At 45.3% G+C, this 576,716-nt stretch overlaps 1 protein-coding gene across 1 annotated transcript; it reads right to left on the reverse strand.

Annotated features, from left to right (window-relative positions):
• Positions 1 to 38,889: 38,889 nt before the first annotated feature.
• On the reverse strand, positions 38,890 to 271,199 carry FAIM2 (Fas apoptotic inhibitory molecule 2). The gene is made up of 12 exons (XM_085600053.1): positions 271,043 to 271,199; positions 232,547 to 232,739; positions 152,476 to 152,576; positions 151,065 to 151,129; positions 148,879 to 148,932; positions 148,391 to 148,441; positions 135,234 to 135,273; positions 131,746 to 131,783; positions 130,862 to 130,949; positions 124,271 to 124,366; positions 123,149 to 123,202; positions 38,890 to 42,404 (listed from the first exon to the last, which is right to left on the reverse strand). Exons 1-12 carry the CDS (start codon positions 271,055 to 271,057, stop codon positions 42,255 to 42,257), a joined length of 945 nt encoding a protein of 314 aa, XP_085456179.1. The 5' UTR covers positions 271,058 to 271,199; the 3' UTR covers positions 38,890 to 42,254.
• Positions 271,200 to 576,716: the final 305,517 nt, after the last annotated feature.

Consider the following 576,716-nt stretch of genomic DNA (forward strand, 5'->3'; position numbering starts at 1 on the left):
CTGGGGGTACGCTCCGTACGTCCACGGGTGGGGGTACGGGTCGTACTTACACTGTTGGGCTGGGGGGTACGCTCCTTGCATTCGTGGGTGGGGGTTCGAGTCGTACTTACACTGTTGGCATGGGGGGTACGCTCCATGCATACGCGGGTGGGGGTACGGGTCGTACTTACACTGTTGGGCTGGGGGTACGCTCCGTACGTCCGCGGGTGGGGGTACGGGTCGTACTTGCACTGTTGGGCTGGGGGGTACGCTCCTTGCATACGGGGTGGGGGTAGGGTCCGTACATATCCGTCCCCACGCTATGTGATGTTTGTGCGGCCCGTACCCAGGCCTTTGCCACGTGGGTGCGATCCGTCCCGCCATTGTTGGGGTGACGTGTGTGGGCGTGGTCCGACTCGTACCCACGCTCTTCAGGCGTGGGTACGGGACGTACCTGTCTGGTTGTGTTGCCGGTTCGCGTGGTGACGGACTTCCGTTGTGGCGGTCGCTGGATTATCAGGACACGCCCCCACCCCCTCGTGGTGACCAGGGCATGGGAGTCAGGTATGTCCAGGCCATGTGTAGTGTGTCACTCATGTGGTTGTTTTGTGGCCTGCCCTGGTCGTGCCACCCCCACCCCACCCCACTTTCCCCCCTCCCTTAGTTATTCTGACCTTCTGCGGCGTCTGCGTCGTAACCTGTAGAGGAGGTGTACTGCTATGAGGGCAGGGATGACTCGTAGGTTCGGGTCCATGTCTGTCCGTCGCGTACTGGTCCTCCTTGCTCGCGTCGTCCTGTCGCGTACGGGTCCTCCTTGATCGCGTCGTCCTGTCGCGTACGGGTCCTCCTTGGTGGCGTCGTCCTGTGTGTCCGTCACGTACTGGTCCTCCTTGTTCGCGTCGCCGTCTGTCCGTCGCGTACTGGTGGTCCTTGTTCGCGTCGTCCTGATTTCCCGGCAGTTTTTGGCTGCCGCAAAATATTCACCGTGCGAATCGTGATTCCTGGGTCGTGAATGGCTGGCTGCGTGCGTCCCGACGTCAGGTCGGCGCTTTCCCGGATCGCATTGGTAGGTGTTTTTTGTTCGGTCGGTCTTTTTTACGATTCGTACGGTAATGGTGTACCCGTGCGAATCGTAATTCCATGTTTGTATATTTTGACGACCGGGTACGCGTCGGACGGAGAATATGCTCCGTCCGACGGTTCGTACCCGGTTTTTGCCGGATCGTGATCGGCACCATTGTGTCTGGTTGGTATGCAGAGGGTTGGTCCTCCCCCCCCTCCCATCGACAGCATATTAGCACACAGTGTAAGGAGGACAGGGGCGGGAGGGGAGCAGTCGTTCCCCTTTCCTCTTTTTATCATTCAACAGAGAGCCAGCACTGGGTCCCCCATCTAGAGGCTGTACACACCACACACACCTAAAATGAAACTGTATGGAATACTTGCACCTTTTCTGTCACGTTATTTCTCTGTATTTCATATGTTGAAAAGCTTAATATAGTTTCTTTTTTTTTTTTTTTACTTTGAAACTCGCAGGCATACCGGGTAAGAAAAGGTAGTAGGAATCAAAATTGTCAGACCACCAGTGAGTACTCTGAGTGTATAGTTTTTATACTTGTTGTATTTTGGTCGAATGTATGACGTTACAATGCATACATTTACATTGCATGCCTTTACAACACAGTTTTTACATCGCAACATCCTTTACAATGCATTCTAACACATCGCATGCCATTACATCGCATTTTCAGAAACTACCTTTACAACGCATTCCATTACATCGCATTATACCTTTACAACACATACCATTACAATGCATACCATTACATCACATTTAAGGTAAGTGTTGGATAGTATAGGGGTAATAATTACTCTTCTAACTCCAGTGAGTGCAACAGTAGGGTAAGTGTTGGATAGTGTAGGGGTAAAAATTACTATTCTAAATCCAGTGAGTGCAACAGTAGGGTAAGTGTTGGATAGTGTAAGGGTACTATGCGTTGTAATGACATGCATTGTAGTGACGTGCGATGTAATGGCTGCATTGTAACGAAATGCGATGTAAAGGATGTTGCGATGCAATGACTGCTATGTAAAGGTAGTGCGATGTAATGACTGCTTTGTAAAGGTTGTTTCCCTGGGTGTTGGCTGAGTCTAGCTCCAAGTTCTGAAGTTCTGAAGCTACCCACATCTGCAAAAAGGGTTGTTTTTCATGCCAAAAATGTGATGTCTCTACTTCACCTTTTGGGGGCTTTCCTGTTGTGGGTTCTAGGACCAGCCTTATAAATGAGCTACTGTTTTTATTGAGAGAAGGGTGAAAATGCTGGGAGGGGTGGGCAGGAATTTTGTGGTCCCTGCAGATTTCAGAACTTTCCTATATAGAAACATGCATGATTTTAGACAAATTTTGAGATTTGCAAGGCACTGTGGGTAACAAACGTTTGTGAGATCCATGAAGTCAGACCACCCTGGGTTCACCTGGATATCTAGTTTTCAGAAATGTCTGGGTTTGGTAGGTTTTTCTGGGTGGAGGCAAAGCTCAGGTCCAAACTTTGCATTAACCGCACCTGCCAAGAGGTCATTTTAATGCCAAAATTTGATGTCTCCACATTGCGCCTTTCCATGTTTGACTTCAAATGTAAGCCATTGTGCAAGACGAAACATTTTGCAAAATGCCCTCCAAAGTACATGGTACTATGAGTAACCCCCAGTTTCAGAGATGTACAAATAGCCAGTATTCCTAAACTCAGTATCCTGATCACATTTAGAAAACCATCAAACACTAGTTACCCCTGTGCACAGAAGGGTTTCAAAGTCACAAAAGTATATATATTTTGAAAATTGTCCATGGGGCTAAAATTTACAAATAAAAACATTGGGGCATATTCACAAGGAGCTATCGCCAAATTATCTGTACTTTATCGCAGCCAAAGTCGTGATAAATTTACCTCCCCATTCACAAGCTGGTGTTAACAGCCCACAGCGCCAGTTTACCCGCGATAGCAGCCGCAAAAAACATCGCCACAGAGGACCCCTGCAACTATCACTAATGAGATGTAGAGTGTACGTTCCCGTGCCAAAAGCCGCGACAACACCACACCACAACATTCTCAACGACCAGCCAGATGGGTGACAAAAACACAAAGTAGGCGATGAAGTGCGTTAGCAGCAGGAATTCTACACCTGCTCTGACCTGGTGTAAAGTCAGACGGCAGCCAGCACCACAAAAGGGAGCACAGCCCAGGGCCACATCGGAAGTGCAACAGATGCCATGGAGCCATTCATCATGCGGCCCGGACATCCAAGAGGGCCACAACACCCACCGACACCACCCCCCTCCCTGCACCCCCGAACTAAGACATGCCACATCAGCTACACCCAAACATGCACAAAATAATCTGCTTGATGTCGCACAATCACAACAGGTGAAATGCATGTTTCGTCACAGAAATGAGCATCACACATGCACTTCCAAAGCAACAAATACAAATGTATTTAAATGAACACAGAAATTAAATGAAGACACACGGTGGCTCCCCTCGGGACACTCGGTAGGTCACAGCCTGCAAGACAAAAAACTTGATGAGAAGGTGTGTCCTGCGCACATCAAAGGACAGAGAGAGAGAGAGAGAGAGGAAGAGAGAAAGAAGAAGAGAGAGAGAGAGAGGAAGAGAGAGAAAGAGAAGAGAGAGAGAGAGAAGAAGAGAGAGAGAGAGAAGTGAGCTCGCCTCTGCGCACCCAGGCCACACTGCTCAGCTGCTGCCACCGGTGTGTCTCCAACCACGTGCCGGTGTGTATAGCAGTACACCAGGTCCCACATCTGAGTCAGAGCCGTCATTTGTAACAGAGTCCAGATACATGACTGGCACAGTACACACACTTGCACAAGATAATATCGCCTACCTGCCCATGCACACCCAGGCAGAGGCATCACAAAGGCTCCCGCCGCCCACGGAACATGCCTACCCATGCACACCAAGGCCTCACTGCTCACCTCCCACCACCGCCGTGAAGACAGAATGTCCCACCACGTGCCACTGCAAGCCACAAGGCCGGGCCTGCGGACATTGGTCCCTCCACAACATGCAACCATGCTCCGCAGGCCACCAGGTCTCACTTTTGGTGTTGGGTCTTTATTACTCCATGGCATGGGACATACCAGTGCACCTGGTAACATCGCAGGCTGCACACCCGCTCAGTTTTGATTTGTTCAGCATTACGTACATCAATTGTGTGTCTTTTGCACACCCGATCAGCCCAAAGGGTGCCACTAACTCTGTGAACCCGGAAGCCCCGCAACATGGCGGTAGGCCCGCGCAGCCTCTGGCTCTGGCCTACTGCGGTCCAGCAGGGCACACGAAACCTGAGTTGACTGGACCACCGGGACGGGGCATCATCGCAGGATGCCCACCCACTCAGCAGCTTAAGGTGCCACTGACTCAGTGCACCCAAAGTCACCAGCCCGTGGCAGGGTGCCAGTGCCATCCGCAATGCGCCAGGTGTAACTAACCCTGTGCAACCCAAGTCAGCGCCACGTGGTGGTCGGCCCGTGCAGTACGCAGGCCTGGGTTGCCACTAACCCTGTGCAACCCCAGTCAGCGCCACGTGGTGGTCGGCCCATGCCATACGCAGGCCTGGGTTGCCACTACCCTGTGTGCAACAACTAATGGGCCCTTTATGTTTGTGGACCGTGGAGCGTCCGTCATCCAGTCACCACCGGCAGAGGGGAATGTGATGCCGTCGGCCCCTTATGTTGGCAGAGTCACATGGCCTGTGACGCCTGTGCCAGATGGGTGTGGTGTGCGTGCAAACCTGCCTTCAGGGATTGGCTGTGACATGCTGACAACTAGACCAGTGACCTGCACACCACCAGCGAGTTCGCCTGCGACAGGGAGCAATGAGGGCCCCCCCTCGGTGAGTAAGTGGCGTGGTCTGGCCTGCCGTACGCCAGACATGCGCAGGGCTTTCAACAATGACTCGTGGGCTCTGGGCATGGTCCAGTCCAAGTCCGGACAAGGAAGTGAGTGATGCGTGTGTCCGGGTTGTAGTGTCCACGGGTTTCCGGTACACAAAATGCAATGTAGCACCCTCTGACTGGCATACCACAGGTTGAGCATCATTGACGCAAGGGAAATCACTGTCCCTACATTCATCCACACATGCATACATGACAGATGAAAGACATGACACAGCAGTGCGTCACTGGATGTTTATTGCACATCCAGTGCAGTCATGCAGCTGGAGCGGTACAGGGCAATGCCCAGCACACTACACAATATGGGCTCGTGGAGGGCCAGCCTGAGTCCATCCGGGGATGACAAGTCCTGGGGAAGGGAAGGGTACAGTCCGCAGTCTGGTCGCCGTGTCATTGGTCTTCAAACAGGATGTGGCAGTCCATGTCTCTATCCAAGGTGAGTGCATCGGAGTGTATCGGGGGTCAGTGGAAGGTCATGAGACCATGTGCGGGACCAAGCAGGAACAGGCCAGGTGGCGGAAATGAATGCTAGTGCCTCCTGATCACAAAGCCATCCATGACCTCATCCCCGGATGTGTGCGCTGCCCTCCCCTGTGGGTGTTGCAGTCCCGGCTGCGGCACTGTGTGCCACATCAGGGGCCTGGGTGAATATGTCTGCCTCACTGTGAGGCACTGACACACCAAGGGGTGGGGTTGTGGATGGTGTGGGGGCAGCTGCATTCATCAGCGCCACGCCTTGTAGCAGCAATGCCATGATGGAGGTCTGCAGGGCATGACCCACCTACATTTCGATGATGTGCAGCGGTGGCTGCCATCCTTTCCGCCTCCATATGCACCATGTCCTCCATGAGCCTCTGCATGTGTGCCAGCTCACGGCTGGTATCGCTGGAGCCACTCTGAGCGGACAACTGTTCTACTCTCCACATCATGACTCCAGCGATGTCAGTCAGGGCTCGTTGATGGGGCAGACATAGACACCCAAGGATGGCATCCAGTTTGGCAGCCATGAGTTCAAACCCCACCCACACCTGCTCAGCCATCTCCCTCTGGCCCTCCAGCACACGGCATTGGAAGGCCATTTGTTGTTCCTGGGGAACTTGGGAGGGTGCCGGGGCTGTGGGTGTCTCCTGCTGGGTGGTTTGGGTGGTGGGTGGGGTCTCCTCGATGTAGCTGGGCTGCCCTGCTCCTGGAAGTGAGTCGCGGATGAGGTCAATGATGTCTAGGAGGGCTTGTGCATCGATGCTGGGGTTGTCCTCCTCATCATCAGTGAAGAGTGGCTGGGACTGCTCTGCAGAAGGTGTTGGCGAAGCCCCTGCGATGTGAAGGGGAGATGGTGTATTACAATGTGTCCACATGTATGTAGCCGCATGGTACAGGTTGACAGACAGCATGGCATTGTACATTGTGACAGTCTGTGGGTCTGTGTGAGGAGCCAGGGTCATTGTGGGTGTGCACTGTGCCCTGCTTGATTGTGCATGTGTGCCATCGTGGCCATCTGCACCCGTCACCCCAGTACCTGGTGATCACTCACCCTGTTAGGGCTGTGTTGTGTCCTGTTGAGCAGTGTCCGGTCTCCTGACTCCGGCCACAGTATCCACACTGATGACTGTCGACACCAGCGCCTCCATGTCATCCAGCTCCAGCTGTGGTGCTGGGCCCCCACCTCTGGTCTGAGTTGCTGCCTTCTGGTTGGTGGAGAGTTTCTCCTTTGTCTTCCGCTTGATGTCATTCCATCGCCTCTTGACCTCGTCCATTCCCCTCTTGTGCTCTCCGACGGCATTCACCTTGTCGACGATGTCCTATCATATTCCAGTTTTGGTGCCCAGTGACACGGAGGTGACGAAGATTTGTTGATGGTTATCCATCACCTTCGTGACTTTGATCCTGTTTGCCTGCGGACTGAACTTTGTCTTCCTTGTCTTCATGTACTTGCCCTTTCCTGCCCCCGAGGTCCCGGCCTGGTCGTCCGGGGTGCTTGTGGGGTTGCGCTCGTCCTCTGCGCCTGCTCCGGCTGCCTCCATGGTGCTTGGGTGTAGGTCAGCTTGTGTTTTTTTTTTCTGCTTTTATGGTGATTTTTCCCACCTGCCAGGTGTGTGTTGCAGGCCTAGCGCTGCTTATCACTGATTACCTCATCGCGCTTTGGCCCATCGCAGGTTTTTTGGTGTTGTGGTTTGTGTTTTTATCTCCATCGAGGTGGTTGTATCGTGGACATTGCCTGCGGTTTCAGCAGACTATTGCATGCTACCGCCTTGTTGTGAATCCCACGTTGACACAGGGTTATTTTCCCGCGATGGGCTGCGATATTGAAAGTTGCGTTATACTTCACTTGCGGTAGTTATCACACATTCTTGTGAATATACCCCATTGCCTTTAATAACAATTTTTTCCTAATTATTTTCATTCCTTTTTTTATCTTAAGCATTAGTTTGTTTGACAAAACCATGAATGATTTGCATAAAAAACTTTTGCTGAATTTCGAATTTTATTAACTTTTCAAAAATGCATAGATTTCTGAGTGCACAACTGTTTTCACCACAAACTGTAAATAGGTTATGTTGACTGCAATGTCTGCAGAAATAACGCAAAATGAGGAGGGTGTCACGCACACTTCACCATCCACCCAGCCCACACGAACACCCAATGCAACAACAATGTAAGTGCCCTCTTGCACCAGATTTTACGTGTATAATAAACTAGCCACAGGTACAGTGCCAGATTGACCTTATCAGGGACCAGTAATACTTGCTGGTCGCTGCTAGGAGGAGGTATGGGACAGGGGTGGGGGAATATTGTTCCTTTTGATTATTGTTCTTATTATTGTATTATTGTATACATGTTTGAGTGCTCGTTCAAAATGCACTGCTCTTAGAACCCGTTCGATCGACTCAACGGTAGTGAGGGCAAGGGAAAAAGAGATGTCATGTCATTATTTTATTGCAACGACACAATTGTTGAAATGTAGATGTATGTGCAAGACAACTGTTACAGATATCCTTGGTGCAGTGCTTAATAAAAAATAAGTAAAAAACAAACAAACTATAAATAGGTAGAAATATGAAAATTACGACTTACAAAAATGTAAACTCTGTGGTAAAAAAAAATTGTTTTTTATGCCTCTATTTACATACCTCTACCTTCAAAAATGACTGTTATGGAATCACAAAATTCCAATTGAAGCACATGTTAGATGTGAAGGACATCTAACCTGAGCTTCTATTGGAATTCCAAAGAGCATATTATCAAGCCCATTATCGCCTTTCTTGATAATATGCCCCTTAGTAATTCTGTGTTACTCATGTAACGCGTATATATTAATAAATTCAGACACTCTGCCCACAGATTTAATCAGCATTGTATTGGTTTTTAAATAGGGCTGGAAGAGGGAACAGTCCCTTTATGTTTAAAAAACACTGCAGATTAAACTTTAACTTTAATCTGCAGTGATTTAAAAATAGATGGACTGTTCCGTCTTCCATCCCTGTTTTAACCACTGCAGTGCAGTGCAAAACCGTTGGTGCCCTCACATAACTAAGGGGCATATTATCAAGCCAGGCGATAACATAATCGCCGCTTTAGCGGCAGAAAACTGCCGCTAAAACGGCGATAATGGGCTTGATAATATGCTCTATAGAATTCCAATTGAAACCCATGTTAGATGTCCTTCACATCACATCACATCAGTCTGACCCTGTGCCTCATGGGAACAGTCCAGCCCGAACTGCCAAGCCATGCCTTCCATGGACCAGAAACAGTCTTCCTAGGACCGGTTTCTAGCATTTCAGCCGTCTTCAGCCAGGCATGCTTGAATCCAGTGGCAAAGTGAGCAAGGAACTCACGTCTGAGCATACCCTGCCAACTTATGGCGAACAAAGCGGTACAAAAGAGGGTGGTGATGGACGGAGCATCAGAACCAATCAAACACTCACACCCAGTCAACAGTTCAGAGTTTGATCCATCACCGTTCTTTAGCCCACTCTGCCACCTCAGAAACCGGTCCTAGGAAGCTTGTTTCCGGTCCAGGGAAGACATGGCTTGGCAGTTCGGGCTGGACTGTTCCCATGAGGCACAGGGTCAGACTGATTTGCATATGGCCATGTCTGAACTGGGGTGGCAGAGTGGGCTAAAGAACGGTGATGGATTAAACCCAGATCAGTTGACTGGGGGTGAGTGCTTGCAATGTTCAACACTCCGTCCATCATTTCCTTTGGTTTTGCTTTGTTCGCCATAAGTTGGCAGGGTATGCTCAGACGTGAGTCCCTTTCTCACTTTGCCACTGGATTCAAGCAAGCCTGGCTGAAGACGGCTGAAATGCCAGAAACCGGTCCTAGGAAGCTTGTTTCCGGTCCAGGGAAGACATGGCTTGGCAGTTCGGGCTGGACTGTTCACATGAGGCACAGGGTCAGACTGATTTGTATATGGCCATGTCTGAACTGGGGTGGCAGAGTGGGCTAAAGAACGGTGATGGATTAAACCCAGATCAGTTGACTGGGGGTGTGTGCTTGCAATGTTCAACACTCCGGCCATCATTTCCTTTGCTTTTGCTTTGTTCGCCATAAGTTGGCAGGGTATGCTCAGACGTGAGTCCCTTGCTCACTTTGCCACTGGATTCAAGCAAGCCTGGCTGAAGACGGCTGAAATGCCAGAAACCGGTCCTAAGAAGCTTGTTTCCGGTCCAGGGAAGACATGGCTTGGCAGTTCGGGCTGGACTGTTCCCATGAGGCACAGGGTCAGACTGATTTGCATATGGCCATGTCTGAACTGGGGTGGCAGAATGGGCTAAAGAACGGTGATGGATTAAACCCAGATCAGTTGACTGGGGGTGAGTGCTTGCAATGTTCAACACTCCGTCCATCATTTCCTTTGGTTTTGCTTTTTCGCCATAAGTTGGCAGGGTATGCTCAGACGTGAGTCCCTTGCTCACTTTGTCACTGGATTCAAGCAAGCTTGGCTGAAGACGGCTGGAATTCCAGAAACCGGTCCTAGTAAGCTTGTTTCTGGTCCAGGGAAGACATGGCTTGGCAGTTCGGGCTGGACTGTTCCCATGAGGCACAGGGTCAGACTGATTTGCATATGGCCATGTCTGAACTGGGGTGGCAGAGTGGGCTAAAGATCAGTGATGGATTAAACCCAGATCAGTTGACTGGGGGTGAGTGCTTGCAATGTTCAACACTCTGTCCATTATTTCCTTTGGCTTTGCTTTGTTTGCCATAAGTTGGCAGGGTATGCTCAGACATGAGTCCCTTGCTCACTTTGCCACTGGATTCAAGCAAGCCTGGCTGAAGACGGCTGAAATGCCAGAAACCGGTCCTAGGAAGCTTGTTCCCGGTCCAGGGAAGACATGGCTTGGCAGTTCGGGCTGGACTGTTCCCATGAGGCACAGGGTCAGATTGATTTGCATATGACCATGTCTGAACTGGGGTGGCAGAGTGGGCTAAAGAACGGTGATGGATTAAACCCAGATCAGTTGACTGGGGGTGAGTGCTTGCAATGTTCAACACTCTGTCCATTATTTCCTTTGGCTTTGCTTTGTTCGCAATAAGTTGGCAGGGTATGCTCAGACGTGAGTCCCTTGCTCACTTTGCCACTGGATTCAAGCAAGCCTGGCTGAAGACGGCTGAAATGCCAGAAACCGATCCTAGGAAGCTTGTTTCCAGTCCAGGGAACACATGGCTTGGCAGTTTGGGCTGGACTGTTCCCATGAGGCACAGGGTCGGACTGATTTGCATATGGCCATGTCTGAACTGGGGTGGCAGAGTGGGCTAAAGAACGGTGATGGATTAAACCCAGATCAGTTGATTGGGGGTGAGTGCTTGCAATGTTCAACACTCCGTCCATCATTTCCTTTGGTTTTGCATTGTAAATGCGGCGCATCTGTGGTGGCGCAAGGGTAAACTTGCGTGACGCATCTTTCCTGGTGCATCCCTGCTGATTTGCAGGGATGCGCCAGGAAACATAAATCTGCCCCTTAGTTTAAAGCTCACTCCAGATACTAGACGCTACACACTTGACAAGCATCACTCAAAATGATGGAAATTACAGAAATGTCCTGACCCAATTTGTATTTTTCAACCCAGGTCCGTGATCTGGTGATGTTGCTGAAGCCGCTTTAATTCATTATCCGTCTCCAAAAAAGTGACCTTTAACCCAGGAAGTGCCTTCTTTTGGAGGAGGCAGATCTCCGCTGGTGTCTGTACCTCTAAGGGTGTTATACTGTGTGTATCTCTTCTTGTAAATAACTTCAGGCCTCAATCTCGCCTGCTAGCGCGGCAGTTCTTCTCTGAGTCTGACTCTTACTGAAAACAGTGGCTGCCTTCAAGACAGGGTTCTCACTCTCTTTCCTCTCCTTTCTTTTATTTGCACCCCTGTGAAATGGATCCAAAAAAGAAAATCACTTTTGCTGGAAATCAATGTCGTATTTTTCTGACATTTAATTCCAAAGTGCAGCATCGGGAATAAAAGTTTAAAAATATGAAAAATGAATAACTAAATAATGTAAGACAGAGTGGTAGCAAACTGGCCAGATTTATTTTATTCACACCCAAACACATTAGCGCCACTTTTACAGAGTTTGCCAGTGAAGCGCTAGTTTTGTTGTCTTGGCTTTGTTTTCCCTGGGCTTGGAACTAGTGCACCAATCCTGGAGGTACTGCAATGTGAGGATTGAAAAACAAAATTTTTACTGCTGCTCTGCATCTAGGGATGTTGTCTTTTTTTACCATACTGCTTACGTTTTGTAAGGATATAGTAATGGCCATTGAAATGGGTCCATTCAGGGCCCTGTAGTCATGTCCTTAACTTTTCAGACAAAAGCACTCACTGATTTCTGAACAGTGAGTGTAAAAGCGTTAAGGTAACCATGTTGTTCCTGCTTACATTTCACATGGTTTGTAAAATTTTGCATCCCCTATGATTGTTTGCTTTTTCCAGGATGCTGCCACATATTGCTCTTGCCCAGTGTGTAATTTAAATTGAGCCGCATCCAGGTGTTTTATAGCTGGCAATAATTGGGTTGTAGTTGAAGGCAGTCTGAGTTTTTCTCAGTGGGACAGTATGGTGTTCAGTGGGGGAGAGGATGTGGCACTATGGCCAGAGCTGCTAAATTTGGAACTGGGGAACCAGGTTCAGCCTTAATAACCAGTCCACCAGACCACTCTCCTGAGAGAGCACTATCTCATGCTAGAACTTAGAAGGCTTCGCAAGACATTAGAAGCCCCGGTGTCGTAGCACCAGCAGGTGGACCCTAGCACGACAAGTGTAGATTAACTTTCAAGGCTTGTCCACCACTATTCATACTGAAGTTCACCTAAGTAAGTCGTGAAGGGGGTGACACCATGAGTTACCCGCACCGGGTGACACCAACCCTAGTGACACCAGTATAGGAGCCTCACAATCTGCAGGGGCAGCCACCCCCCTTAGGCTAGGTCCCCAGAGGGTGAGCAGGAAGTCAGGGGCCTACACAGGACCAGGAGAGCCGGCGGTGACCTCAATCTTGGATCGGCCACACTCTCAGAATCCTGACAAGCACAAAGTATCCGGAGCTCTGGTAAGCAGACCTTCGTCTCGGGGAATGAGCCGGTGAATTCAAGGAAGACTGCATCTCAAGCACTGCAGTGGGGTACTGCCAACACAGTTTAGGATATTGTCACGATGAACAGGGCAGCCCAGGAGCTCCAAGAAACAGCGCACGCTGCCAAAGTTGTTGTTCTGCCCCCGTGCTGTTTTAAAGATGTTGTTCTATTTTCCAAAAACTGAATGGTAGTAGGAAAGAAGGACACATCAACCCTGGTCACAGCCTCGTCCGAGAATACACAATAATCGATGAATCTAACAAGGACAGTGCCAAGGACAAGTGAGTATTCAAAAAGGTCCTCGAGCCCCGCAAATGAGGCCCAGAGAGCCATCCAACAATGCTTCTTCTCTGTTGCATCAGGAACCGAAAGGCAACCAGGAAGAGGAACACATTGATGAAGTCACGAGTAAATGTGCTTTGACTAACACGGCCTTTTACCTTCACAGGTAAAAGGTCAAAGGGATAGCTTATTATTCATGTTTTCATGTTTAACACATACGACTTACGAATGTTTTAGGTTTAAAGGGGACAATCTGAACCGAGCTTGAATCCCAGCAGTCTCTCAAAGATAATGTATCCAATGGCTGAAGTAGACCCACCCAGTGTTCAGTGCTGTGTTCATCGATTCATCGATTGGTCAAAATCTCCTATATGCATGTGTTTTTCTACTATGGATTATTTGAAAATCATGAGGCAGGTGAGACAGCAAAAGCTGTCTTTTGGCGAGACCTTTAGTCAGACCTAAAAACGAGTATGTTATGGACCACGAGGAAAAAAGGTGCTGGTAAGGAAAAAAGATGAAAAAATAAAAAAATAAAACTAAGGGGCATATCAATAAGGGCTTTATCTCTGCTTTTTTGGCTTTAAAAGCCAAAAAAGCAGAGATAAAACTAGCACCCTACCAACAACAGGGTGCTAACATGCAAATTTGCATGTTAGCACCCTTTTACTCTACGCTTCCCCTTGCATCTCTAATGAGATGCAAAGGGGGCGTTCCAGAGTAAAATAATAGGAGAAATGTCGCTAAGCGACATTTCTCCTATTATCAAGAATATCGCTAACCCTGTTAGAGACAAAAAAAGCAGCGCTAACCGCGGTTAAGGCTGCTTTTTTACGTCTGGTATTTTTCTGACTTAGCCATGACATCCTATGTAAGGTGGATATCATGGCTAAGTTTGTCTGTCCCTATCAACAAGCTAACGTGAGATTATCGCTGGGTTTCCAGCGATAATCTCACGTTAGCCACTTAGCGTGAGGATTTTTATCGCTATTGAGATAAGCGTTGCTAATAGCACGCTATCTCAGCGATAAAAATCCACGCTAGCCGGCGATAATTATCCTAGCGCTAAGTGCGCTTAGCGATAATTATCGCCGGTTGTTGTTGATATGCCCCTAAGGGAGAAAGGGCCTGGGATGCAAGGACAACACACAAAAGAAAACACCATATTAAAAATAAAACATACAGACTGGCAATAGAAAACAATTGAAGTAAATATTAAAACAAAGTAAAAACAATTAGAAGTAAACATTGGGAAGTAATACAAATTTAAAATGAAATAAAATTACATTTATTGAGCAGTTTCAATCACTTTCAATAAGATGTAGCTGTTGTTTTGATCCATGAACCGATACAGGGCACGTATGTTTTGATGCTGGGCACTGTCGAACATCTGTAACTCCAGCTTTGGATATTTAATGTCCTGTGTTAATGGATACATACAGGTGGAAAACAGCAGTGGAGACAAAGTGAAGGCTGGAAAATGTGACAAGCCATGCTGATTTAGCTGATCCAATTCATATTTGTTAGCTTAAACTGTAAATAATTGATTTGATCAATTCAAAGATGGTCCCAGAGATCCCCATTTTAGCCAAGACTTCAAGGTGATGAATAACATCGTTCGCCGAGAGAGAAAGGGGAATCCTCCATGATGTTTGCAATGGCATTTTGTGTCTTTCTCTGGATTCTGAAGTTAAAAGGACAGCCACTGATTGGGCTGTCACGTGGCAAATGCTGCTGTAACTGTCTGCTTATGTTTGTTTCCCAACTTTTTTGGGGAGGAAAGGTGGTTTGCCACACGTTAATAGTTGGACTACAACTTAGGCTCCGAAAATGGTCCTGATTTTTTTCACCCTCTGAGCTACTGGACCTTTCCTGGCCATTACAATTTGGACACCAAGGGCCCTTTAGCATTAAGGAATTACTGGGGAAATCAGTAAATCTGGATCTAATTTACTGAGTAATTCCTCATTTTCTCTTCATTTTCACACAGATGTTTGGGCTGCTTTCAGCAACCGTAATTTAAATGTGAAAATAGTCATATCAGCAGAAACACAACAAATCTCATACTTCCGGTGCTTCCAGCAACTGCTGTTACCAGTTCCATCTAAATCAAGAGACCACACTTAATGAGGGCTTCAGTGTTGGAAACAGATTACTTACTCCATGAGTGTTATCTGTGCATTTGTCCTGGGAGAAGAAGATGACATTCACTATGTTTATTATACTTCTAGTCTTAATGCATTATGCTGTGCATGGCTCCTTTGGAAAATGTGAGGCTTATATCTTGCTCGCCTTGTCATTTCAACCTTTTCCATGAGGGTGTTTTCTTGTTGGGCAGCATAACCACCAATCTGCGGGGTTCGGGGCAGGGGCATTGTCTCTAGACACCCCACTGCAGCTCGACTGTCCTAGTATGACTTGTCCATCAGTTTGGTGAGCCTTTCTTGAGGTCTTGTCTGGAAACACCTTTAGAAGCAATCCAAAAATCACAAATAAAATACATGCATATGTACATATACAGAGGGTCTTTGAGTCAGCCCTCGTTATCCATTGGTCTGTTCAGCTATTATTCACATTGTCTTGTGCCCACCACAGCATAGAGGTTGGGGCAGTGGGTCAGCCCACTTCAGCCTTTGACTCTATTCAGCCATGAGTGACAGCATTTTGCCTCATCACACATCACCAGAAATGCATGTGCTGTGCCAGTGCTGGTGGGAAACGACTTTACTTGTAGTCCCTCTTCCTTTTTTAGGTCTCACCTACCAGGCAGCTTTTAGCTATCTGTAGACAAAAGCTGCAAGTAGGCCATGCCAAAAGCGTACAATGTGCTTACAGCTAGCTCATTGGTTATCATTGGTTGACTTTATATGCACTTTCCTTTGAGCGATTTTTATTTAAAGACTTGCCTTCTTCTTTTTGTATATGACCCTCCCTTGGAGCAGAGCCTTTTCCTCGCCCGATTGGCGGACTTGTATCCTTCCACTGCTCACATTTAAATAACTCTTTTTTTCTTTGTTCTTTGTCACTCAGCACTCCATGAGAGTCCCTGTGTTAACTTGCCCTCTCTCTCTTGTGATGCTCCTGGCCCTCTCCCCCTAAATACCGCTTCATTCACCCTGTTTTTGCTTCCCAGTTTGTCTGGTAAAGCACAGCAACAGGCTTATTTTTGCGAGGGTATGAATAAAGAGAAGACTTTAAGGGTTGTTTAATGTCCTGCGTTGCACATACTGCACAAAACCTCAGAACTTGAGACAGAAAGGCTTTTATGGAGAGGGGCCTGGCTGTTACAGTCACTCAGCTGGTGTTTTAGTCAGAAGGTGTACTTAGTATGACTGAAAAGGAGATGCCTCTTCTGCTGCAGGTCCAAGAATCTGCTTCCTGGCCTACTGCGGAGAACCAAATTACTGGGCCATGTTTCAGCTCTGAGTTGTAGCAAAGTAAATTAGGCCTTAGGAAGTATTTTCCTTTGCACTTTTTATTCTTCTTAAATTCTTTTCAGATTTTCCTGGGTGAAACGTATTTGTAAAAAAACTATGTATTTATAAAGATTGAAAATATTGAATACAATGTACAGTTCTGGGATACCTTACCATACGAGTTTGCTTTTCCTACAGTAATTTAAATATTTGTCTTTTGCTCGTTTTAAACAATGCTTCACACAAAAACAACATTGGCAAAGGCAGTAGCTTGGCACTCAATATAAAGTCAAGACCTGTTGGCTTTGACAATGCTTTTTAAAAACATTTGACTTCTTTATCCTTTTGTTAACACTGTAGAGAAGAAAAGTTGTAAGAGCTGAAAGTTTTGCTGCATACTGCATCCAGCAGCTGCGAAGTGATTGCCAATATTAGCCAACTAAAGCAAAAAAAGCATCATCAACAGAGATTAAAAAGTTACTTAGCTTTGGTAACGCTCTTTCCAGTGGATACTATCTCTACCTGCAGATACCTCACCTTGTGAGTATCCAAGGTGTCAATCTGGATTCCAAAACTCTTCTGTTGAAGTCACATCTGGAAGATATGTGGTATAACCATCGTAGCACAATGGGAGCGGTCAATCAATTGGCATAACAGGTATTTCCTGTTCCTAACTCAATGCCCCAAGATTCTTAGACCACTTGTGGGTCAAAAGAAGATTTGGATGAGGTGTCTTACCCACGTGATGTGGCATGCTGCATCATTGGCAACCTCATCCCATCCTGGTAAGATGTTAATACCAGGGGGGACTCAACCACAGTCATTGGGGGTGTAGTTCTTAAGATATATTGGGGCAGATTTACATGCCACTTGCATCACTTTTGCACCATCATTGCGTCACTTTTGTGACGCAGCGGCAGCGTAAAAGTTGCGGTCCATTTACAACATGATGCATCTAGGGAGATGCGTCATGTTGTAAAGCCCTGCGCCACATTAAACCTGCGTCAGGTTTAATGTATGCAGGGTGGGCGTTCTGTCGCAGGAAGCCCCGTAAAAGTGATGCAGTGAAATCTACAAGATTTCACGGAGTCACTTTTACGTCCATGCTGCGTCAAAACCCTGCGCCTGCTTGAAGCAGGCGTAAGGAGTGATGCAGCATGGGGCGCCCCTGAGCATTGCTGGAGTTGCACCGTGCTTGCGACACAACTCCAGCAATGCGTGACTTTTCCATCAACAGATGCGTTAGAATTTCTGACGCATCTGTCAATCTTGCGCCATGGTGCGCCGTATTGTAAAGACGGCGCATCCACGGTGACTCAAGGATTTGGCATGTTGGCCCAGGGAAAGGGACGCATCTCTACAGATGCGTCACTTTCTTGTAAATCTGCCCCATTATTTTTCTGCCCCATTATTTTTCTGGGAAATACAGGAATCCAGTTCAGACTAAAATATACATTAAGGTATACCACAGGTATAGCCTTTATTTTGTGGTTCCTCAGGTAAGATTAAAAATATGAATAAAAAGAATATTGGATGTCTAGGGGTACCATGGCCCCACCATCACTGGGGAGTGCCAACATGCTTCTGCCCACTCAAAGTACCTCCCAGTCTTTGAGCTCTTTGGGGTGCATTTTCTGACGTGATGCACACGCACTGACACAGGCATCGACATCATGGTCTGATCCTGAGCACCAAAGGCAGATGTTATGAGGTTCTGTAATGAACATCTACCCATCACAGTCTGTACAAGGTTTGACAAGTATCACGTAGGTGGCAACTTTTAGATGAAAACTGCATGTAAATTGAATTTGTTGAAGAAAACATCATTAACAACATCAACACATCTGAGAAAATATGAAGAGCTTTGGAATTTGCTGATGGCACAAAAAAAGGAACTCACGTCATCACACCAATGGGGGTGCTTTCTGGTTTCAGTGATGTCAAAAGGCATGGAGTGCGGCTTCAAGATGGAGCCGGCATGCCCTGCCAGTGTAGGAGAGCTGTTGAAGAGTTTCTGGATCTAGACTTGTGTCAGGGATATTAACAAGCTGAGAAGTCTGCAGGTAGAAGTATGCATCAAACATCCTGCTCAAACACAGGACAAACATCCACATTGCACAGAAATAAAAATGCAAATAACTATAATGAAACTCAGTTGCGGCGACTTTTCATACAGGATTGCGGCAGTCACTCGTGTCCTCTTAAGCTTCACTTTGCCTGACTGTAACTTTGCTCCAAACCATTCTCACAGTGGCTCGCCACCTACCACTTTTGCTGAGTTGGCCCCCTCGGCCACCTGCACGGCGTGGGCTTATGTTACACCACTGCATTTTCATTTCTTTTCTCCTTTATTGGCTTTAAATGCAGATGCACATAAGAAGCAGCTTGGTGCAGGAGTACTGCTCTGACCATGGTCAACCGGTCAGAATAGGACTTAGAGCCTGGTTTAGTGCTTGTCGATCGAGTACTCCAACACAAACATGACGGATATCCTGTACGCCATATTAAAAGCACCATAGAATATAATGTACTTGTAACCCGGCGTGCGGGATATCTGTTACATTTGTGACTGAGTAACCTGTCCGCCAAACTCTAAATCAGGCCCTTAATCTGCTATATTGCTTCTATTCAAAATGAAAAGTCGATAACTTTATATTGACTGCACGGTCCACGGATTCTGTATGTAGCAGATAATACTCTCGGGCTCAAATAGTAAACCAGAAGCCAAAATATGCATATATTTGAACTAATTGTATGGACACCCATATTGAAAAGTGTGTGGAAAAGTCTCTTACAATTGATTATTGCAATCATCTAATGTTGGAATAAAAACAGAAGCAACAAAATAAGTAAAATATTGTAGACAAAAAATAAAAGAAGAGTGATCATTGCCTCCCCTGGGCACAGATCCAGTCGAGCAGGCCATCTGGAATGTTCCACCCATTAATCTGCTCCATTTGTTGGTACAAATAACGTAATTCAAGTACTCTGTGCGTGCATTGGAGGTAAACCTGGTACTACTTCTTGACATGTATGGGGCAATTAGTGCGCAAAAGAGACTTGCATACTTCTTATACCTATAGCATGTACAAATACTTGCACACATAGCTGGGCACTTCTCTCATGTTCTATGACATCTCCAAAGTTGCAATCACAAGGCAGAGTTCCCTCGATTGGGCTGGGAGTGATTTATGGATCATCAAATATTTTTGTACTTACTCAAAAATGTGCATGTGTCTTCAGCTGATTTTACCCTCACTGAATAATGAGTCAAACCCGATAAGTCTTTGGCAAACCTTTATTAGCAATGTACAGAAAATACAGTTTGTTTAATGAAAATACAATTTGAGTCAGATGGTGAGGCTAGAATGCTACAGGGTAGGAGCGCCAAACTGCAGAGAGGAAGGGGGGAATCTTTCACAGCAGAAGAACCTCTCCTCAGAAGTGTTGAGTGATGCTGTTCATGTCTGGGCAGGGGAGGAGGTGGGAGTGAGGCAAAATGAATGTCAGTCACTCAGTCTCCTAGAGGAATGATACTAAGTGCATCTGTGTGAGGAGTGGCGCCTAGAGTGTCTCTGAGAGGAAGACCATCGGGTGTATCTTTGAGGGGAATGACCCCCATTATTCCGGAGTGAGGTATTTACCATGTTTGGTAAATAGCTCCTATTCCGACTTATTAACTTTCAAATGAGGCATAATATGCAGAATCAGTATTTAACAAACCGAACTCCACATTTTTTGCCTTTTTTGCAGGCCTTTTCTCACAGTAAATTTCTGCAGGTTTGAGTTGTAGGAATTTATTCGCGGACAACTGCAAGGGTGTGATAACTAGCGCACAACTCGTAATTCCTATGTCTATGCAAACCGGTTTGCACAGGGAATGACATTTTGCCTTGGATTTGTAATCTGGGGCTTAGTATAGTGTTGAGAGGAATGCCACCAAAGTGTAAATTTGAGAGGAATGATGCCCATCTGTGAAGTATGAGATCAAGTAGACGTGATGAAAAATGTCACTCATACCCTGTCCATCTCTGACGACACCCCAAAGCAGGAGTTTGCCTTTGAAAACAGAAACGCAATGTTGCTGGAATTTTCTACCTGAAAGTAGGGAACAACTGAGTTTTTTTTCATGTCGGGGACAGCCACGGTGCACATAGAAGTGCCGGGCATGAAAAAAGCTAATATGAATGACGTGGGGTTGGCCATCAACAGGAAGACAGCTCCAGGGACATCATCTCATGCCGCAGATTGGAATGGTGGGAGGTTATTTCCAACAGCTCCTTGTATTTGTGGGAGAAATTACATCAAGTGCATGTTTAAAAAACATGAGTACAAGTGTACCACTGAGTGGAATGACGTACGGTTAATATCTGAGAGTTATAGCATCCAGTGTGAAAGACATGCAGTGTTAGAGTGAAAGGAGCTGCATTCTGATGAGAGGTCATGTCTCAGGTCATCACTAAGAGAAGTGATCTGCACTTAATTTCCAAGAAGACTGACACCCAGAATTTCTCTTTTAGGAATGACATTTGACTTACTGCCGGTGTGAAGGACACCCAAGATATCTCGGCTGTAAATGGCATTTGGATGTCCTCTGAGGGGAGTGTCACCCAAGAATATCTCTGAAGGGAATGACATTGTGTCTCCCACTGACAGGAATGATGGCTAAAATCCCTCTCAGGGCAATGATACACACGCCTTTGTGAGCGAATGAAACCCATTCTAACTCTCAAATATTGCTACCCAATGAGTTTATCTGGAGTAGGTCAGGTGTCTATCGAGATAACTCCATTGAAAATAATGAATTCAGTTGCATTTCCTTAATAAACAAAACAACATCACTAACTTTCTGGGGTCTGGAAGGTAAGACACTGAAATGCATGCATGAGCCTTCTCACTGAGTAAATATCTTGGACATCTACAGCGAGGCCACGTCTGAGGGGATTTCATCAGAGCAGAGTTGGTGGTTTTAAACTCTTTGACAGTCACTCTTAGCACATCATTGTGAAAGTCACATCTGGTTCTACCTTAGGTAACAATACATGAAGCCCAATGTTGAGGCAGTTACTTTGAGACCATCTTTACGTCATCCCACATAAGCCATAAGTGTGGCACTCTGGTCTCTGTGACAGTCACTTCGAGGCCAACAATGAGACTGTCATATAATGTTCCGTCCCTTAGACAGTGACATTGAGGCCATGTCTGAGGCAATCACGCTGGGATTCTTCTGCGAGAGTGCTAGCTAAGACCCCTATTTGGGAGCCCCACCTAAAGCGTCTCAGAGACAGTCACAAATAAGCCATTTCTGAAGGCTTTAAACTAAAGCTACACCCAAATCTTCAAGGGACTGTCCTGCTTAATTTAATCTCTGAGACAGACACAAAGAAATTCATCCACGGTGCCAACCTTAGATATAATTTCATAGCAATACAACTTTTGGATTGTTTGTGCAGTAAAATTCCGTACATGCTTTTATTCCTAACTGCGCTGACAAGCCACACCCCTGGCCACTCAGTGACGCAGATCACTCACATTCTCAAAGAGATTACTGATAGAGCAATCGTATCACCAGGAAAAATCGCCTTTGGCATAATACTCAAAATGCCTTTTATACCAGATTCAAATTACAGACGGAGAACTGCTGGACACTTTCCATGCAAGCAGAATTACCAGTGTGAAATGATAGGCCCGCAGCCAGCCACCCCTTCTCAACTTAGGTTACACTGCAGAGAGCAAGTGACATGCTACACCATCAACGAAGCATCAAATAAGGTTGCACAAGAGCTCTCAAGGACTTATCGTTTAAGAGGTTGAAAGTAAGGTTAGCAAGAAGAGACCACAGCCCCCTACACATTTCCCAATCCCACAGTCCCCTGCAACCTTCTCAAACATAGCTTCCTGTTGGATCTGTCAATTTCACATTTGAAGCAGTGGTTAAAGGAAGCTTTTGAATATCAACACTCTCTTGGCAACAATGTAATACATATTTTAAAACACAGTGAAGTAAAGAGCAATAAAACTGTAAACATTGGTGCCAATTTGATACAAAGTGCTAACGACTGAGGGGCTAATGTATCAGTTGAACCAAACTAATAACCAAGGCCCATATTATGAGTCAGACGATCCTAATTACATTATGGACTTCCGCTTTGCCTGATCATGAGAGGACTAGTGTTCTGGGTGTTGGTACACTGGACCAGGGCCAGACTGAGAAATGAAACCGGCCCTGGCAAACTGCATGGCCTGCCCCCCTCCGAAGGAAGGGAGGGGGGGGTGCAGCCGAGCCATTTACGAGGGCCGATTTCAGCCAATTTTGGTACAGAGGGCCAATATTGCTGACCCCCGGTAACAAACACGGGCCCACTGGGGCCCAAAACTGGTCCCCACCCTGGCGGCCCACCGGGGAAACGCCCGGTGCCTGCAACGGCCAGTCCGGCCCTGCACTGGACCCAATTTTACCAGGCGATAATTCTGCCCTGTAAAATTGCATTTAGCCACAGTAGCAGCCAAGCCCCGTCCCTCGATTCAATGATAACCCCACCAGACCTTATTTGCCCTATCCCTTATGTGCTTCCCACACACTCCTCCCACCACCCTTACTCCACACTTATGCCCCTTCCAAAATGCACCACCTGCTCTGTGCAGGTAGTAAATGCATGCACTGAAACCCAAGAACATGTGAACTCCCTGTAATTTTACAATTTACTAATCCAGTATCACCTGGTTATTCACCATTCTGTGGGGTTCAACTCATAATTGTACGGTACTGGTGTGGTGTTATCGTAACAATATTTCACAGGTGGATTTATCATCCTGCCAGTACCGTGCAACTCGTAATCAGGCCCTCAAAATATAAACCAGGATGCGTTGTTTTTAAAATTTGGATGTTTACCAAACTAGACCTATGCAGCCCCAAATCTCTATTTGTCAGGACGTCTGTGCAAGGACATTTAACATCTGTTATTCATAAAGTCAGAAAAAAGTACAAACTTGTAATTGAGCATTTTGTTTGGTAACCTATAGGTTTTTTAAACCTATCTCTCAGGCATGTTTTTAATGTTGTAGCAGAAGGAACTCAAACTATGGGCATTATTTTTAGTTTGAAGGGAATGGAAAATCCTCCAATTTCTTGTAACTTTAAATACAGAATACAATTCACTAGTGATATTAAAGCTGCTTGGTTCCACTCTGTAATTAGAGTTTCCTCCAGAAATGGGAGATTTTTAAGATCCCTCCAAATTCTAAATGAGCCTTAACCCCTTCAGCGCTGCGCGGATTCCCCCGCGGTGCTGAAGGGTTCTAGCGCGGGCGTGGTCATGACGGAACAGTTCCGTCATGAGCACAGCTCAACCGATGCTCATGACGGAACCGTTCCGTCATGAGCATCGAAGGGGTTAAACCTTTCTAAGCAACATTTTGAGTGATGTGTTTATTTATGTAAAACTACACAGTGGCATATACACCATTGCTGGAGTCTTAATGAATATTGTTCTAAAATCTGCTGTCCTCTTTGCTTCATTGTCAGCAGTTTTCAACACCATCTCCCATTCCATTCTAATCTGACAACTCAACAAAAGAGATATCCAGGAACATACTCCCTCAAATGGATCTGCTCCTTCCTCACTAGAAGAACCCAATCAGTCAACATGCCCCCTACTCCTCTGAAGCAAGAGTACTAATCTGCGGAGTCACGCAGGGCTCCTCGCTCAGCTCAACACTCTTCAACATATACATGGCTCTTGTGGCCAGCGTCACACGAGCTCACAAAAGAAACATCCTCACATACACCAAAGACGCGCAACAAAACTGTCCACTCAGGCACAGCACCCAAAACCATGGAACAAGTTCACCACATGCATGATCAAAGATGTCTCCTGGATAAAATCCAACTGGCGCAAACTGAACTCGGACAAGAATGAAGGGGTGGTCTTCGGTAAAAAGACGCCTCACCATGGGACTCCACCTGGTGGCCCACAGACCTTGGAACCACGCCTTGTTCACAAGCAATAAACCTCTGAATCATCATAGACAACAAACTAGACATTGCCATCCAAGTCAACCGAGTGATCACATCCTTCAACACCCTAAGGATGCTGAAGAACGTACCTGATAACACCAGGAAAATGATCAACCAAGCCCTGATCACCAGCAGACTTGTCAATGGGAGCACCCTGTAGACAGGGATACCCAACCAGCTCACAAGAGGACTGCACACCATCAACAGTGCAGCAGTCTGACTAGTACTCAACCTCCCATGCCAAGCCCACATCACACCACATCTTATGAAACTCCACTGACTCCCGATACACAAGCATGCTCATTTCAAACACCTCACCCACACCCACAAAGCACTCCACACCGCAGGCCCTGCCTAACTGAATAGCCATGTTTATTTCCACCAACCTTATAGACACCTGCGCTCTGCCGGTCTCTCACTAGCACACAACCCATGCCTACACAAAAGCAGAGCAGGGCCCACAACTTCTCATACCTGTCTCCTAAATCCTGGAACAGCTTCCAACAACACATCAGAGCCTTCTCCTCTCTTTTTGACTTCCACAAGAAGCTGAAGACCTGGTTTTTCTAGTAAGCCCTCCAGGGCTAACCTCACACATGGGCTACAGAGGGCCTTAATACCCTCATGGGTGATAATGCACTATAGACAACACTGATAACACAACACATGACATAACATAATTATATGTCCCATTGCAACTATATTTATCCAATGTAACTATTCACATCCTACTGAACTGTACACCTCTGGAAAACTATACATCTGTACACTGTCATTGACATTACAAACTATTTACTTCTAATAGAAATGCACACCTTAAGTTGAACTACACACCTCTGATGGAACAATCTATGAACAATGGAAATATATACTTCTAAGAAAAACTTTGCACCCCCATTTGAACTACACACTGTACCTCCAAAAGAACTATGCACTTGTGGTGGAAATATACACCTCTGGTTGAACTGTACATCTAAAATGGAACCAGACATCTCTAAATTGAACTAAACATATAAACCACACTATAAATACTTTCTATTGAAAAATATATTTCCAATGGAACAATACGTACTCAATCCAAATGTATTTCTTTTGATACCACACTTCTTAATTACAACTGTAATTATCCTATGAAGTCACACATTTCCAATTAAAATATACAGCTGTAAAGGCACTAAATTGCTCTAAAGTACTACATTAAATTGCTCTAAACTATGAGTAAATCCATTGGTATATCTCCATGAAATTATATATGTTAATCAAAAATATAATGCTTCGATAGACCTAAACAGCTAATTTTCTATTATATACCTCGAATAAAAAACTACAGCCCCAGTGTAACTGCACCGCTCAAATGAAATTACACTCATTAGAAGCAACTCTGCATCATTATTCATAATGTAAACCACCCCCTCAGAACAATATACTGTTAAAGGAACAATACACCATCAATAAAGCTGCAAAAATAAGCAGTGGAATGGGACATCTTACATGAAACAACCGATCCCGAATCACGTCTATATACCCTCCCAATGGAACTACATACAATGAACAAAACTAGAAAGAATTCTGTACTATATTCTTACCTTCAACATAAATGCACAAATGCCAATTGGACTATACATTCTAGAAGAAGCTGTACACCTCAACAGAACTATACACCTCCAATGCAACAAAATCCAATTGAAATATACAATGTAGCTATACACATCAGTGGAACAATATAACTCCATTCAAACTATGCAATTCCAAACAAATTATACACATCCATTAGAGTTATAAACTTTAATTAAAAAAAACAATAACAGTAAACTCAACACCTTAAAAGGAATTATATATAAGTTCAAATTCAACTAACACCAATCCAACTATACATTTTTCATAGAAATATACACCCCCTGATATATATACATTTAATGAAACAATAATGCTGTATTGAAAGAAGTTAATCAATTTTGTTTATTTGTGAATCTAATTTTTAAAGTGCAACTGGTGCCAGATGTCCTGGCACTGAGGTAGCAACCGAAATGACAACTACAACTGGACAGCTAGCCCTTCAAACTAGCAAAGAACAGCAAGGCATTGTGTTTCTCTAGGTAGAAAAGAACAGCAAGGCATTGTGTTTCTCTAGGAACTGAAAGTAGAATTCAGTAGCTCTGAGGTTGCAGGGAAGATTGTTTCAGGCCTTTGTGGCCAAGATGGGAAGGGATGAGTCCCCTTATGGTAGCATGGAATAGCAAAGAAGTGTAAGTTGTGAAGTATAGTGTAGCACTTTGTGATGCAAGATCTCAGCTCACAACCCTGGATAACATACTAAACACAAAGGGGGCCATTATGATGTCGGGCGGATCACCACCAGCGGTGGTGATCCGCCCGACATCTCTCCCCGCCCGCCAATTACCCACCGCCCTGTTACAATGGCAGGGGCACAGCGGCAGATGGAAAGACCGTCCGCCGCTTTTCCTCAAGCAGGCAATCGTTATGATTTCCTGCCATGCGGTCATGGGCCATAATAGGGTGGCGGTGCCTAGCAGGCACCGCCCACCATATTATGATGTGTGCGGATTTCGGCCTTTCCGCCATGGAAAGGCATGCAGTCTTTGGCTTTGGGGGCCCGTTCTGGGCCCCGGGGTGTTGGGGGGGTGGGGGGTGCACTTGGGGGGTACCCATGGTACCTCCCTTCATTGGCATGCACAAGGTGGCAGGCACCACACGGTGCCTGTCACGTTGTGCATTCAATGCACAATATGCAACTTTTACATTGCGGCGGGTGCTGCTTAGAGCACCGCTCGCCCGCCGCAATATAAAAGATGTGGGATGCGACCGCCAGGGTGGCGGTCCCATCCTTATTGGCCCCGCAGGACTGCCGCACCTCTGGCGGTCCGTCCCATTTTCTGTTACGGTGGCGGGCGGACAAAGTCCGCCTGCCATCGTAATGGGACCCAAAACGTTTACTAACGGCCCATAATGCTCAATGTTAGTGCCCCTGTATTTGAGGTGGCAATAGCACACTTAGTAAACACTACTACAGGGTCCAGAATTTACATGGGCTTTTATCATCTGTAGGTGTGGGCATAACTCGCGTAATTTTGTGTAGCCTAATTACATGAAATGACCTCAAAGTTATGCATACTTACACTAAATGCATACCCACTTAACAAATTACCATAACAGACTGTTCAGGTAAAAATTCTACTTGAAAATGTAATTGTGAGGTGATATCCAATTGCTCATGTTCCAAACACTGCCACTCATGTTTTGATTTTTAGTTTTGCGCTGAAAAATTACCTGAACCATCCACTCAGGTAAAATGTCTACCTGAAATGTTCGCTGATTGCCCATGTTAATTAAAGGAACTGCTGCTCGCATTCAAAACACTGCAGTTAACATTCTGATTTTTAGTTTTGTGCTAAACAATTACCCAAACGGTCCGTTCAGGTAAAACATTTACCTGGAATGCCACTTGAGTTAAAAAAGTACCTGATAGTACACAATGTGGCGTAATAGTGCAATCTCAGTAATATTGTGTAAATTTGTTATGCGAAATTACTAAAATTAGGCCAATTACTCTGGCGTAGTTCAAATTTTGCCAAGGCCTAATTATCTCTCCATTCTGAAATATGCCATCTGGAATAAGGGTAATGTTGTAATACTTCCTGTTTTCCTACATTACATGTTGCAAAACCCATAATCTGTAGTATTTTCCCTCCACAATCCTTGCTTGTGTGAGAGTGTGGCATTGTCAGACCATTTGTAATCCAGTTGCAGGCATAACGTATTTTTCACCACCCAATCAGGATTACCACAAAACACAGAATGCACAAAAACTTAACTTCTGAGTAATTTACTCTACAAGTAAGGTAGTTTTATGTGTAATTTGCTTATTATTGCTAATTCACATATATTCCTTCGAGTTTCATGAATAAATTATGCATGGTGCAAGATGCTATTGCAATTGGGTGTGATTCTCAGAAACTGCAGCTTTTCAGCCACTGACAGTATAGACGGAGGGGTCTTGCACATGACCAAGGAAACTAATGAAGCTTCCGTTATTATTTCCTTCATAAAATAGTTCTCTTTTTAAAGTGCATGTTAAAGTATTATTTTAGTCACTTTGCCAAACGCAGTGCAATAAAAATTATTTTTTTCTGTGCAGTTACAACAGTGTTTTTTAAATTTTTTATGGGGAACAAGGATAGTTTAGTTTTTAGACAAAAAATAAATACATTATTGTTTCTTCAGTTTTAATAGGTAAAATGCCTGACATATACCTCTTTCAGTTATACTTTTCTGTGAGCATAAAGAGTGGCCCATCTCCAGCCGCTGTCATATTGACCCTGAGTCAAAGTTACCTAAAGCTGCCATAAAACAGCATATTGTTCATATATGCAGCACATTAGATAAATAATCTAAATAAACTACAAATCCTCACTGCAGCACTACACCTTCAACGAGCATATACTTCTGAAAGTAACACCAAAGGGGATGATGGACGGAGCATTTGAGCAAATCAAACACTCACCCCCAGTCAACTGATCTGGGTTTAATCCATCATCATTCTTTAGCTCACTCCACCACCCCAGTTCAGACATGGCCATATGCAAATCAGTCTGACCCTGTGCCTCATGGGAACAGTCCAGCCCGAACTGCCAAGCCATGTCTTCCCTGGACCGGAAACAAGCATCCTGGGACCGGTTTCGGGTTCATAACCCTCATCAGCCAGGCTATCTTGAATCCAGTGGCAAAGTGAGCAAGGGACCTATGTCTGGGCATACCCTGCCAACTTAGGACGAACAAAGTGATACCAAAGGGTTGATGGATGGAGCGTTTGAGCAAATCAAACACTCACCCCCAGTCAACTGATCTGGGTTTAATCCATCATCATTCTTTAGCTCACTCCACCACCCCAATTCAGACATGGCTTGGCAGTTCGGGCTGGACTGTTCCCATGAGGGACAGGGTCAGACTGATTTGCATATGGCCATGTCTGAACTGGGGTGGCAGAGTGGGCTAAAGAACGGTGATGGATCAAATCCAAATCTGTTGACTGGGTGTGAGTGTTTGATTGGTTCTGATGCTCTGTCCATCACCACCCCCTTTTGTACCGCTTTGTTCGCCATAAGTTGGAAGGGTATGCTCAGACGTGAGTCCCTTGCTCACTTTGCCACTGGATTCAATCAAGCCTGGCTGAAGACAGCTGAAATGCCAGAAACTGGTCCTAGGAAGCTTGTTTCCAGTCCAGGGAAGGCATGGCTTGGCAGTTTGGGCTGGACTGTTCCCATGAGGCACAGGGTCAGACTGATTTGCATATGGCCATGTCTGAACTGGGGTGGTGGAGTGAGCTAAAGAATGATGATGGATTAAACCCAGATCAGTTGACTGGGGCGAGTGTTTGATTTGCTCAAACGCTCCGTCCATCATCCCCTTTGGTATCGCTCTGAAAGTAACAACAACACTAATAATAACAATAATAATAATAACAATACTAATAACAATAATAATAATGATGATGATAATAATAATGAGAATGCATTCACTTACTGAGATCATTCTTTTGGGCTACATACCGTTTTTAGATATCTACCTCCCCAATGCAAATAAACGTGTAATTTGACCAGCGGTGGCTGGTACAGGTAAACGCTGTGGGGCGGGGTGTGAAGGGAGGGATGTCAACAGACGACGGAATAGGTATATTTAAATAAATAAATAAAGCCCATTGCATCATCTGTCAACATCCCCCTGCCCCACCCCACTGCCCCACTGTGTTTACCTGTGCCAGCCATCGCTGAATCTGTCCTTAATACCCCCAATAAAACTGAATACACAGAATAAAATTATTGAACCAAAAAGAACTAACTACTCAGCTAAAATCTTGTAAAACTATTCACCACCACTGGAAGTATACACCTTGAAAACAGTAAAGCCTCTGAAATAAAACATACCAAACAGAACTACAGATCTTCAAATAAACTATACACTTGCAAGTGAATAATATACCTCTGCTATAAATATACCCTTCAATTGAATCCTACATTTCAAATTGAAGTGATGTAACTTGCAGCTCCAAATGAGTTATAAAAGACCCACTGGATTATACTGTAATTGTACACTGTAAACTATACATCCTCATTGGAACTATACACTTTCAGTCCCATTATGCACATTCAGTCAAAGTTAACACCCGTAATAGAAGTATGCACATTTCATTGAACTACACCTCTGAAATAGAACTGTGAACATCCAACGTCACACAATAATTCTTACACTTTTGTAATATGGATATATTTATTTAAGACCACCTGAGGCCCTGTTCTCACTGAGTCCTGATGCATGCATCTTTTATCTTATATGTATCACCAGCTGTTAGTGCATTTGAATTTTTGAGCTGATCTTCTAGGTTCTAAGTCAACTTTTTAAAACTGTTTTAGTAATGTGTGCTTTGTAATGATGTGTCTGATACCCACGTGGTACCAAGATTTTGCGTGACTTTCTTAATGAACCCAACTCCATAAGGAAACTTTGCAGACTTGAGATGAACTAAGAAGCTTCTGTGATAACTATAGTTCACAAACTGGAACTATACATCTGTTGTTCCACATAATACAAGTGATCAGATACATATATCACAGCTATGCATTTGAGCGGGGATTAAACACCTTTCAATTGAGGTATACATCTGGCAAACACTATAGCTGTGCAGCTCTGGATAAAAACACTATCCCATATAAAACATTACATGCCTCAGTGGTAAATATATACTATGGAAAGGAACTAGAAATTTCAATTTGGACCTCAAAACACCACAAACCACTAATCAATGGACCAATGTAACCCAATAATCTTGCCATTAAAACTATACATCTACAATTATATCTTTACATGTCTGAGTGACACTCTTAATGATGCTAAACCTGGCTGCATTGTGTCGAAAGGAACTATACTCCTTTCACTGGAACTCTTTGCTATTCAGTGGTGCACTATCAAAATAAACATAAGCCGCTGACATTAATAAACACCACTTGATATAACTTAAAACTTCCAAAGGGAACTGTTTTCAGTCCAAATAAATTATTGAAGGTTCAATCTAAAGGGGCGTAGAAAATCCCCAATGGAATGATATAGAACGATGATAGAAGTCGTATTTAAAATATATATAAATTCAATTGAATAATACAATATGCATTTCACTATACAATATACACTTATTGAGTGAGCTACACAGTTCTTAATGAAATGATTATCAGACAAAATTACTTAGGCCTTATTTATAATTATTCAGAGAGGATTCGGAGCTCTGCTCTAACTCAGTGGTGCTCCCGCTCGCCAAACCTGAGGTTCCTCCACTCTACTTAAACTTGAGGTTCCTTCACTCAATTTAGAGTCAAGAAAGAGCTGTGTTCACATCACCACAGCTCTGTTGGCTCAGGCGGTGTAAATCTCTGCCCTGGCTGCTCATCTGTGAAGCAGCTATGTCACAGTGACGGTTGTCCCGTCCTATTGAGGGCGGAGTGACAGTCACTCTTTTTCCTGATGGTGTCTTCCATGCAAAACATGGCGGGCACGGGCTGGGAAAATATAACATGGCCCGCATGCACAGAGAGAAATCTACCTGCACTTCGTGGCCATTTTTTTTGTTTAGAGAAAGAAAGCTTTCAGAGTTTTATTTCTTTAAGCAAAAAAGCTTGCTGAGCAGGTGCTTCAAGCACGTTGCACACTTGGCCAACCTTAGTAATATCAAGGGAGCCTCAAGGTCTAAATGACCCCTTCATTTCACCTCTCTGGATTAAGCAGAGCTATGTATCTCCCTTTGTAAATACTCTCAGAACCACACTGGCTCTATAGCTCAGTCTTGTATTTCTGAATTGATACATCCTTTTGAAAATATACATCTCCAAACTGATCCATGCACTTTTGACAAGAGCTATACAAGTCGCACAATAGGTTGATGCTGTTGAATATAACTTTTCACCTTCCACTCGGTTCATGCGTGTCCATATTAAGCTATGGGAACAGCTCATCACCTGATATCGATCATTACACATTACTCAGCAGATCTTTACCCTCATGCAATACACATCACCCAATGGAGCAATCTCCTGGATATAGGTGCAACCTAGGAAAGCTGGAACGCCTAATTGAAATGAACACCACCCACTGAAACTTTTTCTCGCTCTCCGGAACAAATGTAATGTATAAAATTGTACACCGTACATAATAATGTAAACCTCAAAATAAATGTGCAACAGTAATAAGAACTATAACTTCACCTGCACAGTCACAGTAAGATTCACCGTAAACATTGTAACGCCCTACAAAGCAAATGTACTCTATCCAACAGATTAACCCTACTGGAACTCGACGTAAACCAAAGCAAAACTAATACCAAAGAAATTGCAGACCAAAACACTAAATACATATTTATGAAAATGAACAATACCAAATGGAGGTTAACCTCGTACACACTATCTAATGGCACCATGAAACTGACAAAGGTAAAGTACATATCCTGGTAGAACTATACTCACATAATAATGAATACCAGTCTATGAAACTTTACATCACAGGCACAATCTACAATACATATGGGAACTACAGTAACAATAAAATTCTAACCACCCAATGTTTCTTTATTTCCCAAATGATGTACAACACATTTGTAATATAAGCATTCTAATGCTTATATTCTGTACGTAAATGTATTCCAATTAAATATTATCCCCTTTATGGATCTATACTCTTAGAAAAACAGTGCACAACGGAAATACACCCTGCATGAAATTGTACTCTGTCCAATGAAACTCTAAAACAACATTCAAAAGCACAATAATCTCAAACTGAACTCTAATCCCTGTGAAAGCATATGACACCCAAGGAAAAACAGCCCAATAAAAATGAAATACACATGATCCAATAAAAATGTTCTACATGGAAACTTGCAAGGAATTAAACACCCTATAAAATGTACTCCATCCAACGGAATTAATCACACAGGAAAATGTACACTTCACAATATAACTAAAGATCGTGATGAAGTACATCACAGAATGGAATTATACACATATCCTACCAAAACTAACAGTACCACTTACCCGGTGCTAAATTTGAGCCTGTGGTTTCCAGTGCTCCGCACCAGCACTCAATTGTCAACACCACGCACTCGTGACAGTCTGCCACAAGGTAGCACTGTCTGGCTAATTTAGAGATTACCTCAACAACAATAAATTATTAATTAAATATACATTAAAAAAAACTATTACCTGCCACCCAAGCCATTCTTATATCTTTGGGGACCAGAAATAGTCTGAATTGTCACACTTGTAGGAGTATGATGGTTTGTAGTTGTGTTGTTACTATCATATGCAGCATAGCAGGGGTAATGCGTGGTGCAAGCTGCAGCGGCCTCCTGACGAGAGCCCTGGCACTTATGTATTTAACAATTTAAGCACTTCTCGTATGTCCTTGAAATGCAAACCAGTCAGTGGAACAATAGCCTCCATTAAAACACGCATCCCCAAATAACGTTATCACAATTGAAATTGTGCCCTAGTGAAAATGCATGCCGTTCAATATCACTATTCCCTTTGATAGCCCCAAAAAATGTAAATTCCCAAATGGCATTATCTGTGTGTGCATTACTTCATCATTACAATGTTTTATTCCGAATAAAACAATATCATATCAAACCATGCATAGCCCACCTAAACTACACATGCAAGTAAGGAAACAGCATTCAGGGGAACTATGACCAATAACAAAAGGTAATGTGCATATGGAACAAATAGAACCATACCACATAAAAAGTCAAATGCTCACTGGAGTTGTATCTACATGAAAATCAACACCCCAGTAAAATGCACACCATGCAATGAAATTAAAGACAAATTAAAAATTCCAACACACTAGAAAACGGCTCCATATACAAAAATGTACACTATGCAATTCAAAAATATACTCCCAAAAGATGAATATTATATAATATATCGATTGCTATTATTTTATATTCTCACTACATTCTCTACCTATTCAAAAATAACCTCCGTGATAATGGACACAGCACAAAAAAGAACCACAGCCTGATGAAAATTTACAGTACATTGTGGATCAATTCCAGCAAAAAAATGTACACACACAATAGAATCATATCTATATTAAAATGCATGCACACAATAGAATCATACCTATATTAAAATGCATGTGACTCAATGCAGCAATACCCACCGCAAAAACACCAAGTGACGCTTTATTCCATCAAATGTACAATGCCCCCTCTAATTATATCATATAAATATGAAAAAAATATCAATCAGTCCACACCCACTTAATAATGATCACCGCGCAACGAAATTATATTCAAACAAAATTTACAGCACACAATGAAATATTCCCCACGCAAAAATGTAAAATGACAAAGACGCCTCTAAACCACACAATACTAATATACCTCCCAAAAGGTATAAATGTACTTAAAATTGAACACTGCCTAGTGAAATACTATTCTGATAATGATGTGCGTGATAACTAGCAACGCACATTCAGAACTACCACTCAATGAACACAGTGAAACTATAACCCCACCAAAATGTCTTCATGCGCACACACACACATTCACATATACACACACGAGCACACACATACACACGTCTGTACAAACGCACACACAAAATTGTATCATTCCAAATGGTACTTTGCTGCATAAAAATGTGCAATGCCCAAAGGAATCACATTCCTATGAAACTGTGCAATGCCAAATGGAATTGTATTCCTTTGAAAATGACATTGGCCAATAGTATTGCATTCCCATGGCATGTAGAACGCTAAATGGAATTATATTCCCATACAACTCATTTATAAGCCTATACAAATTAGCAGGGCCTAATGGAATTATTATACTCCGTTGACAATGTACATTTGGCAAGTGAATCATATTCCTATGAAAATGCTAAATTCAAAATGAAATTATATTTCTATGAAACGTGCAAAGTCAAAAGGAGTTAAATTCGTATGAACATGCAAAATCCCTAACGGCCTTATACCATGAAAACCGACAGCAGCCAAACAATGTATACCAACTTCAAAAGTGAATAGTATGCATTGAAACTAAATCCAATGGAAATTTCCAGCACACAATGAAATATACCGCAAACAAAAAGTATAAAACATCTAATAGAGCTATAAACCTCAAAATACAACTATATACCATCAAGATATACACTTTCTTGTAAATGAACACCATCCAATGCATGGATGGCCACGATCTCTGAACGCGAACACAGGGCACTTGAAAATTGTGCCCCACAAGGTGTAGCTAGATCCCCACAAAAATGTGAACTCCCCAAGGAATCCTCCTTCACCCCAAAGATAAAAGTGAACGGAATCCAATACAGCACACAAGAAAACAGAACACCCCCAGAAAACATGTACACTTGTCAAGGAAAGAATGACCAACCAGTAGGACAATAAAGATCTGAATGAAAATATACACGCCATGGATCAAAAGTGGACATCAGAAGGAAGCTAGACACTAGGCAATCAAACTATCCCATGACTGTAGCTATCTCATGATGGAACTGCACACCACTCCATGCACCTACACTCCTCAAAATTGAACTACAGGCCTGCCAATGGAACAGCATCAGTTTCACAGCTGAAATGAGGGTTGAGAATGCTGTGGATAGTCATGAGAATACTCCACGTCTGCATATGTACACAGCTTTGCTGTCCTGGGTCTGTGTGGAGGACATGTATGAAGAAAGATCTCAGTGCGGACATGATTTTGAAAACAGGCGGGAGGTCAGATAGGTTGAAGCATGAGAGGGAAAGGAATTCTGTTGTTGGAAAGGTCACTTCAGCACTTTGAAAGGAATCCCAGCATCCATCCACACAAAGGCCCTCATTGCAATCAGGGCTTTAAGTGGGCCGGGTCTCACCGGTGCTGAGCACCAGCAGCTTTTTAAAGGGGGCCTCGAAATGGGTCTCTATCGGTCTCTGTTTTGTGCCATGGCATAGGCGGTCCGTATTTTCCGGACTCCAGTGACAGCAGGCACATCGATGTGCGCATGCTCACACTGCTCACTTCTCACTAGTGGAGAAGTTACGGCATGACGTCATGCTATGTGAGTGTTGTAGAGGAAGGGAAATCTTTTAAAGAGAGACATTTTCTCGCTGGATTTCCCTTCTCTTTTTGAAACCCAGGAGCAGCAACATTGTTGTGGTGTCACCAGGGCTTTAAGTGGAAGCTTTTTCAATATTATATACAAGCCATAGCTGCTGCTTATTCATCTTATGCAACTAACAACCATTGCCAAAGCCAATAGTCCTGAAGTGTTATAGGTATGATGTTACTTGTTGGATCATATATCTTGATACAACGACAGAAACCGCAAAATACAAGTCAGACGGCACACTATGCTAAGCACAGATTTTTAGCTCACGTGTTATTAGGCCACGCCCTTAATTACATTGGCCACGCCTCTTTGAGAGACCCCTCAGTTTTTTCATCCCACTTAAAGCCCTGATTACAATTCAGGTGTAAGGGAGTTACTGTCTGCGATTTCACCCTGTCTGAGCAGGACTAGCCCGATGTACCAGACGGTAAGTTCGCCTGAGGCTTTGACTGCATTACAGTCAAGCCTTATCGCAGTCCTGGCAACGTTATCTTTGGCAAAGAAAGGGGCAGGCAATGTTCCAAAGCTATTCCTCCATTTCCCTCCACTGCTCTCCCAGGCCCACGCACTCCACCTCTCCCTCTCCCACTCCTCCCATTTACCACCACCCAGAGCACCTGCATAAACCCCTAGGATCAGAGAATAGCACGTGGAATTCTGCACGGTAATTCCGTGTCACGCAGTTATTCCCTTAATTTTAGCCAGTGGTTTCCGGTGCCTGGCACTGGCCCTGAATTCGCAACACTGGCACCGAGATGAGCGCAACAACAGTTATCAGTTATTTATGAAATCAGTATACATTAAAAATAATTAATACCTGCCACCCCAGCCATTCGAATAGCTTTGGGGGCCTGGAATAGTCTGAATTGTCACACTTGTCACATTGTGATGGTTGGTAATTGTGTTTGTATTGTAATTGGCACTGCTGGTAGGGAGCAATGGGTGGTCCAAGCTAAGGTGGCCTCCTGACGAGGGCCCTGACTCTTAGGTTTTTTACAAATTAAGCACCGGTCTAATTCATAGTGATTTCAGCTTATTCATCTCATGGACATATAACCACGTGGGCCATTTGTGACTCTGTTGAAGGTAGTCATGCTTTACATTTCTCCTGTGTGGCTACTTATAAAGCACAAACATACTCTCTGAATGGTCACTTGATGCTGTTGACAGATGCTATCTATGACATTAGCTCGACTAATTAGGTGTTTTTGTTTTTTCAAAACTCCATGTGGTTTACTTGGGATTTAAGCAGGAGTGGAAAGAAATGTCATAATTTGGCACCTCAATGTAAGTTTAAAAAGCAAGAATACATTTCAAATGTACTGATCTAGAAACCTGATCCAAAATTTAGTGAATAAAGCAGGGTGCTTCAACCAATTCTCTTCAGCATCAAAAGATCCTTTAGGGCTTTGTAGAATCATTGTCAGATTTCTTTACAGCCAAAGAAGACATGGTCAGCTCAGTTCTGGAGATACTGTTGACTTGCTGCATAAAGTGGCCTGATTTGTGCAGCAACCTTTTGCGTCCAGCATTTTATTTAGTGAACTGGCCTATGTACCAATAGGTTGGCTTCCAAAATAAGGAATTGCAGAGGGTCGCAGAATGATCTGCCAAATCACTATTCATTAAACAGGATGCAATTCACAGCCGCATGTGATTGGCTGTCTGAGAGCGGTAGTGGCCTGCAAGGGACAGCAGACCCCCATTCAAATGATTGCATTTTAAAATAGGAAACTTTTTTTTTTAAAGTCGCCACTTGCCTTAGGGAAACAGGCTGCCTTTAAAACACAAAGAGCCCTATTTACGAGAAACTAATGCAAGTCATTTTGCAGCGCTGCATTTGTTTTGAGGCACAGGGATGCGACATATTTACAACAATATGCCGCATCTCTGTGCTTTTTCTTGCGCTGGCCCACAAACTGCTGTCATGCGCCAGCACAAGCACCCTTGCACCATGGTGCAATGATGCCTGCATCATGGGGAGATTTTTTTGTGCAGGACAGGGCATCTTCCTGCACAAAACAATCAATTAAGGTGATTTCCTCTTACAATGCATGCTGTAGAATACAGCATGCATTGAAAAAGGAAACAAATGAGGAGAAATGAAAACATTTCTTCTCGTTGCACTTCGCTATGCCCCCCCTGGGGATGGCGTAGCATTCTGACGCATTTCCAGGTTTACGATTGCTCATAAATTTGGAAATGCATCAGTGGCAATTGGTGTTGCGTGAGAACACCCACAGCAACACTCATGTCACGCCCCTAAGATGCAAATTGTGGTGTGAAAAGGAGCAATATTTATATGCACACGTAAAGCCATGCAGGGTGGCTTTACGCATGCTTGTAAATATCATGCAGCAGGTTGCGCTGCCGGTGCATCGCGCAATGTGATGCACCGGCAGCGCAAGGGGCTTGTAAATAAGCCCCAAAATGTTTCCATTTTGAAAAACTTCAGTAAGAGTTGCTGTTGGTCCCCTGGACCACTGTCAAAGCTCCCCAAATTTGCCACCCTGAGTCCCAAAGAGAAAAATGTCAAAAGGAGACCCCTTTCCTGTTTGCAAATCATTTTCCAACCTAACTTCAGAACTGGTTCCTGGTTAATGATTTGCAACCAGAATTACGGTCGCAAACCATTAATACGTATGTTACCAATTCGCAATTTGGAAGGAACACCTGAAACACGCCATTTCCAAACTGCGAATCGGCAACCATTTCTAAGCTCATTTTACTATTCGGCAACAGGCTTGGAACATAACAAAAAGTTTTTTTGTGGCTGCAAACCATGTTATCAAGAGATTTGCAGAGTTCGCAACAGAGAAATCACTTAGGATTTCTAGTCCTAAAAATCATTTTAGCTGAGAGACGTCAATATTTAATATTGTCCAAATTTAAGTGAGACTGCATGAAAGCGTTCACTCCTGAGAAACTCTGGGAAGTTCCAAATAGTGGACACTGTCCGCAAAATTCTCAGCATTGTACTTGCAATAAAAGTACATAGCATAAGCTATAAATCAAGTGTCAAACAGTTGTCTTTTAAAGATTTTAAGGGAGCCATGTTGGGCAATCTGTTTTTAAACAAGAATCTTGTTTAGGGCACTGTAATTGACAGTATTAAAATGTTGAGCTTAACCTTAGCAAGCCATACATCAAATAGGGACACCTGATCTATGCAACTTTTATGATCCATACACCCCCTCCTCATATGTATCTAGTACACATCAGATTCACCTAATCAGAAATAGATATGTATAAAATGTAAATGTCAATGTATCCATATTCATGTATGTTTAAGTAAATATATAGTTGCACATGTATACATAGATACACTACATTAATAAATAGTGTAAAAATATTGTTACACTCCATTATATAAATATATGCATTTTAACAAGTGAATAACAAGTGTAAATACTCCAACCTGTGCATACATATTTATTTGTATGTAAGTAGAACTGTAGGTTTGTATACTTTTTTGGGGGGGCTGTGGAAGCTTTGAAGGCCTTGTCATTCATGCTTCATTCAGCCGGAGGAAGAGAATCTCTCAAACAGACAAACCTAGGGACATATTTACAAGGAGCCAGTGCCACCGCAACATAATTTTTTTAATGCAGCGGTGGTACAATCATTGCACCACACTGCTCCATATTTACAAGCTGATGCATTGGGCCCAATGAGTCTGTTTGTAGAGGCCTGTTACACATTATACCTGGACCAGGTATAATGTATGTAAGGTAGGTACGCCCACATTTAAAGCAATGTTGAACTGACGTGGTGAAATGTACAGCTTTTCACTGCATCGCTCTACGAATGACCTACGCTTTCTTAAACCAGGCTTAAAGATTGAAGTATGGAAGTTGCCTCTGTGTTCTGACGTATTGCTCGAGTTGCATCAGTCTTACGGACAACTCCAGCAATGCGTCACATTAGCACCAAAAGATGCGTCAGAATTTCTGATGGATCAGTGAATCCTTGCGCCATGGAACACTATATTGTAAATACAGGACATCCATGGCGTCATTAGGGCATTTGAGGCAGGCGCATGGAATCTGACATATCAATCCTGATTCATCAGTTCTTGTTAGTATGCCCCCTAGAGTTTATTTTGAACAGTGTGTGTGTGTGTGTGTGTGTGTGTGTGGTTGGCTGTGTGCATGTGTACACACACTCGTGCAAGTGGCGCATGTAATATTTACAGATGTAAAGATGTACAAATCTACCCTGCTAAGAACTGGACAACCAAAAAAAGGGTATGCATTTTACTATCTGAGCTATGCACTAAACATCATGTTATGCATATCAATAAAACTTTATATCCCATTTCAAACTATATATCCGCCCAGGCAATATAGCTGCCTTAAAAAGTCTATGAGCACTTAGCAGAACTGAGGAACCAATACTGAACTCTACACATTAATTTACTCTATACATCTGTAGACATATGAACACAATCAGAGCAGAAATACACGTCTATTAAAAGTACTCCACGAGACTAATACACACAGACTGGACACTACACTAATTAAACCAAATGACCAACAGGTACCTACAGTAAACACTTGAAATATATATTTTAAAAAACCCACTCAAATAGATCCCCTTATTGCAACTTCTTAAGTTCTAGATATCACCCATTAAATACCGAATTTGTAGACTATTTCTTTGGAGTTGTATCCATGCAACCTAATGAAGTGAAACCCACCTACATTAAATTCAGTCACTCCAGTCCAATTCACAAAGCTTTCCTCTGGAGGAAATTAGACTGTATCTAGAGTAACTCACTATAGCAGCTACAATTCAGCACATTAACAAAGTTGATCTGAGGAGCAGATATGGAGAAGACTTGTGCGCCAATGAGCTGTTCATCTGCGAGTAAAATTCGCAAGGATTCGCTCAGAACGTCCAGTCTGAAGATGCCCCATGAATCTCCAGCTTCGCTTTATTGCACATTTTAATGAATATTATGCAAGGTGGGAGTTGTAAGTTAGAGATGCCCACATTTTTCAATTGTCTGCAGGGGGGCATCTTTATGGCCCAGGCTCGCAGTATTTATGGATCCATACATCTGCATGCAGTTGTGATGACAATTATTCACTGTGAGCATGCAGGTGGAGATAAGCAACATGCTATAGTTCTCCTACAAGAAGGCCAGCACATGTTGTATATGAAGAGCTGTGTCCACATGGAGTCACCTACCAGAACCTGAAGTGTGCATACCTGCTCATTCTACAGATTTGGAGGTAGGGCCTTGAGTGAAGACATATGGCACATTCCTCCAATTTTGATAGCAAGTGCCTATGTGAGGCACTGAAGGATCCACCTTCTGTTTTTCGGGGCGTGGATAAGATACATGCGTATTTATCGGGACCCTTGTATTCTCTGCCCTAGTTTTCCACTTATTTTCCCAGCAGCAATCCAATCTAGTCACACAAGTGAAATCCCCCTCCATCAGCTCAGTGGTGTGGGAATGTGGAGACTGCCAGCTATTAGCGAATAATCCTAGGTTAGAAATATGAGCATTGACCACGTATGTCTATCCTAGCATGCTGTGCGGGTGTGGAGGAAGTGGCTGTTGCAGGGTGCGAATAAAGTTGCATTTGTATAATTACAGGGAACCTCTGGATGTAAAAAGCCATAATCACAGACTAGGAGCACCAGTGGAGATATGGTGTAAAATATATTGCTGATTAAATCCATACCATGGACAACGATCGTGGTCCTTTTACACAATCAGAAACTGGTGAAACTGGCTTAGGGAACAGAGCTTGTTATGAGCAAAACATTATTTTTGTGATATTCCTCATTTTTGTGGATTTTTGTTGCTTCAGAATCAAAAGATGGAGAATTGAGATTTCGAGGTCACTCGCGATTAGAGCCAAAGATTTGAAGGAAGAAGGAGAAAATGTAGACGATGTCCAAGTAAATATTGAGGGCTCCGAATATGTACTCCTCTGGACTGATGGAATACCGCCGGTTCCCCATCAGAAGCTGGGTGTCAAATGCCAAGAACTGTAAAGAAGGAAACACAAAAAAACAAGGAGGTGTGAGAGTCGAAATAACACAGAGTAAAAGTTATTTTCCAAGGATTATGTGACTACATTTTCAGTGTGTATTTTTACATGAATTCAAAAGGGTATTTTCCAGATTCTGAAAATCTGTGCTTATATCTGTATATTCTGTTGTCCCAAAAATTAGCAGTCTGTATCTTCTGTGTTTAATGTGCATGTATACATAGATATTGGTTTACTTTCAGACAATCCTCACAATGTTTTTGTGCATAAGGAGTAGGTTTGATATTAATGAGTAACAAGATTGTCCATTTCTTCTACACCTTATTGAAAATTTTAAATTGGTTTTAGATAAATTGGAATGTAAGATGGAATACTTCTATGCTTGGACTTCTGCCCAAATTAATCTCTACTTAAAACACTCTAGTCCAAGATTAAATCACTTTTGTGGCATTAACCATTGAATGAATTAAAAGGTATGTAAATCAATGCGTATATTTGAGATGATACACAACCACAGAAATATTTATCCTTCACTTTAGATCATGGTGTTGGGCAGGCAATATTGTCACTTAGTTTAGGGGTACTACCACTCAATGCCTAGAAAAGTCATTTGTGTAATTCTGCCTATGTGAACTGTGTCATGGAGGGGTTAAAAATTTAAGACATGCACTTTATGTCTGCCCTTCAGTCTCAGTAGTGCGCCATCATTATCTATTCGCCTTATATTTTAAATTTACCATAACAAGAACTCCTGTCTGCGCCTCATCCCTGGTGGTCTAGTGGAAGAGCCTGCTCTTCTGCTAGGCTGCTCTGTGTGTGACATCCTTCTCTGTTTGCCTTTCTCTGTCTTGACTTTTCAGTGCTTGCCTTTTTTTCTGTCTGCCTTTTTTCTGTTTGCCTTTTTTGTTTGCCTTTTTTGTCTGCCTTTTCTGTTTTCTGTATGCTACCCACCGCTCGAGCCTCCCCTGCCCCCCCAGCATGTCACTCCTGCTCCCACCTCCTGCCCCCCAGCTGCTCACTCTCCCCCCGACCCCTACTTACCGGCAGCCGCTGAGCACCAAGGAGAGCAATAACTCTGACCTCCTAATCAGAATCACTGCTCTCCCCCCCCGCACAGCTCCACCGTTAATGCTCTGCCCTTAACACCAACTTGAGCTTCAGGTAGGTGTTCGAGGCCCTCCTCCACCCGCAAGCTCTTGCCTGCGCCTCATCCCTGGTGGTCCAGTGGAATAGCATGCTCTTCTGCTAGTCCGCTCTGTGTGTTTCATCTTTTTCTGTTTTCCCTTTTTTGAGTTTGTTTTTTTCTGTCTGCCTTTTTCTTTTGGCCTTTTTTGTTTGCCTTCTTTGTCTGCCTTTTCTGTTTCCTATTTCCTCCCCGCTGCTGCCCCTTCAGCCCCTCCCCCAGCATGTCGCGCCCGCCTTCCAGCTGCTCACCCTCCCCTGACCCCTACTTAATAGCTGTGTGCCATGGCGAGCAAGACCTCTGACCTCCTGGTCCAAGTCACTGCTCTCCCACAGGCAGCTCCACCGTTAAGGCTCTGCCCTTAGCACCAGCTTGAGCTTCTGGTAGGTGTTCGTGGCCCTCCTCCACCCGCAGGCTCCTGCCTGCGCCTCATCCCTGGCAGTCTGGTGGAAGAGCCTGCTTTTCTGCTAGTCCGCTCTGTGTGTGTCATCCTTTTCTGTTTGCCTTTCTCTGTTTTGGCTTTTCTGTTTGTCTTTTTTTCTGTCTGCATTTTTCTGTTTGCCTTTTTTGTTTGCCTTCTTTGTCTACCTTTTCTGTTTTCTGTTTGCTACCCGCTGCTTTTGCCCCCACTGCCCCCTGCAGGTCGCTCCTGCTCCCACCTCCCAGCCTCATGGCTGCTCACCCTCCCTAAACCCTACTTAATGGCAGCTGGGCAGCAGCCATACCGCTGGTGTGTCGAAGGCACGCCATAGGCCAGCCCGTCTGCACCCGTCCGCGACCCAACCACTACCAGTGCCAGGTCCCCTGGTCCCCTGACCCCCTCTGCTATGACCCCAGCACTCTCCACACACTCAACAACAACTGCCAACTCTCTACGCCGAGCAACTCCCAGGACCCAATCTCCTGCCAACACTGCTGCACCACCTTCACCCATCTCTGGACCCAGGCAGCCGCCTCCAACTCACCAGACACCTCCGCACACAAGCCACTGAACTGCATTCTCCTCAATTTACGCTCCCTGTACAGGTACGCCATAGAAATCGGGGACCTCTTCAACACTCTCTTGCCCAAGCTCGCCTTACTCACAGAGACCTGGACCAACCCCAGCTCCAGTCCCGGCATCGCAACTGCCATTCCCGACGAACACAAGATCCTGAGAAAAGACTGCACCAACTTCCCAGGAAGAGGCCTTGCCATCATCCACAAATGCTCCCTCCGACTAACAACCAACAACTCGAACAATGCCTCGCCCCTCATGGAACACATCCACTTCCAGATCCAGCCCAACCCCAGAACGACACCCCACGGAACACTCTCCACCAGACCCCGCAGCCCATTCACCAACATCATCGAAAACCACATCACACCCCATGGTATTGCCTCTATGGACTACATACTACTCAGAGACCTTAATTTCCATCTAGACAAGCGATCCCAACACCACCGTTCTCCTGGAGAACCTCACCAACACAGGACTGAAGCAACTTGTCTCCACCCCCACTCACACAGCAGGACACACACTTGACCCCATCTTCACCGGAGGAAACATTTGCTTCAGCCATCCCAAGAACTGCTCTGGACAGACCACCACAGCATCCATTTCTCCTTCTCGAAACCCACCGCACAATAGCGCGGCTCCGCCCCCACACAGAAGCTGGAAGAAAGTCTCTGAAGAACACCTCACCTCCACCCTCACCTGCACTCCTCCCCAACTACAACAGACACCAACACAGTGGCATGCAACCTCCACCAATGGATTGCCAACTGCACCAACACTCTTGACCCCTCCATACCACCACGAAACAACACAACAAGAAAGCCAACTGGTTCACCACGGACCTCTGAGAAACCAAACGCTCCTGCTGACCACTGGAAAAGATGTGGAGAAACAGCAAAACCTTGAAGCACACTCCACCTACAAAGCAGCCATCACGGCACACTACCAACTCATCAAATCAGCAAACAGCAAAACAACCAATGTCCCTACCTCCCAAGTACTCTGCAACAAACTCAGCTCCATCTTCCACCTCAAGATCGAGACTTTGTATGAGAACTTCGACGACCAAGACCATGGCTCCCCCTCAATTCCCACCCCCAGCGACTCCATCCTTCAGACCCTCCTCACCTAGACCCCTCTCACCACAGAAGACACCGTAAAGACAATGAAGAGCATCCACTCCGGAGCACATACTGACCCCTTCCCACCGCACATCTTCCACAGGGTCGCCACTGCATCGCACCCAAACTACGCCGAACTATCAACTGCCCCCTCGAGACCGCCACATTCCCCGATGACTGGAAACGCACCAAAACCAACCCCATCCTAAAGAAGCCCTCCGCAGACCCGGCGGATCTCAAGAACTTCAGGCCCATGTCACTGCTCCCTTTTGCCGCCAAAGTCATCGACAAGGCCGTCAACACCCAGCTAGCACACTTCATAGAAACTAGCAGCATCCTAGAAACCTCTCAATCCGGATTCTGTAGCAACCACTGCACCGAGACCGCCCTCATAGCCGCCACCGATGAGATCCACTCCCTTCTCGACCAAGGCCACATGCAGCCCTCATCCTCCTGGACCTTTCAGCAGCCTTCAACACTGTTTCCCACTGCACACTAGCCACCAGGCTCCACGACGCCGGTGTCCAAGGAACAGCCTTAGACTGGATATGATCTTTCCTCTCACGCAAAACACAGAGAATAAGACTTCTGCCCTTTCTCTCAGAACTGACAGAAATCAGATGTGGAGTTCCCCCAAGGACCCTCGCTCAGCCTCACACTCTTAAATGTCTACATGGCCCCCCTTGCAACCATTGTCAAAAACCACAAACTCAACATTGTCTCCTATGCCGATGATACCCAGCTCATCCACTCCCTCACCAAGGAACCTGACAACACCAGGCACAATTTCCAAGAAGGGATGAAAGACGTTGCTACCTGGATGAGCAACAGCTGCCTGAAGCTCAACTTGAAGAAAACAGAAGTCCTCATCCTCGGCTCAACCCCCCTCTTCATGGGACAACACCTGATAGCCCCCACCATTGGAAACCCACCCACCACAGTGGACCATGCACGCAACCTCACCATCATACTCAACTCTTCACTCACCATGAACCGCCAGATCAATGCTGTGTCCTCCACATGCTTCACCACCCTCCGCACACTTCGCAAGACCTTCAAGTGGATGCCCTCCGATTCCAGGAAGACTGCCACCCACACACTCATAACCAGCAGACTGGACTACGGAAACTCTCTCTATGCCGGATTCAACAAAAAACTCCTTTGCAAACTCCAGATCATCCAGAATGCCACAGCCAGACTTATCCTCGACATCCCAGGACATGACTTCTTCACCCAATACCTCCACGACCTCCACTGACTGCCGTAGAAAGAAGAACAACCTTCAAACTGCTCACACATGCCTACAAAGCCCTCCAAAATACCAGACCTCAATACCTCAACGAACGAATCTCCTTCCATGCCCCTAAGAGAAACCTCCACTCAGCCAACCTCGCCCTAGCCACCATCCCTCGTTTCCACAGGGCCATAGCAGGTGGCAGATCCTTCTCCTATCTGGCAGCCAAGACCGGGAACAAACTCCCCCTTCACATCCGACAAAGCCCTACACTGCACCAGTTCAGAAAGGACCTTAAGGCCTGGCTCTTCGAATGACCAACAGAGCTGCTTACACCCCCTCCCCCAGCTCCTTGAGACCCTTACGGGCGAGTAGTGTGCTCTACAAACCTTGATTGATGGATGAATTGACTAATTTAATATTGTCTCCATTGGATGAAAATGTATGCTATCAATTTTTTTTAAATGTTGTAAGTCTTTTTTTAAACGGTTTTAATTATTTTAAGTATGTGCAGTAATTGAGTAGCCACGATTGCGGTAATACTGTTTTACATTGATGATCTCACTAGGGGTCTAAATCAATAAAATATTTTGTCACTTTTTTCCTTCGGCCCTGTCTTCTTTGTATGAGAAACATATGGAAGTGAATAAGTGTCCAAAAGGAAACTTCTTTTAAGAATTGTTCTTCCGCTGTGGGCAGGCTTGGCTCCTCCACTATGGTGGAGAAGCTCGCCCCACTGCTTTCAAGCAGTGCAGAAGCAAAAACATAAAATGATAATAACTTTCAGTTATTTTCACTTTATTTTTGGCTACTTTGCGGGTGGGCGGGGTTGCTCTGTGGGCATGGCAGTGGACGAGTGGTTTGCCCACTCCTAAAAGTGTGCAGTGACTGTTTGGTTGGCCCTCTTGGGCCTCACAAACTAGTCTTGCGTGCTTTCCCACTTCTCCATGCAGGCTGCATTACAGCCTGCATGGAGAACAGGGCCACCGCTACAGCCCCTGACTGAGCGTCGTGTCACGGCGCTCAGACCAATCACAAAGCTACAATTGCAGCATTGTGATTGGCTTAGGGGAGGGAGCCTGGCTGTCTGCTTCCTGTTCCTGATACCAGAAGCAGGAGAGCAGAAGCAACGATGCGGTACCGGGCGGCAGCAAGGTAAGTGATTTTATTTTTATTTAAGATTTTTCGCTCCCTTCCGCAATCACGACCCCCGTGCATCCCCTGTGATCTCCCCCCCGCCCACCCCCATATGCCTGAGTCATGCTGGCCGCTGCTGGCTGTGAGGTTAACCCAGGTCAGGTAGCCTTGAAGAGAGAGTAGATACCTGAAATCATATCAGATGTTGAACCAGTAAAAGAATGCCTTAGAGACTTGCATTCTTGTGCAATGTTGCAGTGATGATGTATACAAGCTTAGTTAGGAATGTTTAAATGTGCCCTGTTAATATTGAGGTATGTCCTTTTGTACAATGATTAATAATTAAGACTTATTCTAATATTCTGATGACTTGTTTATTGAAAACTGTCACTATTATTTTGTTTATAGGTTCATATTGTTGCTTTTAATGAAGGGAAAATAGTCTTCCGAAAACTTGCAGAGAAGCGGAAAAAAATAGAACTAATTCAACCCAGATAGGATACGGATATAACAAATATCGACTGAGTTTGTTTTTTAAAAACTTTTTTTACCATTTTCAGGTAAAATCACAACGACATGATACATGTTCTCAATGCAGCAATATAGTAGGCACAGTTCAATGTATAATTCTTGACTTAAAAATCACAATTCACCAGTGGCAGCTAGCATTTGGATTACCTTGGTTCTAAGCACCACTCTACCTTGTGATGAACCCCGTACATTTAAAAAACCGTATGACAGATACGATTAGTTAGTCTGGGGATGGGGGGGTCAACCCACTCTGGTGGGATCTATCCCAGCAGGCGTCTGTGAAGGTGTGACCGATTCGGCCTCTAGCAAATAATTCTTCAAGGGGCTCCATATATCCTTGGGCCTGGATGTCACAGGTAGGATAGTCATAAACAAGTCACAAATAGGGCTATTTAGCGAGGCCTTTGTGGTGGCCATGACCATATTACCCAAGTGAAAAGCTATTTCCCGTTTGGCGAGCAGTAACGAGATAGAAGTGAAATGACTCAACTGTTTTGGGAAGTTACGGACATACCCCAGTAGGGCTACCTCTGGTGTTGGATGGAGGTAAAGACAAGTCATAAGTGAAAGGATTGTGTAAACTGCTCTCCAATACCCTCCTATTTGCACACAATTCCAGGTCATGTGGGCAAAGTCGCATGACGCACCCCACATTTTGGGCACGTATGCGGCCGAGAGGGGTCTATTGAGTAAAGCTTTGCAGGGGACATGTATGCCCTCCATAGGTACTTGAAGTGGATCAGCCTGTGCCAACTATTCAGGGAAACTTCCTTAGTATGGGTACAGCAATAGGACCAATGAGAGTCCTCTATAGGGTGTCCGAGGTCTCATTCCCAGATCTCCCGGAATTTGGCATCTCTGGTGGGAATTAATGTCAGACAGGCTATGTACAACTTTGAAATTAGATGGTCTCCCCCTGTGTTGGTTATCAACATTGTCCTTGGTGAATAAGATTCCGGCTCTAGAGGGAACTTAGCGATTCGTGCCCTTAGTGCACTATAAAGCCTACTGAGAATGAAGTGGTCCATAAAGGATGCTTCACTGAACCTCCCGTCCTCCGAGCAATGAAAAACGTGTCCACCTGGAAATAAATCCCCACTTATATCCAAGGAGTATGAAGTAAGTGTGCGCTCTACCAGCTTTTCCTCCGTGGTGGGCTACCATGGATTGTTGACTATCGGCAGCACAGAGGTGTATAATGTGTGACCACGGGTCACTTGCACTAGTTTCTAAATATCAGCTGAGTTAATGTTGTGCAGAGACTAAAGTTTATTCCAGTTTATAGATTGTGACTTGCATTCTTTAGATAAGATTCGCAGGTTCTGGTGATAAAGATTTGTTGACGTATAGTGGAATTGAGCTGGTTAGACAAGTCACCAATGTGGTTTTCATTCATACATTAACATACATTAACCTTAATTATATTTCTGTGGCAGCATAGGTACATTGGAAGACTGCGACCACTGGTCTGCCACTGTCTCTGAGGACGAATACCCTTTGACACATTCTCACTGGAATAAAGGCTGGAGGCCTACTGATTCAAGGACCGTTTGCTTTAGGTGTTCAAATCACTCCTCATCAATGTGAAAACACATCCATAAATCTATTTGTGAATTACACTTGTGTGGCAACTCCCACGTGCCATTAAGGATGTAATAAACAAACCATGGATCCTCGCAAGCCGCTTTGTCCGGCTCATGTGTAGTATGCAAGGCGGCAGGAGGGACATCCTGCTTCCCAGTCTGAAGGTGGGTGTGGGGACCAGAGCTGAGTCATGTCTCCACCTGCAGCAAAATAGGAACCCTGCTCATCAGGCATACTGCTCTTGGATCCCCCAAGCCGGCAAGCATGATCCTAGTAGGATGCGGGGAGCCGAAGTCAGCATGCATGCATTCAGCAGGCAAGACAGCCTTGGGGAGCCAAGGGGCCTCATATCCACACCCCCAGTCAGCCTGTAGACCTTCCAGGACCCTTTGCGCGTCTGAGGCAAGAGCATTGTGGGGCGGGAACCAAGAGGTGGCATACCTACCCCTATTCGACTTGAAGGACTGCTAGGATCGGATGCCTGCATGACACCCCGCAGGTCTGCTGGGAACCCATGCCTGGTAGATATGACACGCCATCGACTTGCCACTGCCAGAACCCAAGCACAGCAGGCAGGACATGCTTGGGAGTGGGGAGCTCAGACGTGGCTTGTCCCCGCCTTCAGTGCTTGATGTCAGGAGGACTTGTTAGTGTTGAAGATGCAGCAGTGGTGGCAGAAGTAATGAACCATGTCCCAGACCTCCCTACTAGTACGCGCCATTGTGAAAAAAATAAAGCCAGCACTGGAGCTTCAATGAGTATCCCGCTGCTCAGCCCTTCTACAGCCTGGTCACTCCATCACTCCATCTCTGATGCAAACTAGCAGCATCCTTTTGCACTGTTTTCTACTTTTAATCAAACTACCGATTTTTAGTTCAATCGACCGAAACCAGATACCGCAAACCATATTTAATAAGCATCAGCATTGCTGAATGTGCTACCCCGTATCTAGTGAGGGGGGTGTTCATTCGACCTCAATTGTGTGTGTGATGTTCTGGGACCCTACAATCTCACGATCGAATCACTAGGAAGGAGGAGGAACTTTCACAAGTGAGAACGATGTTCAGTGGTTAGAGCTTTCTCATTTTCTGACAGCCTTGCAGCCTTTACTGTAATTGAGAGGTGATGCCCCATAGGCAGACTGAGTACCTCTTTGTATTGTATCCTAGCTTCAAGAGAACAAATCACAAAAAGACGCACTGGATAAAAACAAGAAGGCAGATTTTTCAAGCCCCTTGCGCCATTTTTGTGCCGCCGTTGCGTCACTTTTTGTGACGCAGAGGCAGCGTAATAATGCAGCCCATTTACATTGTGATGCATCTAGGGAGATGCGTCATGTTGTAAAGCCCTGCGTCTCATTATACCTGCGGCAGGTATAATGTATGCAGGGTGGGCGTTCCCACGCAGGAAAGCCTCGTAAAAGTGAAGCAGCGAAGTCTACAAGATTTCACTGCACCCCTTCTAGGACGCCACTGCGTCAAAACCTTACGCCTGCTTGAAGGAGGCAAAAGGAGCGACTCACCGCAATGAGGATAGGCCTCAACATGCATTGCTGGTGTTCCGTCGTGCTTGCAACACGACTCCAGCAATGCGTGACTTTTGCACCAACAGATGCGTCAGAATTTCAGACGCATCTGTCAATCCTTGCGCCATGGTGCGCCGTATTGTAAATACGGTGCATCCATGGTGGCGCAAGGGTTTCTCAGGGTGGCTCAGGGAAAGTGACGCATCTCTACAGATGCGTCACTTACTTGTAAATCTGCCACAAGGAATATAAGGCATCACTGACTACAAAACCTAAAAAAGGCTGCCTCATTAAATAATCCTACAGTCTAATCAAATATGGCGAGGGAGTGGAAGGAGGAGGAGTGGAAAGGGTACATGCCAAGGGACAGAAAAAAAGAAATATATTTTATGAGAGATTAGGCTCTCTCAGTATACTCTTGTTCCTACCATGGTCCTGGTTAGGACATGGGGTTAATTCTAGTTCTTGTGCAAAACAAGTTTTGCAAACAGATCGTAATTCAGAGGAATTAAACCATTTACAGGGCGCTGTAAATACCTCACCCTTTACCCTTCCTTGAAATCAGAGCCCTTATCTGTAAGCATTTAAACAAACAAACGCACACACGCCCCCTGCTGATTTCCAAGATAGGATGAGGACATTTGGAAAAAATGTAATTGATTGCCAACGCAGAGAGTTTAAATGCCCGTGGAAAGGAATGTCACAAACATTTACATTACGAGCAGAAAACCCCTTGTTAGAAGCAAGCTGTTGTGGTAGTCAATCATATTTTGTTGTCAGAAAGTTCTAAGCTTCATGAAGAAGCTGTCATAATTGATTGTTTTCAATTTGAAAGACAGCAGTTCTCTTTGCTGAAATCCCACACTAATTGGAGTGATTTGTCACAATAGCCTGATGGCATCATCCAAGCTACTGCTTCTTATATTACTCTATAAACCGCTAAGTTATTTTAGAAAGCAAAGTGAGGGGCCTACAAACATATGCAGCATAGATTGATTGCATGTACATGTGTGGCGTTGAGAGGAGTAGCGTACAGAGGAGTGGCATACTGTGGAATAGCATAGAGTCGACTGGCATAGAGTGGAGTGCCGTACAGTGGAGCAGCATAGAGTGGAGTACCATATAGTGCAGTAGCGTAGACTGGAGTGGCATACAGTAGATTGGAGTGGAGTGTATTATCCTAGAGTGTATTGGCATACGGTGGAGTTGCATTCAGTGGAATAGTGTAGTGTTGAGTGGTGTACAGTGGAATAGCGTAGAGTGAAGTGGTGTAGAGTAGAGGGGTGTAAAGTGGAGTTGTGTAGAGTGGAGTAGCATACAGTGGAGTGGCATATAGTGGAATAGCATAAAGTACTGTGGCATGGAGTGGCATAGAGTGCAATACCTTAGAGGAGAATAGCATAAAAATGGAGTGGCGTAGAGTGGAATAGCGTACAGTTGAGTGGTCTACATTGGAGTGGCATGGACTGGCGTGGCGTACATTAGAGTGGCTTAGACTGAAGTTGTGTACAATAGAATAGCATATAATGGAGTGGAATGGTCTGAAGTGGAGTGACAGACAGTGGAAAGATGTAGAGTGTTGTAGCATAGAGTGGAGTGGGGTATATTGGAGTGGCGGGCAGTGGAGTAGCATACAGTGGAGCGCTATAGAGTGTAGTGAAGTATTGTGGAGTGACAGAGAATGGAGTGGCACACAGTGGTGGAATAGCATACAGTGGAATGGCATAGACTGGAGTGGCATAGAGTGGAATAGCATACATTGCAGTGTTGTACAGTGGAAATACATTCAGTGGAATATCATAGATTAGATGGCAAAGAGTGGGGGCGTACAGTCTAGTGACTTACATTGGAGTGTTGTTGAATGGAGTGGCATAGAGTGTAATATGATAGAGTGGAGAGATGTTGAGTAAAGGGTCGTACAGTGGAGTGGAATACAGGGGTGTGTCGTAGAATGGAATGGCATCGAGCGGAATAGCGCAGAGTGTAGTAGTGCCGAGTGGCATGTCTTAGAGTGGAGTGCCATACAGTGAGGGGGTGTAGAGTGGAATAACATTGAGTGTAGTGGCGTACAGTGTAGTGACGCAGTCTGGAGTACCATATAGTTGAATTTAATATAGTTGAGAGTTGTACAGTGTAACAGCGTAGCGTGCAGTAGCATACATTGGTGTGGTATACATTGGAGTGGCATAGAGTGGAGTGGTGTAGAGTGGAGTGACGTACAGTGGAATATCCCACAATGGAGTGGTGTACAATGGAGTGGCATACAGCAGAGTGGTGTACAGAGTAGTGGCATGCACTGTAGTATAGTAGAATGGAATAGGGTACTAGGTGATGGCCTGCAGTGGGGTGTTTAAGAGTGTAATGGGGTAGAGTGGAATGACTTGACTCAAGATAGAGTAGAGTGGCGTACAGTGGATTAGCATAGAGTGGATGGGTGTATAGTGTAGTGACATAGAGTGAAGCGGTGTAGAGTGTAATGGCGTAGAGTTGGGTGGCATAGAGTAGAGTGACGCAGAGTGGAGAGCCATAATTGAAGTAGACATAGTGTGAAAGTGGGTGAATGGATATAGATGTACTGTGCCAGAAATATAGATTATGAGTTGTAAATGTTAATTTTTGGGGAGTTGAGGAAATTCGATTTTCGACTTCGATCGAATTAACCCGCCATTTTGTAAACCGCCGCCATTTTGTGTTGCCCTCACTCAGGCAGCACGGTGAACGAAGTCTTTTCTGCTTTTCCTGCAATATTGTGTCAAAATAGCCTTCTGCCTCTATTTACAAAACTGGTGATAGGGACTGGCCGAGTACACTAATCCCTGTTTGGTTTTTCTAATCCCTGTCTTAACTATCTGATGGTTCACACTATTCTCTTCTGACTTTATCTTATCTTCTGGCCTTCGCTGTCTTCTGCTCGTATTCTCTCGTTTCACAACTGTCCTCCAGAACACACAAACGTATCTCGCCACCTGCAAGTCAGTTACAGACACGTTAATATCTTAACCTGTGGGGAGGGGTGGCAAACACAGTTGAAGGAGAGGCTTCTTCGAGTTACTCGATACCTTGTTTTCCAACCTTTTCTATTGGCTCTGTCCTATCTCAAACTTCCCTTATTGGCTCTCGATGTGTGTGATAGTAGTGTTTTCTGGTTAATGTATATGTCTCCTATACCAATATAAGATTGTACGCCACGGAGTGAAGTGGCAGTCTCCTGAGAACATACCGTGTGTACTTCTAGGACAACTGTATTAGCTGCAGCTAATAAAATCTGATCTTTTATGCCGACAGAGTGCCCCCGTGTCTCTGTTAGCTGAAGCAGGAGAACCCAGGAGATTAAGGCGTACCCTGCGCCGCCAGGCCCAAAAGGTTCTGGTTCTTCAACTGGCGCCCAACGCTGGGCGGTTTCAGAGGTAGTGGTTCTGCCTGAAGGTCGTGAGGAACCCCGCAAGAAAATTCTGGAGGAATCGCGAGCCACATCAAGCGACCCCTGTATGTCGAAAGTGGTCCAAAGGTCTTTGCAGCGTGGTTACTCTTTCCTGACGGCTACTGACGACTGCTGCCCTGACTGCCGCCCTGCCTTGGCCCTCTTTTTGGTGATGTATGGTAAGGCGAGACGATAGACGGGCCTCTGTTGGTGTAAGAAGACATCTTAGTTAAGTATTGGTGAGTCGCTCCCACATTGGTTCTTTGGTTCTTTGGTCCTTTGGTTCTTTGGTTCTTAGGTTCTTTGGGTCTTTGATTCGGGTATTGCAATAACTGAAGCCGAGGGGTAAGTACATTTGTGCTGTGTTGAATAAATTAAACCCCCTTGATGTTTGTGAACAGTCCAGTGAAATAACGATGCCTGGTCTGACTCAGTTTAGGAAACTTTGTTGCTTTGGTTGTAATAGGGATTCCCAGCTGGAGGACTCTTGTCTGATTCCTTCGGTTGGAACTCCCACTTATGAGCTCTATTCTAAACATGGTGTTGGCCCCATTGCCTTTAACGAGGCATGGAGCCGATACACGAAGAATGATGGTGTTTTAAAATGGCCAGAAAATGGTAGTTTTGAGCCTGATATATTAGATAATTTGGAAGCTATTTTATTTAAAAGAAAAGCCCGGCCGGCAATGTTTGACTCTTTCCGGCTTTGGCGTAAGGAAGCCAAACAGAGAAAAATTAAGCAAGAAAAACGAGATAGGAAAACAAAGGGTATGACAATTATACAGGCTGCTCAACAATTTAAAGATGATGAAATCGAAAATGCGATGGAAATTTCAGAGAGACAGCATCATATGGCGATAGATAAATGCTATCCGATGTTGCCAGCTTCCCCTTCCGATAAAAGAAAGGATTCAGAGGAAGATCCCTTGATGTCTCACTTATTGAGATTGCCTCCACCCTATGTACAAGGTGCTAATGCACCACCGTTATTTCAGCCTGCTTAGCCGCCAGCTGCGCCTCCGCTTGCTCCGGCTCTTCCGCATTTGCCCCCTCATGTATTGCCGCCTCTGCCGGCTTTGCCTTCGACTCCTTTACCTTCATCTTCTTTGCCTTCTGCTCCCCCGGTAATTACCGATTCCTTTTCAATTAACTCGCCTAATACGTTGTCCCCTATTCTTATGTCCAATTCTCCGTCTATGCGTAAACGACTCACAGATATGGTTTCTGGTCTTTTATCTCCTCTCTTTGAAGCTTTAAAAGTGTCTCCAGCTTTTTCCTCGAAGACAGTCTCGTAGTCAGTTCCCAGCTTCCGAAGAACGAGAAAGGTTAAACTCTCTCGCTCGTAAATGGATTGAGAAGGGTCCCCAGTATAGTGTGCTCGACATTATGCCTACCTTCTCACAGTGGAATGCGCCTACGCAGAGATATGTTTTCAATGTCATGTGTGATACTCTCGTTAAAGGATGGGAGGATATGGATTTGGGTTCGGTCCCTCAGGGTCTGTTAGATATTCAGGCTGATTTTGATAAGGGTCTCATTGTGGATTCCAAGGTTGAGGACGCCGTAAAGCGACTTGTTACCTTTAGAACCTTATTTACCTCCCAGACTTTTCTCGACTCCGATCCCTCAGTTAGGTTGACACTGAAAAATTACCCAATGAGAGAGGTTCCCCCAGTATGGAGAGAAGAGGTTGCGGGAGTAGGTAATATTCCAGCTATTCCTGCTCACTTCCAGCGTATATGGGTACATGTTCCCTGGAAAATATCTGAAGTTTTGGCTCTTAAACAGTCTTTACCGGATCCTCGTAAGAACCCTGCAGGTTATTATAAAGAATTGTCACAGACCGTTGATGCCTGTATTATGAATTTAGCAGACATTGACATGTTAATGGGGAATGTAGTCCCACAAGCATTATGGGCTAAAATTCGTAAAGAGAATCATGCCCAAGAATTAGGTGGAAATTGGGATGCTATCACTGCCGCAGATAGAGACCAAGTGGGTGGTGCGAAGCCTGATGCTTTGATTTCAGAGCTCCCTGGTAGGATTATTACATTAATGAAAACGATGATGCCTGCCTTGACAGTTAACTGGGATAAACTAGCCGCGTGCAAACAGAAGAAGGATGAGAGTGTCTCCGATTTTTTCACTCGTTTCAAAGAGACATTCATTGATCACAGTGGTCAAGATATGACTACAGAAGGTGGACAGCGATTATTTGTGGATAAGTTTGTGTTCAACCTGCTTCCCGAGCTGTCACACAAGTTGAAAGACTCCGAGAGTTCATGGGCTGTTTCTTCTTCAGCCCAGATATTGGCTACTGCTCAATATTATGAAAATAGAGATAAAGAAGAAAAAGATAAGCAAGAGAAAAAGACTAAAGAATTGAAAACTAAGGTTCTCTTGCAACAGGCTTATCCACCACGTTATGCTCAGCCCCAGTTTCAACAGCCTCCGCAGTTTCAGAGGGTGTATCAAAAACCTGAGCCATATATTCCGCGACCTATGTTAGGTCCTAATCAATGTGCCTATTGTAGGGAGGAAGGTCATTTTAAGAATAGTTTTCTCGTTTTATTGCAGCGTAATGGCACACCATCTGCTCCACAAGTTCGTGCTGGCCTACAGTCAGCAAACAGAGGTAGAGGTCGAGGTATGTTGACTCAAGAACAGCGTTTCCTTCCTCCCTCTAATTCCGTGAACTACTTTGATCAGCAAAACGTTTGGTCTACACAGTACTACAATGAGGATTATTATGTTGAAGACGGGAATGAAAGTCTTCATGCTAACTAGGACAGCCATGGACAAAGTAAGGGAGTTGTGTCGATTCCAGTAGATCAGAATGGACCTTATGTTAATGTCACTACAATGGGTGTTTCAGAGCCATTTATTTTAGATACTGGTGCGATGAGAAGTTCTATCATTCATTCAAAACTCCCTGGGGCACCTTTGTCTGGCTTAACAAATGTATCTGTGTGTTTTTCTGGCGCCCCAGTTCGTAACCCGGTCTCTGGCCCTTTGCCTATTTCAATTGGCCCTTATGATTTGGAAGCTCCGCTTCTCTTAACGAATGGTTGCGGTGAGAATCTATTGGGTTTAGATCTACTAAAAAGAATGCATGCCACAATATCCTGTTCTCCTTCTGGTGTATTTCTTACTCTAGGACAAAGACTGACTTCTCCAATGTATTTGTCTAAAGATCAGTTCCCACCTGAATTGCTCTCTCTTCCTGCAACGCTTTGGGCTACGGGTCCGAATGATGTTGGTTGTCTTGAGATCCCACCGTATGTTGTTACTCTCAAGCCCAATGCTGAATTGCCACGCGTTCCTCAATATAGAATTTTCACTGAAGGTGAAAGAGCGCTTTTGGAAATCATTCATGATTTAATTCAGAAGGGAGTGATTGAGGAAACGAGAGGAAACATATGTAATAGCCCTATTCTTCCTGTTCTTAAACGCACTGATCCTTCTCAGCCTCCTGTTTATCGTTTTGTGATTGATCTTCGGGAGGTTAACAAAATTGTTGTACCACAGTTTCCAGTTGTCCCAGATATCACTGCACTGTTGACAATGATACCTTCCACAGCGGTTTGGTTTTCTGTTATCGATCTTAAAAATGCTTTCTTTAGTATTCCCATTGCCGAAGAAAGTAGAGATATTTTTGGCTTCTCTCTTGGAGGCCGAAGCTTCTGGTTTAAGCGCGCACCTCAGGGCTATTGTGAAAGTCCTTCTATTTATAGTCAAGCTTTGAAATTTCATCTTGATGCTTTTTCTTTGCCGTCTGGTGCTGCTCTTATTCAGTACATGGACGACTTGTTGATAGCTGCTGATTCAGAGGACATATGCAAGAATGTGATGGTTGCATTGTTGCGACACTTGTCCGATCTTAATCATAAGGTTTCACCTTCTAAGATACAATATGTTCGTCGAGAGGTTACCTACTTGGGTCATATCTTATCAAAGGAGGGAAGACGATTAACCCCAGAACGTATCCAAGCAATTGCGCAAATGTCTGTGCCATCCACACAAAGAGAGGTACGTGCCTTCCTGGCCATTACTTCCTATTGTAGGCAGTGGATCCCTAACTTCTCTCTGTTGGCCAAACCTTTGTTGGCACTCACTTTGAAAGATACGCCTCAGCCCCTTCCGTGGACTGACGAATGTCAGAGGAGTTTTGCTGACTTACGTGATGCTCTGTGTTCTGCTCCTGGACTAGGTACTCCTGATTACAGTAAACCTTTTACGCTCTATGTTCATGAAAAAGAAGGTTGTGCATTGTCAGTCTTAACGCAGCGATTTGGAGACAAACAGCGGCCATGTGCCTATTTCTCAGCTACATTAGATCCAGTAGCTAAAGCATTGCCTAGCTGTCTTAAAGCGACAGCAGCAGCAGCTATTTCCATTCGTCAGTCGGCTGGAGTGGTGCTAGATAATACTCTCATTGTTATGGTGCTACATGCAGTGGATACTTTGCTAAACAGAACAAAAACGCAGTATCTTACGAGTGCTCGTTTGACTGGATATGAGCTGACGCTTTTAGCTAGTCACGTACACATCAAACGATTTAACACTTTAAATCCAGCTACTTTGTTGCCTCTTCCAGAAGAGAAAGGTGTTCAGGAACAACATGATTGTTTCCTCCGTACTGAGGAAGAGACAAAGGGTAGAATTGACCTGACAGATACGCCATTAGTGAATCCGGATGGAACGCTATGGGTAGATGGTTCTTGGTTTAAGCTTCCTAATGGAGAGACAACTTCAGCTTATTCGGTTACTACTTTGCATACAGTCGTAGAACCAGCACGCATCAGACATAACTCAGCTCAAGCAGCTGAACTGATAGCCTTAATTAGAGCGTGTGTGTTATCCAAAGGAAAAAGAGTGAACGTGTATACTGATTGCCAATACGCTTTTGGTGCAGCGTTCAATTTCGGACGTCTGTGGAAAGAAAGGGGATTCCTTACTTCCCATGGCACTAAAATACAACATGGTCAGTTGGTAACTGACCTTCTTGAGTCACTTGCTTTACCTACCCAGATAGCAATCGTGAGGTGTAGTGCGCACAAGAAGATTACCGACGATATTGGTCGTGGAAATGCATTTGCGGATGAGGTAGCTAAAAAGACAGCCAGAGATGCTACAAGTCGCATGTATGTTGCGGGCCCTACAAATTGGGTCAGAGAAAGAGGATTGTTTGAAGACACAGCAGAAAGTGTGAAATCAATTCAAGAAGAGGTTACAGAGAAAGAATTGAGTAGGTGGAAAGAAAGTACAGGAATGTTAGATGAGATGGGTTGTTGGGTGGAATTGTCAGAGCACCAACGTTGGCTGTTACCAGACGCCTATGTACTACCTGTAGTTACTATGGCGCATGGTCCAACCCACCTAAGTGCGAAAGGAATATGCAAGCTTTTAGCTTCAGTATGGCAGAATGAAGGAATACCGAAATGTGCAGAAAATTTAGTGAAACATTGCATCATTTGCTTAATGTACAATCCGGGAAAGGGAACCCCAACTCCAGCAGGTCATTTTGCTCCTCCGACCTATCCATTTGAGGTGTTGCAAATCGATTACATTCAGATGGAACGATGCAACAATCTCAAATATGTTCTAGTGGTGGTATGTGCCTTTTCCAGATGGATAGAGGCATATCCCCTGAAAGACAATACTGCTCTATCCACAGCCAAAATACTTTTAAAGGAATTTTTTCCTAGATTTGGATTGCCGCGCATTGTCTGGAGTGACAATGGGAGTGAATTTGTGGGCCAAGTCATGCAAAAAGTTTGTGCAGGTCTTGGCATCAAGCAAAAATTCAATGCGGCAAACCATCCACAGTCTGCGGGCCTAGTAGAGTGCTATAATGGCACTCTAAAGCTTAAACTGGCTAAAATATAAGCCAGTACAGGCCTTAGTTGGCCCGATGCCCTACCTTTGGCTCTCTTATCCACCAGAACGGCTGTGCATTCTCATTTGGGACTTAGCCCTTATGAGATTGTATTCGGACGCCCAGCTAACGTATGGGGAGTACCTCGCCCTAAAAAGTATTCTGATATACCATACCCGATGTTGATTGATTACTTGCATGACCTCACAACTAAATTGCGTATTCTTCATCAACAGGTTCAGAGCGCTTTGCCCGAAGCTTCCACAGATTCAGGTCATTCCATCCAACCAGGCGACTAGGTCTGTGTGAAGAATTTCCAAAGGACGAAGAATTTGGAGCCTCGCTGGATAAAACCTCGTCAGGTGTTCCTAACAACCCGTACAGCAGTGAAAGTTGAAAGAAAGAAGAATTGGATTCACGGTGTGCACTGCAAGAAGGTGCCTTTGCCTTTGCCCTTCGATCAGTGGGTCCGCAACGGTATAAGAGACTCTGAAAGCGAGAAGGTTCCTCGTTTTGTACCATTTAGTGATGCACACGTGAATGGAACATTGTCAGAGAAAGAAAGCGACGACATTCTCCAGGAAGCTGTACCACCGCACCTTCGTCTGAATACCACAGATCCACGAACATTGTTTCAGGATCAGACTGTACCTGATAAGGCTCGTTATAATTTGAGACCTAGACCAAAGAAGAAAACTTGAGATTTTCTCTTCCATGTAGTTTCTATCCCGGTTGCAGGGTCACGGTAGGAGTCTTGGTTGTGACCTGAGTAGTGGCAATAGGTCTGCAGGACGTGCAGTGTCATATGACGGCAGATAATCATAACCAAGTGATTGAGGAAGATTGCCGTGAGCATCCACTAAGAAGATGGATACTACATTAGGAGACAGAGAGAGAAAAGAAAAAATGAAGAAGTACTGTAAAATAGTATATAGTCGTTGTGGTATAACCTTATGTATTTTCATCTTATTGTGCATTTTAATGGCGTGTATAGGTTGGATTGTTCATGCTATGCAGCAGAAAGATGTCCCTTCTTCTGTCACTGTGCCTTCTTATTCCGCTATCTCTCCACATCTTTTTCATACACTTTCTCAACATGAACTGATTCGAAGAACCGAATATTACAATAACTCTTTTATCCAGTTATTACATTAACATCAATTAGTGATTAATACAACCAACTGTTGGGTGTGTAGACTAATGCCCCATGCCACAGAAAAAGGGATGCCATATTTAGTCCTTCCGTTCTCTTATGAAGGTTCTGTTGGGCTTATTTTGTAATTTTCTCTAATGCCTATCAAAGCCGATTTAAACGACCTGTCAGTTCTTATATTGGTGGATCAGATTTCAGTCATAGTTCATTGATAAAAGGAATGGTAGCTATGGCTAAAATCATGAAAAATAGTAAAATTTCTATCGATGAGAGAAAAGCATACACTAATTGGAACGTCACCCATTACATCACTAGTCTTAGTGATAAGGTCAAACAGGGCAAATCTCCACCAATTTGGACTATACCTCATCAAGGCAATTTCTGTTTCCAAATAAATGGTCAGACTGCTGACACCGAACAGAGAAAATGCTTTTGCTCCCATACGTACATCCATTCATCTCAGAATTCGCCGCCGTTAGTACCATCTCAGGGCATGTATTTTATCTGTCATGATAGAGCCTATACATGGTTACCGACTGGTTTTTCTGGAACCTGCTATATAGCTTTTCTTCTTCCCCCTACATATACTGCTTCTTCAAATTTTCATAAAAACAGATATGGCAGAGGGATTATTGATTCCAAAGACACAGCAGGATAAGAGGGAGGAGACTTCCTAAAAGGATTTCTCCCTTTTTGGGGTCCTATGGCAAACAGTAGGAATATGAGGCAACTGGTTCGTGTGGTAGAGACTACCATAGACATCACTGTAGGAGCTCTAATTAATATTACAGCGGAACTACAGGCGGATCGTCTTATGACATTACAGAATCGAGTTGCTGTAGATATTATTCTTGCAGATCGTGGTGGAGTATGTAAATTGATCAAATCAAGTTGCTGTATTTATATACCTGATGACGCTCCGACAGTATACCAGGCCATCTCTAAATTACACATAATCTCCCAGTCGATTCATCAGGACGAAGGAGATTGGTCGTTATTGGGGTGGTTTTGGGGACTACTGTCCAAATGGGGTTGGAAGGTATTAACATTCCTTGGAATGGTTTTGGCTATCATTTTCTCTTGTTGTCTCTGTATGCACTGTGGTCCCGCCATTTGTGACCTGTGTGCTACTATGTGCATCCCAAACCCTAAGTCACAGAGAACAGAGAATATCAAAATGATGTTGCAACAACAGCTTGATGACCTCATGACCATTGACATCGACTCAGATTAACATGAGTCCGTATGTTATTGCCTGAGTTCTGGCAAAAGGAGGGTCTGAGGAAATTTGATTTTCGACTTCGATCGAATTAACCCACCATTTTGTAAACCACCGCCATTTTGTGTTGCCCTCACTCAGGCAGCACGGCGAACAAAGTCTTTTCTGCTTTTCCTGCAATATTGAGTCAAAATAGCCTTCTGCCTCTATTTACAAAACTGGTGTTAGGGACTGGCCGAGTACACTAATCCCTGTCTGGTTTTTCTAATCCCTGTCTTAACTATCTGTTGGTTCACACTATTCTCTTCTGACTTTATCTTATCTTCTGGCCTTCGCTGTCTTCTGCTCGTATTCTCTTGTTTCACAACTGTCCTCCAGAGCACACAAACGTATCTCGCCACCTGCAAGTCAGTTACAGACACGTTAATACCTTAAACTGTGGGGAGGGGTGGCAAACACAGTTGAAGGAGAGGCTTCTTCGAGTTACTCGATACCTTGTTTTCCAACCTTTTCTATTGGCTCTGTCCTATCTCAAACTTCCCTTATTGGCTCTCGATGTGTGTGATAGTAGTGTTTTCTGGTTAATGTATATGTCTCCTATACCAATATAAGATTGTACGCCACAGAGTGAAGTGGCAGTCTCCTGAGAACATACCGTGTGTACTTCTAGGACAACTGTACTAGCTGCAGCTAATAAAATCTGATCTTTTACGCCGACAGAGTGTCCCCGTGTCTCTGTTAGCTGAAGCAGGAGAACCCAGGAGATTAAGGCGTACCCTGCGCCGCCAGGCCCAAAAGGTTCTGGTTCTTCAGAGTAGATTTAAATAGTGAACGTGGTGTTTAAGTTATAAGTGGTAATATTCTGCAGTGGTATGCTGTGGTAACTTCGCGGCATACTGTGGTAAATGCCGATAAGAAGACAGTATTTGATTGGCCTTTTAATAAAGTGGTCATCGGTGGGGGAAAAAATGTCAAACCTAATACTTATCTGTGTCTAATGGCGTTATGTAGAACACAGCCAAATTGTACCTAAAAACAAGATGGATGCCTTTAAAGTTTGTAAAGGCAGCCATTAGCCAATCACATAATGCCTTGTCATCCCTATGCACCACAGTACTTCCAGGAAAATGTATGAAAGTAACGCAACAACAGATATCACTAAGTTAAAATGCCTTATCACTTAAAAACACAGATACCCTACTTACCTGTAAAACCCAAAAGGATCATCTGCACACCATAATGTGTAATCCTACCAAATTTCATGGAAATTCGGCTGGTCGTTTGGCCACTATGCATAATGACAAAGTCTACTGAAAAATGCATTGGTGCCCAAATGCGTTTTGGGACCCCCCATTTGTACTTGCTCCCTGTTGTTTAATGACAGTGAAACTTTTCATTCTCTGCCGCCTTAGAAATTGCACTAGGTCTTTGAAAGTTTCATGGAGATTTGTCAAACGGGTGAAAAATGATTAATGAATAAGAATCTGAGCAACTCCTATCTCTGGCAACCATAGCTTTAACTACAGAATGGCTATTGTCGCTTTGCAATATCCATGAATAAAATAGCCTTTCATCAACAATCATTATCTATTGTGTTGCACCACTGACACTAACATTTTGCTTCTTCCTACCGCAGCATGCAGCATTAAATAATTTGTTTTAATATAAATGACTGGGATTATAGACATGCATGTATAGTGTCAGTCAAGGGCCAGTTTGCTAAGAATAAGTTTGAAGGTACTTACATTTATCACTGACTTCTAGTACTTTATCCTTGAAATCTGGCAGTCTCATGTTTTCCAAAAAAGAACAATAAAAATATACAAGAATATTTTCTCAAGGGGGGTGTGGCTAGGCACCCGAAAGTTATGGCGTTGCACGGGTTGGCTCTCCAGTGTGCTTGGCGGACTCCACGACACCAAGGCAGTTTCTCTTGCCGCAGGAGACAAATGCGGAGTTATGAAGGTCACGGGAGTGTTCTGACGGCGTCGGCGACTCGATGAGCGCTGTTTGGAAGGACTTTCGACGACAGTGAATTTCATCGCGGCTCCGTTTTGCCACGGTCGCCATTTTGTTTTTTCGCCCGATTGCGCGTCACCTCTTCAATTGTGGTAAGGACGTTTTTTGATGTCCATGACTGCTCGCATGCCTCTCAGGGGAGCCCAGGAATGATACTTTGATGCTCACTCACGCTGGAGATGAGCTTTGGTGAAAATGTGTTTCCCATTTGATTTTTCCTGAGGCATTCACTAAATCGTCTCTTCATCATATTGCCACAACGTTATAACTAACATATCTACTTACCTGTGCCCTCAATACACCCAGAATTGGGGAACTCTTGTCTTTTATGACAAAGCATCATCAGCAATGGTGCATAATTTCTGCCGCATCCAGTTTTGCATATTTTCTGCTATATGTAGTGCAATCATTACGTGTCTATTATTACGCCCCCATAATGTGTAACTCTAATTCTCTACGCATTCTCACTTAGAAAGAGGCATTATTGCGTCTCAACCTTTAAACTGTTTCAATTAACAAAAATACTTCTTGCTTGCACCTAGAAGCCTCGTTTGTTTGACGCTGAGCTGTCTTTCTTTTCCTTGGAGGTCCATCAGTTTGCATAATTTTTGGTCTCAAAGTGCTTTACCTTATGTACTTTTGTTCAGGAGGGAGTGTTATGGACGTGATTTATGGGCAGAACAAAAGCGTTACACTCCTCATCTATTAAACCCAAGCACATATTTATTAAGAATTCAAAGATATTCTCTGCGTTCTCCAAACTAGAGAATTTTTCGGCGTCTTCTACTCAGAGCCTGGAGATTACAATGGATTCCTCTTCTGTACCCCTGGGGAAATCTAACACCAAACGGCTAAAAAAGGATCCTCCCTTACCACCTAAACCAACTTCGCCAGTTTCTATGGAGCTATTGCTGGAGGAAATCAGAGCTCTCCGGCCCTTTATGGAAGAGACCAACATCAAATTGCAACTTTTAACGGACAACTGGTCCCAACTTGAAACAAGGGTCTCCTCAGTGGAACAAAGTGTTTCTTCATTAAAATAAACCTGTGTCAGCGTCTCTCAACTACACTCACAGGTCTCATCGCTCCAGCGCCAAGTGGAAGACCTTGAGAATCGCAATAGGTGGAACAATCTTTGTATTTACGGCCTGGGGGAGGGCCTTGAAGGATCTGACTCCCTCACTTTTTTCAAATCATTTCTCCCCAAATTATTACACATGCCAGAAGGTATGGTGCTTAACATCCAACGTGCACATAGATTGGGCCGAGTTTCATCTCAAGCTTCAGCTCCACAACGACCAAGAGGATTCATCTTATACTTTCTAGAGTATACAGACTTACTGAAAGTGCTATCTGCGGTCAAGGCTTCTCCAAGGATCACATGGTCAGGCTCATCTCTGTTCTTTGAACAGGACTATGCCAAGGCCACCGCCAACCGACGTAAGGCTTTTTTAAACATGAGAGCTGATCTATGTTCGATAGGGGCTCGCTATGGCCTTTTCCATCCCTGCCGCTTCAAAGTTACCTACAATAACAGAACAACAACGTACGAAGATCCTTTACGCCTACAAAGCTTAGGAAAACAAACGTCTATGGATTCTTCGGGCCCTCCTTCTTCATTTAATACGTGAGACTGTATTTTCTCTCCAATGGAGCTTCTCTAGGATTTGTTCTCTCTTCATAATGTTTGATGTTCCATGAATTGCTTTACCCAGTTTTTCAAATATTTGTTATTTTTTTTTGTTGGTATTACGAAGTTTTATACTTTCCGTATGCATGTTTATTGTCGTCATTGGTTATTCCCGTTTACGCCCTCTTCAGCAATTTCTCCTAACTTTGTTGTTTCTTGTCTCCACAGATTTTGTACCCTTGTTCCGTGGCGTCTTCCTGGTTCACCGTTTAGCTGACCCTGGTGTGGTTCCACCCTCCTCCTCGTGTTTTTCCTGATCGTGTTCCCCTGACCTTTCCTTATGTAGGTATGTTTTCTTTTTGTATTTTCTTTCTATTTTTGCTCCTAAATGTTGTCCTACTCCCTCCCCTAAACACTCTTCCTATTTTTCTCTGGGTGTCATTCTCTTCCTACTCTCTTATGGTCTCTTTCACTTTGTTATCTTATCTAATTTCCACACTTTTCTTTATTGTGACATTGATTAAATTCCTACTTCTTTTATCTTCTTACCTCACATTTTTCACCATTGTTTTATTGAATTGGGTTTTTATTTCATATTTCTAGATCAATTTACTTCTAATAACTTATGTCATTAAAGTGTATTACTTGGAACATTAAGGGTTTGAATTCCCCCATTAAGAGACAAAGAGTCCTGTCTCACTTAGCCAAATTAGATGTTGATATCGCATTCCTGCAAGAAACTCACCTTTCAGATAATGAATCATTAAAACTAAAAAGAGGGTGGGTAGGTGAAGTTTTCTTTTCCCCAGGAGATGGCAAACGTAATGGAGTAATGATATTGTGCCGTAAATCTCTCTCGTATTCATTTCTAGCTCAAGAATCGGATACTAATGGTAGATGGTTAAACGTTAAGCTGTCTATAAAGGGTGTTCCAGTCTCTTTTTTAAATGTTTACGCCCCTACTTGTGGCGAACCCTCCTTTTGGCCCATGTTGGCCAAGCAAATTACTCATTCTATAGATGATAATTTCATCCTAGCGGTTGATCGTAATCAGACTTTTGATCCATTCATCGATAGGAACTCTAAAGCCACCTTTGTTCCTAACAAATCCCATAAGTCCTTTGTTCAAGCTATCACGCAGCACAAACTCCTTGACGCTTGGCGTCTCTGTAATCCGACCACTAGAGAATTTACTTTTTACTCACCATCTCATCATTCTCAATCAAGGATTGATTATATATTTGTCTCTCACAATATTGCGCAAACTCTCACTAATGCAGAGATTGGTCCCATTTTACAGTCAGATCATGCCCCTGTCTCAATGAACATTGACATCTTACCGAAAGTTACAGGTCCTAGAAGATGGCGTTTTAACAATGCTCTTCTTTTAGATCCTAAGCTTACTGCTTCTTTACTACTTTCTTTGATGAGTACTTTGAGATGAATCAAACCCAATGCATGCCGTTTTCCACTTTATGGGACGCTTTCAAAGCCTCTGATAGAGATTTCATCATTGGATTTGTTGCAAAAAAACAAAAAAATGTCCGTAAATTGACTAAGGATCTCCTTCAAGATAATAAGAGACTGGAGCACTCTTACTACACCTCGCATTCGAAAGACTGTTTAACTGCCCTCGTTAATGCCAAGATGCAATTTAACAAGAAATCCACAGAAGATGCCTCTTTATATTTTTTAAAATCCAGCGCAAAATTTTATGGGGGTAAAAACAAAGCTGGGAAAATTGTAGCCAACTACTTAAAGGTTAGACAGAATAAACTAAATATTGAATCTATTTATGATACAAACTCAGATTTAAAATATAAGGATGCTGATATTTTGAATGAATTTTCTCTTTTTTACAAAACATTATACGCCTCTGAAACACAACCTACTGATCATTCCCTACTGCACTTTTTCTCTAATATTCAAAAGCCTCCACATTCTCCTCCAGACCTTTCTTCCCTGGAATTAGACTTAACACAGCAAGAATTACTCAACGCCCTCCAACACCTTAAAAAGGACAAGGCACCAGGACCTGATGGTTTTACAGTCGAATTTTATCTTCATTTTTCTAAACTTGTATTACCCAAATTGTACTCCCTCATAGATTCTTTCAATACATTAGGCAGTTCCTCGGGTTCCTTCTCAGAAGCACATATATGCCTTATACCCAAAGAAGGTAAGGACTCTAAACATTGTAAAATTTATCGGCCTATATCCTTGGTTAATATTGACTACAAAATATTTTCCAATAGCTATACGATTATACTCCTATTTACCTGAGTTATTGGGCAAAGAGCAATCTGGATTTGTTAAAGGGCGATTCATAACTGATAATACAAGACTCCTATTTAATGTTTTATCTAAGTCTTCACATTTAAAACATCAGCTTGTAGCGATTGCATTGGACGCTGAAAAGGCGTTCAACAGAGTTGAATGGAACTATTTGTTTTATGCCCTCAAATGGTTCGGTTTTGGCCCTAAATTCACATCTTTAATTTCCCTCCTTTACTCTAGCCCTCGAGCGGCTGTCTGCGCCAATGGTCTAGTATCTCAATTTTTTGATTTAGGAAGAGGTGTACGTCAAGGTTGCCCTCTCTTCCCCTTTTTATTTAATTTGGCTTTGGAACCTTTTCTCTCTAAACTACGTCAGAACCCCAACATACACGGTTTTCAAACCTCGAATGCCCACATCAAACTTGCAGCATACGCTGATGATATTTTGCTTTTCATGTCTAAACCAAGTGATTCAATCCCTGCCTTCTTGGCAGAAGTACATGAGTACTCCAATTTTTCTGGCTAGAAATTGAATAACGACACATGCAAAATCCTTCCCTTAACAAAATAGATTTTTAAATCAGATTTTAGTGCCTCTGGTTTCACATGGAGTCCTAATCACATTAAGTATCTAGGTTTACATGTTACTTCTTCAATTTCAGATACAGTATCACTTTGCATGAATAAATGTATACAAAAGCCCCAGACCTAACCACCAAATGGCATCCCCTTTACTTATCATGGTGGGGCCGTCTTGACACTATAAAGATGATGTTGTCACCAATAATCATATATACTATTTCTAATATCCTGGTCCCTATTCCCACAAAACATTTTAAGAGGGTCAACTCCATTCTTTCTTCCTTCTTATGGAATAACAAAAAATCTCGAATGTCTCTACTCAAATTAATACACCCGAAGACAGAAGGTGGAGTCAACTTCCCCGATTTTCCGGCATATCAGAAAGCATTCCTTTTACATCAGGCCTCCCTTTGGTTGCTTGATCCTAAGGTTGATTGTCCTTTATGGACCACACTTGAACGTCTTTTTTTGTCCCCCCCTTTCTTTTGATGAATACCTTTCTTTTTCACGTAAACCACAAGCTTTATCCACCCCCATAATCATACTAACATCTAAACTCCTGCTATCTTATTTTCCCTTTCCTAATAGCACTATAAATTCCTTTCTTAACTCTACAATTTGGCACAACAAAAACCTCCTTATTAGAAATAAACCATTCTTTTGGAGGTTGTGGTGTCAGAGGGGATTCATTTGGATACATCAGTTATTCTCACAGTCGGATTTTCTGCCTTTCTCTTTACTCAGTCAATCATTCAGATTACCTACCTCATTCATTCACAAATACCTCTTGCTTAGGAAGGCGGTGTTGGATACATATACCCAGTTGTCTGATACACCTCCTTCTTCCACTATTCCTCCATCCACTTCACAACTTCTCACCTTGCTAAAAACTAAACCCAAAGCTTCTACCATTTATAGTGTTCTACATAGTATTGGTACTATTAGGCAGAAATCTAAAATAGAAGAGATGTGGGAACGGGACTTTGAATCATCTTGACCAGTGTCCTTATGGAATAAAATATGGATTAATAGTCGCAAGTCGTCCAGAGCAGCTAATATAATGCAGACCTTGTTTTTTGTTTATAACAGACTTTTTTTGACACCGAGCCACTTAAGCAAAACATTGGGGACTGTACCAGATGCTTGTTGGACAACTTTCTCTCCAAATGCAGCTTTATTTCATATGTTATTTGCTTGTCCTACTGTACATAACTTCTGGAAACAAGTATGGTCCCAAATCAATTCAATTTTTGGAACTAAACTTTCTTTCTCATAAACTCATGTTTTTTTGGGGAAGTCTCTCATCCTGTTGGGAAAATGTTACTCTTAATCTTAAAATTATTGATTTGTTATTAGCAGTCGCGTTTCAGCAAATTACGGTTAATTGGAAAGACTTTTCTAAAATCTCTTATAGAGCATGGTGGTACAATGTTTGTCATAATCACAGGCTGCACACCTCTTTTGTACACCCTATACATATGGCACCGAAACGACTGGATTTATGGCTACCTGTTACACTGTATCTTGACATAAGGGCCTTGCGAACTTTCGGGCCTTTTCAGCCAACTCAACAAGAAGTCCTAAAACCCCCTTGAACCCTCTAAACGTTCTTAAAATATTTGGTATTCATTATTTTTCCATGATTATATGCTACATTTACTCTTTTTTATTTGTTCTTCCTTTTGTGCCTGATTCATACAATTTTATCGCAGTAGTTTTCTTAAGGGATTTCTCTTACATGCTATGCACTTAATATTGTGAACTGTGTATTGACACCTGTTTCTATTAATAACATTTTTCTGAACTTAAAAAAGAATATTTTCTCAACCATCTCTACCCACTAAGTAGCTCAATTGCTAATCAAATAATACCCACTCCCACCACAGCACACAGAATATATCATTGGGTAACCCCACTTCTATCATCTAGTAGATTTATCTTACAGAGTTTGATTACACACCCCTGCACTACCCCCTCAATATATACAACCAATGTTAACTATTTGAACTGACTTTTATTAACCAGGGAATGCTAGCTTCAACACATAGTAGGGTGTCATCACTTACTGCGATCAAAATCAAGATAGTTATTGACATCTGTCATTTTAACTCTTTATTACAGGGCAGCTTAGGCAAATTATTTTATCCAATGGAAAACAAGCACAAATCATGAAAATAGTAAACCTGTGTATGCAAAAGGATATATTAAAGCCGCCCCCCTCAGCTTGGTGAAGGTCATTTGAAGCAGTTGCATCTGACTTGAAAAGGACCCTAAATTCTAGACATATTATCAGCAGAGCAATGGGGTGCAGTCTCCACCATAAATTAATGAAGCATATTAATAAACCATACCATTCCCCAACCAGGGATCTTAGCGCTGTAGTGGAGGATAACAACTTATTGAAAAAGCCACATTTTCAGTCATTTCTAAAAATGGTTAGATTTTGAGTGAAAATGATAGAAGTGAGTTCCAAAGTTTCTCAGTAGGAAAAAGCTATGACGCCCCTCCGAGTACATGATATATAAGGAAAGTCCAACATAAAAGCACACCTGGACCTCAGATTTTGACGGATTCATAATGCCTCATTTCCACTCCATTACCTTGAGAACTTGCTTACAGAAAGCTCTATGAGCAATAAAAAAAGTTTTACAAATGGCACATTTTCTAACCAGTAGCCAGTAAATTGCTCTGTGAGCCTCAGTTATTGAAAAAATTCGAAGAAGACACTAAAGTACTCTAAGTGCCAGATTCTGGATTAGTTGTAGACACTTTAACAATACATTTGAGAGTCCCAATAACAGACCACTAAAATAATCCAGAAGTGACAATAATGTTGTCTGAATCACTATTTGTCTAATCTCTTTTGGCAGTAAGGGTAGATCTTTGTGGAACATGAGCAAAAATGAGAAACAAGACACCATAATGACATTAACTTGTTTCACCAGTGATAGCTCTATGTCTAACAATACCCTTACATTTCTAGAGGACTCAGATGGAATAGTGGTTACTCCCACTCTGAAGGCCACATATTAGGGGCACGATTGATGGCAACTGGTCCAAAGTTCAGCTGCTCAGTTTTGTCCCCAATTAATTTCCAAGTATTCCTGCTCATAAACCTGAAGATGAGAGGCTAGTACAGAGACATCTGATATTAGATGACAATTTGAGTGTCGATAGCATATGACATTACAAAAAATCCATATGTTCAAATCACTTTGGCTGAGTGTGACAAACGTATGTTAACTAACATTGGATTGAGTAAGAACCCGGTGGGACACAACAAGGTTTTGATAAAAGTAACGTCATTGTTAGGTGATATGTTCAGCAACAACGTAATGATGTAAACTCTAAAAAAACACAGAAATTCACCAGCCATAGTTACAATTATCTCAAGTACCAATAATTTGAGCCCTAAGGTAACTATAACTCGAGCCCTTGCCATGCACAGTTTTCTCATAAATAATAATTTATTATGAACGTTTCAGCGATAAAATCAATGATATCCTAGATGTCATGCGTGATGCAATATGTGGGATAATTAGAAATGCAATTAATTAGAACCACTATGGTTTTTAGAGTTTAAAATGTTATGATCCTAGGATTTATTTTTACATAAAATAATATTTTATTATCATACGTAAAACCAATCTCCAGCTGTTCATGAACTTTGGCCAGGCACTGAGGCCAACCTTCCACGTGCAGCCAACCCCATGCTGCGCAAAGCCTTTCGACGAACCCCCCAAAGGCAGCCAAACCCACGCTGTGCAGGAACTTCGGCCAGGTCCTGTGGCCGACCCTCTCCATGCAGCCAAACCCACGCTGTCCACAGCGCGGGATTGGCTGCCTGTGGGGGATTGGCCAGACCAGGAACAATGACCAACACCCCCAAAGGTAAGCAACCCCATACTGTGCAGGGCTTTCAGCCATGTGGGACTGGGGCTTGGCCGCAGGGCATCAAACCCAGGGGCCCACCAACCCCACGCCACAGACAGCCTTTCGTGATGCAGCATAGGGTTGGCCTGTGGGCCACCAGGACCCCATCCCCTGGGCTAAAACATGTATAAGTGGAGGGGGGCATTAAGACCTCATCTCAAGCCTTATCAGGCCCCGGAGACCCCATCTCGTGAGGCCAAATGCATTTAAACATGGGAGGGAGCCATGCAGACCCATCCCGAGCTCTTTTTGGCCCTGGGAACAACACCTCCTGGGGCTGAGTATTTAATAAAGAGAGGGGGTGTGCGCGACCCCCTCCATGAGCCATATTAGACCCAGCAGGCCCCGATACCTGGTGGCTGTGCCTTATTTAAGTGGGGGCTACATGATCCCCTCCCTAAGCCTATTTTTGACCTTGGGTCCCCATCCCCCAGGGTCTCTTTTTATAATGGGTGGGTGCACTGGTGCCTACCTGGGCCACTCAAAAACCAACATTTTGAGAGCAACGGGGGAGCCAGAGTGCACCTGTGACCCTAGCTTCCTGCATGGTGTGAGAGACAGCATTGCTCCCGCCTGGAGTAGCAACTGCTTTTTGCATGCTCCCTCCAGGAGGCAGCAAAATGTGATTTGAACAAACAGAACACAAATCTGCTCCTAGTCGATGGGAACATTTTCAAATGTTCTGCCCATTGGCAGCAGAGTTAGGGTTTGTTTCCGTTCGGCAGGAGGAAACACATTTCTCTGTCCGTACTGGTGCAGGCAAGGAAACTACTGTGTCCTGTGGGTGGGCTCCTCAGGACTCTGTAAGTCAGCCGACTCCGGAGGATGGGGTTCCGTGAGCCATTAAAGGGGGAAGAGGGCCACATGGCTCCCTTTTGCTTTATGTTGCAGCCCTGAGATATGGGGTCCCCAGGGCCTTTTTAAGGCTTGGGGAGAGGAGCCGCGTGGCCCCCTCCCCTTTTGTTACATTTTGCCCTCCCCACCTTTCATGTATTTATGTGGTCCCAGGGGATAGGGTTCCACGCCTCGGGGAGGGAGGCTGTGTCCCACCTCCCCTTTAATACAATAGAGGATTACAGGGAATGGGGTTCCCAGGGCCTTATTATGCTCAGGAAGGCCAAACACCCCCTCCCCTTCAATAACATATGCATTGCGCCCTTGAGGGCTGGCTGCCCCAGGGGAGATTTTAAAAAAACAAGCGCAGGAGTCCGAGCTTATTTTTTTTTTTTTTATATTGCCAGGGATTCATGGATGATCTGCGAATTTGCATCAAAATTAAACAAAACAATTTTGGACCCCCTCTGGGACCCCACCACCAGCCTAGTATACCTATCTTGCTCCGTTATGTCTTTGTTTTGTGCATTTTTTTCTAGGACTGGGTACCGAGTTTCGAGTCCTAAGATGGCTGCCAACTCTTCCTGGTTGAGGTGGCGGCAGTCAATCAGATCTCAGGATGAGATCTGTCTGTTCTGTGGATCTTTCGCGATGTGATTATTATACTATTTTTAGGCATTAATTACTCAAAGCCTACTGAACAGATTTACACCAAATCACACAAACCACTCTTTACCGACCAAGATCTAGCTTTCTGACAAATTTGATGTACATCTGTTCAACAGTTTGCGCTGTAAATGTGTGTCTACAATGAGATTGAAGCTGATATTATTGCTGGGATTAGGACTCTGTCATAAACCCTGGAAGTAGGGATGATAAGGTTGTTTCAGCACTTGTAAAATAACTATCCTGAAGTTCAGAGAGTGAATGAGCACTAAAGATGTCTTTACATTTTGCATTTATCTTGTCATATTTGCTGTGTGTTTGAAGACAGAGGTCAAAAGTCAGGCTATGTCTTTGACAAACTGCTGCATATTCTTGTAACAGGAAGATTGTTTTTTTTCTTTCTCTGAATGCAAATTCAGAGGATTTGGTAAAGTGAACTATCCGACAATCTTGCTGGGGTACATGAAATGTGAAAGGGAAGGCTATAGGATATTACTTTTTTACTAACACACAACGTTCAAATATCTGTAAATTAACTGTACAGATGTTTTAAAAAATATCGGCAGTTAGCAAAGCACAAAGGAAGCTCATTGTTTTGTAATTCTGAAGTATGATGGAAACAAAGACTTTAAAAGGATCGCAAACCAAGACACTTACTTGGTGATGTGCAAATGATAAATAGTTTCAGAAACCCAATGTCCCCAAATGATCGTTTGTGCTATAGAGTTTTATCAGTGAAAGTGCATGTAATTGTGAATTCAATAGAAATGTTCTGTTTGTATATGACAGTGTGCTACCACACCATGCATTAGAAATATATTTTCTACAGTGTACTCCATAATGTGCCACTGGGTACATACTACACCTTTATCACTCTACTGCCGAATGGGCGCTACTCATTGGCTTTACTTCTTTATTTTTTTGTGAAACGCTTGGATTTTTCGCAGTGCCCATGACTTCAATGATGTAACCTTGATGGCAGCACTCCCATTCTGCAAATTGTTCCAGCACCCCTGACTCTGTACATTTTGACATTATTATCAAGTTTCACAGCAGTGCTTAATTTGAGCCTGTGGTTTCCGGTGCTCGGCACCGGCACTTAATTGTCAACAGCACAGGTATGGCAGTCTGTCACATGGTATCAATGCTACTCCAATTTAGAGATGAGCAGAACAGAGGTTGTTTATGAATACTATATGTACTAAAAAATACTAATACCTACCTACCCACCCATTCCTTTAGTTATGGGGCCCTTGAATTATCTGAATTGTTGCGCTTGAAAGCAAGTGAGTTGTTTTAGTGCCGTAATTGGCAGCGATGAGAGGGACAATGGGTGGTGCAAGTTGCAATGGCCTCCTGGCGAGGGCCCTGACACTTATTATTTTGCAAACTAAGCACTGTGCCTCAGTGTGTGTGCTCTGGCCCCAATATGGCATTAGTAAAATTGGTTTCACTCAAATGGTCTTTCCTGTAATGGCCATAGTAGATGGTGGAGAAAATGCACCAAATGCCTTACCTCATTCGCCCTCCCTCTTCCATTGTCCATGTTGCCCTGACCCTTCCCTCTGTTTTTACATGTAGGATTCCCAAAGCGTCATCACAAAAAAAAGGCTATGACGCAGACACCACTTTTATTTCCACACACCCTTCACCCTCCATGGTGCCTCCCCCTTCATCTGTGTTGCTTCTTGCTCCACCGTTGTCATAGCACTTTCTTTTTAACTTTCAGCCTGCTGCACAGCAGCTGCACTGATGTATACCATGGCTAAAAAAAACACATTAACAGAAGCAAATCCCTCATGTAGGGGAGACCTATTGACTTGCCAATGCTTGTTGACATATAGGGGTACCCAAAACAACATTTTAAAAAAATGGTGTCAACTCCCAGGGAGCGTCATGCTTTATTGGCCGGTTACACCATGAAAGGATCTCAATATTTCTCGAGCTTCTCTTCGAAGCCTATAGATTCCTAGCAAAATTATGTATAAACTGTAGTTTAAAATGCATGTTTGACATGATATTTTTTTAATATTTTCGAACTCCCCCCAATTCTGTTAAATGAGATCTGACTCATTCCCTACCGTTCAGGACAAGTATTACCGCCACTTTCAAGAAATATGGGCTGTATCTAAATTTGACATTTGTCTGTGTTATGTTACATTAATCATACAGTTATTATGGAATTTCAGCAATCCAAATTATTGTGATGTTATTCAGGATAAAGGTCACGTAACAGAATTTCCCAGGAAGATTCAGAGTCATATGATGTCACTTCTTGTGATGTCAGTAAGATCAAAGCCCATGTGTGATGTCACTTCCACTACGTCTGGCATTTGCATGAATTAACATCCATGGTGAGTTGGGGGCTGGGACAGTGTGGTTAAGGGGGGAATTGGAGTGCATAGAGTGACTGAGGGAAGAGGATTATAGGCATCACATGACATGGATGGAGTCAGGTGGGATCCAGGCTGTGCTTCAAGCCCAATGGGATTTTAATGGATAGAATCGGATACTTTCTTCTCGCACTCAACAAATATAGGGGCATATTATCAAGGACGGCGTTAAAAATTATCGCCGGTTTAGCGGCAGAAAACTGCACCTACAAATTATAATTGGTCGGTGCGTATTCTACCCGGTACACTGCTCCTCGCAACTCATCATCAATGCCTTTATCTGAACCTAAGATGTGCCTGTTTCTGAGCATGCTGCCACCATTAGTTTCTAAGGATTGCTAAAAAAGCATATAATAGTCCACGATAGTGACAAAATATTATTATTGACGTTTTGTGATTTCAGGGCCGAAGGGCAGGCATGTCATTTCCACTACCACTAGGAGTTTGGTGAAATGACTTACAGTCTCAAAGCCTGGCCTTTTCTGTATAGAGGCTCCCTGCGAGTGTTGCAGCCACTGAGGCCAGTCTCTCCATGCAGGTGTGATAGGCCATCCCGGATCCTACCAGAGGTCAGCTATTGGGCAGAGAGTAGAGAGCACACCTACCAGACTATACAAAGAGCAGGTGACTGAGTAAGAGTCAAGGTGGCAGTCACTGACAGAAAATGTGGTTGCAGCCGTCAATATAGCAGAAGCGTAACAAAACTTGTGGGGGGGGGGGGTAGGAAGGTACACTGAGGATCCCCCACTCTGAGATTAATCAGGAGCTCTCAGGGCAGAGTACTGTTCTGAGGGGGGCCGCTGCAGCTTGGGGCTCCCCCGCACCACGAGGGCTGTGGAGGCCTGTGTTACACCGCTGTATACGTATCTACGAAAGGACCTAAGGCACTATCATCAAAGGACAAGTGTGTCAGAAAAGCTAGTGAATAGTCACTAATCGCAGAACAATGATGGGCACACTAGTATGCTAAGAGGAGCGAGGAGTAAGGTTGTTGGATAGGAGAAGGCAAGATAAAGTTGAGATGTTGAGCATTTGTGGCTTAATTTGTGAGCCAGAAGCAGTGAAGGGTAAAGATATGGGATAACAGCAGTCATTTGTTCACTTAAAGATAGATGCAGCTGATGGTAACAATAAGAAGCAGCCAGGGGCCCACACAAAGGTGCGGGATAGGAACCGCCATATATACAGTTGTGAGATAACAGCAGTCAGGTGGAAAGGTGTATTGCATGAGGAGTTACAGGTAAAGGTGTGGCATGGGAGCAATACATAAAAGGGAATGAAGTAGTTAAGTGAACACATTTGTCCGAGAGGCTTGACTAATTTGGGCTTCTTCCCTCACATCTGAATCAAGATAATAGTGTCTTCTAAAGGAGTGGACCGATCTCCAAGTTGCAACTTTGCAAATGTTAGCAATTGTGGTGTTTCTAAATCTTGCTACGGTAGCTTTTTTACCTCTTGTGAAATGGAACCTAGGTGTTTCAGGCAGGGTTTTGTTAGCCTTCTGGTAACAGATGATTATACAGGAGACAATCCATCTAAACAAAGATTGCTACAAAGTGGCAAATCCTAATCATAAAGGACCATATTTTACAAATCTTTGCTTAGAATTCCTTAATGATTTTGTCCTATCTAGATAAAACTTCAACATTCTCCAAACATCGAGAGTATGGGGAGATCTTCCTGTAGGAAAAGAGAGATTCTGAAAAAATGACATAAAAATCTGAGAATACTTTAGATGAGAAATGTAGGATGGGTCCTCAGCACTTCCCCTTTACTCTTAAATATAGTGTAAGGTCCATAGGAACATCGGGCCTGTATCTCTTTAACTCTATGAGCAGAAGTTATAGCGACCAATAAGAAAGCCTTCTAGGAAAGGTGTTGGAGAGTGGCCTTACAAATGGTTTCGAAGGGAGGACCCATAAGGCAAGAAAGAACAATATTTAATAGCGGGGCAGGCCTCCTGAGAGGCGGATATATATATTTTATGCCCTCCAGAATATACTTGACCTTTGGCTCTCTGAAAAAGGACATTTGGGAAGGAAATTTTTGAGGGCTATGTTTGCTGTGAGATGCACTCTAATAGAGGTAATGCACAATTGTGCTTTAAGCAAATGTAAAAGGTATGGAAGAACCGTCTCTTCTTGCAAGTGAGACCAATGAAATTGTGCTGAGAGCCCCAGATGCAGAATCTCTTCCATTTGAACGAATGGGAAGTTCTAGCATATGGTCTTTTGCCTTCTTTCAAAACATTCATGCACTCCAGAGGGAGGTATATGTGAGCATCTAGTATGTGTTCAGGAGCCAAGCTGCCAAGGACAATGTTTGAAGGTTGAAGTGTTGAATCTGGCCTCTGTACTTCTGATGAAAGTTCAGTCTGTACAGCAGCCTCCTAAATGGACACTCTGAGAGGTGAAGGATATCCGCGAACCACCACTGTCGGGGCCACTCTGGAACAATGAGAATCATTCTGGCCTTCAAATGTGACAGCTTGATGATCACTGCTGGTAGTAGGGGAAATGGAGAAAGGCATAAAGAAATTTGCCTGACATGTTGATCCATAGGGTATTCCACAGAATGCCTGGTAGGTAAGACCTGAAGGCAAAGCCTGGACATTTTTTGTTTTCTACATCTGCGAAAAGATCTGGTTCAGGAAATCCCTAGTCACAAAAGTTGTTGTGAAAAATGGAGTTGTTTAAAACCTGTTAGTGATTTTCTTAAATGATTCTGCTTGAGAGTGTCAGCTTGAGCTTTCTGGATTTCCAATAGCTAAACCGCTCTAATCCTGAGATTTCTTGATATTAGCCATTTCCAGATTGTTTGTGCCTGCAGAGACAGAGGTCTGGATCTTGTTGTTCCTCTATGCTTGTTCAGATATTGCATGGTCATTGTATTGTCTGTTTGAAGAGGTTTGTTTTGAATGAAGAAAGTCTTTCAGGGCTAGATGTACTGCTCTCAGCTTTAGTGGATTGATGTGGTAGGACTGTTCCTTCGGATACCACCTGCCTTGAATCTGAAGGTGAGCCATATTAGCACCCCAACCCGAAAGTAAAGCATCTGCTACTATGGTTTGTGTTGAAATGTATTGAAGGAAGGTCATGCCTTTCAGAAGGTTCTCTGAGTGGCACCACCAGCTGAGACATTGTTTTGCATGAGCTTTTAGGATTTCTCTGCCCACTCATCTCACTGAGAGTTGATCCCATTTGTCTTCTAGACACTTGTGGAGAGGTGGCATGTAAAGACATGCATTGGGGACCAGAAAATGCAGGATGCCATTGAAGAGAGGAGATTTGCCTCGCTGTTGGCTGGATTACTGTTTTCAGATTGCAACATTTCTGAAGGATAGATAATCGTCTTGCCTCTGAAGGAAATCCTTTTGTGTGCACCGTGTCTAGGACTGCACCCAGGTAGTGTAGGGTTTGAACTGATGTCGAGATAGGTTTCTCATGATTTATATGGAGTTGCAGCTGATTAAGAGTTACGATAGTCAAATAACAATGTGGCTTGCTTGTTGGTACGAAGATATTTTGATATGCCAGTCGTCTAGATATGGATAGACAACAATCTTCATCGGATGTATGACGTTACAACGCACACTTTTACAACGCATGCACTTACAACGCATTTTTTACAACGCATAATCCATTACAACGCATGACATTACAACGCAGGACAGTACAGCGCATTTTTAAAAAATACCTTTACAACGCATTACCATTACAACGCATACTACCTTTACAACGCATACCTTTACAACGCATAATATTAAATTACATTTAAGGTAAGTATTAGATAGTATAGGGGTAAAAATGACTATTCTAACTCCAGGGGGTGCAACAGTAGGGTAAGTGTTGGATAGTGTAGGGGTAAAAATTACTATTCTAACTCCAGGGGGTGCAACAGTAGGGTAAGTGTTGGATAGTGTAGGGGTAAAAATTACTATTCTAACTCCAGGGGGTGCAACAGTAGGATAAGTGTTGGATAGTGTAGGGGTAAAAATTACTATTCTAACTCCAGGGGGTGCAACAGTAGGGTAAGTGTTGGATAGTGTAGGGGTAAAAATTACTATTCTAACTCCAGGGGGTGCAACAGTAGGGTAAGTGTTGGATAGTGTAGGGGTAAAAATTACTATTCTAACTCCAGGGGGTGCATCAGTAGGGTAAGTGTTGGATAGTATAGGGGTAAAAATTACTATTCTAACTCCAGGGGGTGCATCAGTAGGGTAAGTGTTGGATAGTATAGGGGTAAAAATTACTATTCTAACTCCAGGGGGTGCATCAGTAGGGTAAGTGTGGGATAGTATAGGGGTAAAAATTACTATTCTAACTCCAGGGGGTGCATCAGTAGGGTAAGTGTTGGATAGTGTAGGGGTAAAAATTACTATTCTAACTCCAGGGGGTGCATCAGTAGGGTAAGTGTTGGATAGTATAGGGGTAAAAATTACTATTCTAACTCCAGGGGGTGCAACAGTAGGGTAAGTGTTGGATAGTGTAGGGGTAAAAATTACTATTCTAACTCCAGGGGGTGCAACAGTAGGGTAAGTGTTGGATAGTGTAGGGGTAAAAATTACTATTCTAACTCCAGGGGGTGCAACAGTAGGGTAAGTGTTGGATAGTGTAGGGGTAAAAATTACTATTCTAACTCCAGGGGGTGCAACAGTAGGGTAAGTGTTGGATAGTATAGTGTAATATTATGCGTTGTAATGGTATGCGTTGTAATGGTAGTATGCGTTGTAATGGAATGCGTTGTAAAGGTAGTTTTTAAAAATGCGTTGTAGTGTCATGCGTTGTAATGTCATGCGTTGTAATGGATTATGCGTTGTAAAAAATGCGTTGTAATGGTAGTGCGTTGTAAAAGTTGCATTGTAAAGGTTGTTCCCCATCTTCATCATACTGTGTAAGCTGCCACAACAGCCATATGTTTGTAGACAGTCTGCATTGCAGACTTGAGCCCGAAAGCATGAACCTTGTTTTAGAAATGTCTACTCCAACGGTGAACCTCAGGAATTTTCAACGTTTCTTGGCTATCAGGATGTAAATATAGATCTATTGGACATAACCAGTCCCCTTGACAGATGTGAGGATAGATTTGATGAAGAACCAATATTCAGAATCTTTCTTTGGGAATCCACTTGTTCAGTTAGTGGCACTAAAAGGGTCTGTACTTGTTTTTCGGTCCTTTCTTTTTCCCTGGAAAACAACTGGAATAAATCCCTGTTCCTTTCAGGTGAGTAGGAACCTTTTCCACTGCATGCTTCTGCAAGAGTATGGAAACTTCTTATTGCTCTTTTCCAATAATCAAAAAACGGACAGTTTCTTTGGTGGAATTGATGGTGGAGGGCACTTGAATCTGAGACTGCACCCATGTTCTACCATAATCAGAACCCATTTGTCTGTGGTTATCTTTCTCCACTCTCCCAGGTAAGATATTATGCTTCCCCCCACCAGAGTGGGTGACGAAAGAGGGGGGAAAAGGCACGCATTGCTTGCCTCCAGTAGCTGGCTTAATCGTTTGGGAAGATGGTTGTTGACCTCCTCTGCCTTTTGATTAATCTCTGTGCTGTTGAGGTCTCTGGGGCTGTTGGTGTTGTTGTTGCCCCTGAAGCCAATGAGGGGTTTGAAACCTCTGATGGGGGTTCTGACATTCATAGGGTCTATAGGAATGTTTCCTATTTTTCCTTCCTTTTCTCTAATCCAACAGCTCTGAGAGCGTCCAGCTCCATCTACATGCAAAACATATCATCTGCATGTGAACCAAACAAATTATTCCCTGATAAGAGATTTAATATACGATCCTGTGCTTCTGGTTTCAACCCTGTGAGTCTGAGCCACGATGAGGGATATAGAGCTAGAACCACGTATCTTGAAAAAGCCAGGCTCTATAAGTGTTGTACAAAGGCCCTCATACACTCTAACTCATGGGCAGCAGTATATCTTGGTGCTCCGCTTGAGAAGGTTAGGTGATTGGTTTTATCATTGGGTCTTTTTCCACCTGAGTTTCCCGTTCTACAGCCAGTGAACTTTCCTCTACCTAGAGGGAGACCATCTGGTTCTTTGATGGTCGTGATTTCGATAGTGTTAGCGGAAAAAAGTGATAAATTAAAAACACCTCCTATCCTATGCTCTTGTTTTATTTGTCAGGATGGGGTATGATTAAAAACAGTGTGTGGTGCTCTGGTGGATGTGTGAATGGTCCACCACACCAATATAATGATGATTTCAGTGGTCGACATGTTTCAGTCCACGTGAGTCTCTAAAGATCGGTGGACTTTCATCAGGACCTTAGTCATAGCGATAACGTGATAGATCACTTTGACACATTGGGTAAGTTAATGTCACTTACCCATCTTCGTCATTATTTCATGTAATCGATGGGTTTATAGGTTATGGCTCTACCTATAACTTGGGAAAGAAAAAGGAAAAGGGGGAAAAGGAAAAACATGCATATTGTTGCTTTATATAGATTTCAGATAGTGTTGCCCAATTAGGTGCCTTGAAGTGTAATGCTACTTGCATATGTGTCACAATTTGTGGGCTGTACTCATGTAATTTCTCATTAAATATGACAGTGAAGCACCTTTTGTCCCTAAAACCGTCCTCTTAACAGTAATTTAATAACATCACTTAATATAGGTGGCACATGAAACCACATAGGAACAATTACACCTTCACGCCTCCTAGAGAATTTTCAAGTCTGTCTTAATTTCGAAATTGGCATTAGAATAGTATTTTTTCAGTTTCCATACCGCATCATCACTATAAAGGTGCACTTCCTCCCGGACCGCAGGTGATAATTTCCGGGTCGCGGTAAGAAGCTACAACAAGGATATGCAAGTAGCATTCTAGAGGTAACTGAGAAAAAAATGACACCAACAACCCAAGGTAATATGAGCAAAGAAATTATCACCGTCATGCCTGTTTCTATTTCTTATTTTAGAGCTCCTGCAGCACCTGATGGAGTTTAATTAAACTCCTATAAAGGTACCATTAAGTTTATTATTGTTTGCATGTTTTCCTTTTGGATTACAAAGCCCCAATTATAAAAGGATACGAACCTTAAGGCTAAAGTAATACTTTTTGTACAGCATGCTTTTCTTTCCTTCTCGCCCCATAAAAATATTTAGAAGGGTGAGGACTTTTCAAAAACCATTTCAACACGGTGATAATCTTTATAGACACGTTTATTGGGCATGCTCTTGAACACACGTTTGATTACATCCTCAACGCATGCTCTTGTGGTATAGAGTAGGATTAAAATTATTGATATGCTTTACACTAACTTAATGATGACTTAACAGCCATAAACTATTTATCTTACCAACCGAGCACAAATCACTGAATTATTACATCCTTTTGTAAGCCTTTGATGACAACAAATATAACGGCATGGCTTCTTGATATCGATCCCTGATTATTAACGCTTCACTGTCATATGTAACAAGAAATTAGTTTTACACGAGTACAGCACACAAATTGTGTCACATATGCAAGTAGCATTACACATCCAAGCACCTAATTGGGCAACACTATATAAAATATATATAAAGCAACAATAAGCATGTTTTTCCTTTTCCCCTTTTTCTTTCCCAAGTTATAGGTAGAGCCATAACCTATAAACCCGTTGATTACATGAAATAATGACAAAGATGGGTAAGGGGCATTAACTTACCCAATGTGTCAAAGTGATCTATCACGTTATCACTATGACTAAGGTCCTGATGAAAGTCCAACGATCTTTAGAGACACTCATGCACTGAAACATGCCGACCACTGAAATCATCATTATATAGGTGCGGTGGACCATTCACACATCCACCAGAGCACCACACACTGTTTTTAATCTTACCCCATCCTGACGAATAAAACAAGAGTACAGGATAGGAGGTATTTTTAATTTATCCCTTTTTTCCGCCAAAACTATTGACATCACGACCGTCAAAGAACCAGAAGGTCTCCCTCCAGGTGTAGGAAGGTTGACTGCTTGGAGAACGGGAAACTCAGGCGGAAAAGGACCCAATGATAAAACCAATCACCTAACCTTCTCAAGCGGAGAACCAACATATACCGCTGCCCAAGGGTTAGAGTGTATGAGGGCCTTTGTAAAACACTTATAGACCCTGGTTTTTTCAAGATATGTGGTTCATTTTCTTTTGATTTTAAACTATTAAGCATGGAAGCAGACTGAATCACTGCTTCTTCCTCCCTTCTCTTGATTTTTGGGATATAGAGCTAGGCCATGACAACATCTATGAGCTGCTAATGTGACGGTATCAGCTGCATCACTGAGGATTTGATTGGACACCATATTGCCCTGATTGATGATTTACTGGAAGTCTTAGCATCTGTCTCTTCAGGGTCCTTTATAAATTGTTGGATAGAATCCCAAAGAGGTCTGTCATATCACCCCAGAAGAGCAGTTGCACTAGCTGCTTTCATAGCAACAGTGGAAGTACCACATAATTTTCTTCTCACACAGTCCAAATTTGTACACACCTTGTCAAGGGGAGGAGGGGAAGGGAGTGGAGGAGAACATTTTATTAGTAGCTGAGGAGTTGTTGGTGAATTTGGAATTATGATTGGAGAGGACAGTCTGGCTAGAAAACAGGCTTTTGAATACTCTGAGTCAGATTCTGAAGGAAATCTGTCGGCTTTAATGCGTGAAAGCCACTCTGCCATCTTAGAGAAGTTGACTGATGTCTCGATGTTGAACCATGTTTCGACTTCAAAGTTTTCAAAGTCGTATGGTGTCTCAACATCGCGGCACATCTCAACATTGATGGTGCTCCCCTCTTTGAAGCTGTTTGTGCTATTGATGCCAAACCAACTCTTGATGGTGAACAAGTGGGCGCTGTACCTCTTCTCAATGTTGATGTCCTAGAACGGGAACACTCTTTTTCGACAGATCTCCTCTTTTGGATCTCCCCCTGTGGGAGTCCTCAGAGGGTGAGGTTGAGTAAATCATCTTTGGTGAGATTATTTTTTAGATTTTTCATGAAAAAAATCTTTAAAAAGCAGAGCTCTGCTCCAGGGCCCTGTCAGCAGGGGCAAGAAAAAAGACCTTCGCAAACTGCCACCTGCAGGGCATGATGGGATTCTGGGTTCTTAAAGGTGCAGTGCCCTTTTCTCATTATATTTTTTGCTTCAGTCTACACAGCTACATTACCATGTATTTCCCAATCTCTTTCTTTAAAAAGAAATAAAAAGAGTTTGTGAAGGATGTTTTTAAAAGGTCATGTTTTAATTATTTCTATTGACTTTTAAGGGCTTATTCCTTTTTTCTTCCAAATTTGAAAGGAATTCAATCTAATTGGCAGTTTAGCCTATTTTAAGGCTGCAAAATGTTACATTTGTGTCACATGTGCCTTCTGCCCTTTACGAAGTATGGTGAACAAAATGAGACTTTCAAAGAACCGCACGTGGGCAGGACTATTCAGTGCTTATGATTATCAATAGTCATCACTTAGAGAAAACATACAGTAATCATCATGGCTCAGTTGAGCCCCCTGGCCCTTGTACCCAGGACCACTGCACCTGTTGCACGATTGAGAGTCACACCCATGGGAAGACCAACAAGACAGCTGCTGAAACCAATGGTTGTTAGAGAACCACCAACTTTAGCCTCTGCCATAGTATTCCTGTGATGGAGAATATTTCACCGGGGGACCACAGACTATTCTTTTGATTTAGCACTTACTCCATCTCAGGTTCTTGTAATGCTGTACTGTTCCTATTGGAGGAGGGCAAAGACAGATTTGCATATGGCTGGGTCTAATCTGAATTGGCATAGTGGTCAAATGAACGATGGATTGGAACGCGACCCCATTAGTGTGCCACTGTTTAGACTTATTGCAAGCATTCCTTCCATCACCTTTTATGTGTTTGATGTAACACCCTAAGTGGCCATGTGTAGGCCCAGACGTGAGTCCTGTGCTCACTATGCCAATTGAACAAAGCTGCACCCATCTGACCATCCCCAATGAGGGTGAAACCGGTCTTTGGTTGCTGTATTCCATTTGAGAGAGGACTTGGTTTGGGTTAAACTATTTCTATTGGAGCAGGACAAAGTAGGTCTGGCCCTCGCACTGGTGAAGCACAGTGCAAGGATCTTTATTGGCGCCTCCCAATGACCTCCTTCTCTAAGGGTTCCCTCTCTACCATCCTTCAATTGTGCCCTTCACTCTCCATACCCCCACTCTCACACAAATTTAGTTTTTTATTGTGCTACTCCTACCAATGTAGGGGTTCAGAGCACTATGCATCAAACACACATTATTACTGAAGAAATGAAACATGCAAGTGTGTCAATCAAGTTACAGGAAATCTTGCATATGACAATGAGCACCTCAAGATGTAGGAGTCACAAGTCATAAGGGTGCTTGGTCTGGAGAAGCACAAACTCTGGAATTATACCATAACACAGCAGTTGGGGTTGGCCTTACCAACAAAAGGATTGCTGCGACAAAAGCATTAACTCACTGAGCTATCTAAATAAACATACCATTTTAAGGTCTTCATTTTACATGTGCAGCAGGCAAATCAACCCTCTGCCCCACTTTCAGATGAGTCAAAACTGCGACTAGACAAAAGTCAGATCTCTCCAGCTGGTACATTAATCACCAGAGTTACATTGACATGTTTATTATTGTCTCAAGATTGTATGGCACACAAGGAACTTTGCGGTAGGTGTTTTTAGCCTGATCAAATATTTCAAAATACAGTGCCCGCCGAGGCACCAGTCGCACTGCCCTAAAGTGGACAGTGGGACCATGACTGATTTGCCTATGGCTGGGCCTAATCTGAGGAGGCATGGTAGGCCAAAAGGTAGGCTAGACTGCTTCCCTGCGCGATAACACTTGGTTAGATTGACTGCAAGTGTTCCTCCCATCACCTTTTGTGTGTTTGATCACAATACTTGCAATACCATGTCATTATTCTTACCTAAAAATGTTCAGCACTATAATGAAGACTGGAATATTCTTTAGAATGTTCATGCAAGTTTTCCCTGAAATGCTGCCTGTTCATATTTTACACCCGGGGAGGGTTATTTTTCACTGTGGTAATACAACAGCTTTGGTCTCTGATTAGAACTATTGCCTTAACATACTTCATTATACAACCGTAAGCAAGACATTTAGGATTCTAAATCTGAAGCCTCTTGCCCTGGTCCATATCAGGGAGTGAGTTAGAAGTTAACTCAATGCTTGATACTGTTTCCGCTGTATTTTGAAAGCAGGTTTCTGGAGGTGGTAATGTGTGACATAAATGTTTGTGCATATTTGTTTATACTGTATTTTGCTGCAGTGGGTGCTTTTCCAGCCACAATCCGCCCATGCCTTTAAGGTTTCTGTGAGAAATAACCAATTAACACGGTTTAAAGTAGTAAAATAGCACTACAGCTGGTCTTCAACTTCAAGACACCAGTCAGTGACAAATACTGGCAGAGACCAGGGGCTGTAACACAAAAAGCAAGCACAGGGAGCGATAGGGAGCGATAGGTTAAGACACAGTCTCTGCCACAGTTTTGTCTGACTGATGTCTTCAGTAGTTGTAATGCTGGAGCAGCCCTGCAGTATGAACCCCTCAACTGTTGAGCATTGCCAACTAAACTCATTAACAGAGGTGGATACGATTTAAAATGTGTGCAGATAATGTTGCAAAAAAATCTTATTTAACCAGCTCCAGGCCATTACAGGATTCCAAGCATGAACAAATGCCTATTTTTTCAAAAGAAGTATAAGGTAACCTACCTTAGGGTTCCCATGACAGGAACAGGGGTGCAAGCGTTTTCTTTTAAGGAGTTCCAGTGCCGGCTCGCATAGGGCGTGCTGCGAGGCAGTGGGGCGGGGGAGGGGCAGGGTGGGGGGGTTAGTAAACTTGGACATACGACGGAACGGAGGAAAGAACTTTCCTCCGTTCCGTCGTATGTCCAAGTTTACTACCCCCCCACACCCTTCCCCCTCCCCCACCCTGCCCCACCGCCCGCAGCACGCCCAATGCGAGCCACCACTGAGGAGTTCTGTATTTAATCTTTTATTTCAATGAAAGACGCTAGTAGTTTGAAGGAGCATTGATGTTATGCTATCTCATGACTATTTGTAAAGCGTACTATTACCTGCAAGAGTATCATGGCGCGGAGCAGGTGTGTGTGCCGAACCCTTCCTGAATTAACTGAAAAGTCAGGTCTTCAGCTTCTTGCAGAATTCAAGAAGGGAGTAGGAGACTCTGATGTGGGGTGGGAGGTAGTTCCATGCTATAGGAACGATGTAAGAGAATGTCCATCCTCTGGTTCCGTATATGCATGGGATGTGGGTATGTAGAAATCCTGCAGATCAGAGGAAGCTGGGTGGTTGGTTGAAGGAGATGCAACTGATCAAGTAGATGGGGCTTGAATTATGTAGTTCCTTAAATGTGTATGTGTTGTATTGTATTGTAATTGCATTTATTTAGCGCTTACTATCCCTGATGAGGCATTGAAGCACTTTTTCGGCGAGTAGCACGCTTTCTCCAGAACCCGTAAAGGATTAGTGGTGAATTAGTATAGTGTAAATATGTATGTAATTTCAGTGGTGGATATGTTAGTTAGTTATTTGGATTGAGAAGGATAGAAGAGGGAAAAAGGTTTGCATTTATATATCGCTTCCTACCCTTGATGGGGTGTTGAAGCACTTCTTCGGCGAGTAGCACGATACTCCATAACCCATAAAGGATTAATGGTGACTTAGTATAGTGAAATATGAAAGTAATTTGAGTGGTGAATATGTTTGTCGGTTATTTGGATTGAGAAGGATAGTGGAGAGATAGAGAAGGGAAAAAAGTTTGCATTTATATAGCGCTTGCTACCCCTGATGGGGTGTTGAAGATCTTTTTCGGTGAGTAGCACGCTACATCAGAACCCATAAAGGATTAGTGGTGAATTAGTATAGCGAAAATAGGAAAGTAATTTGAGTGGTGGATATGTTAGTCAGAATATTTGCATTGAGAAGGATAGTGGAGGGATAGAGAAGAGAAAAAAGATTTACATTTATGTGGCATTTGTATGTGAGGAGTTTGAAAAAGAGTACGTGTGTGTATAGAGAGTCAGTTTAGTTCCCTGAGGTGTGCTGTGATGTGAGTTCTGTGTGGAGGTTGAGGATGAGTCTGCCTGCCGAGTTCTGGATGGTGTGCAGTCTTCTAGTATGTTGCTTGGGAATCCCCATTAGAGGATGTTCTCATAGTCCAGCTTGCTGGTGACTAGGGCATGAGTTTCACTTTTTCTAATGTTGTGTGGGAGCTATTTGAAGATCTTGCTCAGCATCTTCAGGCTGTGAAAGCAGGAGTCAATGATGGAGTTGACTTGTGTGGTCATGTCCAATTTGTTTTCAATGATTACTCTGAGGTTCCTGACACGCGTTTCGGGTGTAGGTCCGAGCTCAGGGCCGAAGATCACTACTTCTGTCTTGTTAGTGCTGAGCTTGAGACAGTTGACTTTCATCCAGTTAGTGACTTCGGTCATGCAGGCACTGAACTTGTCTCTTGTGTTGGGGGTCTTTCCTGAGAGGGAGAACATGAGTTGCATGTCATCTACGTAGGAGAGGATGTTAATGTCATGTGCATGGATGACACTGGACAGAGGGATCGTGTATGCATTGAAGAGCACTGAGCGATGTGCCTTGAGGCACTCTGCAGATGACTTTGCGGGTTTCTAGGGAGTAAGGTGCCAGGCTAACAGCTTGCATCTCTACCATTAAGAAGGAACTGATTAGGTAGGAGTCACTAATACAACTGCGAGTTAAGGCACAGTCACGGATACATATATAGGAAAGACATTATGTGAGGCACGATCGGGTAGAGGGATGCATTTGTAGGGAAGGCAACAAGCATGTAATGCTGTCAAAATAAAGAAGCAGTTAGTGTAAGTCATCAGTACAGTCATGGGGTGACACAACTGTTATCTTAGGTTAGCAGTCACAGAAACCCAGCAGTTTGTGTAAGATAGAAATCAGTGATTCAACTATGGGTGAGTGCACCTATTAGTGTAAGGCCAGGGTCACTGTTACACTCATTAGAAGGTAACAAATGATGAATCTAGCATTCCTGGGGAAGTCACTAGTTAGAGATAAAGGTAGAAAAGGGGACAGTCTGCAGTTCTGTCATGGTCACATATATTCCCCTTCTAGGACACCAATGGCCGTGTTATGAAAGTGCTCCGGGGGGGCAACAGGCGTTTGCACCAGCTATGCGCACCCCCAGGGCACTTTGGTAGTACAGAAGGGGGCGCAGACACCAGTGCGGCCCCTTCTGTAATACCAATTGCACTGGCGCACATAAAGCCCCAGCGCTATCTTCAGAGGGGGATCCTTCATTTGCATGGGGGCATGCCCTATGAAATGAGGGAATCTCTTTGCCACTGCACTCACGCCGAATAACCGATGCGGGCGCAGAGGCAAAGAAGCTCTCAGGCAGGGCCGACTGGGAACCAAAACTGGCCCTGGCAAAGTGCTCGGCCGCCCTTCCCCCCGGGGGTTGGGGGTGCCACCGAGCTCTTTGCCAGGGCCGGATTTCGGCCGATTTTGTTACAGGGCCGATTTTGTAGCTATGCTGCAAAAACGGACCCGTAACAAAAACGGCCCCCAAGGGCCCAAAACCCGCCCCCACCAATGCGGTGCACCGGGGAATTGCTCGGTGCCCGCTACGGCCAGTCCAGCCCTGCTCTCAGGAGGCACACTGACAGTGCGCCATCTAAAATGTGGTGCACTGTCAGTGCACCCCCTGGCGCCAGCCCTGTGCAGGGGGTAAAGGAGGTCTTATGGACCCCCCCCAGACATCCCCATGCAGGCGGGTGCAGTCACTCACTGCACCCGCCTGCACTGTGCTCCTAGGAGGTCTGGATGTGCAATCATGGCAAAAGTCCAGCAGAAATGAGTGTAAATAGTAAATTCCGAATGGCACTTTTGCTCGCACTCATAAATCACATCCTGCCTCCTCTTGCGTCATGCTTCCAATCAGGGACATTTGATCAGCTGCTAGAAGATTGCCGTTCCTGCTGGCACTGAAACACTGAGCAGAGGCCCTCGTTGATTGGTCGTGACAGCATCAGGCACCGTTCCCCGGTGTGAGCTATAAAGCTCTCAGCACTGGTCGACAAGATCTGTAGCAGGCTCTGAACAGGCTGCCTGCGTCAGAGGCAGGTGCCGCAGGCAGGGCACGCTCGAGTGGGAATGCAAAGTATGTTCCATCAGAATAGTTCAGCCAGGTCACGGCCCTCCGCAGACGAGAGTTGATTTTACAAGGCACTGCACACAGGCACTGAAGATGTACGTGCATGGGGCCTTGGCATGGTTGGCAGAGACCATGGACAGCACAGTTAAATGTGGCCAACCCTGCGGGTTGCCCCTCAGACTCAAGGCACCAGGATATGAACGCGATAATCACGTTTAGCACCAATAGGCAAGCACACACTCATGGTCACGTGCTCACATCAATTCTGATGATGCTACAACACCCACTGCACTAGGAACCCCAACCTGACATCGAAGAATACACAGATGGTATATTACTCGGAGGGGTAATAAGGGTCCCAACAGAATCTGGCCGATTCTGTAAAAGGTTTTCAGCCACCATTGGGACTGCAGCTTATTTCTAATAGAACGGGGAGAGAAGCAGGACAAGAAAAACCGCCACTGGCAATACAAATAGGTCTAGATTTAATGCAGTAATGCATGCGAAGAAACCAGGCATGCACAAATGTTGCTTGCATGTGTTAGCTCACTGCAGGACATGCATTCTTGAAGCACATGAAAGAAGCCAATCTTGACCGATTAATTGCATTTCAATAATGTCAATCCTGTCAACCCAAGAGCTTGTCACCAACCAATAGTACCCAACACGTGGCATGCCAAGCCTATGGTTACCAACAGCACAGTTTCAAGACATGCTGGAGTCTGCCACGAGTGTACATCCCACAGTCCATGCTCTGCCTCATTAAAGTAAATGTGCTAGTGTACACGTGGAGGGCGGCACTCACCCTCATTCAGGTCGTGTATAATATCATCAGACGCGCCACACCCATTGGACTGAAAGGGCTTAAGCCCACCCCCCCCCCCCACCCCCCCCTCTCCTCGTCGTATGTGGCAGCCCGGGATGATACAGCTTCCCAGGCACCCACACAGCCGCACCCGAGCACTTCACAGGTCTTTAAAAGACCATTAGCATGTTAATGGGGCCTCGCTGTTGTTTCCCCCCTTCTAAGAGCCCCTGCAGCTCCACTCTGTCTATTGCTTAAAGATTCAGCCACCCCCGAAATGTTTTCTTAGCCCCCCCCCCCCCCCCTCCCCTCCGAAATTTGGCTCTAGTTGCGCCTCTGATATCATTAAGGAGTATGACGGTCTTTTGTGGTTCGGGGAAGGCTGCCGTCCCTTAAGCCTAGAAGTCCCATTTATACAGGGATTTAAGTGGGCCGGGTCTCACCGGTACTGAGCACAGGCTGTTTATTAAAGGAGGCCTCGCTACGGGTCTCTATCGGGCTCTGTTTTGTGCTCTGGTACAGGCAGTCCGTTTTTTCCCGGACTGCAGTGACAGCAGGCACATCGATGTGCGCTGCTCTCACTGCTCACTTCTCACGAGTGGAGAAGTTACGGTATGACGTCATGCTAGATGAGCGTTCTATGGGAAGGGACATCCTTTAAAGAGAGTCATTGTCTCTCTGGATTTCCCTTCTCTTTTTGAAACTCAGGAGCAGCAACATTGTCGAGGTGTCACCAGGGCTTTAAGTGGAAGCTTTTTCAATATTATATACAAGCCATACTTGCTGCTTATTCATCTTATGCAACTAACAACCATTGCCAAAGCCAATGGTTCTGACTTGTAGGTATGAGGTTACTTGTATCATATATCTGGATGCAATGATAGAAACAGCAAAATACCAGTCCGGCGGCACCCTACGCTAAGCACAGATTTTTAGCTTATGTGTTTTTAAGCCACACCCTTTATTGCATTGGCCACGCCCCTTTGAAAGACTCCCCAGTTTTTTCATCTCACTTAAACCCCTCCCATATGTGCAGTCGGTTTTAAACAAACACCACTGAACAATGTTCCAACTGAAAACAGCGGCGGACCCTCTTGCCGCACCTCACACCAGTTCCTGCGATAATTGTAGTGGTTATCGTGCAAACTACCCCAAAACGCCAGCCGCTGTGTGGCGCTACTGTGCTCCAGATCAAATGTCAAATAGAGAATGAGAAACGGGGGTGCACGAAAAAGATAAGTCCGAAAGGGATTCTTTAAATTAAGTGTCCACTTTAATTTTCATTTAAATTTTGTATTTAAAAGGTTGATCAGCCAACGCGTTTCATTCCCTCAACGGGAACTTCATCAGGGCTTGAATCAATATGTAAACTTCCGTAAGAGGACAAGTCTTAAAATATCCACGAAGTCAAGTACTTCAAGTTTCGGCAGTAACCTCAGCGGAGTGCTCAGTACGACGGCGTCTTCCTCGAGGAAGTTCCCTTTCGGACTTATCTTTTTCGTGCACCCCCGTTTCTCATTCTCTATTAAACACCACTGAACACTCAATTTTGGAATACGGAGAATTGTAAACACCGCAGACTCCCTTCAATGTCTCTTTTTGCTGAAAGTAGAACAGAGCGATAAAAAATATAACTGTGCTCTGGAGCACGGTAGATCATACGGCGTGATTTGAACACATAAATTACATACATTTGCATATCCAGTTTTGACAGTCAAATGATTTGCCCTTCCTTTTATATGGGCTAACGAAATATGCTAATGCCAGGCTATGATGGTGATAGTCATTATCGTGAGATTATCGCTGGAAACCCAGTGATAATCTCACGTAGTGTGGCGTTAGCTTGCTGATAGGGACTCACAAACTTAGCCATGAAATCCACCTTTCATAGGATATCATTGCTTTAAGTCAGTCCTGAAGCAGGCGTAAGGAAAGTAGCGATAACAGGGGTTATCGCTACTTTTCCTGCCGCTATGCTTCATAGTGTGGGGCTTGATGATAGGAGAAATGTCGCTTAGCGACATTTCTCCTGTTATGTTAGGTCAGGAACGCCCACTTTGCATCTCATTTGAGATGCAAAACTGGGCGTTAGGAATCCCCTCGCTAAAGCAAGGTTTCACGCGTTAGTGTGGCCTTGCTAATTAGGCGATAAAATTATCGCCGCTTTTCGTCCGAAAACGGCCGCAAAAGCGGCGATAATATTTTATCGCCAGCTTGTAAAATATGCCCCCAGGTTTGCTTTTCGGCGTTAGGAATCCCCTCGCTAAAGCAAGGTTTCACGCGTTAGCGTGGCCTTGCTAATTAGGCGATAAAATTATCGCCGCTTTTCGTCCGAAAACGGCCGCAAAAGCGGCGATAATATTTTATCGCCAACTTGTAAAATATGCCCCCAGGTTTGCTTTTCGGCATGGTGCATCATAGCCAGGGCCTGGTTTCAACACGTAAATTTGCTGGCCTTGCTTTAATTTGTTTCGCTGATTTTGCCCAACATCTTAGGTTGCTTCTAGAGGTATTTTCACGCAACACATGTAAAGCAAACACCGCAGCCCTCTCCACCTGAGGAAATTCAAAAATGATGACCAGGGCACACCCCCTTGAAGCTCGCTCTTTATTGAAAATGGAAAGGAACAATGGGAAAAAAAAAACTTGACTATGCTTTTAGGCCTAGCAGATCAAGCAACTTATGCTGTTTCAACAAATGCACTTGCATATTAAGTCGCAAACTGAACAGCGGATGTTTGAAGCTACAGCAACAATTTAAAAATAAAACTGTACACTGTCTGAAAGTGACCATGTTGTTATCTTATCAACTTTGTGAGATGCAACATTGAAAATATAAACACTCTTGAAATGTTGTGCGGGAGTTCAAAGTGTGAAGGACATTCCTGAATGAGACAGACCCAAATTCCCTTTTTGTGTATTTTTTTAAATGTTCATTTTATGTTATAATTCTATTTCGCGCATAGCTACTAAAGTTGTATGTAGTCACCCCTAAAATGTTAAAGAATTACATTTATTACTAAGAACGTTGTGGCAAGAAAAATCTATATCATGAAAATACGAAGGGACAGATTTATAATAACTGGCGCATCCCTGCATATCAGCAGGGATGCGCCAGTTATTATGCGCCACAGCTGCGCCACCATGGATGCGCCGCATTTATAATGCGGCGCACCATGGGGCAAAAACGGCACAGATGCGTGACGCATCTGTGCAGTAAAAGTGGCGCATTGCTGGAGTTGCGTCGCAAGCGCGACGCAGCTCCAGCAATGCTCTGGGGGGCCCTATCTGTACAATGCTGCGTCAATCCTTACGCCTGCTTCAAGCAGGCGCAGGGTTTTGACGCAGCATGGGCCCAAAAGTGACTGAGTTAAATCTTGTAGATTTCACTCAGCCACTTTTAGGAGGCGTTCCTGCGCCGGAACGCCCCCACCTGCCCTGAAACGCCTACATGTGGCGCAGGGCTTTACAACGTGACGCATCTCCCAGATGCGTCACGTTGTAAATACCCCGCACCATGGCGCAGGATTTGCGCCGCTGCTGCATCACAAAAGTGACGCAACGGCGGCGCAAAAGTGGCGCAAGTGCAACATAAATCTGCCCCGAAATGTTGACAAAAAGAGAAAGTTAATTGCTACGAAATGAATTAGAAAGATGTGAGACCTCAACAACCAGAAAGCTCAATAAATGGCATAACAGGGTTATCACAAGGTAGGTGCATCTGGGTGCGTTTGCCCTGGCCCCGGGCATCAGTGAGCCCCACAAACATTCATTTCTAAGCAGGAGAAAACTAGGGGGCATATTATCAAAGAATAGCGATAAACATCGCTAAGCGCATTTAGCACGTTTCTGTTTATCGCTGTCTATCGCCGGATTACATCGCTGTGTTAGCGGCGTATTATCAACGCTTTGCTAACAGGCGATGTAATTCCAGTGATAGAGGATGAAAATGAGAAATAGCGTGTGAAATCCAGCGAAGAATTCACAGCGCTATGGGACTGCTTCCTGATAGGGGAGTGTGGACCTAAACATACAATCCACCTCCCATTATTAGTATAGCTAAGTCAAATAAAAAGCAGATGTTAAATTCCAGCGATAAACGTGGTTAGCGCGTTTTGTTTTAGCGCTTCGCGGGTCTGCTGCAGGGTTGTAAATAGCGCAAAGCCATGTCAGCGTGAATTGACATGGAGTTATGGACGGGAACGCCTACTTTGCATGTCATTAGCGATATTGATCGCTGACAACCTTAGTAGCAAGGAAACACGCGCTAATGCTTGTTAGCGTGTCCTTGTTGATAGAGCGATAAAAAAAATCGCTGCTTTTTCGGCGCTATGTGCCAAAAAAGCAGCGATTACACCCTTGATAATATGCCCCAAAGTGTTTTTCCTACCTGTGCTATTCCTACAGCCGATGAGAAATATTGTGATCTCAGAAGACTGCTGATGCAGCTAAGTCATCCTTCCGACTTAAGGGGCTGAAGCTTTCTAGATTGGACACTATGGTGACCAACCGTCCGTAAATTTCACTGACCGCCCGTAATTTGGGCCTCTTGTCCGTTGTCCATGAGACATTCTTTCACGGACGCCTTTTGTCCGTAATTTCAGACATAGGAGCGACCTGGCCCCTGTAGTGAGAGTTCTGTAACTCTCACTGCAGGGGCCAGCTTGTGCTCCTGCTGTGAATTCAATGTCCTGCAGAAGCCCCTCCCCAACCCAACACAGACTGCTATTAGCCCATTATCATTCTGTATGTTGGCCTAATTATCACATACAGAATGATAATGGGCCTCTCTGTGCAGTGACCGGATAACCTCAAAGGGCACCACGACAGCCAAAGCGTACATGAGCACCCTCTCTCCTCATACTCTCCCCCCCCCCAGTGTCAGACTCTCAAGACTATAATATGCTTCACAACACCAGCAACAACTGTGGTGATACCTGGAAGAGACAGAAATGCAAGGGACGCGCAAAATCAAAAGCTTAGTATCCGTTTTCCATTTACACTCTGACCACACAACATCAGCACAAATGAGCACTAACAAGATGTCTGAAGTAGCCTCCCTAATGGTGCAACTTGGGCAGCTCAGCAGATCTGACAAGTTCACGGGCGCCGTGGCACTTGATAACATCAGCAATGCCAAAAATCACCACCCGGCAGCATATACTAAAGCAAGTGCAAAGTTACACTGTAAAATGTTACAGTGCAACGGTGCAGTTTAGCAACATCAATGCAACGACTTACTAATTGCAGCAGTGCCCGGCCTAAAACAAAACAACAGTGACTACAAAAATTGCAGCTTTGTAACATCCCATCCAATAAGTGATTTAACTGGAGGTTACCTGTCATGTATAAGCTTACAAATGCTTATCTGCTTATAAAACAGGTCCAACTAAGCGTATTTTACAGGGCACTAGTAATGTGTGTGAATTCCTTCTTGAAGTGCCCGTTTAGTGTGAACCATCAATCGCATTTGTGAACCATAAAACACCCCCTTCCACCTCCCACACTCTCCTGCCAACATGTGTTTGTATCTCAGTCAGTGGAGTTAGCAGAGTGTAGAGGGTGAGGTGGGACTCAAGCTGCTCCATCAGTCATAAGCCAGGTCAGTGAATAACTAGGTCTAATCATAAACCAGGTAAGTGACTAACCAGGCATCACAGGTATCAGCAAGACTTGACAAATCACAGAAGTTTAAGCACTAGACAGCGAGAAACCTATCAGGTTACTCAGATCTTATTTCTGGTGCAAGGTTTACAGAGGGAATCCATCCTTCTGGGTGCACATTTAACAGGCTCTGAGAGTAACCCCTCAGGTTGGGAAGGTCTTATCAGCTCTGGCTTCAGAGCTGTTCATCCGGTTGCCGGTCCTGTCAGAAGGTCTTGCGATACCTGTATTACAAACACCATGCTGGGTCACATTTTGATTTGAATACAAAATATTTGCTGTAAAATTGGTTGGATGTCTAACATCCCCTTAACTGGATACAAGCAATAAAAGACAATAGTACTGGAAGCTTGAATGGAGGAGTTTACAAGGAATTGGCAAGCATGTCAGAAGCTTTGGTAGGGCTGGGACCAAAACCCACCACAGCTTGTATGGTACATTTGGGACAGCCTTTAAGTTTGTGATCCAAGAAGCAGCTTGTAATTTGGATGATAGGTACTCTACGGAAAGTGAAAACACAGAATTGTGTATCACTTTGAGCTGTTGCGGTATCTGCAGTAAGAAGGACCTGGTGAGGCCTTGTTTTATTATTTATTTGTTTTTTTATTATTTCAAAACAGGCTGTAACAGCAGAGTGGGACCCAGAAATGAGTGGGTCCATGGTTAAATAATTCCAATCGCCCTCTCCTTGTGAAGAGATCAGGAGGTTGGGGATTCTTCCCCAAGGGCGTTTGGGAAATTAGTGGTAAATGCTTTCAAGCAACCTGGGCCAGTATCACTTGACAGGATTGAAAGACTATATAGGAAGGTTTACATTTTTCTGTAAGGTTCTTTCTTTAAAATATATGGACAATTTTGCTTTATGGATTTGAAAGCATGTGATTTAACAGATCTGTGTAAGCTGGTTGTAGCAGCAAGCATTACGCCTCTCTAGGCGCCCTTTCCTAACACTTTCTGCAATTTTTGATAGAGCTTGGAGCTCAAGAAGTTCAATTACATCACAGGCCCATGTTTCCTGTAAGCAGATTATATTTAAAACCATAAGAAACTCCGTTGTATCAGTACACGAGGTTGCACAAGTGCATTATATGCTACATGACAAACATGCAAGTGAGTTTACTAGAAGAAAACTAGGTGGTGAGTTATTATTTGTCTATGGAGTGTTAGGAAAAGGACTTAGGGCTGATTACAAACTTGGAGGATGGGATACTCCGTCCGCTATATAACAAGTTCCAAAGGATATGATGGAATCGTAATTTGGCGGCGGGATAACCATCATGTTTGTGACCAAGTAACCCTGTCCACCACAATCGTAATCAGGCCCTTAGACTTGAAATTCAAGATGGTGACAAGTCTAATCTCAAGCCTATCCCTTAGTATTTGCTTGTTGCCATCGGAGGTTCAGGTGAGTAATCACACATGATGGAGTACTCAAGGCCTACAACTCTCCCCTCCCCATCCTATATAAAAGTCAGTCTGCCTCAATTCCATAAACTTCTTTTATTTCCAATTCTTTCTTGCAGGCACTTGATTCTTCAACAGTATTCACAATTGCTATCGCTTCTTTCAATTATAATTGTTTTCGCCCATAGTCTCTTCTGCAGAATGTCAAGTATATTTTTCTAGCAGTTTATGAATGAAACACACAATGGCATTGTGATGAGTGGTTTTAGTCAAATGTTTACTCCAGATTTGATAAACAAGCGGAATTACATGGGGTCATCATACACACTAGTGATGCTAGTGTGAAGTCACGCATGTGCACTAAGCAGGGAACACGTTGCTTCCAGATTTGCCAAGCAGGAAGAACTTCATTCAGTATGGAACTGATGCGAGTCACACTTGTGCACTTGAGTGAGACATGTGCACATCGACGGCCGTGATGAAAGGTTTCAGGCGTGCACTGAGCGAGGCACAGGGACAAACAGTCACACTGGTTGCTTAGCAATGTTACCGTTTTATATGGTGAGTTCTGTGCAGTGTGTTAATTGCACGTGATGGCCTGATCAAAAATAAACATAAACAGGTGCTCAGTCAATTATTAAAAATCCATACAGGTGTTTCTTTCAGAATCCATATGCCAAAAATGAGAAGTGCCTTACTGAGTTCAGACGCAACAATAGGTTGATTCCTTTCCTCATTCGCAAGGCATGGAGTGGTTTCCTCTGTCTCTTCACCTTGGTGGTTGTCCAGATGTTGCTGGTGGCGCTCATTGCCAAATTGAAGTAGTGGCACACACTGGTTTCAGTTTCAACAAATGTTTTATTATTTTATCCTTAGACTAGGAAGGTAAAGGTCACTGGCGTAACAAAAGTTGAGGGGGCCCCCCTTCAGGGTACATAAAGGGGCCCCCACTCCGTATTTACAATGGAGCTCTCAGGACTGTGTACGGTGCGGTGGGGGGCCCCTGCATCTCGGGCCCCCCGCACCGCGGGGGCTGCGGGGGCCTGTGTTACGCCCCTGGTAAAGGTCCTTCCTGCCAGCCAGCAGCAGCCAACTTACTGGTTGGAACCTCCCTGTGTGATCTGACTGGAACAGGTGACTAGTGATCCTGCAAGTGAAAGGATTTACTTCCGGTCACTTCTCAGACTCCTTTCATTCTGTAAATTCATTTCTACAAGCACCCAAGTGGACCCCTTTTCACAAAGGTAGTTATCCACAGTTCCTTTATGCCAGCGTTTACCCATCTGCATTCTCATCTTTAGCTAGTTGGCAATCCTAGATGGACATTTTGAGACACCACGTACCTCTCTCTAATGAATATTCGCAGATTTTCCCCTTGCTCCATTCCAGAAAAAAGAAGAGACAGGTAAGGCCTGACTTAAACAGTAAGAAAGCAGCTGATCAGCACAAAGTAGAAGGTAGCTATCAAATTTCAAACAAGTATTGAAAAAAAGACAAAAGGTCCAGGTTCAATGCATTTATTGATTGCAGCATTAGCATATTAGAGCGAGATCCACAAAATACAGCCAACAGCATCAGAAAGAGATGGTAATAGCTGTAAAGTAGTCTCTCATGAATTTCAGGGCAAGCACGCAAGTGGAGGTGGAAGGATACACCTAACTAGCCAGTAGCATTAGGTGAGAGGTGATAACTCCACTGGGCTGAAGCAAAACGTAATTGTCAAAGACACAAGACGCGTCCGCTATGGATCTTTTCCATCACTCAGTACTGTACCACCCCCATAATCCATGATTTGTAAAGCACAACAGATCGCCTGTGAGGGTCTCAAGGCGCTGCATTATAGGCATGGGGAGATTAAAGGATTTCCCAAAATCACAGGATATTGCCATCGCCGCCTAGACTCGAACCTGGGTCTCACCGGCTCCGAAGTCGGCAGCTCAGGCCATTACACCACAACCAGTCATCACCAGCTGAACAGAAATGGAATGCTTGAAGCGATCTGACACATAAAGCTGGTCACTCGGAGGACTGCACTCTAGTCAAGCATTACAGGTCCCAATTAGCTACATTCTATGCGTGCTGCTTTACATCTCACAATGGCACTCAAATATGAGATGCTAGTAACAAAGTCCATCCGAGCAGATCTTCTCTCACCAAACATGCCTGCTCAGGACCATGAACTGTGAACAAAATATCAAAATGGACAACCCAGTGCAGTAACCATATAAATAAATTATGATCATATGAAATACCATAAAAATTCCTGCACAGATGCTCAAAGCTGCATGCATACAGAGAAAACCGTGAAGTCCACGATTATCACAACTTAATATGAACTTATTTTTACTTGTACTTATGTTGGTTAGCTATTTATGTACTTATATACTATTGAGCGACCTCCTCTGATGTGTCTGTAAAACTTACCTTTTGTCGTGAATTTTTGTCCTGAATTTTGACCTTCTGTCGTGAATTTTTGTCCTGAATTTGGACCCTTTGTCCTGAATTTTTACACTTACTGTCCTGAATTTTTACCCATGCCAGTTGGTCACCCTATTGCACACGGAAAAAAAAGGTACCGTTTCCAAATTTTCCTATTTAGTAACATGAAAAGTGGCATGAAGGAGCCACTCTGGGCTGCCAAGCGCTGCCTTACACACCGAAATACGAGCTTGTGGTAAACAGCAGAGAATTAAGGGGCATATTAACAAGGACGGCTTTAAAAATTATCGCCGCTTTAGCGGCAGTTTTCTGCCGCTAAACCAGCGATAATTTTAACTCCGTCCTTGATAATATGTCCCCAAGTTTTTGCAGTTTTTGCCTTTCGTGTATCGTGTCTTTGGTTTCATTCATACACTCATGCCAAGGCAAGCAAAGCATATCCCTTAAGCCTGCACCTTTTCAACAGGTGGCTTTAAATTAGGCGATGACAACGCCTGTTGTTTACAGCGCCCAGAAACAACTAGAGCGGAAAGAAGTGCTGCATAAAAAACTCATTGTTATTGTGCACGCGGTTAAAACGCCAGCAGACTTCACAGTCCTCTGAGAATCAGTTTTAAATGGTGCCTCAAGCCAGTATTTTGATGAAATTCAACTAAACTGCACTGGGTCAAAAGCAAGTGAGGTCAGGTCTGTGTGTACCTGCACATCTGTCCCCATGAACAGTTACATAACTACAGTGCAAGGAAATCGTCCCCTTATTCTAGGTGAAAAAAGGTAGCTTAATTGGGGCACAGTGAATCGCTTTGACTCAGGGCCCCTGTCCTGCTGCAAATAATGCAGCAGAGGTAGCTAGACTCCTGCCCACTAATCACAAATAATCCTTTAATATTGAAATTAAAGAATCTCTACTGCCTCCAGTCTAGACTGAAAGAGTTAAAGCACGCGTTCTTGAATTCACGTTCTCTGCCAGAGAATAAGGGATGGCACAGGCCACAAACAGTTGGTGATCTTGGCACCTCAAACGTTTCTGACGGGACAACAGGCCTATAGTGGAATGAAATAAGTAGGGGCTCTCTAAAAGGGGTGTGGCCTATGGAACTAAATTACTGCGGTTCCCATAGTCTGTCACCTGACCAGTATTTTCTTCCTGTGCTTTCTGTTTTTGCATCCAGATACAAGACACAACAACTGACATACACCTAAAACCGGCCAGGGCTAGTGGCTTTGTCGTGGTTGTTAGCTGTTTAAGCTAAATGACTACCAACAAGGATTTTGTTGCAAATACATAATTTTGATGATGTTTCAACTCTGAAATGTGTTGAGACTGTGCATTAAACATCACTGAGGCCTGTGGCGGGGTAGTGATTTTCAGATCGTCTCAACAACTTCTTGTTAAATTTAACCCCGGGCGGAGCAGGTGTAGTGCCTCTACACGGAGTTTCACGGAGTTGGAATAAAACTCAGTGGAACTCCGTTCCGCTCCCTCCCCCTCCCAAAGTAATTATAAAGTAAGTAAAAAGGCACTTACCTGCCGTGGCTGCCTCCTCCTCACCATGGCTGCTCTCCTTCCTCGTCCTTGCCGTCCTGCTTCTCCGATAACACCTACGTTGTACGTCTTTCGCGTGCGCATGTGCAATCACAAGATGCACAACGTAGGGGTTATCAAAGAAGAAGCACGGCGAGGAGACGGGAGAGCGGCCATGTCGAGGAGGAGGCAGTCACAGCAGGTAAGTGCCTTTTTCTTACTTTATAAATACTTTGGGAGGGTGGAGGGGCCGGCTAACTACGCTCTGCCACAGAGTCGTAGTGTTGCCTAAACACGTTCGCAATGGAACGTGGAGTTTACAAAACTACGTAAACTCCTCTGGCGGAGCGAAGTTACCCACCCGGGCTTAGTTAAATTCAATAAGTACATTTTTTAAAATCACCTCTATCTACAGATCTTGCACACCATCTCTTTCCTCTTCAGCACCCTCTTTTCACTCTCTCCTGCATGTACTTATTCGCATCTCCTTCCTTTTACTACCCCACAAACACATGATGCACCCACGTACTCATAAGAACTGCATTTTCTTTTGCTTTTGTCTTGTCTATTATGACAACTGTGTACCTCCTTCCGAAAACCTTTTCACAGAAACAGAATTACAACTGGAATATGTGACCATTGGTCAGTACACTCTGCACGGAGGCCAGGAATTGGATGACCATGCATTCTGAACACCATTTTGACCCACTGATAGGCATTGTGGGAAACTCTCACTTCCTTCTTCAACTCTAGATCTCTGAGCTGTGGCCCACTATAAACAACTGGAGGTAACTCGGTTCAAAGTATGCACTGTACAAGAGTAATATGCTACACAACTATAATTAAGGCTTCCGTTTAACTGGATGTTTACATATAAATACAGATGGAAAACTTTTAGTTTGTTGTCTGTATTTATATATAGAAACGGGAAAATACTGACAAAACAAATGCTCCTGTCGCCTCTGTGCTCTTCCATAAAATCCTTGTCGGAGGCGCAGGGGGGCTGCAAAAGAAATCTGGTACTGCTGTCCTGAAACTGCGGCTCTGGAGAGGGGTGAACAAGTGCAGCTGGGAGCGCCGTGTCTGCAGAGACCCTCTAGCACCACTCGTTGTGGTGCTCATGCAAGGTATATTGTTGGAGCAGAACAAGCAGCCGATGTCCGTTAAGAGGTGTGAAAACCATAGTAATTTATTGTATGGCCATAATTTGATTTGTTTATACTCCCTTTTTTATGTATTGTTTATAAACTGACATGTACTTCTCAATAAACATATACCAAAAAAAAAAAAGAAGAGGTGTGAAAACACCCCAGGGCATCGGCTGCACCCCCAGCAACCTTTTGTTGTATGAGAGGGAAAGGAGGTTCATGAGGGCAGGGCACCGGGGCAGATGTGCCTCCATCAGCTATCAGCATAAAGCCAGGGTGCATCTCTCAGTGAGTATGCGCAGCTGTGGGGCAGTGTGGCAGAGGGAGAGGTGTGCAGGTCAATTAGAATGATTTAATTTTACTTAGCAAGTGTTGAGTAAATGATTTCAAGAATTGATTACTGGCAATCAATGTAACACAGACTGATGGCATTAACTGTAATATTTGAGCCATCTTTTTAAAGAGTGGACTTTACTTTAGGTGAGTTTGTCAGGAATATCAAGCAGCATCCGGAAGCAAGGACACAGAGTGCTCTGTCATCTGATCTGCCGCGGTGGGGATGGTGGTGGTGGTGGGGGGGGGTTGTTAAGGCTTTGTTTAGGAACCAGAGAGGCCAGATATGGAAATTATGGAAAACTGCAAGCTGAAGTCTGTCATATTTAGTAGCCATTGGTACAGTTCCGGGTTAGGGGTGGAACATGCCTGGAAAGCAAGGCAGAACTACAATATGAACATCTTGCATTCTCCCAGTAGGTGCCTGGTAAAGTGGCTTGTTGTTTTGGCTTTCTACTGCCGAGTTCATTTGTCACTTGGCCTTCAGTTCCCTACACTTTGTTGTTTTCATCTTTTCTGGTTCCCCATTCCCTTTTCTTCCTTTTTACCATATAGGACTTTTGTATGATCCTTGGTGTTGCCTGCTATTGAGTTCTTGGCAGCATCTTAAATACTGCCACATACCAGCTCATTGCTGTCTAGTGTATGACCCTCCAGTTGGCATGGGGTATCTAACTACTTAGCTTCTGAAGTTATATGTTCCTTCTCCTCAGAGTTCTGGTAATACTTGGGCACATTACCGACTTCATGTACTGAGTGGAGGGCGGACCGCAAGGCTGATGTGTCTTAAATGCTTTACATTTGTTATGGAAGGAACGTTTCCTAAAGCCGATGCACATTATTCTTGCTCTGTCAATATTAGCAAGCAGGAGTTCTGTGAAGGGCCAGAGCTGTGGTATTTGCCATCCCAAACCAGCCTCTCCTGTATCTTATCCCTTACCTCAGTTTCTGACAGAAATATTAATATTAATTGTCTTGACTGGGAAGGGAAGGCACCTGAGATTGAGAACTATATTCCAGGGGTCGGACATATCCTTCACAAAACTGACAGCTTGCCAGGCTGCTTACTCTTTCCCACTATGGATTCAGTCAACAAAGTATGCATGTCAATTTAAATAAATGTGGAAAAATACTAGCTGAACTGTCTTTTTTTGCTTGCGACAAAAATAAATGTAGCTAAATACAGATGGAAAGGTTAAAAAAATAAATATCATAAAACTTGGAGCTCTCCTTATAATACAGAAACACAACATCCTGGAAATAATTAACACTCTTCAGGAATGCAAGATCAAGTAAGACATGTGAAATATAAACAGGTATAGATTTTTTATTTTTTACATAAATTATTCAGAAAATGATCATTGTTATTTGCCAGTGAAGTGAAGGACATGAATATAGGGCCTCTTAGAGACCCATTTTAAAATTGTTTTTTAATAACTACCAGGTCTGAGATCTGGAGGAACTCGCCCACTTAAAGTCCTGTGGGACAGTGACATAGCAAGGGTGGCAAAAAATGAATCTGAAATGGCACAGGAGAGGAGGTGCTGGGTCCTATTATACATATAAAAAAAGTCTGGAGGTCAGTGGCTCTCTTAAGTATCAGCAAATCAAAATAGCATCAAAAGAAATTTTTAAGAGAATGTTGAGATCCTACATGGGAGTAAGACAGTCACTCTCGAGACAGGCATCTGTCAGACATTGTCCCATTCACATGCTCTCATAGGGAGATATTCACAAACTGCATTTTGCAGTAAGTAAAGTTGTAGAAGTCGAGACCTTCGCACCTATTTATCCTACCTTTCCTGTACAAAGGTAATCGCCATGTGTCTGGAGATATCCACACACGTTTAAAAAAATGTAACAGAATTACTAACTCACAATTTTATAATTTTTAAATGCAATAATAAATGTAGTTATAAAAATGAAATTAAACTTTTAAACATTTTAATTAAAAAATAAAAATCATTACATTAATTCAACACATTTTAACAACATTTAAAAAATATTAAATAAAAACACTAATGTGAGTGATGATATAATTTTTCAAATTATTGTTTTAATATTAATATTTATAAATTACGTTTAAAAAAAAGTAATACTACTTTAAACACATCTAAATTGATGGGTTAATGGGCGGTAATATTTTATTTTATGAATTCTAGGTTTAACAGTGCATATTTTAAATTAATTTACATTTATATTGCATATTACATTTAAAAATGTTTTTTATCAGAATAAAAAAACGTTGTAACTTTCCCATCAGGAGAGCTCGAACATTGTGGCAGAGATCTCCACCTACTTGTGGAAATTTACAAGTAGTAGCTTTGCTCTTGAAAATCCTGTTTTCGGAGGCTCATGGGCCTTATTTGAATGGGTGGAGACAAGTCTACACCTAGGTGTAAATCTCCACTTGGAAAAGATAACGCGAGTTACTACAGACGTGTAGGTCCCAAAGACACCAGACCTCTCCGATTGAGTCCATGCATAAAGAGAGAGCAGCACTGACTACCCGAAGAACGCTGTGTAACCGAAAAAGCTGGGTACAGGGACGGCGACCCATTAACTCGGATAAATCCCATAATCATCCCTCAGTCTGAGCCAGGCACCATCATTCTCCCAGTTAGACAGTTTGCAGTTTTCCAAGGCCTTTAATTGGTTGTTTAGCAGGTAATTAGTTCATGCTCTCAGTTGTTAACATGCGTACCTGCCTTGAGGCACCACACCTTGGTTTTCGCTGGCACAAGTTAAGGTTCTCGTGCACAAGCCAGTGGTGTTCTACAGGGAATAAAAATGCAAGAAAAGCCAGATTGTCCCTAAGTCTAGCCGACTGGTGGCCGGATTCCTCTCAGGGCTTCAGAAGAGCTAGGTGTGGTATCCCCTTCTATGTTGATAATTTGGAAAATGAAGTAAGTGTATGTGAAATAACCTCAGAAATTGTTAATGAAAAAGAATGGAGAGATGAACTAGAAAAAGATTTAGAGCTGGTGGAGGTCAAAAATGTAATACAGTGCGGTAAGGCATGTGGTAGTTCTTTGGCTAAAATTTGGAGTATGATTACTCATGAATTGTCTGTAGATAATGGTATTTTTCTAAGAGGTGATAAGTGAATTTCTCCAGCCTCGCTAAGAAAGAGATTAATTGAGGAAGCGCATCAAGGTCATCTTGGTATTGTCAAAACCAAGGAAAGGTTGAGAGCAAGCTTTTGGTGGCCTGGTATGGATTTAGAAATTGAACATGCAGTCAGAGAATGTTTGTTATGTAAAATTAGTGACAAGGTTCTTTCTCCTAGAACTTTACCTATGGTTTGTCGTAAATTGCCAGATGGTCCATGGGAGGATGGTGCTATGGATATAATTGGTCCACTTTCAGGTGAGAAGACGACACCTTATCTACTGGTTTTAATTGATTTGTACTCAAGGTGGGTTGAAATTTTAAGTGTGTCAGAAGTAACTTCAAATTGTGTGATTGCATTTTTGAAAGAAATTTTCAGAAGAGAAGGCTTTCCAAAAACTTTGTTAACTGACAATGGTCCACAATTTTGTTCAAAACAAATGGAGTCATTTTTGGAATCATGTGGGATTTTTCATAAAAAATGCTCAATTTACCATCCAGAAACAAATGGGGCAGTTGAGAGGTTCAACAGAGTGATAAAAGAAAATATTCAGTTATCTAGAGTCAATTCGTTAAATTGGAAAGAGGAGCTACAGAAATGTATTTTAGCTCATCGTTTCTCTCCTCACACTTCAACTGGGAAATCTCCTTTTGAACTGTTTAAAGGAAGAGTTCCTAATACTAAATTGAGTCCAAGTTGGATGAGTTGGGGCAAAGGTTTAAAGGATAATGGCATAGGGAGTTGGAGAGAGAGAGAAGGACGATTACAGGTAAAGAATGAAATTAGTTTTGATAAAAGAAAATGTGTCAAAAGGATTGTTGCAAAAATTGGAGTTCTTGTTAAAGTTAAGGCACCTGTTGGAACATTGTCTTGGTCTAAATTTACAAAGCCATACCGTGTAATAAAGTGTTTCAAAAATGCTGTAAAATTGCAGGATGGAAGGATTTGGAATCTTAATCGCATTGCAATTCTAAGGTATAATCAAGACAATGTTTTGGAGAAGACGATTCAACCTGAAGTCTCTCATTCTGAGTTATCTGCTAAGCCTAGGAGCAGTGGTCGGAAAACTACTTTGCCTGTTTATTTAAAAGATTATTTGAAGTAGTAATTTTGTTACATTATAAGCTTGTATGCTTTCATTTATGTATCTGTTGAGGAGAGCTAATGTGTAATATGAGTTTGTTGTTATTTTCGTTAGAATACTGTATTTTGCATTTTATTTATTGTTAGAAGGGAGATGTGTGGTATCCCCTTCTTTATTGTGCCTTTGATCAGTGTTCCATGGAACATGGAACACAAGCAGGACGGGGATTCTGTGAAGGGCAGTTACGGGAGTTGGGGCCGATGGCTGAGGTGTTATCCAATAAACCTCTACTTTGTTATCAACTCACGTGTAATTGTTTCATTAAACATTACACTAGGCATTGTGTAACCTTCAACCGAGCTGATGCAGAGGGTCCTGGTGCTCTATGTGAAGTGATGTTGCTGGCCATATAACTCGGGGTACCTAGCGCCTCCTGCTATTGATGCGTTTTTCACCCAACGTATGTAATCGATCTGATATTTTAGATATTGGCATCTCTCCGCATTTTACATTTTTAACACAATAATGAGCACCTAAAGAGCTACATACTTCGCCTTCTTTGATGTGCTTCCAGGTTTGTGGAAGGGGAGGCAGGCGGCTTGTCACATCTTTAAGATGCAGAACCTTAAGACTGCAGCATGCCACTGGTCATGTGCAGTAGCAGAAATGTTTCTGCTGCCATACAGAGGCACTTTATAGCTTTGCATGTTTTTAAGAAACTTTGGCAGCTTTTTACTTTGCAAAGCATTGAAGTTTAAACATATAATGCAATAAGCCCAGAATCATCATAATTCAGTTTTCAGGATATCCAAGCTGGTCATTTGTGCATCATAGCAGCTACAAAACTCTGCTGATTTCACACCTCTTCCCAGGCCTGCAAGTAGCCAATGTCAATGGTGTTAATCATGAAATAAACGACAAGGGAGAGCCCCGGGTGAAAAATAGGGGCAGATTTACAAGCCCTTTGCGCCACTTTTGCGCCACTTTTCCCATGTTAAAAGTGATGCAAAGGTGGCGCAAGGGCTTGTAAATCTGCCCCATAGGGTTTTCAGTTCTAAATGGCGTTGGGTGGGCCAGGGTATTCCTCGGGTGAGCCTGTCCCACCCTCTAGAACCGGGCCTGCTGGTATCCCTTAACCTATCCAGTGCAGAAGGCGGGGCACGGCTCTTCAGCCCTCTCTGTTCATCCCTGTGCCATGAAAGGGAGTGCACCCCCCCCCCCCCCTCCCGCGCGCCTTATGCCTACCAAGCTTTTGCACCTCTGCTGTTCCGTGCATAAACTGAATATTCCCTACATAAAGTGTCATAATTGAACCACATGGGGGCGCTACAAGCTCATATTCTCGTTATCCTGTGCCCTTCTGCCCTGTTAAACCGGTTCACACCCTGAGGTGATCGCTTTATCAACTCCCCTCTGTCCCAACCAGCTGCAGTTGTCTCTGCTGCGTGGCGGCCATCACAGGCAGCCTCAACCACTTTTAAACGGACTCCAGATTATCTCCTCTCCCAAAGCAGCGCTTTGTAGAAATATGCTTCAGATCTTCGCTGTCTCGTGAGAGAGACCCCTGCATTGCAAACGTTCACGCCCCCGTCAGAGGGTCTCCACTGCTTCTGGAACGCCGTTCTAATTTGCCTCGCATCTCCACTGGAGTGTGATTTAAGAAGCTTTCAAATGAAGGAATTAAAAAACGCGGCCCAATCGCCTCCCATTTTAGTGAATACATGTTCTGCATCCCCGTACACTGTTCATTCAACTATGTCATGTTGGCATAGCGTACAGTCGGTGTCTCATAAATTCAATAGGTTCTAGAGCTGTGGCTGTGCAGCGTGGGTGAGTGAGCAAAGAGTACTCGTCTCGTACAAAGTATTACACTTAACCTAACGTTAAAACCTTTCTCACATAAGTTGTACGCTGTATAGTGCAGCACAGAGGCATAGGGGCATATTAACAAGCCAGGCGATAAAATTATCGCCGCTTTAGCGGCAGAAAACTGACGCTAAAACGGCGATAATGGGCTTGATAATATGCTCTATGGAATTCGAATTGAAGCCCCTTTTAAATGTGAAGGACATCGAACAAGGGCTTCAATTGGAATTCCATAGAGCATATTATCAAGCCCATTATCGCCGTTTTAGCGGCAGTTTTATGCCGCTAAAGCGGCGATAATTTTATCGCCTGGCTTGTTAATATGCCCCGAAGTCAGGGGAAATTACTGTTTTCATTACTCTTAAAGCAACTTTGAAGTAAAAAAAAGGTTTTGCACTGGAAAGAAACTATGGGGCATATCAACAACAACCGGCGATAATTATCGCTCAGCGCTCTTAGCGTGAGGATAATTATCGCCGGCTAGCGTGAATTTTTATCGCTGAGATAGCGTGCTATTAGCAACGCTTATCTCAATAGCGATAAAAATCTACACGCTAACAGGCTAACGTGAGATTATCGCTGGAAACCCAGCGATAATCACACGTTACCTTGTTGATAGGGACAGGCAAACTTAGCCATGATATCCTCCTTCCATAGGATATCATTGTTAAGTCTGAAAATTAGCAGATGTAAAAAAGCAGCGTTAACCGCGGTTAGCGCTGCTTTTTTTGTCTCTAACAGGATTAGCGACATTCTTGATAATAGGAGAAATGTCGCTTAGCGACATTTCTCCTATTATTTTACTCTGGAACGCCCCCTTTGCATCTCATTAGAGATGCAAGGGGAAGCGTAGAGTAAAAGGGTGCTAACATGCAAATTTGCGTGTTAGCACCCTGTTGTTGATAGGGCGCTAGTTTTATCTCTGCTTTTTTGGCTTTTAAAGCCAAAAAAGCAGAGATAAAGCCCTTGTTGATATGCCCCCTTGGGGCATATTAACAAGCCAGGCGATAAAATTATCGCCGCTTTAGCGGCATAAAACTGCCGCTAAAACGGCGATAATGGGCTTGATAATATGCTCTATGGAATTCCAATTGAAGCCCATGTTAGATGTCCTTCACATTTAAAAGGGGCTTCAATTCGAATTCCATAGAGCATATTATCAAGCCCATTATCGCCGTATTAGCGTCAGTTTTCTGCCGCTAAAGCGGCGATAATTTTATCGCCTGGCTTGTTAATATGCCCCTATTTTACCAAGATTTTCCTCTTGTTTATGTCACCTTGCATGACTTTGCCCGGGTGCAAAGTCTTGTTAAACTTAGCTCTTGTGTTTGAGAAGGGAAACACCCTTTATTACGAAGCCAGAATCACGCTGTACCTTTACGTCAGCAATAGAATGAAAGCGATGTTTCCACGCATTCGTTTAGCCCTCAAGTCTTTACAATGTCTTGCTTTTGGTGGTGTGGTGTTGGATTTTAAGTTCAACACCTTCCTACTGTTGCGCAGACTGGAGTTGGAATAGTAAATGATACTATTCCAAGCTCCAATACCCTCTTCCCCCTCAAGCAAGACGTTGTAAGGACTTGCGTGCTAAAGGAACGCATAGTAACAAAGCTTTTGTTCTGAAGCCAGCATAGTAAAGCCATGCGTGCTAAACGCATGTTGGATTGCGTACTACAACCGTCTGAAAGCACTGCCACATAACATTTTCCAGTTGCTAATGCATCTCTTATATGGCAATCTGCCCTTCACCCAGAGATTATACAAAATATAGCAGGGTTCTTTGGTAAGATTTTGTGCAGGCTGCCCCATGGTTCAAAGTAATGGGTCAATTTACTTACAATTATAAAGGCTCGTGGGCACAGCAACACACAAACCTTAGTAAATAAGGGGCATATTATCAAGCCAGGCGATAAAATTACATCACATCTAACATGGGCTTCAATTGGAATTCCATAGAGCATATCATTAAGCCCATTATCGCCGTTTTAGCGGCAGTTTCTGCCGCTAAAGCGGCGATAATTTTATCACCTGGCTTGATAATATGCCCCTAAGCCCCTGAGTCCAGAAACCGAAACCGGCCCTGGCAAACTGCTCGGCTGGCCCCCTGGGGGGTGGGGGGGTGTCAGGCCAGGCTGTTTGCTAGGGCCGGTTTCGGCTAGAGCGGCGATAAAGGGCTTGATAATATGCCCTGGAGAATTCCAATAGAAGTCCATGTTCTGGTGTGAACCTGCGCTTCTATTGGAATTCTCTAGGGCATATTATCAAGCCCATTATCGCCGCTTTTGCGGCAGTTTTCTACCGCTAAACCGGCGATAATTTTAACGCCATCCTTGATAATATGCCCCTCTGTACTTTAACTTTCTGAGTCTTATTAAAGGAAGCGCGTACTAGCAGAGTGGTAAATGTGCATGCAAAATTAATGTTACAGTGTGGTAACACCACACCAGTACTATGCAATTATGAGTTCTACCCCACCGAATGGGGAATAACCACGTGTGACTCGATTTACAGGTCATAAAACCACACAAAATTCCAAACTCAATGGGGTAGGGGAGGAATGGGGAAAGTAAGGTCTGGCAAGAAGGATCATCGGATGCTTCCACTCCACAAAAAAATGGGGGACAAGGTTTGATTGCTAAAGCCAAAGCCTCATGTGATTTTACCAGGCCAGATTACTACATAGTAATAACAGGTCCGGTGTTCCAACACCCAGGAAAACCGGGGCTGGGACATTGGCCTACATATGATCAGGCAAAGCGGAATTCCAAACCGTAGCTCTGCTCTGCCTGTCTCATAATCAGGGCCTCTGAAGCCAAAACATCTACTGCAAAACCCACCATTTGTACAGCATGCTTTTCCATTATACCTACGTAGATTCATATTGCTATCTTCACTTAAAGCAGAAAATGTTATTGCCCAAAAATCTTTTTCCTCCAGAACAATTTCCAACTCCATCTGTATATGGTTTTCCATACCTCAACAGAGCATACCATCAAGAACTAAAAATGTGTTTAAAATCATCTGTTTTGCCGAAAGGGATATTTATTTGCCCTAAGAAATGTCTGCACGTTTTTGATTACCTCATTGTTTTTTTTATATCACTATTTTAGTTCATCTACCTTCTGTGCATCAGATACATGGGGCAGATTTAAAAGCCCCTTGCGTCACTTTTGTGTCATTTTTAACATGACGCAAACGTGGCGCAAGGGACTTGTAAATTTGCCCCATGGTATTCAACTGGCTGAACCTTTCAATAGTATTGGATAAAAGTAAATTAAGCCTAATTTCTAGCGCGGTGTTGAGCACTATGGGGCAGATTTACAAGCCCCTTGCGCCACTTTTGCGTCACTTTTTCCATGTTAAAAATGACGCAAAAGTGGCGCACGGGGCTTGTAAATCTGCCCCTATGTATTTTTGCAACAACACCAAAACCGATCATTTTTTTATTTTCTTTAAAGTAAATTAAGCTATTGCCAGCCTACACCGTAAAGTTTTGGCCGATGGCTTGAATTTCGTAACAGTCAAGCTTTACAAAGGCCGCAGCACCGAGCAGGCAGGAGCTTGGACTTGATCAGCAGTGAGTTGAGGAATGGAAGTAACTATTCAGCAGCAGGGCAACGTCCTTCTGCGAGAAACCCAAGCACTACCTTAAAATCCCTCCCGCTCCCCAACTCATAGCGCCTTGTTGGGGCAACAGCTGACTCGCTGTCGGTCCACAGGCGTGGGAAGACAGCACAGAAGATCCTTAGGTGCTTCAGAAAAGCTCACAAGATTGCAATCTCTACTTTATAAAAACAGAATTTATAGTTCACCTGAAGGAAATGTTCCAGATTTAATCTTCTACTAGAGCAATAAAGACGCTGGAGATGGTTCCAAGCTATGATGAAATTTGTAGAGCTTTTTTCAGTTGATTTCCCTAAAATATAAGTGCCCAGGCACGAGACCTATGTGAGGTTTCAAATATAAAGAGGGAACATTGTATTACTTAATCTCCAGCAGGGACACTCCTCACTCTTGTGAGGTATCAGGATGTGGTGATTCTCCTAAAACCTGAGAAGTTTGGTCCAGTTGTCAGATATCGGACTTCTTTTCTGGATTGCGATTTTCAATTCTCCAACAGCAACGGTGTTTCCGTCTGAAATCATATTTCACTATCTTTTAAAGACCATCCATCAATGATCCAATAAGCACATTTTGCATTCCAGCCTAGCATATTGGACCATGGCGCTGTGGGGCTGAAAAGCATTTAAATACTCCTGAAAAATCTAATGATGTATTGATAAAATTAAAAGTACCATGCAATAGGTGATAGAATGCATCTAAGTATAAAGGGTTATATAATTAGGGGCCGATTATGATGTCGGTGAGAAAGCCTCTGACTGCTAGTTGGAGGCTTTCCGACTGCGGTGGAGGGCTTTCCGACCGACTCGGATGGTTTGCGGTCCAACCGACCGATTACGATGCCAGCGGTTGGAACGTAAACTGGCCAGTCTCCCGACTCTTTAGCGACCGGCTCTCAGGGTCTTCCAGCTGGTCAGAACCTGGCGTTTCCACTGTCAGGATTACGATGACGGTTTCCCACAGACAGGCTGTCAGAAAGTGACTTCGGGGGCCTCTTGCAGGGCACCCTTGCCTCCTCAGTCTCAGGTGGTCAAGGGGGTACCTAGGCTACCCCATCCTGTAAAACCCTGCAGTGTGTGGCAGGCTCCATGGGGTGCCTGACATAGGGTGCAGGGTTTTACACCCCCCCCCCCCTTCCCATTTCTTCATAGGAGCCTGTATTACTGCCGGTTTACGGCCATGACACAAGCTCACATAGAGAACAGTCGGATTCCGACCGACCAGTGTTCGGTCGCATCGTAACTAGGCGGTCAGAACCACCAACCTCAGGTCGGTCCGACCCGAGTCCGAGACAATATTGGTCGGAGGCAACTCCGACCAACATCGTAATAAGCCCCTTAATGTCCTATAATGCCAACACATACCATGTCACTTTCACTTAATTGACTACAATGGCCCTCATGTTCCCAGCTTTGAAAAGGATCAGAGCTCCTAATTTTGCATGTTAGCACTGTAGTGCTACGTTGCCCTTGCTTATGAAAAACCCACAAACGTATTTATCATACATACATATAAAGTATTGATAAATGTGGAGCGCCCAAAGTTATATGAAGTGTCCCCACTGCTACCTCTATTCTCTTTATTAAAAGATAATATCAAAGCTTTAGGGTAAAAGTGGATATCTACAATAACAAGACTAATTCTGAGGAATATCTTCAGTATTCAGGAGACAAGACAGAAAGCTATGTTCGTCTTTGGTGGAGTATGAGAGATGAACCTCACCTCATAAAGTATCTATCTATCTATCTATCTATCTATCTATCTATCTATCTATCTATCTATCTATCTATCTATCTATCTATCTATCTATCTATCTATCTATCTATCTATCTATCTATCTATCTATCTATCTATCTATCTTCAATGAAAAAAGTTTAAGAGGTAGTTATACATGAGGAAGGTAGTAAGATTACAAATTATGTTTAAAAAAACCATAGAAATTCAATGAAAAATCAGCACTGTTTAAAATTTTAAAAAGGGGAATTCACCAGTTATATGTAATTCTAGCCTAACTATAGCTTGCACTGGCATAGATTTCAGATGTCAACGGTGATGTAATACTTGAGGTCATAAGCAGTGCATCAAAGCAGTGCAAGATATATTTAGGTCAGTTACATACCACCGGTGAATTTCCCTGCTTTTTTGGTTTTAAACTGTAGTGCTTTTTCAGAAAATGTCAAAGTTTTTTTCTTTTTAATGAAAGTTAAAATCTTTCTATCTTCCTCTGTTTACTCTACTTTAACTTTTGTTTTGTTCTGTGAATTTCTATGGCTTTGTTTTAATGTGAAGCAATTTGTTATTATAATATGTTTAAGGTCAATCCCTTGGCAATCGCCATGCATGACCATTGGCCATGCATAGCAGGCAGCAGAGGGGGGATTATCAGTTGGGGCTGACAGTTTCTTTTCTTTTTTTATAATTTTCTTGTCCCACTGGACCACAGGGGTGATGACAGAAAAAATAAATCTTATGGGCCCTTCGAGTGTCCCTCTAGGACCGCCCCCCCCCCCCCACAAAGGCTAGAGGGTCAGAGTATACCTAACCTGCTCCCTTCTATATGTTTTTTCAAAAATTTTCAGTAGCCCTGTAATGGTGGCTAACATTTTTCTTCATGTTTGAGCCAGCAATAAGATTGCTCAGTTATGCGGAACTCAAGCAGGCTTGATCACAGACTTCTATACATTTTTAAGTTTAATTTCTCTAAAAGGGCTGATCAGAAGTGCAAAATGTTTTGGGACTCCCTTTGTTCCAGCCCCCGCTTGACGGATCACACTGAATTTTGTTCAGGAAAGAGGTGAGGTGAATAAACTTTTGTATTTGAAAGTTTTGTGAAAAGTCTTTACGTAGTGCCCAATTTATTCATGAAAAAACCCCACTCTTCCTATAGAAACTCTGACTCACCATAGCAATTCAGCAGTTATAGTTATACTCATAGTTATACTTATCTGAAGAAACTATAACTAGTGCCGTTAAGTAATTTCAGGCCACAAATTAATGGGGCATATTAACAAGCCAGGCGATAAAATTATCGCAGCTTTAGCGGCAGAAAACTGCCGCTAAAGTGGCGATAATGGGCTTGATAATATGCTCTATGGAATTCCAATTGAAGCCCATGTTAGACGTCCTTCACATTTAACATGGGCTTCAATTGGAATTCCATAGAGCATATTATCAAGCCCATTATCGCCGCTTTAGCGGCGGTTTTCTGCCGCTAAAGCGGCGATAATTTTATCGCCTGGCTTGTTAATATGCCCCATAGTTTCTTAACATAAGTATAACTAGAAGTATAACTCTAACTGCTGAATATCTATCGTTTTGTGTGGGCAAAACATTATCCTAACTATGCCCTCCCTGTAACCTTGTTTTTTTCAGTGAATGTACATATATCCAGACTGCAAACTGCGGTGAAATGCTTGCAAGCTCCTGATCGGCAACAGTGCCAGGTCACTGCAAGGTTCACCCGTCCTCTTTAACTGCATCACCATCCGCTATTTATTCCGAAAAGTGGTGCTGGCATGCTTCCATTGGTGTCTATTAGTCCTCCAAAGCTAAACCCATTTTGGCTATTTAGGTAACCTTTGTCACACATGCACACACACACACACACACACACACACACGCACACACGCACACACACACATAATATATATATACATTCACTGAAAGAATGCAATTAAAAACTAAGTTATGTTTGAGGGTCAGACGCATAAAAGCACTGAAATTTGCCGGTTATGTTTAAGAACGCACACAATACATGACATAATACGACTTAACTCATGGTTGACTGACATGAACGAAAGAACAGGAGAACAACATGGCGTACGTCCATCAGTTGTATGGTATTCTGTGTGCTTCTTAAATATAATTGGCACATTTCTATGGTTTTACACATTTGAGCCTCAAAAATAACTCAGTTTTAATAGTGTTTTTTTCCAATGAATGAATGTTTTTTTGCAAATCACTTAATTTTCAACCCCAATTGCGCACAGCATTTGGCTGTGGACAGCAGAGCTTCCAGCCAGGCTTGCGCCCAACCCACAATGGCTCCTCAATCCATGATGCGCATGGCCTTTGGCTACACGCTGTGGGGGTTGGCTGCAGGGCCACGCCCTGTGCTAACCCTGCGGTGGCCGCCCATCCCCCAGAGTACACAGCCTGCCATGCACCCATTCTGTGCTGTGCGCTGCCTATGGGAAAGCCTTGTGGCCAACCACCTCGGCTGTGCGCAGTGAGGTTAATTGCAGGGCTTGCCTGGCCTTGCACAGGGCTTGATTTGCTAACTGCTAAATTCCATGCAAATTAATTGAATAGCTCCAAAGTTACATAGTTACCTTCCCATTATCTTTGCCTCCCTCAACAGATCTATAAAAGTCAACCAGGTCCCTCGGAACCTGGGTATTTTCGACATAGTCTACAAAAAGTTCAATTGGGTAAAAGACAATTCCTTTTACACAACGACAATTAAAGCTAGTCAATGCCGGCTTCGGGTTGCATTCATTGCTATATTCCAAACTGATTAATTCTAAGGATATTTGGTTTCTGCATCTCTAAAGACTGTATGATTTGTCTTTGTCCCTGGCTGAAATTAAAAGTGGTTGGTTCCCCATAGAGGTGTACGCCGATTGGTGATATTGGCTAGACACTGGTTTATTACGGTGACAAATGCATCTATGATGATCTGATATATTTCTTACTCTGGACTCCATCCAGGATTGGAGGAGCTCCCTATTTCTGATTTATCACAACTTGGCTGGCTCCGTATGGTTCATTTTGTCCTGAGGAAGACCCTACGTGATGCCCTTTCAGTAATACAGACACCAGGGTCGAAACATCGACGTACCATCTACTCATGTCCTCAGTCACCATAACCTTCAAAAAATGACATGGGAAGTTACTTTTGAACTTTATAATTGGACAAAGAGATTTCATTTTTGTATTATTTATGCATTTATGTAATGTTCGTCAGTCTATCATTGTCACATTAAACATCAATATATGTTACATCAGTCACGGATAAACTGTTTGTTTTTGATCATGTGGTGTATGACAGCCATACTTACAAAATTAAATATACATATGACTTGAAGCATCGTTGTGATGTGTCCAGCTCTATATTCAGACTACAAAAAAAGTAATCTCCCTCAACAGGTCTGCTCAAAACTTGACATAGCGAACAGAAAGCTAAACACGCTAAATGCCTGTCAACGAATGTGGGACTTCATCAAACAGTGCCAAATGAATTAGCAGATACACACACCTTTTACCCGTATTGAAATCTCCTACCACTTAATGGGTCTGCATGAAATTGAGAAAACCAAGGGTAGGCTAAATATGGTACATCTCTGCCAAATGTGCAGATCCATCAGAAAGAGTCAAGGTTCCAATGCTCTTTAACTTCTCCCCATCATTGGATGTACAACAAAAAACTTGAAATAGCTGGGTGTAACTTGGTAACTGCCAGCCACATTTGTTGCAGATTCGTTAAACAGTGCTACAGTTTGTATTTAACACCCCCCACCATGGATCTGCATAAACTTAAACACTAAAACAGGGTTAAATGTAAAAGCTATCAGGAAATCAGAAAATTATGTTTAGTTCACCTTTAATTTTGGCCCCCACATAATTTGCCACATAGGGGCATATGTATCAAACGATTTTTTAATCGCAAACGCTGCGATTCGCAAAATTACTGCTTTTGCGATTAAAAATTCGCTAATCGGGATGTATGAGCCAATATCCCATCGCAAAATTAAGGAATTGCTAATTTAGCGATTTCTTAATTTTGCGTAAGCATTTAAGAAATCGCAAATTGCGATTTCTTAAATGATATGTAAAAAGCACCCAAGTTGTGCGAATTATCCTTAAGAAATCGCAAATTACCACCAACTTCTAGTTGGTGGTAATTTGCGATTTCCTTTCAAAATGCACTTTTTTGAATTTTACAAAGTGCCACGTGGCGCTCATACATGCCCTTAGGGCATGTATGTGCGCCATATGCACCCACATGCTCATTTCAGGGGTACATCAGGGTGTCATCATGACACCCTTGCACCTTTGAAATTATTCTCAAATTGCGATTAACAAATTGCGAATCGCTATTTGAGAGTTACTTCCCATTCATTCCTATGGGTCTCCTGGCCCATAGAAATGAATGGGCAGGTATTCCTTAATTGCGATTTCGCAATTTTCTAATCGCGATTAAGGAATTTTAAGAAATCGCAAAAAATTTGCAATTTTTTAAATACATCCCGTTTTGCAATTCTCAAATAGCGATTCTTTAAAAAATCGCTATTTGAGAATCGCAAATGGTGATGTTGATACATATGCCCCATAGTTCGTAACCTGATATCCAAAATTTGCAGATGTCATGAGTTCATGTTTGTTGTTGTTTATATGGAGGAACATAACACTGCCAAAAAACGTATGTAATAATTGGCATTTTTGCTATATAATTTAAATAGCCATGTGGCATTATTAGGTCTTCCATGCCACATAATCTTAGTAGCCATGACAATGTTAAACTTCTGAAGGGTGGTTTAGGATCTTTCATTATGATGATGAAATTCGTATATTACAGGAAACCCTGAAATATTTCCCATATTTTATTGTTCCCTGTGATGTTTTATATGGGTTTTATATTGGGGCATTCTCTAAATTTTGAAGGATTGTGCTAATATTAGGTATCCATCCACAGTCGGAATCCTGTAACACATCTGGCTTGAGACAACCTGTAGGCACTATGCCTCTTGTGTCGAACCAGAGGCTACAACAGGAGCAGACAACTGACACCTGAATGCAACGATTTGTTTCTTGCTTTTAACAATTAACCTCAAGCCTAGGCGGCCTACACTGGTTACTGCTGTACCTCAGGGTCAGATGAAACTTGACCATAATTGGAAATAAAAATGTGCACAAGATGTGGCGTCTGCATATCCAGCCTCCTACAGATGCGTGTAGCTATATCCTTATTTCTAAGAGGGTTTGCACCTGATTAAGTGTAAGGTTTGGCTCTTGCACTCTTGATCAGAGAACACTTCTGGTGCACTCCAAGCATTGAAACGCCCTTGACTTGCCGCAGGGCGTATTATTGTAACATAAAGTGCTTCTCTCATCAACTGGCATGTGTGTCTTTAAATAAGCAATGATGCCAATGGAGATTGCGATGGCAAGAGCAGGCTCAGATCCACTCACTCGAGTAGTTTTTTGTGTTGGAGAGATGACTGGTCTTACCATGGTGAAGACGATCGCTCCAAGCACAGCATAGATAGCGTGGAGCCAGGGAACCTAAACGGAGAGAAGAAACAATGTCCATAACTGAAGTCTTTTTTTGGAAAACTCTAATTCCCACCGCCACGACACCAGTTAACTTTAACAGTTGACGGGCACCCCCAAAGTCACATTAACTCAATCCCTTATTATTTATAAGCTTGACATATGGACTCAGTGCTGCACCATAAATAGCCAAAAGCTTTAATGAAACAAGCAGAATTAGAGGGATGACAGTAAACATCGCTAGTAAAGTGCACACATTTAATAAATTTAGGAGCACCGCAGCCAAGACCAGAGAGGCAAGCGACTAGCAGTAGTACTATGATGACGTTCATAAAGGGATGCTGCTGGGAGGAATCGGGTCGTGATGGGTGCTAAGTTTTAGACCTTGGCCCAGACTTACCCTTCCTTTGCGCCGGACCTGGTGCGGCACAAGTGGTACAAAGCCGCGCTTCAAGCACAAAAGGTGTTTCATGCTTTTGATAGCCCTAAATACGCTTTGCACTTCTTTGTGTCAAGGGGACATCACAGGGGCGAATCAGAGCAAAGACCCATAGACATTGAAGTAAAACCCGCTCTAATGAGATACGGTGATCGGTCTTTGCATCAACAAGTAACATGGACTGGAAGCCGGTGCAAAGAAGGGGGAATGCCTTGAATTTACCCAGAATCTGACACATTGCATTTGTGCTGTAATGGACAGGACACATCCAATGTGTCAGACACTTCTGTTGGTTCTGAACCAGAGTTTGCACTGGAAGGGTATGCCCCCAGAACAAGTCTTATGTAAGACAAAGCCCACTTTCCTCTGTGGAGCACAGAAGAAGACAGCCTGTTTGGAGGGGATCACACCAGCAGCAGGCCACTCTTTGTAGGCATGACTACCAATTGTGTTTTTGCCTTCATGCAACACAGTGCAGCAAATCTGAGAGCTGCATTGCATTGCGTGAAATCTTAATAGACCTGGACCAGTGTGCTTTATACTGAGTTCCACTTGTGCAGGAGGGTGTTAGGGTAGGAATTATACGTAAGGCTTAGCGATATTGTAGGGTATGCGAGACAGCAGTGCGAATGGATGCTTACGTATTGGAAAGGGATTATGACCGCAAGCAGGATCCCGCTGAAGAACAGCACCATGACCAGCACAAAGAGGACACCTTGGCAGGACGTGAAATCAAACTGCAGAGAAAAGGAACAGGAATATTACACAAATGTGCACTACTTCCAATACCCATTAGCAGCAACTCTATGCATTCACACAGTTGTACTCACTGGCCTCCGTTTCCTGTATCTCCCAATTAGCATTTATGATAATAAAAAATCCTCAATTCCTTGGCTTCTCATACCGTTCAATCAAGAAGAAGCAGTGTTGCCAGTCATGCTTCATTTAGATAAATCAGGTACCCAGTAATCCTCTAAAAAAGGGACCACTTGCAGCATAAATGGCCCGCTTTGGCGTGAGATACTCAGGATATGGTGAGTGGATGCCACAGGGTGGGCAGGCACGGTGCCTCTCCCACTGGAGCAGCATGGCACCCGTTTGCCTATGTTTAACCAATGTCCTTAGGGATTATAAACTCAGCCATATCATATTTTCATTTAGGCCAACCATTGCACCTGCATGTTCTCATTGCGAATCCTTTTTCTTCAAGTAAGTAGCCTTTGACACAATCGACTTGCTACTGTCTGGACGGGTCTAAATGTCTCAGAACCCTCTGACAGCTGCTCATGATTCTTGGTTCTCCTGAAACTGAGGCAGAATTATGTACACATTCGCTTGCTTGCTAGATAGATTGGCTCCTGCCTTTGTGAATAGGTCAATCAATTTGGCAAAACAGAGACTAAGGAAATGTACAGTGCAGAGATCAGTCCATTCTTTCCATGGCTGATATTGTCTAGCTAGATAGTCTGGCGTGGATACTCTCAAGTCGAACACTCATTCCAAAAGTTTTTTTTACTAATGGGATTCTCTTATATTTTGTACCTTCATCGTCTTTACCAGTTTTCAAGGAGGTACTTTCATGCAATTAAATTCTAGACGTTTTTAAAGATCCTATGATAGAAATGTAAAAGTAAAATAATCATGGTGCCCCATGTCGGGTATCTTAATCATATTTGTAAGCAACTTGCACACCCTTCTCTACTGTGCTAGAAAAGAGATAAGATCCCTGCACAATGCTAGAAATAAAAGTGAGGTGACTGCTGTAGATGAGGGGCTTAAGGGAGTTTTCTGGCCTTCAATTACAAAGGGGGAGTGTCCCAATTTCAAAGTTATAGTCTCGGCCTGCATATTTAATAATATTACTTGCTTTGCTTTTTATTTATTTTATTTATTGCTGAACAAAATTATGCGCGGCTGCCCGAGCCGCGACAACAGGCGGGGCACCATTTCCAAATGTAAAAGACTGGGAAAGGCAGGAATTCCTTTCTGAATGGTACGATGTTCTTTGGCAAAAGGAAGCACGCAAAGCCAGAAGTCTTTCCCTATCAAAAGGATGCTAAAATGCTGTGAAGAACACACAGGGCCATGGAGCCTACTAAGGATGTACACTGAAACTCACCTGTTGAACTGCATTTACCAGCATGCAAACGTGGCAGTCACTGAGAGCCACACCCATTGTGGGAGGTTGCTTTTAATAATAAAAATGAGTAAACCAACAGACGAGCTCTGTGTGCAGCCCATGATTAAGAGCCGTTGTCCTCAAAACGCGTCGGCATGGTTTTACGTTAAGGACAGAGGTAATGTGTGCCGCCGCGAGGAAATCATTGGGGGAGCATCGTTGAGTGCATGGGCGCTTTGTTGAACAAAATTATTTATTTCTTTATATAAGGATATGTGAAACATGTCCATTTAATTTTTCTCCTTTTAATGGGTGGAATAGGAAGTTATTGAACTGCTGTTCTGGTATATGTGTTGTTGGCCCGTCTCTAAATTTATAAATAGTTTTGGGCTAAAGTTCTCATATTTCTGTTCTAACAGATAGGACATGTAAAGCATATGTCGCATTTGCATAAGCACTGTGCTTTTTGCTTTGCTTGGAGACTTATTTCTCTCATTACTTAAAGTATTCAGTGACAAATTAGTGTTCATAAATAACAATGTTGATCCTTAGCTAAATAAAGTCAGGCTCTCCCACAATGTCATAGCAGATGGCAACCAGTGTCAAGAATCAGCTGACGGCTTATCTATAAGACAAGCCAAATGTTTTATTTGAAAGCGAATACGTGCAGTGGCTGACAGCTATTGAATGTTGCTGTGCCAAATACCAAGGCAGCCTAGTCTTGGTTCTACCTCATGTCTCTTTAATCCACCATCAGGCACTCTCTGCCCCTTTATCTCACTCTTGCAGGTTCCTGCTTTCTTCCTTTGGCATGTTTGTTTCTGTCTTTTTCTCACTCCTTTGTTCCCCCTTGTGCAATTTTCTCTCGATCAAAGACTGATGAGGAAAAATAAGTGCCAGTCCCCAAAAATGAGCGCCAGTGGGCCCCACCTGCAAAACCCAAACACACTGTTTAATTTGTGTAAGTTGCCCCTACAGCCGGCATATTGAGGAGTCCTAATGCAGGTTGCAGCGTATTAGTAAAGTAGAACATGTGTTTAACATGTTCTAGCAGTAAAAACCCACAATTGTTGTTTTCTCTGCGAAAGGGATAGTTAGTCCCATTGGCGATTACAGGGTTACATGCTGACTACTCAGCCATGCTAACTTCTGAATGGGACTACTAAAGTTGATACTCCAAGTTATCAAACAACTTACTACATTAAGCTTGACTTGATTACCAAGACGACATTAATATAACTTGTTGCTACATGCAACTTTCAGAAAGTTTCTACTCTTATGCTTAAGACTTCCATGGCCATTCACTGAGGCTGGCCACAAGACAGCTTCTGCTCCCCTGTAGAGGCATGTGAATGACTCCCAGGAAAATTAAGAATAGTGGCTTGCCATTGGAGGAGGTCTTACCTCCTCCTGGAAGGAAGCCGCATGGGGTGTTATCCCAAAAGGTGAGCTTCAAAGGGGAGGGCAAGTAGCAAGCACACGTGGGAGAGGCTGCCCTATTATGTAGGTAGACAGGCTGGCAGTGGGGACAAAGGAGAAAAGGAGAAAAACACTTCTGAAATTGGCTTTCCCATGGACGTAGCCCAATAGTAGCCATACCGCTAGGGTGGGCTACGAAGCTCTTGAGACGTGAGGGGTTCTGCCATCTTAAGAGTGGGCAGATTAGAGCACTCTGGTATAGCTAGATGCCACACTTCAAAGGAAGTAGTCATCAGGAAGGAGGTGACCTGGTGACCTGGTAGCCCCCTGGCTAGTGACAGCAACCTCCCCTGAGGGCATTTCATGGGCGCAAAACGAGCACCCCAGGCACCCAGAACTCAGATCATGTTGGACTGGAGTGGAGGACCGTGGAAGGACTGCCCTTCTGCACCGAGGAACAAGCAAAGAGAGGCAACACTAAAGTTGGACTGCACCTGTTGCATCTTAGGGCTAGCCAAGGAAAGGACTGTGGCTGCTGTGTGCTACTAGTGGTGAAGCCGACTCTTAAGCCCAGCCAAAAGCAAGACACTCCAAAGGTTAGTTGGCTGATCTCCTCCTAGCAGCACAGGGCCACAAAAGTTGAGGTAGCGTGTTTGGTAAGGTGGCAGCCGAGGTTCCTCCCCTCATAGAGCCCAAAGGACCAAGACCCAATGCTCAAACGTTGCATCAGAGTCTGCTGGACCTGGGATAGTCATTGGAGTGCAGCTTGGTCATCCAGACCGCAAGTTACTGCCAAAAGAAGGAAACAGCTGAAACTGTTGTACAAGTGACTGGTAGCTCAGTGTCAACTGGACTTCTGTCGAGCTCGAGAGGACTTTGAAGGACGTTGACTGCTGTAGTCAGAATTGCCTTACCAAGCTGAAGATCGAGTAGTAGCCCTAGGAAGGCCCTCGTCAACCACATAGCATCTTCAGCATCCTTGAGCATCTTCTGCATCCTGTATCCCTTGCATCAGGGCCACTGAAATAGAAGTAAATTGCAATGTCCACTGACATTGGAATTGGACTGACGATTGCTTTCCTTGTTGGAACAACTGTTTCTTCTGGCATTTTAGGACCCCTTGACTGGTTCCTTGGTCGAGTTGGTCACCCAAAGTAACTCTAAGTAACTGCATTAGGACTTGTCCATGTTTTTCTTGAAAAAGTTTCCTAGTGTCAAATTTGTTGAGTTTGTCTGAAATGCCATGACGTGGCTATGGCTACGTGAAAAGTTGTGATTTATTATACTTTTGAAAATCTATATCCCTGGAAGCCTCAGATGGATCTTTTTTGTTCTGGTGTCTAAAAATTCATACAAATCTAAACAATTTTTACAAATTGGTGTTGGATTCCATGAGTGTCTTGTTTCTTTCTTCTTCAATTGCTTTGCCGCAGTTTAAATGCTTCACACTTGTTCCTCTGTGCAAGCCTGACTTCTCAGAGTCACAGCTACCCACCGTTGAGCAAAGGTTTGACAAACAAACCCTGACTACTCCTAAAGGGGTTGGTAGTGTATTACACTATGAGGTCTCACAACCACACCATATAATACACCCAATTTCCTCACAGAAAGAGATTCATCTATTGGATTTTCTGTATATGAACAATGTGAAGGAGGAAATCCAAACAGAGGACTTTCTCTCCCAGGTTAAGCACTTCCGGGAATTGAAAGATTTGTGTACACCAATAAACTCTTCAGCAGGCCTTATGTGACTGTGATGCTCTAGTAAGGCTTCATCTATAGTGTTCCATGGGCCTTGTACATTGAGAATTCATCAATCTTCCATATTCACAACCACTCATTCTCACATCCACTCTGCATCCACTGTATAGCATTGGGGCTGAAGGGTTGGGCGATGTTCAATGCGACATGTGAAATAAAGACTGGAAGACAAGCATGGAAAGAAAGTAGTGGAGGGTTTTGGTGACCAGCAGATGATGGCTCCTGAGGAGGTCGGAGATGAAGAAATGCTTAACATTGATTTGAAATAAGAAGAAGGGTTCAGGGAAGAAAATGTAATCATTACGTACAGAGGATTCCACCTCCTTTATCAACATATTCTGAATATAGAGAATGTACACCTTTATTAAAGATGGCAGCTAAATACAGAGGGTTACTGCAACAACTCAGTTCTTTTTAATTGTTAGTAGGGGTTATTGACAGCAAATCATCCATGGTGGATATTTTGGAATGGACTGAAGAAGAACAAACATTACTTCTCTGGTAAACTGCGTGGGATCTACAAGTGCTTGGAGAAAGATGAGCAGCAGTGCTGTGGAGTTGAAGTTAGATTGATTCCTACAAACAGGTGAGCAAACACAGTAACTATTTTTGGACTAATTAAAATGTAGGTAAAATACACAAACAGTTGTTAGGCTTGTTATGAGAGGTATAGTTAGGCCTAGCAATATTTTTATGACACAACAGAAAGAGTGGGACAGCTGCAAGAAAACTAAGATGTAACACACTCAGCCAAATCAGGATATTAATAGTAAGCATGTTTTGTACATTGGGCTTTAAGCTCATGCTCATAATGGAGAGAGTGACATTACAATCCAAAAACACATGGGGGCCAATTAGGAGTTTGACAGTGCGGCAGCGGGACAGCCCCCCCGCCGCACCGCCAAACCCGGGTGAGAACTGCCTGCCAAATAATGATTTTTGGTCATTGGCGGGCGATTTCTTTGGAGTTCCCATGGCAGTGCTTATAAAATAGGCACCGCAATGGGAGAATGAAAAAAAAGTTCCAACACGGCATGGGCTAAAAAGTCCATGCCATGCTGGAACTTCTGTGCATGAACACAAGGGACAAATGTTATAACCCTGTGTGTGCATCCACAGGGTGTCGGGCACAAGGGGGCCCTGCAGAGCCCCCTTTGTTTCCTCTCCGCCAGGGTTTTCATGCATGAGAAACTGCCATGAAAACCCTGGCAGAGAGGAAACTCATAATATGCTTGGCGGGACCACGGCAGTCCAGCCAAGCATATGGATGCCCCTGGACCACCTGCCACTGCCAGGTGACGGCAGTTCCCTGGTGGAATTGGCAGTCCCAAGGCTGCACAACCACTAGAGTCGTAATGTGGAAATCTTAAGACTGCCACCGCCGCCCCACCAAGAGTCTGGGGGTCCGAGGACCACCAGACACGTAATTAGGCCCATTGTGCTTTTGAATACAATGTGATGACTAGATAAGGAGATCGCATAACACACTGTCTTTTGGCAATGCCGTTTGGCTTTTAAATAGGCCAACAGACTAGTTGGGAGGGTTCTCAAAAAAGTTGAGGCTGCATCCCAGCTGCATTACAACTTGCACCTGACCTCTCTGCTGCACGCTCCACATTTCAGACTCAGCCTTATTTCACATGTGAGAACCCCCTCTGTTTGCCCATATCATCTGCATGCAGCCAATTCTGATGTACAGACTCAGTCTTTGATGTCGGTGTGGACTTGGTGCACCAGCTGCTTAGATTGTTGTGCTTGGCTGTTTACGTCTTTGAAAGGGTCCTATGCAGGTGTGAGTGACAGCGCGTGTGCCCCTGCACACGCATACACAGCCCTCACACACATACAGACACATCCACTTCTCGCTACTTTTATGTTTTAGCAGCACTGTTTCTCCCTCATTCTGTTAAGTTCTGATCCCTGCCAGCCTCACCTTGGTCTGGAAGCTGAAGATGGTGATGGAGAGACATACAAGGGCTGTGATTCCCAGACAAAGCAGCACTGACTTGGTGTCAAAATAACTGGAAAGAAAACAGAAATGTGGGTAAAAGTTGAACCGAATACACATTCTTTTTAACAATAGCTACACTGAGGCAGGGTCAGACTGACCTATAGGGCAATCAGTTCGTGCCTGATGAGTTAGTCTGACAGAGATGAGTGTGTGGGACTTTTTTTTGTCAGTTTGTGGCCCTGTTTTGTGACCAGGTAGGCCTGTTTTAAGTGTTGATTTCCCCTGATATTAAAACAAACATTGTCTGCAGCAAAAACAAATGTATGTAGTCTCCCATACCTTGAAAAAATAGCCACACAATGCGTCTTTATAAGTTAAAAACTGGTCTGATTAGCAGATTGAGACCTCTGGTTCGCTAATGGGGGCCACTTTTATTTTGGTGCCCAGGACAAATTTTGACCCAGTGTGTCTCTGCACTGAGGAAATGCAATGCAAGTAGGCGCCCTGTGACTAACAGGGCTTTCAACACTTTCTCTCCACTCTCACGGGTGGTGTTTCCTTGTCAGCGAGATTATAACTGCGTGAGGCATGAGCCCCAAAGCACATGTTTCCTGTATCACGCCTAATGCGCCTCATGCTGGGAGAAGCCGATGGTATAACTACTGCTCCTACTGACATCACTTGGGTAGCACACTCGAATACTACATTGTACAGCAAACTGCGACGCCACTTTCTGAGAGTGGACTCAATGTCAAGAAAAGGAATGCAACCTAGTTACCAATCTTCCAACCCACCTCTAAAAAGCTCTTTCAAAATGAGTATGTCAGAACACTTACAAAACTAGCCACCATAACTTTATTTGTTACCTGGACAGCATTCCGGTAAGGTAGGCCAATGAGAGGGTCTGCAAAGATAAAACATAAAGGTGTTATTCTCTCATGTCATGAACGCAAACCTTTTTGGCCACCCCCAAAGGATGCAGTATGGATGGAGGAAGATAAGACTTTTGTGATGTACACTTTGCTCACACAAATTAAATTCTGGGCTGATGCAGAACAGCTATGGAGAAGACTATGGAGACCATTTGAGGTTCGGCAAGAGGCCTGCTAGCCACCATCCATCTCCAGAAGGCTCTATTGCGAGATCTCTACCACCCAGGGCTGCTCATGGTCTGAAGGCAGGAAGTTTTGTCCACAGGCACATTGAGTTTGTTTTGTAAAACAAACATCAGTCATTTTGGTGGGCAGGGAATGTATTCTTTTTGGTCAGGTGGTCTCTGTTTGATTTCCCTCCTGGAACTACCATGCCTCACAGAGATGTCCCTGGCAGAGAAATATCATTACGGTACCCAACCCTAATTAGTGTGTCTACTGTCACTGTGACCTGGTGGCCCTGTGTGTACTGACTTACCGGTCAAGGGTTTCTTCTAGCGGAGCCTGTTGAGGCACCCCAGGAGGAAAGCCTGCAGTTCCCCCACTCATCTTCTTGCTTCCCTGCAGAACCCTTAACTTTTGTCATATTATATTTTAATGCATTGCATACTCCTGGTAGCGTGCACCTTAATAACCTTGTAAAATTCGGTGCTCAGTCTCAAACTGTACCAGCAAACAGGCTCAAACTTCTTTGAAATGTTTATGAAATTAGTAGCAATCTCCAAATCATTTTAGAGACAGTGTATCATTTTCTTATGTTTTTATATTTGTAAAGGTATGTATTGGTCGCTGTCATTATATTTTTAGTATTTTGCAAATCAAAATAAAATATAAATATAAGACAGGAAGCATAAGACTCTGAAAAGTCAACCATTTACAATAATAAACGACACAGTGCGTAACTGTATTTCTTTGAAATCCGCACAACTGTAGACAAAATCGAAGGAACACATCTATGAGGGAGAAAAGCACAACAGAAATGCTACACTACAAATGGCATATGTAACAACAAGAGGAGGGACAATAGGGCTTTTTTTCAGGTCCAGCATACGTGCCCAGGGCAATGTGTATAAAGATGGGTATGCAGTTCCTAAGGGTGAGGAGACATATAAGGTCAGCGAGTACTAGGTTCGATATGTAGGGTCAATAAGTGAATCCTATTATTCAAAGTGAGAGGGGGAGACCCCTCTTCGGAACTGGAGCCCTCACACACCCAGCAAGCTAGGCGTCATGCTTTATCATCTGGGCTTGCTCCTCGTCGGGCCGGCGCTGCAATGCCTGACGGGCTCCCATAAATACAGTCTCTCCAGTGTTGTGTTAAAAACACAATTTTATTCATACAGTTTTTAAAGAGGTAGTCAATTTGTTCTAATCTCTGTGGTTTCAACCCCCTTGCAGTTTGTGGAGGAAAAAGGTGTGAAACCATGGTTGATCAGAAAGCTATACATTTGTGTAAAGTAGACATTATTTTGAATTCAGTAAGGGGTCATTTGAGTAGATCCCTCTGGGTGTTCCTAAAACAACTTATCATTTTCATCTGTAAATGTTTGTCACGATGACCGATTTACAAAAGCAATATACTATTACTTGCGTCAGACCCTTCTGTTGACAAGGATACATGGGACCTGATTACGGTTTGGCAGTGTGGGAGCGGGACGGCCATGTAGGCGCCCTGCTCCTGCACCGCCAAACCCGTGTGCGCACTGCCCGCTAGATTATGACTTTTTTAGTCAGTGGGGGATGGTTCTTTGGCATTTCCACAGCAGTGCCTATAAACACTGGAATGCAATCTAATACTAGGTCTGGGCTGGAAATGTAAGTCCAGCATATTTACATGATTATGTTGTTTGACTGAATGCACATACTTATGTTACCCCTTCTTTTGTATTTATGCTTATTATTTTTCTTTTCATTATACCATTTCGATATAACCATTTAAGTTACATTTTCATAATTAATAGTTGGTTTAAATTCATTGGTATTGTTATATTTAAAGAGGGAGATGTGTTGAATTTACCTATGTGTTCTTTTTTACTTTTGTATTGGCACTTATTATATTGCTGTAGCTAGAGGTAGAATGTCCTTGTGGTATGGAATTCATTGTGTCAAGGGTGGTTCTTGTCAGTTAAGGCCTGAGGACTTGTTGGCCTTTCGCTCCCTGTATACTGAATAAAGAAGATTCTTATTTACCTTCTGAGGTTTGTGTATGGTGTATACACAACAGATATCCAGTAGGTAACAAAGAATGGTAAGTCTCAGATATTTCACTAACCCTGGGATGACACAAACATTTTTGGAACATGCTAAAAAGACAAGATCCAAAACAAACCACAATTGACTGTGGCAGAGATGCTTCTGATGAAGATGATGTTTTATCTGCTTGAGACGCGGAGGCTGAAGTGTGAGAGTAGAGGGGCGATTTATTCTTAGTACTGTATTCATAACCAACCATTTGTTAACATTCTCTTCCTTCCTCACCTGCATTTCCCCCAAATTCGCCCTTAGTTCCTGTCTCTTGTTTCGAACGGATTTTTGTTATAAATTCATGTCAGTGAATATATATTTGTTGCCATGGCAGAGATGGTGGACTTCAAGCTCTCATTTCTTCAGTATGTATGTCTACGTTTTGTCATTTTTTCCGCCTCTGATTAAAATCAATTTTGTCCTAAGATCACCCTCCTTATAATTGACATCTTAAAAAACCTGAGTTTCAGCCCACAACTGTACCATGAGGCTTTTCACAGTACAAATATATTTAGATTGAACCTAGGTCTGTGCTGGAAATTTGAGTCCAGCATATTTACATGATTATGTTACTGGTGATAAGATATTGGTACAGTGTCATGGATTTCCCCATGTAGTCCTTATTCCAGAAGTGCCTACAGGGCATCATTTGAAATCCCCTGGTTATACTGCTACTCAGAACTAAACCTGGTATATGCTTTAGGCAGCGTCGTGATTGGCTGGGAGACCCTGGGAGCCTGGGTGCTTCCGTTCCGAGAGAAGAGGATGAAGGAGAGGTAGTGGCGTTCACATGTAAGTAATTTTCATTTTTTTCTACCCCCACTTGCCCCCACCCCCTGCCACCGTGCCCTATCAGCTGCCACTGCTCACAATTCTGACGTTTATGGGTGTAGAGTTTCCATTCCACCACAACTGTAAAACTTGGACTCGGACACCAACAAGGGAGTTGGCCAGAGCTATTCATTTTTTTTATAACTCATGCTTACCTCAAAGCTTTCAAGTATTTTGACTTAGAGAACCCCGAATCACAGAACATTTAAAATAAAAAATCAATTTTAGCCCACTATAAGTTTGAGGGTGGATTATTTGGGAGATGAGAGAGGCTGACTAGCAGCAGGAGGGTTGCAGTGCCATGCATCACACAATTCATGCACCATATTTTACAATCCTTTACTTACAAAAATACTCAGAAGGATCAGATTCCATGGAAAGTATCGTCTGCAAAACATGGTACATTGAAATATTAGCCACATTGTAAATAAAAGACATATTAAAGCAGTATATAATATAATGGTGTCAATGCAACAATAGTTCTAATTGTGACAGTAATAGGAAAAATTGTTTGCTTCCAAGACTAGATCTGCAGATTAGTTATATACAATAGATCCAAAAGCTTGTCGAACTAAACCTATGCTTTAGGATGGTGACATGAATACCTACAAAGTGCAGTACTTTAACCCCTTCGACGCTCATGACGGAGCGGTTCCGTCATGAGCGTCGGTTGCGCTGTGCGCATGACGGAACCGCTCCGTCATGGCCCCGCCCACGCTCAGAACCTTCAGCACCGCGCGGAAATCCGCGCAGCGCTGAAGGGGTTAATAGAATACTAACATTATGCAGACCAAGTAGAAAACTGTGCTCATGACATCAGAGAAGTTATGAAAACCCCAACTCCAGTGCCAACTGTAGCCTCCTTGTGGGACCATTGTTCCAAGCAACGGATTTTGGGTGGATGACATGCTGGTCTCGACAAACCTTCAGAGCACGCTACTCCAAGCTCTCCAGCTGCCAGGAAGTAGCTCTCCTCTCTGCATCCCAACCTACTAAATTAGAAGCTTTTGCTTGATTCAAATAATATATGTATACCCAAATTGAGAGTGTATATTTGAAACGAATATATGGTTCTTTTCAGAACTCAAAAGCTATTTAGAGAAAAATGTCGGCATTTCCAAAATGTATTTAAATCTGATATTTGCATGATAAATCATGTGGCACTGGGGAGACTTTTTATAAATGTTACTACCTCGATACCCGAGGCATTGCAGCTAGGGCTGTTATGTATTACCCATGCAGGAACATTCCATATTGGCAAAGCCTCTCTTACTGCTGGCAGTCATGATGGATGCACTGAGGTGATCACTGGTAGCATTCTTGCATATGCTGACCCTTAACTGGAAGTGGTCACAATAACAACGCTAATAAGATTAGTAGCTGTCGTTTACTATAGCCTTATAGCCCGCCGTAGCTGTAGCGGGCTATACTGGCTATTAAAGGCCCGCTGCAGCATTAAAGGCCCGAGCCGAAAGCGAGGGACTTTAACAAAGCAGCAGGACTTTAATTGCCGGTATGGCCCTTCTACGAAGGGCTATAAGGCTATTAGAACATTCTGCCACTAGAGGGCAGAATGTTCTAACAAATAAAGCCTTCAGGGAGCGTGAGGGGATTGGCTCCCTGAAGCCTTTGTTCACAGCCAGAGCTGTGAACAAAGACACATTGGAATGTTGGAACTCCATCCTTATACCAGCCATTATAAGCCCGGAGCACTCCATTGTTTTCAATGGAGCTACCAACATTCCAATGTTCTAATTGAACTTAAGTAGGTTTTATTACAGAAAAGGTTTGAGACCCCTGCTTTAGAGTTTGTATTTCATGTTACGTAAATTGCCAGAATCCTACGATTCCAATTGAAATTACTCCATAACCTCAAGAATAACTTATGATAATGTACTACTACGTGGCCTCCCTAAATCGAGGATTTGTATTACTCAAAGTGGCTGTTCATGCAGCAGACTGTGCGATTTCAAATATGACAAGGTTCAAGTGCATCACACCTGTCCACTCATCTCTCCTATCTCTTCCCTGGGACCAAAATTTGGTTAAAATACAGTCTGCTATGAGTCTAATGAAACATCATAACACTCTTGAATATCTCTCTGAGAAACCCCCGTGCTTCTTGTAGTGACGGAACCTCACAGAGCAAAACCCTGCTCAAGGCAGATGTTCCCAAATTTAAAAAAGTCTCTAAACCTCCAATAAAGCACATTATTGGCTGTTAATTACCCTTCCCTTAGTTCTAGTGCCGAACCGCCGGCAAGAGAACATTACATGGAAGGGGTAATTCACAACCGTTATTGCCCTGGAGATGTTGGCAATAAGGCTATTTGCATCCCACCCGCACTGACCAACACCCATAATAGGGAGTGCTGTGGAAGCTTCAGCACAGCCTCTCAACTGAATTTGTGTGGCTGAAAAAGCATGGCTCCATTCTCCTGCTGCACCCCCGCAGCCAATCTTTTAGCAGCAGCCGGTCACAGAGTACTGTTTGGGTTGCTACTCTTGTTTTTGGTGAAGGGCAGCCCAATCAGCCAAAGTAAAATAGAAAATAATTTGTTTACATTTTTCTACTTTGGCTACTTGGGCTTTGCTTTGCCAAAAGCAAGAGGGAGCGGCCAATCATCCATGTGTGAAACAGCATCTGCTAGAGCAGTGATACTCAAAGTGTGGCCCGGGCGCCGCATGCGGCCATCCTGACCGTAACATGAGGCCCTGGGCAGCAGCAGCACTGGGCTGCCGTTTACTCGACTTAACACTAACATGAAAAAAAAAGTTACATTTAGAGAAAACACTTATTTAAAGGTTAATTGCAGCTAGGGAAAGGAAGTAACGAGGCCCTTAACTTTAGGAACACCTTCATTTTTAAAGACAGCCACTAGATATACATGCTTTGCTTCCCCTACACCCACTTTACACCCCCCGCTGGCATCAGTGCGGCCCTCGGTCACACCTTAGACCAAACTCTGCGTCCCTCGGAAAAATGTTTGTGAGTACCCATGTGCCAGAGAATATGCTGAGGGAGCACTGCAGGAGGGTGGGGTCATTTTATGCACCGGAACATTCAGGTGAGCGGCTACTGATGCTCCCACAGTGCTCGCTGTATGCCCGCATGAGAGAAGATGGCAGCTGGCCAGCCTCACAATGTTCCCTTTGTGAGCCTTTAGCATTAAATATAAACAGAAAAGGGGGCATTCGATTTGGTTAGCAAGCTCCCAATGTTCTACTCTAGGTGCTAATCTCTGGTAGTATCCCACATGCACCTTGGTCTTGCAGTTTTAAGACACCCTTTGACTCTTACAGATGTGTACATCTATGTTGTGATCTCATGTACACTTCGGTCTTACAATGTATGTTGGATGTTATGTTATGTTATGTTATTTATATTTTTATAGCGCACAGCTGCCCCAGCAAAGGGGCGTCCTGGCGCTATGACAGACACTACAACATAACACACAATAAAAGAAAAAGAAATTAAACAGACACGGGAAACAGGAAAGTTTTGATCGCCTGCCTGAAGGCGAGTAGGTCTTCAAGAGCTCGGATGTGTACCGGGAGCGAGTTCCATAAACCTGCCACGAGCACCCTAAAGGAGCGGCCACCCATTCTGCTCAATTTAAAGCGTGGACAGACAGCCAGGTGAAGCCCCTCCGATCTCAAGGATCTCAAAGGAGTGTAGGGCGTGAGTAGGTTGGCAAGTGCCGGCGGCGAAGAAGATTTCAAAATTTTAAAGGTCAGGCACAGCGCTTTGAACTGGATTCGCTGTCTGACCGGGAGCCAATGTAAGGCCGAGATAGTACCAGACACTGAGCAATGTCTAGGGAGGCCCACAATGGACCGTGCCGCGGCATTTTGTACCATTTAGAGCCTAGAGGCCTCTGCTTGATTCACCCCTAACAGCAGTGAACTGCCGTAGTCCAGCCGAGATAGAATAGAGGCCTGGACCACAAGCTGTCTGGTAGGGGGATCAAAATACTTTAAAACCGGCCTTATTCCCCGCAGAATGCCATAGCACGTGGCAGCCACCTTCTTAGTGTGGTCCCTGAAGGTGAGCGCAGAGTCCAACCAGATGCCTAAATTTCTCACTCCAGAAGCTGGAATGGGAGTGACACCCAACTCTGGTGGCCACCACTGGTTACCCCATAGCTCAGCGTGCTTCCCTAATACCAACACCTCTGTTTTGGTGGCATTTAACTGAAGGCAGTTGGTGCGAAGCCAGCTTGCTACTGCCATCAGACCCGCTCGGAATCTGGGGGCCTCCACCTCAGGGTCTCCACTGAGTGTCACCGCTAGCTGTGTGTCGTCCGCATATGAGGCCATCGTAAGACCCCACTGTTTGACGACACCAGCCAACGGTTTCACATAGAGGTTGAACATTGTAGGGCTCAACGAGGATCCCTGTGGTACCCCCAGCTCCAGGGGATAAGTGGCGGATTGGCCAGGTGGTATAGCCACTGTAAAGGATCTATCCGATAAAAAAGACCGAAACCACTGGAGGGCGAGATCAGTCACTCCCGCCTCCTGTAAGCGTTGGATCAGTATATGGTGGGACACAGTATCGAAGGCAGCGCTTAGATCTAATAGTAAAAGCGCTGCCGTACGGCCTGAGTCCAGTACCTGGCGAAGATGTTCCGTGATGTAGAGTAATGCCGTCTCGGTACTGTGTCCCGACCGGAAGCCGTTCTGACTGGGATCCAATATCTGGTTGCGAGCCAGATGCTCAGACAGAACAGAGTTGACGTGGGCTTCTGTTACTTTGGCAATCCAAGGCAACAGGGATATGGGTCGATAATTTTCTGGCAACCGGGGGTCAGAGTTGGCTTTTTTTAATATAGGAGTGACCACTGCCTGTTTCCATGCCGTGGGTACCGTTCCGTTGGACAATGACATATTGATAAGATTCAATAAGGGGTCACGGCACAGTGGGGAAAGTGTGTTGATAAAAGCTGGCTTTAACGGGTCCGAGGGAGAACCTGACTTGACCCTGAGGCTAAGCCTGTCAAAGGTCTCAATAGTCAGTTCAGGTATCATAGCAAGGGTCTCATATCCCATCGTATCGGGGGCAGTAACCTCTCGGTTCTGGTGGAGTGTGTCAAAACCTTGGTAGATTTTTTCCACTTTCTCCACAAAAAAGGAGGCCAGCTTGTCACAGTGGGAATCTGTGCAAATCACCTCTGAGGTGGATCTGTTTTTCATAAGATCCTTTAGTACCTTGAAGATCAGTTTAGAAGGGTTAGGGCTGGTAGCAAATTCTTGAGCGTAAAATGCGGCTCGTGTTCTGCAAATAGCTCTATGGTAGAGCTTCAGCTCAGTAAAGTACCGAGTTTTCAGAGCAGGGTCATAGGATCTTCTCCATTCCCTCTCTGTTTTTCGGCAAGCTTTTTTCAGTTCTGCGAGTGACTCATTATACCAAGGACTAGGTGTTTTTGTCCGGCCCTTCGACCACCGTAGAGGTATAAGAGAGTCCAAGGCATCGGTGATCCAATCGCAGAACTGTTGGTAACCTTGTTCCACATTAATAAAGGTGCTCAGAGGTTTCTGTTCCAGTATGCTATAAAACTCTTCAAGCCTAAGCTTGTGCCAAAGCCTTTTTCGGATAGGTCTGTCCACAGCTATAAAAGGCTTATCGTGGACCGGACAAAAGGCTTCTACCAGCAGATGATCAGTCCACCCCATCAGCCTCGGATCTGACAGCCTCACCCCATCAAGTGTGGAAAAGAAGGGGTCCAAAATATGGCCCCCTGAGTGGGTTGGAAGGGTGACGAGCTAAGTGAGTTGAAGAGCTTCAAGGTTCGCCAACAGAGTGCTCACAGTAGTGGATGACCCATTATCAAAATGGATGTTAAGGTCCCCCACGATGTTGAAATTGGCACAACCAAGTGCTATAGGACTGACCATATCGGCCAGTGCGGACCTGAAGACAGAATCATTGCCGGGAGGACGGTAAATGAGCATACCACTGAAAGTGAATTGATGGGAAAAAGCGACTTTAAAAATAGCACTTTCACATGCAGGTAGTCCCGACGGTTTCCATTCAGCTGGAAAACAGGATTTGACTGCCATAGCAATACCACCTCCTCTTGTGGTCCTATTGGTAGTGAAGACGGTATAATTCTGAGGGAATGCAAGATTCAGTATGGCAGAATCCGAATCCAGAAGCCAGGTTTCTGTCATTAGAAAGACATCGGGGTCCTCTTTCTCCAGCAGGTCATAAATGGTCAGGTGATGTTTTACCAGCGATCTAATATTTAGACACCAAATACGAAGATCTCGAGATGCAACACACGTTCGCGTGACAGGAATAGCATCTTCCAAGGAACGGATTTTAGTAGGGCTCTTCAGTGACCAGCCTTTGCAGGCACAGCTGTAAGGGCCAACTAAAGGGTCCACAGGCTTACAGACACATCCTCCGGACCTTTGCCCTATGTACAGCAGCTCGGACCGTGTGTAAGACAACATACCTGCCAGAAGCGGCGAAGCGACACCGCGACGAAAACCAGAGCCTGCCCCGCCTCGCGCTGCCTCGACGCGGACGAGCGCAGACGGGCAGGACTCTGGCACGACTCCGGCTAAGCGACGGCGTCCTCACCTGCGCGTCCCGCTGCGCGGGGGAGGGGAGCTTTAAGTAGGCTCACCAATCCCAGCGCGAGCGCGAGGACGCTCCAAGATGGCGCCCGAAGCTACATTAACATCCCTACCCAAAATGGCGCCCACAGTGAACCACCCCCGAGATCCAGGCCCGCCAAAACGGCAGTGAGGGAGCCAATTATATGCGGAATGAGGGAGGGGGCAAGACCCTGCTAAAAACAGGGGAGAAGTGCAGCAAAGTAAAATAAAACAAAATCACAAAATCAGGAGTATTAAAAACGAAGCGCCAGCAGCAGCGCCAGCAACAGCGAGTGTGCAATAGCATAAGCGTCTGTCAAGGCCGCCTCGAAACTGAGTCCGCCTTAAGTAGCATATATGTTAAACTACTGTGTAAAGTACACAGATGTCATATGGTAGGTTTTTGACACACTGTACCAAAAGCTGAATAAATAAAGCATTCCCTGCTATATCGTCTATAGAGATACATCCTTACATACAAGCAACATTTTTTAGTCTCGAAAAGTATATCTTCTATATATTCACATGGCTTGTAGACAACACTACGAACAATTAATACGTCTGTGGTACAGGACTCTGGGAAATACATTATCATCTAAAATTGTTTCAGAGGAACAAATTCCATACTGCAGCATCTATCTGCCCTATAATCGGTTTACCAATACTAATGCTTTAAAAAGTTTGATCTAATATCCTGGCTGTGACTTGTAAATCTCAGTATGTAAAATGAATCTTATTAAAAGGTGTTTCAGTGACAAATATATGTCTTGTAGTTTGTGTCCTGCTGGGTAAGGTTATAAGCTGATCCTGTATCTCTAAGTACGCTATGCAAAGTATTTCCTTCTTTGACAAATTATAGCATTCTGGGACTTGTAGTCTTGATTTCTATCAATGAAACACTGTTCCAGACAAAAACAGATCATAAGAATGTGTAAAAGGAAACCACAGGGCTGAAACATTGAGTCATTGATTATGTGGTTTAGCTGGCAATCTTAAGAGGGGAATCCTGCAAGAAAGACATACTAGCAGCAAAGCCAGGTAGACACCCAGCTCACTCAGAGACTTGCAAGCACCTACGAAGACCACCTAAGGCAGCCATATCTTGATGCCGCCTTAAACAAGTCAATTTTAAAGCAAATTTTAGCAGTGAGACTCATGGTGCTGCCGATAAAAGACATCATCACGCGCTGGAAAGCTTTAGAGGCAGTCAGTACTTGCAGACTCTGTTACCAGTATGAGGAATCCATGGCTTATCTGGTTTGCACATGCCGTTTGGCACAGGCACGTCACACTTTACTGAAACCATTGTTTTTAAAATACGGAACGCATACTTGCACAGATGCCATGAATCTTCTTTTTAACTTGGAAATCCCAATGGAACTGGCCAGATTTGCAAAATTTGCACATAAGGTGAAAGAACTTTTAGGCAATGCCTCGCGATCGGCAACTTGATGTTGCTGATCGTGAACGAGGAAAACGTCTCGCCGGGATGTTATTTTGCTTGCTCGCGGTCCCCAACTTGACGTTGAGGACCGTGAGCAAGCAAAAAATTACTGCTGCACTACGCTACGCTAGTTTGCACTGTGCTACGTGCAATTCACGTAGTGCAAAGTAGTGCAAACTTCGCAATCTACGTGAGCGTAGCGTAGTGCTTTACCCAGGCTTAGATTTTAGGTGACAATTTTGAAAATACAACTTTCAGAAAGTTGGCATTTTCTTGTCCTTGCCTTCTGATGCCTGCTGCCAATGTCCTAGGTCACATGGCGGTGAATAGCTTCACTGTTAGGCTTTGTGTATATTCCCTAGGCAGCAAGACAAAAGGGGACTAGATGTTGGCAGGATGAGCCATCCTGCTAGGATGAGCCATCCTGCTAGGATGGCGCTGGTGGAGCTGTTCCCTGCCCCTCTTACACCTCAAAGGGCTGCCTCCAGCACACACACACAAAAGAACCTTACACTAGCCTTTTGTCACGTTAAACTTCTTGAAGCCTTGGCAGGGGAATTAAGGAGGTTTTCAGAGCCAGATATGGGTGTAGCCTAAAAGATTTCCTTTCAAAGGCTTGCAACAGGTATAAATATTGGACCCTCAGAACAACTCTTCAAAACACTCCTGGGCCTGCACACATTAAAGAGGAAGGACTGCCTTAGTACCCAGAGGACTGTGCTGCTGCTTGAGGACTACCTTGTTCCCAGAGGACTGCCCTGCTACTTGAGGCTTGACTTGTTCCCCAAAGGACGACCCTGCTGTTTGAAGCCAGCCTTGTTTTTAAGAGTCCTGACCTGATGCTTGAGGTCTGCCTTGTCCCCCCAGATGACTGCCCTGTTAGATTAAGGCCTACCATGCTCTCTGACAAATAAGACTTGGCCTGCTCCCTTTAACCCATGATGTCTGAGTGACTCCAAGGGACAATTGGCTGACCTACTGTTCTGAGCTACATGGACACAACAAACTGCAAAGGCCTCCTTGCAACTGACCAGCTGACCTACTGCAACTGAACCTGCCTGGACCTGCAACTGGACATGCCTGACCTGCCTGGGCCCTGCTGACCTCTGCTGGAGTGAGTTCCTGATCTCCAAGAGGTGCCTTCCTAGGGCCTGAACCCTTGGCTGGCATCAGTTGAGCTCTTCCTGTGACAAAAGGAGAAATCCTAAAGTTTGGGGATTTTCAAAACCATGAATGGGCATATTGGTACGGAGACTCTGTCACCTACAATTACCACCAATGCACAGCTCCGGTGAACCTGACTCTTCACATTACAGTGACCACAAGTAATGACTGACAGAGTGAGATCTGCACTTCGTGCTACAGCAAAAATGCCCAGCAGAGACCTCCAATGCAAAGCTCTAGCAACAAACATCTGCAGCGGCTTACTGCATCTTCACGCTAGAGCAACGACCGTCCGCATTGCTCTCCCTGCTCCTTACGACCTCCTCTGCAAACTCTTTGTGCCGGACTTTGAGCATGCAATTAGTTTCGCTGGACTAACCAGGTCCCTGCATCCGGCCCACACTCCATCAGGGTTGAAGTGAGCTTGTGACTTACTCCTGTTCTAGCAAGACCAGATAACCACCAGAGGTGCACTGTGCTTTTAGGTCCTATATCTCTGGTTCTACATATCGGATTTTTGTAGTTTTGGTGACATTCTATTTATTAAAGCATATTCTATTTTACTAAATTGGCTTGGGACTTTTCTCATGGTGTGTTCTCACTTTATTACTGTTTGCGTACTGAATACATACTTTTCACAGTGCCTCTAAGTTAAGAATGACTACTTTGTGCCAACATACCAGATAGTTAGGCACAGGTTAATTTGGTGACTTTTTGTGGGTCACTCTGACAAGGATTGAGGTTGTTGCTTCCACCACTCTTGACCAATGAACCAATTTCCTACAATGTTCAAGATCTCTGAATAATATTTCAACAGTGAACAATAAATCACTCCAACTGTATATACAAAGGGGCAGATTTACAAGCCCCTTCCGCCACTTTTGCGTCACTTTTCCATGTTAAAAGTGACGCAAATGTGATGCAAGGGTCTTGTAAATCTGCCCCAAAATGTCTATGTAAGGGCATCAATTTCTATCTGTTCTTTGTAGTTTAGGAAATTTAACAATTACTATTTAATAAACACCACTAAAAGTGGACTTAATGAAACTTCAATAACCTTTTTTATTTTTTATATTCTAAAAGAGTAAAAATAAAAGGCAAATGTTGCTTGAGGCTTACCAACTCATTGAAAGGAAAAAACTGGACTGTCGCTGAAAGGCAGCTAAGGGCCACCACAATCCCAGCATGCATTACAATGGCAGTTAATGCCTCACTTCTTTTTTAATGTCACAAATACAGACAGCTTAAGCTGTCTGTTGGAATGAGTATTGTTTTCAATAGGTAGCGTATACTAAGAGTGGGTTTTGGGTCAGCCCCTTGCTAATCTTGGAATGCCTTTGTTGTCTGTCGGAGGTGCCGGCTTCTGAATCAAAGACTTTCCTCCCCTATTCATGTGTTTGTACCTCCCAAACAATATTTCAGTCTCAATGTGTTCTGATTGGATGAGTTGTAGCCTTCCACTGCTGACTTGGTGAAACTCTTTTTTTATTTTACATTTGGCACCATATAAGAGTGCATGTGTTTCCTTGCTCTCTTCCCTGCCATACCTTGCACCTTTTCTTTCCACTCCCATCCCACTCCCTGTTGATACTCATTCTGCTCTCCATCCAGCTGCCTATCCCGCTTCCTGTTTTCAATATGTTTCCTTATTTTCCTCTTTTTTTACAAGGTAGAGTGGCAGCTGCTAATTACCACTTGGATGCTTACTTCCTTTTTTGCGCTCGCTCATATTTTCTTTTACATTTGTTCGACATTTAATTTACTGGTCTAACACGGCAATCCACCATGTTGACTGGTAAATTATCAATGGCCACCATGTATCACTACACAAGTGCAAACACATGTTATGATGTGGGTGTGCACATGCATCACGATGATTATGCAGGCACCATTGGTCATATTGAAGTGGATTTTCTTTAATAGCAAACCCGTTGCAAAACTGCCAGCCATGCACGTACATTCAGCCTATAACAAAGCATTAGCAAAGCCAATAGCTCAGCCTTTCGGAGCTGAGACCTATTGCCTTTGTCAATGCTTGTTTACCCCTTATTATCAATATCAAAGAAAACTAGCTCAGCCTTTTCAGATTTATACCAGGTTAAAAATGATGTTGTGGCACAATTTTACACTTTAACCAATGTCTTAATGTCTGCCTTCATTCTACAGACATTTTTTCCAGGAGGTTCGTGTTTTCCCTTTCCTCATGGAATCTTATCCTTCTGTTTTCTCACACTTCCAAATGCTATTAACTCTTCCCTGAGGGGATGAGTTCTACTCTGAGAGGAGGAAGGGGTGACAACAACTGAGCAACATGCTGTTCTATGCCATTGCTAAGCTTTGTTTCTGCATTTGTGCTTCCTCCAAACCATCTTCCAGTCGGTCAACATAAGATTCATGTACTTGCTTTGTGAAAAGGGGAATGGCCAGGGCGGCCATCCCCGATAAGACGTGGTAGTATCGATCCATAAAGCAGGGTCTATTGAATGTTCAGGGCACTAAACTTCCAGCAGCAACCACATTGCTGCTCATGAAATAAATCCATTTCTACTCTCTGGCTGTAGAAAAAGAAGGATAAGAAAAGTGTGTTGGTTCCACCTGGCACAAGAGGTCTGCAGCACAGAGACTCTGGAGTACGGTACGAGTACAAGAATTAAGGATATGCAGCCGCGGTCCGCGTTTTCCAAATGCCAGGGTTGAAAGAGTTTACAAAGCGATTGGTTTCTCCAAGGATGCCTGTGCAGTGCTGATCGAGAAAACATAAAAGTGGCATGTGGAATACTTGAATTCATTTCACTACTGATAATGACTCTGGGCGGAATCCCATTCGTAGATTATTTGCCAACTCCACCACTAGAGAGGAACCAGCGACATGCAAGTCAATAACGCCATCGACTCAAGCCATGCCAGAGCATGTTCCTTCGATGCAGGAAAACCAACAGTCAAGGGCGTCCTGTAGGCCTCATGAGTGAGTTAGAGCTTGGGAGTTTAACAAATGACGGGACTCAAATCTGGGTATAACTGTTGCATTTAAGTCGCCTGACTGAGACTGAACTGTTCTTGTTGGAGCAGGATCAAGTCTTGTTCGCGTGTGGTTCATTGATAACTATAATGCCATAGATGAGCTAAAACTGATGGTAAAGAATTATCCATAATCCAGATTAATTCACACATTTACGCCCATCACTTTTTTTGGCTTGATAATAAATCCTGCGAGTGTGCACAATCAGGGCCCCACAGCTTCGCCCTACACGGCTGTCTTGCTAACCACAACTTCAATGTGCTGGAAGGTCTGAGGCTGGCCAGACCCTGCTGTCAGCGTGGGCCATTCCTGGACATTATCTCCATCTCTCTCTCTAGGAGAGGGGCTGCTTAGTCTTTTCACAATGTCCATCTCCCTTCCCTCTGAAAGTAATCCACCTTCACTAATTCCCCTCCTAATCTGGGATTTCACAGTGTATCCGGGTACCAGGCATGCAGGTGCCATATCTGCAGCTTTGCAAGTGCCCCTACTGCTGTTCACACACTACTACCTTTTTGAACCACGACACTTCCAGTCGATTAATTAGCACACACATCCCTTAGTTGTCCATAAATTAAAAATAACTTTAAAATCATATCTAAAGCAGGACCTTCTCTCGTGACTGCCTTTGGAGCTACAACTTCTCCAAAACTTTTTGACGCAATCTCTTTCCATAATGACACGTGGAAGGTAGGATGGATTTCTTCTTATCCCATAATGCTTACATCTGTAAATTCTCGACTTTTTCCCCAGCGCTTCATGGCTGGCACATTTCTGCATTGAGACCTGATTGCACCGCCTCTGGGGGCATATTATCAAGAACGGCGTTAAAATTATCGCCGCTTTAGCAGCAGGAAACTACCGCTAAAGCGGTGATAATGGGCTTGATAATATGCCCTTGAGAATTCCAATAGTAGCCCAGGTTCACACTAGAACATGGGCTTCTTTTAGAATTCTCAAGGGCATATTATCAAGCCCATTATCGCCGCTTCTGCCGCTAAAGCGGCGATAATTTTAACGCCGTTCTTGATAATATGCCCCTTAGTGTTTGATTAAACCTGTCTTGTGCTCCAGACACAGGCGTGGATTCATTAATTTGGGGCTTTTAATGGTCAGCTTGCACTAAAATTGAGTGGAAACATAGGTAAATAGTTAATTTCTCTGCGACTCACAGTCTCTGTCAATATGTTGTCATGCCAATAATCTGAATGGGTGATTTTGCAACAATGACACTTGATATTTTAGGTGGGTAACCTATCAGATGGCCTTACCTTGGTCCCGAGCAGCAGGCCAAGATCAAGTAAGTCACAAAGAAAACAGCACTATTAGAAACAGAAAGAAACATATCATGTCAGGTACTTTTTAGGATCAGTGATGTGTGTGAGAGAATGAAAGAATTGGAGAAGAGAGATGGGGCTGGGAGAGAAAGAAAGAAAGAAAGAAAGAAAGAAAGAAAGAAAGAAAGAAAGAAAGAAAGAAAGAAAGAAAGAAAGAAAGAAAGAAAGAAAGAAAGAAAGAAAATAGAGATATGGGGAGAGCATTGAAATGAAAAACAAATAAAATTGAAAAAGGGAGAAATGAGAGGGAGAAAGAGCGATGAGAGAGAAAAGAGATAGGAATGTAACAACGAGGAAAAGCAAGAAGGAGACAGAGAAAAGTTTGCAAGGATCACAGAAACAGAAAAATAGACTTAGGGAGTAATGGAGCATTGACAGACAGAACGAGCTCAAGAGAAAGTGGAGATGGTAGAGAGACTTACTAGGAGGCCCAGTACCAGGCAGGATTGGACTGCACATAGTCTTTAACTGGATCACTGTGGGGGGGGGAAAAGACCTTTGAGAATTAAGAAGGCTGTGAATTTACACTGTATCTGTAAGTTTACTAAACAAATAGCTGTTAATACAGGTGTCTACATTATCGGCTAGAAGAAAAGCCCTCTGCCTTTCTCCAAGATCCCACACTCTAGCAGCCCAGATATAATAAATAATATTCACATAAAACGCTCTTAGATATAATTAGATGAAGGGCATTGATATTTCATTCATAGAATTACCGGGTTCACTGAGATTTGACCAGCACCTGTTAACAACCAGGTCGAGAGAGTGGGTGTAAGGTGCAGCTACTACATGGGCGGCTTCAGAGAACTTTGGGGCATATGTACAAGCCCTTTCACCATGGGAACGTCACTTTTTGTGATGTTCCCGTGGCGATAGGGGCCTTGTCTTATTTACAAGGCAGCGTTAAGTGAATAAGGCCCCCTTTCACGCTATGCTTAGCGTGAAAGGGAAGGGCCATGGGTGTTGCAGAGGGCATTCCACCACAACATCCACTGATTTTGATGTTCCCCCATTTACAAGGGCAGCGTAATCAGGAGACAGCGCCAAAATTAAGACCAGGGAAAAGCTGGTTTTAACTTGGCATAACGAGGTGAAATGCTTTATTTCTCCTCGTTTTTGCTTTTTCCATGTGTGCTGCCTTGTGCAGCACACATGGAAATAGCAAAACACCTTGGATTTTTTATGTGTAGGAAAGTGTCCCTTCCTGCAAATAAACAATCTTTTTTTTTGTAATGACATTTTGTAACTTCTATGTGTGCTGCATTAAGCAGCACATAGAAGTGACAACATGGCATTTCAAGATTGTTTATGTGCAGGAAGGGACGGACACCTTCCTTCACATAAATAATCTTCCCCTGCACCAGTGCTTAATTTGAGCCGGTGTTTTCCGGTGCTCAGCACCGGCACTTAATTGTCAACACCATAATTATAACAGTCCTCCACATGGTGGCGCTGCTTATTTAATTTAGAGATGAGCAGAACAATGGTAGTGTAAGTCTACAATATACATTAAGATTGCTAGTACCTGCCTCCCCAGCCATTCCTTTAGCATTGGGAACCTCGACTAATCTGAACTGTCTCATTTACATGCGAGAGAGATGGCTAGTAGTTGTTTTGGCAGCAATGACAAGGGCGATGGGCGGTGCAAGCTGCAGTGGCCTCCTGGTCAGAGCCCTGGCACTTAATATTTTACAAATTAAGCACTGCCCTGCAAACAGACAACCTTGCACTATGGTGCAAGGGTGGCTGCGTTGGCGCTACACTGCTAAGTGTAGCGCCAGCGCAGGGGGAAACGCAAGGCTGGACCATATCCTTGTAAATATAGTGCAGCCTTGCGTTTCAGAAGTGGCGGAGTGAGGCGTTAAGCCATGATGGCTAATGCCTCACTCCACCACTTTCTCGTACATATGCCTCAAGGTATTAACCTGTAAAACACATACGGCGTGTTACCTTGAACACACATGGCAGTTCTCAACCAGTCACCTGCGCCAAAAAGATATACAAAGCAGGCCAAAAGCATATGATGGTCATACAGGTTCACTAAAGGTAACAGTGATATACAACTGAATTTGGATCAACCCACCTTCCCAGCGGTCCCCAGATTGAGACTATGTAATGATGATAATCTCACTTGAATTTCCGATATTCAGTAAGGCTAGCTTGACATAATCAGACCAGACACAGATGATGGTGACATCACCAGAAATGAGACACCAACATTTCCTCCTGAGACTTTGAAATAACCTAGACTGATGAACCAACATCCTATCCCATGAATGTGAGAAGGGCAGGTTTAGGGCCATGATAACTAAGCCTGGGATTGTGAGAAGCCAGGACTAACAAAGACCAAAGGCTTCACTGTCTCAGCTATAGATGGGTCCCTCTCACCAGTAGGTCTGGGCCCACCAGGGCTGGTTTTAGCGTTAATACATAAGGGTGGATCTCAGACTCCTTCTCATACGTGTTCTCAGCTTCATCGTCTGAACGGTGAACAACTTCCAGGACTGTCCATCCAGGCTTCAACAAAGAAGATACTTCAAACAGTAACAACAAGTAAGTGAAACTCAGAGCAAAACTCAGCGAAACAGAGCAAATGTGAATAACGTACCAAAAAGTGAAAAGAGCAACTATGGCCACTGTCACGAAGAGCTGGATCATAAGGATGGTGTACACCTGGAACCAGAAAAAAAGGGTCTGTGAGTGTGCGCCTAGGAGGGGGAGCCAGCACTATATTGTGAACATAAATTGATTCCAGAGAATGATGAACAGTCGCCCTTGTGAATCATAACACAAAGAAGAACTTGCTGTAATCAACAGGTTTGAGTCTGCCAGATTCACTACTTAAACAAAAGGTAATTTCTTAATTCTTTGTCACTAGAACCTTTCTAATTTTGTACTTTTTTCCCTGCACACTGTGACAGTTTTAGAATATATCTGTAATTAAGAAGGAAATGAGAAGTCACATGTAATGTCCACTGCAAAAGCCAGAGTGGATCACCAGTACTAATTACTAGTCGAGTCAAGATGAAATATGTCCAAGTGCAATTCACCGTTGCACGTGCACATCCGCACTTCAGTAATTGATGGAGTCACCGTTACGATCAATGGGATTAGATGGCATTTAGAACCATGACTTCAGCGGCGCTGTCATTTCCTGACAACACCCCTTTGTTTCTTTTGACTGACAGTGTTGTTGCTGTTTTTCTTGTATTTTGCGGGCACTGCCCGGCTCTTGCAGACAGTCTGTGACTCAGTTTAATCATTTTTCAACGAGTTTCTTTCTGCAGCACTCGCCAGTCTATGGAATCCACTAGATAACAATATTCCAATGTATTTCCTACGGGAAAGCAAAAATCCAATAGACGTCAATGGGAAATTTGTAAACTGCTTTCCTACAGCACACCAGTCTAAATGCACTAGACACAGGCAGTTCCATTTTGGTCTCTGACATATCCTTGCATGTTAAAACTTTCTTAGCATGTCCTTCTACGTTTCTATAAGATCTCCTACTGGAATACTGCAAGGGTGACTTTTAGAAATATCAGCACAGACTTTTCCTAGTGTTCACCTAGGGGTTCTGGACCCCTCCTGTGCAAAACCCATTGACGTTAGTTTCACCAAGAAAAAGCTGATTTTCACTGAGGCAGACTGTGATTAATGTGTCTATGAACTCTTGAGTACCTCAGCAATCAGCACTGTTTGAGCTGTGTACGGTAGGGGATGAACGTAGACATCTTTTGGGGCGGTAAGGTGTTCTTGAAATGCCATATACATTTTGGCAAGAGGTCCCAGCCACTCCAAAGAAATATTTTTTCTCCAAGAACTCTGCAGGGCTCTACAATAGATGTGCCTGGGTGTGAATGAGTAAGGGGCTGCAAGGTGCCTCATGCACTAGTATTCAACTTCTAAGCACTTGGGCTCTGGAAAGTTCCATGGCAAAAGATGTGCGGTTGCAAGATACAGAATCTATGTTGACAGACGAATAGACAGAGTGAGAACGAATCTTTTATTTCGCTTACCTTCCTTATAAATATCCGACGCACATTCTGGTCATCCCAGCTGAACGCTGTGAGCATCTCTCTATCGTCTTGATAATGAATGTTATAGTTGGGACGTGTGTCTGGAATAAGAAATGCAGAATTTTTTTCACAACCCAAATTAGACAGATTTTAAGTATGCCCCTGCGAAATGTTTATTAACTTGGGACAATACTCATGAAATTCACGTATTTTGCATCATGAACATATCTTACAATTGTTTGACATTCCACAATCGTGATATTTCAGGTACGTTTTGCTTACAGGAGACAATTTTGAGGAGAAAATGTCTCGCAGGAACTATAAAATTGCAGCTAGAATGTATTTTCTGATTGAACTATTAGTCAATTTTAACACGAGATACCAGACGGTACAATGCGTGGAAAATTCACAAAAATCGTGCAAAACAAAAAACCATCTCGAAGACCTTTTCTTTCATAGCACAAAGGCAAAATATGCGCAAAACACTACAGGAGTAAAGAAGGCAGAGCAAATACAAACAAAATCATGTCAAATAGCGAGGAAAGGAGAGAAAGAATGGAAACAATCAGAGAGCAGAGAGACAGGTTTCCTGCTACTTCAAGTGAACTAGGCCATTGCCAAGAGTGTCAAGCAAAGTCGGTCATTGCCAAGTAGGGTAACGAACAGGCATGGGTGCAAATTCAGGACCGCAAGTGTAAAAATTCAGGACAAATGGTCAAAATTCAGGACAAAAATTCAGCACAGAAGGTCAAAATTCGGGACAAAACTTTGGGACAAAAGGTACATTTTACAGACACATCAGTGCCATTGTGAGATTTAAAGCAGCACTCATAGGATGTAGCTAATTGGGACCTGCAGTGGTGGACTAGACTAGAGTGCAGTCCTCTGAGTGGCCAGATTTATGTGTCAGATCGCTTCAAGCATTCCATTTCTGTTCAGCTGGTGATGACTTGCATAAGGGCTCGTACAGTACTGAGTAATGGATAAGACCCATAGCGGACAGGTCTTGTGTGAGGATAAGTACATTAAGCAGGAAAAGGAAGTTATTAACCAGCCTGCATAAGCTATAATTGGCTGCACACTGCTGAGTGTTATGGTATTATTGTGGGTCAGAGTGGTTAGATAGGAGTTGACATTTCTATATAATGACCTGCCTAGTGGCGTGCCATATATCAGGCCTCCTTATTTTACCTGTATATTGGAAATAGTATACTGATTGGGCCGTTTCATTTCTGTGAGCTGTAAACTGCAGATTCTCTTTGATACACAGAAGTGTGCTACAGACTTGAAACTGTATACATTGTTGAGGCTTTATTGTAGGTCAGAAAGAGGCACTGTCTTTTACATACAGAACATGTTCTATTGAATGGAAGCAAAATGCCAACATGCAGATTTACTGATAAAACTATATAGCGCACAAATACGAATGTGGGTAAATGTGGTTTCGGCAAATATGTATCATTTGAACATCACGAAGTAAAGTGTCTTGATTATTCTGATCCTATTAAAACTCTGTTTCCAGCACACTTCTGAATTACAAACAAGTTGTCCGTTTGTGGTTTCCTAACTGCTGATATGTTTTGAAACATTTTAACAGTTCCTTTGCAATATGTAAAAGTTGTGTGTTACAACCAAACTGACAGCTTCAAAACTCAGGTTTCAGAAAATAACACAGTAGTGAGTGTTGACTTTAAAGATAAGAATTTATTACTACCCAAACAAACCTTTTTTAACAACATCAGGATAATGAAAAACTGGGAAGAAAACATAACTTTGAAACCTCTACCATAGAGCTTGCATTCAGCTCTTTGATGGCAGCTCATAGCTCACTGTGCTAGATTATGTATGTAACTTATGAACTGCACAGTAACAAAAGAATCTCAGAGACAAAAGCAGTAACCCACTGAGATCTGCACATAAAACACTGCTCTTTGGTATGCATGGTACTCATTCTTTGCAGCAGGCATATTAACCCTTGGTGCTACATTAGATGATTAAAAACTGCCACTAAACAAAACTCTCATCTCTCTCCAGCAGGTACATTAATCATCAGAGTTATCATGACACTTTGATGTTGCCTGAAAACTGTTGGCTATACAAGGAACTATGCAGGTCCAGCCCCCAGAAACAAAACTGCCCCCCCACCCTTCCACCCTCCCAGGAAAACACCTGATGCTGGGTATGGCCTTGATACCACCCTCCAATGGTGCCCCCATCTTCACATAGACCCTCTCTCAAGTGTATTTAATTTCTTTTATAGTGCTAATCATCCGAAGTATGTACAGCAGGGTGTCGGAGTGTGTTACATCACAGACATATTATATAGAGATAATGACTCATAAATGTGAAAGTCAATGTATAGGAAGTGTTACCTAAGACAATGAGGGCTACAAGGTGTAAGAGTCATATGTCATCTATACTGGTAGGCAGGGGTGTAGCGTGGGCAGGGCCACAGGGGTGGTTGCCCTGGGTGCAATATGCTTAGGGGTGCAAAATGTTAAAAGAAAAAAATATTGTGGTGGAAGGGACTTGAGTCACGTCTGCAAGTGCAGTGTATGTTGTCTTGCCCGCCTTTCTCCACAGAAGGATTGCACGAAGCTGTACCCTCATGCACCTCTCACGGCCTCGGGGAAGATGGAGGGTTGCTGCTTTCCTGGTGGCACGGGAACAGCGCCGCACAACAGTTGAACGTATCTTGTTGTACCACAGCACCGTACAAGGAATTTGTTTCTCCTTTTTTGCAGGCAGAAGGAGCATTTCAAGCCCGAGTTCCACGTTTGCTGCCTGACGTCATGTGTCAGTTTGGGATGGCAGGTTGAGTCACCCAGGGGTGTGGCATCTATTCATTCTTTCATCCATCATTCAGTCTTGCACCATTCATTCTGTCCCTCTATCTGTGTGCCCATCCATATCCAAACCTATTCAACCATTTGCAAACCTATCCATCATCTATCCTCTCATCCATCTTTTCACTCATCTATCCCTCCATCCACCCTTTCACTCATCCATCCATCCTTTCACCCCATCCATCCTTCGACTGATCCATCCACATTTCCATCATCCATCTATTTACTCATCCATCAACCCTTTACCCTTTCACCCATCCAGCCAATCCTTTCACTTACTCATCCATCCATCCATCCATCCATCCATTCTCCCAGTCACTCATCTGTCCATTCGTCCATCCATTCACCATTTCACTCATCCTTTCTTCCAGCTCTTCACCCTCCCTTTCACTCATCTATGCATCCTTTCACACATCCATCCATACATCCTTCTTTTCACTTATCCATACACCCATGTGCCCATCCATCCTGTCAATCATCCATTCATACTTTCACTTATCCATCCAGCCTCCCTTTCTCTCTCCATCCCCCTTTCACTTAGCCATCCCTTCGCCCATCCATTCACCCACCCATTCATGCACTCATCCACTCACGAATCCATCTATTGACCCTATCACTCACCCATCCTTTCACTCATCCATCCTTTTTCTTCTACATCCATCCACCCTTTCACTCATCCATCCACCCTTTTGCACATTTACTTTCCCTTTCCCTTTCACTCACTCAACCATCCTTACATTCACCCTTTCACTCATACGTCCATCCATTCACCCTTTTACTTATTAATTCATCAATCCATCTCCCCTTTCACTTATCCATCCACCCTTTCACTCATCCATCTACCCTTTTACTCATCCATCCACCCTGTTACCCATCCATCCACCATTCCAACCATACATCCACCATTCCTCCCATACATCTATTTATTCACCCTTTCTCTCATCCACCCTTCCACTCACTCATCCACCCATCCATTCTCTCATTATCCATCTATTCACCCTTTCACTCATCCATTCATTCTTTCACTAATCCATCCAGCCATCCACCCATCCCTTCACTTACTCACTCACCCACCTTTTCACTTTAATTATGAGTTGAGCCTTTGTCTGCAGAGTTGCAGACAGAAGAAGCCCATCAAGAACTTCACCCTCGCTGTAGTTCCTAAAGCATGTGGTGAGGTGGGAGAGGGTTCACTATGCCCCTGCACATAGGGAATCTGAAAACTTTGAAGTCATGAGTCCTGCATGATGCACAGTGCCAGGACGTGAGGTGACTGATATGGTTTTGTTTCCAGGACTTTAAGTGGGTTGAAAAAACTTGGGGGTCTCACTAAAGAGCGCGTCCGATTTAATTAAGGGCGTGGCTGAAAACACATTCACAAAAAATCTCTGTTTAGCACAGTGTGCTGCCCGACTGGTATTCTGCTACTTCTGTTATTGCATCCAGATACTTAATACATTACACCTACAACAAGCCAGGATTATTGGCTTTGTCAATGGTTGTTAGTTACATAAAATAAAAAAAGCAGCAACTATGGCTTCGTTGTATATAATAGTGAAAATGCTTCAGTTCTAAAATGATGAGACTGTGAAAAAACTATAACCCCTTATTTTTAACTGCTTTTCATAAACCAGATTCTGGACATTTCTTCCATCTGGTGAGGTGCGGCATTTTTCTTCATGTACTGTTAAAACATAATTCCCTGCCCTAGGCAGGAGGAGGCCCATCGCATGCTTTAACAGCACAGACTGGCTCATTGTCATTCTGTCTGTGACAATCAGCCGGCATACAGAATGACAGTGGGTCGGGTGGGGCGGCTCTTGTGCTCAGAAGATGAGTGCAAGGCGGCCCAATCAGTGAGCTGAGCCTTCCTGCAAGGGAACAGCGCTGCTACCTGCAATGCCAAAATTACAGACAAAAGGCATCCGTACAAAAGATCATCATGGACAACGGATGTGAGATCTAAATCACGGAAGGTCTGTGAAATTTATGGACGGTTGGTCACCCTATTGGCAAGTGTGGCAGGCAATAGGGGGTTTCGTCCATATCTGTTTGCCCGACAGGGTCTTGCTGGACCTGACTCAGAGCTGAAGGCAGCCTCTTTCTGACAAAAAATATGAGTTTTGAAGAGGAGCATATGCTGTCATCTGTGCCGGGGGCCAGCCATGGAGGTAAATTATGTTGACTGAAATGAATATACAAATGTGCTATCTCTGATATAAAACTGGAGCCTGGGCGCCTCCAGTGTCCCTTTTTTCGTCAGCACAGCTGCAGTCAGCTGCAAGAGTGCATGAATGCATGGGCACTTCAATTCTGATGTCACCTGTCTGATTGGACATATTATCTCTGCCACAGTCAGAACAAAACAGAATCATCAGTGGGAGCTGCTAGAAATGGGGGGTTTCAAATTGGCAGAGGTATGCACCTTTGTCTAAATAGGGACCCTTGCTTCCAATCAGGGCAAGGGAATTCCACACTTTAGATAACTCCTGCTCACTCCCTTGGTACCTTAGCATGAGCAGACAGGCTTATCCCAAAGGCAATATGTAAAGTATTTGTACTCAAAACACACAGTAACACAGTGAAAACAACAAAAATAGACAACACAACAGTCTAGAAAAATAAAGTATCTTTATCTAAACCACACAATACCAAAACGACAAAAATCCAACATACATGTATCAAATTATCTCTTTAGAACAGTTATTTCAAAAATAGAACTTGTAGAAAAAAAATAGCTCCAACCGGGGCCATTACGACGTCGGGACAGGTATAAATCCAAAGTACGGAGCTGACCGCGAAGGGCGTGGCCTTCGGGCACGGAGTCACACGGACCCCCAAACAACAGTACCTTGGAAAACAAAGCCCGGGGACTATGCACAACATCGTGGAGGTGAGGCGTCAGTGCCGTGGTCAAGGCCGGTTCCCTGGTTGCCACGGGGAAGGTGAGGAGTCGAGTCCATGAGGAGGTGAGATGTCGAAACCAGGACAGGGTTTGTAAGGCAGCGTCGGCGGTGAGGAGTCGGTTCCAGTGAGGTGATGTCAAGTCAAAGAGTTTATGAAGTCACCCTCATCGTTTATCAGCACTGCAATAGCGGGATGCATGCGCTGGCGGTGATGGTGTCAGTGCGAGTGCTAGCATTGGGAAGGGCAATAACTGCAGGCATCGTCAGGTGTCGAGGGGCGTTGGAGCTGCGGTGCAGGAGGGACGGTGAATCATGCAGTTCGCAAGCAGTGCCCCCGAGTTCAGTGCAGGTCGCGGCATCACTGGCAGCGTCACTGATGGTGTAGGAGTTTTTTCTTGTTTTGCAGCAACAACCACACAAATCTCAGGGCCCAGGAACTGGAATTGGTGCCCTTTAGAATGCAGGAGTCCATGGAGGAGTCCAGGTGCTGGTCAGTGGGCTGCAGGTGAAGTCTCTGTGGCCCTGAGAGTTCAGAACCAAAACAAGAGGCAAGCACACACAAGCCCTTGGAGATTCTTCTTCAAGCAGATTCACAGAAAAGTTCCAGTCTTTGTCCTTTCCTTGGCAGAAGCAGCCACTGCAGGCCAACCCAGCAAAGCACACACAGCAAAGGGGCAGTACTCATCTATACAGCTCTCCAGCTGTTCTCCTTGGCAGAGGTTTCTCCTGAGTCCAGAAGTGATCTAGTTCTCTGGGGTTCAAGGTCCAATACTTATACCCATTTTCTCTTTGTTCTCTTTGTGGCAAGGATCTCTGATTCCAGTCTAACCTAAACCAGTTCTGTCCTCTCTGGGGCAGCATCACTAAAGGAGGAGGAGACAGCATTGTGAAGAGGAGACACTGTCTATTCAGGTCCTAGTGAACTCCTCCCACCACTCTAAATGCAGCCTAGGTCTATTCAGCTCAGATATGAGTCACCCAGGAAAGGCAAGACACACATCAACCCCCCTTGTGACAGTCTAGAGTGAATGCAAAGAATGATTACAGGCCAACGGGTTTATATTGGTGCTGTATGCGATGGCGCCTCCTTTTCCTCGCAAGGTTTACAAATTTCAAAATTTAGTGTGGTGCTACAGGCAAAGGGAAAACCCTAAACCCTTCAAAAAGACACAAATGTCCCTCGATGTATACTGTATTGGCCTGTGCATACACAAAGCAGACATATACAACTAGTACTGCCATGTTCAGCATCCACATACATCTGATACAATGCTCATTATAATTCAACTCAATAAAAGTAATGATCGCAGAACACTCCAGATGATTCGTGTTCTTGTGTTTATTGTAGATCACTATGCCCAGCCGACACGTGTTTCGTCATGGTCAAAACCCAGGACTTCTTCAGGGCTTAATGGCGTTTTGAGCTATATCACAGTAAATCACTATGCCGGTAATAATTCCGTCCCGGCTCGGGGATAAAATGTAAATTACAAATGCAGTCGGTAAATGGATTTGCCACAATTTCCAATGTGCTCCAACACAATGAAGTTTTGAGTAGGCCCACCCCAGGACACTGTTGTTTGCTATGAGAGAGCGGGAGACTCCTGCTCTCCCATAGCAAACTTTGTTTGGATTTTGAAAGAGAGAGCAGGGAAACCTGCTCTGTCTTTTAAAATCCAAACGATATTGCTTTTCCACATGGGGAGCTGCATGTCAGCAGCTCCCCATGTGGAAAAGCAATGCCGGCTCCCGAAGGACGCGGGGAGCCGGCTGGGATCGTGGGGGCGTTGAGGCTCCCCCCACGGTCCCCAACGTGTTTTAATAAACCCCGGGGGATGGGGTCCCCTGGGATAATAAAAATTAGTGATAGGGGCTATTTTTTTTTTTTATGGTACAATTAGGAGTCGCGCATCCTAACTCGTTGGGTGCACGATTTCTCTTGCGTACCCATCGCTTACCGTACGCGGATCCTACACTACAATCGTAAAATGGTGACTATGTTCCGCGCAGGGATCGAGAAAGGTGCGTATAGGGGGTGCGAATCCCCCAAAAATAGTTAAAAAAAAATAACAAAGTATTCAAAATATAGTTTAAAAAATATAAAAAATATATAAAAAATAGTTTAAATAATTAACAATTTTTTTTTAAATCATAAAAAAAAATATTTAAAAGAATTAATTGAAATTATTTTTTTTTTAAATGGTGAAAAACAATTTAAAAAAACATAATTAAAGGAATTGACACACTGAAATATATAGATTTAGAAATCCTATGAAAATCATTAAACATCATAGCTTTAGAGATAAGTTATAGATAGGAATTAGCATTTAAAAAACCTTTGGATTCACTTAAAAACCATAGGTTTCATGCACGTTATAGTTAGGAATTAGCATTTAAAAAACCTTAGAAATTCACTGACCATGTCATGAGTGATGTAATATGTGACGTCATCAGCAGTGCATTGCGGGGGCGCGTGCTATATTTAGCTGAACTAACTATAACGGGTGAATTTCTAGGGTTTTGTATGAGGGAAATGTCCAGCTAACTATAACTCCCCTGAAGCCGATGGTTTTATCAGTGAATATATATATATATATATATATATATATATATATATATATATATATATATATATATATATATATATACACATACATATATATATTACCTACTGGCGGTCGCCAGTAGGTAGTTATAGTTAGGACCACGTTTCCATAGGAAAACCTCAACATTCTATTTTGAATAACTTTGGCGCCGGTCAACGAATCCTCGCGAATTTCTCAAAATAGGTGGGGCGCTACGCTCCGCTCCTACCCTGAAAGTCTCGGGGGGATCCGTCAAGCGGGGGCTGAGAAAAAAGGGGGGTCCCAAAACGCGTTTTTCCCATGCATTTTTCCATAGGACCTTTAGAACGAGCTACAGCCCGAACGGCTGAACAGAATTACTCAAAATTTGGCAGAGAGGTAGTCCCTAGGTCAAGGAAGTGCCTTTTGTAGGTTTGGTGTAAATCTGTTCAGTAGATTCTGAGAAAATAGCCTTTAAATCAATATATATATCTGAGCCCGCTTACGGTACGCTTACCGTACGCTTACGGTAAGCGTACGGTGGCGTGCGCGAGCGCGATTCTGATTGGCTCTTAGATCTTAGTAAACATTCGAATCGGCCGAAACCAGGAAGCGGCGGCCGCCATTTTCTGTGTTTCACTCTGAAAAAAAAAGAGTGAAAACAAGAAAAGGGGGCAATGAGGAGAGTTACAGACCCCCTTACATTTGTGAGGGGGTCAAAGAAGGACTGTAAAGTACAAAACAAACATTTATTGATTTTTAAAAAAAATCACGGGGTACGCGTACGGTAAGCTTACGGTAAGCGTACGGAAGAAACATGGCGTGCGCGAAGGAGATTCTGATTGGCCCATAGATCTTAGTAAACATTCGAATCGGCCGAAACCAGGAAGCGGCGGCCGCCATTTTGTGTGTTTCACTCAGAAAAAAAACAGAGAAAACAAGGAAAGGGGGCAATGAGGAGAGTTACAGACCCCCTAACATTTGTAAGGGGGTCAAAGAAGGACAGAAAAGTACAAAAAAAACATTTATTGATTTTAAAAAAAATCACGGGGTACGCGTACGGTAAGCTTACGGTAAGCGTACGGTAAAAAAAATAAAAATAAATAAATGAAAAGCAGATTTAAGAGTTTAGAAATTAGGGAGCTCTAAAAAGAGCTGTTGTGTTTATGAAGTCATTTTTTTAGTGGTACCTACAAGTAAGTACCGATGCAGAGTCTAAGGTTCAAGAGGAAGACTCTGTTCCCTTCATCATTGAAGTGCACACCATCTCCTCTATAAATGTCTTGCATGTCATAACGCAAGTTGTTGTGGTAAATGGCACCCATACCATAGTCACGGAGGAAAGCAGAAACAGATTTGTTGACGTGCTTTCTTGCTTTGTCAATCTGCGGACAGAAATGATTGGACCAGTTCCATTTTTGCCTTTGGCATATGTTGGAAAACACAAAGGCAGTTTTAGGGAAAAGTGTAAACAGTTGTGCAAAGGTGTCCTTCCTAAGCATTTCCAGACCTACCCCAGTCAAAGTGCCTAGGTCATTGCCACCACAGTGCACTATTATGAGGTCAGGGTGTTGGATTTGAATGAAGGATTTCACCAATGGCATCAATTGGTGCCACTTTAACCCTCTCTGACCAATCCATTTAATGTCTACATTTGGCAAAGCAAGGTCTCTCACCATACCTGTTTTCTCTGCAAACTTTTCACTCCAGAAGACATAGCTGTGCCCTACAATCCACACTGTGAACATCTTCAAAGGAGAACTGGATGCACTCAGGAGGTGTCTTTCAGTAGAATGGCAATATGAAAAGAAGAAAGACAGTTTGGAAATGGAGGCATACATATTTTTTTCAAAACAAAAAGAACTGATTGGCTGTTTCATACCATTCTAGAATAAAAACTAGGCTGTATGTGTAAATTAATAGAAGCATGTTTTGTATTGGTACAAAAAAATGTGTAACCAAAGAACATTACTATGGATTTGCTGTAAGGTTTGAAAAGTCAAGCACTCTTGCTCTGTGGAATTGAAACATTTTGTGTCGAACTTCTGACCTAACTCTACACAGCAGTGTTCCATGAGCTGTTGCTATGGTAGCAGGCAGAAGTAAAGTTGGGGGAAGGGTACTAGGCAGAAGTCAAGTTGGGGGAAGGGTACTTTTGGAAAAGGGTTGGTTTTCAACCAATAGAAATGTGTGATTACATTTGAAAAAAAGGGGGAAGCACTGAGATTTGAAACTTACATGTATATGTGTGGAAAAATAGAGGGAAAGTTTGCCATTATCTGGTTCTGCTGAGAGGAGAGAGGTGAACACAACAGAGATCCTGGCTCTGATAATCTGCTGTTTGAGTGTCACATTTCTTTCACAACTAACTAATTTTAAAGGTGAGTTTACAGTTTGAGAGGGGATGTATGTGGTAACTTAAGAAATGAATAATAGAAATGGGAATTGTTTTTGTTGTAGTTACACATGGTGGTTTCATAATGTGTCAGTCTGTAAAAGTGATTTACACTTGCCCCGAAAAAAAAAAGAGCAGTAAATGTGCTTTCAAATTGGCAAAGAAATTTCGTTTTGGGACTAATGTGAAAACATGACTCTGTGTGCATAGAAGAATTATAGGCAGAGATTTATTGCGTCTTGCTCTGGTGATTTCACAGTTGCATTAGATGGAAAGGGGGAGCGAATTTTTGGGGGAAGAAGCAGAGTCTTAGCACACACCCATGTGCTTGCCATGTATAGTCATGCACAGTATTTAGAAGCGAGTGGGGTTTTCAGGTTTAAGTCTGTAATGCAAATACATTCAGCATCACTAAGGCTGGTTGCCCTTGCTGGAGTGTAGGCAGTCACAGAGAATACACATGGTGGTGGTCTGAAAAAACAGCTTGGACGTGTGCATTTAAATAAATCAAAAAAAGTGGTTTCATAATGTGTCAGTCTGTAAAAGTGATTTCCAATTGTAAAAAGTGATTTTCACTTGGCCCGAAAAAAAAAGAGCAGTAAGTGTGCTTTCAAAATGGCAAAGAAATTTCGTTTTGGGACTAATGTGAAAACATGACTCTGTGTGCATAGAGGAATTATAGGCAGAGATTTATTGCGTCTTGCTCTGGTGATTTCACAGTTGCATTAGATGGAAAGGGGGGCGAATTTTTGGGGGAAGAAGCAGAGTCTTAGCACACACCCATGTGCTTGCTATGTATAGTCATGCACAGTATTTAGAAGCGAGTGGGGTTTTCAGGTTTAAGTCTGTAATGCAAATACATTCAGCATCACTAAGGCTGGTTGCCCTTGCTGGAGTGTAGGCAGTCACAGAGAATACACATGGTGGTGGTCTGAAAAAACAGCTTGGACATGTGCAATTAAATAAATTAAAAAAAAAGGTTTCATAATGTGTCAGTCTGTAAAAGTGATTTCCAATTGTAAAAAGTGATTTTCACTTGGCCCGAAAAAAAAAGAGCAGTAAGTGTGCTTTCAAAATGGCAAAGAAATTTCGATTTGGGACTAATGTGAAAACATGACTCTGTGTGCATAGAGGAATTATAGGCAGAGATTTATTGCGTCTTGCTCTGGTGATTTCACAGTTGCATTAGATGGAAAGGGGGGCGAATTTTTGGGGGAAGAAGCAGAGTCTTAGCACACACCCATGTGCTTGCCATGTATAGTCATGCACAGTATTTAGAAGCGAGTGGGGTTTTCAGGTTTAAGTCTGTAATGCAAATACCTTCAGCATCACTAAGGCTGGTTGCCCTTGCTGGAGTGTAGGCAGTCACAGAGAATACACATGGTGGTGGTCTGAAAAAACAGCTTGGACATGTGCAATTAAATAAATTTAAAAAAAAGGTTTCATAATGTGTCAGTCTGTAAAAGTGATTTTCACTTGCCCCGAAAAAAAAAGAGCAGTAAGTGTGCTTTAAAAATGGCAAAGAAATTTCGTTTTGGGACTAATGTGAAAACATGACTCTGTGTGCATAGAGGAATTATAGGCAGAGATTTATTGCGTCTTGCTCTGGTGATTTCACAGTTGCATTAGATGGAAAGGGGGGGCGAATTTTTGGGGGAAGAAGCAGAGTCTTAGCACACACCCATGTGCTTGCCATGTATAGTCATGCACAGTATTTACAAGCGAGTGGGGTTTTCAGGTTTAAGTCTGTAATGCAAATACATTCAGCATCACTAAGGCTGGTTGCCCTTGCTGGAGTGTAGGCAGTCACAGAGAATACACATGGTGGTGGTCTGAAAAAACAGCTTGGACATGTGCATTTAAATAAATCAAAAAAAGTGGTTTCATAATGTGTCAGTCTGTAAAAGTGATTTCCAATTGTAAAAAGTGATTTTCACTTGGCCCGAAAAAAAAAGAGCAGTAAGTGTGCTTTCAAAATGGCAAAGAAATTTCGTTTTGGGACTAATGTGAAAACATGACTCTGTGTGCATAGAGGAATTATAGGCAGAGATTTATTGCGTCTTGCTCTGGTGATTTCACAGTTGCATTAGATGGAAAGGGGGGCGAATTTTTGGGGGAAGAAGCAGAGTCTTAGCACACACCCATGTGCTTGCCATGTATAGTCATGCACAGTATTTAGAAGCGAGTGGGGTTTTCAGGTTTAAGTCTGTAATGCAAATACATTCAGCATCACTAAGGCTGGTTGCCCTTGCTGGAGTGTAGGCAGTCACAGAGAATACACATGGTGGTGGTCTGAAAAAACAGCTTGGACATGTGCAATTAAATAAATTAAAAAAAAAGGTTTCATAATGTGTCAGTCTGTAAAAGTGATTTTCACTTGCCCCGAAAAAAAAAGAGCAGTAAGTGTGCTTTAAAAATGGCAAAGAAATTTCGTTTTGGGACTAATGTGAAAACATGACTCTGTGTGCATAGAGGAATTATAGGCAGAGATTTATTGCGTCTTGCTCTGGTGATTTCACAGTTGCATTAGATGGAAAGGGGGAGCGAATTTTTGGGGGAAGAAGCAGAGTCTTAGCACACACCCATGTGCTTGCCATGTATAGTCATGCACAGTATTTAGAAGCGAGTGGGGTTTTCAGGTTTAAGTCTGTAATGCAAATACATTCAGCATCACTAAGGCCGGTTGCCCTTGCTGGAGTGTAGGCAGTCACAGAGAATACACATGGTGGTGGTCTGAAAAAACAGCTTGGACATGTGCATTTAAATAAATCAAAAAAAGTGGTTTTATAATGTGTCAGTCTGTAAAAGTGATTTCCAATTGTAAAAAGTGATTTTCACTTGGCCCGAAAAAAAAAGAGCAGTAAGTGTGCTTTCAAAATGGCAAAGAAATTTCGTTTTGGGACTAATGTGAAAAAATGACTCTGTGTGCATAGAGGAATTATAGGCAGAGATTTATTGCGTCTTGCTCTGGTGATTTCACAGTTGCATTAGATGGAAAGGGGGAGCGAATTTTTGGGGGAAGAAGCAGAGTCTTAGCACACACCCATGTGCTTGCCATGTATAGTCATGCACAGTATTTACAAGCGAGTGGGGTTTTCAGGTTTAAGTCTGTAATGCAAATACATTCAGCATCACTAAGGCTGGTTGCCCTTGCTGGAGTGTAGGCAGTCACCGCGAATACACATGGTGGTGGTCTGAAAAAAACAGCTTGGACAAGTGCAATTAAATAAATTAAAAAAAAAGGTTTCATAATGTGTCAGTCTGTAAAAGTGATTTTCACTTGCCCCGAAAAAAAAAAGAGCAGTAAGTGTGCTTTAAAAATGGCAAAGAAATTTCGTTTTGGGACTAATGTGAAAACATGACTCTGTGTGCATAGAGGAATTATAGGCAGAGATTTATTGCGTCTTGCTCTGGTGATTTCACAGTTGCATTAGATGGAAAGGGGGAGTGAATTTTTGGGGGAAGAAGCAGAGTCTTAGCACACACCCATGTGCTTGCCGTGTATAGTCATGCACAGTATTTAGAAGCGAGTGGGGTTTTCAGGTTTCAGTCTGTAATGCAAATACATTGAGCTTCACTAAGGCTGGTTGCCCTTGCTGGAGTGTAGCACTCTGGACATGGGCTTTTTAAAAAATCTGAAAAGTGGTTTCATAATGTGACAGTTTGTAAAAGAGATTTTCACTTGCCCCAAAAAAAGAGCAGTTTGTGTGCATTCAAATTGGCAAAGAAATTTTGTTTTGTGACTATTGTGAAAAGAAATGTAGTAATATATTTAAATACAATAAAGGATTTTTTTTTAGTTTTTTTCAGGTATTGCTGAAGAACAGTGAACAAAATTTAAGATGCCTACAAAATCTCGAGTTCAAAAAACGCTAAAAAAAAAACTATATTTGAAGACAACTGGAGGACCAAAGTTAGTAGAAGATGCTCATGTTGGGAAAAAGAAAAAATCTTCTGGTAAGCAGAAAAAACAATTTCTTAAAAAAATATTCAAAACAAAGAAAAATGTACAAAATGTCTGTCCTGGGAAGAATGTAACAAAACGAAGAGAACAGCAAAAAATTGAGAATTTAGTTAATGCAAATATACCTTCTGCAACTGAAAAGTTTTACATAAACAGAAAAACAGCGTTTAAAGAGATACGTAGAAAAATGTTTCAGAGAAGAGTTATGTCCAATTTGATAAAGGATGTGAAGAAATATAAGCAAAAGGCAAAATATTACAAGAGAAAAAAAGAAATTGAAGCCATTGCAGCAAAAGCATTAGAATTAAAAAGGAAACTATTCATATTAATTTTGAATAGGATGCGTACATTAGATAAAATGGTTAATGTACTGAAATCACAAAGCAAAAGCAAAAGAGTAGTGAACAGAACAAACTTTTGTAAAGTGTTTTTAGGAAAGTGGATGCATAGTTCAAGTAGTGAACCTTTTTTTAATGAAGAGAGCTATTTTCAAAGTAATAGTTTGCTGCATGCAGTTGACACCAGAGGTCGTTCATACGAAGTAAAAAATGGTTGCATAATGGAGAAGGAGATAATGGTTCCAAGAGATGAGGTACAAGTGATGGCAGATGAGGCAATGGGGAGACGTCCTAAAGCCCCAGTGTACACTTGGAATTGTAGTAGTATTTGCACTGTGCGTTAGGAATCTATTGACAGATTTCGAGAGTTTCTAAGAGAATATAGTAAAAAAAGTGTAAAACAGAAGATTAAGGTGCTTCAAAGTCTGGATCCATGCAGAGTGAGAGAGAATACTGGTTTGCAGGGTCATTCTCTGGCTTGTCTATCTAGAAAAGTGTGCAATAGTGTTTTCCATCATTTTAGGATGCTGGCTGTTCATCATACTGAAATGAGAAAGTTTGTGAGACGGTTGTATTTTGCCAAAAGTCCAGCAATAAAGTTAAATGAATTGAATAGGGCTCTGTTCCGAGGAACGGTATCAGATGTAGAGAAGGTTGTTGATGAAATTCAGTTTTGTTACTTTGGTCCTGAACAAAACAGTGCAGAGAAGGACACAGTAAATGAGGAAGAAGTGGAAGAGAATGTAGAACCTTCTGTAAGTAAGACATTTAATGATCACATAACAAAATTTGCAATAGTCTCTAATGAAAGACCAAATGTTACTTGTATTTGTTGCCGCAGAACTCATTATAGAAAACAAACTAGGAATGTTGATCTCTACAGAAAGAGTGAAAATGAAGATAATTATAAGTGGATGGATTTTGCCACATATATATTTCTTGAAAATTGTTTTGAATTGGGTGAAGATCAGCGTATTTGTAAATACTGTTACAACAAGTTAGAGGAAAATAGAATGCCGACCAGAGCTGTACATAAAAATTTAGAATTGGATGCTATTCCTGCTGAACTTTCTGAATTAAATACATATGAGTCTATACTCATTCAATGTGTTCATCCGTTCCAGACCATAGTACGTATGGAGCCCAAAACTGGTAAATTACCTCCTTCAGATTTACTGAGAGGTTTAAAAGGTAGAGTGGTGTATTTGCCCTTGGATTTGAAAAAAAATATGGAAACTATTGATGCGGATACTTTGGAAACTGAACCATTAATTATTCTGGTTAATGGTGTACCTACAAAGAATAAGAAGATTTGGCAGGAGCTGGTAGATGTGCGGAAAGTACAAAGAGCAAATTTGTATTTGAAAAAAAATAACAAATGGTATGAATCAATTTATATAGAAGAAGAAGAAGAAGACGAAGATTTTCAAGAAGACACAGAAACACCAACTGGACAAATTGAAAAAGTGGACAAGACAAAGGAAGAAGAAATTTATGAACATTTTAGCATACATCCTCTTCATTCGAAAGAAGTTATGGGAGACAATATTGATCTCTTTCAGATGAAGAAAGCAAAAGGAACTCCCGTGAGTGTATGGGAGGAGAGCTTGGAAGCTCGATGTTTTCCCCAGCTGTTTCCTACGGGAAAAGGAGGACGATACGATGAACGTCCAGAACAGATTCCAGCTTCAGAGTATCGGACTACAAGACTATATGCTGAAGATCCCAGATTTCGACAAAGTATTCCTTATTTGTTCCATCTTTTATTTGAAAGCGACTTGTCTGCACTGTCTTATGCAGTAAATCACATTTTAAAAAGTGGAGTACATTTACAAAATGTGTCTGCTAAGGATTTTATGGAGAAAGTGCAGCACCGAGATGATCATTTGGAAACACAACTGATCAATCTGATGGCTTGTCAGCGTGGGACAAATGAATATTGGTACCGACGCCATGGTGAACTAAAATGCATGTTACGCAATTTAGGAACACCAACATGGTTCCTTACCCTAAGCTGTGCCGAGTACGCTTGGGATGATTTACTGGATTTTCTACGAGAGGCCAATTCAAACATTAAAAACATCGAATACAAGACAGCAGGAGAACTGTGCTCATTGGATCCGGTTAATGTTTGCAGATATTTCAATCATAGATTTGAGGCTATGATGTCCTTCATCTGCAATAAAAAAAATCCACCCCTTGGAGAAGTAGTGGATTTCTTTTGGAGAAAAGAGTACCAGGCAAGAGGTGCTCCTCATATTCATATGCTGTTGTGGATCAAGGATGCCCCAAAGTTTGGAACAGATACTGATGAAGCAGTGTTATCTTACATTGAAGAATATGCAACATGTGGTATACCAAAAAGCACAGAAGAGAACAAGTTAAAGGAGCAAGTTTTACGTTTCCAAAGTCATCGGTGTGGAAAATACTGTCGACGGAAATACAAGAGCAAAGAAAAATACTACACTAAATGTCGATTTGGATTTCCTAGACCTGTTCTTTCAAATGGAAGAGTAAACAGTTTTATGTCAGCTGTGAGACATACTATCACAAGAAAATCACCTAAGAATACCTACAACCTTAAAAGAAAAGAAGAATCAAAAAATATAAATGACTACAACCCAGTCATTTTATCCATGTGGAACGCTAACATGGATATACAGTATGTAGCTGACAATTCCATTGCTGTTGCACGATATGTAACGTCTTACATTACGAAATCAGAAAAAACAGAATTGAAGGAAATGTGGGAAGAGATTTCTCACGAGAAGACTGTCAGTAAGAAGCTGTACAGTTTCAGTTTGAAGATGTTATCGCATCGAGAAATTGGATCCTACGAATGTTCAGATAGGTTATCTTCTGCAAGTCTCTACTCGAAGTCAAGAAGAATAATTTGGGCAAGTTTAGGCATTGCAGCAATGAGAAATCGGGTACTGAAATCTGTTGGAGAAATTGAATATTTGGCCGAGAATGACCCAGAAAGTACAGATATATTGAAAACAAACATGTTGGACACATATTATCCCAAGAGAAGTCATCATCTGGAGAACATGTGTCTCTATGAAGTGTTGCAGAACTACATTTATTCACGGAAAGCTGCAGAAGACATTAATAATGGAAAATATAAAGTTGTTGGTGAAGAAGGATGTTTGGTGAAGCAAACCAAAGGAAGTTTGATAAATCACCGGAAGCTGAGTTGCGACACTACCGACAAGAAAGAATTTTACTACTTGGCTCTTTTACAGTTGTTTAAACCATGGCGTACAGAGGATGAACTACTGGGAGAATTTCAAAGCTATGAGGATTCATTTAATGCTTGCAAAGACAGCATACAATGCAATACATTCACAACTTATCTGCAAATGTTAAATGAAGAAATTGAACAGGAAACTATAATTGCAGCAGAAATAGCTAGAGACAGTTCTCAGGACAGCCAAAGTTCAGGAACACACAGTCAAGATCCCCTAGGACAACCAATCGTTGAAAATGAAGCATCAATAGCCATGAATGAAGTGGAAACAGCTATGAATCAAGCTCAAGAAGAATTTATAGACTTAGAAAATTTGGAAAGACAACTGAATCAAGAGCAGCAACAAATTTATGAAGAGATCAAAAACAAAATTGATCACGGATTTCTACATGTAAAAAAAGAGTGCTCATGCACATCATTTCATCCAATCAGGATGTATGTAAGCGGACAAGCTGGCACTGGAAAAAGTTTCCTAATTAAAGTCATCAGAAGCTACCTAAAGCAAAAAACGGATTCTACTTTGTCTTGTGTGGTTACTGCTCCAACTGGGTTAGCAGCATATAACATAAAAGGAATCACCTTACATCGTTTGCTAATGTTACCAGTGGAGCATGAGAACAAAATACAATTCAACAAGCTAACTGGAGAAGCATCCTTGGAAGTTTCACGAGTATTGAAGAAGATGCAAGTTCTCATTATTGATGAGGTGAGCATGGTATCAAACTTAATGCTTGCCTTTGTGCATTTAAGAATGCAGCAAATTTTGAAGACAGACTATGACGTGTTATTTGGTGGAAAACACGTCATAGTTTTTGGAGATCTTTTGCAACTTACTCCAGTTAAAGGACAACCAGTGTTTAATACTGTGACACATGAAGACACGAAGAAGTCATTGGGAAGCATCGGTAATACAAATATTTGGTCCTTCTTTGAGTACAAGGAACTTACAACTAATATGAGGCAAGCAAACGATGAAGAATATGGAAGTATTCTGAAAGATATCAGGATTGGACTACTCACAGAAGCTGGCAAAAAAGCATTACAGACTCGGCTGCTACATAATTTATTTCCAAAGGAAGAAATAGTTGCAGAGAAGATATACAAGAACATTGCAGAAAACAAAAGTGTCATCTGCTTAATGCCTACTCTACGTGAATGCTCAATATTCAATGAGGAGCTTTTGAAATTGGAAAAGGAAGAGATCAGGAAATTGGAAGCAGTGGACAAAATTGAGGATGGAAGAATTACTGTCACAGTAACAGGCAAACTGAAAAATAAATTGGACTCACTAGAGAAGAACATCTCCAAAACAGCTGGATTAGAAAAAAATCTATATGTTTGGTTTGCATGAACTGTAGAGTGTTTTTAAGGAGAAATTTGGATGTTGAGAAAGGTTTAGTTAATGGAGCGATGGGAAGAGTTGTGGGTTTTATTAATTATCAGAAAAAAGAAGGAATTGAATGTTTAAAAATAAAATTTGATCAGATAGATGAAGTTAAAGATATTTGTCGTTGTACAGTTCGTTTTATGCTTGTGAAAGACTTATATGTACGTAGGAAGCAGTTTCCGTTTTCTCTAGCATATGCTGTAACTATTCACAAGTCTCAAGGATTGACTGTAGATTGTGCATTTGTGAACATTGGTTCAACTGTGTTCAAAGAAGGTATGGCATATGTTGCTTTGTCACGAGTCAAAACATTATCAGGTTTATTCATGATAGACTTTGAAGAATCAAAAGTTAGTGCTGATACAAATTGTGTAAAGGAGTATAATAGATTAAGAAGAAGCTATGCTCCTCATTTAGGTCAGTATCCTGTGTTGGAGAAACGTGTAGTTTCTCGTAAAAGAAAAAATGAGAATATCTGTAGTGAAGATGTAGAGAAGAGGAAAAAAAAGAGGAGTGATGTAATTGCAAGCAAAAAGAAAAAGGAAAATGAAGAACAGGTTGTAGGATGTCATTTTGAAAATAGCTCTGGTGTCAACTGCTACGCAAATGTAGTGCTGAATGTTGCATTTTATCTGGAAAGTTTGCAAGAGCAGATAATAGTAAATCAGGGAAAAAGATTCTGTTCAGAGCTGAGTCTCCTTTTTCAAAAGCTGAGTAAAGATAAAACTCAAATAGAAAGTGCTACTGACATTAGAAAACTTTTAGATGTATGTTCAGGACGAACACAGTTTTCTCAAAATGAACAGCAAGATGCACATGAATTTTTGATGTATTTTCTTCAGGTAGTGGAAGAAGAAGGAGTTCCCATTGACATTTTTTTTGGTCTCTCTTATAAATGGGAACATAGTTGTGATAATTGTTATAATATATGTGGCTCTATTGTTGATAATGAAAGGTTTATTTATTTGACATTGCCAGAGAGTAAAACAGTCACTTTTGCAAAATTAGTTAAAGATGCTAATCATAGCATGAAATGTGGTGAGTGTAATTCTGACATGTTTTCAACATTAATTTTAAAGGAATACGGACAGTATGTAATTTTAATGATGCAACGATGTAGAGCTGATGGTTCAAAATTGGATACTTTAATAAAGAAGTTTACAGGACAGCAATTATCAATTTCAGGAAAAACTTTTGTAACTGTTGCAATAATTTTCCATGATGGACCTACTGTTACTTCTGGACATTACACAGTTTATCTAAAATGTGAAAAAGGCTGGACACTGTGTAATGATTCCCAATTGATTTTCAAACAACGTTTGCCTTTTGATTTAGCAAATTCCTATCTAATCTTCCTGAAACCTAAATTTTAGAGAGACTTGGCAAGATCTGGACAAAATAATTTTACCATTTTACTGGATTACCATTGCAATTTTGTAAAAAAAAGATTTTTAAAATTATCATTTGGCCTAATGGAAAGATAACCAATTGTAATGTGGACTTTTTTAATTTTTAATGCAATTTTGAAAAACCAATAATTTAGAGATTATCGGTAACTTCTGCACATTTTAAATTTTGGAATGTTATTGGACTGCCATTGGAAATTTTTTCAAAAATGATTTAAAAAATTACTATTTGGCCATGTGGAAAAGTAACCAATTCTATTGTGGACTAAATAAATTATTCAAAAAATTTTCGTGAACCAAAATGTTACAGAGAATCGGTGAGATCTGGACAAATTAAACTTTAGAATTTTATTGGATTTCCGTTGGAAATTTATTCCAAAAAAAAAATTAAAATTACTATTTGGCCTAAAGGAAATGAAATCAGATGTATTTTGGAGTTATTTGAGATATAATATTGTGATTATAGTTCTGAAACAAACATATCAGACGGTATTTTAAAGAAATAAGTATTGGTATTAGATGATATTTTTTTACAATATTATGCATTTCTATGATGTTAAGTTTAAGTAAAAAAAGAATCAGGGCTTTTTTAATACAATCTTTGTGATTGGTATTTTTTTTTGCCCGCTGTAAAATGATGAATGCAATTGCTTTCACAATTTATAGTGAAATGCAATATATTCTGAAAACAGCAAAAATAAGGCAAAAAGATTTTTTGGTAAAAAATGTAAATATGTGTACTGTATTATAAAATGTTTAAAAAATATTAATACTTTTTTCTTTTTTTCCAGATAGATATAGAAAATTTTCGAAAACTACAAACATTTTTAAAACTATTTTTAAAAAAAAGAAATGAATAAATATTTTTTCAGTGAGTATGGTAAGTCAATAATAATAATTGTAGTCTCTCAAGGACAATGTAATGTGATAAATGATTTTTAGTGTTTTTTTAAAAAAATAAAAAAAAAGTACGCGCACCGTACGCGTACGGTAAAAAAAAATAAAAAAAAGTTTTTAAAAACATATGTAAAAAAAAGATGAAAGATAAGGTTGGCTCTTAAAAGAACCGTTGTGTTCATGCAGGGACAGAGGAAAGGAAGCATGGGAAAATTATTCAAAGCGACAAATGTGCTGATCTATTTTGTTGTTCACTAGGGAAACACTGGTCTCCCTATGGCAAATTAGATCTTTACAAAATGTGCAATGAATATCAACCTTCCGAAATCGAGGGTTCATTTCCAGAGGGCCAGCAAAAGGAGATTCTCCCCCCACAGATGAAGGGCTCACCTGACCTGCAGAAGAAGGAGTAAGCCCTGCAGATGATGGTCCAGGCTGAGCTGCTGTGGATGTACTGGCTCGTCTTTCTGAAGAGTTACCTCCAAAAAGATGACCATGTGTCCTTCTGTGTACATCCTGGAGGTGTCTCTTCATGGTGTGATTCCCAAAGGAATACTTCCTGTCAGGATTACCTCTAGAAAGTACACGCTTACCCAGCCTGCAAGTAACTAAGGGTGCATTCACCTTTTGCTGGCCTTCTGGAAAAGTAAAATAATCCCAAACATAAGAAGGCTTTTGTTTCCTCGATCTCTGCCTCAAGACAGTGCTGCTAGTGCTAGCCTCACTCTCAGAAGAGCTCTGCTGTTCTGCCATCGTATCCCAAAGACAAACCAGCTCCTTCTCCCAAGGGATCACAAGCAGAAATGAGGGGAATGGGTGTGGTGTAGGAGAGTTCTAGAACTGAAAGTAGTTTCAACCAATCAAAAGTTGTGTTTCAAGATCACATGACCTACCGTACGCTTACGGTACGCTTACGGTACGCTTACGGCAAAAAGTACGCGTGCGCGTAAAAAAGACACGCGCTTGCGCGCATGCGCATAACAGTCACTCCCCGGCACTTCCGCGTAACGTGCGCGTGTGGCGTAAGCGCGCACGCGTCCCACGCGCAGTACGCGCGGCTACGCAAAGTGCGTAACTATACGCAAGCAGCGTAGATAGATTACGGACGTTGCGTAAACCGTACGCTTACCGTGAGCTTACGGTACGCGTACTAAAAAAAAATAAAAAAAATAAAAAAGAACTGGAAATAAATTTTACATGTTTATTTTAAAAAATATATTAAAAAAAAATATTTAAGGATTTTAAAAATTTAAGCATAGTCTTTATAAAAGGTAAGAAAATTAAATTAAAAATATGTTTGAAAAAATTGAAGAATAAAAAAAAAATTAGCATTTAAAAAACCTTGCAAATTCACTGAAAAAACCATGGGTTTCACACACGTTATAGTTAGGAATTAGCATTTAAAAAACCTTTGAAATTCAGTGAAAAAACCATAGGTTTCACACACGTTATAGTTAGGAATTAGCATTTAAAAAACCTTAGAAATTCAGTGAAAAAACCATAGGTTTCACACATGTTATAGTTAGCTGGACATTTTACTCGTAAAAAACCAATGAAATTGCCCCGTTATAGTTAGTTCAGCTAACTATAACTCGCGCGCCCGCAATGCACTGCTGATGACGTCACATATTACATCACTCATGACATGGTCAGTGACATCACTCATGACATCACTGATGACATCTCAAATGACATCACTGATAACATCACTGATGACATCATCCTTGTGATAGAGTGGCAGACCTCCTCTTCCCCTAATATAACCTTTGACACACACATTCAAAAATAGAAACTACAATGTTCAAAACAATGGACATACCAATACCAGTTAAAACAACCTATTCAGTAATTCTAAGATCCACATACACATCCACTCATTCACCAACAGTCCAATTCAGTCACTCATACATGTACTCACTCATCATATGTACTCATACACCTATACATCCTGTTACACAATGCCACTCATCCATAGAGTTACTCACACACATAGTCACTCATGCTAACAAAGAATCAAACATACATTTACTTGCATATACAGTTATACACACACCACCACACTTACTTCTACGGAAACTTACACATACTTAGTCTTTTAAACAATCACTTATAGAAACACATACTTATTCATACAAGAACTCTTTCAATCTCTCACTCTCACATATACTCACATATACACACCAATAGTCACATATACTAGTTTAAAACATATGTAGTTACTCATAAAGACACTATTGAGACAGTCATTCACTCAATAACACATCCATGCACACACTCATCCACCCATACAGTCCTGCACACATGCTGTGTTCAACACATACAAACAGTGAGTCACTCATTCATACACCTATGCACTACGTAATACCCCCCACCGAACCATGCAGACACTCAGACTGATACTCAAAAAACCAACTAATAACCTATATAGACACCCATGTAGCTACTCACCAACCCATGCAGCCACTTATACACAAAGTGAGAGACTGATACAGATATATACATATTTAAACATTACTCACTAAAACATGTATTCACTATGATACACTTAATCAGTCAGTTAAACAATCAATTTTTCAAAAACAAATCATCCATTTAGACACTTATATACCCATTTATTCTTCCATCGACCTTGAGATATACATATATAAAACATATTTAATTTTCAGAAAAACCCACATTCACTGGATGATGTCATCAGTGATGTCATCAGTGATGTCATTTGAGATGTCATCAGTGATGTCATGAGTGATGTCACTGACCATGTCATGAGTGATGTAATATGTGACATCATCAGCAGTGCATTGCGGGCGCGCGAGTTATAGTTAGCTGAACTAACTATAACGGGGCAATTTCATTGGTTTTTTACGAGTAAAATGTCCAGCTAACTATAACATGTGTGAAACCTATGGTTTTTTCACTGAATATATATATGTATATATATATATATACATATCTCCTCCACAAAGGTTCCTTTTTGCCGGTTGTTTTCAGCGCTCTTCGTGGGTGCGTTGCCCCGCGGTTGAACCATACCGCTATTAATTTGCACGACAATCCTCCTGGAATGGAGGAAAAACGGGCCGCACTCCCAAAGTATCAGTTGCAAACGTTTTTATTTCTTTACATCGGGGCCGTAGCAGAGCTAGATCTACGCGTTTCGATGCCGCCTGGCACCTTGCTCACAATCAACTCGCTCTCGGACAAAAGTCTCGTTAAAAGGCAAACCACTTGCTATGACGTCATTTCCTGTTTGTTTACAGGCTCAATGCCTACTGGTCATTGTAGTTTGTCAGCGATATTCTCTGAAACGAAGGGTTTCTTTATTTGCTTTTTTAAGCTTTTCTGCATTAAATGTCTTTTGAAACCATGATGGATTTGTAAGGTTACTCATATTCTTCATCTTCAGGCTTCCCCTGATCTTCTACTTCTCTCGCATCGGTATTGGCAGAATATCTTACATTGCACGGGAAATAGTTTCCATTTTTCCTAAACTGTGCCGTTGTTCTTCATTTTGTCCATAAAGTTCTTCTGCTTCTTTTTCATTATTTCTTTTTTCTTTTTTCTTTTTGATTTATTTTCTGATTCTCCCACAATCAAGTATATTAAGTTTTTGCTTCATTTGCAAAGTTACTCAGTTTCTCATATTCAGGCTTCCCCTGATCTAATCCTTCTCTCGCATCGGTGTTGACAGAGTAACTTGCATTGCGCAGGAAATGGTTTCCTTTTTTCCTTTTTAGACTGTATTGTTGTTTTTCATTTTGTCAATAAAGTTCTTCTGCTTCTTTGTCATTATTTCTTTTTTCCTTTTTGCTTTTGATTATTTTCTCATTCTGAAATGAACAAATTCAAAGATGAGCTGGAGATCCAAATAGAAAAACATGAAGACACAGTAAGGGAAAGAAAACATTCCAAGTTTATACGAGACACAAACGATTATGCTGAAGGCCGCATATTCACTTTCGCAAGGAAATTTGATGGACTGAAAGAACAAATCTCATGGAACAGCACCAGTAGCTTATCAAGTAATGTTTCCTCGCTAGCATCTGGGGACTCTAATGATGGGGAATCCGCATCAATGCGAGATACTGTGAAAATGTCTTTTTTAGGAGACATGCGCCTCGTGCTCCAACAGAGACAATGGGAACAAAATCGTCCCATGCAGCAGCAGCAACAAAGGGGAAGAGGAAGAGGCCGACAGTGGCCGGAAAGAAACCACAGAGACGAGGAAAAAGGCGCAAGCGGTGGTTCGGAGAAAATAGGCACGGAAACGAGGAGCATGCGACAGAGACAGAAACGATAAATGATGAGCTACAGGTGGTAAATCTATCTAAGAGACCAATAAATGAAGCAGAGACGAAACTACTGAAGAAAGGGATTAATTTTTGCCCCAAAAGCCACATAGACCTGGCACAAGTTTAGGAAAAATGGAAACTATTTCCCGTGCAATGTAAGATATTCTGCCAATACCGATGCGAGAGAAGTAGAAGATCAGGGGAAGCCTGAATATGAAGAATATGAGTAACCTTACAAATCCATCATGGTTTCAAAAGACATTTAATGCAGAAAAGCTTAAAAAAGCAAATAAAGAAACCCTTCGTTTCAGAGAATATCGCTGACAAACTACAATGACCAGTAGGCATTGAGCCTGTAAACAAACAGGAAATGACGTCATAGCAAGTGGTTTGCCTTTTAACGAGACTTTTGTCCGAGAGCGAGTTGATCGTGAGCAAGGTGCCAGGCGGCATCGAAACGCGTAGATCTAGCTCTGCTACGGCCCCGATGTAAAGAAATAAAAACGTTTGCAACTGATACTTTGGGAGTGCGGCCCGTTTTTCCTCCATTCCAGGAGGATTGTCGTGCAAAATATATATACATATATATATATATATATATATATATATATATATATATATATATATATATATATGTATCAAAGCTCCAACTTCCTCCAGTCGCAAAGGAAATAGGCACTCACGGGAGACGCTTAGAAGATGTTTTTATTCCGGTATAACAAACAGACGCGTTTCGGGACGAACAGGATTACCTCCATGGAAGAGTGCTAACATTTGCACGCAAATTCGATATCCCCAGAAAACAACTGTCTTTGCAAACGAGGCAAACGGAAACAGGGCAGGTGTCAGAAGTCACTGAAAATGAGTCAAAAGACGAACGCATTGCAAGCCAGGCCACGGTCGGAAACACAACTACTCCTTTTTTCGACGAGTTCAAAATCATCAGGCAGTCATGGCTAAGGGGTGGCAAGAACAAACCACCAGAAAGAGCAACCGAAGAACGCGGAGATCAGGGTGGGGCAAGAAGAGGAAGAACGTGGACACCGCGGAGGAAGAGATACAACAAGAAATAACTAGTATGAGTAATCTCACTGTCGTCAACCTCACCCAGAGAACCCTGTCTGAGGATGAAATAAAAGTCCTATCATTGGGACTTACATTCTGTCCCACAAACCACCTGGAATTTACACAAACTAGAATCGACTTGTTTTGTTTTGTGCGAAAACTAAAATTACATAAATACTTTAAATTACGACCCACCATGAAAGATGTCAAAGGCATTGCTTCAAGAATTACGGCAACTGACGCACTGACCTGCAATGATATAAACGCAGTGGAACTCTTGCAAAATTTAAATACCACAGATCTGGAAAATACTGGATTGTCCATGACAGAAAGGGCAATGAAAGTTGGTATCGAACAAGGGATGCAAGAGAGTCCATTCAAACCCAAATCGTTGTTTGTCCCGCAAATGCCCTATGACTCTATTGACGTATTCTCTGAGGCTATGGTCAAAGATTTACTTGACTTTAGAGGCAAAAAGTACCGTGCCACTGGGAGAGACAATTTAACCAAAGAGGAGAAGCTGGCATTAACCAATTTGATGGAAGACAAAATGATCATTATAAAACCTTCAGACAAAGGTGGTAATGTAGTTTTGCAAACAAGATCACAATATCGTGAAGAAGCATTAAGACAACTTACAGACACAAAATACTACGTACCGACGACACGAGGAACATATTTGGAAAGCGTGGAAAAATATGACACTATGATTAAAATGTGGAATACCAGAGGAATGCTGGGCAAAGATGAACATTTATTTTTGAGGTGTCCTAATCCGGTGACAGCAACGTTTTACCACATCCCGAAGATACACAAGGATGCAGCCCGCCCTCCTGGAAGACCTATAGTCTCGTCACAGGGCAGTCTGACAGAACATATGTCCATGTTCATTGATCATTTTCTCTTTCCATTTGTGGTAGAATTTAAATCATATATAAGAGACACCAAAGACTTTCTGAGCAAAATTTCCTTAATTAACTGGAATTCAACGTACTTAATGATGGTGCTAGATATCACCAGCCTATACACTTGTATTAATCATCATGATGGTTTAAAAGCATTGCAGTACTTTCTAAATAGAAGACAGCTGAGGTTTGCTGCACATAATGAAATGATTTTACAGTTCACGGAATTTTGTTTGATGAACAATATATTTTTGTTTGAGAACAGCTATTTCAAACAAGTATCAGGGACAGCGATGGGCACCTGCTTCGCCCCCAGCTATGCGAATCTCTTCGTAGGCTGGTGGGAGGAGCAGGTGCCAAAAACATATGATTGTGGAAATTTAACAGGGAGAGTAGTTGAATGGTATCGTTATATAGACGATTTATTTATAGTGTGGCAGGGCAGTATTGAATCTGCCAATGGCTTCATCAGGAATCTGAATGACAATCATCTTAATTTGCAATTCTCAGGGGTAGTCAGTCCAGTGGCAGTGGACTATCTAGACCTAAAAGTATTTGTAATGGAAGAACAGTTACACACCACACTGCATCGTAAAGACACCGCAGGTAACTCTACCCTGTTTGCCACAAGTAATCATCCGCCACAACTGATTCAAAGCATCCCATATGGGGAACTATTGCGTCTTAAACGCAATAGCACATGTCCATGTGATTTCAAAGTGACAGCACAAGAATGCACACAGAGGTTCACCTTAAGGGGCTACAATCCCACTTTACTGTATAATACACTGAATAAGGTGAAAGGCATTCCCAGAAAGAACCTGTTGGTCAGCAAAAAGAAGTCAGCTAATGAAGAAGTAGTGATCAAGGGAAATTTAGGATGATCACTACCTACTCAGCAGAAGCGAATCAATTAAAACGCATACTGAGAAAAAACTGGCACATTTTGAAAACTGATCCGGTATTAAATGATGATATTCCAGGATATCCACAAGTGACATTCAGAAAGGCCAGATCTCTGAGAGATCGATTAGTACACAGTCATCTTGAGGAAGCATCTCCGGGGGTTAGAACCCTTAAGGACATGAAAGGCTTCTTTCCCTGTGGAAAGTGCAAAGCGTGCTCTAATAGCAGACGAGTTCTCTCGTTCGATTTACCAGGCACACAGACAACTAGAATCATCAAGAAATTCATTACCTGCAGCATCTCCTATGTAGTGTACTGCCTAATATGTCCCTGTAATCTATGGTACATAGGCAGTACCATACACCCACTAAAGATCAGGGTATTGGAGCATCAAAGGGCAATTGCTAATAAAGACACGGCATATCCTGTAGCAAGGCACTACGCCGAGAAACATTCCAGCAATCGAAATCTACTAAGATTTTATGGTTTGGATCTTGTACCAGATAATGTGAGAGGAGGAGACAGATTGAGAAAGCTACGCAGACTGGAATCACGGTACATAGTAGATTGCCAAACCAAATTTCCGAAAGGCTTAAACAGTGGGGAGGAACTGGCATCACATCTGGGTACATGAGTAAAAGCAAAAAAGCAATAATGTAGAGTTTCAACTGTAGGATCTGTACTTTTTGTCAAATTGACAGTAGAGTTGTATCCAACCAACTAACTTGACAACTGTCATGTAATTGTTATCGGATTATGACAAGGTTTTTAACAATTGTATCTTACAAGTTGTGTAAGTATTTAGGATGGTACACAATAGCCGATACACGGCGGAATGAGTAGTTAGATAATGTGATAGCAACTGGGTACACTTATAATTATTTAATGATGAGGTGGCACTGCTAGCCAATACATGGCCAAATCATGTTACATATTCAGCCACGCATCAGATAGAGGTTTCAATGTTTATTTTCCAATTGAAATTGGGACCCAGGGCATCCAAGCTGCAAGATACCATCATACAGTATAAACATAATCGAAGCAATGATTTACAACTGTAGCCTTGTCTGTCTATTTATGACGGGTTTTCTAAGATTAATTCGATAATCCGCTTGTGGCGATGTTACTTGATGCCGTGGCCAATACATGGCGTAATTTCGTTAAATAGCCATAGTGCGTGTGAACATGTAGATAACTTGTCTTCAAATTTATTTAACGACTTAGGTTGTGATTTGATATGTATTTACCATTCGAACAAGTTATTATTGCAAATTTAGCAATGGCGGACGTTTATTTGCTAAAATGCAAGTCCGCTTTCTATGATTGATGTTTCATGATGACAGTTTTTGCATGCACTTAAAATGGCGACCTCCCGGTGTGCGAGCAAACACCGAGGAAGGCAATTTGCCGAAACGCGTCTGTTTGTTATACCGGAATAAAAACATCTTCTAAGCGTCTCCCGTGAGTGCCTATTTCCTTTGCGACTGGAGGAAGTTGGACCTTTGATTTTCTGTGGAGTGCATCGCCACATTGAGGGCACCCACCCGCGAGTGAATTCCCGATTCGAAAGGGTGCAAGTAGAGCTGACATGTATATATATATATACATATATATGTATATATTACCTACTGGCGGTCGCCAGTAGGTAGTTATAGTTAGGACCGTGTTTCCATACGAAATCTTAAAATTCTATTTTGAATAACTTTGGCGCCAGTTGACGAATCCTCGCAAAATTTTCAAAACAAATGGGGCGCTCCGCTCCACTCCTACCCTGAAAGTCTCGGGGTGATTCGTAAAGCGGGGGCTGAGAAAAAGGGGGGGTCCCAAAACACGTTTTCCCCATGGATTTTTCCATAGGGACTTTTGTCGCAGCTACAGCCCGAACGGCTGAACAGAATTATGTGAAATTTGGCAGAGAGGTAGCCATAAGGTCCATGAAGTGCCTTTTGCAGGTTTGGTGTAAATCTGTTCAGTATTTCCAGAGAAAATAGCATTTAAATCAATATATATATCTATATGCGCGCAGCGTGCCGCACTGAGCAAGTCCTGTGCGCGCACCCTGCCGTGCGCGAGCGCACTTCTGATTGGTTGTTAGATGTCAGTAAACATTCGAATCGGTGGAAATCAGGAAGCGGCGGCCGCCATTTTGTCTCTCGCATAAAGAGGGGGTGAGAAACAAAGGGGGAGAACGTGAAAAGGGGCAGAGTGGGGAGATATTGACCCACTAGGCATTGTAAGGGGGTCACAGTAGGACCTTGTAGGGCAAAAAAAAAGATTTATATTTTGAAAAAAAATATCGCCGAGTGCGCGCACCCAGCGTGCACCCGAAAAAAAACTTTTAAAAAAAAAAGAATAAAAAATCGCATTTAAGTGTTTAGATATAAGGTGGCTCTAAAAAGAGCCCTTGTGTTTATTGTGTGTTTTTTGGTACCTACAAGTAAGTACCGATGCAGAGTCTAAAGTTCAAGAGGAAGACTCTGTTGCCTTCATCAGTGAAGTGTACACCATCTCCTCTATAAATGTCTTGCATGTTGTAACGCAAGTTGTTGTGGTATATAGAACCCGTACCATAGTCTCTGAGGAAAGCAGAAATAGATTTGTTGACGTGCTTCCTTGCTTTGTCAATCTGTGGACAAAATTGGTTGGACCAGTTCCACTTTTGCCTTTGGCATATATTAGAATATACAAAGGCAGTTTGTGGAAAAAGCGACATCAATTGCACAAAGGTGTCCTTAATAAGCCTTTCCAGACCTACCCCAGTTAAAGTGCCTAGGTCATTACCACCACAGTGCACAATAAAAAGGTTAGGCTGTGGGAGATGTAGAAAGGTTTTCACCAAAGGCATTAATTGGTGCCACTTTAACCCTCTCTGACCAATCCATTTAATGTCTACATTTGGCAAAGCAAGGTCTCTCACCATACCTCTTTTTTCTGCAAACTTTTCACTCCAGAAGACATAGCTGTGACCTACAATCCACACTGTGAACATCTTCCAAGGAGATCTGGATGCACTCAGGAGGTGTCTTTCAGTAGAAAGGCAATATGAAATGAAAGACAGTTGAAATATGGAGGCACGCATACTTTTTTTATAAAAAGAACTCATTGGCAGATTCAAACCATTTTACAGTTAAAATTAGGCGGTATGTTTAAATTTTTAAAAGCATGTTTTGTATTGGTTCAGAAAAATGTGTTACCACAGAACATTACTGTGGATTTGCTGTTAGGTTTGAAAAGTCAAGCACTCTTGCTCTTTGGATTAGAATCATTGTGTGCTGAACTTCTGACCTCTCTCCTCACAGCAGTGTTCCATGAGCTGTTGCTATGGAAGCAGGCAGAAGTCAAGTTGGGGGAAGGGTACATTTGGAAAGGGGTTGAAGTTTTCAACCAATAGAAATGTGTGATTTCATTTGAAAAAAAGTGGGAAGCACTGAGATTTGAAATTAACATGTATATGTGTGAAAAAAGAGAGGGAAACATTGCCATTTACTGGTCTGGAGAGAGGAGAGAGGAGAGAGGTGTAGAGCTCTGATATTCTGACTCTGATAGTCTGCTGTTTGAGTGCCACATTTCTTAAACAACTAACTAATTTTAAAGGTGAGTTATGAGTTTGAGAGGGAAAGTATGTGGTGATTTTTGAGATAAATATTAGAATTGTGAATCTTCTTCAAAACTTATGTTTTACATTTTGACGTTTGGGAGATATTTAACTGGTTAAAACTTGTAAGATATTATGGAGTATGTTTTCACCATAAGTTAATGTGTACTGGTAACAATGAGGAATACTGTTTTGTGCCTACCATCAAACCATGAGTCTGTGTGCAGAGAAGAATTGTTGACAGAGATTTAATTTGTGTTGCTGTTGAAAAGTAAGACTTGCAGTTGAAAGAAAAGGACAGCTTCTTTTTAATTGTGATGGTTAGGATTTAGCAGAAATCAAAAGAGAGGAAAATGGCAACACATTTGAAATTAGCATTAGTTCTGTAAGAATTGCAGTCCCAGGAAAGGGGCAGCCTGTGTTTTGTGCCTACCAACACAGCATGAGTCTGTGTGCATATAGGAATTGTTGTCTGAGATGTAATTTGTGTTGCAGTTTGTTGTAATAATCACTCCCAAAGCGATGTAGTCGGGAGAAGTTGTTTATTCGTCGGAATCCTTCAGCCTCTCCTAGTGAGATGCCAGCATACTGTCAACGTTCTAAACGGAGCGCCCACTCCAACATTCTACAACAGGGCACTCCCAACTGGCGAGGGAAAGGAGGGGGGGAAAAGAGGGGAAGGGACCTAAGTCAGATTACAACACATCTCCCTGCGGGGCAAAGAAATACACAAAATAACATTTCATATGAACATACCTCAAGGATGGGGGGCAGGAGGATGGGACCTTACTTTGCAAAAATAACATCCTGGAGCGCCTGTAATAACATATAGTGCAAAGGAAATACACAAAATGACATTTCAATAAGAACATGCATCAAGGATCGGGGGCAAGAGGATGGAACATTGTTTTGAAAAAATAACATCCTGGAGCACCTGTACTAACATATACTCCCAACAAAGGTTATAAGAAGAGATATAAGATTGCACTCCCCTCACAGCCCCCCCCATAATGGCACCCAAATGACCCAAAAGATGGAGGAAGGCTTAAGGTCCCATTTTGTAGTCCAATTGCCAACTCGGAGGTTTCCGTACCCTCGCCACTTTGAGTTCCCTCCCATCAGGCGTTTCAGGACTGCGAACTTCCTCATAGGTAGGTTTGGAACCCAGTGCTAGGACACCTCGCTATGTTGTCCATACTCCACGTGCCTCCATCTTCCAGCACCACTGAATTGTTGTTAACCCGAGTTATCCTCAGTGGCTTAGAAAACGAGGAGAATTTGGACTTTGACAGGGATGGTTTCTTGACCACCACCCACTGGCCTTCACTCCATTTTTTTTTTTGTGAAACTCCCCAACGCTTGTCGTACCTGTGCTTGTACTCTTGTTGGTGTTTGTGAGTTTTCTCCAGCACAGCGTCTCTGTCCACCCACACGGGAATTCCTCCATTTAGCCAGTTGGGAGTGAGTTTGGAACCCGGGTTTCTCCCTTTTGAGAGATACGAACGGTGACACTCCTGATACAGCATTGGGTGATGTATGATACGACCACAGCATTTTCCTGATGGCTTCCTCCACCGGAATCTGGGAGCTCAAAGCAAGCTGGATGGTGTCCTTTAGCATCCTGTTCGCCCTTTCAACCAATCCGTTGGCTTTGGGACAGTAGAGTGGGGTCTTGATGTGTGAAATGGCCAAAGTGGATAAAAACTGTTTCATTTCCTCTGACGTGAATTGAACTCCGTTGTCCGTTATTATGACACCACCTGGTATGCCCTCCTTTGAAAAGGCGTCTTTTAAGAAGTTCAACAATGAAGCAGTGGTGATAGAAGATACCATTCTCGTTACAATCCAATGAGAGTGGTAATCTATAAGAACAAACATGAATCTATGGGATTGGTTAAGTAGATTCAGAGGCCCAATTATGTCCAAACCCACCTTTTCCCATGGCACGGTAGGGACCTCCACGGGGATCAACGGTGCTTTGCAGACAATCTTGGTTTTGTCACAACAACTACAGGCTGTGCAATTCTTCACTTGGTCCTCCACTAGCGAATCCATCCCAGGGAACCAGTAGTGCTGCCTGATTTTGCTTTTCGTCATGCTCCTCCCTGGGTGACCTTCATGGGCAATCTGTATTAACCTTTCATACATGTTTTTTGGAGGAATGATCTTACTCCCTCTGCATATTTGGTTCTTAACCAGGGACAGTTCGTCTTGCACCGGCCAAAAATGGCGCATGGACTCTGGCACCTCATGCTTGTTAGCAGGCCACCCCTTGCTTATCAAATTCTTCAGTGTAGCGAAATCACTGTCCTCACTCACGGATTTCTCCCACTCCTCTGGATTGATGGCTGGAATTTCAACCAAAAGGATGGTCTCCTCTGGTGGGTTATCCATCATGTTCCCATTGGTCGCTGGTAGTCTGGAGAGACAGTCCGCTACTCTATTTTCACTTCCTGGAACGTATACCATGGTGTAGTTGAACCCTTGTAGACTCAACACCCATTTGGAAATACGTGGAGTGGTAATTTCCAACCGTTTAGTGGAGAATAACGGTATCAAGGGTTTGTGGTCCGTCCTCAATACGAACGGGATGCCCCATAGGAAATACTTGAAATGGTTTATGGCCCAGTAGCATGCCAATGCTTCTTTTTCTATGGTCGAGTAGTTCAGCTCGGCATCTCTCAGAGTTCTAGAGGCAAAAGCGATCACCGTTTCCTGGCCGATAGTCCTCTGCGTCAGGGAAGCTCCCAAACCCTTCGCGCTGGCGTCTGTGGTGAGAGTAGTTCTGGCATTGGGATTGAAAGCACTCAGAATCGGTGCATCCACGATGGCTTCCTTAATGAGTTGGAAAGCTGATTGGTGGTCTTGGTTCCAAATAAATTCGGACCCTTTCTTCAATAACTCTCTGAGGGGATGCACCTGATCCGCAAAGTTTTTGATGAACTTTGACATGTATTCCGCCAACCCCAGGAATGATTTGAGTTCCTCCTTGTTTGTGGGTGCAGGAGCTAGTTTGATGGAGTCCACCAGGCTGGATTTAGGTTTGATTCCCTCGCTCGAGATGGTGTGGCCAAGATAGACTACTGATTCCACCCCGATTTTACATTTGTCCTTCTGAGTGGTGAAACCTGCCTTACTAAGTCTGGTCAGCACTGCTTCTAGCGTTCTATTGTGTTCCTCAGCTGACGAACCGTGAATCGGGATGTCGTCCTGGAAACATAGAACGTTTTCCAAGCCTTGCAGAATGTGTTGCATGACGCGTTGAAATACAGCAGCCGCAGACGCCAGGCCAAAGGGTAATCTGGAAAACTGGTAAGCTCCATGTGGGGTTATGAAGGAAGTGAGGGGCTTAGAGTCTGGGTGAAGAGCGACCTGGTGGTACGCCGAGGATAGGTCTAGGACTGTGAAGACTTTGGCCCCGTGGATGGCTGACAGCATTTCATTGATGTTGGGGAGGGGATGTCGGTCGACCCAAATGTTAGAGTTCAAGTCCCTGAGGTCAACACACAGACGAATCCCTTTGTTACCCCCTTTGGCTGCTACCACAATGGGCGCCAACCATTCAGAACTCTCGATCCTCTCAATGATCTTGCATTCTTCCAATCTGTCCAGCTCCTTCTTAAGCGGTTCCCTCGTCAGCAGTGGGATAGACCTAGGTTTGTGGATGATAGGTCTGGCATTGGTTTTAAGTCTGATTTTGTGGAGAAAACCTTTTAGGAGTCCGAGTTTATCAGTAAACACCTCCGGGAATCGATTGCATATTTCCATTCCGACGTTGACCCTGTCGATCAGGTACACAGGTTCCGGTGCGTTGGGGTCTAGTTTGATTCCTAAGTCCTTTTGGTGCTTCCACCCCAGCAGGTTGGAACCGTTCCTCGTGATGTAGACCTTTCCCACGGTTGATCTATCTTTAAAGTTAATATTCATGAGTCTCATTCCAACCAGTGGTATGGGATCTTGATTATAACCCCCTGGTTTAATGTCTGGAGGTAAAAGACTAGAAACATTTGTTCCCGAATTGGCCAGGAATGTGGCTTCATTAACGAGGGTAAATGGAGAACAAGAGTCTGCGTAAACCTCATACATAACGTTGTCCAGAAATATCTCGCACTTGGGGTAGGTAGTGCTGTTACCTTCTGAAAAACTGGACACCTGGAAAACTATATCCTCACTTGGTTGCTGTTGGTCCGGCTCACTGCTTATCATGTGGGTGACAGTGTTTTTTGCACTGTGGCATAATTTTGAGAAATGGCCTCTTTTCTTGCATTTGCTGCACACAACTCCCTTTGCAGGACAGCTTACGCTGTTGGCCAGATGATTGGGATTACCACACCTGTAGCATTTTAACTTATTTCCTGATGCAGTGTGTACTTCAGGGCTGGACGGTGAAGGTTTGTGTTTGTGGTCTCTACTGGAGATCTTGTGTATGTTGTTTTCCGCTACTTGTTTTACCTCCACAGCCTCTTTCATCTCATTCATACAGTAAGCTGTATGTTCTATGCTCTTAGCGATGTCAATGGCACGTTTTAGATCAGGGGCTTCTGCGAGAAGTCTTTCTTGGATCTTCTTGTTACAAGTACACCTTACAAGCTGATCTCTAATTAGTGACTCAGTTAACATCCCAAACTCACATGTTGAGGCTAAACATCTCAGAACAGCAATATAATTTATAACTTTCTCATTTTTTCCTTGAATGCGCATAAAACATTTGTGGCGTTCTAATACAATATTAATTTTGTCACCAAATTGAGCTTCTAGTTTCAACAGTGTTAGCTGATACACATCACGTTGGGCCTCCCCTTCGCCCCCATCACCCTCATGTGCATCTTCAACCATTGAATCCAGCAGGTCCTCAAAAATATCTCTCCCTTGCTTCCCCAGGTTATGCAGTAGAACATGTTGTTTCCGCCCCGCAGAAAACCTGTCACCCCCAATTGCTATTAGGTATGATTCAAACAGATTTACCCATTTCTTCCATGGGATCACCGGATCCCCGCTCTCATCCAGAAACGGAGGGGATTGAGACATTGAAAAGGCCGACATGGCGAAGATAGGAAGAAAAACGCAGATCCAGGGAAGAGGATGACAGAAAGAGGAGAAAAGGTAGAAGAAGTGAGGAAAGTAAAAGAGCGAGTGGAAAGGCTGACACTGAAAAGAAAACCCAGAAGAGAGTGTGATAATAAGAACAACCACAGTCCGCACCCCTACGAAATGAATAGACTGAGGGCAAAGTACAGAATAAACACTGAGATGCGTGAGCTGAGCCTGTCAGCGAAAATTTCACAGCAGGCAGGATGAGCTTTGAAGAAAATCAAGGCGCGCTGTGCTATATCCCCAGCAGGGGGAGCAGCGTGGAAGGAACGGGGAGCAGTGTCTGACTGGCGAGCAGCCTCACAGGAGTTCAGTCAGAAAAAACACTAGAAACAGCAGGAAACAGGAAATGCCTGAAGGGAAGACGACGTCGCTTCAGCTCTGACTGGAAAACGAAGCTCTTGCCACCTTATCTCACCATGCGAAGAGCAGCTCAAACGTCCTCTCAGATACACACTTCTTGCGTCAAACCACCGTTTTTGCAGACCTCAACGTGAGTAACTTTGCCTGGTTCGTGATGACTGGGGCAGTGGCAGAACGAATGACACCTCAGCCAGGGACTCGCAAGCATGGGACCGAAAGCGGATTGAAGGTGCTTTCTCAAACCCCAACACTGACAGCAGTCAAGACGACTTCACCGGAGCCAAAAGCAAGCGTTCACGTGAATCACACAGTCAGTTTTTCTTTATAATAAAGCGGCACGACAACAAGTCTCTCACCGCATGACAGCCTACCGCTCCCTGCAGGCAGCAAAGTCCGGGAACAGCTCTACGCTTCAGGGCATCCGGTGACAGTCCGCTGCGCGGTGAAACAGATGAAAGCTGACCCCCGTGAAAACAGCACAGGACGGGTGACGGCTGAATTGAAGGTCGACTACCAGGAGAGGCGGAAAGGCGCTGGGGGAAGGATCCGGACCGTCTCCAGTACGGTAAGGTACTCGTCGCCAAAATTAATGTTGTTATAATCACTCCCAAAGCGGTGTAGTCGGGAGAAGTTGTTTATTCGTCGGAATCCTTCAGCCTCTCCTAGTGAGATGCCAGCATACTGTCAACGTTCTAAACGGAGCACCCGCTCCAACATTCTACAACAGGGCACTCCCAACTGGCGAGGGAAAGGAGGGGGGGAAAAGAGGGGAAGGGACCTAAGTCAGATTACAACACAGTTGTTCTGTAAAACATGCACTTGCAGGAAAGGGACAGCTTGTTTTCTTCAAATGTGGTGGTTAGCACTCAGCAGAAAACACTAAAACGCAAATGAGAGGTAAAAGCTAAAACATTTGAAACCAACAGGGTAGATTTCCCTTTCAAAATAGCAAAGGCACAGGTAGTTGCCATATGTTCTGGTAACAATGAGGAATACTGTTTTGTGCCTACCATCAAACCATGAGTCTGTGTGCAGAGAAGAATTGTTGACAGAGATTTAATTTGTGTTGCTGTTGAAAAGTAAGACTTGGAGTTGAAAGAAAAGGACAGCTTCTTTATAATTGTGATGGTTAGGATTTAGCCGAAATCACTTTGAAAGAAAAGAGAGGAAAATGGCAACACATTTGAAATTAGCATTAGTTCTGTAAGAATTGCAGTACCAGGAAAGGGGCAGCCTGTGTTTTGTGCCTACCAACACAGCATGAGTCTGTGTGCATATAGGAATTGTTGTCTGAGATGTAATTTGTGTTGCAGTTGTTCTGTAAAACATGCACTTGCAGGAAAGGGACAGCTTGTTTTCTTTAAATGTGGTGGTTAGCACTCAGCAGAAAACACTAAAACGCAAATGAGAGGCAAAAGCTAAAACATTTGAAACCAATAGGGTAGATTTCCCTTTCAAAATAGCAAAGGCACAGGTAGTTGCCATATGTTCAAAAGTGAAAATAACCCTTAGCACACATGCACTGTTACATACATCCCAGCAGTCTTCATGCAGTTTTGGAAGTCTCTTTGCTCATCTGTCTTGCACCAGACAATACACAGTCAACACAAACACACTCTTGGCACACACGCAGCAGCTTCTCCAACACTCCCATGCGTAGTACTCAGCTCTGTGTGCTGTTTCAGATAGCACTGTGTAACGCAAACACATTCAACGTCACCAAGGCTCATTTCCTTTGCTCTAGTGTAGTCACTCACCCAGGTTGCACATGCTCATGGTATGAAAAAGCAGTAAGGACATGTGCTCTTTTCTGCCTCTGTAATCTACAAGGAAAATGTGTCAGGCTGTAACAGTAATTATCACTTGCTCTACCACAGTAGTAAATGTGCTTTGAAATTGCCAATCAAATTCTGTTTTCTGCTTAGAATCACACCATAAGGCTGTGTGCGCACAGGAATTGTAGCCAGAGATGTAGTTTGTTTTGCAGTTGTTCTGTAAAACATGCACTTGCAGGAAAGGGACAGCTTGTTTTCTTTAAATGTGGTGGTTAGCACTCAGCAGAAAACACTAAAACGCAAATGAGAGGCAAAAGCTAAAACATTTGAAACCAACAGGGTAGATTTCCCTTTCAAAATAGCAAAGGCACAGGTAGTTGCCATATGTTCTGGTAACAATGAGGAATACTGTTTTGTGCCTACCATCAAACCATGAGTCTGTGTGCAGAGAAGAATTGTTGACAGAGATTTAATTTGTGTTGCTGTTGAAAAGTAAGACTTGCAGTTGAAAGAAAAGGACAGCTTCTTTTTAATTGTGATGGTTAGGATTTAGCAGAAATCACTTTGAAAGAAAAGAGAGGAAAATGGCAACACATTTGAAATTAGCATTAGTTCTGTAAGAATTGCAGTCCCAGGAAAGGGGCAGCCTGTGTTTTGTGCCTACCAACACAGCATGAGTCTGTGTGCATATAGGAATTGTTGTCTGAGATGTAATTTGTGTTGCAGTTGTTTTGTAAAACATGCACTTGCAGGAAAGGGACAGCTTGTTTTCTTTAAATGTGGTGGTTAGCACTCAGCAGAAAACACTAAAACGCAAATGAGAGGTAAAAGCTAAAACATTTGAAACCAACAGGGTAGCTTTCCCTCTCAAAATAGCAAAGGCACAGGTAGTTGCCATATGTTCAAAAGTGAAAATAACCCTTAGCACACATGCACTGTTACATACATCCCAGCAGTCTTCATGCAGTTTTGGAAGTCTCTTTGCTCATCTGTCTTCACCAGACAATACACAGTCAACACAAACACACTCTTAGCACACACGCAGCAGCTTCTCCAACACTCCCATGCGTAGTACTCAGCTCTGTGTGCTGTTTCAGATAGCACTGTGTAACGCAAACACATTCAACGTCACCAAGGCTCATTTCCTTTGCTCTAGTGTAGTCACTCACCCAGGTTGCACATGCTCATGGTATGAAAAAGCAGTAAGGACATGTGCTCTTTTCTGCCTCTGTAATCTACAAGGAAAATGTGTCAGGCTGTAACAGTAATTATCACTTGCTCTACCACAGTAGTAAATGTGCTTTGAAATTGCCAATCAAATTCTGTTTTCTGCTTAGAATCACACCATAAGGCTGTGTGCGCACAGGAATTGTGGCCAGAGATGTAGTTTGTGTTGCAGTTGTTCTGTAAAACATGCACTTGCAGGAAAGGGACAGCTTGTTTTCTTCAAATGTGGTGGTTAGCACTCAGCAGAAAACACTAAAACGCAAATGAGAGGCAAAAGCTAAAACATTTGAAACCAACAGGGTAGATTTCCCTCTCAAAATAGCAAAGGCACAGGTAGTTGCCATATGTTCAAAAGTGAAAATAACCCTTAGCACACATGCACTGTTACATACATCCCAGCAGTCTTCATGCAGTTTTGGAAGTCTCTTTGCTCATCTGTCTTGCACCAGACAATACACAGTCTCCACAAACACACTCTTGGCACACACGCAGCAGCTTCTCCAACACTCCCATGCGTAGTGCTCAGCTCTGTGTGCTGTTTCACATAGCACTGTGTAACGCAAACACATTCAACGTCACCAAGGCTCATTTCCTTTGCTCTAGTGTAGTCACTCACCCAGGTTGCACATGCTCATGGTATGAAAAAGCAGTAAGGACATGTGCTCTTTTCTGCCTCTGTAATCTACAAGGAAAATGTGTCGGGCTGTAACAGTAATTATCACTTGCTCTACCACAGTAGTAAATGTGCTTTGAAATTGCCAATCAAATTCTGTTTTCTGCTTAGAATCACACCATAAGGCTGTGTGCGCACAGGAATTGTGGCCAGAGATGTAGTTTGTGTTGCAGTTGTTCTGTAAAACATGCACTTGCAGGAAAGGGACAGCTTGTTTTCTTCAAATGTGGTGGTTAGCACTCATCAGAAAACACTAAAACGTAAATGAGAGGCAAAAGCTAAAACATTTGAAACCAACAGGTTGATTTCCCTCTCAAAATAGCAAAGGCACAGGTAGTTGCCATATGTTCAAAAGTGAAAATAACCCTTAGCACACATGCACTGTTACATACATCCCAGCAGTCTTCATGCAGTTTTGGAAGTCTCTTTGCTCATCTGTCTTGCACCAGACAATACACAGTCTCCACAAACACACTCTTGGCACACACGCAGCAGCTTCTCCAACACTCCCATGCGTAGTACTCAGCTCTGTGTGCTGTTTCAGATAGCACTGTGTAACGCAAACACATTCAACGTCACCAAGGCTCATTTTCTTTGCTCTAGTGTAGTCACTCACCCAGGTTGCACATGCTCATGGTATGAAAAAGCAGTAAGGACATGTGCTCTTTTCTGCCTCTGTAATCTACAAGGAAAATGTGTCAGGCTGAAACAGTAATTATCACTTGATCTACCACAGTAGTAAATGTGCTTTGAAATTGCCAATCAAATTCTGTTTTCTGCTTAGAATCACACCATAAGGCTGTGTGCGCACAGGAATTGTGGCCAGAGATGTAGTTTGTGTTGCAGTTGTTCTGTAAAACATGCACTTGCAGGAAAGGGACAGCTTGTTTTCTTCAAATGTGGTGGTTAGCACTCAGCAGAAAACACTAAAACGCAAATGAGAGGCAAAAGCTAAAACATTTGAAACCAACAGGGTAGATTTCCCTCTCAAAATAGCAAAGGCACAGGTAGTTGCCATATGTTCAAAAGTGAAAATAACCCTTAGCACACATGCACTGTTACATACATCCCAGCAGTCTTCATGCAGTTTTGGAATTCTCTTTGCTCATCTGTCTTGCACCAGACAATACACAGTCTCCACAAACACACTCTTGGCACACACGCAGCAGCTTCTCCAACACTCCCATGCATAGTACTCAGCTCTGTGTGCTGTTTCAGATAGCACTGTGTAACGCAAACACATTCAACGTCACCAAGGCTCATTTCCTTTGCTCTAGTGTAGTCACTCACCCAGGTTGCACATGCTCATGGTATGAAAAAGCAGTAAGGACATGTGCTCTTTTCTGCCTCTGTAATCTACAAGGAAAATGTGTCAGGCTGTAACAGTAATTATCACTTGCTCTACCACAGTAGTAAATGTGCTTTGAAATTGCCAATCAAATTCTGTTTTCTGCTTAGAATCACACCATGAGGCTGTGTGCGCACAGGAATTGTGGCCAGAGATGTAATTTATGTTGCAGTTGTTCTGTAAATCATGCACTTGCAGGAAAGGGACAGCTTGTTTTCTTCAAATGTGGTGGTTAGCACTCAGCAGAAATCACTAAATCGCAAATGAGAGGCAAAAGCTAAAACATTTTAAATTATTGAAAAGCTAAAAAAAAATGTAAATGAATTATAATTACAAAAAGGTATTTTTTTTACAGTTTCTTGCAGGTATTGCTGAGCAACAGTGAAAAAATAAAAAAATGCCTTTAAGGACAAGAAAGAGGAAAGAAAAGCAACAACAACTATATCTGGACAAAACTGGAAAAAAAAATAGGAGGAAAAGCTGGTGATGGCAAAAAGAAAAAGTCTACTGGTAAGCAGAGTAGAGATTTCTTAAACAAGATCTTCAAAAAACAAAAAAGTGGAAAAAATAAATGTAAAACAAACAGTGTTTTAGGTACAAAGCAACAACAGAGTCAACAGAAAAAACAAAAGCTAATGTACAATCAGAAGTAAGTAAAAGTGATTTAACACGAAAATTAGATTTTAAAAACATTCGTCGAAAAATGTTTCAGAGAAGAGTGATGTTAAATTTGCTAAAGGATGTGAAAAAATATAAGAAAAAAACAACATTTATTAAGAAAAAAATTTTTATAGAAAATATTGTAAGTAAGGCTTTGGAAATAAAGAGAAAACTTTTTATTTTAATTTTGAATAGGATGCGTAGATTAGATAAATTAGTCAATGCAATGAAGTCACAAAGCAAAAGGAAAAGAGAAGTGAAAAAAAGTAACTTTTGTAAAGTGTTCTTGGGAGAATGGAAGCACAGATCAAGTACTGTCTGACTTGAAAACTTACCTTGGTGAGGAGAGAGGCCCGTGAGAGAGGCTCGTGAGGCTTCTGAGGGTCCTGTCCTGCTGCGCCCGGTGTGGCTGTGCTCTGTGGTCTCTGTCGCCATTTCATCATCGCTGGACTACATTACCCAGAGTGCTGAGCGGGGCACTTCCGCCCGTCACTGCGCCCGGAGGCGCTGAAATATCGCGAGGCTCCCTCGGTGGAGCGGGGGCTGACTTAAAAACTTACCTTGGTGAGGAGAGAGGCCCGTGAGAGAGGCTTGTGAGGCTTCTGAGGGTCCTGTCCTGCTGCGCCCGGTGTGGCTGTGCTCTGTGGTCTCTGTCGCCATTTCATCATCGCTGGACTACATTACCCAGAGTGCTGAGCAGGGCACTTCCGCCCGTCACTGCGCCCGGAGGCGCTGAAATATCGCGAGGCTCCCTCGGCGGAGCGGGGGCTGACTTGAAAACTTACCTTGGTGAGGAGAGAGGCCCGTGAGAGAGGCTCGTGAGGCTTCTGAGGGTCCTGTCCTGCTGCGCCCGGTGTGGCTGTGCTCTGTGGTCTCTGTCGCCATTTCATCATCGCTGGACTACATTACCCAGAGTGCTGAGCGGGGCACTTCCGCCCGTCACTGCGCCCGGAGGCGCTGAAATATCGCGAGGCTCCCTCGGTGGAGCGGGGGCTGACTTGAAAACTTACCTTGGTGAGGAGAGAGGCCCGTGAGAGAGGCTTGTGAGGCTTCTGAGGGTCCTGTCCTGCTGCGCCCGGTGTGGCTGTGCTCTGTGGTCTCTGTCGCCATTTCATCATCGCTGGACTACATTACCCAGAGTGCTGAGCGGGGGACTTCCGCCCGTCACTGCGCCCGGAGGCGCTGAAATATCGCGAGGCTCCCCCCGCGTCGCGGGACGCGCGCGGGCGGCGCTGGGCTGAGCCCGGGCAGAGGGCGGGCCGTTGTGTGGCCGTTAGGAGGCCGGAAGAGGTCAGGTCGGGCCACCCCCCTAAATCAAGGTTTTAACATTGATCGTAATAAGGTTGTTGACGTGAGTTGTATCAGGGTTCTATCCAGTCGAACCATTGTTTCACCTGGGTTGTTTACCCGTTATATTACTGTAACACTTGGGGATTTAAGCGAGATAGGTATTTTTTTTAACTTTGTCTTGTGTTCTCTACTTGTGTGTAGAGTTACGGTTTTAGACAGTATTGGTTTCTTTACTATTTATACTAGAGGCTAACAAATTCGTATTGCGAGTCAGAATGGCCAATAATAACTCCACCTTGGACAATTATTTGGTTAAAATGGTGAGTAAGATAAACAACGACCGAAGAAAATCCCTGGGGAAGGAATCTACTCCTGATCTCACCTCTTCTATAGATATTGATATTGATAGTGGTCTTACTATGTTGGATTTACCCAGTGTTGATGCTACTCAGACTGAAAATATAGATACCACTTCCTTAGACCGTGAAGTATTTACTCAAGCACCATTGGAGTTGTTTAGCGAACCTGTATTACCTCACTCTCCCCCTAAGAGAGCTGTTAGGAAATGTAGGAAAACCCTAACTAAGTGGGGAAACGTCCACTCTAAATTGAAGTTGGACCAAGGACACAGAAGTATTGTGACCGCTACTGATAACATAGCTAACAAGGGTGATGTGAACGGTGACCTTTTGGGTCACATTGCCAAGTTATTTGAGGCAAAATTAGACCTCATGACAAAACATCTTATGGAAAAAATTGATTCCTTATCTATGGAGGTATCTAGCCTCTTTGAGGCAAAATTAGATCTTGTGACCAAACCTCCCATGGAAAAAATTGATTCCTTATCTATGGAGGGATCTAGCCTATTTGAGGCAAAATTAGATCTTGTGACCAAACCTCTCATGGAAAAAATTGACTTCTTAACTATGGAGGTATCTAGGCTGGGTGGTCTTTTAGAGAACAAGTGGAAAGTACAGACCGCGACAACCCCTGAGTTAGCAATACATCCCAATCATCTGGCGCAGTCGGCCACAATCGGAAGAATAAGCCCATCCAAATCTTTACCTAGGGAGATATGTCATCCAGCTGGTAGTACCGCCCAGTTAAATGTAGCTCCACCTAATAGTGAGAGGTTTACCACTTCTGGGTATAGACCAAATCATATTAATCTCCCGCCCGATTGTGAACCTTATGTTGTAGTCCTTTCAAATGTTCCACCCCTAGAACCGATAACATTAAATTATCGGGAGGAATCTCACGATTCTCTCAAACGGAAATCAATTGCTTGGTTACATAAAAATTGTGGTTTTCCCCCACTCCTCTCCGACGATATACTGTCTACCAGAAGGGTATCTTGGATCGGTAACGCAAGAAAAAGGTGCAAGGGGGATTGTGTAATTATTAATTTCAGACACCCCCAGCACGTACCGACCGTCCTTTTAAGAGCAGCATCTCGGGATGTAGGGGAGTTTGATGTGGGTGTGCATTCCTTGGGTTATTTCTATAGGCATTTGACCAGGGTACCACAATTTCCTAATAATCACAGACCCTTGCCCAACAGTAGAGGCATAAACTTTAACATCCCAACCGAAAATAGATTCTCGGCATTGAGCACGTTAGATCAAAATGACTGACTTTCACGACTAAATGAATCAAGCACAGATACACGAATAGACAATAAGATATGGGGTCCAGTTGTGAGTGTTGAACAATTGGGCTCAAAATCTATAATACTAACTTGCCCCGGTGATACTGTGTTAGACAAGCTGGAAAATAGGATTTTATCTTCCTATCCTATAACGAGTGAGGCAGTTAGCTCGGGGGTCACAGACAAGTATCATATAATATCTATGGAGGGAAAGGACGATAATGAAGTTGTTAATCAAGCTAATAAGGTAAATCCTTTAGTTATATCCGAGGTCAATACAGGGAATGACACCATATTAGTCGACCCAGCTTCATCTTATGTAAAAGAGGATCCAAGTATTAGAATGATATCTTGGAATATAGCTGGGTTAGCCAAGAATTTAAAGGATGTGATATGGTCCTCATATATTGAGAATTATGATATCATATTCTTACAGGAGACCTGGATGGTGGAAACCCCCCATAGGTTGGGCTATAAAACATATTGTTCTAATGCAACACCATCTATTAGAGGTAGAGCATCAGGGGGACTGGTTATTTGGGTTAAAGTGTCTCTAGAAATAGATGTTACCCAGATATCCATTACCCCTTCAGACCTACTTGGCATTAAAATTCTTACTAGAGGGAAAGAAACCATTTACTTAATAAATATATACAATAGACCATATCCATCTCAAAAGGAATCTAAAACAATAGAATTCTTGGATTCCTTTTTAGATACACTGGGAGATAATGTAAAGGTATTAGTTGGTTAGGATTTTAATTGTAAATATGAGCCTGTTTTGGGCATGGAAAAAATATTTGATGAACAAGATGCCGTCAATGATATTTTACCCTTAGAGTCAGTGGGCTCAGTTAATAATACCGTAGCCGTTCTACAGATTTTGCAACTGACTGTGGCGCACGACCTAAGGGCTTGTAACGGCCGCTTCTGTTCAGATAGACCAGCAGCTCCGACTTATTTCAAGGGAACTTATAGATCACACATAGACTTTGTAATGGTAACCCGGAACGTATGGGATCTAATAGTAGATTTCAAGGTAGACTACAGGACAGAGAGTGATCACTTCCCTCTTCAACTATGGTTAGATCCTCACCCATTTATTACTAGGCCCGACGAAGAAATGTTATCAAAAACATCAACTGGGGAGTTACAAATATCTAACAATAGACGTGCTCTAAGATGGCCATACATCTTGGGATCGGAAAAAACATTGTTAAACATCTATAATGTTTTTACTGAAATCGTGGGAACACCCCAGCCACCTTTAGTGGGTACTCAGGGTGTTCTTGATTTACATTATAAGCTGTTAGATGCTTTAACTCCATTATTGAGTAAAATTTATAAAACAGACAGTAATAGGGAAGGGAATCTTCCCGAGATAGTGAATCCATGGTATAATAAAGATTGCCGAACAGCTAAACTAAGGTTGATTCAGGCAGTTAAATCTGGAAATCATCTAGATATAAAAAACGGAAGATTAACTTATAATAAAACCATGGACCAAGCAAAAAAATCCTGGGATGAAACTATATGGGAGGATCTCTTAAATGCAACTAAGCAGCGTGACCAAAGTACGTTCTGGAATTTAATCGCCAAGGGGAATAAGAAGGGTAGTTCAACTAAGGATATCTTCTTAGATGAAAATACATGGTGTGATCATTTCACCAAGCTTTACGCCAATAAAAAGGAGAGTTTGTCCCTCCAGGACCATGAGATAGACTTAGAAATGAGTAATGCTCCCTTACATTTTAGTTTAGAAGAATCCATTCAGGCCCTGCAAGCTGTGAAAATGGGCAAAGCTCCTGGTCCCGATAAAATTCCCAGCGACTTATTAAAACATGATGTAGAAGTATGGGGACCATACATAAATTTCCTGTGTAATTCGATTGCTGCAGGTACACCAATCCCCGATTCGTGGAAAGGGGCAGAAATCATAACAATTTTTAAAAAAGGAGACCGGTATGAACCTAGTAATTACCGCCCAATTAGTTTAATTGATATTTTACAAAAGATCTTTGCCAGACATATTTTAAATAGGCTTTTAGATTGGACTGAAGAGACTGAAATATTGACTAAATATCAAGCTGGTTTTAGATCCAAAATTAGCACTATCGATCAAGTATTTAGGTTTATGTGCATCTGTTGGAAGTACATAAACTTAAGAAAGGGTAGTCTATATGTGGCGTTTGTGGATCTCAGGGCCGCCTTTGATCTTGTCCCGCGCAAACTGCTGTGGTCTACACTTAAGAACATGGCGGTCCATGGGGAACTACTTAAAGAACTCATTAGGCTTCACACGGGGAATTATGCTAAAATTAGATGGGGAAAGGATGGCGAAATTTCAAGGGCTATTCCCGTAGACCGTGGTGTGCGCCAAGGATGCGTGTTAGCCCCAACACTTTTTTCCCTATATGTTAATGACATACCAAGTTATTTGAGTAACTGTGTGCATGATTCCCCAAAGCTAGGTGGTGAAGCGGTTACGGCATTATTATTTGCCGATGATACTATCCTTATTTCTCTAACTCCGAGAGGCTTACAAAACTTGGTTGACACGTTCCAAAAATATTGTGTGGGGAAGGGGTTAGAAATAAATCCTAGCAAAACTAAGTACATGTCCATAAACCCCAAAAAATCCCTCAGGAGTAATCTGTTCCTAGAAAATAAAAAATTGGAACAGGTTGGGAGTTTTACCTATCTGGGGATATTGTTGGACAGTAACTTGTCTTGGAAAGGACAGATGGACAAAAGTTCCCTATCCCTCAAACAAAACTCAATGCCTATTCTAAAAGTCCATGGAGCTAGCTACTCCAAAGCTATATCCCCGGCTCTTGAAGTATACAAAGCTAAGGCACAATTGGCTGCCCTCTATGGTGCTGAGGTTTGGGGCTACTATTGTAACAATACTTTTGGAAAAGTGGAAAATCACTTTGTGCGTAGTCTACTAAAAATACCAACTAGAACTCCTTTGGTTCCTGTATTTTTAGATATTAATCTTAAAAAAATAGATTACCAAGTAATATTAAGACCACTGTTGTATTGGGTCAGGTTATGGGTAACCCCGGAATTGAGTGTCTATAAAAGTGGACTAGTTGAATTATCTCAGATTGATGGTTATCTGAATACTCCATGGGTAAAGTATGTTTCAAAGTGGTATGAGAGATTAGGGCTTGCACATTTATGGGATGCTCCACAGAACATGACATTGTCTTCTAGGAAGCTTGTAAAGGATACTTTTTGGTCGTATGTCAACGGTGAACTATTGCATAGCTCATCGTCTGGCAAATTGACCGTGGAATTTTTGAATTTCAAAGATACACCTAGATTAGAGCAATTTATGGATGAGATCTGTCCCCCATTAGCAAAAACATTATACTTACAGTTTAGGTATGGGGTTCTACAGATTAATGCATATACATCCCGTTGGGGGGGGGGAAGGCCCTGACTTGTGCACCCTTTGCTCTCTAAGGGTTAAAGAAGACGTTGCCCACTTACTCTTCTTCTGCCCGACATACAAAAAACCAAGGGCTTGTTGGATCAAACCCGTTTGTAACTATGTGGGGGTTAGATACTACAAAGAGGCAGAGCGTATATTTAAGTCAAACACCTCACAGTTAGTGGTGTTTGGCACAAGTAGATTTTTATACAGTGTGTATTTTATTAGGAAACGATTTGGCTATAAACTGTAAATACTTTTGATTTATGCTCTGCCTTTCCCCCTTTCCCCCTTTTTGATTTTAGTACATGTTTTATTGTCTCTCCAGCCCATGTAATTAATTTTCCTCTGGCTTTTAATTAACTTATAATTGCTATTTATATTTTTACATGGCAGTATTGTGTATTTATGGGTTATTTATAAAACAAATTTTATCGCCAATTAAATGTAATAATCTCCCATTATTATGATGAATTGTATATATGTATGTTGTACTTATCTCTTGCTGACTTTTATGGCTTATTGCCGAAATAAAGTTTAAATGAAAAGTACTGAACCATTTTTTAATGAAGAGAGTTATCTTCAAAGTAATAGCTTGTTGCATGCAGTTGACACCAATGGTAGAGCATATGAAGTTAGAGATGGTTGTGTGATGGAAAAGGAGAAAATGGTTCCAAGAAATGAGGAAGAAGTTATGGCTGCTGAGGCTATGGGGAGACGTCCAAAAGCCCCAGTGTACATTTGGAATTGTAGTAGTATTTGTACTGTGCGTCAGGAATCTATTGATAAATTACGTGAGCTTCTAAGAGAATTTAGTAAAAAGAGTGTAAAACAGAAGATTAAGGTGCTTCAAAGACTAGATCCATGCAGAGTGAGAGAGAATACTGGTTTGCAAGGACATTCTCTGGCTTGTCTATCTAGGAAAGTGTGTCAAAGTGTTTTTCACCATTTTAGGATGCTGGCTGTTCATCATACTGAAATGAGAAAGTTTGTGAGAACATTGTATTTTGCTAAAAGTCCAGCAGTAAAGTTAAATGAGTTAAATAATGCTCTGTTCCGTGGATCTGTATCAGATGTAGTGAAGGTTACTGATGAGATTCAGTTTTGTTACTTCGGTCCAGAACAAGAAAGTGCAGAAAAGGACACAGTTAATGAGGAAAATGTGGAAGAGAATGTAGAACTCACTGTTACTAAAAATGTTGAGGATGAAATGACAAAATTTACAATCATCTCCAATGAAAGACCAAATATTACTTGTATTTTTTGCCGGAGAAGCCATTACAAAATTCAAACAAGGAATGTTGATCTGTATAAAAAAAGTGAAAATGAAGATAATTATAAGTGGAAGGATTTTGCAACATATATATTTCTGGAAAATTGTTATGAATTGGGTGAAGATCAGCGTATTTGTAAATACTGTTATAATAAGTTAGAAGAAAATAGAATGCCGACCAGAGCTGTACATAATAATTTAGAATTGGATGCTATTCCTGCCGAACTTTCTGATTTAAATACATATGAGTCTATACTCATTCAATGTGTTCATCCGTTCCAGACCATAGTACGTATGGAGCCCAAAACTGGTAAATTACCTCCTTCAGATTTACTGAGAGGTTTAAAAGGAAGAGTGGTGTATTTGCCATTGGATTTGAAAAAAATATGGAAACTATTGATGCAGATACTTTGGAAACTGAACCATTAGTTATTCTGGTTAATGGTGTACCTACAAAGAATAAGAAGATTTGGCAGGAGCTGGTAGATGTACGGAAAGTACAAAGAGCAAATTTATATTTGAAAAGGAATAATAAATGGTATGAATCAATTTATATAGATGAAGAAGAAGAAGATTTACAAGAAGACACAGAAACACCATCTGGGCAAATTGAAAAAGTGGACAAGTCAAAAGAAGTAGAAATTTATGAACATTTTAGCATACGTCCTCTTCACTCAAAAGAAGTTATGGTAAACGCTATTGATCTGTTTCAGATGAAGAAAGCAGAAGGAACTCCCGTGAGTGTAGGGAGGAGAGCTTGGAAGCTCGATGTTTTCCCCAGCTGTTTCCTACAGGAAAAGGAGGACGATACGATGATCGTCCAGAACAGATTCCAGCTTCTGAGTATCGGACTACAAGACTATATGCAGAAGATCCGAGATTTCGTCAAAGTATTCCTTATTTGTTCCATCTTTTATTTGAAAGCGACTTGTCTGCACTATCTTATGCAGTAAATCACATTTTAAAAAGTGGAGTACATCTACATAATGTGTCTGCTAAGGATTTTATGGACAAAGTGCAACAGCGAGATGATCATTTGGAATCTCAATTGATCAATCTCATGGCTTGTCAGCGTGGGACGAATGAATATTGGTACCGACGCCATGGAGAATTGAAATGTATGTTACGGAATTTAGGAACTCCTACATGGTTCGTAACCCTAAGCTGTGCCGAGTACGCTTGGGATGATTTATTGGATTTTCTACGAGAGGCAAATTCAAACATTAAAAACATTGAATACAAGACAGCAGGAGAACTGTGCTCATTGGATCCGGTTAATGTTTGCAGATATTTCAATCATAGATTTGAGGCTATGATGTCCTTCATCTGCAATAAAAAAAAACACCTCTTGGAGAAGTTGTGGATTTCTTTTGGAGAAAAGAGTACCAGGCAAGAGGTGCTCCTCATATTCATATGCTGTTGTGGATCAAGGATGCTCCAAAATTTGGAACAGATGCTGATGAAGCAGTGTTATCTTTCATCGAAGAATATGCAACATGTGCTATACCTAAAAGCACAGAAGAGAAAAAGTTAAAAGAGCAAGTTTTACGTTTCCAAAGTAATCGGTGTGGAAAATACTGTCGACGGAAGTACAAGACAAAAGATAAATTTTACACAAAGTGTCGATTTGGATTTCCTAGACCTGTTCTTTCAAAAGGAAGAGTCAACAGTTTTATGTCAGCTGTGCGACGTACTATAACAAGAAAATCTCCCAAAAATACATACAACCTAAGAAGAAAAGAAGAGTCAAAATTTATAAATGACTACAACCCAGTCATTTTAACCATGTGGAATGCTAACATGGATATTCAGTATGTGGCAGACAATTCTATTGCTGTTGCTCGGTATGTCACATCTTACATCACTAAATCTGAGAAAACAGAATTGAAGGAAATGTGGGAAGAGATTTCTCATGAGAAGACTGTCAGTAAGAAGCTGTACAGTTTCAGTTTAAAGATGTTATTGCATCATGAAATTGGATCCTACGAATGTTCAGATAGGCTATCATCTGCAAGTCTGTACTAGAAATCAAGAAGAATAATTTGGGTCAGTTAAGCCTTGCAGGAATGCGAAATCGGCTACTGAAATCTGTTGGAGAAATTGAATATTTGGCCGAGAATGACCCAGAAAGTACAGATATTTTGAAAACAAACATGTTGGACACATATTACCCAAAAAGAAGCCATCATCTTGAGAACATGTGTCTCTATGAAGTGCTGCAGAACTACATTTTTTCACGGAAAGCCACAGAAGACATCAACAATGGAAAATATAAAGTCATTGGTGAGGAAGGATGTTTGGTGAAGCAAACAAAAGGAAGTTTGATAAATCACAGGAAGCTGAGTTGCGACACTACTGACAAAAAGGAATTTTACTACTTGGCACTTTTAAAGCTGTTTAAACCATGGCGTTCAGAGGACGAACTACTGGGAGAATTTCAAAGCTATGAAGATTCTTTTAATGCTACCAAAGACAGCATAGAATGCAGTACTTTCACAACTTATGTCCAAATGTTAAATGAAGAAAATGAACAGGAAGCAAAAATTGCAGCTGAAGTAGCTAGAGACAGTTCTCAAGATAGCCAAAGTTCTGGAACACTCAGTCAAGATCCCCTAGGACAACCAATCGTAGAAAATGAAGCTGCCGTAGCCATGACTGAAGTAGAAACGGCTATGAATCAAGCACAGGAAGATTCAATAGATTTACTAAATCTGGAACAACAACTGAATGAAGAACAAAAACAAATTTATGAAGAAGTCACCAAAAAAATTGATCATGGATTACTACATGAAAAAAAACAGTGCTCATGCACATCATTTGAACCAATCAGGATGTATGTGAGTGGACAAGCTGGAACTGGTAAAAGTTTCTTAATAAAAGTCATCAGAAGCTACCTACAACAAAAAACAGCTTCAAATTTGTCTTGTGTGGTAACTGCTCCAACTGGGTTAGCAGCCTATAACATAAAAGGAATTACCTTACATTGCTTGCTAATGTTACCAGTGGAGCATGAGAACAAAATAGAATACCACAAGCTAACTAGAGAAGCATGCTTCGAAGTTTCAAGAGTGTTGCAGAAGATGCAAGTTCTCATTATTGATGAGGTGAGCATGGTATCAAACTTAATGCTTGCCTTTGTGCATTTAAGAATGCAACAAATTCTTAAGAGAGACTATGACGTGTTATTTGGAGGAAAACACGTCATAGTTTTTGGGGATCTTTTACAGCTCACTCCAGTTAAAGGACAACCCGTGTTTAATACTGTCACACATGAAGACACGAAGAAGTCATTAGGAAGCATTGGTAATGCGAATATTTGGTCGTTCTTTGAGTACAAAGAACTCACTACCAATATGAGGCAAGCAAACGATGAAGATTATGCAAGTATTCTGAAAGATATCAGAATTGGACTACTCACAGAAGTTGGCAAAAAAGCATTACAGAGTAGGATGCTACATAATTTATTTCCAAATGAAGAAATAGTTGCAGAGAAAATATACAAGAACATTGCTGAAAAAAATACTGTAATCTGCTTAATGCCAACACTACGTGAGTGCTCAATATTCAATGAGGAACTTTTGAAATTGGAAAAGGAAGAGATTAAGAAAATGGAAGCAGAGGACAAAATTCAGCATGAAAGAATTACTATTACATTAACAGGCAAACTGAAAAATAAATTGGATTCACTAGAGAAGAACATTTCCAAAACAGCTGGATTAGAAAAAAATCTATATGTTTGCATGAATTGTCGAGTGATTTTAAGGAGAAATTTGGATGTAGAAAAAGGTTTAGTGAATGGAGCTATGGGAAGAGTTGTGGGTTTTATTAATTACCAGAAAAAAGATGGAATTGAATGTTCAAAAATAAAATTTGATCAGATAGAAGAAGTTAAAGACATTTGCCGTTGTTCAGTTCGTTTCATGCTTGTGGAAGACTTATATGTGCGTAGAAAGCAGTTTCCATTTTCTCTAGCATATGCTGTAACTATTCACAAGTCTCAAGGATTGACTGTAGATAGTGCTTTTGTAAACATTGGTTCTACTGTGTTCAAAGAAGGTATGGCATATGTTGCTCTGTCACGAGTAAAAACATTATCTGGTTTATTTATGATAGACTTTGATGACTCAAAAGTTAGTGCTGATACAAACTGTGTAAAGGAGTATAATAGATTAGGAAGAACCTATGCTCCTCATTTAGGTCAGTATCCTGTGATTGAAAAACATGTTCTTTCTCGGAAAAGGAGAATTGAAAATATCTGTAATGTGGATGAACAGAACAAAAAAAAAAAGGACAGTGATGTGATAGCAAGGAAAAAGAAAAAGGACAGTGTTGAAGAGGTTGTTGGTTGCCATTTTGAAAATAGCTCTGGTGTCAACTGCTATGCAAATGTAGTGCTGAATGTTGTATTTTATCTTGAAAAGTTGCAAGAACAGATAATAGTAAATCATGGAAAAAGATTGTGTTCTCTGCTGAGTCTCCTTTATGAGAAGCTAAGTAATGATAAAAATAAAATAGAAAGTGCTTCTGATGTAAGAAATCTTTTAGATGTATGTTCTGGATCTACACAGTTTAAAGAAAATGTCCAGCAAGATGCACAGGAATTCTTAATATATATACTGAGCGTACTTGAAGATGAAGGAGTAGAAGTAGAAAACTTATTTGGTGTCTCTTACAAATGGGAACATTGCTGTGAAAACTGTATGAACACATGCAGTAGTAATGTTGATTCAGAAAGGTTCATATTTTTACCATTACCACAAAGTAAATCAGTGACTTTTAGTAAATTAGTTAAAGATGCCAATCACAACATGGAATGTTCTGAATGTAAATCTGACATGTTTTCCACGTTATTTTTACAGAAATATGGTCAGTATGTAATTTTAATGATGCAACGTTGTAGAGCTGATGGTTCAAAATTGGATACTTTAATAAAGAAGTTTATAGGACAACAATTATCAATTTCTGGAAAAACTTTTGTTACAGTTGCAATAATTTTTCATGAAGGACCTACTGTAACTTCTGGACATTACACAGTTTATCTTAAATGTGAAAAAGGCTGGGCACTGTGTAATGATTCCCAATTGATTTTCAAGCAACGTTTGCCTTATGATTTACCCAATTCTTACTTAATTTTTCTGAAACCTAAATTTTGAAAACTAAAAACTGCATCTGAAGAAAGCATTTTTTGTAATTTTAAAGGATTATAATTGAAGATATCACTTAAAAAGGATTTTGAAATTACTATTTGGCCTAAAGGAAAAGTAATAAAAACAATTGTGGACTCATTTGACAGAAATTATTTTGGCATGTGTGCTTTTGCAACAAGGGTTAAAGACGGTTTATCTAGAAAAATTTTATTCATCTAGAAAAGTATTTGTAATATATATGTAATATTTCTAACAAGGTATATTTTAGTGAGGATAGTTTTGGGGCTTTTTTTAAACAATCTTTCAGATTGTTTTTTTTTTGCCCGCTGTTAAATGATGAATACAATTGTTTTCACTATTTTAAGTGAAAATTAAAAAATTCTGAAAACAGCAAAAAAAGGGCAATAAATTGTTTTGTTAAATATATAAAAACATGTAATGCTTTTTTAAATGTATTATTGAATATTAATACTTTTTTTCTTTTTTTGCAGAACTAGAAAGAAAAATAAAAAAAAGAAAATCTGTTCCCTTGCAAATTACTAAAAATATTTTTTTTCAAAATAAGTTATTTTTTAAAAAAAATAAGTGAAAAATATTTGTATTTCTCAATTCTCCCTTTTCATGCTTCCATTTCTTCACCTCTCTTTGTATATTAAATTAAAAAAAAAAAAAAAAATTTTTAAAAAACATCCTAGGGTGCCTGCAGGGTGCGCGCACCCAGAAAAAAAATAAAAAAAATAAATCCCCCAAAAATGTTTGGGGGTTTAGTTTTTAAGTGGCTCTTAAAAGAGCCCTTGAGTTAATGTAGGGAAACAGGAAGAGAAAAACGAAAAAAAAGAAAAAACATCTATGGCCTACTGCACTCATGCGCATCAAATTTTCTCTGAATGAGATCAAGACTGGTCTCACCCACAGAAATAAGTCGACCGCAAACAGTGCAGCGTGTGGACAACATCGCCAAACAAGGTGGTCCAACAAGAGGTGTGGAAGAAGGCGAAGGCACCATTGCAGAAGAAGTGCTCGCCTGAGCTGCCGAAGATGTGCTCAGCTGAGCTGCTGCAGATGTCGTCGGCTGAGCAGGTGGATGGTTTGCTCCAGAAGCTCGACGAAAAGTCACTGGATGCATTGCCTCAACATGCCTCATCATAGTATGAATACTAAAAGAATACTTCTTGTTAGCATTCCCACGTGATAAGACTTTTTGACACAATGTACAAGTAACTTTCGGTGCATTCACCTTTTTTTGTCCCTCTGGGAAAGTAAAAAACTGCCATATAAAGCTGTCTTTCTGCTTCCTGTTCCTCTGCCTCTCAAGAGTGTCCTGGTCACTGTCTGAAGATGGTTGCTGTTCAGCCATTGTCTCTCAACAACAGAATAGCTCCTTCTCCAATGGAATCAGAACTAATAATGAGAGGAGTAGGTGTGGTTTGGAAAGAATCTGGAACTGAAAGTAATGAAAACCAATTAGAAGTGTTGTTTTATTAAGCACATAACCCGAGGTGCACGCACTGTATAGGCGAACGTAAACGCGCGTAATTTAAGCGTATGCGGAAGTGAACCGCGTGGAGCGCGTACGACGCACGCAGGCATGCGTACGTACGCACGCATGCGTACTGGGTGCGCGCTCCCAGCGCGCACTAAAACGTATGTATGCGTACGTAAATAACGTACGACGGTATTCATAAAAAACTTACGAAAACGTACTAGGTGCGCGCTCTGAGCTCGCACCCCAAGAATTTATATATAAAAAAAAAAAAGTGGAGAAAAATTAATAGAAAAAATGAAATATACTGTTCAACTTTATCCTAATTGAAAGTTAAAAAAAAAAAAAGGATACAGATAATATATAAATGAATACATAGGATTTAAAAAAAAATATATATATATATATATAATTTAATAATTCAAAAATTAGCATTTAAAAAACCATACAAATTCACTGAAAAAACCATAGGTTTCACACACGTTATAGTTAGGAATTAGCATTTAAAAAACCTTGCAAATTCACTGAAGAAACCATAGGTTTCACACACGTTATAGTTAGCTGGACATTTCTCTCGTAAAAAACCATTGAAATTCCCCCGTTAAGTTAGTACAGCTAACTATAACTTGTGCGACCGCAATCCACTGCTGATGACGTCACATATTACATCACTCATGACATGGTCAGTGACATCACTCATGACATCACTGATGACATCTCAAATGACATCACTGATGATGTCACTGTTGAAGACATCAATGTGATAAATTACCACATCTTCTCACACCCTTATAAAACCTTTGATATACCAACTGAAAATTACACAGTTCCATTGTTAAATCCATAAATAATGCAATACTAATAACTGCATACCCAAAAAATAACTTTTAGGTCTTCATTCACCTCCACACACTCACCTGTACAGTCACTCATAGTTACATTCAGACCATAAAAAAGTGATCATATGAATGTATACATACAACTATATAGACACTCACACACTAACAATCATCCATAGAGGTACTCTCACACCTAGTCATTCATACAAATAATCACACTGCCATTTACTCACCTATGCAGTTATACACACACAAGTTCACTCACTCACAAAAATAGTATCATATTCTTATGCTCTATTAGAATCATTGACACAAGCACATATTCATCCATACAGTAACTGTCACAATCACACACTCTCACATCTAGCCACTTATATACTCTTACACACATATATAATGCCTTTTACATATTTAGTTAGTCACAAATGTACCACTGAGATATACATTCAAACCATAACACACCCATACATACACTCACTCAACCATACAGTCCTTCAGAGATGCACTTTAAATAACATCCAGTCATAGAATCACACACTCACTCATCTATGCACACTCACACACACTTTACCCACACAAACACGCAGGAACTCATACAGATACTGAGACAAGCAATCAATAATCCATATAGACACTTATAAAGCTATTCACAAAACCATGCCACCACTTATACACCAACACACAGACACGTACAAAACATTTATACTGTTTATGCACTAGTCTGAAGTAAGATGCAGTTAAAGGACTCACTTGTCGAGTCAGTTACGCAACACAGAAAATCATCCCTTTACACACTTGTACACCCACTCATTCTTTAACAGGCCTTTCCCTATATTTATAAAAAAATTTGCAAATTAAATATTCACTGGATGACATCATCAGTGACGTCATCAGTGATGTCATTTGAGATGTCATCAGTGATGTCATGAGTGATGTCACTGACCATGTCATGAGTGATGTAATATGTGACGTCATCAGCAGTGGATTGCGGTCGCACAAGTTATAGTTAGCTGTACTAACTATAACGGGGGAATTTCAATGGTTTTTTACGAGAGAAATGTCCAGCTAACTATAACGTGTGTGAAACCTATGGTTTTTTCAGTGAATATATATATATGTATATATAAAACTTACTGGCTGTCTCCAGAAGGTAGTTACAGTTAGGAACTAGTTTCCATAGGATATGTGCTTTTTGTTTTGCCAATAGCTTTTGTGCCATTTGAAAAACCCTTGCAAAATGTATAAAACAAGTTTGGCACTCAGTTCAGCTGCTGTGTTGAAAGTTTCAGGGTGATCTGTCAAGCCGGGTCCAAAAAAAGGGGGCTCCCAATGCAATATCCCATAGGGATTTTGAATAAGACTTCAGTCAGAACTGTTAGACGGAATTACACCCCATTTTTGCTGCCAACACTTCAACCAGTAATCAGTGATGTCACTGACCATGTCATGAGTGATGTAATATGTGATGGCCTAAGCAGTGCATTGCAGGAGCGTAAGTTATAGTTAGCTCAAGTAACTACTGCTGAATTTTTATGTTGCGTGTAAAATCTGTGCCTAACTATAACGTCCCTGTAGCTTTTGTTTTTATAGTTAATAAATAAATATATATATATATAAAAAAACAAAGGCTAAAAGGACTGTATACTCATACCATTTTAAATTACCAAAACCACTGAAGTTCACCAGTTGAAGGTATTTCAAGTAGTTTTAGCTTGTGCCCTAAGATAACTATAAGTTGTGCCCCCACCCCATGCACAGTTTTATCATCAATAATTTAATTGCAAATGTTACCGTAGTATTATCAATGATGTCATAGAAGATGTCATGAGTGATGTAATATCTGGGATAATTAGCAGTGCGAAGATGCAAGTTATATTATTTAGTTAAATTATTCTTTATTGGGATGGGGGGTGCACGTCTCCCCTCTCCGAGGCTCTAAGGCCCCTGAGACCACATTGCCTGGGGCCTTTTTATTGTTAAGGAGAGGGGCACTTATGGCCACACTCCTTGAGCGTTTAGGACCTCAGAGACTTCATCCCCTGGGACCCTTTTTTTTAAAAAGGAGCAGGGGTATGGAACCCCCCTCCCTCAGCCTTTAAGGCCCTGGAGACCCCATCCTCTCACGGGCATTTTGTTTAAATAATGGGAGGGGCAAGTGCCCCCCCTAGCTTTTAGGGGCCCAGGGGACCCCGTCTCATGGGGATTTTCATATTTATTAAGGGGAGGGGGCGTGAAGCCCCCCCTTCCCAAGTCCAAAGTGGCCCCAGAGACCCCCTCCCTGGGTCTTTTCTTTTTTTTAAGGGGAAAGGGATGCACGGGCAGCTGTCCCTGAGCCAGTAGGAGTCCCAGGAACCCTTTCCTCTAGGACCTTAAGTGTGTGCCCAGTGCCCACCCAGGGCACCCACAGCACATTATGCTGGGGCCCATGAGATGAGCCCCAGGGCCACCGCTGCCCTGCCAGCTTCCCTCATGTTCCTATCCTGGATGCTGCGAGAACCGGCAATGTGATTTTCCCTGCCCGCAAGAGTGTGAACAGGGAAACATATGCTGCCACCCAGCGGGAGCATTCTTAGATCTAAAGCTGCCGGCTAGGAGTGGACATGTGTTTCCCTACCTGCACTCTCGCGGCCCGGAAAATACTGTGTCCTGGAGGTGGGCTCCCTGGGACACAGTGAGATGGCCTGCACTGGGGGATAGGATCACCGAGGCCTTTTAAGGTTCAGGGAGGGGGGGTCACATGTCACCTCCCCTATAAATTTAGATCTGCACCGGGAGTAGGGTCCACAGTACCTGCTGAGACTTGGGGAGGGGGGCTGTGTTTCCCTTTCCTCTTTCTAATAATGTTAGCCATGAGCACTCCGGGGCCTCCCAGAGGCTTGGGGAGAGGGGCCACGTGCCCCCACCCCTACATATGTTATTGTGCTGCCCTTCTAGGCCCTGGCCCTCCCCAGGGGGATTACTTTTAGCAGCATGGGCTCCCACACTTTTTTTTGGTTGTCACAGACTCATGGATCCTCCGTGAATTTACAGCAAAATCTCTTTAAAAATGTTTACAGCCTCAGAAGCGTTGCTTTGGGAGCACCCCACCAGGCCTGGGAGTTAGGGTATCCGTAACCTGTCCCCTTATTTTTTTCCAAATCTTTTTTCTAAGACTCAAGACTGAGTGCCGAATCATAGGATGGCTGCAGCCGCATCTTGTTGATGTGGTGGCAGACAATCAAAACTCAGCTAGAGATCGGTCGGGTCTGCCGATCCTATATGAAATGCATGATTTTTTATTAAAAATCAGAATTAATTGATCAAAAACTACTGAACGGATTTACACCAAATCACAAAAAGCATGCTTTATAGACCAAGATCTAGCTTTCTTCTAAATGTGATGTAAATCCATTCAGCAGTTTTGGCAGTGTCGCTGTTTAATTTTGCTATGGAAAAATTCAAAGGGAAAATGCATTTTGAGACTCCACCTTTTTCTCAGCACCCACTTGACTAAACACACCTACATTTTCCAGGAAAGTGGATGAGACTTTTCCTTGAAATGTTTTGTGAAGAGTTGTGAAACTGCACCAAAGCTATAAGGAAAACAGAAACTGCTTAATGATCCTAACATTAACTACCCAGTGGCAACCACCACTGGGTAATATAAATACACATATATTTTAGCTAGCAGCAGTCGCCACTAGGTAGTAATAGTTGAACCTACTTACCATAGGAAAAGTGTTTTTTGTTTAGCTAATAACTTTGGTGCTGTTTGCCAAATCTTCACACAATTTTCAAAACTAGTTTGCCCCCCATTTCAGCTGCTGATTGGAAAGTTCTGGGGTGATTCATCAAGCCGGGGCCAAGAAAAAGAAGGGGTCTCACAATACATTTCCCCACGCAATTTCCCATAGGGATTTTAGACATGACTACAGCCCGAAGAGCTGGGCAGAATTACACTAAATTTGGAAGCTAGACCTTGGTCAAGAAAGATCCCTTTTTGTAATTTGGTGTAAATCTGTTCAGTAGTTTTGGAATTGTTAAAGAAAAAAGATCCGTCAGCCAGGAAGCGGTGGCAGCCTTCAGGCGAACTGCCCAAAACAAAACATTTTAAAAAAAGACAAGGGAGCAGGGTGGGAATACCTTAACCTCTAGGCCTGGTGGTGGGGTCCCACAGGGACCCTGCCGGTGGCCCAAAACATTTTTTTTATTTCCCACCAATTCACAGCTGAGGGCCAATTAAAAATACAGGCTTGTTTTTACTAGCCAGGACCCGGTGGGATTCATTTGTATTTATTGAGGAAGAGACCTCATCCCCTGAGGCCCAGCCATGGTGTAGAAGTGGGGGCACCCAGCACCCCTCCCAGGCCAATTTCAGCACCAGGGACCACATACCAGAGCCATTAATGGCCCTGGTGACCCCATCTTCAAGGACCAGCATGTCCTGGGATCCCCACCCCTGGGGCATAGGGGTTTTCCAGCCCGCACTGGCACAGGCAGGGAAAACTGTGTATGCTCTCGGGCAGCAAGAGCAATATCAAAGCTCCCCTCAAGCAAGAGCAAACATAAAGTCCACTTCTAGCTGGCCGGAGGTTTAAAAATGGTTGTGGACTTCAGATATGTTTTGCTGCCCGCAGGGATGATGGCAGAAAAATAGATCTGAATATACTCCAGCCCGCAGGAGCAGCATTTTTATCTGTTCACTGTGAGTGGGAGCCATGCCAGCTCCAGCTGGAGGAGGAGAGGTAGCTGGGGCCAGGGGATAGGGTCTCTGGGGTTGATATTGACCAGGGGAGGGGGGGCTGCTTGCCTCCCTCCCTATTTAAAAATATAGAAGGCTCCAGGGGAAGGGATCTCCAGCGCCAAATTGGCCTGAGAAGGGAGGATGCGAGTACCCCCCTCCCCTTTACAATATGGCCAGGACTTGGAAGATGGGGTTCTCAGGGCCATAAATCACCCGGGGGAGGTGGGCTGTGTGCCCCCTCTCCAATTACATTTAAAATATCGCTGGGCCTCGGGTGATGGGATCCCTGGGGCCAAAATGGGCCTGGCGAGCAGGTCTGTGTGCTCCCTCCCCCATAAATCCAGCAGTGGACCCCGGGGGATGGAGTCCAAGGGGACAAAATACAGCCAGGAGAGAAGCTATGTACCCCCTCCCCTAAAAAAATGTGGCCAGCCCTGGGGAATGGAGTCCTCTGGTCTCAAATCAGCCAGGGTTGGCAACGGCAATGGTTGGATTAACGTATGGTAATTAAATATTACTTTATGTAAAAAAAAAACCTAGAAATTCACTGAAAAAAAACGAAGGTTAAATGGACATTGTAGTTGGAAGTACCATTGAAAAAATGTAAAAATTCACTGAAAAAAACAAAGGTTACAGGGACGTTACAGTTAGGACATGGGATTTAAAAATCCTTAGACATTGACTAGAAAAAATAAAGTATTTTATACAGACAAAACTATAGAATTCGACAATTATAGTTATAATTATATCAAGAAAGTAAAACTCGTGCCCTAAGGTAACTATAAATCGTGTCCTTGCCATGCACTCCTAATTACCCCCATATTACATCGCTCATGACATCTTCAATTACATAATTGATAATATCTCTGCAATACAATTATGCATAAGAAAACTGTGCACGGTGGGGGCACAATTTATAGTTACTTTAGGGCACAAGTTATAGTTTCTTGAGATAAGTATAACTATAACTGCTGAATTTCTATTGTTTTGTGTGTGTAAAATCCGTACCTAACTATAACATCCTTGTAATCTTTGGTCATATAAATGTATTGTTTTTTATTCAAATTGCATGTTTGAAGTTGAGGCCCACATCTGTATTTTGGTGCTGGCTGTGCACTGCAATAGCAGGATTAAGAGCTAGTAATCTGTCACTACCCTCAAGAAATTTTGATACAGGTTGAAATGGAAAACTTCCACAACATTTAGTAGTTTTGTTTCCCATTCAATCTGTGAATACAGAGTCTTTATGTCTGTTAGCACCGAGCTTGGAAAGGTGACTAATGCCTTAATATCAGGACTTTGTCCCTGTGAGAGCACATATGGAGACACACGGGCTGTGCTTTGAGGCAGTCCAACCCCATTAATACGTGGGAAAACTCATGTAGAAAGTCAATAATTGAGCACATGCTCAGCCTTCAGGCAATGTCTTTAGACGTAGATCCTCCACCATGCAATAGTTTATGTGATTTTGCCATTTTCTCTGTCAAATATAATTTTGTTTTGATGGTGCAATCTTAATGATGAACCACTGGGCCTTAATCACAATAAACTAATTAATCACTGTGTTAAAGCAGTGATGCGCCAGTTAACTTGCGCATCCAGCAGAAATCCTTGCGCCACCTTAGATGCGCCAAAAATGTAAATACAGTACACCATGGCGCAGGGTTTTTTGGCGCATTGCTGGAGTTGGTGAGAAAGCCAAAGCAACTCAAGCAATGCATCACAATACAGAGGCGATGCATCTTTTTACACTGATGCATCGCCTATTGAATGGGAACAATGTGTGAAAGCGTGAAAAGGTGTCAAATTCACCTTTCACTCAAACATACTGTCCTGTATGTGACGCATAGAAGTGGGCATAGCGCCCATTTGTATGTATGACATCAGTAAGTAATGCAGCAAATTGTGACATTACATGCACATATCTACCTTCTGTGGCCCACTTACCTCATGACAGTCACTACAGCTGGTGTGGACCCTTGGGCACAGCCAATGCATCATCCCTATGCCTGGGTTTAGCAGACATAGGGATTGTTACTCATTGGCAGCAGAGTGGCTCTCATCAGGGAAAAAAACGGTAATTACCACTACGCCAGTTTTACAGTAGGCGCTTCTGATGGAACACCTATCTTGCATAAATTAAAATCTACCTTTGCGCAGCCGATTACGACACAGGAAAAAACCGACACTACTTGAAAAAAAGTGATGCATTTTTATCCATGTAAATATGAAGAAAATGAAGCGCTGCCTTTGCATCAAAAAAAGTGACACAACTGCGGGGCAAAGCAGTGCAAGGGGCTGGTAAATAAGCCCCTCTGTTTATTATGTATCAGTCAGAGTAAATGGTTCTAGGACACCACATACATAGATTCTTGTATTCGACTTAGTCAGATTGTGTTGTGGTTTTAGCTGCAACTGCTGCCTCTTGTCCATGTTATCTTTATAGCTCTCCTGTGTTCATTACGGGAATGACAATTAGAATGTGGACAATGGCTTTACACTTGGGCTAATCAAGCAATATCAGAAATAGTTATTTTTCATCTTCATAGCTGTCTGAGTCTGGGATTTCCATAGTATGTGAACCCATTGTACACATTCTGCTGTGATTGCATAGGCTCTCTTTGGTACAGCAGAGGGTGGCTGTCCAAGGCACTTGCGTCTTGTGCTGTGATGACAGACGAGTTCCAAGTGGTTGACAATGACACCTGCACTGCATATCCTATTTTGGGCAGGAAAAGCATCACGCAAAGGATAAAAAGAAAATTAGAGGGTTCACTGGGCCCGTTTTCCAGCACTAGGCACTTCTTTGAGGGTTGAAATTGAATGGCTTCCCACTGCTTTAATCTTTTATGTTAGATATTTTGAAACTATCGGTTATTGCAGCAGATGGCTAGTAATCTTGGATTATATGCACCCTTACCTCCTAGTCTTGGTCATCATCCATATAAATGCAAGCATGCTCATGGAGGCAAAACACAGTAGATTGAGACACTCTCCTTCGCAATGTTGAATTTGTCACAGTATGAAACTCTCACATCTTGGCTTATTCTGGGGTTAAAGAGTGCCTTTGACACAGCCACGCTTTTAGTATAATCATTATCGTCCTCATTGTACAGAGCAGCTAGGAATAATTTACAAATTTTTTCTTTGAATAGTAGAGCATCAGTGATCTCTTCACTACTGTGTCACTTTTCCTCATAGCACTGAAGTAGTTATTCAGTCCATCAATTCCAGAGATGGGCAGCTGTTGTGGGGTATAGTGAAATGGGTTTTGTTCATTTAATCCACCTGGATGTTTTGCTTTCGATCACCCGGTTTTGGACTTTTTACTGTGGGTGAAACTCACTATTTGTCTCTCACCCACTGTAATCACAGTGTAAATGGACCTTTTAAAATAAGGCCACTGCAACACAGCTAGAGCACTGGACTGGTTACACATGAACATGTGTGCACACATGTGTGTACCGTTTTGTGGGCTGCACGTGTGAGACTACAGTCATGCACAGCCCGGTAAATGTGCACAGGTAGCCTGGTGCAAGACGGGAATCTACAAGGTTAGATGTTGACCTTGGGTAAGCCTTGTTATATTAGTGGGCACTCATAGGTCAGTAAGGTTTACTGGTTTATCATCAGTGTCACTGTATTATACACATGGTGGAGATCAGCCATAAAGTAAGTCCAGTTTCTCTTCTCTTAGGCCTAAAAACTCCAGTAAGATATCAAACTGGCGTGAAACATGTACTACAAGTTTGAATATACAAATCCCAAGAACCTACATGTAAACCTTAGGGTTTGTCCAGAACTTTCATATTTCTCTGGCTCAGCTTAAGATGAGATTCCAGACCTTTTGTCGCCCTTCTGGGCCAAATGAATAACCCTGCACCCCAGCAGAGGGAACAAAGACCTCCCCACACAAAAGGAATAGTTAACAGTGTTTCACTCAGCTGCTGAAGTGGAAGGGGTGGGGAAGAAAATCTGCATGTGTTAATTAGCTGTCACACTGTAACAGGGTTCGGACAGCCCAGACCTATTGAATAAAGGAGGAAGCCCAGAACTCTGGAGCCAAGACAGAAGGGGGATTCCTTTTGAAGTTTTGGTAGAAAAGTCCTTCGCAGTGATGTCAGCATGGGGTATTGCTGAGGCCCACAGAGCAGATGTGCATAAAGACCACTTTGGTACCATCTTGGATTGTCCCAGCATGCTGTGCAGGAGGGTTGGGACAGGAGTGGAGGGGAGATGTGGCACTCTAGGATTGGCCAGGATGCCTGGCATCAAGAACTTCTTACCTCCACTTAAGAGCTCTTGCAAAGAGGTAGGGAGGGAGTTAGACACTGGAATTGGACTGGGATGACACCATGGACAGTTAGATGGACGAACCCCCTGATGCCCTAATGGATTACGGACTCTACCTACAGCTGACCTCGGGAACTGTGTGTAGCTCCAGGACCAGTGAGGTTGGTTCTCTAATACTCCCTAAGGACAAGCTAGGGAAAGATCTGGACTTATGTGGCTCCACAGTAGAAGATGAGCACCAGAGACCAAGAAAAAGAGAAAAACTGGCAAAGGGGGCCAGTGGAACTAGCTCCCTGCAACGTGTGTCACCTTATAGGTCAGGAGGCCTGTTGAAAACGCTACAGGTGGCTAGGGCTTGCCACAAGGAGCAAAGTGGACCCAGAATCAAATAAATCAGCCCAAGGGGACTTGAGAATTCGAAGGGAAAAGGACATTTGCTTCCCTGCCCGAGTGACAAGAGTGCAGGGTGGGCCAGGACCTGTGGGTCGGTGCAACTGTCAATACAAATTAATTTTCTAGGAGGGAGCATGCATGGGGCCCCCTCCACAGAGCTCCCCAGATCCCAGGAACCCCATCCCCCAGTCCGATGTATGACAAGAAGGGGTCCTGGACACTATTCCCGCGCCCCAAAAAAACAAAAGAGGCAGTGGGAGCTCAGTGGCATTCCCCCACAACAGAAGGGGACCATGACCTCTCCCCAGGTCCTGGATGTGGGAATACTAAGGGGAAATGCTGTCATGCCCTGCACAATGGCAGACTGGCCATTGTGGGGTGTCCGGGTAGGACCGGGCACCCCAACAAGGTGCTATGAAAGGAGAAGGAAGACACGGGGCAGGACGCCCCATGAGCTGCTAAGTAAATATTCCCTTTCCTAGGAGAGAGCATCCGATAATGCCCTGTGGGGCTTTGATTGCCAAAGTCTCTTCTTTGTAGTGGCCCCAGGAGGGCAGTGGCACCATCACTGTTTTACAGGAGAGTTGGGGGGGGGGCTGCCGGAGTCACAACAGTCCCCCTCTCCCACTCAAGGAATTTCAAAAGTGATCTGAGGTTGGCTGGGTCAAGGAATCTATGAACGCCCCTACCTGCATGCTTTTCCTCAACATTGCAAGCACTCTTAAGGCTGGAACATTTTTTTCTACAGTCTGAGAGTGCCCGGACCACTAGTAGTTGGTCCTATGAGCGCCTGTTTTGCAGCCTAAAGTGTTTTAAGGAAAATACAGTTTTGTGTTATGCTGTTTGACAATACTTTATTTATAACTTTATTGCTGACAGTGATGATTTTTCATACATGTAATGATTTATTAATAAAATTAGTTGCAGATAAATCATGGTTGTTGATGTCAGTTTTCTAGAGAAGGTTTTCTTACATGTGATTCTTGGTCTTTTAATGTGGTAAGCCAATTGGCCTGCTTTATTTAAAGTGACACCCACCTTCATTATACTGTGCTATCTGGCATAGGAGGTGGGTACTGTGATTTTTGGGGTTTAAGACCCACTAGCGGTCAAATTTAGTTTCAGAATGTTATCAAAGGTATTTCCACCAGCCATGTATATATTTGTAAATTGGTCTGTAGTATTTAGCAGTTGTGTGTAATAAATGTACTTTTCCATTTCTTTAAAAAAATACATATTTTAATATTTATTAGGTAATGCACAAGAGAGCATAGAAAATATAAAGAGCCTTAAGACCCGAAAAATGAATTACAATATAACATAATTACAGTTGCATTGGCAAACAAAAATGAATACAGGACACATTGAGTTCTTCAAACCCATTGTGCTAAGTTAATCAGACAGTTAAATACCCTTGATGCCTCCCAGATATCCTAGTCAACAAAAATGAAGAAACTTCCCTATCCATTCAACCAGTTCGACATAGGGGCCCAGATATTTGTCCCCTCTTTTTGGGCAGCCCTACCTTTACAACCATACAAGCTAGTCTCCAAGTGGTACAATTGAAAGCACATGAGTCAACCATTGAAGATAGGATGGGGGGTCAGATTGTAACCATGCAAATGCAATGCAAATGTGTTCCACTGCCATAGCAACAAATACAAAGTATTGATGTTGTCCGATACTTTCATGGTCATGAATCGCCAATACAACTAATCGGGTGTCCAACTTACTCTCTGATCCAGAGCTACGTAAAGAAAATTGGCAATATCTTTTTTCAATGCATCATGTTTGACACCGCTGCAAAACCTATGATCCAAATCTGCATATAAATTTTAACAATGCAGACAGGTAACACCCATGGAGTGCCCCCATTTAGGAACTCTGGCAGGGGTATAATATAAATTAAAAAGCATCTTGTAATGATGCACCATTATTCCAGCAGATATCAGAATCAACTGCCTCATCTCCAAAGATTCTAAAACCATTAATTCATTAATACCTGCGCCCCCAATTCTCTACCTGTCTCCCTAAATTATCTGGTAAAGGTTACTAATGCTACAGTCTGCAGCGCTTCCAAACAGATCATCACTAGAAACTTCTCCCCACATGTTGTATCCAAGGAGCATTTCATCAAGAAATCTCTATATTGAAGAAATTTGAAAAAATCTCTTTTAACGAGAGAAAATTCACCTTGAAGTTCCCCAAAAGATTTCAGTTGATCGCCTATATAGAAATCACTGATTTTCTGAGCTCCCTCTCGAGCTCATTTACTACAGTATGTATTGCAAAAAATATCTGGAAGGATCTAAGCATTCCATAATAGTGTATAATAGCTATAGCATCCAGGTCTATTTTATGCTTCAACGGGTGCCAAAACTTGAACGCAGCCTTAATTTTTTTTTACTGCAACTTTTTAAAGTAGCTTGGCTTCATTATTTTGAAAAAGGAAGCCTCAGCCGCATTGCCCCAAACCAAATTATAAATTGGTGGAAGAGTCTCTGCCATCACTTTCCCAGGCTGTTCCACTAAATTTAAAGTACACATGAATTGTAAGGTGGCAGCCCAATAGTAATACTCAAAACTAGGCACAGCTAGCCCACCCCTTTCCCTTGGCACACTAAGAATGTATAAGCCCTTTGAGCTTTTGCAAATGACCATATAATGCTGCTAGCTATATCCTGGTGAGCGATATCATTTTAATAATGTTACAACGCCTTAAAATTGAAAGGTGTAAGTTGTCCATACGCCATAACTCTCGTTTAGTATTAATTAGTACAGGAGCCAAGTTGCTCTCATCAATGTGACCCCATACTCATAATCTTAACCCTTAGATAGGTCACTTGGTTCACCCTTTGCTCATAATTAAAGGATTGTGTTTTAATATCCAAAATCTGACACTTGCGCTTGTTCAAAAGATATCCTGATACGTTACTAAATTGCATGTTTCTTTTTCCACCACTTTCAGAGCAGACTCAGGCTGTGGTGTTACTATAGCAATATCGCCAGTATTGGCTAATATCTTTGCACTAAAGCCAATCATTTCAATGGGCACAATTACATTGATTTTTATTAGCCTTCCTACTAGTAGATCAATATATAGTGCAAAAAAACGGGGGCGAGCATGGGCTCCCTTGCCTTGTACCCATTGAGACTGAACAAGCTTCAGATTCTAGCCTTGCAATGGGATTCCTATAAAGAGCCCATATAACATTAACAATACCTGAGACAACATTATTCCACCTGAGCACCGCCCAGTGGTAATCCCATGTCACCTGATAAAAAGCTTTTTCAGGGTCAAGTAAAAGCAAGGACATGGGTTCCCTACTCACTTCCTTCACATCGAACAACGTGATAACCCATCTTGCATGGTCAGTAATCCCCATTCCCGGAATAAACCTGTGCTGCTAGAAAGACACCAATTTACTTGTCACATGGCACAGGTGGGAGGCAAGAACCTGAGCAAGGCTCTCGTGCCTACGTGCCTGAAACCTCCCCGCAACCTTATCCAAATATTGCTGGGTAGCCTTAATAACAAACATTTTAGCTAGTATCTCCAGTGATAGTAACTCATCTGTAGCCAGACACCTACTTCTCCCTATCCATTTTCAATTTCAGAGACTTATTTCTTTCCTTATTAAAAATAAAGCTTTTGTCTCCCCTCTGATACCTGCCTTTAAAGAATCCCAAATCACATTACTGGGAGCACTACCCATTATAATGTCCAAAGCAAGCTAATAATCACTTCTTCATAAGCTGGACATAACCCTGGTCCGACAGTAACCCCCTATCAAATGTCCAAGTCATAGGCTGTACTATCTTACTTAGCACTCTAATTTCTACTACTAATGGGTTCTGATCCAACATAATCCTTGGGTACCTTTCAATTTCTAGCTCTTCACCCACTCATGTGGTAAGGTGGATAATGTCATCATAGGGTCATTTTCACTTGAGGGTTTGGTTCCTCAAGTGATTAACCAACCCCCAACAGGAGGGAGACTGTCTGGGTGGTGGCAGTCCTGAAAAGTGATTAAAAATATTTCCTTTCCAGTAAAGACCATCTACAATTTCCTTGAGACTCTGGATTGTTGACACAAGTGATTCATTCCTCATTGATTATAGGATTGATATTTTGGAAGCTGAATGAATCTCTGCTTCTCTCTCCCTTTTATTTGCATGAACCTGTTCAACACTAGCCCCTCTTGTGCGGTCCCCTCCTTGCCTCCCCCACAACCCCCACCCACTACCAAAGTCCTTACCCCGATCCCATCCCTGAAACCTGAAAAAGCCCCCACCCCCAAACCCACTCCCCACCAACCAAACAAAACAGCCAGACAGCTAGGTCTGTAAAATGGATTGCTTGTCCCCCCAGCACAGCAATAACCAATCACTGGATTAGCAATTAAGAACACATTCAGAAAAAGCAATAATATCCCAAAGTCAAAACAAAGTATTAAACTAGCTTAGACCACTGATGAAAATGAGGCCTTTGGAAAGAGACCATAGTTTACTGCATTTTCCACCTTAAAGCAGCTCTTCCAGATATTCCTTAGTCTTAATCTCAGACGTAAACACTCTCACAGCATTTTTAGATACAATGTTTAGTCAAGCAAGGTGCAATAAGGTTGCCTTATCAGCCTTCCCCTGAAAGGAGCTAATGAGTAGCCTTAACCGCCAACGCCGCTCCACCGTAATACGGCAAAAGTCTGGGCGTGTGAAAAAGGAGATCCCAGTGACATTTCTCTTTGCATCTAGATGGGTGTTTTACAAACATTGCCTGTCTGAACAGAAAGTTGCCAAAATACACAAGTATGGCCCTGGGTTGCACTTGACCATTGGTTGCGTCATCCCTTGACTTCTTTGCAGTAATCGGGAATCGGTGGGCCATTTCGATCTCCCTTTCACAGTTCCAATGAGCCAGCGCAGTAAAAGCACCCTTAAGCAATTTAATAAGAAAAGTCCTCATATATTTGCCTTAAAGACTTTCGTCCACCCCTAAAATATGCAAATTATTCTGCCTTTGGCGATTTTCAAAGTCTTCCCGTTTCCACTGAATATCCATAATCTGCATTTCTTGCAAGGAGGTTTGTTTCAAAACAGTATTTACATCTATCTCTAGCACTGTGGCATGCGTTTCTACTGCAGAAATGAGATCACTAATCGCTGTACAGGCTTTCGCAATTCTCCTCATAGGGGCCTGGAGTTTCTTATTGGACTCTAACCGTCCTACTCTCTGCTTGAGTTTCCTCGTGATGTTGAATCATAGTGCGATAGATCAGGTCAAGAGATAAAGACTCACATGAGCCGCCTGGAGGGATAGGTGAGTCATGTACCATGCCTACACTATTAACATAGGCTTGCTGGGTCGAGGAGTAATCCCACTTCAGCCCATGCCCAGCTGATTTAATAATTCTCCTCCTTCCAGATTTTTTCTTCAGAAACTTCCCCGGCCTTCCTTGCACGGATTTCTCAGCACATACTATGTCACTCAGCCCTCCCAAGTAAGTGCTAGAGCTGCATTCCAAGTCTTCTTCTTCCAAGAAGCTGGAATCATTTGTTTCCCGGAAGTAATCTCACAGTGAAAATAGCCTCCTTCTGGATTCTGTCTGACCGTAGTCAGTCGATTTATTCCCATGATACTAGGTAATTCAGTGGTTTGGTTCTATTCAGGCTGCACATCCCCTTTATCGGTGCAGACTGCGTCTTCAGTACTCAGAGTTAAAGAGGGAATACACCATTGTCCATTAGCTGATTGATTTAGAATATGATTCGTTTCTATGCAATCTCCATAAGCAGGTACCAGTATAGGCACTTCCAAAGCAGGCGAAGCACCATTGTGAGCACTGACCTGAGGGCTGACACTGCTATGCTTAGCTTAGCTCGTTGACCCAGTGTTGCCAAATCCAGGCCCACTCACCCAGTGAGGGTAGCCCCTGCTACCAACTCTCCATCCACAATCTGCTCCTTCTCTTTATTCTCACTCAACGGTACAGACAGTCCAGCCACCAGAGCCGACATCCTCTCTCCACTTTCTGCTGTCGGTTTCACTATGTTGGAAATTTTAAAAAATGGCAGGTATTGAGAGCCTGCTACCACTCTGCACTGAGGCTGCTTCACTAATCGCTGTACAGGTGGTTCCAACCTGAAGGGAGCCCTTCTCGAGGCGCGAAACCCTGGAGCTTCCAGCCTGATTCGCGGAGCTGAGCTTCCACAGTGGTTGTATGGCTTTGCTCACTTCTCCAACTCAAGTATTCCCCTGTGCTGTCCCGGGGACCTTAGGTGCCATTTCTGGTTGGCGTTTCCCAAACCGATCCCCATGCAACTGTTGGTCATGCCACTACAGCCCTCGGTCGCCACTGTTGTCTGCCACTGCAAGCTGTCAGATGAGAGCTCCACTGCAACTCGCGGTAAATCCATGGTGGATCCGCCGGTGAACTCCCAGCAGGTAATGAATCAAGTTAACACAAATACAGCCCATTTCTCATAGTTGAAAGTGCTGTCTCCTCAGCCCATGAGTCATGCTGAGAAAGTGGGGACTTGCACATAGCCGCTCACACTGCTGCCATCTTGTCTACTACTTTTCCTTTTCTAATGAAAAATTATACACTAGTCTATCCTCAGGGATGTACATTCAGGTGGGGTGTTTGGGGTTTTACAGCCCTCCCCCCCACAATAAATGTATTATTTAGTAAATCGTTGGGTAAAGGAACTTTCAGTCAGATATGGTGAGGTGCCTGTTGGATGTTGGATTTCACCTGGGATTTCTAAATACTCTCCCAGACAAAAACACACACACTCTCTCATCTGTGTTTTGAAAGTCTTAAAACATGTTTTTTTTTACAAAATATTGTGTTTTGAGTACCCCTCACAATCCGTACTCCTTTTCATATCAATTGGCCCTTAACCACCCCTCAGGCACTCCTTCTCATACAGCGATTAACATGATAGGCCAGCATATTTGTCGGAAAATCTGAAGCTCGCCCCCAAGTCTTACTGACCAAACTATGCCCCGGACTATCATTTATTGAGTGTTAATGTGCATGCCAGTGAATAGTGATCACTAGCCCACACCCCCTCCCCTGAGTAGGCCTTGGACTGCTCTGCTTAACTACTGGAGATAGTCAAGCGCTACACTGGGGTGCTTGGTTCCCAGTGAAGGAGTATTGTGGATCAATTACTTGTGCAGGCCTCACATCCTGCACACCGGATATCCCGATTTCCTTACATGAGGGAAGCAAGTCAGCTGAGTTGAGAATGTGGTTTGGCTGTCACACATTACAGCATCTCTTCTGAGGCTGGCTACATCTCAGGTTCATCAGCACAAATGTCCTAGTCTCCACTGCATTAGTTTGTACTCTAACCATCCTTACCTTTCTTTCTTCCTGCTCCTCTACTTTTCATTATATTATATTATTAAACATCCAAGGAGAGGGGAGAGGATGTAGCCTTACGGCTCGAGCGGTCGACTTCGAAGGTGGGGAACCAGGTTTGAGTCTCAGCAACAACGCTTAACATCCTGTGTGGTTGTGGGCAAATCACTTAATCTCCCCATGCCTAACAAAAATGAATGTGTCCTTCTGTAGCAAAACTGGTGCTCATGGAAAGTGCTCTGATACCTGATGTCTTGGGTCTAGTTTGCGCTATATAAAACCCTACAAAAAATGAATTTAAAAAAAGGGGTGTAGAACATACAAGAAGATAGTCAACGGAGATGAGGTAATTAAGGAAAGCAAAAAGGCTGTTAAACACCAGGTGTAGCCCGCCTCATGGCCTCTTGTAGCCCTGACCTGTTTACACTTTTTAAATTCAGAAGACAAATCTATGCTCTCTATCAAAGGAGGCACTCACAGGATACCCCTCGATCTGTCCAGCTTACTTCCTGCCCCGCTCCTGGATGCTGGCAGCAGTGGGTCTAGCATTGAGTCCAGGTTCCACAGCGCGTTGGTACACCACAAGTACAAAGAAACCACACAACTTTGGCAAGCCTCAGGCCAGCATCTGTTCTGAAGTAACTGCAGTAACGGAGGGTGGCAATCTCACCAGAAGCGGGGCCTTCTTTGTCTTGTTAAATAAATCATATGGCCGCATGCATCACATATCACAATATTAAAGTGAATCCATTGGAGGTTCCCATTTTATGCAAAGTCCACTTCAAAGAAAGTTGCAAGATTCAACCAGCGATACACTGTTTTACACACTCAAATGTCGACACCTGGACAAATGATATCATTAGGAGCCAGTGGGTGGTCCTTCAAGCAGAGCAGAGCTTTAGATGTGATCAAAAAGGGGGGGGGGGGTCTCTTAAAGGAGCTTGCGTGGCCTGTGTAATTAAGGGCGTGGCTTAAATATGTAAACTAAATTTCTGTGACAGTGTGACACCCGATGGCATTTTGGTTTCTCTCTGAGCTTTCTGTGTTGCTTCCCGATATATAAATGACATACACCTAAGACCAGCCTCATCTCTTCCCTCTTTGGCATCCTCTTTTGGTTGACTCCTGAAAGTAGTGTCACGCATCTTTTCACTTCACCGCCCCAAAAACACACAACCCACCCGTGCTTAATTTGTAAATTATGAAGTGCCAGGGCTCTGGCCAGGAGGCCACTGCAGCTTGCACCCCCCATTGCCCCAGTCATTGCTGCCAAAAAACTACTAACCATCTCTCCCTCATGTAAATGCGACAATTCAGATTATTCCAGGTTCCCAAAGCTAAAGGAATGGCTGGGGAGGCAGGTCTAAGCAATTTTTTTTTTTTACAATTTTTATTTAATTTTGTTAATTACAGTTGCAGTTATGCTTACATTAGTGACGATGCCATTAAAATCAGAAGATACATTCGTACATTAACAAGAAAACTGGTCACCTTTAGATATCGTCCATTGCTCAGTCTCCATTCCGCCTCATTTCCAGTTCTCTCGTTGGGGAGATACAGAGATTGCCACGGTATACATTCCATTTGCCCCATTTCCTGTCCCACTTCTTAGGGCATCCCCTAGGCCTGAGCAATTTTTTAATGTACATTGTTTTCCTGAACAACTGTTATACTGCTCATCTCTAAATTACATGAGCAGCGCCACCTTGTGGCAGACTGCCCTAAGTATAATGTTGACAATAAGGTGCCGGTGCCGAGCACCGGAAACCAATTAAGTGCCGGTGCTCAGCACCGGAAAGGACTGGCTCAAATTAAGCACTGCAACCCACCCACTCACCTGTAAGCACTACATTTTCTTTTACTTTTGCCTTGTTCATATTCTTGACAAGTACGTACTCCTACACACATTTCACAATTTCGACTGGAATGCATCACCATTACTCTATGAGCACTGCAGAGAGGCCAAGGATTGGATGGCCATGTATTCTATTTCCCCCTTTTTGACCAACTGCATTCACTATAAGAAACTCGCACTGCCTTGAGCCTGAACTCCAGTCCTCCAAATTCTGGGGCAGTAAAAAAACCCGAAGGAGAGTCAGTTTAAAATATGCACCAAACAAGAGTAAAATGCTACACAGAAAAAATACAACAATAAAACATCCTGAAAATAGCTAACACTCTTAGGGAATGCAAGATTAAACACGTGAAATACAGTGACGACCTGCATGCAATATTCAAAATGAAAAAAAACCCACTTGAAGTTCTTGGAGATTTCAAATTTAAGCAGAAGAGCATGCCACGTAAATCATATCTATCCAACAGATAAATCGATTTTGCCTACGTAGGTGCCGGTCTGCTAACATTTTTTTTTTCAAAACTTTTGATTAATTTTCACTTAAGGAAAAAACAGTGTAGCAAATATATCAACAATGAGGCTGGGTCTGGGTGTCAGCATATTGCATACGGTCTATTGCATGTGATGTATCTTAAGAGAAAAAATATTGTGTCCACTATATTGACTACCATTCCATCATCAAAGCAACTAGATGTGAGAAGCTAAGGTCAACAAAACAAAAGTTTGCCATGTTCAACTCCTCAAGGATTGTTGGAAAAAGTGAAGAGGAGAGAAGTGATGTGAGCAGTACTTATAAAGAACTGCATTTTAATAGATGCAGCTACGAGTGGGCATTGAATTCTTTGGGTTTGACTACTGTGTTCAGTCCTTTTCACAGGTCCAGAAAAGATTGGTCCACTTTCGGATTTTAAGAATGCTAGCCATAATTCTTTATTAAAATTCAAACAATTGGACTGTATCTAAATCTGAAGCCCCTCCTGAGTTTGAGGCGTGGATGAAGGGGTTCTTCTTGCCCACCCTCTGGGAGTCTCTAACTCTGGCAAATTGTAGTTGAGTTCCAAACCTCCTACCACCTCCTGGAGTAAGTCTTGGCTATTTGATTAGCTGAATTTGGGGGGCCAAATGTATAAAGGGAGTATTTTAGTTATTCGAGTAGATTGCAACAGCCCTTGAGGTCTGGGGGCCCCATGAATATTGTATATTAACCATTGACTGCCCTGGGCCTCACACTGATAACTTGAAGTCGTGGTGTGGACAGGAAAAGCACTCTTTGCATTTTGCCCTAAGGATGTTAAACTGCCAAGGAAGAGTTTTCAGTTCTACAGTAACAATGGGAATGGAGTCATATGGGCATTCATTGAAAAGTGAGCAATATTGCACAGCTTCTCCTAGTATCGGCAAAACATCAGGCCCTCATCTTTTGATGCAGAATGTTATCAAGTAGTCATTAAAAATACCATAATTTCGTCAAAGTTTTTCAGCATGCATTAACAAATTCTCTGAGACTTGTCCAGTTAAAAATTGGCCGTGGGTGAGTAAGGTGGCAGAACTGCTAGAACAATTTAAAGTGCTAAGTGAATAATAAAAAGTGTTAACTTTAATATGTGGATCAGTCAAATATAGACCTGTGGTCGTGTTACGGAAAGTGCCCTGGGGGCACAACGGGCATGTGCGCCTGTTTTGCGCACCCTCAGGGCACTTTGGTATTACAGAAAGGGCCAAAGATGCTTGTGCAGCCCTTTCTGTAATATCGACAGCGCTGACACACCTATAAAGCCAGCGCTATCACCAGAAGGTGTTCCCTCATTTGCTTGGGGATGTGGCCCCATTCAAATTAGGTAATCCCTTTGCCTGTGTGTCTGCATCATATTATAGACGCGAGCGCAGAGGCAAAGAACTTGTCAGGAGGCTCACCCTCTGGAGGGAGGAAAATGGGGTTTCTATCGACCCCCAAGACATTCCATTGCAGGCAGGTGCAGTCACTCCCTGCATCCCCTGCAAGGAGATCTCTAATCCTCCTTAAAAGTGCAGGTGGGTTTCCGACCTACACAGAGAAACACAGAGCAACTGCTTTAAAACCGCTCTGTAATTCACTTGAATGTGCATGACTTCGTGACTGCTCTGGGGCAGCGCATTCAATGCAATAGGGCGCACTTTCCCTGTTTGCGTCTGGTGCGCCTGTTTTAAGGTGCGCCGTGGTGCAAACAGGGAAAGTGCTCCCTATCCACATTATGACCCATGGTGCACAGTTTGGGGAGGGGTGAGGAGCATGGAGAATGTGTTACACCCAAGGACCCCTTGGGCCTTTGGGTTGCCTTAGGCACCAATGGGCAGGGAGATAGGAAAGTTTGAAGCAGACAACACAAAATTCAGAGCTCAAAGTGCCAGAGAGGACTTAACAAATTCATGGGGTCAGTATATGTTTTCTGTTCTAATCTGACTCAAAGTTACAAAATTCAACAACTTACTAGAGTCCACATAGGCCCAGCTGGGATGGAGAGGTGCTGATGGCAGCGGAGGTGGGAAGGTCCCATCTTTAGTCAGTGTCCCAGACGTAGCCTCTTCATAGGTAGGAGGGGCAGATGGAACAGGAGTGCCTGCCTGTTCCACTCCATTTCCAGATTGTCCTTCAGGATGCTGCTGCTTGTTACTGACGGAAACCTGAAAAACACAAGGGGAATTGAGTTGTGGGCATTTTTTATACATTGCGATTACTGATACTACAAGTGCAGACCTTTGGAAATGATCAAAAAGAAGGTGAGCCTACTTATTTCAGAAGATTTCAGGGGAATCTTTTTTCCAATGGCTTGCCAATGAATCTCAGATATTAAGTAATGTATAAAATGTTTCCAGTGTGCTGTGGTTGATGTGTAAAAGCCCCACTCTGATGGAGTCTCTTTATGTTCAGTTGGGACCCATCAATCAATCAGGAGTTTGTATAGCCGACTACTCACCCGTGAGGGTCTCAAAGTGCTGAAACGCTACATGCTGCAAAATAAGCTCGCTTTTTGAGCACCTTTTGCGCAGATCGGCACCTTCCTTTGCTGATTGCAGCATCAAATTTGGGTATCAATCTTAGTGAGAAGTTTCACTTTAGGTCTCATTATTTTAGCAAACCAAAAGTAGGGGTGGGCATCTAATAACTATTCCCGGGCAAAGGTTTCAGTACGCCCACGTAATCTCAAATAATTTCAGGCTTTTCCCTTATTACGCAAAATTTGTTGGTAATTTTAAGTCTATTCATGTACAAATCCTATTGCGGAGCACAGGAATGTGAAAGAACAGAATGTGAGTGGCTGTTGTTTGTGGTTTTTCCCTTATTTTATTAGCACAAAATGCAGTATTACAACCAAAATGGACAGGAGAATGCATTTCATTAAATTCTCATTTTGCATAATGTTGTGTAATTGTACTTAACTTTTCAGAAATTTTACATTATTACACAAAATGAGTTTACCCAAATTTCACACACCATAGCTAGTAACCATCAATGCAATTAGATGGCCACTGCTGAGGACTCTACTTCTGCCGCTGGTCAATAACTACCTAGTAGTGCCCCGTGTGCAAAATACTAAGTTTGTATATCTGATTCTAAATGTTAGTTAAAAATTGTAATTCACAGTATTTTTATATTGGTTTTCAGGTTAGAATTTTAGTGAGAAGGCTAAAAGAAAGAAAACTGTGATGGACTGTTTTTGGTGATAAGGAAGGTGCCATTTTAAGTTCTTACCTGAGCAGGCATGCACTGTTGCTTGTGAAACACTTTTTTAGTTTTCACCCTGCCCATTGCTTACCAATGGTTGGCTTCATCGTCACTTTTGTTGCTTCTCTTTGGTCAGCGCATGTGGGCTTCTCTTCCTGTTTGTGCATTTCTTCCTCCCTTTGGGCATGGCCCAAGTACTGCTTCCTTGCCCAGTGAGTGTCCTTTTGCTGCTTGCACTTTGAGGACCAGGCTACTTTTTAGGTCGAGCCTAGCGGCAGCGTGCATGCGCTGCACGCTCTGCGAGACTGCTGTAATAGAGTATGGGAGAGAAGCCGCGCCCACTCTCCTCCCATATTTTTCATTGGCTTGTGTCATTGTCTTTCGTAAATGCTGCCTTCAGATTCGTTAATATGCTTGTTAGTCCCTTCTTAGTACGGCCTTGTCTTCATTTGTACCCTCCCATGGCAACTGGCCCTTTTACTTTGGTTGTTAAATGGGCCTGTTATTTAATCTGTAAGCACTATTTACTTTATTGAGTTTCTCTTACTGCAGGCTGGACATGCACTGCTTCAGCTGAAACTGCTTGTGTTTTTTTAAGCAGCACGGCCGCCCGGTAACATGGGTGTCTGCTTTCAATCACTTTAACCCAGCATTATCTTGTGTCTGTTTCAAACCCCCCCTTAGTAAAATGGATTTAGAAATGATTAGCGAAAGTCATGTGAATTCCAGCTAGTACATAATCCTGTGCTAATGGGTTGAAGCTGACAACAGCACATCTGTGTTACATGTCATTTGTACTAAAGCCACCTGATGAGTTGTTTTCAAAAGCCTATTTTATTAACAACACCACCACCACCAATATCACCACCATCGTCAATACCACCACCAATCCCACCACCACCAATACAACCACCAACACCACCACCATCAATACCACCAATACCACTACCACCACCACCACCACCAATACCACCACCAATAACACCACCACCATCATACCATCACCTTCAACACCACCACCAATACCACCACCACCATACCACCACCAATACCACCTCCTCCATCAATACCCCCACCACCAATACCAATAGCACCACCACCAATGCCACCAATACCATCACCACCACCAAAACCAATACCACCATCAATACTTACACTGCCAATACCACCACCAATACCACCACCACTGCCAATACCATCACCACCACCACCAATACCACCACCACCACCACAAACACCACCACCATCAATACCACCACCTCCACCACCACCAATACCACCACAACCAATACTGATGTAGCTCAGATTTTATCTGGAGTCAGGCATTGCTTTATTTTTGTGCTTCAGACAGACTGCATTTAAAATGACACGCAGATTTTGGCGCAAGCAAAATGAAAACATGAAATTAGTCAAATGTTTTTTTTAAGTGGCAGATTTTGGTGCATGCAAGCGAAAACATGAAAGAGGACTGCAAATGAAATCATGTAAAACAATGCTAATTTAATTAATCACGGTTGTTTTAATGTATAGTTTAGATTTAACCTCATTATAGAATATATATTTAATTTAGAAAATGTGTCTTGAATTAGCATATTTGTGATGAATTAATACGCATTTTTGCAATGTAAAAATAAAAGCTTGTGATTAGTTTCCTTCCGAAGGTTCACTGTGGCAGCCTTGAGATAAAGAAATTGAATGTGTTTTCTGTTTCCTCCCAACTTTCAATGAAAGGGCTTTGTTGATAAATCATGCTCTCCTGTTTCCGTCTCTTCGACCTTCCCTATGTTGCATATTTTTCATTTATTTTTTGTAGCCTGTTTAAACAGTGGAGTGACGAGAAACTGCAGAGCACACATTCTGTTTCCTCATAATGAATACTTTTTGTTACAGAAAATGTAATTGTTTTAAAATCTAAAAGGATGTGAAATCATGTAATGAGAAACACGTCTGATTAATGACTTATCCAGTCAGCCCATGGGGAGACGATGTGTCTTGAAGTTCTGAATGGACCAGCTACGAGAACCAAGCACGTCGACTTTTGCTTGAAATATGGCTTACAAGTGGGAGGTGTGGCTTTTTGCTCATTTTTTCCTGAACGCCAGGCAGGACAGTAGTCAGATAACTGGAAGCCTTAGAGAGAGAAGGAGGGGCTGTGTCAGTGGGGGCTATTTTGCAGCTCCTGAGACAGAGAGACAGATGAACAGCACAGCGAGGCAGAGAGAGAGCTGAGAGGATCAGAACAGGTTTAGATTGTAGGTGCTAAACTTTACATTTCATGCTTTGACTAACTGCTTTGGAAAAGATGTATTTGTCCTATGCATTTATTTCTCTTTATGGGAGATTTTTGTGATTATTAATTATTGATTAGCTTTGCAAGACTCACTCTTTTCTTAGAAACTCTGTAATAGTTTTGACTGACATTTTGCGCCATATTTTCTTTCCCACATGTGATGCTTATATACAGACTGTAATATGTTCTGTATTAATGCTATTTTCCCTAATTTCCAAATTTTGTAACCTGACTGATATTTGACTAATGAATAAAGGGTCAGAAAAACTTCACTTTTAACTAAGAAAATAAAACCCTTTAAAAATACTCACAACTCTCTTTATTGGCTTAAATATTAAATGCATTTTTTTATTTTATCATGTTTATGTAAAGTCTCCTGAAGGTAATATACAGTGGCAAGTGTCCAGTACCTTTACAGCGGTAAGTTAGAGGTAAATGAGGTTTTGCATTGAGAAATTACAATGAAATTACCGCTGCATCAGTGTCTGGTAGTAAGAGGATGGTCATTATTGAATAGTTTGGTGATTAAGGATTATTAATATCACCAGCAACTATTCAACTAATGGATCATTGACCTTTGGAGGGAAGTAAAATAATTACCCAAGTTAGATAAATGTCCAGATTCTCTAAAGAAAGTCCTGATTCCTCATTCCAATGCTCAGAACCTGAAGACTGGCAAGGCAGTACGGAAGGTGATGTAATAAGGCGATTGCTAGAGTGGTGTGAGTATCAAAAGGGTTGTGAAATGGTGTTAATGTGCTAGGATGTATTTTGGACTGGTGTTGACTGTTGATGAAAAGTTTGCTCATTTTTGACTTGATGGTTTTATTGGTAATTTCATAGTACAGAATTTTTGATTATTGATTATATGTAATTAACATGAAAAGTTAGTGTCTTGTTTTATGTTGTCTGGAAGCACAGGTACAGTTATACCTGGAAATTCCTGGGAAAGGAATAGTGGGTGGTAAATGGAAGCCACGCTGCTCTGAGGTTACTCGTCTGTTACAATAGCACTGAGAAGTAATGCAGGGCTGGCAGTGTTAAAGTAGGGACTGTGGTCTGTGTAAAAGTGAGAGTGATTGATAGCAAAGAGTTCGCTGGTGAAAATTTGGTGTTATATCACCTAGAAACGGTAACACCAAAGGAGTAGCAGGTTCTTCTGACCTTGAGTGAAGGGTAAGCGGAAGGGATTTACTCGCAGTGTTTGAAAAGTAAACAGAAGTTCTTACTTTGTGAAGAGTAAGCGGAATGTGTTACTCGCAGTGAAACAAAATCTATCCTTTGTTTAGTGGAACAGACAGAGTAGCGAATGATTTTATGTTGTTAATAACAGAAATTTGATTAAGAAAAAAACAGAAAAATATTGCAGTTGAGAGGGTCAGTAGTAGTTGTTAAACTGACTGAAATTGCAACTGACAGCATTGAAGAAAAGAAATTGCATTGAACTATTGTAGAAATGAAAATATTTGAAGGTTTGAGAAACTGTTGGGAGGTCAAGTGAAAAGTGTGTTTTTAATTGGTGATGCTCCTGATGGAACGCCTATGCATTTTATGTCTACTAATTTGGGACAAAATTAATGTGTGTGAGTTCACCAATAGTGCAAGATTACTGAAAAAGAAGGTCCTTTGAGGTTTTCTTTTTTTATTATTATTATTTTTATTACTAGCTGGTGCAATCAACAATCAATACAATACATAAATACTACATAAAAAAACACATTGTGCACAAAATTGATTATCACAATAAAATACAAAGACAAAAAATAAACAGTCAGTATGTAAACATTAGTAACAACCTAGGGCCATTTTATACACGGGAATCCCTCCAACCCTTGAGGGGGGCCCAGATGTTCTGCCCCATCTCCCTCATTCTCCTGTCTCTCCGGGAATAGAGGGAAGATTCAATGTTATGGATCCCAAGAGTCTGGAAAGCCACATCTGAAAGGAAGGAAACGTGGTATCCTTCCAGCCTGCAGACAGCAATATACGGAGAACCGCCACACAAATAAAGACAAAAGCTTCCTCCTCCTTATTCAGACTCAGGCTACAATCAGTTCCTATGATCATTAGGGTAGGGGATAGATAGATCTTAACACCTAGCAGCCCCTCCCAAAATGTTTCGATCTGAGCACCAATCTCACGTAACTTATTACAGAGGTAGATCATATGAATCAGATTTGCAGGCCCCTCGTGGCATCTTGAGCATTTATCGTCATCCCTCTTACCCCAATCAAATAGCTTAGCTGATGTAAAATACAGATTAAACAACATTTTGAAATGTTGTGCTCTCAAAGTCGCAGAATGGAACAGTTTCCCAGCCAGTTGTAACGCTTTATCTAAGTCCACATCCAAATCTCCTAATTTCAGCATCCATGAGGCCTCAACCTTCTCCAAATCATCTTGTATTGTTAAAATTAGTGCTTTATAAATCGGACTGATTTTAGTACCCCGTCCCAGCACATACTCAAGTACACCAATTTTACCACCTGGGGTAAACCGTGGCCTAATACTTGATAGCGTTTGATGGATTTGTAAGAACTTAAAACCATGTTTGGCTGGGTTTTCAAATTTCCGATAAACATCATCAAAACTCAACACTTTATTCCCTTCAAACAGATCCCCTAATCTTCTAATTCCTTGACACTCCCACGATCTCCACAATATATCATTGCTAAAATGTGGAAAGATACTGGAGTTCCAGAGGGGAGTATAATAGTTAAGTTTTGAGATTACCAATGATTTCTGAATAGCTTTCCAGACCCTCCAAACGCCATCCAATACTTTAAACTGTTTTTTATTATAATAGCGCCTGTCAGTCTTGCCCAATAAGAACCCCACGGCTTCCCTACCTAAAAGCAGTTCAAAAATGGATGGGGGATTTAAATTCCCAAACGGGCAATCAGACAGATTTGTAGCACAATCTAATAATATTGCCATCTGACTAAGAGACAGGCCACAAGATAGAATCTAATATTGGGGATAGCCAGGCCACCCTTATCCTGCTGCAAAGACATATATTTCAGAGTGCGTCTGGTTTTCCCATGCTGCCAGATAAAATTCATAAAAACTGCCTCAATAGATTTTATCACACCCTCCCCCACCATAAGCGGGATTGAGCGGAAAAGACACAATAATTTGGGGAGCATGGTCATCTTAAGCACATTGGCTCTCCCTATTATAGACAGATGTATAGAGTCTATTCTTTTTAATTCAGCTGCCATTGAGTTAACCAGGGGGAGATCATTCTCTTTAATAATTGTATCCATTACGGGACTAATCTTAACCCCAAGGTAGACTGCTGAATCCGTGTATCTTCCATCCTGCTTCATAAAATTATTCGAGCAGATTATCTGGGTCTTGCTTTCATTTAAAAGATACCCTGAACACCGACCAAACTCCATAGATATCCCTGTAAGGGCAGTCATAGCCCTCTCTGGATCTATAGTTGTTATAGCCAGATCATCGGCATAAGCCAACAGCTTGGTTTCAAGCCCATTACAAACCACTGGCTTAATGCCCTCACACCCTAGTATCCTTCGTACCAAAGGATCAATATACAGGGCAAATAAGATTGGCGAGAATGTGCACCCTTGCCGAGTGCCCCGAGAAATATATATGTCATCTGAGCTGCCTCCCATTAGTTGAATTCTAGCTATGGGATCAACATACATAGCTTTTATAGCACTCATTATATTAGGGCCAAAGCCCCTCCGTTCCAATATCCCCCACAAATATTTCCACGTGACGCGGTCAAAGGCCTTTTCTGCATCCAGAAGGATCATAGCGATTCGTCCATCGGTGACAGCCTGCACATCAAACAACATGATGGCCTGCCTGATATGATCCGTTGTTCCTCGGCCCGGGATAAACCCATGCTGCCACGGGGAGACCAGACCGCCAATGTCCCTTCCAAACCTTTTGGCCAAAACCTTAGCATAAATTTTTGTGTCCGCATTTATGAGGGATATTGGACGATACGACCCCGGATCTCCCTTAGGCTTGCCCTTTTTGTGGAAGACAATGATATTAGTTTCTTTCCAGAAGTCTGGAATTTTCCCAGAGCAGATTATGCCATTGAATAAATCCAATAGCAAGGGAGCTATAACAGTTTGTAAACATTTGTATACTTAGAGTGGAACACTATCTGGCCCTGTAGCCTTCCCTGCTGATAATTCCTGCATAGCTTCTATCACTTCACTTAGTGCCAGATCGTTATCTAATGCTACTCTATCCTGCTCGGGCAAATTGTGACCAAAGTCTTCAAACGCCAAGCTAGCAAGCTCTCTCCTATCCTCTTCCTTATAGAGTTTTTGATAAAAAGTTTTAAAAACCCTACAAATGTCCTCTGGGTCCCCATACTGTTGGTTACCTTCATAAATTTCCGTAATTATATTTCTACCAGAGCCCTGCCTGATCCTTAACGCAAGCAGTTTACCCGCCTGCTCACCCGTCTCGTACATCCTACCCCTATGTGTCTGGTAGTCATCGGTGTTTTTCTGAGCTATCCACTTATGTACTTCCGCCTTGATAGCCAATATCTTCTGCTGGCTGTTCTCAGCCTCGTTTCCACCTGTAATATCCCTCAGATGTTGCTCTTCTGCCTCTGCCAGCTGACCCATCAGTTTCTCTTGCTCTTCTCGTGCCTCTTTCCTCAGCCTGGCAGAGAAGCTGATCGTCTCCCCTCTCAATGCCGCCTTAAAAGAATCCCACACACAATTTCGAAATGCACTGGTATAGTGCATTTCGAAATTGTGTGTGGGATTCTTTTAAGGCCCCCTGTATTAATTGAACAGATCTTAAGCTTCCCCATTAATCGCTATTAAGATAATACCTACCCAATGTCTCAGCAGAAACCAACATTTTCCAAACAATATAAAAAACCAAACAAAAACATTGCAGCACCAGGTAATTTCCTTTCCCCCCCTTCCCCTTTTATCCCTCCCTTCCATGTGATGCACAACCCACCCCCCCTTTCCCTCCAACTCCCCCCCCTGTGAGAACCCACCCCACTCCTCCCTCCCCTACCTTAAATCGCCCCTCCACCCCAAAGGGACGCTCAGACCTTGGTCTGTGCATTTGATGTGCGCCATACTAATGGACAGTGACTCCTTTTCTAACATAGCATTGGCTAAGTTATGATAGATCCTTATATCTACAAAATAAAGAAAAAAAGAAAAAAAAGCACTTCAGTTCTTCAGTACCAACTCTTCCACCATCCCTAACTCCACATTTCTTTATATACACCTATAAGCCGAGTCCAACCCTTCCCCCCCCATCGTAATACACAACATAGGCAGCTTTATTTGTCCAGGGAGTCCAGGTACTCTTTTGCTTTTATCTGATGAAAAGTATTGCATAATACCCTCATTAATCACTTTCAGTTGTGCTGGGTTAGCAAGATAGACCTGGATTCTTTTATCCTGGAATGGTTTTATGAGTTGCCTCAACCTCCAGCGCCTCTCTACTGTTACATGGCAAAAATCGGGTCGAACAAAAAATGAGACCCCTCCACTGGATCTTTTGGCATCAGGCCTTGCTTTATCGAAAATAGCTTGCCGCAGGAGATAGTTCCCCCAAAAAACTAATATAGCTCGTGGTCTATCACCCTCTTTTGATGGTGTTCGAAGTTTAAGCGGAATGCGATGCACTCTTTGGATTTCCGCCGCCCAATTCCACTCCGATAGTTCGGGAAAAGCCACCTTAAACAATTCAATTATATAACCTCTAGTGTCCGAACCTTCTAAATTCTCCTGAACCCCCAGCACTCTAAGATTGTTTCTCCTTTGTCTGTTTTCAAACTCTTCAAGTTTCCATTGTAAGTCCTTAATTTGAGCACCTTGGGCCTTCACCTGGGTTATAGCACTTGTCGCATCGGCTTCTGTAGCCACAATTCTTTCTTCGAGATTCGCCACTCTATCTCCCATGTTTGAGAAAGCCTTAGACAGTTTTCTGACTACCCCCTGAATTTTCCTCATCCCCGCCTGCGCTTTCCGGCTATCTTGTCGCATTTCCTCTCTGTGTGCCAGGATAGCTTGGTGTATTATATCCAGTGTGGGGCGGGTGCCTTCCACTACCACAGGTGCTTCATTTGCAAAAGAGCCTGAGAGCGGCGTGGCTGGCGAGTAATCCCATGTCAGATCTTTCCTCTCTCTATTCTGCGACCCCTTTTGTCCCGAAGATTTTTTGGCTGTTACTGGGCGGTCCTCCTCGCTATCCTCAGGGTCCGATTCTAAACTACTAGCCCCCTGTGATGTACTCATAATATCATCCGACCATTCTGCTCCCTCTGAAACAGAAAAGAAGCAATCGCTGGGCTCTTTCTCCACTTAGCCCTTATTTTTGTCTGATAACAGCTCCTCTGCCTGAGCCCGGACAAGTCCGACCAATTGCTTATCAATAAGCCCATTCCCCATGTTTTCAATCAGCTTACCACCAGAGCTACCATTCTCCCCAGTACCAGATTCCTCTGTTACTGCTGTCGTATCTGATTGCTCTGGGGGGGGTGGTAACACAGGCTCAATTAGAACCTCATCTGCAACAGTATTACCAGCGATGTGACTCAGATTACCATCCTCTGAGCTTACTCCATCTAGGACATCGTGAGCAATTGCCGGACTTACCTCCTTTTCACGGGAGAACCTCCTGAAGCTGCAGGGTCTAGTGCGCTCTCACCGCAGCCTTAGATGCTGCCGCGCTCGTCACCACTTTCGGGGCCATCACCAAACCTCCTCTCACCAGCCGATGGAGCAGCCGCTGCAGGTAAGCTTCAATGTACCGCCGGATTATTTGAGGCGCCACTCCGGTTTGAAATGTCCACACAAATTTGCGGGAATACAGCATCAAAGACACGGGGGGCCAGAGAGACTTAATGGAGCGGATTCTTTAACTTTAAACTGGTCTCATACTTAATAGCCAGCACTGCCATTTAGTACCGCAGTCGACCTCCTAAGCGGCCGCCATCTTGCCCACAGGTCCTTTGAGGTTTTCAAAAGATGGTACTTTTGAATTGCAAGTTATTGACAAATTAAGGGAAGTGTTATGTGAAATAAACACACCATCTAGAGCTGCACAATGTGAGGCTCTAAGCATGTGGGAAAAGACAGCAAGAGACAAAGTAAGTGAGGATAAAAAGGTAAAGCACCAGATGCAGGATAAGGGAATTAATGATGATAAAAAGCTTCAAATAAATAATGATTCAGGGGATGAAATAACAGATGCATTGTTAACTGAGTGTCTGCCAATTTATATGGCTCCCATTAAAAATACTGAAAATAGTGTACCAGTAAGTACTACAGTGGCTACTGCTTCTGTTGAACAGAGAGAAACACAGATTGAGAGAACTGTGCAGACATTTCAGATTGACCCCCTACTTGTTGATTCAGCACGGACAGTGATACCTCCAGGTGTTAATGCTTTAAATATGACTGATTCAGTCCAAATATCACAAACAGCAGATGCACAGGCCGTGCCTAGAAAAATTATGACTGTCCCAATTAATATGGTCCCTACTCAAAAGGTTCAAAAAGATTTAGAAGGAGTAATTATGTCAGGGTTTATTTTAGAATCTCAGAATTCACATATTATTGAACAGAAATTATCCCATACAGTACAAGAACTGGAAGGTGGGGGGGAATGGTATTTACAACATCTGCAGCCCAGGATAACATGAACATATTTGATGGAATTTTTCAAGCCTGCTTTGAGGAAGCAGCAGTGATAAAAAAGATAAAAAGAATGGGGGAACAAATTAAGCTAGACCCTGAAAAAGAGAAACAACTTAGTGTTTTAAATTCAACATTTGAACATGAACAAATTAACAGTCCCTGCTGTTTAAATCATGAAAATGTGAACCAGTGTAAGGAGAAAGAATTAATTTCCCTGAGTAAGGAAACAGCTAAATGTGCAGTAACTGAAATTGATGTTTCAGGAAGCTTTCCATTTCAGAAAAGTTTTAGGGTACATAGGAATGATGAGGCAAATGAGACAATGTGTTCTTCAGGAATGCAATTGCACATTGCAGAAATGAAATATATTTTTTAATGCAATGGATTTGAGAAATTAGGAAACAAGTGGGCAAGAAAACCTGAGAAGAAAAAGAAACCACCAGACCTAGCAAGGAAACTGGATAAGAAAAAGAAACCACCAGATCTAGTTGAGGAAAATAATAAGCAGAATGAGGGAGAAGCCTTTGCTTACTCATTGAGAGAAAAGGTGGGAGAAGTGCATGTTCATTTGCCACAGGACAAAGGTGAACTTGCAGCCTTTCTGAACACATTCCCACAATTGAGAGACAAACCTATGCTGTGGTACCCACAAGTTGATGGATTTGTTGAAAATTTAAAGGAGTTGTGGATTAATATGGACATTTTCTTTGACATTGCCGTGCAGACTGAATTGTGGTTTGAATCTAAAGTTGTTGTGCAAAGGTCAGGCGAGGAGACAATGAAAAGGGTTTCCATGAATGCACCATAATTTTCTGTTGTTTTGGAGAAAAACATAGCAGTGATTACTTTCCTGAAGGGCAGAGTGCCCGCAAAGGATGTTGATTGGGTACAGATTAAAAGTACATAGGATGGAAGTTAATGTGTTTTGCTTTGTGAAAATTCAGGTAAGGATGTTGCACTGCCGGAAAAAGTATTCGTTTGACATCTTTATAACAGATTTGAGCATCGGACGAAGAAATTTAAATTTAAACATGATGCAGCAGTAGCAAATGTGCAAATACAGAGAGAAATGCAGGTGCAAGATGTGTCAGCCAAGCAAATGCAAATGTCAGTTCCGAAACAGGTACCAAATGGCAGGAGTTTTTCAAGCCCAAATGGTCCCACAAAATATGGAAAATGCTAAAATTAATTTCAGTAAGTTGTCCAGAGCAAATGTGAATTATTTCCAGAAACAAAATCAGAACACAGTTCAACAGGTTGCTGTATTTGAAAATGAGAGTTTTAACCCTAACAATTCTGAATTTCCCAAGTCCATTGTGAAAGCAGTGGAAGGCCGAGACTTAGTTGTAGGAATTTTAAACAAAGAAATTACAAACCCAGTTTTAGAAGAATTTGCACAAAAAATAGGTCCATTTGAGGAAAGTCACCAATTTGTTGCTTGTGACTCAGGTCTGGCAGGAAAACAATTGTTTTGCAAATTAAACAGCACAGATTACTGCACACCAGATAATGTTCATTTTCAGATTCCTGATGAGGATGTACATTTTAAAATGGCCCAACAAGAGACAGCTGTAGAATTGTTCTCAGAAAAGACAGTTGAAAAATTACCTTCTGATTTGAAAGAAATAATAAACACAGAAGTAATGGAGTTCACAGAGAAAGATGTCAGATTAATAAAATGTGCAGAGCATGTCTTATTCAAATTAGAATCAGATGACATGTATTCAAGAACAGCATCAGTTGCAGAAATGTTACTCATAATTGGAGATAAACTGAGTAAAGTATTTTTGATGGAATTGATTGGGAGTTTATGTAACTTTCTGATCACAGGTTCACAGAAACTAAATGAAAAGAACAGATTAGTGCAGGAGATTAATAGCATAACTTTTCCATGTTGTCCTGTGGTACCGAATCCAGCCAATATATTTTTTCACATTCCATGTGCTGAAGAATGGCTTACTGGTATTGATTTTTGTCATGTTCATGTCACAGTGCCATTGCATGAGAATAGTCAGGAGTACAGTCAAAAATAAAATGAATGTCTGGGACACATAATTGGAAAGGGAGCTAGAAAGGTGTCACCAGAGAGAGTGGAAATAATTCACCAGATGAATCCACCTCAAATTGAGAAAGAAGTCAGGATGTTTTGGGGAATGGTCGGTTGCTATAGTGAGTGGTTACCAAACCTTTCACTAGTGGCTAAGCCTTTTCTGAGGCTGACACACAAGGATGTGTCTGATCCGCTTCCATTGGACAACAATTGCACAAAAGCATTTCTAGAGTTGAAAGAGAAAAGGTGTTGCACCCCAGCACTAGGAATGAAAGTTTATTTAAAAGAAAATACACCAATTTGCAGTGAGAGGGAGGGCTGCGCTCTCTCAGTACCTGTTCAAAAACATGAATGTGTTCAAAGGTCTGTGACGTATTTCCCAATTACCCATGACCCCAACGTCACAGAAATGCCCAGCTGCCTTAATTTAGCAGCTGTGGTAGATGTCAGTCATAAAAAGAGTGAGTTTATAATGGAATGTCTATTTATTGAAATGGTTGCTTCCTTTGTGGATTTGTTTTGGGAAAATACTGTGACCAAGAAATGTCTAAATTCAAATGTATTTAGCTTACTGCCAGCAAATGAAATTGTTTGTGATCAAACTGAACCTAAATGTTTAAATGTCATGAATTTCTGCCTGAAACCAAAGTTAGACTTTAATGATGAACGTCTGATTGAGCCCAACAATGTCCATTTTGTAGATGGTCCATGTTTGAAAGGTAACAATGACACATTGGATTGTAGCTATCTGCCTGAAGTTTCAAGCATAATAAAGCAACACAAAGACAGAACAGAATTACACTTTGCAAAAGACTGTGTTTCAGCATCACCAAAGTGGCTTAAAAATGGACATGCAAATGCACTTGTGAAAAACACAGATGAAGAGTCTAGCCATTGCTGTGAAGGTCTGACTGTTGTGGAGCGTGCAGTTTCTCACCAGATTGCAGCTACTACACAAGATCTACATAATGAATGGTACCAAAACTTTGATCCGAGAGATGCTGTGAAATGGAAAGGCCTTTTCCAAAGGATCCTGGCAAAGACTGTTGTGAAATGTGGTGGCCTTCCAAATTGGGTGCATGCCTCTCACACACGTATGGTCCTGTGTCCTCCTGATAAAACAGCTCCTCTTCAAGAAGATATGCCAGCAGTGGTCAAAAGTCAACAGAAGAGGGCCAGTCAAGCTGTAAGGGAACACACAGAGTCTGAAGCAGCACTAGAGAAAACTGAAGTGGCACTGGAAAAGCAAAAAGTGGAAACTGACTCAGATGAAAGCCGTGTCCAAACTGTGAAAGAGTCAGATGCATCCGCTGTGGGCCTACGAGTGGAGGTAGGAAAAAGCTGGCTGAAAGGGTATTCAAAACATCTGCAGTGGTCCCTTGAAAAATCATTTGCACCCATAGCTGAAACATCTGAATCTGATCAAAGTGAAAATAAAAGTGAAAGGCTTGGATTGGAAAAGTGCAAGGAATTGATGGTGCTCTGTCTGAGTTTCTCAGCACCTGAGTGGTCAAATTGCATGGAAAAAGTACAGAATGCCACACTCTTTGAGCCACCCTGAAGGCAAGTCTATGACAAAGAGAAAAATGAAAGGCTGAAACAATAACTGAGTATTGTCAAGAGCTTAAGAGAAAACGAATCTTTGAATGATGAAAGAAAAAAAGAAAAGAAGAAAAGAAAATAGAAAAGAGAACTGTCCTGTTGAATTTTCCTTGTATTATTTTAGTTACTTATTTTAGAAAACACTAACAGTTCCAAGAAGCTACTTACAGAACTCTGCACTCAGCTTTGAGCTTGGCTATATATGAGCTGATTACAGACAAGACCTGTGTTTGCCTTAGAAATAGAAGTAAAATTGTTATATGCTCAGCTATTGCAATAAAAATGTAACCTGTGAAATTAAATAAGTGTGATGATTTACAAATCATTTGAGGAATCATGATTTGATTTCATCAAAAGGGAGGATTGATGTAGCTCAGATTTTATCTGGAGTCAGGTATTGCTTTATTTTTGTGCTTCAGACAGACTGCATTTAAAATGACACACAGATTTTGGCGCAAGCAAAATGAAAACATGAAATGGGTCAAATGTTTTTTTTAAGTGGCAGATTTTGGTGCATGCAAGTGAAAACATGAAAGAGGCCTGCAAATGAAATCATGTAAAACAATGCTCATTTAATTAATCATGGTTGTTTTAATGTGTAGTTTAGATTTAACCTCATTATAGAATATATATTTAATTTAGAAAATGTGTCTTGAATTAGCATATTTGTGCTGAATTAACAAGCATTTTTGCAATGTAAAAATAAAAGCTTGTGATTAGTTTCCTTCCGAAGGTTCACTGTGGCAGCCTTGAGATAAGGAAATTGAATGTGTGTTCTGTTTTCTCCCAACTTTCAATGAAAGGGCTTTGTTGATAAATCATGCTCTCCTGTTTCCGTCTCTTCGACCTTCACTATGTTGCATATTTTTTATTCATTTTTTGTAGCCTGTTTAAACAGTGGAGTGACGAGAAACTGCAGAGCACACATTTTTCTATTAAAATGTATTTTCTGTTTCCTCATAAATAATAATTTTTGTTACAGAAAATGTAATTGTTTTAAAATGTAAAAGGATGTGAAGTCATGTAATGAGAAGCACGTCTGATTAATGACTTATCCAGTCAGCCCATGGGGAGACGATGTGTCTTGAAGTTCTGATTGGACCAGCTACGAGGACCAAGCATGTCGACTTTTGATTGAAATATGGCTTACAAGTGGGAGGGGTGGCTTTTTGCTAATTTGTTCCTGAACGCCAGGCAGGATAGTAGTCAGATAACTGGAAGCCTTAGAGAGAGAAGGAGGGGCTGCGTCTGTGGGGGCTATTTTGCAGCTCCTGAGACAGAGAGACAGATGAACAGCATAGGGAGGCAGAGAGAGAGCTGAGAGGGTCAGAACAGGTTTAGATTTTAGGTGCTAAACTTTAAATTTCATGCTTAGACTAACTGCTTTTGAAAAGATGTATTTGTCCTATGCATTTATGTCTCTTTATGAGAGATTTTTGCCATTATTAATTATTGATTAGCCTTGCAAGACTCACTCTTTTCTTAGAAACTCTTTAAGAGTTTTGACTCACATTTTCTTTTCTACATGTGGTGCTTATATGCAGACTGTAATATGTTCTGTATTAATGCTATTTTTCCTAATTTCCAAATTATGTAACCTGATTGATATTTGACTAATGAATAAAGGGTCAGAAAACTTCACTTTTAACTATGAAAATAAAACCCTTTAAAAATACTCACAACTCTCTTTATTGGCTTAAATATTAAATGCAGTTTTGATGTAAAGTCTCCTGAAGGTAATATACAGTGGCAAGGGTCCAGTACCTTTACAGCGGTAAATTGGAGGTAAATCAGGTTTTGCATTGAGAAATTACTGTGAAATGACTGCTGCATCAATACCACCACCAACACAACCACCAATATCACCACCACCACCAATGCCACCACCACCACCAATACCACCTATACCAACACCACTGCCAATACTAAAACCACCTATACCACCACCAATACCACAACCACCACAAATACCAATATCCCCGTCAATGCCAATACCACCACCAATACACCACCATCAATACCACAACCGCCACTAATACCACACCACCAATACCACCATCAATACCACCACCACCAATACCACCACCACCAATACCACCACCACCACCAACAATACCACCACCACCAATACCACTGCCACCACCACTACCAATACCACCACAACACACCACCACTAATACCATCACCACCAATACCACCAATACCAACACCACTATCAATACCACCACCAACAACACCACCACCAATACCACCACCACCACCAATACCACCACCAACAATCCAATACCACTACCACCAATACCAATACCACTGACAGTACCAATGCCACCACCACCAATACCACCACCACCACCACCACCAATACCAATACCACCACCACCAATACCACCACCAATACCACAAATACTACCACCAATACCACCACTACCACTAATACCACCACCACCAATACCACCACCACCACCAATACCACCACCACCAATACATCACCAATATCACCACTAATACCACCACAACCAATACCACCACCACCATCACCAATATCACCACAACCAATACTACCACTACAATACCACTGCCACCAATACTACCACCACCAATACCACCACCATCAATACCACCACCAATACCACCAGCAACACCAATACCAACACTGCCAATACCACCACCAATACCACCACCACCACCAATACCACCACCAACACCACCACCATCAATACCACCACCACCAATACCACCACCACCAATACCACCACCACCATCAATACCACCACCTCTACCACCACCACCAATACCACCACAACCAATAACACCACCAACACAACCACATATACCACCACCTATACCAACATCACCACCAATACCACCACCACCAATACCACAAATACCACCGCCACCAATACCACCACTACCAATACCACAAGTACCACCACCACCAATACCACCACCAATACCATGATTAATACCACCAATACCACCACCAATGTCACTGCCACCAATAGTACCACCACCAATACCACCACCACCAATACCACCACCACCACCAATACCACCACCACCACTACCACCACCAATACCACCACCAATACCACCACCAATACCACCACAACCAATACCACCACCACCACCACCAATATCACAACCACCAATACTACCTCTACAATACCATCACCACCAATACCACCACCACCAATACCACCACCACTACCAATACTACCACCACCAATACCACCATCAATACCACCACCAATACCATCACCAATACCACTACCAACACCAATACCACCACCACCAATACCAACACTGCCAATATCACCACAAATACCACCACCAATACCACCACCAACACCACTAACATCAATACCACCATCAATACCACCACCACCACCACCAATACCACCACCACCACCATCAATACCACCACCTCTACCACCACCAATACCACCACCAGCAATACCGCCACAACCAATAACACCACCAACACAACCACCAATACCACCACCAGCAATACCGCCACAACCAATAACACCACCAACACAACCACCAATTCCACCACCACCATTACCACCACCAATACCACCACCGCCACTAATACCACACCACCAATACCACCACCAATACCAATGTCACCAATACCACCACCACCAATACCACCACCACCACCAAAAATACCACCACCACCAATAGCACTGCCACCACCACCGCCAATACCGCCACCAACAATCCAATACCACTACCACCAATACCAATACCACTGACAGTATCAATAACACCACCACCAATACCACCACCACCAATACCAATACCACCACCACCAAAACCACCACCACCAATACCACAAATACCACCACCAATACCACCACCACCACTAATATCACCACCACCAATACCACCACCTCCAATACCACCACCAATACCACCACCACCAATATCTCAAATACCACTGCCACCAATACCACCACCACCACCAATACCACTACCATCAATACCACCACCAATACCACCAGCAACACCAATACCAACACTGCCAATACCACCACCAATACCACCACCACCACCAATACCACCACCAACACCACCACCATCAATACCACCACCACCAATACCACCACCACCAATACCACCACCAATACCACCACCACCATCAATACCACCACCTCTACCACCACCACCAATACCACCACAAACAATAACACCACCAACACAACCACATATACCACCACCTATACCAACATCACTACCAATTCCACCACCACCATTACCACCACCAATACCACCACCAATACCACCTATACCAACAGCACCACCAATTCCACCACCACCAATACCTCCACCATTACCAATACCACCACCACCAATACCACAAATACCACCACCACCACCACCAATACCACCACTACCAATACCACAAGTACCACCACCACCAATACCATGATTAATACCACCACCACCAATACCACCACCAATGTCACTGCCACCAATAGTACCACCACCAATACCACCACCACCAATACCACCACCACCACCAATACCACCACCACCACTACCACCACCAATACCACCACCAATACCACCACCAATACCAACACAACCAATACCACCACCACCACAACCAATACCACCACCACCAATATCACAACCACCAATACTACCTCTACAATACCATCACCACCAATACCACCACCACCAATACCACCACCACTACCAATACTACCACCACCAATACCACCATCAATACCACCACCAATACCACCACCAATACCACTACCAACACCAATACCACCACCACCAATACCAACACTGCCAATATCACCACAAATACCACCACCAACACCACTAACATCAATACCACCACCAATACCACCACCACCAATACCACCACCACCAATACCACCACCACCTCTACCACCACCAATACCACCACCAGCAATACCGAAACAACCAATAACACCACCAACACAACCACCAATACCACCACCAGCAATACCGCCACAACCAATAACACCACCAACACAACCACCAATTCCACCACCACCATTACCACCACCAATACCACCACCGCCACTAATACCACACCACCAATACCACCACCAATACCAATGTCACCAATACCACACCACCAATACCACCACCACCACCACCAATAATACCACCATCACCAATACCACTGCCACCACCACCACCAATACTGCCACCAACAATCCAATACCACTACCACCAATACCAATACCACTGACAGTATCAATAACACCACCACCAAAACCACCACCACCAATACCACAAATACCACCACCAATACCACCACCACCACTAATATCACCACCACCAATACCACCACCTCCAATACCACCACCAATACCACCACCACCAATATCTGAAATACCACCACCACCAATACCATCACCACCAATACCACCGCCACCAATACCATCACCAATACCACCACTAATACCACCACAACCAATACCACCACCACCACCACCAATATCACCACCACCAATACTATCACTACAATACCACCACCACCATTACTATTACCACCAATACCACCACCACCACCAATACCACCATCAATACTACCATCAATACCACCACCAATACTACCACCAACATCAATACCACCACCACCAATACCAACACTGCCAGTACCACCACCAATACCACCATTACCACCAATACCACCACCACCAATACCACCACCACCATCAATACCACCACCTCTACCACCACCGATACCACCACCAGCAATACCACCACAACCAATAACGCCACCAATACCACCACCTATACCAACATCACCACCAATTCCCCCACCACCCTTACCACCACCAATACCACCTATACCAACAGCACCACCAATTCCACCACCACCAATACCAATACCACCACCACTAATACCAATACCACCACCACCAATACCACAAATACCACCACCACCACCAATACCACCGCTACCAATACCACAAGTACCACCACCACCAATACCACCACCACCACCAATACCACCACCAATATCACTGCCACCAATACTACCACCACCAATACCACCACCACCAATACCACCACCACTACCACCAACAATGCCACCACCACTGATACCACCACCACCAATATCACCACCACCAATACCACCACCACCAATACCAGTACCACCACCAATACCACCAATACCACGTGCGCGTTGTAGGGTGAAGGGAAATCCTTTAAAGAGAGTCATTTTTTCTCTGGATTTCCCTTCTTTTTTTGAAACTCAGGAGCAGCAACATTGTCATGGTGTCACCAGGGCTTTAACTGGAAGCTTTTTCAATATTATATACAAGTCATAGTTGGTGCTTATTTATCTTATGCAACTAACAACCACTGACAAAGCCAATAGTACTGACTTGTAGGCAAGCTGTTACTTGTTGTATCATATATCAGGATGCAATGACAGAAACAGCAAAATACAAGTCGGGCGGCACACTATGCTAAGCACAGATTTGTGGCTTTTGTGTATTTAAGCCACGCCCTTAATTACATTGGCCACGCCCCTTTGAGAAACCACCCATATTTTTCATCCCAGTTGAAGCTCTGAATAAGGTATATCCATCATGTGTGTGACAGAGTACCAGGAAGCCAACCCTAAATCGTGCTCAAAGTTTTCAAAGTTGATAACACTTTTGAGATCATCTTGAATATTCAAAAAGACTAACAGGCAAATTATCAGAATCTGCCCCTTTGCGACTGGTAATTTTGCATGTGGGTTGCATCATCCCAAATGCAAAAATCGCAATTTAAGTAATCTCTAAATTGCGATTACTTAAATTGCAATTGCATTTAAGGAATCGCAAATTGAGATTCCTTAAATGCAATGCATTAAAGTAAAAAAAATTGCGATTTCCCTAATAGGGGGCGCAAATTACCATGAAGTTCAACTTCATGGTAATTTGCAAAACCTTTGGAAAATGCACTTTTGTGCACTTTTCAAAGTTTCATGTTGCGCACACACATGCCCTTAGGGCATGTGTGTGCGTAACATATGTGCACAGATCAATTTCAGGGGTGCAACAGGGTGCCCTTTTGACACCCTTGCACCCTGAAATTGCATGCGCAATTTGCGAGGACCTTTTGGTACTTGCAAAATTGCGCAAGCAATTTCCCATTTATTCCTATGGGCCTGAAGGCCCATAGGAATGAATGGGAAGCCATTCCTTATTGCGAGTCGCATATAAGGAATGTGTAGGAATCGCTATTTTTACAGTGATTCCTACATGCATAGGCTTTTTGCGAGTCCTTAATTGCGATTCCTTAATTATCGTAATTAAGGACACGCAAAATCCTACCTTGATGCATGTGCCTGTTGATGTGCAAGGGTGAGGAATTTACGCCCTGTGACCCGGGGCTCATGAAGTCATTTAGTCATGGCCTCGATGTACAGTGGCCGCTATCGCAGGTTTCAAGGAACAACCTGGTAGACCTTTGTGATTTTCAAAAGATAAGACCCACACGCCCATGCAGCTTCAAAACCTAAGGGCGCAGTGTTGCCTTTTATTCTGCATCAGGCTGAGTCTGAAATAATGCACTTACCTGTAACTGCAGTTGTCAACCGTCGGTATTTTTCATTCATTCGCGTGCTTGAATTATTGTATTCTAACACAGCCTCAGACAAAAATTAACATGCCCATATACAAAACAATATTATTTGTTCAGTCGACGGGCAGATCCAAGTTTAGGGTGGCAGAGAGGGCTGAGTCAGCAGCCAGGAGGATTACAGGGCATAAGTAACAATGAGGCAGTTGTCACCACCATACAATGGGAGAACCCGCGCATCTAGCGGCGGCGGCGGGGTGGGAGGATGAGGAACAGAAGAGCAAGTGTTATATTCTCAGGATGGCAGTGAACATTGGTAATTTAATGATTCCATGTGCCCTGTTGAACCCCATGAGACTTTTTACTGATTAACCATCTCTTTTGATCTTGCATGAGGTCCCAAACCGCCATATAGCTTAGCTGGACATCCATGTGTCTAGAATTATATCCAGGGCTTTAAGTGGGCAAGGTCTTACGGGGTCTGAGCACCGTCAGTTTTTGAAAGGGGGTCTCGGAACCGGTCTCTGCCGGGCTCAGTTTTGTGCCCTGGCACAGGCACTCCGTTTTTTCCGGACTGCAGTGGACAGCTGGCACACCCATGTGCACGTGCTCACACTGCTCACGTCTCAGTAGTGGAGAAGTTACAGCATGACGTCATGCCAGCTGAGCGTTGTAGGGGAAGGGAAATCCTTTAAAGAGAGTCATTTTCTCTCTGGATTTCCCTTCTCTTTTTGAAACACAGCAGCAGCAACATTGTTGTGGTGTCACCAGGGCTTTAAGTGGAAGCTTTTTCAATATTATATACAAGCCATAGTTGCTGCTTATTTATCTAATGCAACTAACAACCATTGACAAAGCCAATAGTTCTGACTTGTTCTAGGTATGATCTTACTTGTTGTATCATATATCTAGATGCAATGACAGAAACACCAAAATACAAGAGGAGCGGCACACTATGTTAAGCACAGATCTTTTAGCTTGAGTGTTTTTAAGCCACGCCCTTCATTACATTGGCCATGCCCCTTTAAGAGACCCTCCAGTTTTTTCAGCCCACTTAAAGCCCTGATTATATCCCAAACAGTACAAATGTAGTGTCCCTAAAGATCGCTAGCTCTGGCTGGTGCGCCTCATTTGCTATTTCAGTGCAAAAGGTAACATGAGGTCTGCTTTTCCTCAATGACTGGCCTTCAGAGTTGGGTGGGTGCCCTAGGAAGAGTATTGATAAGCTAAAGTTGTGGAGCGTTTTCAAATTATTTTTAAATTAATTTTCATTAAACAAAACCAAAGGCTCGCCTTGACACTGGAGAATGACTCGCAATGGTTTAGCCTTAACCTAAAACATGGTCTGGCCAGGCTGCACACTCATTATCTTTGCAACAGGCACCACGATTGAAATGTGCACAAGTACAAAAGTTGGCAGAAGTATGGTTCGTCGGGTCCTTGTGCTGGCAAAGGTGCTTGAGTGTGAGATGTACGATTATAATGGGATGTTTCCCCAAATCTTTTTCCTTAAGTTAATTTAAATCATTGTAAGTAGAGGCACATTTTCATCCAGCTCTTCGTCTGCGTGTTGGTGAGTCTTGTTTACAAGAACCGGCGTGAAACCTAGTTTGACTATTTTGTTTAAAGACCTCCCACCTGCCAAACCATACTTTGTCCACTTAAAGAACCATACTTTGTCCACTTAGAGAACCATGCTTTGCCCATTTAGAGAACCATGCTTTGTCCACTTAGAGAACCACGCTTTGTGCACTTAGAGAACCATGCTTTGTCCACTTAGAGAACCATGCTTTGTCCACTTAGCGAACCATACTTTGTCCACTTATAGAGCCATGCTTTGTCCACTTAGAGAACCAAGTTTTGTGCACTTAGAGAACCATGCTTTGTGCGCTTAGAGAACCATACTTTGTCCACTGAGAGAACCATGATTTATCCACTTAGAGAACAATGCTTTGTCCACTTAGAGAACCATGCTTTTGTACACTTAGAGAAGCATGATTTATCCACTTAGAGAACCATGCTTTGTCCACTTAGAGAACCATGCTTTGTGCACTTAGAGAACCATGCTCAGTTGCTGCTCCTCCTCAGTCACATGTGACCCTTTCATAAAATCTTCAAAGTCCTCTAGCCATTCTTGCCAGCGAAGGCCCATGCCTCCCCCCGATATGAGGACTAGGGGTTCCGGCGGGCGTAGAAAAGGGACTCCAAGCATGCCAAGTCTGTGTCCACCCATTTGCGCTGTGGACGTAGGTGACTCCGGCCTGGTGCTGGCACTAGCAGAGGCATGATTCTTTCTTGATGTGGGCATCCAGACATCGTATATGAATGTGCAAAAGACGGTTGAGCAACTACTTTGTAGTGAACAGTCTAACACAGGAGCCTTCACAGCGCCTGACATTCGGCTCAAGTCAATGTAGGTGATGCTAATCCGCACTTAGGTATGGTGTAGGCACACCAGCAGGAAGCCTAGGAAAGGTGTAGTCCACTACGCACATAATTGTAGCCCTGCAACGTAAGTTAAAGCATGTGACAGCTCCTCAGATAAGCATTTGCCAATGCTTGATGAATTTTTCAGCAATTGCCTGACCTCAAAATGGCTGCCGGGCACTCCTCGCAGGGGATTGGTAGAGGCGCCTGACTTAAAGATGGCCGCGGGTGAAATCTCGCTCCTCGCGAGAATACCAGGCCTGACTCAGTCGGTGGCAGCAGCAGCGTGGACACAGACAGGCACCGGTACCTCAATGCTGACGAATCCAGCCACCGGGCGCAGCACACGACCCTGCACTCCTCTTCAGATGGCAGCAGCAACACGGGCACTCACAGCCCAGACCACGCGACCAGGGTGGGCTCCCGGGTCGCGACCAGCAGGGTGCACCTTCGGCGACACGCAGACGACTGGGGTGGGCTCCCGGGTTACGATAATAAAGAAAGCACCGCAGAAGTTAAATGCGACTGGGATGGACTTCCCCAGGGCACGGCAGCACTCCACAGCTCTGAAGCTGAGGAGCCGATGACGAACTCAGCAGGGTCACAACGCGACCGGGTGGGCTCCTGGTCCGCGACACAGCCCAGTTACAAGGCAGCGGAGCGCACACCAGGACACAGGTAAGGCAGGCAAGGTCCACAACCACTCCACGTCGCCAGTTGTAGTGTTGTTGCGCAGGAAACACGACACCGATACTTATTTATCTTTGGTGGGGACTTTATTCTCCTTCCTTCAGATCTCCTGCTCCTGCTCTTACTGACTCCCCCCACCTTTACTCCTCCTCTTCCGTCCTAGTTCTCCTCCCACCTCGTGTGCTGGTCCTAGCACCCAGCACGTTTCACATTAAACCATGCTTTGCGCACTTAGAGAACCATGCTTTGTCCACTTAGAGAACCATGCTTTGTGCACTTAGAGAACCATGCTTTGTCCACTTAGAGAACCATGTTTTGTCCACTTAGAGAACCATGATTTATCCACTTAGAGAACCATGCTTTGTCCACTTAGAGAACCATGCTTTGTGCACTTAGAGAACCATGCTTTGTCCACTTAGAGAACCATGCTTTGTGCACTTAGAGAACCATGTTTTGTGCGCTTAGAGAACCATGCTTTGTCCACTTAGAGAACCATGCTTTGTCCACTTAGAGAACCATGTTTTGTCCACTTAGAGAACCATACTATGTCCACTTAGAGAACCATGATTTATCCACTTAGAGAACCATGCTTTGTCCACTTAGAGAACCATGCTTTGTGCACTTATAGAACCATGCTTTGTCCACTTAGAGAACCATGCTTTGTCCACTTAGAGAACCATACTTTGTCCACTTAGAGAACCATGCTTTGTCCACTTAGAGAACCATGCTTTGTTCGCTTAGCGAACCATACTTTGTCCACTTAAAGAACCATGCTTTGTCCACCTAGAGAACCATGTTTTGTGCACTTAGAGAACCATGCTTTGTGTACTTAGAGAACCATACTTTGTCCACTTACAGAACCATGCTTTGAACACTTAGAGAACCATGCTTTGTGCACTTAGAGAACCATGATTTGCCCACCTAGAGAACCATGTTTTTTCCACTTAGATAACCATGATTTATCCACTTAGAGGACCATGCTTTGTCCACTTAGAGAACCATGCTTTGTGCACCTAGAAAACCATGCTTTGTGCACTTAGAGAACCATACTTTGTCCACTTAGAAAACCATGCTTTGTGCACTTAGAGAACCATGATTTGTCCACTTAGAGAACCATGCTTTTTGCATTTAAAGAACCATGATTTGTCCAGTTAGAGAACCATGCTTTGTGCAGTTATCATCATCATCATCAATGAATCTTTATTCGGCTGTAAATCAACCATAAAAAATTACATAATAAAAACATTTCATATAATTAAGACAATCAAGTTTATGTCAAAAATATCGTATTGAGCAATGTAAAATCATTTGTCAACCATGTTCCAAAGCCAAACCACGGTGGAAATGCATTTATAAATCATTAAACAAATAAACTCAGCTTTCAAAAGGAGCAAATATTGTAATGCAGCCCTGCACTTTCTTATATTTAAAAATCTTAACAGTGGTTTTAAAAAAGCGCGTCTAGAAGTAGTATAGAGTCCACAAAAAAAACATAAAATGTAAAGTGCTCTGTACTGATTCTGAGTCACAGGGACACAAATCCAGTTTTGCATCACAGTGTGCGTCACACGGATAAGAAACCAATAAATACTGAATCTTATGAGGTAAAACATCTTACGATGATTAAAATAGAAAGAAAAATAAGGTTCAGAGCCTAAAGAACAGACCAACAGTGAGTGTTCAACAACTCTTTTCTTACTATGTTCTAAACGATCTCTGACTTCGTAACTATGCTTCATAAACATTCTTTTCAATTTAACTCTTGAAATTTTGGCTATGTTGCTGGGAGTATCAATACAGTCTGAGAGCCCCAGCTTCCCCAGTAACTCATGTATATACATAATCCAGGGAATTTTCTTGACACAGTCCAATTTTAAACAGTGATTATAGCGCGATTTAGAACAGTCTCTTCTTTCACCCAAATGCTATGCCATAACAGAAGTGGTGATAACTGAAGACGAAAAGATATGGGGTTCCACCTAATTCATCATGACAAATAGTAACAGCTGTACTTTTAGGCACTGTCAACAACCGTTTCAAAAACATATTTTCAGCTTTCTGTAAACCCGCAGTGTTACAAGACCCCCAAACACCAGCACCATACAAGGTGATGGGGCACGTGCGAGCCTTGTATATATCTGTGATGGCTTTTATAGGTCGGGAGCCTCATTTTTTTGTGAATCTAAACAGGGCCTCAACATTACAATTAAAACCTTCAATTCTTGCCTCCACTAGGTGGGACCATGATTTGTTTTGATTAAAAAGAATGCCCAAGTAGGAAAAGGTGGGTACACAAAGTAATTTTTCATTATTAATAAAATATGTTTTTGTGTTTGTGGGAGATTTGCCCACCACCATAACATGGGATTTAGCAACATTTGTTTTCAGGCAATGGTCACTCATAAAACCATTAAAACTAGTTAAAAGCCTCTGGAAGCCCACCCCAGTTCTGGACATTAAAATGCAATCATCAGCATATAAAAGGGCTGGAAGTGGTCTTCAGCCTATCTTGGGTACATCCATGTTTCCATTTACCAAATAGGTCTCCAAGTCGTTAATATAGAGGCAGAATAAAAAAGGGGTGAGGACACAACCCTGACGGACCCCACGAACCATCTTTATTGGGGCAGTGAGCTCGACATTAACACCATACCGCACTCTACCTGTTACACCCTGCTGCATTGCTGCCAAGAAATGAACAATCGATGGTTCAATGCCCATAAAGAGCATCTTCTCCCAGAGTTTCCCCCTCTGCACCCAATCAAAGGCGGACGTCAGGTCCATGAACCCCAAATAAAGGGTTCCAGACCTGGCTAAGGTGTATTTGCCGATGACCAGGTGCAGGTTCAGACACTGTTCAACAGAGCCAAGGCCTCTCCTGAACCCATATTGGATATCCAAGAATGTCCCCGTCTCAACAGCCCAAGTCTCTAGCCTCTCTAATATTATACGTCCCATGATTTTAAATGTACAATCAATCAATGATATGACACTTAGAGAACCATGCTTTGTGTACTTAGAGAACCATGCTTTGTGCACTTAGAGAACCATGCTTTGTCCACTTAAAGAACCATGATTTGTCCACTTAGAGAACCTTGATTTTTCCACTTACAGAACCATGCTTTGAAAACTTAGAGAATCATGCTTTTTGCACTTAGAGAACCATGATTTGTCCACTTAGAGAACCATGCTTTGTGCACTTAGCGAACCATACTTTGTCCACTTAAAGAACCATGCTTTGTCCACTTAGAGAACCATGTTTTGCCCACTTACAGAACCATGCTTTGAAAACTTAGAGAACCATGTTTTGTGCACTTAGAGAACCATGATTTGTCCACTTAGAGAACCATGCTTGGTGCACTTAGAGAACCATGATTTGTGCACTTGGAACCATGCTTTTGTCCACTTAGAGAACCATGATTTATCCACATAGAGGACCATGCTTTGTGCACTTATCATCATCATCATCAATGAATCTTTATTCGGCTGTAAATCAACCATTACAGATTACATAATAAAAACATTTCCACTTAGAGAACCATGCTTTGTGCACTTAGACAACCATGCTTTGTGCACGTAGAGAACCATACTTTGTCCACTTAGAGAACCATGCTTTGTGCACTTCGAGAACCATGATTTGTCCACTTATAGAACCATGCTTTGTGCACTTAGAGAACCATACTTTGTCCACTTAGAGAACCATGCTTTGTGCACTTAGAGAACCATACTTTGTCCACTTAGAGAACCATGCTTTGTGCACTTAGAGAACCATGATTTATCCACATAGAGGACCATGCTTTGTGCACTTATCATCATCATCATCAATGAATCTTTATTCGGCTGTAAATCAACCATTACAGATTACATAATAAAAACATTTCCACTTAGAGAACCATGCTTTGTGCACTTAGACAACCATGCTTTGTGCACTTAGAGAACCATACTTTGTCCACTTAGAGAACCATGCTTTGTGCACTTCGAGAACCATGATTTGTCCACTTATAGAACCATGCTTTGTGCACTTAGAGAACCATACTTTGTCCACTTAGAGAACCATGCTTTGTGCACTTAGAGAACCATACTTTGTCCACTTAGAGAACCATGCTTTGTGCACTTAGAGAACCATGATTTGTCAGACACATTTTGGTTGAGCCAAAGTTTCTAGGAGCATTTCCAAATAGCAACACCAACCCTAGACTATTAAGTGATGTCACACTGGACAGCCAGTTCACCTACTAGTGAGCGTGAAATTTGAACCAATGTCATTTACCCAATAAAATGCATCTGTGCAGCTCCAAACATGTATGTTCTTTCACTTATCACTCTGTGAGGAAGCAATACACTGCATGTTTAGTGACCAGAAGCCTGATCCAGCCAGTTTCCGACTTCTGCCTAGAAGTATTTGGACACCCTTTCTGATACAAGAGAGCTGACTCCTATCTTGTATTTTATGTAGTACTTTTAAAGAGTACTGTGACCAAAAATGGTATCCTGGTGCTAGCTATTACCGGCGCGGGGGTGACCCAGTTCTGGGACACCCCCGCGCCGCACGGCCACCAGCTGCTGCGTGTGCCTCCCCGCCTTCTGCCTCGCTGCCCCGGCTCCGCCGCGTGACCACGCCCCCTGACATCGAGCGGCGTGGTCTGTGCCAGCTTCCTGTCTGTTGTTGCCATAGTGATCTGCTAATTTGTATTGTATTGCATTGTGCTGTTTGCTGTTGTTTTTCTTTCCCCACTTGTGCCTGATATCGCCTTCGTTTTTTCTTCACGCACCTGTCTCCCCGTTGTTGCCATAGTGATCTGCTAATTTGTATTGTGCTGTTTGCTGTTGATTTGTTTTCTTTCCCCACTTGTGCCTGACTTCACCTTCGTTTTTTTCACGTCCCCGTCTCATCCCTCCCCGCTTCCCGCCATCACCGCTAGCCCCGCCCCTTTTCTTTGTGTACCCTCCCCGCTCCCGCCTCCCAGCTGCTCCGCCCCCCCGCGCACTTGGCCATATATGGCAACCGTGCGACGCAGGTGAGTGTGACCCAGTTCTGGGACACCCCCGCGCCGCACGGCCACCAGCTGCTGCGTGTGCCTCCCCGCCTTCTGCCTCGCTGCCCCGGCTCCGCCGCGTGACCACGCCCCCTGACATCGAGCGGCGTGGTCTGTGCCAGCTTCCTGTCTGTTGTTGCCATAGTGATCTGCTAATTTGTATTGTATTGCATTGTGCTGTTTGCTGTTGTTTTTCTTTCCCCACTTGTGCCTGATATCGCCTTCGTTTTTTCTTCACGCACCCGTCTCCCCGTTGTTGCCATAGTGATCTGCTAATTTGTATTGTGCTGTTTGCTGTTGATTTGTTTTCTTTCCCCACTTGTGCCTGACTTCACCTTCGTTTTTTTCACGTCCCCGTCTCATCCCTCCCCGCTCCCCGCTTCCCGCCATCACCGCTAGCCCCGCCCCTTTTCTTTGTGTACCCTCCCCGCTCCCGCCTCCCAGCTGCTCCGCCCCCCCCGCGCACTTCGCCATATATGGCGACCGTTCGAACGCGCACCGGTCACGCGCAGCGGGCGCGCCGATTGTGCGCCGAAGGCGCGCCAAAGGTAAGCCCGTCTACGCCCGTCCGCGCCTGGACCGCGCCCAGTGCCAGGACCCCTGGCCCTCGAAGACCCCGACCGACCCGCCTGACGTACACCGCCGCCAACCTCAGCGCACTCAACGCCGGTCGACTCCCAGAATGCTACCAAGCCACACCACGACGCACCCACGGACCCTTCAGCTGCCACGCCTGCAAGTTCACCTGCATCCGGACCTGCCCCGCACCAGCACCCGCCAAGTCGAACACCAGCAGCACCCACCTCAAGTGCATCCTGCTCAACACCCGCTCCGTCCACAGACACGCCATCGAACTCTGGAACCTCCTCGACACCACAGCCCCTGACGTTGCCTTCCTCACGGAGACCTGGATGAACGCCTCTTCAGCACCCGACATCGCCATCGCCATCCCAGAGGGCTACAAGATCACCCGGAGGGACCGCACCGCCAACCAGATGGGAGGAGGCATCGCCATCATCCACAGAAACACCATCCGTATCACGACCAGCACCGACAACACCCTTACCACCGCCGAACACCTGCATTTCCAGATCCACACCGACCCGAAGACCACCCTCAGAGGCACCCTGATCTACCGACCTCCGGGACCACGCACCCAATTCAGCGAGGACATCGCCGACTTCGTCAGCCCGCATGCCCTCGCCTCCGCTGACTACATCCTCCTGGGGGACCTCAACTTCCACCTGGAGAACAACAACGACCGCAACACCAGCACCCTGCTCGACAACCTCGCCAATCTTGGACTCAAGCAGCTGGTGTCCACCCCCACCCACCTCGCCGGACACACACTCGACGCAGTCTTCTCATCCAGCACAGACATCGCCTTCAGCCACGCCACAGAGCTTCAATGGACGGACCACAGCTGTGTCCACTTCACCTTCAAAAGAACAATGACCCACCACCACCAGCAACAGGTTGCCCGCAGAAGCTGGAACAAGATCACAGCCGACCAGCTCACCACCTCCTTGAGCCAGCACCCTCCTGCCAGCTCAGCGAACCCCAGCCAGGCCGCAGACAACCTCACGAAGTGGATCAGCAACTGCGCGGACGAGCTCGCCCCACTGAGGACCCCGCCCAGCAGACCCGGCAGCAAGAAAGCCCCATGGTTCACCGACGAACTCAAGAGCTCCAAGAAGAACTGCCGAGCCCTCGAGAAAGTCTGGAGAAGGGAACCAACACCGGACAACAGGACCACCTTCAAGCTTGCCACCCGGAAGCACCACCAGCTGATCCGCGCCGCCAAGAAAACTGCATTCAAGGACCGGCTGGACAACAACGCACACAACTGCAAGGAACTCTTCAACATCGTGAAAGAGCTTTCCAACCCCAGCGCAGGAAACAACGACATCACCCCATCGCAAGACCTCTGCAACTCCCTCGCCTCATACTTCCACAACAAGATCGCGGACATACACAACAGCTTCAACAACCAACCAATGCACACCACGACCGAACCACCACCCCCCACCACCACCCTCCGCGCCTGGACTCCGATCAGCACCGAAGACACCGTCCGCACGATGAACTCCATCCACTCAGGATCTCCGACCGACCCCTGCCCCCACCACGTCTTCAACAAAGCCGACGCTGTCATCGCACCCCACCTGCGAGACATCATCAACACATCCTTCGACACCGCCACCTTCCCTGAGAGCTGGAAGCACGCCGAACTCAGCGCTCTACTCAAGAAACCCACAGCGGACCCCACCGAACTCAAGAATTACCGCCCCATTTCGCTCCTCCCGTTTCCAGCCAAAGTCATCGAGAAGACCGTCAACAAGCAGCTGGCCGCCTTCCTTGAGATGAATGGATCCCTCGACCCCTCACAGTCTGGCTTCCGAGCCAACCACAGCACCGAGACCGCCCTCATCGCCGCCACCGATGACATCCGAGCCCTGATGGACAATGGAGAAACAGCGGCCCTCATCCTCCTAGACCTCTCCGCGGCATTCGACACTGTCTGCCACCGCACCCTAGTACAGCGCCTCAGCAACGTCGGAATCCAGGAGAAGGCTCTGGAATGGATCATCTCCTTCCTCGACGGAAGAACACAGAGAGTCCGCCTACCACCGTACAAGTCAGAGGCCACCGAAGTCATCTGCGGCGTCCCTCAAGGATCCTCGCTGAGCCCCACCCTCTTCAACATCTACATGAGCCCCCTCGCGGCCATCGCACGCCAACACAACCTCAACATAATCTCCTACGCCGACGACACCCAGCTGATCCTCTCCCTGACCAACGACCCCGCCGCCGCCAGAGCCAATCTGCACGAAGGGATGAAAGAGGTAGCCGAGTGGATGACGACCAGCCGCCTGAAACTGAACTCAGACAAGACGGAGGTCCTCATCCTAGGCTCTTCACCCTCCGCCTGGGACGACTCCTGGTGGCCCCCCGCCCTGGGCACCGCACCCAAACCGACAGACCACGCACGCAACCTGGGCTTCATCCTGGACTCCTCTCTCTCCATTACCAGGCAAGTCAACACCATCTCCTCGGCGTGCTTCAACATCCTACGCATGCTACGGAAGATCTTCTGGTGGATCCCCACCGAGACCAGGAAGACCGTCACCCAGGCCCTCGTCACCAGTCGACTGGACTACGGCAACGCCCTCTACGCCGGCACCACCGCCAAGCTCCAGAAGAGACTCCAGCGGATCCAGAACGCCTCAGCCAGACTCATCCTCGACATCCCGCGAACCAGCCACATCTCCGGACATCTCAGAGACCTGCATTGGCTCCCCGTCAACAAAAGAATCACCTTCCGCCTCCTCACCCACGCACACAAAGCCCTACACGACCAAGGCCCGAGCTACCTCAACAACCGAATCAACTTCTACGCTCCCAAACGCCACCTCCGCTCAGCCAACCACGCCCTCGCCGCCGTCCCCCGCATCCGAAGAGCGACAACAGGAGGAAGGTCCTTCTCCTACCTGGCCGCCAAGACCTGGAACTCCCTCCCGACCGACCTGCGCCTGACCCAAGACCACCTCTCCATCAGGAAGAAGCTGAAGACCTGGCTGTTCGAGCAGTAACGGCACCCCCCTCCCCCCAGCGCCTTGAGACCCTATGGGTAGGTAGTGCACTCTATAAATGTCCTTGATTGATTGATTGACTATGTAAGAAAACCAGCTGATGGAGGTCTGAAGCTAAGAAAGAGCCAGGTTTTCAGTTTTCAGTCTTGCTGCTTTGCCTGGTGTTTGGAAGCTCTTCTCCAAATAGATTGGCCGGTGGGTGAGTTCAAAAGAAGCAGCCTCTGGAGAAGAGTTCATCTCCATTCAATTCCTACCATTGCTTTGAATTTGTATAGCATTCTTCAGCCAGCCAAATCCCCATTGTGACTAGAGGCTCATAACTCGGCCACACATGGAAGGAGCTAGGTACAGTGAAGCACAGTGTGCTTTATCGCTTGCAATATGTGACATTCAGCTCTGAGGACTTGCCTAAGACCCTCATTTTCACGTTGGAGGGAACTGCAAATCCTCCAATTTCTGGAGGAAACACAAAATATGGAGTAAAATCCACTGACCGAATTTACCCACAATAATATCCATATGGTGGAGGAAAATCAGCTGATGGATTGTAGTCAATATTTAACTCAACTCAAACTATCTTTATTTCGGCTGAGGGCCATAATAGACCATGTTTAAAATACATAAAACTTTATTAAAAGGATCTTGGATAGAAGAATAAAACAAGCCAAGAGCAAATATACATATCATGATAACACCTTAAAATACATGTATATACAAAACAGGCTTCGGATAAGCATCATTCTCTGTCTTAACCTCCAAGTGCACATTAAATGTCTTGAGACACCGAAAACAATACACTGTCTAGCATCACTTCTAAGTATTCTGAACACATTCGTATATTCTCTCAGCCCCCAAGTTGTGACAAAGTGGGAGTATCCACTTCCTCTTGTAGGCTGTCCATGGTAGGCTTGGCAGAATAAGACAAGATGTTCAGCTGTTTCTGACTCTCCTTGACAAAATGGACAGGTTTTAGCAGGAGCAGAGTTTCCACTTTTCCATGTGGCAGTAAAAGAATGTGTCAATAGCATCCCTAGGCAAAATTTTATAAACAAAGACCTAGCCAGGGGGAGGTTCGATCTCATCCAAAAATGGCTCAAAATGATACTCACTTTTAAACTCAACAAAATAGGAAGTGAGGGAGCCTTCCTTGATGGAACTTAAAGTGTGCAATTCAGCATTCTGCCAAAAGGCATTTTTCAGGACTTGCTTTGAGTTTGATGCAACTTCCATTGGTGTTGACCAAAGATTTCCCAGCCCAATCCTTCTCGGGCGATCCCTGACTGACTGAAGCCTGGGCATCTTATTAGCCCCCAGGATTCCCAAAACCTCCTCTAGGGCCTTATGGATAATGGTGAGTCCCGGCACTGTCCATGTTCTCTGCCAGTTCTCTGTTGTCCAAAAAAGACAAAGAGTAGGCTTAGAGTTTGGCACACAGCCCGCCAGCCTACCAGAGCATTGGAGACTATGGCTTCCGCTCCTTGGGTGCTGGGGGCGTAGCTTCCATTAGTGCAGCAGGTGCAGTGGCACCGGGGCACCGTGCCTGAGTGTCCACCTAACCCTCATTATTGCTGTAATCCATAATTCGAACAGCAACAAAGTGGCTCATTTCCTTTATTTCACTAGGGCCTATGTCACACTGGCTTCACTACTGTGGGGGTGGAAGACAGGTAGGCAGGAACCTCCATGCCTCCAGCAGTGCCGAAGGCACTTAAGTTTTGTTGAGTGGGCGCCATTTTTAAAGACCTCCAGTTCAACTGAATTATTTGTTTTGCCGCCCCCTCAGTGCCCGTTTACATCGAGTTCCCTCTCAGAAGGTCAGACTTCATGAAGCCCAGCTCACCTTCACCCTATAGTCAACATCTGCTGATCCTGCACTGTTTCTGCATACTGCCAACCTACAGCACAGAGAAAAGGTTGCCAAAGGACTTATCTAACATTTCGATCATGAATCGATCAACCGCTATTTCGACCTGGATCATGAGAAGGTTGATAGGCTTGACCAGCTATCCAGGGGGTTGCTTTACTAGTTGAGCCAGTAAATGTTTTTCTTTGCATTCTGGGACTTGTAGTCTTGCATCGTTATAAAATCAGGACAATAAGACCCACAAAGCAAGGGAAAAAAACATGGACTGGAACAGATAGTCGCACATGGACCTGAGGGAACATGGCATTAATTGGTGTGTTTGATATAAGAGCTTTATGCCCCATGTTCGGTAGTATTGCAGTGTCCCTCACCCCGGCTTTAAAATCGATTTACAGATTAAACATGTAAGCTTGACTTTTTTTATTATAAATGATGAGGCAACTAACACAGAACTACGACTTTACAGCGCCAAATGCTATAATAAATAAAACTAGGAATATATGTTCTCTTTTCCTGGGGTGCATTATTTAAGCTTTCATTCAGGTCCTCTTGGCACTTGGCATAAACTGAAGAACTTGGATTTACACACTCGTGTTTTTTTCACTCAATCACCACAAAAACCTCTGCCAAGCCTGGTCTAAAGGCACCTTCACACGTGAGGCGTTTTCCAACCCAGATGTGCCTAAAGTAGTTTTGCTCCCTATAAGGACACAAGGGTAGAGACTGCAGGCAACTGCTACAACGAGGCGCAGCCTTCCATCTCACAAGCATCATGTACATGTCTCTCGGGGAAACACCCACGTGGACACCATTAGGCATGTTTTCCCACCGTGCCTTTACTACATAAACGTTAATCTCCATAAAAGGCTGTCACTTAAGAAAACTATTTTCGTCTCGCGACTTTTTATTTTTTTTTAACCTTTATTTATCATTTTACCAAGAACAAGTAACCAAATTTGCATTGTGAACAAAGGGTCGCATGTAGATAAGTCTCTCAACTTTTTAGTGTGTTCTGGGTAATAACTTTTCTTTAAAAACATATATACCCAGTGCTTGACAGTACCGGCCCATTTAAAGCACTGTATATACCTTAGCATGGAATTCAAGTAAGCAGCGCTTTGGTGAACTTGAATGGAAGAAGGCCAGCTCCAGATTCCAGTGGGGCAAGTGTCACCAAAGCAGCGGGACAGCGGACGAGTGCCACCCATCCCGGAGGACCAAGGGGCAAATGTCACTATCTTCAGATGCCAGAGAGTCAGCTCCCCCACGAGGAAGGGAGTGGAGTAGGTGCCCATTTCTCTGAAATGTGTCTTTATTACTTCAGCTTTGCCAAAGGACAGGTGCAAACACTACAGAGTGGCAGAGGGTCAAACTTTTAAACTCAGGGTAGTAGAAAGCAAAACTCCCCAGCTCCAAGAGCAGAGGACCAGGCGATGCGGCTGCAGCATGGTAGAAGCCTCCATTTCGTGGTGGTAGAGAATAGATGGGGAGTCTGAGCTGCTCATCACAGTGAAAAGAGGCTGACATCTCCCTAGGGCTGGCACAAGTCACCGACGGAGGGTCGCCAGTCGCCACGTCAAGGTAGCAGTAGTACAGCTGTTGTGGTCACTGGGTGCCCATGGGGCACGTCAGTATAAAATCAGAGGAGAGGGGCAAGTGTTGTCACCCCAAGGTGCCAGAGGGAAGAAGGGCTCGCACTTGGTGACCGAGGGTCTGGTGTTGTTACCTTAAATTGGAAAAGGGACAGATTTCCTCGTGGTAGGGAGCCAGAGGGCAGACAGAGTATGAAAACCCCGAGACACGGCTCAGGTTATATATAATACGACGCAAGTGGCGGCGATGAAGAATGGACTCAGAGGGACGTCAGAGAGGAGGCAGTGAGCGGGGCAGAGTGCAGTGGTTGCAAGTTGAGAGAGAATAGTGTCCGTTTCACTGGGGGCGATCGGACATGGAGAATGGGAATAGGTGGAAAAGGGGCGGGGGTAGATAAGAGGGCAAATTAAAAGCCGCCTCGGATACAGCACTCTTGCCCTGACTGTTGCTTCCTGAAACGTCCGAAATGGCCCCTGCCTGTGGTTCGACTCTAAAACGGTGTCGCTCTTTTAGTCTAGGCAAGCAGGGGCTACAGGGCCTTTATGCACGCTTTGTTCTTCTTATGTTAATGTGAAAGCGCCACGGTTAGTCTGGACGTAAATATCTCGAGTTGTCTTTTTTCTTGACGAGGGGAGCGGCAGGGTGGGGTACAATATGGCCTGCCTGACCTTTCTAGACGGAGTGGAGGTGGGCTCTTGGTGCGGTTTGGGCAGGCTGGAGATTACGCCATCGGTTCTAGAGGGGGCCGGGATAACAGCAAGACAGAACCCCGTCATCTCATGTTGAGGGGGGCGCTAATATTTAGATTAGGGCTTCTATTGGGCTCAGCCAGCCCTTCTATGCATGAGGTTCATCCACTTCTTACAGGGGGCAGCATCCTTACCTTGCCCTGCGTCATCCTGGTTCTCGGCTACTCTCCCCGCCGGAGATGCTCTCCTGTGCTGTGTCGGAGGTCCGCTGATGCCGTCGAAGGTGAGCCCTGTGCCGAGTGCGGGTCGGGGTGCTCCGCGCTGCTCCGCCGGTGCTGCTGCGGTATGTGCCCAGAGGATGCTTTCACATTCTAGCAACATCCACCGTGCTCCAGAGCACGCAGCAGGACTGTACCATCTGTAAGGCTGCCCGGGGTGGGGGCGCGCGGGGGTGGGGGCACTGCGGCTCTGAGCGGGCACGAGACAGGCAGGATTAGAGCAAACGGCAGCAAGAAAGAGGCCAAAGTCAAGAGCGAAGCTAAATTCGGAGAGGAGGGGAGGGGGAAAGGCAGGGGCCTGAGTGAGCCGTCGGAGAAGGACAGAGAATGGAGGGATGGAGTGCAAGGGACCTGGGGAGAGGGTGGGAGAGTTGGGGGGAGGGGGGGGGGCACAGTGAGCCAAAGAGAACCAAGATGAGGGATGGAGGCCAAGAGCCAGAGAGGTAAAGGCAGGGGGCCTACTGTGAGCCTGGGGTGATTGATGGTGAGTAAAGGGAAGAGGGATGGAGGGCAAGAGGCAGGGAGATGGGAGAGAGGAAAGGGCCTGGGACAGCTAACAGAGACAGAGCTAATGAGGGCAGAGGTATCAAAGAAGCAGGAGTGAGACGGAACCCATACAGAAAAGAGAGGAGGAAAGGGGCAGGAGATAGAAGAGGGCAGGCAGAGCACGGCAGATGTGTAAAGGTGCCAGGGCAGGAAGGTAGAAGAGACGGCACAGGACAAATGTCATTAGAGCAATAATGGGCAAGTGGGAAGATGCAGCAGAGCGGATGAGGGTGAGAGGGCGTGGGGGGCAGAGAAGAGAGGTGTGAATTAAAATAAATATATAAATACAGCGAAATATAGCTCCACTTTATGGTCATCAATCCATATTGCATAAATCAAAACTAGCATAAATCAAAAATAGCATAAATCAAAATAGGGGTTATGCAGGCATAAACTACATATGAGCAATATATTCACTAATTATTCAATCCATCATATAAACATATATTTATCGGCATAACTAACTCGTTGACAAAGAGAAAGAAGTGACAAACGCACAAACAAATCGCACTACAGATGTCCTACTATTGACAAACAAAGGTATATCCAGACTGAAAGTACATTGAAAATGCTACTGTCGCAGTAAACACAAAAACTAACTGCGAGGCGGATAAGAATAGGATCTAAAATGAAGCAGTCCCTAAAAGTTATAATTTCGGTCCTCTTCAATGTGCTTTGCAGGATCTCGTTGCTTGGCAACACTATACAAGCAGGAAGGACGCTGCTTTAGTGCGTTCAGCCCTGCTGATTACTGTGGAGGGCAGAAAGGCTACTGACAAGAACGTCACAGTGAGCAGCCTGCAGCCGAGGAAGAGGCGGTGCTCCAGCCTTCTCTCTCAGAGGTACAAGCTCTTACTAAGGAGGCTGTGGGCTCTGCATCGGTGGAGCCTCATCAGCAAAACTGAATCCGGACTCTATGGACGAGCCCAGAGGCAGATGTATTCAGGGTTCACAATTGAGAGACCTTCTTAAACACTTTAGGGAGGTGTTGGGCTTTGAGGAGAGACCCAACAGGTAGAGGGGTCTTATTCCCAGTAGAGCTTGCTGGACTGTGATGTCCTGCCGCTGCATGAAGTGGTATAGTCAATACAGTACAAGGAATGGAAGGATCCAGACAAGTAGGCGATTCCTCGCTTTCCTAATAAGTGTATGTGCTTCAGGATTTTGATAAACTGATTCCTAAAATGCCAAAGGTAAACACTAAGTTGGCCACAATGACATCTATATCAAGTCTGGTGCCTGAGGACTCTACTTTGTCTGATATGGTGGATAAAAAGGTTGAGGTGTCCCTTAAGAGGTCCTACACTGTGGCTAGTTTTTCCAGAATACACGTACTAACGCGCCCTACGCATCACAGGCTTTACTTAAAGACTTTCAGACCCTGTATAACGACCTTCAGAATAATGAAGATCATGCTCCGATTCCAACCAATGTGGAGTTGTTAGCCCAATTTCTTTCGGACATTACTTTTGATAGCTTATGGACAGCCTCATTTTCAGCGGGAGCGTCAGTGGCTGGCCGCAAGCTGTTGTGGATGAAGCCATGGAAGTTGGATGCTAATCAGCGGTCTCTTATTATGAAACTTCCATTCACCGGTAAGAAGCTGTTCAGACCTGAGCTAGATCACCTGGCGCAGAAAGCAGCTGAAGAGAAAAACATATTGAAATCTTTTCAGCTTTCAGTTGGTTGCAAATCTTTCATGTTTCTAGGTGAAAGTATTATGAGGTATGGCAGCGGGGTGCCTTACCATGTAATTCTAGCAGAATACACAAAGATGGACCCTGGGTACGCTCTCAGTACACCTTCTCTCAGTCTTCGTACTGTGGCAAAGAGCAAACTAGCTACTTAGATGAACATGTGTTAAGCATTTCACATCACCAACATGGACAATAAGTAATTGACATGACTCAAGAGAAATCCAACTCCAGTTTATAAAAATAGCTCTGCTTTTTATATATAGTTTTAGACACCAAAACAAAATCAATACATATAGTATAACCATAGTTATCAATTTTAAAGTAATAAATAAATCAGGTCTGTGCAATGTGAAAACATTAACGTTGTGGTGAATGGGAAAAACACATATATGTAATTGGTTCCTTAGAGAGTGAGTTTAACGGAACCCACTTGGAGTTGAGGTCTCATGAGTCCCTAGACCAGTTCACAACAGCTAGCACAATTTTTCCTGGCTCAGGAGAGCGGGGTGTAGAGGTGTACTTTAGCTGTCAAACGGAGCTGCCAATCAGACTTGCGGTTTTGAAATTGTTACCTTAGTAAAAAGGGACTTGTTGAGTAAGTTGAGCAAAACCCTTTGGAACCTAAGCAAGGAGCTGGCCCCGTACCAGGAATCTCTAGGCAGATCCTATCTTCCTAGCTCAGGTGGCTCGGGTGCAGAGGTGCTCTTGGCTATCTGGGGTGCTAAACGGGATCCGCGGCCAGAGAAACTGGCAGGCGTGCAAGACAGAGTGAAAACGAACGCAAGATCTTTACGATGGAGCCACAGGGGTGGTTGGACATTCGCGCAGGTGAATCTCCTCCCTTGAAGCGTCAAGGTACGCAGCTTGTAGTCGGACTGACCACCAACAAGCCTTGGTGCCTGAAAGCACTCTAGCTGAGGAAATCTTTACCCAAAAGCCCAGGGGAATGTTGTAGAAAGCTGAGCCTTGCTGAGGGTCAGTAATACTTTTTTCAGAAGCCACCTGCCCAAGGACTTTGAGCAGCCACGTTGGACGGCTTTGGGAACAGGGCTTTAAAGTCATGGATTTAGCAGTTTGTGCCTGCCAACTGCAAGGGGCTAGCTTTTCTATCCCAAGGGAGTTCTAGTGAAGTCTGGAGATTGCAGAAGGATTTACCTTCCTTTTGAAACCATCCTCTTGCCTTCGTCAAGTTGACATCCAGTGGTTGTAGTGTGCCTGCCACAGGTGCAGAGCTTAGCTCCTCTCTTTGTGGAGTCTTGCCTTGTCGTAGAAACAGGTCTCTTCTTATCGTGTCAAATTTAAGGTTCTGATGTCTGGGGGTGCCCCTTAAATCCTGGATTTAGGGGGTTTAGTGAGTGTGAGTTAAGAAGCCAATGGGCATCTAGTCCTGTGGCTAGTCCGATCCAGTAGTGACGTCATCCTGTGGGTGTATGTCACTAAATCTAGTCAGAACCTGATTTCTAGACTAAATTAAGATGGCCACAACCATTATTGACTGTACACCTCAGCATTAACATCCTAAAGGTGTTGTCAGCCTTGTAGCCATGGATGCCGCCTGCATAGCTAATTTCCTGCATGCCCATGAAAAACAGTGCCTGGGTCTTTGTCCTTGAGTAGCTGCGGCCTATGCTTGTAGGAGCGGTGGGGCGGTGGGGCCGGGTGGATGAGGATTTTGATAGACGATGAGCGGAAATTATTTATTACATTTTCTCACAAGGTCGTCTGTCGCATCCACCCCCAACCAGGCCCCACTGCCCCAGGGATCTTACCTGCACAGGCCGTGGCTGTCCTCGAGTGGGGGACAAGCTCCTTTGTCCAGTGCGCCGGTAAAGCCATTGAGGCTCACTGCCGCACTGGTATAATCACTAGCCATCCTGTGTGGGCTGAGGTGTCACCTCCTGCTCACACAGGTCTTTGTCTCTGGCCTGTGGGAGTGACTCCTCAGCATGAGGTCAGACTTCTGTCTTGTTTGCACATCTACAAAAAAGCCAGCCAAGGCACGAGAATACTGGGTTAACTTGGTGGACACTGTCCAAAGTGCCACATAGGTGCACACTGGTTAAACCTCAACACTATAATCGTGTCGGGAGTTAAAAAGCACAGTGTTTGACACCAAACATGAAAGAAATCAGCCGAGCCATCATGGAGAAGGACACATGGATAATGCACAAATGCCACCCTATTTTTTCCAATGGTCCCTCGGTCACTTGTGGTAGAATTACATTTATAATGCTACCACAGGGCAATATATGCTTGCACATATATTCCCACACATATAATATAATGCACCCTGCCTCCTGGACTATAGGAGGCCTGCTTCAAGGGCGACTGACATATATTAGAAGGAGTGAGGTGACCCTGTCACACATGGTATGTGCAGGGTCGAACTCAAGCAGGCATGTTGCTCCTGCAGGGCTGACATTGCAGAAATGCAGACTCTGGGTTTGCTCGGGTCACTCAGGGTGGAACAATAAGTGCTGCATCTCTAGTACTTCTTTTACATCCCTGCTCTGTGTACCACTGGTACCATATACTAGGGCCTTACAGGGGTGCCAAAGTACTTACCAATTGGGTGTACCAAGTCACATTTACAGTTTAAATGAAAGAGCACTGGTGCTGGGCCTGGTAAGCAAGACCCAGTACACTTTCAGATCAATTGCCACAGCATCAAGCAGCAAAAAGTAGGGTGATGGCTATCAAAAAAGGGCTCTTTACAACATGACCCTCCCCCTCAGATGAAAGATGACGAGAACTACCCTCTCTCTTAGGAGTTCTTATCGTGTAAGTGGAATAACCTGCAAAGGCCATCTGCATTGATATGGTCAGTCCCTGATCCATGTTCCGCTACAAAGTTTGTCCCTCTAAGGAACTGGACCACCTCAACACATTGGGGTTCTCTCATCTCATCTCCATCAACCACCTGAGAAGCCTCTGGTCAGTTTGAACTAGGAAGTGAGTCTCAAACATGTAGGGCCTCAGCTTCTTCAGGGACAAAACCACAGTAAAGGCTTCCCTCTCAATGCCACTAAAGTGCTGCCCTCTGGGGAGAAGTTGCCTGTTAATTTAGGCTACTGGCTGATCTCGGTCTTCATCACTGGTCTGTGCTAACACTGCCCCAATTCCATGTTCTGAAGCGTTGGTTTTAACAATGAACTTTATTCCATAGTCTGGTGCTTTTAAGACAGGTACTGAACACATGGCTGCTTTCAGGGTGTCAAAGGCTTTTTGACAGCCTGCGGCCCAAATTACCTTCCTGGGTTGTTTCTTTGAGATTAACTCAGTGGTTCTGGTTGTGTAAATCTTTACCCAGAGGACCAGGGATATGTTGTAGAAAGTGGAGCCTCACTGAATTTCTGGACTACAGTTCCCAGAAGCCACCTGCCCAAGCACTTTCAGCGGCCACGCCGGAATGCTCGAAGAACATAACTTCAAGGTCATGGATTTAGCGGTTTGTGTCTGTCGCCTGCAGGGGACAAGTTTATGTAATCCAAGGGAGTTCTAGTGAAGTCTAAAGTTTGCAGAGGGGTTTGCCTTCCCTTTGGAACTGGCCTCTTGCCTTGGTTGAGTAAAAATCTAGCAGGTGAATGTAGCTGGCACAGGTGCAGAGTTTAGCGCCTCTCTTCGTGGATTCATGCCTTGCCATGGATATGGGTCTCCTCTTGTTATCACGTCGAATCTAAGGTTCTGGTGTCTTGGGTGCACCTTAAATCCTGGATTTAGATGGTGTTAGTGGGTGTGAGGTCTAATAGCCAATGGGTATCTAGTCCAGCTGCTAATCCGCTCCAGTAGTGATAACATCCTGTGGGTGTAAGGCACTACAATTAGTCAAAACCTGATTTCTAGCCTAAATTCAAGATGACCACAACCATCCTCGACTGTACACCTGAGCTACAACACCCTAGAGGTGTGGTCAGCCTGGTGGAGGTGGATGCCTTCTGCATAGCTGAATTCCCACCGGCCTGTGAAAAGCAGTGCCTGAGGCAGGAGGAGGTTTTGTCCTCGAGTGGAGGACAAGTTCCCTTGTCCAGTGGCACCATGGAAGCCATTGAGGCTCATCACAGCACCAGTCTAATCACTATCCATCCTGTTTGTGTGGAGGTGTCACCTCCTGCTCGTGCAGGTCTTTGTCTCTTGCCTCTGGGAGAGGCACACACTCCCCAGCATGAGGTCAGACGTCTGTCTTGGCGGCAGACCTTCTAAAAATGCCGCCAAGGCATGAGAAGACTAGGTTAACTTGCTGGACACTGCCTAAAGTGCCACTAAGGTACATGCTCGGTAAACCTTGTCACCATCATTACGTCAGGGGTTAAAAAGCACAGTGTTTGATGCAAAGCATGAAAGAAATACGCAGGATTATCATGGAGATGGACATAAAGGTATTGCCCATATGACACCAGCACACTTTCAGATCAGTTACCACAGCAACAAGCAGCAGAAGGTGGGGGGATGATCATCCAAAAGGGCACTTTACAAAATTTAATCACAAAGAAACCAGCTCAACTTCTACCTGACAAAGGTCCTATTTGGGGCCGGGACCGTGGTCGGGGGTTGGGGGCGCGCTTGCCAGTAAAAAACAACCAAACTTTCCAATTGATCAAGAACAGCCCAATAAATGACTATGAAAGGGTTGGGGCACGCTTGAGTCTCCATCAGTGGAAAACATCTATGACAGACGATTGGGTCCTACAGGTCATTGAACATTGTTATTGGATTCCTTTTCAAGGTCCTTCTCCCCGGGGGTGATTCCTTTCTACCCCATTACTAAATGATGAACTAAAACTACACGCCATGCTTCAAGGGGTTCAGGCTCTTTTAGACAAAAGGAGATAATCCCAGTACCCTCAATTCAGGTGCAGAAAAGATTTTATTACCTGCTATTTTTGGTTCCCAAGCAAGAGGGTCGTCTAGTCCAGTTCTCGAACTCAAGGCTTTGAAGAAAGACCTAATGTAGAACATTTCAAGATGATTTCAGTCTAGTAGATTCTGTTTTCCTGGCTCAAAATGACAATATAGTCATGTTGGATCTACAAGACGCTTACTACCAAGTCCCTATCCGTTTCAAAAGTCAGATATATCTCACATTTGATGTTGGAAGTTTGCATTTTCCGTTCCAGGTTTTGCCCTATGGACTGACAACGTTCCCAAGAGTCTTCATGAAGGTATTCGCCCCAGTAGTGGCCCTTTTTCACTTACATCATATTTCTATATTTCCTTACCTTGACAATTGGCTCTTATCAGCTCTTTCTCTCTTAAAGGCTCAGGAAGATGTTCAGCTTGTCATTAAGACACTTCAAGATTTGGAGTTTCTCATCAACTTTCTGAAGTCTCAGCTGCATCCAACTCAGTCTAAACTGTTCATCGGTGTCCAGTTCAACACGATGCTGGGATTAGATATTCTACCAACCCAAAGAGTAACTGCTATTCAGGAAACTGTGGCTCATATTCTGTGTCATCCTACCCTGTCAGCGAGAGCATGGCTGAGGGTCTGATGGCTGCTTCTACGGCAATCATTCACTCGGCAAGTTTCATCTCAATCCCATATTAAACCTTATCATTCGTCATTGGAGGCTGAACTTTCAAACCTACGACCATCAAATCCCAGTCACTCCTCAGATCAAGAAGAAATTTATGTGGTGGCAATCGAAGAGCAACGGGCATTCCATTCAACCCTCCCTCTCCTGTGTATCTCACGACAGATGCCAGTATGTGGGGCTGTGGGGCAGTGTTCAGGGATCAATAATGGAAGGGTGTTTGGTCAGCTTGGGAGGCAAGTCAGTGCTCAAATTTGAGGGAGTTGTCGGCTGTGTGGCAGGCACTGCAAGCATTTGCTCTTCAGTTGGAAGGGGAAAATGTAGTGATTGGCATTGACAACTGGGTATCTCGGTGTTATCTCAACCATCAATGTGGGACCAAGCGTAGGAATCTGAATCTCATAGTTTTGTATGTGCAGAGGCCCAAGTTCTTGCCCTCACAGCAGTGTGTGTACAGGGGTCTCTGAATGTGCAAACCAATAGTTTCTGTCAGAAAATGCTGTCATCTGTGATATATGCAAACACAACAGTTGATGGACAGAATGCAGAACAATGTCATACATTCACCCAAGTACAGAGATCTGGGCCTAAATCCATCGTTTTTTTACTCACCATGCCGTTCCAGTTAGAACCCAGCCATATGCAAATCAGTCTTGACCCTGTGCCTCATGAGAACAGTCCAGCCTGAACTGCCAAGCCAGGTCCTCCCTGGACTGGAAACAAGCATCCTAGGACCAGTTTCGGGGTTTCACCCTCTTCAGCCAGGACAGCTTGATTCCAGTGGCATGGTGAGCACGGGACCCACGTCTGGGCATACCCTTCCCACTCGGGGTGACAAATGCAAACACAACAGTTGATGGACAGAATGCAGAACAATGTCATACATTCACCCCAGTACAGAGATCTGGGCCTAAATCCATTGTTTTTTTGCTCACCATGTCGTTCCAGTTTGAACCTAGCCATATGCAAATCAGTCTTGACCCTGTGCCTCATGGTAACAGTCCAGCCCGAACTGCCAAGTCAGGTCCTCCCTGGACTGGAAACAAGCATCCTAGGACCGGTTTCTGGGTTTCACCCCTCTTCAGCCAGGATAGCTAGATTCCACTGGCATGGTGAGCACGGGACCCACGTCTGGGCATACCCTTCCCACTCGGGGTGACAAATGCAAACACAACAGTTGATGGACAGAATGCAGAACAATATCATACATTCACCCCAGTACAGAGATCTGGGCCTAAATCCATCGTTTTTTTGCTCACCATGCCGTTCCAGTTTGAACCCAGCCATATGCAAATCAGTCTTGACCCTGTGCCTAATGGGAACAGTCCAGCCCGAACTGCCAAGCCAGGTCCTCCCTGGACTGAAAACAAGCATCCTAGGACCGGTTTCGGGGTTTCACCCCTCTTCAGCCAGGATAGTTTGATTCCAGTGGCATGGTGAGCACGGGACCCACGTCTGGGCATACCCTTCCAACTCGGGGTGACAAATGCAAACACAACAGTTGATGGACAAAATGCAGAACAATGTCATACATTCACCCCAGTACAGAGATCTGGGCCTAAATCCATCGTTTGTTTGCTCACCATGCGGTTCCAGTTTAAACCCAGCCATATGCAAATCAGTCATAACCCTGTACCTCATGGGAACAGTCCAGCCCAAACTGCCAAGCCAGGTCCTCCCTGGACTGGAAACAAGCATCCTAGGACTGGTTTCAGGGTTTCACCTCTCTTCAGCCAGGATAGCTTGATTCCAGTGGCATGGTGAGCACGGGACCCACGTCTGGGCATACCCTTTCCACTCGGGGTGACAAATGCAAACACAACAGTTGATGGACAGAATGCAGAACAATGTCATACATTCACCCCAGTACAGTGATCTGGGCCTAAATCCATCGTTTATTTGCTCACCAAGTCGTTCAAGTTTGAACCCAGCCATATGCAAATCAGTCTTGACCCTGTGCCTCATGGGAACAGTCCAGCCGGAACTGCCAAGCCAGGTCCTCCCTGGACTGGAAACAAGCATCCTAGGACCGGTTTCGGGGTTTCACCCCTCTTCAACCAGGATAGCTTGATTCCAGTGGCATGGTGAGCACGGGATCCACGTCTGTTCCCATGAGGCACAGGGTCAGATTGATTTGCATATGGCCATGTCTGAACTGGGGTGGCAGAGTGGGCTAAAGAACGGTGATGGATTAAACCCAGATCAGTTGACTGGGGGTGAGTGCTTGCAATGTTCAACACTCCGTCCATCATTCCCTTTGGTTTTGCTCTGTTCGCCATAAGTTGGCAGGGTATGCTCAGACGTGAGTCCCTTGCTCACTTTGCCACTGGATTCAAGCAAGCCTGGCTGAAGACGTCTGAAATGCCAGAAACCGGTTCTATAAAGCTTGTTTCCTGTCCAGGGAAGACATGGCTTGGCAGTTCGGGCTGGACTGTTCCCATGAGGCACAGGGTCCGACTGATTTGCATATGGCCATGTCTGAACTGGGGTGACAGAGTGGGCTAAAGAACGGTGATGGATTAAACCCAGATCAGTTGACTGGGGGGGAGTGCTTGCAATGCTCAACACTCCGTCCATCATTCCCTTTGGTTTTGCTTTGTTTGCCATAAGTTGGCAGGGTATGCTCAGACGTGAGTCCCTTGCTCACTTTGCCACTGGATTCAAGCAAGCCTGGCTGAAGACGGCTGAAATGCCAGAAACCGGTCCTAGGAAGCTTGTTTCCGGTCCAGGGAAGACATGGCTTGACAGTTTGGGCTGGACTGTTCCCATGAGGCACAGGGTCAGACTGATTTGCATATGGCCATGTCTGAACAGGGGTGGCAGAGTGGGCTAAAGAACGGTGATGGATTAAACCCAGATCAGTTGACTGGGGGTGAGTGCTTGCAATGTTCAACACTCCGTCCATCATTCCCTTTGGTTTTGCTTTGTTCGCCGTAAGTTGGCAGGGTATGCTCAGACGTGAGTCCCTTGCTCACTTTGCCACTGGATTCAAGCAAGCCTGGCTGAAGACGGCTGAAATGCCAGAAAACGGTCCTAGGAAGCTTGTTTCCGGTCCAGGGAAGACATGGCTTGGCAGTTTGGGCTGGACTGTTCCCATGAGGCACAAGGCCAGACTGATTTGCATATAGCCATGTCTGAACTGGGGTGGCAGAGTGAGCTAAAGAACGGTGATGGATTAAACCCAGATCAGTTGACTGGGGGTGAGTGCTTGCAATGTTCAACACTCCGTCCATCATTCCCTTTGGTTTTGCTTTGTTCGCCATCAGTTGGCAGGGTATGCTCAGACGTGAGTCCCTTGCTCACTTTGCCACTGGATTCAAGCAAGCCTGCCTTAAGACGGCTGAAATGCCAGAAACCGGTCCTAGGAAGCTTGTTTACGGTCCAGGGAAGACATGGCTTGGCAGTTCGGGCTGGACTGTTCCCATGAGGCACAGGGTCAGACTGATTTGCATATGGCCATGTCTGAACTGAGGTGGCAGAGTGGGCTAAAGAACAGTGATGGATTAAACCCAGATCAGTTGACTGGAGGTGAGTGCTTGCAATGTTCAACACTCCGTCCATCATTCCCTTTGGTTTTGCTTTGTTCGCCATAAGTTGGCAGGGTATGTTCAGACGTGAGTCCCTTGCTCAGTTTGCCACTGGATTCAAGCAAGCCTGGCTGAAGACGGCTGAAATGCCAGAAACCGGTCCTAGGAAGCTTGTTTCCGATCCAGGGAAGACAAGGCTTGGCAGTTCGGGCTCGACTGTTCCCATGAGGCACAGGGTCAGACTGATTTGCATATGGCCATGTCTGAACTGGGGTGGCAGAGTGGGCTGGGGTGGCAGAGTGGGCTAAAGAACGGTGATAGATTAAACCCAGATCAGTTGACTGGGGGTGAGTGCTTGCAATGTTCAACACTCCGTCCATCATTCCCTTTGGTTTTGCTTTGTTCGCCATAAGTTGGCAGGGTATGCTCAGACGTGAGTACCTTGCTCACTTTGCCACTGGATTCAAGCAAGCCTGGCTGAAGACGGCTGAAATGCAGGAACTGGTCCTAGGAAGCTTGTTTCCGGTCCAGAGAAGACATGGCTTGGCAGTTCGGGCTGGACTGTTCCCATGTGGCACAGAGTCAGGCTGATTTGCATATGGCCATGTCTGAACTGGGGTGGCAGAGTGGGTTAAAGAACGGTGATGGATTAACCCCAGATCAGTTGACTGGGGGTGAGTGCTTGCAATGTTCAACACTCCGTCCATCATTCCCTTTGTTTTTTTTTTCTTCGCGATAAGTTGGCAGGATATGCTCAGACGTGATTCCCTTGCTCACTTTGCCACTGGATTCAAGCAAGCCTGGCTGAAGACGGCTGAAATGCAGAAACCGGTCCTAGGAAACTTGTTTCCGGTCCAGGGAAGACATGGCTTGGCAGTTCGGGCTGGACTGTTCCCATGAGGCACAGGGTCAGACTGATTTGCCTATGGCCATGTCTGAACTGGGGTGGCAGAGTGGGCTAAAGAACGGTGATGGATTAAACCCAGATCAGTTGACTGGGGGTGAGGGCTTGCAATGTTCAACACTCCGTCCATCATTCCCTTTTGTTTTGCTTTGTTCGCCATAAGTTGGCAGGGTATGCTCAGACGTGAGTCCCTTGCTCACTTTGCCACTGGATTCAAGCAAGCCTGGTTGAAGACGGCTGAAATGCCAGAAACCGGTCCTAGGAAGCTTGTTTCCGGTCCAGGGAAGACATGGCTTGGCAGTTCGGGCTGGGCTGTTCCCATGAGGCACAGGGTCAAACTGATTTGCATATGGCCATGTCTGAACTGGGGTGGCAGAGTGGGCTAAAGAACGGTGATGGATTAAACCCAGATCAGTTGACTGGGGGTGAGGGCTTGCAATGTTCAACACTCCGTCCATCATTCCCTTGGGTTTTGCTTTGTTCGCCATAAGTTGGCAGGGTATGCTCAGACGTGAGTCCCTTGCTCACTTTGCCACTGGATTCAAGCAAGCCTGGCTTAAGACCGTTGAAATGCCAGAAACCGGTCCTAGAAAGCTTGTTTCCGGTCCAGGGAAGACATGGCTTGGCAGTTTGGGTTGGACTGTTCCCATGAGGCACAGGGTCAGACTGATTTGCATATGGCCATGTCTGAACTGGGGTGGCAGAGTGGGCTAAAGAACGGTGATGGATTATACCCAGATCAGTTGACTGGGGGTGAGTGTTTGCAATGTTCAACACTCCGTCCATCATTCCCTTTGGTTTTGCTTTGTTCGCCATAAGTGGGCAGGGTATGCTCAGACGTGAGTCCCTTGCTCACTTTGCCACTGGGTTCAAGCAAGCCTGGCTGAAGACGGCTGGAATGCCAGAAACCGGTCCTAGGAAGCTTGTTTCCTGTCCAGGGAAGACATGGCTTGGCAGTTCAGGCTGGACTGTTGCCATGAGGCACAGGGTCAGACTGATTTGCATATGGCCATGTCTGAACTGGGGTGGCAGAGTGGGCTAAAGAACGGTGATGGATTAAACCCAGATCAGTTGACTGGGGGTGAGGGCTTGCAACGTTCAACACTCCGTCCATCATTCCCTTTGGTTTTGCTTTGTTTGCCATAAGTTGGCAGGGTATGCTCAGATGTGAGTCCCTTGCTCACTTTGCCACTGGATTCAAGGAAGCCTGGCTGAAGACGGCTAAAATGCCAGAAACTGGTCCTAGGAAGCTTGTTTCCGGTCCACGGAAGACATGGCTTGACAGTTTGGGCTGGACTGTTCCCATGAGGCACAGGGTCAGACTGATTTGCATATGACCATGTCTGAACTGGGGTGGCAGAGTGGGCTAAAGAACGGTGATGGATTAAACCCAGATCAGTTCACTGGGGGTGAGTGCTTGCAATGTTCAACACTCCGTCCATCATTCCCTTTGGTTTTGCTTTGTTCGCCGTAATTTGGCAGGGTATGCTCAGACGTGAGTCCCTTGCTCACTTTGCCACTGGATTCAAGCAAGCCTGGCTGAAAACGGCTGAAATGCCAGAAAACGGTCCTAGGAAGCTTGTTTCCGGTCCAGGGAAGACATGGCTTGGCAGTTTGGGCTGGACTGTCCCCATGAGGCACAAGGCCAGACTGATTTGCATATAGCCATGTCTGAACTGGGGTGGCAGAGTGAGCTAAAGAACGGTGATGGATTAAACTCAGATTAGTTGACTGGGGGTGAGTGCTTGCAATGTTCAACACTCCGTCCATCATTCCTTTTGGTTTTGCTTTGTTCACCATAAGTTGGCAGGGTATGCTCAGACGTGAGTCCCTTGCTCACTTTGCCACTGGATTCAAGCAAGTCTGCCTTAAGACGGCTGAAATGCCAGAAACCGGTCCTAGGAAGCTTGTTTACAGTCCAGGGAAGACATGGCTTGGCAGTTCGGGCTGGACTGTTCCCATGAGGCACAGGGTCAGACTGATTTGCATATGGCCATGTCTGAACTGAGGTGGCAGAGTGGGCTAAAGAACAGTGATGGATTAAACCCAGATCAGTTGACTGGAGGTGAGTGCTTGCAATGTTCAACACTCCGTCCATCATTCCCTTTGGTTTTGCTTTGTTCGCCATAAGTTGGCAGGGTATGTTCAGACGTGAGTCCCTTGCTCAGTTTGCCACTGGATTCAAGCAAGCCTGGCTGAAGACGGCTGAAATGCCAGAAACCGGTCCTAGGAAGCTTGTTTCCGATCCAGGGAAGACATGGCTTGGCAGTTCGGGCTGGACTGTTCCCATGAGGCACAGGGTCAGACTGATTTGCATATGGCCATGTCTGAACTGGGGTGGCAGAGTGGGCTGGGGTGGCAGAGTGGGCTAAAGAACGGTGATGGATTAAACACAGATCAGTTGACTGGGGGTGAGTGCTTGCAATGTTCAACACTCCGTCCATCATTCCCTTTGGTTTTGCTTTGTTCGCCATAAGTTGGCAGGGTATGCTCAGACGTGAGTACTTTGCTCACTTTGCCACTGTATTCAAGCAAGCCTGGCTGAAAACGGCTGAAATGCAGAAACTGGTCCTAGGAAGCTTGTTTCCGGTCCAGAGAAGACATGGCTTGGCAGCTCGGGCTGGACTGTTCCCATGTGGCACAGAGTCAGGCTGATTTGCATATGGCCATGTCTGAACTGGGGTGGCAGAGTGGGTTAAAGAACGGTGATGGATTAAACCCAGATCAGTTGACTGGGGGTGAGTGCTTGCAATGTTCAACACTCCGTCCATCATTCCCTTTGGTTTTTTTTTTCTTCGCGATAAGTTGGCAGGGTATGCTCAGACGTGAGTCCCTTGCTCACTTTGCCACTGGATTCAAGCAAGCCTGGCTGAAGACGGCTGAAATGCAGAAACCGGTCCTAGGAAACTTGTTTCCGGTCCAGGGAAGACATGGCTTGACTGTTCCCATGAGGCACAGGGTCAGACTGATTTGCCTATGGCCATGTCTGAACTGGGGTGGCAGAGTGGGCTAAAGAACGGTGATGGATTATACCCAGATCAGTTGACTGGGGGTGAGGGCTTGCAATGTTCAACACTCCGTCTATCATTCCCTTTGGTTTTGCTTTGTTCGCCATAAGTTGGCAGGCTATGCTCAGACGTGAGTCCCTTGCTCACTTCGCCACTGGATTCAAGCAAGCCTGGCTTAAGACCGTTGAAATGCCAGAAACCGGTCCTAGAAAGCTTGTTTCCGGTCCAGGGAAGACATGGCTTGGCAGTTTGGGTTGGACTGTTCCCATGAGGCACAGGGTCAGACTGATTTGCATATGGCCATGTCTGAACTGGGGTGGCAGAGTGGGCTAAAGAACGGTGATGGATTATACCCAGATCAGTTGACTGGGGGTGAGTGTTTGCAATGTTCAACACTCCGTCCATCATTCCCTTTGGTTTTGCTTTGTTCGCCATAAGTGGGCAGGGTATGCTCAGACGTGAGTCCCTTGCTCACTTTGCCACTGGGTTCAAGCAAGCCTGGCTGAAGACGGCTGAAATGCCAGAAACCGGTCCTAGGAAGCTTGTTTCCTGTCCAGGGAAGACATGGCTTGGCAGTTCGGGCTGGACTGTTGCCATGAGGCACAGGGTCAGACTGATTTGCATATGGCCATGTCTGAACTGGGGTGGCAGAGTGGGTGTTAGAAATGAGGGGGCTCTGGTTGACGCAGGTGTGAACCCACAACAAGCAGGGACCCTTTACTTCTTGTCAGGGCGAAGGATGACTCCCCAGAAAAACCCCTGCTCACCCTCTAGGTGCGTGGCGCGAGCAGTCTAGGCTAAGTCTCAGGCGTACACGGTTAAGCAAATGCAATTACACATACAGTAAACCCCTTGCATGCACCACAAACGGACACCAATCAGGAGGTATATAAAAATAAGCTTTTATGTAGATTCAGCAGACTCAAATACAAGGCCCAGTAACGTTGAACTGATGGGGCCACAATTCGCAGGAATACGGTAAAGTTCTCTTGGTTTTACGGAAAGTTCTTTAGGCGGGCACAAGGTAACTGTAGGCCTCAGCGCACTTCGTGCTGAGGCAGCGCCCAGGGAGCACACAGCAGAGGAGAGGGAAATAAGAACGTTGCGGACCCTGGATCCGATGCGAGCTCGCGGTCGAGGTCGTAAGTACAGTACCTTGTTTCTTGACGCAAAGGCGGGTGCGGGATTTCAGCGGCTCTTCGACAGAAGAGCGAGGCGGCGTCCGGGGCTCCCACACTTCACGAGGGTGTCTGATCTTCAGGCTCACGACAAGAGCGGGGTGTTGCAGGTGGCGTGTGAACAAAGCGGGGCAGCCGGGCACGCAGATACGTCCGGGCCGTCCGAGGCTTGGAGATGCTCACAAACGCCGATTCCGGCGGGAGGGTGAAGGTGCACAGCGAGCCTCCAACGAGCGAGGTGACGGGGCAGCCCAGCACAGCGTAGGGGGAGCGGCTCCGATCGAGCGAGGCTCTTCCCAAGGCGGGGGCGGCTAAGCAGTCCTGGTCACGGCTCAGGGAGGGACTGGGCACGAGGGTCACAGCTCCGGCGAGGGAAAGGACACCACAGTCCAGCAGCAGGCGAGTGAAGATCAGGTAGAGCCCAATGGTCCTGGGGCTCAGTTCAGGGGGCAAGCTCAGTTCCAAGCCCTTGGAGATCGTTTTGGAAAAGCACAAGTCTTGAAAGTAAAAGTAAAGTAAAAGTCTTCAGCAACAGTTTCTCTTCTCTCCTTTGGCAGCAAGGTCACCACTGCAGGCCAATCCCCCAGGTTAGGGACAGTCTTCCTCCTACAGCTTTCCCGGTGCCTCCTCCTCAGGCAGAGATTCTTCTTGGTCCAAAGCGGATCTAGTTTCTTAGGAGCAGGGCTCCTCCATTTATACCACAAATCTTTTGTTCTCCCAGGCCAGGGGGGCCCTTGCCTAGTTCAGTCCGGTTTCTGAGCACTTTGTTTACGTGATGCAGGCTTCTCCTTTCAGAGTGCAGGGCAGAGTCATCAGACGCTCCACAGGGGGTGGAGCCGGCATCGAGGTAGCGGAGCACTGTCCTATTCAGAGCCTAGGAGCACTCCTCCCACCCATCTACCTGTCGATCGTCCTATTCATACCAGGCTACCTAGCCCTGCCCATCTGGGTTCCCCCCGCCCTGTCACTCACACCAGCCAGACATCAGATACACAACACGCAGAGGCGGCTGAAAGGTTTAGGCAAGCAAAGGCCAACTTTCTAAAAGCGGCATTTGCAAACCCGGAATATTAAAATAAACCTTGCGAAAAGATGTACCTTATTATTCCGAGTTCAGGCATACTAAACTCGATCTCCTACCATGTTCCCTGGGTCGGTTAGGATCATAGGGTGTAATAATCCAGGCCGCCCATACTGGCCTATGGGAACAGGGTAGCCTTGCAGTAGTGAACAGCATTGGCGGTAATTCACTACTAGGACATGCCACGCATCCAGGCTTGTCCTACCTTAGGCGTACAATGCACCCTGCCCGTGGGCCTACCAGAGGGGTGACTAACATGCAGCTAAGGGAAGGTTTCAGGGACCGGCAAGTGTGGGCACTTGTCGGTCGGCGTGTCAGTACCAGACTGCACGCAGGTTCTGCGATGGCAGACCTTAGACGTATTTTACCGGCCGCATCTGGGGGTGGCACAACCCGTGCTGCAAGCCCACCAGCGGTGTTTGCCTTTACATGCCCTGGCGCTCCTGGCGCACTTTACTGGGGTCTGATAGTAAATCAAACAATCCAATCATGGAATCCAACCAACATATACAATTTACATAGGGAGCACTCGCACCGTGACACTGGTTGGCAGTGGCACAGCGCGCTGAGCGGCCAACACCATAAAAACACATGAGGCACAGCGACAAAAAGAGGAAGGGAGACTCACGCCAAGGTGCCAGGTCTAACACGTGTCCCCTCCAGCTGAAAAGTGGGGAGAACTACCCTACCCCAGGGAGTTCCTCATCACTAAGGCGGAAAAATCTGGACAGACCGTCAGCATTGGCGTGATCTGTACCAGGGCGATGTTCCACCGTGAAATCCATACCCTGTAGGGAAATGGACCACCTCAACAGCTTTGGATTCCCACCCCTCATATGCATCAACCATCTGAGGGGCCTGTGGTCCGTCTGAACCCGGAAGTGAGACCCAAACAAGTAGGGTCTTAGCTTCTTCAGCGCCCAGACCACAGCAAATGCCTCACGCTCAATAGCACTCCACCTTTGTTCCTGTGGAAGTAACCTCCTGCTAAGAAAGGCTACGGGTTGATCTAGGCCCTCCTCATTAATCTGTGAAAGAACAGCCCCCACACCATGCTCTGAAGCGTCTGTCTGAACGATAAACTCTTTGGAGAAGTTGGGAGCCAAGAGCACGGGCGCCGTGCACATAGCAGTTTTCAAGGCCTCAAAAGCTTTCTGACAGGTGTCAGTCCAGATCACTTTCCTGGGCTGCTTCTTCGAAGTCAGCGCTGTCAAGGGGGCAACCATGTTGCCATACCCCTTGACAAACCTCCTGTAGTACCCGGTGAGACCTAGGAAGGCTCTCACCTCCGTCTGGGTTTTGGGCGCCTCCCAATTCAGGATGGTTTCTATCTTGGGCTGAAGGGGTGCCACCTGGCCACTCCCAACTTGGTGTCCCAAGTACACCACGGACCCCTGCCCGATCTGGCACTTACTCGCCTTGATCGTGAGGCCTGCCTTGCGCAGCGCCATCAACACTTCCCAGAGGTGACGCAAGTGTTCCTCCCAAGTGGAGCTGAACACGGCGATGTCATCCAGGTAGGCGGCACTGAACGAATCCAGCCCAGCCAACACCTGGTTGACCAATCTCTGGAAGGTGGCAGGGGCATTCTTCATCCCAAATGGCATGACCCGGAACTGGTAGTGCCCATCTGGGGTGGAAAATGCTGATCTCTCTTTGGCCCCCTCGGTCAAGGCGATCTGCCAATACCCAGACGTTAAATCAAACGTGCTGAGGTAGTTGGCAGCCCCTAGCCGATCGATGAGCTCATCAGCTCTGGGGATGGGGTGTGCGTCGGTCCTAGTGACCGAATTGAGTCCTCTGTAGTCCACACAGAACCGGAGTTCGGGTGTGGCTCCCGGCGCTGCAGCCTTTGGGACCAAGACCACGGGGCTGGCCCAAGGACTGCTAGAAGACTCAATTACCCCGAGGGCAAACATCTTGGAGACCTCCTCCTTGATGCAGGTCCTCACCCTGTCAGTCACCCTGTAGGCCTTGTGCCGCACAGGTGGACTATCCCCAGTGTCCAAATCATGGACGCACCAATCAGTGACACCAGGGACCAGGGAAAACAGGTCAGAAAACTGTCCCAGCAACTGGCGACAATCATCCTGTTGCTCAGGGGTCAGGGTGGAAGAGAGGATGACACCATCCACTGACCCATCTTGCTCCTTGGCTGACAGGAGGTCAGGAAGAGGTTCTGTCTCCTCTTCCATTCCAGCATCTGTTGCCAAGAGCATGCCCACTTGGGACCTCTCCAAGTGGGGCTTGAGGCGGTTGACATGTAGGACCCTTAAGGGGTTCCTAGGAGACTTCAGGTCCACCACGTAGGTAACAGGACTCTTGCGCTCCACCACCTCAAAGGGACCGGTCCACTTATCCTGGAGCGCACACGGCTCCACGGGGGCCAAGACCCATACTTTCTGTCCAGGCTGAAGCTCTACCAGAGTGGCATTCTGGTCGTACCACCGCTTCATCTCCTCCTGGCTGGCTTCCAGATTTGCCTCAGCAAGTTGCCTGAATCGCCTAGTCTGATTCCTGAAGGCCAGCATGTAACTAAATACATTCTGGGGAGGCTTCCTGGGAGATTGCTCCCAGCCTTCTTTGACCAGACTTAGAGGTCCTCTGACTGGGTGACCATACAGAAGCTCAAAGGGACTGAACCCCAGAGACTTCTGTGGCACCTCACGGTAAGCGAAGAGAAGGCATGGTAAGAGGACGTCCCACTTACGCCTCATGGCTCCTTCTAGGCCCATTATCATGCCTTTGAGGGTTCGGTTGAATCTCTCAACCAACCCGTTTCCTTGGGGGTGGTAAGGGGTGGTGAACTTGTAGGTTACACCACACTCTTGCCAAAGAGATTTCATGTATTTGGACATGAAATTGGTACCTCGGTCAGACACCACTTCTAGAGGGAATCCCACTCGGGAGAAAATTCCCATCAGTGCCCGTCCCACCACGGGGGCCGTCACTGTCCTTAGAGGAATGGCTTCCGGGTACCGGGTGGCATGGTCCACCAGGACCAGGATGAACCTATTGCCCATCGCTGTCCTGGGGTCCAGTGGCCCTACAATGTCAATCCCCACTCGCTGGAATGGGGTACCGACCACAGGGAATGGCTGGAGTGGAGCCTTCTGCTTCCTTCCACTCTTTCCACTTGCCTGGCAAGTCTGGCATGTCCTGCAGTGAGTATCTGAACTCCTGCGCATTTGAGGCCAATAAAAGTGGGTGACAAGCCTTTCAAAGGTCTTGTCCTGCCCCAAATGCCCTGCCAATGGCACATCGTGAGCCAGCCCCAGTAGGAAGGCTCTGAAGTCCTGGGGTACCACCAGCGCACGGGCTGACCCAGGCTCAGCAACCTTAGGCTCTGTATATAGGAGGTCGTTCTCCCAGTAAACGAAATGCGATCCTGACTGATCACCTGCGGCCTGGTCTGCAGCCTGCTGCCGCATACCCACGAGAGAAGGGCACTCCTTCTGTGCCTTGCAAAAGTCCTCCCTGGTGGGACCCCCTTCCTGCTGCCAATGGGTCAGCTCCGGCAGGTCTCCCAGTTCAGCTATCTGCTCCCCTGTAGGCTCCAGGGCATCCCCCTCAAGGTCTGCTTCCTCCTGGACCGTGGGAACTTCAGGGGCCGGCTTCCCACGCCCCTTGCTCCTTCTCTCTGAGGCCGGTTCCTGGGCCTCCCTCTCAGGCTCCAGGACCTCTTGAGTACCTCTACTGGCTGCCATGGACCGTGTGGTGACACACGCCCAATCCGGCATACCCAACATCTCCAGGTGAGCACTCCGCTCCACCTTAGCCCAAGGTGAGCTCTCCAAATCGTTCCCTAACAAACAGTCTACAGGCATGGCGGGCCTCACAGCTACCTGAAGAGTACCAGAGACCCCCCCCCACTCAAAGGGAACCTGAGCCACCTTGCAGTGTCTCTCTGTGTTGTCAGCGGCAACAACGGGATAGAATGCATTGGGGACCACCTGCTCCTGAGACACCAGGTGACACCTGACAGCTGTCACACTGGCTCCTGTATCTCTAAGAGCTTCCACTCTATGGCCATTTATGGTCACCCACTGCCTGTACTACTTAGTGTTCTCAGGCAGCTGGGTTGGAGGGACCACTTCACGGTCTCCCAGCGAGACCAGGGACATCTCTGCGGGACCCCACCCACCTTGGACATCCCTCTCCTCCCCCAAGGCTACACTAGTCACCTGCCGGGGTGGAGCACCAGTGGGTGCTGGTTTACCAAACAATGGACACTTTACATCAGAGGCAAAATGCCCCAAATTGTTACACCTGTAACATCTTACGGGCCCCTTTTGAACAGGAGGACCTGTCGGGGCCCCGGTCGGTTTCTGGGGTGGGGGAGGCTGAGAACCCTTCCCTTGGTTCCCTTGGGGACTATTTTGGGGCCCTTTTTGGAACTGCTTCTGTTTACCCCTGTCCCCCCCACTCTTCTGCTGGGGACCCTGCCCACCTTTGGCGGAATCTCCCACGGTACCCTTGTGGACCCTGGTACTGACCCAGCGGTCCGCCTCCTCAGCAAGCTTCCTCGGGTTAGTCAGCTTACTATCTATCAGGTGCTGGCGTAGCTCAGGAAAACAATTACTGGACAAGTGCTCCCATGCCATTAGATCAAGAAGCCCTTGATAATCATTCACCTTACTACCCTTTACCCAACCATCCAGCGCTCTGCAAAAGAAAGTCATATACTCCACATACGTACTATTGGGAATCTTAGTGCAACCCCTGAACCTCTGTCTATATAACTCAGGGGTCAACCCATACCTAGCCATCAATGCTTCCTTCATATGGGCATAAGAATTACGAACATCAACAGGTAAATCTAACAGTGTGTCCCGCCCTTCACTCAGGAACCTTCCCCACAACCCCGCTCCCCAATCTTTCTCAGGGACCCGGTGGGAAGACATGGCTACCTCGTAGGCTCTGAACCACTGCCCGATGTCGTCATTCCTGAAGAACTCCTTCACTACATCCTTGGGAATATAAACTCTTGGTTCCGCCGGTACTGGCGGTGTGCTGCCACCAGAGGGATTAAGCTCCAAACTTTTTGCTTTCAGCTCCAGCTCCCTCAGCTTCATGTCATGCTCTAATTGTAGTTTCTTTTCTTCCATGGCTAATCTTTGTTTTTCCATATCCATCTGCCCATGAAGTTTTGCCATTTCCACCTCGTGTGCCCGGGTTGCGGCCCTGTCTGCCAACTCTTCTGGCGACAGGCACCTGCCAAACTCATGGACACTTTCTGGTGGAACCACTTCCACCTGATTCTCTGGTGCCTTTGACTCATACCAGGCCCTCAGCGCCTTCACAAATTGGGTCTTGTTTTTCAATCCAGTCTGGGCAATCCTGAACTTGGAGCAAAGACCTTTCAAGTCTTCATTGGTACGATTCAGAAGTGCGTCTTCTTCCCAATCTACGTCTTCAAATCCAGAGATTATGGAAGCCGCCCTTCCGGCGGAAAGTGAACCAGGCATGGCTCTAACAACGGAGACTCTTGGCAAAACAAAAACAAATGCTAGCCTTGTGGCTGTGTTATTGGTCTGCTCTCACTACGTGGTGATCAGTGATTCACTATACGCAAACCACAAATGCAAATCCGTAAATCCTCACCGCTGCCACCAATGTTAGAAATGAGGGGGCTCTGGTTGACGCAGGTGTGAACCCACAACAAGCAGGGACCCTTTACTTCTTGTCAGGGCGAAGGATGACTCCCCAGAATAACCCCTGCTCACCCTCTAGGTGCGTGGCGCGAGCAGTCTAGGCTAAGTCTCAGGCGTACACGGTTAAGCAAATGCAATTACACATACAGTAAACCCCTTGCATGCACCACAAACGGACACCAATCAGGAGGTATATAAAAATAAGCTTTTATGTAGATTCAGCAGACTCAAATACAAGGCCCAGTAACGTTGAACTGATGGGGCCACAATTCGCAGGAATACGGTAAAGTTCTCTTGGTTTTACGGAAAGTTCTTTAGGCGGGCACAAGGTAACTGTAGGCCTCAGCGCACTTCGTGCTGAGGCAGCGCCCAGGGAGCACACAGCAGAGGACAGGGAAATAAGAACGTTGCGGACCCTGGATCCGATGCGAGCTCGCGGTCGAGGTCGTAAGTACAGTACCTTGTTTCTTGACGCAAAGGCGGGTGCGGGATTTCAGCGGCTCTTCGACAGAAGAGCGAGGCGGCGTCCGGGGCTCCCACACTTCACGAGGGTGTCTGATCTTCAGGCTCACGACAAGAGCGGGGTGTTGCAGGTGGCGTGTGAACAAAGCGGGGCAGCCGGGCACGCAGATACGTCCGGGCCGTCCGAGGCTTGGAGATGCTCACAAACGCCGATTCCGGCGGGAGGGTGAAGGTGCACAGCGAGCCTCCAACGAGCGAGGTGACGGGGCAGCCCAGCACAGCGTAGGGGGAGCGGCTCCGATCGAGCGAGGCTCTTCCCAAGGCGGGGGCGGCTAAGCAGTCCTGGTCACGGCTCAGGGAGGGACTGGGCACGAGGGTCACAGCTCCGGCGAGGGAAAGGACACCACAGTCCAGCAGCAGGCGAGTGAAGATCAGGTAGAGCCCAATGGTCCTGGGGCTCAGTTCAGGGGGCAAGCTCAGTTCCAAGCCCTTGGAGATCGTTTTGGAAAAGCACAAGTCTTGAAAGTAAAAGTAAAGTAAAAGTCTTCAGCAACAGTTTCTCTTCTCTCCTTTGGCAGCAAGGTCACCACTGCAGGCCAATCCCCCAGGTTAGGGACAGTCTTCCTCCTACAGCTTTCCCGGTGCCTCCTCCTCAGGCAGAGATTCTTCTTGGTCAAAAGCGGATCTAGTTTCTTAGGAGCAGGGCTCCTCCATTTATACCACAAATCTTTTGTTCTCCCAGGCCAGGGGGGCCCTTGCCTAGTTCAGTCCGGTTTCTGAGCACTTTGTTTACGTGATGCAGGCTTCTCCTTTCAGAGTGCAGGGCAGAGTCATCAGACGCTCCACAGGGGGTGGAGCCGGCATCGAGGTAGCGGAGCACTGTCCTATTCAGAGCCTAGGAGCACTCCTCCCACCCATCTACCTGTCGATCGTCCTATTCATACCAGGCTACCTAGCCCTGCCCATCTGGGTTCCCCCCGCCCTGTCACTCACACCAGCCAGACATCAGATACACAACACGCAGAGGCGGCTGAAAGGTTTAGGCAAGCAAAGGCCAACTTTCTAAAAGCGGCATTTGCAAACCCGGAATATTAAAATAAACCTTGCGAAAAGATGTACCTTATTATTCCGAGTTCAGGCATACTAAACTCGATCTCCTACCATGTTCCCTGGGTCGGTTAGGATCATAGGGTGTAATAATCCAGGCCGCCCATACTGGCCTATGGGAACAGGGTAGCCTTGCAGTAGTGAACAGCATTGGCGGTAATTCACTACTAGGACATGCCACGCATCCAGGCTTGTCCTACCTTAGGCGTACAATGCACCCTGCCCGTGGGCCTACCAGAGGGGTGACTAACATGCAGCTAAGGGAAGGTTTCAGGGACCGGCAAGTGTGGGCACTTGTCGGTCGGCGTGTCAGTACCAGACTGCACGCAGGTTCTGCGATGGCAGACCTTAGACGTATTTTACCGGCCGCATCTGGGGGTGGCACAACCCGTGCTGCAAGCCCACCAGCGGTGTTTGCCTTTACATGCCCTGGCGCTCCTGGCGCACTTTACTGGGGTCTGATAGTAAATCAAAGAATCCAATCATGGAATCCAACCAACATATACAATTTACATAGGGAGCACTCACACCGTGACACTGGTTGGCAGTGGCACAGCGCGCTGAGCGGCCAACACCATAAAAACACATGAGGCACAGCGACAAAAAGAGGAAGGGAGACTCACACCAAGGTGCCAGGTCTAACAGTGGGCTAAAGAACGGTGATGGATTAAACCAAGATCAGTTGACTGGGGGTGAGGGCTTGCAACGTTCAACACTCCGTCCATCATTCCCTTTGGTTTTGCTTTGTTTGCCATAAGTTGGCAGGGTATGCTCAGACGTGAGTCCCTTGCTCACTTTGCCACTGGATTCAAGCAAGCCTGGCTGAAGACGGCTAAAATGCCAGAAACCGGTCCTAGGAAGCTTGTTTCCGGTCCACGGAAGACATGGCTTGACAGTTTGGGCTGGACTGTTCCCATGAGGCACAGGGTCAGACTGATTTGCATATGGCCATGTCTGAACTGGGGTGGCAGAGTGGGCTAAAGAACGGTGATGGATTAAACCCAGATCAGTTCACTGGGGGTGAGTGCTTGCAATGTTCAATACTCCGTCCATCATTCCCTTTGGTTTTGCTTTGTTCGCCGTAATTTGGCAGGGTATGCTCAGACGTGAGTCCCTTGCTCACTTTGCCACTGGATTCAAGCAAGCCTGGCTGAAAACGGCTGAAATGCCAGAAAACGGTCCTAGGAAGCTTGTTTCCGGTCCATGGAAGACATGGCTTGGTAGTTTGGGCTGGACTGTTCCCATGAGGCACAAGGCCAGACTGATTTGCATATAGCCATGTCTGAACTGGGGTGGCAGAGTGAGCTAAAGAACGGTGATGGATTAAACCCAGATCAGTTGACTGGGGGTGAGTGCTTGCAATGTTCAACACTCCGTCCATCATTCCCTTTGGTTTTGCTTTGTTCACCATAAGTTGGCAGGGTATGCTCAGACGTGAGTCCCTTGCTCACTTTGCCACTGGATTCAAGCAAGTCTGCCTTAGGATGGCTGAAATACCAGAAACCGGTCCTAGGAAGCTTGTTTACAGTCCAGGGAAGACATGGCTTGGCAGTTCGGGCTGGACTGTTCCCATGAGGCACAGGGTCAGACTGATTTGCATATGGCCATGTCTGAACTGAAGTGGCAGAGTGGGCTAAACAACAGTGATGGATTAAACCCAGATCAGTTGACTGGAGGTGAGTGCTTGCAATGTTCAACACTCCGTCCATCATTCCCTTTGGTTTTGCTTTGTTCGCCATAAGTTGGCAGGGTATGTTCAGACGTGAGTCCCTTGCTCAGTTTGCCACTGGATTCAAGCAAGCCTGGCTGAAGACGGCTGAAATGCCAGAAACCGGTCCTAGGAAGCTTGTTTCTGATCCAGGGAAGACATGGCTTGGCAGTTCGGGCTGGACTGTTCCCATGAGGCACAGGGTCAGACTGATTTGCATATGGCCATGTCTGAACTGGGGTGGCAGAGTGGGCTGGGGTGGCAGAGTGGGCTAAAGAACGGTGATGGATTAAACACAGATCAGTTGACTGGGGGTGAGTGCTTGCAATGTTCAACACTCCGTCCATCATTCCCTTTGGTTTTGCTTTGTTCGCCATAAGTTGGCAGGGTATGCTCAGACGTGAGTACTTTCCTCACTTTGCCAGTGGATTCAAGCAAGCCTGGCTGAAAATGGCTGAAATGCAGAAACTGGTCCTAGGAAGCTTGTTTCCGGTCCAGAGAAGACATGGCTTGGCAGCTCGGGCTGGACTGTTCCCATGTGGCACAGAGTCAGGCTGATTTGCATATGGCCATGTCTGAACTGGGGTGGCAGAGTGGGTTAAAGAACGGTGATGGATTAAACCCAGATCAGTTGACTGGGGGTGAGTGCTTGCAATGTTCAACACTCCGTCCATCATTCCCTTTGGTTTTTTTTTTCTTCGCGATAAGTTGGCAGGGTATGCTCAGACGTGAGTCCCTTGCTCACTTTGCCACTGGATTCAAGCAAGCCTGGCTGAAGACGGCTGAAATGCAGAAACCGGTCCTAGGAAACTTGTTTCCGGTCCAAGGAAGACATGGCTTGGCAGTTCGGGCTGGACTGTTCCCATGAGGCACAGGGTCAGACTGATTTGCCTATGGCCATGTCTGAACTGGGGTGGCAGAGTGGGCTAAAGAACGGAGATGGATTATACCCAGATCAGTTGACTGGGGGTGAGGGCTTGCAATGTTCAACACTCCGTCCATCATTTCCTTTGGTTTTGCTTTGTTCGCCATAAGTTGGCAGGGTATGCTCAGACGTGAGTCCCTTGCTCACTTCGCCACTGGATTCAAGCAAGCCTGGCTTAAGATCGTTGAAATGCCAGAAACCGGTCCTAGAAAGCTTGTTTCCGGTCCAGGGAAGACATGGCTTGGCAGTTTGGGTTGGACTGTTCCCATGAGGCACAGGGTCAGACTGATTTGCATATGGCCATGTCTGAACTGGGGTGGCAGAGTGGGCTAAAGAACGGTGATGGATTATACCCAGATCAGTTGACTGGGGGTGAGTGTTTGCAATGTTCAACACTCCGTCCATCATTCCCTTTGGTTTTGCTTTGTTCGCCATAAGTGGGCAGGGTATGCTCAGACGTGAGTCCCTTTCTCACTTTGCCACTGGGTTCAAGCAAGCCTGGCTGAAGACGGCTGAAATGCCAGAAACCGGTACTAGGAAGCTTGTTTCCTGTCCAGGGAAGACATGGCTTGGCAGTTCGGGCTGGACTGTTGCCATGAGGCACAGGGTCAGACTGATTTGCATATGGCCATGTCTGAACTGGGGTGGCAGAGTGGGCTAAAGAACGGTGATGGATTAAACCCAGATCAGTTGACTGGGGGTGAGGGCTTGCAACGTTCAACACTCCGTCCATCATTCCCTTTGGTTTTGCTTTGTTTGCCATAAGTTGGCAGGGTATGCTCAGACGTGAGTCCCTTGCTCACTTTGCCACTGGATTCAAGCAAGCCTGGCTGAAGACGGCTAAAATGCCAGAAACCGGTCCTAGGAAGCTTGTTTACGGTCCACGGAAGACATGGCTTGACAGTTTGGGCTGGACTGTTCCCATGAGGCACAGGGTCAGACTGATTTGCATATGGCCATGTCTGAACTGGGGTGGCAGAGTGGGCTAAAGAACGGTGATGGATTAAACCCAGATCAGTTCACTGGGGGTGAGTGCTTGCAATGTTCAACACTCCGTCCATCATTCCCTTTGGTTTTGCTTTGTTCGCCGTAATTTGGCAGGGTATGCTCAGACGTGAGTCCCTTGCTCACTTTGCCACTGGATTCAAGCAAGCCTGGCTGAAAACGGCTGAAATGCCAGAAAACGGTCCTAGGAAGCTTGTTTCCGGTCCATGGAAGACATGGCTTGGCAGTTTGGGCTGGACTGTTCCCATGAGGCACAAGGCCAGACTGATTTGCATATAGCCATGTCTGAACTGGGGTGGCAGAGTGAGCTAAAGAACGGTGATGGATTAAACCCAGATCAGTTGACTGGGGGTGAGTGCTTGCAATGTTCAACACTCCGTCCATCATTCCCTTTGGTTTTGCTTTGTTCACCATAAGTTGGCAGGGTATGCTCAGACGTGAGTCCCTTGCTCACTTTGCCACTGGATTCAAGCAAGTCTGCCTTAAGACGGCTGAAATACCAGAAACCGGTCCTAGGAAGCTTGTTTACAGTCCAGGGAAGACATGGCTTGGCAGTTCGGGCTGGACTGTTCCCATGAGGCACAGGGTCAGACTGATTTGCATATGGCCATGTCTGAACTGAGGTGGCAGAGTGGGCTAAAGAACAGTGATGGATTAAACCCAGATCAGTTGACTGGAGGTGAGTGCTTGCAATGTTCAACACTCCGTCCATCATTCCCTTTGGTTTTGCTTTGTTCGCCATAAGTTGGCAGGGTATGTTCAGACGTGAGTCCCTTGCTCAGTTTGCCACTGGATTCAAGCAAGCCTGGCTGAAGACGGCTGAAATGCCAGAAACCGGTCCTAGGAAGCTTGTTTCTGATCCAGGGAAGACATGGCTTGGCAGTTCGGGCTGGACGGTTCCCATGAGGCACAGGGTCAGACTGATTTGCATATCGCCATGTCTGAACTGGGGTGGCAGAGTGGGCTGGGGTGGCAGAGTGGGCTAAAGAACGGTGATGGATTAAACACAGATCAGCTGACTGGGGGTGAGTGCTTGCAATGTTCAACACTCCGTCCATCATTCCCTTTGGTTTTGCTTTGTTCGCCATAAGTTGGCAGGGTATGCTCAGACGTGAGTACTTTGCTCACTTTGCCACTGGATTCAAGCAAGCCTGGCTGAAAACGGCTGAAATGCAGAAACTGGTCCTAGGAAGCTTGTTTCCGGTCCAGAGAAGACATGGCTTGGCAGCTCGGGCTGGACTGTTCCCATGTGGCACAGAGTCAGGCTGATTTGCATATGGCCATGTCTGAACTGGGGTGGCAGAGTGGGTTAAAGAACGGTGATGGATTAAACCCAGATCAGTTGACTGGGGGTGAGTGCTTGCAATGTTCAACACTCCGTCCATCATTCCCTTTGTTTTTTTTTTCTTCGCGATAAGTTGGCAGGGTATGCTCAGACGTGAGTCCCTAGCTCACTTTGCCAATGGATTCAAGCAAGCCTGGCTGAAGACGGCTGAAATGCAGAAACCGGTCCTAGGAAACTTGTTTCCGGTCCAGAGAAGACATGGCTTGGCAGTTCGGGCTGGACTGTTCCCATGAGGCACAGGGTCAGACTGATTTGCCTATGGCCATGTCTGAACTGGGGTGGCAGAGTGGGCTAAAGAACGGTGATGGATTAAACCCAGATCAGTTGACTGGGGGTGAGGGCTTGCAATGTTCAACACTCCGTCCATCATTCCCTTTTGTTTTGCTTTGTTCGCCATAAGTTGGCAGGGTATGCTCAGACGTGAGTCCCTTGCTCACTTTGCCACTGGATTCAAGCAAGCCTGGTTGAAGACGGCTGAAATGCCAGAAACCGGTCCTAGGAAGCTTGTTTCCGGTCCAGGGAAGACATGGCTTGGCAGTTCGGGCTGGACTGTTCCCATGAGGCACAGGGTCAAACTGATTTGCATATGGCCATGTCTGAACTGGGGTGGCAGAGTGGGCTAAAGAACAGTGATGGATTAAACCCAGATCAGTTGACTGGGGGTGAGTGCTTGCAATGTTCCACACTCCGTCCATCATTCCCTTTGGTTTTGCTTTGTTTGCCATAAGTTGGCAGGGTATGCTCAGACGTGAGTCCCTTGCTCACTTTGCCACTGGATTCAAGCAAGCCTGGCTGAAGACGGCTGAAATGCAGATACCGGGCTTCGGAAGTTTACTTCCGGTCCAGGGAAGACATGGCTTGGCAGTTCGGGCTGGACTGTTCCCATGAGGCACATAGTCAGGCTGATTTGCATATGGCCATGTCTGAACTGGGGTGGCAGAGTGGGCTAAAGAACAGTGATGGATTAAACCCAGATCAGTTGACTGTGAGTGAGTGCTTGCAATGTTCAACACTCCGTCCATCATTCCCTTTGGTTTTATTTTGTTCGCCATAAGTTGGCAGGGTATGCTCAGACGTGAGTCCCTTGCTCACTTTGCCACTGGATTCAAGCAAGCCTGGCTGAAGATGGCTGAAATGCCAGAAACCGGTCCTAGGAAACTTGTTTCCGGTCCAGGGAAGACATGGCTTGGCAGTTCAGGCTGGACTGTTCCCATGAGGCACAGGGTCAGACTGATTTGCATATGGCCATGTCTGAACTGGGGTGGCAGAGTGGGCTAAAGAACGGTGATGGATTAAACCCAGATCAGTTGACTGGGGATGAGGGCTTGCAACGTTCAACACTCCGTCCATCATTCCCTTTGGTTTTGCTTTGTTTGCCATAAGTTGGCAGGGTATGCTCAGGCGTGAGTCCCTTGCTCACTTCGCCACTGGATTCAAGCAAGCCTGGCTTAAGACGGCTGAAATGCCAGAAACCAGTCCTAGGAAGCTTGTTTCCGGTCCAGGGAAGACATGGCTTGGCAGTTTGGGCTGGACTGTTCCCATGAGGCACAGGGTCAGACTGATTTGCATATGGCCATGTCTGAACTGGGGTGGCAGAGTGGGCTAAAAAACGGTGATGGATTAAACCCAGATCAGTTGACTGGGGGTGAGTGCTTGCAATGTTCAACACTCCATCCATCATTCCCTTTGGTTTTGCTTTGTTCGCCATAAGTGGGCAGGGTATGCTCAGACGTGAGTCCCTTGCTCAGTTTGCCACTGGATTCAAGCAAGCCTGGCTGAAGACGGCTGAAATGCCAGAAACCGGTCCTAGGAAGCTTGTTTCCAGTCCAGGGAAGACATGGCTTGGCAGTTCGGGCCGGACTGTTGCCATGAGGCACAGGGTCAGACTGATTTGCATATGGCCATGTCTGAACTGGGTTGGCAGAGTGGGCTAAAAAACGGTGATGGATTAAACCCAGATCAGTTGACTGGGGGTGAGGGCTTGCAACGTTCAACACTCCGTCCATCATTCCCTTTGGTTTTGCTTTGTTTGCCATAAGTTGGCAGGGTATGCTCAGACGTGAGTCCCTTGCTCACTTTGCCACTGGATTCAAGCAAGCCTGGCTGAAAACGGCTGAAATGCCAGAAAACGGTCCTAGGAAGCTTGTTTCCGGTCCATGGAAGACATGGCTTGGTAGTTTGGGCTGGACTGTTCCCATGAGGCACAAGGCCAGACTGATTTGCATATAGCCATGTCTGAACTGGGGTGGCAGAGTGAGCTAAAGAACGGTGATGGATTAAACCCAGATCAGTTGACTGGGGGTGAGTGCTTGCAATGTTCAACACTCCGTCCATCATTCCCTTTGGTTTTGCTTTGTTCACCATAAGTTGGCAGGGTATGCTCAGACGTGAGTCCCTTGCTCACTTTGCCACTGGATTCAAGCAAGTCTGCCTTAGGATGGCTGAAATACCAGAAACCGGTCCTAGGAAGCTTGTTTACAGTCCAGGGAAGACATGGCTTGGCAGTTCGGGCTGGACTGTTCCCATGAGGCACAGGGTCAGACTGATTTGCATATGGCCATGTCTGAACTGAAGTGGCAGAGTGGGCTAAAGAACAGTGATGGATTAAACCCAGATCAGTTGACTGGAGGTGAGTGCTTGCAATGTTCAACACTCCGTCCATCATTCCCTTTGGTTTTGCTTTGTTCGCCATAAGTTGGCAGGGTATGTTCAGACGTGAGTCCCTTGCTCAGTTTGCCACTGGATTCAAGCAAGCCTGGCTGAAGACGGCTGAAATGCCAGAAACCGGTCCTAGGAAGCTTGTTTCTGATCCAGGGAAGACATGGCTTGGCAGTTCGGGCTGGACTGTTCCCATGAGGCACAGGGTCAGACTGATTTGCATATGGCCATGTCTGAACTGGGGTGGCAGAGTGGGCTGGGGTGGCAGAGTGGGCTAAAGAACGGTGATGGATTAAACACAGATCAGTTGACTGGGGGTGAGTGCTTGCAATGTTCAACACTCCGTCCATCATTCCCTTTGGTTTTGCTTTGTTCGCCATAAGTTGGCAGGGTATGCTCAGACGTGAGTACTTTCCTCACTTTGCCAGTGGATTCAAGCAAGCCTGGCTGAAAACGGCTGAAATGCAGAAACTGGTCCTAGGAAGCTTGTTTCCGGTCCAGAGAAGACATGGCTTGGCAGCTCGGGCTGGACTGTTCCCATGTGGCACAGAGTCAGGCTGATTTGCATATGGCCATGTCTGAACTGGGGTGGCAGAGTGGGTTAAAGAACGGTGATGGATTAAACCCAGATCAGTTGACTGGGGGTGAGTGCTTGCAATGTTCAACACTCCGTCCATCATTCCCTTTGGTTTTTTTTTTCTTCGCGATAAGTTGGCAGGGTATGCTCAGACGTGAGTCCCTTGCTCACTTTGCCACTGGATTCAAGCAAGCCTGGCTGAAGACGGCTGAAATGCAGAAACCGGTCCTAGGAAACTTGTTTCCGGTCCAAGGAAGACATGGCTTGGCAGTTCGGGCTGGACTGTTCCCATGAGGCACAGGGTCAGACTGATTTGCCTATGGCCATGTCTGAACTGGGGTGGCAGAGTGGGCTAAAGAACGGAGATGGATTATACCCAGATCAGTTGACTGGGGGTGAGGGCTTGCAATGTTCAACACTCCGTCCATCATTTCCTTTGGTTTTGCTTTGTTCGCCATAAGTTGGCAGGGTATGCTCAGACGTGAGTCCCTTGCTCACTTCGCCACTGGATTCAAGCAAGCCTGGCTTAAGATCGTTGAAATGCCAGAAACCGGTCCTAGAAAGCTTGTTTCCGGTCCAGGGAAGACATGGCTTGGCAGTTTGGGTTGGACTGTTCCCATGAGGCACAGGGTCAGACTGATTTGCATATGGCCATGTCTGAACTGGGGTGGCAGAGTGGGCTAAAGAACGGTGATGGATTATACCCAGATCAGTTGACTGGGGGTGAGTGTTTGCAATGTTCAACACTCCGTCCATCATTCCCTTTGGTTTTGCTTTGTTCGCCATAAGTGGGCAGGGTATGCTCAGACGTGAGTCCCTTGCTCACTTTGCCACTGGGTTCAAGCAAGCCTGGCTGAAGACGGCTGAAATGCCAGAAACCGGTACTAGGAAGCTTGTTTCCTGTCCAGGGAAGACATGGCTTGGCAGTTCGGGCTGGACTGTTGCCATGAGGCACAGGGTCAGACTGATTTGCATATGGCCATGTCTGAACTGGGGTGGCAGAGTGGGCTAAAGAACGGTGATGGATTAAACCCAGATCAGTTGACTGGGGGTGAGGGCTTGCAACGTTCAACACTCCGTCCATCATTCCCTTTGGTTTTGCTTTGTTTGCCATAAGTTGGCAGGGTATGCTCAGACGTGAGTCCCTTGCTCACTTTGCCACTGGATTCAAGCAAGCCTGGCTGAAGACGGCTAAAATGCCAGAAACCGGTCCTAGGAAGCTTGTTTACGGTCCACGGAAGACATGGCTTGACAGTTTGGGCTGGACTGTTCCCATGAGGCACAGGGTCAGACTGATTTGCATATGGCCATGTCTGAACTGGGGTGGCAGAGTGGGCTAAAGAACGGTGATGGATTAAACCCAGATCAGTTCACTGGGGGTGAGTGCTTGCAATGTTCAACACTCCGTCCATCATTCCCTTTGGTTTTGCTTTGTTCGCCGTAATTTGGCAGGGTATGCTCAGACGTGAGTCCCTTGCTCACTTTGCCACTGGATTCAAGCAAGCCTGGCTGAAAACGGCTGAAATGCCAGAAAACGGTCCTAGGAAGCTTGTTTCCGGTCCATGGAAGACATGGCTTGGCAGTTTGGGCTGGACTGTTCCCATGAGGCACAAGGCCAGACTGATTTGCATATAGCCATGTCTGAACTGGGGTGGCAGAGTGAGCTAAAGAACGGTGATGGATTAAACCCAGATCAGTTGACTGGGGGTGAGTGCTTGCAATGTTCAACACTCCGTCCATCATTCCCTTTGGTTTTGCTTTGTTCACCATAAGTTGGCAGGGTATGCTCAGACGTGAGTCCCTTGCTCACTTTGCCACTGGATTCAAGCAAGTCTGCCTTAAGACGGCTGAAATACCAGAAACCGGTCCTAGGAAGCTTGTTTACAGTCCAGGGAAGACATGGCTTGGCAGTTCGGGCTGGACTGTTCCCATGAGGCACAGGGTCAGACTGATTTGCATATGGCCATGTCTGAACTGAGGTGGCAGAGTGGGCTAAAGAACAGTGATGGATTAAACCCAGATCAGTTGACTGGAGGTGAGTGCTTGCAATGTTCAACACTCCGTCCATCATTCCCTTTGGTTTTGCTTTGTTCGCCATAAGTTGGCAGGGTATGTTCAGACGTGAGTCCCTTGCTCAGTTTGCCACTGGATTCAAGCAAGCCTGGCTGAAGACGGCTGAAATGCCAGAAACCGGTCCTAGGAAGCTTGTTTCTGATCCAGGGAAGACATGGCTTGGCAGTTCGGGCTGGACGGTTCCCATGAGGCACAGGGTCAGACTGATTTGCATATCGCCATGTCTGAACTGGGGTGGCAGAGTGGGCTGGGGTGGCAGAGTGGGCTAAAGAACGGTGATGGATTAAACACAGATCAGCTGACTGGGGGTGAGTGCTTGCAATGTTCAACACTCCGTCCATCATTCCCTTTGGTTTTGCTTTGTTCGCCATAAGTTGGCAGGGTATGCTCAGACGTGAGTACTTTGCTCACTTTGCCACTGGATTCAAGCAAGCCTGGCTGAAAACGGCTGAAATGCAGAAACTGGTCCTAGGAAGCTTGTTTCCGGTCCAGAGAAGACATGGCTTGGCAGCTCGGGCTGGACTGTTCCCATGTGGCACAGAGTCAGGCTGATTTGCATATGGCCATGTCTGAACTGGGGTGGCAGAGTGGGTTAAAGAACGGTGATGGATTAAACCCAGATCAGTTGACTGGGGGTGAGTGCTTGCAATGTTCAACACTCCGTCCATCATTCCCTTTGTTTTTTTTTTCTTCGCGATAAGTTGGCAGGGTATGCTCAGACGTGAGTCCCTAGCTCACTTTGCCAATGGATTCAAGCAAGCCTGGCTGAAGACGGCTGAAATGCAGAAACCGGTCCTAGGAAACTTGTTTCCGGTCCAGAGAAGACATGGCTTGGCAGTTCGGGCTGGACTGTTCCCATGAGGCACAGGGTCAGACTGATTTGCCTATGGCCATGTCTGAACTGGGGTGGCAGAGTGGGCTAAAGAACGGTGATGGATTAAACCCAGATCAGTTGACTGGGGGTGAGGGCTTGCAATGTTCAACACTCCGTCCATCATTCCCTTTTGTTTTGCTTTGTTCGCCATAAGTTGGCAGGGTATGCTCAGACGTGAGTCCCTTGCTCACTTTGCCACTGGATTCAAGCAAGCCTGGTTGAAGACGGCTGAAATGCCAGAAACCGGTCCTAGGAAGCTTGTTTCCGGTCCAGGGAAGACATGGCTTGGCAGTTCGGGCTGGACTGTTCCCATGAGGCACAGGGTCAAACTGATTTGCATATGGCCATGTCTGAACTGGGGTGGCAGAGTGGGCTAAAGAACAGTGATGGATTAAACCCAGATCAGTTGACTGGGGGTGAGTGCTTGCAATGTTCCACACTCCGTCCATCATTCCCTTTGGTTTTGCTTTGTTTGCCATAAGTTGGCAGGGTATGCTCAGACGTGAGTCCCTTGCTCACTTTGCCACTGGATTCAAGCAAGCCTGGCTGAAGACGGCTGAAATGCAGATACCGGGCTTCGGAAGTTTACTTCCGGTCCAGGGAAGACATGGCTTGGCAGTTCGGGCTGGACTGTTCCCATGAGGCACATAGTCAGGCTGATTTGCATATGGCCATGTCTGAACTGGGGTGGCAGAGTGGGCTAAAGAACAGTGATGGATTAAACCCAGATCAGTTGACTGTGAGTGAGTGCTTGCAATGTTCAACACTCCGTCCATCATTCCCTTTGGTTTTATTTTGTTCGCCATAAGTTGGCAGGGTATGCTCAGACGTGAGTCCCTTGCTCACTTTGCCACTGGATTCAAGCAAGCCTGGCTGAAGATGGCTGAAATGCCAGAAACCGGTCCTAGGAAACTTGTTTCCGGTCCAGGGAAGACATGGCTTGGCAGTTCAGGCTGGACTGTTCCCATGAGGCACAGGGTCAGACTGATTTGCATATGGCCATGTCTGAACTGGGGTGGCAGAGTGGGCTAAAGAACGGTGATGGATTAAACCCAGATCAGTTGACTGGGGATGAGGGCTTGCAACGTTCAACACTCCGTCCATCATTCCCTTTGGTTTTGCTTTGTTTGCCATAAGTTGGCAGGGTATGCTCAGGCGTGAGTCCCTTGCTCACTTCGCCACTGGATTCAAGCAAGCCTGGCTTAAGACGGCTGAAATGCCAGAAACCAGTCCTAGGAAGCTTGTTTCCGGTCCAGGGAAGACATGGCTTGGCAGTTTGGGCTGGACTGTTCCCATGAGGCACAGGGTCAGACTGATTTGCATATGGCCATGTCTGAACTGGGGTGGCAGAGTGGGCTAAAAAACGGTGATGGATTAAACCCAGATCAGTTGACTGGGGGTGAGTGCTTGCAATGTTCAACACTCCATCCATCATTCCCTTTGGTTTTGCTTTGTTCGCCATAAGTGGGCAGGGTATGCTCAGACGTGAGTCCCTTGCTCAGTTTGCCACTGGATTCAAGCAAGCCTGGCTGAAGACGGCTGAAATGCCAGAAACCGGTCCTAGGAAGCTTGTTTCCAGTCCAGGGAAGACATGGCTTGGCAGTTCGGGCCGGACTGTTGCCATGAGGCACAGGGTCAGACTGATTTGCATATGGCCATGTCTGAACTGGGTTGGCAGAGTGGGCTAAAAAACGGTGATGGATTAAACCCAGATCAGTTGACTGGGGGTGAGGGCTTGCAACGTTCAACACTCCGTCCATCATTCCCTTTGGTTTTGCTTTGTTTGCCATAAGTTGGCAGGGTATGCTCAGACGTGAGTCCCTTGCTCACTTTGCCACTGGATTCAAGCAAGCCTGGCTGAAGACGGCTGAAATGCCAGAAACCGGTCCTAGGAAGCTTGTTTCTGGTCCAGGGAAGACATGGCTTGGCAGTTTGGGCTGGACTGTTCCCATGAGGCACAAGGTCAGACTGATTTGCCTATAGCCATGTCTGAACTGGGGTGGCAGAGTGAGCTAAAGAACGTTGATGGATTAAACCCAGATCAGTTGACTGGGGGTGAGTGCTTGCAATGTTCAACACTCCGTCCATCATTCCCTTTGGTTTTGCTTTGTTCGCCATAAGTTGGCAGGGTATGCTCAGACGTGAGTCCCTTGCTCACTTTGCCACTGGATTCAAGCAAGCCTTGCTTAAGACGGCTGAAATGCCAGAAACTGGTCCTAGGAAGCTTGTTTCCGGTCCAGGGAAGATATTGCTTGGCAGTTCGGGCTGGACTGTTCCCATGAGGCACAGGGTCAGACTGATTTGAATATGGCCATGTCTGAACTGAGTGGGCTAAAGAACAGTGATGGATTAAACCCAGATCAGTTGACTGGAGGTGAGTGCTTGCAATGTTCAGCACTCCGTCCATCATTCCCTTTGGTTTTGCTTTGTTCGCCATAAGTTGGCAGGGTATGTTCAGACGTGAGTCCCTTGCTCACTTTACCACTGGATTCAAGCAAGCCTGGCTGAAGACGGCTGAAATGCCAGAAACCGGTCCTAGGAAGCTTGTTTCCGATCCAGGGAAGATATGGCTTGGCAGTTCGGGCTGGACTGTTCCCATGAGGCACAGGGTCAGACTGATTTGCATATGGCCATGTCTGAACTGGGGTGGCAGAGTGGGCTGGAGTGGCAGAGTGGGCTAAAGAACGGTGATGGATTAAACCCAGATCAGTTGACTGGGGGTGAGTGCTTGCAATGTTCAACACTCCGTCCATCATTCCCTTTGGTTTTGCTTTGTTCGCCATAAGTTGGCAGGGTATGCTCAGACGTGAGTCCCTTGCTCACTTTGCCACTGGATTCAAGCAAGCCTGGCTGAAGACGGCTGAAATGCAGAAACCGGTCCTAGGAAGCTTGTTTCCGGTCCAGAGAAGACATGGCTTGGCAGTTCGGGCTGGACTGTTCCCATGAGGCACAGAGTCAGGCTGATTTGCATATGGCCATGTCTGAACTGGGTTGGCAGAGTGGGTTAAAGAACGGTGATGGATTAAACCCAGATCTGTTGATTGGGGGTGAGTGCTTGCAATGTTCAACACTCCGTCCATCATTCCCTTTGGTTTTTTTTTGTTCGCCATAAGTTGGCAGGGTATGCTCAGACGTGAGTCCCTTGCTCACTTTGCCACTGGATTCAAGCAAGCCTGGCTGAAGACGGCTGAAATGCAGAAACCGGTCCTAGGAAGCTTGTTTCCGGTCCAGAGAAGACATGGCTTGGCAGTTCGGGCTGGACTGTTCCCATGAGGCACAGAGTCAGGCTGATTTGCATATGGCCATGTCTGAACTGGGTTGGCAGAGTGGGTTAAAGAACGGTGATGGATTAAACCCAGATCTGTTGATTGGGGGTGAGTGCTTGCAATGTTCAACACTCCGTCCACCATTCCCTTTGGTTTTGCGTCATCTGTGATATATCACATCTTAGTCAGGGAGTTCAATCTAGTGTGTGCAATCTTCGGAATTCCTTGGCTGAATCTATTTGCTTCAACACACAATGCGATGCTTTCGTTTTTTTTGCTCAAAGATGGTGTCTCCTCAGGTTTGGGCGGTCAATGCTCTCTCAGTCCCATTACCCAAGACAGTTTCATAGGCATTTCCTCCAATTCCCCTCCTCCCGAAAGTGCTGCATTGCACCCTTTCGGCCTCAGAGACCATGGCTCCCACTTCTCATGACACTTTCCAGAGGGGTCTATGTTCATATGTCAATTCGTCGATCTTCACTCCAGTGCCCGACTCTTCCAGAGGTGCATCTCTGTCATCTCCAGTTGATGGCCTGTAATGTGAAAAGGTAGGGCTTGAAAACCTCAAGTGTTCTTGCGAATTGGCTTTGGATATTCAAGCCTCTCGAAAACCATCCACCTTAAAGTCCGATAAAAAACACTAAGCTTCTTTCTAAAAATAGTGTCTTTCAAAGGAATTGGATTCATTATCCCTAGATGAATTTGCAATTTGGGATTTTCTACAGGACAGGTTCTTGAAGGGGCTCGCACCATTTACTCTTTGTTCTCAATGGGCTGCCATAACTGCTTTTTATGTTCAGTGAGATTTTTCTAAATTCCTCCCTTGGTGCCCAGGCTTCTTAGGAGTTTCAGGTTTAAGAGGCCCGCTCTTGCTAATCTTGTGCCTTCTTGGAATATATTGGTGGTACTGCAGGATCTTCAGTTGGTCCCTTTTGAGTCTTTGGCTACCTCTCGGCTGTCACGGCTGTTTGCTAAGATAGCTTTTTGGCTTGCAATTATTTCTGCCAAGCGTTTGGGGGAATACGGGGCACTACTGTCATCTTTTAGTTTCTTGTGCTTTTTTCCCTTATAAAGTGATTCTCAGATTTGACCTTTCTTTCATCTGAAGGCTCCTTCTCCTTCCACTTAAATCAGGAAGTTGTGTTTCCAGTTTTTCCTTCAGAGATAGAAGGGGTTACCTTTACACTTGATGTGAGTCACACATTTTCTATATATTTGACTAGGGCACAGGATTTCAGGAAATCCAAAAATCTGTTTGTTTTCTATGGAACAGCTAATCCGGGTCTCAAATTTCCTCTCAGACCATAGGCAAATGGGTTCGCCATGCGATCACTTCAGCATATAAATCAGCTGGGGAAAATCCTCCTTATCACACCCACGGGTGTTCTTCTAGGGTGACGGCAGCCTCACAGGTTGAGGTTAGTACTGTTTCCATTCATGAAACCTGTCGCACTGCTACATGATCGTCCCAGCAGATATTTGTTTTGTATTATCTTCTAGACTTATCTGATTCTGCTGGCTCTTTTGGAGCTACTGTATTAAAAGCAGCAATGATGTAATTGTTGTCTCATTAAAAATATTGGTTTCCACAACTGTGACAGCGTTGTTCTTGCTTGGTATATCCTCACAAATAAGGCCTGGGACGAGGAGGTTGTAAATGAGGGGGTAATGACCATATCACTTACTGGTAATCTTCATTATCCAGATTCGGTGTCCTCCTCGCCCCAGTCCACGTCCCTCCAACCCCACCCATTCTTGCACTTTGGCAGTTTTTTCTCAGACTTGATACATTATAGGAAGAAGGGTGGGGGAGTAGCTTTTTATTCTTTCCTATAGAAATAGAAAACAGCTTAAAGCTGTAGGGATCAGAGATCCCTGCTGAGGAAAACCTCTGTCGGAGGCGAAGCCCCCTCACAAGTAAGGACTGGTAAGAGGAGAACTCTGAATTGGGGTAATGAAGAATATTGATAATAGGTTCATTTTAACCTAAAAATTCTATACATGCAAAAACACACAAATATATTTGTATATATACATTTATCTATATATATGTAAATATTGTTATATATATGTGTATGTAATTGAAATTCTAAATGTCTTATTTTAAATATAAATGAACATTACTTTTAATTTATTTACACTTTTTTTTACTTTATATGATTTAATGTGAAACTACCGAATCCCTGAATCCTAAAAACACCTTACTCACCCTAAACAAACCCCTTCTCTAAACCTGAGGCCACCCCAGGCTACCCCTTAACACTACCTATCCCTGACGTATTTTAAGGAAGACATTTTAACATAATAGTATTAGTCACTAAATATTAATTTTTGTCCTATTGTTAATTATACATTCCATTATACTTTAAAAGTTAAGTGGCTTAAATTGATTATATGTTAATAAATGAATTTAAATGTTTGTGAACATAATTGAACTTTAGCTATTTTTCAATGAATTAATTTAAAGAAATATGTTTTAAATAACGTTTAAAGTTACATTACCTTAAATATAAAAATGTGTATATGTAATTTTGAGGTAAGTTAACTTTAAACTTATATATGTATCCACCATAATCACCTCCCATAATCCTGGAAGAAGACCCATACACTCACCTTGTTCCTTGGTATGGCAGTGGCACCATAGATACCATGGGGCAGATTTACAAGCCCCTTGCGAGACATTTACGCCGCCGTTGCGTCACTTCCATGCGCCATGCTGTGACAGATTTACAACGTGACGCATCTAGGGAGATGCATCACGTTGTAAAGCCCTGCGCTACATTAAACCTGCATCAGGTTTAATGTATGCAGGGTGGGCCTCTGAAGATTTCCCTGAGTCACTTTTCCGATGCGGCTGCTTGAAGCAGGCGTAAGGCATGATGCAGCATGTTCGGTATGGGCAGCCCCTGAGCATTGCTGGAGTTGCGTCGTGCTTGCGACACGACTCCAGCAATGCGCCGCCCTTATGCCATCAGATGCATCACCCATCTGTTTATCCTTGCGGCATGATGCGCTGCATTGTAAATGCGGCGCATCTGTGGTGGTGCAAGGGTAAACTTGCGTGACGCATCTTTCCTGACGCATCCCTGCTGATTTGCCGGGATGCGCCAGGAAACATAAATCTGCCCCCATATACTTAGGGCCTGGTTATGCATGGGTTGAAATTATAGGTTGGCTGTATTTAGCACATTCGATATTTATTGGATGCGTTAAATACCTCAACTGTTGTTAAATTTTGGCAGGTCAAACCTGCTGAAATTTAGCAGGGGGAAATTATACAGTATTTACTGTGCCATGCAGATTTTTGTGTGTTAAAAACCAAAATGCGCATGTTATTCCCCAGAAACTCGTAATAGGTGCTGTTTATCAAACAAGAGATACAACTTCCCTATGGTATTGTTATTTAGAAGGTGCAAAAAAAAACACCTAATCTCGTAATTAAGACCATAGCATAGGGAAAAGACATAAAATTGAACAGGGACAATTTGCACATCAGAGCTGGCAGAACATATATAAACTCCAAAACCATAACTATATCGTAATTCTACAACCGGATAAAAGTGGAAACACAATTGTTCTTTCCAAGGATAACTCTTTCAGGGAAGGTTACAAATAACTCTAGGATAAATCTGGCTGTAAGGAATCAAACAAAGCCAAGATAGAATCAAACACACAAAGCATACTGGGAGATGTTAAATTAATGGAATGATCAAGCTCCTATGGAGTGGGGAAAGTACAGATATTTGAGGCGCAGTCTCCCTAATATTCTTCTCCTTCATCTTTTCCAAACATACATAAGAATTTGGAGGGAGCACCAGGCAGGACAATAGTATGTTCAATAAAGACTCTATTAAAAAAAATCATCATAATACATAGGCCATGGGTACAAGCACTATCCTCATACTTAAAGAACAGTTGAGATTTGCTTAAGATCATAGAGGGAATTAATTACGTGGGAGGAAGATCATCTCTTCATATCATTATGAGTCAACCGTTTGAACACGTGTATTCAATATGATTTAGGTATTCAAGTTTCTTGTTACTTTTTGAGAGCAAGATCTTTATCATTCCTGTTGCATACAGAAATGCTTTTAAATATGGTTTGGTATTGTCTCAATAACAAACTTTTTCACTTGAGAAAGAGTACTACAGGCAGACCCAGGCCACTGGAATGGTGACCTGCTTTGATCCATCTATGCTAACCTTTTCATGGGCTGGTGGGAGGAGCAAGCCTCCTATATTATGGATATGTACAATGAACATGTAGTGCTCTGGGCCTGCTATATAGATGATGTATTTATCATTCAGAAAGGTTCTAAGGATCTTGCAATTGAATTGTTAATTAACTAAATCATATTTGATAGAATGTAAGACTTAGTAGTCTGATAAAGAAAGATTCAGTTGATTTTCTAGATTTGGTAATTGAGGTATGTGGGAGAAAAATTCAATGCCAAATTTTATCACAAGAAAACCTCAAAGAACAGCATTCTATTTGTGTCTAGTAGTCACCCCGTAAATCTTAACAGCAGTATCCTTTATGGGGAAGTTCTACATGCAAAATGAAACTGCAGCAATGAAGGATCCTTTATTTTTTATTTTTATTTTATAGAACTTATAATGCGCAACAGCTACCCGCAGTGGGTTTCTCGGCGCCTTTCAGACTGAAAAAGAAAGAATGATTGAAAGGTTTCAACAAAGAGAATATAACAAAAAATACAAGAATCGGCAATAGGAGGAGTCAATTTTATTCAGCAAGAGAGCATTTATGACAACATTGAACAGTCTGGTCAAGATGATCAAGCTATTAGATTCATAACACACACAGCAACAAAGCTAGTCAAATCAGGCATTTTTTGCACAAACATTGACATACCTTGCACATTGATGAATTATCACAAAACACTTGGACAGTTATCCGAGGGTAATCTTTAGAAAAAGTAAATCCTTGAATGATATGATGAGTAGGAACTTAATTTTGGCAGACGCAGGACAGGATACCTTAGAACACGCAAATGTTTTTTATTTTTTATTTACTAAACGCAAGCCATTTAAATTCAGTACTGATGCAAAGAAATTCCCAGTTCTGAACAGTACTTGGCAATTCACTATTTTTAAACATCTTTCATATAACTCAGACTGTTGTATTTACAGTCTCAAATGTATTTGTATCTTGAAGTAACTTGGCCGTTCTTTTCACAGAAATACAAAAAACAATGGTCCTAGACCTAAATTCAGAGATAGGCTATAAGTCCTTACTTAGTATTATCATTCAAATATTCTGGGCTATAAAGCATCAATTTGGGTAGCCCTCAATACTCAATATAACATTTGTCATAAAAACAAGACGTGCAACCAAACAGCATCAAAAATTCTTATAGCATTTATTATTTTTATAATTTTCTTTTGACAAATCTTCAATCAAGGTTGCTCCAAGGGGAACGTGCAAAGAGTAAAGTGTTTGAATATGAAAAAGTGAAAGGAAAGAGAAAGTATTCAAGAGATTGTGACATAAAATACTTAAAAGACTTGAACAATGGACCGGTTGTCAATCACCGTCCAAATGAAATAACCCGGTCACGTTAGTCAATTTGTACAACAGATGAATTAGACAATTACAAAGTGAATTGGAAACTAATTCCAATAAGGCACGTGAATAAATGAACATATCCCAGGCTTTATGATATAGGGCGTCGACGTTTCGATCCGTCTTAGTGGCCTCAAGAGGAAATTTGGACCTTGGCCGTGCGGATCTTCATCAGGACTGAAGGGCAACCTAGATAGGTACTGGGCCTTGTCGAGTGCCCGCTAATCCTTGTTATTAAGGTAAAACGGTGGACATCGTGTGGCTGGACTCCATTTGTGAGGCGCCACTAGGTAGAATTTAATTCAAAACTTAATGCGTGGTGTCACTCCACTAGAATTCTCGATTTTTGTAAACACAGCCGGATTGAAGGCCAAACTGGTGCCGCTATTGTCCGGCGATCGTCCGTACCGCGAGGCGCTCGTGTTTAAGCCTTAAACACGAGCGCCTCGCGGTACGGAGTGACACCACGCATTAAGTTTTGAATTAAATTCTACCTAGTGGCGCCTCACAAATGGAGTCCAGCCACACGATGTCCACCGTTTTACCTTAATAACAAGGATTAGCGGGCACTCGACAAGGCCCAGTACCTATCTAGGTTGCCCTTCAGTCCTGATGAAGATCCGCACGGCCAAGGTCCAAAATTCCTCTTGAGGCCACTAAGACGGATCGAAACGTCGACGCCCTATATCATAAAGCCTGGGATACGTTCATTTATTCACGTGCCTTATTGGAATTAGTTTCCAATTCACTTTGTAATTGTCTAATTCATCTGTTGTACAAATTGACTAACGTGACCGGGTTATTTCATTTGGATGGTGATTGACAACCGGTCCATTGTTCAAGTCTTTTAAGTATTTTATGTCACAATCTCTTGAATACTTTCTCTTTCCTTTCACTTTTTCATATTCAAACACTTTACTCTTTGCACGTTCCCCTTGGAGCAACCTTGATTGAAGATTTGTCAAAAGAAAATTATAAAAATAATAAATGCTATAAGAATTTTTGATGCTGTTTGGTTGCATGTCTTGTTTTTATGACAAATGTTATATTGAGTATTGAGGGCTACCCAAATTGATGCTTTATAGCCCAGAATATTTGAATGATAATACTAAGTAAGGACTTATAGCCTATCTCTGAATTTAGGTCTAGGACCATTGTTTTTTGTATAACATTGCACCCAGGTCCTTGACTTTTTGGGTTACCCCATTTTTGTAATGGTTCTTTTCACAGAGCCAGGAAACAAGTCCTCAAACATATAGAAGACATTAACGATGAGGACAAACAATCGCCTGAGACCAGTGAACAAGGCGAGGCATTGCCGAAACGTGTTGGGATAGTGTTGCTTAGATCGTTCATAAACATCAAGGGGCAGATTTATGAGGCCCTTGCGCCTCATTTACGCTGCCGTTGCGTCACTTTTGTGAGGCAGCGGCGGCGTAAATCCTGCGCCATGCTGCAGGGTATTTACAACGTGACGCATCTGGGAGATGCGTCCTGTTGTAAAGCCCTGCGCCAGCAGTAGGCGTACCTGTGCAGGGGGGGGCGTTCTGTCGCAGGAACGCCTCCTAAAAGTGGCTGAGGGAAATCTACAAGATTTCACTCAGTCACTTTTGAGCCCATGCTGCGTCAAAACCCTGCGCCTGCTTGAAGCAGGCGTAAGGATTGACGCAGCATTGTGAAGATAGGTCCCCCCAAAGCATTGCTGGAGCTGCGGCGCGCTTGCGACGCAACTCCAGCAATGCGCCACTTTTACGGCACAGATGCGTCACGGATCTGTGCCGTTTTTGCCCCATGGTGCGCCGCATTGTAAATGCAGCGCATCCATGGTGGCGGAGCTGTGGCGCACAATAACTGGCACATCCCTGCTGATATGCGGGGATACGCCAGTTATTATAAATCTGCCCCCTAGTGTTCAAGCAAGCCAGAGTGTATGCGTTTTCTATTGGGGGGTGTTTTTGGGGGATAATTTACTATTCCTACTCCAGTTTGTGCAACAGAAGGGAAGGTGTTGGATTGTAAATCCAACATCTTCTGCCCCCTACAGCAAGTTGTTGTAACGACTTGCGATGTAATCGTATGCGATGTAACAACGCGGTCATTGTAACAACTGCATTGTAACGGCATGCGATGTAACGCATTAGAAGTAAACGATGTCTCCCGCGAGAGAGATGCCTCAAGGAGTGACATATGAGGAGCCCTAGTTATATAGGTGGGAGGACCAGGTGCTCGCTAAGAAATTTGCCACTGAAATATATGAGAATGTAATCCTGTGGTCGTGCTATGTAAATGATCTTTTTGTTATATGGCATGGAGATAAAACTTCGGCCATGAACTTTGTGGAGGGATTAAATGACAATGAGCTTAATCTCCATTTTTACCTCATTCATAAGTGAGAAAGTGGTTGAGTTCCTCGATCTGTCTATTTATGTGGTTGAGGAGGCTATGCAAACCAAGACATTTAGGAAAAGTACAGCTGGAAACATGGTGCTGCATGCCTGCAGTTTTCATCCAACAAAGCTAAAAAATAGCATACTGTAGGAGAGTAGGATCTGCACTTATGTTGCCCCCACTTTTTTCTGATGTTTACACTGGTTTCTGGCTATAGTCTGGCTGGGTCCCTGCTAATCAGGGCCTCAGCCTCTCTGTTCTCTCTAAACAACTTGGAGTGCATATTAGATGCACTAGTGATTGGATACTGTGGTACCTTATGAGCCCCTAGTATATGGTACCTTAGGTACCAAGGGCATAGGTACTTCACAGGCCTACCAGGGGCTGAAGCATGTATTATGCCACCCCTGGGAAGCAGACTAAATATGACACCACAGGCCTGCTACTGCAGCCTGGGTGAGGTAGTGTTAGCACTGCTCACTGAGGTATAGGTTCCCTGTATCTCACCTTACGCACACATATAAACCTATCAGTCACCCCTAAGGCAGGCCCTATCAATCCTGAGGGCAGGGTGCTTGGTTTCCATGTGAGGGTTTGCCTCTGCCTGAGCAGGGCCCCTCTGCAGCTCTCAGAGTCCATTCTCTGTAGCTGTTTGTGGATGCGGTTAAACCATATACTCTTAAGTGCATTATAACCTAGCACTAAATGCTAACTTTGGAGTGGCTGTATCAAAACAGGTCGTGTTTGGTGTCAAACGCTTTGGAATCATACCCCCACACCAGTAACTGGTGTGGGAGCATGATCCCACCCTTCTAGAGGGATAGACATCTACCCACTGTGGAAACTTGGTAGAATCCTGAAGAGCCCTGGCATCACAAAATGGATGCCACCAGCACAGACACTGGGCTGCCCTCCTGCTGCTGACCGAAACTCGCAGTGGAGGAGGCCCAACAATAGGTATCCTGTCACAGGGAGGTGTAACCACCTTCCAGACAGGATTTAGTGTATTGGGGCTGGGTGGGTGCACTCCTAGAGTGCTTTGAAGTCCTGCACTGGGGGAGCAGTAGGCTCCTCTGTGCATATGCCAGCTCAAACCGGTTCAGGGGCTACCAGCCCCTGCTCTGGTGTGAAACTGGACAAAAGGAAGTGGGTGTAGCCACCCACTCCCCTGACCCTTCCATAGGAGTGGTCATAGAGCTAGTCCCTCCCTTCCTTGTAGTATAAGTTAGGGAACCCTTTCCATTGCAAACTAGATATCCCTGGACGACGCTCTGAAGAAGAATCCTGGACCTTTGACGTTCCACTACCTCTGGAAGACTGAAGAATCTCCCTTGGAGTCAAGAAGTGACTCCCCTGCTTGGAAGGCACCAAAACTTTGAATGAATGGCTGCAAACTTTCCCACTCCCGCCATAGTCTGAAGTCCCTGCAGCCCTGGAAGTAGATTTTCTGAATTCTCCAAGGCCATCGTGAGTCCCCAGTGAAGCTGAGGCAAGTGGAACCCACGAGTGACGAGGAACAGCAATACCTGGGTACTGTGCACTATTGTTGAGTGCAACCCCTTCACGACATTCTATGAACTTGTGCTTTGGACCACATATGGTCCAAGCCTCCAGCAGGATCTCTTCTGAAGATCAGAGGCCTACCTCGTCCCGAGTGACCGTTGTCTCCTGGTGAGTGAATCCTCCCAAGGCGTCTTTGCGATCCCTTGCCGGTTGGCTTGTGGGTCCCCAGAAGACTTTTCTACAGAACCAAAGGGCTCCCCTGGTTGCTCCAGGCCTGCCCTGACTTACCTTTGCTGGGTGAGTCTCTCAGACCTTGCTGGTCAGCACCGCTGACTTTTTACACTTTCCACAAGACTTGCTGTTGCCAAGGCTTGTTGGCTCCAATCTGGTCGCTGACACATCAGTAAGCTGCAGACTTCATGGGACACACCGAATCCTGCTCCTGGTCATTGTTGACGCCTCCTGGACCTCGTGGCTGAAGAGTCAAGACACCTGTGATCACCTGAAATCACCGACAACAGTGGGCATCCAGCTACCTTGCCCCGGGTCACTGCCAAGTGACTTTGAACACTGTCCCTTCTGCTTTCAGGTCTTCTTTCTTCTGAATTCAGCCTTGGATTCCACCGGGCACTTCTCCTGTCTTCACAAGCAGCAAGTCTTCTTTGGCTCCCATTGAAAACGATGCCGCGACCCGGCACCAAAAGACACCTATGCATCCAGCTTCCCTGGGTGAGGTAACTCCAGCACTACGGTGCTCCTGTGGGTGTTGGCTCCAGAACTACTTACCCTGTAAGTGACTTGCTTGTAGAATCTCCCGAAGTACCCTAAAACTTTAAATTTCCAACCGCGACTTGCTCCATTGAAGTCTATTGGGATCCGCGGCTGTGTTCTCACACTGCATGCATCTCCTGTGAGTCCTTTACTTACCTGCCTTGGGTGGATTAGTGAGACCCCAGCGCTTCTACAGGCCCTAGGCCTTGTCCACTCGCAAGTCGATCTTCCTAAGTCTCTTTTTTAGTATATGGTCTGGTACGCCCCAAGGGCCCCAGCCATATTTGTGCTTAACTTGTTGTGAATTGTTGTTTTGCATATGTCCTTGACTTCTAATCTCATAAAGAGATTAGTAGAGTGTGTTGGAAATAAATACATATATATTTTAAATATATACCTGTGTGGTGTCCTTTCATTTGGTAATTCAAGAGATTATAAGGTAAAACAAGCTGCTTTACATTCCTCTAAAGACTTAACCTGAAGGCTGCTCTCCACAGCTACCACTAGGATAGCTTTCTTAAAAAGGTTGTCTTAAACCTATCTACCGTAAGAGTCGAATTGTACTGGTGCAAGGTGGCCACTTTAACTAGTGACCAGCATATACCAGGCCAACTTCTCACAAATACCCTATGCAGAGAATCTCCGGAGTCAGGGCAACCCATAAGATTCCTCATGGGTTACAGTAATCAACATCAAGAGATCAGGGCCATCTTTCAAAAGCATTGGCACCTGATTTGTAGTGACCAGATATTAGGTCCTAGAATTAAAAAAAGACCTCTACTAACTTTTCGAAAGGCTCGATCCATGAGGAATGATTCAGTCAACAACACCCCAGGTTTTAAACAACAGCAGGGTTGGCTTAGTGGAAGTAAAGGTTTTCGGCGCTGTCACAAATGAAAGGCATGCACGTTTTGGGTGAACACTACTGAGGTACCACTGCCATTTACAAATACTAAGTGGCAGATTTTAAAACCATTAACCTAAAGGAGTGATTACACCGTATATGCCCTGAGATGCAGCTGTCCCAAACTCTATATAGGGAGTACCATCTTAAAAGTACACCAGCGTATCTTATAACACATTCGTGCCATCAAGCACAAGGACCAATCATACCCTGTTGCTAGGCATTTTGAACAGGTCCACAACATCGACATTAGCAATTTAGAATATTTTGTGCTAGATCAGGTGTTGGCAAGACCTAGAGGTGGCAACAGAGAGAGGTCTCTGAGGCAATTAGAATCAAGATACATCTTGAGATTCAACACGAAAATACCACAGGGCCTCAATAGCGAAGAAAACCTGTATGTCCATTTGTAAGGTCATGAGGTTTCTTTTTCGTAGAAGTTATCTTTAGAATGAATTAATTTGTCTCCCACCGGTCTGCCAGCAGCCCGCAGGGATCAATAGAATGAACAGACTGTATGAATTTGGCATAGATATAACTCTATTTCCCATTAAAATCCAGACCATGTCTAATATATTGTTTGTATATGCTTTTCACAGGGTTATATATTGGTTTCAGGTTTCTATTAGTGTGATTATTGGAATGTATTTGGTTTTTTTGCCGTGAATCAAATGTGGACATGACATATGTAAGAAATATTGAAATGAAGAACAGGTGCACAATACTGGGGAAGGTAACTAGACCTCTAAGGAACACATGTTTTGGTATTAGTAGGTCACATTGGGCCCTTACCCTGGATTAGCTATATGTGACATTGGAAATACAATGTATACAATACAAAAAGCCAGTTGGGAATCTTTCAGGTGGCCAGCCTAGTAAACAGTCACCGCTTGTGTGTAATAAATCATTTTAACAATATATATGTCAAAGTTTTCCACATTACAATGAATTGAATAAGATATATTATAAGGCAGCGATCTGCACATGTAACTTTAAAAGGTATTGCACTATGTCACTTTATATGTATCAGCACTGTCTCTTTAAGGCCTGTGTTAGGCCCGGGAGCATGTATTTAAGGATAAAAAGATAACAATCATAACTGGTTTGAGAATGGCAGCTACGGCTGTTGAAATGTGTCACTGTTGTTTTTTCTGCCAATAAACCGCATTTGACAGCAAACTTGAGCGTGCTGGAGTCTGTCCACATTGGAAGGCAGGTGTGTGGATATATATATATATCACAGTTCCACATCCTGGCACTGGAAAAGGACAATGGCATTCCAGGTTCACTTCCTTGCAATTTTATGGGCTGTTGCGCCTTCTTCAAAATAAACAAACTCATCTACCAGTCGACATTTTTTATTAGCTGGTGACATTACATTCAATAATGAACAGAGACAATAGCGATGACTGTGTAGAAACCTTGATAGCCCCAAAAAGAATACACAATTTGTGTATCAAAATATCAATTTATGGTCTGTGTATGCTGAAAATTAATTATAATGGCTCTTCGGATGACCCCAACAGAGCTGCTCACACCCCCCCTCCATCAGCGCCTTGAGACCCTCACGGGTGAGTAGTATACTCTACAAAACCCTGATTGATTGATGTTCCCTAAGCCATATAAAAGGGTAGTTTACAAATGATCTTTGGACTACAATAGAGACAAAAAAGGACTCCTTCTTGCTTAAGCACCAAGATACAAATTTCTCTGCTCAGATCCTAATTTCGCTCTACACAACATCTCAATTTACCTCACTATAATTTAGTTATGTCATATTCCACTTCCCCTCTGTCTTTCTACCTCTGTTTCCTCTACCACACCTCCCATAGATTAACCTGGGAGCTATCTTGTAACATCCTACAAGTGTAACTTTCCATTGGGACAAGATTAAGAAATGGAGTTTAGTCTCTCTGAACTCAGAATTTGATAACACCCCTTTTAGTAAAGGTGTTTTTTAAATTGTGTGTTTGAAAATGCCACTTTTAGAAAATGGGCATTTAATTGCTTTATTATTCTGTGTGCCTCTGCCTGTTTGTGTATCTGTCATCTGGTTTGGGGGTGACAGGAGCTGGTGATGTGCATTCGCTCGAGACTGTGACAAGGGGATTGAGGTGTGTACTACCTTTGCTGGGTGACTCCTGGCCAGGCTGAATAGGCATTTCTGCATTTAAAGTGGTGGGAGGAGTTTTCACCAGCACCTGAATAAGCTGTGTCTCCTTTGCACAATGCTGCCTCCACTCCCTGTGGTCAAGCTGGACCAGCGAGGACATCATTGGTGTGTACTGAGCTCAGGGACTCTGAAACAAAGACTATAATGAGAAATTAGGGTATAAGTATTGGACCTAAAACCAGAACTTTAGATTACTTCTGGAAACAAGAGGACCCTGCCAAGAAGAAGAACTGAAGAGCTGTGTGAGGAGTACTGCTTTTTCTGTGTGAGGGGTGGGTTGGCCTGCAGTTGCTGCATCTATCTGTGGGCAGAGGAAAAGGATTGACTCCTTCACGTGGTGAGCCCTTCTACCCCGGCCTGTATCAGCATGGGAGCGGTGCTGTAGGAAGAAGCCACCTTGGCGTCTCCTAAGATGGCTCCGGCATTAGGAGGTTGCCTAGCAACCTTTCGCAGAGGACTGCAATCCCACCCGATTCCATGGGGAACGTGGATTCTGGCCCGGAGTCTCTGCAACTGTTGGGCCTCGTGAGAGAGGCCTGCCGATATAACCCTGCTGGCACGTCACTGAGCAAGACACGGGCACACTCACCTGCATTCTAATTCAGCACCACGACATTAACGAGCAGCACCATAGGCTCTGCGTGGTGTGGGGGATTATGGTTCTGCTTCTGCTCGAGCCGGCCGCACAAAACTAGGAGAGGTCTCCATCGTATTCTCCTAGGTTTTTGTACACAGGGGCTAGCAGCTGCACAGTGTGGACGCGGGCAGCTTTCTTTGAAGTGGTCCCCAGCCGGGGGTTACCCACCGACTGGGGTCATATGTGTCTCCTCCCCTCCTTCTGGTGGCATACCTGGGGGGGATCGAGCCCCTTGAATTTGTCACTGCTTCCCTCGGATATTCTGCACTCCGTGGCCCAAGGAGGGTCTCCCCGCTATACTCTACTTTGTGTGCCCCACCTCTTGGGTTGGCAGACATACCTGGGGGCACAAATTCAGGATTTGACACATCAAAGTGAATTTTCTACGGAGGACCCGACTGTGAGTTGATTTCAGGGACACCTCTGTGATTACCATATTCCCTGTAGTAGGGGAGCAGATGCTTCTGTGCCACGCGTTGTGGATGGGAAGCACCATATCAAGTGTAGTAGGTGTGCAGGGGCACTGCACCCTATGTGTTTATAGTAATGTTTAGTGATGTATATGGATATACTGTATTTATGCCCTGATGTTATGATTTATGTCATTTTGCCTTGCAAGGAGAGAATAGCAAATATTATTTCAGGGCCTGAATAATGTGTACGGTGATGGTATGTGACGTTTTCGGTGACGTGTGCAACATATAAGTATTTACTTTATGGCACTAACTGTAAAATTATGACAATCTCCTAGTTGGCAAAGTGACTTGTGATTTATGTGCTTGTGGTCTATGTGTTTATATATAATATAAGAGATATTTTCATATAACCTGGTGTGGAGTCTCTTTTGTGCTGTATCTGGTGTGTGTTGCGCAAACATTTATTCACATCGCCTCTGGGACGAGTCTGACTCCTCTGCCAAGCTACCAAAGGGGTGAGCAGGGGTTATCTTGGGAATGCAACTCCGTTACACTGACTAGAGTGGTGGGTTTTGTCTGACTTAGGTGCATACCCATGCCAACCAAAAACCCCATTTAGAACACAGCTCAATCTCCCCATCTCACAAATAGCATGGATTGTTACCTTTAACTAGACATCAAACCACGAAACTCTGATGAAGGGAACTATGATTTTTTCAAGGTTTTTATAAATCACTGCAATTCACTCCACTTTTTTTGTAAATCACTGCTTTTTGGAGCAGAGTCCACGGCAAGTCCAGTGGCAACAGGTCAGCTGGGCACTGTGAAGGTGCAGTGCTTCATTAGCTTTTGTGTCCCGGAAGCTTAAAAGGAGGCTAGTCAAGTAGCTTTTCAAGTCAATTCAGTGGGCCTCGGCACAATAGGGAGCAGGTCTAGTCCTTAGGGTCTCTCTCCACACAGTCAATAGCAGTCTTTCTTGGTGCAGCCTTTCTTTCTGAGGTCCACAGATTCAGTTGGTGCAGTCCTTCTTCTGTTCTTTCAGAATCCAGAATCAGAATCCAGCTGTTTTCTGAGGCTCATAGCCAGGGGGCCATTTTATGGCAATCTGGAGTTTGTGGTTGGGGAGGACTGCCTAACCAATGGGGTAAAAATTCCAGCAGACAACCCTACCCCCTCCTACATCACTCTGCAACTCTGGGCAATAGCTTACTTAATCTCCACAACTGCCCCCACAACGCTAAGGATGCCTGGCCTCCACCTTGGGGGTGCCCAGGAGTGGATGCCTCACAGGGAAAGCCAGGATGGGTTCCACAGCGGTATTCGTACAAGCGCCTTGAGACCCTTGCGGGTGAGTAGTGCGCTATACAAGTATCAATTTGGGATTGGCATAAAACAATCCCACAATGCATTTCTGTGACCAAATCCAAGATGTCAGAACCCTTCTTCCCTTGGTCAGCACTATGGGCACACCCCTGAGGTGTGTCTAGTATAGAGCAACTCCTCTTGGAAAACGGGTTCTACAACAGGTTTTTCCCCACTTTAAGAGATGCCAGCCAATCTACCTACACAAAGGAGCGGGCAAGCTTGCATTTGACTGTTAGAGTTGGCTGCCCCTTTGATGCTGGGTCCTTTGTGGGCACAGCCATTTAGCCTTCCCGTCTGGAGGAGGATGCACCTTCCCCACCAACAGGCCTTTTATTTTGATTTCCTGAGATCCACTCACACATCTGGCAGGAGGACAGCAGGCTGTTTCGGGTGGCAACTGCTGCAGAGAATCAGAAACAGCCACTGGAACTTTGGGGCAAGAAGGCGGTGACTTTTGAAAGTAATCATTGCATTAAAAGTTACTTTAAATCTGACTTCAGCAATAAGTTGGGTTTAATGTCACAATTAATTTGATACCTTGAATTACTATATTTGGTGGTCCCAAATAAAAGTTAGCACTTGGCGGTAAGTCTAATGAAACCCCATGTTAGGCAATGGGACTACCAGCCTTGCTACAGTGAAAAAGACAATGGTTGAGTTTTCACTGTTGGAACATGTAAATATAAAATAAACATGCCCTTCTTTTTAATGTTTAGCACAATGCCTTGTGAGCTACTAAGGCTCTACCTATGGGTGACTTATAAATATTAAAAAGGAAGGTTTTGACTTGACAAAAGTTTAATTTACCTTGTCAGATTCGCAGTTTAAAAGCTGCCTGACTAGGCTGCAGTGGAAGACTTAGAGCTGTGTTTTCATGCAGTGGTGGTGGTGCAGATCAGAACGCAAAATCTCCTCCTGCTTCCACGGACAGAATGATTCCGCAGTCACACTCACATACACACATCACACGCTGGTGGGGCCCATAACACCAACATTCATTCAATTAATCAAACTATCCGTGCCTTACAGAGGAGAGAGAGATAGATATCCAGATCCTGAACTGCAGCTATTCACTTCGGATAGAGGAAAACACATCTATTGACTTACTCTAACAGTTCCTCCATCCGAGAGGTCGACTAGTTTAGTTTTAGTTGATTTGGAATTTGATGAAACACACTTTAACTCTCATTTTAAATCAATAAACATCACAAGAAATAATCACCCGACACAATTCTTAAAATAATCAAATTCTTTATCTAATTAATTTGCAAGTTAAATCCTAACAATGCCATATTATCGTTTGTCATATTTACCTATTCTGGCTAATTGTCGTTTTCTAAGTCAGCATCAGTCCTTTGAATGATCATCAGTATTCTAACGTCCCGTCCTCTGCTGTCAGCATGGGATGTCGCATAGAGTAGCATCGATCCGAGCGCGTCTCAAGCTCTCAGGGTGATGACCTAATTTCCCTCTCTAGACCACTAATATTTATTCCAAAATTTACATATCATAGTATCTTTTTATTATTTGCAGATCGTTGATTGGTTGAATTCTGCCTCATTCCAATACTTTAAGTAACATTCTAAAATATTCTCATACGGTAAATGAATATATTAGGCGCATGGGAAAGGATGTTCCCAGGTCAGGAAAGTATCAGTCTATTGTGAAAAGGTGGCTTTTCGTTCCCAACTGGCAACATTTTCTTCATGTTCAGGGACACTGGCATCTCGCCCAGAGTAGTCTTCATGGACATGGCATATCAGGTCACACAAAGGACACGAATAAAGTCAGTGCATGCGCCTTCCTCCATTGTTCAAATGATGATTTAATTTACTTTAGTTAGGCTTCAACTGACGGCCATGTTTTGGGTAGGCCAGAATAGTCAACTTTAAGCAAAGAAAACACAAATCATAATTAATACATGGAAATTAATAAAACAGTGTTAATCCCTTACTAATACCCATATATGCGTGCATTTATCTAGCCATATGCAACATTTAAAGCCGTTAATGCTGGTTTATTTAAGCGCAAATCACATTAACACTGCTTAAGCTAAACATTTAAATTTAATATGCGTACAAACTTAGTTCACTTATTATTTTAACCATGCTAATGCATTCCCACGTGTATTCTCTTGGTTAATAAGGTTGATTAGTACCATTTCACGCTCAATTAATTATTAGAATTAATTGTTAATCATTTTAATATAAACTTACATAAATGGATTGGGTATACTAAAATTTTTTATTTTTCCCGCTCCATCAATCCCCCCTTTGGTGATTTTATCACCATAAAACCCACAAATTTCCAATTTATTCCCCTTTTTATAGAAATTTGAAATGTCTTCTTGCTCAATTAAAAGTCTGTTTCCTTTTCATCTTCTCTTTTTGTTTTGTCATACATACTCTCCTTCCATTCTTCCATTTCTATTTCATAGAGATCTTTTTCTGGTTTCTTTTCTTTCTTTTTGTAAATTTCACGTTTTGCTTTCTTTTTATTTCTTCTATATCTACAACACATACATCCTAGTCTAAGTATCAATAATATGAAAATCACACAGGTTAATGGAAATAATATTTTCCCAATTAAGCTTGAAACGAGGACTGCTCATACCTGTTGGGGGTATTGTTGGACGCTTTGCTGCCCGGTCCTGTGGTCACTGTCTCCCGGCTCTTCTGGGCTGCGTGTCTCCCCCGCCGCCGCCACAGCACCTCGTGGCTCGGAGCGGGGTGAGACTACAGCCCCCAGACTCCCTTGGGCCCCCGACGTCACCCACGCGCCCGGAGGTGCTTAAAAGTCGTCCGCTTCCTCTGGGGAGCGGGAAAGCTTGAAACGAGGACTGCTCATACCTGTTGGGGGTATTGTTGGACGCTTTGCTGCCCGGTCCTGTGGTCACTGTCTCCCGGCTCTTCTGGGCTGCGTGTCTCCCCCGCCGCCGCCACAGCACCTCGCGGCTCGGAGCGGGGTGAGACTACAGCCCCCAGACTCTCTTGGGCCCCCGACGTCACCCACTCGCCCGGAGGCGCTTAAAAGTCGTCCGCTTCCTCCGCATCGCGGGACGCGCGCGGGCGGCAAAGGGCGGGCCATCTGAGGCCGTCAGAGGACGAAAGAGGTCAGGTTGGGACATTCCCTTAACATCGTGACATAACTGCCATTCATATTTGCACTGTGGTGAGTTCCATAAAGTTCTCTTTGCGGCATCGTCTGACATTCATACTAAATATGACGAAGGGGCAGTCTAAATCAAGTACAAGGGCTGTGGGCATGGGGACATTGGACAATTACCTAAAACAGGCTGAAACTGCTGTAGTTAATGAAATTGCCCTGGTTGAACGCCGATTGTCTCTTGACCCCACTGGACATTTAAGTATCCCGCTACCCCCGGGTGATACTTCCTCATCAAATGCCCCTCCGGCTGTATTGTATCCCCGTGTGATTCCCAACGGGTCAATTGTGGAAGATTGCCAATTGATTACTATTACACCTTCACACACAGAAAGTATAGCCCCCTCACCTGTGGCTATACATACTAGACAGTCCAGGGCCAAAAGTGATATGATGCCTAAAGGGGGGAAAATCGTCTCGGGGAAAAGAAAGGCTAATAAAAAACCAGTGGGAAATCGGAAACAGGCGAAGCAACCAAGGATTAACACTACTGTCTTAGGGTCGGAGCGAATCAACATCAGCTCTTCTCACTTACAGTGGATCCGGGTGAGAGCAGGTGTGATTGTTCCAATTCAGGCTTGGACAAGAGTAGGGAGACACACATGTCAAGCCTTGTCACAACCATGGAAGCTCATCTTATGTCACTTATCCAGCCCCTAATAGATTCCTTGAAGCGTATTGAGGACCGCATCAGTATTATTGAATCTCACCTTAGCAGTAAGGTGCCTAAGATAGGCCCAAATACCCTGGTAGGGGACACACTCAGCACAGTTACGGCCTCTGTTGATAGTCTGTTGAATTCTATGATTATTCCATTACAGCAACCAGTTCCTCCTGTTACGACTAATAGCCTGGGACCTAATATTCCCCCATTAGTAAAAGACAATTTAGGTAAAACACATGGAAAGGAAGGGCAAACACAGATTAAGGGGGGGGGGGGTCACATTCTTTAGCACCCCAACGTGGAGGGGATTTGTCATTACATTTACCGGTAGAGGCATGCCCTTACACTATAATTTTAGCTAATGTTCCTAAACTGGAGTGCGATAAAAAGGAACATTGGACCTCCCTGAAAAATAAGGCTCTCCATTACCTGTCAAACAAAACGGTCCTGGGTCATCATCTTCACAAGCATTTTATGATGATTAGAAGGGTCCCATGGGTGGGAAAGACCGTTAAACATTTGAAGGGAGACTGTATTGTTGTAAGCTTCAGATCTCCAGTGCTGGTGAATGATATACTAAGACAGGCTGGGTCATTGAGAATCCATAAAGAGCTCGTGAATGTTCTCCCCTTGGGTTTTTTCTATCCCCCATTTTACATCAGACCAACGTTTACTGACCATACTAATAGACTCGGTCCTATTAATAATTTTGCTGTCCCAGTCTCAAATAGATTTTACGTTTTTTCCAATTTGGATGAAAATGAGTGACTAGGGACTCGCGAACAAACTATTACCCCTGATATCTGGGCTCCTGCATCTGAAGCCGCGACATTGCAAAACAATGTTTCCACCTCAATCAGATTAAACCTGGAACCAGCGGGCCTCCCATTTAAAGTGATCACCTGGAACATAGCAGGCTTAAAAAGCAAATTAGATGATCCTGCTTGGAGAGAATTAATTGGCCTGGGTGACATTATTGGCCTACAAGAGACATGGGACACAGAGGATTCGTTGAATATTGATGGGTATGTGAGTTTGTTTGCATCCGCTACCCCGACCAGTATGGGGAGGGCAAAGGGTGGGCTGGTTACATTAATTTCAGCAAGTATTCCTGGATCATTTATTCAACTAGAAACTGGTTCGTCAAATTGTTTGGCTATCCAAATTTCGATGAACGAGGGTTCCGATATTTTAATAGTCAATTTTTACAATTCTTATGATAGAGTTGCGATGACGGATCACCTGGCCGCGTTAAACAGTTTTTTAGCTGATCATAAGGAGACCAATAAACTTAGTAGTAAACTGTTTCACCATAATAATGGGTGATTTTAACATCCATGGCTGCACACTTCAGTGCCTCTCCTCGGACCCTTTGGGACCGACTGAATCAAGGGTTGCACATTTTGAACACACAGTGGCGGGAGATCTTCTCGAAACCATTTTGGCTGACCATGGTTTGTTACTCCCAACTACGACGGGTGAAAACATCCCCACCTTTAAAGGAAATGGGAAAAATTCAGTTATCGATTATATTTTTGTTAGCTCAGTTTTTGGGGTTAGTATTAATAGTTACATGGCGACTTGGACCCATTTTAGTGACCATAACCCCGTGATCCTTAGCATCTTGAACCTCCTTAAAAAACCTGTTAAATCCCAAGTAAATGTGGACAAATCTGATATCCGTCCTATAGATCAGGATCGTAGAATCAGATGGAGCAAAGTAATCCCAGGCGACTTTTACAACAATTTAAAAAGTAAGGTAGGTCCTGAGTTAAAAATGTGCCTGGATTTTGAAGCTGGGAATGATGAGGTATTGGTTGCTTATTCTGCAATCTGCACTCAGATCCTTGCAGATCTGAGTTGCCCAGGCAAACATAAGGAAAAGGCTGAGCTAGGGTGGTTTGATAAAAACTGCTCAGATGCAAATAGAAAGCTGAAGGCCGCCTTAAAATCTAAGCCAGTGAACAGGACTATTGTTGCTGGGTTGAGGAAAGAATATAAGGAAATTCTGGAGGTCAGGAAAAAGCAGATTAGGGAGGAAGCGTGGGAAGAACTCTCGTGTGTGGATGTTATAAGAAATAGCGCAAAGTTTTGGTCAGTGGTAAATAAACCCTTTTTTCGTGATTCATGTAACGATCAATTAGATTGCGGTATTGGGAAACAATCATGGCACTCTCATTTTAAATCAGTCTATGATATGGGCACCCACGGGGAATTGAGTATTTCATCCCCTATTGTGAACTCATATACTTTATTAGTCTCTAAAACAGAGGTGGTTGAGGCCATCGGTAAAATGGCAAGTAACAAGGCTCCTGGCCCCGACGGCGTCCCGGCTGACCTCTTTAAGTCTGATCCAGAGACGTGGTCCATAGTATTAACCAATGTTTTTAACCGGGTATGTGTCGCAGGTATTCCGGACACTTGGTCCGAATCAGTGATCATACCCATTTTTAAGAAAGGTAACAGGGGGGACCCTAGTTGCTATCGGCCTATCTCCCTTATTGATTCAGCTGTGAAGGTTTTGGGGCGCGTGGTCCTGGGCAGACTAACAGACTGGCTTGAAGACACGGATACCCTTTCGTGTCTACAATATGGGTTTCGTAAGGGTCGCGGGACCATAGATCAACGCCTGAACCTTCAACTTTTAATAGGCAAATATACCATAGCTAAAAAAGGGACGTTGCATCTAGCTTTTATGGACTTGTCCTCGGCGTTCGATCGAGTAAATCGTTCGAAACTATGGGGGTTACTCCTTAAATGTGGCATAGATGCTAATATTGTGTATTTCCTTGCGGATCTGCACAGAGATCTCACTGCCACTGTTAGATACGATCGTCTTGGTAATTGCACGGATAAGATCGGAATCACTAATGGCGTTAGGCAAGGTTGCATTTTAGCCCCCCTGCTTTTTACACTTTGTATTAATGATTTGGGCTCTGTATTAACTGAGTCATGCAAGGATATTCCTAGGGCGGGCAAATATGCCATTCCGGCATTATTATATGCTGATGATGCCGCCCTTTTAGCACGTACGGCAGTAGGGCTCCAAAATCTTTTAGACTCTTTTTCAAAATTCATGATTGCACTTGATCTTGGAGTGAATTTCTCTAAATCCCATGTGATGATCGTGGGCACCAAACCAAAGAGAGTAAAGACCATGTTTTGTGAAGGGCATGTTTTATCCCGGGTCACGAGATTCCCTTACTTGGGGGTCATTTTTGATGATAAGTCTACCTGGGCCCCACAACTAGCTGCTAAACGAAATGCTTTTGCGAGGGCTACACTTGCTGTCCTGGAGTTTGGACGTAAATTGGGGGTAAAGCCCATGCAAGCTATGTTGAACATTTATGTAGCTAAATGCACCTCAATCGCATTGTATGGTGCTGATCTGTGGGGTATTAAAAACACTTATGAATTACAGGTTGTAGAAGATAGATTTTTAAAATCTTTACTGTGCCTCCCCTGCTCAACCTCGGGTTACATTGTCCACCAAGAAAGTGGGATAGATTATCTAACGGACCGCATAGCTATTGCCCCACTTCTGAAATGGATTTCAATCTGGCTAAACCCTGAACTAGAGCTGAATCATGCGATCTTAAAAGATTGCTTATCTCTAGAGTATGGTAAAACTATCCCCTGGTTGAATTATATTAAGAATTTAGCCAGGGAATTGGGCCGGCCAGATATATTTGAAAATCCAAGTAACATAGTAAAGGGGGATTTAAATTGGGCCAAAGCAACTCACAAACAGAGGGCAATGCTAATAAGGGAAGAAAAGGAGTTACTCAAACCCACAGTTAGGGCTCATCAGCTGATTATTACATCCAATAGTTTAGAGCCTTACCTGGATATTGTTAATAATATGAACCATCGCTTTTTGTTAATTAGGTTCAGAATGAATAAATTCCATCTTCTACTTACTGATTCCCCTGGTTGGACGAAGGAGAGGGACCTGGGGATCTGTTCATGTGACAGATTTTCCGTCAAAGACACTATGCACTTTATCTTCTTTTGCAGTCACCTGTCTTCAATTCGCAAAAAATTTATTATCCCCCTCATAAAAAGTAAAGGATTTAAACAGGTCAAACCAGCACTTTTGTACCTTCAGATGTTGGGTTCTCCCTGGGAGATATTTAACATAGCTACATTTTTAGCAATCTCAATGAGGTTGAGGAAAAAAATCACGTGGTCATAGAGTACATAACTTCTGAATTTTTGATCTATTTTTATCTATTATTATGTCTGTAATTTTATATCAAATGTTTTTATAATGTTTGTATTGTTTTATGTACATCGTACTTTTATGGCTTTTGCTATGAACCAAATAAAGTAACTTTGACTGACTGACTGAGTACTACCTAATTTACCTAAGAAAGCTTTGATGGCAGCCATCTTATTACTAATTCTAGTCCAGATATTTTCAGCCTCCAGTGGTTTTATTTCATCATGCAATTCTGTGATATTCTTGATATACACTTTTAGATCTTTGCTTTCATCAGGAATGTAAGTGCAACAATGTTGAACTTTCAGCATTCCACAGACTCCACCCTCTTTTGCCAATAAAATATCAAGGGCAAGTCGATTTTGCATAATCATAGCACGCATAGCAACCATTTCAGTGTTTACCAAAAGGAAACCTCCAGCGGTGCTTGTTGACAAGCGGTCCACTATGGTTGACAATTTCCGAATACTATTTGCATTCCAAGATATTCCCACTGCTGGTATCAAGGCTCCAAAAATATCACCTACATTTTCTAACCAGGTCTCTCTTCTGCTACGCATTAGTAGGTTATTTAGTCCACTATTTTCTACTCTATCCATGTGAAAGATCTTTGGAAAAACCAGGCCAACATAGCATGTGCCATACCAATGGTCGGGCAACCTGTAGTAAGCCTTGTTCCCACAAATATAATACAGTCCAGGGAAAACTGGATCTTCTCCACCTCTAAATCCCCATCCGGATGCAATGAAATAGGTATCATGACACTCACTTGTTCCTATATAGATATAATCATTTTGGGATCTTTCCCTCATGATGCATAATTTGCCTTTCTGGGGTGAATCTATAGCTATTGTCGGTTTAACTCCACCCGGTGTCTCCTTTTTCCCCTCTATTTCCCAAATGTTTTCCCCTTCTTTATTTCCATCTGCATTCTTGTGTATTTTCAATCTCCTTTCTTCAACCATATCCAAGAATGTTTTCTCTTCTGTTTTCAAACTGCAAGTTAAATTGTTCCTAAAAATATAATCTAGGGTTAGTCCTTTAGTTTCCATAAAAATTTCTCCTACCACATTAGCATCTTTTGCTGGATTTAATTCTTTATTCATGGGCAATCGTCCAAGAATATTATCTATATTAGACAAATTATACTCTAATTTTCCTACTTGATAAAATATACTAGTTAAAACGCTACATGTTATTCCATAAGTTGCTGGGAGGTGATGATAAGTCACCCCTTCAGAAACAGATGCAGGTAATTGCAAACATACGTAGCAATCCCTTACGTCCATTGTTTTTACATATTCATACAGTAATTTTGAAAACACATTACTAGAAAAATCAGTTATTGACCTATCTTGATGTACATGTTCTGTGCTTGTCCTAATCGGTATTACTTTTTGTGAGTTCTTTACTATATTAGTCATATTTTCAGTATGCCCTGCTAGTGTATCTAAAGTTACTTTAAAAGAGATCAAAAGAGCGAGTACGCTCCAAAGAAGCATTAATAATCCTGTACAACAGCAGCATGTCTTGCACCATCTTCTCATAAAAGTACATCTATTCTTGTTATCATCTATGTTAGCCATCTTGTTAGAAATAACTGTGTCTTTTTGTTTAGCCTCTTCTACTCCACTTCTTGTAGCTTTCATACAAGATCTAAGACCTTATCAGTTGATCCAAATACTTCAATTTCTTTTTTTCAATCCTTTGTATTTCTACAAGGACCGATTTAAATTACTCAGCTCGGCCTTTCGTCGTTTTTCACTTCTTTTTCGTCATCCACATGCAGGATTTCCTGATCTTCCGCTTCTTCTCCAATGTCGGATAAGATTACTCTCAGGATGTCCCCTGTTTCTTCTTCTTTTATAAATCTCAGCCAAGTCTCCTCTGGATTTCCTTGACTATCTGCCTCTTCTGTTTCTTCCCTTTGTTCAGGCAGTGCCACGTACGTCCATTCAGGTGACTTATACTTCTGGTTTGGTTTCCTTGTTCGATTATTTGCTTCTGATACTTCTGTTTCTCCCTCTTTCTCTGGGTGCTGACTGGTTACTTCATTCACTTGTTCAGCCTCTGAGGGTTTAGCTCGTATCAATCGACATCTCAGCTTCTTAATTTTGTTTGGCCAAAGATCACCTTTAGCATTTCTTCTTGGTTTGCCGTTTCTTTCCTCAATCCAAGTTCTCTTTCTCAGAACTCGACCCTCTGGTATTTCGGTTTCACTGTCTTCAGATTCTGTCTCATTTGATTTTTCCCTTTCAGAAGTCTCCTTTTCCACCTCTTGAGTTTGCCCTACTTCTGTCCCTCCTCGGATCTCCGACACGCAATCTTCCTGCTGACTATTTGTCCCTTCACCTAGCTGGGTGTTGCAGTTCCCTACACCTCCTCGGGGTTTTTCCGCAATCTGTCCCTCTCTTTCTGTGACTGTCCCTTCTTCTTCTTCCAGTATCTTCTCAGGTGGAATTTCTCCTATTCTCTCATCTGGGGTATTTTCCAGTATTTTCTCAGGTGGAATTTCTTCTATTCCCTCATCTGGTGTAAGAGTTACTTCTGACTGGATGTTCTTTTCTTTTCTTCTTTCTGTGTTCACCATTAGCGTTTTGCTCATCTCCAGAATCTGAACCATCAGAAATCTGCAATCTTTTCCTTAGAATTTCTCCTCTAGGGGTCTGAACTAGTCTTGGCTCATTTTCCCCCCTTTCAGGATTTTCTTTTGAATTTATATTCTCATTACTTGACTCATCACTTGATTCTGATTCGTCAAAGTATTCTTTTCCAATGCCGTCTGCTGGATTTGGAACTCTCAGAGTGTGACTTGCATGTATCCAGTTTTTCAGTCCGGCACACTTCATAGCAGTTGCTGTGGTCAAGATGACCTGTCTTGGCCTTCCCCACGTGGAACCAGGCAATTTCTTCTTCTGTGGACCTTTATCCTCACCCAATCTCCTGGGCTTAGATCATGGGCTGGTTTCTTTTCAAGTGTGGAGGCATCCGCTCCAACCTGGTGAAACACAGAATGAACTGCGTCAGCCAGGCCTTTGCAGTAATCCAAAATCACGTCATCAGTTATAGTCATCAGCTTGTTGACTGGTACAAACACATGTCTCATGGCGCGTCCCATGATGATTTCGTGTGGACTTAAACCTGTAGTTCTGTCTGGAGTAGACCTAATGGTCATCAAAACCAGAGGCAAGACATCAGGCCATTTCAAACCTGTGGCTAAGCACATTTTACCTATTCTATTTTTAATAATACCATTCATTTGTTCAACCACACCAGAAGCCTCTGGTCGGTAAGCACAATGCAGTTTCTGTTGTACACCCAATGCTTCACAGATTAATTTCATGATCTCATTGTAGAAATGTCCTCCTCTGTCTGATTCAATGGTCACTGGGAACCCGTACCTTGGGATGAATTCCCTCAACATAGTTTGGCCACTGTGATCCCATCATTTCTTCTGGTTGGATAAGCTTCCACCCACCTAGAGAACAGACAAACTACCACCAGGACATACCTCAGTTTGTTAAAAGGAGGCATTTCAATGAAGTCTACCTGCATTCTGGTGAAAGGTCCTCCCTCCCGACCTATTGTGCCGAGACTCACCACAGTTTTTCTTCCAGGGTTGTACTGCTGACATGTCGGGCATCTCTGACAGAGACGTTCTGCAATCAACCTGAATTTTGGATCATACCAGGTCTGCTTAAAAGCTCTTATCATGGCATCCCTTCCCAGATGTCCCTGGCCATGATACATCCGTGCCATGGTTGACATCATGCTATCAGGCATTACTGGTCTTCCATCCCGATAGACCCACACATGATCCTTTTCCCTGGGTGCACAACTTGCTTTTATCCACTGCCTCATTTCTAGGCCTGGGCAAAAATTTCGTTCCGTTCGCGGAAATTGCGATAATTTGACATTTTTGCGTTCCGCGGAGAGCGCGAAAATGTCAAAAATTCCGGTTTCCGCAGCTTGGCGATAATTTGTTTCTTGCTCGCGCTGTAAAATAATACATTCTCGCGCGCGCGCGATCGCCTTACCTGAATCCCTGCGTTCGCCGACAAGTTTTCTTGATCCGGTCGCGTTCTCCATGAGATGTTGTATTGTTTTTAGCCATTTGCGCTGTCTCGCGACAGTTCGCGCCCGCAGTGACGTCATGCGTCGCGCGATCACGTCTTTCTTCTCGCGATCATGCACCGCGAGAACAACTCAAAACAAGATGGCCGCGCCCGCAAGCAACCACATGGGTAAGTTGGCGACCCGCAACCATGCAGAAAATCTCGCGAACATGCCGGAAAAAAACTTCCGCATCTTCGCGATATTTCTGCTTGTTTGCGATAATTTTAAACATTCTCGCGATAATTTGCGAAGGTTAATTCCGCAAATTCCGCCCACCCCTACTCATTTCCTCATCAACTGCTTCATCCTGCAACTGCCTCACCTCTTCCCATGTTCCCACAACGTTAGTAAACATTACGGAGCAAGATGACATTTCCTTTTCTTTTGACCGATTAATTGAATAATTGTTTCGGGCACAATACTGAGCCATGTCATTTGCAAATCGGTTCCCGGTAGTGATGTAATCACTTCCCTGTCCATGTGCAGCACACTTTACCACAGCCAATTCTTTGGGCATTTGTATTGCCTCAAGCAATTTCCCAACCACTTCTGCATTCCTTATGGGAGTTCCACTTGAGGTCAGGAAACCTCTTTGCAGCCATAGTTGGCCAAAATCATGGACAACTCCAAAGCCATACTGGCTGTCAGTTATCACAGTCACTCTCGCATTTCTCCCAATCTTGCATGCCTTGGTTAATGCCACTATTTCTGCTACTTGAGCGGATTTAACTCCTTTCAAGGGTGATGCTTCTACAACTCCTGAAACTGTGCATACTGCATAAGCTGCGCTCAACAGTCCTTCATCCGTTCTCAAACAGGATCCATCCACAAATAACACATGATCACTTACTGGCAGTGGCAGATCTCTTCTATCAGGTCGAGGTTTTGTGCAATAGTCAAGCACATCCAGACAATCATGATCAGCTTCTTAACTTATTTCCACTCTTTCTGCATCAGGTAAAAGTGTAGCTGGATTCACATTCACACATCTTTCCAGACTCACATTATTTGCACCTAGAATGACCTTTTCATACATAGTCAGCCGACTATGTGACATGAACTGTGTTCGGCTCCTTGTTAAAAGGATCACCACTCTATGAGGTACAAACACTCTTACTGGATATCCCATCACAATTCCCTCACTCTGCTCCAAACTTCGACATGTAGCCGCAACGGCTTTCAGACATCCTGGCAGACCTACCGCCACTGGATCTAGCATTGACGAAAAATAGGCCACTGGTCTCCTTTGTCTTCCATGTTTCTGTATTAACACTGAAAGTGTGCATCCGTTCCGCTCACTACAGTATAACTCAAACTCCTTCTCATAGTCTGGCATACCCAGTGCTGGGGCCTCACACAGACTGTTCTTCAACTGTTTAAAAGCTGTCATTTCCTCTTTGTTCAGTTCAAGGGGGTCTTTTACCTCACTTTTTGTCAGTTTCACCAAAGGCTTGGCAATCAGGGAAAAATTACTTATCCACTGACGACAGTACCCAACCATGCCTAGAAACATTCTCACCTCTCTTTGGGTCATTGGACCTCTCATTCCTCTAATGATTCTGATTCTGTCTATGGCTACTTTTCTCAGGCCCTTTTCGATATTATGACCCAAGTATGTCACTTCTTTTTTACAGTATTGCAATTTTGTTGGAGATACCTTCAGTCCTCCATCTGCCAAATGATTTAACAAAGCTATAGTGTCTGTTTCACAGGCCTCACGTGTCTTTGACGCTACCAATAAGTCGTCAATATACTGGACTAAGACTGAACTCTCAGGCATGGTCAGGCTTTCCTGTGATTTCTTTAACAACTGATTAAAGATGGAGGGGCTCTCTGTATACCCCTGTGGGATTCGGCACCATGCCAAAATACGGTTTCCAAACCGAAATGCAAAAAGCGGCTGGCTGTCATGATGCAACGGAATGGAAAAGAAAGCATGACACAAATCAATTACTGTGTACCATTCTGCATCATGTGGGATCTGATACAAAATTACTGAGGGATTTGGAACAATGGGATAACATGACACAACAATCTTGATAATTTTTCTCAAATCTTGTACAATCCTGAATTTCCCACTTGGCTTTTTCAGTCCCATTATAGGCGAATTACATGGGCTGCTCATTATCTCCCTCAACACTCCTTGCTGGATCATTTTCTCAATCAACGGGGTTACTCCTGCTATTATTTCTGGTGTCAGCTTGTATTGTGGGATATTCGGGTAAACTGCTCCTTCTTTTACAGCTATTCTCACTGGGTCTACATTTCTCATCAGGCCTACATCTTCTCCAGTGAAATCCCAGACTGCTGCTTTTACTGTCTGTTTTAACTCTGGGGGCAATTCATCTGGATTAAATACTGCATAGGTTCCAGCAACCTCACACTCTCGGTTAGCTATGGTCATTTTGTACAGAACATCTTCATCTGGTGTTTCAAAAGCTATTCCGTCTGGGGTACAGAATATGGTGCAATTCATTTTGCACAACAAGTCTCTACCTAATAAATTCACAGGACTAGTGTCACACACCACAAATCGGTGCATGTCTGAAAATTTTCCTATTCTGACCCTTACCGGTTCAGTAAGGTACGTTCTAATCTGTGTATTCGATACACCAACTACTTGGATTGTTTCATCCGAAAGAGGAAGATTCTTCACATCTGCTGACCTGACTGTGGATGGTGTAGCTCCAGTGTCTACTAGAAAAGTAATGTTCTCGTCATTAATTTTCCCATCTACAAATGGTCCAGTCTGATCTATTTCAAGAGATGCGCCAAGTACGCACTCTGCTTCCTCTTTTCGGCACCGTCAATAAAACTCCTCTGGCTCACTTTCATCATTTTGCAGCAAATATTGTGATACAGCGCTCGCGCGAGTCGGTTTGTTTACCTGTTCTTCATTGTAGAATCCTGCTTCCTTGTTATATCTTTGTACACTCCGGCTCTGTGGTAAAGGCGGTTTCGGCACCTGATTCTGTGGACTAACAGCCTTCTGCTGTTGCGGCGGTGGGCCACTCTCCTCACACTGCACCTGTGGATTCAATGATGGATTTTCATTATTAGTACTTGGTGGATATTTACACTCGGATTTCCAGTGCCCTAATCTTCCGCAATTGTGACAGGGAAACTTCTTTTTGGCTTCTTCTATGTTACCCTTTCCTTTACCTGGGCCAAATCTTGATTTAATACCTGGGTTATTAGCTTGTTCCACCAGCTGAGCTTCCTGTCTCTCTGCGACTTTCACTTGAGCCCACATTGCCTTTTCCTTTAATTTCCTCTGCTTTGCCTCAATCTCATCACTGAAGTATTTAGCATGCCTCAGAATCTCATCTATTTTCTTGCTCTGCCAGTCCACTGTATGCTGCTTGATCATGTCCCCAATCTCAGGAGCGCAGCCCATACACAAATCTGTACACAAAATGACTCAGGTCTTTTTCTCCCAGACTGTCATCTCCACTAAACTGTTTGAAAGCCAAAATTAGCCTCTCATAGTACGCGTGGACTGACTCCTTTGCTTCCTGATGTGTTCGATCTATTTTAACCCAATCTGTCTCTTTTGGAGGTACTTTGTTTTTCAAGAATGCCATAACCTGTACATACTTTTTCATAACCTCGGGGTCTGGGGCTCCTGTTTTGGGATCTGTTGGGTATTCTTTGGTGGGCCAATCTATGACTATCTTACATTCTGCCCACAAGTCTGCTGGTACAATTATATCGAACAGACTATTCAAGTCGATCCACAGCACTTTCGACAATTTCACAAATCTGTCTACTTGTCTATACCACTCAACTGGCTTTTCCCGTAGTCGAGGGAAGTCATTGGTAAATGACAAGATATCCTGTCTGGTCCAGGGGACATGTACATATCCCCCTCCTGGAATCTCTCTCATAGGGAACTCAATTCACCACCTTCTCTTTTTCCCTCAGTGGAAATGCTGAATATGTTCTGTCTGAAGGGTCATCCCGTTTCCTATACCACCTGCTCTTCCATTTGTCCACATCTCCCCATTTTCTTAACACCGAGATTATGTCCCTAATCTGCCCTATTCGCCCTGCAGCATTCAGATTCTCAATGTCTTTTTCTGTGAAGTCCACTCGGTATGGTTTCTGTAAAGCCTTTACTTTGTCCATGTCAATTCCCATTTCACTCGCTATTTCCGCTAGTTTGTCATGTAAATTCTTTGCTCTCCAAGTGATGCTTTTACAGAGGAACAGCAGTTCCTCATCTTGGAAATTTTTCAGTTTCTCTGTGGGGATAGTCCCTACAATCAACTCTTCTAACATCATCCGTAATCTTGCTACGTCAACGGTATGAGATTCCTTTTCTTTATCCTGCAAAACTTTTAACCAGTCATTTAAATCGTCAGTAGTTATGCTCACTGACTTCTCTACATTTCCTGGTTTTGTCAGTCGCTGTGGTTCTAACATCGAGCCTTCTACCATTCTGCTTCTCTCTACAGTGTCTGGACAATAAAATGGATTCTTTGACACATGTAATTCACCTTTACCCATAGTATGTTCCCTGGAACTTTCTCTCGCTCTCATCAGGGGCTGTTCTGCCTGTCTTGGATTCACGTACGGAACTGTTAATCCGTGCTCACTGTCTTTCTGCTTCTCAAAAATAGGCATAACTGGACCTATGGTCACAGGGACTGTGACTGCTTCCAGATTTTTCGTCAATTCTCTAATTTTCTCTGTTAGCTCTAATGTGGTTTGTGCCAGTTCCTTGGAATTTTCACTCTCAGCTCTATTTTCTTTTCCCTTTTCCTTAAGAGAATTTCTTCTTTTTACTTCTGGGGTCACAACTTCGGTTTTAATGATTCTCAGGGTTTCCCTCACTGGTGTGCCCGAGGTTGGCGTTTCTGGTTCCTGCCTGTATGGAGGTGGATTTTTGTAAAACATATCATCTAGGACATCATCATCTGTCTCATTGGCCCCATACCTCCGAATCTCTACATGATTTCTCTTTTCTAGGCATTTTCTCCCTTCACTTTCCCCTTCAGTTCTAACGGGAAACAGTCCTTCAGTCATACTAGCATCTCGCCACCTTCTTATCCGATCACTATGAGTTTCTCGATCGTTTGGCCGCCCAAACATGTACTTATTCCGGTTGCCACTCCTCTGCTTTTCTCGCTCATGCATCTCGTCTTCCCACTCTGTCAATGCCTCAAACTGCGTAAGCCTAGGTCGCGGATCTAAGCTCATCATTCTCTCGCGTAAGTTTCTCAATATTGCCAAATTAAAGGACCCATCCTCTGGAAACGCTAGAACTCCGTCTTCCTTTGTATATTTTGCCCAGTTATCTAACCAAATGCAAGTATGGTACCCATATTTCGCAACCATAAAGGATGCAGGGGTTTTCGCTGGGGGAAGTAACTGTCCTTCCCTAGTCACGATCTTTTTGTCTTTCACGAACCAACTTTTCATTTTTCCAAATAGCGATTTTTTACTTCTTTTCAGGTGAATGATAATACATTCTCCTTCTTTCGTGAACTCTTTTAGTCTTTCCTGCTCAGTACGATCTCTAGTCCAATAGCAACGCGACTCTTACTCGCGCACCAATCCTAGTGTCTCTACGTCACTGTCACAATCTCCAATCCTTGCGCGACTCACACAAACGCACCAATCCTGGGGCGTCTACGTCACTGTCACAATCTCCAATCCCTGCGCGACCCACACTAATGCACCAATCCTGGGGCGTCTACGTCACCGACTAGCTGTCAATCCTAGCGCGGTCTCACTGACGTCAACAGTCGCTGCAGCTGCTCTTGCTCCTGACTCCTGTCTCCAGTCTACCCCTCCTTTACAAAACTACTCGGTAGACCTTTGTTTCAATTTTTTACGATACTTGTTAGTTACAACATACAAACATCTCCATTGCCTGCTCCGCTAATCACAGAATAGCAAAAGACTTTTCCCACGAGAATTCTGCTTCCCGAGAGCAGCGCTTACCTCTGCCCTACTACAGAATAATTACATCCGTTAGCAAAGTAGCACATCCCTCTACTTCACCCTTCTATCAACCATCAATTAACTGCTTTCTCCGGAATTAAAACACATAGTTGGAAACGCAATGCTCCTGAGAAATAAAACCAGAGTTCTACAATCAATCCGAATGCTATTCCATTCACGCACTTTCACACAAGGAAATACCGTTCATTCACACTGAATCCTGCCTTCCCGAGAACAGCAAACAGTCTGTCCTACTACAGAATTATAACATACGTTAACAAAGCAGCGCTTACCTCTACTTTGTCCTTCTTACAAGCTCAGAGAACGCCTGCTACCATTTCAGTGATAAGCGTTATTGGCATACCATTTGGTTTCCTGGTACCTAAGACCAAAATTTCACAGGTAACCCATTTGCTATCATACGTACTTCTCGCACACAGAAAAATGTCTCTAATGGCAACACACAACGATGTCACCGAATCGAACCCAGACAATGTGACGCGCAACTTCAATTGTCACACGTTCTTTCCCGTGTACCTACGGGCAACCACAATTCCGTCTTTCCCGAGAGCAGCGCTTACCTCTGCCCTGCTACAGAACTGTCACCGACTTCTTACATCCCAGAAGCCGTACAGACCACATAAAACTCAATACTACTTCAACATATAGTGTTAGTACATATCTCAATACCAATCAATAATCGATAAGCTATATACATGCCAAAATCAACAAACCAAAACAATAAAAACCATCATACTGCTACCAAGAAAACTGGTGCAGATCAGAACGCAAAATCTCCCCCTGCTTCCACGGACAGAATGATTCCGCAGTCACACTCACATACACACATCACACGCTGGTGGGGCCCATAACACCAACATTCATTCAATTAATCAAACTATCCGTGCCTTACAGAGGAGAGAGAGATAGATATCCAGATCCTGAACTGCAGCTATTCACTTCGGATAGAGGAAAACACATCTATTGACTTACTCTAACAGTTCCTCCATCCGAGAGGTCGACTAGTTTAGTTTTAGTTGATTTGGAATTTGATGAAACACACTTTAACTCTCATTTTAAATCAATAAACATCACAAGAAATAATCACCCGACACAATTCTTAAAATAATCAAATTCTTTATCTAATTAATTTGCAAGTTAAATCCTAACAATGCCATATTATCGTTTGTCATATTTACCTATTCTGGCTAATTGTCGTTTTCTAAGTCAGCATCAGTCCTTTGAATGATCATCAGTATTCTAACGTCCCGTCCTCTGCTGTCAGCATGGGATGTCGCATAGAGTAGCATCGATCCGAGCGCGTCTCAAGCTCTCAGGGTGATGACCTAATTTCCCTCTCTAGACCACTAATATTTATTCCAAAATTTACATATCATAGTATCTTTTTATTATTTGCAGATCGTTGATTGGTTGAATTCTGCCTCATTCCAATACTTTAAGTAACATTCTAAATGAATATATTAGGCGCATGGGAAAGAATGTTCCCAGGTCAGGAAAGTATCAGTCTATTGTGAAAAGGTGGCTTTTCGTTCCCAACTGGCAACATTTTCTTCATGTTCAGGGACACTGGCATCTCGCCCAGAGTAGTCTTCATGGACATGGCATATCAGGTCACACAAAGGACACGAATGAAGTCAGTGCAGGCGCCTTCCTCCATTGTTCAAATGATGATTTAATGTACTTTAGTTAGGCTTCAACCGACGGCCATGTTTTGGGTCGGCCAGAATAGTACTTTAAGCAAAGAAAACACAAATCATAATTAATACATGGAAATTAATAAAACAGTGTTAATCCCTTACTAATACCCATATGTGCGTGCATTTATCTAGCCATATGCAACATTTAAAGCCGTTAATGCTGGTTTATTTAAGCGCAAATCACATTAACACTGCTTAAGGTAAACATTTAAATTTAAGATGCATACAAACTTAGTTCACTTATTTTAGCCATGCTAATGCATTCCCACGTGTATTCTCTTGGTTAATAAGGTTGATTAGTACCATTTCACGCTCAATTAATTGTTAGAATTAATTGTTAATCATTTTAATATAAACTTATATAAATGGATTGGGTATACTAAAATGTTTTATTTTTCCCGCTCCATCAGTGGCACAACTGAGTACTGAGTCAACTAGTGACTTTTAACTAACCTACCCTGGTTACACATTGCACATATACTAGGAAGTTATGGGTAAGCTAAATTTGCCAATCAGGGACTAGCCAATTGCACATCCTCTTTATGGGGTCAGAGCACATGCATTGTGGCCTCTTCAGCAGGGCCCAGTGCACTTCAGAGTCGAAAGACAAGCAGCTTCAGGCCAGACATTTTTGGGTTGATCATACATAAAAAGTCTGTTCCCTACACTCTGTAAATCTTTGATTATTTTCTCTAGTTACATTCTGACTGCCTACCTCACCCTTCCCTCTTTACATTACAGTTCTCCCTAACGCACCTGTTTTTTCCTCATTTCTGCCTCTATCTTCGTTCTCCCTTTGCCTTACCGGTTGCACTATATGATTCTATTTACCTCTCTGTCCTTCTCCTCTCTTCCATCGCCCTCCATTTCTTCTACTCAGCATAGTTTGATGTTGCTGTCTAGCCACAGAAGCGCACACATAAAATGACGAGAGCAGGGAGAAGCATGGGAAGAAAATTCAATTGAAAATGATCAGATTTCACCTGATGGAATGGTGAAAATCCTCAGAATAGTGCTTTATTTTCAGGGTTGCAGCAAAGACACAATTTGTAGATGGGGATTTATTTGTGATTGTGAATATTTTCTATTTTTCTATTTAGGGGGTTTTATAAAGCGCTTGGTGACGCCCAGCGGCGTGTCCCCGCGCTGAAGAGCAGATACTTACTGGAAACTACCAGAGTGGAATACCCTACTGTTCAAATAGTGCAGTTTTAAGCTTGGCTCTAAAGATTGGTTCTGATGGTTCTAGTCGCAATGCTGTGGGTAGAGTGTTCCATCTAGAGGCTGCAAGATACCTGAAGGATCTTCCGCCCATCCGTGCTCTAGATACCTTGGGGATAACCAGGAGTCCTGAGCCGGACGATCTCAGGGAGCGGAACGGCTCATAAGGCGTCAGCAGGCCTTTCAAAGGGAGAGGAGACCTCCCGTTGATGATCCGATGGCATGTGCATAGTGCTTTAAATTTTACCCTGCTTCTAATCGGGAGCCAATGCAAAGACCGGAGGGCCACTGAGGATGCGGCTCTCCTAGGTAATCTAAGCACTAGTCGGGCAGCGGCATTCTGTAAGACCTGTAGGCGGCTCAAGTTCTTCTCCAAAGTCCCTAAATAGAGAAGATTGCCATAGTCCATCTTTGATGTGACTAGTGCATGCACCAGGGTTTGACGAGCGCCTACAGGTAAAAACTTCAGTGTCTTCCTAAGACTTTTAAGGGTCCCAAAGCATGAACCGACCACCCGATTAATCTGGGGGCCAAAGGTCAGGTCAGTATCGAACCAGATGCCCAAGTTCTTTGCTTTCTGGCACGGGATAGGTATTGGACCTAGGCATGTTGGCCACCATGCCGACGTCCACGCAGATCGGTCTCCCCCCACAACCAGCACCTCGGTCTTGCCTCCATTAAGCTTGAGACAATTGGCGGACATCCAGGCAGCCAGATCTTGCATGCAAGCTCTGAAGATGTCCACCGAAAGATCGGGTGCGCGCGACAGGGAGATCACCAACTGTGTGTCGTCGGCATAAGACACCATTTGAAGGCCGTGACTCTCTACTAGGGTGGCAATCGGGGCAACATAGAGGTTAAAAAGTGTTGGACTCAGGGACGAGCCCTGTGGCACCCCCTGGTCCAAAGCAATTCGCTCAGAGTAATGATCTCCTTGCCTCACTTGGAAGCCTCGGCCTGTAAGAAATGAATAGATCCATTTCAGCGCTGCCCCTCTCACTCCACCTTTGTTCAGACACTGCAGCAAGATGGAATGTGCTACAGTGTCGAACGCCGCGCTGAGGTCTAAGAGGATCAGAGCCATGGTTTGTCCCTCGTCAGCACCTTGCCTGAGGGTTTCGGTAGCCCTAAGAAGGGCAGACTCCGTAGAATGACGGATCCGGAACCCAAATTGGGTAGGGTGAAGAAGGTTGCTTTCCTCCACATATTTCATTAGCTGCTTATTGCCTGCTAAATTTACAATTCCAAGTTCGATGGTACATATGATTAAATTTAGGGCGATGCACTAGTTCACTAAACATCCACCTACTGACCCTAGTTGTGTCTTTCCTGTAAGGGAGGACAAAGCTGGTTAGATGCTGAATTTTATGTAAAACATTGTTGCAAGAGAAAAGAAATTCCAAATGCTTAAAGAAAAGGCTTTATAAATAGCTATTCAAAGTCTTTTGGTAGTGTTTGGCTGGGAGTCAACATCAGCTTGATGTTTTGTTTATTTTTGTGTGCCTCCTTTTCAGAAACTTTAACAATAACTCAGTAATGTTTATAAGCAGGGGGGCTTGCATTAACGGGAAATAGTTAATACATTAAAAATTGTTCTGCAGAGGGGTCCCCAAAATATGTTTTACCCAGGGACCCACAACTCGTTAAGATAGCACTGAAGGAGAGAAGTTAGATGGAAAGAAAGTCTGAGAGTGTGTGTTTACTAGAGAAGTTACCGAAAGCTATGAGACCGTTTGACATGAGGGCCAGATGGATAGCAAGAATACAGCAGGTGGCATTGGACTGATGAGGACACAAAACACATGTGTCACATAGAAAGTCAACACGAAAGTGTGAAGGGCAATGTGGATTACACATTCTACTCACTTGCAACTTGAACCAATCCGAGCACAATGCTCAATCAAACACGTGAACAAGATCAACATCTTTCAAAACTAGGATTTTTTGTTGTTGCGTAGAACCTTTGATGATGAAGTTAGACAACAATTATGCCATCATGAAGAAATGTGAGGCCATATTATCAAGAACATGCGATAAATATCGCAAATCGTGCTTAGTGCGTTTTTCATTATCGCCCTCTATCGCTGAATTAGATCGCCGTGTTAGCGGCGTATTAGAAACGCTTTGCTAACAGGCGAAGTACAATCCAGCGATAGACTGTGATAATGATCATTAGCGTGTGAAATCCAGCGATGATTTCACAGCGCTAATTAAACTGATTCTGATATCTTTTTTTGCAAAAAATATCGAACTGCTTATTGGTTTGTTTAATTTTGCGCTGCAGATTCTCCGTGTCTGCAAACATCCGATTTATTTCATATGAAAGAGCAAAACACTAAGGGCCTGATTTAAATTGATGGGATGGCGCGAAAATTCCTCTGCCATCCTGAGGGACCTCCAACTGGCAAATTTAGAGTTGGCTGCTGTGGACAACTCTCAATGTTGACAGGAACTGCTGTCATGGCTGTTCCATTCAATTTAAGACAAGGTTAACGGACGAACCGTCAACCATGACAGACAGCTGTCAAATATTTCAAAAGTATTTTGTTTTTCAAAAACATACTTCTGAAGTGGAATTTGTTTTCTAAAAAACAAAAAACTAATGTCCCCCACACCCTGGGAGTTTGTTTCTCCCAGGTTTTGGAGGTCATGGTTGTTTTTTTTTTGTTTCTTATAGCCAAGGTTTTTTTCTGACAGTGAAGGTCAGGGTAAAAAAGACATTACACAGTCCACCCTAAATTGGATTATGGTGAAAGTTCGCTTTCCAATGGCCTCCCACCATTGGGCCATCAGTCAAAATATTCTACTCACTGCTAAATTAGGTGGACGGACCGAGGGTTTGGTAGAAAGGAAACTGTCTCATTTGCAATGGAGTGCCCTGTCCACCAAACTCTAAATCAGACCCTAAGGATTCCACCAGTTTGTAGGAAGATTGATGGTGTGGCCATATATATTATAATGGCAATAGTATCACCAACTGATATACAGGGTTGTGGGCATGAGAAGGTGCAACACCATTATATTATAATTTTGAACATTTTCATAAATATACTTTCCACCCATTTTGCTGGTGTAGTGAAGCACAGATTTTGCACGTTGTTATGTGGTCTTATATTGTCACTGATATTCTAATTTCACGTCACATCACTGATTTAACTGCTAAACTTAAACAGAGTAAAAAATGGTAATATGTGCAGAAGTTGGGTATTCCATAGGCCTGGGCAGAATTAGAACTATGCCTAATTAATCAACAGACTCTCAGTAATTCCACGTTACACTGACATGGAATTACCAATATTTGTGCAATTACTTCTGCTCGTGTAATTAAGAGTAAATTGTGGAAAAGAATCATACCACGAAAGCACACATGTAGCGAGTGCAAGAGTGAGAGGCGGCTCAAACTCGCTTTTTGTGTTCTGCTGCATTTAGTGCTGTTTCTTAGAGCAACATGCATCCTTGCTTTCATTTTGGACACGAGGGAGCATTTTGCACTAATAAAATAGCGCTAAATGCCAGTAGTAAGTGGGGGGAAAATCCTACCCCAAGGGCCTAGTTAGCGAGCACGAGTGGCTGTTCGTGCTTGCTAATCGTGTTCTGTTGCATCTAGCAATATGTCTTAGCGCAAAATGCATCCTCACATTTATTTTGGACATAAGGGGGCATTTTTGTGCCAAGAAATAGAGCTATATGCTTAATTACTGTTCTTGCATAATTCAAGGGCAATCTCACTGAATTCTTAGATAATTCTGCAAGATTACGGTACACAAAATTACGTGAGTTACACCCACCCCAGTATTTAACCATATTTAGCCTGCCAGCATGTAACATAGAAGATGATTGGCATTGCCTATCGTAGTAATAAATTGCATAATATATGTCACAAAATTGTGATTTGGGGTTGTGAAATTGTGTTTAGTTTAAATGAAAAATGGAGATATTTCAAATAAATAAGAATCGAAGGGGCATATTATCAAGGACCGCGTTAAAAATTATCGCCGGTTTAGCGGCAGAAAACTACAGCTGAAGCGGCGATAATGGGCTTGATAATATGCCCTTGAGAATTCCAATAGAAGTCCATGTTCTGGTGTCAACATGGGCTTCTATTGGAATTCTCCAGGGCATATTATCAAGCCCATTATTGCCGCTTTAGCGGCAGTTTTCTGCCGCTAAACCGGCGATAATTTTAACGCCGTCCTTGATAATATGCCCCCAAGTGGTTTAACCTTGTAGGTATCACAGAGAAATGAATGTACCTTGTTTTGCTCTGCATTGACTCTATTACAATTTTTGTTGCCATCACACTTCAGGATTAAGAGAGTATGCTGATGATACACATTTGCAAATATTTGTAGTTTAGCTTGAAAAGCAAGCACATTTATTTATTTACTTACGTTGGAAATTTTTGCATATGTTTTGCTTTTACACTCCCCTGTACCTCAGTATCAGTGGCCCATTCACACTCCCCTGTCCCACACCACGAGCGGCCTAAAATTTATATTCAGGAATACCTTCAGCCTGTAGGCAGAAGGAAAACGTAATACATCTCTCTTTTTGACAAAAGACTTTACTGGAACTTTTTTAACCGAGTTTTTTTTTTTTTAACAGAATTTTATATAGTGCAAACTTGACCCGAATGGACCCTCAGAGCGCTTTACATAGCACCAGTCGCATTACATGAGGACACATTCATTTTTGTTATCAGAGTGCTTTACATAGCACCAGTTGCATTACATGAGGACACATTCATTTTTGTTATCAGAGCGCTTTACATAGCACCAGTCGCATTACATGAGGACACATTCATTTTTGTTAGGTCTCGGCTAGCGAAGGCTGCGCTTGCGCAGTCTCACTCGTGAGATTGAATGACTTCAGTACGGGGCTTGAACCCGCCCCTCTTCTCCATTGGCTGGCTTCCTAAACGGAAGCCAGCCATTGGAGGAGAGGGGCGTCTGTCCGTTTAAGCCCCGTCTTTTTCGGATTCGGGGGCGTGTTTTTTACTTTCTTTCTCTCCTCTGGAATGTAAACATTCCAGCCAATGGCAAGAGGAGAGAAAGAAAAACACGCCCCCGAATCCAAAAACGCCTCTGCGTTTCTCAGAGGCATTTCTGCTTGACCTCGGAGAAAGGCGGTGGTGTCCCGGCGTCCGGACGCATTTGTTAATTTCCAATCTTGTCTCAGTTTTTAGGACAAAGGTCACGTCATTCTGCAAAGGAGAATTCTAAACTCTTCTCTCCTTTCAACAGGCGCCTCTACAGTCTGAAGTGATTTAAGCTATTATCTGTTTTATTTGAGGCAGCACAGGAGGAGGCTGGCTGTGAGCTCACTGCAGAAGGAAAGACAGAGCAGGGACGAGGACAGGGGGGCTCAGGGTGGAGGTCCAGCCACAACTCACATTATATAAACATAGCCTTGTGACATTATTCATGTTGTATAAACGCATATGTGTATATTTTATATACACACACACACTCTATACATTTACCGGGCTACGTAAAAACCGGGACATGCCAGACATGAAAGTACCACGAAAGACTTTAGTCCTACTTTTATGGTGACCTGTCCCGTTTTTACCTTCTCAATGTCGGACCAAGATGCCCTGAGCAGTGCGTGCTCGGGCTATCAGCGCATTGCTATGTTTTGTACAGCTGAACCGATAGTAAGGACAAACAGCAGTCAAACTGAAACGGATCGGCGCTTTTCGGAAACACGTCCAAGGCTTTCACGATCAACCAGGATGACGCGCCTCGCGCTTTCTAGAGATTAGGCTGCCAGATGGTTCCGTATTCATGTTGAAGTATGCCCCCCTGTGGCCAATAGGGATAGATGCAGTTATGTTTCTATTTAATTCAGAGTGTTTGAGTCCAATATCCTGAAACATTTCTGCCCTTTAAAATGTAGAACAGCGAATCCAGAATATATTTAGTCTCGGATTACAAGCATTTGAGCTCTCTACAGATGGACGTCACAGCACAGGCCAAAGAGCACGACCTCTAAATGATCACAGGACTACAGCAGAACTTTAGCATGAGCATGGTTTCACCCACGAGACTTGAGACCGAATTCAGAGGAGGTGGACCACAAGACAGAGCAATGCCAATAGGTCTGACTTTAGAGGAATGTTGTATGGTAATGTGAAAATATTGCAAGAAAACAGCATGAGAATGGATATATAGTTATGTTTGAGCAAATAACTGTAGAATAATATTGCTCTAGGTTAAAATGTCAGGTGACAGTTGGACTTTCAAGCCAGACCAAAACATCTTTGTAGGTTCATGACTGCCCTTCCTTCCATCTGTGCTGCTGCTACAGAAAACACATTATCTAGTTATCTGGGACACTTTAACAGCATTACGGAGTCATGCGCGCGACCCCCGAAAATTCAAGCTCAGGCAGCTTGCTGGTCCTCTGTGGGGGTAACATGCTGCTGATGTGTATTCTCGAGTAAACCTTCGGATTTGGAAGTGAAATGGCACCTTCATTTTAGGTGGGCCCTTTATTTGCTAATGTTTCTATCCTGGGATTGTCACCCATTTTTTTGAATTTCTCGATGCAGTTCGTTTAAGTGTCCTTCAAAGCACTGGCTATGACGGGACAGCCAGCCTGACAAAGCCCCCGTAATCAAATGGCGCGTGGCCAACCCGTGAGCCCGTCCCGTTGCATTGTGTTCTCTCCCCCCCCCTAACACCTCCCGAGAAGCAGAAGGACGAGCAGCAATACAAAGGGCAGGATAAGGGCTCCTGTGGGGGCGGGGGGAGGGGCGGCACTGAGAGAAATTAGGGACAGAGCGGGAAAAAAGTCAGTTCGGGAAAACTGCTATAAATTACTTGGCGCCCCTAGCGTCTGTAATTTGAATAAATGTAATATTTCAGTCGGGAGAGTAAATCAAAGGAAATGTGGGGTTACCTGAGGCCAGGGGACGGAACAACAGATAATGTTTGTGTCTCCCACATGGAATTTGCTCCGGCAGAGGGCAGGACACGTCTCAGCAGCTTCCTGATGTTTCAGACCTAACCATACAAAATCCTGAGACCAATGAGTAATCATCATGGCAAACCTAGAGAAAACCTCAACAGCTTCCTTAACTTTCCGTTCTTTTGCGAGTCAGAGAGTAACGACTACGGCAGGAGTGTTCGCTGACCAATCTGTCAATTTTTATTAGTCATTTATTTTTTAAATGCTTAATTTTTAGTGATAAATGCAAAGATCTAGAAACAACGGTGCCACTTCTGCTTTGGCTCCCAAGATCAATGTGTATGTGTCTAGATCTATGTGTGTGTGTGTGGTTCTGTATGTGTGTGTGGCTGTGTGTGTATGTGTATGTGGCTCTGTGTATGTATGTGTGGCTCTGTGTGTGTGGCTTTCTGTGTGTGGCTCTGTGTAAGTGTGGGTGGCTCTGTGTGTGTGTGGGAGGCTCTGTGTGTGTGTGTGTGTATGCCTCTGTGTGTGTTGCTCTGTGTGGGTGGCTTTTTTTGTAGATGGCTCTAAGCGTGGGTGGCTCTGTCTGTGTGTGGGTAACTGTGTGTGTAGGTGGCTCTGTGTGGGTGGCTCTATTTGTGTGTGGGTTGCTCTATGTGAATAGCTCTGTGTAGGTGGCTCTGTGTGGGTGGCTCTGTGTGTGTGGGTGGCTTTGAGTGTGTGGCTCTGTGTGTGGGTGCAAATGCAATAGGTCTCGCATTTGAGAGAGATTAAGCTAATGACATTGTAAATAACAATGGCGTTTCTTTAAATGTTTTAAAAATAAAAACATAAACTAAAATAATGTCATGAGCAGTGCCAATAGCTCTAACTTTAACAATGCCGAGACCATTGCATTGTAAATGCTTGTTATCAGAGTGCTTTACATAGCACCAGATGCATTACATGAGGACACATTCATTTTTGTTATCAGAGCGCTTTACATAGCACCAGTCGCCTTACATGAGGACACATTCATTTTTTTTATCAGAGTGCTTTACATAGCACCAGTCGCATTACATGAGGACACATTCATTTTTGTTAGGCACGAGGAGATTAAGCGATTTGCCCAGAATCACAGGTTGTTCAGCTCATTGCCGAGACTCAAACCCAGTTCCCCAGATTAGTGGTCGACCTCTCTAGCCGTTAGGCCAACTCCTTTCCGTTTGTCTCAAGTTTCAAGAGAATTGTAAAATTCCTTCTAGGCTATCTGGGAGTACCGCAGCACCCCCAAACCTCTTTTTCTAGACCCTCTGGGCCAATGACAAGTTGGACTCAAAGTTATCCCTGGGGTGGGATACCTAGGGACAATTATTAATACACATGTTTTTTTCCAAGTTTGAAACAACTAGCCAGATTTTACCAGCCACAAAATACAACTGGTAAAATCGCTTCAGGGCAGGCATGGGCTGCAAGGGCAGCCCCACCCCAGTCACCAACTCATGCCAGGCACCCTCCCACGTCATGGGGACACTAGGTTTTGATGGTTACTTTCATTTTAACCTAGCAGATGATTAAGAACAGTTTGGAACAAGTGTATCAGCGCCTGAAAAGTCACTAGGAATCTATTTTTGCAAGATACATTTTCATATAGAAGGGTGTTTTAAGGATAAAAGGCGCATAGCCACTTTATTGTTGTGTTGTTACCTCTGCAAGTCAGTCTGTAATCCAGTTCAGACAGTAACCTGAGCGGCATGGGAGAAGCTTGCAACTTTATATGCCTGGATCCATTTCATGACCTTTCCCACACGGTGTCGGAGTAATAGAAAATCCTAATAGCGTGGACTCTTTCCACACTTTGTGACGGAGGGAAACTGTTCATTTATTTATGCAATTTTATAAAGTACTAACTTGGAACCTGGGGGACACTTCCGAACCCTGACCTTTGAACGCAAGCGTCACTGATTGTATTTTGAGGTTAAAACTAATGGCAAGGAAGTGGCTGGGACGCACTCCATCACGGCTCCTCCGAAAACTTTTTAAATGTGGAGTTATTGTAGCACTGGGAAAAGGGCAGCTTGAAAGGGAGTGCGTCAGCGATGAGCCCTTTTCTTACGCCCTACCAATGCTCCACTTCTTTTGATGATTGCTGGGGGTCTGATGACTGTTGATGTGGTAGGTGGTAGTATGAGGCTGGCCTAGTTATGTGGTAGGCCCACTGACTACTTTAGGTGCTAATCTGTTGAGACAGGACTGCCAAACTTGCTGTGAGTTACCCAAGTACACGTTTCTATGGTACATTGTATTTTTGTGGCTCATGTATGTGACAACCGTACGTGTACACTGGGACTAGGTTTAATGCACTGCCCTGAAGGCCCACAGCGGGGTTCTGTGGTCTGGAGAAGCACAGAAGGTTTACCTTTCTTGGACATGGGACTACTGTCCTCGTGTCCAGTCATGCTAGCTTGGCTTAGCAATGGCAGCACTTTTCCCTGTTCCCTGAACTGAGAAGCAGCCTTCCGTAGCACCCACAGCAGGGAAACTGCCAACCTGGTAGCAACATATGACATCCGGTCCATCAAGGATAGAGGGGAAACCAGGACTCTCATTCTGCTTGACCACTGGGCGGCCTAAAAAACAATCTCCCATGACACCCTCATCGCCAGACTGCAGGAGTCAGGGACTCATGGGCCCGCCCTGAGTTGCATCGCCTCCTTCCTCTCCAACAGGAATCAACCAGTCAGACTCTCCACTTGCACCTCTGAACACAGACCACTCATTTGTGGAGTCACCGAGAGCTCCTCCCTCAGTCCAACCCTGTTCATCGTGTACATGGCACCCCTCGCCAGCATCATAAGAGCCCAAGGCATCAACATTGTCTCCTACGCCAACAACACTCAGCTCAATCTCTCCCTCAGTGTCTTGAACAACACTACCAAGACCAACTTCACCTCCTGCCTGTCCAACGTGCCCAGCCAGATGCAAAGGCGTAACGAAAGTTGAGGGGGCCCCACTCCGTATTTCATATGGAGCTCTAAGGCCTGAGTAGTGTGCTGAGGGGGCCCCCTGCAGCTTGGGGGCCCCCCGCAACACGGGGCTGCGGGGGCCTGTGTTGCGCCAGCGGCCAGATGCAAGAGAACTGCCTTAAGCTGAACACAGGCAAAATGGAGAACCTGATTTTCGGAAACAAGAGCTCCCCAAGGGACACCTCCTGGTGGCTACCTGCTTTAGGTTCCTCGCCCACCCCCACAGACCACTACAGAAATCTCGGCATCATCCTTGACAACAAACTCACAATGCACAAACTGGTCAACACTGTGATCACATCCTGCTGCATCATACTCATAATGCGTCACAAGATTTTTAAATGGCTCCACATACACATAAGAAGCATGCTCACTCAAGCCCGAATAACCAGTAGACTCAACTACAGCAAAACACTCTATGTCGGCATCTCCAACCAGCTCATGCAAATACTCCAGACTCTTCCCAGACATCCCATTAAGCGCTCATATCACTCCCTACCTTTCTGAACTACACTAGCTACTCATCCAGAAACGCTGTAAATTCAAGCTGCTCATCCACGCCAATGAAGCCCTTCTCAATGCCATACCAGCATGCCTCAAAGACCAACCCCAATTCAACCAGCCTTCCAGACAGCTACTCTCCACCTCTCTCTCCCATGCATGAATCCCCTGCATCCGGAGAAGCAAGTCAGGAGGGCATGCCTTCTTCATCACCGCCAAGAACTTGAATAAACTTCCTCAACACAACAGGACTGCTACTTCTCTTCTCAATTTAAGCAAGAAACTGAAGACCTGGATGTTGAACTAGGAGCACCACTCAGCCTAAGTTCCTGCTCCAGCGCCTGGATACCTTCACAGGTGAGAAGCTGTGCCATACAAGTCAAAATAACATAACATAACCGGCTTCACACCTAAAGTTCTGCTCAAGCTCTTTAGACTGGCCATTTTTCCACATTCCATGCACATGACTAATACATAGTATGATAATTAGGGGTGGGCGGAATTTGCGGAATTAACCTTCGCAAATTATCGCGAGAATGTTTAAAATTATCGCAAACAAGCAGAAATATCGCGAAGATGCGGAAGTTTTTTTCTGGCATGTTCGCGAGATTTTCTGCATGGTTGCGGGTCGCCAACTTACCCATGTGGTTGCTTGCGGGCGCGGCCATCTTGTTTTGAGTTGTTCTCACGGTGCATGATCGCGAGAAGAAAGACGTGATCGCGCGACGCATGACGTCACTGCGGGCGCGAACTGTCGCGAGACAGCGCAAATGGCTAAAAACAATACAACATCTCATGGAGAACGCGACCGGATCAAGAAAACTTGTCGGCGAACGCAGGGATTCAGGTAAGGCGATCGCGCGCGCGCGAGAATGTATCATTTTACAGCGCGAGCAAGAAACAAATTATCGCCAAGCTGCGGAAACCGGAATTTTTGACATTTTCGCGCTCTCCGCGGAACGCAAAAATGTCAAATTATCGCAATTTCCGCGAACGGAACGAAATTTTTGCCCAGGCCTAATGATAATAGGTGGATGGTTGTGTGAGCCAGAGGCGATTGTGGAGTGTATGAGTATCTGTCAGAGCCGTCCACTTTGAATTGCTTCTAACTGAATGCTGCAAAGCATGGAGGCTGGAGGTACCCTTCTAGACTAACATTGTGAACTGCTTGACTTCCTCTGACTTTGTGAAGGAAAAGACTGAAAAGACGCCGCTGCACCCAGGGGCCTGTGTTGACTTCGCAGCATACAGTGTTGCAGAGAGGAGGTGGGTCACTAACGCGCGATAAGGGCCAGATGTACAAATGAATAGTGGCTCGCAAAATGGTTGCAAAGTGGTTTGCGGATGGAAAAAGTCTGTATGCAATGTATGAAAGCCTTCGAAAACCAAAAACTAGTGATGCAATTGGTTTGCGAGTTGCTTTTTTTTTGCGAACAGAGATAGCGAGTCAGTAATAAGAAATCACTAATAGCGACTCACAAACAGGATGTTCGTGGTAGTCGCAAATAGAGATTTGTCGCAATTTGGCCTGTTTGCACATGCAATTTACCACCAATTCAAACTAGGTGGTAACTTAGTGCAAAGTATAAAAGCTAGCCCAGAATGCACCACAGCTGTCCACAAAGGCTTTCCTGTACGTGATAACATGGAGATTGGGCATACTGGCTGCTCAGCAGGGGAGGAGGCGGATACAAGAGCGAACATGCTGGTCAACACTGTGATCACAGTTTGTCGAATCCAATGACAGCCTCTGTCTCCGGGATTGAATCCACTTTAGCCTCCAGTGTCTTGGGTGGGGTGCAGTTGAAGGTCTGCTTCCTGTAGCATGGGAATCACTCAGGCATGTTGCTGCCTTTTTCTTTGTTCGTGAGCGGAGGTCGTACCACTTCTTGCGAATCTCTTCAACAAAGCACTATGCCCCACCCACAGCATTTATCTTCTGCTGCATCCTCTTCCATATATTGCATTTCTGTGTCTCTGGCACAGTCATTGATGCCCGGCCAAACAGGAGGCGGTGGTTGTTGCAACACTCCTCAGTGAGAATCCTGAGTTTCTGCTCAGAGAACTTCAGTTTTCTCTTCCTCCGCCCTACTGCTGGCTGGCCATTCCTGGTGTTGCGTAACTGGTGTTTGGGGTCCTCAGATCACTGCCTGTGCTCTGCAGCTCTCCAGCCTCCTGTCTCTGCCTCCCTTCTTGGTTGCTGGGATCCTGCTCTTCCTGTTTCAGGGGTCATCTCCCTGAACCAGGAAGCAGAATTGCTATTTTTCCAACGTGTTCGCTAGTTGTGACAGCATTTGCTATTTTGACAAATATTGATTTCCTTGTTTGTGAAGCGACTCGTTTTCGAGTTGCAATTTGGGCCCGGCCAGCTTCTGAACATGCAGTTTTGCAATTTCCTAAATTAGGATTCGCTAAAAATCACAATTAGGAAATCGCAAAATGGATATTTTGTACATCTGGCCCTGAGAGTGGTACTGACTACTTCTGCACAGAACACCCCTACAACTAGGGGGGCTGTGTGGACTATAGCCCTGCATCCAGTGGGGTCAAGAGGAGAAGGCATGACATTAGCGTGCAATAAGAGTGTTCTTGACTCCTGCTGTGTGGGACGTCGCGGCAACTAGGGAGCTATATGGAAATGTGGAATTCATAGCCCAGTATCGAGTGTGGCCAAGAAGAGAAGGCAGGCAATAAGAGCACTCCTGACTCCTACTATGTTGGATGCTGCTGCAACCATGGCGCTGGGTGGACTTCTTAGCCCATCATCCAGTGTGGCCGAGAGACGGAAGTGGGGCAATTAAGTGCAATAAGAGGGCTCCTGACCCCTGTAGCGCGGGTTGAGCCAGAAGGTGTCCCGGGCAAAGAGTGGTCCCTTATGTGCCCATCAGAGCCTGGAAGAGGCTGGACTGAGCCTGGTTTCTTAGTTTTGGTAAACAACTCATAAATGAACCATGGGCAAGAGAAAGCTTATAACTCCTGCCACTGGAAAAACATGTATCCAGGGAGACACTCCTGCTAGTTTCTCGATTGAGCCATAGAGGTTATAAATAAACTGATTAATAATACTGACATGAGAACTGCGGCTACCCATCAAATAGTGGGTGCTCAGACCCATGTTCCTGTACTGGAAGCTATAGGTGGACCCCCATTGGCTTAGAGCCCAATGAGGAGCCCACTGATGCAGTAGGCCCTAGATGCAAGAGGGGAAATGTATATGTGCTTAGCGGTCTTCTTTCAATTACATCTATCTCCCCCATATCATCTGATAACCTTTCCCTACAAAAAAGAAAAAGAGAGTGGAGGCAGCGAGGGCACAAAGCAACCATTTCGTACCCTCCTCAAAACCAATTCAATCCATAAATTAAGTAGAGGATGGTGGAGGCCACCGTAAGCATGTGGATTTACTTGCTCTGCGAAAAAAGATTCAAACTTTGCTCCTCTCATCTGAGACATGGGCGAAGGACCTAATAGAAAATCTAAGCTGTCAATTGGAGGTGGTGGAAACTCTAGTAGCAGCTTGCGTGGATGTTGTTAAAAAGCTGCAGGCAACCTCCATCATTCCACACACAAAGAAATTAGGAATGGCCCCAAAGAGCACATCATGCTCTTAAGCAGGATTGCAGAAGCAGCTCCAGTTGAGCAGGGCCCATCTGGACATTAAGCCTCAACAGGGAATGAAAGAGCTCACCACTGCTGCCCACCCACACCCAAACTGTTCTGATCATGTTAGGAAAAGGACATTAGATTATGGCCATTCAAACTCACTAGAGTCTCCCCAAAGGCCACACCATATGTTGTAGTATTAACGAACTACCTCAGCCTTGGCCCAGGCCAAAGAGAAAGTTGGTCTGAGCTTAAAAAAGAGGCAGTACAGGCCGTACACTGGCTGGGGGGAAAAGTGGGGCAACCAATTGAGTTACTCAATGCCACTACAATGGTGCGTTGAGTGACCTGGTTGGGGAGAAGTGAAAAAAATGTACAGTGGACTGTGCGGTGTCTAAAATTTGGCTCCTGTAACCTGGTAGCAATGCCATTATTGATAACAAGATCTCCCACTGTAACCTCCTCACTGATCACAGCAGTCCCATCAGTCTTCTTCTATAAACCTGATGGCCCATGCCCAAATGCAAGACCATTTAACTTGATATACCCACAAAGCCCCATTCAGATGGACTTTAACTGCCCCACGGAAAATCCCTTCTCTTGTCTGAGTGTGTATGAATGGCCAGAAGGACTCCCAGCTCAAGAACAGTTTGTTTGGTGGCATTCGCTCCTTTGTTTTCCAGGAGACGTGGTCCACTGAACCCCTACACATCAATGGGTGTAAGACATTCCATTTGGCTGCCTTATCCCAAGGATCTAGCAGGGCCAAATGAGGCCTGTCTATCCACTTCTCCAAATTGTTTCAAAGGAGGAAATTCAAATATTTAGCTGGCTACTCTTTTTTATCAAATGTAAAGCCTATAAAGCCCAGGGGGCACCCGTGTGATATTGGTACATTTTTATAATAATGTCATTACCCCAGAGAAAACAGAGATTCAATTTAGAGTGGATATAGATCTAGGCTCACTGAAGCATGAGGAAGGAAAAAAAATATTCTTGGTTTGGGGAGAGGATTTTAATACATATCAATCAATCAATCAATTATTTGTAAAGCGCACTACATACCCGCAAGGGTCTCAAGGCGCTGTGGGGGGGGGGGTGTCCTACTGATCGAACAGCCAGGTCTTGAACAACCTCCTGAAGGTCAGCAGGTCTTGGGTCTGTCGTAGGGTCAGTGGGAGGGTGTTCCATGTCTTGGTGGCGAGGTGGGAGAAGGATCTCCCACCGGTGGTTGTTCTTCGGATGCGCAGGACGGTGGCGAGTGAGAGGTCGGCGGAGCGTAGCTGGCGGTTGGGGATATAGGAGAGCCGTCGGTTGAGGTAGGCTGGGCCGGTCTTGTGGAGTGCCTTGTGTGCATGGATGCGGAGCTTGAAGGATATCCTCTTGCTGACGTGGAGCCAGTGCAGGTCCCTCAGGTGGGGGGTGATGTGGCCGTGGCGTGGTATGTCGAGAATTAGTCGTGCCAAGGCGTTTTGGATGCGTTGTAGTTGTTTGATGAGCTTGGTCGGGGCTTCCGCATAGAGGGCATTTCCGTAGTCGAGTCTGCTGCTGACGAGGGCCTAGGTGGCTGTCTTTCTTCTATCTGTCGGGATCCATCTGTAGATCATGCGGAGCATGCGGTGGTTGTTGAAGCAGGAGGAGGAGACCGCGTTGACCTGCTTGGTCATTGACAGCGTTGAGTCGAGGATGATTCCCAGGTTGCGTGCGTGGTCAGTGGGTGTCGGGGCTGCTCCCAGTGCCGTCGGCCACCAGGAGTCGTCCCAGGCTGAAGGTTTGGAGCCGAGGATGAGGACCTCCGTCTTGTCCGAGTTCAGCTTCAGACGGCTGGTCTTCATCCAGTCGGCGACGGCCTTCATTCCTTCGTGGAGGTTGGTTTTGGCAGTGATGGGGTCCTTGGTGAGGGAGAGGATCAGTTGAGTGTCGTCGGCGTAGGAGATTATGTTGAGGTCATGCTGTCGGGTGACATGTGCGAGAGGGGCCATGTAAATGTTGAACAGAGTCGGGCTGAGGGAGGATCCCTGGGGTATGCCGCAGATGATCTCAGAGGCTTCGGGCCGGAATGGGGGGAGGCGGACGCTCTGGGTTCTGCCGGAGAGGAAGGAGGTGGTCCATTCCAGAGCCTTGTCTTGGATCCCTGTGGCATGGAGGCGTGCACGTAGTGTGCAGTGGCAGACGGTGTCGAAGGCGGCGGAGAAGTCTAGGAGGATGAGTGCTATGGTCTCGCCGTTGTTCAGCAGGGTCCTGATTTTGTCGTCGCGGCGATGAGGGCGGTCTCGGTGCTGTGGTTTCTGCGGAACCCTGACTGGGAAGGGTCCAGGATTCTGTTTTCTTCGAGGTATCGGGTTAGCTGACGATTTTCTCGATTACCTTGGCCGGGAAGCGGAGCAGAGAGATGGGCCGGTCGTTCTTGAGGTCTCTTGGGTCAGCCTTGGGTTTTTTCAGTAGGGCGTTGATCTCGGCGTGTTTCCAGCTCTCTGGGAAGGTCGCAATCTCGAGGGAGAGATTGATGACGTTGCGTAGGTGGGGTGCGATGGAGCTGCTTGCTTTGTTGAAGACGTGGTGCGGGAGGGGATCTGACGGAGAGCCGGAGTGGATTGGGCTCATGGTCTTGATGGTGTCATCGATGCTCACACTGGCCCAGGCTGGCAGGGGGTCGTGGTCAATGGTATGCGGAGGGTCTGTTGTGTTGCTGTCTGTTGCTTCTGTCTGGGTGTTGAATAGGCCTGGGCGGTAAATTTCGTTCCGTTCGCGGAATTTGCGATATTTTGTCATTTTTGCGTTCCGTGGAGAGCGCGAAAATGTCAAAACTTTCGCAACCTGCCACAAAACAGAAGTATTTTTCTTGTTCGCGCTTTAAAAATGTATTCTCGTGCACGCAGTCGCGACTTACCGGGTCCCTGCGTTCGCCAACGAGTTTTCCTATCCGTTTACGTGTGCCACAAGATGTTGGAGTGTTGGTAGCCGGTCACGCTATCCCGCGAGAGTTTGCGATCGTGAACACGTCATTGCGATCGTGAACAGGAAATAAGCATCGCGAGCAAGATGGCCACGCCCATTAGCAACCGCATGGGCAAGTTGGAGATATATTTCCCCGCGAGCATGCAAAAACACATCGCGAACGGCCGGGAAAAGCTTTCTCCGCATCTTCGTGAAAGTTTTGCATGCTCGCGGAGATTTTGTGCAATTTCGCGATAATTCGCGAAAGTCAATTTCGCAAATTCCACCCACCCTTAGTGTTGAAGCTGTTGTGGATGTCTGCTATCTTGCGGTGAAAGAAGGTGTTGAGGGAGTCGCACAGGGCTTGTGATGGCGGGATGTCGTTGGTGTTGGAGCTGGGGTTGGAGAGTTCCTTCACGATGTTGAAGAGCTCCTTGCTATTGTGTGCGTTGTTTTCGAGGCAGTCTTTAAACGAGGTTCTCTTGGCGGCCCTGATGAGGTGGTGGTGGTTGCGGCTGGCGTCCTTGTGAGCTGCGCGGTTGTCCGGAGTTTGTTCGCTGTGCCATTTCTTCTCTAGTTTCCAGCAGGCTTGCTTGGAGGCTAGGAGTTCTGGGGTGAACCAGCTGGCCCTCTTGCTGGTGTCTCTGTGGGTGGGTTTCTTCAGTGGGGTAAGGGTGTTGGCGCAGCCTTCCATCCAGCTTCTGAGGCTGTGGGCAGCATCGTCGGTGTTGGAGGGTTCGGTGGGTGGGCTGAGAGCGAGGTTTGCATGTAGTTGGTCTTCGGTGATTTTGCTCCAGCAGCGGTGGGGGATCTGTTGGGTGCGGTGGTGTGTGGTGGGTTTCTGGAAGGTGAAGTGGATGCAGCGGTGGTCGGTCCAGAGGAGTTTGGTGATGTGGCTGACGGAGACGTGGGGGCTTGAGGAGAAGACGGGGTCGAGCGAGTGGCCGGCAGAGTGGGTGGGCGTTGTGACGAGTTGCTTTAGTCCGAGATTGGCCAGGTTGTCGATCAGGGTTGTGGAGTTGTTGTTGTTGTTGTTCTCAAGGTGAAAGTTCAGGTCTCCGAGGAGGATGTAGTCGGTGGAGGTCAGGGCGCGCGCGTGCTGATGAAGTCGGAGATGGAGTCGCTGAACTGGGGGCAGGGTCCGGGGGGTCGGTAGACGAGGGTGCCTCTGAGGGTGGAGTTGGGGTCTGTGTGGATCTGGAAGTGCATGTGTTCAGTGGTGCTGAGCACGTCATCGGTGCTAGTCGAGACCCTGATGCTGTTCTTGTGGACGATGGCGATTCCTCCTCCAACTCTGTTGGTGCGGTCTCTGCGGGTGATCTTTTAGCCGTCTGGGATGGCTATGGCGATGTCAGGTGCAGAGGAGTCGTTCAACCAGGTCTCTGTCAGGAAGGCGACATTCAGGGATGTTGTGTCGAGCAAGTCCCAGAGCTCGACGGCGTGTTTGCGCGCGGAGCGGGTGTTCAGTAGTATGCATCGGGTGCGGTCTTTCTTGGCGGGTGGTTCGTCGGTTCTGAGGCTGGTGTAGCTGCAGTTCCGGCAGGTGAAGGGACCGTGTGTGCGTTTTGGGGCGGCCTTGAAGCAGGTGTGGGTCCGTCCGGGGTTGAGGGCGTGGAGTGTGCTGGCATCGTAGCGGCAGCGGTCGTCGTGGAGGGAGCGGGGGCCACGGGTTCTGGTGCTGGGCGCGGTCCAGGCGTGGACGGGCGCAGACGGGCTTGCCTTAGGCGCGCCTTCAGGGCGTCAGCGGCATGGCCGTGCAGCGGCCGGCATATATGGGGAGGTGGGAGGGAGGAGCAGCTGGGAAGTGGGAGGCGGGGGCAGCGAATGGGCAGTGGGCAGTCAGGGGGGCGGGGTCGCAGGGGACACAGCGGCGGGGGCAGCGAGGGACGACAGAGGGAACAGAAGGAAAAAAGGGGACAAAAAACAAGGGAAAAACGAGTGGAAAAGAATGCAAAGGGGCACAGAAATAGGACAAAAGGGCACAAAAATCAATGAAAAACCAGTGGCACAGAAGGCAAAAGGGCACGAAATTGAGGGGGGAAACGAGTGGCACAGAAGGCAAAGGGCACAAAATCAATGAAAAACGAGTGGCACAGAAGGCAAAAAGAGCACAGAAATACAGAGGGAGCTAAGGATCAGAAGGCAAAAACAGGCAGAGAGGCACAGGGGCAGCGAGGGGATCAGAGGGGAAAACCGGGCAGAGGACACGGGGCAGCAAGGGGTACAGAAGGAAAAACAGGGCAGAGGACACGGGGCAGCGAGGGGTACAGAAGGAAAAACCGGGTAGAGACACGGGGGCAGCGAGGGGTACAGAAGGAAAAACCGAGCAGAGGACACGGGGCAGTGAGGGGTACAGAAGGAAAGAAAACGGGCAAGGACCACGTACAGGCAGCGGGGGAAGACAGACAATAGCAGTCACAGACACAACAATGAAAATACAGGCACTACAGTAAAAAGAATATTGCGGAAGATGAACAACTTACGGCCAGGGATGAGTCACAGGTAGTAGCCTGCGGGTGGAGGAGGGCCTCGAACTTCCTCAGCAACGGCAGCTGGGGCAGGGACACACAGGCTGAGATGTGCGGAGGGGGAGCGACCTACCTGGTGGGTCAAGGGTCACATATCTTTGTCAATCTTTAGCCAGAGACATATGTGGGATTTGCAACATAAATAGCAATGTTCTTATGCATTTTGTTCATGCTGCTATGGAAGCCCAGATAACCACCTTCTTGGCAAATGTACTTTTGGATTTTGCAACAAAGTTGCCCGTTTCATTTGGCCACACCTTCACGGGTAGAGGAGGAAGGAGCAGAATAGGTTTCACCATAGCATCAGATAATCTGAGCCCCTTTGTAAAGAATGTCGAGACATAGAAAGATTGTTGAAGTTGTCATTGCCCTCAAAATGTCGAGCTAAGGGCTGCTATGTAGTTAGTCCAGTACAAATAACCAATAGTAATAAATTAAATAAAAGTGGGCAGTAATCGTGGCTCACTGAAAAAATGGGAAACAGTTAACTGGCTTACTTTAAAAGTTAGTGAAAATAGATCCCTTGTTGAAACCTGCCTGGATGAGAATGCCACAGAAATAGGCATCAAGATGGCATTCAACAAACTCAAAATATGAAAAGAACTGACGCGGCTACTCATTCGAAGGGCCCAAAACAACATGGATGATTTGATCATAATTGTGCAGAGGACCACACTGCGCTTTGGGTGGCCCTAAAAAGAGACAAGAAATCACAGGCCGAGAGTGCAGAATGCAGACACCATGGCATATAGACAACATGGACGAGACAAGACACTCTAAACAAGAGACAAGAAACAGCAACACCTGCAATTCACAGATAAAGCAGTGTGGAGGACTAGCCAAGCTGTTTTCAGGGCCATTCTTTGCAGTGGATTGAGCTTTGGGTACCACATAGTGAGCTGGGAGTTGGGTACCACATAGTGAGCTGGGAGGATATCTCCAGCACACCCAGTGCTTTCAAGTGTGCCTAGTGCCTGAGGTCCTCCCAGCATTTTTGGTTCTTCCTGGCTCAATAGGTCTACAATCCCTCTGCACTGCACCGCCCGGCAATGCCTATCACATGTCTATACATGCTGCATTGCTCAGCTGGATGTCTGGTCAACCTTACAGCTGAAGAAAAGTTTGAAGGACCCATCCCTGAGGATACTTTGGAGGTCCCCTCATCTTTTACTTACTCATTTTGGATGGTCCTGGAATAAATGAAGCAGAAGGATGAAGGGAGATTATGCTCTGGTTCAAAGACGGGTCAGAAATGGTGTTGGTATATATAATGTGCTGTTTGTTATATTTGACAAGAAACTCACCCTCTGCTAGGAAGATGTACGCCTATTTAGCCGAGGTCGAGAATGTGTCTCTGCTGCACTACATATGGGCAGAAGCTTGGGTAAAACTACGGGATACGAGAGAGAGTGAATGCGACAACTTACCTGGAGTCATGAATAACTCCCTTGTAGTACCAGACAATACTTTTGAGTGAAACTGCAAACTGAGGAAACATGATTTAAATGTGGTTCTTTCTCCACATTCTACATATGTGGTGCCCTGATCTGAGGGGATATTACAAGTGTGATTGAGAGATGGTGTAGATGTATGAGTGACTGTGGTAATGGGTATGAGAGTGATGTGTGTGGTGTCTCATGGTGACATTGTCATAGTCCCCTTTTCATCATTGATTTAACACTGTTCAACCACTGGGATGCAGCAATGAAGCTAGCAGCTCAGGAGAAAAGTGAGTGGACTAGGCAGTCAAGCAACTGTAAACTCCTCCCTCTGCCTGTAGCCCACCCAGGGAACCTGGATGTCGATGCAGATTTCTTGAGAACCCTCCAAGGCTAAGACATCTAAAGTATGACTTAAGGATGCCAAAAGTATGCTCAATGATGTCTTGCATACATATGTGAACTGTGTTGCACCTCTGTTCAGGCAGGGTGGTTGGATATCAGAAGCTGGTGAGATAAGAGGTAGAGAATACACATTATCACCTGCAACAAAGATGTGGTGTTTTAATATGAGTACCACCCAAATACTGCAGACATTACATACATGCAGACAATCAGTATTACTATATGAGTATGAATCACTGACAAAATATCGAAAGACACAAAATCGACGTACAAATATATCGATACAAAATTATCGATCACATTATTATCGACATCACATACTTATTTAAAACATTACAAAAATATCGAACACACAATATCGAACTACATAAATATAGATACACAAAATATCGCAAACACAGTTATCGAAATCCTGAAATATCGACGCTCATTAATACATATATACTTCATTACAAAATATCGTAAACTAAAATATCAACCACTAAAATATCTCCATTTTACTAATATCGACTATATAAAATTACATTAAATACTAAAATCAAACAACATAAACACCAAATAATGTCTTTTATCTCTACACAAAATTAATATTAAACAATAATACATTTACTACATTTAAAAATAGATTACAAAACGTAACTATTTACTAAAACATTATTAACAACCTTCCTACATTAAACAACAATATTATTGAATTATACTTTATCAATTCATGCATACAATACATAATATAATGTTTAGAAAAATACATATAGAATAATACACCACAAAACCACTAATTAGCGTTTTCCTTATTAGGAAACTAACTACCAGAATTAAAATTAAAAAAATTCGAACTAACCAATAAAAACACTCCAAATTCAAACTGACCAATAAAACACAAATTACAACCTCCAAAGCACTATAAAAAGAAGTTCTACTTCATTCACAGTCCAGAACCAAAAAAAAGAAATTAAATGAAGAAGAAAGTCTACTGGATTGCAACTGCAGATATAAGGAAATCAACATACAGCAAATATTTAAAACTATCACAAGTAAGTTAACTATATTATACTCATTAAGACTCAAAGCTAATAAATTGTAATTACAATATACATACACTATAAATAAATACATGTCTTCTTTCTATTTCATGTTTTCACTACAGGAAACTCCAAAAGAAACTAAGAAAATACAGAACAGCACCAAAAAATATACAACTAACAAAGTAAGTTTTTCACAACCAAAAATCAACTAATAGATAGGGGTGGGCGGAATTTGCGGAATTAACCTTCGCAAATTATCGCGAGAATGTTTAAAATTATCGCAAACAAGCAGAAATATCGCGAAGATGCGGAAGTTTTTTTCCGGCATGTTCGCGAGATTTTCTGCATGGTTGCGGGTCGCCAACTTACCCATGTGGTTGCTTGCGGGCGCGGCCATCTTGTTTTGAGTTGTTCTCGCGGTGCATGATCGCGAGAAGAAAGACGTGATCGCGCGACGCATGACGTCACTGCGGGCGCGAACTGCCGCGAGACAGCGCAAATGGCTAAAAACAATACAACATCTCATGGAGAACGCGACCGGATCAAGAAAACTTGTCGGCGAACGCAGGGATTCAGGTAAGGCGATCGCGCGCGCGCGAGAATGTATTATTTTACAGCGCGAGCAAGAAACAAATTATCGCCAAGCTGCAGAAACCGGAATTTTTGACATTTTCGCGCTCTCCGCGGAACGCAAAAATGTCAAATTATCGCAATTTCCGGGAACGGAACGAAATTTTTGCCCAGGCCTACTAATAGATTAAAAACCACCCAAATTAAATCCCAAATACAAATCTTCTAACCATTCCCTATAAAAATATAGAAACAAATCTTAAAACAAATGTACTTTTATTTTCCAGAGAAAGAAAATACTGGAAGAAAACTCCACAAATAAAGAATAAAAAGGATTCTACTCAAACACATCAAAACCAACTTTGTAAGTATATTGTAACTAAATCTTGTTTTTTTTCTACTGAAATTCATACAATAGCATATATAATAACTATAATATATATTTATCATAGATAAAGCTACATCAAAGTGACTGAAGGAGCAGAATTCATAACAAGCCAGAAGGGAAAAATGTTACTATGCTATATGGGATACACTTACACACAGGAAAAAGTGTATGGTTTAAAAGTTAACTGGAAATGCACTAAATACTACTCTAACAAGTGCTACGGGTGTGCTACAACACGACAAACAACAGTACTGTACACTAGAGAACATAACCATCCACCAAACATTACTGAAATAGAAGTCAGATCTGCATTGGAAACTATAAAGGAAGCTAGCACAAGTTCTCAAAAACCTACAAGTGTAATTTTAAAAGAGCAGCTTCCCAAAATTCCTAAAACTGCTACAACACAAATGCCATCTGTAACTTCACTCAAAAGAACTATAGCACGTACTAAAAAAACACTACTACTTCAACCCCAATTCCTCACACATATACTGAAGTTATTCTAAGTCCAGAACAAAGTATAACTTTAAACAAAGAACCATTTGTCATTTTTGATAATAAAAACAATGACAAAAGAATAATAATATTTGGAACAGCTAATAATCTCTGTAAACTACAAAAATCACAAAACTGGATGATGGATGGGACTTTTACCATATGTCCCAAACCCTTTTTCCAACTATATACAAAACACGTCCTATATCACAATTGCAATATACCATTAATTTACACATTATTACCAAACAAACATAACTCCACATACACTGAACTATTAAATACAATAAAACAAAAAACAAATAACTTTTCCCCACAAAAAATCATCCTAGATTTTGAACATGCAATGATTAATACTATATTAAAAACACACCCCCATACCTCCATCCAAGGCTGTTACTATCATTTTAATCAGTGCCTATGGAGACACATGCAAAAATCAGCCCTAAGCATTGAATATGCAACTAATTCAGCTTTCGCATATCAAATAAAAAAACTAATAGCACTAGCTTATGTACCTGACACAGACGTAACAGAACATTACAACATTTTAATAGACAGCGCCTTCTACAAACAAAATGAAGAAAAACTAAGTCCACTATTGGACTATTTCGAAGATACATGGGTCGGCAGACTACATAGATCTGGCCACAAAAGAAACCCTAAATTCTTAATTCCCTGGTGGAACGTATACAGAAGCACATTAAATGGAGAATCAAAAACTAATAACGCAGTTGAAGGATGGCATAACGCCTTCCTGCAATCAACAGGCAGAACAAAACAAACACTAGAAAGATTTATATCATGCCTACAAAAAGAACAGAGTTATCAAGAGTTCCGAATGGAACAATCCATAACTCAGCTAACTCCAAAAACCTCAAAACAAACTAAACAAATGTATAAATATCTAGAGCAACAAGTAAAATTGTACCCTACTACCAAAGGCCTAGAATACCTAAACATCATAGCTAAAACACTTCTTTAACCCCTTCCCCGCTCATGACGGAACCGTTCCGTCATGAGCCACGGTTGGCGTGTGCTCATGACGGAACGGTTCCGTCACGACAATCCTGTTGGCGGCCGCTCCGCCTGCGCGGCGCTGTTTCCCCGCCTGTGCGGGGCGACAACGCAAATGGGCGGAGTCATGACGGAACCGTTCCGTCATGAGCACAGCTCAACTGTGGCTCATGACGGAGCGGCTCCGTCATGAGCACAGGCCCACCGCGCTGCCCCCCTGCCCCCCCCAGCGCTGCAGCGGAATGTCCGCAGCAGCGAAGGGGTTAAAAGACCAATACAAATAAATAACTGATTACTCATTTTCAATCATATCAAACATAAAATATATTTATCTTATCACAAAAATATTTACTGTGTGTAACATATTTATACATATTGTCAAAAATATATTAACACACATTAATAATATTTGTAATAAAATAAAAATAAACAATAATATTAAACAATACCCACCCACAGTAAATAATAATAAATTAACTTACCAAGTTTATTCCAAAATCTGAAAAATTCATTTCCTGCTTACACAATCCAAACATTAAAAAAAAAGGTTCCCAAAAAAAAATGCAAAAATACAACTGTCGATTAAATCCATAATCCATGCACCAAATATCCATCGGAAAACCATGAAAAACCCGAAAATAGATAAAAATAGTAAAAAACGCTCCATGAAAACCGAAACATTTAAAGAAGTGTAAAAAACATATTGTTCAATAAAACGAACACACACTTCTTTAAAAAAAAAAACGACTCCATCCGAAACGAAGAACCTAGAAAAGAAAGTAAAAAAACAAAGCAAAATACATTCCCACCCACATAAAACAACACATAAACACTTATTAACAATAGTACTAGATTTAAAAGAGTTCTAAATAAACGCCTTAAACCTAAGTCTCGAAACATGCCTACACAACGTTAAGAACACGTAAAAACACAACACGCAACTCTAACACATAGGTGCCGATTACGATCCTGTAAAAAATTTCCCCGTACGACTCGTATTCGGTCTTTTTACCGTACGAATCGTACAAGTGCCGTACAAACTGGCAAGTACGATTCGCATGGGAAAGAGGCCATACGAATCGCATTGGGAAAATGTCCCCACACGTCCTCGGGTCGGAAAAAGTGTCCGACACATCCCCGGACGATTTACCGTACAAACGTGAAAAGTGAAGTCCGACCGCGCAAGTACGATCCAACCCGTGCGTCCGATGTTACAACCGTATGGAAATAACACCGTCCGCACCGAACTCCCATAGCAACCATGGAGACATGTGCCCACATACGCGCCGTACCCCCCCCAGCCCCCATGAGTATATGCCAAACCCCCCGTGTATGGACACCCGTGTACGTACGGTGCGTACCCCCACCCGTGTTTGGACACCCGTGTACGTACGGTGCGTACCCCCACCCGTGTATGGACACCCGTGTACGTACGGGGGTACGCACTGTACATACACGAGTGGGGGTACGACTCGTACGTACACGGGTGTCCATACACGGGTGGGGGTACGCACCGTACGTACACGGGTGTCCATACACGGGTGGGGGTACGTACCGTACGTACACGGGTGTCCATACACGGGTGGGGGTACACACCGTATGTAAACGGGTGGGGGTATGACTCGTACGTACACGGGTGTCCATACACGGGGGGTTCGGCGCATACTCACGGGGGTCGGGGGGGTACGGCGCGTACCGGGCCCCCTGATCTGCTCGTTTCGCGGCATACTTCGCTTTTGCGGCACTTTTTGGGTGCCGTAAAAATATTGCCGTCCGGACTGCTGTCGGTTCGATTCGTACTTCCTGGGTCGTGAAACCCTGCCTGAAGGCGTCCCGACGTCACGTCGGAGCATTCCCGGATCACATTCGTATGTATATTTTCGTCGGTCGGTGTTTTGTACGACTCGTACGGAAATGGTGTTTCCGTGCGAATCGCACTTGCTTGTTTGTGAAGTTTTACAACCAGGTATGAGTCGGACGGAGAAAAGCCTCCGTCCGACGGTTCGTACCTGGCTTTTCCAGGATCGTAATCGGCACCAAAGTATTACCTAGTTCCACTCTAATCTACAATAAATTGTAGTAGATAGATGCTGGACAGTAAACATGAATAATTTCCTATTCCCACTTCACTGTACAATAGGATACAATAGCTGCTGGTCAGTAAACATAAACAATTTATTATTCCCACTCCCATCTAAAATAAATTTAAGTAGGTGCTGGACACTGACCATAAATTATTTACTATTCCCACTCCAGTCTATAATAAATTAGAGTAGGTGCTGGACAGTGACCATAAATAATTTACTATTCCCACTCCAGTCTATAATAAATTAGAGTAGGTGCTGGACACTGACCATAAATAATTTACTATTCCCACTCCAGTCTATGATAAAGTAGAGTGGGTGCTGGACAGTGACCATAACTAATTTACTATTCCCACTCCAGTCTATAATAAATTAGAGTAGGTGCTGGACAGTGACCATGACTAATTTACTATTCCCACTCCAGTCTATAATAAATTAGAGTAGGTGCTGGACACTGACCATAAATAATTTACTATTCCCACTCCAATCTATAATAAATTAGAGTAGGTGCTGGACAGTGACCATAAATAATTTACTATTCCCACTCCAGTCTATAACAAATTAGAGTAGGTGCTGGACAGTGACCATAAATTATTTACTATTCCCACTCCAGTCTATAATAAATTAGAGTAGGTGCTGGACACTGACCATAAATAATTTACTATTCCCACTCCAGTCTATAATAAATTAGAGTAGGTGCTGGACACTGACCATAAATAATTTACTATTCCCACTCCAGTCTATAATAAATTAGAGTAGGTGCTGGAAACTGACCATAAATAATTTACTATTCCCACTCCAGTCTATAACAAATTAGAGTAGGTGCTGGTCAGTGACCATAAATTATTTACTATTCCCGCTCCAGTCTATAATAAATTAGAGTATGTGCTGGACAGTGACCATAAATTATTTACTATTCCCACTCCAGTCTATAATAAATTAGAGTAGGTGCTGGACACTGACCATAAATAATTTACTATTCCTACTCCAGTCTATAATAAATTAGAGTAGGTGCTGGACAGTGACCATAAATAATTTACTATTCCCACTCCAGTCTATAATAAATTAGAGTAGGTGCTGGACACTGACCATAAATAATTTACTATTCCCACTCCAGTCTATGATAAAGTAGAGTAGGTGCTGGATAGTGACCATAACTAATTTACTATTCCCACTCCAGTCTATAATAAATTAGAGTAGGTGCTGGACACTGACCATAAATAATTTACTATTCCCACTCCAATCTATAATAAATTAGAGTAGGTGCTGGACACTGACCATAAATTATTTACTATTCCCACTCCAGTCTATAATAAATTAGAGTAGGTGCTGGACAGTGACCATAAGTAATTTACTATTCCCACTCCAGTCTATAACAAATTAGAGTAGGTGCTGGACAGTGACCATAAATTATTTACTATTCCCACTCCAGTCTATAATAAATTAGAGTAGGTGCTGGACACTGACCATAAATAATTTACTATTCCCACTCCAGTCTATAATAAATTAGAGTAGGTGCTGGACACTGACCATAAATAATTTACTATTCCCACTCCAGTCTATAATAAATTAGAGTAGGTGCTGGACACTGACCATAAAAATAATTTACTATTCCCACTCCAGTCTATAACAAATTAGAGTAGGTGCTGGACAGTGACCATAAATTATTTACTATTCCCACTCCAGTCTATAATAAATTTGAGTAGGTGCTGGACAGTGACCATAAATTATTTACTATTCCCACTCCAGTCTATAATAAATTAGAGTAGGTGCTGGACACTGACCATAAATAAATTACTATTCCCACTCCCCTTTCTAACAAATTAATTTAACTGCCAAAAACTACATATAAAAAATGTAATAATCCAACAAAAAGCTATTAAATGTTTGGGTAGTTACTGGACACTAAACATACATAGTTTTCTTTTACCACTACTATATAAATTGCAATCATGAAAACCTCATTACTCAACATTAGCAATAATATGCCCCTAAAAATATATTTTTTTAATAACTCCCCACCCTCAACCCACATAAATGCAGTATTTATTTTCAATTAATTTCTCTTTTTTAATTACATTTTCTTATTATTTTGTTTTCAAAACTAACTTTACAAACACTACCCATCCTTAACCCTATAAACCCACCATCACACTTCTAAAATAAAATATTATAATCAATTTTGAATATTAAATTTGATTTTTTTTTAATTTTTGCCAAAATTTACTATTTTTGTTTCAATTTTTTTATAAATTACTAATTTCAAAACACTACCCACCCTTATCCCCTATAAATCCTAAATCCCTCTTATTAGTTATCTTCTTACAAATTTTGTATTTTAATTGAAAAAACAATTATAAATGTAAATTTTTAATAATAAATATTAAATTTTATATATATTTCTAAAACACTCCACACCCTTATCCCCTATAAACACAAAATCCCACTTATTACATTTTTTTCTTATTAAAATGGTAAAATTTCAATTTTAATACCAAAATTGAAATTTGGATTTTTTTTTTTTTTTAAATATAAAATGTTATATATATTTCTAAAACACTCCACAACCTTATCCCCTATAAACCCAAAATCCCAATTATTACATATTTTTTATTATTACATTTTTTTTATTTAAATTTTATTCCCAAATTTTTTTTTTTAATTATTTCATAAAAAATTCAATTTAATATTTATTTCTAAAACACTCCCCACCCTTATCCCCTATATACACAACATCCCACTAATAACATTTATTTCCTAATTATAATTTAAATATAGCAATTTTGTTCACAAATTAAATTGGAATTCAACAAATATTTCTTAAAATATTTTATTTAAAATATATATTTTTAAAACACTCCCCACCCTTATCCCCTATAAACCCAACATCCCGCTCCTAAAATTATATATCAAAATTAAAAATATAATATTAATATAAACAAAATTAATATTAAAAAAAAAAACTCAAATAAACATTTTCTAACACTTATAAACTATAAATTTTAACTAATAACAAAATCACTGAATACTATCCTTTTTCAATATTTTCAGAACACGATATTATGTCTTTCGATATACTATACCTCGATATTTTACTACACATAACATTATCGACATTTTTTACATCGATATAAAAAACAGAGATATTTTATCCCATCGATATATTTACTTCGATATTTCTGTATTTCGATATTACATTTCCGATATTTTGTCTACTCACCATGAGTATATCAGGAAGGGATGAAGTTATGAGTAGATTTTGTTTTGAATCCACTCTTCAGGTACAAATGCTTCCAGCATCTATTAGGTGAACTTAGCTAGAGCCAAAAGTAACCAAAATCCACTAAAGCCAACTGACATGCAAGGGATGTCTGTCAGAATATGTAGCGCGTATGTGTGCATGCTGCAGGAAGGTATAATGTGTACTGGTGCATTGTAAAGCAGGGCATCACATGTATAACAATTAATATACATATATCTCTGCACTTTGGTCAAAGTTTACTTCATCATCAAACCGTCAACATTGAATTTTCAATATTCAAGATCAAATAGATTCCAGATGCACTTCAAACAGGTATAATTTTTAGATGACCTCTTGGAATCGGTCTGCACTCTTCTGAAACTTGTGCGTGTGGCTTTTTTTTTTGCAGTAATTGTATTGGCCTTTGCGTTTGTCTTTCAGAAAAGAAAGCACACAATTGGCCAAGATCTGGTAAGTCACACGTTTTTCTCAAAATGTTAACTCCCATGGCATCCACCTTGTGGTAGCGAACAGCAGCACGCAGGGGCCATCTGTTTCTAATTAGCGTGGCCGCACTTGTTTACATTTGCCTGTCTCACGGTCGCTTTCACTTTCGTGCCCTGCTTGTTTCTTTCAGTCGCTCCACTTCGAGCTCCATTGCGGTATGTTATTTGTCTTTGCGTGTTGTGCTAACCTTTACCAAGCCTCGGCGATGCTTTTCTTTAAAGCCGAGTTGTAAAGGAGGTAGGTTACACTGATGCGGTGGCACATCATTCGGCTGCCACTTTTATTATACTCAAAAGAGTGAATTTGGACGACCAAGGACAAAATAAAATACAAGCCAGCGCAGTCCAAAGTCCTGTCTACACCCATCAATGTAATATCATCCGGACATCTTTGCCTGCTGTGCGTGCATTCTTTGTGTCAGCTCCGCAGCAGCACATTCTTGTTTTGCAGAAGAATAACAAATCTTTTGCAATTGGCCACGCACTGCTAAAATCAGACGAGTTCTGCATAGATTGCTAAGCACCGTGTGTTGCGGACTGCAATCACTCAGAGCCAGGTATGCGATTCCTCAGGTGCTTCTACAGTGACTGCTAAATCATTGTGCGCGTAATTCGATTCTCCACATGAGTGTAGAAATGCGGGGCATCCTTGATTAAAATATGTTTTCAGCAATCATGTATTCACAGGCCATGAAAGGGATCCTGAGCGATGAAAAGTTGAGTGATTGTCAAGATCAAGTTCATACTTCAGAATGTTATTTTTGGTGTCTTTTGCCTCTGCTGATTATTACTAATTCTTGCAAATTCTAGAATTCTCTATTGAAGCATACTTCAGTTTTACTCTCTCTCTCTATCAATGGCATGTCCCTTCCTCTTTCTCCCTCGTCCTCATTCAGAAAGCAAGTTCAAAATCTGGAGGCCATCTCCACCTTTCATCTTTCTCAGGTTAATAAATTGTGTACTGTTAAACAGGGTAATAATCACACTTGTTTTTATATATATTTGAATGGTGCAGCAGGTGCAATGGCACCGGGCCAAAAAGTTGTCAAAACTCCTCTAAACACCTAATATTGCTATATTTTACTACTCAATGGGCAGTCAAATTACAGTTACCTTACAGTTGAGAGTGGCTTTATTTAGATGGTGCAGCAGGTGTAGTGACACTGGTGCCCAAAGCTCTCGGAGCCCCTTTAACCACCAACTATTGCAATACTTTACTACTAAACAGGCAGCCACAATTGCTCTACAACATAGCTTAAACACATTAACAAAGCCAATAGCTCTGGCAAAACACTTATAAGGTCCCAAAGGCGAGACCTATTGGCTATGCCACTGCTTGTTTTTTAGGGGATCTAGTTAGTAAGCGGCTGAGGACAGAGTAGGCTGGAATCACATGCTGTACTTCGAAGTCAAATAATGTTTATAAAGCGCACTATTTTTAGATATGTAGCTGATTTCATACAGTTTGCCATCCCTGACAGAAAGTAACATGGCTTGGACGACGTCTGAAGCGAGTTCTCTCCCATGATTTGGTTTATTAAGAATATTAATGGCTACAATAGAGTGGGGCAGATTTACAAGCTCCTTGCCATTCTTTTGCGCCCCTGTTGAGTCACTCTTTGTGATGCAGCTGCGGCGTAAGCAATGTGCCACGTTGCGGCTCAGTTACAACTTGACACATCTAGGGAGATGCGTCACCTTGTAAAGCCCTGCGCCACATTTTACCTGCGTCAGGTATAATGTATGCAGGGTGGGCTTTCCCACATGGGAAAGCCTCGTAGAAGTGAAGCAGTGAAATCTACAAGATTTCACTGCACCACTTCAATGACCCCACTGGGTCAAAACACTACACCTGCTTGGGACAGGTATAAGGAGTGACACAGTTTATTAAGAATAGGCCTTCCCATGCGTTGTTGGAGTTGTGGTGTGCTTGCAACAAGACTCCAGCAATGCATGACTATTGTGCCAACAGATGCGTCAATCCTTGCGCCATGGTCCGCCGTATTGTAAATACAGCGCATCCATGGTGGTGTAAGGAATCCGCACGCAGGAGCAGGGAAACTGACGCATCTATGCCGATGCGACAGTTTCTTGTAAATAAGTCCCATTGTTCCTAAGCTGAGGGTTCAGGGTTTTGCTGTACTTAACAAAGGAGAGCATTAATCCTGTAAAACAAGAAGCTGAATCCACAGCTTCCAAAGACTCACATGAATTGAAGGGGGGGTATTGAAAGTCCAAGATGTGAAGGTAGCAGCTGAAGGAAATCCCGCACGATGGCACCTCAGTTATTGGATTTGATGGAGTGATGCCCTGCCCAGCCTTTCACTCAGACTGCCAATGACCTGCTCCTAGCTAGAATCCTCCCTGTTCCTCGCGGTGGAGGTTGTCACCAAAAGGCAATGCTGACCAGAGATCTTCCCACAGCTCTCGGGCCAGCAATGAAGGTTGCTAATCCATCTGGCCCTCCATCACACCACTGCCACGAGTCGGTGATGCGAGGCCAGAGGAGAGACTGCCTGGTCCATCTGACTCAGGAAGAAGCCCCAACAGCCTCGCATAGAGATATAAGCTTTAGGAGCAACAAAGAAAAATATAAGCATATGCACGTGTAACCTAATTTATCAGATTATTGTCAAATGGCAGCTATTTTACAATAGATCATCAGGACAACCTTCATTTTGTCACTTAGCCTAGGTGTACTAAGAAACAAATAAGATAAAACCTAAGTGTTAACTGAAAGAAGAGAGCACCAGTGGCAATCAAAAGCAAACAATATATTTGGTGCCAAGCAAAGTGAGATTAACACACAGGGGAGCCGAAAAACAAAAAAAGCATCAAATACCAGTGAGTGACCAGCAAACTTAAATACACAAGAACAGGGAAAAAATATATACAATATAATATAAAAATAGATTATAAAGTACACCAACTCCAGTAAGCACACTGATTAGAAACCAGAAACAGACACCACAATCTATGACTATACAGAATACAATGATGATAAAGAAGAGAGCATTTTGGCAATCGAAAAACTAAAAAAAGGGACCAGATGTATTGCTGCAGAATTTTACCAACAGTTTTGGAAGACCTGACAACAACACTTGCGTATCCGTACAGTGGCCCTGTCCACAGCAAACCACCACAAGGCACCTTTACAGAAGCGTCAATCAGAGTTTTACCAAATGAAGGGAAGACCTACAACATTCTAAAAGTTACATACATATTTCTTTCTTTCATCTATACTGATTGCAACATTTTTAGAACCTTTTTCTCTCACCTTGTAAAGGCAGAACAGGCAGGTTCTGTTAAAGGCAGAATATCGAAAACCAACAGAAGGTTCTTGCATACATCAATGCCTCGGGTGAAGATGACTTCAAGGAACTCTGGTGTCAAATCACACTAGGTGCCCATGAAGCTTTTTATCACAGTGAAAGGCCCTACCTGTTTCAAGCTTTCAAGTTGCAGTGTCCACGTATCGGCTTTATAGACAAACTTGGATAACTCTAGCATCTACCCAAATCTATCATTCTCATAAACGGACCACTCTCAGTATACTTTCAGTCACAGATAGGTAGAAGACAAGGCTCTCTCCCATCCCTGCTCCTTTTCAGTTTCATTTCCGTCTTGGCCTTTGAACCTTGCTGGAAATTGTAGGAAATCTCCAGATTCTCCGAGCTTCGGTCATTGGTGGAATGCAGTCTGCTGCTCACACAGGCTAGGACATAATATAAAGAATTTATAATTTACAGACAAACAGTCCTCTTAGTGCCTCTAACCTCAATTACCTGATCAATCTCCCAATAAAGGGGCATGTTTGCGAAGAGGTTGTGCCACACGGACGTCACTTTTTTCTACGTTCCCATGTCGTAATGCCCTGTTCCATATTTACAAAGCGGCCGTAACTCTTTCAGTGCTCATGACAGGATGGTACCGTCATAGAACCAGTGATTGTGTGCTTATGATGGAACCATTCTGTCATGTGCACAAGCGCACTGAATCCCTCTGCTCTCAGCAGCAGAGGGATTTCTTTTTTTTTTCCTTTGGCCTCAGGAAGAGCTTCCCCAAACTCCTGAGACTTTTTTTTTAGCTAAATTTGAGGTTTGCATGGGATTCTTGCAGGGGTAGCTCCTCCACTAGGACGGAGGAGCATCGCCCCACTATTTTCTCGCAGTTCGAGAAGCAGTAACATAAAATGGTAATAACTTTCAGTTATTACCATTTTATGTTTGGTTGCAGGTGGGCGGGTGGGCAGGGCTGCTCTGCGAGCACCCAGGGCAGTGGAGGAGTGGTGTGCCCACTCCTGAGGGTGCAATGACTGTTTGGTAAGCCCTCTGGGGCTGCCCAAACCAGTCATGCACACTCTGATCTTCTCCAAGCCGGCTGCAATGCAGACTGCATGGAGACCATGGCCTCCCCATAAGCCCCTGGCTGGGCGTCGTCCTGACCAATCACAACGCTGCTTTCAGCATCGTGAATGGCTTAGGGGAGGGTCCGGAGGAAGCCTGGCTGCCTGCTTACTGTTCCTGCCGGAGGGAGGAGAGCAGGAGCAGGAGCCTAGAAGATGCAGGACCCGGCTGGCGGAAAGGTAAGTATTTTTTTTTTTTTGTTAAATTAAAACCTACCCGCAAAAGTGAGGTACCTTTTTTATTGGGAGGCTTGGGGGAATGCTGGGTGGGTGGAAGTGTGTTGCTCCCGTTAGATTCCAGAACTTTCCAGCATAGAAAAGTGAGGATTTCTTTTTTTTTTTTTACAAAGTTTGAGATTTGCAAGGGATTTTGGGTAAGAGAACCTGGTGAGAGCTACACAGGTCACCCCATCCAGGATTTCACTGGATGTCTAGTTTTAAAAAATGTATAGGTTTTCTAGGTTTCTGGCAGAGCTAGGGTCCAAAATCCACAGCTAGGCACATTGGGAAAAAGGGTCAGTTGTCACTGGAAACATGTGATGTGCCCACATTGCGTTTTGGGTCGTTTCCTGTCACGGGTACTAGCCTACCCACACAGGTGAGGCACCTTTTTTATCAGGAGACTTTGGGGAATGCTAGGTAGATGGATGTTTGTGGCTCCACATAGATTCCAGAACTGTCCATCACAGAAATATGAGAAACCTTTTTTTTTTTTTTACAAAGTCTTAGGTTTGCTAGGGATTCTGGGTAAAAGAACCAGGTGGAGCCACACAAGTCACCCCATCCTGGATTCCTCTGCATGTCTAGTTTTCAAAAATATATAGGTTACTAGGTTTTTTAGGTGCTGGCAGAGCTAGGGTTCAAAATCCACAACTAGGAACATTGCAAAAAAGCATCGGATTTCACTGGAAAAATGTGTTCTGTCCACTTAGCATTTTGGCAGTTTCCTTTCGCAGGTACTAGGCCTACCCACACAAGTGAGGTACAATTTTTATCGGTAGACTTTGGGAAATGCTAGGTGGTTGGAGGTTTGTGGATCCACGCAGATTCCAGAACTGTCCATCACAGAAATGTGAGGAAAATTTGTTTTGTTTTTAATACAAAGTTTGAGGTTTTCAAGGGATTCTGGGTAACAGAACCTGGTGAGAGCCACACAAGTCACCCCATCCTGGATTCCGCTGGATGTCTAGTTTTCAAAAATGTATAGCTTTTCTAGGTTTCCTTTGTTGATAGCAGAGGTCAGGGTCCAACATACACAATTAGGCACATTGCGAAAAAAGGGTTCCTTTTCACTGGAAAAATGTGGTGTCCACGTTGTGTTTTGAGACGTTTCCTGTCGTGGGTACTAGGCCTCCCACACAAGAGAGGTACCATTTATATCATGAGACTTAGGGGAACACCGAATGGTAGAACAAGTGTTATTGCCAATTGACATTCTTTGTATTTCTGCATTCCAAATGTAAGACAATATGTAAAAAAAAAGCCATTTTACAAAATGTCCTCTAATTCACACGCTTGTACGGGTACCCACAATTTCGGAGAAGTGCAAATAACCACTGATTCTAAACTCTAAATTTTGATCCCATTTCCAAAATATATAGGTTTCCTTGGTACCTATTGTTCACTCTTTATATTTTACAAAATGAATTGCTATATACCCGGGACATAATGAAAAACTATTGCAAGATGCAGCTCAGGTATTGGCTCTGGGTCCCTCGGGTTCTTGGTGAACCTACAAACCCTATATGTCCTCACAACCAAAAGGGTCCAGCGGACATAACGGTTTATTGCTTTAAAAAATCTGCCATACTTAGAAGGAGTTACAGGTGAAAACGTTGGCACAATGGCTGTTTTTTTTTACTCAATTCCAATATTTTTTATTTCATTTGTTAGTTTCTGTAGAAAAACCTTGAAGGATCTACACAAATGACTCCTTGCTGAATTTCGAATTTTGTCTACTTGTCAGAAATGTATAGTTGTTTCGGATCCATTATTACTTTCACACCCATGTCTACCACTGGCACTAACTGGAAGGAGGTTCAAAGCACAAAAATTAGGAAAAATAGGCTATGTCCCAGTAAAATGCCAAAACTGTGTAGTAAATGTTGGTTTTCTGACAAACGTCTGCCTGTTCCTGAAATTTGCGAAGATGGTGATTTTAGCACCACAAACCCTTTGTTGATTACTTTCTTCTGCAGCACTTCTTTCCCATTCCCCTCCCCAAAGAAACAAAATAGGTGTATTTTGGCAAATTTCTCAGTTCCCTCCAGAGGAATCCACAAACTCTGGGTACCTTTAGAATCCTCAAGATGTTGGAAGAAAAGAATGCAAACTTGGCATGGATACCTTATGTGAACATACAATTACAGGGGCCTAAGCGTGAACTACCCCAAATAGCCAAATAAAGGCTTAGGACGGTGTGAGTGCAGGAGGCCTATACCAGAGGAATTAAGCCACTTTGCATAACACCGTTTTGTAAATCTGGTACACTTTCATGCAGTTTTTTGCATGAAAGGGGCGTGCAATGGGTGTCGCTGTGGGCATTCCACCACAACATCCATTGCTTTTTGACACTGCACCAGATTTGAGAAACAACACAATGGTCTAGCACACTTAATTTAAATCAAAGTTTTACTAAAGTGATCAGTATAGCTTAAACACTTGTTTACAAATCCGGTATCAAAACAAGAATGGCAATTCAGCAGAGTTGTTCTTTCAAATCCTTTATTGATGACTTCTTTTTTCTGACAAGGTAAAAGACCTTAGCACCAGATTTGCAAGGATCTGTAAATCTGAGGCAGTGCCAAAAGCTAACAGCATGCAAGAGCAGCAGTTAGAATGGCAAAACGAGGAGAAATACTTTTATTTCTCCTTGTTTTTTGCTCTTTCTATGTATGCAGCACACATAGAAAGAGCAAATCACCTTTAAAGATAGTTTATGTGCAGGAATATGTCCCTTCCTGCATATAAACAATCATTCACTGCAGCACAGACACCCTTGCACTACAGTGCAAGGGTGACTGTGTTGCAGTAAATCATCCCTGCAACGCAGGAACCCTTGCACTATGGCACAAGGGTGCATGTGCTGGCGTAAGGAGGCTATTTTTAGCGCCAGCGCAAGGGAAAACACAAGGGTGCGACGTATTCTTGTGAATAGGGTGCAGCCCTGTGTTTTTGAAATGGCGCAGTGCAGCCCTGCTAAATTTGCCACAGTGCCGCGCTATGCCATTTCCTTGCGAATAGACCCCTCAGTGTTTCAGAGCAAACACACAGAGCAGGAAACTGCCATGAGATCTGCGATGTCTGTCTATCCCCCTACATAACTTTACTCCAAGCAACAGAAACTGTAAAGAAAGTTGTATGAAAAAGAAACGTTAGCAGTGAGCAAACAAGAACAATAGACCTCCTTAAATCAGCATCTCCTTAAATCAGCATGCCCACAGTGCTCTTTTCATTGGCAGATGGGCAGTGCTAGCCATCCTGTCCATAGTACTTCCTAGCAGGTGCCCCCTAGGATCTAAGAGCCAGATGTATTAAAGGATTTTACCCATTCTGTGTCTATGGGGAAATGTGTTCGTACATATGGCCCTAAATCCCTGCCTAAGCCCGCTATTAATAAATAGCTGATGTGAATTATTATGGCATGCCGAGTTCCGTTCTGGACTGGCCTGGCCGTATGTATAAAATACCTCCCTGTCGCCTCAAGGAAACAGAATTCTAATCAGGGTGTGGCTCGTGTACTCTCTTGTAAGTGATAGTGATGTGTTAGCGATTGTATCAGTACATACTTCCATGAAGTCTTTCGTTCATTTCGAATGCTAATGCATGCGTTCTCCAAATGTTATCCCGCGGCATGTAGGTGCGACAGTTCTCCGAGTACTTGTTGCGTAAACAAGTGGTGACTGGAAGCTTGTGTTTGGAATGGAAGCTCAGTTTCTCTATACTGGAAGATGGCCACTAAACCTTCCTCATGGAACACAATCATGGTCGTACACTTGCATTGGAATTTAAAGGCTGGAATTCGACTTCCACTAGTCACTCAGCCCTTTGGGTTTCATGCTGGATAAACAATTAAGTTATTACATTTTTTGGGATAAGCTCTGTATGTTTATCAACACTAAAAAATCATACGAGCAATGGAATTTAGAATGAGCTGTATCATATGACCACTCAAATTTCTTTAAGTTTACCATCTCCATCCATAGCTAGAGGGTAATTTGTGTCTCTCAGCACTCAAGAAAATGTCAAGTTTTACTACAGTTTAACCCTTAATCATTTTTATTTATTTTTATTTAAAGAGTTTTCTATTGCGCGAACAAGACCACAGGAAGTATCAGAGCGCTTTACAGAAACAGTCCAGGAAAGGCCAACGTCAGTCAAAACAATAGAACATTTCAATAAAGGCAAGAGTAGGAAAGCAAATCCTAGGGTGAAACTGAAGGTCTATCTAGGGATTTCTTCAACAGAAATACTTAGACTTTCTTGGGAAGGAAGCCGTAGATCATAACACAAGCAAACAGTAAAGAGGCAAAACAAATAATAACAATCCTAGTAGAATCACTGGAGACAAGAGTGAGATGGCACCCAACGAGCTCAAACCCAAGGCACTATGGGACAAATTCACTAAGAACTCATGCAACGCAGCACAGCAACCAAAGTTTCTGTGCTTTGTTGTGTGAAAGGAAAAGAGCAGGACAGAGTCATAACCACTCCTGCGCTAGCGCACTTTAAGCTCTCTTACACCACTCGCACACTCTTGCACCATAGTGCAAAGGGTGTGTCCATGATGTCTAGCATAGGTATAGAACGAGACGAGTACACTTCCAATACAAAATACTACACTTAGGCATAGTTTACATGTTTTCCAAGTTTGTGTTCTGTACAGTTCAGGACACATGCAAATTTAGAAACCTTCACAGAAAAGCAAATTGTTCTCCAACTTTATGCCTGACTGGAGGAGGCATACATTTTTTATGCAAACCCCTGTCTGCTACTTTAGCTATTAGGGCTTTCAGTCAAAAACCATCGGTGGTTGCAAGGGAATGCCCACGAACCACCCATGATGCCCGCACTTGACACAAAGCAGGTCAAAATAGTGTGATAGTAAATAGTTTATCAAGTCTTTGTGCAGGTTTGCATCAGTTTTTTTGACTTTGCACTGGTGCAAAGCCTTGAGAAATATCTTCCAAATTGATTACAAACAACACTAGAGGCCTTTTGACCGTGTTGGGCGTTACTAAACAAGTCAAGCATGTGTCTAGGATTCAGAAACTATATTTGAGCATATCAGTGCTACATAGGGGCACTTCAGTTAGACACCACAAAAGTGATTGGTGGAAATGACTGAATCAATTTGAACCACTTGTAAGTCATTTGGGTTTATTATATCTCACTGTTTTTAACATATATGTGTCATAATAGGCAGAGACTAAGAAAAGTCAATCAGTTTTAGAACTTCCCCAAGAGGAAAGGTCCAGATAAAGCTGTGAGCAAGTAGCCATCTATGTAGGGCAGGAATACTGAAATGTAGGGTCCGAATACCGTATGATAGAAATGTTGTGTCCTAAATACCGTTATAAAAATATCGCCAATTAGAGTAATAACAGAAAATCTACACCCAAAGGGATGAAATCTTTGTAAACAATATTTAGGATATAAGGTTCATATCTGACATTTTGGCAAATGAAAGTCTGACTTACAGGATAAGTCCCTTGTAATGTCTCAGGATGCATCTAAATCCGTTTATTTATGCTTCCCTGTGCCCTTAAGACGGAACTAAACATAATAGGTTAGGGGTGTGCAAAATATGTATTGCATAAGCGTAGTCTTGTGTGAGTCCTGATTCTTGACCTACCAGTATATCTCAGAGTTTTCAGCTTTTCCACACCTACATTCTCGTGCAAGTTTCACGTTGGTAACTTCAGAGCGATTGCATTCTTGACACCTATGAAATGGAGCGCAGCCAGGCAATTATCAGTGTAGATTGGTTCAACATTTCCAACCATCACTTTTTTTAAACTGGATTTCCCCATAGCTGTCAACATGTGTGACATTCGGCCAAGTTAACCAACCACACTAACCACAGGAAGCCTTGATGGCTCATACTAACAACATAAAAACTGACACTACAAGTCTCTGCATGCTCAGTGTTGTTGACTAAAACAAAAGTCACTAAAAGGTGCTTTCAAGACATAGGGGCAAGTTGGCGACTATGTCTTCTCACCTGTGGTCTCGCGCTTGCTGTGCCATTGCACTCAAGCTGCATGTTACTAAAGGGGCCGACATGGGACAAACATATTGGGGGTTGTTTGTGTTTCATTCAGAGGACACTGGACTAGAAATGTGAACCTGCCCTTTTGGAATGAAGGAAGTTTGATAGTATATGGTTGTACCTTTTCCATTCATCACAATTTTGCTGTCGAAGTTTATGCCACTGTGCCAAGCTGGCCCTCAAAATCCTATGCCCAAAATACAAGGTCTTCTGCATGGCAGCTCCCATGATAGGCACAGCCGGGGAGGAAGGGAAATTGTGCTAACCGAAGAAACATTCTCTTAAGCTACAAAAAGCTACAGGACAGGATGGCATAACTAGTTTATTGAAAGCTCTTTCTGCACAACAAAAGTGAAATTTGACATAAATAGTGGCCAAGTCGGAGGAGGAACTGAACTTTTTCTTTGAATTTTTATTTGAAAATGACTGGTGGATGATCTGGACCAGGGAAGACAACATCTCAATATGCCTCCAGTATATAGAGATTCCCTTCAAAACCCTCACTCAGTAGGACCTGACATCAGTCAGACTCTTCACCATGTTTGGGAGCTCAGTCCTTTATTGGAGATCTTGTCACCAAAAAGGTACCATGGCTCACATTTGGTAATGCTGTCCGATGAGAAAGCCCCACTGGCCACCACTGCCAACCGGATAAGAGTGATCATTTGAGTAACACTTCCACTAGATCCCCACACCCGTCAAACTAAAGAATCCCGGAGAAGAGAATATATTTCCTTGAGGCAGCCCTAGGGGCAAACTCATCTCAAAACTCTTAACAGAAGACCACTAGAAACTGGGCGAAGACTGGAACCCCTCCAGTAGATATATGGTGGACCAAGGTCCTGGTACACCTGCACCATGGAAAGGTTTACATCTCTAGTTACAGATAGGATGTTCAAATTTGAGTATACATGGAAACCATTCTAAACTCCCATTAAGAGCCAGCTAGGAGGTTTACATATGTCATGTCATGTACCCAAACTGAAACGATGAGAAAGTATGCACTGCATGTCTCGCTCATCAGAGGAAGATAGGAAGGATTCATTAGTGAACCCTGAAGATGATCGTACTTAACCACACATGAGACCCCTCCTTAAATAACTTAACAGTGAAGGGGTCAGCTCCCCTATGGCATAACAACGAACAACAAACCCTTGCCACATGTCCAGAAGGGAAGACCTACTGCCCAAATATGTCCAGGAACCTGCTTCATGTGAGACCGACCCTTGTCATGGGTACCCTTTCTGGTCAACCCTTAACCAAGGTTTCATGCCACTCCCCCCAGCACGCCGTTAAGGTGTGGAGCTGGCCTAGTCTCTTAGGTGAATTGAACAAAATAATTACCTTTCCAGTTGTTTTTAAAAAATGTCACCCTATGTTATCAACGGATGGAAATGCTGTAGGAAAGAGGGTCGTTAAATTAAATTCTGATTTTTTTCGTGAACAAGACCTTTAAGAGAAGTTACTGCTTATAAAGTGATTTCCTTTATATACAATAGATCAGATAGATTATACAGATGCTAGAGATGAAAGATAATGAATCAGAACTCATAGGGCCTCCTGTGTCGGGAAGAGATGTTTCTATACAAGCAATTGATTAGTCCAACCGTGGGAGTGTGGGCAGAGTTTAGTGTCAATAAGCACATGCATAGCTGGACTTATTCTGGTTTGCAGGAAAATGTCCAATGAAAGGGGAGCATGTTGTGCATCTCGAGGGAATGGCCCATGCCTTCTTGGAAGGTTCACGCAGCGGCAAAGCTTAGTCAGTGAGATTCAGGGGATGTGCATCTCTAATTGCCCAACTAAAAAGCAGTGGGCCTCAGGATGGAGGGGTGAGAGGTGAGATAACCGAGGTTCGGGATAGACTGTTTCAATGAGGAAGAGGGCCATCACTGATTTGCATTTGGTGGGCCTCTCTCTAGAATGGCACAGTGGGTGAAAAATACTCAGTTGCAATGCTACTACTAGCAATTGCCACTGGTTAGACTGTTTGCAAGTATTCATCCCATCACGTTTTGGGTCTTTGATTGCCAGTAATATGCCTGGAAACATGAGACTGATGCAGCTTCCACAGCCTACTACTGAGAAAGTTTGTGAATTCTGAAAAGTGGTAAGTTCACACCCATTCTAGGGGTACTTCTATGGGTGCAAATTTACTGTTTATTTGGTAAAGCAGTCACTATATATATTTGCGTTTCTGCGCCAGCAAATTAATAGACGAGGCAAGCCAAAGCCAAGTCAAGGGTCTCTTTGTGCACGAGCCAAGCCATGAAAATATTTGGCATGTATATATCGTGCAACATACCGCCAGTTTCTACATACGATGGGGCATATTTACAAGGTCTGGCGCATCTCTGCAAATCAGCAGGGATGCGCCAGAACACTTACGACAGGCAAAACCACCCCTGTGCACCACCACTGATGTGCTGCATTTACAATGCGACGCGCCGTGGTGCACGGATGGGCAGATGCGTGTCGCATCCCCCGTCGTAAAGGCGGCGCATTGCTGGAGTCGCGTTGCAAGCGCGACGCGGCTCCAGCCAGGCTCGGGGGCGCCCTTTGCCTATCATGCTGCGTCACTCCTTGAACCTGCTTCAAGGCGCAGGGTTTTGACACAGCATGGCCGTAAAAGTGAGTCAGTGAAATCCTGCGAGGGAACGCCCACCCTTTACCGTAATGCCCACATGAAACCTGACGCAGGTTTCATGTGGCGCAGGGCTATACAATGTGACACATCTCTCTAGATGTGTCACGTTGTAAATAGGGCGCAGCGTAGCGCAAGGTTTACGCCGCTGTTGCGTCAGAGAAGTGACGCAACGGCGGCGCAAATGAGGTGCAAGGGGCTCGTAAATCTGCCCCAGTGTTTATTCATCACCACACTGCTGAATTGTGATTAAGGATTCGATCATTGAATTAATTGTTGTATACCTTTAGGTCTTATGACCTTTGTATCTTAAATTGTACAATATTAATCCATGCAAATAGAATACTGAATGATTGCAATATTGATTTGACTATCAATTGATTCATGAGACATTTGATGCACATATATATATTAACAAAAAAGAGAAAAATATTTTTATATATGACTTTATTTAATAAATATCTATTTTGACATATATGTTTGACTTATTATGATTGTTTGTTGATAGATTGGAAATTGTTATGCCCGTATAAGTTAGAATCCACCTTGCCCAGGTGTTCTCTTACCATTTATTATATATCGTGCATCAAACATAATGTAAAAATATGATACAGTCTCTTCAGAATTCAAAACAGTGCATTTCTTTATGCGGAAGAGCATCACCTTAGCAAATCAGATTATATCACAGCATAAACATACATTCATTAAAAGTGATCATTTATAAACATGAACTTAGAACCACTATTGGCTCTCCCCCACGGCAATTCTATGACTGAACTAAGAGGCAAGTCTGTAGTGATGCAAATCCTAAATGAGGCCCATATTCTTATTATTGATAGAGCAATATTTTAGATTATTAATTCAAACACAAGTGGTGCTAATACTGAGCACATTCTGAACTCATGTATTTAAAAGTGCTCTTATATGTAATAGCAGAGAAAAAAGAGGCTCTGTGAACTGAAATATTTGCCTAGGATCACACAATTTGGACAAGCAGGGAAGTATGTATTGATTCCAGGTTATCTGGTTTCACATTTTGAAATGCAGCTTCTGGATGGACATCTCTCTCGGTCTCTCTTTCCTGTGTTACATTAAAGGTCACTGTTTTCTCTTTTATTCTTGGCACATCTTGAGACAAACATAGCAGGACAATCTCACGGCTGCCCAGACCCAACTACCAAGCCAAGATTGCATTTATTTGAGGGTGCCACAACCCCTCCCCTCCACCCCCCACCCTAGGTATCGCCTCTTGATTTAAGTAATAAGGTCAAGAAAGAACGCCACTCGCTTGACCTGGAGAGTTCATTGTGACTCTGCTTGACCTAGAAGAATATCTATGATGCAATGCAGGAGGTTCCCAGGGAGGATCTCACAGGAGAACGCATATTATTGCTTCGTCAAGGAATGAGTCACTGGTTGCTTTAATCAAATCCGAACCAAAGCAAGTGAAGTGAATCAAACCGGCGTGGTAAACTGCACCTTTGCCTCCAGGCATGCAATCTGCAGCCTTCCAAATGAGGAGCTCCACCCAATGTTCTCGCTTTCCTCTCTCTCTGTCTCTCTCTCTCACCCCGTCTCTACCTTCCCAGCATCTCAGTTCATTGCACTCTGCCTGTCTTCGGAAAATGTACTCCTCTCCATGTGAAGCTCATCCACCTTTATCTTCCCTTCTCCATAAACTTTGCCTTCCTCCATAATGTGCTCTCCCCACAGGAAATAGTCAGTGTGCTGCTGAAAATGTACCCCATTCACCTTCTTCTCGCTTTAGCAGGTCCTTCTGTCAGATTATCTTCCTTCATAGGACATTCAGGTGTAAAATCTCTGAAAAGACAGCCTGCTCCTCATTGTAATCGTTTTGGCAGACCCAGGGTGTTATCTTATGAAAGTGACCTGTGTTTCATGTTTCCTGACCAAAGCTCCTCTTGATGATGGCATGCTGCTTAGAGACAGACTACTGGACTCAGTTAGAGTTTTTGGGGATAACCCAGAGTGTTACTCCTTTTAGCACGGGAGACTCCTGTTTCCATATATACAAATTCTCTGCACACGTTCAAAAGTAAATACATAAAGTTACATAAAATATCACAATGATGCTTGTCTTTATATTTTCAGATGTCTTTAATTCAAGATTTTTAAGTCTTCTTAGCCAACACGGGTTTCTTCGCTGTTACAGGGGATTACCCCGCCACTTCTTCAGGGCTGAGGTCAGTTTCAAGTAGTCTCTTCTTTCCAGTGATAATTCCGACCCGAAAGGAGTTCCTATAAGTTCTGCTCCTGGAAGAAACTCCCTTACATTTGGAAGCATATTTAGCTTTCCGGACACAAGACTAATTAGTCTACCTCTCCAGGAGCAGAACTTATAGGAACCCATTCCGGGTTGGAAGAGACTACTTGAAACTGACCACAGCCCTGAAGAAGTCGTCGGGTAATCCACTGTAACAGCGACAAAACACGTGTTGGCTAAGAAAGCTTAAGATGTTGAATTAAAGACATCTGAAAATATAAAGACAAGCATCATTGTGATATTTTATGTTACTTTATGTATTTACTTTTGAACGTGTGTAGAGGATTTGTATATATAGCATAAGTGGTCTGCTGGCTGCACATATGGGGAGCAGGTGGTTTTTCCCTACCTTATGCACCATGCCAAATTACCTGCCATAACTGATTTGTACTTGTGATAGACCTTAGAGCGCCATTTTGCCTATTGCTGACCACCGACTATATGACTTCTGTCTCCATGCCCAGGCTATGACGCCATTTTTGGTTGACGCTGATTCAAGGGGAGTTCTTTTACCAAAGCCAGCTGTGTGGACTGTCTGCTACCTTTCCTTGGTAAATCTTTGCTGCATAATGCAAGCATCATTCAGGGATGGCTCATCAAAAAGGGCATCTGGGCGGTAGCCTGCCAGTCACAGATAAGGAGATTAACATTCTGGTCTGCTGCACACATATTGTCAAACCTGTCTGTGGGAGTGTAACAGAACATTTTGTAGACATGACCTGGGCAAATGAGGATATGCAGCTCAACCAAATGTCTGTCTATCTGATGAGATTACGGGCAAGCAGTTGCTGCCAAAACCTGCAGGTTTAACCCGACTAGGTGCGTGCAATAGTCTGAGGCCCTGCTGCAGTTGTCTTTAGTGTTTTCACACAATTTTGTTTACTTTATTAATGGTAGAAATCACAGAAATAATGTCTGCCTTAGAAGATGTTTTAATCTTTAAAAGTGCTTCATAGGGAGTCCTTAAAGCGCTCAAGTAGCTGTGTCCGGTGGTCTTTTTTGGATCAGCTCTTTCATACAGTTGAGTCCTGAGACACTGCCTCTTTGAAAATCTCAATTGTATCAGAACAGTTCATTCTAAAACAAAAACACTGACAGGCAAATTCTCTCTATAATATCAATAGTGTGTGCCATCACAAGATGCTATTTAGATTAATCATACATTGGAAATTAAATTATATTGATAAGCACCACGAACATGTGTGCACAAATTAGAGCCACAATAAAAAAGTAATGTGATAAAAATTCCTGGCATCAACCGTGAATAACTTATATAGGGCCATAATTTAGAGCCGACTATACTATTGGGGTCCCTATAAACAGGAACACTAGATGACCCTGGGTGGTGCAGGCAGTTCACAAAGGTGCTCCTATGGCCCATGTCAGAGTATGTTACACTGTAAATTTTCACATCTAAGGCCTACCCTGTATTCCTTGAGGGATACCGCTCCAGGAAATTGCAAGTTTTCCAGTGTCTCTGGGTCTGGAATTATTCTGGGCCCAGAAACACTAGAGGAAAGATTTACTAAAAGTTCACAAAATGCAAAGCAGCAAGGGAAATTGCTGTGCTACATTGTGTGAGAGCTGAGCAGTGCCATGTTTACAAAGATATGGTGCTGTTCAGATCTCTACCTGCACTGGTGCTTTTGTGGCTGCCTTGCACCAATACAGGCACCCTTGCATCATATCGCAAGGGTCCTTGCGTTGTGGTCAGGATTGCTTTTGTGCAGAAAGAGTTACCTACAGAATGCAGCACACATGGAAATAGGAGAAATGAAGATATGTCTCCTTGTTATGCCTCTCTCGGGTAGATGCACCATGTTTGCTCAAACCGAGGTTTACAGTCTTTAGTGAATCTGAGTTTGCGTCAAAATACATGGGTGGATGCATGGGGATACCCGTGTTCAACCCATTCTTGCCTATCTGACACAGTTTAAAGCAACACAATGCAAGCCGCTGTGCTGTTTTTAAAAATAATGCCACGCAAGGCAATGCATATACGCCCTTGCATCGATTTGTATATTAATACTTGCATTTTGTATCATAGCTGTGCTATAAAAGTGGCCTAGCCTTAACGAAAAATGTTAGGAAACCTGGGCCTAGATGTGGAGATGTGTGAGAAACTGTGGAGCCTGCGCGATGCAGCTGTGCCTGGATCTGCCTGATCTCACCCTTCAGCATGGAGGGAGAAGAAAATACTGCCCCAGCTCAAGTAAAAGACTTCGGGGCAGATTTATGTTTCCTGGCGCATCCCTGCAAATCAGCAGGGATGCGCCAGGAAAGATGCGTCACGCAAGTTTACCCTTGCGCCACCACAGATGTGCGGCATTTACAATGCAGCGCATCGTGGCGCAAGGATAAACAGATGCATGACGCATCTGATGGCATAAGGGCGGCGCATTGCTACAGTCGTGTCGCAAGCACGACGCAACTCCAGCAATACTCAGGGGCTGCCCATACCTAACATGCTGCATCATGCCTTACGCCTGCTTCAAGCAGGCTCAGGGTTTTGACGCAGCAGCGTCGGAAAAGTGACTCAGTGAAATCTTGTAGATTTCACTGCGTCACTTTTCCGAGATTTTTTCCGATGGAACGCCCACCCTGCATACATTAAACATGATGCAGGTTTAATGTAGCGCAGGGCTTTACAACGTGACGCATCTCCCTAGATGCGTCACGTTGTAAATAAGGCGCAACATGGCGCGTGGTTTACGCCGCCGCTGCATCACAGAAGTGACGCAACGGCGGCGTAAATGTCTCGCAAGGGGCTTGTAAATCTGCCCCTTCATCTGCAACACTATGGCGTTTACTTGCAATTGAGTACCCACACACCATTTAATAAGCTTTTGACTCAATTATGAGGCAACATCTATTTCTATGTTTTTAAATGCACCCATAGCACGTGCAGCATTTAGTTAGTTATTTTACAGTCTTCCTCTCGAGATACCGAAATCACTGGGAGGCAGTGAGCAATTTGACATCTTAGCTTATTTGAGTCTGTATGGTTTTTAGTCATGATTAATCTGATTAAGATTAAAACAATTTGCTGTTCTTACACAGAATTCCTATTTCCCTTTCCTCTATTTTATGTTTAATCACCTAAACTCACATATAACACCTATACATTTGTTAGGTTTATAGTTCAGATGGCACACCACCATTTACTACCATTTACAAACTTAGGTTTCAGCAGTAAGACATATACCATAAAGAACAGCATAATCTGTGTTCGCCACAGCCTAGGACACCATTGATGAGAAATATGGGTGATGTTCCAACTTTCAGATTGATGCTACCTGGTGGTGTTCCTGAGAAGTCACTCCTATATATGTTTTCACAGCACTTTTCTTGTTAGGTTTAATAAAGTTTTCAGTAATTTAAACTTCAGGTCAACCCATGGTAGCATAAGGTATGGCGCAGACAGGCTTAACTTAAGAAAATGTTTAAAGCATTTAGAAGTACAAAAAGAGTTAAAAAGTTGAAAGCACAATACAATATAAATCCCACCCTAATTAATAAAAAATAAACATATTTTAATGGAGAAACTAACCCCAAAATGACAATAATCCAATAAGTGGAACTGGAGAAATAACTTGCTAAAGTTTTTAAATAAATATAGTGCCAAAGAGCACAACGCGCCAACCACAGGTATCTGGTTGCACTAGACTGCAACAAGGGTATGGTTTAAGGCCAATCGTGATGGAGCATTGGTCAGTTACAGAGGTTTACCTCCTGACTTAGTCTCTGAAATGGAGTAAAAAATCTTCAGTAGGACAAGGCACCATGTTGTGGCCAAGATGGGTTTCACAAGACCGTATAGCTGTGGGATGAAGTCCTAGTGAAGATGTTCACTTTTGGTGGTAAATCTCTGAATGGGAGAAATTAAAAATGTGTGCCTAAAGATGGTCTCTCATCAGCCAGATACTTTTGGAGCCTTCACCTAATAAGGATTTCTACTTTCAGACTTAGTCATTTTTTTTAAACAAGTATTTCTCCAGCGGGGCAAGGCTGAAAGCTGTAGCTGAAAAAGGCTCCACAAGGCCTGATACCTTCTCAGCGACATCCAGCTGAAATTGATTTGCCGCTGCGGAAAAGCTCAGAGAAGGAGCAACCTGAATCTTCAGTCCAGCACCAATGCACCCTCGTTGAGTTGCTTGAGTAAGTATGTCCATGTCTCCTGTTGGTTCTCGAGACAAAAAGTGTTAAAAATGCGTCAAAATCACAGCTTTTGGGGTTAGGCAAGAGGAAAAGACTCTGATACCAACCAATGGCTCCAGGACCATAGAAACAGCTCTTGGGGTTCAGGACTCACTCAACAGAAGCCACCAGTAGGGTCCAGAACAGGTCTATTTAAAACTGGTCAGCTAGGCTCTTTCAGGAAAGTAAGCTTCTTGCAACTTTTGTGTCAATGTAGCTCAACAGGAGGTCAGCCAGCCAACTGACCATAGGAGTCCACTTCTTAGTCCTGGCTACAAGTGGGAGCAGTTCCAGCACTAGGGTTCTCCTTGTAGGTCACAACAGCAGGTGCACTCCTTCTTATGGCTTCCACCGGTTCAGTAGTGTTCTGAAGAGTTCTGTCATTAGCTTGTGGGCGGGAGTGACTGCTGGGCCCTCCCTAGCCAATAGGTAATAGTTCTTAAAGGTCACCCTACCCACGTTTGCAGCTGTTCCTGTGTGTTATACTGTAAACAATCCAACAGTGCCCCTACCTACCGAAATCCAACGTGGCAGTGCCTTTCCTCCCTTGTGCAGAGCTCCCGTGCCCACCCTAGAGGTGTGACCAGGGAAATAAGCAAACTTTCCCCTGAGGTCACTCAAAACCGATTTTGGGGACAGCTTCTTTCCCATTGGGATTATTGCCTGGCTGGGTAGTTAGAGAAAAGGTAGGCAGGCCCAGTTCTGAACTACACCTGCCAGTGACAAGGTGGGCATTCTTTGAAGATATGCGAGGGGCTGGACACAGCCTCCAGGCCATACTGCTAGGGGGAGGCCAACTTCTTCCTACACACAATGATTTTGTCTCAGCTCTAGGGGCCAATTAACACCTAGCCAAGGAGCTATTCAGCTCCGGGGTGACAGTTGGAAGCTCAGGTAAATGGAGTTCTAGAGGCTTTAGGCAGGCTAAAGGTAACTTTTAAAAGCACCCTTTGTACTATACCAATTAATTCGATTTGTAATAAATATTTTGAAAAACCCAGAAATTAACTTTTATCTGATTCCTAGGTGGAGATACTTTTATGTAATGTTAATATTAGCTTAAAATGCCTTTATATGGAACAGCTAACCATTCTATAATGAAAGTAGCTTTTTAGGCTTTTTCAATATAAGGACGTTTTACATTAAACGTTTACAAATCCTACCCTTAAATGTCATGTACCTGCCTAACAGGCACTAAAGGCATACATAGTGGTCACTTATCAATATTTAAAAGGGAGGATTAGGCCTGTCAAAAAAGGGATTATTTTGACAACTTGATTTGTCAGTTTAAACCTACAAAGCTGGGCTACTGGTAGCAGGGTTGCAGTAATGTTTTGGATTGTTATTTTAGTAGCAGTCCAATAGGTGGTGCAGCCCACTAGTCACATTTAACTTACAGGCCCTGGGTACACTTGGTACCACATACTAGGGACTTATCAGTACGTTAAATGTGCCAGTCAGGGATTTAGCACTTCTTTGATACTTTTTAGGAGCTAGAGTACATTCAATGGGCACTGAACAGCAGTGTCCTAGTGCAAAGAGTCCGAAAACCAACAATGATCTCTAGCAGAAAAAGGGGGTGACCTCACAAAAAGGGGAATTTTCCTACAGAGAAGTACAGTGAGAAGGTTCCAATGTTTTACATTTACTCTAAAGATAGATTAATGTGACTCTATATGTAATGGTGGTTTCAAATATCCCAGTATTCCAGCATCCTTTGCCAATTGTGTTCTGGCTGACACTACAAATCAGTTAAAAGGGTATGACCTCAGAGAGAGCCATACTAGTCAATGACTTTGGGCTAGTGGCTTGGCCAAATGGTACGCAATAAGGGCCTGATTTCCACTGGGTACGTTATTTATCGGGTGTGATAAATAACACCTAGTATGCGTTTATGGGAATAACATGCAGATTTTGGTGTTTAATGCACCAAAATCCACATGGTATAGTAAATACGGTATGTAATCTCCTGTTAAAGTTTGGCAGGTTTGAACGGCCGAAGTTTGACAAAGGGTCAGTTCTTTAACGCATCCAATAAATATTAGATGTGTTAAATACCTTCAAACTCGTAGCTCCGACTCATGCGTAAACAAGGTTTAATGTATGGGTCAGAAAATTAGTAGCAACTCGTATTCAGAACATAAAGAGAAAACACTGGGCTGATGTCCCTCCCCTGCATCCTGTGCTTGTGATGGAATTTCTACCTGAAATGTACAGTGGCAAGGGTGCAGTTTCTTCGTCAAATGATTGCATAAGAGATTTGTCTCTGCACACTCATATAGAGAAAAGACTGGGCCAGGGATGGAATCCATGGCTGGCATTGTGTTCTTGGAACATGACCTGCCCTCCCTAAGACTTTGAAATCCAGTATGCTGATGGTACCATGATACACACAGTGCTGGTAAGTGTGACCGAAACCAGACTCGACTTTTAACAGCCCTTTGTGGCTGAAGTTGTACTTTTGAGCCAATAGCTCGATGAAGATCCTTAGTCCGAGATCTGACTATGCAAGAGGTAATGCCAGACCCGAAGAGAGATGCCACGGGAGGTGGCCCACTACTGGTGTGAGGCCAAATACCTCACAGGTGAAAGCCCTGCATGTGACCTTATTAGAGGTACCCCATGAGATTCCCTCTCATTTGTGAGAGTCTGGGCATTCACGCAGATAAGATTCTGTGTGTGACCCTGCAAATGGCACCCAGTCTAATGGCGAATCTCCCACACGAGTTCCCTACAAAGACATCTTCTCCCATACAGGCTCACGACCATCTTCAAGACCAGAACCACTCGCCATATTCAGGTGTTATATGCAACTGGGACACAGTGACACTGCCCATTCAGCCCAAGTGCAAACACTCACACCAAGGCAGGACGACTGACACCTCTGATCTGCTCTTCTTAGGTGAATTGTGCGCGCCTGCGTGTGGGTGCCCCATCTCTACAGATCCAGAGGCTCAGATACACATACGCTGGTACAATTGGAGTAAGTGGTATGTGCAATTGGTTAAATCCTATGTTACGTGTGTATTTCTAACCCTGTTTGCTTGCATAGATCCCCTCTTTTAGCATGAAAGGTGGTAGAACTGTATTCCTGTCAGAACACCGAGAAAATCAATGACATAGAACTTATTAAAGTTCTGCTTTTGTTAGCTTAGTACAATAAAATTCTTATTTCTTTTTTTCATAAAAAGAATAACCCTGCTTGGACAATCTGTTTATTGTAAGTGATACTTGTGGTGCCCAAGCGAAATGTTAAAGCTCAGCACCAACCACCAGTCATGGCCTGAACGTCTAAGAATAAAAAAACGGAGGTCCTCTGCGTTTCAGTGTGTGTAGTAAAACCCATCTAGTACCTACCTTTACTTACCATTATTTGGCTCCTACATCACTCTTGTTTCCTTGCTTCCTATTGGTTGGTGGCTCCTCCTCGTCAAAGGTTTCCTTCTGGGCTTCACTCTTCATCCCTGCCATTGAGCATGGATAAAGTACTGCTTCCTGTGTCTAGTGTCTTTCCATTGGCCACAGGCTCCTTCAGGTACTCTTTTTTACTTTTTGGCACCCCCCACCACAATCATTCTTGTCAACCCACTCACCCCACCGCCTCTGTTTCCCACTCTCCTCCCTCTTGTTGCTTTTTTTTTGCCGGTTTATGTAGCACAAACCCATTGCGAAAGTATTGGAGCGCTTTATGTGAGCGCCAGTTACATATAACGTAAGGGCACATTCAGTTTTTGTCTTACTACACAAGGACACATTCATTATTGTTTTTTAGGCACAGGGAGATTAAGGGGCATATCAACAAGGGCTTTATCTCTGCTTTTTTGGCTTTAAAAGCCAAAAAAGCAGAGATAAAACTAGCGCCCTATCAACAACAGGGTACTAACATGCAAATTTGCATGTTAGCACCCATTTACTCTACGCTTCCCCTTGCATCTCTAATGAGATGCAAAGGGGGCGTTCCAGAGTAAAATAATAGGAGAAATGTCGCTAAGCGACATTTCTCCTATTATCAAGAATATCGCTAACCCTGTTAGAGACAAAAAAAGCAGCGCTAACCGCGGTTAACGCTGCTTTTTTACGTCTGGTATTTTTCTGACTTAGCCATGATATCCTATGAAAGGAGGATATCATGGCTAAGTTTGTCTGTCCCTATCAACAAGCTAACGTGAGATTATCGCTGGGTTTCCAGCGATAATCTCATGTTAGCCACTTAGCGTGAGGATTTTTATCGCTATTGAGATAAGCGTTGCTAATAGCACGCTATCTCAGCGATAAAAATCAACGCTAGCCGGCGATAATTATCCTAGCGCTAAGTGCGCTTAGCGATAATTATCACCGGTTGTTGTTGATATGCCCCTAAGTGATTTGCCCAGAATCACGGGATGTTGAGCCGGGGCTGAGACTCGAACCTGGTTCCCCAGTTCCACAGTCGGCAGTTTTGTCTATAATGCCACATCCTCCCCCCAGAAGAGAGGGTAGCTTGCCACACCACCCAAACCCCCATACTGTTTTAAGGACTACACAGAGGCAGGGGCTGTTGTGCAATATGTCTTAAAGTAAATGAAAAGTGCTCTAAACCAGTCAACGCTGGCTGCGCCGTAGCACTTTGTTTTTATTTACTTTGCGTCATGTTGCACAGCAATTTGCACTGCTGTGCAACATCTTTAAAAAACTTTAACAATGCCAAATAGCTCTGCAGCGCGGGCTGCTGTGCAACATGGCTTAAAGTAAAGAAAGAAAATGCTAGCTCAAAACCACTGAAAATGTGAATAGGTCTCGCATAGGCGAAACCTATTGGCTTTGCCAATATTTGCTGCTGTTGGTTTCCCTGATAGTAAAACAAACATTGTCTGTAGCAAGCTCAAATCCATGCATACCACTTTCATACCTTGCAAAACACTTATACAGTCTGTCTTTACAATTTCAAAACTACCCAGTTTGCAAACATGGGCCACTTTATCAGCGATCTGATTCACTAATGGAGCCACTTTAAATTCGGTAGATGGGCTATTTTCTGTTCCAGTCCTATCCTGGAACAACCATATGCATCATGAGCATGGAAAGGAGGGGAAAGTAATTCAAGCTTGAATTCCCAGTGACTCCTGAACGTTATCTGAATAGTAGCGGGACTTAAAGAGGGGAGGGGATGTGGTCCGTCGGCTGCGCTGCCGACCTTGGTGCAAGAAACCAGCGTTCGAGCCTCGAGGTCGCGTCCACATCAGGGGCGCAACTAGAGCCAAATTTCGGGGGAAGGCTGAGCAAAAATTTCGGGGGGGGGGGATGAACTTTAATCAATAGGCAGAGTGGAGCTGCAGGGGCTCTTAGAAGGGGTGAAACAACAGCAAGGCCGCATTAACATGCAAATGGTCTTTTTTTTTGAGTTTAAAGAAAAGTTTATTGGATATAAATAAGAAATATAACAATTCAAAATACATCATATACGATAATATAAATCCAAAATTGGTTGTAGAACAAGAGAGATGAAAGAAAGAAAAGGAGAGAAAGAAAAGAAAGATAGAAAGGGAAAAGTGGGAAAGAGAGAGGAGATCAGAAGATAGACAGCGATATCGTAACTAGATTACAGCATGTAAACATTTCGGCGAATGATAAGAGTAGTATGAGTAACAAACGTGCATTATACATTAAAATATTAACATTAGATAAAGTAAATTTTCTGATTAAATTCATGGAGGCTTGGGTACTTCTTCATTACAAGGAGTATGTAAAGGTATAGCACGAGCAGAGGCATTTAGGAAATTGGTGACTGGTAACCACAACAGATCTCGCTTAATGGCCAAAGCAATTGGATAAACATAAGCTCGGTCTAATCTGTGATTATAGCAGACGCCATACCACCAGGCTTGGAATGAAATGTTAGAGGCATTTTTCCACGATTTTGTAATTTGTTGAAATGCAACGGCTAAAAGTAAGTCCACAATAGAGGTGGAGGTTCCGAGAGAAGACCATTCCTCTGAGACACTACCTAGGAAAATATGAGCATAAGAAAAAGGGATATGTGTGTGAAAGAGTTTGTTGATTTGCTGCCAAACTCTGATCCAAAAGGCATGAACAGGAGGGCAAGTAAAGAGCATGTGGTAAAGGTCTGCATTGGGGGCAGGGCATGACCAGCAAGTAGAAGGAACAGTAGGATCTATACGATGTAATTTGGTCGGGGTAATTAGGAGTCTATTGTAAAGAAAAAATAAAGTTTGTGTGGTATTAGCTGCTCTTGACGACTTCCTTATTTTATTCCAGATCTTTTCCCATGTTAAAACTGAAAAAGATATACCCAAATCTACCTCCCAACTGCATTCCGTTGTAGACTTAGTACGGGAAAGAGATGTAGATCTTAATTTTTTATAAATAGTGGATGCCGAGGATGGGGTACGTAGAGAAGAAAGTGTGAGAGGAGAAGCTGTTGTATGGATAGGAACTGAGGATAAAATATTGAAAGAATTTAAAGCAGTAGAAGTCAACAGTCGGTATTTCGATAGATAGGAAGGGGGAAGAGAAAAGCGGGTGCAAAGTACAGAGAAGGGAATACAAGCATCTTCTTGAAATAGTTGATGGGTCCACTTAAGGTCAAGTGCTAGCCAATCCTTCCAAAAAAGGGTCCTATTTTTGATTTTAATATGTTTATTGTACCAAATTGGGGAATTTAGAAAACGGGAACGATCATCAAGACCTCCAAACAAAAGAGGCTGAAAAGTTTTTCGGGCATTCTTAAGAATAGGGAGTGACATTTTCAATGGGATGTGAGTTAAGGACAAAAATTCTTCAAAGGAAAATGGATGGAAAAAGGAAGATTCTAATTCTACCCATAAGGGACGAGGATTAAAAGTGTCCAGATCTGTAGATAGTAGAAACGCAGAGTGTTTGAGAAACATGCAAATGGTCTTTTAAAGACATGTAAAGTGCTCGGGTGCGGCTGCTTTTTTGCCCGGGAAGGTGTCTCATCCCGGGCTGCCACACACGACGGGGTGGGTGGGGGGGGGGGGCTAAAGCCCTGTGAGTCCAATGGGTGTTGCGCGCCTGGTCCACATCCTGTGATTCTGGGCAAATCACTTAGGGGCATATTAACAAGCCAGGCGATACAATTATCGCCGCTTTAGCGGCAGAAAACTGCTGCTAAAGCGGCGATAATGGGTTTGATAATATGCTCTATGGAATTCCAATTGAAGCCCATGTTAGACGTCCTTCACATTTAACATGGGTTTCAATTGGAAATTGCCGTTCTGCCGTTAAAGCGGCGATAATTTTATCGCCTGGCTTGTTAATATGCCCCCTAATCTCCCCGTGCCTGAATATGTAATGTAAATACGGTGCTCATGTACAGCCCTCCAATCCCTTCGGGTCAAGTTCGCGCTATTGAGAGACTAAGAACGTGTCCCTCCGTTCCTCAGGGAACATTCCCTTCTCTTGCATCATACTTCTTCAGCTGGTTTTCTTATCTTCCTCTTTAATCTCAAGATATGAAGACAAGTGGGGTGGTGTATTATGATATCAAGTTCAGCTTTTCTTGTAAACGTCCTGGTTTGCTCTTTGCGGAAGCCCTGACGTAAACACGTACATTGACGCGGATCAACAGAATTAATCTTTCCACCGCTCTTCCATGAACTGAAACTCGTAGAGTGAGTAATAACCTCGAATGTTGCGTTTCTTAAGTTATCGGCCCAGATAAGATCCTAGTTTTATGAGGCCATGCTTCCTGAACTCCGCGAACGTCTCACGATAAGGACTACAATCTCACATTCCTGCTTTAATGCAAGTAATTTGACCTCGGCTGTGCTCGGGTGATGGTGCCTGGGACAGGCAGTGGATATGTGCATTTTCACCCAGCTGTAACTCATCACAAACTATTCTTTTGCCAACTCATGTACTAAAGGATTTAATATTAAAAAATAGATCCCAATCCAGTAAAAGTAATACTAATCGATGGTTCGTTTTGTGAATTATTTTAGTTTAATTGATATATGTGTCTTATTACAATTAAAAAATATATATATTATAACCTCAATCAAAAGTGTAGTATGTAGGAGCTAGGTGGGCAAAAAAATTGGTAGAGCCGCGTCAGATAACCCAATTTTGAATATAAATTGAGAAGACCTGGGGCATCCAAGAGCAGGACCGCAAGATGGCCGCACCGTAGAGAGGATCTGTCGGCCGCTGTGATAATCCTACAAAAATCTGCTCATCAGAGTGGCAATCTTGTAAGGCAATCTTTGCCTTATTTATCCCTGGAATTGCACGAGGAGACTGTGAGAGAGACAAGTATTCGCGGAGAACCTAGAAGAGCATCCCTGTCCCTAGGAGGGACTGCTCTGTGGTAAAACATGACGGCGCTGGCTGTGGAGCGGAGAGGTGGAGCATCACAGTAGGAAAGAGAAGTTCAGCCAGGGAAGAATAGGAAGAGGACCAGTGAGGTACTGGAGGGTGGAGCAAAACCAGAAACCTCCCATACAAGGGTAGGCTTCGCTGGCTAGGCCGCCCCACAGGAAACCCCGCAACGATCGGGAACCAAAGGCCTCTGAAGAGGCTCCAACTTGATGCAATGGAGCTAGAGAAGAGAGAGCACTTGAGGTTGGTCTGAACATTCCACCAGCATTACCCTTGTTTGACTATTGGTGGGGTGAAGTGGGATTTGTGGTGGTCTTTTGCAGACCACTTGTTTCCACCATGCATATGATTAACCCATACACTGGCATTATGGTGGCTTTCTTGGAATTTGTGATCTATGCAGTGGGCTGCTTGAGGAACCCCATAAGATGAAGGCAAACATAGACTGGTATGGCTGTTGGTTGTGTTCGGCCATGGAGCTGCTCTGGGCTGGAACGAGACACCCCTAGTGCTAGCAATTGATGCATCATGGGTAAACAGGAGCCCTTGGAGCCTAATCTAAAATTTGCATCTAGGTGCTCTATCAGGCAAATAATGCAAGGTCCTCCGATGAAGAACAGCTGCTCCCAACCTGTCCAAGATCTTACTGTAGACCAGGATCTGAGGACAATACTCATGGGTATAAAGCGCAGATTGATACTCTAACAGATTAAAGAGCTCATAGACAAACACAAGCTCCTCATTGATTAGGTTGAACAGGGTGTCTCAGATGCTGAGGCTGAAGGGCGCTGTTAATAAGAAAAACTGCAGCACCTAGAAACAAGCATTGGCATAGCCAATAGGTCTCGCCTTTGGGACCTTATAAGTGTTTAACCATGCAACAGTTAATGTTGTTGTACCAAGGATATTGTGCTGCATAACTAAATACTTATAAGGTCCCAAAGGCGAGACCTATTGGCTGTGCCAATGCTTGTTTAATATTTATGCTATAGTTAGATAAAAAATGCAAAAGAAAAGGTATATTTATGGCAAGAAAGTATGAAAAAGAAACAAAATACACAATCCGTTAACAGTGCCATGTTTTAAATAAAACATCAGCCTTTGCCATATATGGCCTATTTTGTTTAGACATTACTCAAAAAAAAGTTTAGACATTTTTGAAATAGCAGTTCAGGTGATGCTCACTATCTTTGGCTAACAAGTGGGTAGAGATGGCGAGGAATTTGAACTTGCTTAGGCAGGGCACGAGTCAGAGGGTACACGCGGGTGGACAGCTTCCACCCACTATTTTTACAAGGTGGACGCCGTCCACCCTGCCAAGAAGTTGGGCCCCACTGAAAATGATGCTGAATTTGTCCCGGCGTAATTTGCCAACACAGAGATGCATTCAGCAGCACCTGCACGTTGTTTGCTTTGATCGGCAACAACAACGTGCAGGCGCGTGGGGGCTTTCTTATTGCAGACTCCTGCTGGGCTTATAACAAAGGCCGAATCTGAGGGGTCATCAGGCCTCCTTCTGTAGGAGTTTCCTGGCTAGCAGCAGTCAGGAGCCTCACACCTAGATGCAAATGCGGCAGAAGGGAAACAAAGGCTCACACCTTGGTAGCACTTCACACATTTTAAGAGAGGCAGCATTTCACTTTGTTCAAGCTCTGTTTAGAAGATATGCACGCACTGTAAGAATGTCAGATGTGTTGGTCTTTCCCAGTATTTACACAAATTAAATAGCATTTATATAGAGCCTACTTTCTCTAAGGAGGCAGTGTATTAATGTAAATATCACTTATTTCTTGTAAAGCACTATGGGTAGATGAAGTTTATGCTGACAAAAGGCAACATTATTTTATGTGTTGGCCTAAGGGTTAGGGCGCTCGACCTCGGACCTGGGGAAACTGGGTTCGAGTCTCGATAACGACGCTAAACTTCCTGTGATTCTGGGCAAATCACTTAAACTCCCCCTGCCTAACAAAAAAAAACAAAAAAAAGATGAATGTGTGTCCTCATGTAACGTAAATGGTGCTATATATAGTGCTCTGATACCTGATTGGATTCGGGTCAAGTTCGCGCTATATAAAACTCTGCTTAAAAACTCTGCTTATGTGTAGCTTACAAAAGTGTGAGTCTTCTCCCATACTCAGGAGGGTTTGCATGTTTACTCGAAATGTGCTCCAATGTACTCATGATAGACCAGGTAAACATGTATGTGAGGGCTTAAGATCTCGTCACTTCTTATGATGCCACTTCCTGTGATGTCACGCACCGAGATATCACTTGCACACTGATTAACTAGGTTAGTCGCCCCCACTTATTTTTTAGGACCTGTGCTCTGTGCTTAGGTGAGAAGAGGATGTACACACGTATGACTAAAGTGGCAATTCTGAGCTGGGAGCACTTACACTTAAATCTGAGAAAACCATCTGAACTACGAAGGACTCCTAGTAACCCAACTCTCTTGTGCTCAGCAGAGGCGACGCCGTGTCATCTGATCTGCGATTATCGCAGACACGCATTTAAAAAAAATTCAGGACAATAAAATCTTCCCTTCATCTCTTACCAGTTAGGATAGTTATGAAGATATGTTGCCCATCCGTGGCGTGGATTGGATTAGAGCAGTGGGTCACAGTTCTGGAGACTATGACCAGAATCCCACTTCACCAGAGCTAGAGGGCTGGCGATTGTCTGTAAAGCAGCTCCAGGCAACACAAACACATGTGCAGACGCATTTAAAGTACCTGCTGCAATGAGATACTGAAGACACAGCAGCCTGTCCTATGGTGCGGACTAGGAGCAAGCCATGGGCTAAGCCAAGCTAAGGGCCGCACTGTAGATGACTGGCGGGAATGGGTGTGGGGGGGAGAAAATCACCTTAGAAGCCACAAGCACCCGCACTTTAGCGAGTGGAGTCTGAGAGCTGTGCGGCAGGCCTTCCACTTGAGGGCCCAGCCACTGCTGGAAGCTGGGTTGAGTTAGGGTGGGGCTGCAGACGACGACCGGACCCTGTGAACTTCACCAGTGTTGCCAGATTTTTTCATAACTTTAAAACCCAAAAGCAACCAAATACTAACCCAAACTAGCCCAACGTTACCACTCCATTAACTTATGTAGCCTGACCACAATATTCAACAATGCAGCCACTGTGTTCTCTGCATTTTAACATTTTTAGTATGGCGATACTGGCAGGGATGATGTCACCCTCTGAATGTTAACAAGCTAGCAACAATTAAGGAGCGGATGGAAGGATAGCAGCCACAGCCCCTCTATAGTCAGAGCTACAGTAGCAGCAACCAACAGGGGAGGAGTTGTACGGGCCCGTGCAGCTCTGCTCCTTAAATCTAAAGTCAAAGCAGCGCAGTTTTTAAATAAAAGTGCGTGTAAAATCTTGAACTATTACGAACAGATGCTTCCTAAGCAGAAACCTAGAGGTTTTGACATTAAAATTTAAAACAAGCGTTGGCCGCTTTTGCAGCGATCACCCGGGAGTGGTGCGTGCGTGTGTGTAGCAGGAAGTGGGATAAGGGAGGGGGGTAGCATGGTGTGCACTTTTGCGGCCGCTTGGATGTTCTCAGTGGCCGCGCGGCTCACTGAGAACATCAAAGCAGCCGCGAAAGTGATCACGATGGATGACAAATGGTGCGCGCGCCCGGCGCACATGCACTGTAGCTGGAGGCCTCAAAGAAGCACTAGTTTGCACTTCCAAATGCCGCTTACTAAAACTCTCGCCAGAGCAGCGCTAAAGCACTGGCTCAGGCGAGACCTAAAAATGATAGACATTATCCAGGCAAAGAATGAGGACCTCAAGCCTTGGTCCCGCCAAAATAACATCAGCATACAGGGTGTGCCAGAATCCATTGCAATGAATAATACTGAGGATTATGTGGAGGAATTTTTGGAAAGTCTGTTTGGGGACACCATCCCCACTCCCATGTTTTTGGTGAAATGCTCGCAGAGGTCACGAGGGCTGCAGCTCTGAAGCACAGGGTCACCCTATAATTGCAAGGTTTATGAACTTTCAAGACCGACATGTGATAATACATATGGCAAGAGAGAAGAGAGACCTGGTATCTTCTGGCAATAATATATTCATATGCCCAGACTTCACAGCTACAGTCCAAGCTGCAAGATAGGAATGCCTATTGCTCAAGAGAAACGTACAAGTCAGGCATACAGTATAATTTTCTGTATTTGCCAACCTTTGAATTGTGGTTTAAGGCAAACAATATGTGTTCAATGACCCAACGGAAGCAACTAAATTTTACAGTAAAACCCTTGTGGGTCAACGGCTCGGAACAACTTGGGTGCTGCAGTAGGCTCGGGCATGCTCAGCAAAAATTACAAGGGGCCTGCTGCCCACCAGATTACAGCTCTGTGGATGAAAAGCTCCTCAGCCCTCTGTTGCTGAATCCGGCCTCTTCAGATGCTGAAGCCACTGCCGCACCTTGACACCTGGCGTAGAGATAGGGCAATTGCATCTCATCTGCTGGTTGGCTCTATGCTTTTCCTTACTTATGGACTTTGCCCTTTTTGCATGGTCATCCTATAACTTTTTGTCTTCCTCCTGCACTTTTTTTAACTGTTGTTGGTGGTTTTCTGACTCTGGGTACTTTATCACTGCTGCTCACTGCTAAAGTGCATGTGCTCTCTCTTGTAAACTTGGTAAGATTGGGCTACACCTGTTTGGCATATTTAATTTACGTGTAAGTCCCGTGTTTAGTGGTATCCCATATACCCATGCCCTTCAAATTAAATGCTACTGGTCAACTTGCAGCACTGCTTGCGCCACCTACCGAAGAAGCCTTTCAAACCTGACTCAGGCCTCTGCCACTGCAGGGCCTGCACGCGCACTTTATTGCCAACGTGACATGGCATAAAAGTCATTGCCATGTCTGCAACTCCCGTTTTAGTACATATCAGCCACCCCCAAGGTAGACCCTTGCTAGCCCAATGGGCATGGTGCAGTGTCGGTAAAAGGTAGGGCATGTGCCTTAACTGTGTGGCATGTCCTGGTAGTCACTAGCAGCCTATTTGGGCTCTCATAGGTTTGCATTAGGAATTCCCTGATATGTGCTTCAGTGGTAATTCCTGACATGAGAGGGGTGCGTGACCATGTTTAGTATGTTTGGAATAGGATTGATAAATCCATCTTATTGGTAAAAGCAGATTTATTATTACTATTTTTAGAAATCTCTAATTATGGTGTGCTATGTGTCTTTCTTTGTGCCCTGCCTGGATCTGTATTCACCGTTTGGTTCTGACTGACAGGGGAAAGGGCATGTGTATTCACTCCAGCCAGTCGTTGGGGGGGTTGTGGTGGGTCCTGCCTTTCGTGGGTGACTCAGCTCTAGGCTAAATAGACCTTGGCTGAATTTAGAGTAGCGGGAGGAGTTTTCCCTTGCACCTGAATAGGCCTGGTCTGCATTTGGAGTGGTGGGAGGATTTGCACCTGCACCTAAATAGTGCCTGCCTTCTACAATGCTGGCTCCGTCCCCCTATAGTGTGCCTGGGGCCAGGGCCTACACTGTGAATGGGGGTTGTTGTGCACTTGTGAATATGTTTTAGAATGCCCCCAGAAAAAAAGACATTTGGACTATAAATAAATGGGCTGTAACCCCATGGATAGGAAGACACTGCAAGGACTGTTCCTGGACAGAGGACTGCCAGGAAGAACCGCCATGGGACTGGATAGCTGAAATGCTGACCTGCAGCCTGTTGAGCTAAGAGAAGGACTGCAACTCTGACTACAGAAACCCTTGTGCTGGCCTACCTTCCTGCACTCTGTTGCTGGTGCTACCAGTGTTCTGCCTCTCAGGAGCATGTGTTATTGTTTATGGGCTCAGCCCAAAGGTGAAGAGTGAGCCCAGTGGCTGTGGCACTCGATTTTGAAACATGCTGTTGTGAGGGGCACCATTGTGAGGTTTGGCCAGTGGGTAGGGGGTGCGGCATTAGGTCTGAAAGGCACTCTCCCCTTTCTTGATTGTGGCCACCAACAATAGGGAAAACCGAAAGAGGCGTGCTGTTTTTCCGCTTATCTAGGGGAGGGCAAGAAGACTTGCCGGGCGCAACATCCGGTAGTCCCGGTTGCTAAGCAACCACTGAGGGAGCCGTGTTGGAAGATCTCTGTTGCAAGAATCCAGCCCTTCCTGGGGGGGCGGGGCCCAAGGTGAGAGGAAGCTGGACCCTCGCAGGCTCCTATCAGCTGTTGGGCGCCGGCAGAGAGAGAGAGACACAGCCCGCCGCAGCCCCACCCAGCAGGACACAGCTTCAAGCCTCGGAGCAGCGGGGACGCACTTCAGTCAGGAAGAAGCTGCCCCGCTTCCCTCTCCATGCCGCAAGGGAACCCATTGGAGGAGAAGCTCACTGTTCCCAGCCCAGGAACTGAGGTGAGGCTGCCCACGTGTGCAGTGCTTACTGCCGTCTGCACGGCCCAGAGCTACAGCGCCGTGGGCTGGGGAAAGGAGTAGCGGGATTGTTGCCAAATGCCCAGCAGTTGTCTGCTCATTATCGGCATAGACTGGGTGTGTGTTGCACCCCCGCCCCGGATTTGGTCCACTGGGCACTGGGGCAATTCTTTTAAGGCAGGAATGGGGGGAAACCTCGACGGAGGTCCCCGAGTCCTAAAGGAGAAAGGATCTCCACAAAATTACTGCATTCGCTGTGGGAGGCGGGCAGGTAGCCCAGGAGCCTACGCAGGGGAAGACAGTGCCTGCATCGGGTAGCAAGAGCGCAGGTGCCGCTCGTAGTTGTGGTGACCCATTGTCTGGGTTGCACCCTATGTTCAATGCAATAATGGAGGTACACCTACTGTTGGCATGAGGTTACTAATGTGTGCACTCTACAGGTGTGGACTATAGTGCACTACTACTGTTGTTTATGCATAGGGTTTTATACTAAGAGTAACCCTGCCAGTAGTTACTGGTCACCCTAACTATAATGGCTGTGACAGTGGCCCACTTGGACAAGTGGTTTATGTAATCCTTGCGATGTCTATGACTGTGGCCCGACAGGCCTAGTGATTTATGTAATCCTTGTGAAGTTATGACGAGTGCCTAGTGGCACAGTAATATATGTGATTGTGGTCTAATGTGTTTTTATGGATAATACAAAGGATATTTTTATATAACCTTGTGTGAAGTCTCTTCTGTGGTGTGCCTAGAGTGTCACTGTTGTGTGAGTGTGTTGCACAAACGCTTTACACATTGCCTCTGGGAGAAGCCTGACTGCTCGTGCCAAGCTACCAAGGGGGTGAGCATGGGTTATCTTCAGTGTGTAACTCCCTTGCCCTGACTAGAGTGGCTGGTTCTGCCTGGCTTAGGCGCATACCCTAGCCAACCAGAAACCCAATTTCTACACTTACAATTGACAAACAAACTGCAGACAGGGATCCTCTATCCCCTTCCCTCATCCTCAGAGAGAACTACCATCTTGCAACTGGATGGCTCGGCTTACTGATCAGTGTGCTCCTGCATCACCTGGCCACCTGCTCCTCTGTCGAGTAATAATAGTCTTTGCTATATAGCCACCCACAACTAAGTTCAGGGTGAAGAATATTATATTTTGCTTCTGGCTCATGCTGTGTTAGTTAACTATAATGATGTGGAAATTAGTATTACTACTCTCCCTGAATGAACACCCTTAGTAGATGGTTATCGGGAGTGGTGGCAGAAGTAGGTGTGCTTCTCTGATAGCCTTTTCAGTCAAAGTTGGAGGAGAGGGGTCATCTGAGAGTATTTAGATATTGAGATAGTTGTCCCGTCACAAGTGTCCCATCGATTCAATTGTTGATACTACATATATTGATAGTTTATTTTCTTGAGTCACTCCCCGGCTACGCACCAATGTCCTCCTCTAACATCCATTTCAAATATCTCAACATAGGTTCTCTAAATATGTTACAGTGGAATTTGAGGGACATGAATGATCGACATAAAGTCCAGCCTGGCAAGTATTGGCATACCTTAACAGAGTTGTTATAGAATTGGCATAGTGCAAGAAACACACTTCAGGAGGCAACATTTCTCAAGACTCAATACAGGATGGATTGACAGGGTTATTCAGGCATCATATTCTTCATACTCACGGGGAGTAGAGATTGTGATCCATAAGGATGCTCCCTACAAATTTATAACACCATTCGAGATGACGGGGGTAGCTATGTCATCCTTCAAGGTGACCTAAAGGGGGAAATATAATTATGGAATGCACATATGGACCCAATATCGATAATCCAGCCTTCTTTCATCGGCTGTAGATGAAAATGATGCAGGTTGGCCCACAAGCAATTATCGGATGGGGAGATTTCAATGCAAAATTTGACCTGTGAAAGACAGACATGGATGTCAATTAGGGGTCTCCAGAGGTCGCAGCTGCGACCCCTGACTTCCCCCATGTGATCCCTGACACTTGCCTTGCGACCCCTGGCTCAGAAGGGACTGGGCAGCGCAAAGAGCAGAAGTCAAATCTGACTGTCTGAAAGACATGCTCAAATCTGTAGCTGTAATCCAATTGTCCCAGAGTGAAAATCTAGAGATGTGGTATGTGGTGGTGCTTTACTTCCCTCTGTACATTACCAGGACATGATACATATGTAGAAAAGTCTGAAAATGGCACGTGACTGCCATCTACTATCCCCCCGAGAATGCCCATTTAATGGCACTTATTTTGCTACAAGTGGTTCTAGCTGGTTGATCTCCCTGCACCCATTGTTGTGAGTGGGACTTTAACCCCTTCGCCGCGGCATGAATTTTGCCGCGGCGCTTGGGGGGTTTGGGGGCAGCGCGGCGCCGCCATGCTCGTGACGGAACCACTCCGTCATGAGCCACGGGCGCGCTGTGCTCATGACGGAGTGGTTCCGTCATGACTCCGCCCACTCGCGCTAATCGCCCGCACAGGCGGGGAATCAGCGCCGCGTGGGCGGAGCGGCCGCCAACGGCCGCAGCATGACGGAACCACTCCGTCATGAGCACACGGCGCCCGTGGCCCATGACGAAGTGGTTCCGTCATGAGCAGGGAAGGGGTTAAGGGCTGTAGTGGGAGGCTCAGCTGTAAACATTTAAAGGTACTGTGACTGGTCGACATCTGAATTACTTATACTTAAAGCACATAAAGTGCAAATAATAATATTCAGCTGCGACCACATACAAGTGGGGAGGTGCATTATTAGCCAGAAGCTATCTACCTTGGCAGCAATCCTGCTGGGCAATAGGTGGCATGTAAGAGATCCAGGGACAAGCACCACCGGGAGCCATGCTCAGGGCACATGCTACCTTCAGCTTCTGTGTGCAGTCGCTACTTAAATGTCAAGTTTGAAGGATCACCGGTCACGTGCTCAGAATGGAAACCATTTTAATTCAGATACTTTCGGCTATAATTTGAAATATGCTGATTTCCTGCTTAATAGTTATTGAGCTGGACTGTTATATGTTTTACTCAGCCATTCTTGCATATGTGCCTCTTGTCACACTATAAACAGGTAATACCACCGATCTTCAGTGAAAACAATAGCCTGGTTATTTTTGAAGGTTTCCCACAATTATAAAGGATTCTGTTTTTTATCTAACATAATATCCAGGTTTTTTTGTTGGAATTCATCGTTTGTCTGCACCATTCAGATACAGTTCAGAGGTATTTAAAAAATATATTTCGGTCTTTTGGCACCATATGTTTGTGCTCACACACATCCTTTAATTTCGCATCAATCTATTTTAATGTATTCGATGTTTTCAGAATTTTTTTCCATCAGTGTTTTCTGATGCTGATTTTGAGCGTGTATGGCATGAGATCAGAGTTTTTATGCCAAGCCATGCCAACAGTCTCTTGGATGCCCTATCTGATGGTATGGTGAGGAATGTGCCAGGATCTACTTTAGACATTGATGGCTAGGCTCTCCAAGGCGGGGTGCTGGGTGAGGAAGCTTGGTCCTCATGAGCAGTGCAGTGGCAGCAGGCAATTGTCCTGTGCACCTGACCCTCTGTGCAGGGCTTGGCCCATGCCTGAGCAGGGCATCCATGAGGGCTTTGTTGAAAGGGAGAAGAGGTTCTGTGGTACTGACTCTCAGCTGAAGCATCTCTGTCAAGATGTTTGCCTGGACTGCCACCGAGGGAAGCGTAAGGTCCAGCACCTCAGTCGCCCTCCTCCCCACCATGGCAAAAGAAGCACCTTGCTCCATATTCACACTAGGAGGTAAGACTATGCTAGTGTCTGGCGAGGTTTCCAAGCTACTGTCATCCATCAGTTACTCATACTAGTTCTGTTTGTGCTCTTCCAAGGGGTTATGGAAGCCAAAAGTGTCCTCCACAATCATAATCCTCACTGGGCCTATCGAAAAAGTGGGAACTGGCTCCAACTTTTAAGGCTGAGTCCTGGCTGGAGCCGCCATTGGGCAATGATGTTCCAGCTCCGTATTGCAGTCAGGTATGACGATGGGATCGGGCCGCTGTGGGGCGTTGTAGTGCTGGGAATACGTCACTGAAACAGGCTCAAGGGAAGGTTGCGTTCTCGCACCTGGAGTCAATACAGATCAAGAACAACATCCAAGGGACCCGATTGGCACCGAGTGGGGACCCAAATTCAGTGGGGTCATCTGCCAAACCCGTGGGGCCCAAATGAACTTCAGAGTGGTCGGCTCACTCAAATATCAGGTGCATGGCTTCATAGAACTCCTTTAGTTGGTTAGTTGGGTGGGGTTTGCTTTGGCTCCAGGAAATTCTGGAAGGTGCGGAGCAGACCCAGACTTAGGCTCCGCAGTTTATGAATGGGAGCAGGACTTACATTTGTGGCGTTGTTCCCACACCTCATCCACAGACAAGTACCGGCGCAGTGAAGTCGAAGAGCACTTTCACTTGTTAGATTTTCTTTGAGACTTACCTGACAACAGCTTGAGTTGGATGAGGAGTGCCAGGAACAGCTACGTGAATGGGCGCAAGACCTTCCATGCGATGGTGACCTGGAGCATTGCAGAGTCAACTGGCTTCGGGCAACCAGGAGCTTCCGAGATTGCTTCTGAAGCGCCTTGGAATTCATGGTGCGACAGTCTTTGTAGGCCTTGGATGTCATTGACCGGCACCAGGCACCATAGGCAAACTGCGTGGGGGTCTGTCACAGACCTGGGCTGCCCCTCAGGGTAAGCACTGTGTGTTAATCAGTTGGGACAATAGGTACCATCAGACAGACTCTGCTTTACAGCTCCCACCTTTAAGAAGTCCTTTGGTCAGTCCCGGAAGGGGATCGTTGTCTTTCACCAGACTGATTACCATAAATAACCTGATAGAAACAAAGGTGCTTTGCAGGTTTATGTTTATTTGTTACATTTCCTGTGACGGCAAAAGACGCTAAGGGAAGCAAATACATATTTAAACACTGTGGGCCCTTCAGGCATTTATCCTGATAACTAAAACAGTACTTATGTGATTTTTTTTGTTTTGATCTTGTTTTGATTAGGATAACAAGTACTATCTGAAAAAAATCAAATTCTAAGAAGCATATGATGTATTTATGTAGTTTTGGCCTCAGTGTGGCTGACAGAGAGGCAGAAGTAAGCTCGACATGCGATGCTGCGCTAGCGCTTTGTTGCTTGTTTTAAAAATTGCACGAACTGTGTTAAAAATTAACATACTGTACTTGCCGCTTCTGTGCTCGACGACTGCCCGATCCACCGCAGCAATTCCTATGCTGATTGAGTGGAGGGAGAATACCGAGCTTGAGGGAATATACTCACCCTCACTACTTCCTGATAGGGACATTCTCGGGCGGCCATCTTGGCAGAGTGACGCTCTAGCTTTCCTCCTGGTCCTGACTACTTCAGGGCGGTAGGACGCCGACGCACAGCTGACAGAGAGGCAGAGGTTAGCTTGGCCTACGATGCTGCGCTAGCGCTTTGTTGCTTGTTTTAAAAATTGCACGAACTGTTTTAAAAATTAACATACTATACTAGTAACTTGCCGCTTCTGTGCTCGACGACTCCCCGGTCTACCGCAACAATTCCTATGCTGATTGAGTGGAGGGAGAATACCGAGCTTGAGGGAATATACTCACCCTCAATACTTCCTGATAGGGACATTCATGGGCGGCCATCTTGGCAGGGTGACGCTCTAGCTTTCCTCCTAGTTCAATCTACTTCAGCACGGAATGGCGCCGACAGGCAGCGGACGTGTGCAGCGGGCACGCCACAGGCGCGCCTAAGGCGCACCTAAGGTGCACCTAAGGCAAGCCCGTCTGTGCCCATCCGCGCCCGGTCGGGTCCAGGGGCCGCAACCCCTGTCAATTCTCCTAGAAATAACGTAACCTATAACTCCCAATCCCTGCATGCGCTGAGAAGGAATACTAATCACAACTGTCTACACTCACTGAACATTGCTAATAGGCCTTCCCACTGTCCCCACTGCAATTTTAGATTCCAGCCCCACAATATCTACGCGCCCCAGGCCAATATCCCATTAAGGATGTTTCTTTTAAATTGCAGATCGTTCCCTAAACACTCTGTTGAATTAGCATTATTAATAAATGAGCTCAAGCCAGACGCCCTTTTTTTGACAGAGACATGGCTTCAGATTGAAGCCGATCCTGCTATTATCCAAACCCTTCCCCAGGGCTATTCAATACTCAAAGCCGATCGCAAGACCAGTAGAGGTGGGGGTTAAGCCATTATATTCAAAGACACTTTCAACTGTCGAACCATCATGAATACGCTACCAGACTGTGAAAGCATGGCCTTCTCTCTGGAGTTTTCACCAACGAGCACCTTCTCCGGTTTATTGCTCTATCGCCCCCCGGGAGCCCTAGGGCAATTTTTCCCTAATCTTTCTACATCAGTCGCCAATCTAGCACTGGCTCCAGCCAATTTTACGGTACTTGGAGATTTCAATATCCATCTAGATGACCCCTCCAATCACGCAACCAGTGAGCTTCTACTGAGCCTTCAAGTGTTCCAACTTAGACAGAAAGGATTTGCCCCTACACATGTCAAGGGTCATCTTCTTGATCATGTGTTTAGTAACCTGCACAGCCTTGTCGTAGGTACCCCGACTCCACTCCCCTGGACGGATCACTTTCTGATTCCTCTTTGCTGGGAGACTTCTGTGCCTCCTCCACCCCAGAGAGCAGTGCCGATCTTGGAAAGGAAATGGTCTAGGCTCGCCTCCGACAAATGGACCATAGTTCTTGGAGCCACAAGACCTCTTAGCAATCCCAATCCCAATTTGGCTAGCGATAATTTCAATACTTGGATCCAAAGCTCCCTTGACTTAGTAATCCCTAAAGAACCCACTCATAAGAAAAGCAGACTGAAAATAGCCCCATGGTTCTCTCCCAAATTGAGGGATCTAAAACAGTCATGCAGAAGACTAGAAAGAAGATGGAGACATAACTTCCCAGAGGCTATTAAACTAGACTACAGAAAGGCAATCAGGCTTTACAAACTAGAAATCAAATATGCCCAAACCGCATTTTTTGAAGAGAAAATAGGTACTGCCGCAAATTCTCCCAAAAAGATTTTTCGTATTGCCAAATCACTCACCACCTTGCCCCAGAAACCACCGACAACAGATGGAGCACTTACTCGCTGCAATAATTTGGCAGCTTTTTTCACCAAAAAATCCAAAAGATTTAAATGTCCTTTCACACCACATTGATTGAGCCCATGGTAACCAGAACAAGAGGCCCTCATTCTAACTCCCAATGCTCGTTAGAGCGATTTCCCCTCCTAGATGTTGAATCACTGGATCTGATCATCCCCAGGGTAAAATCAGGCTCTCCTTCTGACCCTGCCCCCCGCAATTCCTTACCCTAGTCATTAATTCCATCCGCCCAGCAATTCTTGATATTCTGAACTCTTCCATCACCTCTGGTACGGTACCCCCTGCATGGAAATGTGCAATGGTTAGGGCCCTATTGAAGAAACCCAACCTAGACCAATCCAATGTGGCCAATTATCGCCCAATCTCCCTTCTCCCTTGGCTGAGTAAGCTGATTGAGAAACACAATAATACCACACTTGTTGATTACCTGGAATCCAACAACCTGCTACATGATTCTCAAACAGGCTTTCGTCCTCAGCTTGGGATGGAGACTGCCCTACTAGCAGTAACGGAGGAGGCAAGGAGGTTACTGGACCCAGGGAGGCACAGCGGCAATCATCCTTCTGGACCTCAGTGCCATTTTTGTTTTGATACTGTTAACTATAACATCTTGTCTCATCGTCTCAAAAACATGGGAGTGACAGGCACGGCACTAACCTGGTTCCAGTCCTTCCTTAATGATCGCTTCTTCCAAATTTTTGAAGGAGATGTGGTGTCCACCCGGTTGCCTCTTAGCTGTGGGGTTCTTCAGGGCTCTGCTCTGATCCCTACGCTATTCAATATCTACCTGAGTCCCCTGGCGGAGATTGTCCATCCATTCGGCATTAAGATCATCACCTATGCAGATGACACTCAGCTCGTAGTGGCATTAAATAACTCTGAGGGGTCATCTAGCACCCTAGGTCCTTGCCTAGAGGCGGTGGCCGAGTGGATGGAACTCTCGTGCCTTAAGCTCAACGGGGACAAAACCGAGATTATGTTCTTGGGCAACCCTCATTCTTCCATTCCCTCTATCCCTGCTCCCTTGTGGCCAGTCTGTCTTGGCCCGGCCCCAGCTCCAAAGGCACAGATCAAGAGCCTTGGCATGTGGCTTGACAGCTCCCTCAATTCTAACCACCTGGCCACTAAGCTCTCAGCCACATGTTACAGCCTGATGAGAATGTTGCGGAAAATCATTCCCCTCCTTCCCTTCCAGGCAAGAAGGATAATGATACAGGCCCTCGTACTCTCCCGCCTTGATTTCGGGAATGCCCTATACCTGGGAGCTCCCCAATTCACCATCCATAAACTGCAAATAATTCAGAATTGCGCTGCCCATCAACTTCTCCAGATGCACCGATGGCAATCTGCCAAACCAGCACTGAGCAGCCTCCACTGGCTCCCAATTTCGGCCAGGGTACAGTTCAAAGCCATGTGCCTGGCCCATAGAGCCATGTGGAAAACTGGACCGGTCATTACCCACTCCCTTGTAACTCCATATCACCACTCCAGAAATCTCCGTTCCAGCTCCTCTTTTCTGGCCACTCCAAAGAAAATACGAAGATCCAGATGGGGCGGATGCTCCTTCTCGTTTAATGTACCAAAACTCTGGAATACGCTTCCCTCTACTTTACGGAAGGAAAAAAATCTGCTGGCCTTCCGCAAACTTTTAAAAACTCACCTAATCAAGACATCGCTCTAATAGTCTCGGCTCGTCTGCCTTTTCTGTCTACAGCGCTGGGAGGCCTCAGGGTGGCAATGCGCTATATAAATATAATTTCATTCATTCATTCATAATATAATAAGGTATCTGTATAAGCCCTGTGTGGATTCTCTTCAGTGGTACATTCATTGTGTTGCTGTGTGAGTGTGTTGCAGAGATGCTTTACAGATTGCCACTTTGAATAAGCCAGACTGCTCTGCGCTAAACTACCAGAGGGTGAGCACAGGTTATCTTTGGTGTGTGACTAACTTGCCTTGACCAAAGTGGTGGGTTCTACCTGGCTTAGGTGCATACCCTAGCCAACCAGAAACGCCATTTCCAACATTGGTGATCAACGATGAGGATAGGACTTGAGTTTGTGTGATACGACAGTAACACACTGTTTCACAAAAAATCTGCACTAAGACCATTATGTGTTTTGTTTTTTCCTGTTCTCTCACATTGGTAATTTTTTAAGATTTACACCTGCTTTATCTTCTGACACTTTGAGACTCTTGTTTGTGAACCAATGACACCTTAGCAGAATAGGGTTAATCTTTGATCTCAGTCTCTTGGCATACTTCTCTAAGAGTTAGCTGAAATATTTATTCAGCCAGAGGGGGCTGACAGTGTCTAGGAAATCCACAAGGCTAGATCTTCAGAAAGTCCTGTATGCTTTTGAGGAGGCGATCTGGGGAAAACCTTCAACAGAGGACCAGGGGACCGGGAGGGTGATAAATCTAGGGAGGACTCCGAGGGGGATGACCCCTTTTGAATTCTTAAGGATGCTAAACCTTGGAATCTCCTGGAAGATTCTGAACCAGAACTCCAAGAGGGCAGCGGCCCTGAGGAGTTTGAAGAGGAGGAAGAAATTGACTTGGCAGAGGCTCCAGTGAAGATAGGGGAACCCATAGATAGTGAGTCCCTTGCTGTGTCTATTCCAGGGAACAGTGTCACCTCCCACACCCTGTCCTCTGAGGAGTTCAAGGACAGACAGGCTGAGAGGGACCTGAGGCTGCTACTAGCCCAGCTGGCTGTCGATGAGAGAAGGGGCGGACAGAGCATTAGCTGAGGAGAAGATGGCGAAGGCAGAAAGGGAATTCCCCAGGGAAAACTTGCTCTTGAGTAGAGGAAATTGGCCAATGAGCTTAGTTTAGAAGTTCTGGACTTACAAGCACTGCAAATACAGTCCAGTAGTGGCAGTTAAAGTATTGAATCCGGTATTAAAGATACCATTCACATACCAACTGACTTGGTGCCTAGCTTCAGGGAGGAAAATGACATACATCAGTGGTTTCAGGAGTCAGAGGCAGCTTTAGCAGTGATCAGGATCCCTGAGGAGGTTTGGGGAACTGTCATGTGGAGTCACATTTCTGATGATGGGAGGGATCCCCTCATGGCCCTAGAAGGCAATGACAGGCAGAGGTACACCCCCATGAAGGAAGCCCTGATAGCAAAGTATGGATTCACTCCTGAAGAGTATAGGTTGAGGTTCAGGGGCTGCATGAAGCTGTCTCACCAGTCTTGGAAGGAATTTGTGGAGTATTTTTTGAAGAGCACTGGATGGGTGGTTGAAGGGTAGCACAGTGAACACTTTTGAAGGGCTGTACAATCTGATTGTTAGAGAGCACATGTTCTGTTGCTGTTTTCCAGGGATACACCAACACCTGTTAGAGTGTAAGTTCTCTGACCTCAGAAAACTTGCAAAGGCGGAAGACCTCTAGGTGAGTGCTAGAGGGTCTAGAAAGGAATTTGGGCGTGATCCTAAAGGGAGCAGCTCAGGTTCCTCCCAACCCAGGGTGGGGGAGGTTCACAGTACCTCAAATAGTTCCCAGTGTAGTGGAGTGGGTAAAGGGTCCCTTGTCCGTTCTCAGAGTAGTAGGAGAGGTGGGGGAGAGCATAGTACTTGAGAGCCTAATATCCAGTCCCAGATCCTGGATAGTTCCCAGAGGGGGCACCAGCAGGGGAATCTAGTCTGTACCGGGAGACCATTCACTGAGGGTGACCCCATAGTGTCAAGAGAACTTGGGGGGCGGCTGACATAAGCATCCAGCCAATTCTCTTTCTGGCAGTACCACTGCACAGAGAAGGGTGAAGAAGCCCAGACGAAGGAGTATGGGGAGAAGAGATGCACCCCTAACCACAGTTCAGCCTAAGAGTACAGACCCTAGGTTGGAAGAACTGCTGTAGGATAGCATCCCTGAACTGGAACTGGTGGGAGAACTGAGCCGAATGGCTGCCACTAGTGCCCTGACAGTTCAGGATTCTGGGGGCACCACTCTTATCAGAAGGGGACAAAACTCCAGAAGGAGGAACAGGGGGAGGAAGGACTCATCCCTGACTCCTGTTAAGCTCAAGGGTACAGACCCTGAGCTGGAGAACCAGTTTCAGAATACCACCCCTGAAGTGGTCGGAGGTGGAGTGTAGAAAGGATGAAATGCACCTGGGGCTACCGCCTCCCCCTCTGAGGAACCACAGAGGACAGGGACCCCTGGATGGCCTGGGGCCTAACTCTGGACCCCGACAGCTGTCAGTGGCCTTTGTTGGTTGCTGTCCTTCTGACAGAGTTGTCCTTGGGTTGTGGACAAAATTCAGATCCAAGAGGTGGAATTGGCCACATCACTTTGTTGGGCATGGTGGTACTGTCTCCCTACTGGGATGCATTTGTGAACAACTTAAAGTTAGGCGTTTCCCAAATGGGGTCCACAGATGATGTGAAGTATTCTCCGTGGGTCAGTTTAGTGGGTCCTGAGAGTATAGACAGAGGGATCCAGTTGGGTTCAGAGAGGAGTAGAACTGGCATGTTACCCTGCAGTAGTGGGTCAATTTCCATGTTTTATCACCCTGATCAGGGAAGTCAATAGAGTGACCAAAGGTACACGCTGGCCCCGGTGCAGCACTTGGCTTTTCCACACATGAAGCAATCAACCCTGCTAAAAGCAAAATGCCTGATTTGTCCCAACACCACCAGATGCATTGATCGTGATCAAGTCCCACTGCCGGACTCACCAGGTGCAGAGTCCTACAGCAGAGTCAGCAAGGGGGGATCTTGGATGGCCCTGAGGTCCCATGAACAGGGGGGTAACAAAAAAAGCCATTGGAGTGCAATGGCAGGGCACAAAAGCAGGTAGGCAGGCAGCAGGCTAGCGCATAAGGCAAGATGCAAAGGGGGCAGTCCCTCCTACCAACCAGAAATCAGCAGGTGAATACAGCAAAACATTCCGCAAAATAGGGGTTTCTCCTGGCAGCAAAGCAGTCCTCCTGGCAACGTACAGCTATAGAGCCAGCTGCATCTGGTTACAAGTCCCATGCAGTATCTAAATATATGGGGTCAGAGCCCCAGTACTTATACTCAAAAATATATTTGATGAAGGGGTGACTTCAAAGGAACTCCTAGAATTGTGCAGCAATCCATTTCACCCCTGGCTCTAGACAATTAGTAGGGGTAAATCAGCCCTTTGTGTGAGGGCAGGACACAACCTATACAAATGTTAAGTGTGAACCACCTCTCCTTCTTCCAGCCCAGGAAGATTATGAGTATGCAGATGAATGAAGATATATCCCCTGTCACACCCAGGCCCTTCCTGTGTTGTGGCTGTCTGGAAAGTATGCACAAAGTGTAGCTGTCACCCACCCCAGACGTGTATTGGAGACAGGATGCAAAGCACAAAGTGGAATATTTACTATCCCCTATCGCCACCACAACCTCACCTTTTCTGAGGTTGTGGTGGCGATAAGGGCTTCACCTTATTTACAAGGCAGCGTTAAGCCACTTAATGTGGCTTAACGTTGCCTTGTTAACAACGCACCCTTTCACCCTATACTTAGTGTGAAATTATTGGGCAATGGGTGTTGTGGTGGGCGTTCCACCACAATAACCATTTATTTTGGCGCTGCCCGATATTTACAAAAGTGGGGTAAATATAGGTCAGCTCCAAAATTAAGACTAGGGAAAACCTGGTCTTACCCTGGCACAACGAGGAGAAAGGCTTTATTTCTCCTCGTTTTTGCTGTTTGCATGTCAGCACACATAGAAACAGCAAAAGGCCATTGATTGTTTATGTGCAGGAAGGTGTCCCTTTCTTCACATTAACAATCATTGAAAAGAAATTACGTTTTGCAACTTCCACATGTGCTGCATTAAGCAGCACGCATAGAAGTTACAAAACGCCATTTCAGATTGCGTATATGCAGGAAGGGACACCTTCCTGCACATAAACAATCTTCCACTGCAATGCAATGCAGGGTGTCTGCATTCGCGCTAGGAGGCTACATTGGTGCCAGCGTAGGGGGCAACGCAGGGCTGCAGCGTACCCTTGTAAATACGGTGCAGCCCCGCATTTCAGAAGTGGCAGAGCGCGACGTTAAACCAAGAAGGCTAACTCCGCGCTCCGCTACTTCCTTGTGAATATGTCCCAAAGAGTCATAAGCACAGAGAAATGCTCACTTCTAAAAGAGCCATTTCTAAACTAGTAATGTGAAATCCAACTACACCATTAAGTAGGATTTATCACTAAAATGCTATACATATAAAACTTGGCAAAGCCACTCCTTTCTGATCAGGAATTACCTCTTAAAAGTATATAAGGGAATTTCCAATGCTAGCTTATGAGAGGAGTAGGCATCACAGCAGTGAAAAACAAAATATGCTGTTTGTCACTACCAGAACACACCACACATGAAGGCATTTGTCCTACCTTTTACTTACTGAACCCTGCTCATAGGGCTACCTAGGGCCTACCGTAGGGATGACCTACGTGTAATAAAAGGGGAGTTTAAGGCTTGACATGTAGTTATAAATGCCAAGTCAGAGTAGCAGTAAACAGTGCACACAGGCCCTGTAGTGGCATACCTCAGACAGGGTTGAAAGGCTGGTCCTGTGGGTGGCACAAGCAGTGCTGCAGGCCCACTAGTAGCATTTCATTTAAAGGCACTGGGTATATGGTATACCATTTTACAGGAATGGAATGGAATAGAATGGAGTGGAAAGAGAATTTATATAGCGCGATGGCTACCCAGGGGCGTCCCAGCGCTGCAGAGGAGAGTAGGTTGAGCCGGAAGCGCTGGATTTAGTGGAGCTGAGGGAAGATTTAGGTAGAAGTTTTATTAAAGAGCCAGGTCTTAAGAAGTTTTCGGAAAGTGAGTAGATTGGATTCTGATCTGATTGGGAGGGGCAGAGAGTTCCAGATCTTGGCCAGATTGTAGGAGAGCGACCGGCCTCCACATCTGGCTCTTCTGATGCGTGGTACTGAGGTGAGGTGGGAGGTCGCGGATCTGAGGGGGCGATTGGGATGATAGGCTTTTACCAAGGGGTGATTGATGGAAGGGCCTGTTCTCCAATAGGAGCGATGTGCAATGCACATGCTCTTGAATTCGATTCTAGCTCTCACAGGGAGCCAGTGGAGATCCTTCAATCTGGCTTTGACTGAGACTCGGCGAGGGATGTCGAGAAGGATTCTTGCCGCGCAGTTTTGAATGATTTGAAGTTTGTTGAGTGTGGACTGTGGGGCCCCAAGGTATAGGGCGTTACCGCAGTCGAGACGGGATAGAATTAGTCCTTGGACCATGATCCGTCTTGAGTGAAACGGAAGGAGAGGGAGGATTTTTCAAAGTAGTCTCATTAGCCCGAAGCAGGTGGCGGCAAGCTTGGTTGCTTGGTGGTTGAATGTAAGAGTTTGGTCCAGCCAGATGCCTAGACTCTTGATTTGTTCCTTGGGTTGTGGGGGGCTGCCTAAACAGAGGGGCCAGATGGAATCAATGGATTTCATGATGTTATTTCCAAGGAGCATTACCTCTGTTTTATCCCCGTTTAGTTTTAAACAGGAGCCTGACATCCAGGCGGCAACTGCTTCCAAGCAATTGTGTAGGCTGTGGTGGGAGTTGAGAGGTGGGTCCAGCGCAACCACTAGCTGTGTGTCGTCCGCATAGGTGACAATTTTCACACCGAAGGGGCGGACGACATCAGCTAGAGGGCTAAGATAAACATTAAAAAGGGTGGGACTCAGGGAGGAGCCCTGAGGCACTCCGCAATTAAGAGGTTTACTGGAGGAGGTGAAATCCTTCTCAAATACTTGGAAGGATCTGTCTGTGAGATAGGATCTCATCCAGGTTAGTGCTGTTCCTGAGATTCCTATCATGCCAAGGCGGTGGAGTAGAATGTCGTGATTTACAGTGTCGAAGGCGGCACTTAGGTCGAGTAGGACGATGGCCGCAGACCCCCACCGTCCAGGATCCTTCTTGCCTCCTCCGTCACTGCTATCAGGGCAGTCTCCGTTCCATGACGAGGCCTAAAACCCATCTGGGTGGGGTCCAGTATGTTGTTAGATTCCAGGAAGTCGGTCAAAACAGAATTGACGTGCTTCTCAAGAAGTTTGCTGAGCCAGGGTAGAAGGGAGATAGGTCGGTAGTTAGAAGGTTTGGTTTGATCGAGGCTGGGTTTCTTTAATAGAACTTTGACCATAGCTCTTTTCCATAGAGGCGGGACAATGCCAGTATGGAGGGAGGAGTTGAGCAGGTCTTGGATGGTAGGTGAAATCTGACTGGTTATCGGGATGAGAACCCTAGGGGGGGCTGGATCGGTGGGTGATCCGGATTTGACCTGTCCCATAATCTTTTCTAGGTTGATTAGGTCTAGTGACGGAATGCTATTGAGAGCATTGAGTGGGACTGTCGTGGGGCCTATGTTGGCGGTATCGCTGGGCGAGGTGGCAGAGTGAGAGAAAGAGGAGTTGATGACTTCTATTTTATGGGGAAAGAACTCCGCTATCTCCTCACAATGGGCTTGGGTATTGTTGTGATCCTTTGGGGTCTCGGGAAGTTGCAGGAGGGATTTAGCTATCCGGTAGATCTCCTTGGGTTTAGAAGCTGCCTTGTCGATCTTTTGTTCGTAGTATGTGGCCTGAGCTAGTTTGATATTTGCTTTGTAGTTTTTGATAGCTGCTCTATAGTTCGCTTTGTCTACTGGGAGATAATCGAAGCGCTATTTCCTCTCGATTCGTTTGCAGGCGCGTTTCGCCGCCCGTAGATCCGTCGTGTACCATGGGGCTGTAGGGTTGCCCCGCTTGGGATGGGTACTTTTTAGTGGGAGTACTCGGTCTAAGGAGCTGGTAATCCATCTGTTGTAATTCTCGTTGCCCTGGATGGGATTAGAAGTGTTGACAGGTTTGGTGCGCTGTAAGTTGTCCTGCCATTCAGGTAGGGGGATTTTAGACCAGTTGCGTGACTGTTGAATCGTCGGGGGTTTAGGAAGGAGGTGATTGGGGAGGGTCCAGGTGAAAGGAATGAGGAAGTGATCGGACCAGGGAAGGGGGAAGGGTTTCCAACGTGAAGGTTGGGGCAGTTGCTGAAGATGGGGTCTAAGAGATGGCCTTTTAGATGAGTGGGCCCAAGGACACGTTGCTGTAGTTCGAGGGCATTTAGGCTGGAGGATAGTTCTCTGGTGTTTGGGTCGTTCGGGTCGTCCAGATGGATGTTGAGGTCGCCCAAGATTGTAAAGTTAGCGGAGCTAAGTGCAATGTTTGCAGCTATCGGAGCAAGATTGGAAAGAAACTGACCTTGTCACCCTGGCGGGCGGTATATGAGCATACCAGAGAAGGTATGTGTGGGGCTGAATTTTATATAGAAAGGAAGACATTCACTGTCTGGAAAATACACGGGGTGCTAGTGACTTCGTATCCTGTTTTATGGATTACTGCTAGCCCACCGCCAATTCCTTTTTTGCGGTCAAGGCGGAGTATTTGGTATCCAGGTGGAAGGGCTTGTACCAAATCGGGTTCCGAGTGTTCCTGCAGCCACGTCTCTGTGACGAAAAGGATGTCTGGGCTTATTTCCTCTAGCATTAGGGAAATTTCCATGGAGTGTTTGGGGAGTGATCGGCAATTGAGCAGGAGCATAGAGTATATTGTGGGTTTCATTTTAGGATGGGGTGAGAAATGAAAACCGCACTAGTTGCAGGCGGGGTGTTTTATAGATGGGTCCCATGCGTGTAGGCAGGGTGACCCTGCGGCCTGATGTAGTTGACGAAGGGAGTGAGATCTATAGGTGATGATCTGGCATGGTGGATGAGCAGGGGGGGTGGCCCCTGGCCCCGGTCGGTCGCGGACGGGCGCAGACGGGCTTACCTTTGGCACGACTTCGGCGCGCATGCGGCGCGCCCGCAGCGCGCGTCCGCTGCGCGTCTGGGGATTACACATTTATATATGAGGGGGGCGTGGCCTCTGGGCCGTGGGCGTGGCCTGTGGGCTGAGGGAAGCAAATGGCGGCGACTACCACTGTGCCGTGTCAGCGTTCAATCGGCTGCGCGGCGAAGCAGTGATAAGGAAGTTTGAGGTAAGCACTAGGAGAGTGCAGTGCAGGTTAAAAAGCAAAGTATTTGTGACAGTTTTACAATTTTTTTTTTTTTAAATTGAGCGTCTCCCGGCTTCCGCCTCAGGAGAGTTGTGCCTCTGAAATGCGTGCTCTTGATCAGCGCGCTTTAAATAGCCGGGGCGAGGGGAGCGTGGCCTCTGGGCCGTCGGCGTGGCCTGTGGGCTGAGGGAAGCAAATGGCGGCGACTACCACTGTGCCGTGTCAGCGTTCAATCGGCTGCGCGGCGAAGCAGTGATAAGGAAGTTTGAGGTAAGCACTAGGAGAGTGCAGTGCAGGTTAAAAAGCAAAGTATTTGTGACAGTTTTACAATTTTTTTTTTAAATCGAGCATCTCCCGCCTTCCGCCTCAGGAGAGTTGTGCCTCTGAAATGCGTGCTCTTGATCAGCGCGCTTTAAATAGCCGGGGCGAGGGGGCGTGGCCTCTGGGCCGTGGGCGTGGCCTGTGGGCTGAGGGAAACAAATGGTGGCGACTACCACTGTGCCGTGTCAGCCTTCAATCGGCTGCGCGGCGAAGCAGTGATAAGGAAGTTTCAGGTAAGCACTAGGAGAGTGCAGTGCAGGTTAAAAAGCAAAGTATTTGTGACAGTTTTACAATTTAAAAAAAAATAATCGAGCGTCTCCCGGCTTCCGCCTCAGGAGAGTTGTGCCTCTGAAATGGGGACTCACAAACAGATCAAATATGCCAAACAGGTGTAAATCAATCCTACCATTTTTAGGGGGAGAGCACATGCACTTTAGCAATAATTAGCAGTGATAAAGTACCCAGAGTCCTAACACCAATAAAAAGTAGGTCAGAAAAAAGGGAAGAGCAAGGCAAACATTTTGGAGATAACCCTGTTGAAAAGGTCAGGTCCAACATCCTGGGTACCCGAGTACCATATACTCGGGGTATATAAGTATGTGAACTCATGCCAATTGGGTAGAAGCCAATCAAACATATACGTTTAAGGGTCAGAGTATTGGCACTGAGGTCTGGTTGGCAGACCTCAGTGCACTCTCAGAGTTGAAAAACCAGCAGCATCAGTCCAAAACCTTGAGAACGATCATGCAAAAAGAGGTATTTCCTTAAATGGTCACTCTCCAGATAAAAAGTGATAAGCAACTAACCTACACCCTGGTAGTTCTCATCATCTAAGTGGAAGAACATTGAAGGGTCATCTGCATTGGCATGGTCAGCCCAAGGCCTGTGTTCAATTGTAAAGTACATACCCCGTAGGTAGTGGACCACTTCAACAATTTGGGGGTCTCTCCTCTCATCTGCATCAGACACCTGAGAGGTCTGTGGTCATTCTGAACTCTGATGTGAGACCTCAACTAGTATGGTCTCAGCTTCTTTAGGGACCAAACCACAGCAAGACTACCCTCTCAAATTCACTCCAATGCTGCTCTTTGGGAAGGAGTTGCCTACTGATAAAGGTAAATGGTTGAGCCTGGCCCTCATCATTTACCTATGACATCTCAGCCCCAATCCCATGGTCTGAAGCATCTGTCTGGACAATGAACTCCTGTTAGAAATTTTGGGACTTTGTTTAGCAGTGGTATGAATCCTGTCCAAGTAGGGAACCCTTCTTCTAGTCAGGATAAGGGAGTTTCACACCTAGATAAACCTTCCTCACCCCCTTGGTAGTTTGGCACGAGCAATCAGGCTTATCTCAGAGGCAATGTGGAAAGTATTTGTATATAACACGCACAGTAACACAGTGCAAACACTACAAATGTACATCACAACAGTTAAGATAAATTAAGTATCTGCATCTAAACCAAACAAGACAAAAGCAACAAAAATCCAACATACACTACTCAAAATATGACTTTTAAAACGTTTTAGCAATTCTGTCCATAGGAAATTAGGGATGCAGTGATTTTACATAAGGTAGTTTCAGTTGCGTCTAAACCCACAAGACAAAACAGCCACAGAGGATAAAAGCGCCAGAAAACACAATGATGCGTCGGTTCCTGAGTCCTTGGGGAGTCAATGCGTCAGTTCTGCTGCACGCAGGAGAAGTGTTGTGTTGAATCCGGACTGTAGGCGGAAGCGAGGTGTCAATTCCAAGATGGTTCTGGTCTCCGGGTGCTGAAACTTGCCGCACAGGTGTGATGCGTGAAAATCCAGACACACTGGCAGTCGATGCAGAGGCGTACAACAGGAGCTGTGTCGATTCTTTCAGCCACATTCCTATGATGCGTAGATTCTTTCAGGCACACGGCAGGGCCTGTGCTCAGAGTCAGTGCAGTGGTCTCTGACTTTGGACACCGGTTCGCTGAACTCAGGCAGTGGCGATTTCGTCAGCTGCTGGAAGGCTCTGCATAGATTTCTTCAGCTGCACAGCAGCGGTGTGTGGAAATTCTTCCCACAAGGCATTGCTGCATCAGAAAAACAGGCCCTGGAAGGGCGATGCATTGATTTTGCTGGTTTCTTGATGCTTTTTACAGCAGGAACAACCTCCAAGGGCCCAGAACTGGAATTGGCACCACAAGGCAAGTCAGAACTCCCAGGAGTGGAGTACAAGGATTCTGCAGGTGAAGTCCTTGTGTCCCTGAGACTTCTTAACAGGAAGCACGCTCTACTTCAAGCCCTTGGAGAATCTTCTCAAGCAGGATACAGCAAAGAGAAGCAGAACTGGGGCCAACCCAGCAAAGCAACACACAGCAAAGGGGCAGTACGCCTCCTGACAGCTCTTCGGCTCTTCTTCTTGGCAGGGTCCTCTTGATCCAGAAGTGTTCTAACAATCTGGGGTTTTAGGTCCAATACTTATATCCCATTTGGACTTTGAAGTCAGCATACTTCAAAGAAAGTCTCTCTTTCTCACAAAAACAGCTCTAGTCTCCCTGGTGCAATTACACCACAGGAGGTGGAGACAGCATTGTGAAAGGCAGACATAGCCTTATTCAGGTGTCAGTGACAACTCCTTCCACCACTCTAGCTCAGGAAGGCCCATCAGCCTGGTGATGGGACATCATGGTATGCAGGACCTCAGATCCTTATTTGTGACAATCTAGAGTGAATGCACAAACCAGCCCCTGTCAGCCCAAAGCAGACGTTGATTCAGCTAAGGAGTTTTGTCACTCCTGCACCACCTGCCAAGCTAGTGGTAAGTCAGGTGGTACCACAAAGGCCCCCCTCATACCACTACCAGTGGTGGGGGTTCCCTTTGAGAGGGTTGGGATTGACATAATTGGTCCCATGAACCCTCCTACAGCATATGGACACAGTTATGGTGGTTGTGGACCATGCCACTAGGTATCCAGAGGCAATTCCCCTTAGGACCACTACAGCACCTGTGGTGGCAAGGGCCCTCCTGGGAATATTTTTTCAGGGTGGGCTTCCCTAAGGAGTGCTTCACTGACAGAGATACAAACTTCATGTCAAGTTACATAACTGCAATGTGGAAGGAGTGTGGATTGAACTACAAGTTTACCACACCTTATCACCCACTATGCAATGGGTTAGTGAGAGATTCAACAAAACCCTCAAGGGCATGATCATGGGCTTCCCAGAAAAGCTTAGGTGAAAATGGGATGTTCTTCTGCCCTGCCTTCTCTTTGCCTACAGAGAAGTCCATCAGAAGAGGGTTGACCACAGCCCTTTTGAACTTCTGTTTGGGCATCCAGTTAGGGGTACCTTGTGTTTGGTGAAGGAGGGAAGAGAGTTACCTCTCAAACCTCCCAAACAAGATATTGTGGACTATGTACTTGGTCTCTGCTCCAGGACGGCTAGCTACATGAAGAAGGCAGGTAAAAACTTGGAGGCAAGTCAAGAACTAAAGAAAGCTTGGCATGACCAAAAGGCTGTCCTGACTGTTTCCCAGCCAGGCCAGAAGGTGTGGGTGTTAGAGCCTGTGGCCCCAGCAGCTCCCCAAATGGAGTGGACCCACACTATAATTGAGCAAAAAGGAGAGGTCACCTACTTGGTGGACCTTGCCACTCCCAAGAGCCCCCACAGGGTGCTCCATGTGAACAGGCTCAAACCTTTTGTGGATAGGGCTGACATGGGCTTTCTCATGGCAACTGATGAGGGACAGGAGGAAGAGAGTGACCCACTCCCTGATCTCCTCTCACAAATCTCAGATGATGGGTCAGCTGATGGTGTAGCTTTGGCAGGCAGCCTCACTGACCAGCAGCAGATTGATTGCAGGAAGGTCCTCAATCAATACAGGCATATGTTCTCTCTGACTCCTAGTCAAACCACCGGGTGTACCCATGAAGTGGACACGGGTGAGAGTCTACCTGTTAAAAATAAGATTTACCGTCCGCCTGACCATGTCAGAGATTGCATCAGGACAGAGGTCCAAAAGATGCCAGAAATGGGAGTAATTGAGCCCTCAGATAGACCTTGGGCTAGTCCAGTGGTCTTGGTACCAAAACCTCACACCCAGGGTGGTAAAAAAGAAATTAGGTTTTGTGTTGACTACAGGGTACTCAATGCAGTCACCATGACAGATGCTAATCCAATTCCCAGGGCAGATGACCTCATTGACACTTTGGCCTCAGCCAAGTTCTTGAGCACATTTGACCTGATTGCTGGCTATTGGCAAATCAGACTAGATGAGGATGCCAAACCAAAAACAGCATTTTCAACCCCTAGTGGGCATTATCAATTCATTGTGATGCCATTTGGTTTGAAGAATACACCTGCCACAGGCTGCTGAACAAAGTTCTCACAGGTCTAAAAGCCTATGGCGCAGCATATCTTGATGATATAGCTGTCTTTAGCTCCACCGGAGAGGATCACCTGGTCGACCTGAAGAATATTTTGGAGGCTCTGCAGAGAGCAAGCCTCATTACTAAGGCTACTAAGTACCAGATAGGGCATAACAAGGTTGTATACGTGGGCCACCTTTTGGGCAGAGGCCAGGTTCAACCACTACAAAGTAAACTCCAGACCATAATGGACTGTGTTGCTCCAACTACCCAGACTCAGGTCAGAGCTTTCTTGGGCCTGACTGGGTATTACAGGACATTTGTGAAAGCATATGGGTCTATAGTGACTCCCTTGAATGATCTCACCTCCAAGAAAATGCCCAGGAAAGTCAGTGGACAGGTAGTTGTCAGAAGGTATTTGATGATCTCAATTAGGCCATGTGTACTGCTCCCATTCTGCAGAGTTCTGACTACTCCAATCAATTTATTGTCCAAACAAATGCTCCTGAGTTGGGGGTAGGGGCAGTGTTGTCACAACTTAATGCAGAGGGGCAGGATCAACCAGTAGCTATTATTAGCAAAAGGTTGACTCCCAGAGAGAAACGCTGGTCAGCTATAGAGAGGGAAGCCTTTGCTGTAGTCTGGGCCCTGAAGAAGTTGAGGCCAAACCTGTTTGGCACTCACTTTATTGTTCAGACAGACCATAAGCCCCTCTTATGGCTAAAACAGATGAAGGGTGAAAGCTCCAAAAGTTTGAGGTGGTCCATTTCCCTACAGGGGATGGACTATACAGTGGAACATAGACCTGGGAGTAACCATGGCAATGCAGATGGACTCTCCAGATATTTCCACTTAGAAAATGAAGACTCAACTGGGCAAGGTTAGTCTCGTCTCCTTACGTTTGGGGGGGTTGTGTAGGAAAGTAGGATCTGCTTCTTATGGTTACCCCCACTTTTTGCTGGGTATAATGCTGTTTTTGACTAGTGTGACTGGGATACTGCTAATCAAGACCCCAGTCTATCTCCTTTCTCCCTAAACTGTTATGCTATGTACTTAGGTACAGCCCAGATTGGATTCTGGGGTACCCTTGTCAGTTCCTAGTATGTGGTACCCATGTACCCAGGTGTTGTATCCAAATTTTCATCTCAAGGGCCACACTTACCAGTGGCCCGCAATGTAAGTCAAATAATGAGCAGTTGGCAACGTAGAAGGTTCAAGCGTTTATTGGCCAGACAGAAAACTCTACGTAGAGGAGCCTCATCGATCCTCACCCAGGAGGTGCGCCGAGGAAGACTGCTGGCTCCTTGTCAAACTCATACTTTTATACATTACAGCGCAACATACAAAGCCTTACAAGTGGAAAAGTACCAGCCCGTCCAGGCGCTTCTAATGAGCTCATCCTATATCTAGTTTCAGCGATACAAAAAAGGCTACTATCTTTAAGAATAGAAGGTCGGCTGGGTGACTCCCTTCTCGTCCCAGGTTCAGAAGGAATTTTGCTTGGTACTCCCTTTTAGCAGATGTGACCTTGCTTCTCGGTCGTAAATACAATTCAGCCTGTCTTCTAAACTGGTGCATGCTAACTAAGGAAAATATGGGCTCAGGGAACCACGTGATCGTAGTCCCTACATGACGAGAGTGTTGAGGGCCAAGATGGCCACGGTTCTGTTTTCGGCCCTTTCCGTCGTACTAACTTAATTTAGGCGAAAAGGGCCTTATTATGGGGCTGAATCAAATAAGCTAGTTTTAGTTACGCTATGCTAATCATATATTTTAATTTGGATCCTACAGAACGGCCCTTTTAGCATAGTGTAGCTAAAATAAAATAAAAACAAATATGACTATTCCTCAAAAATGCCCTCATCTATCTGCATTAGGTCATGAATTTCTTTCTGGGTCATCTGGGCATGAGCTTGGGTAGGTGGGGACTTAGGTATGGCAGAGCGAAATTGGGTGGCACAATAAGAACAACAGGCAGGGCCGCACTGGACACAAATACAGCAGGTGAAAAGGAAACCCACGATACCCAACAGGACCATGAATAGTTTCCACCCCCAAGTGGTCAGGAGGTCCCAGAACCAAGTTGACAGGGACCAGGCACCGGTCTCCGTATGGATTTCTGATGCCAGTCGGTGGAGTTTCTGAATAGCTAAATGAACCGAAGGGGCGGAGTCAGGTATATATACACAACAGGAGCTCCCGATCACCCGGCATGCTCCTCCGCGATCGGCCAATATGACATCTAGAACAAGACGATTTTGAAGGGTCACAAGCCGGGTCGCCTGAAGCTCAACAGTGATATTAGTCAATATTCCAGCAGTGGTATTGACTACTCCTTCCACCACCCTGGACAGCCTCCTAATTTCCTTACTAGTTAGGATAGGGCCCCATATAGGTAGGACCCCTTTCATAATGTCTACGAAATGTTGGGCCGGGGTATCTGTTTGATCAGTGACATCATTATCAGTGGATATGGATAACAGACTTCTTTTATTTAGTGAATGGGATTTGTGATAATCTGATGGGGCAATATAAACAGGAGGATAGAGGAAGGACAGATAACACCTGCCCGACCATCCCCTGGGAAGCCAGGTGTAAGCATTTTCCCCGCATACGAAATATATGTTCGGGGGAGTCAATATTGGCGGACTACTAAAAGTCCGTAATCGATAAGTGTAATTACATCTGCTAAATCCTACGAACAAATGGCCGGACCCTTGGATACAAAAGGAGGATGACATATTTAATACAGGGACGGGTATAATTTTGTCTTCTGAGACATTGTGTTCCTGAAAATATCTGAAGTATTCGGTAAAATTGAAGGACACAAAATCTAATATCTCATCCCTTAGCCAAGTATCATTCTCATGGTCCATGTACACATTCATCCAGGCTGTTGGATCTAAAGTGCCGTCAGTACCTTCTGCATTGGGAGTAAATCCCTGGTGCCTCTCTATGTAGGCCAAGATTAAGTCATAATCTTTCTCCGAGAATCTGTGTGCGTCTACAGTATAATGCTCGTATATCATAGACAACAATCTAAACCAAGCTTCACAGCTCCCTAAATGTGACAACGGCATTGAAATAAACAAATCATGTTTATGCATTACTGAAGGGAGGTGGCCACATACCCAGCAATCGGTAACATTCGTGGAACTGTGGGTTTGATGCAGCATTTCTATGAAGGCATTATGTACATAAGTCTGGCGATGCCTCTCTTTGTGAGGGGCCAAAGTCTGAAAATGGTGTTCCTGAGGAGTGGGGGTAGTTAACACCAGGGTATGGACTGGGTGGCGGAATTCTAGATAAATGAACAATCCTAAACATAATAGAAATGACACGGCTCTTATAGAAATAAACACAATTTTAGCACGCAAACTCCATGTGGAAAACATTGGTAAATATGAACATCTAGGGCGAGGGATTATGGGACGTTCTTCTTCAAGGGCACAACGAGCAATGGGATACATTCTCACTAAAAGTCCAGTTCTAAGCTTGGGAAACAAAAAAGAGTTTACAAGCAGTCCAATCTGCCGGAGGGTGCTTCTTTCCTGTGTCCGTGTTAGAGCCTCACAGGCAGACTCTTAGCATTCCAAACAGTAGAAATATAAAAAGAAGAAAAGAAAAAATCAAGGGTGCAAAAACTTCTCGCGTGGGAGCTGCACTTGACGCAACTCTGGTCGAGGAGGAAGGTTACCTGGGCCCCCTTTTAGCTACCAGTGTCTCTACCTTCTTTCTGAACAGGGCTATCACTTAAAGTTCCACGCCCTCCACGAGTTCAGTCCAGTGTTTATATGATCCCTAGGTCCCTTGGCTCAGACTTCACCATTTATTGTAAGCCGGACCGGGGGATCTCACTCCGTTTGCGGGGCCGCAGGTGATATCGAGTATGACCAGGGGTTTCAGGATTTATGAACAAAATGGGCACAGTGGGATCAGATAAGGAACGAGGTGTGTGTCCCTCCTGGTCACGCGTTTGATCCCCAGGCAGGGCCTCATCTGCCGCAGCTGACCCCGAACGGCTTCGGTGGAGGGTGACTCTTCGGTGTCGTGCTCACCTCTGTGCTGTTCGTTCTCCTCCTGGCCCTGGCAATCCTCGGGCAAGGGAAGCGGGACACGCTTCAGATGGGAAACATGAATCCAATGCTGTCTCCCTTCGACCTTTACCGCCGTCCTTGTGGCCAGAAGCACTTGATGTGGCCGAGTCCAGCGGGGTTCCAGGCTTGACTTCCGCTGATAGTTCCGAATTAGGACCCACTGACCTGGTTCGATGCTGTGTCCGGGGCCCTCCGGCAGAGGCTGCAGTACTGCTGAAATCTGTTGGTGGATAGAACGGAGATCTTTAGTTAACGCATAGAGGTAGTCGGCTAACATAGGATACTCAATATCCCTAAATGACTTGGGCCGGGGCACCCCCCATACATTGGCAGGTCTCCCAAAAACCACCTCGTAAGGGGAAATCCCACTCCGAGAATGAGGGGTCGTTCTTACAGACAACAGGGCCAATGGTAGAAGATCAGGCCATTTCAGGCCAGTCGTGTCCTGTAGTTTGGCTAGTTTTAACTTCAGGATCCCATTATATTTCTCAACTAGGCCTGCCGATTGAGGGTGCCGTGCGGCGTGGAACTTAGCCGTATTGACAAACCCTTACATACATGTTGAACTAAATTGGCATTAAAGTGTGTCCCATTATCACTCCAGATTACTCGTGGTAACCCATACCGGGGAAAGAACTCCTTTATTAAGGCTCTCGCAGTTGCTATAGCTGTGTTTTCTCTAGTGGGGTACGCTTCCACCCATTTACTGAAGGTACAGACTACCACCAGAACGTATTTGAGGTTGTTAACCCGTTCCAGCTGTATATAATCCATTTGGAGTACCTCGAAAGGCAAGGTGGGTGGGGCAAAACTACCTGACAAAACAGGAGCACCACCCCCCGGGTTATGCTGAAGGCAGATCATACAATGCTGGACCAAATTCCTGGCCGTTTTTTGGATATTGATGTTGTACCATACAGGGTCCAACATTGCACACATGCCTCGGACCCCGACGTGGGCGGGACCATGTGCCATGGCCACCACCGCATTCACAAATGCATTCGGTAGCAGCCATCTGCATTTTTCTGACAGGTCCGTCCAACACCCATTCTCGTCTAACCGCCCCACCTGCTCCTGCCAATACTGCAGTTCCTCTGGGGTGACCTCCTGTTGCAATTCTTTCACACTATCTACAGTGTTTCGAAAAATGTCTGCTTCTACCATCCTTCTGCACTGACTAACCACTAACATGGAAGGGGTATCGGACTGGGCAGTTTCCTTAGCAATCTTATCTGCAAAAGCATTTCCCCTCCCGACATCAACAGTTACAGCCTTATGGGCACTACATTTCACAATGGCGAGGGCTTCTGGCAAAGGTAATGCAGCCAGCAGTCATTCGACCAATTGTCCATTCTTTATCTTTTCACCATGGGATGTAAGAAACCCTCGTTCTGCCCACAACCTCCCAAAACTATGGGCTACACCGAAAGCGTATTGGCTATCGGTGTAGACGTTCAGCCTCAAACCCTTACCCAACTCACACGCTCTTAATAGTGCAATTAATTCAGCCGCTTGGGCGGAAAGATATGGTACTTTGGCCGCCTCGACCTCGGTCTGCAAGGTGGTAATTGCATAAGCAGCAACCGTAGTACCGTTGGGCAATCTAAAACATGAGCCGTCAACATACAATTCCCCTTGGGGTTCCGATAAGGGGGTGTCTGTTAGATCTATCCGGCCCTTTGTTTCTTCTTCGGTCCGAAATATGCAATCATGTACATCCTGGCCACTTTCTCCTGAGGGGAGGGGTAGCAACGTGGCAGGATTCAGAGTGACGCATCTCTTGATTGTTATGAGAGGTGCAAACAGGGTCAATTCGTACCCCGTAAGACGCGCACTGGTTAAGTGCTGCGTCTGTGTCCTGTTTAACAATACGTCCACAGCGTGTGGTACCATCACTGTGAGATCCGTATTTAGGACTAGCCATTCCGATTGCCTGATCGCCACCACTACAGCGGCCGTGGCTCTCAGGCAGCTGGGAAGTGCTCTGGCGACGTTATCCAGAACCGCTGAAAAATATGCACAGGGTCTTTGCTTACCTCCAAAGTCCTGTGTTAACACTGAAAGCGAACAACCGTCCACCTCATGCACGTAGAGCACAAAAGACTTCCGGTAGTCTGGGGTGCCAAGCACAGGAGCAGAACATAAAGCAGCCTTTAGAGAAAGAAAAGCCATTTGACACTCATCGGTCCAGGGTAGGGGTTCATGCACATCTTTGGTGATTAAATACAAGAAAGGTTTAGTGATGAGGGAGTAGTTAGGGATCCACTGGCGACAGTAAGAGGTTATGCCAAGCAAAGCACGGACATCACGTTGCGTGCGAGGAACAGACATGTTAGTAATAGATGCAATACGCTCCGAGGTCAATCGCCTTCCCTCCTTCGACAGGAGATGACTGAGATAGGTCACCTCCGGTCGACAATATTGGAACTTTGACAATGATACCTTGTTACCATGTTTTGCCAGATGCTGTAGTAAATCCACTGTTGCCGTCCGGCAGCCCTCCTCAGTGTCAGAGGCCACCAGGAGATCATCAACATATTGGAGTAGTACATTACCTGGCGGCAAACTCAAGGTGTCTAGTATCCTTTTCAGTGCCTGACTATAGATACTGGGGCTTTCTGTAAACCCCTGGGGGGCGCGACAGAATCTGAAGCTACGGCCCCCCAATGAGAAGCCGAAAAGAAAGCGGCTATCAGGATGTATGGGGATACTAAAGAAAGCGTTCTTTAAATCTATGACTGAGAAAAATTGCGCAGTTGGAGGAATCATCGTCAAAATGGAATGGATATCAGGTACCACAGGATACTGGGGTACCACAATCTTGTAGATCTCTCGCAGGTCAATCACAAATCGATAGGTATCAGCATAATCAGGAGTTTTTTGTACCGGGGCTCGTTTAAGAATCGGAAGAATAGGGCTATTACACGTGTTGGAGGCCGTTTCTTTCACTACTCCGGTTTTAATCAAATCATGAATGATAGCCATTAAAGCTCATTCCCCAGCAGGGGCAATTTTATATTGGGGAATTTTCGGCAACTGGGCGTTCTGTTTTAAAGTAATGGATACTGGGGGAATTTTCAAATGGCCCACATCGGTGTCTCCAGTCGCCCAGAGGGTTTTCGGGATGTACGCCAGTTCTGGTGGTAGAGATTCTGTTTTAGATAAGCATTGAGCGGAGAGGGGAGAAGGGTCTTTTATGGTCAGATAAACCCCCTCCGGGGAACAATAGATGCGAGCATGCAATCTTTTCAATATGTCCATGCCTAGAAGGTTCTCTCCACACTGGGAGGTCAAAAGGAAAGGTGAGTCTATTGATACCGGCCCCAAGGTAAAGGGAAGCGGTTGTGAGATGGGGCTTACCACCGGAGTTCCAGAAAACCCCACAGACACATTATTCTGGCCAGACAGAGCAGCCCCCGGGACTAGGGCACGTGAAACAGAACTGTTCATGGCCCCTGTGTCAACTAGGAACTTACCTGATGCGTTCAGTAATCGTGCATGGACATAAGGTCCAGCTTGATCAATTGGAATCGACACCTGCCCCTGACTCTGTCTTTGGCTGTCCTATGCTTGAGAATAGCCTGAACCCTCGCCTGTCATATAATCATCATTGTAATACTGCTTTCCCTGACCGTGATCAAAACAGTTCTGACCCATCTCACCTGTCGCCGAATGCTCTGGTCTCGTAGATCCCCCTCGCTGTCCAGCAAAACGTCCCCTTCCCCGACCTCTCGGAACACTGTTTTGTTCATATAATAACGGACACTGGGCTCGCCAATGCCCCTCCTGCTTACAGAAGGCACATTGATTTATGCCCAAATCTGTCCGTCCCGTCGTCTGCGGCGGACCCGCCCCTCTCGAAGCAAAATTCTGTGACCCTCTCCCTCTTCCCCGTCCTCTCTCTACTTGCTGTAACAATACTCGAGTCTTCAAGTCCTTCGACTTCTTTTCTGTCCTGTCCTTGCTTTCATTCTCCCGATGTTCATAATATTGAGCCATACTCAATATTGTCAACGGGGTGGTGGTTGTCCAGGTGCTTTCAGCAGCCTGTAATCGAGCTGACACCTCCGGCAACAGATTGGTCACGAATCGATTCACGAACAACTGTACCCCTCCCTCAGTGGCTAGGACCTGTCCGCTGAAGTCGATGAAAACTCCCTCAAATCTCGTAAAGAAATCGGATACACTCTCATCCTTCTTCTGCTTACAGGCCATCAACTTATCCCAATCCACTTTCCGGGGAGGGATCAGTGAATGCATATAATTTATTATCCTATCAGGAAGGGCCAATATTTCCGCCCGGGGCTTATTTCCCAGTTTACGATCTCTATCCCATCCCCGTAGCTGTTCCCAGGTTCCCCCAAATTTGGTTGCATGGTCTTGATCGTGCACAGGGCGCCAAATGTCCACTGGTACTAGTAAAGCGAAGAATAGTTCAATGTCCGCCAACGTCATTACAGCGGAAGAAGCCGCTTCAGTAAGCTCTTTATAATACGCGGTGGGATTCTTCCTGGGATCTGGTAACTGACTTTTTAGGGAGAGCACCTCACTTCGTTTCCAGGGAGTATACACCCATTGTTCCTGGAAACGCGCCTCCACTCTGGGACGAGTAACTACCCCAAGGGCGTCTACCACTTCCGTGACTTCTGGATGGTAGATGGGATGTACTTACCGCATGGGGTACTGAGATAGCCCCGTAGGATTAGTTGACTGCAGACGGGTTCTATACGCCACCAGGGTCTGCACATTCCCATACACTTCTTCTGGGGTAAGGCGGGATTTATGGGCTTGAGTGACGATATCGTATAATATGGCCGGGGCCCTTCCCTCCATGTGTACCTGCTCCCATAATGATATAAGGCGGTTCGCCATATGTTCTAATGTATGCTGCTGCATTACCGGCTCGTAATCTCTTATGGTGCTCCGAATGTCTGATAATGAATAAATGGGTTGCCGCATCCATTGGGATGTCTGTGCAGCAATAGTGTCTTTTTCTTCGGTTCCCAGGGCCGAACGAGTAAACAACCTTTTACCCTCAGCCAAAGGAACCGGACGCGCCGGAGTGGTGACGGCTGCTACTGGCGTAGTACTCGCGGAGGAGGAGGGCAGGACAGAAGGGGAAGTCATTGACCCGGATGGCAGCTGTGTTGTCCCAGCTGCTGCAGCAGTTAACAGTGCTGGTAACATAGTAATCACCACCGACACGGATGTGGACAGTCGGGAGAGTTCTGTCAAAGGAGAGGAACTTGGGGGAGCCGGAGGGGCTGAGGCTCCCGAGGTTCCTAAGGGCGCAGCCGTGGCTGGAGCCGAGACTCCAGCCACCTCCGGATACAGCCGGTGAGGCACATAAGGAGGCGGTGGCCGTATATCCAATAAGTCCTCTATCTCATCTTCAGCATTGGGCCGGGTCACATAGCTCTTATCTACCTTCAATCGGAATTCACGGTTCATACAGTCTATCCCCTTTTCTGCTCGAGACTTATCATAAGCTATGGCCTTCTGAGTCACATTCTGTCCTGCCTTAGCCCTAGATTGCTTCTCCTCCCTTATCCGACGCTGCTTGGATTCTTTCAGCCATGAACCCAGGGCATCAAACATGGCCTGGCGGCTACGTCTGGAGAACAGTTGTTACTGTAAGAAAGCAATCTTTTCTCGTCAAACGAGCCAGTCTTTGGCCATTGCAATTCTTCGTTACTTTTAGTATATTTATGCCACAGAGTACAAAACAATAAAGGGGTAATTCCATGCTTCACGTACATATAGTGGCTAGGACTGCCTTCCGGCGGGGCAGGCTGACTCTCAGCTAGCCGAGAGTCACCCGTCCGACAGCAACAGCTGAAACAATTCAACTTACTAAAACAAGGCATGGTGATTAGTTCAATACAGACACAAATGACATAAACCACAACCAAGAGGTTACAACCTTTTCCCACCTCCTCAGTGAGCCAGTCCCACACTAATCCGTAATATTTCCAACAATAGACATCCCTGACTACACCATGGATCCTCTCACTGCCTTCCTGGTTCACCACTGATGCCTGTCCCGGGGAGGTCTGTGCCCCACCGAGGATATGTCTCGCGGCTACCCAGCTTGAGTCGTGAGTCTCCCAGGTGCAATCGGGCTATATTCCGCGCGCGGTTCATCGAATCAGGAAAAAGGGCCCATCAAATCACACCAATTGTACATGTACTTTCAAATCAATGCCCGGCCATACCAATCGGGCTTCAAACCAAAGTATTTCCAACAGTGGCACCGCTCTCCAGCGCCTGCCTCAAAAATCAATGCACCGCCCTAGAGCCTGTGCTTCCAATACAACTACACGCTCCACCTTCGCGTGTTTCAAAATCAAACAGGCACTGCTTATAGTCAGTGCTTCAAATCAAAATTCTACTCACCGGGTGCACCCTGGTACGAATGTCCGTTCTTCGCTGCCAACTCCTCTTGACCAACACGGTCCGTTTCTTGGGTTGAGCCCGTAGGACCCCGGTGAAGGGTGACTAGCAGCAGAGGGCATCCCGCTCGAGCACGCGGAGCGGAACCCTCGAGCTCGTTCTCCGCTCGCCCGGCTAAGACGCTCTCGAACCTACCACCCGATTACGGGGGAGGTCAGACCCTATCACGGGGTCCCTTCGTGGTCGCCAACTGTTGTATCCAAATTTTCATCTTAAGGGCCACACTTACCAGTGGCCCGCAATGTAAGTCAAATAATGAGCAGTTGGCAACGTAGAAGGTTCAAGCGTTTATTGGCCAGACAGAAAACTCTACGTAGAGGAGCCTCATCGATCCTCACCCAGGAGGTGCGCCGAGGAAGACTGCTGGCTCCTTGTCAAACTCATACTTTTATTTATTTATTTATTTATTTATTTATTTGCAGGTTTTTATAGCGCTAGAATCGACTCCAACTGGAGTATCTCTGCGCTTCTGGCGGGTTAATCCTTTATCAAGAGTAAAACAAGCGGAAGTCACTAGATCGCATTTATGAACAACAAGGTTTTAAGTTGTTTCCTAAACATCAAGTGTTCAGAGCATGAACGAATAGCTACAGGGAGACAATTCCACAATTTAGGTCCCAATACTGATAGGGCCTTATTTCCGTGCCTGGCCTTCTTAGCACGCGGTACTACCAGTAGATGCCCATTGCTGGATCTGAGCATTCTGGAGGGAATGTATGGAATAAATTTCTTTTCCAGGTATAGTGGACCTTGTCTATTTAGGCTCTTATGTATTAGGCAGCAAGTTTTAAATGTTATCCTTTGGCGGATTGAGAGCCAGTGTAGTTCATCTAGAAGGGGCTTTGATGCTGTTCTTGGAGGGGCATTAAGAACAAGGCGAGCCGCAGTGTTTTGTATCACCTGGAGTCTGTTCAACACTCCCTCATTTGCAGAGAGCAACAGACCGTTGCAGTAGTCGATCCGACTCATGACAAGGGCCTGCACCAGAGTCTTCCTGAAGTGGTCCGGCAGTAATGGAAAGACTCTACGTAGCAGGCTAATAGTATGGAAGCATACGCCAGCGACATAATTCGTATGTTGTTTTAGTGACAAATCCTGGTCAAGGCGAATCCCCAAGTTTTTAACGATCTGTTTGGGCTCGGGTACTACGCCTAGACCAGGTGGCCACCAGTCTGGAGTCCAGAGTATTTTGGCTTCTCCGAACAACATGACCTCCGTTTTGTTGACGTTACACTGTAAGTAATTAGTAGACATCCAACATGCTACAGCTTCCATGCCTGCAGAGAAAGAGCTCTTCAGTTCCGAGGTAAGAGTCTTAAAAGGGAAGAGGAGCTGCGTGTCATCAGCATATGACACGGGGATGAAGCCAAATTTACGCATCACTCTTGCCAGGGGGGCCACATAGATGTTAAAAAGCGTTGGGCTTAAACAAGAGCCCTGTGGTACCCCTTTCATAACTTTTACCTCCGCTGAGCGATACGTACCCATGGTGACAGTCTGGGTGCGATCGGAAAGGAAGCTTCTCAGCCATGCAAGGGCTTTGTTCTTAATCCCCACGTTCGACAACCGGTTAATAAGAATGTTATGAGACACGGTGTCGAACGCTGCCGATAGATCTAATAAGACTAAGATCACGGAATAGCCTTTATCTTGGAGCATGTGCAGGTCGTCCATAACAGACAATAGTGTAGACTCAGTGCTGTGTTTTGGCCTGAAACCAGATTGAGAATGGTCAAGGCCACCCACAGTTTCAATAAAGCTGGAGAGGAGTCTATTAACATACTTTTCTGTAAGTTTTCCCAGAAAAGGTAACAGTGAGATTGGCCTTAGGTTAGATAGTTCGGTCCAAGCAACAGTGGTATTTTTCCTAATAGGCCTGACTAGTGCACGTTTCCATTCTCTGGGGACAGATCCTGTGCTCAGGGACAGATTGACGAGTTTTTCAATCGTGGGACATAGTGTGTCAAATAGAGTGGGCATCAATCTAGCTGGAATAATATCGTCTGGACGACCACTTTTAATCTGCTTGGCCAATACAGCTAGATCCTCATAAGTAATGGGAGGAAAGGTGTCCAAAGTATGCATGTCATGATTGAATTCTGTGTTTAGGAAGGCAAGAACTGTATCAGTAGCCATGGCATTATTAGACTCCACAATTTTCTCATAAATAGTATCGATTTTATTGGAGAAAAAAGATGATATACCATCACAGAGCTGTTGAGACGCAAGTTCGGTGCTTTCACATGCTACCGGTTTAACAAACGAATTGAGCACCTGGTAAAGGACCCTGGGAGAATTCCCTGCAGCCGTAATTTGAGATGTTATATGAATTTTTCTCGCACTGCGGGTAGCTTTATGATAGATGGATAGTGAGTCCCAATAATGCTTTCTATCACTCTCCAAATGGGAGGTTCTCCATATTTTCTCCTGCTTCCTAGCTGCTTGTTTTAATGTTTTAAGATCTTTAGAGAACCAGATTTCCTGTTTATTGGCAGGCCGAGATTTGAAACTCTTTATAGGGGCTATATTATCTATGGCTACTCTGGTTGCTGTTTCCAGCTTCTTTAGGGCACTTTCAACATTTTCTGACATAGTAACAGAGGGCTCTATAAAATTACTGGTGAAGACTTCTTTATTAACTTTATGCCACTGCCGTCGGAGACAAGGAAGAGAAATTGGTCTGTGCAGAGTATTATTAGGGTGTGAAGTATAAAATTCAATAATATAATGGTCGGTCCAACTTACTTGAGTGGGAGGAGAACATGTGACTGTAGGAAAATTTGTTAAAATCAGATCTAATGTGTGCCCTGCCCGGTGCGTTGGCCCAGAATTCCTTTGAGTTAGCCCAAGTAGAGATAGATCATTTAGTACAGACTGTGCCTCTTTGCAGTCTTTCAGATCACTGTGCATGTTAAAATCCCCTACCATTAAAAAGTCCCTGTCAATGCTAATGTGTGGGGCAAGAATCTCAATTAACATATTAGAGAAATTAGTACATGGTCCTGGGGGGCGATATACTAAAGCACCCATCTGTATGTTTTTAGGGGAATAATAGAATTTAAAAACCAATAATTCGATAGCTGGAGAGCTCAATTCAGCCAAGATGGTACAATGAATGTCTTGTTTATGGACAATTGCTATCCCTCCTCCTGTTTTACTAGGGCGATCCAGCCTAATTATTTTGTAGCCCGAGGGAATTGCTAACGTAATCGCTGGAGTAGAATGGGGTTTGAGCCAGGTTTCTGTAAGGAAACAAAAATCCGGTTCACTAGTAGAAATTAAATCCCATACTTCTGACGTGTGTTTGGGAAGAGACCTAATATTGCAGAGTAGGTTTTTACTTCCAATAAAGGTTTTACTTCTATTTGTACTAGCGTTAGCAGAGTAGGTGGGAGTAATAGTGCTCTTTTTAGGACAAGTCTCATAAGTAAGTATGCCAAACTGAGCTCGACAAAAGCGGCAAGAAAATGGGCTGTCTAATTAGAGACACCTTCCCATCATACACTCTTGTAACTGACGTTGTTTTCCGCCTATATCATGAAGTACCTGTGCAGAATAGGTCATCCTTGAACTAGGCGATGGTGGGTGGTCAATAATGTTGGGACCCATTGCCCCTGGCCCCGTCCTGTCGCGGACGGGCGCAGACGGGCAGGTCTTTGGCTTGTCTTCGGCGCCGTCAATGGCGCCCCTCTGCGCGCAACCGCTGCGCGCTATGACCTCCGAGGGGCTAAATAGCCCTGTGTGGAGTGTTGTTAGAGCGCTAACCGCTCGACTGTTCTGGGGTTGCTGGGCGTGTCTTGCTCTTGTCTGCCCGCATTACAGCGCATTACAGCGCAACATACAAAGCGCAACATACAAAGCCTTACAAGTGGAAAAGTACCAGCCCGTCCAGGCGCTTCTAATGAGCTCATCCTATATCTAGTTTCAGCGATACAAAAAAGGCTACTATCTTTAAGAATAGAAGGTCGGCTGGGTGACTCCCTTCTCGTCCCAGGTTCAGAAGGAATTTTGCTTGGTACTCCCTTTTAGCAGATGTGACCTTGCTTCTCGGTCGTAAATACAATTCAGCCTGTCTTCTAAACTGGTGCATGCTAACTAAGGAAAATATGGGCTCAGGGAACCACGTGATCGTAGTCCCTACATGACGAGAGAGTTGAGGGCCAAGATGGCCACGGTTCTGTTTTCGGCCCTTTCCGTCGTACTAACTTAATTTAGACGAAAAGGGCCTTATTACGGGGCTGAATCAAATAAGCTAGTTTTAGTTACGCTATACTAATCATATATTTTAATTTGGATCCTACACAGGGCATGGGTACACAAGAGGTCTCCCATGGGCTGCAGCATGTATTATGCCACCTGTGAGACACCATTCAAAATGGAACTACAGGCCTGCCATTGCAGCCTGTGTAAGTCAATGCGTGCACCACTGATGTCAGATATAGGTTTACTATATCTAAGGGTCACTGCACTTAAAACCTATAATTCACCCTTAGAGCAGGCCTTTACAATTCTGAAGGCAGGGTGCTTGGTTCTAAGTGAGAGGGTGCCCCTCCATGAGCAGGACACCCCTGCAGCCTTGTTAGAAATGAGGGGGCTCTGGTTGACGCAGGTGTGAACCCACAACAAGCAGGGACCCTTTACTTCTTGTCAGGGCGAAGGATGACTCCCCAGAATAACCCCTGCTCACCCTCTAGGTGCGTGGCGCGAGCAGTCTAGGCTAAGTCTCAGGCGTACACGGTTAAGCAAATGCAATTACACATACAGTAAACCCCTTGCATGCACCACAAACGGACACCAATCAGGAAGTATATAAAAATAAGCTTTTATGTAGATTCAGCAGATTCAAATACAAGGCCCAGTAACGTTGAACTGATGGGGCCACAATTCTTGGAAATACGGTAAAGTTCTCTTTGTTTTACGGAAAGTTCTTTAGGCGGGCACAAGGTAACTGCAGGCCTCAGCGTACTTGGGGCTGAGGCAGCGCCCAGGAAGCACACAGCAGATGACAGGGAAATAAGAACGTTGCGGACCCTGGATCCGATGCGAGCTCGCGGTCGAGTTCGTAAGTACAGTACCTTGTTTCTTGACGCAAAGGCGGGTGCGGGATTTCAGCGGCTCTTCGACAGAAGAGCGAGGCGGCGTCCGGGGCTCCCACACTTCACGAGGGTGTCTGATCTTCAGGCTCACGACAAGAGCGGGGTGTTGCAGGTGGCGGGTGAACAAAGCGGGGCAGCCGGGCACGCCGATGCGTCCGGGCTGTCCGAGGCTTGGAGATGCTCACAAACGCCGATTCCGGCGGGAGGGTGAAGGTGCACAGCGAGCCTCCACGAGCGAGGTGACGGGGCAGCCCAGCACAGCGTAGGGGGAGCGGCTCCGATCGAGCGAGGCTCTTCCCAAGGCGGGGGCGGCTAAGCAGTCCTGGTCACGGCTCAGGGAGGGACTGGGCACGAGGGTCACAGCTCCGGCGAGGGAAAGGACACCACAGTCCAGCAGCAGGCGAGTGAAGATCAGGTAGAGCCCAATGGTCCTGGGGCTCAGTTCAGGGGGCAAGCTCAGTTCCAAGCCCTTGGAGATCGTTTTGGAAAAGCACAAGTCTTGAAAGTAAAAGTAAAGTAAAAGTCTTCAGCAACAGTTTCTCTTCTCTCCTTTGGCAGCAAGGTCACCACTGCAGGCCAATCCCCCAGGATAGGGACAGTCTTCCTCCTACAGCTTTCCCGGTGCCTCCTCCTCAGGCAGAGATTCTTCTTGGTCAAAAGCGGATCTAGTTTCTTAGGAGCAGGGCTCCTCCATTTATACCACAAATCTTTTGTTCTCCCAGGCCAGGGGGGCCCTTGCCTAGTTCAGTCCGGTTTCTGAGCACTTTGTTTACGTGATGCAGGCTTCTTCTTTCAGAGTGCAGGGCAGAGTCATCAGACGCTCCACAGGGGGTGGAGCCGGCATCGAGGTAGCGGAGCACTGTCCTATTCAGAACCTAGGAGCACTCCTCCCACCCATCTACCTGTCGATCGTCCTATTCATACCAGGCTACCTAGCCCTGCCCATCTGGGTTCCCCCAGCCCTGTCACTCACACCAGCCAGACATCAGATACACATCACGCAGAGGCGGCTGAAATGTTTAGGCAAGCAAAGGCCGACTTTCTAAAAGCGGCATTTGCAAACCCGGAATATTAAAATAAACCTTGCGAAAAGATGTACCTTATTATTCCGAGTTCAGGCATACTAAACTCGATCTTCTACCATGTTCCCTGGGTCGGTTAGGATCATAGGGTGTAATAATCCAGGCCGCCCATACTGGCCTATGAGAACAGGGTAGCCTTGCAGTAGTGAACAACAAGATGGCGGTAATTCACTACTAGGACATGCCACGCATCCAGGCTTGTCCTACCTTAGGCGTACAATGCACCCTGCCCGTGGGCCTACCAGAGGGGTGACTAACATGCAGCTAAGGGAAGGTTTTAGGGACTGGCAAGTGTGGGCACTTGTCGGTCGGCGTGTCAGTACCAGACTGCACGCAGGTTCTGCGATGGCAGACCTTAGACGTATTTTACCGGCCGCTTCTGTGGGTGGCACAACCCGTGCTGCAAGCCCACCAGCGGTGTTCGTATTTACATGCCCTGGCGCCCCTGGCGCACTTTACTGGGGTCTGATAGTAAACCAAACAATCCAATCATGGAATCCAACCAACATATACAATTTACATAGGGAGCACTCGCACCGCGACACTGGTTGGCAGTGGCACAGCGCGCTGAGCGGCCAACACCATAAAAACACATGAGGCACAGCGACAAAAAGAGGAAGGGAGACTCACGCCAAGGTGCCAGGTCTAACACGTGTCCCCTCCAGCTGAAAAGTGGGGAGAACTACCCTACCCCAGGGAGTTCCTCATCACTAAGGCGGAAAAATCTGGACAGACCGTCAGCATTGGCGTGATCTGTACCAGGGCGATGTTCCACCGTGAAATCCATACCCTGTAGGGAAATGGACCACCTCAACAGCTTTGGATTCTCACCCCTCATATGCATCAACCATCTGAGGGGCCTGTGGTCCGTCTGAACCCGGAAGTGAGACCCAAACAAGTAGGGTCTTAGCTTCTTCAGCGCCCAGACCACAGCAAATGCCTCACGCTCAATAGCACTCCACCTTTGTTCCCGTGGAAGTAACCTCCTGCTAAGAAAGGCTACGGGTTGATCTAGGCCCTCCTCATTAATCTGTGAAAGAACAGCCCCCACACCATGCTCTGAAGCGTCGGTCTGAACGATAAACTCTTTGGAGAAGTTGGGAGCCAAGAGCACGGGCGCCGTGCACATAGCAGTTTTCAAGGCCTCAAAAGCTTTCTGACAGGTGTCAGTCCAGATCACTTTCCTGGGCTGCTTCTTCGAAGTCAGCGCTGTCAAGGGGGCAACCATGTTGCCATACCCCTTGACAAACCTCCTGTAGTACCCGGTGAGACCTAGGAAGGCTCTCACCTCCGTCTGGGTTTTGGGCGCCTCCCAATTCAGGATGGTTTCTATCTTGGGCTGAAGGGGTGCCACCTGGCCACTCCCAACTTGGTGTCCCAAGTACACCACGGAACCCTGCCCGATCTGGCACTTACTCGCCTTGATCGTGAGGCCTGCCTTGCGCAGCGCCATCAACACTTCCCAGAGGTGACGCAAGTGTTCCTCCCAAGTGGAGCTGAACACTGCGATGTCATCCAGGTAGGCTGCACTGAACGAATCCAGCCCAGCCAACACCTGGTTGACCAATCTCTGGAAGGTGGCAGGGGCATTCTTCATCCCAAATGGCATAACCCGGAACTGGTAGTGCCCATCTGGGGTGGAAAATGCTGACCTCTCTTTGGCCCCCTCGGTCAAGGCGATCTGCCAATACCCAGACGTTAAATCAAACGTGCTGAGGTAGTTGGCAGCCCCTAGCCGATCGATGAGCTCATCAGCTCTGGGGATGGGGTGTGCGTCGGTCCTAGTGACCGAATTGAGTCCTCTGTAGTCCACACAGAACCGGAGTTCGGGTGTGGCTCCCGGCGCTGCAGCTTTTGGGACCAAGACCACGGGGCTGGCCCAAGGACTGCTAGAAGACTCAATTACCCCGAGTGCAAACATCTTGGAGACCTCCTCCTTGATGCATGTCCTCACCCTGTCAGTCACCCTGTAGGCCTTGTGCCGCACAGGTGGACTATCCCCAGTGTCCACATCATGGACGCACCAATCAGTGACACCAGGGACCAGGGAAAACAGGTCAGGAAACTGTCCCAGCAACTGGCGACAATCATTCTGTTGCTCAGGGGTCAGGGAGGAAGAGAGGATGACACCATCCACTGACCCATCTTGCTCCTTGGCTGACAGGAGGTCAGGAAGAGGTTCTGTCTCCTCTTCCATTCCAGCGTCTGTTGCCAAGAGCATGCCCACTTGGGACCTCTCCAAGTGGGGCTTGAGGCGGTTGACATGTAGGACCCTTAAGGGGTTCCTAGGAGACTTCAGGTCCACCACGTAGGTAACAGGACTCTTGCGCTCCACCACCTCAAAGGGACCGGTCCACTTATCCTGGAGCGCACACGGCTCCACGGGGGCCAAGACCCATACTTTCTGTCCAGGCTGAAGCTCTACCAGAGTGGCATTCTGGTCGTACCACCGCTTCATCTCCTCCTGGCTGGCTTCCAGATTTGCCTCAGCAAGTTGCCTGAATCGCCTAGTCTGATTCCTGAAGGCCAGCATGTAACTATATACATTCTGGGGAGGCTTCCTGGGAGATTGCTCCCAGCCTTCTTTGACCAGACTTAGAGGTCCTCTGACTGGGTGACCATACAGAAGCTCAAAGGGACTGAACCCCAGAGACTTCTGTGGCACCTCACGGTAAGCGAAGAGAAGGCATGGTAAGAGGACGTCCCACTTACGCCTCATGGCTCCTTCTAGGCCCATTATCATGCCTTTGAGGGTTCAGTTGAATCTCTCAACCAACCCGTTTCCTTGGGGGTGGTAAGGGGTGGTGAACTTGTAGGTTACACCACACTCTTGCCAAAGAGATTTCATGTACTTGGACATGAAATTGGTACCTCGGTCAGACACCACTTCTAGAGGGAATCCCACTCGGGAGAAAATTCCCATCAGTGCCCGTCCCACCACGGGGGCCGTCCCTGTCCTTAGAGGAATGGCTTCCGGGTACCGGGTGGCATGGTCCACCAGGACCAGGATGCACCTATTGCCCATCGCTGTCCTGGGGTCCAGGGGCCCTACAATGTCAATCCCCACTCGCTGGAATGGGGTACCGACCACAGGGAATGGCTGGAGTGGAGCCTTCTGCTTCCTTCCACTCTTTCCACTTGCCTGGCAAGTCTGGCATGTCCTGCAGTGAGTATCTGAACTCCTGCGCATTTGAGGCCAATAAAAGTGGGTGACAAGCCTTTCAAAGGTCTTGTCCTGCCCCAAATGCCCTGCCAATGGCACATCGTGAGCCAGCCCCAGTAGGAAGGCTCTGAAGTCCTGGGGTACCACCAGCGCACGGGCTGACCCAGGCTCAGCAACCTTAGGCTCTGTATATAGGAGGTCGTTCTCCCAGTAAACGAAATGTGATCCTGACTGATCACCTGCGGCCTGGTCTGCAGCCTGCTGCCGCATACCCACGAGAGAAGGGCACTCCTTCTGTGCCTTGCAAAAGTCCTCCCTGGTGGGACCCCCTTCCTGCTGCCAATGGGTCAGCTCCGGCAGGTCTCCCAGTTCAGCTATCTGCTCCCCTGTAGGCTCCAGGGCATCCCCCTCCAGGTCTGCTTCCTCCTGGACCGTGGGAACTTCAGGGGCCGGCTTCCCGCGCCCCTTGCTCCTTCTCTCTGAGGCCGGTTCCTGGGCCTCCCTCTCAGGCTCCAGGACCTCTTGAGTACCTCTACTGGCTGCCATGGACCGTGTGGTGACACACGCCCAATCCGGCATACCCAACATCTCCAGGTGAGCACTCCGCTCCACCTTAGCCCAAGGTGAGCTCTCCAAATCGTTCCCTAACAAACAGTCTACAGGCATGGCGGGCCTCACAGCTACCTGAAGAGTACCAGAGACCCCCCCCCCACTCAAAGGGAACCTGAGCCACCTTGCAGTGTCTCTCTGTGTTGTCAGCGGCAACAACGGGATAGAATGCATTGGGGACCACCTGCTCCTGAGACACCAGGTGACACCTGACAGCCGTCACACTGGCTCCTGTATCTCTAAGAGCTTCCACTCTATGGCCATTGATGGTCACCCACTGCCGGTACTTCTTAGTGTTCTCAGGCAGCTGGGTTGGAGGGACCACTTCACGGTCTCCTAGCGAGACCAGGGACATCTCTGCGGGACCCCACCCACCTTGGACATCCCTCTCCTCCCCCAAGGCTACACTAGTCACCTGCCGGGGTGGAGCACCAGTGGGTGCTGGTTTACCAAACAATGGACACTTTACATCAGAGGCAACATGCCCCATATTGTTACACCTGTAACATCTTACGGGCCCCTTTGGAACAGGAGGACCTGTCGGGGCCCCGGTCGGTTTCTGGGGTGGGGGAGGCTGAGAACCCTTCCCTTGGTTCCCTTGGGGACTATTTTGGGGCCCTTTTTGGAACTGCTTCTGTTTACCCCTGTCCCCCCCACTCTTCTGCTGGGGACCCTGCCCACCTTTGGCGGAATCTCCCACGGTACCCTTGTGGACCCTGGTACTGACCCAGCGGTCCGCCTCCTCAGCAAGCTTCCTCGGGTTAGTCAGCTTACTATCGATCAGGTGCTGGCGTAGCTCAGGAAAACAATTACTGGACAAGTGCTCCCATGCCATTAAATCAAGAAGCCCTTGATAATCATTTACCTGACTACCTTTTACCCAACCATCCAGCGCTCTGCAAAAGAAAGTCACATACTCCACATACGTACTATTGGGAATCTTAGTGCAACCCCTGAACCTCTGTCTATATAACTCAGGGGTCAACCCATACCTAGCCATCAATGCTTCCTTCATATGGGCATAAGAATTACGAACATCAACAGGTAAATCTAACAGTGTGTCCCGCCCTTCACTCAGGAACCTTCCCCACAACCCCGCTCCCCAATCTTTCTCAGGGACCCGGTGGGAAGACATGGCTACCTCGTAGGCTCTGAACCACTGCCCGATGTCGTCATTCCTGAAGAACTCCTTCACTACATCCTTGGGAATATAAACTCTTGGTTCCGCCGGTACTGGCGGTGTGCTGCCACCAGAGGGATTAAGCTCCAAACTTTTTGCTTTCAGCTCCAGCTCCCTCAGCTTCATGTCATGCTCTAATTGTAGTTTATTTTCTTCCATGGCTAATCTTTGTTTTTCCATATCCATCTGCCCATGAAGTTTTGCCATTTCCACCTCGTGTGCCCGGGTTGCTGCCCTGTCTGCCAACTCTTCTGGCGACAGGCACCTGCCAAACTCATGGACACTTTCTGGTGGAACCACTTCCACCTGATTCTCTGGGGCCTTTGACTCATACCAGGCCCTCAGCGCCTTCACAAATTGTTCCTTCTTTTTCAATCCAGTTTGGGCAATCCTGAACTTGGAGCAAAGACCTTTCAAGTCTTCATTGGTACGATTCTGAAGTGCGTCTTCCTCCCAATCTACGTCTTCAAATCCAGAGATTATGGAAGCCGCCCTTCCGGCTGAGAGTGAACCAGGCATGGCTCTAACAACGGAGATTCTTGGCAAAACAAAAACAAATGCTAGCCTTGTGGCTGTGTTACTGGTCTGCTCTCACTACGTGGTGATCAGTGATTCACTATACGCAAACCACAAATGCAAATCCGTAAATCCTCACCGCTGCCACCAATGTTAGAAATGAGGGGGCTCTGGTTGACGCAGGTGTGAACCCACAACAAGCAGGGACCCTTTACTTCTTGTCAGGGCGAAGGATGACTCCCCAGAATAACCCCTGCTCACCCTCTAGGTGCGTGGCGCGAGCAGTCTAGGCTATGTCTCAGGCGTACACGGTTAAGCAAATGCAATTACACATACAGTAAACCCCTTGCATGCACCACAAACGGACACCAATCAGGAAGTATATAAAAATAAGCTTTTATGTAGATTCAGCAGATTCAAATACAAGGCCCAGTAACGTTGAACTGATGGGGCCACAATTCTTGGAAATACGGTAAAGTTCTCTTTGTTTTACGGAAAGTTCTTTAGGCGGGCACAAGGTAACTGCAGGCCTCAGCGTACTTGGGGCTGAGGCAGCGCCCAGGAAGCACACAGCAGATGACAGGGAAATAAGAACGTTGCGGACCCTGGATCCGATGCGAGCTCGCGGTCGAGTTCGTAAGTACAGTACCTTGTTTCTTGACGCAAAGGCGGGTGCGGGATTTCAGCGGCTCTTCGACAGAAGAGCGAGGCGGCGTCCGGGGCTCCCACACTTCACGAGGGTGTCTGATCTTCAGGCTCACGACAAGAGCGGGGTGTTGCAGGTGGCGGGTGAACAAAGCGGGGCAGCCGGGCACGCCGATGCGTCCGGGCTGTCCGAGGCTTGGAGATGCTCACAAACGCCGATTCCGGCGGGAGGGTGAAGGTGCACAGCGAGCCTCCACGAGCGAGGTGACGGGGCAGCCCAGCACAGCGTAGGGGGAGCGGCTCCGATCGAGCGAGGCTCTTCCCAAGGCGGGGGCGGCTAAGCAGTCCTGGTCACGGCTCAGGGAGGGACTGGGCACGAGGGTCACAGCTCCGGCGAGGGAAAGGACACCACAGTCCAGCAGCAGGCGAGTGAAGATCAGGTAGAGCCCAATGGTCCTGGGGCTCAGTTCAGGGGGCAAGCTCAGTTCCAAGCCCTTGGAGATCGTTTTGGAAAAGCACAAGTCTTGAAAGTAAAAGTAAAGTAAAAGTCTTCAGCAACAGTTTCTCTTCTCTCCTTTGGCAGCAAGGTCACCACTGCAGGCCAATCCCCCAGGATAGGGACAGTCTTCCTCCTACAGCTTTCCCGGTGCCTCCTCCTCAGGCAGAGATTCTTCTTGGTCAAAAGCGGATCTAGTTTCTTAGGAGCAGGGCTCCTCCATTTATACCACAAATCTTTTGTTCTCCCAGGCCAGGGGGGCCCTTGCCTAGTTCAGTCCGGTTTCTGAGCACTTTGTTTACGTGATGCAGGCTTCTTCTTTCAGAGTGCAGGGCAGAGTCATCAGACGCTCCACAGGGGGTGGAGCCGGCATCGAGGTAGCGGAGCACTGTCCTATTCAGAACCTAGGAGCACTCCTCCCACCCATCTACCTGTCGATCGTCCTATTCATACCAGGCTACCTAGCCCTGCCCATCTGGGTTCCCCCAGCCCTGTCACTCACACCAGCCAGACATCAGATACACATCACGCAGAGGCGGCTGAAATGTTTAGGCAAGCAAAGGCCGACTTTCTAAAAGCGGCATTTGCAAACCCGGAATATTAAAATAAACCTTGCGAAAAGATGTACCTTATTATTCCGAGTTCAGGCATACTAAACTCGATCTTCTACCATGTTCCCTGGGTCGGTTAGGATCATAGGGTGTAATAATCCAGGCCGCCCATACTGGCCTATGAGAACAGGGTAGCCTTGCAGTAGTGAACAACAAGATGGCGGTAATTCACTACTAGGACATGCCACGCATCCAGGCTTGTCCTACCTTAGGCGTACAATGCACCCTGCCCGTGGGCCTACCAGAGGGGTGACTAACATGCAGCTAAGGGAAGGTTTTAGGGACTGGCAAGTGTGGGCACTTGTCGGTCGGCGTGTCAGTACCAGACTGCACGCAGGTTCTGCGATGGCAGACCTTAGACGTATTTTACCGGCCGCTTCTGTGGGTGGCACAACCCGTGCTGCAAGCCCACCAGCGGTGTTCGTATTTACATGCCCTGGCGCCCCTGGCGCACTTTACTGGGGTCTGATAGTAAACCAAACAATCCAATCATGGAATCCAACCAACATATACAATTTACATAGGGAGCACTCGCACCGCGACACTGGTTGGCAGTGGCACAGCGCGCTGAGCGGCCAACACCATAAAAACACATGAGGCACAGCGACAAAAAGAGGAAGGGAGACTCACGCCAAGGTGCCAGGTCTAACAAGCCTACAGAGTCCATACTCCCAGGTTGTCAGTGAAGAAGCCATATACTACTATAGAGGGGGATTACGCGACCGCGTGATGACCATTGCGAAAACGGCTGTAACAAACCCTATTGTGTTTTGGTGTCAAACGTATTGGAATCATACCCCACACTGGTAACCTGTGTGGGAGGTATGATTCCACCCATCAGGAAGGCCCTTTGTAGGGCCCTCAGTGTTCCCAGTACCAGCTTCTAGCTCCTGACAGCACAAAATGGTTGCTGCTGACCAGAGACACATTTCTGCCCTCCTGCTGCTGAGCCAAGCTTGAGCAGGAAAAGGCAGAACAATAGGCATCCTGTCACAGGAAGGTGTGACCACCTCCCAGACAAGATTTAGTGTATTAGGACTGGGTGGATGCGCTTGCCAGCAACTGAAAACCTGCAGGAGCGGCACATTTGGTGTCCCTGTGCATAGTCCAGTTCGAACCAATCCCGGGAGCCGTTGGCTCCCACTCTGGCGCAAAACTGGACAAAGGACATGGGAGTAAACTCCCCCAGTCCGGACCCTCCACTGGGAGGGTCTAGTGAATCTTTCCAACCGTCTCCTGTGGGTACTTAAGTACTTACCTGGTTGTAGGACCTTAGATTTGTCGTGGAGAAGATTCAGAACTGAAACCACTGCACTTCTACCATCTGGGTACTTTGGACTTCGCTGAACTGCGCTTGGGCCTGACTTTGTCTCCCTTTCGGTCTGCTGCCTCATCTGTGCCTGTGCACTATACAGGATCTGTGCAGGACCTGTGGAGCATCCAAGACACTTGAAGATAATCTCCCTTGAAGAGAAGGAGTCACTTCCCTGCATTTGCAGGCACCTCAACGCTGCTGACCAGTCTGCTGATCCCGAGCTCCTGCAGACTCTGAAGGGTTCAACAACACAGGTGGTCATTGTCTATGTCTCCTGAGGCCTGATCTGCCCTCTCACCAAGTCTGAGGTCAGAATCCCTCGTGGGGGCTACATTAACTGAACTCCTGTGCACTGCATACTCACTCTTGCAAGTGCATGTGCTTGTTGGCAACTCTGCAACAAGTGCATTGGGCTCCAAGTAGCCACAACCTCTGGCAACTTCTCCCATCAAGATCTTCAAACTCATTACCTTGTGGGCACCGTAGCCTGCTCCTTTTGGTGATCTGCTCGAGGTCCTCTTGCGAACCCTGTGCCTCCAGCCTGTGGGTCCAATTGAGGGTCATCTTTGTTTTCCTTGGACTCCCCTGAGTGCTCAGGGCGTGCCCTGACTCCCCTGCTTGTGGTGAGTTTCCTGGACCTTACTGGTACCAACCGTGCACCATCTTGATTTCCTGCGTGGGTTGCATTTGCCAAGGCTTGTTAGTGCTCCCGCCAGACACCAACCCCTCAGCCCTCAACATCCTTTGTGGGACAGCTCATATCCGTCTCCTGGTTGTCCTCAGCATCGCCTGGTCAAGGTCTACCTGAAGCACCCGACATTGGAGGGCATCCGTCTTCTAAGTCTCCTGGTCATCTCCGAGTGACATAGATACTATCCCCTCTACTTTCAGGCACTCCTCTTCATGAATCCACATTTGGATTCCTCCGGATACTTTCTCCTCTTCCAGCAGTGGCCCTTTCCTGAAGTCCTCCATTGGGTTTGACGGCGGTTTCTGACGCCACTTTACACCTATGCACCCAGCTTCCCTGGGATAGGTAACTTGGGTACCACAGTATCCATGCGTGGTGTGGCTCTCTAACCTTTTTTTCTTCCACGAGGTTTCTTCAGAATCCACTGGGAAGGGTCCCTAATCTTTAAATTCCAAATGCAACTTGCACATAGACTTGTACGGAGCACGCGTTCATGTTCTCACACTGCACACGCTCTCCGTGGGGTCCCTATCTACACACCACAGGTGGTTCCTTGGGGTCCCAGCAATTGTATGTTCTCTTGCAATTGTCCTGACTCGAGTCGTGGTTCTTATACCACTTTCTTAGTATATGGATTGTGTATTAGTGCTATTTACTGTGATTTCTTTGCTATAGTATTGTGTGCTTTGTGTCTATCTCCATGTAGGAGATACTGTAACGTACTAGAGAGTCCTCTATAATAAATACATATTTTTATACATACTTTGTGTGGTTCATTTTCATTTAATCTATACTTCAAGATTGCCTTCTGGTAAAACAAGCTGATTTACGCTCCTTCAAGACTATGCCTGAAGGCTGCTCTCCACAGCTGCCACTTGGATAGCTTTCTAAAGTTGTCTAAGACCTCTTAATTCACCATAAAGGTTGTCTGGACTGGTGCAAGGTGCCCACTTAAATTAGTGGACATCAGATACCAGGCCAGCTTCTCACATTAAGGGATTACACAAAATTTAGAATTGCCTTAGAAATAAACGGGAGTGCCATCTGGTCTTGATTAACTGGATAGTCTGGGAAATTGGCCATAATGTAGTAATAGCAATAATTGTTGTTGTATTGGCCTTTTACGTTTTGGTTAAACTTAGCCTATGTATCATCCAACATGCTTACAGAAATTAAGGCTTTGCCCACTGTTATCCTCTTGATATTGCTGATGATGCTGTCAATTATGAAGAAAAAGAAAGATGAACTTTATGCTGAAATTATTAGACTAAATGCCACTTCATTGTTGTGGGTTTTCCCTTCACTGCGATAAAAGATGGACAGAGAGTGCATTTTATAATGGCTTATAGTAGCACATATGAAATGTTTTTATACTCACTTAATGTACTACCAAAGTATTTGCATTATTACACATTAACACACATTTTAAATGTGCAGCCATCCTGTATTTCAGTATTGTACATTGCATATTTATCCTGACTCTCCAGGTAATCATAGTCAAATTGGCATAGCGGAGTGAGAAATGTGGATGTAGTGAAGTCTGCTTTCTGCCTTACTCCACTTTGTCTTCCTTCTAATGTCTTCTCACAACCTTCCCAAAAGAAGTGGCTAGCACGTAGTCATTAGTGTCTATCCTGAGTTTCGTTTTGATCACATGCTCTTTCTCCACTTGCTACATTGAATAAAGTGTATATTTAGAGTAATCGGGCCACTGGTATTATGCAGCAGGGGAGGGCCGAATTATGTGGCAGGGTTGAGTAAATTATGTGTCAAGAACAGTGAAATTATGCAGCGTAACTTCATTATTTTGTCATTTTTAAACTTCTTAGCACTGTCTGGGCATTGGTTGCACCTCATTAGTACCGGTTTAACACCCAAATATAGCAATAAGCTACAGAAAGTTGACTAATCAACGTTTGCAAATGGCCTTCCACTGCACTGCAACATGTATTGCTGAGTTTTTAGTAACTTTTGAACAGTTTGACCAAGCAGCAACATTTTGGGGGGGTTAAAATCTGCAGATTATGCGGCAGATGGTGGATTATGTGGCAAATGCAACAAATCTATAATTATGCAGAGATCAACACTGCATGGCATTAACATAATTCTCGAGGGCCTGATAATAATCTAATGTATTTAGCATTATGTGCTTCAATGGTTAGAAAGACATTGCGAATCGCAAATCAGAATTTTTTTTGATGATTGCTATATTTTTACATTAAACATATGTTAGATTTGTAACACCTCTTCTGTGTATGTGTTTTCTTTCACAGTAACATGGTTGTCTGTGCTGCAGCCACTGCCGAAACCTTGACCTGGGCGATTGGAGAAATAGAGAATGTGCATATACAACAGAAACAAACCATTTACAGGTAAGTAACTTAAACATTCTGTTATAAAGCATGCCCTAACTTTGTTCGAGCACCTGGGTGGCTTGCCAATGTGCAGGGTCCCTCCATTAAATTAAACTAAAATTTCATAACGAGCACTAGGACTCTTTTATCAACATCATGAAGATAAGTGAATTTTTTGTTCCATAAACAAGATGAGGCGCAGAATTTTTTATTCAAACTCTCTAAAGTTGTGTTCCTGATTTTGGAGTCTGATGTGCTACTAAATATATGAATCTACAGCACATGCTGAACAAACACAGCTGGAAGGAGGGTGGAAGGTCCCTGCACTCCTTTACGCGGACAACACTGTTAATATCTAAGCTGCTGAAGGGTCTTCAACAGCTCATGACTCTTTTCAAATGTTTTGCACTGAGTGGGGTTTGGAGCTTAACCTCTTGAGTGCCCATGACGAGATGGTCTCGTCATGGGCCGCGGTTGCGCTGTGCCCATGACGAGACTATCTCGTCATGAACCCCGCCCGCTAATGAAAGGGCTGGCACAGGGCGGGGAAAGGGCGGGGCACTCAAGGGGTTAATAGCTCCAAATGTAGGATTTTTACTAGGCAGACATCGACCCTTTGTAAGAGGAGAATGCTAGTTGGTGGCACTTCCTTATTTTCCGGCTGTCCTGAAAATAAGAAGAATGCAAAGTGGAGGCCGTCTCCTCTCGTACAATGCCGCCAAGTTATGGAACCACCTCCCCCTTTGCATTTGCCTTGAGCCAAACTACCTGACGTTTCGAAAATCAATAAAAACATATCTGTTTCCTTTTCTCCCCGCTGATGCTTCACTAGTCTATGCAGATGACGTGTGACACCACATGCTGTACTATTAGGCATAACTACTCGAAGGCTCTGTATAATGCGCAGTATGTGCACTATGAAAATGGCAATAAAAATATGTTACAAAAAAAAAAACATATCTGTTTCCTTAATTATGCCTGGAGATTGAAGTTGCACTGCTGTCAGCGCTGGGGTGCCCCCGGGTAACCACACGCTTTAGAAATGTTTCTTCATTCATTCATTCATTCATTCATTTTGGCTAAAACAAGTGAAGATTGCACAGCCAGTTTTTAATCTATGAAATTAATTATTTGATGTTTATGATGTACTGTGGTTGGATGTGCAATACTGGTGTAGATTCTAATTATTGTCGCTGTCCTTTATCATGCACTTTAGATAGTGGTCCGCTGCTTACCAAATTTGTGGTTTTTATATTGCTCTTTTAACTAATATTCAGATAGATCCTTTATATATTATTATAGTTGTTATTTATTGTTATTTATATCTGTATTTTGATGTATATGTATGATGTCTTATTTGTCTATAGTTTTATGATCCACAGTGATCGAAATAAAGTTCTCTGATGATGATTTTAAAATATTTTTAAAGAATTAAAAAAGCCCTCTTATTATTTTAATATTAATTGCTACTACAATCATACGGTTCCCTCGATGCCGTCAGCCTCCCACCTGGCTGAACAGGTTAGAAGACTCACACCAGTCATCTGACGATCCCAGTCATGCACAAGGCTGCAGAAAGCAGAGGCCCCGGCCTTTGATACCCTCAAACTCTCAAGTGACTGTAGACAACGAAGGAATTTAGCCAGTCTTTGTGCCATTATCTCTCTCCCATGAGCAGCATATGTGCAGCACGTGGCCTCCGTGAACACCTGCAGGGTAATTGCGGAGAAAAGCTATTCAGTGGCATCGTTTGGCTGTGTACCAAACTTTCAAGCCAGCTACCCTGACGCTTTTTTTTCTGCCTGATGTGTGGGGAACTCGACTAACCCCTCCATGATGGCTCAAATCTTTTTTATATTTGCTTAATTCACTACCAAATCATTTGCATTATTACACAGTAACACACATTTTAAACGTACAGTAAATTATGTGGCAAGAAAAGGTCAATTATGTGGCGGAATGCAGCACATTTTGTGATAGTCTTACTTCATTATTTTGTCATTTTTAAACTTCTTAACACTGTCTGGACATTGGTTGCACCTCATTAGTACAATTTTTACACCCACATATATCAATAGGAAGGTTACCAGTTAACCTTTTCAAAGGGACTTCCACTGCAGAGCAACAAATGTTGCTGAGTTTTTAGTAACTTTAGAACAGTCTGACCTGGGAGCAACATTTTTGGGGGGTTAAAATCTGCAGATTATGCTGCAGATGATGGGATATGTGGCAAATGCGGCAAATCTATAATCATGCAAAAATCTATGCGGCCACGCAATCACAGAATTCCAGAGTGTCCGGTAACAATATACTGAATTTCCATGTGCATTTTCCAAAGAAACAAATCATTTACAGGTAAGGAACCTAAAAATCCTGTCATAAAGCATGGCCCAACTTTCTGCAAGCACCTGGGTGACTTGGCAATGTGCAGGGTCCATCCATAAATAAAACTAAAATTACATAACAAGCACTAGGACTCCTTTGTCAACATCATGAAGATAAGTTCATTTTGGGGGCGTGGCCACGTAGGCGATGATGGCGGATGTGCCCTGCTAGAGCTCTGCCACTCATCCCCCGTTATCCAACAAATCATCCTGCACAAAGCATCCCCGGGGCCGCTAAACAACCCTACGGCGACCCCATGCACCTGTGATCAGCCTGTAAGCCCAGAAAATGCCTGTGTGCTGACACAAGACGGCGAAGTTGGTTCGGAGAAGCGCGGACCGAGACTCGAGAATTTTAGGGTGTGGTCTGCTGTAACTACACAAGGCCGTGGCCACGCGCTGAACTCGGAAAGTCTGGCACTGCGAGAACCCAGAGGAGGTAGCGGCGGACCCCTCGCCCCTCTGGACGAGTGAAGACTCAACGTCGGAAGACGCAGCCCGCCAGCTCTGCCTGAAGTCAATGACCTGCACTGCGACTGAAGGAGCGGATGGGAAGGTATACCACGGGAGTAGTCGCCGGGCCCCCTTAGCAACCACCCGGGACTGTAGCACCTGTAGAACTTAGAGGTGAGCAGGGTCAGTGCAGGAGGGGTGCAGAATACACATTTAAAATTTGTCTGGCCCAAGGTGGGCGAGCCGACGTAGCACACCTCCGGGCAATGAAGCGGCCTAGTGGACCCGGGACCCAGCCTCAATGACTGCAAAAGGAAGAGCTGTGCACGGAGAGGCAAACAGTGAGCGCCTGGAGGGCCTGTGAGACAGTAAATAAGGGCATAAGCATAGTCCCGGGCTGAGACAAAGGTCCGAGGCTGGTGCCCCCTATGTAATCAAAGTGACCAAGAGGCGCCCAAGGAACGCGTTCGGCCCGGTGGCTGCATGAAAGGGCATGGAGAGCAATGTTCTTCATCTCTGGCTGGCTGCTCTTCTGAAACTTACCTGTGCATGTAGGAGGGCTCACGCTGAAGAGCCATAGGCGGGCCCCCTGAGGATAGACTCTTCACAACAAGGAGCCTTAGAGGGGAAAACAACAACAGGCCGCCATCCACTCATCAATCATCGATTCAATAAAGGCCTGGCTGTCAGAAAGTCAGTAATTTTTCACTCTTAGGACCTGCTTCTGCCGCGGAGATACCTATCTCCAACCGCTCTCGGGCACCCTGTCCAATTCTATATAGAGCCTTCTATATGATGAGACATGCATTGTTAGGTGCAAGAATAAGGATGATATAGCCCATGGTTATGTGTACTAGTGGGATGAATAAGGCCAACATACATAATATATGGTTTAAATATAGATCTTCCTTTTTTCCAGAATCTGATCTATAAAACTAAAATAATGTTAGCATGAATGGATGCCCCTTGGGAACACTACAGATCAGCTTGTAATAGAGCCCCTGAGAAGAATGATTTAATATTGGGAGGAATAAAATAAAAATACAAATTAAATATTAAATATTTAATGCGCAAGACTTAAAAACATACATGCACGAGGAGTGGGCTAGTGAGAACATTATAGTGCACCTGGCAATAAGGGCAATGAAAAGAATGCACTTACACGGAGCATTGTAAGTTTTAAAATGGCCGCCGTGTTGATGAAGGACAACCAGTGGGTTTGCACAACATCGGATGATCATGTGGGTCATGCGCAACAAACGCGCAGATGCGCTGTGGGTGTATATACCACCCGTAGCCGGTGGTTGTTGAAGCAGGGACGAGATGCTGCTCTGATCAGACGTGGTTGCGGTAAGAGTGTGGGTGCAGGCTCCGGGGGCAGATTTACCGGCAAGACCATTATGGGGGCACTCACTTGTATGAATTAGGATTACTAGAATACATGATGTCTCCAGTGTAGCGTACAATGATGGTAGATTATACATGTCAGCACACCAAGATGAGGGGGATACGTCACTAGTGATCAGAGAGTTAGTGATCAGAGAGTTCGTGAACCGCCTGCAGAAACATCATATGAGAGTGGCATTTTTTGTGAAAAATCCCAAATACACAGACGTATTAAGTACTGTTATGCGTGCATTGACAAGGGCTGGATTAGCGGCATGAATGTAGGGGCTAATTAGCAGCCGGTTTAAGAGATGATAGTAGATGCACTCTGATATTGAGATGAAGATGGTGTATTCCAGAAAGACGAAGGGTACACAATACATGAAGGAGTAATTTATTGATTGAACTAATATTTCCACAGGTGTAACGATAAGCAACAGAAGTGCTTGCAAACTAGGGGTAAACTGTGACAAACACAACCCCTTATGGTTTGGTGGAGGCTGGTATGTGTGCCCTCAGCCTGCACCTGGTAAATATGAACTATTTTAACTCATGAAGGAATGACGCACATTATGTTTGACTATCACTATATCTGGTCGGCCAGTTTTTAATAAAACAGAACTGCTGTTTTTCTTGTTTTATCAGCCAATCCGCATCGTAAAATTTATTGTCCAGTGAGGCGATTGATTGAACCCCACGCCCTGACGAATATGCCACAACATAACTAAATGGCAATGAAACATGTTGGCCTTCTTGGAAAAGGTTAGCAATATGCAATGCGTTTAACCTGAGTAAGCTCACAACTGCGAATAAAGAGGGCAACCTAACAGTGAGTCTTAACTCAATTTTAATTGCATGGAACACACGGTTCTCTGCAAATCACGGGGTTTATGTTTTGGGACAGTTAACTCTTTCTTTCTGCTCTTTTGTCTCTCTATTGGACACTATACATTCTTTGTTTCTGTGAGTGGGCAACCGATGATGATATACGTGGTTGCATACGTGAGGTGCCCTCTCACTCTTTCACTCATTTTCAGTAAGTGTTCTTCACAAACACTCTGTGGGGCAGTTAACTTATTTTTGCGGATTGAATGATATTAGTTTTTCTTTTAAGATATTTGACTTGAGAGTTCTGGGACTGCAGTAAATTGGACAGGGTGCCAGAGAGCGGGTGGAGATAGGTATCTCCGCGGCAGAAGCAGGTCCTAAGAGTGAAAAATGACTGACTCTCTGACAGCCAGGCCTTTATTGAATTGACCACTGAGGATAGAGACAGCAGGATGCAGACTCACAGGGGGGGGACAGCGGTCCCAACACAGCCAATGTAGATTGCCCTGCTCCGCAGATACAAATCGGCGCAGACATACCAGTCCACAACACGGAGTGGCAGACTGGAATGGTCATATTGAGGGCTAAAACAACGAGTGCTGGCTCCATAGAACCACAGGAAGGAACACTGCTGATGCGCCTGGTGTAACAACCGTGCTCTCCCCTGCTATAGTATACCACTCTGCATGCAGATTGTCGAGGCACTTGGTCCCTGGCCTTAAGCAACCACATACCAGAGCGAAAGCAACGCTTGCATAATTCAGGAGCGTAAGTTCATTATTCCATGCACAGACAACACATGTCTGACATGGGTCATCTTAGATCTGGTGCTGGAGGACCGACTGGTTAACCACCCCGTCCTGCTCCCAATCAGATAAAAAGCTGAACAAGACACCTGCATGTCCAGTAAACTAGACACGGTATTAGCCGCAGTCGAGAAGCTAAGCACCACAATGGAGCAAACACGGGCCTCGCTACAAAACAAAACTGACAAGGTGGCCCTTGACCTGAATCTCCTGCATGCAGATCATAGGAAACTTGCGGACAGAACACACACACTGGAAGTAACTGCAGCGGAACTTTCCCCTAAGGCGCAAGACACTGAAAAATGCCTCAAGGAACTCATGACCTGATTGAAACTTCTTGAATACCGAGCAGAAGACTCCGAAGGTCGCTCTAGGCGAAACAATGTGCACTTCATACACCCTCCGGAAGACAAAGAATGAAAAGATGCAACAGCCTATGTAGAAGGGTGGATCCGGGATCTGTTACCAGAAAGGTCACTATCTCAGCACTTTGTGATAGAGCGAGCCCACAGAGTACCGACCTGACTCCCTCCTCCGGGTGCAGATCCCAGACCATTTTTGTTTCACGGACTGAATTTCAAAGATATAGACGCGATATTGCAGGAGATCAGAAATCTACAGAGAATACAAGTAGCAAACAGTACATCATGCTCTTTCCAGACTACACAGCATCGTTCCTTTCTGGATGTGAAATAAAGGCTTTGTAAACTGGACCTCAAATATTCTCTTCTATTCCCTGCCCACCTACGAGTGGTTGCATGGACAAGACCCATTTATTTAATACCCCCATCAATGCCTGGGAGAGGCTAGACTCTACAAACTCTGAAGATGCCGCGCAACCCAATGGGAAATCTTTGAGATCACTATTGAACACCGAGTTGAGACAACGCGGGGGGAAAAAGAGATGTAAGAAACAAATGCTGTCTCAAAGTCTCGGCCCCAACCTGGAGCAAATGAGGTTGGACCAGCGCAATGCGTTACAAGCAGCAGCTGAAATCGGAAGTCATTACGGCGACTCACTATCGGATGAAAGTCTGCATGACAGAACAAGTGATGCGGAATCCATCGACGGAACCCCAAACTCGCAGGACTCAGGAACTTTGTCGGAGATCACGCCTCAGAAAGCAGATGACATAATATAAGAAACTGATAGTGTACGACTGACACCGGCCACGATGCTGCAGCGATGATCATGCAAGTACAAAGGGACTTGTATAGCACTGTAACCTTTACCACTTTCCTAACTGTGGCAACCACAATACCCTGCTCAAGCCTAAAATAATGTATGTGTAATCATGGCCGCTAAGGTCTGGCAATTCTCACTGATGCAAGTTCCTCCTGTGCTGACACTTTAACACATGCAATTGCTTGTGTGGCCGTGGTTACTGCTTTGGGGGATCACAAACTCTCTCATTCCTACTGACACACGTTGCCTGGGTGGCTCAACCCCCTAGCCATCGTATCGTTGGTATGCCTGTCTGCTTTATGGTTTGGATGATTGCATGTTGCATTTTCACCCTACTGGCATTGCATGCTTTGATTTTCATTAGCTTAGTTACCCAACAAACACCAGCTTGATGTATTATTCAAGACAACCTGGATGGGAAGTGTCAGGTGGCCCCACCTCTGTGCTCCCTCACAGACTCCATGGACACCCTAGGGCCCCTCACTAGCCTTTGGTCCATACACCTTCCTGTAACATGACACCTATCAAAATATGCACATGGAACGTTAGGGGGATACATACTCCTTCCTGAAGGTATCTGATCTACTCCTACCTTAAGCGACAGCATGTTCAAATAGCTCTCCTCCAAGAGACACACCTCACACAGCCAGAGATGCTGAATATGCAAAGGAGAGGGAGAAATCAGTTACACGCCACAGGCTACTCAGCCTTTGCGAGAGGCGTACTAATTTGGGTCAGGCCAGGCACCCCGTTTCGAGCAGATGAATCGCTCATATACACAGACGGTCGATATGCCTTGGTAAAGGGTCGACTTGATGGTAGACCCATTGTATTGGCCTCCATGTATGCACCTAATACTGAGCAAGCTTTGTTTCTTGACTGCCTATCGAGCAAACTGTTGACTTGGCACAGAATTCCAGTGCTCTTTGGGGGAGACATCAACTGTGTACTTGAAACGTTCCTGGACCGCTGCTTTCCTCCTCTACCTTGGGCACCCACTGTAGCAGCCATGAAGGCATTAAACACTTGGTTCACAGAATGGCACCTGGTAGATGCTTGGCAGCATAGAAACCCCACGGACCAGATCTACTCATTTTACTCAGGGTCACATGACTTACTGACTCGACAGAATACTAGTCACAGAGGACATATTACCAGTTACAACTAAGCCTTAATATCTTGGGAGAACCCACTCCGACCACAACCCAAACACACTACAAATAACATGGGGCAACAACACGCCAATCCCCAGATGGCGCATGCAACCCAGGACATTAGAGGACAAAGCAATCCTTAGGCGCTGCCGTAATGAACTACTCCGATGAAAACGCTGACACTTCATCATCAGCCCCAGCCGCGGTCCATGAAGGTAACAGTGGTGGGGCCAGGTGGGGGGAGGATTTTGAGGGACGATGCTTAGGGAAAATTAAATAAATAATTGCCTTTCCCTCTGCATCATCCCTTGATATCCCACCCACGCGGCCCAGCTCTGTTACCTGCACAGAACGTGGCTGATCAGCTCCCATTGATTAGGAAGCCTTTAATACAGTGGTGCGAGGACATTGCTTAGGCACACAAGCCGGCCTGCATAGAACACTTAGGGTAGACCTTACCAAGCTGGAAAATGGGTTAGCTCACCTTGAAAAATACGCATCCACTGACCCGCTAACTAACACAAGGCTGCGAGAAAGCAGGGCAGAACACACCCGTCTACTGGAAAGACTCCACTGTCTCAATTACTCAGCACACTCAGCATGCACCCATAACACCGCAGATAAAGCTAGCAGGCTACTTGCGTGGCTCATTAGGCAAGATGATGCCAGGTCACATCCATTTGCTTCCCGCAAGGCACATTACTATACTCTCAACAGGATATACAACAGGAATTCACACGGCATTATGCTGCCCTATATAATTCCACAGTTACGGTAACGGCAGACGAAATTCGCCAGTATCTCTCGGAAATCACCCTCCCCAAAATAACTCCAGAAAAGAAGTTAGAACTTGACGCCCCACTTAATCTGGAAGAAATCCTGGCAAGTATGCGCTCCTTAACCATGGGGCAAACCCAGGCCCAGATGGTTTGCCAACCGAATTTTATAAACGCCTATGCCGCAATATTAGCACTTCAGCTAAAAAGAGTATATGATGCCGCACTATCTACTTCCACACTCATGGACAAGCAACGAGAGGCACTGTTTGTCTCTCTCCCCAAACCAGACAAACACCCGACCCTATTGGGCTCCTATAAACCACTGGCACTCCTTAACACGGACTATAAAAGCTTAGCCTCTATCATTGCTGTGAGACTAGCACCATTAGTAAAGAAGTTAGTGAACCTCGATCAAAACGGGTTTGTTCCCACCCGGAACACTTCCCTGAACATACGAAGATTCTTCAGACTCCAAGAATACGCCACATGTGCTTGGCCCAACTCTGGCTGCATGGTTCTGGATCTGGAGAAGGCCTTCAACTCCCTCGAATGGCACTCTCTCTTTGCGGTATTGAGCAACCATGGTTTTGGGGACATCTTTCTCAAACTGATTAAGTTGCTTTACACACAACACATTATTAGGATACGCACAGGCAGTATAACATCAGAGAGTGTAACTATAAACAGAGGCACCAGACAAGGATGCCCCTTGTCCCCATTACTGTTCTTGCTAGCCATGGAACCGTTAGCAACACAATTACGTGGTGGGGGTGATAATAGGGACATCCTACTGGGGGATGGTATGCATGTGATCTCCCTATATGCGGATGATCTCCTGCTATATCTTAGGGACTTACACAATATCACAGACACCGTAGCGGAAACATGAAGTGACAGCGGGTCTGAGAGTGAATTGGACCAAATTGTGTTTGTATCCCTTTGGGACTGAGACCCGGAATCCCGATCTCCTGATAAATAACTATCCTCTCAATTGGCAGCCAACTTCCTTCCGATACCTAGGCATTTTCATATACCACAGCCCCACTGACACTTCAGAAGGTAACCTGTCCAGAGCTATTTCCTCCATCAGATCACAAGTAAAATTCTGGAAAACGCTGCCACTGAATGTGATTGGCAGAATATCCTTGACAAAAATGGTAATATTTCCCAAACTGCTGTACTATTTTGCAAACCTCCCCGTTTATGTCCCGCCCAAAATGTTTTGCGAGCTATAACAATTGATTTGGGACTTCATATGGAACAAAAATCGCCACAGAATAGCACTCTGGAAATTGTATGTGCCTCCAAACAAGGGAGGACTAGCTGTCCCAAACATGGAGCTCTATTTTCTGGTTGCACAGCTGCAGTGGTAGACGAAGTGGCTTGCTGGCCTCAATCTAGTCTATACAGCCATGACGCAACCAGCATGGACGTTGTCCCAGATCTACCACTTGAGCCACCCAATAGCTCAGCCCTTCATCCTGTAGCCGACCGGTCTGGCCCTAGCTTACAGATGTCACAGACGTAGCATGTACCTCACCAGAAACACAATCCCCTATGCTCTAGCGCTGCCCCTCATTGGTACCCCAAGAAACAAAACAGGCACTTCAAATGGTGCACTCGCACATTGGTGACCTGTACGTCAATGGCACACTGATACCATTTGACAGACTGACCCGTGAGAATGACTTGCCGGCAGGTAAATTCCTCTTACATAACTCAATCATAAGATAACTAACAGCAACTTGGGGAGACATAAACATTAAATCACAAAGGCATTTGCTGATTCAATACCTATACGTGATGGGGAATGGGAGCCTCATTATACACAGGCTGACAGAAGCATTGCTAACTCACACTCTCCAACCTTTGAGGTCCCTGCGCATACAGTGGAAAGGGGACAGGGGAGGCCCATGGACGGATAGGGAATGGGACATAATCCTGGTCATCCCGATGCAGATCCCACGAAACGCCAAATTTTGTGTTATACAGACATACATCACACACAGAGCATATCTGTCATCAGATTCATTAAGCAAATACTCCCAATGAAACCAACTCAGCATGCCCCCATTGTAACTATGTGGGCGCTGATTTCCTCCACATGACATGGTCCTCCCCAATGCTGCAAATGTATTGGCAGGAAGTGACAGCAGCGCTAACGGTTAACACTGATCGACCCCAATTACATACATGGGAAGAAAGTATACTGGGAGTATTCCCCAGATCCAAGAAACATAAAGCCACCTCAAGATTCATAGATTTAGAACTCATAGTTGCTAAAAGACTAATCACCAAATGATGGAAAAATAGGCAACCCCCAATCCTTAATAACGGGAAATGCTTGCTTGTGGTATGGGCTCAGGCAGAAAGCACCACACTACACAGGGAGGAGATAGCTGGCTGATGTAAATACCCCATCGCACAATGTTGGGACACGATATTGTCCGAAATCCATTATGCAAACCAAGAATCAGAGGGAAATAACTCACATAACGGTGATGTGGTCAGAGAAGATACAGACACTTAACCTCTTCAATGCCCGTGACGAGCTGGTCTCGTCATGGGCCGCGGTCGCGCTGTGCCCATGACGAGACCAGCTCGTCATAAACCCCGCCCGCTAATACAACGGCCGGCACAGGGCGGGGAAAGGGGCGGGCACTGAAGGGGTTAAACGGTATACAATCCAGGTTCCATATGCACTATTGAGAAATGGCACTGTACAGGAGATGTGCGCAAGGGTAATCCAGGGGCGCGGATGCATACGGATCTCAATATAGGCTGTTATGTGGGGGTGGGGCATGGGGGCTGGGTCAAGCATCCTTACGACACAATTGTTACAATAGGCTGGAGTGATTTATGTGAGTTGGTTTGTTGCAATAAGTTCATTTTCACGTTAACAATGCATTGTTACAAACTAGGTAATATTGGCCACACAGACCCAGGGTAAACTGCAGATGACCTGTCGTCATATAAGTTTATCAAGATATAAATATGCTTCAGAATATGTGAAACCTTTTACGATTTCCGTTAAACAAATTTATATTGCAATTGACGTTGATTCATCAGGAACTGCGAAACTCACCTAGTATAATCAATATACCCAAACTGTCATGCCTTTTGTATGCAAAGTGATGACTGCCACTTGAAACGTACCGTATATCCTGTAATGTATAAGTTGTGGATAATGTATCTATAATTCTAAAAAAGCGAATAAAGAAAGAAAAAAAAGAAAAAATTAAGATAAGTGCATTTTTCGTTGCATAGACAGGAAGAGGCTAAGAATTATTTATTCAAATTCTGTTGTGCCCCTGATTTTGGAGTCTGATGTGCTACCAAATGTATGAGTCTGTAGCAGATAATTAACATATACAGCTGGAAAAACACTGTCCCTTCAGTGTTCTTTTCATGGTACTAAAATATTTTTTTTTAAAATACACAGCACCGTTTCTTATTTTAATATTCATTTCTCCTTCAATCTATTCTAAAAACGCAATAACAATCACATGGTTCCATCGATGCCGTCAGCCTCCCACGTGGCTGTGGAGGAAAGAAGGCACACACCAGTTCCCGTCAGGCACAAGGCTGCAGAAAGCACAGGCCCGGCCCTTTGATGCCCTCAACTTCCCAAGTGACTGTAGACATCAGGGAACTCATCCCGCCTTTCCGCCATGACCTCTCTCGCGCGAGCAGCAGAGGTGCGGCACGTGACATCCCCGAACTCTAACACCTGCAGGCTAATTGCGGAGAACAGCTGTTTGGTCACGTGTCATCGCTTGGCTGTGCGCCAGACTTTCAAGCCAGACATCCTGACGCTTTCTCTTCTGCCTGATGTGTAGGGAACTCGGCAAACCGCTGCATGACCGATCAAACTGGAACATCGTCAACGCCAAGGAATGGATGCTTGAGCTTATGTTGTTGCTTTTATTTATGCCACGTCATTCATAAACGGACTGTGATCAGGAAACAACATACGAGCGCACTCATACAGCCTTTTACTCACATGTACTATTACACCACAATAGTGTAATAGTATGCGTGACTTAAGGAGATGACTTTCCGTGGTAGGGTTTCCTGGTAACTATGGAAACACTCTCACCTCTTCACTGTTTGGGCATTATCAAACTCCTGTCCAACACCTTCCCCTCAGAAAGAGTCAGAAATGTACTCTTGCTATGAGCGGATACAAATCCATTTCCAGTGTTAGAATGGCGAAATGGCAACCCCAACAAGCATTGGCATAGCCAATAGGTCTCGCCTTTGGGACCTTGTAAGTGTTTAGCCATGCAACAGTTGTTGTTGCACCAAAGAAATTGTGCTGCATAAATAAATACTTATAAGGTCCCAAAAGCGAGACCTATTGGCTCTGCCAATGCTTGTTCTTTGTAAAGAAATAGATGCTTGTTTCTATTTCTTTACTTTTGCTATAATCGCGGCACCGGCGCTTTTTTTTTAACATTAAAAGTAAAGCGCCGGAGCCGCGATTATGCCAAAGGTAAAGAAATGGAAATAAGCATCTATTTCTTTACTTTTGCTATAATCGCGGCACCGGCACTTTATTTTTAACACTAAAAGTAAAGCGCCGGTGCCCGATTATAGCAAAAGCGCCTTCATGAAGTAGAGTACCCAGGAGACATATGGCGGCTGCGCGCGTTCACTCGCACATGCACGCAGGCTTTAGGCCAGCGGCTGCAGCACTTTGAAAATCCCCTTACAAAAATTCGAGCAACAGCGCAGGCGCTGTTTTAGGCTCGACCTAAAAATGGAGGTGGTGCAGGCAAAAAGATTTCTCCTTCAGGAAATATATAATTCCTGTGGACAAAAAGGGCAAATAAATGCTCTTGCACAACTGATTCTAGTTACCCCTGACGAAGGGCTCTGGTATGCCCGAAATGCATTGGGTCTTCAATAAACACTGTCTTGGACGAACTATGCATCTGTTCGTGTTTTTGTAAGAGGTTCGGAGGGACACAACATTAACATGGGAAGCTTTGGAAATGGCATAATATTTCTACGCGTGGATTGAATTGGAATGCAGATTTAAAAATAAGAGGTTTAAAAATGGAGAACAAAAACATAAGTATGGAGTCAATTGTAAATTACAAGCAGGCGCAGGAAAAGCGCAGGCGTTTAAGCAGTGCAACAGGAATGGGGAGAAGAAGTGCCCCACATATCGATTTAATTAACGCAGTGTCACGAGGGCAAGACACTTCTCCTGTGTGCACGCATTCAGGGAGGATGATGATGAGAATGGATAAAGTTTGATGAAACAGGAGTGCATCTCATAACCCTTAACGATGAATTATACAAATTGCCCTTCAATGAGATAGCACCCGGCAAAAAAGTATGTACATTAAGCATTACATTTCACCATCGAGCAACTATCCACACGTATGATGGAACACCTTTTGTTCGGCAAGCAAGACTGTGCTTAAGAAATACGACAGTGAACGTTTATCAAAGTTATATGTATTTGGACAACATTTTGCATTGATTGCGGTTTACCTTTTTAAATGTTGCCATATGAACAGAACATTGGTTATATATCCTTCATGTATTTTTATGTGTATTTTGAGGTGAGCTCATTGCATTGTGGGCAGTGTAGTTTTCCATGATAACAATAGAAAGCGGTGATAGGGCAGAATAACTGGCCAATCAGATAACGCACAGGAGGGCGGGACCTGAGTCAGCTGAACAAGGTTAAAAAACGAGCGAAAAAACAGAGAGTGAATTTCTTTCACCATGAGATGAGGCTCGAATGGTTTGAATCATTGCGGCAGGTACGTTTACAGTCTGGGAAACATTGCGGTATTAAATGTGGTATCAGTAAGTGAGTATGAAGAGGGGAAGTTGTTAACATCGAGTGATAGTGAGTATGAGTATGTGTGTGAGTTATGCGACCGAAAGTAGAGTTTTGAACAAACGATGATGGGAGAAGGACGGGTTATATTCAGATGGCAGTAACATAAATGGTACAGTGGCAAAGAGGAGGGATAAAGGTAGAATATCGTATCAGTTAAGATGGTATATAGTAGAGCAAAATGAAAGGTTGTAACATTTTGCGCTAGGTGTTTAAGGCTGTACACGGAAAGTTGTAATGTGAAAACTTGGATAGTTCAGAGAAAATTTCATGCGGTCCGCTTAGGAGTTACGGTTTATTAGTTCAAAAGCGTGCTGATGGTAGAATAGTTTGCACGTTTGATGTATGGGGGAAACATTCATAGAGTAGTAATGTAGACACTAAGATGAGGTTAATATTAACACATTTTGTTGGTAGCATATGAGCAATATATGTTTTTTAACAAAGTAGAGGTAATATTACAACAATGTACAATGTGCTAATGCTAAATGTTTCTATTGTCAATTCTAGTTACCCCTGACGAAGGGCTCTGGTATGCCCGAAATGCATTGGGTCTTCAATAAACACTGTCTTGGACGAACTATGCATCTGTTCGTGTTTTTGTAAGAGGTTCGGAGGGACACAACATTAACATGGGAAGCTTTGGAAATGGCATAATATTTCTACGCGTGGATTGAATTGGAATGCAGATTTAAAAATAAGAGGTTTAAAAATGGAGAACAAAAACATAAGTATGGAGTCAATTGTAAATTACAAGCAGGCGCAGGCAAAGCGCAGGCGTTTAAGCAGTGCAACAGTAATGGGGAGAAGAAGTGCCCCACATATCGACTTGCACAACTGATGGCATTTCAGCAAGCTGCACTCCATAAACAGTTTATCTGGAAGAAATGCCAACACAAAGACGCAAAAAGGAAGTCATTAAAGTTTCAATTAAGTACAACTGGAAACCTACCACTGGCCCTCCTTTCCTAGCTCACATCAGGAACGTTTTGCAACTCTGCCTGTGCAGATGTACAACTTAGATTTTGAGAACTAGCCTATCACTTTCCGCAGGTTGCATTTCTTCAGGACAGATTTATTTGTCAGAGGAACCAAATGTCAGGCCACCATTCACCAGCAAAGCACAGACCTCCAAAAGGAGCTTCAAATCTTTGTGTCTCAGATACTGTTTATCACCTATATGGTACTGATCTACAGTATGGTGTCTTGTCCTGTGTCCATCAGGGTGATGGAAGACATTATGTCCACCACTCTAACAGAGAGCTGCCATATTTAGAGATCCCTGCCAGCCCAACGCCGATCTCTGTGCCTTCACAGGTTGTGCTGCCATGGCATCTCCTGTGAAGGCACTGAAAGGTTTGGTGCTTGACCGCCATCTTTTAGGAAGTCGTGAACCACATTTATTTAGTTTTTCAAAAACAAACTCTCAAAGCAGAAGTTTCTTTTAAAAAAAAAAAAGTAATATTGATCCTGACACCCTGGAAGCGTTCAGTTAGGGTGTGGGGGTAGTGTTTTTTTTTTCCGGTTGATGAGTCAGGTTGTCCCAGGCAGTGATAGAAAGAAACAAACAAGCATTGGCATAGCCAATAGGTCTCGCCTTTGGGACCTTATAAGTGTTTAGCCATGCAACAGTTGCATAACTAAATACTTATGAGGTCCCAAAAGCGAGACCTATTGGCTATGCCAATGCTTGTTTTTCATTGGATTGAGCAAGGAGCTGTTTGTTTTGACACACCGCGTTAAATGATTTGTGATGTTTACCCAGAGGTCGAAGTGCAGTAAAAACAAGAAGGGCTGGGCGAGAAGGGAGGGGGGAATGTGAGGAGCCTAAATACAAGTGACGAAAAAAGAGGAGAAGGGAGGAGGGAGATGCGAGCAGAGCATCAAAGGGCTGGGTGAGAAGGGAGGGGGGAATGCAAGGAGCAGAGGAGCAGCTGTGCACGTGCACGCAAGCTCTAGGCCAGCAAAACCATGTGGGTAGCACTTTTGAAAACCCACTTACAAAATGTCTCAAAGAGACAGCTTGCACTGTCTCAGCGAGACCTAAAAAGGACATCACCCAAACTGCTGTTGATCGGGTGCCCAGTCCGATTTCCTTACTCTGACAGCCCCTACTTTGCCAGACCACGGTAGAGCTAATGAGGGCACTGCTGTCTGAAATCTGACATTTGCCCGACTCAGAAAAAAACAGGTGGGCCAAGATTTTGAGGACAGTGTATTTAGTCGCTGCCGGTGCTGGTAAACATGATGGGGCAGTGGAGCAGGGTTGGGCAGGGAAGGGGAGAAATCGACAAGTAATGGAATAGGTTTTATTTAATTTGACCTATTCCGTTGTCGGTCAACTTAACTCCCCCTCCCACCCAGCCCGACTCACCGCGCTTACCTGCACCAGCCGCCGTGAGGGCACTCCATCACGTTTGTAATGGAGTATCCTGTTCACCAAACTCTAAAAAAGTCTTGTAATTTGTCTTTTATATATCACAGAAGTAATTTAACAGACAATGTGGTTGTACCTGTGCCCTGCGAGTGAGGATGTTAACGCTAAAACATACATCTTCTTGAATGTACTTTTCTAACTAGGTGTTATTTCTTCTTATGTGTTGAAGTCCCATTTGCCTCATAAGTCTTTCTAAACTCATGGAGACTTTCTTCCTAGATGAAAACGAGCATGAGTGAATTATTCCAGCAGGAATTTTCTCGAAATCTACGACCTACATTCGGGTCCGGGTGCACTACTGGGATTCTAGTGAATCTCCATAAAGTCTAAAATATATTTTAAATATAGGACTAAAACGTGCAAGACTAGATTTCTGAATTTTGACCATGCTGCTCTGCAAATCGGGCTCTTGTTTATTTTTTGGAGGTAACATCATCAACCGTACTTACATGAGATTTATGTTAATTGATCTTGATACATTTTTGTGAGTAAAAATGTAGTTTTTAAAATTACTTTCTAATACAGCTAGTTTCGACTTAGACCTGCATTATTTTTAAAATAGATGTAAAACCTGAGAGCAGAAGGCCACAATATTCAAGTGACTGAATTATCTTGTATAAAGTATTAGCTTTGGGTCAGTTGGCACTGGTACCTAGAAAAGGTAACACAATACCTACCACTAGCAGGGGATACACTGTCGATTGATGCCTAGTTGGAACAGCTACCTCATAAATTTGAAATTGGCTGAACGATGCTGCAAAGCAGTGTACTTCGCCCTGAAACAGATTGAAATTAGTGCTGCATCGAAACTTGGCCATGGTTAGCATAAGGCACCCCCACAAGTTTATGGGACCGGCACATTATATAGATAATAATATGTTTTTATACGGAGCTATTAGCCTATTTAATTATACACAATTACCAAACAAGAAGAATGGAAGACTAGGTTGATCTTTCTTTGATTTAACCTCATGATCTGCTAGTTACCGGATGTTTCATTAGTGATCATTCAACTCTCTGTGCCATCCTGCAGACTAAGATTCAGTGTCTCAGAGACGGCATTAGTCATTCTCGAGGAGCCTGAGGACATTACTTCCTTGATGTGTCATTGTCATGTTCAATATGCCCTATAAGTCACTAATTTTGTATTACTCCTGTATTAGCCATACCACATAACTTCAACAAGAGCACGCGTATTTTAATTATTTTCATGGACACCACAATTTTTTGCACATGTAAGGTCGACATTAGCACAAAAGTAGATGTCACACTTACAGATCATCTTTGAGCTCAAATGATGACAGTCAATAGGACCATGGGCGCAGAAAGAAATGAAGGACCTCATTGTCCTCATGAATACTAGTTATCCCTCAGGGACACTTATACTTAACTGTACCCAATCCCAACTTTATTGTCTCCTAATCTCTTATGATTGCTTGTGTGATCCAGTGGTTGAAAGTTCTGTCTAGCTGATGGAACCCGAATGTTCTAACTGGAAATAGTGTCACTCGCTGGAAGTTGAAAAACTTCTCATTCTAAAATAACATTGAGTTTGATATTATTAATTGTTCTTTTTTGGTGTTCTAAAGGGTGAAGCAGCCTCCAGAGGGCCTCAGGGCACTGTACAAAGTTTTAACGGCATAACATAGAAGCATCATAGATTGACTTCCATCACGCGACTTCTCCAGCATAGACTCTTTATGTAATGATCTAAGACTGACTGTTCCAATCTACATTTGCCTTCATCATCTAAATGCTTGTCAAGTTCAGACAGGAAAACGCAAATTAAAGTTCAGCGTTGATGTGACATTTTCTTGGAGCACTGCCAGGTATTTTACATTACACTATACAAGGAGCACGTTATATGCCACATATTTTATGGATGTATTTATGTATTCAAATGTCTTCAATTGCTGTCGTTTGGATCTCAGCACACAAAAATAAAAACAATAACGGTTTCAACATAAATATTTAGAATATTGGACAGGAGAATAAGGGAAGAATTTGGGGACACAAACATCTGAGGAGAGGAGAAGTTTGGCTGGGAAAAAAGAGTTTCTGGAGTGAAGATAGAACAATATAAACATAGGTTCACACAACACTTTTTTAGAGTTTTGAATCAAATACCATCGCTATGGAATACACGTGATAAAGATACCCATAATGCACATGCATGTCTGCTGCATAACTTAGAAACTTGCGGCACTAAAGTGCTATAATGCTGTGACATGAAAGAAAACGCGCTGGTGAATTTCCAAGTTAAGTGTATGCACTTGAAACAGTGCAACACCTTAAAACAGGAGTAGACGTACTCTCTGTGTGTCCATGATATGGCCCTTGGTCAACAAAAGTCTTTAACACTGATGCAAATGAAACGCTGAGGCAGTAATATTTTCATTTTTTCCCACATACATACAAGCAACAAATTAATGTATTTCCATCTGTAACTGTCTGAATATCAATAAAAATGGAAAACACATAAATGATTCATTTAACTGAAACAACACAAGAAATAGATGGGAGTTTTGTGTTAGAATTCAGCTACGCAACCTTTTAAAAATAGCTGCTGAAATACACAGCAGAAAGAAGATATAACACAGTGGGAGTCACCACAGTGTAGCTATAGTCAGGACCTAGTTACCATAGGAGGAGCGTTTCTTGGTTTGCCAATAACTTTGACTGCGTTTGATGAATCTTCACATAACTTTGCTCAAAAAAAGCTACTTTACCTCAGCTCCTTCCTGGTAAGTTTTGGGGTAATCTGTCAAGCAGGGATGGAGAAAAAAGGGAAGTCCCAAAACACAGTTTCCTCATGTAATTTTCCATTGAAATTTAAACAGCATTACCACGAAAACAGCTAAACAGAATTACACCAAATTTGGCAGAGAGCTAGATCTTTGTCCACAAAGCATGCTTTTTGTGATTTGGTGTAAATCAGTTCAGTACTTTTCAAGAAATTCAATTTCAAAATATTTCCATATCCAGACACTTGGGTTCGTGGGAAGCTCCCAAGAGTCCCACGGTCACACAACTTCAAATAATAGAGAGATGTGGTTGGCTGAGGGGCCTTTTTTCCTGTCAGCTGTCTTGCTTCAGCAGTAGTGAGAGGATCCGGTGACCTTTTTGAGGGAGCTCCTGCTGTGATTGGTTGGCCACAACATGAGGAGAAATTTTGCGGCTCCATTTCAGGACACAAGGACTCGATGAAAGCCCTGTGGCTAACCACACACCACCCATGGCCAATGGCAGCAGGGGTTGCCATTCTTAGGTATAGTAATAAAATGTTACTTTATATTAAAAAAAAGCTTGGAAATTCCCCGAAAAAACCAAAGGTTCAGTGACGTTATAGTTAGGTATGGTAATAAGCTCTTACTTTGCTAAAAAAGAAAAAAACAAGATGCACTGACAAAAAAAAGATTAAAGTCACATTACAATTAGGTAAAAATATTAGTTTAAACAAACATTTAAACTAAAAAAAACAATGAGATCTACCAGTTCTGGTTATTTAAATTAACTCTACCTCCCTCATCATGCACTGCTTATGAATGAATGAATAAAATTAGATTTCTATAGCGCGTAGCTACCCTGAGGCCTCCTAACGCTTATGGACCGGACAAACAAGAAAGACACGTCATGTTAATGCGTGGTACCGAAAAGATGGGTTTTGAGAAGTTTACGGAAGGCCAGTATGTTTGGTTCACCTCGAAGAGTAGGGGGAAGAGAATTCCAGAGATTTGAAGCATTCAGGGAGGACGAGCGTCCACCCCATCTTGATCTGAGTACTTTCCATGGGGTGGCAAGAAAAGCGGAACTAGAACGAAGACACCTGGGAGGTTGGTATGGGGTGACCAGGGACTGGATGATGGCTGGGCCTGATTTCCGGATGGCTCTATGAGCCAGGCACATGGCCTTGAATTGTATCCTAGCCCGAATTGGGAGCCGGTGAAGATTCCTCAATGCCGGTTTTGCTGATTGTCTCCGAGAAATCTGGAGAAGTTGGCGGGCCGCACAGTTCTGGATCACTTGTAATTTCTGGAGTGACTCACTTATTACAACACTCATGACAAGTTCTAGGACATCACTGATGACAACTAAAATTACATTATTGTTGACAACACATGCATGGTGGGGGTGTGAGATATAGTTACTTGAAGTAATTATAACTGGCTAATTTCAAACCTTTTTTTAGTTTGGAATGTTCCATTTAAACTAACATTTTCACTTAACAATAACGTTACTTTATCCTTTATTTTTTCTATGAATCTCTCTCTCGTTCCCTCTCACTCTCTCTCTGTATATATATGTATAAATATATATATATATATATATATATATATATATACAGTAATGCAGACACATATATTTTCTATTGTTAATTCCACATCTACATAGCTTAAAGGATATTTTATATATATATATATATATATGTATTCACTGAAAAAAACATAGGTTTCAGGGGCGTTATAGTTAGCTGGACATTTCCCTCATACAAAACCCTAGAAATTCCCCCGTTATAGTTAGTTCAGCTAACTATAACTCGCGCCCCCGCAATGCACTGCTGATGACGTCACAGATTACATCACTCATGACATGGTCAGTGACATCACTGATGACATCTCAAATGACATCACTGATGACATCACTGATGACGTCATCCAGTGAGTCTGTGTTTCTGTAAAGTGTTAATATGTTTCATATATATAGGGAAAGACCTGTTGAAGAATGAGTGGGTGTACAAGTGTGTGAATGGATGATTTTCTAGGTGCGTAACTGACTCTATAAGTGAGTCATTAAATGTATCTTACTGCAGACTAGTGACTAAACTGTGTGAATGTCTGCAGGGACATCTTAAGGATTTTGGAGGCCCTGGCCAAAAATATTTTGGGGGCCCCTGTTCAGAACAGCTTTGAATTTATGGTCCAATTTGAGACCCTGTTTTCCACGCCGTTTCCGCTTCCTCAGCTGCGTTAGCGATCCAGTTCACATCATAGGCATTAGCCTATATATTCCCGATGTAAACAGATGCGCGCAGCTGACTGCGGTCGGATTTAGTGTTTCCCGCCCTGCTACTACGTTTTTAATACTTTTTAAATAGTATACGTGTGGCTGAATTACTCTGTGCTTTTTAACAATTTCTCCTACCATTTTTTTAACACAAATTTTATTAGGCATTTCAGATAAAACATTACATGGATAATTGCATATTTAAACAGGTGGTAATTACTAATTAGATAAGTGATGTCCGAGGTACAGCTGTGACAGTGCATAATCTGATGTTGATGATTGCGTATGTTCAAACTTTACATAGCATCCATAGTCAAACCCCAGAAGGAGTCAAGTTTATTTCCATTGGGTAATGAACGTATGTGGTGAATGCCTGAAGGGTATTATGTCTGATACCCATTTTAACCCACCCACTCCAATCCACCCCTTGAAACCGAACTCAAAACAACAAAACAGTTGCCGTTGTGATGAAACCTTATTATATCTTGGTAAAGTGTGCCAGGTGACATTCACATCCGATATTGCTAGGGAGGACAAGGGAGAGGGGGCAAGAGGGAGATCAGGGGCAGGGGAGAAGAGAGGATGGAAAGAGCAGTCGTCACACAAAAGAAACAACTGCCAAGAGTCCAGCCACTTTGGGGGAAAGGGTCAAGTTGCTACCGCACCAACAGTTCGTGGAGTCTGAGAATGAACAATTTCTCCTACCTATGCGCACTTGCACTTTAGTTTATTCTATTTGCCTACACCTCCTTCGCTGCTTCGATTCACATCCCACTTTTCCTCCAGTCCTGGTCCGCCGCGGCTGATACACCGATTGTGTGGAGGGCTGGGGCTACTATCAGGCTCCTCACTTCCGCCACGCAGTTTCCGCTTCCTCAGCTGCGTTAGCAATCCAGTTTGCATCATTGGCATTAGCCTATATATTCCCGATGCAAACGGACGCGACCAGCGGCTGCGCTTCTGGCGCGCCAAAGGCAAGCCTGTCTGCTCCCATCAGTGTCCCGTCAGCGTCCGGCGCCAGCCATGCTGCCCAGCTCCCCTCCGGAGAGCTTCTTCCACTATATTACAATAGGGAAATACTGCTTAGCGGCTACCATTATGTCAGTGTACAGCTGCTGATCCGATGCAATAAGTGAAACTGGTCTCTCCTCCAGCACAGGAAACTCGCACCCAAGATCCTCCCACGCAACACTAAGTGTAAAAACAATAAGAAAACAGAGGACTTAAAGCCCACCCTTTTAAAGTGTCACTCTATGCAAAAGCATGAACCACACATTTATGACCTACTTTTAGACGAACAGCCTGATGTTTAATTTCTCACTGAGACATGGCTGTCTGAAGCCTCAACCCTACTATCACCTCGGCAATCACTATGAATTATAAAATCCTTAGGAGGGACCGACCGAGTGGGAAGGGGGGGGGGGGCGGTGTTATAATAATTTACAATCAATTACTAGACTGCTCTCCCATCCCGATGGAAAACTTCGAGGGCGCAGAGTCCTTAGGCTTCTGCTGTACCTTATTCCCCCATCATAGCATAGCTAGTTTTCAAATTTACAGACCTCCCGGTGCAAATGGAAAGTTTATTACCACGCTTCATACCGCCACCACCTCCCTGGACTTAAAGTACAATAACTGCCTTATTCTGGGAGATTTCAATATACATATGGACAATGGAAAATACCCTCAAACAATTTCCTTGCTGGAGACGCTGCAGACCTGCAACATGTTTTCATCTATTTTTCGGCCACCCATGAGAAGGACCATACCCTAGACCAAATCTTTCACAACTTTGACATATCATTAAGCCTACCTCTTCCCATTACCTGGTCTGACCACCTCCTATTAAAATTCATCATTCCCAACTCTGACACAGCCCCTCGGGCTAACGCAGGGCAGAGGGTCCCTAATTACAGAACGTTCCATAAAATATCCATCCCGATGTTAGCAGATGCCCTTGGTCGTTCCTCACCGGAGCTGTCTGGCTGCCCCGACTTGGACGCCCTCTCAATAGATTCATGGCTCTGAACCAACATTGGTGCAGCTGTACCGGTTGTTTCCCACCCTCAAAGAGGTTGGCCCCACCAGCTCCATGCTTTAACGATTCCCTCCGATCTAGCAAAAGAAATTGTAGAAAAATGGAACGGAAATGGCGTAAATTATATCTACCTGAGGACAGGAAGCTGTATAAAGACACCTTAACAGCTCATTACATTCTCGTGAAGGCAGCCAAGAAAAACATCTTTCAAACCAAGATAGAAAATGCCTAAATAAGAGTAAGGAAATCTTTAGCATAGTTAAATCCTTTACCGCCCTGAAAGCCAGCACAAAGGAAGGGCCATGCACAGAAGAATGGTCTAAGCAAATAGCTCAATTCTCCTACAAAAAGATCTCTGTGATCCAACAAGCCATCACTAACACTGCAGAAGAAGAACTGACCTTCTACCTTAGTTCTAAAAGTAAATTTCACCTCTTGGATCCTCCATCTTTACAAGCTTTCACTGAGTTTCAGCTTGAAGAGTCACTGACCCTTCTCCAAAGCATTAAGTCTGGCTCTCCTACCGACCCATGTCCAGCGAATATCCTGAACCTATTAGCTCCCACCATAAACCCCACGGTAAACCAGCTCTTTAATGCTTCCCTCTCCTCAGGCAGCATGCCGAAATTATGGAAGAATGCTAAGATTCTTCCACTGATAAAAAAGGCTAAAGTCAAACCGGCAAAGCCTGCCAACTACAGGCCAATCTCCTGTCTTACGGCCCTCTCCAAAGTATTAGAGAAGCATGTAAACAAGACCCTCCAAAAACACATTGAAGATGGGAAGCTCCTTCATGAGTCCCAATCCGGTTTTAGGGCTAACTACAGTACAGAGTCCGCTCTACTGGAAGAGACAGAATTTCTCAAGGGTAAGCTGGACCAGGGAGGCAAGGCTGTTCTGATACTGCTTGATCTGTCAGTGGCCTTCGATACGTTCCCACATGAGAGGCTCCTGGAAAGACTCGCTAACATCAGCCTGGGGGGACCGCTTTAACATGGATGTCATCCTTCTTGGCAAATAGATCTCAGGAAATCTGGCTCCCCCCCTTTCTCATCCCCGGTTCCGGCCATGAATGTAGGTGTCCCTCAGGGCTCCATTCTCAGTCTTACTCTTTTTAATATATATCTATCCCCCCTTGCATTTTTGATAGGGGAAGAGGGCGCCAAAATAATTTCCTATGCTGATGACACTCAGCTGATTTTTTCATGTGAAAAAGAAACCAACTTTGACGGGGCAATGATTAGGTCTTGCCTCACAAAGGTTTTTAACTGGCTTAAGATCAATCAGCTGAAGTTAAATCCTGACAAAACTGAAGTTGTTTTCTTTGGTAACCCAGAAACGCGTGACTAGAGCTCTTGGTGGCCAAAAGATCTGCCGCCCCCGCCCGGGAAAAAGGAGAAAGTCAAAACCTTAGGAATTGTCATAGACAAGAACTCTCCATGCGCTTTCAAATCCAAAATCTAACTGGCACTTGCTTTGGCATACTCTGGATGCAAAACAAATTCCTGCCACTGTTACTGCTTGAGAGCAGAAAGATCGTGATGCAGGCTCTGGTGATATCAAAGCTTGACAATGTCAACAGCTTGTACCTCGGTCTTCCCTAATCCCTTATCCAGCGCCTACAAGTGGTACAAAACGTGGCGGCCAGAGCCATCCTGAGACCTAAACCCAGATCTAGTATAACCCCTATTCATAAGTCTCTACACTGGCTCAGCATAAAAGAACACATCGACTTCAAAGCAATGACCATCTCTTCGAAGCTTTCCACGGCTTAGGAGCCGACTACCTAAATAAGCGTGTTAATCGCTACACAACATATAGAAACCCTAGGATCTTCCAATGCCAACCTGGCCATCGTGCCAAAAATATGCTGTGCCCGCACTGGAGGCAGATCCCTCAGCTTTCTAGGTGCAAAATTGTGGAATAGACTCCCTGAGTCTCTGAGACTAACCACAGACCTACTCACTTTCAGGAAGAACTTAAAAATCTGCCTTTTTAATAACTGATGGGTCTTTTACGAACGTTTCCCACCCGCGGTCACGCGCCAGGACACTCTAGTCTGAGTAGCTGCGCGCTTTATTAAATACACTATTTCATTTCATTTCATTAGGTCCCTGACAGTGCATAGGAACACTCGTCCAAATTCTAAGGGCCTTATTTATGAGGCCTTGCTTCACTTTTATGCCGACGGTGTGTCACTTTTTGTGAAGCACCGGCAGCGTAAACAAGCATTGGCATAGCCAATAGGTCTCGCTTTTGGGATATTTAGTTATGCAGCACAATATCCTTGGTGCAACAACATCAACTGTTGCACGGCTAAGCACTTATAAGGTCCCAAAGGCGAGACCTATTGGCTATGCCAATGCTTGTTGTTTTTTCTTTTGTTCATGAAAGAAATATTTATTTTCCTCTTTGTATACCATTTGTATGCCAGCATTCAGTGACGTCTTCAGAAACAACATAGAGCACCCACAAAAAATATTTTTACAACATTGGTAATTCCATGAAAATGTGTATCTCAGACTGTGTGGATACTGAAATTGGGGTGGTATGTCTGCCTTTGTACTTCCTGTCTGCAGCGCCAAACACAGCAAATGTACAGGGCAGTAAAAAATACAGCAATGTTCCCTATGCGCTGTATTTTATCTGTTAGCACCATTGACAATGATTTTTCATTTGCCAAAGACAATCCTTCGCTTTGAGAGTTTAACAATGGAAAATTTAAAAACACAGTGCCGGGTTCATCTTGCTGCAATGGTATAGTGGACCAGCCGGCACTCGGTTATTGCCAAAACTGCTCCTGTCATGTCAGCGAAAACAGTTTTGAAGATAAAAGTTTGCCTGGTCCACTGCCATTACTAGAGTTTGTGAGTGGCTGGAGCTGAGCCAATGGAGATGTTACCTCCTCCTCCACAGCCGCTTGGGGAACCGCTTGAAAACTGTAAACAGTGAGAAGAGTAAAAGGAAGGTGCCAGCAATCAGGATGAACTTAACTATTAACAAACGATCACAAGGATAAAGTTAAATCAGAGTCTATGTATTCTCTGCACAAGGCGTCAAAGCTAAACAAGCATTGGCCGCGCGGCTGTAAAAGTAACGCCGCGCGGCCGCGAAAGTCATAGCGATGACGCGCTCTGTGCTCGCAAAAATGAAATAAAAAAAACGCGAGTGGTGGCGCGTGTGGTGCACACGCGCGCACGCGACGGGGAAAAGTGCTGTGCACGTCGCGCGTGCTTGTGCGCGTAATAGCAAGCTGGTGGCCGGCAAGGTAGCACTTTTGAAGCAGCTACTAAATGTCTCGCCAGAGCAGCGCTTGCGCTGGCTCAGGCGAGACCTAAAAATGTACCATGTTGTGCCGTATTTACAAAGTGACGCATCTAGGTAGATGCGTCCCTTTGTAAACCCCAGCACCACATTATACCTGCGCCAGGCATAATGTATGCAGGTTGGGTGTTCACCCGCAAAAAGCCTCGTAGAAGTGGCGCATTGAAATCTAGGAGAACTCAGTGCGCCACTTCTAGGACCCCATTGCATCAATATCTTACACCTGCCTCACAGCAGGCATAAGACTAATGCAGGCCCTTTCACATGGGGCTTGCCCCATGTTAAAGGACACATTGCTGGAGTTGCGTCTATTTTCAGACACATCCCAGCAAGGCATCTCTTTTGCGACTACAAATACATCAGAAATACTGACGTATCTGTAACTCCTTGCGACATGATGCGTCATACAGTAAATATTACGCATCTGTCATGTCGCAAGGAGGGCGCACTAAGAAGTGATGCATCCCTGTTTTCACACAGCGATGCATCACTTCTCATAAATAAGGCCCTAAATGCGTTTACATCTAATATTCAGGGATGGTTATGTGTATTTTCAACATTGTAACACAGCATTAGCTCCACAATATTACTGCAAATATTTTCTGTGACGCCCTCCCATTTCTTATATGTCAGGCCTTTTTTTGATGTAAAATAAACTTTTTTTATGTATATTGCATGAAACATAAAAACAACATTTCTCTGCAAAATGCCTGTACTAGACTTACACATCAGGTACATAGAAATAGATTAAAGGAAAACAGTATTTAAAACAATCTGTTTAAGAAATATTCAAGGTCATTAGGGGAAACTCTGGAGAACGGAGCTGACTCTGTCAGGGGGCCCCCTGAAAGGCTGGGGCCCTGGGCCAGAGCCCACTTTGCCCATGCATTAAAACGTCTCTGAATGTCTGTATGTGTCCGTGCATAGATGTGTGAGTGGGTGTTTCTATGCGTGCATGGTTTTAGCTGTACTATAACGCCCCTGAAACCTATGTTTTTTTCAGTGAATTTCTAAGGTTTTTTAAATGCCAATTCCTAACTATAATGCCCCTGAAACCTATGGTTTTTTCAGTGAATTTCAAAGATTTTTTAAATGCTAATTCCTAACTATATCAGGCCTGAAACCTATGGTTTTTAAAGTGAATTTCAAAGGATTTGTCAATGACAATTTTTAATGTATTAATTGTTATACTGATTTTTTTGATACTGATTTACTACATTTTTAAAACTATTTAATTTTAGATATATTTTTTTAAAATATATAATAATTACATTATACATTACAATACAAAATATACTTTCTCAGAATAAATTACTTTAGTTTAAATACTTGGCAAATAGGTAACAGACTTTTAAGTACAGTAGTTACAGTTATTGCACTGGGCAACACATTTTCAAACACAAAGCAACATTGAGCTCAATGTGAATTTCTAATTAAATGCAATTAGTTACTTTATGGATTACTTTTCTAACCACAGGACTGGATCCTAGATTCAGTCCTTGGACATCTCCTGTAAACAGTTGAGTAAAATCGCTTTGGTTACAGTAGTAATGTTTAAGGAATATTATTGTATTTTAAAAGTTGAAACTTTTTCCCATAGAATCACCAATGTTATCCTATGGCAGAAAATTCACTTAGCAGGTAAGTAGTGTTAACGTTACTTTTTCTTACTCAGTGGTGGATCCTGGATCTAGCACAGGTGAATCTCCTGTAAACAGTTGAAAGAATGTGTTTAAGTCATACAGACCATTTTTTAGGAATATTTTTAGTTTGTGAAAATAGACACTTAGAAACTTTTCTACACAATGGATTCCTATGGAAGGAAATACAAGTTACTGGTATTGAAAAAGAGGTTACTCGGGTACAATACCCTTTTTATTTCAAAATATTGTATTTATTTTGAGGGAGTAAACAGGTATACAGTCAGATATCATTGTGATATAAACAAAGGTTTGCGCAACTGCATCGGTAAGACTAAGCATATGATGTACAGATTACACTAGAAGTGCTATTAGAATGCATGCACTAGTTGCTACAATATGAGTGGCAATTCGAGTTGATGATATGAGACACAAGTCACCGATCAGAGAAAAAATGCTGCGGGTCTAGCGGGTCCACGTTACAAAAAATACCTTTGCAGTAAATCCAGAAGGTTATGTGAGCAGATGGTCACATATATCTTGTAACTTGTGTGTCGTCTAGTATCTAACAAGTGTATCTTGGCCCTAGCTGTATATCATAATGGTGTATCACTTTCAAAGTCAAGATAAGCCAAACGTATAAAAGAACTGGGGGAGAAAGGAGGAGAAGAGAAGGGAGGGAAGGTGTGGGAAAAACTGCTATCGCTAGATGTTGGTGAGTGGTTTTGGTTCAAGAAAATGTTATAGGTCATATTACAAGGCCTTATGACCTTAATTCAAGGTATTCGTCAAGGAATTGCCATACTGCTTTAGAGATTGGGGGGGGCACACTTATTTTTGGACTGTAGGGTAAGTGCTCCTCGGAAGTATGAGTCCTATGTCCACCATGTGTAATAGATAGTTAAAAGATTTTCATTCCGAAAGATAGACTTTTACTGTGATGGTCAGAAGAAGGTCTGGCAGTGCATATCATTGGCTGATAAAGTCAACGCAGATACTGAGGCCCGGGGGCCCAATGTTACCATGGGTAAGGTTAAAAGTATGTGTATGTTAAATATAGTTGACAACTGGCTTTGTATCGGTAGTAGCCAATATGAGTCACGAAATGGACATTCAAAAAAGATGTGTTGATGTGAGCCTGGTTCTTCGTTGCAATTCCAGCATTTGTCAGCTTCTCGTATGTTCAATTTATGTAATCTAGCTGGGGTCCAATGCAGGAGATTCATTGTAAAGAATTTGGACTGAATAAGTGAGAGGCAAATTTATTGCACAGAGAAAGTTTGCCACTCTCTTGCCAGTTATCCACTGTGATGTGCTCGATAACCCCCAAATATCAAAATGTTTGGCCCATTTGATGTATTTAATAGAAGTCTCTGATAGTTGTGGATCAGATAGGAACTTTTAAATTTTGGAAGCGATGTGTTAAGAGTGTTGCCACAGTGCGAGGTGAGTCGATAGAGGTGAGTGTTTAAAAAGGTTGAATTTGGAGAGTTTAACTTTAATCTTTAGGAAACTGTAAAAAAAGTCCTAGTTGGAGAGGCGTTTCAGTCATAGCTGAAAAGGGATGCGGATCATTGTTGTTATCATAAAGGTCTCTGATTAGCCTGATGCTTTTGGAGGCCCACAAGAGTGCAATATTATGAGTGACCTCAGCATTAACTTTTGGATAGAGCCAAAATGACTCCCATCTGGAATTATAGATTTCAGTAAATGTTATCTGGCATTCTTAGCACGTTTGCAGTTTCTGTAAGAGTATGGTGCGATTGAGGTGGGATACATTTTGGCATTGTGATAAAAGAAGATGTACCATAAGGGGAACACTTATCCCATTCAATCTTCAACCAGAGTGGGGTATTTGGTGATCTGGGATTAGCCATACAGCAGCTTGGGCACCCAGGAAGGCTGATTGGTAGAGGTTCCGATTTGAAAGGTTGCAGCCTCCCGCATGAATCTCTTCCTGAGGGACTTGTATGAAATCCTCTCTCTCTTGTTACTTCAATGACATTTTGAGATGATTTTATCTATTTCCTGGAAAAAGGAGGGGGATAGTTAAAAAGGTAGCAGGGATGGCAGAAAGTTCACTATCAAAGTGATTATCAGTTTGAATGTTTGAAGCCTACCCCACCACAAGATAAATTTGGGCAACCAAGCGGTCAGAAGATCTCTGACTTTGACGACTGTCTGTGAATCATTGAAAAGTAGTGTGTCAGTAAAGTTTTTACAGAACCAAATTCCCAGATATTTCTGACTTTTGGACTGCTATTTCAGTCCAGAGTCGCCTAAGTGGGAAGAGAGACATAGTGGATTTAAAAGAAATACCCTTTTAAAAATCATCAATTATTTTCCAAAATAGCCAACTTTGCAAACTTTAAACATTTTGGTGCCGATTCCAATCCTGTAAAACCCGCGTGCGAATGGTCGTACGGAGCGTATTCTCCGTACGACTCGTACCCGGGAAATCCACCATACAAACCAGCAAGTACGATTCGTACAGAAATACCATTTCCGTACGATTCGTACAAAACATGTACGGCTAAAAAATACCTACTATTCTGATCCTGGATAGCGCGTATGCGACGTCCGTATGGAGTCAGGCAGCGTTTTACGGACCACCAAGTACGATTCGTCCCTATGTTATTCCGCACAGCAATTTTTTTACGGCAGCTAAAAAAGGCCGGAAACCCGAGTCCGACGCGAAAAAGGAGCCCCGTTACGCGACGGACAGACATGGACCCCATCCTACGTGTCATCCCGGCCCTCCTAGCCTACGACCTGGTGCACCGAACCCGACGCACACGCCGCAGTAGGTGAGAACAACACCCATGGGTCAAGGGGGGGTGAGGGGCATGAAACATACCCCCTACCCAAATTAAAACATACAATATGGAGGACATACATTACCTCCAGGGTCTGGTCACTTCGGGGTGCGTGTCCACCAATCCCTGCGTACTGCAACAACGGAAGTGGGCGTGTACGCGTACCCCTACGTCACCACTACAATGGTGGTACAGACCGTACCCACGCTCTGAGGGCGTGTGTATGATCCGTACCACGCGTACCCCTACGTCACCACTACAATGGTGGTACAGACCATACCCACGCCCTCAGAGCGTGGGTACGGTCCGTACCACGCGTACCCCTACGTCACCACCACAATGGTGGTAGGGACTGTACCCACACCCTCAGAGCGTGGGTACGGTCCGTACCACGCGTACCCCTACATCACCACTACAATGGTGGTAGAGACCGTACCCACGCCCTCAGAGTGTGGGTACAGTCCGTACCACGCGTACCCCTACGTCACCACTACAATGGTGCTACGGACCGTACCCACGCTCTGAGGGCGTGAGTACGGTCCGCACCACCATTGTAGTGGTGACGTAGGGGTACGCGTGGTACGGACAGTACACACGCCCTCAGAGAGTGGGTACGGTCCGTAGCACCATTGTAGTGGTGACGTAGGGGTACGCGTGGTACGGACTGTACCCACACTCTGAGGGCGTGGGTACGGTCTCTACCACCATTGTAGTGGTGATGTAGGGGTACGCGTGGTACGGACCGTACCCACGCTCTGAGGGCGTGGGTACGGTCCGTACCACCATTGTAGTGGTGACGTAGGGGTACGCGTGGTACGGACCGTACACACGCTCTGAGGGCGTGGGTACGGTCCCTACCACCATTGTAGTGGTGACGTAGGGGTACGCGTGGTACGGACCGTACACACGCTCTGAGGGCGTGGGTACGGTCCCTACCACCATTGTAGTGGCGACGTAGGGGTACGTGTGGTATGGACCGTACCCACGCTCTGAGGGCGTGGGTACGGTCCGTACCACCATTGTAGTGGTGACGTAGGGGTACGCGTGGTACGGACCGTACACACGCTCTGAGGGCGTGGGTATGGTCCCTACCACCATTGTAGTGGTGACGTAGGGGTACACGTGGTACGGACCGTACCCACGCTCTGAGGGCGTGGGTACGGTCCGTACCACCATTGTAGTGGTGACGTAGGGGTACGCGTGGTACGGACCGTACACACGCTCTGAGGGCGTGGGTACGGTCCCTACCACCATTGTAGTGGTGACGTAGGGGTACGGGTGGTATGGACCGTACACACCCTATGAATGCGGGGGTACGGTCCGTATCACCCGTACCCCTACGGCACCTGTACATTTTGGATACAAGGCACACACACGCCACGAATGTTGGCATACGGCCTGGTGCAGTATATTGGGGTGTGTGTATGCCCAGGACAGCAGTGTACTGCACCAAGGGGGCGGGTGGGTGGGTGGGTGGCTGCATAGGATTCCCAGCAGTCGACAGACATGTGAGGGGTGGGTGAAGAGGAATACCAGCAGTGAACAGAGACATGGGGGTGGTTGCCTATCACTCCCAGCAGTGGACAGAGACATGGGGGTGGGTGCAGAGGAATACCAGCAGTGGACAGAGACATGGGCGTGGGTGCCTATCACTCCCAGCAGTGGACAGAGACTTGGGGGTGGGTGCAGAGGAATACCAGCAGTGGACAGAGACATGGGGGTGGGTGCCTATCACTCCCAGCAGTGGACAGAGACATGGGGGTGGGTGCAGAGGAATACCAGCAGTGGACAGAGACATGGGGGTGGGTGCCTATCACTCCCAGCAGTGGACAGAGACATGGGGTGGGTGCAGAGGAATACCAGCAGTGGACAGAGACATGGGGGTGGGTGCCTATCACTCCCAGCAGTGGACAGAGACATGGGGGTGTGGACATCATCATCAGATGACCACAACTCCATGGGTGTATGTACGCATCCCTAATTTTCAACTATGTTGATAGTGCCATAACAACACATTACTGACAGCAGTGTCCCACTCCCAGGAGGATGGATGTCTTTCCCCCCACTGCATGGCACATCACATGTGGGTGTGAGGACAAATGACACATGCATACCCACCCCTGGCAGATGCAGCACAATGCACACACTGAGATCATGCCACAAGACTGTATAGTCATTGCAATGCCTACTAAACTAAGAGAGCCAAAGGGAACACACACTGTCACACACATCCCAGGACTGATAGGAATGTACAGGTGCTGGGACAGCCACCAAGATGTTGTCTCTCATGGAAGGAATAGGGTGGAGTTCCCACAGATACAGTGCCCACAATTATGAGTCAGGTGCCCAAATACCCTGCAGAACAAGTACCATATGTGTGCTAGGCTGGGATTACACACATGCATAGTGCTGAAAAGGGAGAATTTCGCCATGAAGGAATTTCAACATACTCAATACACAAGTACAGTGACTAGCAAGGATGGCACAGACGATGCAGCCGGAGACATTGCTGAGCACGCATGGCCATAGTTGAAGGGATCCGTCACCAACAAAGAAAATGTAGACACAGGTCAGCACAACAATTGTGCAACTCTCTGCAGGGAAGATGTCAGGTGCCACAGAGGAAGGAACACTCCTTGGTACAATGTCTTAAAACACAAATAACACACACGACCAAACATACTTTGCAGAGACCTTGTGATGGCACGCAGATACCATGGTCCACCTCATGACCATCAGACTAGAACATTGCTCAGAAACATAACACATTAGCACAACACCAACTCCTGGAGCCTCAGAACCAACATCAATACCTGAAATGCAATATTGTGTACAAAGGAAAAATAAAATGCTTTATTCAGCATAAAACAAAATTTTAGAAATAACAATATATACAAAGGCCAATGGCCAGTCCAGCATAGAAGTCCTTGGGGGGACACATGGGCATGCGTCTCACCTAGCTTGCCTGCACAGTGGAACCCTCAGGTTCGTCGACCGGGGGGGGGGTGGGCTTCATGTGGGGAAGGACCAGGCACCGCAGGCAGAGGAGGTGTAAGGGTAGGTATGGTGGGTGCAGGGCTGGACGCCTCCACCACAGGCGGTGGGGCAGCGCCAAGGGTGGAGATGAGCTCAGCGCTGCACACTTCTGCCAGGTCGGCCAGAGTATCCCCTGCACCAGAAGAAGCCACAGGCACAAAGGAGGGGGGGGGGTCCGAGGGATGGGGTGCAGCGCTTCTGGGGGAGGGGGTGGACATGGGGGGGATCAACTCCCCTGCCCGTGGAGTCACCTGCACGCTTGTGGGGTGTTGACACAGTGGGGCTGAGGGCCAGCACAGACATGTAGCTTTCCTTGTCAGACTGTGTGGCAGGGGAGCCAAGGGGAGTGCTTTTGGAGGTCCTGGGTCGTGAGGCATGCAGACTCAGACTGTGGCTGCGTGTATGTCTGTGTGCCCCAGACCCAGTGGGTGTACCTTTATCCCCCTGAGTGTGCGTGCCAGGAGGTGTGTGCTTGCCCTTACTTGGTGGTGTGCTGCCTGTGTCTGGTGGGGTGCGTGCTTGGGAATGTCTGGTTGTGCATGGGACAGGTATGGGAGTGGGAAGTGTGGATGGGGCTGGGGTAGGGGGGGGACGAAGCGCTGCAGGAGACTCACTGCTGCCATCAGTGAAGAGTGCATGGCCTGCAGAAAGATCCGTTAGTCAGACATCGTTGCTGACATGCCCTCCATGAACGACACCATCTGTGTCAGCAGTCTGGTGTGGCCATGGAGGACATTCAGCATCGATGTCTGCCCAACCTGCAACTGCCGCTGGATGTCCACAGACTCTGCAGTGAGGGCAGCAGGGGTGACAGAGGCAGGGGGTGCGGTGCCTGGCTCGAAGGAGACATGGTGGTGCCCTGCACGGACAGAAGGGACCGGAGCAACTGGGAGGGCGGTGATGGGAATGGAGGAGGCGGGTACAGATGTTGGGCTGCTGCCAGGTGTTGTAGCAGCCTCCGCCCCCTCGATGAGGTCAGCCTCGGACCCGTCAGCGTCGTAGTTGGGCACGCCACCAGACAGGTCCTCCGACTGACTCCCCTCGCCCTCCGTGCCACTTGCTCCCGCAGACTCGCCAGCACAGGTGGCACCGGTGCTGGATCCCTCCTCCAGGTCCGTGCAGGTGTCTCCCTCGGTTTCCTCCGATGATGCTGTGGGCAAGGTGAAGATACAGAAAAAGAATCAGTCACCAGTATACATCTGACACATGAGTCCAAACAAAATAGGTCACAGTGCATATCAGGCAATGCATCATGAGTAACATCTAGATGACTCCGCACATATGTAAGCCCTGTACTCCCCAGTTGGTTGACCCACCATGCCACTTGGAAACAAGGAAAAATAGGACACTACAGCCAAAAACTTGTCTGAGAAATATATTGAGAAGCTAGTGTCTGGGAACAGTTGAGCACAGCAATACTATGAAGTCATGCCACCTCTTGTTTACCGGGAATGAAACAGTATTGGTGCACCCAAGGCTAAATACCATACCTCAATGCTAAAGGTGTCTCCACACTCAGGGACCTGTAAGTACTTTGGAAACCCAAACAAAATACATTTTGATCCCTTGGGAATCACACCACTTTACACAATCGACATGTTTAGAATGTGTGAATTTGCCACTTTGTGAACAGAACACACATGTGCCTGTATAAAAGAAGTCTCACAAGAAGGTGCACACCAAACTACATTTACCCAGTCATTGTATAAGCTGCCAGCCTTATTCAAAGAAGCCACTGTTAGAAAGAAATGGTGTTTCAGAAAGAACATATACATGGGACCACGGCGGTCTGGATGACTTGACACTCGTAAGTTGGTATCACCAACAACCAAGGAGTTACACAAATTCCACCACACTGTGGGAACATGGATATGTATAATCTGAAAAACAGTCTTATTCTAACTGTGCCTTTCTTTAAAATGTGCCAGCGTGTTCCCTGAAAGTGTAAAGGTGGTTTCTTGTGCACTTCCTTGGGAGACATCGGTCATGCAGGCACAATATTGTCCTTCACAACAAAACATCAAACTCAAGCATTGAAAACATGAAGACATGTTGACAAGTGTAGGGAGTGCCAAGGTACAATACTTTTTGACTAATAACTTGAATCATGCCACCTGTCACATGGCCATCCGTACCATGATGACACGGTTGGCAACACATCTGACCCACTGCCTGTCATGTGGAGTGGCACACATGTCCAAACACAGGCCAATGCATAGGCTAATGGGCCTGCAATTGTGTTGGAATAAGGCATACCTGCACTGAGGAGACACCCCCATGGCAAGCCAGAATGTCCACACAGATGTCAGCACACAAAGACAAAACTACATAGCATCTGGGCCACACACTGGTGCCAAAAATGGATGAGCAGGAATCGTGTATTTAAACTATTGACACATGCTGCAAAGCACAAACATTAAACCCTGCACAACATGACTGGGTCACTGCATGTTGAGTGTCTGTCCAGACAATTATCACACACAGGTCAGACCTGTCAAGGAGGCATAAGGTTTGTACATGTAGGCCTCGCCTGCACAAACCCCCCATACCTGAGACAATGTGATTGAGACAGATCAAGAAGTGACACCTCTTAATCAGGGTCTACAAAAATGTGCTGCAAGAATTCCCAAATGTACTCCACATCACCTCGTGAGGCTGCAGTGCCAACACATATTTGTGACAAACAACCATCAACAGATAGTTGTGAATAGACACACAGGCACTGCCCAGTGTGAGTATGCACAAGCCAAATGGGGTCTCCCTGTACAGTGGACAAATGTAGCACACTTTAGATAAATACCAATGAGGTCAGGGAACAATGCCACAGAGGCCAACCTATGCTGAACACACAGAGAATGGGCACAGTGTTGGATGACACACATGATTACGAGGCAAGGGTGTCTCAGGGGACTGTAGTGGGCACACTTCTCCATGGTCCTGGAATGATCTGACTGTAACATGAGCAACCGTCCTGGCACTATGCATATCTCCCACTCATGCACATTATGTCTGAGGCCACAACATCGGTCATGCATGCTGCAAGTGTGTTCATTTGAAACCTCACACTCCTATGTTGAGACTCATCATCAGTGCCAACAAATAGGGACCCCCAAATGACTGAACAGGACAGGGCACAGGCAAGGTACCAACACATGTCACAGACCACCCCCACACATGATGCAGAAAGCATTGTGCACTTGGATTAACTGGCAGCCTAGATGACCATGTGCAATAGTGATTACACACAGACCAGGGAACACATGTCAAGGAGGGGAAGGGAGGAATAACAGCACCGGTTGACTTGGGGGAACAGGATATGCACTGCACATATAAACCCTGGCAGTGTATCCAGGCGACTGAGCACTTCCAAAAGCTGGTGATACACAGCAAACACACATGTACCTACCCCCTCCTTGCTGCTGTCTCTCCTGGAACTGCCTATCCATTTCAGGGAAGACCACCGCCAGGACACGCTTCATCTGGTGGGTCAGGCGTCGGCGCCCGCCGTGGGGGCGTGGAGGTGAGTGCCCCAGCTGGACCCGGGCGATCCTCCGGGTCCAGCACCGGATGTCCTCCCACCGTTTTCAGACTTGGGCTAGGCGCCGACTGCGACCATCTGCCGATCTCACAGCCCTGACGGCCCGCTTCCAGATCTCCCCCTTCTCGTAGGCAGTTACCTGTGAGGATGACAAAGTGAGACAACATCACTACACCTGCTCCATGTCAGAGAGACACACATTTGAACATCTTTGATATGTTGAACAGGGCATAGGATGCTGCCAAGGAATAGCATCTTTGTCAGATGGACATTGTCCTCTGTGGAAGCCCCAATGCACTACATGACATTGAAAGTACACAGGTGGCAGGAGGGTTGCGACACACTCCATGATCATGGCACACACTGTGCATCACAAGCAACACCAGGCTGATGGAGAGCACCTCCAAGCAGTTACATGCCCCAGGCCACTGACGCAACCTCAGCAGAGTACACAGACACACACAGGCACAGATCAATCACCTGGCATTGGCAGTGACTCGCTCCTCTCTCTCGGGCTGAGTGGTCGCTCCCAGTGTCCCTTGGAGACATTTGGTATCGTTGTGCTGCATTGCTACCTAAAATTGCCAATTAGTATTGCCTGCTATCTGCCTGGTTGCCGCTTTGCTTCATTTGCACTTTTATCATTTAATACTGTGTTTTTACTCTGTTTGCGCGTTTGCCCCTAGCGCTCCGCTGTGCTCCCCCCTCCGTCTCCATTTTGTTTGTTGTTGTCGTCCTCGTGAGCCCGCCCCGCCTCCCAGCTGAGCCGCCCTCCCACTGACTAGAAACAGCGCTCCCCTACCTGAAAGCGCCGTGACTCGCTCCTCTCTCTCGGGCTGAGTGGTCGCTCCCAGTGTCCCTTGGAGACATTTGGTATCGTTGTGCTGCATTGCTACCTAAAATTGCCAATTAGTATTGCCTGCTATCTGCCTGGTTGCCGCTTTGCTTCATTTGCACTTTTATCATTCAATACTGTGTTTTTACTCTGTTTGCGCGTTTGCCCCTAGCGCTCCGCTGTGCTCCCCCCTCCGTCTCCATTTTGTTTGTTGTTGTCGTCCTCGTGAGCCCGCCCCGCCTCCCAGCTGAGCCGCCCTCGCCCCTCCCCTCCACTATCCATATATGACAGTTGCTCCCGCGCGCAGCGTTCACGCGCAGCGATCGCGCCCCATTCGCGCCGAAGGTGCGCCAAAGGTAAGCCCGTCTACGCCCGTCCGCGCCTGGACCGCGCCCAGCGCCATAGCCCCTGGTCCTCGTAAAGTCCACCCCTCCCGCATTACCTATGATGCCACCACCCTCCTAGCCCTTAACCTCGGCCGCTCCACCAACTGCGTCCAAGCCGCTCCTGGACACACCCATGGACCTTTCTCATGCTACTCCTGCAAATTCATCGGTACCGTCACCAACTCCGCTACGATCACACCCCAGATTCCCGACCCCAACCACCTACAAGGCATCCTGCTCAACACCCGATCGGTCCACAGACACGCCATCGACCTATGGAATCTACTAGACACCATCTCTCCGGACGTCGCCTTCCTAACAGAAACATGGATGAACGCTTCCTCCGCCCCAGACATCACCATCGCCATCCCAGAAAATTATAAGATCATACGCAAGGACCGTACCGGCCACACAGGAGGAGGAATCGCTATCGTCCATAAAAAATCCATCCACATCTCAACCAGCTCTGACGTCAATCTCGCCAACTCTGAACACCTTCACTTCCAGATCCACATCGACCCCAAGACCACACTCAGAGGCACCCTCCTTTACAGGCCACCAGGACCCCACGCACAATTCAGTGAAGACATCACGGACTTCATCACCCCACACGCGCTCCCCTCCAAAGATTACATCCTTCTGGGAGACCTCAATTTTCACCTTGAAAAGAACAACGACCGCAACTCCACCACCCTCTTGGACAACCTCGCCAACCTCGGACTTAAACAACTGGTCACCTCCCCCACCCACATCGCAGGTCACACACTCGACCCTATCTTCACCTCCAGCAATCATGTCTCCTTCAGCCACACTACGGCTCTCCTCTGGACTGACCACAGCTGCGTTCACTTTACCTACAACAAGCCCAAACCCATCAACCACCCCCAACCAACTCTGCAAAGAAACTGGAACAAAATCACCATCGACCAGATCTCCTCATCGCTCCTTCTAAACACCCCAGCCCACTCTTCAAACCCCGACCAAGCCGCCACCAACCTCACCCTATGGTTATCCAACAGCGCCGACATCCTAGCACCACTGAAAAAACGACAAAGCAAACTTGGCAGCAAGAAGGCCTCATGGTTCAACGATGATCTCAAGAAGTCCAAGAAACTCTGCCGCTCCCTTGAGAAGGCCTGGAAAAAAGTCCCAACCACCAGCACCAAGGACGCCTTCAAAAACGCCACCCGCAGTCACCACCAACTAATCCGAAAGGCCAAGAAAACCGCCTTCAAGGATCGACTAGATAACAACGCCCACAACAGCAAGGAACTATTCAACATCGTCAAGGAATTTACCAATCCCTCGGCCAACTCCAACGACATCACCCCCTCTCAAGCCCTCTGCGACTCCCTAGCTTCATTCTTCCACAACAAAATTGCAGACATCCACAACAGCTTCGACAACCAACCCGGAGACCAACCCACCCAACCATCTGCTGAACCTTCACCCCCCTTAAACATGAACATCCTTAATGACTGGAACCCAATCTCCACTGAGGACACCATCCGCCTGATGAACTCCATCCACTCAGGATCCCCCACAGACCCATGCCCTCACCACATCTTCAACAAAGCAGACTCCATCATAGCACCGCACCTCCGAGACGTCATCAACTGCTCCTTCAACTCCGCCACCTTCCCGGAAAGCTGGAAACACGCTGAACTCAGCGCCCTTCTGAAAAAACCCACAGCGGACCCCACCGAACTCAAAAATTACCGCCCCATCTCGCTCCTTCCATTCCCGGCCAAAGTCATCGAGAAAGCTGTCAACAACCAGCTCGCCGCCTTCCTCGAAGCCAACAAATCCCTCAACTCCTCACAGTCCGGCTTCCGAGCAAAACACAGCACTGAGACCGCCCTCATCGCAGCAACAGACGACATTAGAACTCTACTGGACAATGGAGACACAGTCGCCCTCATCCTCCTCGACCTCTCCGCAGCCTTTGACACAGTCTGCCATAGCACCCTTCTACAGCGCCTCAGAAATATCGGAATCCAAGGCAAAGCACTAGAATGGATCATCTCGTTCCTCACTGGAAGAACCCAGAGAGTCCGCCTTCTACCTTTCAAATCAAAGGCCACTGAAGTCATCTGCGGTGTACCACAAGGATCCTCACTCAGCCCCACCCTCTTCAACGTATACATGAGCCCCCTCGCGGCCATCGCCCGCCAACACAACCTCAACATCATCTCCTACGCGGATGACACTCAACTGATCCTATCACTCACCAATGACCCTAGCACCGCCAAAACTAACCTTCACGAAGGAATGAAAGAAGTTGCCGAATGGATGAAGCACAGCCGTCTGAAACTGAACTCAGATAAAACAGAAGTCCTCATTTTAGGTACATCCCCCTCCGCATGGGACGACTCTTGGTGGCCAGAAGCCCTTGGAAAAGCACCCATCCCGACAGACCACGCACGGAACCTAGGCGTCATCCTGGATTCCTCACTTTCAATGAACAGACAAGTCAACGCCGTCTCCTCATCCTGCTTCAACATTCTGCGCATGCTCAAAAAAACATTTCGTTGGATCCCCATCGAAACTAGGAAAACGGTCACCCACGCTCTGGTCACGAGCCGACTGGACTATGGAAACACCCTCTACGCCGGTACTACCGCTAAACTCCAGAAAAAACTCCAACGAATCCAAAACGCCTCAGCCAGGATCATATTAGACATCCCGCGTAAAGAACACATCTCTGGTCACCTGAAAAACCTCCACTGGCTTCCCGTCAATAAGAGGATCACTTTCCGGCTCCTAACCCACGCACACAAAGCACTCTACGAAATCGGACCAGAATGCCTCAACACACGACTGTCCTTCTACACCCCCCCCGGCAACTAGGATCTTCCAACCAAGCCCTCGCCACTGTACCTCGCATCAACAAAACCACCATGGGAGGTAGATCCTTCTCCTACCTAGCAGCTAAAACCTGGAACTCACTTCCCACTTACCTTCGCCTTACCCAGAACCACCTAGCATTCAGAAAGCAACTTAAAACGTGGATATTTGACAAGTAATCCCCCACCCCTCCCTAAGCGCCTTGAGACCCTCTGGGTATGTAGTGCGCTATATAAATTCTCTGACTTGACTTGACTTGACAGCGGATACAAACCTCACTCTGCACATGTGCCACTTGCCTGTGGGGTGTCACAGGTGTGGGGCTAGCTCAGCAAGTCAGACACACAGCACAGCTTACTTCTCACATCAGATGGGTAAAGCTGTAGCCTCCTCCATGCAGCTGTGGTGCAACACTTCACATAGACACTCACCCACATGACAAGGAACATTCACACACATCAATGTCCAGGGGGCGTACACATCACTTGGACACTCTCACCACAGCTCCACTCAACTCACACACATCTGTGGGTACAGTCATCTGTCACACCGGGGGGACCCCAGAATCACCTCAGGACTATAGACCAAAAATGCCACAAAGGATTAGCCAGTATAAATGTGTCATGCACTATGCAGTGAATGTCACAGTAAACACAATGCAAGTGAGGAGTGCACACATGAACTACATCATGCTCTGCATGAGAGACATAAGCCATTCCCCCCCCCCTGGGACCCACTCTAAACAACATTGCATGTCTGTCACACCTGGACACAATGCCAGAAGTGACAGTCACAAAAAAGGTGCACAGTCAAAGGTAGTGGAGTCAGCACTCACCTACTCCCCTGGTCTCCCATACAGGCTGGGGTACTGTGGGAGGATGACATCCAGCAATGCCTCATTCTCCTCCTGGGTGAATGGCCGGGCCCTCTCCACAGACCTTGACATGGTGCCAGAGGAAGCACAGACAGCAGCAATGTTGTCGACAGGAAAGTTGTGCAGGCAAGTGCCCTTTCATGGGTTCTGGCTGACTTATATCTGTCTTGCTGAGGGGCATTCATTTGGAGGACTACATAGTGATTGGTCAGATTCATTCGCATCTTACATTTACTCCAATCCCTTTCCACATACACCTGTGACAGCATTTGTATCGTTCAAATTTTGAGCATCATGTCAAGTCAACAACCACTTTGCAACATTGTATTTTGTGGCCAACTGACTTTTCCAGGACACCTGATGGAAAAATTTGAACTGAAAACTCTGTATCCATGACAACCAGCATGCATTTAGTGCCTAATACTTGTCCCTTATGTGTCCCCTATGTAATTTTCGAATCCACACACAGGTAGGGTGCGTTTCACATGTACCCCTATGGCACCAGTTGCACAGTGCGTTTGACACGTACCTGTACGCACTGGTAGTACACGTACGTGTAGGCACTGGTAGTACACGTACCCGCACATGTACTACCAGTGCGTACACGTACGTGTACTACCAGTGCATACACGTACGTGTACACACTGGTAGTACACGTACGGGTACGTGTACTACCAGTGCCTACACGTACGTGTACTACCAGTGCCTACACGTACGTGTACTACCATTGCGTACACGTATGTGTAGGCACTAGTAGTACACGTACGGGTAGGCACTGGTAGTACACGTACGTGTAGGCACTGGTAGTACACGTACGTGTAGGCACTGGTAGTACACGTACGGGTAGGCACTGGTAGTACACGTACACGTACGTGTACTACCAGTGTGTACACGTATGTGTACTACCAGTGCCTACACATACGTGTAGGCACTGGTAGTACACGTACGTGTAGGCACTGATAGTACATGTACACATATGTGTACTCCCAGTGCCTACACGTACGTGTACTACCAGTGCCTACACGTACGTGTAGTACACGTACGTGTAGGCACTGGTAGTACACATACGTGTACGCACTGGTAGTACATGTACGGGTATGTGTACTACCAGTGCCTACACATATGTGTACTACCAGTGCCTACACGTACGTGTACTACGAGTGCGTACACGTACGTGTAGGCACTAGTAGTACACATACTTGTAGGCACTGGTAGTTCACGTACGTGTAGGCACTGGTAGTACACGTACGTGTAGGCACTGGTAGTACACGTACGGGTAGGCACTGGTAGTACACGTACACGTACGTGTACTACCAGTGTGTAAACGTATGTGTACTACCAGTGCCTACACATACGTGTAGGCACTGGTAGTACACGTACATGTAGGCACTGGTAGTACACGTACACGTACGTGTACTACCAGTGCCTACACGTACGTGTACTACCAGTGCCTACACGTACGTGTAGTACATGTACGTGTAGGCACTGGTAGTACACGTACATGTAGGCACTGGTAGTACACGTACATGTGTACGTTCCGTACCACGCGTGCTCCTACGGCACCACTACTATAGTAATACGGACCGTACTTGTACGGTCTGTACCGCGCGTACTCCTACGGCCCCACAACTCTAGTGATACGGACCGTACACACGCCCTCAGAGCGTGTGTACGGTGTGTTTCACACGCGTACACTGGTGATAGGATGCACACACCAAAGGAATGGAGGTCTCAGACTTGCACTAGGATGTACATCAAGTCATTGTCATTGCAGTCCTACATGTGCAGGGCCTAGGTGTGTCAGGCAGTGATATTGCACATGTCTCCTCATGTATTTGCACAATTGATGTGTAATGACCTGTGTACACATGTCATGTGTGATGGGGCACTATGTGGCACACTTCCCCTTCACACTTTGCACATGTGTGCATGTAGTTCAAACGTGTCAAGCACAGCATCACTGGATGGCACAGTCACCACCATCCGCAAATGTCCCCTGATGCCAGGGACAGGGACACTGACAACTGACATTTAACGACCAGCGTGCCCCGATGTGACTATGTCATGTGTGTGTCATGTGTTCCCATGAGCTTGCTGTTGGTGTTCCATCAACTGCATCTGTTGTTGCTGCATCCAACATGTGTCTGTGTGTAGATGAGCATGGCACACATCTACGCACACCATGCCACATGTGGATTCCCACGTAACGTGTGTCGGTATGCATCGAACATGATATTTAGACATGAGGACATATCTGCGTCGTCTCAATGTCTGTGTTTTCTGTTTTCACGTGTACCCCTTCATCGCAATCTGTGTGATCTGTACATTTGACATTCCATGTGACCTGTGCGTCTAGCTTGCCGTCAGGTGTCTGTGTGAGATGCCATCCTTCAAATGCAGATATGTGGATGTATGTTACTCTTGTGATGTCTCTGGCTGTTCACTTACACTTGCCCACAGCTCGTTTCAGGGCATGTCATGTAGACTTGCCAATCAACGGGTGTAGCTTGCTTTTTGTAGGAGTATCACCTGGCTGGCATACGTGTCCTGGATGTATTGCACAGACCAGACTCTGTATTTAGCAGATGTGTATTAGCAGTTGAGCATGTGCTCAGTTCATTGACATTGATGTTGTTATGTTCTCACTCTTCGTTATTCATTCCAATTTTCTGCAGGGCACCGCCTGTCCCCAGACCAATGCCACACTTGGGTGCCATGAGGGAACGTGACTGCATACGACGTTACAGATTCACCCAACAGTTGATTGAGGACCTGACAAACAGGCTGGCACCACACCTCCAACCGCGACAGAGGTATCCTACTGCGCTGACCCCAAAGATGAAGGTGATGGCAGCCCTACATTTTTTTGCCACAGGTATGTTTCAATTCACCATAGCTGATGTTAGTGGCATGTCACAGACGATGTTCAGCCGTGTCCTGCATGATGTTCTAGCAGCCATGTTGGAGCACCTGGATGAATTCATCCATTTTCCGACTCCTGAGGAGTTGACAGGTGTCAAGGGTGATTTCTATGCCCTGGGAGGGATGCCCAATGTAATTGGGTCCATTGATGGGACACATGTGGCTTTGGTACCACCACAGGCACAGTAGGTAGCCTATCGCAACCGTAAACATTACCACTCTATAAATGCCCTTGTGGTGTGTCTTGCTAACATGCTGATTTCCCGTGTCTGTGCACGTTTTCCAGGGTCAGCACACAATGCGTACATTATGAGGCGTAGCAGGGTGCCACAAATGATGCTGCGGCTGCACAACGAACAAGCATGTCTTGTTGGTGGGTATACTCTGTTTGTCCTGTGTTTTGCGGTATCTTTGTATCTTACGGCATCTCCTGACCCACTTCTTTACATGATGTTTCCATGTAGGGGACTCTGGCTATCCCAACATGCCATGGCTGATGACGCCGCTCCGCAACCCAAGATCAGCTGCAGATCCCCGTTACGACAATGCACACGGGCAGACCAGGCGAGTGATTGAGAGGACGTTTGGCCTCCTGAAGAGCCGATTCCGGTGCCTTGACAAGACAGGCGGGTCCCTCCCATATGCACCGGCAAAGGTCTGCAAAATCTTCCTCGTCTGCTGCATGCTGCACCACATGGCAGTGGAGAAGGCAGTGCCACTCATCCTGGAGCAAGATGAGCAGGATCACCCACCCGTGGAGGATGAAGGGCTTGGTCATGAGGCAAGTGAGGAGGAGGAGGAGGAGGATATCCGAAGTCAGCTCACACACAACTTCTTCTCATAATGGTGAGTCACTGGGTCTGAGTGTGCACGCTTTGATCCTTGTGTGGCATGTGTTGCAATGTGTGTGTCCAGCTGACTGTATGTTAAGTGACTCAGATGTGTGTTCTGATGTGTCACTCGAGTGATGATGTCATTCCACACATTTTTGCTGAGACACTAAATTTTCAATTCGCATGATGACAACATTATTCCTGTAGAGTAAATGACCATGTATGCAGATAACAATCTTTTAGCTGACTTCTTGTGTGTCTGTCATCCACAGGTTCTTGCGCATGTTGTCTGGTCGTGTCATCGTTGGCCTCCTGCTATTCCTCATGAGTATTGCAGCGTGTGCTGAGTCAGCGTTCCATGCACAGACATGGGGAAAAGTCTTTTTGGGTAAGGATTGCAGCAAGGCATTTTGGGGGTGGTACGTGTTTGGAATGTGTGGGGACTGCTCCTGTGCATGTTGTGTTACCATGCATACATGTCGACTCACCATGGGGCACATGACATGTAGCATGACTCCCATGAATTGATAGTCAACCTTTGTGACAGTCATCTGTAATGGTTTGTGGATTCTGATGAAGGCATCAATGTGTGTAAAACTTCCCTCAGAAATATACGGGATGCTACGGGTGGACATAGTGTGGGACATCCCCATAAGAGGCTCAATGGGGAATTGCAGCCTCTCCGTGTGCAGCAGGGGGTGTTTGGCTCATCCCCTTAACTTGTGTGCCAGTTCATTTGGATTTACAACATCTGTGTTGTGAAGGGGGTGTCCAGTGTAGGTCCCACATGTTCAGCCAAATGACCTGTGAGTCTGTTCATATTGATGCAGTTCCCTTAGTGTGAGCCTGAGTAATAAAGGTGTCACTCAACCTCCAAGGTGCCTCATCTCTGTCAATGCAGGTCTCTTGCCACTTTGCATGCGGCATCTCTGGCATAGTTGTCAAAGATTGTGCATATAAGTCTATGTGTAGTTTGGCAACATGCATGCAGTTCTTCATGGGTTAGAATCTCTATTGTGCATGAAGTCCATGGTTGTGTATGTATTTGGGCATGTTGGTCCCCACAACGGGCTGTCAATGCCTGCTGAGGGTGTGTCTCCTGTGCGCAGCTCGGCCTTCTGTTTCCTGATCCTGTGTCAGTCATCTTTGGTTATTGTGCATCCATTTTCTCTAGGTGTGCCATGGGTAACCGGACACTCCTTCCTATACATACGCCTGTTGCAGTTGTCCTTATGTTCAACACTCCGTCCATCATTCCCATTGGTTTTGCTTTGCTCGCCATAAGTTGGCAGGGTATGCTCAGACGTGAGTCCCTTGCTCACTTTGCCACTGGATTCAAGCAAGCCTGGCTGAAGACGGCTGAAATGCCAGAAACCGGTCCTAGGAAGCTTGTTTCCGGTCCAGGGAAGACATGACTTGGCAGTTCGGGCTGGACTGTTCCCATTAGGCACAGGGTCAGACTGATTTGCATATGGCCATGTCTGAACTGGGGTGGCAGAGTGGGCTAAAGAACGGTGATGGATTAAACCCAGATCAGTTGACTGGGGGTGAGTGCTTGCTATGTTCAACACTCCGTCCATCATTCCCTTTGGTTTTGCTTTGCTCGCCATAAGTTGGCAGGGTATGCTCAGACGTGAGTCCCTTGCTCACTTTGCCACTGGATTCAAGCAAGCCTGGCTGAAGACGGCTGAAATGCCAGAAACCGGTCCTAGGATGCTTGTTTCCGGTCCAGGGAAGACATGACTTGGCAGTTCGGGCTGGACTGTTCCCATGAGGCACAGGGTCAGACTGATTTGCATATGGCCATGTCTGAACTGGGGTGGCAGAGTGGGCTAAAGAACGGTGATGGATTAAACCCAGATCAGTTGACTGGGGGTGAGTGCTTGCAATGTTCAACACTCCGTCCATCATTCCCTTTGGTTTTGCTTTGCTCGCCATAAGTTGGCAGGGTATGCTCAGACGTGAGTCCCTTGCTCACTTTGCCACTGGATTCAAGCAAGCCTGGCTGAAGACGGCTGAAATGCCAGAAACCGGTCCTAGGAAGCTTGTTTCCGGTCCAGGGAAGACATGACTTGGCAGTTTGGGCTGGACTGTTCCCATGAGGCACAGGGTCAGACTGATTTGCATATGTCCATGTCTGAACTGGGGTGGCAGAGTGGGCTAAAGAACGGTGATGGATTAAACCCAGATCAGTTGACTGGGGGTGAGTGCTTGCAATGCTCAACACTCCGTCGATCATTCCCTTTGGTTTTGCTTTGCTCGCCATAAGTTGGCAGTGTATGCTCAGACGTGAGTCCCTTGCTCACTTTGCCACTGGATTCAAGCAAGCCTGGCTGAAGACGGCTGAAATGCAGGAAACCGGTCCAGGGAAGACATGACTTGGCAGTTTGGGCTGGACTGTTCCCATGAGGCACAGGGTCAGACTGATTTGCATATGGCCATGTCTGAACTGGGGTGGCAGAGTGGGCTAAAGAACGGTGATGGATTAAACCCAGATCAGTTGACTGGGGGTGAGTGCTTGCAATGTTCAACACTCCGTCCATCATTCCCTTTGGTTTTGCTTTGCTCGCCATAAGTTGGCAGGGTATGCTCAGACGTGAGTCCCTTGCTCACTTTGCCACTGGATTCAAGCAAGCCTGGCTGAAGACGGCTGAAATGCCAGAAACCGGTCCTAGGAAGCTTGTTTCCGGTCCAGGGAAGACATGACTTGGCAGTTCGGGCTGGACTGTTCCCATGAGGCACAGGGTCAGACTGATTTGCATATGGCCATGTCTGAACTGGGGTGGCAGAGTGGGCTAAAGAACGGTGATGTATTAAACCCAGATCAGTTGACTGGGGGTGAGTGCTTGCAATGTTCAACACTCCGTCCATCATTCCCTTTGGTTTTGCTTTGCTCGCCATAAGTTGGCAGGGTATGCTCAGACGTGAGTCCCTTGTTCACTTTGCCACTGGATTCAAGCAAGCCTGGCTGAAGACGGCTGAAATGCCAGAAACCGGTCCTAGGAAGCTTGTTTCCGGTCCAGGGAAGACATGACTTGGCAGTTCGGGCTGGACTGTTCCCATGAGGCACAGGGTCAGACTGATTTGCATATGGCCATGTCTGAACTGGGGTGGCAGAGTGGGCTAAAGAACGGTGATGGATTAAACCCAGATCAGTTGACTGGGGGTGAGTGCTTGCAATGTTCAACACTCCGTCCATCATTCCCTTTGGTTTTGCTTTGCTCGCCATAAGTTGGCAGGGTATGCTCAGACGTGAGTCCCTTGCTCACTTTGCCACTGGATTCAAGCAAGCCTGGCTGAAGACGGCTGAAATGCCAGAAACCGGTCCTAGGAAGCTTGTTTCCGGTCCAGGGAAGACATGACTTGGCAGTTCGGGCTGGACTGCTCCCATGAGGCACAGGGTCAGACTGATTTGCATATGGCCATGTCTGAACTGGGGTGGCAGAGTGGGCTAAAGAACGGTGATGGATTAAACCCAGATCAGTTGACTGGGGGTGAGTGCTTGCAATGTTCAACACTCCGTCCATCATTCCCATTGGTTTTGCTTTGCTCGCCATAAGTTGGCAGGGTATGCTCAGACGTGAGTCCCTTGCTCACTTTGCCACTGGATTCAAGCAAGCCTGGCTGAAGACGGCTGAAATGCCAGAAACCGGTCCTAGGAAGCTTGTTTCCGGTCCAGGGAAGACATGACTTGGCAGTTCGGGCTGGACTGTTCCCATTAGGCACAGGGTCAGACTGATTTGCATATGGCCATGTCTGAACTGGGGTGGCAGAGTGGGCTAAAGAACGGTGATGGATTAAACCCAGATCAGTTGACTGGGGGTGAGTGCTTGCAATGTTCAACACTCCGTCCATCATTCCCTTTGGTTTTGCTTTGCTCCCCATAAGTTGGCAGGGTATGCTCAGACGTGAGTCCCTTGCTCACTTTGCCACTGGATTCAAGCAAGCCTGGCTGAAGACGGCTGAAATGCCAGAAACCGGTCCTAGGAAGCTTGTTTCCGGTCCAGGGAAGACATGACTTGGCAGTTCGGGCTGGACCGTTCCCATGAGGCACAGGGTCAGACTGATTTGCATATGGCCATGTCTGAACTGGGGTGGCAGAGTGGGCTAAAGAACGGTGATGGATTAAACCCAGATCAGTTGACTGGGGGTGAGTGCTTGCAATGTTCAACACTCCGTCCATCATTCACTTTGGTTTTGCTTTGCTCGCCATAAGTTGGCAGGGTATGCTCAGACGTGAGTCCCTTGCTCACTTTGCCACTGGATTCAAGCAAGCCTGGCTGAAGACGGCTGAAATGCCAGAAACCGGTCCTAGGAAGCTTGTTTCCGGTCCAGGGAAGACATGACTTGGCAGTTTGGGCTGGACTGTTCCCATGAGGCACAGGGTCAGACTGATTTGCATATGGCCATGTCTGAACTGGGGTGGCAGAGTGGGCTAAAGAACGGTGATGGATTAAACCCAGATGAGTTGACTGGGGGTGAGTGCTTGAAATGTTCAACACTCCGTCCATCATTCCCTTTGGTTTTGCTTTGCTCACCATAAGTTGGCAGGGTATGCTCAGACGTGAGTCCCTTGCTCACTTTGCCACTGGATTCAAGCAAGCCTGGCTGAAGACGGCTGAAATGCCAGAAACCGGTCCTAGGAAGCTTGTTTCCGGTCCAGGGAAGACATGACTTGGCAGTTCGGGCTGGACTGTTCCCATGAGGCACAGGGTCAGACTGATTTGCATATGGCCATGTCTGAACTGGGGTGGCAGAGTGGGATAAAGAACGGTGATGGATTAAACCCAGATCAGTTGACTGGGGGTGAGTGCTTGCAATGTTCAACACTCCGTCCATCATTCCCTTTGGTTTTGCTTTGCTCGCCATAAGTTGGCAGGGTATGCTCAGACGTGAGTCCCTTGCTCACTTTGCCACTGGATTCAAGCAAGCCTGGCTGAAGACGGCTGAAATGCCAGAAACCAGTCCTAGGAAGCTTGTTTCCGGTCCAGGGAAGACATGACTTGGCAGTTCGGGCTGGACTGTTCCCATGAGGCACAGGGTCAGACTGATTTGCATATGGCCATGTCTGAACTGGGGTGGCAGAGTGGGCTAAAGAACGGTGATGGATTAAACCCAGATCAGTTGACTGGGGGTGAGTGCTTGCAATGTTCAACACTCCGTCCATCATTCCCTTTGATTTTGCAGTTGTCCTTTCTGACATCCTTGTCTTTGTGTGCTACTTTTGGCATCGTTTTTCAGGACATGCCGCCTGCTGCTGCGGCCCCTGCAGCAAGGGCCCACAAAGTTGCCGGATTTGGCAACACACACGCCTCAAGGATGCTCCTCCCTTCCTCCCTCCACCCATTCATTTGGCTGTCATCAGCTTGTCTGTGCCACTGTTGCGGCCACGCGGTGCCAAATGCAGGACCGTCAGCGCATGCAACATGCACATTGCACGACCCTCATGTCCTTCCATGACCCACATCACACTACAGTCTGATGTTGCAGCCACCCTCAAAGCAATGTCCATCCGAAAATCAACTGCCTGATCTCAGGCATACCCTAAGCGCACACACGACACCTTTGCATGCTGAGTGTGCAACTCCAACTGCCTACACAGCGCTGCCCCGCCTTCCAGGCCCTGTCACACCAACCAGGTCATGTCCCTCCTACTCCACACCGGCTCCGTACACCAGCAAGGCCATGGGAGTGGGACTCAAGCCTTCAGCATGTAGTATAGTGGCGTCATCTGGCACATGGCCCAGGGATCATCTCTCAGCGTGTCAATCTTCAATGTGTCCAGGCCCCCCCTCTCCACCATTACATACGCACACAACCTCATCATCAGCTCGTATGCCATTGACAGCCAGGTGCTCCTCACCCTCACCAAAGACGCAGCCATTGCCAGTTCCAACATTCAAGAAGGCATGAGGTCCGTTGATGAATGGCTGAACATCAGCCACGTGAGGCAGGACTTGTACAAAACTGAGGTAATCATCTGAGCATTGTCCCCTTACAGCTGGGTCAACTCCTTGTGTCCCACCCGCCAGGGCCCTACACAAGCACCCAGTGCCCATGCACACAAGATGGTGTGCATCATGGATTTGTCGCTCACATTTGCCATGCAAATCACCAGCATCTGTACCTCATGCTGCAACACCCTCTGCATGATGCACATGATCCACAGATAGATCCACTCCAAGGAAAGACAGACCATCCCCCAGGTCCACGACAACAGCCGTGTCAACTACTGCCCTGCCCTCTACGGAGCAAGTACATCCAAAGTCACAGGAAACTTGTCCACATCCAGGGTGCATCTGCACACCTCAGCTTCAACATCCTGCACTCCAGCCACATCACCCTCCACCTGAGATAGCTGCAATGGATCACTGTCTGCTGCAGGATGACCTTCAGACTCCTCAACCACACTCAGGAGGCAGTCCACAACCCCAGACCCCAAACAAACCTTGGACGTCTGTCATCCGAGACCCCATTGGGCCAACTCCGTGCATCCAACCTTGCCCTGGCCACTATTCTTCACATCCACCGTACTCCAGCATGCAGGACATAGTTCTCCCACCTGGCCAAACATACCTGGTACTCCCTCCCCGGGAACATCCACATGAGCCATGACCTCTACGCCTTAATGATACTCACCCAAATTGGTCTGTCCGCACAGTATTGCAAGCCCCCCCTCAGCAGCTTGAGGCCATCACGGGTGAGTATTGTGCGCCATGTCTGTATTGGATGATACATTGTGACACATGTGTGTCCTGTACCAGACTCAGTTCCCCGGGTATGGATGGCTGGAGTTAGCTCAACACTCAGGCATAGTTTGACATTTCCCCACACGTAGGTTGTGCACTCATGCAAAATGACTGCAACATATAATTAAAGAAATTAACTTTTATTCTCGGTGGGGGGCGTGTTTAGTGTGGAAAAATAGTTGCTATACAGTGTGCATAGAATCCAAAGTTCACAGGGGGCGATGGGATCCTTGTCATTTGAAGTCATCAAAGTCCAGACCACAGGGTTTGGCATCATTGGTCAGACTGTGACCAGCAAGTCCATGTGGTAGAGAATGTCATTGAATGAGGTGCTGCTGTTGCGCATGAGGGCCAGGTGCCAGGCCAGGTGACCTGGGAGATGTGAATGGTCCGCTGCCTCTCACGGTCTTTTCCGTGGACGACCCACCTTCCTCGGGGGACCCTCAGATGCAGGCCTTGACGATGCTTGGGACGCTCCGTCGGACGAATCCTCCTCCTCCTCCCTCCCTGTGGCTGGTGGTGGTCTTCGCCTGGGGGCACAGGGAGGGTTGCCCATGTTGTTGGCGATCCTACGGAGTGAACGGCTTATGTCCGTTTGTACCGCCAGGAGCTCAGCCAGTCTTGCCTCCATCCGTCCTTGGTGTTGTTGTTGACTGGCGTGTTGCTCGGCCTGCTGGTTCTTAATCTCTGTGAGGGTCTCCACTACCTGGCTGATGGCCCTGGTGTCACGCCGGTATGTGTCCAGGATGTGGCGTATGTGTGACATACCGGTCCCTTCAGCTGGCTGGTCAGGTTCTCGCCTCCGCCTGCCTCCACTCCCACCACCCCTGCCCACACGAGCCTGGCCTGCCATTGTGGGCACATCGGGTCTACGGGATCCTTGAGGGATGGCATTTGCGGGGTTGTCTGCCTCCTCCTGGGTGCCCGGAGAACCTTGTCCCTCCAGGTCAGACTGGCTCAGTTGTTCAGTGCGGGCAGGGCTCCTGGGTGTCTCCTGGGATGTGGCAGGAATGGGGGTGGTGGTTGGCACAGATGTACCTGAAGCAGGTGCTGCAGGGGCTTGAGCACCAGAGGGTCCAGGTGGGTTGGGGTCATCCACGGAGTGTTGAGAGTCGTCGCTGCCGGTGGGATCAGCTTCCTGCTGAGCCTGGGACTGTGATTCTTCCCCCCCATTGTTGGGGGGAGATCCATGACTTGCCCTGTGTGTGAGAGAGAGACAATGTTGATGCTGTTTCATGCGACATCCATGTTTCATACATATTCAAGTTGGCACAGTTCCTCCAGGTAGTTGGATGTGCCTAGCATTCCTCTCAATGTTCACTTGTGGATGGGTATGTTGCGGGGGACAGATTGATATGTTCTCATGAGTGTTTGCCATGTAGATTTTTGGCTGTGATGCTTCTTTGGCTATGGATTAATCTTGTTGTGTCACATGTCCATTGTGAGAGTGGGTAAATCCATTGCCTGCCCCGGGGGTGTGTGCTTGTGTAAGGGGTGTTTGTGACAGGGCCTGCTGTTGGGTGTAGTGTGATTTGACATTGGGTCTCCCAGGTGATGTGTCTGTCCCCTCATGGAGCATGCTGGCATGACAGTGAGTGTGAGTTCCTGTCCTAGATATTTGAGCTTGTGGTGTTGGTGATAGAGTTTACAGTGGTCACAGGAGGGCCTTGTGCTGGCTACAGCAGGCCCAAGTGTCAGCTACCTTGTCAGTACTTAGCCAGTCCCTGTGCATTGAGCATGGTGCATGGGTATGTACCTGGGCCATATGGGCTGAGGGCAATGATGTCTGCTTCTGAGTTGAACAATGTGTTTTTTGAGCCTCACCCTCCCAGCATCACGGACATCCAGTCTTGTGTTTGTGGTTTGTGTAGCCTGGGACATGGCCTTGCTTTGTGAATGGGGCATGCACATGTTAGTGGCATGAGCGTTGTTTTTGAGTGTGGTTTTGTCAGGCGAGGGCTTGGGGTAGTTGCGTGCATTTGGTGTAGTTGGGGTGTGGATGCCATTACCCCCATGTTACGTAAGTTGTTAGTGTACCAGGCTCTGCAACTCCTTCGACTCCGTGTACTCCCACCGGCGGAAGCAGGGCCATCACCTTCTCCTCCCAGGGATGGTAATGTACCGGTCTGCGGGGCAGCCCACCTCCAGTGATGTGGCTCTGGGCGTAGTCCTCGTTCATTTTGCGCTTGACTGCCCTCCGCAGATCGTACCACCTGGCTTGGCATTCATTCCTGGTCCTTCTGATGGGTGCAACAGCATTCACCCTATCGACGATCCTCTGCCACAGGCGTGATTTTTCGGCTATGCTGGTCTGTCTGACCAATGTTCCAAAGAGCTGTGGCTCGACTCTGATGACTTCGTTGACAAGGATGTCCAACTCCTCCCTTGTGAACTTTGGATTCTTGTCTGTGGGCATGGTGTGGGGTGAGGGTGTGGATGGTTGTGGGTGTGTGGGTGTGAATGTGATGGTATGGGTCTGAATGTGAAGAGGGGGTCTGTGTGAAGGAGGTTGTGTGAAGGTGTGTAAGTTAAGGTGTATGGGTGCAGTTGTTTGTGTGTGGTGTCTGTCAGCAGTGGGTCTGTTGCAAAGGCTCATGGTTTGTGTGTGTGGGCCCTTTTTATTGGTCCATTTGTGGGTGTGGCTGGGTTTGAAATTTTGGTGGGTGTGTTATAAGAGGTGGTTGTGAGTTCGGGCCTCTGTTTGCCTGTTTGGATGTGCCAGGTCAGTCATTTAGATGTTTTTTCTACTGTAGACATGTTTTGTGGTGTTGTGCGAGTCGAATTGACCCTCCTTGTGGTGTTTTACAGTGTCCTGGTTCTGTACGAGTCATTTTCGCGTATGTAAGGTGCGTACATACGCGATGTTGTTGTACAGTGCTCACATATGCAATGTTGTTGTACGGTTCGTACATACGAGATGCTGGGGTACGGTGTTGGGGTATGGTGCGTACAAGTATGGGGCTGGGGTACGGTGCTGGGGTATGGTGCATACAAGTACGGGGCTGGGGTACGGTGCTGGGGTACGGTGCGTACATGTACGGGGCTGGGGTACGGTGTTGGGGTACGGTGCGTACAAGTACGGGGCTGGGGTACGGTGCTGGGGTACGGTGCGTACATGTACGGGGCTGGGGTATGGTGCGGGGGTACGGTGCGTACAAGTACGGGGCTGGTGTACGGTGCTGGGGTACGGTGCGTACAAGTACGGTGCTGGGGTACGGTGCTGGGGTACGGTGCGTACAAGTACGGGGCTGGGGTACGGTGCGTACAAGTACAGGGCTGGGGTACGGTGCTGGGGTACGGTGCGTACATGCACGGGGCTGGGGTACGGTGCTGGGGTACGATGCGTACATGTACGGGGCTGGGGTACGGTGTTGGGGTACGGTGCTGGGGTATGGTGTGTCCAAGTACGGGGCTGGGGTATGGTGGTGGGGTACAGCGTGTACACGTACGGGGCTGGGGTACAAAGCGGACATGGTGGGGGGTACGGTGCTGACATACGTGGGTACGGTGCTGACATATGCGGGGGAGGGGGGGCTGTACGACTCGTATTCCGGGCACAAGTTTACCCAGGATACGAGTGGTACAGAGTTCGCTCCGTACGGGACGTTTTACATACGCTTGTGTATTCGGAAGGGCGGTACGGATCGTACTTGTGCCCTCGGACTTCACTTTTACGATTTGTATGTAAAAGTGTCCGGGTACGCCTTGTAGACTTTTCCTGAAGCGATTCGTATGTATTTTTCACGTACAAATCGTACTTCACCGGTGGGACGGGACTTGTACGAATCGTACGTAAAAAAATACAGGTACGAGTCGTACGGGAAGTTTTTTTTACCCGATCGGAATCTGCACCTTTGTGTACCTCCTTATTAAATTGACATCAGAAATCTTGGTCAGAGCAGCAGCACTCATGAGCAAGCCCACTTGATATTATAAACTATTTTAGCAAGTGTATTATTTTGTTTTCTATCTCGATGATATACCACCTTAAAATGTGTTGGCTTTCATTCTTAGCTCATTGAAGACAAACTGCCCAACTCTGCATCTGGTTTTAGCAAACAGTATCATGAAGCTTTCTTTATGTCTAGCCAGAGACAGCTTTAGCCAGTGCTGACTAGTGCTTCTGTAATCTTCAAGAATAGCCTAATCAGTTTTGGGAGAAGGGTCTTGGCTCTGTCTCATGTTGGTATTCTCCTTTGCAGACATTTAATTGGGAAGCATTTGTTTTAGCTAACCTATCAAGAAGGCAGATACTGTTATCTCAGAGCCCATGTCAAATACAGTATGAAGGGGCTATATATGGGGTAACCCTAGGCAAATGCAGTAGGAAGATGATTTAACATTGTGAACTCAATAGTAAGACAATAGAAAGGGGTTGTATTTTATGGACTCCCTGGCAAATTCAGACAGAAGGGAGTTTTGCATTGTAAACTCTAAAGCTATTACAATAGGACATGGTTTTACATTGTAGCCTCTGTGACATATCACATAGTAAGGAGCTTTGCCTTGTTTAACACTGACAATCTTTCTAATACAGATCTCTGTAGTTCAGGAGTGGCCGGATAAGTCTGGTGATCATTGTCGGCAAGTAAAATGTTATTTTTAGTATTTATTTGTGTGTGATTAATGTGTTTTTATGTTGGCCAGAGAAAGCATTAGCTGTCTGACAGATTTCATGTAAACACAGAAAAGATCTTTACTAAGCACTATTGAATGGGAGGCTCTGCCACTATCTTGATATTATTCTCCACAGACGTTTGATTTGTCATCAGTTGTGTTAATCTACTTCTTAAATGGTTACATTGCAGTGCAAAGACAATAAAGAAGCATGCACTGCAATGAACTTGTATTGATTTAATGTTTATTTTACTCTGATGTTCTAAAAAAAGAAAACAGCATTAATAATTGTGGCCTTTGTTTCATTGAAAACAAAATTGATGTGCTTCCTGGGTCAGCAGCAGCATTATTGGCTTTAAACAGTATAACATACTGTAGTTTCCCTGCATTAAAGATGATCTCCATGTTTAAACATCATGCTGCAGCAGTGACATTGAGGAGCTTATTTATGAGAGGCTTGCATCGCCGGAGCGTCACTTTTTTAAATGGTCCGGCAGCGCAAGCCTCTCAACCACATCTATGAGGCAACGCAAAGCCACTCTGTGTGGCTTCGCAAGGCCTCTTAGATATGGAGTGAGACAAAGCAGTGCAAGTTGCTGCCTTGCCTTACTTTACGTCAAGGAGGTGTTCCAATGACATCTATGGATTTTGATGCTTCCCAGATTTATTTAATCACGCAAACCTGGGGCAGCGAGAAAACCTTATGCCTCCCCAAAGCAGGCATAACGAGGAGAAATATGTTTTATTTCTCCTCGTTTCTTCCTCTATCCATTCATGCTGCCTATTCTGCAGCACACATATAAAAAGGAAAACGCCTCTCTGGATTGTTTTTGTGCAGGGAGGTGCCCCTTCCTGCACAAAAACAATCCTGCCTGCAACGGGGGCACCCTTGCACCATGGTGCAATGGTGCCTATGTTGGCGCTTGGCAGATAATTGTATGCCAGTGTTGGGGAAAAGGACTGGAATGCACTGTATTTCATAAATACGGTGCGTACCTGCCCTTTCATATTGGTGTAGGGCAGCGCAGCAAAAAGATATGCAGTGGTGCCCTATGCCAATTTATCATAAATAAGGTTCTGAATTTCTTGGATCGTGTCACATACAGAAGGCGAAAGAGGAGCCACAATGAACTGGGAGGGGAATCCCTTGATTTCTAATACCTCAGAGTCAATATGACGTACCATCCATCTTAGGTGAGAAGATTTTGCACACAATCCAGGCTCACCAAAAAGGCAGTAGCGGCCAGCACAGGTAAGAGCGGTGCGGCGGGAGCGGGGTGGGGATAAGTGCAATTAAATTAAAAAAAACACTTACCTTGCACTTGCCGCTTTGCCTACTCGGCAAGCTCAAGGTGTTTTAAAAAAAAATTTTTTTTTTACTTATCCTGTCGTATGTCAACATCCCTGACCCGCCCCGCCTCACCACCCTTACCTGTGCTGGCCGCAACTACAGAGAGTCCAAGGGAATCCCAGGCAAACTGCACTCTTATACCCCCCCTCCAACGCTCCCTGATCTGTTAAAACTGTAAACACATTTCAAACTCTCTTGGAAATATAATTCACAACTGTCTCCTTCCTTTTTATACAAAAATACTTCTTTAACTTTTTCTGTGTTACGAAGAAGGCTTAAAAGTGATTTTCACCTTCACACTTTTCCTGACAAAATAAAGGCCTGGACAGCCCTTTGAAAAGTCACTGACCTGGCTGGGGAGATATAGAGATGTTAAGCGAAAAACCCTACCCCCCTATTAATTTTTCCCCATTACTGATCTCTGAGAAGAACATCGGGGCATATCAACAAGGGCTTTATCTCTGCTTTTTTGGCTTTAAGGGGCATATCAACAACAACCGGCAATAATTATCGCTCAGCGCTCTTAGCGTGAGGATAATTATCGCCGGCTAGCGTGAATTTTTGTCGCTGAGATAGCGTGCTATTAGCAACGCTTATCTCAATAGCGATAAAAATCTACACGCTAACAGGCTAACGTGAGATTATCGCTGGAAACCCAGCGATAATCACACGTTACCTCGTTTTCCTGGCACAGCAGGGAATACTGAAAGATGATTAACAAAATTGGAGTTGTACTTGGCCTCAAAAAAAACTTTAATCAGTGGAACCTTTAGGAATACGGTGTTCATAGAGATACATTGTTAGGATCATGCTGTTGGGATTGAAATGTATTGAAAAAGAAATGAAGACTAAATTGTCAGCATCACTATTTCACCATTCAATTAAAAAGTGTTTTGTATCTAATTTACTTTTTTACACAACATTAGTCCACCGGGGGCCACATTACACAATATACTCATTTTCATTGTTTGCGCTAGCGCACCTTTAAAAAGGTGCGCCCAGGGTAAACAATGAAAGTGCGCCCTGTTACGATGTATGTGCTGCCCCAGGGCAGCCGTGAACTCTCGCTGCCCCGAGGGCAGCGCATTCAGGTGAAAAATGGAACGGCTGCTTTACAACCATTCTGCGTTTTCACGGAGCAGGGTGCAACCCACCTGCACTTTTGAAGGGGATTACAGATCCCCTTGCAGGCAGGTGCAGTCATTGATTGCACCCGGCTGCAAGGGGATGCCAAGGGAGTTCATGGAACCCCCTTGTCCCCCGCCAGAGGGCTGTCATCAGGGGGCGGACTGACAGTGCGCCATCTTTTGGGTGGCGCACTCTTAGTGCACCTCCTGAGGACTTCTTTGCCTCTGCACCTGCAATACGTCGCGGGCGTAGAGGCAAAGGGATTTCCTCATGTGCATGAGGCATGCTCCAATGCAAATGAGGGAATGCCCCAGCAGATAGCGCTGGTGCTTATGTGCCCCAGCACTATCTGTATTACAGAAGGGGCCGTACTATTGTCTGGGGCCCCTTGTGTAACACCAAATTGCACCTGGGGCACGCAAAGCAGGCGCAAACACCTGTTGGGCCACCGGGGCAATTTCTGTAATATGGCCCCTGGTGTGATGCACCCATAGGCCACTTGAAATGTTAAACTGGGCCAGATAATCATTTTTGTTGATGTAGTGCAGTGCAACAACCAAATTTGCGGAGCTGCAGTAAGCAAGAGGGAAAAAACAGCGCAAAGTCATAGGAAGTAAAATTGACCAACTACTGCTGTCATTCCCTCCACTGACACTCTAATTGGGGTGCCTTGCATGACACACAGCCTCGAGCCATGGATCAGAGGTGAGTGTCCCTCATCTAGCATAGATGTGATACTGGAAGCATACCCTTCCAGTACAAATTCCTATGCCTACAATAATTCAAAAGAATCTCGCACACTAGATGTGTGCTGTGCACTCCAGCACGCAAGCAAGGCATGTTTTTAAAAACAAAATTAACACATTTCCCGTTGTTAAAGTCAGCTGCACTTCCTCATGTTACCCAACAGCACAAAACAACCACAGGATCAACACAGGCTTTCTAAAATGAAGCTGAAAGGCTGATCTAAATCTGACAGCAATGCAAAATCTCTTGATTCACAGTCAACACAGACCTCATCATCAAAGAAAACAGTGCCAATCAAACCATGACAGCTTGGAACTAGCTATCTCTACTGACTGAAACAAAATGCTTCCTATCTAATGCAATCTTCAAAACAGTCCATATATTAATTTTCTCTTACCTGAATGGAGGTGCTTAACCCAGACACCACACTGACTCATGTAGAAGGCTTCCGGGCTCAACCTTAACTCCAACAGTGAAGAATCTACACTGATTTTACCTTCAAGCCCACCTGCATATATCTTTGAGAAATGAATCACTTCAAGTGAGCCACATCCTACCAGAATCCAGGATATTGCCACAGGGAAGCTAAGAAATAAAAGAAAGAGGAAACCAGAAGCCAACTCTTCTCCATCTACACACCTAGGATCTTGAACAAATTTCCTTCTAGCAGGGGTGCCTCTTCCTCTTAGGTGGAGGAGCGTCGCCCCACTGCTGCAAAGCAGTGAAAGAAAGAACAAATGCAATAATAATAACTTGAGGTTATTATCATTGTGTTTGTTCCTGCTGCAGCATCTCAGTGGGGCAGATCTGCCCTGCTCTCAGAGTGGTTTGCCTACTCCTGAGTGTGCATGCTTGTTTTGCCGGCCCTTTCGTGCCGGCCAAACATTCATGTGCACTTTACATAGAGGAAAAAGGAAAAGAGGGCGGAGATTGTGGCGGGATTGGCATAGGCAGAAGACCAGCACTGCAGGCAGGGAAGGAGGCCCTGCCGGGTGAGAAGAAGAGGTAGGGAGAGGAGAAGCCCTTCTCGGTGAATATATGAGGCAATGCCATCTTGTGAGTGAGGTGCCTCAGCACTGAAGAACAATACTGTAGTAGGGATCCTCAGGCCTGCCCTGCTGGGTCTGATGTCTGTCTCTCGAAAATTGTTGAGCTTACAATAGCCGGGCAGTGGCGAGGCGACACACCCTAGATTGATGGACGAGAGGAGCAAGAGGAATGCCGAGATGCAAAAATCCAGTCCACATTTTTGACCAAGATAAGACAGTAACAGTTTCCACTTTCAACTTCTTTTAAATAATTTGATTGGGGTGCCGTTCGCAGGCGCGGACTTTACCTGGTTGTTGCTGTGGAGCTTTCCATCGTCAGAGGGACATCGGGGACATCGGGACCCTTGTGACTCTTACCCAGAGAAGGCTGACTCCCGCGGCTGGGACTGCGAGGCCCAGGGTGCTCTTGGTCATCGCACCTGGTGCCTCTTCCCGGCTCCTCCCCTTGATTATCTTCCCTTGATAATGCCTCACGGCCCCCGCTTCGCGGGTGCCGTTCGCAGGCGCGGACTTTACCTGGTTGTTGCTGTGGAGTTTTCCATCGTCGGAGGGACATCGGGGACATCGGGACCCTTGTGACTCTTACCCAGAGAAGGCTGACTCCCGCGGCTGAGACTGCGAGGCCCAGGGTGCTCTTGGTCATCGCACCTGGTGCCTCTTCCCGGCTCCTCCCCTTGATTATCTTCCCTTGATAACGCCTCACGGCCCCCGCTTCGCGGGTGCCGTTTGCAGGCGCGGACCTTACCTGGTTGTTGCTGTGGAGCTTTCCATCGTCGGAGGGACATCGGGGACATCGGGACCCTTGTGACTCTTACCCAGAGAAGGCTGACTCCCGCGGCTGGGACTGCGAGGCCCAGGGTGCTCTTGGTCATCGCTCCTCCCCTCTCTCCTATATAAGGCACGCCCACTACCGCGATAGCGGGACGCGTGCGGGTCGTAGTCCGGGGCGAAGACCGGGCAAAGAGCGGGCCGTTTGAGGCCGTTCGAGAACGGGCGAGCCAGGCCCAGGGCCCCATTACTGTTATTAATTGCTTGTACCAAGGGGCCTCCAAGGCTCTGTGCCTGACCTGACCGCACCCATGTCTGCCAGGGAAACTAGAAGCAAATCTGCCCTCGCTGCCGGAGCTGCCTCTGGCACTTTAGATATGTACTTTGCCAAGGCGGGCTCTCTGCTCATCGATGAGATTAATGTCCTGGAAAGACGCATCTCCCAGGAGATTGACTGGGTAAGAAGATCCTCATTGGGTCCCCTCGCTCAGGCTATCTCTCCACCTCATGCGCAGGATCCTAAGGTAGCTTCTGTTGCTCTTGATTCTGGCATCCCTGAGCTAGTTATCCCACCTACTTTTGACATTGATTCTGACATTTCAGCTTCAACTGAACTTAGTCTCCCCTCCCTTCCACCACTAAGGCCCCCTCTAACCCTAGAACAGATTAACACTCACTGTAGCAACCCCCCAACTAAACCATCGAGTCAGGGAGAGCGAGAGGGCGCAATCTCGAAGAGGAAAAGAAATGCACAAAATAATAAAGGGCAAAAGTCCAAGATCTCTAAGCCCAACATGAGGATCGCATCCAATCAATCAAGTTTAACCGAAACAGGGTCAGATCCCATAGACATACCCGCCCTTATATCTCTGGGACACAATCCTATTTCGTGTGGGGCTGGCCATTTCACTTCTGATCTTAGTTCTCTCCTGAAGAACCTACTTTTGCCACTAATGGACCGCTTGGCTTTAGTTGAAACTTCTTTAATGAATCTTCAGAAGGGAATTCAATCACTCCTAGAAATACCCAGATCAGTGAAGCATCATGTAAGCATTCCCCGAACTCAAAGTGAAAAGGAAATTTGTTCTCCGCCCAAGTCCACACAGCTAGGCGCCCAAATTGCATCCACTTCGCACATACCTGAACTCTTGCCCACACCTTGTCCTACTGATTCCAACCCTCGAGGGCCGACATTTGATCCTACATTAGGGACACGAGGTACTGAAACTGGCTGTGGCCCAATTCATTTGCCCCCGGAGGCTGCTCCATATATCGTTGTTTTAACTGGTATTCCGGAACTCCGCCCTTTTGCCAAGGAGCCAGTTGATGCCCTGAAAAACAAGGTCATCCACTGGCTCTCCCAAAACAGACCCCTACCCCAGGGTATTCATAGCGAGGTTCTCATGGTGAGGAGGGTGCCATGGCTGGGGTCTACCACCAAACTTACCAAGGGAGACTGTGTACTGATCAACTTCCGTGATTCACGGACGGTGGCACATATTTGCAACTGGCCCCACAATACCCAGGGATCCCTGATCCAACCCCAGCCACTTACATTTTTCTATCCGAATATACTGCTTGCCCAGGAGCAAGAACGATGGACACTGGTTGGCAGGGGAGGGAAGCGGGGCGGCCCAGGGTTTAGCAGGGACTTCCCTTCTGTCGTCCCCCCATGTTACGACTACCCACGTACATACAATAGGTTTAGCCCTCTAGACATGGTGGATTGACCACCCACTCGGGGGGATGGTGAAGCCCCGCATCACATTTCTTCTCCCATCTCTCCCTTGCCTTCTGATATTCCAATTGCACAGGAGCACCATTTCAACATTCAAAATGCAGATGGTCATGAGGGGACTACCTATTCTCCGCCCACTTTGGTTATTGGCAGCAATGCTCAAATCCCTAGTTTGTCTTCTGATCTGCACCTGGAGCCATGTCCAGACCAGCCATGCAGCCCAGAATCTCAAAACGTGACGGCTGCTCTGTTTCCCCTAAAGATTCTATCCTGGAATGTTGCGGGCCTAGCCAACAAATGGACCAACCCGGCCTGGAGCTCCTTTATAGGGGGCAAAGACATCTGCCTCCTCCAGGAGACCTGGGCAAGAGAAGAGGTCCCACAATCTGGCTTCGCCACATTCTCAGTACATGCGACCTGGGGGGGGGAGGGGCCGCCCGTCCGGCGGTCTAGCCATTTGGGTGGCTATAGATCTGGGCTGTAAGGCCAGTATTTTTCCAACCGATTCAGAAGACATTTTAGCTGTATTGTTGGAATGGCCTAATTCCCATAATTTGCTCCTGGTCAATATTTATGCACGGCCAGTGAGCATCGCACAGGAATCGCCCACTATTGCAAAATTAGCGACAGTCTTGGAAACAATCCCCGAGGACATCCCCTTTATCATTGGTGGCGATTTAAATTGTCATTACGAGCCACTTCCAGGTATATTAGAGGGGCTGTCCTCGGAAGAAGACCTCCTGTGGTCCATTCCCCCCACGCAGGCTCCGGCCGTAAGAGCTTGCTCCCCTTTAGTTTTACAAATTACTTCCCTGTCCCTGAAATTTGGCCTTAGAGCTTGTAATGGTAGGCTAAAGTCGGACATCCCTTCTAGTTGTACATTTAATCGAAAGGGCTGCGAATCTCGTATAGATTATGTCATGGCCCCCCTGTCTTCATGGACACGTGTAAGGGACTTTAGCGTTCTATCTAGACAGGATAGTGATCACAATGCCCTCGAACTAGTCTATGACCATCTAGGACTGGACTCGAGAGGTACTCTAGGGACTGCAGAGGAGAACCCCTTGGCTCTCGCCAATAACAGGCGTAGAGTTAAATGGGAACATCTAGTCTCACACCAAGAGAAGGTCCCTCTACTTTACGCACAGGTCATTCCTATCTTTGAAAAGCTTGAGGCACTTAGAATAGAAGGAGTTCCCCAGATCATTTTTATGCAACTTGGGCAGATTCATGATGATCTGGTTAAATTCTTTCAGAATGCCTAACCCAAAAAATAAACAGTCATGGTAGGAAAAGCCCCCTCCCCTTGTGGTACAATAAAGCTTGCCGAAAGGCAAAAACCGACCTCTTACTTTCCATTAAAATGGGTAAGGATAAAGACGATATTAGGGCATGAAGAGTAGCTTATAAAACCCTAATTACTAATGCCAAAGGGGAATGGGAGCATGATAAGTGGGAAAGATTGACTACCTTCTTAGCCAGAGCTGACTCGCGCAAATTTTGGTGCTGTGTCAACTCCGGCCTAGAGGAACTGGTCCCGGCCACACTTTCGAATATTTCACCAAAAGTCTGGCAAGACCATTATCAGTCCCTTTACCAATCGCCACAGGATGCCCTAAATAGTACCATCTCCATTTTACATCAAGAAGGGCTGGCGGCCCCTCTTAAAGTCGATGAGGTGCGTGTGGCTGTAGTTGCCCTGGCATCCGGGAAGGCACCTGGGCTGGATGGCATCCCAGGTGACCTATTTAAACAGGAGGCGGATGTTTGGGCGCCCTATCTCACGATCCTTTTTAATGCCATCCTTGAAGGCATGGCTATCCCTGGTACTTGGCTGGGCGCAGAGATTGTCCCAATTTTTAAGAAGGGTTCGCCTCTGCTCCCGGCCAACTACAGACCTATTAGATTAATCGATGTCTCCCAGAAGATCTTTGGTAGACTCATCCTGAATCGCCTTCAGGACTGGATCGAAGCTAACAAGATTATGAGCCCATACCAGGCAGGGTTCCAAAGGGGGATCTCGACAACTGACCAAATTTTCCGCTTGCACCTTATCTACTGGAAAACGGTCCTTCTTGAGGGGGGCAGTTTATTCACGATTTTCGTGGATCTACGGGCTGCCTTTGACTTGGTCCCAAGGGACAAGCTGTGGGCAGTCCTAACGGACCTAGGGGTCCCGGCTGACATATTATCAATCTTGAAGAGACTCCACCATGGAAATTTTGCCAGGGTCAGGTGTGGTAGGGATGGCTCCCTGTCTGATGCTTTTCCCGTTGACAGGGGGGTCCGTCAGGGGTGCGTTCTCGCACCCACTCTCTTTTGCCTCTTTGTCAACGGGGTCATTAGTTTCCTCAACCAGCTGAGTAACACCGACGCTCCCAAGCTTGATGGCAGCAGGGTTCCCGCAATTATGTTTGCGGATGACACCCTGCTGCTCTCTAAATCTCCCATGGGTCTCCAGAGAGTCCTGGATGGGTTTGTGCGTTTTTGTACAGACCGTGGATTGGAGATCAATGCCACAAAAACGAAATATATGATCTTCAATCCACCCTCCAGAACTCGAGCACCACCCTCTATTGGAACAGTCAGGCTAGAACGGGTATTAACGTTTGAATACCTAGGGGTGGTCCTAAGCCAGTCCATGTCATGGGACCCCCACCTGTCCAAGATGAATATGAAGCTTGTTCAGCTTGTGGGGGGCATTGCAAGGATGGCGAGGGGTTTGACGTATAGGCCGTTTGCGCCTCGCTTGCAGATCTACAAAACCCAAGCAAGAGCATCGGTGATATATGGAGCTGAATTATGGGGTCACACTATGGGGCAGAAACTCCAGACAACGGAGAATGATTTTCTCAGACGGTTGACCGCATTACCAACTAGCACTCCACTCATGCCGCTCAGACTGGACCTGGGCCTGAGACCGATTTCAGAGGTCCTCGGTCTTAAACCCCTGACCTTTTGGCGTAAAATCTGGTCGTCTCAGGATCTCTGGAAATATAGAGCCGAACTGGTGGAGATTCTGCGTCTGTGCAAAAATACTTCAATACCATGGTTCACTTACATCAAACGTACCTGCGAAGCACTTGGTAGACCGGAATTGTGGTCAGATCCAGCACAGGCGTGCCCAAAGATTTCACGAGAGTCTCTTTCCAAGGCCTACTATGAGTATCACCTGAGTCTTTCCATTTCAAGCGCCCGCGAGGGCTCTCAAACAGCATACTTCCTGGGTTTCAAAGATACATTTTATCTAGAGCTTATTTATGATGATATGGGTCCCCCCCTAACGAGGAAACTATTTATGCAATGGCGATACAACACACTGCCATTAAGGGCCTATACAGCACGCTGGGCACATACAAATCATTCTGCTCAATGCCCCATATGTTTACTCCCTGAGGAAACGGATCTCCACATCATATTTTTCTGCCCGACCTACCGCAGAGCAAGGAACTATTGGCTTCGGCCACTTCTAAAAAATATGGGTTTCACCCAAGGGGCTCCTGCTTATAGAATATTGAAAACGGACCTCTCCCCTCCAGTAGTCTTTGCAGTGGCAAAATTTTTAACATCTATGTGGTTTACCCGCATGCGATACATTAAGTCTTTATAGACGAGTTTAATGCTGACGATTTTAAAATTGTATTAATGTAAATTTTATTGTCTATATTGTTTTGTAATGATGCACAGTGTTTCTTTTATGGCCCTGGTGGCCGAAATAAAGATTTGATGATGATGATGACTTTACATATTCTCCATGCAGACTGCAGTACAGCCCGCGTGGAGAACATGCCCAGGCCTCCATTTCCTGGCTGAGCACCGGTCAATGGCACTCAGACCAATCACAACGCTGCATTGCAGCGTTGTGATTGGCTTAGGGGAGGGAGCCTGGCTGCTTCCTGTTCCAGCCCCGGAGAGACTGAGAGGACGTGGGAGAGAGTGGGAGTGCGACGAGGGGGTATGTTTGTTTAAAGCCGCAACGCCACTCCCAATCCGTGCTGCCCACTACTGCCTTTTGGACATAACAGCTCCTCCCCTTATAAAATGCAGACTGGGACTCAAAACATCAGAGAACACTATCTCCCTAAAGGATGTTCAGTACCCCCAATGCTTTCCAGCTACTTTCACACTATACAAAATACTTTTTCATATATACACACGTAGATTCAAACCCATCAAATATGTGAGCAACAGTGCTTCCTTTTTGTCATCCAAAGGTTCTTTGTATCTCTCTCATTCCTCACATGCATTTTCTCAGTGTATCTCCCATCTGCCTTCAAGAACGGGGTGATAGAATTCCTGTTAATCAGTCCCCTTGGCTTGGTAAGGAACAATTCTCTAGTACTGGCACTTTGTAACTAGTTCAAACAGAATGATACTAGTGAAAGCTAAGTATAGTAGACCGTCCTTTTGATAATCACGTTATTAAGAAACACCTTGAAGAAGCCAGGTAACTTGAGCTTCAAGTATATGTTCAATCCATGACCATAATGATTGTGTTACTGATTTGCAGCCCGGGAAAGCACTTCACCATCAAGACTGGTGTGGCCCCTGAGATATTCAACCTCAAATAAAAAACTCTATCCCTCATTACCAACATTTTCTCCCTCAATCAAATCTCATGACCTCTCATTCAATCACCATCTCTGCTTTTCTCAACATCTCAGTTTAAGTTGGCTCTCACCTTTACCTGACGCAGGAAGAAGCAGTGCGAGCCTCCATCGCAAAACACCAACAGCATTGCCAATAGCTGAGTACAGGGGCAGACTAACTATTAACTCAATAGGGTGAATGCAGGGAGGGTCATGCTATCTTAAAGGCTTTGGGGGCATTCCACTGCTGGTTTGGGGCTGCTCCCTTCTGTCTCAGAACCACTACAGACTAAGGGCCTCATTTAAATCTTGGCAGAGAAGGAACCCCATCTCAACAGCGAAGGAGTCCCCCCCCAACATTATGGTCCTCCCACCCAATTAAAATTCAGGTGGATCATAGTTTGACAATGGGGAGACTACTCCATCTCCTCCGTGGTCAAACTCCTCCAATGGCCTGATGGAGTAAGAGCCATTGGAGGTTTGGCTACATGTCGTCCTTGCTCCATGGGGGCATAGTGTAGGACTGCCTCCAATGTCCCCATACCCCGACTCTTCCCCAAGTGTTGAGGATCACCTTGCCTTCCACAAGAAAACTGAATCAGGCCCTCTTTACAAAAAAGCTCCACTGAATGCTACAAAGAATAAAACTTCCTTCCCAAGCACCCTATCACTCCACAGATCACACACCCAGCCCACTCTCAAATGACAGCCAATAAGCAAGTCCAGTCATGTGTATCCCAGCATAGCTAATTGATCAAAAAGCCTTCAGCACCATGAAATAAGTCTTCACTGAAGAATCCCTCTCTCCTATTACCTCCAAAATCCATAATGCAAATCAAAGAGAGCTGTTTTGATTTTTAGTCAGACAAAATGTACCTTAGATATAATTTTTTAACCTGAGTACAAATGTACACTGAAAAGGCAGTGTGAAATGGAAGGATGGGATGGGTGGGGAGGAGTATGGACCTTCGACAGTCAGTACAACCATAGTTATTTTACTTACCAATCACACATCTCGAAACACAGACCTGATATCCTTTGGTGTTTGTTTACAGACTGGTTTTAGTCTTACTAAACTCAGCGATACACTTTTTATTTTATTCACCTCTGTCCTGCAGGTCAAATACTATATTCCCTGCAACAGATGCTAAACACATCAGGCTATTGTACCTGCTTTGACAAGAGGACAAGCTGTGCATGCCCCATTAAGATGTCGCCTGAGTTTAGGAGTGGTCTGTATGTGTGAGTGGCCAGTTAAACAGTTACAGAGACGATCCTCCAGAGATGATATTCCTAGAGATGCCTTCCAATGTTATTTTTCAGTCAGCCAAACATATGTTTATTTAGACCTGTCTTTTAAACAAAACACCATAAAACACATATATAACATATCAAATTAATGATTAAAACTGTGCCGAACCCTCAATTAAAGCATGATAAAAAACCACAATTCATCCTATCATAGGCTGGTTATTTTTACCCTAACACTTTATGCACAGGCAATAAAAATCGCTCCCCAGTTACTGCATGATTGACACCCCAATTCATCCTTTCACAAAACTAGTCAATTTGTCCATAAGATTGTATCCAAAAAAATAAAAATCGCCCCACGCCACAAGTTACATCCAGGAATTTCATATCCACGAGTAAATTAATTGCTTGTCACTATCCCTAATATCATACTTTTTTAAGACTGGTTTTAATAAAAACTTCCATTGAGCTAAGAGCCACAGGTAATCAACCAAGATATGAGTTAATTCTCCCTTCATATTAAGGCCATATTTACAGGTTTTGTCTTTGTTTAACAAAGTATCGTGAACATCCGACATCAAGACTTGGTTTACCCCACATCTACATTAAAGTGGACATCGTTGCAACTGTACATTAGGTAGGTTCCCCAGGTAAGGAAATATCTCATCCCCCATTCATGAATTCATCAGGAGGGATACAGATTTCTTCTTCTTGAGGTATAATAAATCCTCATCTCTGGGCACCTGCTTGGTTTCTCTTCTGAGCTCGGGTTTACTCACACTTACCCGATCAAATTTACCTTCTATTTTTAATTTCATACAAAAGTTTGGGATCCTCCCTCTACTTGTGCCCTGGTTAACTCACTATGTAAAATTTCAATTTTGCATAGCGAAGAGATTTTGGAAGCTCCTCATTATCTATTGTTATCCAGAATGTTATCATCTCTGTGTATGCTAGGTAAGTCCATCCTGTCAGTCCCATTTCTAATCTGATTGCCTGCACCATTGTAGATGGGGGAAAGAGTAATCTTTTTAAACACCTACCCTCTTCAAGGTTCCAGTTTAATTTCCCTCTGATATCAACCACCTCGGCATCATACTGGAAGTGTGGCCTTATTATACCCAGGTAGGCTGCCACCACCGGTCTTGGGGAGAGGCCCCCATAACAATCATCACATTTCTTAAGTTACCCTACAGATGAGAGTGCCTTCGCTTCCCAGGAAGCAAGATGTTACTTCCACCGTAGCTCGCTTGAGAACCACATCCCCAAATATGTATATATACCGACTGCCTCAATTTTAACTTTATTTATGGAACAAACCGACCGTATCCTCCTCTTCTCTATTGGAAGCACTTTTGTCTTTTCCATATTGACTATTAGTTTTTGCTTCCTACAATAGTCCGAGAAGATATCTAATTTCCTCTGAAGTCCGATTTCTGTAAAATTGAAGATTACTAGATCATCCGCATATAAGACACAACTTAAATGCGTGCCATTCATTTTGGGGCAAAAGCTATTCAATTGGCTTCGAATTTTTGAAAGATCAGCCAAAAACCTGCAGGATACTTGCTCTAAAAAGAGGACAAGCTGTGCATCCCCCATTCGCATGCCGCCTGAGTTTAGGAGTAGTCTGCATGTGTAAGTAGTCAGTTAACCGGTTACAAAGAGGATCCTCCAGTGGTGATATTTCTGGAGATGATTTCCAATGGTATTAGGAAATTATGATTATGTGCAAAAAAACAATATGGCGTAAGGGCTCCTTGTGAATATAACCCCATTGTGAACCTGTTGCATTGCATGCAGTAGGGTTTTACGACAGTCTGCTCCTATGATGATATGTGCACCCGTTCTGGGGCCCAAATTTTAGCCATATCTGACTGTGTGAAGGCTGCTGTGCCCTCCGACATTATGTTTTCAGGCAACATTATGGTGCCAATTACGATCCGTTAAAAATTTTCCCCGTACGACTCGTATCGGGTCTTTTTACCGTACGAATCGTACAAGTGCCGTACAAACTGCCAATTACGATTCGCATGGGAAAAAGACCATACAAATCGCATTGGGAATAATTCCCCACACGTCCTCGGGTCGGAAAATGTGTCCAACACGTCCTCGGACGAATCTCCGTACAAATGTGAAAAGTGAAGTCCGACCGCGGAATCACGATCCATCCCGTGCGTCAGAAGTTACAACCGTATGGAAAGAACACCATCCGCACCGAACAACCCTAAGCAACCATGGAGACATGTGCCCGCATACGCGCCGACCCCCCCCAGCCCCCGTATGTACGCGCCGACCCCCCCAGCCCCCGTACGTACGTGTCGAACCCCCCGTGTATGTACACCCGTGTACGTGTCGTACCCCCGTGTATGTACACCCGTGTACGTGTCGTACCCCCGTGTATGTACACCCGTGTACATTAGAGTCGTACCCCCACCCGTGTATGTACACCCGTGAACGTGTCGTACCCCCCGTGTATGTACACCCGTGTACGTGTCGTACCCCCCGTGTATGTACACCCGTGTACATTAGAGTCGTAGCCCCACCCATGTATGTACACCCGTGTACGTGTCGTACCCCCGTGTATGTACACCCCTGTACGTGTCGTACCCACCGTGTATGTACACCCATGTACATTAGAGTCGTACCCCCACCCGTGTATGTACACCCGTGTACGTGTCGTACCCCCTGTGTATGTACACCCCTGTATGTGTCGTACCCCCGTGTATGTACACCCGTGTACATTAGAGTCGTACCCCCACCCATGTATGTACACCCCTGTACGTGTCGTACCCCCCGTGTATGTACACCCCTGTACGTGTCGTACCCCCGTGTATGTACACCCCTGTCCGTGTTGTACCCCCCGTGTATGTACACCCCTGTACATTAGAGTCGTACCCCCACCCGTCTATGTACACCCATGTACGTGTCGTACCCCGTGTATGTACACCCCTGTACATGTTGTACCCCCCCGTGTATGTACACCCGTGTACGTGTCGTAACCCCCCTTGTATGTACACCCCTGTACGTGTTGTACCCCCCGTGTATGTACACCCCTGTACGTGTCGTACCCCCGTGTATGTACACCCCTGTACGTGTCGTACCCCCGTGTATGTACAAACCTGTACATTAGAGTCGTACCCCCACCCGTGTATGTATACCCGTGTACGTGTCGTACCCCCATGTATGTACACCCCTGTACGTGTTGTACCCCCTGTGTATGTACACCCCTGTACGTGTCGTACCCCCCATGTATGTACACCCCTGTACGTGTTGTACCCCCCGTGTATGTACACCCCTGTACGTGTCGTACCCCCGTGTATGTACACCCCTGTACGTGTTGTACCCCCCGTGTATGTACACCCCTGTACGTGTCGTACCCCCGTGTATGTACACCCCTGTACATGTCGTACCCCCCGTGTATCTACACCCGTGTACATTAGAGTCGTACCCCCACCCGTGTATGTACACCCGTGTACGTGTCGTACCCCCGTGTATGTACACCCCTGTACGTGTCGTACCCCCGTGTATGTACACCCCTGTACGTGTCGTACCCCCCGTGTATGTATACCCCTGTACGTGTCGTACCCCCCGTGTATGTACACCCCTGTACGTGTCGTACCCCCCGTGTATATACACCCCTGTACGTTAGAGTCGTACCCCCACCACAACATTCTAAGTACGGAGCGCACCCCAGGCCCCAACATCACAACCGCATGTAGGAGTCGTACCAAGCCACACACAAGGACAGCACTGTACAACAAAATGGCCCATGTACACACCGTACACACGCTAAAAACGCACGTACACAACCAGGACAAACCAAAACAACACAAGAATACACCATTCGAATGGCACAAAGCCACTAAACATGTCCAACAACCACTAAAACAACACATTCACTGACCTGCAACTGCCAAAAACAAACAGAGGCCCAAAACACCACCACTCCTTATAACACACCCACCCAAACTTCAAACACAGCCACACCCACCAATGGACCAATAAAAAGGGCCCACACACACAAACCATGAGCCTTTGCAACAGACTCACTGCTGCCAGACCCAACAGACAACCTACAGCACCAAACTAGAACCTTTACTACACCTTACACTTGCACACCTTCACACACACACCTTCACAAACACCCCCTCATCACATTCACACACACACCTGCACAACCACACCCACACACCCACAACCATCCACACACCCCCCCACCATCCACACCCACACCCCTCACCATGCCCACTAACAAGAATCCAAAGTTCAGTAACCGAGAGTTGGAGGTCCTTGTCGATGAAATCCTCAGAGTCGAGCCACACCTCTTTGGAACATTGGTCAGACAGACCAGCATTTCAGCAAAAACAGCCATGTGGCAGACCATCGTCGATGCTGTGAATGCTGTTGCGGACACCAGAAGGAACAAGCAGGAATGCCAAGCCAGGTGGTACAATCTGCGGAGGAGGGTCCGAGCCAAGATGACGGATGAACACAAACAGGCCAACGTCACTGGAGGAGGGCCGTCCCGCAGACCCGTACACTACCATCCCTGGGAGGAGAGGGTGATGGCCATACTGCCGGTGGAGGCAGTCGAAGGATTAGGAGGACTCCGAGACCCGGGTGAGTACACAAACAACGCACCTCACATGGGGGGAACGTCATCCACAACCAAACTCACAAACAGGCACGCAACCACCCCAAGCTATCGCATGACTCAACCACACTCCATGAACACGCACATGCCACTGGCGCCACCATGCCCCATGCACCCAGCTGGACAATGTCAAGTCACAGGCCACAGAAGACACCAACACATGACATGGTAAGTTGGTAACCCGGATGGCGGGAGGGTGGGCCCAAAAAATGACATAGTGCAACTCAGAAGCAGACAACAATGCCCTCTGCCCATATGGCCTAGGTCACAGCCAGACAAACAGTGTGTCCCCACACAGGAAAGACTCGCCAGCAAATGGCGGACGCCTTGCATTAACACATGGGGGTGAAGGCACTGTTTTGCACATGACAGCAGCTAATGAACAGCCAACACTGTGAAAGAGTGGCAGCACACACCACCACAGCAGCAGCGCAGACACAGACACTACACCCAATGTGTGCCTTGCGATCATAAACAAACTCACATCAACTTGTCATGTGCCATTCAAAGATCTGCTAACAGTGTGTGCCCAGGAAGCTGGGCTGAGGTGACAGAGGCCGACACACAGAGGGAGGGAGAGGGGGACAGAGAGGGAGGGAGACACAGGGAGACAGACAGAGGGAGGAGGGTGACACACAGAGGGAGGGAGAGGGGGACAGAGAGGGAGGGAGACACAGGGAGACGGACAGAGGGAGGAGGCTGACACACAGAGGGAGGGAGATGGGGACAGAGAGGGAGGGAGACACATGAAGACGGACAGAGGGAGGAGGCCGACACACAGAGGGAGGGAGAGGGGGACAGAGAGGGAGGGAGACACAGGGAGACGGACAGAGGGAGGAGGCTGACACACAGAGGGAGGGAGAGGGGGACAGAGAGGGAGGGAGACACAGGAAGACGGACAGAGGGAGGAGGCCGACACACAGAGGGAGGGAGAGGGGGACAGAGAGGGAGGGAGACACAGGGAGACGGACAGAGGGAGGAGGCTGACACACAGAGGGAAGGAGAGGGGGACAGAGAGGGAGGGAGACACAGGAAGACGGACAGAGGGAGGAGGCCGACACACAGAGGGAGGGAGAGGGGGACAGAGAGGGAGGGAGACACAGGGAGACGGACAGAGGGAGGAGGCTGACACACAGAGGGAGGGAGAGGGGGACAGAGAGGGAGTGAGAAAGGGATACACAGGGAGACCAATTCAGCCTTGTGGGGTGTGGGAATGTCTGCTCGTGAGCAGGTGGACTGCGTGCATGTAGACAAGGGTGGCCAGTGCCAGCACCCCCCCTCTCCTCAATCGCAAAACACAGGGCCATGTCACAACCTGTGCACGAGCACAAGGACAGCTACCTGCATCATTGAAGTGTGTGGAACAACTTCATGTGCCCACGTACAGTGCAACATGGAAGGCGCCAATGCACGGCTCGCCACACCTGCCCACTCCACTGCTGACTGCAGTCACACTTGACGCAGCAAGTAAGACTGTGCCACACATAGTTAAAGTCGCCAAAGCTGTGCCCAAGGGACACACCAATGCACAAGTGCACTGTGAGTGGAATGCAAGACAGATCCAAATTCCCAGAGGAAATGTTCCAACTTTGAAACTAATGAAACATGGATGTTGCATGGAACAAAATTAACATTGTCTCTCTCACACACAGGTCAACCTCGTGGTTCACCCCCCAACACTGGGGGGGAAGACTCACAGGACCCGGCTCTGTGGGAGGCCGATCCCACCGGCAGCGACGACTCTCACCACTCTGTGGACGACCCCGACCAACCTGGCCCCTCTGGTGTCCAACGACCTGCAGCACCTGCGTCAGGTACAACGGGGCCAACCACCACCCCCACTCCTGCCACATCCCAGGAGACACCCAGGATCCCTGCCCCACCACCACAAAGCAGCCAGTCTGTCCAGGAGGGACAAGGTTCTCTGGGCACCCAGGAGGAGGCAGGCAACACCGCAAATGCCATCCCTCAGGGGTCCCGGAGACCCGATGTGCCCACAACGGCAGGCCAGGCACAAGTGGGCAGGGGTGGTGGGAGTGGAGGACGGCGGAGGCGCCAGCCTGACCAGTTGGCTGGGGAACCGGTATATTCCCATGTCCGAAACATCCTGGACACATACCGGCAGGACACCACGGGCATGGCCCAGGTTGTGTCCACCCTCAACGATATGAAGGGGACCCTCGATGAGATCAAGACCCAGCAGGCCCAGCAACATGCCTGTCTACTGCAACACCAACGGAGGATGGCGGACAGACAGGCTGAGCTTGTGACGGTGTTCACGGGAATTCACAGTACACTCCGTCGGATGGCCGACAACATGGGCAACGCTCCCTGTGCCAGAAGGCGTAGAACATCACCACCCACAGGGAGGGATCAGGAGGAGGAGGAGGAAACATCCGATGGAGCATCCCAAACATCGTCACGGCCTGCTTCTGAGGGTCCCCGCAGGAGGGCGGGTCGTCCACTGAAAAGACCGTGAGGGTCGGCGCTACAGCACCATCTCCCAGGACACCTGGCATGGCACCTGGCCCACTGGAGCAACAGCAGCACAGCATCAAAACACATTCTCTGCCACATGGCCTTGCTGGTCACTGTCTGACCAATGTTGACAAAGACTGTGGCATGGACTCTGAGGATTTCCAATGGCAAGGACACCAACTCCCCTACTGAACTTTGGATTCCAAACACCCGGAAAGCCCCTCATGTCATACCCCCCCCACCCCCCACTAAAATAAAAAGTCACACCATGAAGAGAAGATGCCTGCTGGTTGCATTATTACCTTACATGTGTCTTGTAAAGTCTAAACATGCCCGAGTTCTCTTTTGACTTCAACCATCCACACCCTGGGGCCTGAGTCTGGCACAGGACACACGGGCCACAGTGTATTAGGCAAGACAGACATGGAGCACCATACACACCTGTGATGGGCCCAACCAGCTGAGGGGGTGGCCGCACAACCGTGCCGACAGACATATTGAGTACAGCAACAGTCATGCGCAGAGGTCAGGGATCATGTCCAGTGTCCTGGGGGCACCCAGGTATGTGTAGACAGGTGGCAGAACCATGTCCTGCAAGCTTGAGTCCGGTGGATGCAGAGAATGGGGGCCTGGCCAACGTTGGATGCATGGGGATGGCACATGTCACAATACCCACACAGTCATGGACATCATGCACAATACACAGTCTAATCCCACACACACAGCTTGCATCTTGCTACTCTACACATAGACACATAGCCACTATCAGGGAAAACCATGCCAGACATGCCGGAGGCACCGAGGCAACACACCAGCATTGACTGAGAAGAGGCACCTTGGAGGCATAGGGACACCTTTATTAGTCATGTATTCGGGATTGCAGAGGCAACTCGGAGTACACATACACAGGTCATGTGGAGTAACATGTGGGTCCAACACTGACACCCCCCTTCTGCAGCACAAATGCGTGATAGCCATGGAACTGGCACACAAGTGTCGGCTAACAGCTAAACACCCCCAGCTGCTCACGGAGAGCCTGCCATACACCATTGATCCGCTGATGTGGAAGTCCCAGAGCATGTCAAGCCAATGCAAACCGTATGTGTCCGAGGGCAGTGTTACACACATTGATGCCATCATCACAATCCATTATCCCATCACAGATGACTGTCAACAAGTCTGACCATCCATTCAGGTGTACCCAGCTGCATGTAATGTGTACCATGGTGATGCAACATGTCTGCAGAGGAACCAAACATCGACAGGGGCAGTGTGCATACATCGTGAACAACTGCCACACCCAATACACCCCTGATGCATCCCTTACCCTAAGGAGACTTCCAAACGTGTCCGTGCCTGTAACGCTGAGTCAGCACATGATGACGTGTCCATGAGGAATAGCAGTGCCACAACAATGCAAGCAGCAGACGGCATGCGCAAATACCTGGGGAAGAGAGACACACAAGAAGTCAGCCACAAAAAGCACAGCCACTTGCATGTGCATGTACTCGACACATGTATGGTTGACAACATGCTAGGTCACAATTATGACTGGGGAAATACAACCATCACTGGCACCATCACTCCAGTGACACACCCACACACACCTCTGACTCACGTGCCATACATGCAGGTGGAGACACACATCGCAACACATGCCACACGGGGACCAATGCGTGCACACTCAGACACTGGTACTCACCACTAAGCAAAGAAGTCGCGTATGAGCCGAGTCCGGATGTCCTCTTGCGGCTCCACATCCTCCACATCACTAGACCCATTGCCAAGCCCTTCGTCCTCCACGGGTGGATGGTCCTGATCATCTTGATCCAGGATGAGTGGCACAGCTTTCTCAACTGCCATGTTGTGCAGCATGCAGCAGACCATGAAGATTTTGCAGACCTTCGCCGGGGCATATGGGAGGGCGCCACCGGTCTTGTGTAGGCACCTGAATCGGCTCTTCAGGAGGCCAAACGTCCTCTCTATCACTCGCCTTGTCCGGCCATGGGCGGTGTTGTAGCGGAGCTGGGCCGGCGTGATGGGGTTGCGGAGAGGTGTGATCAGCCATGGCATGTTGGGATAGCCAGCGTCCCCTACATGGAAAGCACATGGACATAAGCAGGACAGGAGAAGTGGTCGTGCTGGAAGTCTACGCAAAATACAGGACAGACAGACTGTACCCACCAACAACACATGCTCGTTCGTTGCGCAGCTGCGTCATCATTTCAGGCACCCTGCTACGCCTCATGATGTAGGCATCGTGTGCTGATCCTGGAAAACGAGCACAGACATGTGAAATCACCATGTTGGACAGACACACCACAAGGGCATTGATGGAGTGGTAGTGCTTGCGATTCCGGTACGCTACCTCCTGTGCCTGTGGTGGTACAAAGCCACATGTGTCCCATCTATGGACCCAATGACATGGGGCATCCCTCCCAGGGCATAGAATCCACGCTTGACCCCAGTCAACATTTCAGGGGTAGGAAAATGGATGAAGTCATCCAGGTGAATCAACATGGCCTCTAAGAAATCATGCAGCACACGGCAGAACATGCTCTGGGACATGCCACCAACATGAGCTATGGTATTTTGAAAGGTACCCGTGGCTAGAAAATGTAGGGCTGCCATTACCTTCAGCTTGGGTGTCAGTGCCGTAGGATACCTGTGCAGCGGTTGCAGGTGTGGTGCCAGTCTCGCCGTCAAATCCAGAACCAACCGTTGGGGGAAGCGGTAGCACCGGATACAGTCATTCTCCCGCGTGGCAGCCAAGTCCGGAATTGCTCGGGGAAGAGGCGGCGCTCTGCAGTAATTTGGAAGTGACAAGGAAGAGTGAGTGCACCACAACAACAATTAATTTGTACTGAGCACATGTTAATCTGTCTATACACATATGCTACATACGGAGTCAGGTATGTGCCACATGCCCTGGACACGTATGGCTGCCAGGTGACACTCCTACCAAGACCCAGCTACACACGGAGATTGTGAACCTCCACATGCCATGGCATGGGATTAGCTGTGTCCCAGTGCAAGTGAACAGCCAGACGCAAGACAGGAGTGACATACATCCACACATCAGCAGAAGTAGGATGTCGATTGCAGAGACTGGTAGCGGAACACTAGAGCCACAGGTCACATGACATTACACTAGGACAGCCCACACACCTTGCCATGAAGGTGTACATGTCATGACTCACCACACATTCATAGAGAGGATGCAGACATGTCCTTGTTACGCCACTCCATGTCCCATGCATACATACGCACCTCACATCCGATACCACATGTGGCATGGTGTGCGGAACAGTGTGCAATGTCAATCTACACACAGACACATGTTGGTTGCTGCAACAGCTGCAGCTTTTGAGGGAGCTCCAACATCAACCTAATGGGAACCCCCCACACATACATGACATAGTCACATCGTGCACCGTGGGTAGTGACATGTCAGGTGTGGTAACCCCTGTACCGGGCATCAGGGGACACTTCCGTGTGTTGGTGTCCGTGCCATGCCAGTGACGCTCATCACAAGTGTGCAGTACGACATGCACACATGTCAAAGGAGTCAAGGGCATGCCTGGCACACATTGCACCATCACACATTACATCTGTACACATCTCATCATACATCTGGTGCCTTCTCGACTCAGGAGTAATGTGCCACATCACAGCCTGTCACACCTGTGCCCCACACATGTAGTACTGCCCAGACAATGCCTTGATGTCCATCCATGGACAAGTATGTCAGCCCTATTCCTTCCTGTGTGCTGCCTGTCACCACTGTGATGTGTGAAAACCATTACTGCTGCTAAGAGAGCCTGTGTACGTTCCCATATCACTATGGGAGTGCTGCCGTATGTGTACCCATAGTGATGGTGAGCGTACAGGCATGTGTACGGTCAGTAAGTACGCATAAGCAAGAACACCCATAGTGGTACGGCCCATACACGCATGCGTACGTTCACTATCACTATGGGTGTCCTCGCGTATGCGTACTCGTAGTGGTACGGCCCGTACACACGCCTGTACGCTCCCTATCACTATGGGTGTCCTCGCGTATGCGTACTCGTAGTGGTACGGCCCGTACACACGCCTGTACGCTCACTATCACTATGGGTGTCCTCGCGTATGCGTACTCGTAGTGGTACGGCCCGTACACACGCCTGTACGCTCCCTATCACTATGGGTGTCCTCGCGTATGCGTACTCGTAGTGGTACGGCCCGTACACACGCCTGTACGCTTCCTATCACTATGGGTGTCCTCGCGTATGCGTACTCGTAGTGGTACGGCCCGTACACACGCCTGTACGCTCACTATCACTATGGGTGTCCTCGCGTATGCGTACTCGTAGTGATAGTGAGCGTACAGGCGTGTGTACGGGCCGTACCACTACGAGTACGCATACGCGAGGACACCCATAGTGATAGTGAACGTACGCACGCGTGTACGGGCCGTACCACTACGAGTACGCATACGCGAGGACACCCATAGTGATAGTGAACGTACGCACGCGTGTACGGGCCGTACCACTATGGGTGTTCTTGAGTATGCGTACTCATAGTGGTACGGCCCGTACACACGCCTGTACGGGCTGTTGCAATGCATTTGGGGTGCCCTAGGGCCCCGGAACGCACCGTACCTGTGTGTGAAGCTCAATTTTACATAGGGGACACATGAGGGACAAGTATTAAGGCCTACATGCATGCTGGTTGTCATGGAGACCAAGTTTTAAGTTTGAATTTGTTCTGGAAGGTGCACAGCAGAAGTCAGTTGGAATGGATCTACTTTGTTGCAATGTGTTTGTGGGGTTGACATCATGCTGAAGAAAAAAACACAATAAGAACCCACTGACTGTGCTAGGTTTGAAGGGATTGGAGGAAACATAGGATGCAAATGTAAGTGACCAATCACTCTGTACTCCTGTGCATGAAACAGGACAGCAAGGCAGATATAAGGCAGCCAGGTCCCATGAGGGATCACTTGCCTGCACATATTTCGATTCTACCACACTGCTGCTGCTTCTGATTCCCTGGAACCATGTCAAGGTCTGTGGAGAGGTCACAGCCATTCACCCTGGAGGAGAACCTGGCATTGCTGGATGTGATCCTCCCACAGTACCCCCTGCTGTAGGGGCGACCAGGGTATCAGGTGAGTGCAGAGGCTACTAGCACAGACTGTGTCCCTTTTTTGTGACTGTGACTTCTGCCATTGTGTCCAGGTGTGACACACATGCTATGTACTGTAGGGGGGGTCCCAGGGGGGGGAATGCCTGATGTCTCCCAGCAGTGCCCAGACATAGGATGGGTGTGTGCAGAGTCCTCCCAGCAGTGCCCAGAGACAGGAGGGGTGTGTGCAGAGTCCTCCAAGCAGTGCCCAGACATATAAGGGGTGGGTGCCTATCACTCCCAGCAGTGCCCAGACATAGGAGGGGTGGGTGCAGAGTCCTCCCAGCAGTGCCCAGAGACAGGAGGGGTGTGTGCAGAGTCCTCCCAGCAGTGCCCAGACATAGGAGGGGTGGGTGCAGAGTCCTCCCAGCAGTGCCCAGAGACAGGAGGGGTGTGTGCAGAGTCCTCCCAGCAGTGCCCAGAGACAGGAGGGGTGTGTGCAGAGTCCTCCCAGCAGTGCCCAGAGACAGGAGGGGTGGGTGTGATGCACAGTGTGAGCCTTTATAATTGATTGTGTCTTTGCCCTCATTCCACCTGTGTACTTTCACTGGCACGTACTGCTTTTGCCCTTCCCCAGAGGAGTATGTCCCTATGGCAAAGGTGCAATGCGTTGGCTGCATGACATGCCTTGTTGTAACCAGCTAATTTGTTCTCATATGTGTCTCTGTGACATGTTGCAGGTGTATTGATGTAGTGTCACTTGTTCATCCTCACAGGTAGGCGCCTCTGCCAAGGAGCAGATCTGGCTGACCGCCGTCAGTGCCGTGAGGAGTGCGGATGGTCGGAAGCGGCGCCTGTCCCAGGTGAGGAAACGCTGGCAGGATATCCGGTGCTGGACGCGGAGGATCGCACGGGTCCTGCTGGGGGACTCACCTGAGAGCCATAAGAACCGCGGGTGCCGCTGTCTCTCCCACATCCACAAGCGTGTGCTGGCGGTGGTATTTCCAGACTTGGACAGGCGCTTAGAGGAGATGCAGCAGCAGGAAGGGGGTAGGTACATGTGTGTTTGTTGTGTTTCACCAGCATTTGTAAGTGCACTGTTCCATGGATGCACTGCCAGGGTTTAATGGTGCTGTGCAGATCCTGTTACCCACAGTATTGCAGTGCTCTCCTGCCTCCCTTCCCCTCCTTGCAATGTGTTCCCTGGTCTGTGTGAAGTCACTCCGTCACAAGGTTATGTAGCCTGGCACCTTCTCCACGTGTACAATGCCTGCAGCATCATGTGTGGGGGTGGTGTGTAACAGGTTTTGGGACCTTGCCTGTGCCCTGTCCAGTTCTGGTCTTGTGGGTTCCATGTCAGTTGGCACTAATGCTGAGTCCAGACATGGGAGTTAGTCTCTCAAGTGTTATGCCTTACAGCACGCATGTCCTATGTGGTGGCCTGTGACATGATGTGCATGAGTGTGCGGTACGCATAGTGCGGGGATGTTAGCGTGTGTTGCAGTCATTCCCATTCAGGAGCATGGAGTTGTGTGGCCACTACTGTCCCCAGGGGCATATTTTCCTAGGTATCATGTGTGTAATCCGAATATGTCGACAATCTCTGTGTCTACAGCATAGGTTGTGCTCTGTGCCATTGTCCCCTGGCCAAATGTATATTGACGTGAAATGTAGTACAAGTGTCCACTGTACAGCATGACCTGATATTCCTTGTTCATACTCACGGTGGACATTGCCTGTGTGTCTTGTTACAATCATCTGATGATGCCCATTTGTACATGATTATTTGGACAGGCGCACCTTGGGTATTTTGTGTGCAACCTTGATTTGTTGCATCCCATGTGTATTTCACCCAGACTAAGGGATGTAAGTGCTTCCTGTGTCTCCAAATAATAGTCTCATGTAGGGGGTGGGTGGTGCGGGCATGGCCTTCATGTCACAACCTGATATCTCCTTGCTAGGACTGGCCAGTGTGTGATGTTTGTCTGGACATGCACTCAAGGTGCAGTGGGCCAGTCATGGTGGGCATGTTTTCAGTATAACCTATGCTGCATGTGCCTCTTGTTCCTGGATATGGTCCCTGCTCATCCCTATGTCCTGCCACGCTGTGTGGTGCAGATGCAGTGCTGGATTGTCCCCAGGGCCTTGCTCCTCAGTCAAAATTCCATTCCATCTCATTTGCTATTGTGTCATGCTCTCCATAGTTTTTCGGTGGCATGGTGGGTCAAACAACTGTGTCTTGCATGCCCTACATATGTACCTTGTTTTGTAGATGTAACTCTTCTTTTTTTTCAGGCTATGCACTGTGACCTATGTAGATTGGACTCATGTGACATATGTATACAGGTGTATGATTAATTTCTGTCTCTTCACCCTGCCCACAGCATCGTCGGGGGACACGGAGGGAGACATGGGCACAGACGGAGCAGAGGGACCGAGCACCAGTGCCAGCGGTGACATCGGGGCTGGCACATCAAGTGGGACTGAGGCGGAGGAGAGTGAAGCCGGGGACCTGGCGACTGGCACAACAGAGTATGAAGCTGATGGGTCCGAGGATGATCTCTCCGAGTGGGCGGCGGCTGCACCAGCAGCTGACAGCGGCACTACATCTCGCCCCGCCCCCTCCATTGCCATCAGCCGCCTCCCACTTGCTCGTGTCCCTTCCCAACGTGCCCGGTCACCACATGTCTCCTTCCTGCCAGGCACCGCACCCCCTGCCCCTGTCTCCACTGCTGCCGCCAATGCCGAGTCTGTGGACATCCAGCGGCAGTTGCAGGTTGGTCAGGCTGCGATCCTTAATGTCCTCCATGGCCACAGCCAAGTGCTGCACAACATGGAGGCATACTTGGAGGGCATTCATTCATCGCAGGCTGACCAACGCAGCTTGCTGAGGTCGATAGACTCGACACTGACTGCAGCAGTGGGTCTCCTGCAGCGCTACGTCCCACCCCCTACCCCTGCCCCATCCACACTTCCCACTCCCATGCCTGTCCCACGTACACCCAGACGTCAGCATGCACCCACCACAACACACACAGGCACCACACCAGCAGGGAAGGTCCACCGCACACCTCCTGACACGCACACACAGGGTGAAGTAGGCACACCCACTGGGTCGGGGGGCAAACGTGTGACACGCAGCCAGAGTGGGAGTCCGCATTCCACCCAATCCACTCCCTCCAAATCCCCTCCCCTCAGCTCTCCTGGCCACATCTCCCCCAAAGACTCCTTCATGGCCGCTCTGTCCCTGAGCCCCACAGTGACACCACCACGCAAGCGGTCAAGGAAGTCCTCGGTCAGGGTGGTTGATTCCCCCCCCTGTCTACACCCTCCCCCAGTGGGGCTGCGACCCATCCCTCTGACCCCCCCCCCCTCCTTGGGGCCTGTGGTTCCTTCGGGTGCAGGGGAGTCCCTGGAGGACCTTGCCGAGGTGTGCAGCGAGATCCTGGCCTCCGCCTTTGGCCCTGCCCCACCCCCTGTGGTGGAGTCCTCCATCCCTGCACCCACGACGCCTACCCTTCACCCTCCTGTCCCTGTGGTGCCTGTTTCTTCCCCCCCACATGATGCCCTCACCCCTGTGGAAGACGACGGAATGTAACTGTGCAGGCAAGCTAGGGGACACGCATCCCACTGTGTCCCCCATCCAGCTGTGACTTCTGGACTGCCCTATGGGCTTTGTAAATATTGAACTTCCTACAAACAAGATTTTTCGGTTCATGCTGAATAAAGCAATTTATTTTTTTCCCCTTGGAACACTACTGCTTTGCTGGTATTGCTGTTGGTGGGGCTGCTACATGGTTTTGGGTGGTGTTCATGTGTTGGGTGTGTGGGAAATGTAGTAGTGTGCTGGTCATAGGTGGGACCCTGGGATCTGTGTGCCATCACACGGTGTTAGCTAGGTTTCTGTGTTCATGTAAGCAGTTGCTGCATGGTGAAATTGTCCAAAGGTGTATTCCTTCCTCTGTGTACCCTGACATCTTCCCTGCAGGGTGTTCCCAATATTTAGCGCTGAGCTGTGTGTACATTAGCTGGGTGTGTGACGGACTCCTTCTACTTTGCACATGCATGCTGAGCGATGTCTCCACCTGCATCATTCGTGGCATTCTTGATAGTCATTGTACTTGTGTATGTGGACTATTGACATGACTTCATGTGGACATGTTTTCTTTTCTGCGCTATGCATGCGTATACTCCCAGCCTCGCACACATGTGGTACATGTACTGCAGGGTCTTTGTGCACCTGACTGGAATTTGTGGCCATGGTATCTGTGGCTACTCCACCCTTTGCGTTCCATGGGCACTGCTGTGAGTGTTAGGCACCCACCCCTCCTGCCTCTGGGCACTGCTGGGAGGACTCTGCACCCACCCCTCCTGACTCTGGGCACTGCTGGGAGGACTCTGCACACACCCCTCCTGACTCTGGGCTCTGCTGGGAGGACTCTGCACACACCCCTCCTGCCTCTGGGCACTGCTGGGAGGACTTGCACACACCCCTCCTGACTCTGGGCACTGCTGGGAGTGATAGGCACCCACCCCTCCTGCCTCTGGGCACTGCTGGGAGGACTCTGCACACACCCCTCCTGCGTCTGGGCACTGCTGGGAGTGTTAGGCACCCACCCCTCCTGCCTCTGGGCACTGCTGGGAGGACTCTGCACCCACCCCTCCTGACTCTGGGCACTGCTGGGAGGACTCTGCACACACCCCTCCTGACTCTGGGCACTGCTGGGAGGACTCTGCACACACCCCTCCTGCCTCTGGGCACTGCTGGGAGGACTCTGCACACACCCCTCCTGACTCTGGGCACTGCTGGGAGTGATAGGCACACACCCCTCCTGTGTCTGGGCACTGCTGGGAGGACTCTGCACACACCCCTCCTGACTCTGGGCACTGCTGGGAGGACTCTGCACACATCCCTCCTGCCTCTGGGCACTGCTGGGAGGACTCTGCACACACCCCTCCTGACTCTGGGCACTGCTGGGAGTGATAGGCACCCACCCCTCCTGCCTCTGGGCACTGCTGGGAGGACTCTGCACACACCCCTCCTGCGTCTGGGCACTGCTGGGAGTGTTAGGCACCCACCCCTCCTGACTCTGGGCACTGCTGGGAGGACTCTGCACGCACCCCTCCTGACTCTGGGCACTGCTGGGAGTGATAGGCACACACCCCTCCTATTTAACAATATGTACGCTTACTACATACACGTGTGTGTTTGCTCCATGGGGGTAAGGTTCGTACTTACACTGTTGGGGTGGGAGTAGGCTCCATACGTACGCGGGTGGGGGTACAGGTCGTACTTACACTGTTGGGGTACGCTCCATGCATACGCGGGTGAGGGTACGGGTCGTACTTACACTGTTGGGGTGGGGGGTACTCTCCATACGTACGCGGGTGAGGGTACGGGTCGTACTTACACTGTTGGGGTACGCTCCATGCATACGCGGGTGAGGGTACGGGTCGTACTTACACTGTTGGGGTGGGGGTACGCTCCATACGTCCACGGGTGAGGGTACGGGTCGTACTTACACTGTTGGGGTGGGGGTAAGCTCCATACGTACGCGGGTGAGGGTACGTGTCGTACTTACACTGTTGGGGTGGGGGTACGCTCCATACGTACGCGGGTGAGGGTACGGGCCATACATACACGGTTGGGGTGGGGGTACGCTCCATGCATACGCGGGTGGGGGTACGGGTCGTACTTACACTGTTGGGGTGGTGGTACGGTACGTACATGCACTGTTGGGGTACACTCCATGCATACGAGGTGGGGGTACGGGTCATACTTACACTGTTGGGGTGGTGGTACGGTACGTACATGCACTGTTGGGGTACGCTCCATGCATACGAGGTGGGGGTACGGGTCGTACTTACACTGTTGGGGTGGGGGTACGCTCCATACGTACGCGGGTGAGGGTACGGGTCGTACTTACACTGTTGGGGTTGGGGGTACGCTCCATGCATACGGTGGTGGGGGTACGGTCCGTACATATCCGTCCCCACGCTATGTGATGCTTGTGCGACCCGTACCCAGGCCTTTGCCACGTGGGTACAGCCGTCCCGCCATTGTTGGGGTGACGTAGGTGTGGGCGTGGTACGACTCGTACCCACGCTCTTAAGGCGTGGGTACGGGACGTACCTGTATAGTTGTGTTGCCGGTTCGCGTCGTCAGGCACTTCCTTTGTGGCGGACGCTGGCTTTGCTGGACACGCCCCCACCCCCTCGTAGTGACCAGGGCATGGGGGTCAGGTATGTCCAGGGAATGTGTGCTGTGTGACATTGGTGGTGGTTTTGTGGCCTACCCCTGGTCCTGCCACCCCCCTCCTTTCCCCCCCTTTCCCCCCCTCCCTTAGTAGTTCTGACCTTCTGCGGCGTCTGCGTCGGAACCTGTAGAGGAGGTCGACTGCTATGAGGGCCGGGATGACACGTAGGTTCGGGTCCATGTCTGTCCGTCGCGTACAGGTACTCCTTGTTCGCGTCGTCCTGTCTGTCCATCGCGTACCGGTACTCCTTGTTCGTGTCGTCCTGATTTCCCGGCAGTTTTTGGCAGCCGGAAAATATTCACCGTGCGGGATGACGTCTGTGCGAATCGTAATTCCTGGTTTGTGAATGGCAGGCTGCGTGCGTTCTGACGTAACGTCGGCGCTTTCCCGGATCGCATTTGTATGTTTATTTGCGTCGGTCGGGGTTTTGTACGATTTGTACGGAAATGGTGTTTCCGTGCGAATCGTAATTCCATGTTTGTACATTTTGACGACCGGGTACGCGTCGGACAGAGAATATGCTCCGTCCAACGGTTCGTACCCGGTTTTTGCAGGATCGTGATCAGCACCTATGAGTCATTCCTAATGCAGGACAGATATCAACCAGCTAGGAATATGCTCAGAACGCACAAATACTAGAGCTGGGCGAGCTATTAAAGGTTCAAGACAGATGCCTGGGTCTGGCTCAGCTCGAAGTCCTCTTGGGCTTTTGAGCCCAAAATGAGTTGAGCTTTCTATAGGTTTCTGTCTGTTGTCTTTTCTATAAAATCATTCACCATCAATTAACGACAAAGCATTAATATTAGATATAAAACGGGGGGAGAACAAGTGATACCAATCTAGTGGCCGCACTGAACATTGAGCAACTAGAAAACTTGGAATCAATCCTGGCTTCTCCACTTGTTCAGATTGTGTGATCCTAGGCGAATATTTTATTTCGTTGAGCCTCATTTGTTTCTTCAATGTCTCATATGAGAGCACCTTCAATTAAGTGAGTTAAGGATGTGACCTGTACATATACATCTATTGTGTCTAATATAATAGTCTATAATATTACTTCATGTACAAAAAGAATCGAGGCCACATACGGGGTGCACATGACAACTGCCTTGGCTGTACCGATGGCACTGTCCTTAGGGCGGGAGGGGGGAAAGAATGTTTCTAATTTAATGTTAAAAAACATTGAATAGTTGCTCCACAGTGCAGCGATATATTCTGAGGTATTAAAGTGAAATGTCTCTGCATATTAAAAATGAGTTTTTTTAATCCTGAAGAGAGTTTCTCATATTTTCACAGGATGTTTGTTGGACAATTTACAGGGCATACATTTTAAAAGCTAGACCTGTGCAAGGGCTTTTTGCATCAAGGCTCTGGCCTGGCTCTGCTCTCCCGTTAATTTGTTGTCCTCTAAGAAACACATGCAATAACAGACCCAATTGAGGCTTTGTAGATTCCCTCTTGTTCTAAAGACATTTAATTTAGAAGTGGGCACATATTCCATTTTTGGAGAGAAAGAAGAGTGTTGCCCCCTTTTCCCCTGCAGCTGCTGCTACAGCACACTGTGGTAAATGGAAACTTACAGATTGCAAGAATCAGTGTGAACTACAGAGGCCAGCCAGGGGCCCCGCCTCACGGAGTGGGAGCCTCGTGCAGGAGTACCTGTAGGAGGTCACGAAGGCTCCGTGGGAGTTGCCATCCCTTGGCTAAGGGCAAGGCACCGAGCTTCTTTCTGACTTGGGGGCATATCAACAAGGGCTTTATCTCTGCTTTTTTGGCTTTAAAAGCCAAAAAAGCAGAGATAAAACTAGCACCCTATCAACAACAGGGTGCTAACATGCAAATTCGCATGTTAGCACCCTATTGCTCTACGCGTCCCCTTGCATCTCTAATGAGATGCAAAGGGGGCGTTCCAGAGTTAAATAATAGGAGAAATGTCGCTAAGCGACATTTCTCCTATTATCAAGAATATCGCTAACCCTGTTAGAGACAAAAAAAGCAGCGTTAACCGCGGTTAATGCTGCTTTTTTACGTCTGGTATTTTTCTGACTTAGCCATGATATCCTATGGAAGGAGGATATCATGGCTAAGTTTGTCTGTCCCTATCAACAAGCTAATGTGAGATTTCCAGCGATAATCTCACGTTAGCCACTTAGCACCAGGATTTTTATCGCTATTGAGATAAGCGTTGCTATTAGCACGCTATCTCAGCGATAAATATCGGCGCTAACTGACGATAATTATCCGAGCGCTAAGTGCGCTCAGCGATAATTATCGCCGGTTGTTGTTGATATGCCCCTTACTTTCTCCCCTTGATCTGCTGCTCACGGCCTCCACAACCCTCTGAGATAGACAAGCTTTACCATGAAGCATGGAAAGTGAAACTAGACCATGGCGCTCTCTCAGTGCAGGTGGTCTATTGGGGGCAGCCCACTTCACACAGACACTAACCGTGCCTTCCTTAGCAGCTGAGACTGGGGCCCATCCAGCCCTTCTAATACACGAACTCTGACAGCCACAGGCTTTTACAAGCTGTGTTCTGTGCAACAACATCACACGTAGAGAGGGGGCTTAAGAGGGCCTATGTAACACACCTGAGCATAGAGGCCCCTAAACATGTACCGCCGATGTTGACGTGCCCCCAACCTTTTAGGGCTTAATACTAATAATATAGCTATGGTGAAAAAGGCATGCATTTATATAATCATGAGAGGTTACACATAGGGCTGACAAGAGTCGAATAGTGGCATAGGTGCAGCAGAAGAGACTGGTGCTTCTCCTCTGGTCACAGTCTTGATTTATCATTTAAGACCTCAGAGAGTTGTTGTGCCTGGAACAGAAGAACACATGATGTGCCTAACCCAGCAGGCAGTTTTGCCAATTTTTTTGTAGTTTTTTAGGTCGAGCATTCGAGACCTCTTGTATATACTTTAGTATATACTTATTATATACTTATATTTGTATGTACTTTGTGGGCATTGGAGATGAGCTCTAGGACTTTTCGGCTTCTGGTAGGGACTTTTTTTTCTGTTCTACTGCTTCTCTTTAACTGTCATGATAGAAAACGACCAGCAGAGGTCAGTAAAATACTAGAATAGCTTTCTGCTGAGACTTTCTTTTTTTATTTTTCTGGCAACTGCCTCTATTTAACTTTCTTGATAGAAAACGACCAGCAGAGGTCAGTAAAATACCAGAATCACTTTAGCATTCTCTAGATTCTAGTCCATAGAAATGATCTTCCACGACCACCTGTAGACAATAAAATGTTTTTTCAAATCTTGTATTTTCAGTGATATGACCACCGAAGGCCCTGATTTTATATTAAAATCAGAGCTTTGGACTATGCCATTTCCTGTTGAAAGGCAATATTTCTCTCCATGTGTTTCCATACCTGGCGTGTCGCGCAGTTTGGTGCTTACTTTCCCTGCATGTTAAAGAACAGTAGATGTTTCAGCACCCAGGCTTATGTGCTGCATAGCTAAATACATATAAGGTCCAAAAGGTGAGACCGATTGCATTGCAAATGCTAGTTTTAATGAGTCGCTGGACCAACTGGCAAACCCAATTCAATGAAATTGGACAGCATTCATTCATTAATTCTCTGCTCTTTTCCTTAAATATCATGTTAATTCACTAATTACATAGTTAGGGGGGCATAAAATATTTCAAAGTTCATTTTTAAAAACGACCACATTTATTAAAGGGCTTTCACACCACTTATTTAATCCTATGTACTAAGTAGAGGTGGGCGAACCACTGAAAGCGTGAGCCGGGTTCGTGCCAGATGCCTGGCTCTGGCTCAGTTTATGGCCCTTTTGGAACCTCAAGCCCAAAAAGAGCTGACCTTTCACAGGAGGAGGTGATGGTGCCTAGTGGTTGCAGCTCCTGACCAATTAGCAGAGGGAACCAGGTTCAAATCACAGCCTGGGGATCGTGTGAATCCCAACAAATTCCTAAGTGCTGAAAAAAAGGTGTAGTCTGTGTCTCTTGAGAAGTGCTGCTAAGTTCTTGGGCAAGGTTTGTGCTATATATAACTGCTAAAAATAAAATGTGAATCAATCTCGGCTTCCTCACATAGCCAAACTGTATTATCCTAGGCAATATTTTTTTTCACACAGGCTCCTTTTTCTTCTTAAGCACATTTGAGAGTACTTTCAAAAACATGAGTTCGGGATGTGCATTGTACACAAATGCATGTGTTTGATTTACATAGTGTTGCTCTGTCCATAAAAAGAATCTAGGCCACATACAGCCTCCACATGAGAAATGTATTAGCTATTAATTCATGAATAGCGTTGTCCTCAGGGTTGTGGCAGGAACGTTTCTCAGTTCATATTTTAGATGTTCACTCTTATTAAATACTTCCCAACACAGACATATTTTCTGATGTATTGAGATAAAAATGATTCTGAAACACATTCATTTTTATTTTAAAGAGACACCTTAATGAAGTCTAATAAGAATTGTTGCATGCCAAACATTTTCAAGGCTCGGCTCATGCACCTGCCCTTTAGACAGAGCCAACCATTGGCTCATCTCTGGGTGAGCTTTTCCTGTTCATTTGTTAGCTCGTACACTTCTAGTCCTAATATGGAGGGATTCCAATTGTCATATATTGAAGAAATACCGTTTTTTAGGTCTAAACCTACCAGACAGCTCAGCTGTCTGGTTTGCTAACAACTTTTTAGAGACATTCGCAAATCTACCCTGGGAATGCATTTTGCCCCTTGCTTGCCATTGACCTTACGGTTTGTAACTCACATTTGCTTCCTTTCTATTTCTCAGCTTTATTTGTTTTATGCTATCCAGCTTGAGTTTGTCCCTTCCCTTGCCCAAACCATATTTGCTGTATTTTTCCACCAGTACTGTATTTCTGTAAACAGGCCATTAAATCTTCTTCTTATCTTCTTATCTTATCACATTTCCTGTGCAGTCTAAGGCAGAGGTCAAATGTCAGGCTTTGTCCTCCAGGGAATTTCTTGTTTACTTTTCTTTCTCTTACTACAAAGTGAGAGGATTTATGTGACAATCATGCTGGCTCCTGAGGGTGTGCTGCTCAGAAGGCTGTAGGATGTTATTTATTTTCTAGAATACAACAACATTTCAATGTCTGTAAATGAACTGTACAGTTATTTCAGAATATATCAGAATTAGGACATCACAAATTAATAACAATTTTGGGGTAATTCTGAAGTGTAGTGGAAACAAATATTTTAATACGATCAAAACAAATCAATAAACTAGGTGATGTTATTTTCACATATTATAGTTTGTGTGCTGTATACTTTCATCAGTAAAACTATATGTCTATACAAATGTAATGGTCATTTCAATTGAATATGTGTTGTCTGTAATGGCAGTACGTTACGACATCACGCATGCTCCATTTTACCCTACTCCACTCGACTCTGCACCACTGCATGCCACTGCACTCTACTTTGCACCTATCCACACTGCGTCACTGCGCTATACTCTGTACTACTCCACTCTATGCCTCTATATCAACACCACTCTAGTCTATGCCAATGCACTCTACTCTACTATGCACCACTGCACTTTTCACCACTGCATTCTACACCACTTCACTCTATGCCAGTGCATTCTATGCCGATCACTCTGCGCTCTAATCTACTCCGCACCACTGCACTCTCTGCCACACTATGTCACTGTACTCGACCATGCCAGCTTCACTCTAAACTGAAAAAATCTGCTTTACTACACTGCACTCGGCACTCAGTGCAATGGCACTCTGCACCACAGCACTCTACTCTGCACCACTCCACTTTGTGCCACTATACTCTACTCTGCAACACTCTACACCATTGCACTCAAAGCCAACTACACTCTAAACCATTGTACCCTAAGTCACTACTCTCTACATCACTCTACTCTGCATGACTTTACTCCACTGCACTGTACGCCAATGCACTCTACATCACTCTATTATGCACCACTGCACTCTACAACAGTTTGCTCTGCAACACTGAACTCTCTGACACTGAACTCTATGCCAATGCACTCTGTGCCGCTGCACTCACTGATAACTGCACTCTATGCCACTGTACTATACTCTACCACACTCTACTCTACGGTCCAGGCAGGACCTGGCTTGGCAGTTCGGGCTGTACTGTTCCCATGAGGCACAGGGTCAAGACTGATTTGCATATAGTCAGGTCTAAGCTGGGGTGGCATGGTGAGCAAAAGAATGATGGATTTTACCCAGATCTCTTGACTGGGGGTGAATGTTTTGATTTGTTCTGCATTCCGTCCATCAATTGTGTATCTTTTGCTTTCTCGCCCTAAGTGCGCCAGGTATGCTCAGACGTGAGTCCTGGGCTCACTGTGTCACTGGAATCAAGCTATCCTGGCTGAAGAGGGATGAAACCCCGAAACCAATCCTAGGATGCTTGTTTCCGGTCCAGGCAGGACCTGGCTTGGCAGTTCGGGCTGGACTGTTCCCATGAGGCACAGGGTCAAGACTGATTTGCATATAGGAAACGGGGGTGGCATGGTGAGCAAAAGAAAGATGGATTTAACCCAGATCTCTTGACTGGGGGTGAATGTTTTGATTTGTTCTGCATTCCATCCATCAATTGTGTATCTTTTGCTTTCTCGCCCTAAGTGCGCCAGGTATGCTCAGACGTGAGTCCTGGGCTCACTGTGCCACTGGAATCAAGCTATCCTGGCTGAAGAGGGGTGAAACCCCGAAACCGGTCGTAGGATGCTTGTTTCCGGTCCAGGCAGGACCTGGCTTGGCAGTTCGGGCTGGACTGTTCCCATGAGGCACAGGGTCAAGACTGATTTGCAAATAGCCAGGTCTAAGCTGGGGTGGCATGGTGAGCAAAAGAATGATGGATTTAACCCAGATCTCTTGACTGGGGGTGAATGTTTTGATTTGTTCTGCATTCCGTCCATCAATTGCGTATGTTTTGCTTTCTCACCCTAAGTGTGCCAGGTATGCTCAGACGTGAGTCCTGGGCTCACTGTGCCACTGGAATCAAGCTATCCCGGTTGAAGAGGGGTGAAACCCCGAAACCGGTCCTAGGATGCTTGTTTCTGGTCCAGGCAAGACCTGGCTTGGCAGTTCGGGCTGGACTGTTCCCATGATGCACAGGGTCAAGACTGATTTGCATATAGCCAGCTCTAAGCTGGGAAGGCATGGTGAGCAAAAGAATGATGGATTTAACCCAGATCTCTTGACTAGGGGTGAATGTTTTGATTTGTTCTGCATTCCGTCCATCAATTGTGTATCTTTTGCTTTCTCGCCCTAAGTGCGCCAGGTATGCTCAGACGTGAGTCCTGGGCTCACTGTGCCACTGGAATCAAGCTATCCTGGCTGAAGAGGAGTGAAACCCCGAAACCGCTCCTAGGATGCTTGTTTCCGGTCCAGGCAGGACCAGGCTTGGCAGTTCGGGGTGGACTGTTCCCATAAGGCACAGGGTCAAGACTGATTTGCATATAGCCAGGTCTAAGCTGGGGTGGCATGGTGAGCAAAAGAATGATGGATTTAACCCAGATCTCTTGACTGGGGGTGAATGTTTTAATTTGTTCTGCATTCCGTCCATCAATTGCGTATCTTTTGCTTTCTCGCCCTAAGTGCGCCAGGTATGCTCAGACGTGAGTCCTGGGCTCACTGTGCCACTGGAATCAAGCTACCCTGGTTGAAGAGGGGTGAAACCCCGAAACCGGTCCTAGGATGCTTGTTTCCGGTCCAGGGAAGACCTGGCTTGGCAGTTTGGGCTGGACTGTTCCCATGAGGCACAGGGTCAAGACTGATTTGCATATAGCCTGCTCTAAGCTGGGGTGGCATGGTGAGCAAAAGAATGATGGATTTAACCCAGATCTCTTGACTGGGGGTGAATGTTTTGATTGGTTCTGCATTCTGTCCATCAATTGTGTATCTTTTGCTTTCTCGCCCTAAGTGCGCCAGGTATGCTCAGACGTGAGTCCTGGGCCCACTGTGCCACTGGAATCAAGCTATCCTGGCTGAAGAGTCCTAGGATGCTTGTTTCCGGTCAAGGCTGGACCTGGCTTGGCAGTTCCGGCTGGACTGTTCCCATGAGGCACAGGGTCAAGACTGATTTGCATATAGCCTGCTCTAAGCTAGGGTGGCATGGTGAGCAAAAGAATGATGGATTTAACCCAGATCTCTTGACTGGGGGTGAATGTTTTGATTTGTTCTGCATTCCATCCATCAATTGTGTATCTTTTGCTTTCTCGCCCTAAGTGCACCAGGTATGCTCAGATGTGAGTCCTGGGCCCACTGTGCCATTGGAATCAAGCTATCCTGGCTGAAGGGGGTGAAACCACGAAACCGGTCCTAGGATGCTTGTTTCCGGTCCAGGCAGGACCTGGTTTGGCAGTTCGGGCTGGACTGTTCCCATGAGGCACAGTGTCAAGACTGATTTGCATATAGCCAGGTCTAAGCTGGGGTGGCATGGTGAGCAAAAGAATGATGGATTTAACCCAGATCTCTTGACTGGGGGTGAATGTTTTGATTTGTACTGCATTCCGTCCATCAATTGTGTATCTTTAGCTTTCAAGCCCTAAGTGCGCCAGATATGCTCAGACGTGCGTCCTGTGCTCACTGTGCCACTGGAATCAAGCTATCCTGGCTGAAGAGGGGTGCAACCCCAAAACCGGTCCTAGGATGCTTGTTTCCGGTCCAGGCAGGTCCTGGCTTGGCAGTTTGGGCTGGACTGTTCCCATGAGGCACAGAGTCAAGACTGATTTGCATATAGCCAGGTCTAAGCTGGGGTGGCATGGTGAGCAAAAGAATGATGGATTTAACCAAGATCTCTTGACTGGGGGTGAATGTTTTGATTTGTTCTGCATTCCGTCCATCAATTGCGTATCTTTTGCTTTCTTGCCCTAAGTGCGCCAGGTATGCTCAGACGTGAGTCCTGGGCTCACTGTGCCACTGGAATCAAGCTACCCTGGTTGAAGAGGGGTGAAACCCTGAAACCGGTCCTAGGATGCTTGTTTCCGGTCCAGGGAAGACCTGGCTTGGCAGTTCGGGCTGGACTGTTCCCATGAGGCTCAGGGTCAAGACTGATTTGCATATAGCCAGGTCTAAGCTGGGGTGGCATGGTGAGCAAAAGAATGATGGATTTAACCCAGATCTCTTTACTGGGGGTAAATGTTTGATTTGTTTTGCATTCCGTCCATCAATTGCGTATGTTTTGCTTTCTCACCCTATGTGTGCCAGGTATGCTCAGACGTGAGTCCTGGGCTCACTGTGCCACTGGAATCAAGCTATCCCGGTTGAAGAGGGGTGAAACCCCGAAACCGGTCCTAGGATGCTTGTTTCTGGTCCAGGCAAGACCTGGCTTGGCAGTTCGGGCTGGACTGTTCCCATGAAGTACACGGTCAAGAATGATTTGCATATAGCCAGCTCTAAGCTGGGGAGGCATGGTGAGCAAAAGAATGATGGATTTAACCCAGATCTCTTGACTGGGGGTGAATGTTTTGATTTGTTCTGCATTCCGTCCATCAATTGTGTATCTTTTGCTTTCTCGCCCTAAGTGCGCCAGGTATGCTCAGACGTGAGTCCTGGGCTCACTGTGCCACTGGAATCAAGCTATCCTGGCTGAAGAGGAGTGAAACCCCGAAACCGCTCCTAGGATGCTTGTTTCCGGTCCAGGCAGGACCAGGCTTGGCAGTTCGGGGTGGACTGTTCCCATGAGGCACAGGGTCAAGACTGATTTGCATATAGCCAGGTCTAAGCTTGGGTGGCATGGTGAGCAAAAGAATGATGGATTTAACCCAGATCTCTTGACTGGGGGTGAATGTTTTAATTTGTTCTGCATTCCGTCCATCAATTGCTTATCTTTTGCTTTCTCGCCCTAAGTGCGCCAGGTATGCTCAGACGTGAGTCCTGGGCTCACTGTGCCACTGGAATCAAGCTAACCTGGTTGAAGAGGGGTGAAACCCCGAAACTGGTCCTAGGATGCTTGTTTCTGGTCCAGGGAAGACCTGGCTTGGCAGTTCGGGCTGGACTGTTCCCATGAGGCACAGGGTCAAGACTGATTTGCATATAGCCTGCTCTAAGCTGGGGTGGCATGGTGAGCAAAAGAATGATGGATTTAACCCAGATTTCTTGACTGGGGGTGAATGTTTTGATTGGTTCTGCATTCCGTCCATCAATTGTGTATTTTTTGCTTTATCTCCCTAAGTGCGCCAGGTATGCTAAGACGTGAGTCCTGGGCCCACTGTGCCACTGGAATCAAGCTATCCTGGCTGAAGAGTCCTAGGATGCTTGTTTCCGGTCCAGGCTGGACCTGGCTTGGCAGTTCGGGCTGGACTGTTCCCATGAGGCACAGGGTCAAGACTGATTTGCATATAGCCAGGTCTAAGCTAGGGTGGCATGGTAAGCAAAAAAATGATGGATTTAACCCAGATCTCTTGACTGGGGGTGAATGTTTTGATTTGTTCTGCATTCCATCCATCAATTGTGTATCTTTTGCTTTCTCGCCCTAAGTGCGCCAGGAATGCTCAGATGTGAGCCCTGGGCCCACTGTGCCATTGGAATCAAGCTATCCTGGTTGAAGAGGGGTGAAACCACGAAACCGGTCCTAGGATGCTTGTTTCCGGTCCAGGCAGGACCTGGTTTGGCAGTTCGGGCTGGACTGTTCACATGAGGCACAGTGTCAAGACAGATTTGCATATAGCCAGGTCTAAGCTGGGGTGGCATGGTGAGCAAAAGAATGATGGATTTAACCCAGATCTCTTGACTGGGGGTGAATGTTTTGATTTGTTCTGCATTCCATCCATCAATTGTGTATCTTTAGCTTTCAAGCCCTAAGTGCGCCAGATATGCTCAGACGTGAGTCCTGGGCTCACTGTGCCACTGGAATCAAGCTATCCTGGCTGAAGAGGGGTGAAACCCCAAAACCGGTCCTAGGATGCTTGTTTCCGGTCCAGGCAGGTCCTGGCTTGGCAGTTCAGGCTGGACTGTTCCCATGAGGCACAGGGTCAAGACTGATTTGCATATAGCCAGGTCTAAGCTGGGGAGGCATGGTGAGCAAAAGAATGATGGATTTAACCCAGATCTCTTGACTGAGGGTAATGTTTTGATTTGTTTTGCATACCGTCCATCAATTGTGTATCTTTTACACTCTACTCTATGACACTCTAAACCAATGCACTCTATGACACTACACTGTATGGCACTCTACTATGCATAACTCCCTTCTATGCCACTGCACTCTACCCCACTCGACTATGCAACACTGCACTCTCCGCCACACTGATCTGCACCACGGTACTCTATGCCATTGCACTCTACTCTGCATCATTCTACTCTAAGCCGCTCTATTGCACGCTATGCCAATGCACTGAATTCCACTACACTCTTCATCCCTACATGCACCCTAAGCTACTCTAATGTACTCTACACCGATGCACTCTATGTCACTGAACTTTATGCCATCTCACTCTACTCTGCACCGCTCTACTCTATGCCACTCTATTGCACTCTGTGGCATTGCACTCTACCACCAATGCACTCTTTGTCACTACACTCTACCTCAAAACACTCTCTGCCAATCCACTCTACACTTCTCTAATCTACTGTGCACCACTGCACTCTATGACACTGCACTCTACTCCTCTCTACTCTACACTACTCACCTCTATGCCAGTGCACTCTTCCCCAGTCTGCTATGTACCACTGCACTCTTCACCACTCCACTCTACACCACTCCACTCTAGACAATTCCTCTTTACTCTGCACAACTCCACTCTATGCCACTCTGCTCTGCAACACTGCACTCAATGCCTCTGCACTCTACACCACCACTCTATGCCACTGCGCCACTCCACTCTACGCAACTTCACTCTATTCAGAAACAATCTACTCTACGTCACTGCACTATATGCCAGTGCACTCTATGCCACTCCACTCTGTGACACTGTACCCTGCACCCGTGCACTCTCCAATACTTTACTCTGTGCCAATGAACTCTACGCCAATGCACTCTGCACCAACGCACTCTACAACACTCTACTCAGCAAGACTGAACTGTCCACTGCTGAACACCACACCACTCTACTCTACACCACTTCACTCTATGCCATTGCACTCTACTCTGTACCACTCAACTTTATGCCACCATACTGCACTCTACATCGATGCACTCTATGCCACTACATTCTACATCACTTCACTCTGCGCCACTCTAATCTATTCTGCACCACTGCACTCAACACCACTGCATGCTACACCATAATACTCTACACCACTGCACTCTATGATACTCTACTTTACACTTCACACTCTACCCTGCACCACTCCATTCTACACTACTTCTCTCTACTCTGAAGCAATCTACTCTACACCACTGCACTCTACGCCACTCAACTCCACTCTGCAACAGTCCACTCTATGCCAATGAACTCAAAGCCACTGCAATCTCCCCTGCACCCCTCTACTCTATGTCACTGCACTCTACGCCAATGTACTCTACACCACTTTACTTAAAAACCATTGCACTCTATGCCACTGCACTCTTGGCCAATCTACTATGCACCACTGTACTTTACACCTCTTCAATCTAGGCCATTCCACTCCACTCTATGACATCCACTCTACAAAATTCTACTTTACTCTATAACGCTCCATGTGACTTTCTCTATGCCACTTTACTCCACTCTCTTCTACAACATTCTTCTCCATTCTGCTCCACTACTCCACTCTGTGCCACTCCACTCTACAGCACTCCACTCTAGAATACTCTACTCCACTTTATGCAATTCCACTTTCCTACCCTACTGCACTCTATGCCACACCACTCTATGTCAATCTACTCCACTGTATGCCACTCTACCCTACAAAACTCTACTCTACTGTGAGAAACACACCATCCCACTCCGTTCTACACTACTCCATGACACACTGTACCACCCCACTCCATGACATTAACTTCACTCTACACCACTAAACTCTTCTCCAGTCTATGCCCTTCCACTCCACGACATTCTACTCCCTCCACAAAACTCCATCCTTCAAACTTCTATACCACTCCACTCTATGCTACTCTATGACACTCCACTTCACTCTACTCCATGACACTCAACACTACTCTATGACACTCCATGCCACTCCACAACTCTCTACGCCACTCCATACCACTCCACTCTACTCCACTTTATGAAAATCCACTCCACACCACTCTCCTTTTTTCCTAGCTATAACGTCCCTGTAACCTTTGTTTTTTCAGTGAATTTCTACCGTCTATTTAACGAAACGTGCTATTTAATTACAATGTGTCAATCCAACTGCCGCCACGCAGCGAGAGGTTGGCCTGTGGTCAAGCCCTGTAACCAACCCCCAATAGCAGCCAACTCCATGCCACACACAGCCAGGTTTGCTACAGGGCCTGGTCTGCGGCCAACCCCCAACATGCCCCCAACCCCACACTGTGCATGACTTGTGGCCAAACTCCAAAGGCAGCCAACCCAGGAGGGGGCCATGCAGAACCCCTCCCGGGCCAATTTCAGACACAGCCCCCATCCCCCAGGGCCAGCTACATTGTTTTTTGAGGAGGGAGTACACAGCCCCCTTCCTCAGGCTGTTATTGGCCCTGGGGACCACAAATCCCGGGGCCCACCATTGGATTTATGGGAGAGCAGGAGTCGGAGGCACACAGTCTCTCTCCCCGGGCACATTTGAACCCCTGGAGACCCCATTCCTTGGAGCTCAACCATTTTGTAAATGGAGAGGGGGCACACAGCCCCCCTCCAGGAGCCGATTTCTGACCCTGGGGACCCCAGCTCCCAGGGCCCAGCTATATTATAATCAGCTATGTAATAAATGATGTCATTTGAGATGTCATCAGTGATGTAATAAATGATGTCATAGAACATGTCATGAGTAATGTAATATGTGAGGTCATAAGCAGTGCATGGTGGAGCACAAGTTAAAGTTAGCTCTGCTAATTGTAACTGATGAATTTCTGTGTTTCTTTAACTCAAAAAGTAAATGTTGTCACTGACTAATTCATCCAACTATAATGTTACTGTTTTCATTGAATTTCTAAGGTTTAAAAAAAAACAAAGGCAGATCTTTTTATCACACCTAACTATAAAGTTACTTTAATCTTGAGTTTTTTCAGTGATTTTCTAAGGTTTATTTTTAGACGTGACATAATATTTTATTACCATACATAAAGCCAATCTGAAGGCCATGCATGGCTGGAGGCAGCCAACCCCAAACAGAGCACAGCCCGGGGTTGGCTACAGGGCCCTGTGGCCAACCCACCTGGAACCAGCCCCGTTGCTTACTACTAACATAGAAGGGGCAAAGCTTGAGGTGATTTGGCGCCTCTGATTACTCAGCAGCAATTAAGAGGGAGAGTAGTGGGCTCTGCCCTCACACCAGCAGATAGTCACTAAAGAGGAGATTGCGCTCCAATAATTTAACAATGCATTCATCTCCATCAAGGATTTCAGTTCACTTTTCAACATGAAATTGTAAAGAAAACACACTATCCATCAGCCTGGAAAATAGTGGAAAAACCGTTGGATAATGTTAACATAGAAGGGGCAGGGTCAAATGGGCATAATATATATGTTTTTTATTTCTTTTTTAAAGGGAGGGGAAGTGCGGGCCCCCTCCTGAGCCTTAAAAAGGCCCTGGGGACCTCATCTCCCAGGGACATGTTTTTATTTAAAAAGGAGTGAGGCCACACAGCTCCACTCCACAAGCTTATTCTGGCCCTGGTGACCCCATCCCCTGGGGCCTCAGTGTCATTTGGGTGGGTGCCCATGCCCACCATGCACCTCATTGGGGACTGGGGGGTGGCACCAGGGTCCCCACGACCCCAGCTGTAGGAGCTCGGCCTTGCTCCCGCCCAAAGGGAGCAATTATTTATGCTGCTCCCTCCAGGCATGAGCAATCTGTTGATCTGTTTACTTACCCACATCAGTGTGGGTTGGGAAATAGATCAAAAGTATGCTCCCAGCTGGCAGGATCATTTTTAAAGCTCCTGCCCAAGGGGGGAAGGCTTTGTGTTTGCTTGCGTTTGGCAGGAGTTTTAAAAATGCTCCCACCAGGCGGAAGCAAGCACATGTCCCCTGCTTGTGCCTATGCAGGCAGGGAAACTGCTGTGTCCTGAGGTGGGCCATCTGGTACTGAGCATGTGAGCCAGCCCTGGTAGATGGGGTCCCTGGGGCCATTATTGGCGCAGGGATTGGGGCGCATAGCCCCCTCCCTTTTTGAAATAGTAGCCCTTGGAGATGGGGAACCCAGGGCCTTTTAAAGGCTTGGGGAGTAGGGGCATGGGACCCTCTTCCCTTTTCCGCACATATTGGCCCTGGGGGTGGATTCCCACGGCCCATAATGGCTCAATGAGGGGGCGCTCAGCCCTCTCCCCAAATGTATTAGATTTGGCCATGGGGGGGTGGGGTTCCCTGGGCTGAAAGCGGCCTGTGGATGGGGACATGTGTCCCCTCCCATAAAAATACTTTGTTCATGGGTTAGGAGGTCCCAGAGCCCAAAAATGGTTTAGAGAGGGGGGCCGTGCACCCCTCCCCCTTTATGGAATGATGTCACTCTCCAGGGGTCTATAATGGCTTGAGAAGGGGGGCTGCATGCCCCCCACCCTTTCAATAAATAATGTGGCTCCAGGAGTGGGCTCCTCGGGTTCTATGTTTGGAGAATGAGGCTCTGGCCATCATTTTGGGTTTTTTCAAACTTGCAGAAGTCTTGTGGATGGCAGCAAAAATGGCTAATTTTGATTTTGGTGGGGGGGGTTCCTCTGTGTCACCCCTATCGGGCCTAGGTGGTCAGGGTATCCCTACCCTGTCCCCTTATATCACTTTTTCAAATCTTCTAGACAGGAGATTAAGTCCCCGAGTTCTTTAATAGGAGCCAGCTACATTTTTCTCATATTGCTGACAGACAATCAGAGCGCTCGCTCCCATGGGAGCAAATTGGCCCAAGGGAATACAGCTCCCTGGGCCTATCAGAATGCTCTACTGTTCAATTGGTGCTCCTGTGAGAGGCTCAAGAGCCTCTCGTGGACCCAACCACCCAGATGTACAAATATTTTAATTGCTAAAAAACTACTGAACGAATTTACACCAAATCATAAAAGTGCAGTCTACGGACCAAGATCTAGCTTTCTGCAAAATGTGGTGTAATTCGTTGAGCAGTTTTAGCAGCAGCGTTTCTTAAAGAAGTCTCTGGAAAATGCATGGGAATTTTGTGTTTTGGGACCCCCCACTTTTTTCTTGCCCTTCCCCCCTCGACGGATCACCCCAAAACTTTCTATTGACAAACTAGTCAAAAAGTAGCACAATTTTAGAAAGTTTCATGGAGATTCGTCCAAGGGGGCCAAAGGAATTAGCAACACAATTCTTTTTTTTTAAGGGTAGGGTCTCGTGCTGGTTTTTGATACCTCCCTCGGTTGGACTAGGGCCAGGGAGGGAAGGGGGATTTTATTTGGGGGGAGGGTGGCGCTCTGGTCCCCCAGGCCAATTTTGGCCCCAGTGACCCCATTCCCTGAAGCCTGGTGTGTTTTTCAGGGGGGAATCCAGCCCCCTTCCGCAGGATGATTGTAACCCTGGGGATGCGATCACCCAGATCCTGGTGTGTTTATGAGGGGAGGGGTGCTTGCATCCCCCCTCCCTGGGCTGCTTTTGGCCCTAGGGAACCCATCCCGGGGGCCCAGTGTCTTTTTTAGGGGAGGGGCCCATGGACCCCCTCCCAGGCTCCTTTCATCCCTCGGGATCCCCATTCTCTCAGGCCCAGAGTCTTGTTTAGTGAAAGGGGTCATGCAACCCCCCTCCTAGACCATATTTGACCCCGGGAAGTCCATTCTGAGGACCCGATGTATTTTTTGAGGGGAGGGGCAATGCAGTTCCCCTCCTTGAGCCTATAAAGTCCCCAGGGACCCCATTCCCTGGGGCCAAAAAACTAAGTGAAAGGGAGGTGTACAACCCTATGTGCTCTCTCTTGGCAGGAGCATTTTCAAAACTCCCAGCAAGCAGGAGCAAACACATAGTCTGCTCCCAGCAAGGGGGAGCTTTGAAAATGCTAGGAGCATGCCGGGAGCCAACTGGGGCCTTAGAGCTTCCCTTGGGATCCCCAATGAGTATATGATGGGCACCTGTGGTGCCTGGGCACCCACCTTTAATATATATATATTCACTGGGAAAATGAAAGGTTACAAGGACGTTATAGTTAGGAAACAGAATGAAAATAACCTTAGAAATGTAATGAAAAAAACAAAGGTTACAGGGATGTTATAGTTAGGAAAGGGAACAAAAGAAACCTTAGAAATTGACTGAAAAAAACAAAGGTTACAGGGACGTTATAGTTAGGCTCAGGTTCCACTCATTCAAAACCAGTGAAATTCAGCAGTTATAGTTAGTGATCTAACTATAACTTGCTTCCCTGCAATGCACTGCTTATGACCTCACATATTACATCACTCATGACATAATCAGTGCATCACTGATGACATCTCAAATGACATCACTGCTGATGACATCACTGATGACATCATCCAGTGGCTGTGAGTGTATTTAAAAGATTTATGAGTGTGAAATACATATATCAAGGTGTATTGGTGACTCAGTGGGTGTATGAGTGCCTGTGTGGATGATTCAATGGATGCTTGACTGGCTGTATCAGTGAGTGATTAGGTGTCTCAGTGAATGTATGGGTAAGTGACTGGTTGTGTGAATGTCTGTATCCATCTGTCAGTTGGTATCTAAGTGGCTGTGTGGGTATGTGAGTGGGTACATGAGTTTCTGTGTGGGTGAGTTATTTGTTGTCTAGTACCTCTATGGGTGTCTCAGTGTCTGTGTTGGTGGGTGAGGGGTGGGTACTGCCTGTATGGATGAGTGAGTGGGTGAATCAGTGGCTGTATGGGTTAGTGAGTGCATGTGTGAGGGGCTGTATGGGTGAGTGGGTGTGTGTATGGCTGTGTCAGTGAGTGAGTGCATGTATCAGTGGTATATGGGTGAGTAACTGGGTATGCAAAAGACAGTATAGGTGAGTGATGGGTTATGTGAGTGACTGTATTGGTGAATGTGAGAGTGGCTGTATGGGTGAGTGTGTGCTTGCATCAGTGACTGTATAGGTGAGTGAGTACGTGTTAGTATCTGTGTGAGTAAGTGAGTGTGTGTGTGTGTAACTGTATGGGTGAGTAAGTGGCTGTGTGATTGACTGTATAAGTGAGTGAGTAGGTGTGTGAGTAGCTCTATGGGTGACAGACTCTGTGTTAGTGGTTGTATGGGTGTATGAGTGAATATGCCACTGATTGTATTAGTGAGTTAGTAGGTGTATGAGTGTCTGTTCGGGTGAATGAGTGGATGTGTGTGTTGATCTATGAATCAGTGCATGGCTGTGTAAGTACTGGTATGGGTGTGTGTATGGGTTTGAGAATGGTAGTGTGGAATTTGGTATGGGTCTATGGAAGGGTGGACTTTGGAAACCTACTGGTATGGAGCAAGATGGCACCTGAGTAACACACCACACTGTTTACCAATCTTACCCTGCGTGGTAGCTCAGAGCTCATCTGCACAGAGAATGCCACCGGCAAGAGAACATTTGGTTATGCAGCCTTAGTGGTGTTAAGTTTAGGGCACTGACCTGTCTTGTTCTCGCAGCAATTCCCAGGCTGGCACTGCACTTTTCCCCGCTAGGAATTAAACTGCTCTGGACCCAGACAGCGCTCCTGCCCCAGGTCATAACAGTCAGGGCACAAAAAACACAAAGCTGCGACCTGCAGCTCCTGTAGTTTTGGCTACTTTGGTAGCTGGGGTGGTCTCCACAGCAACTACGCTAGCACTGACCTGCCGTGAATCCAACCAGGACTCTAAAGGCGGTGAAACAACCGGTAAAGGAAAACATGAGGCTGGGAAGAAATCATTACAACGGCTGGCTCCTAGAGCATTGCAGCCGTAGTTTTGAGGTCCTCAACCATCAATTGCTAACCTGTTTGTTGCTCCCAACATCAGAGGACTAAAGAGAGCCTTACAGGAGAAACCTGCAGTGAATACCGCAGAGGCTTCTTTGATGGAAACTCCGACAGAGATGTCTAGAGACTACAGAAGCAACATAAATGGTGAGCATGCAGAGACCCTGATTTCTCAAATGCAGGTTGGGTCAATGCCTCCACTGTCCCAAGGGAGGTGAAGGCTGCAGACCTTATTACAAATAAATGTGCTAAATTTGTACCCCCTCAGATGCTACAGGGGACAGGGTAGTGACACAAATATACCCTTTAGAAATATTGGTTCCCCCCGGCTACTATTCAGAGTATGCTTGAGGATAGGAAGCAGGAAATGGCTATTGCTCCTGAAACTGTGGGGGAGAAATGTTTCTGTTTAACTGTTGAATCTGAATCCTCTATTCTTGGTAACACATCTTCAAGTGATAATGCGGGTCTGGATTCAAGCAGCAGCAGTTTGACAATGGTAGTATGGAAGTTGGTATGGGTGTATGAAAGGTTATATGGGGGTGTGAGTGGGTGTGAGTGGGTGCATTAGTGATGTCATGAGTGATGTCACTGACCCTGTTGATCCTCTCCTTCACCAACGACCCAGCCACCACCAGAACAAGCCTACACGAAGGGATGAAAAACGTCGCCGAATGGATGAGAACAGCCGCCCGAACCTGAACTCAGACAAGACGGAAGTCCTCATCCTGTGATCATCGCCCTCTGCCTGGGACGACTCCCAGTGGCCCCCTGCCCTGGGCACCACCCCCAAGCCAACGGACCACGCACGTAACCTGGGCTTCATCCTGGACTCCTCCCTTTCGATGACCAGACAAGTCAACGCCGTCTCATCATCGTGCTTCAACACCCTGCGCATGCTCCGAAAGATTTTCTGATGGATCCCCACCGAAACCAGGAAGACGGTTACCCAGGCACTCGTCACCAGCCGACTGGACTACGGAAACACCCTCTACGCCGGAACAACAGCCAAACTTCAGAAAAGACTCCAACGCATCCAGAACGCCTCCGCACAACTTGTCCTGGACATCCCCCGACACAGCCACATCACCGGCCACCTGAGAAACCTGCACTGGCTCCCCGTCAGCAAGAGGATCACGTTCAGACTCCTCACCCACGCACACAAGGCTCTCCACGACTTGGGCCCCAAGTACCTTAACAGCCGCCTGACCTTCTACACGCCCACCCGCCAGCTACGGTCGACCAGCCTCGCCCTCGCCGCCGTCCCACGCATCCGCAGAGCCACTGCCGGAGGAAGATCCTTCTCCTACCTGGCAGCCAAGACATGCAACTCCCTCCCCATCCACCTTCGGCTAACCCAGGACCACCTCTCCTTCAGGAAGCAACTCAAGACTTGGCTTTTCGAGCAGTAACGGACCCCTCTCCCCCAGCGCCTTGAGACCCTTCCGGGTGAGTAGCGCGCTATACAAATGTCATGATTGATTGATTGATTGATTGTCATGAGTGATGTAATATGTGAGGTCATAAAAAGTGCATTGCAGGGGCATGAGTTATAGTTTACTCACTAACTATAACAGCTGAATTTCACTGGTTTTGAAAGAGTGAAACCTGAGCCTAACTATAAATGTGGAGAGGATGTGGCCTAATGGACTAGGGTGTTCAATCTCAAATCTGGGGAACCTGGTTCGAGTCTCAGCAATGATGCGCAACATCCTGTGATTTTGGGCAAATCACGTAATTGTCCCGTGACTAACAAAAATGAATGTGTCGTTATGTAACGTAACTAGTGTTAATGTAAAGTGCTCTGATACCTGATACCTTTTGGTCAGGTTTGTGCTATATAAAACTAAAAAACAAAAACGTCTGTGTAACCTTTGTTTGTTTTCAGTAAATTTCAAAGGTTTTTTAAATTCCATTTCCTAACTGTAACGTTCCTGTAACCTTTGTTTTTCTTCAGTGAATTTTTGTGGCTTTTTAAGTAGTAGAGTGGTGGAGAAAGGGGGCGGGCCTCTGACCAGCACTTAGGAATCCCACTATGTAGGATTTACAGGATGTACCAGGAGGGCTTCTTGGGCCCCAAGGTCCCTCATGAGTAAAGTGGACTGCATCCCCAAACCTGACGTGCGCCAGGAGCCGTGTGTTCACAGAGTGATGGAGAAAGGGGGCATAGCCTCCAAAGACCTCTTAGCAATCCCACTGTGTGGAGCTTTCTGCCAAATTTTGTGTAATTCCTTTCAGCGGTTAGAGCTGTAGTAGTGTGCAAAAATTGATAAATTCACATGGACATACCCCTCTCGATGGATCCTCTGGAAACTTACAACACAGCAGCTGAACCAAAAAGGGGAAGATTTTTAAAGCTTTCGTGAAGATTTGTCAAGTGGCGCAAAAGTTATTGGCAAAACAAAAAACACTTTTTCTAAGGAAACCTAGTTCCTTATTATAACTAACTATATATATACTCTATTAGACTGTGAGTCTTCACTTTGCTTTTGGCAATTGGTGAGCGCCATTTTTTATCTCTGTAAAGTACAAATTGCATGTTCCCATATCAGCAAAGTTTTACATTCTGACAATAGATATTTACAGAGGTGAAAGTACATCATAAAAAAAAAAATATATATATATATATGCGTATCCAATATACACATAAACTATATACATTAAATACATGATACCAGATGTATATATAATATAATTAAAATGGTAATCTGTGTTTTTATATATATAAAAAAGTCAGATTAAGAAAGTCGATGATATGCAGTGTGCTATAGAAGTCAAGAAGACAGAAAAACGGTGAGGAAGAGAAAGAAAAAGGTTTAAAATTTCATCTAGATAAATTATTGGCAACATCTCATATTAGTGAATTATTACTTGAAATAAGAATCAGTTGTTGCAAAAATACATTTTCTAAGACATTTTCTCATCTCATTATGCAATTCTAAGATATCATTTAAATTCTAAGTTTCATGTAAAGTACATGAACTTGAAATAATCGACTTCTAAACATATATTTTAAAACCATATAATCCGTATTTTATTCAATTCATCGATATTTTATTCCATTTTCCAAATAGATATTTCCAAAAAGATATACCAACATCTGGTGTTTCAAAAAGGTGCCTATTGCTAAATGTGACTATCTATCTGTTAGGTGCAAATGCTCTACTCTAACTCAAGTATTATCTTTTGATCTATAAGATGTCTGATTCCTAGTGCAATCTTATATCTATAAATATGATACAATTGCCCTGCTGATAAATATATTAAATGCATAATCCATTAGATTGTTTTAAATATATAGCGCAATTCTAGACCCTCTCATCAGTCACCTTCTTCTTTTTTCATTTTCATTTTTCAGCCTATAGTTCCTTCTGTTCTTAACTATTTAGCAGTTCAGTTGATACTTTTCTATTTACCTCACTTATTCTTTATGAGATGGAATGAGAAGAAGAGCAGACATATCTTAAGCATATATATAAAACAGAGAGGTAGAAGGATGTAAAAGGAGCATAGAGAAGAGACACACCGGAGTATATGATATCTACAGTACTCGATCATTTGAAGTTCAATTCTTAAACAAAAGGGACTTTTTCGTTATTAAAAGGATTAGTTGTATTACTTTTAAAAGATTTTTCTGAATTGTGTCAATTAGATGTTTTTATTCTCCCAAATGTATATGTAGTTCAGCATAAAGATTGGGCGAATACAGGATTTCCGTTCCAAGTGCTATAATTAGACGTGAATCTGCACGTCTTAGATGTAAAGTTCTATCAACTCCTTTTTCCTTCACTTCTATATGTTTTATTCCAAAGTATTTAAGCTGTTCATTGTCACTCTCATGATTTTCTGAGAAATGTGCTACAATCAGATAAAAGAAATCACTGTTCTTTATTGAACTTAGATGTTGAAGGATTCTCAGCATTAGTTTATTAATCGTTCTTCCTACATACTGTTTCACACAAGGACATTCCAACACGTAGACTACAAACTTAAATTCACAAGTGATATATTCTTTGATGTTTTCAGATTTTTTGAAGTTTGTATGATGATGTGTTTTAGCCTTGTTCACAAGCTTGACATTTGAAACATTTCCAGAAACCTGGTGTATTTAACCAAGAGGAAGTTGGTGGTTTCTTTGCAACAAGGTGACTTTGTGTAAATATAGCTCCCAAAGAGGCTACTTTTCTGTAAGTAATGCTTGGTTTTCTTTTCAGTATCTTCTTCAATGTTTCATCTAATACAAAAATGTTCCAATTTCACTGCAGGATTTCTCTCAATTCTTTATGTTCTTGTTAAAATCTATGATCAAACAAGTCTTTTCCTCTTTTTTGACATTTCCTGCATGAGTTATTTACTGATTGCTAATTTCTTCCAATTGCTCCTCTATATCAGTTGTTTCTGAGCAATTCCTTTCTGCCCTTAGCATTTCGCCATACGATATGATCCACTTTAAGTTTTTTGGGTGTCCACTGTTAGCATCTAGAATGCTTGTTTCAAAGAAGATCCAGAAAGAAAGGTTAGTAAACTTTTCTCTATTGCCGTACTCTTTCCAAAACAGCCGCCACAAAGCAACCCAAAGGAACTGTCACCAACTGACATAGAATGTTGGTAACAGCGGGAGCAGCCAGCGGCACGAGGAAGGAATTAACCACGGCATGTAAAGGGGGAGGAGAGGAGGACACAGGTAGTGGGGAAAAGCACAGGGAACAACCAATATAACACATCTTCCTCCTTATGAACAAAGGAAAACCAGGAAAAAATTTGGCAAAAGGGAACATCCATGGTAGGAACAAAAATGGAGAAGCAAACAACAAAAGTGAATACAATACAATATTCAGTAGTTGTGGAAAAGATACAGAGTTTTCAGCCTCTAAAATAATAACAACACAAAGTTCCAATAGCAACATAAGAACTGTGGATCAGTGTAGAACATAACAACAGATCAGTGTGTAACATAACCTCTGTGCCACTTCAGAACTCTGTGTGTCCTCATGCTCCTCTGACCATATTCTGTTCTAGTATCATCCTATGAACTCCCCTCAGGAGTGTTTTTGATTAGGGAAGGGTGACAGTCAACCTACCTGTTTTTCACTCCAGGAATGTCCATCATTCAGAGTAACTACATTCTTGCCTACCCTGACCACCTTCATGGGCTCTGAATACTTGCTTCCACCTTCTTGACGAGACATTGGTAATTTGACCAGGGCAGTGTCTCCCACTTTCCACCTGCCCTCAACAATACCTTGCTTTCAGTCATAATTCTCTTTGTAACTATGCTGGTGGAGCACCCTGAGCCTTTTCATCTAATTCCTGTCTACCCATCTGAGCTCTCTACCACCCAACCAGTTAGGAGAAAGCTTAGTTCTGGGTAATCTACCTTTTAAAGCCAGGAATGGTGAGATATTGGTAACCAAGTTGGATGAAGTGTGATAACACCACAGCATGCTTTGAATGGCCTGGTCAGCCGGTCTCCTTGACATATGTGACAACTGTAAGCATTATTTTGTCATACATTGACCTTTTC

This window comes from Triturus cristatus, chromosome 4_2 (genome assembly GCF_964204655.1).
Source record: "Triturus cristatus chromosome 4_2, aTriCri1.1, whole genome shotgun sequence".
Taxonomy (NCBI): Eukaryota; Metazoa; Chordata; class Amphibia; order Caudata; family Salamandridae; genus Triturus; species Triturus cristatus.

What these genes read in the sequence shown, in the direction of transcription:
- FAIM2 (XM_085600053.1), bottom strand. An exon ending in TCATAATCCCTTTCCAATAC is followed by an intron (nt 123,203 to 124,270) that starts GTAAGCATCCAT and finishes CTCTCCGTTTAG; the next exon opens with GTTCCCTGGCTCCACGCTAT. An exon ending in GAGCGATCGTCTTCACCATG is followed by an intron (nt 42,405 to 123,148) that starts GTAAGACCAGTC and finishes CCTTCTTTACAG; the next exon opens with TTCTTGGCATTTGACACCCA.